The following is a 499631-nucleotide window of genomic DNA, read 5'->3' on the forward strand; positions in this document are numbered from 1 at the left end:
AAGATACTTACAGCTATTTCTACACAAATATGCCATTTGAGCTAAAGTTCTCATCTCCCAGATTGCCCAATTAAAGCCAAAACGAGAAAAAAAATGAAGATTTTGGCAAGATCACTTTTCTGCTGTTGCTAGACAAAGCTTGTGCTTGAAAATGGTTGTGCTCCAAAAATGCAGTCCCTGTGTGGATCTTACCTCTACTTCAGCCTGAGAGGCAGAACTCTCCATTGATTCAGTATGACGAGGATTTTAGTGCTTGTGTTTAGTGCTGCTTTTCACCTCCTCAAAGGCACAAATAAAAATCTTAGAACTTGAGGAGCCCAACCCAGGAAACTCAACATGGCTGTGTTAAATTTGCTACTCCTGCACTGCTGCTTTCTCATAGGTCACAGAGCTGTGAAAATCAGGGAGATGGGAAGGTAACTGGTGGATGGGGTCACACACATCCTATAACCACCAAGCCATATGTAACTGTAGAGAACTGCATCTAGCTACTCTGAAATACTTCAGATACTTGTAAAAAAATAATTTCATGTTCTCCCAGGGGTATACAATAGTGGAATACTGGCAACATAAATATGTTGTGTTATGGGGGAGTTGCCAAGCCATCTGTATTAGAATGTTTTTTAAAAAAACAGATATCAGCAGATCTTAAAAACCGAGCAAACAAATGACTCTTTTTATATGGTACATATTACTATGCCTTCTTTATAGAATTTTAACAATCTACTTGAAATAATTAAATTTTAGCTGCTAATATTTTGTCATTCAGTAATTTAGGTTTTAGCTAGCAGCTTTCACCTCTGCTTGGTCTGAAATCATTCACATTAAACAAATCTTTGGGCAAAGGATCTGCCAAAGCTCTAGAACAGAATATACAAAGCAGTTTCAGGAGCAGAAGCTTGATGGAAGCTTTGTTTTCCTCCTCTTGTGAGTACCTCCAGGATCCTTCTGTGTCCCCTAAATCCTACCTAGACAGCAGGGGTCATGTTTGTGTGCTGCAAGTGGAGGGGCCAAACAAAATAAACTCTGCTGCTATAGGTTTTCCCCATGGCAGGGGCAGTTGCTTAGATCTGCTTTACAAGCACTGGTTTTTCACTAACTTTCTGGGAACTTGAATATAGTGTGAGGCCTTAATTACTTTGAGAAATTTGGGCTAAATTTGGCCAACAGTTGTTGAAGGATGCTCGACCAATGAACAAGCAACTTCAGCGAAAAGTTTTATTTCCCAGAGGACGATAAAACTGTAGGACAGTAAACAACTTGTTCTTGCCCAAATTGGGTTCAAAGCATTGCTCTGAAAGGGATGAAAGCAGATTTAACAGAAACACATCTTCTGTTGTAGACAAATAAAGCATTTGACACTTGTGGCCTAGAAATTCTGAGATAATAAAACTGAAAAATGATGAGTTGCAGATGATAGTAAAAATTCTGTGACTGCAGATAGCTAGATGGAAGACTGAAACCATGCTGAGTTACAAGAGGCTGTTTCAGAACTTTTGTTTGTGGGTAATGAAGTAGTAATTGAAAAAGATGAAAGGAGGTGTGTTAAAATGCCTTGTCAGAGTCAGTAATGGTGTCAAGTACTGTATATGGACAAAGGACATCAATACCTGAAAAGGTACTGGAAAAACCTATCTGCTCCCTTTACATGGGGAACAAGCTTAAGCACTGATGTTACGGAAGTTTTTCAGAGCCTTGTTTCACTATGTTGATTTTTGGAACTAAGAATGTCTGAAATGTAGAATAACAGACTTTCTAGTGCCAGCTGAAACATGATGTGGCACAAAGGAGGTGCTCAGCTTCTAATTTTCTGTGCTTTGTTGCCATCAACTCATCTTTGCCTGCTTCTCCTGCAAGCCATGCACCAGTCCCCTATGGTGCTCTCCAAGTCAAATCATCAAATCCTTACTTTCCTTTCTCTGATTTATTTCTGTCTTACTACTCTTATCAGCTACTGTCAAAAGGCAGAAATTTAGTATTGTTCGCTGCTTTCTCTTAAAACAGCCCTAATATATCCCTTCAAAACTTACAGCTTACTATCCAGTAATTTTCAATGCAATCTGCTGCTGTTTGATTTTTTTTTTTTTTTTTTTAACATTACCCACCTTTTTTTCTCTTGTCTTTGCTTTGGTTGTGAAAGGATTTTTGGTCAGGGTTTGGTTTTCATACATTTAATAGTTTCCCAGCACCTGGCATTAGAGAGCCCTTAGTTAGGATCTGTGGATATAATTGTAATACTCATAAGTAAATAGTCTAAAGTAGCTAAAGGGCTGAAGTAAAATCTGTCAGTTTTAGAGCTGAGAGATCTGAATCACATTCGCATGATTGCTCTCTAGGTACCTGAATGTACTATGGTAAAGGTTTTTGGGTTTTTTCCCCTCTTCAAGCCTCATTTGTCGCTACATTCTCTCATGGGATACAAGCAAATTCTGTGGACTTCACTGGGAATTATTCCTACTCTGCAAGTGGAGAGCAGAGCCCTTGACTGGACCGAAGCCAGTGTTCTTTAAAAGTTCACATGCCTTCTGTTTGCTCTCTAATTTAGACTCCTTCTGACCAAACAAAGGGAGGGGGAGAGGAATGAAAAATAGTAGCATCTGTGTCAGTAAAAAATTCTAAGGGTTAACATAACATGATGTAAACTGTTTCATCTGTTCTTCCTACTTGCCCATTTTAATCAGAAATGAGTAAGTAGAGCTTATATGCACTGAACTTGAAGAATGCTAATGAGATGTCTGCATCGTGTTGTACCCAGAGTACTTATGCTAGAATAGGAGAGCCTTTAATTCTGTAATTCTCTGAGGCAAGAAAAGCTTTCTGAAGAATTACTTTAAATTTAAACTCTCATTCTAATGTTAGGCAGCCTGTTGGATCTCTGAGTTAAAAATTGCTCCAGCTTTAGTTACTAGAGCCAGATGTAACATTGACCTTAAATGGTAAAAGCTCCCAAGAGTGAAAGAGAGGCTGGCCCGAGGGGAAAGAGAGGAATAACTGAAGTTTTAGGTAAGTAATCTCTATAACCAGGAATAAGCTCTTTTTCAGCCTGAAACAGAACGGAACCATTTTTCTTCCTTAAAGGTACAGTACCTTGTTCTTGTGATACTGAGAAGCTGGTTCTTTACCTCTTCTCCTCCACCCTTTAAAATTCTACCTCTTTGTCAGATTTTAGCTGGTTAAAAACTGGGTGCAGTCAATGTAACCTTGCTCTGCTTACAAAACTGTTTGGGACTATACAAGAATGAAAAAGGAAAAGCTGTGTTAATTATACTGAGACTTGAATAATAAAGGTATGTAGTCAGTAATTCAAGGTAACCTGATTCACAGATACTGTCATCTGTATTGTACTAACCAAGAGGGAGTCTTAGGAGCAATCCATGTTATAGAGAAAGAGATCAGTCACAGATTGCTCTTTTTCTTTTTCTTTTTTTTAATTGTATGACTTTCCTTCCCTCGTGCTTTTAACAGTGCTGGAGTGGTTCATGTTGGTGGATTATCTACTTATCTGGAACTTATCTTTTAAAAAGGCATTTCCAGAGTCTCTGTTTGAGTTTAGTCCTGTTAGATGTAAATTAATATCAAAAAGTTGTATTTAATTAGAATGCTGTAAAGAGAAAAACAAATATCTTCAAGTGTTAAAACACGTTTCCTTTAGTACAGAAAAATCTCATTATTTGCTTTTCCTGATATTTTGGGTTTTGGTTTTATCTGTGCTATTTGGTAGGTATCCTGCATTAAAGTGTATTTAATTTCCTTGATAAATCAAAACACATTTTTGTCTTACTAATGTGTACATTAAGGTCTTCTTTTACTTCAGACAGCAGAATGTAAACAACATGAAAGAATGAGGTCAGTGCAAGGAAGTGGTAGCTGAAATTGGGGACTTAGGTTTCTGTTACTAACTCTCATTACTAGCAACTTGTGTTAGTGAGTTGATTTTTCAAATCTGCATGGCATGACTTCACCTGGTGAAAAATTCTCTGCAATCAGTAGTGAATTTCCATCTCTGCAGAGTGACTAGAGCATAGTTTTTAGTTTCTGCCATACGGAGATTGGGTGAATTTAGAGTTCTGAGTGTAGACAGTGTTCTTGTGAGTGCTGAGAGTTACTGTATTTATGTTTCATATGGTAGGTGTTGTGTGCACTTTTGTGAAAGTTTTCTTCATCCAGCTTCAAGAGGCAATGATAAATGAATCTTACTTGTTAAAGCATTTCAGATCTTATTGCAAAACTTGCAATAATTTTATTTTTCTCTGGACTATCATTAGTGAACAGCTTAGTGCATTTAGGTTAAACTTTTGGCAGACCTTTGTGTTTTACATCAACAGTAATATCCCAAATCAGCAATTATACCACACTTGGAGCCTAATAATCTAATGATACAACTCACAGAAACCTCAGTTTATTAGAGCAGTGGAAAATAAGAATCCAATATATGAAATGCTGAATACTGAGTGTTCTCATTTATACAATGTTCTTGTATTTCGGGCCTCCAAAACCCTTGTTCTGATTTGTTGATCTTGCATGTGTTACTTTACTTGTGATATTTTATGCAACCCTTCAACTTCTGCAAGGATTTATAAGTTTAGATAGTATTCTAGAAGGTGTTTAAGTTTCCATAACTTATTTTTAACAATGTGTAAAGGTTGGGATAACTAATCAGTGTCTAACTCCTCCAAGTCTGAACCAAGTATATATTTCTAATACATGATACGGCCCTTCAACAACTATTGCTCTTGTCTCACACAATTCTTTTTTATTTTGTAACTTAGAATATGTAATGAAGTACCTATGTGTAAATTTATCTTCAGTAAAGGTATTGTGATGGCAAAAGTGTAATTCAATATAAAAAGTACAAGTTGCTTATTTGTGCATGGTGAATATTGTGTTAACATCAGCACTGATAAGTACCTAGGATTTTCATTGTATTTAACTTTTAGAAATTCATCTGCTTCACATTCTTCTGGATTAAACTCTAAATTGTCTGTGAGTATGAAACCTGTATGCCTCCCTACCTCCTATCTTTTTGTATGTCAGTTTTAATAACTATAGTCCTATTTGTCTGGGAGCAAAGCATTGGAAATTAAGAATTATCTAGCAACCAGATTTATAACTCCAATGTTTAACCCCAGCTGCTTCTATTCTCCTTTCAATCAGTCTGTTTCCTGACAGCTTTTAAGGATGGTTTGGTGTCAAATAACTTTTAAAAAGTTATTTAGGACAGAGTACAGCAAGGTATAGGGAGTTGGGCCTGGGAGAGACAGATGTGAAAGCTTCTCCTTTCAAGGGTCACATGTGTATGCTCCTCACATGGAGTTCTCCTTCCTCATCTATTTGCTGTTCTTAGACGAGTGTCTAAGTCCAGGAAAAAGAAGGATAAAATGGCTTGTGAGTGGAATCCCCTTCCTTGCTGTTTCAAGCTTTGTGGGCTATTTAAAGATCTGGGGGATCTGAGGGCAGAAATACATCTTTTTGCTGTCCTAACTTGCAGCCTTCCTGTAAACTAAGCAGAAGAATTTTCTTGTGATGTGCTCTCTGCCTGTGCTTCCTTTGAAAAGTGGGTCAAAGAGATGTTTTGGATCTCAGTATCACTGACAGAAAGGAAATCTGAGTGGGTGAAGGATCTCTGTAAGCTTCTAAACTAGTGACTCAAGACATGAATTACTGCTTATGTACATGTGTAGAGCTCTTTTGGAGAGCTGAGACTCCAAAAGAGTCTCAGCTCTCCAAAAGACTTATGATAGTGCTTTGAAATAATAACTCCCTTTCCCTCCCTGGAAAGTAGATCCCAAGGATTCTGAAAAGGAGAGAGGGATTTGTTATTTAGAGCAAGTGGACTTGTAACCTCAGGTTTTGATGGAGAGCTTCAGCTCTAATAGCATCCCTGGATTTAATCCTCTAATCTAAGTAGGTAGATGTAATGGGTTTTTTCCTTTATATTTCCGTTCCTTTAGGTTCATTTGTGTGTCTATCATCAATTTTACAATCTCAAAAACAATTTGAGAATTAAATTTTACTTAGGAATTTCAAAATGTATTAAATATCTAAAAGATTGAAACAACAAAGCCAACAACAAACATCACACACTCACCTCCATTTCATAGCTGAAATCAAAAATGCCTTACCATGTGATAAAACTTTCACTTATCCTTAAAATGTGCAAACCACAGAATCTTTGGGTATCACAAGTAATCTGGAACCTGTAGTATTTTAGATATCTCTAGAGATCTGTGGATTTGGATGAGTAAGGGGTGTAGAATATGATCTTTCCTATGCTAACAGGGATTGCTGGGAGCGGAGAGGAGCAGGGAGGGAAGCATGCAAACCAGTCAGCTAACATATGTCAAGTGAGGATGTAAACCTGGAAGTCTTTTCCCCAACTAAAGCATATCTGTTGTGTTTTGTTGTGATACATACATACTTTAAAGTCACTACTGTCCCCTAATTTATTTGTAAATATGCCTGGTGATTGTCCAAAGAGAGCTGCAATCTCATGGCTATAAAATACAGCCCACTGGATTTGTTACTGGGGTTTCTGCAAAGAGCAAAGGGATTGAAAAATTGATATAACAAACAGTGGTGGGGAAAGTTTTTTATGTTGGAGCTGCGCATTGTTTTCTTACCCACTGTAACGTTTTGCATCCTGAAAATGAATGTGTGCTAGAAATTCTGGGCTGCTGGGGCAAGTACAATAATTGCTTTGGGGTAGAGACTTGCCTTCTGAGTAAAATTATTGCTGTTTATATAATTCTGCAGAATGTTTTGTAAGGCTGAAGTTATACATGGGGAATTTGGCTCTGAGTCTTTGCTTTTGAAATTGTCAGCAAAGTTTCCATTGACTTCAGTTTTGCCAGAGGAGGCACTTAGTGAACACCACAAAGGTAAAGACTCTCTCAGGGCAATCTGAGTAGGAGAAGGTCTATTTCATCCATCTTATTTTGGACTTGATTTGTACTAACAAATTACAAACCTAGTAAAATGATAGCTTTTTCTGAAATTTTGGGCAAGAAAAAGTCTCTGTTTCATTTTTAAATGTTCTCCCAGTTTCTCCAGTCTCTTTTAGAAGGTAGTAGAATATAGTAAGGTCTTATATATCAATTAAAGTTTCCTGTTAAAATTTCCAAACTTGTGCTGTAACTGCTGAACAGAAAAATTAAAAATTAAGCTGAAGGAGAGGTTGTGGAGAGGAAGGAAAGTCATTTGACAGTGTATACAAATTGCTCCCCAATTTTAGCTGCTGAATTTCCCATATGTTTCTTTATAAATAGTGAAGGAAAGGCACTGACCTCTGGGCTTGTGAAAATAGAATTTCATGGCTGGGGCCTAGTTGCAGTGGAGGGTGGAGTTTGTCCTAGGAGGAGGTGCTAAATCATTCTGATGTTTTGCCCATCGCCTCAGACTGGAAAAGTCTAGGAAGCAGCCTAAATATTCCCTTATGCCAGTATAGAGGTGCCCATCTGGACTTCCCCAAGGGCTGTTGCAGTTAAGAACTTATTCCTATCCTTGGTTAGATAAAATTATCAGCATTGCTCCAAAAGGTGGTTTTAGTAAGCACAATAGTCAGTGGAGCAGACTGTTGATACCAAAGCAGATTTATCAGAATTCCCAAGTATCTTAGGAACCTGAAGCAAGGTTAGGAAGGCTTGAAAGCTACTCAGTGCATTAAGTAATAATATCTTTAAGGGACAGAGAGAAAGCATATATCCCACACATTCTAGAATCTCAACATTTATATCTCCATGTTGAGCTTTTGGGATCTGTTTGAAATTTCTTCTGCATTAAACACAACATTAAAATGTCCCTTCCAAACCTCATATATTATGTGCTAGTGGAATAGAGTCACTAGAGTATTAACAACCTTGTACCCTCATAAGAAGCTATTGATATTTCCTGTTGGATTCATATTTTTTGTAAGACTTTGACATTTTCTGTTTAACAGATAAAGTGTTTTTTTTAGTAAAATGGCAGACATCAACCATCTCACTCTCTACAAAGCTGGTGTGTAATTGTAACAGAGGGGTGAATAATACCTAAAGATCCCCAAGGAAATCTGTCCTGATGCTGTTTGGTATTTCCCTGTCTAGTAATGTGTTCAGAAATTATGTTAAATGTCAAGTGATGATTTTTACTGATCACTTTAGAAATGATACTAAAACTAAGGACCCAGAGGAGAAATACTGCACACAAGAAAAGTAGCCTGGGCTACACCGGGAAGAGTTTGGCCAGCAGGTTGAGAGAGGTGATCCTGCCCCTCTATTCAGCCACGCCTGCAGTGCTGTGTCCAGCTCTGGGCTCCTCTGGACAGGAGAGACAATGAGATACTGGAGAGGATCCAGCAGAGGCCACAAAGGGGATGAGGGGTCTGGAGCATCTCCCCAGTGAGGAGAGGCTGCAGGAGCTGGGCCTGGTTAGTTGAGAGAAGGCTGAGAGGGACCTCAATAATGCTTAGAAATATCTCAAAGGTGGGCTAAGAGCACGGTGCCAGACACTTTTCTGTGGTGTCCAGTGACAGGATGAGGAGCAGTGGCCATAAACTAAAACACAGGAAGTTCCATCTCAACATGAGGAACAACTTCTTTACATTGAGGATGTCAGAGCACTGGGACATGATGTCCAGGGAGAGGGTGGAGTCTCTCTGGATACATTCAAAACCCACCTGAATGTGTTCCTGTGTCACTGCTCCAGGTGACTCTGCTTTGGCAGGGAGGTTGGACTGGATGATCTCCAGAGGTCACTCCCAGCCCTAGTTTTTCTGTGATTCTTGTTATGAAAATGATGAGTATTTCCTTAAACCATCTAGCAAGTCAGACTCTTCTTGTAAATTGCTGTTCCCGTTTGTTTTGTGTGGAGCTTTGCCCATGTACATGGCCTATGGGTCTGTCTCAGTGGACTTTGATCACTCCAGAGATTCTGGCTCCACTTAATATGAAGACAATTTCCCTTTTTCTGTTGCTTAACAGGCAAAGATCAGAATTGATGGATGTTGTTCCCTTCAGAGCAGGACTTGGTAAATTTCTTGTGCAGCTTTTTACAAAATGAGCACGGATGCACCAGGTTTTTCACCTAATGTTATTCTTAGGTGGTAGTTGGTGATATGTTTTCTCAGAACAAAATCTCAAACTCATGACAAAAACCTCACAACTCACAATGTGTCTTACACTCATCTGTCAGCTTATATGATTCAGAAGTTGTGAAGCTGGGAGGTTTTTTCTTCCTTTTGAAGGTGGGTACTGTACAATCATCCTGTGTACTTATCTTCTGAGCATCTGCTTGGAAAATAAAACAACGTGCCTTTCTGACATCCAAGAAAGTGCTATAAAAAGTCTGTTGCTATGTTTAAATGCCTACACTCAGTTGCTATAGCAATAAAAATATCAAAAATTATGTACAAATTGCCACAGTGCATTACCAGCCCTTTCCTGGACAGGGAGATTGTGGGACTGAGACTGTGACAGAGGTGCTCAGTGGATTGGAGAGCAGAATTGCCCCACAGTTCCAGGTGCCCTATGGTGTCATCTGAGAGCAAAATGTGTCCAATCGACAAAATATGTCCCAAAATGTGTGAATCCCAAACTGGCTGGGTCAAATGGACAGTTGGGTCCCTCCTGAATTCAGTTGCTTCTTAATGACTTGTATGTTGAATATTTGGACAAAGTTCCCATTTCTTTGCAAGATAAGCTGCTGAAAATGTTGACCTTTCTCTAAATTCCTTCAGTCCCATGACAGCAATTGTCAAAATCAGCTTACAGACTGCATCAGCCCATGTAGATTTTTCTCCCTGTAACATCCCATTGGTCAGTATGAAATGTCCTTATTCCTGAGGCAGTTATGGGCACCCTGCTATCCAAAAGAAAAGAAATTAAATTGTAGCTGATGGAATCTTTAGCATCTCTCTGGCGCTCAAAGCCTTGAACATTCAGTTGCTTCTAGAAGAGAGCAGGAAATTCAACTTCCTTCATAAAACACAGCACGCAGAGGAAGGCATGTTATTTTGGCAACTGTAAGTTTGGTTATGGAATTGAATTGTTTCCTCAGACATTTCTATGCCTCGTTCTCTTATTGCCTGAGGAATGCTAGAGAAAAGACTTGGAGAAATTGAAGCCTTGTTTGAAAGCAAAATAACTGGTTCTCTTTATCCCAATTAGCTTGAAGAATCCTCAAGATTCAAATGAGATTGGCTCAAACTGCAGAACAGCGTGCAGGTTAATTTGCATATGGTGGTTCACAACAGGCAGATAATTATTTCAAGTATTTTCTTTAACATACTCTTAGAAGTCCAGTTGAGAGGTCTGATATCAAGAGCGTATCAGTGGTAGAAATACATATTTTAAATTTTGGTTTCAGTTGTTAGTTATTGTTTAATGCTCTTTTTCAAGGGTGTTATAAACATGTTGATGAAGTGATCCTTAGAGGTAACTGTGATACTCTGTAGTTTGAAGGCCCACTTAAATTCTGCAGTACCTCTAAGTGCATTTGGGCTTTTTACTTTTTCTAAAAACACTGGATAAACTACTGCCATGTACATGGATCACAGTTTTTCTCAAAATAAGTGTTGCAATGTTGCACATGTAGTTGCACCCCTCTCATTTATACTAGTTTGTATTTGCAATCTCAGTACAGTATTTTTCTATAATGAATCTTGAGCATCTTTGGGATTTAATTGTAATGTTTCAGTTTTGCTTTTAAGTGTTGAAAAATGTGACAATTTGTAGCTTTACAGCTGCCCAAACTCCAGTGAGTGTGGAAGCATGTATCTTTCTCAACCTCTGTGGGGATTCTTTGTTTAATTTCCAGCTGTTCCACATAGAGTACTGGACAATAACCTGAGTTATCCTTAAATGAGAAGGTCAGCAGTGCTGATTGTGGGTTTGGTTTGTTGGTTGTTGCTTGGTTTTGTTTTTTTTTTTTTACAAATCTAATAGGGGAGTCCAAATGTTAGATCCAAATATTTATTGATACTTGTTTATTAATGTCCTGTGTAATTAAAATTCCAAAGGTTATCCTGTTATGTCAAGCTTGGGAGGTGTTTTTGTGGCTGCACACTGTTGTGTGCCTGTAAAACCAGCACATCTGCACTGCATTTGCAATATTGGAACTGTTGAGAATATGTGGTCACATGAATAACCTAATTGGAGAAGGGGAGAAGACAGCAGAGGAGATGTGTGAAACTTAAAAACTAAAGCTTTTATTTTTCATGACACTGTCAAATACTTTTAACAAAGAAACCTGATTTCCCTGAGAACTGTGTCTATAGCACCCTCAACACAGTTATGACAGTTTAATCTGCATTTCTAAGCTATTCTATATAGTCTCTGTTTCAGATGCTGTACATCTGAACTTGCATCTGCCATGGAAATACAAACTTCCTGATATCTGCCAGTTCCTGCATCAGCTTAGCTTGAAGCTTGTCACAAGCTTATGGCAGCGCAGGAGGGAGAGGGAGACCTGAACACACATTAGCTACATAAGCTTCTTTCCAGAGAAAAAGTGTTACATGGCTATTGTTTAGAGACACGTTTCTCTTCATATGTCGTCCACTAGCCTTCTTTAAGTGTTAGCTATGCATTTATTCTTTCCAAAGTCTATTTTTGATATTGTTTTCCTTGGACTAAAAGTTATGCTTTTGTTCTGGTTGTCAGCCAACTATCTTTCCCCCTTCTTCCCTGCCCTCCCTTCGTTCCCTCCCAGTACCCTTTGAACTTGTCCGACTTGTTGAATTTGGCAGGAGAGGATTGCAAAAGTATTAAACTCCTATAAGTGAAAATCAGTGGTGTGGTAAGAGAGGAGAGACCCAGCTTAGTGCTGCTGAGAGGAAAGGCTCCACTGTGAGCTGAAATTATCACTGATTCTGTTTGATCTGCCAGCTGGCAACCTGGCATGTGTGAAGCTTAAAACCAGGCACAGCAAATGCTGTCTCTTGGCTCTCCAGACTGGTAGGAGACAAGGAGACATGTAAGCTTGCTGTGAGGGAGATAAGACACACAATCATCAAAATAAAATACCCAAAGAACAGGTTTTGATAGCTCAGCTACTTAGAAAGAACCTATTTTTTAATGCAGGGAGACATAGGTTACTAAATGGCCTGTTTGTGCACTGCTATCTTTATTTTGGAAAAAATTCGTAAATGTCTGTGAAACAGATCATGAAAGCTGCAGGCTGATAACTCCTGTGATTCCACACCAAGTTCTAATAGTTGGTGGCAGTCCATATGTTTGTCTGCTTTCCAAAGTGGTGCAGAGCACTGTTAGTTTGTAACAGACACCCTCAGCTATTTTGCAGATTTTTCCACCGGGGCCGCAGTGCCTAAAAGGAAAAGGTCTGAGGTTTCTGCAGTCTTTGGGCACAAGCTATAGACTCTGCTCAGCCTGCTCTTTAGGCATGTCAGTCAGGTTCATGGGAATGTTGTTAGTGGACAGGTTCTTCCCATGGCAAGTAAATGTCAGCCATTTGGGTAGAGACAGCCATTCTAATTAGGCTTTCCTTATGCAACAGATGTTTTGAAGCTGAGCCAGGGAGAATAAAGTAATACCCAGAGACAGCAGCCCTTATCTGCTTTCTGGTCATTTAAAGAAGGCAGCTGGGGCTCAGGAATCTGTTGTTCCCTGAAAAATTCCTTATATTTGAAGTGGTTTCTCTACCAGTTATGTCCTTTTGTGCATGTTCAAGGTCACCAGGCAAATTCTAAGGCTGATGGAACTCCAGAAGTTTCACCTCATGAACGCTGCTCACTTGGACTCACTACTTAAGGTGCCCTTTAAATCACCTGTCGTAGATTTAGGGGTCTACTTAGTTTTTCAATATATAGAAGAATACCGGTCTCTTTCTCAAAAGATTATTCAGACTATGCAGATATTTGGTTTATGGATGAGTGTTTTTGTTCTTCTCCTTTTTTAAAAATAACATTGGGAAAACCAGCAACACTAAACAGATGTTCTCAACATGAGATATAGGGATCCTGTTAAAGAACTCCCCTTCTGTCTTCCTACAGCTCACTTCAGAAGTTTCTGGAGATCCTTTTTGTTGAAGTAAACTTCAGTGGAAAATGGCAGAATGAGATCTCATTTGCTCTTAAGCAAACTGACTGCACACTTTGTTTCTGTTACTCCCTGGTTTGTTATTCTGTGATTATTTGAAAGAAATTAACATGTGGAAGCATCCTGTTTTCTTTCTTTGCCTGATCATCTGCTTGGAAGGAGTTGTTCATTTTGCTTGAACAAACTAAAATTCCCACCCTTTTCTATCTAGTATTGAATTTGTTTCTCTATATTTAAAACAGGTAGCTCCTGCTTACAGCATTCCAGCCTGCTGAATATTCATTATCCTTTCTTCACCTGTGCTGAAAGGCATTATGCTGACTATGAGAATTCCAGACCTTAAGTTCCTCTGATAGGTAATAAGCTTTCTGCTTGCATTTTAAATTTTACTTCTGTAGTTTGAAAGAGTTGGGCTAATTTCTCATTTGTGGGTCTCATCCAGTGCAGTGAGTAAGGAGCCCTGTACACATGAGAGTTGCACAGGTCAGTTGTTATTCTGACAATTTTCAACATATTTCTTTTTTTTTTTTCTTGATTAACATATATGTTACCCATTTGCTGTTTTCTTTAAATTAAATGCTGCTTTATAAACAATTTTAGTTAAACTGATCAGTAAAAATTAAGGCTGGGGTCATAGATAAGAAGATATGAAACCCTAAAAAAAAGTTCCTAGAAGATAAAAATCATTGTTGGATTGCCTAACTAATATCCAAAAGGTTATATTTTTTCTCATAACTATCAAACATTATCCCACTGAACTGAATGCTTCACCTAGATGGCTGTTGATAAAACTCAGGATGTAAGTGTGCATTCCTGGTGACTGGAAGTGCAATGTGCTTCGGGTATGTGACAAAAGTGAGGTTTAGTTCAGCAGTGCAAGAAATGAGACAACTGCTTTTAGGAAACACAGTGAGTTTTACTACAGTGAATTTAATCCTTTGGACCTAGCCTGAAGTAGTATTTATGCCACAGTGCCAGCACCTGATAAACAATTCAGGTGAAGGACCAAGACCAGTGGCCAGTTTCACTTCAGTGCTGTGGGGAGTGATCATTTCTTCTTCACAGTAGTAAATCTTTGCTCTATTGGCAGGTGTTATTGGGAAGTGCTGAAGTATTACAATCACAGTATTTTGAATGCTCTGAGGTTCTTAAAATGAAAAAGAAAATTTTAAAAAGTCACCTTTCCCAGAATATTTGTAGGACATTATGAAAAATGTGTCATTATGCAGTGAAGAACCAAATCCCTTGAAGAGGTCAGGACTGAACTGTTGTGTCCCTCACTTTCTTAAGCACACAGTTCCATTATTTTCTGCTGCATTTGTACTATGGAATAATGATTTAAGTGGATGAAATTTAATGTTCTAGTCAGTTAATAAGGTTAAATAATGTACCAGTGCAAAGAATATTCAGCATGTTTTCAATATTCAGACCTTCCTCAGGAATATTAACCATCACAGTAAGGGCTGCAGCTGGGCAGCTTTGTGAGAGTAAACTGAGCAAGTAACTGCTGCCTGTCTTTGCAGAGTAACCTGAACAGAAAAGTTGTGACTTATAAATGCCTGACTTTTGGGTTGGTGTAGTTGAAGAAATAAAAATGAAGACAGAGTATGAACCTAATGAGTGAACTAAATAAAATTCCATTACTCCACCCTGCTTAAAAAAGATGAAGAAAATTAAATTTTTAATGCCAAAAGCACTAATGTAATGTAATTGGTAACTCTATAGTTGAATATTCATGAAGCTCTGCAATATATTCACTGAAGGAACTGATTGTAATTCAAACAAGCTCTGTGATTCAAATTTGCTTTTTGCTTCACCTCAGTTCAAAAGTACACTTAGTACATATTTAGAATTGAAGTGGATTTTTTTTGTGTATGATAGAAAAGTGTGGTGCCATTCACACAGGCTGGCAAATTCTTATGGTAAGTACTGCAGTTGCCCTGTTTTTTAATCTTCTAAATTCCATTGTTTCTTCAGAAAATTATTTTGGATTTAACTTGATGATGAGAATTTTAGAAAATGATCATAGCTGGCTCTGACTTTAAATTTAAGTATTTTCATTAACAAAATGACATAAATGGCATGTTCAGCTAGTAACTTTATCCTCTTTGTTCTGTAAAAATATACTTTTTTTTGTTTTCAACAAGCTTAAAAACGTAACACTTGGAGGGAACAGCTAGGAAATGAATTTGTAGGTTGTCTTTAAGTGCCATGGAAATTCAAATAAACATTGTGCTAACTAAGAAACAGAACAACAAAAAAGTTTGTGTTGGAAAAAAATATTTACATGCCTTAGAAACATGTTCAACACAATTTGATATCCTCTTGTTTGCAGAGATAAAACAGTATAATTGGTATTAATTTATTTTTAGACAGGTTTAAATTATTCTTTGCCTAGGTATAGACATTATATATTTTGTTTGTTAAGCTAGCTTGGCAATTGTTACTTGTTTCTAGTCAGTTGTTGGGTATAAAGAAGAAATGAAGGGAAGATGTGAAAAAAGATGAGTGGAACACACATGAAATATTTCTAGAAAGCCTATAAACTTAAGTTCTAAGTTCTGACTTTCTATTTCTCTCTTATTTCTTTTGAATCTGTGAGGAAAAATATTGGGAAGATGATTTCCTAATTACTGCAGCCTAGGATTTGGATAGAACATTAATAAAGGGAATTCAGATTTTTATTCTTAAGAACATAAATTCTTAGCCAATATAATTAAGAAAAAGATAGAATCTGTCTCTCTTTAGCTTACTATTCCTTCCACTGCCCCAAGAAAATTTTATGGAAGGTATTATGAAGTAAGTCACTTCAGGAAAGGCCATTATATAAAAAAACCTTAATTTTAACATAACAAAGCTTGTCTCCCTGGGCTCTCTGTAGTCATCTGAGAAGCGAAAAGTTCCTGCAGAATGCAGTTCAGAGAGCCTAAATTAAATTCCTGATTTTAGGAGAGGAACTTAGATTGATTCAAAAAAAGTAAAAAAAAAAAAACTGAAACCAAACTAACAGAAAAAATCAGGAGACAAATGGCCTGAGGCTAAAGTGAGTCCTCATGATGGTTCCCTTTATACATATTCTTGTGCCTGTCAATATGTTGAAGGCAAGTGGTATTATTCATAATAAAGTAGTGAAAATGATGAACAGAATGAAATGGGTCTAGGGTCTTCTCTTGATCCTTCCTCACAGCAAACATCAACATTACTATTACTGGTTTTGGTAGGAACACTTGAAAGAGATCTTAGATCAGCATTTAGCAACTGTATCCAGCCATATCCCAGCTGATGAATCTTTCAATGAAAATACCATTTTCAGCTGACAAGTAAATGCAGATATCTACATTGTCTGTGAGACAACAATTGCTTCCTCAGCTTATCGAGTTTTCATTTCTTTATATCAACTCTAATAACTGTAATAGGACTAATGCAAAGGTGGTGTTCAGTTTAACTGAATTGATAAAGAGACACAAGCAAACTAGATAAAGCTTCATAATGCTTATCAAATCACAATACCTAAGGTAAAACTGAGCTTGAGACCTTCAAGGGGAAGAGGGATGCTGTGGTATTCACATGCCCTCTGAGCAGAGAGAAGCTGTAAGCAGAGAAGAAGGAAAACGCAATTCTTATCTCACTTGCTGTGCCTGTGTTGTGCTAAAGTAGAATGCAATATGGAGATTGTTCACCCAAAGTGAGGATGGTTTGTTCCCTTGGCCTATCAGAGCCAAGAAGTGTGTGTGTGTGGGACTGTCACGGGACCGTCACGAGAGAATCAGAGCTGAGTGCAGTGCTGTGCAGGTGAGAGCAAGAGCGAGTGCTTGGCAGATTCAGTTTAGATACAATGCACATAGTCTAGCATAATAAAGTAACTCATTAGCCTTCTGATGATGGGGTCAGATGCATCATTCTCTCTCCCTTTCATCGGAGTTGCTTTTCATTTGCAATAGGATGCTGAGGTGAAAATTTGGCTTTTGGGCATTGGAAGAACTGTTTCTCATGTTCCTTTACTTACCTGTACTCCCAGGATTTGATATTAGGGAGCTTTCCCTTCTTAGTCCTATCCTGCAAACCATACAAAGGGAGGACAAGGTGTGACCTGCCAAGTTGAAGGCATAATTGTGTTGCAGCAAAACAACACAGGGAAAACCTTCAGGTTTAGAGGCACGCAAAATGTACAGTTTGTCTCTTCAAAGTAGAGAGTGGAAGCTTTGATTGTGCTTTGTGGAAAAAAAAAAGTAGGTTTCTCACAAAATTTTCTAGACAAGAATTAAATGTAGTTTGTTTTGATCTTATGCATCTATGATGGAGTATCTAGCCATAGTGAATGAAAACTTGGAATGGTGTATATTATTTCTTTGTTAAAGCGACCTTATTGTGGAATTTGTTATAGATTGAGTTTACTGGTACACAAGGGAAATAATACTTAGAGTGTGAAATAACTTTTAGAGTTGTAAAGTCATGTGGCCTTTTTCAAGTTTTTAATATCTCAGGGGGGAAGGCCATCCACTGTATCATAGACCAAGCTTATATTTTTGTTTTTTACATTTCTTTGCCTGCTGAAACCTGATGTTTATACTGGCTGAACTAGTAAGAAATATTAGAGGAAGAGAAGAGGTATTTCAAGCCTCTATCTCAGAAAATGAATTTATTCCTACTGCTGTATATTCTCTAAAAGAAAAGCAGTGGGAAGTGCAAGAGCATCTTAAGACATTTCCCCAGTTTGTACCATGGATTTGAGCTGAGATTATTCTAATGTTTTTTTCTGACTCAGACACATGAGGCTTTTGGACCAGGAGTGTAGGCAGCATTGTACAGCTGAATATATGTGACAGGGAGAGGTGTCATCTCAGTATAAGAAAGAGACATTTTTGCAGTGAGAACAATCATTCACTAGAGCAACCTCCCCAGAGATGTGGTAGTGTCCCCATTGCTGGAGGTTTTCAAGACACAGAGAGGATGCTCAAAAATCTCATCCAGGCTCCCTTTTCCACAATGGGTTGGGCAGGTCAATCTTTCAAGGTCCCTTCCAACCTGGGCTGTTCTGGGATTCAGTGATAATAAGTAGGAAAAAGTTGGAGAACAGCAATACTTTGTAATCAAAAGCTGTGTAAACCTTCACCCCAGTCTCAGTTTCTTGGTTTTCTGGAAGTTTCTATATTGTTTTGCACCTATGCCTTCCATTAAAAGCCATTGAAGACAAATAGGATTTTCTTGACAGAGCCATAACATGGGGGATGTCCTTTAGTGTGTGTGTGCAAACAAATGTGCCTGTGTGTGTAAGACTGCAAAGTTTGGAAAGTGCTGGTTTACTGTGATTTCTCCTGTGAAATTCAATTCTTTCTCTATGGGACATCTAAAGAACTGAAAACACTTTCAGTGACCTGCCACCCAAATAGCCTCTTAAAAACATCTGAAGATTGCTCATCTGCAAGAATCTAAAACGTGACAAGGCAGGGAGATGCCAGACATTCTTCAGGCTGAGATATGTTTACTTCTTCATGGAAGCTGCTGAGGAATCCAGCACACATTATCATCCTGGGTCTTAGTCCTGGCTGTGGTCTTAGCATGTACTTTGTATTATCTAGAAAAATGTAAGAAAAAGTCCTTTTCTCCCATTGCTTTCTCCTGCCTGTTGTTCTGTCCATCCATTTCTTCAGCATTGCCAATTACACGTGGTGAACAAAAAGGCACTTTTCCTTTGTTTACTTTCTCACAATCAGTTTCTTTCAGAAATTGAAGCTGCTTCCACCACTGAACATAAGGGCTGCACATCCAGGTCTTGTAAACCATTCATCTCATCCCACACAGGGATCATGTTCATGCTACTCCAAAAGCTGAACCCTTCTTTAGCACTAGCTGTTCTCAACATCTGCAGCTCAGGCCTTTCCAGGTCCAGGGGCTCTATAGAATTACTACTGTACATGTCCTCTACATGCATCTGATTTCTGTTTGAACTGACTTCTGTGCTGCAGTTATTTTTCAACTTCCTGTGGTAACAAATTCAGTTATTTATTTATATACTGTTGTGAAGGAACTTCTTTTCTACTCAAACAATTGCCTAGTAACTGCTTTTGGCATTCTTATCCATATGTACTGTGAGGAATTGAGGGCAGGGCAAATAATTAATAGGCCATCCTCTTCAGTCTATTCATCACTTTCTAACCTGTTTCTATCCAGAAGTGTCTTTTTTGCATGGAAACCATTTGCAATTACTGACCAGTTTTTCTTATATGAACCATTTGGTTTTAAGTTGTTGGGGGTTAGTTGTTGTTCTTTTGTCGGGGGGGAGGGTGTGTTTGTTTTGTTTGGTTTTTCAGATATTTTGAGACGTGACTGGAACTGTTTTAATGATTTGGTCTCATATTCTATGCTGTTTCCAGCTCTTTCCTACTCTTGACATTTTTGCCATTTTGGCTGCTGCTGAATGCTATTTTCAGAGAACTATTCAAAATTACTCTGAGCTCTTTCCTGACTTGTAAAGCATAATGACAGACTCTTATTTAACTAAGTGTTTTTTATATTTGTTTTTTTGTCATGTGCATCTGCTTGCCCTTTTCACCTGACATTTTGTTATTCAAGTGCTCAATATTGCATAAACTACCATGGCTGTCGATTTGGTTCTGATTTTCCCATCTCATCTTTAATCATCTGTACAGACCCACTTTTCCAGACTCTTCAGGACTATGTTGAACACCTCAGCATCCATGGAAATGTAATGTGTGCAGTACACAGAACAGCTTCTGTCCTTTTCCTTCCTTCAGTTACAGGAGGTATTTCTCTTTCGTCCTGTGGGAGCAGTTTCCTTAAATGCTTGATAGAAAATTTTGTCAAAACCTCACCCTGAAAAATAGATGTTGCTGGTATTAAAAAGCCTGTTGATTTCTGTAAAGGAATTTACTGAAATAGCAAAGTTTAGACTGCTGGACAATCCTGTAATAATTTATCGTTCTTGTATCTGGATCTATTTAGTAATAAAATATTACATTAATTTCTTATCTAGGACAGTTATTATCTAAAAGTTAGGAACTAGGATGAAAGTCTTAAGTGATAATAAAGTTATAAAGCAATCAGTTCTCAAATCAGAAGTTTGTTTTGTTTGGCCAGAATTACAAAGCAGTTCAAGGTCAACATCAAAATATTGAAGGAGTTGTTTGGAAAGAATGAGCATCCTTCATTGTGTGCCTTTATCTCAGTCTCTAAGTATTTTTATTTGCCTTCCATTACCTCAGGTAGATAAAGCACAGCCTTTATTTCTTGGCACTTGCCAGAATGTTGTCCAGAGGCACTCTAAACCTCTGAAACTTTGATCAACAGTAAAACTTTGGATACATTGGTATTTCAGCATTTCTTCTGTTAAGATTAGTCTTATCTATGTAGATTTATGGTATTGTTAAAATTACTTGAGTTCTTATATCTTCTTTTAAGAAATATTTTCTAAATAATTTACCTGATTTTGTATTTTTTATTCCATAATATATTATAATCACTGAATCTTTTTCACTCCATAATTCTCTACAACTGTTTTAAACTTAAAATAATGGGTTCCATTACTTTAATACAGCCTTGTTTACTTTATTTGACATAAAGAAAGAAAAGAAAGTTAAGTAATAAATCTTCATGTTTGTGACTACATGCTTATTGTATACTAATTGTTTATAAGTAGGCAAAAACTGAATGCCATTTTGACTCATCATGTATAAAGTTGTAAAATTAGCATAATTAGGTACACATGACAATTTCTTAGTAGAGCGATTACAAGAGCAATACTGAGTTCTAGCATAGCTTATACAGTGCAATAAAACTAAAACAGGAGTAAGAAACATGAATTTGGGTCAGTTTAGCTCAGTATCAGGATGTGATTACTGCTACTTTCCCACTTTTTCTCCTTGCTCCTCTCCCAGGAGATACCAAACTGTCAGCAGCTGCAATGGAACAGGAGGTGTTGTACAAACTCAGTCATTTGCTGGTTGTGAACTGAGGGACTGAAATGCAATTCCATGCCTTACTCACTGCTCTTACTGCAGATATGGAGTGCCCTGGAAAAACCAGACAATTGCAGTAGGTCTGATATTTTTGTGGCAAATCTTGACCCATGGCATGTCCTGGAGTTTTTTTAAAGCCTCATAGATATTAATAACTCTGTTCCTTTTTATGCCCTTCTCATATCCCCTATTTTCATTTTAGGTTTTGAGATAAAAATGTCCAAACTAGTATATGAAATGCAGCTCCCAAAGTGTAGAATTCTCTTTCCCTGCAGAAGTAGTTCTCTGGTTTAAGCTCATCTCTTTCCTAGGGCCTCCCTGTGCACAACATTGATGAAACCATTCCAAATGAGTGTGGGGTTTTTTTAGATGTTGATGAGATGAGATTGTGCATAAAGCTGGTACATTATTTTTTGGATCAACTCCTGGATATAATCAGGAATGGAATGGTGTTGGCTAAATAATTTTATCAGGGAAAGATTTTGACAAAGGACATGAGGAACATTTTGCTACATTTGACTTGTGCTATTCCAGAAGAGCAGAGCTGTTGTTTTCCTCAAAGCTTTTTTTCTGAACTGTCTTATTGCCCAGAAAAATGTGGGGTTTTGGTACAGTATGTGCCAGTCAATGCATAAAAATTCCTTTCTTTTTCTGATAGTTTTGATTTTTATTATTAACTTTCCTAGTCCTAGGTTTTGAAAAACAATAATTGAAAATGGCAGAAATAAGGTTAGTAAACTATGTGTTCTCAGGGTGTGGTATCTGGTGGCCTTCTGAAAGAAAATGAGAAGTTATTTTTCTTACCATGTTTTCTAGGAGATGCAAGGCAATAAGGATAATTTTCCAATTAGAGTGCAAATTGTAAAGACCTTGAATCTAGAATTTTAATAAGCAGCCAAAATAGGCCTCATTTTCTTCCTGCTGAGAAGAGTTTAAAAGTAAGAGGAATTATGTACTTCATTCACTTAAATCATCAAAGGTTAGCTTTGATGATTCATGTTTGGAAATGCTGACTTCAGTCTGGTCCATTTGCAGAATACCAGTGTGTCCTTAAAGTGAGGGCACTACAAGTAGATGGTTAAATTCTCCTTTAGGTCCTTGGTGTTAATACCTGGAAGAGAAATAGAATGGTTGAGGTGCTTTTGAAGTGGATGGTATAAGAGAACATTCACTTCTTTACTTTTAAGAACACCTGAAAAATAAAAGGTTGAATTGCTTTTAGCAATTTTTTCCTGTTTAGCATTGCCATATGCTCCCAGTCTTGAGATTCTGTGGGTAGAGACTTTGTATGATGTCGTGGAAAGGCAGCTCTGGAGCTGGTTTGGGGTGGTTTGTTTGGGTTTTTTTGGTACTAGCAATAATCTCTTGTCCCTCATTTTGGATTCCGATGGCATGCAGAACTTCAAGGGCACAGGAAATGGGGACTTGCTTCTCTTTTCTCACAAACAACTGCTTTCATTTTCAGACCATCCTTTCTGCAAGTCAGCAAATCTGTTCTTTCTGAAGAGATGAAGCAGTGTGCTTTCTCCCTTTCCCCCACATTAAAATAAAGACCTCAGGTTAAATTTTCCTGAAGCTACTGCATCTGGATTTCAAATAAGGACAAAAAAGGGCAAATTATTTACCATATGATCTTGGCCATGGGTTCTTGATTGCAGCCGCTGGCAAGTCTCCTTCTGGCCACATATAGTTCAGGCCAAGTAGATGATTTGGGGATCTAAGAGCTGGAGAGAGCCATGACACTTCTCAAGTCAGAGATGCAGCTAGAGATTACCTGAGAGAGGCTTGCAAGTACCACCTGAGATTAAGTATCCCCTTGGGATACTGGTATTTTCAAACCAGGGACAGTAGGCAGAGCATTACTTTTCAGTAATCAGATAAAGCATCTGTGTAGTCAGTCAGTTGTAATGGTAATATGATGCACTGCTCTACTAAATATTTCAGTCAGAACTCAGCTGTCCTCAGTCCTTGCATTTCAAGGCTTTGTTTGCCCTGGGAGTTTGGACACCATGTTATTTTCACACTATGAAGTTCTTAGAGCAAGCATTCCCAAACTGATGTACTTTTTCATCTAAATTTAATTTTTAGAAGTTGTGATAGGAAGAGGCAGCATATTTACAGCACAATTCAATTTATCTGCTATGTAAAGGCTGCTTGCAAAAGAGTTCATCTCACAAAACTCACCAGATGTTATTTATGACTGAAGTTTAACTCAGTGATGGGTCTGTGTTACAAAATAACTTTTTAAAGAATGCAAATTAAAATTTTACTGTGGGAGATAAAAGAACAGCCATGTCATGAGCACACCTGATGGAACAGTCTCTGTGCTAACAGCTTGTTTCTGTATGATGTGTGAATTTTGGAGGACTTATTTCACCTCTGTCTTAATTACTACATTATCCTGTCTAATGCAACACCTTTGCAGCCCTCAAATTATTAAATCAATATGCTGTGTTGGTTTCACCTTGAAATTAATAACTGCCTCAATTAGCCCAATTAGCAAAAGAGGGGCTCTGAGGAATTTGTTGCTGATTCAGCATGTGCCTCATTGGAAGCTCATCCAATCCCATTCATTGCTAACTTGGCCAGTAAAATGCACATAGAATATCTTTGCTAAATGCATCAGTAACAAGGTGATCTTTCTGTCTCTGAATATTGTGGGTCTTAGTTTTTAAATACCAGTTAAAAAAAAAACAAAACCAAAAAAGCCACTCAAGATCAGGCTTCATCCAAGCTTCTGAGAGCCTGCCTTTACATAGTACATAAGTTGAATTGTGCTGTAAATATGCTGCCTCTTCCTACCACACCTTCTAAAAATTAAATTTAAATGAAAAACTGCATCAGTTTGGGAATGCTTACTGTAAGAACTTCATAGTGTGAAAATAACACTGTGTGACTACATCTGAAGGGTTCTTGTCAGGGTATTTATAATGTCCCAGAAGCAGACAGTCAGTAGCAAGGAATAACACAGCAGTCAGAAATCTGTAAATGATTCAGCAATACAGGCATAAGACCTTCTACAAAGTGTGTTTGCAGAATCTTGTATTGCATTAATAACTCTTTTGAGAAAGGAGGAGCTTTTGGCTCCAATTTTGCCTTGACATCACACCCAAATGAGACACTGAGGACTTCCTTCCTCACCCCACCTCTTTGGAGAATACTAAAATTGAACAATCATTCTTTGAATTATTAATCTATTATTATTGTTTTTGTCTTTGTTGCTGCTGCTGCTGTTGTTATACCTGTTTTTAGAGCTAGATATTGATAAGAGAAATTAGTGTTGCTGCTGCCCTCAAAATTGTCTGTTTCTAGGAAAAAAGCTTAGAATGTGGCATTACAGAATGTTACTGCTTTTTCACGCTTCTGTATTGTATGCTGGCAGGAAGGAAGAGGTGATATGATGAGCTTTGTTTTTTCACAGACAGCTATACCTGCAGGTTTCAGGTGCACTCTAGGAATAAAATTGGACTGTTCCTAGCAAAAGCAACAATTCTTGCGACCTGATATACAGCATCCCTAGATCCAAGTAGGGACATTGCAGCCTAGATGAGTGAACTACCAGGTCTGTAGAAAAAAGGTAAGCAGTCAAAATCCACACAATAGCTGTTTATTTGAATAAGTTGATAGTGAAGATATTCCTGTCCTGGTGTACAGCAGTACTTGAAAAAACATTCAGTGGATTAGGATCCATAATTCTTTTCTCATAAAAAGCAAGTGAAACACCTTCATGCTCTTTTGGTGTGTGTTCATTTTTGCAATGCAAAAATAGGTGTCCATGTATCACTAAAGTAAGCACATGTCAATCTGATTGTGTCCAGGAAGGATAAAATGGGAATAAAACACTTGTTTTGCTGCTTTGCCATTTATCTATGCAAGATAGAAAGCCAAGTATAATCTCCCTGCTTGAAAACCCACAACTGCATTCTAAATCCCAAAGAAAGCTATTTATTGTTGGTTTGTTCAACCAAGTGTGCCCTTTGGGATTACCCTTTCTGATTGGGAAAGTATTTAGTTTGATTTCTTCATTTGGAAAATTTTTTGCTTGACTAGCAACAAGACTCCTGGGTCACTAAGCAATAGTGTTCTGCCCTAATTGCCTTCAACTTATTTATGTTTCTTAGTCAGGCCGTTGGTAGTAGTTTTTCCAAATTATGCACAGTTGATATCCTGCTGTCCTGCAAAGCAGAATAATTTATAGAATGTTTCTCTGCAGAAATGCTTTCAAATGTTTTACTCCATCTATAAACCTTATAGTTTTTCCTAAAAAAGGATGAATTGACACCAAGGAACACAGATTTTTTCCCCCCTAATCTTATCTGTCTCCTCTCCACACAAATGTATTTGTTCTCTTTTTACATTTAGTAAGAATATAGTCAAGTGGCAATTTGAGAAAATATCAACTCAATCTCCCAACTCTGCCTACACCATAGACAAAAATAAATGTGTAACTAGAATGTGATGTATAATACATGCAGTCCAGACAGCAGAAACATTAGGTTTTTCCAAATCTGTGAGAAGGAATAGAAGAAAGAAACCCAAGTGACTCTGTGTGACTGAGTACATGATGCTCATTTAGGCAAAAGCATGTTGGGTGGTATTATTATCTCCTGGTATTCTGAATGGTGCAATTTCTCATGGGAGATTAATCAGTGCACAAGTCCTCCATCAAAGGGGTCCTTCAGCACCACACAACAAGACTGCCTCCTAAACAATTCTACTTTTAAATAGAAAGTTGTCTAGGAGGAGGAAGAGAGCAACACTTTTTACTCACATATTGTTCCACTTTTTTTTTAAATTTATCCTGCTTTAAGTTCACTGCCTTTATGTTGTGATACTTTTTTCCAGGTACTTCTTAGCTCTGGGTTTGTTTTGAACTGCCCTCCTGAATGACACCAAGTGTACTGTTCTCCCACTCTTACCTTCACGCTTTCTTATATGCTGTTCCTTATGCTTAGAAATCCTTATTCTCCCTGCCAAATATCCTCCCACTCTATATTCACATTCTTCCTTTAAACTACATTTCCTTAAAGTGTAAAAAAAATAACCTGCAAGTTAAGAAATATAGCAACTATGGATTGAGATCTGACAATCTTCTGATCATCAGATTTGCTACTGTTGGCTGAATTCTTTAACATATTCATAATACTGAATAAATCAGGGATTCATTTTTCCTAATATCACATATACCATCTTTTTCACTATATATATATTTTTAAATTTTATTTTAAAGTACTCCAAAATTCATCCCGACTGGTTTCCTAGAGGCCACCTGCCTGAGCTGTGCTTTCTGTTGTCTTTTTGCTTTTCCAGCTGAAAGCCCACTGATGGGGGAAAAAAACAAAAAAGGTTAGTAAGACATCCTTCTCATAAGAGAGCTGAGTCCAGTATCTTAGGTCCAGTCTTAACCAGATAAAATTACCATTTTGGAGTTCTGTCTCAAGAATATTTGTTCAAAGAAAAGCCCCAGAATGAATAAAAACTACAAGTGAACCAGAACATGGAGTTTTTTTCTGAACTTGTATGCAATTCTTAAAACCATTTGTTTTCACAGGGAGGTTGTGCAGCTTATGACCTCATTTCCTTATATTCTTTTTAGTGCTAGATTAAAAAAAAACCCTGAAAATAAAAAAAATTGTATCCAAACCTCTGTAATTTATAAAAGTTTGATTCATGCAACATTGACTCCTACTTGTCCTAAAAAAAATAAAATTGGAATTGGGACATTTTCAGGCTGTCTAAAATAGGCTTTCCTTAAAAGAAATACCTTTTTTAAAATCTGGGTCTACTAGTCTAAAAAGCTAGTGAAATACTGCTCCTCGGTGTTTCTAAATTATGTACGTGATTCATCTGTTTGCTGATTGTCTGCAGCATAAAATTCAGCCTAGAATTCTTGCAAGACAAAAAAAAGTCATTGTAAACCACTCCAAAGATGCCTCGCTGCAAGAGAAATAAATCTAAACACTGACTGCTAACAAAACAGAAACTGTAAAAACATTGCTAAAACAAATGAAGGTGACATTTTACAGAAAGAAAAGTGCTATTTTTGAATGCAATTATGATCTTTTAGTAAGTCTTAAATTTCCATTTAGTTATGTTAAAATGATTGTCTGTGAGTGAAATAGGTCCAATTGCTTTTTCTCTTAATGTATCAAGGAAAAGCTAAAGCTGGGACCAGAATGGATCCTCTAGGAGTTAAGTGCAGTCCTCCCAGAATAAATTTTCCACTAAACCCTTTTGGAATTAGTTTTCAGAATTGCTTAAATTGTGATGTAAATTTTGGATACATAATCAAGCCAAATGCCTTGTTGTAGGATTGGTCTTGTTGATATTGGAACACCATCACCTTTCACCCCCAAACCTTTTGGTTTTCAGTCTCAACAGTGTCATAACTGCCCATTATTGGAGATACTCTCCCAGGATTCATGTCAGGCTGGACATGCATCAAAACATTTTACTTTCTGCCTGACCTAACTTTTCCTTTCTCTCATTCAAGCAGACTATTGAAAATCATCCAGTTTTATGTGTTCCTGAGATATGAGGAAAACAGGAAGCAGAAAAGGAGATTCTTTCCTGTCTTACTGCTCTGTCATTATTTACATGTCCTACATGTGTAGCTTGCAGTTCCAAGGAAGTCTGTAACCACTGAATTTGAGGGGAGTTTTTTAGAAACTATTTTCCTTCAGATTTTGCTAGTTTCTTCCTTTAAAATATTTTTGTGACAGAATTATTCACTTGTAACCCTTGTCTCTGAGGCTGCAACTGGAAGTGTTCTGATTGTCAAGAATAATTATTATTGAAGTCACTCAGGAATCTCAATCCTCAGGAATTAATCTCAGAATGAGAACAGAGCCTTGGAATTCACACAGTGGTTGCATATACACTGCATGCCTCAGTGGAATTGTTCTGTATCCTGGAAACAGAGACACTACTTTGTCTTCCAAGTCTTATCTTGAGCAGTTGTATGGGTGTTAGTGTGGCTGGAACTCACTAAGGTTATCACAGAGGTGCCTTATTTTTGTCCTGGAGCTTTGGCTCTGTGGTTTGGTAAATTGGCTGAAGCAGGATCTTAATATTCTGCAAACTTGAGTATTTAACATGAAAAACCACTCTTTTTTCATAAAACTGAGATGCAGTAGGAAACTACTAGTCCATTTTTTTCCTGTTTTGCAGACAATAAAGAAAATGTCTTCCAATTTCCATGTAGGACCTTTTGTCACAAAGGGCAAGAATGTACATGAGTCAGCTTCAGTTGCGGGATTCTTTTTCCTTTTCCCAGTGAATGTTCCTATCATACAAAGATCTTGGAGTCCTAATGCAAAATTTCAAAGTGTTTCTATTAGGATATTCTGTTTTTAAGGGGTTTGTTTCTTTTGTTTTGTTGTGGTTTTGGGTTTTTAAAATTTTAGAGGATAGTTAATGTATGCCAACAAACTGTGTATCTTAACCTATAATCATGCTTTGTGTTTGAAACACTTTTTTGGTACAAACATAAGGACACCCTGTTTTGCTCAGACTCCGAATGAAGTTTACTGGGTGTTAATTACTTCAAAGCTGCAAAACCTAATTCAAAATGTTACTTGCATTCCATATATTTTTACAGCTATACAAAAAGGAGTGTGAAAAGGTACCTTTTTAATTTGGTAATGTTTTACAACCACTTGACAGGACAACAAAGAAAAGATTTACAAAAAGCCAGTCAGAATTGTGCAGTTCAGCTACTGCACCATGAGCAAGCAGCTCCTGTTTTGACAAATGAGACTTGACCACAGGAAGCATGAGGTCAAGAAGTATTAATAAAATGCTTTCTTAAGTGGTTATTTCTGCTCTTTTTTTGTGTCCCCTCATTAAGATGTGACAGAGCATTTGGGGTCAGGTGCCCAGCTATCAGTGGGGATGGAGTAAAGCACCTTTCTCTGAGCCCTTGCTGACATGGACTCAGCCATGACTCAGCCAGGGGAAGTTAACTGATTATACTTAACTTTCTCTGCTATGGTAAAATAAGTTGCAGAGGGAACACACTGAAAGCCAAGGGCCTCTAAATACTTTTCCCTTTTATGGAATAGAGCTCCCAGATCTCCATTTCCTGGAGATTGTACTCTAAGCCTACACAGTGGTAAAAGAAAGTTCTCTGCATTCACTGATCTGTATCTGACTACAAATTTGAGCTCAGGGTATAATTTTTTTCCTAACTATTTTAAGCACTAAGTTTATAATAACAGACCAAAATGTTAAAAGCACTCCATCCTCTCTCTTGTTTCTTACTTTTTTTTCTTTAGATTGTCTCCTCTTAGTGTGGGAATGAGCAGAATTTGGTGAATTGGGTAGGTAATTAGTTTGTGTGTTTTTTACTCATTTTGTAGGTGCACAAGGCTCATGCATACTGAAATTGTAGATCTTCACCCACATCCACTCTGCCTGTGACATGTGAGTTAATCTCTATAAGTATTTAATTTTAAAAGATAATTTTGAAGCTTTTGTCATTTCTGAAAGAATGGAGTTTTGGGGGAGATAATTTACTTTGATAAAACACTGGAATAATCTAATTACATTTTTTGATAAGATAGAGGCAGGCCAGACAGAGCTTGATCAATGAAGAAAAAAAAAAAAAGGAATAAAAATAAGAGGATCTTGACAATATCTCTGTGCTTAGGATGCTAGTTGGTGTTTATGCACTTCAATGTTTTTTAAAGTGCAGGTGTATTTTAAATCTCTTTTCAGTATCTTCAGGGCCAATAGTTGCAGTTGTTTCAGTTGGTCCCTCACTGAATTGCACAAATTGTTAACATCATTTCCTTCTTTTACTGAAACATGTTTGTTCTTGTGGAAAGGAGGCAAAACTGGCAAAGCTAATGGTAGCATGATTCCAAAGGCTGTTCAGCTGGCAGGTGAGCCAGGCTTAGAAGCAGGCTAGGCAAGCTCTACACACTCTAGCTCAGGGTTCAGGAAAGCTGTCAGCTGGTAAACAGAGGTGTGAATTTCTGTAAGCTCCAAAGCTGTACTCTGCCCTAATGCTCTGCTGAAAAAAAAAACCGTACCTTCCAGTGACATAAATTTTCCAAGGACATTTCTTTATCTTCAATCTACATTTTTGAGAAGCAGATAAGCTCCTCTGATTCTTGTAGAGGTTCTCACAAAGCCCCCTGTTTCTGTGCATTTTGACTCCCTGTGACACTTACTGGGGCTGTTTTCTTTGCCCAACTAAAGGGGCGTAAGGTCACTTCAGCAGTGGTGGAAGAACATTTATTCACTAGTATTTAGGTTTCCATCTTTTCTAAACCTTTGCTTTTCCTACCAGTACAGGAGGCAGTAACTGATTCAAAAATGGCAGAACTCCTTGCAGAGCATGGAATATCCACTTGCATTTACAATATATAATGTTTGTGCTGGGTAAGCATCATAGTCTTTAAAAAATATGGGCTACTGACTTTAGGAACACTGCATAGGTTAAAATTAAGCTTTTAGATTGAAAATTAATAGTTTTAGAGTTCTAAATAATGTAGTTTATTAATTGAACTACATCCTTATACTGAAATACCAAAATGCAGTACCCCTCATTTTGGCTGTGTAGTGAACTGCAGCAGTGCAGTAAAGGTGTGCAAAGATGGTGTTTGATTCAGGAAGCCTAAGAATATGAAAAATTGTGTAAGCTTTCACTGCTGCAATATAGTCCTCAGCGCTGGGGTTTTCTGGAGTGGTACTAGGAAAAAAGGGAAAGTCAGAAGAAGAAATTTTCCTACTGATCAGCACAGAGATTTGAAGCTTATTCCTATTTGCAAGATATCTCTGTAAGGAAATCAGAGTAGGGTTCTAACTGTGTCAGAGACAGCCTGAACTCAGTCCACTCCAAATCTGGGGGTTGTTAAGGTGGCACAAATTCATCTTTCTACCCTCTGTTTTCCCTTGGCTGTACTTTCTGTGCTGCATCTCTAGGACAACACAGCTTGGGATTTGTCCCTTTCTATTCTTAGACAAGCCTGCTGATTTATTTCTTTTACTTTTAAAGTTTTTTTTTTCTTTTAAATCTGAAAAATGAACTGAAACTTGATGTGCTTAATAGCTCTTTCTTGTTTCAAGATAAGTTGCATTACTTTAAGTTTAGTATGTACTAAGAACTCAGTTTAGAGTGGGAATAAACTGCTTTGATGCAATAGCTTCTACAATTCCACGTAGGACTGCAAGCATACTTTGGCCATGACTTGAAACATTCCTGATTTTTCAGGCCCAGCATTGGGTTGAATGTATCAGAACCATAATAAATTCATAAGGGAAATACTAAGAGGGATTCGATAAATAGCCAGATTTATAATTTTTTTCTCTCTTTTTCTTTTTTTTTTTTCGATTTGAATTTGGGTTCTTGCAAACTCAGAAATCGTGTAGGATGCCAGGATTTTGTTACAAAGATGAAAAGCAAATCTGTGTCACTTTTTTTAGTTACCTTGTTTCCATCTCAGCTTCATGTGTTTCTAGTAGTTGGTGACTGGGTTTGATACAAAAAAACTTAATTGTTGAAACACACAGACATTCAGTAGCTAATCTGTGGGTTTATTCAGATACACGTAATCGTAAATATGTCTTTTCCATCCTAATAGGGACTTTAATTGTTTTGCCTTAATAGCCATTTTTAAAGATTTCATTCATATAAAGTTTCCTCTACTCTTGTTTGAAGTCAGAGTTGGGTAAAATCATGATACAAACATGAAGTGCCACTTTTGTAGAGTTAGAAAATCACCTCTAACAGGTACATGTCTAGAAAAGCTTGAAACATGGTGTCCCTACAGCATGTACTGCTCTGAAAAATCTTTATGCCCACTGCTCAAAACGAGTCTGTATCTTGGTCTCCATAATGATGTCACATGTGCTGCATCTTTTTCAGAGCTGTTATTGAGGAACGGCAATGGTATAATTACTTTTTCCTGAACACACCAATACTTGTGTAGGATCATTTTAAAAATTTATTCGTTGTGCATTATCCTGTGAGATGGCCTTGTATTCCTCTTCTAGTGAAAAAGAAAATTAAGTTTCCAACATAATGTGAAATGAACATAATATAATAAAAGCATGGATCTTAGCTGCTTCTGTAGTCCAAAGTTTTCACACATTCTGTAGGTTTTACAACACAAATTTTCTTCTGTGAGAGCTGAGGTGAGGCACTTGTCACTACTGAGACTGCTTCAGTGTTTCTTGTGAATGGTTTTGCCTCTTTTTGCTTGTATTTTTAAGCAACAGATGCATTTTAAGTAACAAATGCAGTTGGCAACCTCGACAAACCAGCATGTTCCTGAATACATTTCTTTGTCCACCCCTGAAGTGGAAAGGAAAACTGTAGCAGGGTAATTTCCAATGCAGTAGTCAGCAGTTCCTAGTGGAGACACTGTGCACCAGGTGGCCTCAGCTGTGTGTGTGTGACCTGCAGGCACCACCAGGGAGTGCAGTGATGCATTCATGAGGACAGCAATCTACTGATGAGGACAGCTCCCTGATTCCTGGGCAGGTGTCACAGTAAGTATTGCAACCCATTCACTGCCACTCCAAGGACTGATTTGTGCTTTGCACTGCTGATCCTCAGACTTTGGTACAGGCTTTCATGCTGATGTTACCCTTGTGAATGCATTGCCTCCCTTTGATACTAATAATGAGAATTTTCTCACCTAATAGGCAGTGATTTTTTTTTTTTCTTCCCCCTCTGGGAATTTCTGCTGTTTTGCTTTAAAAGTGTCTTGCACCTTGTTGTCTTGTGCAGAGGTACACCCAGCCTTTTCACAATTCACCTTGCTCAAAGGAGAAGTGCCACCCTCTAGGGTTCCAGTTTTGGTCCTCTGGGATCTGAGATCATGCTCTGTAGCATTAAGGCTGTTAGTTATTAAAAGACATATTATGGGAGAGATGACTGAGAAGGGACCCTAGCAATGTCAGTCAGTATCAGAAGGGAGGTGTCAGAGGATGGATCCAGACTCTGCTTGGTGGTGGAGCAATAGGACAAGAGGCAAAGTCAGAAACTGATGCATAGGAAGTTCCATGTGAACATGAGGAAAAACTTCTTCTGTGCATATGATTGTGCACTGGAACAGACTGTCCAGAGAGGCTGTGGAGTCTCCCTCACTGGAGGTAATCAAGAACTTTCTGGATGCAATTCTGTTCCATGAGCTCTGGGATGACCCGGCTTGGGCAGGGAGGTTGGATCAGATGACCCCTGTGGTCCCTTCCAACCTGAACTTTTCAGTTGTTCTGTGATATCCAGGATATGATAACAGAATGCTGTTTACTTCTTAGAGGATATTTAGAAAAGGCAGTTTAGTCACATCATAGTGACAAAATGAAAATTGTAAAATGGAGGAAAGAGATGGAAATAGCAACAAGAACAGAAGGTTGTCTGTTTTGAATGCATTTGCTAAGTTATACTTGACCTTGAAAGCTTTAGTTACTAAAACACAAGATAGCATTTTTAATTTAAACCTTAATACTGTTTATTATTGTAAAGTGATCTCAGTTTTTGAGCATAGAGTTTTAAATGGATTTGATTTGTATTTTTGGCATCTAACCCAGCCTGCAGATCACGAGGCCTCCCAGAGCTTATGCCTTCAGGCTAACTTGAAACAGATACTGCCAGCAGTGCATGATCCTCTTAGTCAACCTTGCAGCTCCACGTGCTTCACGCTGCCCACCATGCCAACCTTACCTGAAGACAAGGGACAAGCAAAAGAGGCCCAGCACAACAGCTCTCCTCCAGCCAAAGTAAGCTCTCTTACTTACAAAGGTGTTTTCTGACACTTGCTGGAAACCTGAGGCTGAAACATGTTTGTGTAGATATAGGGGTTTATAAAATCAAATCTTTTTCTTGCTCTGTATTAGGGTGTTTTGCTTAATTGATGAAGCTATGAATGATCCTTCAGTTGAAATCCTTTGAGTTCCTCAAATATTTTATAGCCTAAGGGATGGGAACTTAAATTGCTCAAGTAGTTGTTTATCATTTTGAACTGGAGTGTTATAAATGGTTCAGAACAGACAGACATATATCAAAGCTGTCCAAAAATGACCTTTGTGATGTTATTAAAGAAAACTTTAAACTTTGAGAACAGAATTTAGGCTTGCACTTCAACAACTAGTGTTGCTTTTACAGATATAGAGGATGTTATGCAACTCATGTGTGTGTGAAAGATGGAAATGGGCTTTTTTGGTTTGCTATCTTTCTCAGTGCTTTATTTGCCACAGCAGTAGATGATCATACGCTGGAACTAGACAGAGGCAGGTGGATGTTCCTCAGGCATTTAATCAGTTTGTTTCAAGTTTGTGTGGCGTCTACATGCCTTGACACGTTTTCATTCCAGATAATTATGAAAAATCAATAACAGATGGGCCTTCCCTATTTTCAGTAATCTATACAGATAAAAAGTAGCTTCATACTTTAATAAGCTGGGGCTGGATTTTTTTTTTGGTTATTAGCTTAGCTGAAGTAAAGAACCTTACTGTGATTATGAAATCACAGGTTATCCAAATCATTAATTTTTACGCAAACTGGTGTAAAGAAAGAGAGGATTTATAGTCTGGCACATCCTCAGTTAAAGATGTGACACTGTCATTGGGTTTGGGGACACTACATTCCAGACTTTAGGTGAAAACATCCGCTACTTTGACATTGTTGGAAAATACTGTCAGCAGTGAGCTCTGCACTGGTTTGTCCTGCTTTCCATCTAAGCTGCGCATGATGCTGAGTGTTAATTTCCTGCCTTAAGATAAACACCCCAGTTGGATACAAGTTTATCAAGAGTGCCATCTGATAACATCTATTAGCTGAAGATTTTATTGGGCCTTTTTAAACTCACCTATGTGAAAAGTATTTTAGTACAAAAGACTTGCTGTATAAAGCATACCCAGAGATGAAAAATATGAAAATCTAGCAGACATCAGTGATTCTAATTTCTGAATGTGCTTGTCAAGTGGGAGAAATGAAAATTTCCGACCTCCTAATATAAAAGCATTAAATTTTTAACATATTTTCCAGGCCTTTTAGACATAAGTCTTAAATGAACTGTGGTAATGTGACAGTTCATGAATTAGGTCACTGTGCAAAATGCTTCATTTTAGATAAGTGATTATTTTCAGGCACAACATTGCAGTGGAGTGATTTTAATAAACACACTGCTCATAAGCCTACTTAAGGTTTGCCACTAGCCAATGTTGTGAAAATTTGGTCTTGTTCATAGCTGTTGTCACTCTTGGCTCTTGCTGCAGGTCAAGGTCTACAGCATGACTGTAAGTCACTTTAAGTAAAACAGCTTATTGTGAGATAAGGGCTGGCAGGCAAGGAGAGGGCATCAGAAGGAGCTAAAAGCTGGTGAATTTGTTTTCTGCCATTCAACAAAATTTTCCAAGTCTGGAATTTCATCTCATCTAGAATGCTGTCTGGTGTCTATCTATCACCTTCCTTATTCTCTTTTGGGAGATTCTTCCACACCTTTTCCCTGCATGCCCAAATGCACACAGATTGCAAAACAGTTCTGACAAAAAGAAAATGAACCTTACATCACATGTAGCCTTCTGCATGCTTCAAGTATCATCATGCTTTTGCATGATGGGAAGACCTGGGTTCTATGTGTCAAGTTAATTTTGAGAAAACAAATATGGGTTTTCATTTCAGTATTTCTTAATGCAGCCTGTGTTTTTCTGAAGCTCAGTTTAGATTTTTAATTAATATCTAAGAATGTGGCCAAGTTGCAGAGGGTTTTCTGTTTCCCCTTTTTTTTGTTGTTGTTTTGGGTTTTTTTCCCCCCAGTGTTTTGAAGAATTGAGGTTTTATGCAGTAAAGCTCTGTCACCTGACTGCCTGGCGTGTTAGGCATTTCTGCAGAGTATCTTTGTATTCCTTCTCCCCTCACCATCCCATTAATGTAGAAATCATCTGAATTTGTCTGGATTATAAACACTTCAAAAGCATATTCTCTGTATGCTTAGTGAGGGCCTGGTAGAACTTAACAGCCAAATGTCTGGAGGTTCTGCTTCCATCCCTGATCTTCGTGGCTGTTCTGTTATGGACCAAACTGCCTGTGCCACCCTCTCAGCCCTCCACATGTTTCTCTGCAAGTCTTAATGGCTCCTGGTCATCCTTGTGAAGCAGTTCCCACCTGAGCCACAGAGGTGGCATCAGTTTTACCCCCAATTTTTTTGGGAGGAGGGCTTTGGACAAAAAGGAAGCAAAGACTTGAGTAGCAGGGAACGATTGGAAGTAGGAGATGAGGCAACTGTTGGGAATAGTTGAGGAGCAGATGGGTCTAGAAGCACCCAAGGGAGCAGAGTTAAAGGCACACAAATAAGAAGGTGACAGAAATCTTCTGTGACATCTCTGTGCAGTTGTACAACACTGCACTGTTATGAGGCAGCTTAAGCTTCCTGTTAAAGCTTCTCTTCCAAGGCCTGTGTAGAGCAGCCTGAGCACACCTCAGTCTGTAACAACTCCTTTTGATTGGAGCCAGCTGGCCTGCAAAGAGCTTCCTGCTCTGGCTCTTCCTGCCCCTCTCCTGGACAATGCAGGTTTGGACAACAGGGGCCATGAGGTTTCACTTGTGTACATGTTGAACTCCTATAGCTGCTGACCAGGATTAATGTTTTCTACCTGACCTGAACTAGCCTCGACTGCAAGCTCTGTCTTTTTTTTTTTTTTTTTTTTTTTTTTTTTTTTTTTTTAATGAGCTGTTTTTAGAGCCCTAAAATGGGCTTGAGTGACTTCGAGGCTGTTGTTACATCATTCAGAAGTTTTTGCTTTCTGGCAGTCATGAGATGAGTATAAACACTGTGCATGTGCATTCAGCTGCTTTGCCCTACAAACAGGGGAGTCACCTGAGTTTTGTCATTGACAAAATATATTGTTACTTTTTAACATTTTTAAGGATATTGCTAGAAATTGCTTTCAAGCTGTTGTCATAAAATGTCACTTGTACATTTGAATCACATATGCTTTGGGATTCTAACATTTTCAGAATTACAAGGGTATTTTTCCTAAATTTAAATCTTCACAGTGTTTTCTTGGTATGTTCCCCATCCTGCTCTCCTGTGACTGACAAAGTAAACTTGCCAAGGAAATTCATGGGAGAATTATGAGTATGGAAGTGTGGAGCTGCTTTTAAAAAATCTATTTTAGTAAAAAAATTTACTATTTATGGTAGAATCAAGAATCCTAACTCAGATGTCTGAATCAAGGCATATTTCATTGCCTTTGAGAGGTAGAAGTGTTATGCTATGTGTGTCATATTATCCTATTTTCCAAGTACTTCTCGAATCCTTTGACTTGATCAGAAAATACATGATTTCAACAAGAGTAAAATGCAGCACTGGGAGAGATGTTTCAAGGAGTTCTATAGTAAATGACAGAAATTAGCAGTCAAGAGTCAGCTTCCTTATGGAATGGAATAGCTTGGGATGGAAGGGACCTTTAAGGTCATCCAGCTCCAACTGCCTGTTATGGACAGGGATCCCTTCCACTAGACCAGGCAGCTCAGAGCTTCACCCAACCTGGCCTGGAACACTTCCAGAGTCTAAACCTGACTTGCTAAACTGTGACTTATTACATGCTTCATTCTGTTAATGCCTAAATTAGTGCTCTTGCAACAGCCTTTTCTTACCTGCCTTACAAATTTCTTGTGAAGCTTCAGGATGTAGTTTCAAGAAAATTGTAGACTCCAAATAACAAAGTAAAACAAAACTCTCATATATATCAGTGCTTAGCAGAAGCAATTAGGATTTGAGAATTTACAAATTATTCTTTAAATTTTACAAGTCACTTGACAGCAGTCCATTGCCACTGCTGTGAAGCTTTCCCTTCAGCTATTTTCTGGTTTTAATCTGAATGCAGTGCTTGGGGTAGAAGTAACAATTTTCTTACCACATATGAGACATCCACGTTAATTTATGCCAACTTGATGGATCTCCACTTGTGATATCTCACAGGAAATGGATTCCTTTTCTTCAGCTGAATGTTATAATTATACAGAAAGTGTGAGATTAAGTTCTTGAGGCAAGGTCTCATATTTAAGCAGACAAGGACATATTAATATTCAGTACTATCTTGCCAGTTTCTTTTACCACTTAAAATTTATATTTTATTTTATTAAATATTTAAATTATATTTTAAAAATATATGTTTCCAAGTAATTTGAGTGAAAACCATGTGGAGCTCTTAACAAGATAACTTTAAATTATTTTCTGAGGTTTTGGGTATCATGTGTACACTTAATACTGTGTTTATTCGAACTTTCATTATACATTACTGTCATTTGGAGGGTTTGTGTGCTTAATTTGGCCCTTTTATACAGAGCTGCTTTTCACTCTTGCATTCAGCTCATAAATTCACCAAACTCTTGGACACATACTTTACTAGAGGAATGGTTTGCTGTGTGTAAAATCAGTCTGTCTGCCTTTTTAAAGCTTTCTCATTAGCTCCATGCTTATTGAATTTAGCTTGCATGCATTAAAAGTTTTTAAAGAAAACAGATATTCCAGGGCTCCCTCATGTCTTTTGAGTAATTTAAGTATAGGCCTCTAATTCACATTTCTTTTGTCAAATTACAGCTAATTATATCTGATTTCAATTACTTTTTCTTTTTTTAGGTAAATTGAGAAATACACATTTTTTTCCAAACAGAGAGTCAATGTTCACTGGTTTGAATTTCTGTTTAACTACATTTTTGTATTTGTCACACACCATTCAGGACACAACTGTTGAAGGGACAACATGCAGCACACCTTCTATTGTTCTTCCAGAGAATGCTGTCACTCCAGATGTAGAAATTGATAAAAATCTGGTTAACAGGTACTGTATAATACATTGCCAATCCATCCATAAACTTCAGGGGCAGTGTTTCTAAAACATTGCTCTGAAATATATGTTGTGTGAAATTATTAATGCTGTATGTCTGTGATTTGGTCACATTGCCTTTGCATTTTGAGAATGGTGTTTGGGATGCAGGGTGGAAGAACAGGAATATAATTGAGACTAAAAGAGTAGAGTTGCACAGAATACTGAGCCTGGCAACCCCACTCATTGAGTTGGACAACTTAAATATCTAGTTTGACCACTGTAATACAATGGGTTTGAAGAAATTTTGGGCCTGTTCACATGGATGGGACAAGAATACCACCTTGAGGTTAAGCACATGTGAAAGTAAGTCATTGCAGAGAAATAGTAATCCTGTTTGAAGTTGAAAACTTCAATTCAGTCTTCAATTGAATTAGGGTTATACTATTTGCTCTGATACAGCATGCTTCCTGACCTGGGCTTTTTAATTTTATTGACCTGCCACTAAACTTAAAATATGGGGAGAAAACCTATCAAAAAATATATTTTGTAAATATATAATTTGTTTGTATTTTTAAAAGTGTGCTTCTCCAAACTTCAGAATTAGTTTAGAGTCAGAATTTATATGCAGCCCTTCAAAAGCAGAATTATTTGCAGGATCAGTATTTACATTTCTGCAGTTGCTTGAGACTTTTGCCTGGTTTGCAGTTTAGAAAAATCCTATGGAAGTGTCAATGCCTGAGGAATTATTTTAGTCATAAAATTTAGCTTAAGAAGCAGTAACAATTCAGAAAGACTAAGTTTATTGGGTATTTTTGTTGGTGGTTGGGTTTTGGGGATTTTTTGGGTGGGTTTTTTTGTTTGTTTGCTTTTAGTTTTGTGGAGGTTTTTTGCTATATACCATTCTTACACAATCTTTAAGTCATGGTAATAATCTAAAGAAATGTAGAGGGTTTTTTTCTGCGAAATCAGGTTCACAGTGGATGAGATTAATAGCAAATTTCAGAACTCCTTTGGCAGATCAGTTTCTGCAGTTTTCCTTCTTTGCACAATCTCCTCTGTTTTCCTGCTGTTGGGAGGTGAGAGGAACTGCAATAAATGCTTTTTGTCTTCATTTTTAAATCAAGGGGCTTTCTTTTTAATATTAAATTTTAATAGGTAATTAGGACCTCTTTTTGATGCCATACTCCATAATATTTTTTGTTCACTTTTCTCTCTAGGCCTCGGAGTCCTCATAGGAGACATTCTAACCGTGCCACCAGGAATTCAACAAGTTCACTGACTTCTGTTGGTAAGAAGTGATCATTCATTTCAGCTAGGATGTATTCTCAGAAAATGTGACATGCAATGAAATCCTATATAGAGAGCCTGACTGTATTGACCACAGTTCTTGTCTCTGTGCACACTGTGTAATGCATGCTCAGGGAATACTGCTGGGATGTTGATTTGTGATCATAAGTTTGTAAGTGGATGGCATGCAGACCAATTTAGGGGAATACACACGTTGTTACTTTCAGAAAGTTGTTAGTTGGTGCATTAGCTTAACAGCTTTAGAAGGCTCAACATATGCATGCTTTATTTCTTGTAGAATACAAATACTGGTTTTGTTACTCTTGAGCTTCTCTATAGTTGGCACAGGGAAAAGTATCATGGGAGGTCTGTCTCTCAAACTTCCAACACACAAATCTGAGTTTAAACCAAAGCAGATATTTCACTGAAAATAGATTGCTTTAGAATATTCAATCTGTAAGTATGGTTTTTGGCATCCTTGAAAACTGAACTAAATTTAATGAAATTAAAGCCAAAGGGCTTCTCCCTCCTCAAAAAAAAAAATCAGTCAAAAACCAATAGTGAAACAATCCCATGCCCACAAACAAAAAACCCTGGAGTTTTTGCTGCTTGCTTACATCCTTAGCTTTTCTGAAAACTGATGGTTCTGTAATGGCTCTTGTCAATTTTTAAAATATTTTTCTCATTACCTGATGACTTTCCTCCCCCTTATCCAAGTTGTTCTTTAGGTGCTCATAAAAGCCATTTGTACTGACTCACATGGAAAGGGCCTTTCTGACAACTGCCTGCTTTCTTTGCTGCATCATAGGCTGGAGAATTGTAAAAATTGGTGCTCAAAGTTTAGTGTTTTCAACCAATTTAAATGCCACAGATTAATGAAGTGTTAAATTAATTGTTAAAACTATTGTGCATAAATCTTTGCTGGCTGAGTTTGTGGGTTCTTAGCTTTGAAAAACTGAACATGAAAATTCAATGGAGAAGCTCAGTCTACAACAGAAATGCCATTACTGTTAGTTGAGATGGTGCTTTTATTTAGAAATGAGAAAAACTGCATGGGAGACACAGCTGGAAAAGCCAGCTTCACATATTTGGAAAATATTTATTACAGTGAATTAATCTTAGTGGATTACCTGTGGTTTTGAGGACTCACTCTAAACTTGAGATTGTAACAACATAAGAAATGAGCAATTTTTTGTTCCGTGCAAGCTCAAAGCTAAATTTATAGGTGTAAATTTACAGGTTTGTTTTGAACTTGTTACTCTCATATGCCACAATATACCTGGAAATGGAAGGCCCAGCTCTAATTCTGATATTTTCTACACAGACAATAGTGGTCATGTGATTGATCTGGTGAATGATCCACTACCAGATGTCAAAATATCAGAGGAAGACAAAAAGAAGAACCTTGAATTGTTAGAAGAAGCAAAGAAAGTGAGTGAGAGGTTCCTAACACGCAGAGGCAGAAAGTCAAGAAGCAGCCTCTCAGAGTCACCCACAGGTAGGGGCAGATCCTGAAAGCCAGATTTTATGTGCTCCTTCAAACATCTCTAAAGGCAAACATCTCCTGTAATCTATACATTGCTGCTGTTGCCATATACTTGGGTAATTTGAAGGCCAGAATCCCTCGTGTCTTCCATAAGGTTCCACGTAAAACAGAAATGACCTTTCCGTGTACCCAGATGTGTCAGGGTAAAATGGTGTAAAGTTACACTGCAAACAGTGTAACAAGAAGGCATGAAATATTTCCATTGAAAAGTGAAAAATGGTCACAAATTGTTGTTTAAATGAAATTCTAGTGACTAGAATTCATCCTGCTGAAAAAACATCCCCTCCAGACACAATTACACTGCCTCTTACTCTGAACTTAGCCATAAACTAAGGTAAATGGACCAGATCCTCCTTTACAAACAGCAGAATAAAATGTTTTCTTCTACAATGTCAATTGAAATTATTTTTCCTTTTATTTGAAGTGTTTTAAAACGGGAACAAAATGCCATTTTGCCATGAAATAGGACTTTCATTTTGCTTTGAAATGCCATTTCAAACAAAATTTTTTCTTACAGTTGGCCTGACACTCTTTGGAGGGGAAAAAAAACCCCACAACTATATATCACCTCTTTTTTTTCCTAAATTCCTCATGAATCTTCTCTTGTGCTGTCTCCCCTCAGTGCTTACAGTATCAGAAGACTGAGGAGAACAAGTATTCCCTGTATCAATAGAAATTTATCAATTTTTGACAAGTATAAGACATGAAACATGCTCTTAACTCCTAATTGCCAAGTACACCTTGGCAATTAAAATGACTTGTCAGGTTCTGGACAAACACATGACTATGGTATCGATGTTTTAATCTCATCTGAATTCTAAAAATACAGAAGGTACAAGCCTAGAAAGTAAAATCATCTTTTCATTTTGTTTATGTCGTTGTTCAAATGAAGCAGTTTCCCCTACTCTTAGTCCTAAAGTTGCACCCATAGCATCTCAGAGCTACTCTCTCTTCCACTGCCATCTGGTAAAATGATCATAAATCATTAAGGGAGAAAAAGACCTCTAAGATCATCAAATCCAATCATTTGCAGGCTCAAAGTTTAACTTATAAAAGCTCACCAAAAAAGTATTTGTTTAGTATTTCTTGAGAAGAGTAGACTTAAGCATCTAGTCCTGAATATGATAAAGCTCTGAATGCATACAAAATATACTTTTGCATATACATATTTTTATTATATATTTATTCCTGTGGTGTTGCAAGTTCACATGTTCTATTTTCTAAATTTTTTCAATACAGAATTTTGAGAAGCTTTAATGATGTTTCATTTGCTGTGTGTTTGATTTTTTTTTCCCATTTTAATAGTATTTTTGACAATTGAATTTTTGTCCTTCATGTATTATTGGAAACTGTGCACATATGGGTTTGGTAATGCTGTAGTAGTAAAAATTTTGAGCAAAATATCAGGATATGCCCTTATTATATGTGTATCTTTCAGGGTCTGATGCGTGCACAACCACTAGTATTGAGTCAATATCTCCAGGGCAGGTAAGAGCTGAATAGTCTGTGCAATAACCTGGTTATTACAGTACTTTATTATAATATGCTGCCCTTTTAGTCCCTGATAAAAACTTTATGTTTGAAATACCATTTTAGAGACCAAAATTGGATTATTGGTACTTTCTCTGTACACCAAGGGATAAATAAATATTTAGTATGAAGACAGAAATCTATGAAGTAACAAAACCTGAAAGATCATGAAGATCTGTTAAGTGTAGGAAATAGAAAAAGATGCAATATAACCCTAATTCATGAAAAAAGCTAATCCCTGAAGTTATTTCATAAATAAGCACAACAAGCAGTGTAAAAAATTATGAGATTCAAAGTTCAGCTGTTAATATCTATATCTAATGTCTGTAGCATAGGTGTGAAACAGAACCTTTTAAGCAGTTTTTTCGATTTTTTTTTTGCTAGAATAACAGAATTGTGAAAGAGGATGACAGGCAAACTGCAGAGGTAAGTGTTTCACATTGAGAGCTGAACAAACTCTGCTGGTTTGTCTTAGCATACATGTGATTTACAGATGGGACTAAAAATACTGAAAGATTGTTCACTGGGTGAAAAGAAAATTTCAGTGCTTTAAGAAATTGTGAAGCACCTGCAAAAGAAGTGTAGGACAGTGGGCTTACCACTTGATCTCTTCATCCTATCATGCACCCTGCTATAGCTCAATAAAAATCAATATACTAAATAACTTTAAAGTCAAAATGTCTACTATAACCATTTTGGTGTATGTCAGTGGTTTAGATTTTCCATGACATTGGCATGCTGAGGAGCTTGGCTTTAGGAGGATTGATGTGATAGACTCTGGAATGGGAGAGGTTAACTCAAAAGTTCAGAGAGGAGATTCCAAATTCGATATTCTTTAAGTGCCTTTAAAAAATTATTTCTTTTGTCAACAGCCCATATTCAAAAGCAAATGTCACTGAAAAGGAAATGGCTTTTTACAATGAAAATCTGTCCTTGGGCAGGGGAAAAGAGGAATCTGGACTTGATTCTCTCTTTCATGTGTGTCCCTGTACTTTCAGAATGCTGCAAAAGGATTAATTGATCGAAGGCAGAATGATCAAAGAAAGATTTCTCAGGGAAGGTTGGTTCCTCGTTCTGCTGGCTTTGAGAACTCCAAAGAGAAGCTCTCAGACCAAAAGGAAAACTTTGATCCACGTAAACATATGGATACTTTACCTAAATTCTCCCCTTCAGCTGGTGATGGTGGCAGAATGTCTCTTAATACTTGCGTGAATGTTTGTGAAAATGAACTCGGAAAATCATTCCTCAAGAAAGGGAAAGAAAATGATGTTCCTTTAAGAACCCATCTACCAGGACCAGGAATAGGAAATATGGACTCAAAGATAAAAATTCCTGTTCCAGAAATGAGGGACCATAAAGTCCCATGTAAGCCAGAATTTAAACTGTGCGGACTGCGTCCTCCTCTATTACGGGCTGTGTCCTGGGATAGCTTGGAGCCTGGGCAGAAAGAGAAAACCCCTTTAAAACTGCCATCTGAGGAAGATAAAAGCTTTCTTGGTTATAAATCCAGCAATCAGTTAAAAGCATTCAAAGACCTGCAAATCCAAGTTCAGCCTGTTCGAATGCAGAAGCTGACAAAGCTCAGAGAGGTAAGTCCTGTCATCAGCTGTATCCAGTTATAAAAAGTAATTTTCATACCCTACTAAACTTTCAACATGTTTAGTATTATTTTTATCACTTCAAGAAACATACAGTGATAAAATGGGAAACAGTTTCAGTATAAACAATACACAATTGTATCTTGTTTTTCCTTTCCTTTCCTTTCCTTTCCTTTCCTTTCCTTTCCTTTCCTAAATGGTAACTTGTAAGTAAATTCCATGGGATTGCTCTATTTCTTAGTTCTCTTCAGGTATGCATCAAGTGCACTGTGATACCTCAATGTGTACATATGCATGTGCTCCTCTTGCATGTTTACATTTGCAAGATCTCAGAGGACAGGAAGTGGGTTTGTAATGATTAGTTGATTATTGAACTGTCTCAGAAAATGTCTCAAAGTGCTCAGAGCTGTAGAACTGGGCATCTCTGACAGCAGGGGCAAGTAGAGCATGTCCAGATTTTACAGTTCCTAATTATAACCTGCTGCACATCTGTCAGCTTCTAAATGAGTTATCTGTTGTTAAATAAATTCCTAAATGGTAAGTAATTAAATCCTAGGGAAAAAAGCAGAAATTTCATTAAATGATAAACCACCAAAAGAAAGCAGTGAACATGTCTCTATTGCTAATAATGACTTTTGAAAGAAAAAAAAAACAGCAAGTACTTTCCTGAACAGCCTAATAAGGATATTTTCCTTAACCCCCAGTAGTTAATATTTTAAGATGAATATAAGGCTGACAGGTGAGGACCTCAATTCTGCACTTTGGTTAACTCATTCCCATTGTATTGTTTGGGAATGGCAGCTTCATTATTCATCTCTTCCTGTTGATATAACACACACATTCTTAGTGTGTATGTACTGGAAGTTTTGATTGTCGGGACCCTTGGGCCATATAATTACAGGAGAAATTCTTCCCTGTGAGGTTTGTGAGGCACTGGCACAGGCTGTCCAGAGCAGCTGTGGGTGCCCCCATCCCTGGCAGTGTCCAAGGCCAGGTTGGATGGGGCTTGGAGCAGCCTGGGGTTATGAAAAGTGACTCTGCACATGGCAGGGGGTTTGTAACCAGATGATTTTCAAGGTCCCTTTCAACCCCAGTCATTCTACAATTCTTTAATTTTATAATTTTGAATGACCTAGAAGCTGCTAAGCACAAATAAGAGAATTAAAAAATTTTGCAACTTGATCTATAATTCCAGTTAGGCAAGATTTGAGCTCTGTCTCCAGTAGGAATTGCCTACTCATAAACAAAAACAGGTGTTTGTGAATTTAAACATGTGAGAACATGAAAGAAAATGAGGAGATGATAAAAAGAGAAATAAGACAACAAGGTTTAATCCTTGAGGGTGCATTTTTCCCTGCCTGTAAGGAATAGAGGCAGAACACTGTAACAATGGAGCATCCCAAGCTCTGACCTTAGTCAAAGTGGCAAAGTCTCATATGTAGGATTTTCTGCATTTCTCCTCTTATCTGGGATACTGAGTTATTACTGTGGCTATATCAAAATTGCTTGTTTTATTGTCAGTTACTAAAGCTCTCCCTCACCACAACTCTACATATCTACCTGAATAAGGGGCACATTTCATGAATCTTTGTTTGCATGACCAGGAATTTTTCTAAATAATGCCTGTATGAAAACTGAAATATGTAATATTCTAGAGTGTGTGTGAATTTGAGTATCCTGTTATGTCTTATCTGACTGTAATGTAATGCAAATATCTCTATTATATTTACTAACTAAAGTAAATGTTTTATTTACTGATCATGTGGCTGGAACATTTAAATTGAGATTTGTAGTTTAGTTACTTAGATATATTGTTGTTTCTCTTCACAGGAGCATATTTTGATGAGAAATCAAAATTTAGTTGGACTTAAACTTCCTGAACTTAGTGAAGCAGTGGAACAGGAAAAAGGTGCAGTATCATAAAAACTGGAAAGAATGTTTGTTATATGCTGATTTTTATAACTGACTGTTATGTGGGGATGAGGAGAAAAAGCCTTAAAATCTTCAGTTGCAATAATAGTTGAAGCAGTCATGGAGGACAGTAATAAATGATGTACAAGAGAGACCAATAATGGAAAGTATCTCAATTTCTTGATTATTTGAACCAAGAAGATACTGTAGGTATTGTTATAACCAAGGGAAAAGATGAACATGTGGAATGGAGTCTGGCTTGTAGCTAATAGCTGTAGGACTGAAGTTTCAGTAATGTTCTGTAAAAACATTTCAGCAGTGATGGATTAAATGGCTGCAACTTCTGCAAGATATTTTGGTCATAAGGGTGAATATGATCCCTGGGAGTATAAAGAAGAGATGGGATGCTTTATTCCTTTTTTTTTTTTAATTATTATTTTAGTATATATGTGGCAAGTATTGAAATGGCATTTTCACTTCTGGTCCACATTTCCATGTCAATGTGAATGAGAAAATGTAAGGACAGAAAAGAGTCATAAAGGTGTTTGAAGGATTGGAAAAATATACCTTACAATAAGTGGGATTTTTTAACCTCAATTTCTGTGATTTTTAAGGAAAAATAAAGGAAAAGGCTTCTTTAAGGAAAAGGCTTAAAACTCTACATAAATAAGGAAAAAGAAATCTGACACCAAATGTTTGCTCCAATCTAACATAAGCAAAAAAGATTTGATGCCTGTAGCTGCATCTACAGATTCAGAATAAAGAGCAAAGATATGAACCAAAGGATAATTGAACATGTGGAAGAATTAAATAGCAGTAGTGCTTAGCTAAAATATTTAAACCAAATATATCAACCTAAGATATTTAACCCAAAACTATATATTTGTTTGGAAGTAGTTAATTCAGAACTTGTTCAGTGTGACATTAACTGAAATGGAGATGGTTATTATGAAAGGAGCTGAAACTGATTGTCCCAGATTTAATCCAAAGAAAATTTCAATTTTTTTAATACTGTACATTTTGCTAATTTATGCATTTGCACTGGGACTAGCTCGTGAGCCTTAAAGTTCCTCTTACACTTAGAGATGGTTGAGATACTACATTTCATGTTATGCCTGGAAATGGACTCATTTTCAGTGTGAAAGAATAAAGATGTAAAAAGCTTCTTGTCCTCTATATTTAGTGATTATATCTTTGAATTCTTAGATATGATGATATTATTCCTTTCACTCTGTTAATGTATAATTTCCCAGAAATTATTTAGCAGGCTCTGTTTGAAACGATAAAATAGTTGCCATTTTACCAGCCTGCTACGTAATTTTGGCAGGTTTGGAAGTCTTGAGGAAAACATTGTGAATAACATAAGCATTATTTTATCCAGCTTCTCAACATGGATTTCATGAGTATCACAAGCTTTTTCTAGTCCAGTAAGTTCTCTAAATGGCAGCCAGAACATTAAGGGTCAACTCCTTATCCTCAGTGGGGAAAACAAGCAAGGGGTCAAATTCTTAGTTAATTTGTTAGGGAGACCTACTTCCTTACATTGTCATAGCAGCCACATTTTCAACTGTTGTGGTTATTTTGCTTAAACAATAGGAAATAGTCAGATACATCATTATTACTGTTATGAATCCAATGTACTGTCTCCATCATGGTTTTTATCAATGACAAGTCACTGTCACCATCTGAGTAAACACAACTCTGCATCTACACTAGATAAGTGGAATGCATTAATTCTGGAGACACTGAGGTGTCAGGCTCCATTTTATGGGGATACATGTGACTGTTCTGAAGTAAACACTGGATTTTTTTAATATAAAGCAAATGCAAAGAACTAAAATGTAGCTGGAAAGACTCTCCCCTTCTGTTCCATCTTTCATGTTAATGCTCTCCAGATTTACACACTAATTACATGGCAAGTCTAAGAATCCTTCTTTTAAACTTATGAACAGGAGAACTGTTCAAAGATTCCTTCCCAAGTTTGGGATTCAGGCTGGGGAATCTGCCTTTCCTACAGGAGAGTCCTTCCTGAAATTCTGGTGAGACAGAAGGAGATAAGGGAACTAATATATGTGAAATTAAATAAATTGAAAATACAGAAGCTAAGTAGCATGAATTATAAAAAAAATATTAGTCATGTTTTGGTCCTTATGCAAGTGACAGAATCAGAGAATGTAAGTATAACCTTTATATCCTGTTTCAATCGACATACAGTGCAAACAGGTACCTGATGTAATTTATAACAATAAATGGTGTACAAAATCTGTAGTATGGTACATTACAATACACTTCATCTTGGCAGGTGGCCTTTAAAGCCTTAGAAAATGACAGTATTCTATTACAAAATCTCAGCTAAAATATTCCAGAAAAGAATGTGTGACTTTTTAAGTAACATAATTTTTTTAAATCTGAAAATGTCTTTAGGCCCTTCACCTCTCCCTTCCCCCACTGAAGAGGAAGAGACAAAGAGCAGCTCTGATGTCATGCCCAGCATTCCTGATGTGTTGCTGCGAAAACTGCGAGTGCACAAATCACTTCCAGGAAGGTAAAGGCTCCTTAGAAGTGGAAACACATCATCCAGGAGAAGGCACAATAATGCTCTCCAGCCAACTTCCCTTCCCTCCATTCATTGTTGCATCTTAAAATGTGCAACACAGATTTACTGAGAAATTCTGGGGAATGCACCAGCTTCCAGTAACTGGCCAACTTTTAAAATTGGTTTGAGAGTTCTACATAGAAAGTCTTAAACCTTAATTGCATGCTACAAGTAGATTTTTATACAGATTTTTCCATTCCTGGTTTCCAGGACTGCTGCTGCAGATATGTACTCACATTGAAAAGATTATTTCTCACCCCCATGAAAATAATCAGGCCAGATGATGCTTTCCAATGGTAGAATTTGGGCATGCAAGAGTTCTGCAGTTTTTCTGCAGGTGACAATTTTTTAGGGAAGCTGAGTTTATTTTGCAAATGTAGTTGAAGGACTTGTGAGTTCACTGATTTGGACTTTCTGAGACGTTAAAACAATCCCAAACTTACTCAGCCAAAAATGATTCCTCCATTCAGCCACATGGTTATGTACCACAACCACCAGAGCCTTCAGTTTTCTGAACTGTCAATAAGGATTCTCTGTCCAGATGAAATAAATATTTAACATTTTTGATGAAGGAATTTTTATATACATTATTTTATATAAATGAATGCATGAGGTGAAGAACTTCTGAGAGACCATTGCTTGATTGCAATCAATACAGGAAAGTAGTGGAAAACTCTGGAAACTCAAACATAATTTTGTTGTTCAATTAAGTAATAGAATAGCTTTTTTTTTAGAGAAAAAACTCATTAAAATGGAAATTTTTTTACTTTTATTTCTAGCTCCCCAGCACTCACTGAAAAAGAAGTTGAGGTAAGTATGCTATTATTTTAGACATATTCCAATTTTAAGTGATTATTTTAAGTCAAAGTATGGTTATTAGAATGAGATAATGGGGTGATTTTTCCCCATTATTATATTTCTCAAAAAAAAAAAAAAAACAAAACACATTGACCTACGTCAAGATAACAATTTTGTGAAATATGAGCAATAGAAATTGTAAAACAACAGAGTAGGAATAAGCAAGACAATTGTTTGTGCTGTTCATAATAAAATATGAATTCACTTTGGAAATAGTTTTAATATTCTAAAGTAGTAAAAAAAAAATTGAGATTAAATAAGACCAGAAACTCAGCAATTTAAATTGCATTTTTATTAGCTAATATGAGCTTTGGGGCATTTTTTAATAATATCCTGCTGTTAGTTTACTTAATTTTTGCTTTCTCAGTTCAAGCCAATAATTTTGTTTGCAGGTCTCTCTTTAGCTTGTAGCATTTGTTTCTTGTATTTTTTAAATCCCATACCAGTCAAGAAAAAGTTCTTTTTGTAACACTGCAATCTACTGGAGCTGTTGGTGCCTTGTGCTTTGCAAAGTATTAGTCCTAAGAAATTAGTAAACTCTGGTAAAGAAAGAAATAATCTTTAAAAGCAGGGTGCAAGAGAATACAAATGTTAGCACTTAATCTTTTGCTGGCTTCAGGGGTAGGTGTTTATCCCTGAGGTAAAACAATGCTCATGGTGAGCTCATCCCTGGACTTCCTCTGCACAGACTATCTGTTTAAAAACCTTGGGGACCCTTGGAGGAAGTCCATCTAGAAAACAGATCCATTGTGATTCTGGTGCTTCTGGTAGGCTGCTTCCTTAATTTTGTCTCTGCCGTACAGAGCTCCCAGAAAAACATCCAGGAAAAGAGGCAGCAACACATTTATTATTCCTGTTTCAGTGGAAATAAATAGTAGTGATTTTTCAAAGAAAACAAATTTAAAAATACTTTCAATTTTCTGTTGCAATATTTATTTAAGCAGCAAAGTCTGTTAAAGCACATGCCTGATTCATATGTTGTTATTGAAAAGTATATTACTGAGAGACTTATTGGAAAATGCCTTTTTTAATCCAAACAGAATGTATTTGTACAACTCTCCTTGGCCTTTAGAAATGATAGTTATACATTGGAATCTAGAATTCAGCAGGCAGAGAGAGAGAGAAATCTTACTGAAGAGAATGCTGAGAAGGAACTGGAAAACTTTAAAGCAGCCATTACGGTAAGAAAACAGTTGGAATTCTTTTCCTGAACTGTAGTGTACCTGAAAGTGCACAAACATCACAAATGTGTTTGACTTGTAAATTCAGCCCCAAAGCTTCATTTTCTGCTTCTCAGACTTCTTGCCATGAGCTGCCTACTACTCTGGGAGAGGGCATATATTCTGCCAGAGTGGGCCTGCATTGCTGGAAATGCCTAGGGGATGCTTCCCTGGTCTAGCAGGAATTTCAGGAATAAATACTAGGAATTTGCTGTTCAGTTCTTGAAATAAACCTGTGACATAGATAAGAGCATTCAGAACTGCAGTTGGAGCACTGATCCATGCTCTCCTGAGCAAGACCTTTAGCAGTAAATTTGAAGTGTCCAGGCATGAAAGATACCAAACTTACTTGAAACCTCAATTCTGAGATCTGTAACTTGAAAAGCCTCTTGACTGCAGATACCAGAAGGCATGCTGTGTGAAAGGAAACAGCAAGGAATACTTAAAGAATAGGTTCAATCTCAGGCTCAGGTTTTGGGCCTGAGTACACTTTGATTCCAGCTGTCCCTGATGTTCCTTTACAGCAGTAGTTTTGAGTCCTTCTTGCCAGCTTTCTCTTGATTTTCTAACTGGAAGGACAAAAAATTGCTACAACGTGTCAACTGAAGTGCTGTGCATGTCTTTGTGCATAGAGGGAGGGGTGGTTACACACCAGGCTGATAAATGAAATAGCCTTAGACCCAGCATGCATTACTGCAAGGAGGTGCTGCCATTCTTATGAGAATAGTGAGGAGAACATAATTCTCCCATTTACCCTATCAAGAATATCATCAGGTAAGAAAATATACAATTAAAGAAATATTGTGATCACATCTTTTCATCTGGAATTCCAAATCTCCATTTTTAACTTATTGTTTCTGTAAAAAAATAAAAGTTGAGAATATTTTGCCGCTCTTCCCTCTGTTCCCTGTGTAAAGAGCAAGCTATTAAATGTCTGGGTTTTCAGACTGAAATAAGTCTGTTAGATCTGCCATGTATTTCTGTCAAGAGCCTCTAATTAGGCACCAAAGTTCATGTTGCCAGCATGGGACAGATGTGATTGGGATTTTCTTCCTTTAAGCAGTTCACATGCTACAGTCTGGCTTCTACAAGCTTTTTTATAACAAAGTGGAAACTGCCCTCCCTTTGAAAGCTTTTATTCTGGACAATGGAATAAACTAAGAAGCAATTAAAAGCTGTGATGGCTTCTGTAAAATCTCTGTCATACTAGACCTAGAGTTGTTCCAATCTCATTGAGAGGTTATCTTCATTTCTGTAGGACAGGCACATATTTTATGGCTCAGTGACAGTTTTACCAGTCTTTCTGGTTTTTTTTTTAATCAGTCTTGTGATAATTGATGTGTTATTCAGAAACCTAATTTCAAGAAAAAGCTGATCTACATGAATTTCCAATGTTTTGGAGAAAATAAGGAGGTTACAGTTGTCAAGAAAGAAAAGGAAACTGTGAAATTCTGTGCATGATTTTTCCTAAACATATTCCCTTATTTCTTTTTGGTTCTTGCAGTCAAATTTTGGTTGCAATTTATTATCAAGGTAGCATTGCAATTCTTGAGACTATGTCTTATTTTTCAAATAAGTATCATAGAAGTGTCATAGAACTGAAAGAACACAAGTGGCCTTCCTAATACTTGTGCCCAGAAAATTAAAATGTCCTTTGTCCCTCAGCAATCATTTAAGTGCTAGTTGAAATGAACTTAGCATTTGTAGAGTTCACAGGTAGTGGGGCATGTTTCACTATAGATTTCAGAAGGGAAGTATCACAAATGTGCTGAGCCCTCCCTAACTGCTCAAACTGTGTTCCTGCAGCTTGCAGTGAAGCACCAGGGCAGCAGCACTCTGAGCTGGCTGTGCTGGCAGGGCTGGCCCCCCTCTGGGGCTAATCTCTCCATAAGGAGTTCTGCCTGGACACTTCTACCCAATTTTGGGGCTCTGGCCACTCCATTTGAACTAAAAACATGCTGATAGAGCTGCTGTATTTTTGCTTCAGTCTTCAGCTCACCTGTGGCACCACTACGAGCACAGGGAAGCCTACCAGAAGCTCCTGGAGGACATCGCGGTGCTGCGGCGTTTGGCTGCCAGGCTCTCGAGCCGCGCCGAGATGGTCGGAGCCGTTCGCCAGGTGAGGGCACCCGGTGTTTAACTCTATCCTGGATCCACAGGTGCACTCTTTGCCAGCCTGGGCTAGAGGTTGTGTTCACCCTCTGAGTTTGATTTGCCAATTGAGAGATTAAAATGTCTGTTGAAGTGTCAGGTGACACACCCCTGCAGCCTGGAAATAGAACTCCAATGGAAGAAGAGTGCCCATTAAGCTATTTAACATCTGTACAACAGAAGCATGTACTTTATTCAGAGCTACAGATGCATCACAAGAAACTAATTTCAAATCAGTGCAGCAGATAGTAAAAGTATTAAGAAAAAAAAAAAAAGAAAACTTTACTGGGTCAAAAAACTCATCTAATTCAGTCACTTGCCTTTGGCAATCGCTCAGTCAATTACAAAGAGTATGAGAACAGAGTGAGTATAAAAAAGAACACATCAACACCCTCCCAGATTTAATAATGTTCCATCTGCCCTCTAAAGTAACCAGAGTGATGCCAGTGACTAAGACCTTTGAGGGTTTGAAAACAAATGTGGTTTACCACATAAGTAATCAGATAGACACACAGGCAGGGTGTTTGAATATATGACGAAATAAAGTATTATATTCTGTGAAATGCATATGAATTGGCATTTTCTTTTAACTATCTTAGGAATTTTCAGTCATGGAGCCACCAATATTTCCTTAAGAACAACAGCTCCAGATTTAGCCCTGACATGGAGCATGCATACGGAGGCAAATGATTTGTTGGAGATGTGCAGAGATTACTTGGATATTTCCTTCTTTTCTTCCTTAGGAGAAGCGTATGTCAAAGGCAACAGAAGTAATGATGCAGTATGTGGAAAATCTGAAAAGGACCTATGAAAAGGATCATGCTGAACTAATGGAGTTCAAGAAACTTGCCAATCAGAATTCTAGCAGAACCTATGGTGCATCTGGTAAAGAAAAATAAAAATTTAAGGATTTGTCTTGCCTCTAATTCAGAGAGGTGTTGGTGCTATTAATGATTTAAAACAAAATATTGTGAAACCTGTTCATGAAGTTTGCATCTACAGGAGTAGATTTTCAAAAGTTACAGAAATAAGATGTTTCATATGAGCCTTACTTAATGCTGTAGTACAGTAATTTGAAATCACTATCACTTACCAAATTCTGATGAGGTCCAATCATATTTTCTTGTGGCCTCTTGCAAATCCATGTACTCTGCACAATTTTAATGCAACAACCTTTAGGTAGATGGAGGCAGATGAAGTCAAAATTTCATTATTAAAAACACTTTTTTCTTTTTACAACCTCATCTTTCCTTTGCTGGAAACTGAAATATGAGGATTTTCCTTTGTGAGAACTTGTATATGGAGGCCAATAGTGGGATTTTTGCCTGATTCAGTGAAAATAGTACTGATTTGGCTGTCTGCAATTATTTCAAATTTCTTGTGCACGTGTAATTGAGAAGACAGCTGTATGACAATACTGTATGACAATAAATATGTGGTCACTTACAGACCCTGTGTAAATATACTGTATCTGAGTTTGAAATATAAGCAAGGGCTTTATTAATATTATTTAGAGATACTCACATAGTCTGACTGTTCTTGATCTTTCTTCCTGTGCAGAAGATGGGGTTCCTCGTTCATCTAGATCCATGTCTCTCACTGTTGGAAAGGTATTGCTGCAATGTAAAGAAAACTAACATTTTATGAAGTGAAATTTCTTTGTCTATATACTCAGTCTTTGTCTATTCTCAGTTCTTTAGGCTGTGCTCAAACAGTGCTGTTAAAGTCTCAATATCATTTCTGCAATTTATTGCATGTGCTTTACAATTTTGGATACATGACTTAGTATGGCTTTGTGCAATACAGGTAGTGACTGATGTGAAACTCTAGTGGTTTGTTTCTGCAAAGCTTCCAAGTGTTGGAGATAACTCTGTCACAAAGCTTGCTAAAACAACCAGTGATTTGGGAGGCATGAGTCCCAGTGTGACCATTATAAAATTTGGTGACCAGGTGCATTATACTCACACTACTGTTTATTTGCATGTTTTTATTTGAGTGGGTTGTCGTCTTTAGGCTTAGTTTATTCCTGCCACCTCTGAGTGTTGGGTGTAAAGAATTACAGCACAGAGCATGCAGAGGGATGGGATTTTAAAATGAGAACCCCATAGGTTGAAGCAGAGGTCTCAAAAAAAGACTATATTTAACAGGGACAAGTCCAAATAATAAGGAGGAGGAGAAAAAGAATCCAAACACTAGAATGGACTGCCTACCATAGCTGCAGACTTCCCAGAGTAGTTTTTCAGGAGTACATTAAATAAAACTGTCATTAATTAACAGGTATGGTTGGTTTTGTCTAGAACCAGAATCAATGAGTGACTCTTAAGTATTCATTAAAGCTTCATTCACTCCTTTCCTGTAAAGTTGTCTAAAGAGCAGAATCTTAGAAGTGTTTGGATATGCACTAAAACAAAGCTGTTAGATGCTATAAGTGTTTTGATGTTTTTACTTAGCTGGGAGCATAGATTTTATGTAGATTTTATAGGATGAAGCATTTGGCTACTTAACAAATGACAGCAAAAATTTACATAATCTGTACTTGAGCTAGAATATATTGTTACAATTTGCATGTGTTTGTCATAAGAAAGAATTTTTATAGTCTTTGGGAAATATAAGCAGTGTTGCATGTTGCTATCTAACATATAATTAATATGTTTACATGTAATTAATGTATCATAGTGGGTACAGTATATAGGGACATAGCAAGATAAAAGTTTCATGTGTGGCTTCATTATTTCCAGTCACTGTGACACTGGCACTTTCCCCAGTATCATTATGCATCTGCTTTCATCAAAGAGAAAGGCCTATGATAAGAGCTGACGATATTAACTCAGAACATTTCTGTTGTGTCATTTACACTGGGTTTTCAGTATGGAGGGAAAAGAGCAGCATCTCTGTGTCACGCCTCATTTCACATTAAGCACTTGCCTTACCAGGCAGTACAGGATGACTTTCTGGGAAAAACCATGACCTTTTATTTTACTTTTGCTCCCAACTCTCATTTTCCCAAAGGAGATGCTGACCTACATCTTTGCCCCACAAATTAACCCACAGAATTGTTCTTCATTCTGTCTTTTTGTGTGGTAGAAAAAATAATTGTTGTTTTTCCCAGAATATGCCTCGAAGGAGAGTCAGTGTTGCAGTTGTTCCTAAATTTAACTCCTTGAACATTCCTGGTCCATCACCAACAGCTTCACCTATACCTTCAATGCCATCCCTGGTAAGTAAAACCCACATTTTAAAGTTATCAGTTTTTGTCTAAACTATTTTTGCATTGGGGCAAGCCATAGTTACTGTAGAATGAAAGCTTTTTTAATGATTTTACTTGTTTTGACTCCATCCTGAAGGGGATGGACAGAAGTAAGTCCTATTGTGTAAGGGGATATTGCAATCTACCTCCATGAATGATCCCTTTGGGAAGAGCTGAATAGGGCAGGCTGCTGATCCACAGGCACTGGACATTGGTGAGGCAATTTGCCTTTTAATCTGAAGTAACACACCGGAAAGAAATAATGAAAATAGCTGTACACTGTAGAAATTTCAACGAGAAACCACAGAACACAGCTGGACCGCTGTTCTTCATTGCCCAAAGTCCACTGAACAGAAATAAATGTAATTAATGTACAGAAATGTACGTGGTAGCAATTTCTGTGATGATCTGGGATCCCTGGAGCCATCAGCCTCTATGCTGAATATTTTTTTGTTAAACTTTAATAAATAAGGCAAAACTCTAATCTGAACATAATAAATCCATACAAATGCTTTGGAGAAAAACTGCAAGACATACTCACTGTTCAGAGATGAGCTAACAATAAAGTTATGGAGTTTTCTGTTAAAAATATAGGGTTATTTAAATGAGGGTTTTGCTGAGAAGCTAAATCTATTTGTCTGTTTTACTTGTAAGAAAAGCATCTGTTTGTGCAATTTATTTATTATGTACTCAGAGTAAATTGCTTCAGGAACCAGGTGTGTTTGTTTGTCGTGATTTATTACTATGAATTATTTTTGTTTAAAATTTCCCATTGAAAACTCAGCTAATAAATGCATGCTCTTAGGATAATAGGAGAGAAGCAAGAGAATAATTTTACTGTTAAGTGATCAATATATGAAGGAGAACATTTTCTGGGGAAAAATAAACAGAGTAGAAGGAAATGTCAGAGAAAATTCTTAGTGTGCAACTCCATTGTTTACTCTGGTTAATTAGAGCAATGTGGAAGCATCACATTAGAGATACTGTGCTTATGAATATGGGAAGGAAACCTAAGCAGAACACTGCCTTTGTTATTTTATTGAACACTCATTTGAAATTAATGAATTTTAATTGGTATTTAATTATTTAGTCATGAATGTTAACTAATTAATGAATGTAACTTTTATTGCTGTGTTTTACTTACAGTCTGAATCACCCAGTAATGGAAGGAGCAACCTAACATCTACTCCTGCTCTGCCAGCACTTCTAGAAAAGTGAGTTTTGTCTAGGTCATCTCAGTAACTATTAAATGATAATACTAACTGGTAATTTAAAGAATCATGGTGTAGTAGTGATATTGCTGCTACTTGTTAGAATGTTTTAAACATGCAAATTAAAAGCTTTCAACGTGAATTTCATGTATTTTAGATTAGTGCTGAGGCAGGACAAAATTCATCTCTATGTCTTACCTTGTGCTTCACTAAGAAGTATGCATCAACTGAGAAAACAAAAATGGGAAACTACAGCACTGGCTGCTGCTATTCAAAAAAACTGTGCAAGATCTAGACCGTCCTTTGAAATTGTGCAGAAATTCTGTGAGAAAATACAACAGCCAAGAAAAACCTTATCAATATTTCACACCTAGGAAAACAAATCATGTTACCAAGTAACAGAGGCAGAACTTGAAATTCAAGTTTGAGCCTAAGGTTGTGTGCATGGGCCAGCTGGTCTAGTAGTGTAGAATTAGCCCAACCAGCACAGTTTTGTATGTTTAAGCACTTCAAGCTTATACTCATGGTTTGTTTAAAGTCCAAGTGAAAATGATGTTTATTATTAATATGACTTGAGAGAAAATCCATTGCCCACAGATTGTGTCAATCAGGTTGAACTATTTTAGTGCCAGGAAACAAGGCCTGTGAAAAGGGTGAGATTCCAGAAGGTGAAATGGGATCCATTGTTGAGCTTATTAAACCTTGACTTTGATAGATCTGCTATGTCTCAATCACTTAAACTCTCTGTCCCAGATAAAATAAATGACAGGAGAGCACTGCAGGAAGACTGCAATATAAATCAGTTTATCTTCAGGCTAAATGCTCCAAACTTTTACTTGAGAAAAATTCTAGAAAGTCAGCACAGGAGAATACTTAAAAAGCAAATAAAATCAATATTTTGTTGAATTAGTATTTGACATTACTTCTGTTATGTTCCTCTTATGTGGCAGGTTACAATTTCTTAGATGAGCTTTAGAAAGTTGAGGGAAATGTTTTCAGGAGTAGCAAATAAATGTCATGGATGAGCCAGGTAAGAAAGGCTCTTTTCTTCTTTTTTAAAGAAGAATAAAAATGATCGTTTTCTTACCTTAGAAACATAATAATTACTGTTCTTAAATCACAACATCCTGAAACTAATATTTTTTCTTGGTGTTCCATTTGTTTCTTTTGAAAGACATTTCATTTCTCTGATGAACTTTAAGAAAGACAAGTCATGACTCACAAAATTGCAGCAGACTCAAAATACAACACGTTTCCCTGATGTTATTTTCTGTCTGCTTCTTTTGTCTTGGCAGTGGGAAGTCAAATGGAGAACCTGACTGTGAAACCTCAACTTCTGTGCTGACACAGAGTGGGTTGGAAGAGATCAGTCCTGAAACTAAAGCCAAGATAGAAGAGGAAGCATATAACAAGGGGTGGGAATATTTTTTGTGAACTAAATCTTTAAATATGTGCTACCAGATAAGCACATGTGTTTTGAAAATTTAATTTTAAATACAGTAGTTATGTTGGTCTCAAAAAATACTTCATAGAACATGTTTTGGGGCAATTAAAAACTTTGGGATCTGTTTTTGAATGTCAAGCAAAGAATTTTGCATTATGTGAAAAGTGAGACAAATTTTGATCCCCTCCTGCAGAACCCAGCATGCCATCTGACTTTAGCATTGAATTGCATTTATTCTCCAGGAAAAAAGAAGTATCTAGAGGATATTCAAAGTGATGGAGAGCTATAGAGAAATGTTTACTGGTTCCTTTACAATAGACAGAAATTGTTCTCCGTGGAGAACCTCTTTTTTTTGTTCAAAATGATAAATTTGGTATCAGCTCTAATATAATCCTCTGTTCAAGAAGGGTGGCTGTCTGTGTGCCTTACTCATGGTCTTCAGCTAATTTTTACTCTTGTTCAAGTGCTGCAATACTTCTACTTGTGTTTTATTACCTATAGCAAAACATAAAGCTAATTTTTCATTAAATAAGATCATGCTTATACATCCTACACTGAGAAAGTAATTTTTTATCTGATAAAGATATCAGGAAGCCTTGAAGAAGACCAAAGAACTTCAGGAACTGAAGGAAGAAGATGAAGAGACACCCAAAGAAAGTCATGAGGAACATGAAGAAAGTGAAAATGAAGATGAGATAAAAAATCTGAAAAGCAGGTGAGACAGTGGTGTAATATGTCCGTAGAAGAGAGGCCACTTTTTTCTACTTGTGGTACCCAGGCAAGTGTTTTATCCTATCCTTTTGCTATGTTTTTCTCCTGGGGAAGCATATTGAAATAACAGTATTTTCACAGAAAGTAATATTCTAGCACAAGATAGTTGCAAACCACAAAATTTTTGATTTTGATATTTCAGTTAAAGCTGTATGTTGAAGTGAAGATGCTTCATCTTGCTGGGGTTTGGTTCTGATTTGAGGTAAAGGAATGGTCCATAAAAGTTCCTTAGATGCCAAAATGTATCCCTCTGTGAATATGGACTGCCTTTATAAGGGCTGTAATTCAGGAGCACGAGCTGGTGCCGTGTGTCACTCCTGTCACTGGAGTGAAACTGCATCCATCTGCACCCAGTGCTCTCTGTCTGTACATTACAGGGGCATTGAATGCTGGCCAAAGCCAGTAATATGTCCAACCCCAGGTTAAGGCAGGGATCCTTACCTAACCCAGAAGAATTCATTTCCATTCCATAACCATTATAGCTATAAACATCTGTTGATCTGAGATTTCAGCAGCCTTCAGAGAGCAACCCTCTCATTAGTCATGACACTCTTGGAATGAAATGTTTCACATATTCCAACATTTAATTTAGTTGATCAAGGTATGAACAGTGCAGAATTTTGCATGTTACCAAGCTCTGAGATTTGCCAGCTGACAGGTGGGAGAAATAGGAGTCAAGTTTACAATCTTCAGCTGTCTCACAAGTGTTACTCATATGAAATAGTTGGAGTTGGAATATCTGAGTGTACAGCTCTCCATAAAAGAACTTTACAGTTTGATTTTTCTTTGACAAGGTGTTTGTATAAGGAAAAAAGATGGTGCACCACCTATGGCACCTTCCAAATTGAAAAGCTTAAGATAAAAAAAAAAAATTGATTAATATATAATGGTTTTCTTTTCATTTTACAGCAGACTTGAAGTCATCGTTAATTATTTATATATCCTGTACCCCAAACTGTGCAAACACTGGAATGTGGTGTGGCTTGTGGTGGCTGCAATAGTCATTTTTGCTGTGGTGTTGGGAATCTACCATTCCTACAACTCCTGTGATGAAAAGTCAGAGGCACCTGAAGGGAAGGCCAGCTGCTCTGCGGCCCAGCAGTATTCCTGGTGGAACTCAGGATTCCGACAGCAGCAACGCACGGAATAACAGAGGGACAGCCACGCCCTTATGGTCCCTGAGCAAGTTTGTGTAGTAGAGCACCGTGTTTAAAGGTAGTGCTTAGTCATCCCTGTGGCTGTTCCACTGATCCCTTAGGCAAGTGAGTTACTCTACACTACCAGGTTTGGGATCCATGGTGAGCATTCCTTGCTAAGATGCCAATCTGATCAATAATCCTGTCTGTCCTCTTATTGTAAAGGACTCGTAGAAATAAAGTAGTGTTGAATCATGGTAAGGTTGTGGCAGTAATCATCAACCTGCAAGACATTTAAAAGAATGATTTGCACAGGACGTTGATGTTTTGAAGGCCATCATAAAACCCACATTTGCAGTTAATGCTTTACTTTGCATTTCCTGAATTTATTGTTGATTGTTGAAGCACTAATTGCGTTTAAGTCCTTTGGGTTTTAAGAGGCTAATTAATTTCCTTATTCATGACTATTGGGTAGAAATAGAAGCACTTCCATGGAAGAATATAATTATATTCTAAGACCAAATGCCTTGCTGCTAAAGTAATTTTATAAGAGGAATTATCTATATGATTATTTAAATGGAATGCTAAGTACATGCATAAATGTGTTTTATGATATGTTTTAAGAATGGGGCCACCACTTTTTTTTAAATGGGGTACTCAACAGAACCTAAAATGGGGTCTAGGTGGCACAGCTGATATCATCCAATAAGTCTGGAAACTTCTGCTATATAAAAGTTTCCAAAAATGAATGTATGCCACTCAAAGTACTGGTTACAGCCAAAAGTGGTAGCTGCCTGGAAGGGTCCATGTGCTACCCAAGCCCAAAACACAGCAGTCTTGGACATGGGAAGCAATCTTCAATTCTTGATTGAAAAAGAAAACAAAAGCTCTTCAAACCTCTGTATAGAGGTGAGCACATCAAGAGGACTCTGCCTTCCTGCTAACACTGGAATAAGCATTCTTTGAGATCTGCAGCAGGAACAGAGCTCTGAGAGCAGCCAGAACCCAGCCAGTGCCAGCATGAATCAGGCCATGGTAGCAGTGAGGCCTTAGGAGAGCTCACTGTGTGTTTTCAGTAGTTCATTTTCAGAATCTGATGCCAAGACCAAAACTGATCTGATACACTTCCAAAGCTGAACTCATCTTTTGCCCAGATTTTTTGCCAGTTCTGCCTATTTGGGAGTTGTGAGTTCTTACACAAGAATGTGAGAGCCTGAAATTTTTGGACAAGCAATTTGAAAATGATGAAGCCATTACCTGTACAAAACCCAGCACCTAGGGCTGAGACCAAAATGTGTGTCAGTGGAGGTGTGCCATTTGTACCTGCTGAGCACCACTTCTGAAGGAAGGTGAACCATGTTTGTTTTTCCATAGCTATGGCCACAATGGCAAATCCAGTGTTGCACTTGACTGCACTCCTGTCCTGCATCCTCCTGGCATTTTCTGGTTGAGAAATGGGTCTGTTTTCCATCAGAAGGATAAGAGTGTTATGAAGTACTGTAATTTCAGTTCTGATACAGTCAATATTGTCCTGTCTTCTTTTGGTGGAAGCACTGAACTTTAAGCTAACTGTCAAAGAAAATAGGTTTCTAACTCAGTCAAAAATTTAGTTCACATACCTGGCACTAATAACAAATATCCTGCTGGTGAATTTTTGTTGGCCATGTTTTTCTTAGAAGATATTTATATGGGGGAAGAAAAAAAAATTTTAAAAAAAAGCAGACCATACCACATTTTTTGGGGGGTGGGGAAGGGAGACTATTAGCAATTAGAAGGGTTTTTTTTTTTTTATTTTAAAGTATATATATTGAGGAATAGTGTGCTTAAGGAAGTTCAAAAAGGATAACGGGGAAGTGTGATTTGGTCTAAAATTGCAATTGGTAAAGAATAAGGAGAAGGTTTCTTGCAAATTACTTGGAACGTGGTTCAGTTGGAATTTCTGACTGTGAAGAACTACTGTGACCTTTCATGTACTTTCAGTATTTGAGGAAAATTGTCAGTTGTTTCTTGAATACTTTAGTAAAATCAATTTCTTTAACTTAATATTCTTTACAAATAACATTGGTAACATAATAAGGCAATAAAATTGAAAGTAAATTCTCTTAAATATTCAGATTTTTCTATGCCAAAAATAATGGCACATATTTATGTGATTGTGGAAATGTTGGGCTGCACTGAAGAAAAATAATTAACAGTGCCTGTAATTGAGTTAATTTGTTTTTATTTATGTCTGCACTGTTGTGAGTCCAACAACTTTCTTTGAAATACACATGGAAAGTTATTGATATCAACAGGGCTCTCTAATTGATTAGTGTTAAGCACGTGAAAAGTTCTTTTTGCTCAGTGGGTGAATGAGGTCTCCATCCTGTCTTAAAATTCAGCACACTGGCTTTTTGTGGAATTAGTGCAAATTAACAATTCCCATAAGTAGTTGTACTGATTTGAGCTGAACTACTTGCATGTCTGAGGTAAGTATAATTTAGCCACAAATGAACTGAAAGAGGCAAGAGATTTTAATGAGAATGCAAAAATGAAGATAAAGTTTACTTAAAAAACAAAAAGTTCTTTTTATAACTACTTTGAGCAAACTGTCCACTAAAAATAACAAACCACAATGACTAACAGCACACTAAATAGCTATGCTTATATTTTTCAGTTAATTAATTAAAACACCTTTTGTTTAATAGGAAACTAGATTAAGCTCAAAACCTATTCTAACTATAATTTTATCTGTTGGATATTAGTTTGCTTTATCTGGAAAAAAAAAAAGCCGAACAACCTCTTCTGTGTTCAAAGATCACATCAGATAACAAGAAACAGACCTATTGTTTATGCTGTTAGCACTGAAATAGTTTCCTGAGGTGCAATATTTATTTTTCTGCTTTAACAAGACACATTTATGGTTTCTTCTGCACAGCACAAATGTTTCTAGCAAAAGGAATTTCAAAAGGGCACTATTTTTGTGTATCATATTTAAATTTGTAATATTGTAAGATTTTGCACAAGTGTGCTGGTATTGTACTGTATAGTATCACATACTTGAGTTTTGAAATAAAATTATGGTTTCAAAGTCCTCAGTGTTTTTACCTTAAAGATTTGGGATGCTTTGTCTGCATATTGATGGCTGTGTCCTCATGAAATAAGTCCTGCCTTCTCTACACTGTTACATGTTCCAAGGATCTTGCTCTTAGTCTTCCAGTTCTTCAGGAAAATAGTACAGAAAAGGAGAACAAACTCCTGTGTCAATGGAGAAAGTGTTTGGAAGCAGGACCATCCCTGCCATGCCCTAGAAAGCAGCTGAGAGAGGAAGCTGAAATATCCTGGGAAGAGTTTAACTCCTGCTTCAGAGGGAGGCCACATGTCCAGGAGGAGGCTGAAGGCGGGAGCCACAAGGGAAATTGTAACCCAAGGATTCTGGGTGAAAGGTCAGGAGTCTTTATTTGCTTTGTGGGCTTGGGAGGTCTGGGAAGCCTGGGTCTGGTGGGGAGCAGACTTGCTGACAGTGGGTAGGAGTCAATCCTCAAGTTCTGAATCTCTGATGGTCCTCCCAGGGACAAAGTCTGGGACATCAACAACCTGGAAAGGAATTACTGTTTCCATGGAAGGACCCTGATATTTGTATTTTCTACGTGAACAAATTTTTTTTGTTTCCTCTACTGTTGTTCAGGTTTCAAAGTTCCTTTTGAAATGATTGTAGGAAACAGTTACATGTGTTCTGCCTTATCAAAAGTTTTCTGTTTAGCAATCCTCATCAGCATTTTAAAACATGCTGACATAAAAGGTTGGGAATTTTTCATATAGGTTACAATAAGTATTTAGGTCAAAGACTAATTAATCATTCAGTATAGGTCTGCTTTTTTTTAGCACACTGATTATGAAGAAGACACACCAAAAGGTTAAAGACCTTTTGTACTTTACAGTCCAGATAAGTGATCTTCCACGCAGTTTTGGAGCAGCTGAACTATAAAAAGGAAGAAACACCCAAAAACCAAAGTTATTTCAGTCTTGCTTCGTCATTCTAAAATTCTGTTCTCCCTCTCCTAATCTGGAAGACCTTCTGAAGGAGCTCATATTGTTTGGTGTTGCAAAGGTGTTTATTTCATTTTTACAGCTAAAAATCCTAAAAGCATCAAGAGTTTGACTAAAGGAACTTTACCACGGCACAAAATGTTAAGATCTGGCAGGACAAGTAACATGCAATTTTAAAATGTCAGAAACCTAGCTATTTTTTAGTTTTTATGGTAGGAAATACTTAGTTCAAGGTAAGCATTTTCAATGGAAATATTTTGTTTAATGTTCTTAGTATTTTACAGCCACAGTCTATAGTCCATGGGAGCTACAGAATAACTAATAATTAGTTCTGCTTCTGCCTTGTGAATGCCAGTGAATCCTCTTACAGCCTTCTTCAAATGAGAGCTAAGTCTGCCTACAGTATCTGACTTTGCCATGGCTTTGTTGAGGCAGGTAAGTACAGCACAACAAGGGAGGGAGTAGAAATTGGAGCTAGAACTTGTCTAAAGATCTCATTGAGTTTTACCAAATTCAGTTCCAAACTACAGCTCAAACACAACCCAATTTTCATTTCATCATTGCTAATGGAGACATGATCTCACTGACCCCCATCATTCTCTTCAGGCTCTGTGTTACAGAGCACCATCTAACAGCCCTGTTACATGCTGCTGCAGGAGATGTGCCTGTGCCCCAGTAAAAGTTAATGCTATCTCATGTATTGACTGGGGACTTTCTAAATGCAAACCACAGTTTAGAGGTAGTTTTACACTGTTATACTTGTGTTTATAGGACTCTGAAAACAGCCTGGAGACACTGGATGTCTAAAAGTTTGCTCAGTCACAAGCTGAACGTGATGTAAGAAAGTCATACTGTTGCAAAAATTGAAAGACTGACACTATTCTGAACTGTAAAGCAGGTAAAGCAATTTATTAATTAGTCTTGGCAAGGCATTACGTGGAGCAAGAGAGTGAGACAGCAGGGGTTTCTTAGCTGTAAGAAAAATGGAAGCAGAGGCACAACTCTTCAAAAACATAAAATAGTTGCAAAACATAAGGGAGTAAACTATCTTCCAAGTCCATTGCCAGCAGGAAAAGCAGTGATAGGTTTGTACCAGGGAATGGCTAAGTCAAGTTAGTGTCAGGAACACCTTTGAACTGTAAAGAACAGTGAGGCACTGAACAAGAGCATTAGAGGAAATGTTAGGAATCTGTCACTGGAAGTCTTTGTGAACAGGTTAGACAAACATCTGTCAGGAATAACGTAGATACAGCAGACATGACTGACACTAAAGGAATCAGCCCATCCCTTGAACTCCATTCCTGCTCTGTTTATTGGAACCTCTGGAAAAAAAAATCTGCTAAGACTTCTTGAAAGTTTTAAAATTATACCTGTGAGGACCATCTGTGTTTTGAATCAATCCAAGGGAATCACTGTTTGTTGGGATTTCACAAAAGGCAGCAGTGATGGCACTGGCTGCAACCTCTGTACCTATGGTCTCAAAAGGAATCCCATTTACAGCAGTGTATCTGCAAATCTCTTAAAAAATAAGTTTCATATTACCTCTGTATTATGGAAACTATTTTTGCATTCGAACTCTAAGGAGAAAAAAAAGTAAAACTACTCCATCAAGACAAATAGGTCAATGGGGAATGGATGCCCTTCCAGTTCCAATAAAAAAGAAAAATCTTGTGTGGCATATTGTGATACGATAGAAGATTTGTTTTATTTACCAGATGAATAGACAACATAAGTAATGATCTGTTCATCAGTAAAACAGGAAAAAACAGCAAAAGAAAACCTTCTTTCGAAGTGTTTACTGACTTAGCAGTGTAACAGCCTTATCTCCCTTCCTCAGCCGTGCTTGTGAATCAGCAGCAGTGACATTTTCCAGCAATCCCACATGAAAGCCAGTGGGAAGGGTGATGAGGGATTTCCGCTCCGTGACCTCGCCCTGCAGTGGGACAGCCACCGCGCTGCCTCTGGCATTCTTTCTATGAAGCACTGCAGTGACAGCTGAAGTTGCTTTCCAGAAGTCATCTCATCATCTGACAGCATCCAATACCTTAACTTTCCTCAGCACAGGAGACAAACTACCTTGAATTTCCTACTTTTCTGAGTTTTCCAAGCTGGTGGCAATGGCAAATTATCTTGGAGTTACCTCAGCAGTGTCTTTCATCTGGGTTATGACATTCCTGGCTCAAAATTACTTTGTAACAGGTATGTAAAGTTCCACTTTTTAAAGTCTTGAAAAAAGGAGCTGGATTTACAAACAAAAATGTGGGGAAGGAGCATGTGTAAATGTGTTTCTGGCAAAAGAAGCCAAAGGATTTTGAGAATACAGTGCAACAAAAACTGGCATCTAGGGAAACTTCCATTGGTCTAATTCAGTTGCTGAAAATGCTAAAGCCTTTGAATCTAAATGCCACAGAACTGCTTATTTTAAAGATCTGGTATTGCATTTAGGATTAAGCTCAGATCTATTGAAATGTAACTTTATTTTGTATCATTTTAAATACCAGAGCAAAACATGACACCAGTTCTCTTTTAAATTCCATTATTAACTTGACGGAATCCATCCTTACTGCAGTAGCTGCTGGGATATCTGCAGAAGCTCAGTGCACACCAGAAGCCTCCAGATGCTTTGTTGTTTTTCAAGTATTTAATGCTTGTTCTATTTATGTTAAAAAACATATACAGTTATTGCAGACAATTGATTTTCTCAGCTCCTGAAAGGCTTCTGGAGTGAGTGAATTAGATGTTCAAGTCCTGTTTAAATTCCACAAGACTGGAGTACCCAACAACAGTAGTGTCCTCCAGCAAAACCAACACTGCACAATTCCACTGGGGAAAAGGAGAGCCTGAGGAAGTACCCTTCCTTGGGATACCTTCTCATGCACCCTCATGGCTCCAAGAGCTCCAGCTGAGCTCAGGGCTGATCTCCAGCTGTGTCTTGGAGCTGCTTTGGGGCATGTCCTGTCCCCTCCTGTAGTGATTTGCTGTCTGGGCTTCACATATGGACCCTGCATTTAGGCTTGTAACCTTGTCTGCAGGATGGACTTCAGGCATGTGTAGAACCATCTCCTGCTGTTCCCAAATGGACTTTCTGGATGTCTGACTCATTGTCTTGCTCTCTGGGTGGCAGTGAAACCTGCCACCATCCCCACTGCAGTGCTGCTGAGGTGCTGTGGGACTGTGCCTGTCCCCCTCTGCTCCTGGCCCTCTTCCTTGTGGAGCAGCCTTATACTTGCTGCTCCCTGACACCAGCAGCCAAAGGGAACACTAATGAATCAGAGTGAAGGTTAGACACGAGGCAAACAGAGAAAAACAACAGCTCCCCCCAAAATAAAAACCAAAAAGGGAGCTAATACACATCAAGGCCAACATCCACAGCTTACAAAAACTGAACAATTTTCTTCCTGTCCAATGGCAACTTTGTCTTGCTCTGAGATTCTTCTGTCTAGGTCTTCTCATTTATTTCAGTAAATGAATTTTTTTAACCCAAGACCAAAATACTGAGCAGAATGTGCCAGTACTAACTTATCTGAATACAGCAGAGCTTAAAGTACAGCTGTGTGTAGCTCGTGGCCCAAAAAGGATAAAGGATTAGTCTGCCTTCTGTACAAACTCAGTCATCTTTAGAACAGAGTTCAGGGGTGATTTAATGAGCTGTGAAGAGACTTGAAGAGGATACTGTTCTCTTTTTGGATTCCTTCCTCACAGTGTGAAATTCAGAACTTTTAGAAAATGTATCAATAAATCACTGTTTTGTTTTAAAAAGCTTAGCACTTTTTAAGACAGAACTTTGGTCCATATCCTAGAGTCACTTTTCTTATAATTTGCAACCTAAGTTTCTGGTGCTGAATTTCTGTATTATGCTGTGGATCTATCCTGCAATACATATGTGACAATATTTGTTCTGTAATTGAATGACTAATGAATGTAGCAGTTCACCAGTACCTAGGTAATTTTCTAAGATTTCATAAAATTCTTTTCAGTCAGCTGCTCAGCTTTATTTGAAATTTGTAAAGTTAATAATTGAGAAACTTCCTTTCTCAACATTACACTTTTTGAAAGTTGTGTTGGCTCAGATCTGAAGGTAGGAAAACAGACTAAAGAAGGTAGACTTGAAGTCCTTGCTAACAGCACACACACCTTCATTGAGCACCAGGACTTCTCTGCATCCCCCTGCAATGTGTCTGGGCTTGACTTACGTTCAGCTCAGGGCTGGATGCAGCCACAGTTTGTCTGAGGGGGCTCCTCAAGGGTTCAGTGGCTTTCCCTCTCTGCTGAGATAAAGCCACCTGATTCAAAGATTGCTCTTCCAAATATTTAAACTAAATGTAAGGACAACATCATTTTCCAAAAGCCATTTCCAGCCCCACCACATCCAGAGGGAGCAGGAGCTAAAAGCCTGTCTGGTTTCTTAGCACCCCACACAAGCTTAGTCACCTTTATCCCCTTCTCATCACGAGAGTAGTTTAGCTGCCAGTTCTATGTTTTCATTCACAAAATTCAGTTTAATTTGTGTTGTTTAGAAGTCATGGGGTGGATATGGAGGCATCACTTCACCCTGCCTTGAGAGTTTATGGACTGCCTGTATTCTGAAGCACAGGTTTTATCAAATACACATTAATGTACATACCTAGTAAATACAGTCTGACAAACATATTGAGCAAGGAAGTAACACCTGTGGCTGGTGATTATCTGACATGTCTGCAATGAAATACTGAAATGTTTCCTTCGACAGGGCAGTTGCTGCATGTGACTCCAAAATAATCTTTTTCCCCCCCCAGTAAATACTCACAGTAAAATATGGAGGCAAAAGAGTAATACCTTTTCTCCTTATTTGTGCCAAATCCCTATTCCCTTAACACAGATGAGAAAGAAGAGCAGGTGTAACCTGAGCTATGCACTTGCTGGTGCAGGTGTCACAAAGAGTGTGCCAGCTGTGGCTATTTAAAAAGCTGGATGAACTGCCTGGAAAAGTGTTAAATTCACCAGCCCTATCTCCTCTTTCCCTGCTCTCTGTCAAACACAGTAAATGGAGCACTTGACAGTGGCTGAGGGATGGAAGTATCATGCAAAGCTAGGGGAAAAAAAGGAAAAAAAGAGTTTAGGAGGAATAAGGAACAAGGAACATCAGAAATGATTAAATATTTTTATTTTCTTATTGGTATATTAATTTCATGAAAAATTATGTGTAACTCCTTTGCTGTTATATACCTTACCATCTCAATAACAAGGGTGTAATAACAGTATCTATGACTTGGTGCAACAGCTAGCTTTAATTAATTTTAAAAAAGAACAGAAAGAAAAAGGGCTGTATCCAGTCTAATGACAGTCAAACCACTTGAAATCCCAGACTACAGTGTTTAAAAAATACTTTCTATTTTTAAAATACGTCTTTTATGCTAGAAATTAGTTTTCTGCTATCCTCAAGCTAGAAATTTTTAAAAATGTTCAATTCGGTTGATCTTAAATTCTTCATGAGGAATAAATGTTAATATTCAAATACTAACCTTGACTATTTTATGGCTTAATTACAGGTTCCATTAATTCACCTTGCAGGATCAAGGGTATAGGAATTTATCTTGATCAGAAAGTGAATTTCTCGGAAGCAAGTCATGGATGCAATCAATTCAACCTAGAGTTGGCAAGTAAAATACAAGTGGAAGAGGCTTTGAGACATGGCTTTGAAACATGCAAGTATGTGCCATCAGTTAGTGCCCACTACCTTTAGTGAGCACCTTCACACACAGCTGAGGCTGGTGACAAATCTCACACTAAAATCACTGATTCTTTTTATTGTAGCTTTGGATGGGTGAAAGAAGGGTTTGCTGTTATTCCTCGGATAACATCCAACCAGAGATGTGGTCAGGGAAAAACTGGAATAGTACAATGGAATGCTGGCAGGGATAAAAAATTTCATCTCTACTGCTTCAATTCCTCAGGTATGTAAGCATGACAACTGCATTTTCTGTGTGTTTTGGATTATATTAAAATTTTTAAATTTGCATGAAAAAAATCATAAAGTGAGAATTTCCTACAATTTGTTGACCCTTTCCCCCAGTCTTAAACATTGTCAAGCTGTTCTTAGTTCAGAAACTTTCAAGAAATGCAAAAGGTGAATTCAGTTAATCCCAATTAATAATGTGGTGCTGCCATTAAAGCTCTTGAGGAAGAGTTGTTTTCACCATTACTTAATGTTGACACAGTGCTTTTAATATATTTTGATTATTTGGGCATGATAATTTAAAAGAGAGTGATTGAATCTTTAACCAGGGTATCTGTGTGTGGTGTGTCTAAGCTAAGAATGGGGTACTTCAGGAAAATTGGATTTTATTTTTTTTTTATAAAGGGAGGTCTATCCATTAAGTCAAATGAAATTATAAGCCAGAACTGCCAAGAAACCATAAAATTAATTAGATTCCTAACCAGTAAAATCCAACAGCTCTTCTAATTTGCATCACCCTAGGTGTGAAAAAACCTGCCCTTCCCCTCACTGGCTATTTACAGACTGAAGTCCAACAGTAGAACTTGATATAAGTTAGATCTCAGCACAACAGATCAATATTGTTTCTTAATGGTTTCTACTAAAAATAAGTAACTAGAGATGTTGTGTCCCATCTCTATAGTTATTACATGACAAATATCCCAATAATTAGACCAAATAAAGGATCATTTCATTCTTTATAATCAGTTCCTAGACTTTGCCAATGAGTTTTAGATAACAAGAGCAAGAGGATATGTTAAAATCCTGAAAGTTTTCAGGAACGCTGTGTGAACAAGGGTTGGAAAGCAGGAGAAAGATGGAAATGCAAAGACCCGAGATCCTGCCTGGTGACTGTGAACAGTGGAGGCTCCAAAGAGACTGAGGAATAAAGCTGTAGTGAGAAGGCCTGTGCCACATGGTGATTCACTGCAAGAAATGTGTTATTCTGCATTGAAAGTGTTGGGTAAATTGGTGATGCTAAAAAGGCAGCAAGTAACTCCAAATTATTTGCTTTGTTTTGCTTTAATTAAAAGAAAGTAAATACATATATGCTGTTAGAGTGTGTGAAGAAAGTTTAGCTTGCTCAATGGTTAGAAAACCATTTAATGTATATTTCACATTCTGCAGTCCTTTATCTTAATCTCCAAACTGTTGCCTGTTCCAGGCATTTCTTTCCATTTCATTCCAAAATATTTGTCAGAAGCTCATTTTGTCAATTTTCTTGTGCCAAAAAACTTGCCAAAAGCTCTTGAAAAACCATAGTGGAAAAAGTGTCAAGCCCCTGCCCTTTGGCATTTCGTTCTGTAAAGGTGACTGCGTCATCAGACTCCCCATGGGGATTCACTTGGAAAACAGCACATACATCTTTTCCCTGTTATTTATGTTAACCTGGTTGTTACTTTAGTGAAATTTTTATAGCTTTACATAATACAGAATTTCACCAGCAAAGTATAATTTTCACATTTTCACAGGAGCCTGATTCAGAGCTCAGCTCTTCCAACTCCATATGAAACTTCACTTGCACCTACATTTTTATATAGACAACATCTACTTCTATTAAATGACTTAATTTCTGGAAATTACTTATTTTTCTTCAAACCTGAAGTTTTTTACTTCCCATTCTCTCCTCTCCACTTACAATCAGATCTTTTTATTATCTCACACTGGTGTCTGATTTATTTGAAACTTTTATGGGCTACATTATTTTACAGGAAATCAAATTAATTTTCCAAGTATCAACAGTACATGCATATATTTTGAACATATAAATAATATAATTGAAACATTTTTGAATATTGGATCTGCAGTTAAGAGTTAAGCTGCTCCCTGCTCTGTGGGAGGTTATATTGTTGGGTTTTATATGCAGTATTACTCTAAGTAGTTTTCATGAGGGATATAGTCATTGCTTTGGAATCATAAAATGAGTACCATGGTTGCTCAAAGGAGTGCGTAACTACGTGAGTAATGATAAAAGCTGTAAAATCTAGGTTGTAACCACATATCTGAAATAGGATATGTTTGCCTGGTTTGGGTAAAGCTTTTGTGAACAAAAAAATAAAAATTTCCAGAAGGGAAAGACTGAGGAACAACTTCAATAAATGTGTGTGCAGTAAGTACAAAAGCAGCATCCAACACAACTTTTATGTATTTCTTTTCCCTGCTGCAGATGTCCAGATTAATTCATGTCAACCAGACCCAACTACAACCACACTTCCTTTATCAACTGCATCAAGGGACTTAAGTTCATATTCAGCCTCTGATTTGACTGAGAACATCACAGCAGTGTCTGCTGAGACTGTGACTGAGGCAGAACAATTCCTGAGAAAGAGATTTCGTGTGGTGTGTGTGACTGAAACGCTCTTACCAACAGAGGGGCCCACCACACCAGTGCCAGAGGAGCACTCCCCCACTGACTCTCCCAAGCACACTCCCCACCTGGCCTTTAAGAATGATGCTGTTGTTTTTGGAGGTAAAGGCCTTATGTGGTAGTTATTTAATGAAAAGAGCTATTTATGTAGAAGTCAGTAATCAAACTGTTCACTGCTATTTTTGTTTGCTGCTCCACCATCCATTTTGATATAGCTAAACCTGGAGGCAGAATAGGAGTGTTTTGGTCTTGCAGAACAAGGCTTATAGGGCAGAGGATTTTAAAATAGTTTTTAAGAAAAACTAAGATCTGATTTTATACTTTATGATAAATTTTAATGTGAAATTGTGCAAGTTCTTTCTGGTTAATGTGATTTGAGGTAAAAAATTTCTGAAAAAACCTGGCAAACACTCTCAAGTGTAATGGAAAATTCACCAGGTTCTTAAAACCAAAAGAAGCCAAGAGAGTTTGAAGGAGAATTGTTCTTGAGATACGAGGTGTGAGTAAGCAATCCTAATGCACAGCAGTGGAGAAACAGACCAAATATGAGGAAAGGCATGCTAACTGTAAGGATAGTTAATAACAAGAATGTGTTCTCCAAGCAGGTTGTAAAAATCCTCCAATGAGCAGATTAGACAAGTACCTGTCAGGGATGGCCTAAACACCAGTTTTAGGCTATTCTGAAAGAAATGAGCAGGAGCAACTCAGCTTTTGATCTTCCTAGTATTCTATTCTTCAGTTCATGTGTATGAACTCTTATAAGAGGCTGGTTTTAGAAGAATCCAGATTTTTGCTCTTAAGCCTTCAGAACATCAGCTTTAAGTACATAAATAAAAACCCTGTGCTTATATCACTTTTATCTCCAGGTATCCCCACTGCACTTCTTGTCCTGGCAATCATCTTCTTCATTATTTCTGTTGTTCTAGCAGTCTGTTATATCAAAAAGTAAGTTGCCTTTTTTTTTTTTTCTCTCTTGGAGTGACATAACTCCTAGAGTGCAATCACTGATTATTTAAAATATATACTAAAGAACAGAGAAGTAGTGATGATAACATAATAGTGTTGCACAAATTTAAAAAATCTTAAACCCTGTTTTTATGCAGATGAGTTTCTTGTTGCTGTTGCCACTCCCTGCTTTAGAAAAGGAACACAAAAAAATATTGCCTGCTTTTAACTGGTCAATCATGCCTAGTGTGAAACATTTCCAAGTGTTTCAAAATAGCAACATTGAAATCTGCATCAGTTCATACATAAACCAGTTTTATCCTTTTTTTTTCTATGTCACACTCAAGGTGAAAGTTTTTATTATTGCACTATGATTTTGCTCAGAAAAAAATAATTGTTGAACTCATTTGTCAAACTTAAAGACTTTCAACACAGTGCATCATTAAATGCTACTAAAAAGTGTGCAGTTCTCACACCCTAGCCCAGACAGCTTTATCATTGTGTAGCACAAATCCTGACTATACATTGTCTGGTTTTTAAAAAAATACCAAAATATTTCTTTAGAAAGCACACTGCTGGAAAAAGCACAACGATCTAGCATGCCACTATCCTCTGACAGACTTCTGCTTGAGTATGGTAATTTAATTCTGGCTGTTAGAGTGATGCTACCAAACTATATCAGTATTTCTGCTTTACTATCTTTTTTTCTTTTTGAAGGTACAAGAAAACCTTACCATTTTTAAACAAGAATCAGCAAAAAGAAACAGTTGTAACTACTGCTCTCAAAGAGACAAAATCAAATGACCAAACACCTGAGAAGGAAACACAGAATAATGGAAATAAGGTAGAAGAGTGTAAAACTAAGCCTGAGGCCACAGTAAAATGTCTAGAAGCAGAAGTTTAAAGGAAAGAATGTACAGTTCTTGATGGAAGTATAAAATAAAGCACACAGAACTTAGCAGTGCTTTTAAACATAAGTGATTGTAAATACTCATATTTTCTCTGTCTTTAACATATGAAACCTTGGTTTTTTAATAATTACATCTTTGGTAACAGATATTCTTGCAGAAGAACGTGGTATCCTATTTACTTGAAATAAATTCTACAAATCCATATTACAGCTCATTTTTCATCTTTAATAAAGAAGCAATTAGGAATATGCTATTAACAACATGTACTACATTAACTATTTGCATGGAATTTAGATCAATATATAATAGAAAGGTTTTTATATCTGGCTGGAGGATCTCTGCTAGCCTAATGCCTAAAATAAAAACTGGCACTGTATTTCTTCCTCATGTAGATTAGCTTATTTCCATTCAGTAGTTGCATGCTGCTTTAAAAAATGTCTGTTTACAAACAGAAGAAACAGTTCTGTTTACAAGGGAGTAAAAACACAAAGGATTAACCCACTGTCATTCAAATGCCCAAAGCAGGGTACAAAGATGCTGATGTGTCTGTGTATATATACGCAGCAGTGAATAACTTACTTAGATACCTTCATTGTATCATAATTTACTGTTTTATTTATTGAAACCATCAGCATTCTCTCACATGAGAAATTTGGCAGAGGGGGACAAAAAAATCCTTGAACAAGACTTATACTAGAGATCTTTTTTGTGTATTTATATGTGGCTTTCATAATAAAGGTCTCAGGTGATATGGAATGTCTACGGTGCTCCCTAAAAAATAAACTATGGTGGATTTGTTTGTCTGGACAATTTATTCTCATGAAAACTATCTCATGGTAAAAAGAATTCATATAACCATAATGTTACAGAAGTAATTAGTTGTTATAACAACACTAGCAGTTTATCAAATATTTTCCTGAATAAAGAATTTAGATAACTTATCTTTGTTTGAAGGAGGTTGTTATGCCAAAGGAAGTTTTTTCCTTCATCAGGCAGCTTGAGAAACATAGTCTTCAATAATAATAATAATAATTTTTAAAATAGCAATAGAACTGGTCACCTATATTGTGTTTTCAACAGTGTAGGATACTGGGTTATGAACTTGGATATTTTTCATTCACATAAATTTTAAAATTTTAAAGTTTATACATTCCACTAGTAATGATTTATAGTGTATTTCTAGCATTATACTTAAGAGATTCCCTGGGGTGTTTTTTGCTTTCTCTTTTTACCTTTTTTTTTTTTTTGGATAGTTCAGAAATATTTTATGGCTCCAAGTGATTCAGTGCAGCTCTAAAAACAGCTCATTTCAGATGTCCATCAGCAGAATTTTAGCAGAAAAATGTGCAACAGAGGACAGCACTAGACACAGCTTTCCCAGCCAGTTAAGTAACTCCTCTCCTTGCAAAACATCACAGTAACACCTTGTGTCCTGCACAGAAGTGCTCTGTGAGGAGTAGACAGCACAAGTAAGGCCATCAGGAAGAGCCACAGCCACCAGTCATGAACGTGCCAGAGTAGCAAACGGGCCTGAGGACACAGTAAACATAGTGGATTCCAGGTCGTTTGGGAAATTTTAAAAATCTTCCTTCTGACTCTCTTTTCCATCTTTTAGAGATTAGAAATTACCTGTTTCTCTATTCTTTTCCCTACAGCCAAGAAATAATTATAATGTTGCCTCTAATGTTTTAGAGCTAAATAACAGCACTTTTTTCCCCTGAAGTGTTTACTTGCTAAAAAAAAAATGTATCCTGTTTTAATAAGATATTGTCTTAATCTTTAAGTGTCTTATTTTATCATGTACCTTAAAAAATCAGCATTCATCCTGACCTTGCTACTGCTACCTGATGAATGCACATGGTTTGATTTGCCCCTCCGTTTCACTACACAATTTATGCCAACACCACAAGGGCTAAAGGAGCTGTTACACTGCTCTGTATGGAATTAAGGCAGCTCTAAGTACCAATCAACAAGTACTCTATTTGATACTGTCTCTGTGTAGTTAGCACAACTCAGTCACATTGGAATTGGAAAGTACAAAACATTCCTGCTCATTGTTTTAATGGAATTGCAAGGGATGCACTACTACAAGGCAAACAGGAAACATTTAAGTATCTAGACCAAGAGTGTCAAACACCAAACCCTTAACTAGAGGTAACAGAAACTTAAGAGAAGTTCTTCATTGTGTTTCTGATTTTTCTCAAGTGTTGTGCTTTTTTTTTTTTTTTTTTAATGAGACCTCCTCAACAGTTCTGAAGCTCCTTGATGTGCCAGAGCTGCTCAAGCACCTTGGACAAATAACTCATCCCACCAAGCAGGAGAGCACAGTCTGTACTTGTCACTTGATGGTAACACCACTCAGATTCCCACACTGAGGCTACAGATGTTTGCTGACCTTAGGCAAAAGGGGTGCTTGGCCTGCAGGAAATTCAGCAAGGTTTCCAGTCCAGCCCAATCCCTGTCTGGAATATAGGGATGCCTTTGGCGTGGGAAGTACGTGTGTCCATGTGTGAACAGAAGTGGGCAGGAAGGGGAAGTACTACTCCTTTTCTCCTCTTAAAATTAAGAAAAAAAAAAAGTAGAATTAATATTACAGCATCAGGATGTGCATGACCCATAGGATGTTCTAGTATGTCTGTTTCTCAATGGCTTGTTGTCATTTATGGGTGTTGGGGTTTTTTGTTGAAAGGTCAGCAAGCATTGATCTTTGCCACTCACATCCACCGCCCACATCCTCCCTGCAGACCGCGATTTGCACCAGCAGCTGTGGCCTGGGATGATCCCACAGAGCCAGGCACTCAGACTCCATTAAGCATCATTTAAATCACTATTTAATAGAGCTCATAGTTAAGAGTGAAGGCACTGTGAATCCCAGGCAGTACAGCACTGTGTGCATCTGCTGATGGGGCAGCAAGGTGAAAAGTGATCCTGTTTTTGTCAGTCCAGCTATTACAGAGTGTTTCTTATACAAACCATCTCTATACAGCACTTCTCCTGTGTGTCAGAATGGATAATGGCGTGGCCAGCAGGGCAGGGATTGTCCCCCTTTACTGGGCACTGCTGAGGCCACACCTCGAGTGCTGTGTCCTGTTCTGGGCCCCTTAGGAAGGACAATGAGGCGCTGGAGCAAGCCCAGAGAAGGGCAACAGAGCTGGAGAAGGGTCGGGAGCAAAATTATGATGGAGGAGCTGGGCATGTTTAGCCTGGGGAAAGGGAGGCTCAGGGATGCCCTTATCACTTTCTACAACTGCCTGAAAGGAGGCTCTGATCAGGAGGGGGTCGGTCTCTTCTCCCAGGAAAGCAGCGACAGGATGAGAGGACATAGGCTATGCCAGGGGAGGTTCAGGTTCGACAGGAGCTGGAATTTCTTCACAGAAGTGTCGATCAAACATTGAAATGCCCGGAACGGTGCTGGAGTCACCGTCCCTGGAGGTGTTTAAGGAACGACTGGACAGGGCACTCAGAGCCATGTAACAGGGTGGTGTTCGATCACAGGTTGGACTCGATGATCTCAGACCTTTTCCAACCTAATCGACCCTATGGATGGTCTGGCGGAGCCCGCTCCTCTCAGCGACAACGCCACCGCCGGCTGCCCTGGGTGCAGCGGCCTTACAGCCGGGACCGGGACGGAAGGATGGAGGCCGAGGGCTGTAAGCGGCGGTGCGGGCAGAGCCGCTTACAGCCGGGACCGGGACGGAGGGAAGGAGGCCGAGGGCTGTAAGCGGTGGTGAGGGCAGAGCCGCTTACAGCCGGGACCGGGATGGAGGGAAGAAGGCCGAGGGCTGTAAGCGGCGGTGCAGGCAGAGCCGCTTACAGCCGGGACCGGGACGGAGGGAAGGAGGCCGAGGACTGTAAGCGGCGGTGCAGGCAGAGCCGCCCGAGCCCCGCTCTCGGCCCCGCGTCCGCCGTGTCCCAGCAACGGCGCGAGCCGTGCGCTTGCGTCACCCCCGCGCGCCGCCGCCGAGCGCGCGCCTGCGCGGTGCGGGGGAGCGGCCGCGGCGCTGCGGTGCCCGTGGGGCGGCGGCGGCTCCTCCGCGGGACGTGCCGGGGATGCGGTGAGCGGGGCGGGCGGGACCCGCCCCCCGCCGCCCCTCGGCGCCGAGCGCAAGGCCTGGCCCGGGGGAAGCCGGCGGGTGCGGGCAGGGCCGGGCGGGTGGAGCGGGCGGGGGGGCCGTGACGCAGCCGGGCTGAGCGCGGCCCGTCCCGCGCCCGGCGCTGAGGGCCGGCACCGGGGGAGGGCGGGCGGGGCGCGGGCGGGGCACCCCTGGGCCGTGAGGGGTTGTGCCCGGACCCGTCCGCGCCGCTCGGGGTGCCTCGTCGGTCTGCGGGTGACGCGGGAAGTGTGGGGTCTTGAAGGGTGGACAATAGGGAACATTTCGTACAGCGCCTTGTTGGAAGGGTCTCACAGGGATCAAAGTCTCCAGCTCCTGTCCTTGCACAGGACACCCCAAGATTCACCCCATGTGCCTCAGAGTGTTGTCCAAACGCTTCTTGAACTTTCTTAGGCTTGATGCTGTGATCACTTCCCTGGGGAAGTTCAGTGCTCGACCACTCTCGGGGTGAAACTTTATCCGATATCCAGTTCTGCAAACATCCTCGCAGGTGTTTCTCCCCAAACTTTTCAGTGCTGGGATTTAGGTGCTGAGCTCGGCAGGCCCGCAGGAGGCACGGTGCTCCCTGAGAAGCTCGGAGGAGCGCAAGCCCGGGAGGTCCGGGAGGAGATGTCCTCAAGGTGACAGGTTGTGCTGTTGACGTGTGGGCCTGGGTGTGTGCTCACCGAACACTCCCCGGAGAGCGGGGCGGGAGGCGGCTGCAGCCTTATCGGGAAGGAGAGAAGTGGCTGGAGGGGGAGCATATCTGTGTGGGAACAGAATTTGGTCACAATTCCGGCCATAAGTTGGAAGTTTACTGTGGTGAAATTGCATAGTACTTCAGTATGCTCGATTGGTGTGCTGTATTTCTCGCAGCGTGGTGAGATCTCAACAGCCGTAAATTTTGTTCTGGGCGGGGTTAAGCCCAAGCGCTGCTGCAGCTACCTGCAGGACAAAGCGCTGCTTTCTCTGTGATGTTTCCCTTCAGGAGTTTGTAACGCAGCTCATGTCAGACTGCTCCGTGTGTGAGTTTAGGTGGATGTTCTGCAGTTCCCTTGCCCTCACACACCTCCATATGTAGAAGTCTTAAAAGGGCCTGACACAACTGGTTTGCTTGACAAACAACTCTGCAAAGAGGCATTTTGGTGGAAGTCAAATGCAGGGGGATCAAGGGGAGTAAGTAGGTAAATACTCAGAGGGCATTGCATTAATCCTTCAGCAGACTTTTGGGGAAAAATATTTGGGTGTGAAGGAAAGATTAAGTAATTTGGAGTTGGAGACATTTGAGCAAGTCAATTCTGTAATACAGCCTGAAGTTGAGTGTTTTGTGTGGATTAGGGAGGTCTCTAAATTGGTTTATACTGACATGGATTCCTTGGCTTACCAATTTCAGAATGCTGTGGGAGTTCTTTTGATCTGCCAATGAAAGTTTGATGTGAGAAAGCCGATTCCTAATGTGTCTATGTATAAACAGACATGGATGTGCTTATTTGCAGGCATTCTGATATTTGCACGTACAGATATTTAGAATAAACAAAGATTGTCATAAATTACTGTTGTCATCTTAAGATTTTTTTTTCCCATTCCATTGAATGTATTTATATATATGTCTGTTGGAGCTGAACCTGTGTGGAAAGTTAACTCAATTCAATATAAGTATTGCTGTAAGCAAAATAGTACATTTTTAGTAAGATTATAATGCCACATTCCAGACTCTTTGAAGTGTTCTGCGTTGTTTCTGATCTAACTATTCAGGTTGTGTTACTTGTGGAATAATTACTGTAGCTAAAAGAAAGTGAGGGAGTAGCCATTCACAAACACACAAATGTAACTCTCAAATATTTTTGGCAGAGACTCTACAAGTGAATGAGAACTTCTCTCTACAAAACTGAGGTGAAGAGCTTCACCATGGGTCAACAGATTTCAAACCACACGCAAACTGTAATAAACAAGTTGCCAGAAAAAGTAGCAAAGCATGCCTCTTTGGTTCAAGAAAGTGGTTTTCTAACCTATGAAGAGTTTCTGGGAAGAGTAGCTGAACTCAATGATATGTAAGCCTTACTTTGCTTCTTTTTCCTTTTTTTTTTTTTTTGGTGTGTTTTACAGAGACCTTGTATACAATATATTATTGTGTGCTGGCTAAGCCAGAACTGGCCTGATAGTTTTCAAATTATCCTTCATTTCTTTTTGTTTTTATAATGGCTGTAATTACACTTCAAAACCAAAGCCTTTTCTCCTCCTTAAATTCACTTCTCTCCAGTACTCTTCTTCCAGCAAGTGTTGCTCTCTTTAGAAGTTCACAAGAGGTGATTTTGAGTCATGTTTTTTGTTAGTGTCATGTGTGTCCCTTGTTGTTCTCCCTTCCACCTGAAGATGCAATGCTGCTTCCTCTGCTTGTCAGTTTGGGTAGGAAGGAGAAGCAGGAGCCTGGTAGGGACAGCAGATCTGTGTGAGGAGGCTGGCACCTGAGACAGAAATGTTGGTGACCATCCCTGCCACCTCTGCAGACATGCCAGGCTGCTCCTCATTAAGGATGAGATGTATCTTAGTGTCCCAAACCAGTGACCTAGATAATCCCAAACAAAAGGCTGGTTTTTGTCAGATTTTTCATAGCCTGCCTTTTACTAGACCAGTACAATGACAGTAAAAGGAAATGAGCCAAAAAGCAGTGCTGTCATTTTTAGCCTGTGTTTATGGTATACAGTGAGAGTGATAAAGGGAAGTGGAAACATGCACACACTGAATAAGGGCTTTGTAATGTTTGCTGTTTTATTAAAATGTGAGTTTGTATTCAGTTTAGAAATTGTCTTGGAGAGGGTCATACTTTTGTGAATGACCTTGAAAAACAGCTGTCTTCTGGGTAGACACCTAAATAGATTTTGAAGAACATAACCTGATGTTTTGCTGAGACTCCAGGCATATATTAGTATCATTCACTCCAAACTACTATTATTCAAGTGGTTTCTTTCTTTCCAGTGTTTACTTAAGCCTGAATGTATTCTGATTCTTGTGGAATAGAATGTTGTGTCTGTGTTCCATTAAAGAAACAAATCTTAGGCCACCTAACACATTCACCTGACTATCTCATTATTAAAATATACTAACAGAAATACACCTCATCATCGTATGCTGGTACTCACAGGCTTTTTTTTTTACATACCTGTTGAGGAAATAACCTTTTCAGATTGGAGAAGAGATTGTGTGATTAGTGTAATAAACAGTGAGAGTATAAATGAATTTAAATGTCTATAAAGTACACCTGCTTGCTGATGCTGGATCGGAAGACTTGCACAGCATTTTTGAAGTTTGCTGTGCAGTTTTAAGTGAAATGGATTGTGTTTTCAATGACATGCTAAGAATGACATTACTCTATAATTTGATGCCCCTGGGCAGTATTGCTAAAATCTCTTTTAAGGATAGAGAACAGACAGGTGAACCCTAAATAATGGCACTTGGCTGAGGCTGCTGATCTTTGCAGGTCCAGCACATGGCTTTAAACTGATGTTGCTTTGTTTCAGTACTGCAAAATTGGCTTCTGGACAAGACAAACATCTGTTATTTGAAGTGCAGCCTGGGTCTGATTCTTCTGCTTTCTGGAAGGTGATCGTTAGGATAATATGCACCAAAGTAAGTGTGAACATTTTAATCTGATGGCCAGTTTGTATGCAGAGATTTGAGGACCGTCAGTTTTACTTGTAAAATCCAACACCTGCTACATGTGTTTTGATACAGATGATGTATTCAAAGATGCTGTTGGAGATAAATTAAGTCTAAATTCTAAGTTTCTGCAAAAAGCATGGCACGAAAAACATTTTTATAACTAAGTTTAAAGGAGTGATGCCTTCCAGTGGAGCACTTACAGCCCTTTAGTCACAAATGCAGGTGATTTGTGAGGTCAAGTAATCGAATGGTACCATAAACTGCCAACTGTAGATTTTGAAATTAGTAGTAGAAATTAATCAGGTCTTTCAGGCATTATCAGTTGAGCTAGTGTGCCTCTACATAGTCTGATCCCTTAGAAAACCAATCTAAAGGTTAAGTGTTTTAATTTATGACAAAAGCTTATGAAATTTGCTCTGTCTAGTAAGGAGATTTTCCCCTCTCTATCCTATCATTAAAGTCCTTTAATGATCTTGAATCCCCTGAGCAATCTTAACATGTGGTTAAACAAGCCAGCCCTCAAACTCTGTTTGAAACCCAACAATTGATACTTTTCTGTTTACTCCTAGTTTTCATTAAGGCAGCCATCACTGTAGGCAATGTTTTCAGACATCAAATGACTGATTATCCTGTGCTTGCTTCTAAGTTCAGCCCATTTCTTTGGGTGGTAAGTCCCTACTCACACCTGAATCCATTTGAGTAGTGATGGCAATTGCCTTGCCCTAAAATTGTGGTGCTGCCTGTGGTGTTTCTCACTCTGCAACAGCTGTGGGCAGTCCTGACTCTTGCTGAGGCAGACTGCAGCTTATTAATGTGGTGAAGGACACTTAGGAAGGAGACTACTGCCTTACGTGAGAACTGCAGTGCTGTACAAACATTCTGAGCAATGCCAAGTTAAAGCCTGATAAGTAATTGTAAACAATTCTCATATCTTAAGATAAATAAAACAAGTGGCATCGTGGAAGCTTCCAGAATCTTGAACTTATATCAGTTCACTCAACTTTATAAAGACATCACCAGTCAAGCAGCAGGAGTTCTTGCACAGAGTGATACTTCTGAAGAAGCTGCTGAGAGTTGGAGGTCTCTGTCTTCGTGTCAGGCCAGCTTGTGGATGGGAAGGTATTTTGATACACAGTTACAGCATAAACATTTTGGGAGTTGTGCTTCAAACCTGAACTACAAATACCTGCTGATGAGAACTGCTCACTCTTGATAGCTGCAGAGCTTTGTACCATCACAAACAGGGTCAGGCACTTTCCCTTGCACCAAGGGAGCTGCAGTGCGCTTGGGTTAAATCCTGAAATACGCTGCTACAGTACCTTAGCTTCAGAACAACCCTTTTAGACATCAGTTCTAGTAGAAACATAGTATATGTTGAATCTCCTGAATAAGGGAACAGGAGGAAACGGAATCAGCTGCAGCTACAAATCCAGGGGGTTTGACAGTGTTTGTTTAAGAAGATTTTGTTATTGTTCCACTTAAACTTTCTCTTCCTCTTACATTTTGGCATGTGGAAGTTCCCATCTGTTGCCACTAGAAACCCATCCATTATGGTAATAATTTAACTTGCAAGACTGGAAAAATGTGAATTGTCTCACTCATGTTGACCTTCTGCTTTGTTAACCAGAGGAAAAACAAAAGACTGGGGTCAACACCTGCAATAACTTGAGTTCAAACTGAATGTAAAAGCAAGAAGCCTGTCAGCCTTTCCCTGTGTGGAAGTGTTGCTGCTACCAGTAATTCCTTCCTTTTCCTGAATACTTTCATGGTCCTAACTCAGTTTAAAGTGAGGTAGAGCTAGGTTTTACACGAAAAGGTAGTAAATGGTAGAGTTCTCTGTGTTCACCAGTGAAGAGCTGGCAGCCAGGTGTTTTCATTAACAGCCTGAGTGTCACTCTTCAGCTGTTGAAAGGAAAAAGGGGTCAACTCTGTTGTCACTCCACAGAGCCCTCTGGTTTTTCTAAGTCAGTGGATTGCAGAATGTATTGTTTTGATTTCATTTAATTTCCTGTAAATTGTGAACATGTTTGCGAAAGAACAGGAAAATTGCTTTAAGGTTATACCAGAACACACATTTTTCTGGAAATGGTCTTTCGCTTCAAACAGACAAATCAAACAACATACACCTCAGATACTTAGGCAAAACAACTTTATATATTGCTAAAGTCAATGAGGAAAAGAAAAGATTTCCTATGTGAGTTTCTTTTTCAGTTTTTCAGACTTGGAGACAGAGGAGATGATCATCCTTCTTGTTTGTAAACTTTGTTACTTGAGGCAGTATCAGTCACAAATAAAAACAGTATACTTTGCTAATATGATGCAGTTTGGTGAGCTTGTGTCTTAACCAAGTTTTTCAAGTTACTAAGGAATATATAAGCTGAAGCACCTTCAAGTATTCTACACCAATGAAATCTTCTGTATATTTTTCTGTGATAACCACCAATTTGCCTCAGTTCTTCTCACCTTCAGACATTTTTCAGCTCTGCAAAGTCAGCCCTCACTATCTAAAAATAGCAAGTGTTATCTGTTCAATTCTTCTTAACTTTTCCCCCTAGAATAATACCCCATATCTCTACAACATCCACTTCCTATTCAGAACATTCAAAATATGCCTAAGTGGTTTATGCTTACTGATAACAAAGAGATAAGCATTTCCTTTGTCTGTCACTCCTTTATTTTAGTGTTTCTTCAGGAACTTAGTACTGTGACTAAAGCTGACTTTGCAGAAGCTTTATAAATAGGCCTTGTATAATTGCTTGTATGGACACCAGCAAATCTCAAAAATTCAAGTGCTATTAAAGGTTAGTACTCAGAATTGCATCAGGGAGGAAAATGAGAAGGGAACAGGTCTAAAGAACACAGTGAGCAGGCTTCTTGAAGACTGTTGTCCTCATTGTATGCAAACTACCATCTGTTAAAAAAAAAAATCTGTCATTTTAAAGTAATTTCTCCAAAAGCAAATTGAAAAGGAAACCCCAAGGACTTACTGAAAGCTAAAACAAAGGCATGTTGACTGCTGTTCAGTAGGTGGCTATTGTGTAAAAGTCAAAAAAGAATCTATATTTGACAAGGTCCCTTAGATACCTAAGCAAAAATTGTCTGGTCAGTAGTCATTAAGGTGGACTAACTCCTGAAATGCCATTTTTTTCTAGAATGCTATCTCTCTCCCTCAGGTCAGAACAGGGATTCCCAAATTAGGGTTTCTGGAAAACCCAGACATTTTAGAATACTTCCTTGGTTGCTTTGGAAGTGAGCTGTGACTATAAAATTGCAAACTTTACATGTCTGGTTAGGCCAGTGAAAGCTGAGGATTCTCTGCACCCTTTTGCACTTGAGAAGTCTTGATGGTGCCAGTATTTGAGATACTCCTGATAAGAACATTAGATAAAGATATATAATATTTGGGAAAAAGATATAAAATGTCAACATCTGTCTTGGGTAGTGAGATAATTTTTAAACTTCCCCACCAACAGAAACACCTGAGAGTTTAACTGGAAAAGCTGTGGTAACAGTCATCTTGAGAGTCCTAATTTGAGGAGCACTCATAGGGAGCATATTGCAAGCTAAAATCAGCCTTTTCAATCTAGTGGGTAGTTCAGCTCCTGGCATTTTGATGCCATGTGAAATGAGTGAACCTGCTTTCTGGTAGTGATCTTCTTGACATGCATGTTTTTGTCTAGGATATAAACCAGCACACAGAAATTTGGCAAAGTTCATTATGAATTAGTTCAGGCTAAGGTGCAGTGACAGGAAGGCCGGTTCTTCTCCTGCCTTTAATGTAAACAGTGTTTCTGTTCTTCTGCCCAGTCATGTGATATGAAACAGTTACAACTCCTCACACTTCCTTGTTGATATGAAAAGGAATTTACAGAACCCTTGACAACACCAAAAGCACCCGACACAAAAACCTGAAACAAAAAATAAATGCACATTCTGGCTTAGTTTAGTTCACTGCTGACATAGGCTGGGATGACATAAGTAGTCCATTCACAAATTAAAAGCACAGGTGTTTCTTTCTGGCCATCACAAATTATTATGAAAAATGTAGTTTAAACATTAAACTGGTGTAGTTACTGGGGCATAAATATCAAACATCTGGAAGAAAACAGTCTTCTCTCTCTTCTGCAGGGTTAAACAGCTGACAGATGAAGAGGAATGTTGCATCTGCATGGATGGGCGTGCTGATCTAATCCTACCGTGTGCTCACAGTTTCTGCCAGAAATGCATTGATAAATGGTAATATAGATGAAAGGATATTAATTATTTTATAGTATGCATGTTTCAGTTTGATTTGACAGATTCTGTGGTTGCCATATAATTTAAAATTGAGTAAAAGCAAGCTGAAGCAGAAGGAAGGCAGGAAATTTTGTGAAAGAGATATGAAAATGCTGTTCAGCATTTGTTTTGTAATTTCTTACATATTTTTATTCTTCTAAAATTTAATTGTTACAGTTTTGCTCAGAAACTTGAGAAGATGGTATATGCAGATGCTGGCACGTTATGCTTCACAAATCTCATTTAAGGCTTGTTAAGACTGCAAATATGAAAGCAAGTTGGACTGTCACTTACTTGGGAAATAACTATCAGAGGTTATTTTTCCCATATGTTATGCTTTCACTTCAAATAAATAGCATACAATTTACTGATTTAACTATATCAGACTCTTCCAGAAAGATATTTCTTCTTTATGGCACCACCTTCAAACTTACGTATATAACGTGTAGCTTACAATGTTCAGCTTCACAGTAAATTGAACACCTTTTCAGCTTCTGCATCTCTGTTACACCAGTTCTTGGAAAAGTGGGAGAGAAGAATTCCTTTGTGGAGGAACACAGCTCTTGTCTGACCCTGCAGGCCTTCAAGGATGAGGGAAGTGTCCTGGCAGTCTGGCATTAGGGGACACAGGCCTGCTCTGTTAAAAAAAAGGAGTTTTTTGGCTAGTTAACACAAATGGGTTTACATATAATTTGGGCATAAGAATTTGTTTCGTGGCTTTTTGAAAGGAGGTAATCTTGTAACAAACACCAGGCTTCCACAAGGGAAAAACATAGTAAAAATCACTGGATCTCAGAATACAGCAAGTAACTTCTCTCTTCTGGGAAAAATGTCCTAACATCTATCAGCAGGACAGGGCTTAGTTTAGTGACTGTGCTGGAGAGTGGATTATACACTGCTTTGCCTGATGAGTCAGCTGAACTCCTCACTAAGTTCCAGCTGCACTATGCTTTTTTTTTTTTTGTCTGCAATTGTTAAGGTTGATCTCCTCTGAAGTAAGGCACAACAGAGGCTCCCAGCTCAAACATAAGTGTTGGGGACCCCCAAGATGGTGGAGGGAGTTGGGACTCCAAGGGACCAGTTCTAAATTTCTGTGGGGCTGCATGACCCAGGAAAAAGCTCCTCCTTCTCTTTATCTAGGAAGCCTGTGGAGATTGGTTTCTAAGGACCTCAGCTGAATTCCTGAAGATTGGAAGAATTAATTTAGACAGTGAATTTCCACTTAAACTTTCTGGCCAGGTAGCCAGGTATCCTGTCTGACCTGAGCAAGGGATTAGGAGGAACATGATTCCAAATTTTCACTCAAAGAATGGAGCTGCGTTCAGAAGTCTTCCTCACAAAGAAAGAAGTTTTTAAACAAACAAAATAGATAGGTAGCCTAATCCAGTTAATGTGATCATTCTTGAAGTTCTCACTGGGTTGGTTTTTGTTTGGATTTTGTTTGTCCTTTTGGGGGCTCTTTGGCTTTTTCTGGCCAGCAGAAGACCATCAGTGAAAACCACTCATTTCTGTGCCTTCCTAACAGGAGCGACCGCCACAGAAACTGTCCCGTGTGCCGCCGGCAGGTGACTGGGGCAGGAGATTCCTGGGTGGTGTCAGAGGCCCCTACAGAAGATGACATTGCCACTTACATCCTTAACATGGTGGATGAGGCTGGGCAGCCCCACAGACCCTGACCCTGCTCACCAGGCTGATCATGGCAGAACCACTTGAAGCTTTTGTTTTCCTCAGCGTCTGGTTTTGGCCCTCCTTGCCGCTCTTCCACAGTCTGTCCTTTCCTTCTCCTCTTGGTTGCTGTGAGTGTGCGCTGCTCTCCTAAAGCACAGGGTCTCTGAGCAAGTCTCTGTGTGTGCAGTGCTCGTGATTGAACTTTTCTTTCAGCAACTTTTTGATCGTTAACACGGTTTACTTTTGCAACAACGTTTGATTTTAATTAACAGTTCAACTACTCGATGAAGCAACTTGTAACAGCACAACTACAGCTGCAAACTGCTGTTTGAGCATCACAGTGTACTGCTACAGAGATAAACCGTGGCAGATGGCTTGACCTCACAGTTCCTACCCTTAAAAGCAGTCCCTTATTCACAACTAATGTGAATAAAGATGATGAGTTAGCACTAGTGGTTATTAATTTGAAATTTTACTGTTGAAACTTGAAGATGTCCCACTGCCTGTTCTTCAGTAGGAAGTTATTGCTGCTCTTAGTGTTTACAGATACTTAATCTGATCTGTTATGACTTTTAGTATTAATTATTTTAAAACTGTTTTTGAGAGTGTAGGCAGGTCTGTAAATGTACTTGTGCACTTCCCCTTATTCTTCTAACAAGACTTATCTCTTTGAATATTTTTTAAATATGATATTTAGCATAGTCTTATTAGCTTGGAAATATTAAACAGTTTTGTACACAATCCTAAAAGCAGTAAATCAGCTTCAGTAGTTTTTGATAAATAACAGTTAAAATTATTTCTAAACATTGGGCATATCTGAAGAGAATTTGAATTAGCACTTAAGGTGTAGTTTAGTCCGATGCTGTGGCTTTATCTGCTCCTCTTGAGTTTTTGAAGTGATGAGATCAGAGTTAAAAGGTATATGAAGAGTTACAAGTGATAATCTAAGCAAGGGTGCTCTACTTAATATCTACAAGTGCAATATGCTTTTATGTAGTAGGGGGAAACTTCTTTAACAATAATGTGGCTTGGATTGAGATGCACATGTGACAGCTTGGAAAAGGGATGTCTCAACTGGAGTGCAACTGTGTTTTGTGTCTAGCAGAATAAAGTCTTTAAGAGCCGAGTTTAGACAGTCTAAATTTGTTAGTATTCAGAAAACCCATCTTAAGCCTCTTGTGCATAAATAGTGTTATGGAAATGAATGGCTACTGTAGAGAATTAATTATATATATATATATGTATATTAACAAATACTACTTTTTCTCACTCAGTAACCTCAAGTTAAGATATTCAAGTGTAGCATTTGAGGGAATAACAGCATAAATCTTGCTTACTGTGAGACTGCATTTTTCCTTACCATACCTGTTAAAATTCCATGATGCCATAAGGCTTAAGTCCTTTTGTCACAGTCAGGTTCTGAACTAAAAGGCACGTGCACATGCAGATATGCACATTTAGGTTATTTTTCTTAATTGGCTACAAAATAACTTAATTACATAAATTTGTTAAAGAATGTGCACAGAGTGTGGCACCTGTTTGAGCTTGGCTGGTGACACCATTGTCAAATTTATCATAGGTTACAAGACAGAGAAGCGACATACCCTTCATGAGTCTGTCATCTGAGAGCCAGTATGGCTTAGTGTGTAAATCTGTATTTACCTATGGAAAAATCCTTTTAGGAGTGTATATAGCTGAGAGCTCTTTTTTTCTTTTTTCTTTTTTTTTTCTCCCTTTCTTAAGCCATTGATAGCAATGAGATATTCTTCAGTAAATGTATGGAGTGTTTGGTTGCATAAAGGCGGTTGTTGTTTGGGCTGGAAATCTTTACTGGCCCAGGATTTCCCACCAAAATATGTGTAGATATTCCTAATCACACACCAGTTTGGTTTCTTTTTGCTTCTTGAGCTTGCATTAGTCCATGTTCAGAACTTTCAGATAATCTTTGAATTTTTTAAACTTTTTGTATCACTGGAACAGAAAGAGCAACTAAATGAAAGACTCAAGCTAACTTTATTTTTCAAGTACTTCAAGAATTATACTTCTGAACTGAGATTTTATAAATTGACTTTCTGCTGAGAACTTACATGAACTTCTTAAAATGTAATTTTATAATGATGCAAACAAGTTGTTAATTGCAGCATAATGACAATTACAGTATAAACTAATGCAAAAATTATTTAAATAGTGAAAAAGTAAACTTTATATTCTGTACAGCTTTTTTAAATTAAGTTGCTGTAATTCACACTGCTGTGATGTAGATACTGTAATGTGTGCCTTGTAAAATATATGTACTGTATGTTATATGGAGAAATAGATTCTTTAATACTGAAAACCTAGTAATTTGGTACTGATTGGTATTACTTAGTCTGAAGTGCAACATTTAGCAAACAATTTTGGAAAAGGAATCCATTGGCATGGACATGGCAATGAGTTCCAGAAGCTAGACCTTGAAAATGTGAATTACTGCAAATACCTGTTGGTGGGGGGCATTAGAATAAATTAACTTTCTTGTGTTAAGCGAACATTTCTTACAGGTTTAATGTGAAATTGTAACTTAAACATTAGAGATGGTATTAATAGCTAAGAACATTCCACTATATTAAACTTTGTGTATGAATTGTGCAATAAAGTTACTTTGGAAGAAATGTTAGAGTTCTTTTAAGCTTTAGGAATCTCTTGGCTTTAGTACCACAGAATTGTGAAAACTGAGTTTTGATCCAAATACAATTGCATTGTACAGGTGGTGTGGTTAAAAGTGTGGCATTGTGAGTCAGAGCTCTCTTAAACTTTGAAGGGTTTTATCAACAAGGTACCTCAGTGCAGCTCTGCAAAAAAAGAAACTGGCTCTGATTTGACCTCTTCTAGGTACACAAATAAATTGGAACGTTCTGAGATTATGGGAAAAATGAAACAACTCTAATTCTTAGAGGACAATATTGAGGAGCATGTTTGTTTGGGGAAAGGATTTTTATTTTCAGAGAAATATAATACACTTTTACCCTAAGTAATTTCATCATGTTTCTTATGATATTTTTAAGTCTAAGAATGCTAAGGTTTGGAGTATTTTTTTTCCTAATTTTTCCTCGTTTTATGTAAGAATTAAAATATGTAATTAATGTAACTCTTTCCTCTGTCTAGTTACATGGCTTATCTGTTTGGATCTTTTGAAGCCAAGGCAGAAATGGGAGCAGAATTCATTAACAGATCAGGAAATTAGATTGGATAAAATGACCACTTGACAGGCACAGCAGGAGGCAGGTGTACCAGAGCAATTAGCAAATCCTTTATATATACTAGGTTTCGAGTTTGGGCACCCTATCACCAGTGTGATGGGCATGGGAAATGGTGTATTTACCTTCCTTATCTTTCCTTTAAAGAAAATTCTATACATAATTAGAAAGGTTTTCTAATCCATACTCTTTTCAGTTCTGGAAACCAGGGCAACCATTGAGATGTCTATGTTACAGGTTGGAACTGAGTTGTTCAATCCCACCCCTGTAGAGCTGTATGTGCCAAATGCTTTATTTTTGGAAGGAACATACTGGCCATGGTTCTTTGTGCTTTGCATCCAGCTAGATCCTGGAAGAACAGCCCCGTCAGGGAGCCCTAAGGATGTTTGATGTAAGTAGGAGCTGAATGTTAACCTGGCTGGCCTTAATCCTTACACTGCCTATACACAATGCTTTGATTTTGTATTCACACACACTCTGTACTGGAAGTCATATGACAGTAATTAAGTATTTTCTTTGGGCTTCTGTTGTTGAATCATCCCTGAATATAACTTGCCAGAGGTTTTATTCTCACCTGTTTTAAGTGGGTGAACAGAATTTTACTTTATGAGCGTGTTTTAAACATCAGTCATTTCAATTTCTGTTAACTGTCATTTCTTCCAGTGCTTGATTCCAAGGCATAGAATTTAGCATATAGCAATATTCTTCAAGGACTGGAAACTTTTCCTGCAGGGATGTGTCACTGGAATTAGCCTGGATGGGGCTGTGTGCTTTCCAGTGGCCACAGTGTGTGATCACCAGGTAACGTTTCACTGAGCCAGCCAATGTTACAGCCGTGAGGGATGGGACAGCACATTCTGCTTTTGTGTCTGAGCTGCCAAGATGTTCATTAGCAGATCTTTGCTTACCTCACTAAGCCATCAAAATCCAAATAGTAAACACTGGGCATGGGATTTGTAGGTTTAATATTAGAAGGAATTATCAGTTTTGTGAACTTGGATAGAACTTTGCACTGTGTGTCTGCTGGAATGAAGAATACAAACCAATAGGTGATTAAATGAGCACTCTTCTTTAATTCAAAGTGCTATTTAAAAATGCTGGGTGTTTTTACAAAGTAAACCTAAAGTATTTGGAAACCTCTGAAATTTTTAAGTGTAAGAAGGTAGGAGTCTGATACAACAATCTGTGCTTCTATGCTGATGTGGTTCTGACCCATTTTAACAGACATTCAAAAACTACTTTTTATGTGAGACCTGCCAGTCATGGTGAATGACTAGTGAAGCAGTGGTGTTGGTGTCTCAGTATTATACAGACTGTGCTGTTTAACAGTGGTGTTCAGTGCTTTGAGAGGTATGGGGGAGAAATGCACATTTCACATATACAGATGAACCTGTACTCCTGTACTTCACCAGTGCTGCTTGTGTACAGAACTAAAGTTTGTGTACTGAAAGGGATGATGTTCTAATCTAAATCTAAAAATCTTGACTCCCTTTCTTACTGAAGTGTTTTGTGTTATGCTTTTCCTCAAAAGTCATGGTGACTGTAGCAGGATATCTGTGTTGATACTATTTATTTAAATCTGTCACTTGCTGGCTTCTTAGTTGGGTTTTGTCAGATAAATCTGTTGTGCATGCTCACAAAATCACAGACCCTTGAACTGCGCTGCCCTGAGGGTCAGGGCTGCTTTCCTGCTCCCAGGCTGGGTGTCTTGACTCACAGCTCAGTATCCACACGAGGCTCCAGGATCAGCAGGATCTGCTGCGTGCCCTGCCCTGGGGACCAGCTTGGATGAGCAGGGAAGCAGGGTGGGCACCAAGAGACAGCGGGGGCAGCAGTGCAGTTTTACTTTCAGAACTTTATGCCAGGTTGCAGTGGTTGTCTTGCATTAATACTGAATTGTTTAAAGCCAGATAAGCCTTTAGCCTCTTCTCCTAAATAGTGCTCACTGTCTTTCCTATCTCCAGTGGGGTTTTTTTTTTCAGTTTTCATGCTTTATTTAGGTTTAGTCAATTTAATTGCACATGGTTTTAGTTCTCCTTAAATGTAGAGGTTGAGAGAAGCTATTTTTTTTTGAGAGATATACACACAAAATCCATAACCATATTCTTTTACAATTCATTCATTAGTGTAATGTTTAATGCTTCCACAAGAGGCAAAAGATAAACATCATGTAATTCAGGCACAGAAAGAAAAAGCAGTTTTTACAGACACCTTTTCAGACTTGGATTTTAACTAGGCAAAGAGAACAGAAATGTTTAGCCGCACATAAAGAACAATGATATGAGACAGTAAGGTGGCTCTGGGCTGTGAAAAAAATGTATTCTCCTGTAGCAGAGCAAATGCTTTAAGTTTGCTAAAGTAACAGAACAGAAAGAATTGTTCAGGTGGATAGGTTGTAAACATCAAATAACCATAATTAACCATTTCAGGTTGAAAGTATAAAAATGCTTTTGAACCAAGAGATTTAAGGAAGCCTTGAATAACGTTTGAGCCTCTTTCCTAATGAAGCAAAGAACAGGTAGGATGTTCTTCCATCCTGCAGCAGTACTTCCCCAGTTGCCACCTGCAGTGATGTTCTTCCAGCCCCTGAGTCAAACCAGCTGTGTTCTAACCAGGTTTAACCTCAGCACAGCTGGGGGGGATCAGTCACTGCCCTGTCCTGCACTGGAGTCTATGAGTACAGCGGTGACTTGGGCTGGATCTGTCTTTTCATTCCAGCCACAGCCTGAGCCCTCAAGGTTACTCTGAACAGCCTCGCATTAGCACAAAAGTGCAACTTTAAAAAAACAAAAACAAGGCAAAGCTTAAGAACTGAACTTGGCATTCAGTAACATTTGCCCAATTAAAGGATGACCAGGAGAAATGTAGTAGTGGAAACTTGAAAGGATGTCTGTTTATACTTCCCCAAATGTAATGCTATAAGCCCAATTTCCCCTTAAAAGCAGCACACAAGAAAGCACAGAAAGCAGAACTTGTGGTCATGACCACTTCTGTGTTACTGTGGTTATTGTCAGAATCACAGTTACTGTGCATTCACTGAATATGCAAATCCAGTTGGTTTTTTTCAGTAACAGCTACAGATCTATTAGAACCTGAGGTAAGGAAAGCTGAAAAGGTATTAAATATATACACAAATTTGGTGTAGTTTTAAGGAAACTAAAAAAAACCCATATAAGTGACAACAAAAGCAGCACTAATAGGTGAAACTACCCAAGTAAAGCAATGTTTATCACATGGAAATACTTAAAATTGAAATTTTTCATACCAAGCATGTTGCTTATTTAGCCTGGATGCAGATGTTTTTCCCAAATAATGTTATGCTGATAACAGTTTATTAGGAAGTTGTACTGATGAAAACAAGACATTTGCATTTGATCCAGCTGAACAGCTTAAACCACTTTCTCAGACTTCATCCTAAACAGATGACACCAATCCTGAGACTTCATTCAATGAGCTGCTAAAATTCCTAACAGTGAGGCTGATAGGGGCTGCTGACTGAGAACTTGGGAATATTTTACTCTTATACAGCTGGACAGCAGAATGTGGTTTCACATGATTTTTAGGGGTACAAGGAATACAAAATGTGGCACATTGCAGACATTAGGCTGGGGCACTGAAGAGCAGAAGTCAAATTCCCACCACCTGTCTGCAGCCCTGGTTTTGGATGAAAAGCCTCTGCAATTACTGCAGCTCCCTCTGCATGACATTGTCTAACTCTGATGGCAAGTGGATAGCCAGAGCTCTCCCTCATGTGCAGCCTTAACTCCAGGCTGCTTCCTGACATCTTTAGGTTTATCTCCCTCTTGGGGTGTTCTTGCAAGGCTGCACAGCTATAGGAGGTGATAAGGGATTCCTCCTTCCCCTGCTTTAGTGCCATTTTATTGCACAGGAGAGGGGCCTTGCCTAGGAAATAGAAGGGGCACAAGACATCTGGCTGAGCACAACATGCAGGGTTCAAAGTCAGGTGAACCTAGATGGGCCAGTATCAGTTACAGGCTTTTTATGCATTAATGCTGAATGCCTGTTTGAGGGAGCCCAGTGTCCCTATGCAGGATATTAGACAGCCAGGGGTCTAACCCTGGGCTCAGATCCTGCCTCATTGACTGCAGGCCTTTGAACTGAGTTGCTCTGCTGGACTCACAGGCATCCACACCCTCTGCTTCCCCAGCCTCGAGTCTTTTTGGTGTGAAACTGTGTGCAGCTTCTACAGTACGTAGCTGCCATCATGTTATCTATCACCTTTAATCCTTTCTGAAGTAGTGTCATAAAGATGATGAAACAGAAAGAGGATTGAAAGTGATAAATACTCCAGGAGCTGTAATTTACTAACCACTTCCTCATAAACAAATAGTTTAACATAACATACCATGATTTGAAATGACAGATTTCAAGTGGGCTGGCTTCTGTATAAATAGACAGCTTGACTTCCCATTCAGCTGTAGTTGACTAAAATACAGACTAAAACAAATGTGTAAAAATATGTCAGAAGTAGGACCAGAACCAGGTCTGGCATTTCTACCACTGATTCATAAGAACACTTCCCTTTTTCAAGTAAAAAATTTCTCTTTACATGCAACCAGAATTATCTGCATAAATTTCTAAATAATTTGAACGGGCATATCCACATAATCCCATTACAAAGCAATAAAAAAGTGTTCTCAATTTTCAAGGCAAAATTTTCATTAGACTCATTGCAATGTATAATAGTGATTTTGACAGCATGTTTTCCATTAGCTAGATTAAAAAGCATTAATCTGCTGTTCTTCACTGACATCCTACATAACAACAGGAATTAATTAGTCATTGAACAAGATTACCCGATGTTGGTTTTTCTTGTTTTCCAGTGTAACTGCTGAAACATTGAGCTAAAAACTGTGTCAGAACACCTTCCAGAATGAAAGGGTAACCTCAAAATTCTGCACCCCATAAAAACTGCTAATGAAAAAAAGGGTTAAACTTAAAAATGTTAAAAGCCATGACTGGTATTGAGACTTGCAGGACCAACCCAGGTGGGCGCGTGCTGTCAGCCTCTGCGGGATCCTCAGGTGCACAGCACAGCTGCTCTACACATACTCCCTCTGGTTTCCCAGGCTACACAGCAGGGCACCGTTAAGACAGTATGAAACAAATAGTACATGATTCTCTGAGTTTGCATTTAATATTTACAGCAATCTTAAAAAGCCTAATGTTCGTAGAAACCGAAATCTTTGCAACGAGAATAACGCAGTAACAGGTGACGGCAAACGCTGTTTACCTTCCACAGATACTCCCTTTGTCTCTGGACTGTTCAGTTATGTCTCTGTAGCATCAAAGGTGATTTGAGGTTAATTAGCATCTTATCCTGCTTAAGAGGAACATATTCTGGTTTCTCTGAGTTTGTAACTACTTGGACAGAGTAGAAATATCTTCTGTTCTCATGGCATCAGCCAGGAAGCTGAGTTCATTGCACAGAGTCTCGTACCTGAAGGCCATCCGGATCTGGGCAACATTTGTCTTTCGAATGTCATTTCCCTCAGGCCCTTCCTTGCAATAATTCACCCCTAAGAATTTCTGCTTTTCCTGTGAACGGGATTAAAAGTCAAAAGGAAGAAGTCAGTTCAGCTGCTTTGACTTATTGCAGGAATAAGTGTTAGCTGAATGAGTCCAGTACAAGTGAAAAGAGCAGTTTGAACCAGCTGGCCGTTGAACTCTTCCTCAGAGTCTTAACCAGTTTAGGAGATTTTAAGGCCAAAGTTTATCCATATAATCACTCAAAAGTGCACTCAGTCTGGCTTGCTAAAACCCTCTGTGTTATTGTTCAGCTTTCACTGCCACATCTTGCATGTGAGAGGACAAAAAGAGGCTTAGGTCTTTTTTGTTGGTTAAATGTCACACAGGAGGAAAACGAGTAGTTGTCAGCAGGGAATATTGGAAGAAGCAACAGAACATACTCATGAAGCCCCTTCAAATACCAGTTCCTTCAGAGAAATGTTCAAAAGTGACACAGAAGAGAGAATGCTCTAACATAAGTCCTAGATAAAGCCTTGGCTGTATAATATTTTCAAGCCAAAAGGGAATTTAATCTAATCTGACTGCCTATCTAAACCAGAATATTTTCTGCAGTACTCCCTTTTAAGTAAAAAAACATGTCTTACTTATGACAGGCAGTTTGTTTTTACTTAATGCTAAGACATGATGCAGAAAATCACTGGCAGAAGGATATCACCCAAATAATTAAAAGTTTGTAACTGGAAGGAGAACTGAGTATAAACAGACATCTGGTCTCTCTACATATTTTGAGAATTCCAAAACAAAGCTAATGGGGAAAAGTAATATTAATACTTTACTTGTAATGTAAGACTGCATAGCAGATAGTTTGTGACCATTTATGGAAAAAGGACAGGGATGTGCACAAATACATCACTCAGCACCTGCTATTCAGTGCTCACACTATTGACTTCTGGGTTCCTACTTGCCTTAATATTCACAGGAGAGGTTTTCCAGCCATACTTACCTTATCTGACAGTCCACTCTGTAGAACGCTGTTTCTTGCTATTTCACACAAGTCACACGTGCTTAGTTTCCACACCTGAGCTGCAATAGCATATTCTTCCATGAGAGCTTCCTGCAGCACCAAAGTACATTTGATACTAAGTTATATGTAAATTAGATATAAATGGGGATACGTACTCATTACTAGTAAGGATTTTACACATGCTCTTTAGACAGCTGTGAAAAATTAGAAGTTTGAAACTTTAAAATCACAACTACTATGAAAAGAATTGTTCATTTCAAATTTCCCAAGGACTACAGGTTAATAATTAATAGGCACTGGGTATCCAGTTAGCTTATTCTAAGAAATGGCAGCCTGCAGTCCAGATCCTTGGAGGCATTTCTTAGGCAATGCCAAAGGAGCCCCCAGGGTACACAGCCCCCTGGAGCACCCAGCTGTACAGCCTGAGTGACTTTGCACACGGACAGGGAGCAGGGCAATTTCTCGCTCGGGCCCTCCCAGGCGGGCCGGGCGGGTGTGGCCCCGGCGGGCTGGCCCAGCCCAGCACCGGGCAGCTCCGTGGGACCGCGCCCGTGCCCCGGCCAGCAGCAGCAGCAGCTCCGTGTCCCGGGCCAGCAGCCAGCCCGGGCCAAGGCCAGCAGGGCTCGGCTTGTCCTGGCACACGGAGCTGAGCGACGGACGGGCTCCTCCGGGCACAGCATGGCTCAAATCGGTGCCAGCCACAAACCAGGGCATCGCAGCCAGTGACCAGGCACTCCTGTCCTGCCAGGCCACCCAAGGGCAGGGATCTGTTCCGGCTCACTGAGCAAGCAGCTCGTATGTCATCTTGAGATTCTACATCGTGTTTTTGTAATGTACTTCCCCAGACTTATTAGAGTAAGGAAACTGGACTTTCCTGGCACTCTAGAGGATTGTTTATGAAGGCTCAAACCTCCCTTCAGCCTCATCCTTCATTTTATACTTCAACAGCCAACACTGGAGAGGCAAGAGTACAAAAGAAACATAATTAGGAAATCAGACATTTCCTTCCGAAGCCTAACAGTGAGTAATAGACAGAGAATGAGGAGGGAGAATGAATGAAGTGACTGAAAGACATGACACTATGTCCTAAGCAATGAAATAAAACAGCTTTCAGGTCATTCTGGACCCTCGTGGTGCTGTTGCCAAATTCAAAGCTGATGCCTTTTGCAACTCCTACCTTTGTGTAATGAAACTGCATAGGATCATCAGTGGAGAGGGAGACATGCAGGCCCTTATGGAGAAATTCCCGTAGCGGATTTTTGGAGTACTCCAGGAATAGGCTGTTGTTACTAAGTGGGGACATAGCAATGGGGATTTGTGCAAGATAATACAGATACTGGAGGACAGGACTCTGAAAAACAAAACACAGTCAGCATTTAATGGAACTATGGGATAATGAAAAAGAGAAGGATTTCCCTTGGATAAAATGGAAACAGCAATACAGAGGAAAGACTAAGATCAAAAAAATTAGGTTGACCATGACTTCTCCGGGAAATATTTAAAAGTCTGAATTTTATATCTTACTAAAAATAATTTATGTTCTTAAACATAGTCTGTTTAAAAATACAGTGACTAATATTACTGTCAACTAGTAAGTATATATATGACCATTATGGGCACTGCATTTGAGATCAGCTGCATACCTTCCCCTAAAACCTGAAAGTCACAGAGAACAAATGGTAAAGAACAGCTAAGCAATTTTTTATTTCCAAAGCTGCAGTCCAATAGATAAATTTTAGGAGCAAAAGAAGTTTTAAGTTACGAGAAGTCATGTGTTGCTGTTGTACATAATAGAAATAATCTGTGAGCACGTCATCTTTATGACTGTGTTGCCTTAGCCAACCTATGAACCTCACAAGTGCCTTTATTACTGTTACTGTTATTAGAACCTGCTATCCCATCTTATCACACCAGGCCATGCAGGAGAGAGGGAAGAGGAGAATGCTTTGGTCACACACTGCTTTAGTGCTACTCTGAGTCTAATTTTATGACTTATTATTCTTGAGCATAGTATTGGACATGATTTTAGGTATATTTTTTCTTTGTTCTTGGTTATGTTGAAAAACACTGAGAATTTTCCAGCACTAACCAGAAAAAAAATCACTTATAAGGGAACTCCTGAAAAATTACAGTAAACTTAGTACAAGTCTGCCACCCACTGACCAATTATTTTAATTATGAAACAGTGCCCTGAGGATGGGTTGAGTGATGGTTTTCATTAACTAATGTGCCAGGAATTGCAGCATTTGTTCTGTCATAAAACATTTGTTCTGTCTAAAATATTGTTGTGTCAAACATCTATGTTGAATTTCTTGATCACAATAATCAAATCCTTAAAGAATTTCTGAAAGAACCCTGAAGTACAGAAAAGCCACTCAGAGAAAATGACCTTTTTTCCCATAGAGAAAAAATGAGAGCTTTCCTTAACTTCTTCTGGGACTAAACCAGGGAGCAGTAGCAAGTCTAAAGTTATAAATTTTGTTCACATAATTTTAACTCTGCTTGGAGTAACCAAAAATGGGTGCTGCCAAGTCTTTGATGTATCTGAACAGTTGATCTGCCTTCCCTGTGAAGACAAAGCTGTCTTCTTGTAGCTTAGGAACAGGAAATTCAGTTGAGCTTCTTTATTTCATTGAATCTTGAAAAGGTTTGGTTTGTAAAGGACCTTAGAGATCATCTGGTTCCAACCCCCAGCAATGGGAAGGGACACCTCCCACTAGACCAGGTGGCTCAAAGCCTCATCCAGCCTGGCTTTGAGCACTTCCAGGGATGGGGCATCCACAGCTTCTGGGCAACCTGTGCCAGGGCCTCACCATCCTCACAGTAAAGAATTTCTTCCCAATATCTAATCTAAAGCTACTCTCTTTCAACTCCCCCTTGTCCTGTCACTACCTGCCCTTGCAAAAAGTCCCTCTCCAGGTTTCTTGTAACCCCCATTTAGCTACTGGAAGGTGCTAGAAGCTCTCCCTGGAACTTTCACTTTTCCAGGCTGCACAACCCCAATGCTCTCAGCCTTTCCTCACAGGAGAGGTGCTCCAGCCCTCTGAGTGTCTTCATGGCCTTCTCTGGACTCCCTCCAGCAGGTCCATGTGTTCTGGTGTTGGGGGCAGGGGAGGGGGGGGTGTCTGGGTGGAGTTTCTGACCAAACTGAAGAGTTACTTGTGCCTTGCTAAGAAAATGAATTAATGAAAAATGTCCATTTGGTGCCTTCTGTGTGAACCAGTGATGGATGTCTGAGCACACAGTGATTAGCTCAGGAGCAATACCTTCTTCAGGAGCAATCCATGAGAGATGTTGTCTGCTGTCAGAAAGGCAGAAACAAGGTGTGTGATAGACCCAGCTTCTCCACAGTGAGGTCGAAACAGGAAGGTGCACATGCCTCTTTCCCTGAAGAGATCAAAAGCAAGTTTCACTTAAAAGAAAGAACTGTCCTTTATCTATTTGGTATATAACTGCCAGTAATATGTGGATTTAAAAAGAAGAAAATGAAGTTACACATTCTCCTACAGTTTGATGTGACATCTACCCAAGCCTACCTGTAGTGGGCTGCTCAAAAGGGCAGGTCCCTCTACCCAAGCTCCTTCTACCACCAGACACACTTGTGTCTTCTTGCCTTCCCCAGTTACATCTCATTTAGCAATTGTCTACCCACTGGGTGAACAGCTACTGAATGGATTGCAGTGGAGTGAACTGACAGATGGAAAATTCAGCAAACCCATGCAACCTGTGGCTGCAGAATTCCTGGTTCAAAATGAGGGAACAAGGGGAAGCACATTGCCAAGAGTTAGCTAACAGCACCTAGTGTGATCAGAGCCTGCCACCTCACCAGGTTACGTGGAGCATAAAACCACACCTTCAGAAACAGAGGTGATCTAGGAATGTTATTACACCAGACTTGCACTGTAATTTCTGGAATTGCTGAATTAACACCTGCATTAAAAGCGATGCTGGGTTTGAGGTTATAATGGGCCCTGTTACTCACTGCAGAAAAATGTCCCACAAGTATTTGGAGATGTTCAAAACACAATTTCAACAAGGACTGTTAGACTATAAGGCAATTCTAGAGTGGAAGTCAGTAACATTTCTCCTGATGTGAGGATGTAATCCAACCTAGCTGGTATTACCAAAAATATAAAACAGTCTTTTCAGGGCTGTGTTGACTCAAGCACTTAGATTAACAGGGTGAGCAGTTAGTGACTCATTGGTGAATTCTGTCACTATCTCAGCTGTAAAGAATATTTAATGATTATCTGGGGGCATTTTAATACAGTGGTCAAAATGATCCTGAGGTAAAAAAGAAATGCATTAGTTCTGGCAGAATCTCTCTTTGGAACAGAAAAAGCATGTAGACTACAGACAATGTAAAGGAAGTCAGGAGAAAGGGATGACTCCTGCAGCTATCTGCTGTAGTGTGTCCTTTCCATTATAGAATTAAAAGAGCTACACCTGATTGTTGCACATATGAGGTAATTTAAGGTGGGTGTTTGCATTTTGAGTTTTGATCAAACAGAATGATTAAAAAATGCTTGAAGTAGCAGTGGGAGAGAAGTAGTAACATTTTGAATGCTAACTTGGATAAAACTGTAAAATGACAAATCTGTGCACCTTCTATAAGAAAATCCCAAAACATTTTCTGAGTAACAAAAATAATCTAAATAACTGAATGAAGTGAAGCAATTCCTTTCAGGGTAAGTGATGACACTCTCACATTAGTGAATAACCTCACTGTGCCTCGGCTGGACTTGTGCAGGTCAATGAGTCAGCTGCAAATTTAGCAATATAATTCACACTGAATTTCCTGAGCCTGATGCCAAAATCTGCTCTGACAGGCTGATGTCACGTAACTCCCTGCATTACTTGCCTAGACATTGGTCTCAAAAGTATTAAACTGAGTGAGTCAAGAAGCCTGCTAAAGGAAGTTAGCTGGATGTGCAGTTTGTAATTGTGTCCTACTTGGTCTGTCTCTGAATGCAGCAGCCCCTAAGCCAGTGTGCCACAATATTACTTTGTGTCTCTTAAATTACCAGGAGACAGCCAGGCACCGAGGGGCAGGTGCACTGTATTTGGGAATCTGCTGCAAAGCCAAGCAAAGAGCAGTGAGTGGGTTTTGTGGGGTCCCTTCTTTTGTTTCGTTTGGTATATGCAGCTTTAAGGAGTTAAAAAATCCCAAAATACACAAAAATATCAAACCAAGCTATTAATCTGATGCCTCTATAATTTCTGAATTTTTTGTTTGAATTAATTCTATCATTAGTATTTTCAAAATATCTCAAGTACTCAACTCTAAGTAATTCAAAACAACTCTTGCTTCAGAAGATCTGTAATCTTGATACTGTGACAGTCTGAGAGAAAGATATTGATTTTCTGGGAGCTTGTAAAATAGAAGAGTGTCCACTTACCTTCTAAGGTTGTTTAGCAACATGATGTTGACATACATATAATACAAATAATAGCTATATGGGGGATTCTTCTCACTGGTCCAGAGGTCAGGGTTAAGGCTCTTGTCAGAGAACATATGGCCACTGTGTTTGGATTCATCATCAACACTGTCAAAGCCAGTCACCTGGTGGGAGGAGAAATTCACACAAATAAGGGGCTTCAAGAAGCCAACTTCAGTGCCACATGCTCTTGCTTCAGGACTTGTTTGAACAAGCATCCAGTCCCTCCTCCTTCGTTTCCATCCCTATCCTAGCAGTCCTGCTGCTCTGCATCCTACCATCCCATGCACACAGCAGGAATAACATGTTTTGTCAAAGTTTTACCCTTTTTTTTTTTCCTGAGACAAACAGGAAAAGCCCAGGTGCACAAAAGCCTTCAGGCTGCTGTGGGGGTTTACAGAGCTGCAAAACTCCCTGAGATCCAGACCAGAATCCTTTGAACTCATCTGCTGTCTTTGATAAGCAGCTGAAAGCAAAGGGCTCCCAGCAAACCTCAGAGCTGTGATCTGAGGCACACTCAGAAATGGCTGTGTTAACCTTGTCCCAGCAGCTACATCCCCACTTCTCTCCTGAGACCCATCACAATCTACACAAAGCTTCCTTCCAGCTGCCTCCTTCTTGGAGACCAGTTTAGAAGCAGCTCAAAGTACCTGTCCTGGATGATGGTGCACAAGAGCATGCAAACATTTTTGGTTATTAATGAAAGGACAAATAAATGAGCTGTTTCTGAGGAAATAAAGAGGTTATGTGAGCATAGGACCTCACGCAGACTTGTACTAAGTTATGTGTCAGGGTTTTGAAGCAATAATAACACAGGCAATCTGTGGAGAAGGAAGTTTTTTTAGTGTCTGGGAAGAGCTGTGGACCACAAAAAAAAAAAAAAAGAAAAAGAAAGAAAAAAAAAGAGCAGTAGAGGATCCATTTCATGTGAGAAAGAAAACCCAAACATACTTACATATTTGAGGAATAGGTGCAATTCTTTGTGGTCTTTGGGATTGATTGTTGCTTCAAACAAAGGTACAAAGATGTTCTCCAACATCTTCCCAAAACTAGGCAGAATATTTTTGGATCTAAATATGTCACTGAAGGGGAAAAAATAGACACACTCTTTAATAAGCTTGTATTGTCCTTCACTTTCATATTTTCTGTTATTTGTGTACATTCTAGAGCTCCAGTTCCACCAGGATTCAGAAATTCAAAGTTTCTGTCAGGGCAGATTGTCTCTGTGCTCTGTTTCCTGCACTGCCTGGCACTCTGCTTCATCCAGGCTCTGCTGAAGCTCTCAAGTGCTCCAAAAATAGAGACAGCATGCAGGGGCAGATGCTGCCTCAGAGCAGTGACCCTGTCCTTTACAGACATGCAGTTACTGCCAGGGGAGATAACGAGCTACCTCTCGTGAAGGATTCTGTTTCCTAAAGCTGTAACTACTCCAGATGAAAGCAGAATGCTGAGCTCTAGTGAGCCCTTCAGAAAAAAGGGATACTACTTCCATGTGCCACTAGGTGCATGGCTTATTCCAAGTGCTGACTGTGCCATGCATGTCAGAAATTGCTATGTAAGGAATTAAAGGAGAGAAACTTTCTCCCCAGTGAAAAGCACACTCTGGGGGATACATGTGACTGTGACAGCTCCTTCTCCACTCATACCCCAACTGTGACATTTCAAAACATGAAGCTCAGCTATTAAGTCTGACAAAATTATCAGGGGAGACTGTATTACAACACACAGTATTGGAAACAAAGAAATAAAGTCCCAAAGGATGCTTAAAAACTAAGAAGAACTGACAAGGATTTAAGTTTGGAAATCATCGGTCTGGGTTGTTTTCAACTTCATTGTCATTTAGTCACTAATCTTGATGGTAACAATTTGACAAAGCATTTTCTACTCCTTCATGGAATTTAAGAGTTGATTTATTCTTATTACTAAATTGCATTTTAATTGGCCTTTGAATGCAGCTTGATTTCACCCAGTTGTAATTTTTGGTTTCAATGTCTTCAGACTTACAAATAATTCACAGTAGTTTTGAATACCTTCATAAGGAGCAGATTCAATCCCATCTCCTGTCTTCCACCCCCAGACTGTCAGGAAAACTGCACCAGTGGTCAAAAATAAATCTCCCAAGCTATTGCTTATAAACAGAACTACAGGACAGCTAATAAGCCATCTAAATATTACCAGAAATTAAATCAGTGGTATGATTTCAAACTATTAAGATTACCAAGGGCTCCTGGTTACTTACTAGATTCTGGGAACCTGAATTATCCAGCGCATATTAGGGGAATAAACTTTATGCTTAATGAACCATTTTGCCAAGTTCAGCCATTCATCTGGAGACCGCCCATAGATGGATAAGCGGGGCTCTGTGTACTGGTACTTACTTTCTTCTAGCTCACGGGCTACTTCCTAGGAAGTAATAAATATATTTGCTTTAATATGGACACTGAGATCATTCACAGCTAGAAATATATTTATCATTGCATTTTCCTCAGAGCAGACATAACTGTGTTGGCACCCTTCAAAGATAAAGGGAATCTCTTGTCTTTCAATCCATTATTTTATTTTAGGCATCTCAATACTCTACTGGCAAGCTAGCTCAAAGATCATGTGAGTATAACTTAACTGTACATATAACTGGGAATAACTCTAACATCTCCCTTTAAGGGACAAGGTTCTTCTGCAGTCATTACTAACACCTTTGTCAGACCTACATTTAAGATAAATAAATCAGAATTACACTATTGAAACTACAGCAATGTCTACATAGAATACACAGAACACTGGAGAATCTGACCCAGAATCTGTGGTAGCAAGCAGTTTTACAGCAATTGATTTTAGACAATACTTTTGTATATTCAAGAAGAGCTGACACCTACTACATCACAAAAACTATTAATTTTTTTGTTCTAAGAAATTAATTTGAAGCCTTTTGCATGCATGTGCAGATGCAGATTTATGCAGAGGCACTTCCCTAGTTCCTTCTTCCCTAGCAACTACCAGCAGCCAACTACACCCTAACAAAATACTAAACCAGTGAATTGACCCTCAGCTTCCCTCCATTAGTTTAAAACAACCCACAACTCAGCTTTGGACTCATACACAGCTTATGTGTACGTTTCTACCTCATAAAACTGTTAGAAAGCAGCAGGAGCTGGCTTAGCAGAGGTTTTCCTCTGAGGAATTGCTGGAGCAAGCCCAACACTTGGAATCACTAAACCATACCCTTAGGTCTGTATAGTTATGACATCACAAACCTATTACAAACCTTCATTTCTCTACAGCTGGAAAAGCTTGAAACTTATTTACCTTGACCATACGAGCAAAATATTCACCACCAATATAGTTCTCAGTCTTCAAGTACAAGTCCCTCAGCTCACTGGCACCAACTGGATTGTACTTGGAATTGAATTTGTCAAATCGATGGAATGTTTGACGTCCCTGGGGGAGGAACAAACCCAAATAACCATAGTTTTAAGAACACACAATAGCTCATAAATCATATTGCCCAGCATTAAAAGGCACAGAAAAGAAAAATCCTGTGATAGCTTCTTTCAAACGTGCAATGTAATGCATGAAGTCAAATTCTGATTTAGTAAGTTATCGTGCAAACATTGTAGAAACTGGAATTTTACACTTGGAAAACTGAGCTTTTTCCCATTTGTTTTGTCATTTCACTAGACTTACTGCATGGACATCTAAAGAGTCTACAGTGAGGTCATAGGGGTCCATGTGAAGGCTTTCGAAGACTTGCTTCAAAGTCATCTTCTTGCCTTTTTTCTCTGCAACAATCCTGTCGGGCTCCGTTTGATAGGTGTGCTTAATAAACCTCAGCAAGTGCTTCTGGTTCATGCAGGCAGCAGCATGGATGTGAGTGTCAACCTGAAACCAAAAGGTTCTTTATGCTTATCATCCATTTACATAGACTTAATTAGCAAAGTATCTATGTCACTGACAACAGTAAAGCCTTCTAAAATATTCCTTAAGCAACAAATGGTTTAGTGCCTAAGCAAATCAAAATGTTTGAGAACCCTGATTTTGATTTTGGTTGAATTAGTAAGGAGAACTAAGTAAAGTAGCCCTCAATTAGCAGTTTCCTATTTAAATAGGAACATTTTCAACAAGATACATTCTAAGTGCTAATCAATCACTGACCCTGGGTCCAGATTAAACTAGATACTTCCTTAAAGGACACTCTGACCCCTTAGTATTCTTTTACTTCATTAATGAATCAACAGTGCCTCTCTAGTTATACACTGTGGTTATAACTATCCTCACTGACTGCAGGGACTTGGAATTCTCAGCCATTTCCAAAAGCAGAACTCATTTTTTCAATGATATTTCAACCAAATGAAACATCTTAGGTCACTAGTACTGAAGAATATTCATCTGAGATTTTTGTCACCATTTTTTCCAAGTTTAATTATAATACAGCAACTCATAACACTGACAGACTGTTCAGATCTTCTTTCTTAGACATCTCTTCACACACCAAGGGAAGTGCAAATTCACAGAAGGGCTGAGAGTACTCCTTCAGGTTTTGTTGAAAAAAAAAAAAAAAGTATTGACAAGAAACAAATTATTTCCACAAGTCTTCTTTGCTTTTGCTCAGGAGCTTGCATTGCCACCTGAGCAGCCTCTATTGGAACACAAACCAAAGAAACAACTCACAAGATCTGGGGGTTGGTTGTCATGTAAGTTTTCCCTGTGTAAGTCCTTAGTAACACTTAAAGAACTTCTCAAATAAACCAAATACTCTGATAAGCCAGCTATAAGGAGCCACTGAACCTAGATGTGTGAAAGGACTCTCATGCAGGACCCCTCTGTCCAGGAAACTGCAAACATGGACATGAACAAAGTGAGCCCCACACACTCCCCTGTGTGCAGTGACTGCAGTGTCACATCCTACCAACAGAATAACCAACATCCTTATCTGCTTTTAAGGATCAGCAGGAAATACACCACAGAGCACACGAATAAGCCACCCTCCTGCAGTGTAAACCTGGGTTTATGCCATCACATCCAGGCCACAGGAATGCCACTGCTTCACTTGGCACCTGGAGTCATTTTAGTTGCATGTTATATATACACAAGTTGTTGCAGCTTCACCCTGTGAGTGTCACTAGCACAAATAAAGACCAGGATATAAAACTGAATCCTAAACATTTAATTGTTAATCTCTGTCTGATTCAAGTGTACCAGACACATTAAAGCTAAATGAAAAAGCAAGAAACATATTGCTGTCTCAAAGTACAGAACATAAAGTGCATTATCAATGCACAGGAAACAATGATGGGTATCAACACTAAACACACCTCCACACGATGGATTCTCACTCTCCTCAGAGCACCTGTATAGACATTTGAGCCCAAGTGCATTTTATACATGGCTTTCTCAGGTTCATAAACATTCTCTGGGTTAGGCACTAATGTTGTTTACTGTAAACTCTTCCTGGAACAGTGAAATACTACCAGGCTTGGTCAACTTGTATAGGACAGTGAAGAGCAGTTACCAGGCTCTAAATGCTAATGAAAAGCAAATCATAAACAGAGAATAGAGGCGTAGGGACCCTGAAGATGTGTAGTTTATTGAATTTCAGAATGCAGTGGTTCCAGTAGTGGCTCAGCTACTGGAATTAATGAGTCTTGAATAAAGAACAAAAGACACAGCACTTCCTCCTTATGCAAATCAGCAGGGATTCACTGCTGTTAGGAGGACAAGGATGGAAAGCAAGGAGGCTTTTTGTTTCTTTTGTTTGCTTGTGTGCAAAGATCACATTGCTTTTAAGATCCTGCTTCCTGTTGAGAAATAATTCTCTGGAGTGTGCCTTTGCTGTTCAGTGAGCTCCTGTAACATCTCCAGTCCCCACAAACACATCACACACAGCTCTAGAGCTGAGCTAACCACAGTAGGTTTATTCTGAGAACAAAGATCTGCCTTTATACATTTACTTTTCTTTTTTTTTAACTCTTCCTCCTCCTTCAACCTAAACATAAACATCTGCCAAAAGTTAAGAGACCTTTCTGGAATCTCCTTCATGCTTTTTCCAGAGAATATTCACTACTTTAGCTACCTTTTTTTACTACCCAGTATAATTTGACCTTTAAGCAAGCAGCAACTTCAGTAACAAAAAGTCATAAAAGACTCAAGTCTAAAGTCATAAGAGTATCACACAGCTTTTCTTCTCTATTGTTATTTTAGCATAAATGCAACGTTTTGGAAGGTTTTAAGGACTTGAGCTTGGAGCTACCCTAGCACATAGTGAGTGTGCATGCTCTTGCACATTTTTACCACACAGGGTGCAATCCTCCCTAAATGAAGTATCTGAACACAGGATCCTTAGGCAGAGCTTAAGTGGGCTGATTTGGTTAGGCAGGTTATTGTCATTATTGTGGTTATTATTATGAGAAATGTTATAATGCTAAAATATTGTGACTAATTTTATTGCTATTTATTATGAAAGGCTTCTACTAAAACAATTTGAACAGACTTAATTCATTCAAGGCTGACAAATACCCCCTTTGCCTCCTTCCTCCCCCCCAAAAAAGACAAAGCCACTCCCAGTTTAAGATGTTACTATTTTGCTCCTCACACAGTACATAAAATAAGCTGCTGCTTTTCTGGATCATGAGTAACACACCCCCACCACAAGGTTTATTTGTTTCTATTTACAAACATTCTCCTTGCATTCTCAAATTCACTGTAGTGCCATTCCAGCCCAGTTTCTCCTTAGTGGAAAAAAACCCCGGCTGCATTCCCTTACCCAGATTTCCTGTTGCACTGCTTATTGTCCCCTCCCCCAGCAGAAAACCTTTCACTCAAGGTCACATTAAACTTCAAGGGAAAGAAAAACAGAATGACTGACAGAAGCCTGTCTTGGAACACAGTATTATACCTTCAGTGAATTCACCCTTGTGACAAATGGAAACAGTTGTTTACATTAAGGGTAAATTCTTGTAATTCCATCATTTAAGTGATGGTGGACATCAGCTTCCTTGCACTTAGAGGATGGTAGAATTCCCTCCACTCAGCAATTCTCCATGTAACAAAGCCAGGCTTTCTTTCTCTGCAGATTCCTACTGTGTACAACTTACAGCTTGAAGGAGTTCTCATTGCCCTCCACACCTAACCAGCACCAGCCTCCCTCAACCACTCTGCCTCCTCCCTTTTCTTCCTGCATTCCTTCTCTCTCCTTCCACTGTGGCTCAGATCTCCACAAAAGCTCCATCTCAGATCTGTTCTATGGATGTTTATCTGGGCACATCACAGTGCTGCACTGAATTGGGCACTTGAGCTAGATTCAGAGTGATAAATACAGCAAAAAGAAATGCCAAGGCCAGCCCTTTTAATAACACTGAACTTCTCCAGGGCGTGGATTAGCAGCATCCACAGCTGTAAACTGCCACATTTTCTAAACACAAACACTTTCATTTGTAAATACTTCTAGCCCAATGGCTGTGGGCTGCATGAACTGGACACTGAATCCTCTGCAGACTTTACTTAGGTGCTGATTTGAAGGGAAATCATTCCTTATCCCACTGCTAGATTCCCTGCTCGTCAATACATTCATACTGCATCAGCTTTTCAGATAGGATGCAAAGCTTTATACAGTGGGATTGATTTTCTCCTTGCAGTTCTTTAACAGGCATGAGAGGCAGAGGCACAAAATACTCTGTCCTCAGGTGGTGCAGGGATGCTCCTGGCAGCAGAAATAGTCCCTAGAGCTGTGCAGAGCTCCTTGGGAGCTTGTCTAATTCATATTTATGCCATGCAGAGCAACCCAGAAACCAGGAGAGATGAGAAGAGGATCCCTGCATATCCAGCTTCTGGTCTGGCTGCAGAATCCAGCCCTAGTGTTTGTATTCACTCAAATACAGAAATACACTGCTGTGAAGAGAAAATTTCTGGTTCTGTTGTTTTAATTACTAAAAGAAAGGAGAGAGCAAAAGCTTTCTTTATGGTCTCAACAGAATTTTTGCATTATAATCACTGATGCCTTTACACCTGATGGTATTTTGTGCTCACTTGCAAGACTGAGGGTAGAGACAAGAATTTGCCTCAGCATCTCTGCAAGGCAGGAGGGGAGAAGCAGCACTCAGAGCTCTGACAGCACAACAGCCAGCTTTGCTGCCAGCTAACAGTGGCAGGGCACCATCCCATGTTGTGCTGTAGGGAGACTCCCTTTGGATCTGCTGCTAACCCCTTCACATTCACTGTCACTTTGGTTTATATGATGAAACTATTTCATCACCAAAGTCAGTTAGGTAGCTACTGGGGGAACAAAAGAGACAAAAAAAAGCAAACTTAGAATGAATCAAAGCTCAGAGAAGTTGAGTATAGGTTCACCATTCACTCACAAGGCTTGTAATCAAATGTTCAAAAAGCAGACACCTACTAATTTCATTCAGTATTTTTTGAGATCTGTAGAATTTAGCAGCATTTAACCCCACTCTGACTTTCCCTCTTACAAGTACAACCAGTGGTATTTCAACTCTGTGGCCATAAAAAACAGCTGGAATTTACTTCCTCTTTATCTAACCAATAATTAAAAAATAACAATTCAGTTGCAATGCTCTCACCCAATGGATGTCACAGCAGCAGCCAGCTGTTGCAGTAGAGCATTCAGCAGAAACTGCATTCTCCCATGCACAGCTCCCCACACAAGGCTGGGCACCTGCACTAGGGAGCCTGCAGGCAGGAATGTGATGTGTGAAAGTCACTGCCAGGACATATCCTCAGGTCTGGTTTGCTGACACACTGAAACAGTGGCTACAGAAAGAAAGAATATCCAAAGAGGCTTAGGCTGTGATTTTTTTCATCTTTGGAAACTGTATCAAAGCTGTTTGCAGTGAGGGACACTGCCAATTCAGTACATCAATATCCATTACAAAGGTAGCAAATAATGTTGGGTTAAAAAATCTCTTGGCTTCACCAAAAAAAGAAAAAGTGTCTGCTCTGAATTATCTGAGGCTGCTGGGCACAGAGGTCTCCAGGAAGCCCTTCTCAAACAAACTCACACACAGGACAAGACACCCTGCTATACAAAGACTAAAACTCAGTTCTGAGTTTGTGTACCATAGAGCTAAACTCTTGCTCCTTAATTTCATTCTTCATGCAGGCAGTGCCATGTGGGAAATGCGTGTTGCCTGCACTCTGCTGTGCATCAGCTGGAGGACGTGAGGAATCCTGCTGATGGCAGACTCCAGAGTCTCCTCCAAAGTCAGTGTTTTCCTCACAGACAGCTGTTCACCTCCTGTGGAGAGCCAAGGGCAGCCAGCCACACTGTCTCACCACCTGTGGGCTCTTGTCTGTCTACAGAAATACCTGTGTCCTTAGTAAAGGGCAATTTTCCATGTCCAGTTTGCAAAACTGTGCAAAACATGTCTTGGGCTGCATTCCAGTTAAGTTCAATATGCAAGATATAAACATATCCCTTATTTAAGATGAGCCTTATCCTGGGTTTTAAGAATAGATGAACTCACTGGAGGAGAACTCCTATTAAATCAGGAAAAAAGTGGGGAAGGGGGCAGGAGGCTGGGGAAAACCAGTTAGGTTTGGTTTGTCCTGCTAGCAATGAATCCTGGCCAGCCTGCTACTGCACCTTTCTAAATGCAGCAGTGCACGTTCCCTGACTGCCACTCCATCCATATCTGTTCCAATTTTGGCATTTTCCATCAGTTACTTTGGCTCTTTCATATCAGCAGATTGTACCAGGACCTCCACACTCGTGTCTGAGGGATGTCATCCACAACTTCACCAACAGCCTTTGGGAAGGTGAATCCTGTTCCTTCCTTTCCTTGGGAGCAGTAAGCACTTCTGAGGATTGACTTAACAGAGAGACACCCTGAAAACATAAGCTGAGAAGGGTGGCTTTCAAATGTTTCACTGCAGGTACTGTTAGTAGCAAGGAAGCACTCCAGGGAAGTCACAGCTCCAAACATTACTGGGGTTATCAAGACACAGGGAAAACAAGATTATCTGGGGGCTTACAAGGATTGTGTCTACAATGCAGTTTACTTTCCAGAAAAATACTGCTTGTGAGCTTGCTTCATGCAAATGCTTTAAGCAAGATGAACTGTGTGCAGCAGGAATTTTTCAAGCAGTACCTGGCAGTAGGAATGGTCTCTGGCAGAGCAGAGCAGGCTGGTTCCTGCTCTCTGGAATGTGCTCATTGCCAGAGGGGAAGCAATGCACATTTTGGGCTTTTGAACAATATGAATCCTTTTGTAGAGTGGCTTATTCAACAGCAGGTAATTAAAAAATAATTAAGATATGCCCAGAGACATTGAACATTTGCTTCTAGATCAAAAGATGAACTTAGCAAGTACAATCCTGTTAATTACAACTTCTCACTAATCAAACTGATTGTGGTAGTCACCTGATCCACACCTCTGCCTGTCTCAGTCAGCATGTGTTTTATTATTAAAGTCTCTGTCAGCTCCTGAAGTGTTTTCTCTGAATGTGGCATGTAGCAAATGTCTTTCCAGGGTTATGCAAGAAAACTGTCAGGCTGGGAGCTGAGTCTCTGCCACGGGAGTGAATTAGCTGACAGGTCTCCCACCCATACATTTAACAGTCAGAAGGGTGAAATCCACTAGAACTTACCTGACAACTCATCTGCTTCCACCCTTGTGATGGACTCTGGGACAGCTTATTACCACAACACTAGCCAGCAAACACACTGGGCATTATAGGGAAAAGCCAGGAGGACTTTTTGATGAACTAGTGCTAACCAAAACGGAACAAGAAGGATTAGTAAACCCTGAAGTTGCAAAATAGAAGATTACCTCTTCCACTTGCATAGAGAAACAATGCAAAATGGACCCAAAGTGGTTAAAACCACCAGCAACAATTGTGAAGAAACCTCACCTATCAAAATGAAGCAGTAACTCCAGTAACTTCCTCTCCACTTCAGGAAAGGGAAGCAAATGAAGCAGTTGCTGCCAACACTGTTGCTGCCATGCTTTGAAGGGAGCACAGCTCCCTTGGGTGTGAATATGTCAGGAAATTAAATCAGCTCCTTGATTCCCTACCTGTCTCCTAATTATAGCCCAGTGTATCTCAGAGGGAGCCAAGACTACAACTCAGAGAATCTTTTTACTTAATATATCGGAGACTTTTTTTACCAGGTACTGATGGCAGCATGAACCCTCAGTTCAGTTTCTGTGGGAGGTCTTTTGACATGTATTTAAACATCTATTTTCAATATGAAACGAAATTATCATCTAAAATCTATACAGCTGTTCCTACTACAGTCTAGTAGGATGTACCTACATGAAAGCAGAAAAGTGCACTTGAATGTCTTTGAGTTCATTAAAATTAATTAAACCTCCATAAGGATATTTTTATTCATAATCCAAGTGAGCTTCATTTGCTTAACTCTGTTTCACTCTTTTAAAGCAATCTACACACAATTAAGCCCCTTTGATTCTGAATAAGTAAAACAAATTAGTTTAGCATGATCCAATTAACCCACGCACATTCAAGTTAATTTTCTTGGAGAGCTCCCATGTAGAAAAACATTAACATTCTTAAAATAACTTAATTCAGTTGAGTGGTGAGCACACACTACTTTGTGCATGTCATCCACACCTCCCATAAGAGAAGCAAAACTGCTGGAACTCCTACTAAAAACAGTGCCATGCCTTTACTCCTTCTCTCACTTACCTTTCTCACATTGTAAAAGTCTCGATGGGGATTACTCTTCAGCTCTTTAAATTCCGACATCTCGTTTAACATCTCGTGTAAGCTAAATTTAGATTCTAAAAAGTTAAGCCTCCGGTGACAATATGTTTTTCTGTAAAAGAAAACACAAAAATGAACTGTAACTTAAAACTAGTTGTATTTCAAAGTCAAAAAGAACATCAGAGTTTCCACAGTAAAAACAAAGTTGGGGTGTTTTATGAGGTCCAACACAGATCCATTCTTTTTATCCTACTGGTTAACAAATATGTAAGCAAATTTCAGACCAAAGTTATTAGTGAACTCTCACACAGAACTCTACATAACCATGTTATGTCCTTCAACTTCTCCAAGTATTCATCACTATACCTGTGCATAAACGGCAGTCCTTTTAGTAATAATGACCAAAGCATGAAACCCATAATCAATTGGATGCCAACTGCAACTCCTCTAAAATGGAATGTTCTCTCCAACAGAACAATCTTCTCATATATAACAGAAACCACTTGTCATCCAGCCTTACTCATTGTGAATGTTTTTTAAATCCTCCAAATTTATTTGCTTTTTCAATGTAACGTGAGAAGCCAAGATAAGATCCAATATGCTTTCATCTTTCATGCCTTGAGAAGATATATGTTGTGTAGAAATACTTTTTTCCAAAATAATTTCTCATGCCCTTTATAGAAAATATGCTTTTTGGTTCCTGCTTGCCTACTCAGAGCTCCATCTTCACTTTCATCTTCTGTCATGTTTCTCCATCTATTTTTAACCAATGACATGTTTTTTCTCTTCACCATCTGTCAATTTTTATTGACTCCACAATATTTTGCTAGCACTGTTAATGTAATAGCCCTCTTTTTCCTGCATTATTGTTGCCAATCTCTCCTCAATAGAACACAAATCCCATTATGGTTTTGGAAGCCTCTTTCAAACCCAGTCTCACAGAACCCAATACTAACCAAGACCTGTGTGCCCATGCAGAAAGCCTGCTAGGTCATACTGTTACCCAAAAGAGCACAAGCCTGAGGAGCAGGGGTCAGATTTCATCAGTTTACCAGCAGCAAAGATTAAAGAACTGTGGCTCCTGATCTCTGAGCAGCCCCACATGTGATGGGCATAAATGACAGGAAAGCACTTGCTGCAAACAGGTAAGCAATACCAAAAGAAGAGCTTCTGCAACAGGACTACGGGAAAGACCTTTTCTTTGGGTTGTGCACATTTATTAGAGAGTGTGGAAGACTGCAAAAGCTTACTCTGAATTACTGAAAGGAGCAGGTGACTGACCTACCTTCACCACAGTGCTGAGTGCTCTAATCTGTCCTACCACAGCCCTTCTTTCTTGGGGCTTGCTGTTACAACTGTCTAAGGCTGAAGTGCAAACTGCACAAGGGCCTTCAGACTCTTGTTCCTGGTTTTCCTCCCCATCCTTTCATCTTCTCATTGTCTGTCTGGGAATACAGCACCCTGTACCTGGAATGCATTTGCCCACTGCTCTGTAACCAAAGCCTGCTCAAGCTGGCACTGATTTGGAGCTGCCAAGTCTGGCAGAAGCACAGGAGCTGGCTCCTGAGAAAGGGCTTAGGGAATGGGCTAGGCTTCTTCTGCCACTGTCACTGCACGAGGCAGACAGACTGACAGACAGGGGAAAGAATGCACCAGGTGGGGCTAACTGGGCACAGTGTCAGTGATGATCTCTCCCAGGCAGAGGATCAGCAATGCAGTGCTGGCACACAGGGAAAATAGCTCAGAACAGTTCAGGTTCCTGCTTAGCTCCATCCTAGAGTGGATTCTTTTCCTTTCCTGGTGTTGAGGCCACAAGAGATGGTGCTGTTTCCAATCCTCAGCTAGGAAATAAACTTAAAACTGGATGTACATGCTTTCATCATGCACTAGGCAAGGACATTGCTTTGTCATGAGTGTCACTGACTGTACAATAGTTGTTACTTTTCTAGTTTTTAGAGACTTCACAGGAATTTGGTGCCTCTGGGAAATTTTGGACTTATTTTGATTGTGCATACATGGGTCAGTTTTGCAGCATATGAGCAGTTAATTAACAACTAGTACAAATCAGACTGAATATTTATGTTGCTGAGCTGATCTGTATGCTCTGCATATGCAGGGTTTCTCTTCATGCAGCCAGACCACAGCAGACATGAAGGAATTTAGGACAACTGTTCAAAACCCTCAGGTTCAGCATAGGCAAAAACAAAATTTAAAAAAAAAAGTTTAAGTCCCATGCTTCAAGAAGTTTGGGTCAGACTTGACTTGAATGGAAACAGTTGGCCAATTCCTTGATGTTTTTCTGTTAACCCCTTTTTTTGTCATGGCTGATGGTAAGAAACCAAAGAAATGAAAGGTAGCCATCGGCAACATTGTATTTTTTCTTTTTTAAGATTTTTCATTGTGCATTAATGCTTGAGAAAGGCAAAACAAAACACTGCTATAGAATGGGTATGCTGAGGAATTAAATGTCACAGAAGTGAGAAGTACTAAGCCACAGGTGAGCAGCAGCCTGAAGGGGCAGGGCAGCAAAAGAGGAACTTACGTTGGGCCATCTGCAATCAGAGCAAGAACGTGGCTCAGGTCAAGGGTGTAGGTCTGCAGGTCAGGATATGGCAAACCCCGAGGCTCATTGAGCTCCATCATCTCTTTGCTGTCATAAACAAAGGGAATGCCACCTTTCAGCTTGATAACATAATCCAAATTGTCTGGAGCATCATCCAGATTATAAGGATCTTCATTTTCTTCTGGAGGTGAATGGAAATCTGAAAACAAATTTACATTACAGTTAGAAGAACTAACTTACACAAAAGGCAAAATAATTACAAAAAGAACTTCCTGCTTCTGTAAAGCTTAATTTCTAACAGATCTCAGTATTTTCATTAAAATTACATTCAATTACTATAAAAAAAATCTGCTGTTACAACAAAGCTTTTTTCTGACAGGCTTTAGTTGCAGCCTCTCTCTAAATGAAGTACCTACCTTAATTCAAATGTTTTATGTCATTAGAGTTCTCTGAACCAATGCATACAGATTTAATACTATCCTTTATTAATGTGTGTTGGAATGAGTTTGAAAATGAGTTTGCATAAGTATTTAAATTAGGATGGTTGAAGTACAGTTGAGATTTTTGAACAATAAAATAGTTGTTGACTTCAAACCCACCTTCATTATTTTCTTTTCACCTTCTGACTCACTGTAGCAATTTTGGAAGTTCGTATTTAAGCATAGAATCAGTTGGGTTTGTTCTGTTTTGACTGGAGTTTTTTAGTTTGTGGGGTTTGTTTGTTTGTTTGCTTGTGGGGGTTTGTTTATGTGTGGTTTTCTGTGGTGAGGGTTTTGTTTGAGGTTTTTAATACTTTTTTTTTTAAATAGAATCAAGAAGCATAGCCAAAAATTGTACAACACAAACCCAGTTTATCCCTTGGCCTTCTGATCATAAATAAAATCACAAAGTACCAGAAGCACAATTGGGATCTGTTCAGTACAGTTTTGTAAAGCCTTTAAAGTTATAAAGTTTTTTCCTAAGAATCAAGTAATCACACACACTTCTAGGAGACTTAGCTAATGTGAACACTCAAACATTGTTCATAACAGGAGTGACAATCATCACCTCTTCTACAACATCTTATTAATGCAACAGCACAAAGTGTCCTGACTGCATTCATGTCAGCTGAACTTTATTCTTTGGCTCAGTCTTAGAGATTTCTTCTTTTACCTGTTCAGTTAAGCCACGACAGAAAAGCAATTACCAGTTCTTTTACTCACCTAGAGCACCTGAATGTATGTTTTAAACTGATACCATCCTTATCTCTAACATTCATAACTATTCAGCTAAAACTTGTGCTAATTAAGACATTGTGTAACAAGATTTCATTTTTTGTGTCGTAAGTTTAAAACCATAGCTGTAAGAAAGTTATTAGGTTAATAATAACTTGGAAATATCTCCCTGGCAGCTCTTCCAAAATATCTTCCCCGCCTTGAATATTCAGTATATTGTCATCTTTACACTCTTCCTGGAAAATAAACACTTGAAAACATATTTAGTCACCCTCTTTCAACCACTAAGCCAGTAATTGATTTAAAATGTCACTTCATGGCTGAAAATAAGTTGTCAGCAACATGGACACATCTACAGTGGCCCATCTGTACAGACCGAAGGTTGCTCCTCACAGCCTAATCCAGAAATGAGCAGTGCAAACAGTTTAATGCACAAGCAAAGCTTTCAAGACACAACCCACCTAAGAGACAAAAATAATTTGTGACACACATAGTGGGGGAATATGTTCAACCTAATAAGCCTTGTTGAGAGATCAGTTTATTTACCTGGGCAGAATGCCCAGCAACTATGACTCTACAGCTTCCAGTCTTGACCTGGTAAGTGTAGCCTGCCTGTGAAATTCCTGACTCAGGGCTTGCTAACTGGCATGTCTGTATCATGCTTCAATTTATGATGTAGATGAGCTCATCACCCCTTTTAGTCCCATATGCCAAGATGAGGAGGAATGACTTCACTTTAAACCACAGCCATACAGCTTTTTCCCGGGGGAGCATAAGTATGCTACTTAACATCCCATTTGCTTAGGAAATTAGGTAATCAATGAGAGTCTAGTCTTGGTTTTTAGGTTTTGACAGCTTCAAAGTTCCAAATTAGATACAGGATCTATAACTTAGGCCTGTTAGTGATTCTCCACTCAATAACAAAATAAATTACTAAGACAGTCAGAAGAGATTGTCACAAAAATACAACTTACTTTTACTACAGTATTGCATGGGTTTAATTCTGTATTTTAAAATAATGTTTGAATTTTTTGGAATGTAATTGAATATGTTAAAAAGGCTATTCACCTGGGTACACCTCATCCTCAACCTTCCATTTTTGGTCCCGCATGCTGCACAGGTACTGCGACGTGGTTCTCGGGAAGCGATGGTAGGCAAGGCGGGAGTACTTCTCTCGGATGAGGAGAGCTTTCACCAGGCTCTTGGCAGCTTGCTCATAGTCATCAACTGTAACCTGGAAGGAAAACCTAGATAAATACTGGGAAAAAAGAGCAGGTCTAGCATAGAAGTGTGTGGGGCTTGACCATAAGGATCTTGCCCAAGGAGTCAGTGACAGAAGCAGAATCCAAACACAATTCACAAAACACAGACAAATGTTTTTATCCTACCATATATTACCTATTTATTGAACAACTGATTATGTTTTGATCCAATTTATTATTAAAAAAAGTATAAAACAACCTGACCTTGACTTCTGTCTTACAAATCACTGTATTCACAAAGCAATTTAGATTTTGTTGCAGAGAGCCATCATATTGGCATTTTACACTTCATGCACATTTATGGGACCCTTTTTACACCCTCTAGATACAGAAAGTGGAAAAACAATAGTTTCTTACCCCTGCACAGTAGTCCCCACTAATTGAAACTCTCTGGAATTCTGGTACATCATATGGCACTTGGACTGGCACAAAAGCACTTGGAAGAACTGGCGTTGCAGGAGACAGGACAGGTTTGGCCGGTGGTGCTTTCCATTCCTGAGGTGGAATTTGTAATGACAAAGACTGGGATCTAATCATCTTGAAACTTTTCTTCCTAAGAATTCATGGTATAAAACATAAAATAAGCCATGGTATAAAACACTTAACACTGGAAAACCGATTACAGCAAAGAAATCACCCTCTAGGAAATCTTACTAATGAAAAATACAACAGCAAAATGCTGTTTCTTTCATACCACAGAAAAAACACTGATCAGAAAGTACTTGTGCTTTTAGCTTCTCTCTATTGACATTTCACATCATCTATACCACACACAATTGCACTTACCCTCTACGTGAGTCCAATATGCCACAGTTTATTTACAATCACTCTAAGATACCCTAAGGTTTTTGTTTCACTCCTCACAACTTCACCTTTTCCTTCTGTACAGAGACTTGCTGAAACTGATCACTGTGCTCACTGTAGTAAGGGTCAATTCTTACAGACTGACAGCATCAGAATTCGTGAAGGATCAGACAGAAACAAGTCAGTGTTACATATGGAAATTGTTGTAAGTTATCATGCTGTTACACACACTTCCCATTCTTCCCAAAACTTGCAAGACCTAAAGCTCATCTAGTTGTCAGACAAGACTAGGCAATAAAATTTCACATACAGTTATTCAGTTCAACTTGTAAGGAAAAGGAAGAGCACCTGGTTATTCCTTAGGCAGTGTTTGATGAGACTTGAGCAGAAGGCTGATGTGGTTATCAGAGTGATATCACAGCATGGCTTTGATACACAAGTCCATTCCTCCCTTCAGGTGGAACTCACATAAATTTTAAAATGCTGCCTTTTCTCATAAAAGCTGTGATAGATGTGCACTTCAGATAAACCAGCTAAAAAAGAATGCTGTGTTTTCCAGTGAAGGAATTGTAATACCTCAAGTGGAGCTTTGGAATATCTCTGAAGATGGAATTAATTTTCCTTACTCAGTTTAAATGTGCTCATATGTATTTTAAATCTTCATATAATACATAAATACTATGTTATAAACTACTTGTGATAACAATTTTTTTTGCACCATGGAAATAGTCCCTACTTTTGTAAGTTAGATACTAAAACCTTAAAATGTTAGTAAGAATCACTAACAAAGAAAAAGGAACACTGGAACATTCTCTGAAAGCTTCATATTACTTCTGTGGTATTCTTAAGAATAAGAACATGCAGTGCTGGTACAATTAACACCCAAATTTCATCCTCTAAAGTACTTGTAGCCACCTTGGAAATTAGCATCAGTTTTGAAAGGCAGTGTTTGATCAACTGAAACTGGAAACAGCACAATCTGTACTTGTGCCACTGTCCCTTCAGTCCTGCAGGACAGGGATGAACACTTGTTCTGTTCCTACATGTAAACAAAATACCTAGAATACCCCTTCCTACAGTTAAACCTGTACAAAACCTGAGTTTGTTCCTGTGAGACAAATTTTCCAAATTAAAAATGAAACACACTAGTTCAGGAGGAAATATATAGCAAACATGTTTGACTGCAAACATCTGGTTTTTCCTTCTGTGCCTGTTTATGTCTATGAACATGCCAACTGGGAAATCCACTTGCACAATTCCAAACCCAGAGTCTCAGCTTGTATCATCAGTGAGTCATACCTTAATTTAACTAAATTGACTCTTCTCCCTTCTGTTCCAGAAACATGATTCCAAGTGTTGCCCAACTGTCTTTCTGCAGCTAACCAGGTACATGTGTTTAGCTATCACTTCCAAACGCTTTCTGGCCTGCCTGCTTTTTGAAGAGTCTGTACACGTCCAACTCATTTGGTGTCAGGCTGCTGCTGAGCTCATGTGACTCCAGAAACAGCCCAGCAGTCCTGTGAAGGCAAGACACTGGAACAGGCTGACATCAGGGGAAGGCTGCCTCTCTTACAGAATAAAAAAAACACCAAAACCCAAACTCACAAATCAAAGCAAGTTTGCCTTCATTACAGCCATGGGTAAACCAAAGGTAGAATGCAATTTTTTTGTTGTAGTTTAATGTGCACTTTTGTGGCTGACAGTGGTTGGATTTTATCTCTGTGAGTAAAACTTACAAATAACCCCATTATGCCAATACCACTTTTCACCTTACCCCTTGATCTTAAATATAAATTCTTTGCTTTCATCTATTTTTGCAGAAACTAAAGGAACTATCATGCCACTGTCATTTTCTCTGTGTTAAAATTTTCTGTTTCTCTTAATGAAACTAGGAAAAGAGGGGGCAGTGTTTCTTTTTCTGACTCTTCTTACATTAAAGAGTCTCAGGGTTTTGTTCATTTCTACCCAGCTCTGCTGTTTATTAAATTTGCATGAGCAATATCTGTGCTGTTGCTGGGAACAGAGCTGAGACAACCTGACCAGTCCAAGCTCCCTGGGGCCCATCTGATACCTCCTGCCCAGGACAGAAGGACACCCCAGGGGTGGCCCTGGTGCCTGCTGCTGACCTTCCTCCTGGAGTAATAAGAGGCAGAATGCTGGTTGCCAGGTATTTCAATACTAACTCAAACTCATTTCAAAAACTATTTCCCACTAAGAAAGCAACTACAGAACAAACCTTTTAGCTGTTTCCACAGACTGCTGTTCTGCCAGCTCCTTCTGCAGCTCCCTCTCCTTGGCCTCCTTCTGCCCAATAGGGCAGTCCTCAGGCACGGTGAAGAGTGACAAGGCATCCTTGCTGTCTTCTTCTCGCAGGACTTTGGCAAACACCTTCTCTGCCAGGAGCCGCACGTGCTCGTCCACCTCGGAAATGTTCAGCTTGGGAAACTGCCGGGGCATCTCGCCTGATGGGGAGCACGGGTGAGAAAGTTAGAGCTACAGGACGAGTGAAGATGTGCAGGAGACTGGGGGCTGTTCCATGGGATGCCTATCAAAATTCAGAGCTTGGAGCAAAATCAGAAGAAAGGAGAAAGCTCTGCAGAATTTAAACTAGCATGCAGTACACAAGAACCACAGAGCAGCTCTACTTTTGGAGCCATGCTAATTGGTGCGTCAGGAACCTTGTGGGATAAACCACTTAGGAATTTTTGTGGGTATGTAGAGATTTACCAGGAGATTCCACTTACTTGCAGAGTCAGACAGATAATTATCTGTGACACAATGGATACTCAGCTGTCCTTGCACCGAACCTGGAAACCACATTCACTCAGCTGCTTGCCTTCTTCCTTGCTCAGTGACTTCGAGCCAACAGGCAAGTTAGAAAAGAAGGTTGTACATTTCCACCTCACCCCATCCCTTGCACAAATCAGAAAGACACAGAACTGCTGGGAAGTGGGATAGTTGCACAACAGGAACAAAGGTAGTATAGTTAACTCTGTGACTCTTTTTTCCATTTGTAGTAGTTCATATCACATTTTTGAATGCATGTGGGAAGCAGATAGGTCACGGACTTCCATTTCTACTTAAATATTAACATTTAAATATTACTTTTCAAAAAGAATATGTTTTACGTTTTAAAATTTTAAGTAGCTAGGCTTTCATCATAAAATATTTCCATTTTATACTAGCATCACTACTAAAATGCCATCTTTATTGTTTCTTCTGTAGCTTCCTGGCTTTACTTTTATTCCATTTTCATACAATCCAGAATGTGCATTTTAGCAGAAATGGAAGCATTCCAGAGAGGAAAAAACACAGTGCTGATAAGCTACAGACCAGCATTATTTGTTGTGTACTATAAAGCTTTCTGAATGCCTTCAGTATGATGGAGTTTATAACAAATAAGATTAAATTCTTATTACATAAGTTAAAAATAGCCGCGAACATGTCACAGCAAATGGATCCAAGCACTGCCAGAATGTGAAGTCTGGGTCCAAAACTGGCATTTCAGAATTTCTAACCATTTTTTGGTAAGAAAAATGCAAAATGTATTTTGTGAGATAGCATTCATTTAAATAACAACATACCCTGGAAGGCAGCAAGGAGTGTGGCAGTTTTTTATCTCTCCAGGCACAACTTATCAGGGCCCCCATTACAATTTTTCTGTAAGCATGCTGCAGGTTTCACATGTTGATATGTGATCCTTTTGATATGTGATCCTGTGGGTTTCAGCCTAAAAGACTCTAATTAATGTCCACCTGTTTTCACAGTTGCTTTGAGAATATTTTTGCTTTTATTCTAAAAGCAAATGTAATATGAAAAGGTGGCAAGAATTAAATTGGACCATAACACAGCAATTTAGTGTTCCGCTACATTACTTTGCATTCTTAACTTATAAGAACCCATTCACATCCCAGAAGAAAAGCATCTCTGTTTTTAAAGAGCTGTGGATCTGACTATGTTGTTTTCTGCACAGGAGAGTATTTGTTTTGCAATTAGTATTAAGTCTTTGTAAAATCGAGTATAACTACATAGGAAATTTAAAAATACATATATGTTTAGCTGAATAATTCAGTGACAATGCACTACCATATCTTAGTAGCATCCAAACTTAGGTTTGGTTTCTCAACGTCAACCACCAAGGAAGTCATGGGAGTCTGTCCCCTGACCTCAGTGAGCACAGCTGTCAGCAGCAGAGCCTGCCACACATGCAGCTGCCAGGAGCAAGAGCCTTTTGGGCCACTTCAGCCAGGGAAAAATTCCCTTTATACTTAGTCAACTACAGTAAGAGTGCTAACAATACTAGTACAATGTGAAATATAATGTTTTTTCCGCTGAGCAGAAAATGCTGAGCATTTTCATAGTTTAAATGAACTTTTTCCTAGAGAATCGTGATCAGAAACAGAAATGCAGTAAGAAACATGCTGCCTGAGAAACCACACTGTGTTTTAAATCCTTACAATAAGGTAGTGAAGAGACAGAAAGTATAAATGTAAGCCCAATCCTTCATTGACGCCGAAGTTTTTTTTCTTTCTTACAGAACCCAAGCTCGCATTCCCCACTCAAGCATAAGATGCTAAGGCACAGAACAGTTGGACATATACGTTCACTCACATCACTACTAGCTCATGGCACCGAAATGAGCCTAACAAACCAAACACAGTCATGAGGCACCTCACACAACACTTGTACGAGCTGTGCCATCCTGAATTGGAAGAGGCGTTTGTATCCAGTATCCTTCTATTGAACTGCTGTCCTTTGCCCAAGGTGAGCAACAACTAGACATTTTAATGGGATGGGGAATGGTATGAACGCCAGCCTGTAAACGCTCTTTTCCTAAATATCTCGATCTAATAGAAAGGTTGGTTGCTCTTTAGGTCTGCACCTTTGCAGAAGAAAAGAAAGCTTGAAACATGCTGCAGTGAAAACATATTAATAGATGGAATGATTACTTAAAAAGCAGTTATCGATCAGGCATTTAACGGCCTTGAATCTATACCAAGCACATGCCAGAGCCGCCTCCGAGCCCCGCGGATGCCCCGCGGGCAGCGCCGCATCCCAGCGCCGCGAGCAGGTGCGGCCGGGCCCGCGGGCGCTGCGGCCGCAGGAGCCCCGCACGGCTCCGGCCCAAGGTCACCGCCAGCGCCCCGGGCCAGCCCGGCGCGGCACTTACCGAGCGCCCCGGGGAGAGCCATGCCGGGGTAGGGCCGGGCCGCCGCCGGCCGGAGAGACGCTGCCCGGAGCCGCCGGCGGAGGAGGCGGCGGGGGGAGGAGCCGCTCCGCCAGCCGCCGCCGCCGCTCCCCGCTGCCGCATCCACCCGCGGGCCGCCCGGTACCGCAGTGCCGCGCCGCCCGTGCCCGGCCCTTTATGGCCCGCGGGCGGAGGAGCCCGCTCGCCGCGCCCCCGGCCCCGCCGGGCCGCCCGGCTGCCCCCGGGGCGGCCGCATCGCGGCCGGGGCGGCTCCGCGGCGGGCGGGGGGCGCAGCCCGCGGGGCGGGGGGGCTGCGCCGGCCTGTCCTGGCCCGGCCGGGCCCCGCCCCGGCGCGGGGGGCGAGCGGCGGGCGGGGCGCCCTGTCCGTACCTCTGTGAGGGCCGGCGCTGTCGCTCCGGGGCCGCGGCGCTGCCGGCGCCGGCTGCACCTGTGGCGGGGCACGGGCGGCGCCTCTCCCGCGGGGCCGCGGCCTCAGCGGCAGCCGGAGCAGCGGGGAAAGTGTGGCCCCTTCCCCTTCCCCTTCGGCGGCTTGAAGGCAGAAGCCGCGCTGTCACATGGCCCCCGGCCGGCGCGGCAGGCAGGCAGGGAAGGAGGGGCAGGCGCCCAGCCCCACCTGGATTCGCCTCAGCGGTGCCGCCTTCCCGAGCGCCTGTTTCAAAACTCCTCGAAAAGCGCTTTAACGTAGAAAACTTGGGTTCGAGACCAGAAAGTCGTGAGGCCAGTGCAGAATGACAGCCGGTAAGTGTGCTGGCGATGTGTCCCAATCAGAAGTGTTTTCAACAGCGTCTGCCCTTCAATGTAGCAACGCGGTCCAGGTGCTCGTCTATATTAAAAAATAAACAAACAAAACCCCAAGAAATTTTCCGGGTACACAGGCCAAAGCAAATAACTGAAGCTTAAACCCAGCGTGACTCAGCAGGAATGAGGATATTAACATGTAAAATAATTTGACCTTATTTTGAGAGATTCTGGGCCCTGAAGCTGAAAGTTCTAGGGATGTTTTTTGTGAGTTTGGGTTACAATACTTGGAGAATAACCTGAACACATTTAGATATAAAAGTATCTTTACGATGCAAGGAAGCACTGGGAATGCAGTGAGTGAAGGTAGTTGGTGTAAAAAGACAAGCAGAGTTAAAGGTAGATGTCCCAAAATTGAGGGATCAGGTAGTTCTGTGTCCCCCCAGCTTGATAGGCATAGAAATGCTCCATCCATAAACCTCAGGATTTTGGCTTCAGAAACTCCTTTACTTCACACAGCTAGTGAAGAAATGAAGTGAAAAGAAAGGAGTTTTCCATCTGAAAAGCCTGAGTTGCAAAGAAGAGCAGATATTTTGATTCTTAGACAAGTGGTGGCACATTCACTCTCATGTGGTCATAAAAAAGGCTAAGAATTATGGCCACAGCTGTTGTACGAGACACGTAGCAATCCAAAGCAATTCAAAAATGAGTCAGCCGTAATAATAAATATTTTAAAACAATATTAATGCTACAAAAATATTTGTTTCTCAGCATGGAAAAAGGGCTTATGCTGCGTGTACGTGCTTTTCCCACAATAACTCTGGATGTCTTCATCAGCTGCTGCTGGCAACACCCTGACAAAATATCTGTTACCCAGAACCACATACTGTAAGTGTCTGCACCTGTGACTCACAGCTGCCCTGCCCATTTGAGATGTGAGTAAAGCACACCTGTCGCTGCTGGCCATTCAATACACCCCTCGATTCCTGATCTGTTAGTTCTGCTTCCTTCCTTTTTCTCAGCCAGCTGCCTGAACTTGCTCAAACTTGCTCAACCTGCTATCAGGGCAGTTTGTCTGGAAGGTTAAGCTTGGTGTCTATCATATCATTATTGTGCCCTGCCTGCTGGATTCAGGTGTCCCACAGCCTTTTGTTTTCTGTCCTCAGCTTGGCACATCAGTCTTGCCTCTGCACTTGATTTAATCTCTTCTGTGGGATGCAAGAGCTTGGCAGAGTTCCCTCTCGTGCTGACTTGGTGCCAACCGCAGTGAAAAAATAACGGTTTGGGAGATAACTGTTTCTCAGCTTTCTTACACACAAACAGGCAGCTCCATGTGCCCCCAGCGAAGAGAGAGAACGTTGAAGTGTGAGCTCACATGTTAGCAAAGCCAGAGAATTCAAACAGAAAGGAGAACTTTAAATGCATTAGCAAAGAAAAGGCTTCTATGAGTGCTGAAGTACAAGTCCCTAAGTGTATAGGACACAGGGCACTTGTTGTAGGTGACCATGAGTATTTAAATGAGCTTTCTTTTTGTAACAAGTTGGAAAACTTCAAAAGCAAACTGAGATCATAGCTGAGTAAATGCATCTACAGTAATTGAGGCATTAAGAAAATACTATTGCAAGATCTGTATTAAGAGCAGGGTGGATTGTAAGGATAGGGTAATGGTAACAAATTAACAAGAAAATACTTCAAGTCCTCTTACATTTTGCAGCAGCAGTTATGATGGTCAGTTACCTAAGAGCAAGCATTTGACTGGTGGGTCTAGTTTCCTGTCCAGTCTCTGCTCTCCTAATGAACAGTTCACATGCACCCTTGGGGAATGGCAGTAACACTGAGCTGACCATGAAATAGAATCTTTTCAACACAGATGTGGTTGTTCTCTTCCATTGGCACCTACAAAACATCAACACTAAACCTTAGAACACCTCAGTGGTGCCAGTCAGCACCTTGTCTGCCCCATGAGGAGCTTGTGTGCCAGCCCTTTTTGTAGGTAGGTTGTACTTTTACACACCACATGCTGAAAGTAGTGCAAGTGTCTCCAGAGTTATTTTAAATGTTGGGATTCCCACTGTAAAATGTCAGTGCTTTCTGAAACCACCTGGGTGTTGGATCACTTCTGTTGTGCAGCAAGCACTGGTTCTCTCAGGGAAATTTTGCACTTTGTAAAAATGTGTTTATTTGAATCTTTTTAATCTTCCTATAAAACAAAAAGTTATCCACTTCTTTTTAGCAAGTAACAGCTGATCACATTTATTTATATATTTTTTTAATATGTATTTCTATTATGTCTTAAACTTACTTTAAGTCTTACTTTAGAGACTTTTTTGGTGACAGAAATGATTATTTCATTACACTCATGATTATTTCAGTGCACATGGTATTATCTCTTCTGCAGTCTGTCTATTTTAACGAGAGGAAATGCAGTAAAAGTTTTAAATGTCAACATTTACAGAGGAATGGAACAAAATAATAAACTTCCCCTAAATTTATATCTGTATTATTAACGTTTATTTTTAGAAACACACAAATCTTGTCTGGGAGATGATTACTGCTGGAATGCATATTCATCAAAATGGTCTCTCATTTTCACTTGTAATTGTTTCAGCTGTTGTAAGAGACTGCTTTCATTTGAGCAGTGCCTTAAAAGCTAAAGGAGTTTGAATTATTTTGTAAATAGATTCATACAACTGCCTGTGGTATTGATAACAACAAAACAACTAATGGATCAAATGAAATATTTCACTCTATTAAAGTACCCATTAGTGGCACCCAAGCAGTATTAGATCTAGTACTTGCTTTTCTGATCTTTGATCAGTTCAGTTAATGATATGCTTGGCACACATGCATTTACTTACTGAAGACTTTCTGATATTCCAACAAATATAACGAAAAATAACTCTCACAGTTAAATGAAGTTATCTCCAAAAGCGAGAGGGGAGATTTTTGCCAAATGTGAAATGCAGTTGAATTGTGTTATCAAATACTCTTCACTGTAAAGGAAGAATGATTCCTTTTTTAAACCAAATAATATAGAAAATTGTACTAATTCATAAATGGAGACAATTGTTCTACTGAATGATACAAAGCCAATCACATCTGTCAGTTTTATAAAGCCAATAAATCAAAAAGCATCATATTTCTTATCCACTGCTTTTCAAAAAGCCTGCAGAAATTAACTGGGCATATGAGTATTCAGTCCTGTAATTGAATTATAGCAGCTAAGAACTCTTGGTACAGATGATTTGGTTTGGTCTTTCTCTGTATTGAGTTAAGGAGGTATTTGTAAATCTAGAAGTCTGGTTCCTATTCTAAAAAAACCAACGAATTTCACGTGTTTTGGAGATTGTTCAAGGCCATTCCAGAAGGTGGGATGTGAGATGAGAACTAAGAGGAGAAATTTTGATTAGACCAAGCTTTTCCATGAACTCTGTCTTCAGTAGTTGGAATGTGTACATACAAGATACCACTAGGCTTATATAAAATGCAAAATGTTTTTTAAATGACTTGTGCTGACATTAGAACTGAGATTTCTAGGTGTGGAACCCACTTCCTGGGGGGTTTTCAGCCAAGTGACATTCTCCCTTCTGAAAGGATATCTGTGAGTATAATTGTCCTGTAGTATATTTTTATAAGATAAAACACACAGAGTATGCAAACATAAACCCATTTGTTGAAAACCAGAAGTGGAAGTGAGAACCACAGAAATTGCAAAAGGATGTGACTGTTCAGCCACTGCCTTAAAAATAAACTGGGAAAGTACCCATACAGTCCTAATAATTAGAGTGTGAAGCAACATAAAAGAAGTTTTCTGTCAGTTTATAAATAGAATACACTGTAATACTTTGTTTCACAAGAAAGGTTTACAAGCAAGATGGGACTCTGGTGTGTTTGGAATTGTAAGTCATCATGTGGATGGTTGGAAAGATTTCTTTCCAGCCACTTGGCAAATTCTTTGCTGGCATCTGCTAGCTGCCTTTGGCACAACAGCCATGTAAAATGCTGGTTTAGAACCAGTTTGTCTCAAACCTGCTTAGCTTGGACTTTGCAAGTAGCTACCCCAGATGGAAGACTGCCTTTCTCTGACTTTATGCATAATTTATCTGAAATTCTGGAACTGTTCAAATAAGGAGAGATCTGAATGCAGCAGGCAAACCTGTACGTGTAGCTGAGTGACCTTAAATCTGGTTTATAAACCAGAATTTTCTGAAAGTTACATTTCAAATCTGTTACGGGCAACGTAGTAGAAAGAGTTTTTAAGCACAACTCTGCTGTACTATGCCTTTTTACTCGACTTTGTTTTAAGAGGAATTTTATTTGCTCATAATGTACGTAAAATAAAATATTCAGCAAGCAACAATCTAATAAATTCGGCACTGCCAGTGCATGATAAATAATAAAACAGTGTAATTACAGCTCACAGAGGAGCACTCTGTGGTCTGTTTTGGAGACCCCTAAAACAAAAAATGTTCTAAATTAGTGATTTCTGCAAAAATCAGTACAGAAATCTAACCTGTATGTTTAGAATTAGTTTACATGTTGTGTTTGTAGGGAAATGCAAATAGTTAAGTGTTACTCAGTTCTGCATTTGTATTATTATTGGCCATCAAGTTTTCTGTAGTCATTTGTGATAAGGGTTTGCATCTGGGTTCTTTGGCCCTCACATCAGAAGTTTCCTTCCCAAGGGACAGGTATCTGTGGGATACAGATGGAGCATGTAACTGCCCAGGAACCGGGAAATGCAAGATAAGGTTTAAACATGACTTTACACAAAGGTCACGTATCCTTAAATAAACCCTGGGCTAAGTGTTGTTGAACTTTTATACTTAAATTAACTCCAGGCTAGGTGTTGCTGAACTGCAGCTTTCCCTGTCCCCAAATTATCCCCCATCTTCTCTTTGTTTCACAAGGGTATTTTCCAAGTCTCTCCTTTCACAAGTGTCAGTGAAAGTCTGCAACCTCCAACCCGAATTGATTTATACATGGGGATTCCTAGTGACCATTTACAGCCCAAATAAACTTTCTCTGTGTTCCTTGCCTGGTGGTAAGTAAGCAGAGTTGGCAAAAAGTCCAACAGAGAATTTTCTCATTCTCCTGTAGAAACTTAAACTTTCACTGGGAGTGGGAATTGTGTTGTTATTTTTATCCAATCTGCCTGTGTAAAATGGCTGTGGGCAGGCCTGTGATGTCTTTATGTTTTCACTGTTTGGATGGTCAGATGTTGGAATGGGCTGTCCAGGGAGGTGGTGGAATCACCTGGAGGTCTTCCAGGTGTGTCTGGGTCTGGGTGATGTGGCTGTGTGGCTTAGGAGTTACAGGGCAGTGCTGGCATCATGAGGGACTGGATGGTCCTGAAGGTCTCTTCCAAACTAGATGCTTCCAAGATTCTTTATGAAAAACTGCTTCACAACCTCCACTTTCCATAAACCCCGCCTAAACTATCAGCTATGGGAATCTGCGGTCGGTTGCATCTCCCATCTTTTTTATTTCTTTTCCTTTGGGCAGAAGCAGCGCATTTCCTTTGCGCTGGGGCGGGCAGTGCCGCTCGGCTCGGCTCGGCTCGGCTCGGCTCTGCTCCGCCGGTGCCGCCGCTGCCGCTCTCCCCGCTCGGGGGCCGGGGCCGGGGTTATGTAAAGAGCCGAGTTACGCAAGGAATGCAGATTTTCCCTTACGTAACAGCCCGCCCCTGTCGGAGCCTTCCCTGTTCGTGCCGGCGCTGCCTATACATTAGCGGAGGGAGGAGCGGCGCTGGCGGGCTTGGAGCATCTCGGGCTCCGTCCACCCCGACCTCTTCCCTGCCATGGCTCTCTCCACTCGCGTGTCGTCAAAGTCCCGCCTCTTCCTTAACCTGCAGGACATTTCCTTCCATTAAAACAAACAGCACACGCACCTAAGTCGTATTTGTGCCCTTTCCTGAGTCTAGGAAAGACTTTATTAATTCCCAGGTATTACACGGAGCGAAGTTAATCCAGTGTGGGCAAAGGGAAGTTAAAAAGTTCTGTGTACCTCGAGCTCTATGTTTCAGCTGCAGCCACAATTGAAGGACCTGATTCCAATGCCTGTGTCCAAAGACAGATTTCCAGGTCACTTCAGTGCCAACAGGGCTAGAAAAAAGAGCTCCATAGCTCAGAACTCTGTCTTTAGCAGATATGAAAGAAGATTGCAGGGATGCTGGGGCCTGTTGCTGTTTGCTTGTCCCCTCATGTGTAGGCAGAGCACCATCAGGTGGGATCATCACTTGGGATGCTTTCATGGAGCAGTAGATGCTGTCAGGGCTTCTGTGCTTGATGCCTTACTCAGCTCCCTCTAAAGTGATTTCTGATCCTGCAGCTTTGCACAACTTTCCTTTCAGATTTAGTCACCCTGCAAAGTTGGGGTGGGTGGTTTCCTCAGGGTTTTTTTTTTGGTTGGTTGGGTTTATGTTACTTTCAGGGTTTTTCCCCCTTTTCCTTGTCCTTGTTTCTCCATGGAAAGGCCTTGAAATTCATGGACACCTTGAAGGATTGGTGTAAAGGAGTGCTCTGCTCAGGGCTTTGTTCTACTTGGACATTTTTGACCTTCATACCCCTTTCCTTTTTCATGTGTTCCTAACGCCCAGGGTCTGTGGGGAGGGTCTCTGTACGTAACAAACTCTTTGCTGGAACATGTAGAGGAAAAGAAGGGATTTCCACAGGGAGCAGCTCCAGCATGGACAAATCTCTTGGAGTGTCAGGCAGCAGTAGAGGCTGGAGCAGATGGCAGAAGGTGGGGAATGGAAGGTGACCTGCTGGATTAGTCAGTGCTTGAGTGGCTTATTCCTATCATCTCCTGTACAATTAGCTGATAGCAGGGCAACAGCCAGGCTTCTCAAATCTAGACTAAAGTGGAAGAAAAGAAGAGGTGTTGAACTCAATGCCTGCCTTCCCTAATATTTAATTTCTGAGTTTCAACAACCTTTTGTTTAAAAAAACAGAAATATCAGAGGAATTTAGAACTTAAATGAGTACATAATCAAAAAATACAAAAATACACCATCATGTTGGCATTTCTTCAACTTTGTTTTTTTCAGATCAATTTAGTTTTTCTTCAAAACTCATAGGAATGAAGTAAAAATTTTAAAGTTATATGTGCTACCCCAAAACAATGGGAAAAGGTAAATTTGCTGTATGGAAACATTCATTTAGTAATCTGGTACTGAAACTGGATATTTGCTAAGAGAGCAGGAGTAAACTTCACCATCCCTCAAGATAGCTTGTCAGCATTTTGCAGTGCAGCAGGAAGGAGTGGGTGCTGCCATGACTTTTCCTTGTGCCAGTGTGACACAGATAGGTGCAAAAGGTTGGAAGGGCATATCAACAGCTTAAAACCATTTTTGCCAACTTTCTCCATGCAAGGGGCCAGAACCCTTTGTTTTCCATCCTTAGGCACCTGCAGGCATCCTGCAGACAAAATTAGCTGTGAAAATTCAGTATAATACAGGGGAGAAACTGAAAGCCTTTTTGCCTCTTGTACTGGCTATCAGTTCCACATTGCTCAAAGGATGAAGACAATTATTTTTTTCTTATTTCTTTTCTTTTTTTTAGTGGTATCTGTGGCTGTCAATGGAACACACTCTGAGTGGTATTTACTTTTCAAAACTCTGTGCAAGCTTGGGCAATGCTGCATTTAAAAAGCCAATGGAGCCATCTAGCGTTTAAAAATTACAGTTCCATGGTGTTTGGACTTGTGTGTGCAAGACTACAGGGACAATCTTCGTGGTCAGAGAGGGAAAACAACTCATAATATTTCATATTAATCCCTGACAGCCCTTGATTCTCACAAAATGTGCAGTTATGGGTGCCAGAATTGACAGTGTTAAACTGCATGTGGTAATTTCCATTACTTCACTTGAGACACCCAAGTCTAGACAAAGAGGTTTTCTTATATTTATGCTCAGCCACTTTCATAGATCATCATTTTCTGTTATATTTTTTCATTTCTGCTAGTCATTTAGACCCTTCCAATACCCGTGCTGCTCCCTTGCCTGCTGTTTCAGGGCATAGACACAAGACACAATCACACAGCTCACATTTTGCATTGATTTTTTTCCTCCTAATTTCTTGTGCTGAGCTCAGATATAATTGCTCAACGTTTGTCATCTGCAGTCCTTTCCCCCATTACATATTCACATGGTCATTTTCTGCATTTGTGGATAAATTCTAGAGACAAAGAAACACAATTTTTACAGTTACTGTTTAAATAATTGCCCTGGCTTTATTCTCCTAATCTAACCTAGGAAGGTGATTGCAGATCAACTACTCAACAAAAAGGCAAAAGAGAATTTTGCTGCCCTGTGGAGCAAAAAATGGCATCAAAGCAGAGACTGAGCCAACCTACCAGCTTCTGCTGGTGTGGCAGATTTACGACAGAGGACAGGAGGTGTCACACCAGGGAGAGCCACTGATGTTTCTGAGCCAAACCTTCCTGGGTCCATGACAGAAGCCAGTGTCCTATAATAATTTTTTTTTGTTTTTTCTTTTTTATTCCTGTCCAAGTCTAGTCTAATCATGCAGATTTGGTAGATATAATGCAGGGATTAATTTAAATCCTAATGTCCATTTAGCAACATAAAATATGTATAATTCAAAGGTAGGGCTGACTTTGGCCATGGGAGCTGACCTGACCTATCTTTGGATGTTTAAAAGATAGTGGCTAAATTTAAGCTGGTGTTCTAAGATTCTTTATAGTCTCTAAGAGGAAGCAAAAAAGGATTTATTCAGACCTCCACATAGGTGCCTAAGAATTCTGGAGCCAATCCCACGTGGCCAGCAGTAACTACTGAAAATCAGCTGCTTACCAGGAATCTCAGAGTGAGTCAGAGTTATCACAGTTCATTTTGGAAGCTACTTCTGGATGGCCATCTTAGGGAGGAGAGGCATGATTCTAAGAATCACTTAACAGATGGATTCCTTTTGGTGGTTGCCCACTGTGGTCAGGAAAGGAAACTGAGTCTTGTGCTTTATAAACCTCTTTTGGTTATTATTGGTGGTTCTTCTGTCCACTATACATTTTAAGTTTTTAAAAACAGTGTTTCTTCACTGATAATTTTGCCAAAAAGTCAAAATTAAGGCCCTGGTAATACCACAGTGTACTACTGCTGTATTGTATTTACTGAACCCCTTCAAAGGGACTATCATATTATCACTGTGACCTCAAAAAAATGTTAGTCTTGTTTAATCATTAGAACAAAGAGCTGGAGGCCAGAAAGTTCATAATATCACAGTTAGGGACAGAGGAGAGCCAACAGTGTGGTTTACAGGAAGGAGACCAGAAAAGACCTGTCTGAGTCAGTGGAGTGTTTCCATTTTCCCCAGCTGATGTAGTGCACAAACCCATGATATATCCAGTTTCTCCAGACTTTCAGTTTACACTAGAGCAGGTCCTGTGCCAAGCTGTCCTGCTTACAAAGCTTCTGTCTACACAAGGAAATCAACTGATAGAGCTCTCATGGCATAAACTGAGCTTTTCTAAAAGTTGTAACTAGTTAGTTTAGAGCAACTATTGTGGAATAACTTATGCTACAGTGGTTACACCCATCACCTTCCCTGGAGAGAAGAAAATCCATTACAATATTCTAAATATGAACTCATTGTACACTTTTGCAGCATTTTCTTCAGGGCTCTACAAACAGGCAACTTGAAATAACATTCTGAATGACATTAGTTATCTTTGAACAGTTAACCCTAAAAGCCAATTACATGACTTGGAATGCTTAGCAAAACTTTGATTGGAGGCAATTAGATTTAGGAATGAGAAGAAAGAGAAATTATCAGAGGGAGGAACACTCCAAAGGAAAGGGAATGAATTGCATCAGGAGGAAAACTGCAAAGGAGAAAATCAAAGTGCAGAATTAACAGTCAAGATGGGAATGTTTCCTCAGATGAGAAATGATGATGGTTGTAAGCCTGGGTGAGCTACAGCAGTACAAAAGGATTAGATATCCTCTAGGACTGAATGCCTGTAGCCCACTGATATCAGTGTGCACCTTGCTGGTTTAAGTGCATCACAGACTCCTCAATTCAGGCCAGCAGTCTTTAAACATGGAATCTGGCCTTCTCTGCAGAATGACTTTTCATATCCCCAGTGCCAAAGCAATATTTTCCCCATGTCATGCCCATGTTTGTTCTGCCAGCCTTTTCCCTGCTTGCTTCACTTATTCCCAATATGTCAGAGCCCAACTCTGACATTTCACTCTGGGGATCTTTTAAAAGAACTGGGGTTTTGGATCTGTTTTGAGCAGGACAGAGCAACTTGCTGGTTGTTCCCCTCCCTGTGGCAGACACTTCTGTCCTCTAAGCAGATTTAAATACTGTGACAGATTAAAGGAAAAGTGAGTTATTTTCCAGATGTGGGGCAGGAGCTGTGGAGCAGGGGAAATGACAAGGACCCGAGCTGTGCAGCAGGAACCAACAGGGACAAAACAGGGCAGCAGAGCCTCCTCTCTCAAACCTGTCCTGAGAGACTGTCTGAGCTGGTATGCACGAGTCTGTCAGTTTCCCAAACAGTCCACGGACAGGATTTTCAGTCCTTGAAGGACCAGGAGCTAAAGTGATTTTACAGAAATGTTGCTTCTTTGATTTTCATAATTCAGGAGCAGACAAAAGGTTACCCTGATCAAAAAAACTATAATGGTGTTTGTGATATTTGAGGGAATGTTATCTATGCAATGGAAAATTTTCTCCCTGTTTTTAATGTTCAGGTGTGTTGTTAATACCTGTGCCTGAATATGTATCCACATCTGCTAGGAAAGCCTTTCTTTCTGAGGTTAGGAGTGAAAGGGAGTCCTTTGTTTTAAATCTTAGTTTGACCAAGTTAGACAAGGAAGTTAGATGAATGTTTTACTCCAAATGTTTCTTCAGGGGAGCAAAACTTCAAAAAACTGGAAACATGGGACAGGAAGTCTGAATTAGCTGCAGGAAGTGAGACCTGAGCAAGTGGGCTGGACAGGAGAGGCTCTGCCTGGAGACTCTGACCTGCCTTTCAGAGCCAGGTTCTAGATGACTCCAGACAATGTGAAATGCTCAATGTATCTACTTGAAACAAGTGACTCAGGAGGTGTCAGGAAAATGCACAGTGTCTTTCTTGGGTTATCCACATGAAGAGCAGTGAAGTGCTGCAGTGCCATGAAATCCAGCACAGCAGTTGGGGGGCACACCTTGGTGCAGTTTGGACAGATCTGTGCACCAAGGGTGAGGAGATTGCTCCACAAAGAGTTCCTTTGTGTGAAGTTACCACAACATAAGGACCCTTTAATAATGTGGAAAGAGGTAAAAATGAGAGCCAAGGGCAGTAGGGGGAAAGCAGCAAATTCAGATGAGAAGCTTGTGTGCTATTTGACAGCGTGTGTGATTAATAGGTGTCAAGGAAGGTGATGATTTTCCACCTCTTGATGTTCTCACTCCAAAGCAGTGTGCCTTTCTGGAAGCAGTGCTTCAGCTGAACAGAGCTGTGGATCTCAGCCCAGTAATGAATGGGTAAAATGGAATTGCCTTCATCAACAGGAGTCAAACTCAGAGAGCTGTTGTTTCATCCTGCCCTTAAATTGTCTCGGTCTGTGAAATTTCTTAGACAGTTTTGACTTTCTCGCCCAAGATTTCATATGGCTTCTTTCTGCATGCAGTTTAATGTTCTAAATTTGTGCCTGAAGGCCAGAGGTGCCTTTTTTGTTCTTGTTCCTTAAACACTAATTTGAAGGCTGAAAACATTCCTGTTTTTCCAAATCTGGAAAAATGCAAAATGGTCATATTACCAAAGGGAGAGAGTGGAAGGGAAGAAAAAAAGAAAAGGAATACTGTGTACCCAACAAAACAGAGGCAAGAATGCAAGAATGCAGGAATGTAAATGTGTTACAGGCTGCTATTAGGATTTTGGATGCAAAATAAAACTCAGAAAAGACCAAAGATTTGAAAAGGCATAATACAATCCAATTTATTTAGACTAGAAATTGCCCTCCCTAGATTGCTAAGGTGACAGGAAAAATTATTAAAAGAAGGTTGTTTTAAGTCTGGCAGTTTCCACTGAAATGCCTGTCTCTCTATAATAGTTTTTTTGAAGGAAGTGCCTTGGGGAATTACTAGAAAAATGATCTTTATTAAGTGTTCATGGCCATCTGAACTATCCACCCATCCAGTATAAATGTGTTCTGGCAAAACAAGTGTTTGTGTTGCCATGGCCTTTCCCATGATGTTATTTTCTTAAGCAAAAGCATTTTTCTAGCTGAGATCTTAACAAGGACACAGGCAGGGCGCCATGATTCAGTCCTTGAAGAGAAAAATAATGATTTGGAAGGAATGGTGAAGGAAAAAGATGGTCTCAGAGGGGGCAGAACACAAGACTTAGGTATCTGGTGTCTCTTCTGCCCAACAGAAGCAGTGATTCCTCTCACTAATCACCCCAGTTGTGCAGGAGAGCAGTGCAGCCTCCAGCAGCCCTGCAAAAACGCTGATGAGCCCAGTGCTGAGATTCTCCTGAGGCATCCTCAGGATAGGGAAAATCTCCCTTTAAAACAGCAGCTCAATTATTATTTGCTGAGCAAATCACGTGCCTCAGATACAGGCTTCCAAAAATCAGGTCACAGGGCCCTGTGCTGTGCAAAGGTATAGGGATTCTGCACAAAAAATATTTCCCCAAGGTCTGTGTGGATCTGTGTGTTGTGTTTGCAAGGTTTTGACTGTTCTGTGTGCTTGGGTTTGGGCCTTTTTCTGCCTTTGTCCTGCAAAATCTCTCTGAGAAGGTGCTGCCTAAGGGTTTCAAGGGTGCTGCCTAAGGATTTCATTTGCCAAGGTGCTGCCTTGGTTTCTGTTCTCTGGGGAATATCTCTGCAAGTGAAAGTGATTGTGAATTTTACTTTGTTTATGGATTTGTGCTCTGGGTTTAGATTAATGTCAAAGTGTTTTAGCATAAAACACTTATGCTAAAGTGATCTCATAAGCATCTCATAAGATCTCATAAGCATTGAATAATGGTATTATAAATTCACAGTGATTGAAGCAAAACTAATGGGTGTTTACATAAAGGGAACAAGGAGAAGGCAGGTATTGAGTCTTCCTTTCTCTGCATATCTTCCCAAATTCCAGTAATCATCACTTTCTGAGGCAGAGGTCATCTCTGAATCCATCTGCTTCTCATTCCCCATGGGGCCACAAATTCCTTTCTGAAGGAATAAAATCCAAAAAATGAAGAACAGCAGGACCAAAGGCTGGGGCTTAGCTCTCATGGGATTTTGATGAGATTTGGGCTTTTTCCTTCCTTCAGCTCCTGTGAGACACCTCTCTCAATCTGCTTTCATAGCCCTGTAGCTCCACAAGTCACATCAGAATATTTATCTCAACAGAAAATATAAAGGGAATAAGGTCCATGAGTACTGAATGTAGGTCCAAATCCAGTTATGCATCCATTTGTAGAAAAGAACAAATTACCAAAAAAACAAACCAAAACAAACAGAAAAAAACCCCAACAAGTAACAAAAATTAAAATAGAGTAGGCCTGTAAAAACAGAATAAGCAGGGTCATCATGAGAGGGTGAGTTCACATCTCACTGATACCTGAGCACAGCAACATTTTAGCAAACAGATCAATTACAGAACTATGGCAAAATAAACAAAGCCACACAGATAATTTTATTTGCCATTAAATGAAATTTATTAGTGTGACACTAAGGCAGCAAATAGCATTTGATATAAAGACTAGAATATGTTAGAACTCTGCTCCAGTGTGTAATGTGTTCCCCTGACTACTGAGACCCATTCACTCTCATGCTCCTGCACTGAAATTACTTTTAGAAATCCCTGGAGAAAGCTCTGCTCCATCCTCTGGGAAGCAGGTCCTCAGCCTGCCACCTCACAGCAAGTTCTTCCTGTTCAGCTCAGCACTTTCCTGCCATCTCACTGATATTGCTGAAGTATCTTCAGTAACACATGCTTGGCATCTTTCATATTCATTCTCACTGAAAAAAATCACAAGATATCTAAAGCTAAAAATCCACAGAAACAACATGAGGAGCATGAGCTAAATCCAGTTTGCTTTAAGCAACTAATTCCAATGAAATGAAAAGGCTGTTTGGGGGGGAAACAAACTTACAGCATTACGTACACTGGCCATATCTTTTTTTAATACAACCTTTTGAAATTAGATTAGAGAGAAAATTCCAAGTTAAAATTAATTCTCCTGCTCCATTAATTCTCCTGCTCTTGCAGTTCAAGAGGGACATGTCTGATGCATGAAGCAATAATGGAGCTGCGTGCTGTGGGATGGATCTGGCTCATGACTAAATCCTAAGTGGATTTAGTTGTCACAGTGTCGTGCAGGGAGCTTGCAAGCTCCATTCAGCAAGAAAAGGGTTGACCTGGATAGTGATTCTGGAGCAGAAGGAAAGGGAATGAGCTGCAGGGGATGTCAAGGCTGCCAGGAGAGCAGCAAAGATCACCCAGAATGTATCACTTAAAGGAAGGCATTCCAAAGTTGATGCTGACAGGAATTCAGAGGTGTGGGTGAACCAAAGAAAAATCTACAGGCTGGAGATGGGGCTGTAAATTGAGTTTACTGGTGCTTATCTGCTGCTACAAACAGTGACAGTAATTTATAGGTGTGCCCATAATTTATAGTTGTCAGGAAAAATGAGTTAAAATAACCTATGAAAAATGAAAGCTTGGGAAATAGTCCACCTTCAACAAAAGGTGGAGAACACAATGTAATTACAATTTACTTTCAAGTATGTACTTCATGTTTATGAAAATTAGTAATACATTTATTTAATACAGAATCATTAGGAATGACATGTTTAACTGAGGAAATAATTATTAATTTTGAATATTAGATATAAGTTATGTGGTTCCTATGGTAAAATATTTTAGCTGTTTATCTTATGAAAGTATTTAGATTTGTCCCAGTTTCTTTACTGGTAAATAATTTATTTAATGAAATACTTTAAAACTGTTCTTCCATAGCTTGTGGAGAGCACACCAGTTCTCAGCCCACCTCCCTGCTCTCTCATCAAGTCCCCACTTCCTGAGTTTGCCTGTGAGGATGTTGTGAGAGACATTGTCCAAAGCCTTGCTGAAGGGAAGGCAAACAAAATCCACTGCTCTCCCCTCACCCCTCCAGGCAGTTCTTTCATCATAAAAGGAAATCAGGTTGGCCAAGCATGATTAACCCATAGTGAATCCAGCTGATTCCACCTTCTTGTGTTCCCTGTGGACAGAGATGGCCTCCAGAATGAGGCTCTGTCTTCTTCCCAGGGATTGAGGTGAGGATGACTGGCTGGTAGTTCCCTGGGTCCTCCTTCTTGCCCTTTTTGAAGACTGGGGTTTCATTTCTTCCAGTCCTCAGACACCTGTCCTGATCCCTGGCACCTTTCAAAGAGGATCATGGGCAGCCTCACTGTGAGGTCTGCCAGCTCTCAGCACTTGTGGATGCATCCCATCAGGCCCATGGATTTGTGGATGTCAGGTTTGCCTAGATGTTCTCTAAGCCAACCCTCCTTGAGAAAGGGAAGGTCTTCCTTCCAACATTCCTTTACCCTGATCTCAATATTCTAAGAGCTTTGCAATTTAAATTAAAAATTTCAATTAAAAATTCTCTTACTTTGCAATGTGTTAGTTTCTTCCCAGTGTGCATGTGGCACTAATCAGACTCCCAGTTCTCTTCATAGTTCCAAATAAGCTATGTATTTCAAAATTTAGAGAAAGATTTGACCCAGAACCTTGTTTATTATGTAAATGAGCAGTAAAATAACCCTTTTGCTTAGGACTTGAGGATGGGCAGTGGGAGACGTGGATTCTAGTTTGCAACCTGACTGTTAATGATGAGAAAGCTGTTAAGAACCAACATTTATTTGATGTCCTGATAGTTTGTCTGTCAGTCAGTTAGCTGTCCTTTATGGTCTCCTGTCATGGCCCTTCTGATGCAAGCTGAATTGCAATAGTCCAGTTGTATATCTCTTATGTTTTAGATAAGAACAATCTGGTAATGTTTTTCACTTTTAATTAGCAATTGAACTGCACAAGTTCATTTTCCACTGCTTTTTAAATGCCAGTGCGTGGTGTAAATAGCCTAAGAATGACTGTCATCATTGGTCTGCCACAGGGAAGTATTATTCATGTCCTGAGTCCTTGGAGGAATTAAATTCTCTGTTCAGATTCATGAACAATAAGTTGTTCACTTCTTGCATGGAAATTAAGACAGCTGTGAACACCCAATTGACACAGTGGGATTCAGAGGCATGGAAAGGCCTTCCCAATGCCTATGGCTTGCTTCTTCCAAAGATCTCACCTTTGCTGTAGGTGTCCCCAGTCACCACATTCTGTAGCACAAAATCAGTGTTTTTAGAGTAGAACAGCTTAGAAACCACAGAATCATAAAATGACTTAAGTTGAGAAGGGACCTTAAAGATCATCTGGTTCCACCCCCCCACCATGGGCAGGGACACTTTTCACTAGACCAGGTTGCTCAGAACTCCACCCAGCCTGGCCTTGAGCACTTGCAGGGATGGATGGATTATTCCATTTCCCTGTTGTGGGATGGATTATTCTATTTCCCTGTTGTGGGATTGATTATTCTATTTCACTGTTGTGGGATGGATTATTCTATTGCACTGTTGTGGGATGGATTATTCTATTTCCCTGTTGTGGGATGGATTATTCTATTTCCCTATTGTGGGATGGATTATTCCATTTCCCTGTTGTGGGATGGATTATTCTATTTCACTGTTGTGGGATGGATTATTCTATTTCCCTGTTGTGGGATGGATTATTCCACTTCACTGTTGTGTGAAAGAGCAAAGGACAATCATAGAGACAGGCAGCTGAAGGCCACCATCAGTTAAATCTGCCAACTCCTACATGTACTGAATCCCTGCTTCCCAGAAAGTGGCTGGGCATGGCCTGCTGTTGGGAAGTAGAGAATTAATCTTTTGATTTTCCTTTGCACACAGCCTTTGGTTTTGCTTTATTAAGTTGCCTTTACCTTGATCCCCAAGGTCTGTCCTGTCTTTACTTTCTCCTCCTCTGTCCTGATGAGGAGAGGAGTCATCGAGCAACTTGGTGGGCACCTGGCTGCCAGACAAGGTCAAACTCCTGCACTATCTGATAGATTTTTTGCAAATGTTGTCATGGATTTTATTTTGGTTGGATGCATTTCTATACCTGTAAATATTGTGATAAGACTAAGAAATGGAAGTGCATTCTTGTCCAAATTCTGTGTTCATCCTCTGTGTTTGAAGGACTGAATGGCATTTGCCCAGCTGTTCAGTTGTTGGTCAAAAGTTGGAGGAGCTACCAGAACATGCTCCTCTAATAGTTATGAACCATATGATTTCAAACATCTTGTTGTGCTAAGGTCTCTAAATAGTGCTAAGGTCTCTAAATCTCTGGTATAATCCAGAAATTAACTAATTGTGAATCTAATCTGTTCCAGAAGGAGATCATCTGCCTTAGAACACTGAGGCCCCTCATTGATGTCACTGAGAAGATGTTTGTGGCAAGTGGTCTCTGATTTGAGACTCCTAGAAAGGATTTGAGAACAGGGGTCACAGATCTCTAGCACAGTGGTGGAATGGGTAAAGGAGTGTTTCTTTGGGGCTTTCTTAAGTTATTTTTGACCTAAACCAAATTAGCTATCAAGGTGTTACCAATTTTGTGAAACAATGAGACCTCTTGTTCTGTTCTCTGGGATTTCCTGTAATTGCATGAATGGAAGACAAAGAACAGGTCTGTGTACATTGGAACCTTCAGAAAGGTTCCAAAGGACTGAGGCCAGTGGTGGTGTCTCCTCCTTTCAGGAGGTTGTGATGTGATGATGAGATCTGGAGATTGGTTTGAGTTCCCATGCTATCTAAGAGACTGCCATTACAAAATTAAGCCATTCAAGGTCATGTCGGTGTTGGTAGGCACTAGACAGCCAGGCTGCTTGGTGTTGGGCCATTCTGCAGAGCCTGCCCTGGGAGATATCCCAAGGATACCCACGGAGTATGAAAGGAGCAGTCAGCCAAGAAAAGCAGGGAAAAGTGTTCTTCTGAAGTGGGGGAAGGGATGCTGTTTGTTTTCTGATTTCAATCTGCACAAGTCCAAGAAAGGGAACCAAAAAATTACAGAGTGGGAGGACTGAACTGGAGGGGAGTAAAAGTATCTCTTTACATCAAGAATAGCCAGACCACTGTTTAAGCTTTGGAACTTCATTATTCTTCATCCAGCTGGCAGTCTGTTAGAAGAATCCTCCTGACTCCTGGGTATACAGATTTTGGAGAAATGCAGGTTTTCCCATTTCCACTGTTGCAAGAGTAACAATTTTCCAGAAACACCAACATGGGGAAAGCTATGTATCTGGAACCCTAGAGTAAGGTCAGAGAGAGCTCAGCTGCTGCTTCAGGAGCCCAGAGGGAACATCCAGGACAAGAACAAGAGCAGTCAGTGCTGGTGTTAAAGACAGGTAGCGAACTGCCCTGTGTCTCTGTGCACAGAGATTCCCTCAAAGTGCCATATTAGCCACAGCCTCTGCTGTACTGTCCAAGTCAGAATTCCAAAGGTTAACAGCTCTCTGCCAGGAGAAGCTGGTTTCTGTCTCCTGGTTTCCTGCAGAGAGCGTTCAGAAGCAGAACATAAGCATGTCACCGGAGCTGCAGGAAGCCTGTGGTTTGTCCTGCCTGGCAGCCCCTGCAAACCCACATCTTCCCTGATGCTTTTTGGCCTAAGTGTTTGAAAACATGTCACTGGAAGGTGCTTGCAGGCAATGGACATTTCTCTTTACTGCTTCAGTAAAAATGTCCATCCTGGCAAACTGCACTGAGTCGAGCTGTGGTGCTGCCTGAAGAAGCACCAGCCATGGCTTTGTTCTGTGGTCAGTGACAAGGGAAGCAGAAATGACAGCTCTCCAGGTGAAGTGTCTGGATCTTCCTTGACACAGCTGATCCAGGCTGAAGTGTGCCTTGATATTGCTGTGTGACCAGGAAGTCTTTCTCTTTATTGTCTGTGTTCTTTTCAGTGCCTTGCAGTAACCAAAAAGACAGAGAAGAGATCCATCCAGTGGCATATGATAGAAAGAGAAATGTGGGGCAGAAGAAACATTTCTGGAGAAAAACTGGGGACTGGGGGAGATAAACTGAGCTTGATTTTGTTATTGTGTTGAGTTCAGCAACATAAACCACAAGCCTGTAACTTTCAAATATAGTTCTGTCTATTGTAATATGAATTATTCTTTATGAAGTCTCTTACCACTTTGTGTTTCGAGGCACTTTGAATTTTAAAATCTTCAGCCCAAGCAAGAGCATGTCCACATGCACTATCTAACCTATTTAACCATGCATGTATGCAACTTTTTAAAGAATCATCTATAGAAGGGAACTAACCAAAATAGAAACAGAAAGTCCTGAAAACTTAACACAATGGATTCAAAATTGATGCATTTCCCATTTTCTTAAATTCCCAACCAGCTTTTTCCAAAGTAAAAGAGAAACATCTTGGCACTGCCATACACAAGTAGATTTCATTTGGAATTTTCAAAGATCAGTGCAGAGCAACTACGTACTTTGGAAATCCATTTAGGAGCACAGATACTATTCTTAGATGAAAAACCTTACTTTTACTGGGCTTGGTGACATTGTTTCCTTTCTACTGGGCTTGGTGGCATTGTTTCCTTTATAAATTTGTGGAATGTTCAGCTCGAGGCGTAGAAGTGCACGCCTCTATGCCTCTAGCTGAACATTCCACAAACTTATAAAGAAGTCCAGGCCTAAATATATCTGATACTACATATTGTGGTATTCTGGGATTCTATATATTTTATCACTTCTTATATACATTTTTTTCATTCCTGTAATCAATAAAAGGTGTCCTTAGTCAGATATGTCATTTCCCAGCTAGTCAGATCTCCGGGTTTAGGCATTGTTGTCCATGGTGTGTGCTGTTACTTGCCCTTTTTTTTTTTTTTTTTTTTTGACAGCTTTTATTGCACAAGGAATCTGAATTGTTGTTCTGTGAAGTGTACACAACACAAGAGTAAAAGAAACAGGAAAAAATGTCACCAAGCCCAGTAAAAGTAAGGTTTTGATAAAAGAAGTAACTTAATTCAGGGACAGAGATGTCCCCACAAGCTCACAGACAGGAGGGTCCCCATACCAGCTCATCTTTCTGATTCTGTAGTTTGTGAAATTTTCATCAAATATAGCTGTGTTGAAGATTGGTACCTCAATCCCTAGGTCATCTGTGTAGCCTCATTCTTCATAGGTAGCAGTGAGGCAGGAAAGTAATTGTAATTTAGCATTTGGGAAGTTGGCACACGCTTTTGTGTCAGCTTCCCTTTTTAGCTAAATGCTGTTTCAAAACTCTTCCAAGTTAGACATGGATAAAAATAACTCAAAGATTGGAGGAGCTTTTCAGACAGGAGTCAACAAAACAAAAAAAAATCCTGCTCTATCTCTGCCCAGGACAAGCAATATTTGAATATTCCAGGCATTTTCACAACAGTTGGAGTTGCAGAAAATCTGTACTGAACACAGACCATAATCCTTCTAATGGCATGTTAAATTTGTTGAGCACACTGGCAGTGAGCCAGCTGTCTGGTAATGTTAGGAAGGGGTTAGGTCAGAATGACCTAGACACATGCAGAGAAACCATTACCTTCCTAAGGCATTCTGCTTGGGATAATCATTCTGAAACCTCCAACAAGGAATGCCATAGCAGTGAACTTAGGAAGGAACATCTGGGCTAATGAATGCTACAAAAAAGACAAAAGCCCTTTGCTCTGAGGGTTTCTGATATATTTACTTTTTTTCCTCTTGTTTCTGTGGCACTAAATATTTGAGAGAAGTCCCAGGAAATCCAGAACAAAACACTAAATGTATCATGGCAAGCAAAAATATTTTTCTCCTCCTCTTGATTCCAAGGCTGTGAGCTAAATCAGGATATTTGCTTTCCTTTGCCATCCATTTCTAACACATAAATAAAGCAACCACTCCTCTGTTGCAATGTCTCTGAGGTAGCTGTAATCACCCTGTTGACTGACAGTAATTGGTATTTGCTTCGGTCATCTTTAAAGTCATGCTAATTAAAACTGATCATCCTACTCACATATTGAAAGAAACCAGTATCTGGAGGCAAGATCATCTGGGGAAAATGTTAATAAATCCTCAGGCAGCAATGTCTGCCTCCCTCAGAGCTGGCAGCAGTGGTGTTCCTGTTCCCAAAGAAGGCTTTGTCACGGTGCCGTGGTTTCACCCCAGCCAGCCACCGAGCTCCAGGCAGCCGCTCGCTCACTGTCCCATGGGTCAGGGGGAGAATCAGAGGGGGAAAGGCTGCAAAACTCATGGGCTTGGAATAAAGACTGCTTAATAGGGAAAGCAAAAGCCATGCAAAACACAAGCAAAGAGAAACAAGGAATGAATCCCCTTCTTCCTGCGGGCATCTCCATCTGCTCTCCATCTTCCTGCTCTCCATCTCCAGGAGAGCAGGGCCCCCTCATGGTACCAGTGACTTGGGGAGACAAAGGCCATCACTCCAAATGTCCCCCTGCTTCCTCCTTCTTCCCCCTCTTTATATACTGAGCATGATGCCATACAACATGGAATATCCTTTGGTCACTTGGGGTCACACAGTCCTGGGCTGTGTCCCCTGCCAGCTTCTCGTGCTCCTGCACTCCCTCACCAGCAGGGCCTATGGAAAGCAGAGAAGTCCTCGGCTCTGTGCAAGCCCTGCTCAGCAATAACAAAAACATCTCTACATTATCAACTTTGTGTTGATAATCAGCACAAATCCAAAGCCCAGCTCCATTCCAGCCGCTGTGCAGAAAATTACCTCAGTCCCAAAGCAGCACACATCTTCTCTAGGCTCTTGTCTTCTCCATGTGCATCAGTGATGCTACCACTAGGACCAGGAAAGATTATTATGCTGGGCAGCAAACCAACTCATATTGATGGCCATGTGAAAGCCAAAGATGTTCACTTTTTTCCCTGAAGTTTCCTTTCTCCAGTTCTTCACTGGAGCATTTCTTGACCATCCCCAGAGACCTGCAGAACAGGGAATAGAAAACACAGAGGAGGAAGAACTAGGGAATACAGTGTTCAATTCCTCAGGTGTGGGCTTTAGTCAGGACACTGGGATCAGCACCAAATGCAAAATAACCTCTTTAATTCTGGCATGGTTTAGCACTGCCTTGAGGTACCTTCAGCAGTGTGTGGCAATCCTAGCTAAGCTGGTTTGTTCTGGAGTCAGCAGGAAGGGCTCACCCTGGAGCCCAGCCCACGGCCGGCCGTGCTGGTTCAGCGGCGTGCTGGCCAGCGGTCACCCACCGGCCGCTCAGGTGGGGTCAGAGGACACTGCATCTCCTTGTTCTCTGCCCTCTGTAAGGGCTTCAAGGTGGTTTGAAATCAAGCAAAATAGTTTTCAGAGGATGCCTTGCAGTTTCATAAGATGTTACGTGCTTTCCCTTACAAAAATGTGAAATAGCTGCCAGGAAAACTGAAATAAAGAACTTGAAAACCAGATTAAATAGATACCAGTGAATTTTCCAGGACTCTTCCATCCTTCTTTTTCTAACTTGTTAATACAAATGCATTGCAAGTAGGTCAGCCCTAACAAGAAGGTTATAGTGTTTGCATTTTGTCCAGTTTTAGCTAATGCTATGTTATTTCATCAGTGTTTTTTGTAAACCACTGATAAAACTAAAGATGTACTTGCTTTAACATCCTCCATAAGATGTTGCCAAACTCACATGAAGTATATACAAAGATTTTGTAACTAAAGATACATGTGCATCATTTTATGTATGTTATCATTTGACAGCATTGTCATAAAATGCTATTTTTAGTGCCACTGTTGTCTCCTTTAGTAATTTTATTTTTTGTTATTCTGGCAAATGCAAAACTTGTCAGAAAATATACAAAGAACCACAAAAATTGTAGGTTCCAAATGACAATAAAAGCTACAAGTTGTCATGATTAATCCAGATTTACAGCATGAATGTTAGCTTTTCATTACTCTGTAGTAGAGGACCATACAAAGAAAATAAACTTATTATGTTGGTGTCAGACATTTTGACAGCTTAGTAGACATTGCATTCCTATTTTCTTTCCTGTCTCATGTGGCACTGCTGTCTTCCATACCATTTAGCAGTTGCATAATTGTTCCCTTTCAAGCATACAAACAATGAGGTCAACTTGAGTCATGTCAAATAACTGGAGCAAATACCACATATGAAACCATTTAAGATAACAAGTCATGTAATCACATATATTACCCCTTGCCTGGATTTTCTGGATCATGCTAGAAGTGTGCTAGAATGCACAAAAGCCACAGAGCTCACCAACTGGCTGTTTTGCCTATGATAGGCAACTAATGAGCAGTTTATTGCAAACTATTTAATACAGACAGGCTAGAATTGAAAGTTACCTTCCTTTACATCACCATGCTGCTTCTTTGCTCCGACCTTTTCAAGGCAAAACCTGTGTTTTCCTGCAGAAAAAAAAAAAAAAAAAGACAGGGATGAAGGTTTAATTTTATTTTAGTTGTTTTAGTAACATTCAGCTATGTTACATTTTAAAGCTGCCTAATTATCAGATGTAACATCTGGGATACAGTATCTATCAGACTGTGTTTTATCCAAACTGGGCACAGATACAAGAAAGTGTTATTTGTGTTTATTAACTGGAACATAGAGAGAAAGGTCAACACTTTCCCTATTCATCCTTCATCAGCAGAGAGGCTGGTAAGAAAGCAGGGTAAAAGTAAAACCCTTAATCAACAAAAACTTGTGCCTTCAAAAATATGCAAGACATATGAAAGCAAAGAAGTTTCTCACCTGTGCATTTTTTTCTTTTATTGAATCATTCAGTTAAGCTACAGAGCACGTCACAGATCTCTTCTGTTCTCAACTGAAGCCAAAAGAAGTGGTTTCTCTCTTGCTACAGTGGTTGACAAGAAGCATTGACACACTGCTCATAAACAATCAGCAATTAAGAGATAGCAGAACATGGCTAGAATAGTTCCTATTCATATGTTTTATTCCACTCTGCAGCACTTTGGACATAGTTAAACAGTTGTTTCTGTAATCCTCCAAGTACTTGTGACAGTAGTAACAATTACTGACCCTTCCATGCGAGTTGTTCTGCCTCCAGAGACTTTGAGTCTCTCTTTCTATCTGCACTGCAAGGCCTCACTGAGAACAGGTAACTTTCTTCTAACCTTTCAGCCCTAGAGAGTTTCAGGCTCCTGCTGGAGGGTGTGTGGGCACACAGACTGAGCAGCCCTGTCGGTGTCTGTCATGGTGTGTGTATTTCTAACCCCCACACCCTCATTAGCCAGTTTCCAGTCCTCTGCTGCAGCCCAGCCAGCATCCACATTCTCAGCACAGCACAGCAGAGTGGCTTTTCCTGCATGGAGGGGATGCTCAACACAGGGGCTTTATGCACAGCAACACAGAGGTGTTGTTAGACACTTGGGACTGGATGAGAAGCCCAGCCTGGCTGGGCCAATGTGCTTTGCCAGTCTCCTGCAGTGAAGGGAGGTACTGTTCAGGGACATTGTGTGACCCTGGTCACTTCCTGGGGCCTGTTCTCATACCCTCCCAGCATCACTGGATTAGGAGGCACACCTCTGCCTGTTGCCTGTAGCATTTGCTTTGATGCTGTTATCTGTGATACCATTCCCCTGCCAGTTTCAGTGGCTGCCTTCTCCACCCCCCAGCTCCCTTGTAATATTGCAGGATTTGATGAGTGACACTTCACATTCATCCACCTCATCTACCACCTTAGTGATTCTCAGTGATTCTTAGTGATTCTTAGTGATTCTCATCATCAGTGTCCTGATGATGTCCAACACACTGACTTCTTGCTGCTGCTGGACACTGAGCTGGAAGGTCACTTTTCTCCCTCACACAACTCTGGTCCCTTTCTCCACCAAAGATATTTTTTTTTCTCTCCACTTCCATTTACACGGAATACATGAGAGCTGTCAGGGTTAAAATCCAGTCTAATTTAGCAATAGGTAGCTTCAAAGTGCTGTGGTTTTAGTCAGAAAATAAAATGGAATCCTAACTGGAAAACAAAGCAAGACCTGGAAGAGAACTTGAAATAGCATTTTGAAACCCTTTCCGGCCATACTTATATACAAAACTACTATTTCAAAATACTAATTTGACTGAAATCTGGAGTCCCCTAGCAACTATTTTTGCAGTAGAAGGACTGTTTAGACTGGGTTTTGCACAGGCCTTTGTTTCAGGACTGAAGGAAGGGTGCCCTGGCTGCTGAGTGCTGCTCTTCAGGTTCTCAGTGGGCTTGTTCACTTGGGGGTCTCCTCCAGTGACCTCCAGGCTCTGATGGAAGAGGGTTGACATATGTGTGGGTGGCATGGTTATTACTGATGCCATGCCCTGGAGGTGACAGCAGGCCTGTTTCTCAAGCCTGGGCAGGTGTGTTTACTTGTCTGTGTTTCTGTGCTTCCATGATGTATATGAAGTCCATGAAGTAATGTCCTGGCTGAAGGTCCATGGTGTGCCCTAACTAGTGAATCCCTGCGTGTCCAGGAGAGAGCAAAGGTGACCAGCACTGATTCCAAACCATTTCAGCTACTTATTTTAAACCCATTATGAATAAAGGGTTGAATCTTCTATATCAGCATCATACAGAATATAATTTTTGAAGAAACGCTACAGTCATGGAGATTAAAAGAATTATGTTGATGGAAGGTCCATTTTTCAATGCCTGGTTGAGTTACTAGGCAGGTTTAAAAATAAAATTTAAAAATCCCTCATATCAACCAAGAGATCTTTACAATCTTTTAAAAGCCATTTCTGCTGTCTCTACCTCCCTCAGGTAGAATTCAAAGCAGCCTTTCTTACCAAATGTGATACTTCCTTCTTGTGTGTTTCTGGGTTATATGTTATAATGAAAACATTTTGCAACATGCCATTCATTAAAATAAGAGAACTTGTACTATATTAAGTGTGTATAAGTTACATAATTATGTAGAGTAAATACAACTGTGATTTCAATCCAGCATATTTTTTTTCTGAAATTAATCCCTTCTGTTTATAACAGTTAGGTGTGCAACTTCAGTTCTTTGTGGAAGCTGACAGCTCATACCTGACTACTGCTGAGATGATGTTGTTTATGCCTGAGGCAGAGAAGCAGGTCAGTCTGACTCAGCACACTGTCCTGACTGCTGCCTTTGAAAGAGCTCTGTGTGTAGAAATGAAGAGCATGTGCACATCTCTCCAGCCATGAGTTCTCCTGAAAAGGCACTGCTGGTCTTTTCTGACTTCAGCCTTCTTTGCTCTTCAATAAAAAGGTCCTTCCTGCAGCACAGGAGCCAGTGTTCTCCTTTTATCTCTTCATGTCACACCTTGAAAACAGTATTTTCTCAGAAAACGCTGCTACTGTTCTCTTGGTAGCCCAGAGTGGCAAAAGTAATATCAGGATAGTTCCTTTCTCCATCTCCTAGGAATATGTAAAGGTATTGTGCTGTTCCTGCTTTTTCTGAGTAAAGTTCAGGAGGAATGAAAAATCTGAGTCTCTGCCTTACTCAGCATATTGAGTAACCAGCCCAGGGCAGCTATAAAACACTTTTAAAGCCAGGCCTCCCTCCCCACTGGCAGCAGCTCCGTGCCACTGGCATCCAGCTCTCATTTTAGAGTGATTTGTTTGTCTTCAGGAGGCAGCAGATGGCAGCAAAGTTGTACAGATGCACCAGGAGAAGGAAAATATCTTTGTGCACACACTCTAACAACATTCCATGGAAAAAACATGTCATTTGTTTCTGTCTGTCTTGCGGTGTGGTTAAGACAATAAATCAGGTTTATTGGCCCTCGTGCACTTGTAACATAAGGGGCTGTTTTTCCCCCATTACCAGGAGTTAATTAAATCAGGTTGGGGTGAGAGGACATGAACTATTTCTCAGTAAATCATCTTCCTCCCTGTAGGACTCACTTCTTTGTGCAAATCTCTTTATATCCTTCATTAAACAGATACTGATGGCCTTGTGCAAATACTACAACAAAGTGCTGGTTTGTGCACTTTGATTGACTGCCAGTCTCTGCTGTGAGCTATGGAATTCCTCTCTCACTTGAGCTGTCCAGATACATCCTTTTCCAACACTTCAAAATAGGTAGCAAGATTTTTTTTTCAAGCATAAAGAGAAGAAAGAGGAGGAAGGAAATGCTGCTGTATTAAGTCTTACTGTTTAAAACACTCCCAAGTCCTACTGCGTTAAATAAAAAATGAAGTCTGGGTTTTGGACAAGAGCACTGGAAGTTTCTGGGATTCCATCCCTGCTCATGAACACATTTAGTGACCACTTGACACATGTATGTTTGCTGAAGTTGTCACTGCCAGCAGCACCACATCCACTTAGAGCAGCAGCAATAAGCATACACTGCTGAACTCATTTCAGATTAAATGGAGAATTTGGATTTGTGTTCCTTCTTTTTGACAGGGATCCCATTCCTTACTTGTATCTTTTAGTAGTTTCTTCAGTGTTCAAAACCAGAAATTGTGAATAAATGAAGTATAAAGCAAAATTCACAATACAGTCTTTTGGTATAAAAATAGACATGTTTTTGAAAGAAAGCTGGAGCTTTGATTTTCTTCCTGCTGAAGTCAGTAGAAGTTTTGTTTCAATTAGATGGGATCAGTCTCAGGCCTGGGATTTGTTGCTAAGATTCCTATCTGGTTCACCAGTTCATCACACCAGCATGTCTGATGTCTGTAGGCAGTAAGGGGACTGATGATATATGCCAGTTGCATATTTTTCATGTTGTTTATCAATAAAGGCCAGACTATGAATGTGTTCCTTATGCAGAATGAGATGCAGGGCTGCACAGCCTCGGGAAAAAAAATTACTTAGGAAAAGGGATTTAAAATCCCTCACTTTTTCCTTGTCTCCAAAGGGAACAGACATATTTTACAAGGTGCAGCTGTCCTCTTCCAGTGTGCAGCTCAGACCTGATCGTGAGCCCTCATGGGCAGGCAGGGAAGTGTGGTGGCCTCTGAGAGTTTGGTGCTTTCCAGCAGAGAGACCAGAGCTGGGTGTCATCAGGGGAAATGAGGAGAGCACACGCCCTCCTGTGCCGGGCTGTAACTGCAGGGGGATGAATTACACGGTGCCTTTCAGTCTTGGAGTGATTCAGCGTCATGGAACTCCTGTCACAGTAAGCCCCTCTTGAAAGGACAAAAAGCATGTTTGTTTGATGAACTGCTCAGTGTGCTCCTGAACTAACAGATAAGATCCGGTTTGTTTGTTCTCCCATTTCTGCCCATACTGCTGGACATCAGAGATTAAGACCCAGACATCTGTTTGTTTGTTTTTTACACCGTGTTAAAAAAGTATGAAGAAAATAGAACCTTTTTATAACTGATGGAAAAGTTGCATGTAATTTTCAAAGAAGTGTCAACTTACAGAAAGTATTGGAAGAATACTTGTTTTGCAAACCTATTCTCAGAGTCAGAATTTATTACAAAATATGTGCCTTCAGTGGGTAGAGCAGATCTTTCTTGACTTTGGAAAACCCCAGGATTTTGTAAGTGGGTGATAGACTCAGGGAGGTCTAGTTAAATATTTTGTAAAAGTTATCACAGAATCAAAAAAAGTTTAAAAATTCATTTGGCATCCTCATTGCTGTTGTGTTTGCTGGGAATGTTGCATGCAAAACACTCCAGTCTTATCAAATCATTAGCAGTGATTCTAGTCTTAATGGGACCATTTGTTTTTCATTTTGAGACATTACCAAGCAATTTGACTAGTGTACATAGCTTGTAGTAAAAAGGCTTTTACATAGCAAAGTTTTTTACCTCATGAACAAATTATGCTCCTGCTTCTCATGAAGGATACATGGCCTCACTCCAAAGAATTAAGTATTTAAAGATTAAAACAATTTCAAAGCTGACACAATTATTTAGTGAAAAAAGCCCCGTTCCTTAAAAAATATTTGAATAATAAAAGCAAACCCTTGTGAATGCAATAAATAGGTTTTAATTAGGCATAATTGGATTGACTTATTGGTTGTACTCAGTCATGCTGGAATTCTTTCTCCTGATGCCTGTGTGCTCCACACTACTTAAGTATGATGTGAGATAATATGAAACGGTGAATTGACGGCACAAGGAAACTATTTGGATGGCTGTCTGGAGTTGCCATTATTGGCTTTAATTATGACTTGCTGTCCTTTGGGTACTCAATGAGCCAGAAAAGGCTTCATATGTGCCAAAGTATTCATTAGTATTCCCCCTTCTGTCATTGTGCTTGCAGAAAGAGTTTCTATCTGGCACCTGACTGCAGTTCTTCTTAGCACGGACCGAGATGCTTTGCAGATTTTGATAATCATCTGAAAGTACACCAGTGTCTCTACTTTTTGGATGCAGTAGAAGTTGTTCCTAGGTAACAGCAGAGGAACTCTGACTCTTTCTGATGTAACTGGAGAACAAACAATTTTTGCGGTTGATCACGTGACATGGCTGCTTAAATTTTGTGGTACCAGCTGGAGAAAGAAAAATAATTCCTTGTTTTCCTCTTCCAGGTTAGGGGACCTGCACTAGGGCTTCATGGGGAAGTCCTTGTATATATCAGCATTTTAGGCACTTTGCCATCATTCCATGTAGAACTTATAATGAAGCCCAAAAAACTTTCTGAAATAAAAATAGCCTTTGGAATCCATTTTGGTAATGAAAAATTGTCTATAGTGAAGAATTTTGGATAGAATAGAATGGATTAAGTAAATAGAATAGAATTAAATAGAATAGATTTTTTTGTCTGCCATAGGGTGTCCCTAGGGTATGTACAAAACACAGTAATCACTCCTAAAGAATACTCCATGAACTCTTCCGTGCTGAGAATGGTGACCACTCCTTTGGCATCTGCTCTTGAACAGATTGGTGGACAAGGATGAATTCTTGCTCCAATACATATTTACCATTGCAAAACTTAATTTTAATTTAGAACCTTGTTTGAACTTCGAGTCATGTTTTTAGCAGCCTTTGAAATACTGTCCTGTGGGACACCAGACTGTTCTTAGAAACGAGTATTTTAACTAAGGTGGTGTGTAAACAGATACTCCTGATTTGGGAGGCATTTGATGACATCTTCCACTTCTCATCTGACACATTGCAGCATAAGCTGGCTTTGATCAAAGTACAGAATTCTTCTTGAACTTGTACTACTACAGGAGGATTCTCTCTTCCATGTGCTGTTTCACAGTCTGGCTCTCCCTGAAACCCCAAATCCTTACACTTGTCAGAGATTTTAATCTAGATCATGGATGAATTTCAGCCACTATTTAAGCATTCGTGCCCAACATTTTACTTTATGGGATGAAGTGAAAGATGCTTCACCAGAGTTTTTCAGTATCATCCCCTGCTTGGGCAGAAGGAAGAGCTTTCACCTGGGCAGGTTACATCTGGGGCTAGTGCAGGAATGGATGAGAAGAGAGGATGCTGTCTTGATATATTCTACCCTTTATAAACCCATTTCCTGAAAACTAGAACTGAGGCTGGGGTATGGAAAAGAGTCCCTGCCTGCCATTCTCCTGTGCTGCCATTCTCCTCCAGCTTATCTAGCCTAAGTTAGCCAAAATCCACTGACATCATGTTTCCAGGGTTTCCTTGTCTGCCCTTTACACTCAAAGAGTGTGCCATCTTTGGGCTGCTCACTACTTTCTGACATCTCTCCTTCAGCAGTGTTTGTGCTTTGAAACACATGGTTACAAAGATTGGTGGGGGAATGGAGGGAACTAAAAAAACCCAATCTCTCTTTTCTTTGGTTGTGTTTATTGCAGAGAGTTTTGCTTCTCCTTACAGGCGCGGCAGGTGGTGCTCTTGGTCCTTCCAAACACAAGCTGCACTTCCTAAACTCCAGTCAGGTCAGAATTGTGCCATCCTGCACCAGCTGGCTGGTTTGAGCCCTGTCTGGTTCTGGGCAGGGTCTTTCAGCTTGAGTGAAGTGTTTTCCACCAGTGAAGAGGAAAGGAGGGAAGAATAGGTACTCCGTGTGGGGTTTTGGCAGGAAATGAAGAAAAGATCAGTGCAAACAAAAAGAACTAGCTGGCAAGTACATACTTAACCATACTGTAGCCCAATCCAGCCTTCTGTCCCAAATTTAATGGTAAAAATACTAACTGTGGAACTTACAAGGAAAACGTTGTAGCTATTAAATGGGATGGTTCTGTTGCTGTTGTTTTCTTGTGCTGTGTACGTTGAGTAGGATCATGCTTTCACCTACACATTGTAATTTCTCCCTGCAAGCACCACAAAACTTGTAACAGCAACAATTCTAATTTCCGAGTTCCACTTGCTTGTTTCTCAGCTGGCAGCTATACCTTGTCCATGCATTTGTGTCATCCCTTACATCTTGCAAAATCTGGATCAGAAAGGCCAAGGGCAGGAGACAGGTAAATTCTCTTCCAGCTGTTAACAAACAGGTAATTAAAACTGACAAAGTGTCATTATCTTTGATTTTCTCTCTTTTAAAAATAATGTTTCAAGTGGAAAACTCAACTCTCGGGATTTCAAAAATCTTAGTTGAAAGTGCTTAGAAAGTAACTAAAAATAGGCAATTCTGAGCAGAACTTCAAAGTTTGGAAAGAAAAATTATGAATACCAGCCAACTATCTCATCAATAGATCCCTACCCAAGGTTTTTGCAGCAGTTTCCTGGAAAGGTGTCATTGCCAGTTCTTTTCAATTTTTCTCATAAACATATGTTCTTGAGGAATTTCATATTAGGCTAAAAAAAAAATTAAATCCCCACTTCATTTATTCTAAAGGCATTGAGTTCTGCTGTTTCCCAGTCCTCTCCTGTATATGTTAACTATGTTCAGAGATATGGTAAAATAGAGGAAATGCTTCATTTCACCCAAGAATTTATTAAAATGCACTTGTTCAGGTTTTAGGTTTGTTTTCTTGGAGTGCAAGGAGTAGACACCAATAGATGGTGCTGGTGGTGCATTAATAAGGTTCAGTTTCACATTTGTTTTCTGGTCTGTGCTTGGAATTTGTTAAAAAAAAAAAGAGAGAGAACAAAACAAAACAACAAAAAAGAACAAAACAACAAAATCCCTCATGCTAAGCTTTTATCCAAAATGTTCTCCCCACACTGAACGGGTCACCGTTTAACTTTAACCTGAACTGGCCCAGGAAATCCTTCAACATAAATAACCTTGGAAGCTGCCATGACCATTTTTGGAACGTGCTGCCTCAATAAATCTGTTACTTTGTTGTGCAATGTTGAAGTGTGCAGTTGTTTCTCTGATTAATTAGGGCAAAAAATAAACTTGCACGATCAATCCAAGCTGTGACACGTTTCAGCCCTGGCTTGAATGTGTGGGCAGAAAAGAGCCTTAGAGCCTTCTCCACAGACCTGCCCTGGAATTTCAGGATGTGTTGCTGGCTGGGAGTTTACTCCGTTTGATGAGATAAGGTGCCTGCTAACAAAGTTTGCAAGGGAAGAGTTTTGGTCTGTCCCAGGACTGCCATTCTAGCTTAGCATGAGTAGGACTGAACACAGTGAGAAATGATTCATCTTGACCACTGCCCCCACTAAAGACAACATAACTGAAGTGTTTTATATAATTGTGTTTATTTTATTTCACATATTACCCATGGAGAACAGCTGATACATTCTCTATATCTTTCACCAGTCTGGAATGCAAGATAAAAAAAGGTATGGAAAAGAGTTTAACGTTTGACATTCACGATATGAAAAATAGAGGGGATACAATGTTTTTAAATGCCCTTATACAATATATATATATATATATATATAAACCGTATAAAAATAAAATATATTTTTTCCAAAAAAAAAAAAAAAAAGACATGGCACAGAACAATCTTAAATACCGATGCATATCTCGCGATCCACACACACCGCACTTATAATTAACAAAAACCACGTACAATTGCACTTTTCCTCTCTGTGACGTTCAAGTATATCGCAGTCCCCGCAGGGACTAATGAGTGTCCGATTCCCTGCCGGGTGCACATAACGCAGAGGGTAGAGCAGATGTGGGCGGCCTGTCCTTGCCCACGGCTGACGCGCACCCTCCAACCCTCGGGGGCAGAGGGCGAGGCCGGGGCCCGTCGCCCACCGGCGGGTCCCCCCCTGAGCATCGCCTCCTCGGGGCGGCGGGGCGCGGGAGGGCGGCCAGGGCCGCCCGGCCCCCCGGGAGCAGCGGCGGCGCCTTCGCGTCGCGGGCGGCGGCGGCTGCGGGAGCCGGCGGTGCCCGGCCCGGGGAGGGCCAGAGTCCGTGGCGGGCGGGGGGCGCAGCGTCCGCTGCCCTTCTCAGCTCCCCGCGGAGGGCGCGCCGGGATCCCGCCCGGGCAGGCGCTCTCCGCGAATCCTGGCGGATCTCAGCCCGTGCCTCAGTCCATCCGTCGAGGCGGCCTCTGCCGGGTCTTGCGGCGCTTTAGACTCCGAGGAAGGCGGCGAGGGGCTGCGCCCGGCGCGTCCGTGGGCGCCGCCCGGAGCTGGGGGAGCGCGCTGGGCTGCGGCGCTCGGGCAGGGAACGCCGCCGGCGGCCGTAGCCCCGGGGACTGATCTTGTTTGGGGGGGCGGCATCGTTCCTATCGTTGACGGCCGCCCTGTGGAGCTCGTCGACCAGCCAATGCACCGTGCACGTCCCGAAGCGGCACGCCTTTGTTTGGAAGTGGGGGAATCTGTTAATGCTTTGGCGGTAGCGCTTGACGCGGATGTGAGCATCCTCCCGGTTGCTGCAGGAAGAGAGAGAGCGGGCATGAGAAGAGCGCGGTGGGGGCCCGGAGGAGGAGACCCGGTGGGCGAGGGAAGGGGAGGGTCTGCAGGGCAGGGAGCCCCCAGGCTGGAGACGGGCTCGTCCCGACGGTGCCCAGCTGCCCCCAAGGCGTCCCGGTTGTGCCCTCCGCGGGAGCGCGGAGCAGAGCCTGCTGCCCATGCGAGGAGAGGCCCCGCCGGTTTACGGCTGTTACTTTTTCCTAAGCATCCAGGGCTCAAGTTACTATTTATATCTGACTTTCGCAGCAAAGGCGCTACTATCTCCCGCCAGCTAAAGAGCGCGGGGAAAGGAAGGCGGGAGGCTGCTTTCAGCGCGATGGGCAGCCCGGGCAGGACCTGCCTCTGGGGCGGGGAGGATCGGCAGCGAGAATAACCCTAAACACCCGGAAACCAGGGGACCCCGAAACTTTCCACTGCCTCGAGCAAGTGCCCGAGCCTAGGAAGGGCTGGAATTTACCTGGGAGGCGAGACTCGGGAATCCTCCTTCACGTCCTGGGTGCGTATGAGAGGCAGCACGTCGGCGGCTGCCCCCAGCCCTCGGAGCAAGCCCGCAGGCTTCACGTCCCGCTTGGCTCGGCTTAGTGCCCATTTCGTCCATCTGAAAGAGCGCAAGGGAAGAGAAGAGCCTGTTATCGCAAGTCTGCAGAGCGGGAGCCAAAGCAAATAGATTCGAGGGGCGAAAATCTTTGCCAGCGCCGAGATTTTTTTCTTTTTTTTTTTTTCTTCTCCTCCCCCCAGTGTTTCCTGAAAGGGCACGAGGCCTTTAAGGAGCCGAGCAATTCCTGCAGGGAATCCAGTGCCTCTGACCGCTGCCGGAGCCAGGCGCGGGGGCTCGGCAGCTCCACGCGCGGCGCGGGGCGCTGGCAGGAGGGCGCGCTCCGATACTCACTTTCTTTTGAACTCTGTCGCTACGTCCACCCTTGCAGCATCCACCCCGAAGAAGGTCACAGAGCCGAGATAGAGCAGGGCTACGTGAACTAGTTTCATTCTGGCTGGGCTCCTGCTGGAAGGAAAAGAGAAGAACTATAAGCATGCTTGCTAATAAAAGTCAAGTAAGGACTGTCCTTTATTCCTGGTGATTCCAGAGAGCTCCTTCCCTCGCAGAGCCCCCAGGCTACCGGGGACTTTGTGTCTGATATGAACCAGAAGCTAATATTTGCTCAACAACTTATCACAGAGTAAATAACAGAGCCTCCAAAGTTTACGTTTCTCGAGAGTTTAGTTGCAGAGGCGGCTGAAAACCAGCAGGATTTCCAGAATACCCCCAGCGGCTTGCACTAGGATTTAGCAAACCCATAAGATCAGAGAGAGCTGGCTATCGGACGCATCGTTTCCAAACTCCAGCAAGTGTTTTGCTGCCGGGAAGTTTATTCCCTGATAGCTCCTCTTCCCACTTCACACGCAGAACCAGCTAGGTCTGGATCTTATGTTGTAAACTGCAGCTGATGCCAAGAGCCAGTGCAAGACTCCACAGCATAACTCCAAACTCTTCAAAACAGTCCAAATTTAGCAGAGTTTTACTTGCGTTCCACCTCCCCTGAATCTTTTGTTGTTGCCAAGGATGGGAAAAAAAATAGTTCTTACCTGACAGTGAGGATAATCCACTGAGACAAATGTTTTCGTAGTAGCGATCCGAGCTTGCAGGATTTCCTGAGGAGCGAGAACTCCTCCTTTGTGTGTGTGCGTGTGTGAAGTAATCACTGCCGAGCTCTGCGCTCCACTGCTCGCTTTTATAGAGCAGCGCTGAGAAGTGGGTGGACCTTGGCGTGGCTGGGCGAGCTCTCTTTTGGCACCCCCCCACCCCCACATTTCAAGCACTCCTTAAGCATTCTGACCTGGACTGGGGGCAACATGGTGGGGGGGGGGGGGTTAAGAAGATTATTGAAAATTATCGTAAACAACCCCCTTGGTATTTTGTTAATTATAACGGCAGCTTTTAGGATTCTGAGTCATGGCACAACTTGCAAAATCCGATGAGCCCCTCAGCCTGTTTTACTGGGGACAGGGGTTTTAACCGCCAAAATATCACTATATTTATGCTGTCTGTAGAATAATTTCTCATTCTAGACATCTTAGCCTCAGGTGGGTGAAAGCAGAGGAGTAGAAACCAGATTCAATCCATTCCAAAATCCATGAAAATCCATCAAATATCAAAGTTCCAAAAATAAACCCATATTTGGACAACGTGAATTTATAATGAGTAACTGGAATGACAGCCTTCTTTACATAAGTAATGAGGTGGCAAATCGGGCATCATTAATATTTATGACTTAACTTGGGTACATTTTTTATCTAACAAAATGAATTTTATTTACTTAATCGATTCAAGTAAATCACAATTCAAATGATTTTGGGAGATGAAGGTTAGAGTCCATTCTGTGCCTTGGAACAGAGCAAGTGGCATTGTTTTGGGGCAAACACGGAGTCACTGAAACCCCTGGGGTTACGGGCGCTGGGAAGATCCGCCGTGCCTCGTGCTATTCCCAATCCGCAAACCTCACAGATGTGAGTGCAGTTACTTCCCGGTCAGAAAGCTGAACCAGTGCAGTATCGGGATCTCTCACAACATTCTCTCGGCTGGCCAGCAGCAAAACCTTAGCCTGACCACCTTATTGTTGGGTTTTTTAACAGTCTTTAACGTCTTTGCTCCGTGACGCTTCAGAAATGCGGAGGTCCGGCTTCGCAGGGGGTGCTGGAAGCCAGCAGCGGATGGACCGTGTCTCCGCTGACTCGTCGCAGTGCAAATTCGGCGGCACCGAGGGAAATGCCCCAGGAGATCTGCGCCCAGGGTCCCCTGGCCAGCGAGAGACGCTCGGCAGGAAGGAATGAGCTGGTGAAATGTTTCTCTCGCATCTTGCCCCAAGCAAAGTGTTTCAAAAGTCAGGTGAGTGAGCGTGTGCTCGTGACTGTGCCTTTCTAGATAACCGCGGTGTATAACAACACCCCGGAGAGGTATGTGCAGGGGGATGACGGAAACTTTCCTGTGCACTGCTCACTCGGTCTAAGGTGCTCCCTCCCTCCCTCCCTCCCCTCGCTCGCTAGCAGGGTCCAGACATCTGGAGCCTCCTGTCTCCGGCATCTACCTGTGCGGGGCAGGCTGGCCCGGGAGCTGCCACCACCCGGCCGGAGGGGAGGGCCAGCACTGCCTGTCGCTGCTCCCCATGGCATCAGCCGGCCGTCCCTCTGCCCCGAGCCCACTGCGCGGCTCCGCGGGGCGAGGCCGTTCCCCCGGGCCGGAGCCGGCCGCCGGGCAAGCCCGGATCCGCTGCCCGCCGCACCTGCCCGGCCGAGCGCGGGGCGGGACGCGGCGGCGGCCCCGGAGCGCCGGCAGCCGGCGGGGCTGCCCCGGGCTCAACCCCGTCCCTTCCGCCCGCAGCTCCGCGGAGCCGCAGCCGCGCTGCCCGCGCCTCGGACCGTGCTCCGGAGCACAAACGGGCAGAGCGAGAGGCTTGGGGGGAAACACAGGGAGGAAGAAATGGGAAAATAAGTGGTCTAGAATGAGCTGTACGACTGCATCAGCCCGCGACGGCTGGATATTAGAGACCTCATGAGGCAGCTCAAGCTCGTGCGAGTTCAAGCTTTTCCTTGATTAGCAGAAGTTGAAACTGAATCTAGCTTTTTCCGAATGAGAAGGCAGGATTTTATGTGATAAGCATTACTTTGACTCAAATGAAGTCTCCCATTCCAGTAAAAAAAAAAAAAAATCACACATTTCCTCAAATGCTGGAAATCCCCTTATTAAAATCTTTGGCTTAAACGGGAAGTGTATTTTGTATACTCTTAGCCAAACAATGCAGAAAAAAATTCCTAGTTGATTTAGGAATAGTAATAACAGTAGTAACACAACTCTCATGTTTCTTCCATACTGACTGTAACTATCATCTCAATGATACAAAATTACTGCATGTAAATTCATGAGGTGGCAAACTCTGACACATAAATGATCAGTTTGTTGATGATGTGATTTGTGAAAGGGCGTCAGCAGGTAAAGCTGGTTCAAATCTACCACAAAACATCATGTTCTTTGTTCAGATGCTCATTTTGTTCTTTCTATGAACTTGCATTCTCATGCAGTTTGGAAATGAGCAATAGTCACTGAATTGGTACTGTGACGTAACAGTGACCAATTTTTTAAAAATTATGCCACAAATAGTTATTTCCTTAAAAAAAAAAAAAACCAAAAAACTATCAAAAAACCCCCCCAAAACCCCACCCCAGTTCCACAGAATGTTCCATAGCAATATCATTCACAAGCTGTGAGGCTGAGGCAATGCCAAGCAGTTCAGCCAGACCAGTGTGTGATGTGAAGTGCAGGGTCTCCCTGATGCTGCCTCATCCATGGTGGGAAGCTGGCCTGGAGGAGCAGCCAGCTCCTGTTAACTGCTTATCTTGGGTGTACCACTCAACCTCTTGGGGCTCCCATGCAGAAGACCTTACAACAAGTATCTGCTCTGGCAGGGACATGGTGAAGATGAGTTGCTGTTTATAGAGCATTTTATTCAGGCTGAGATTTATTTGACAAGAAAAGGTCTAAAATCTGCAGGTAGCAATGGGGAATCAGTGTGAGGCAAATATTCTGTGCTGATTATAGAAGAAAACTGTTGTTTGAAGCCAGTGAAAGTGCCTTTGCATATTTCACTTTGTTTAAACAAATTGTTCTGAATTCATATGCCATGAGTATGAATAGACCTGATTGTATTTCAGGCTGCAGGAAATCAGCAGAAAGATAATACTAATAGAAGAATGGCACCCCCTGAAGGATCTAAAACCTCAATCAAGCTCCACACAGAAAAACCTAACTGTTAGTGCCTGCACTCAGCCAGTTCTCTCCATGCCAAGAGCACAGTGACAAAGGGGTGATTCCATTTCGGTGGTCCCGCTGGAGGTGCCCTGGTGAGCCTTTTGTCTGACAGGTTTGAGTGCATCAAACAAAGCCTCCAAAATGAGTGGGGGATGTCTGTTGGTAGGGGAAATCTGGTCAGGGTCATGGCTGCCCCCCTGTTCTGGCATGGGTTGGTAGAATCTGAATTCCCTGTGTTCAGAAGGAGGAGTGAAATGTAGAAGGTATTGTGAAGGTTCACACCTTGCTGCTGGCAAGGGCACAATGTGAGTGTGGCAACATTGTCCCTTGAGTGCTTTCAGGCTCTTGGAGAGGCTGCAGCCTTGCAATTCTTCCCCTGGGGTAAGTACATGACTAGGGGCTTGTGGAGACCTGTGCCTTGGTGTCCTCTGTGAGCCCCTGCTTCTCCTGTGAGGAGCTGGGCTACCCTGCTGCAAGTGAGGGAATAAAGCCTTGGTGGTCTGGGTGAGCATTCAGTTTCACTTTTCATCAGAATTTAGGTGAACAAACACTGTGCCTGTTCCACTTCTTCATTTGTCCTATAAAAACATAAGATTGCTCTATACTTGAGGGAAGTTGCCCAGAGAAGTTGTGGATGCCACATCCCTGGAAGTGTTTGTGGTGTGGTTGGATGGGTCAGAGCAACCTGGTCTAGTGGCATGTGTCCCTGCCTGTAACAAGGGGGTTGGGACAGGATGATCTTTAAGCTCCCTCCTGACCCAAACCATTCTGTGATTCTGTGAAATAAATAAGCTCAACTAAACTTCCTATTTCTTATTTAAGATGTGCCACTTCTATAAACTTTATAAACTTTGGCTGTACTGATCTAGATGGCAAAAGGAGCAAAGCTGTAAAGTGAACACTAGCAGTACTGGGAAATCACTAAATAAACACCTTGCTCTAGAACATTTATTTTTTGCTCTTGAGCATTTATTAATGCTCTGGGAAAGGTGTGAGTGATTCTTCCCTACTAGAGGTCTGTGTTAAAAGAGCAGAGAGATTTTACTATTAAGACTTGTTATTGCACATTGAATCTTTTTATGAGTGCAGATATGATAACTCTAGGGACTCATTTCAGCTCCAAATTAGGTAATTTCTTAGTGTCTTTAAACTTTCCCTCCATGTTTAGCTGTACAGAACATTATCCTTTGCTGCTGTGAACTGTTGTTCTGTCCTGAAACCAAAATGCCTATGCACAACTTAACAAAGTCCTATCTAACTCATACCTAGAAGTGACTGACCCCATGAAGTGCATCTCTTTCTCAAAAAGTATGGTCAATCTTTTTGATGTATATATTACACATTTTTCTTTACTCCTAAACAAGGAAATGTATTAGGATTAGATCTTTACACATGTCATTTGCTTCAAAACAGCTAAATCACGAAGCTGATGACTCCGAGATGTCAACCTCTGCCCTCCACTGAGAAGGCACAAGCGGGAGCACTGCTTGAAGCTTCCTGACCAATTTGCATCTGGCTTATCAGCAAGACACCGCATCACTACGTCCCATCTAAGAGGTGTAAGAACGGCGTGTTTAAAGCAGAAATGTCTCTGAGACCACTTATGACTGTCTGCTGGGTCTCTCATCGTCAGGAGCGAATCCAGTTTGCTGCACTTCCACACCCAGCCACCCACTTCCACGACTGCTCCTCGCTGGAATGCAACCCACGTCCTCCGCGCTGCTTCTTCTCTCTGTGCTGTCAAACGGGACGTACATAGATGCTCATCAGAGTGGTTTTTGCAGGCTCCGCCAGCGACCCAAGCGCTGTACTGTCCTCTCCTTTATCCTCAGCATCTCCGCCACTGCTGGAAAAGTCCACCGAGCTTTCGAGGGCCACGGTCCAAAAGGTGCCTGCCTCATCTGCACGTTATAAATAGCATCACGGCAGCTCCCGGCGCGGCTCGCTGAGCGCCCCGGCGGCCACCGCCCGTGCCCGGGCCGGCACGTCCGAGGCCACGCGGGTCACGCCGAGGCACCGCTGGCCAGCGCCGCGCCAGGCTCGGCCCCGGCGCCGCCACCCGCGGGGAGCAGGGCCGGGCGGGGCAGCGCAGCCCGCTCCGGGCCGTGGGTGCCGCTGCGAGGGGGCCGCTGCCGAGACCCCCGCGCCGACCCTCGGCACCGCCACAGAGCCCAGCGGGGCCGCGGCACGGCTCCCCCCGCGGCGGCCCGTCCCGCACACCCCGGACAAAACGTGACCGGGACACATTCCGGAGGCGCAATCCCCGATTCCCGAGGCCGGGCTGGCGGGGCCGCCGTTATCTCGCCGCCGGCTTCCATTTCGGCGGAGCCTCGGTGAGGGCGATGCCCGGCCCCGGCAGCTCCTCGCGGGAGCGGCGAGGTGCAGCCCCGCTCAAACACTTGGGTCTCCCCGGGCACACAGAGCGCTCCGACCCGCCGCGAGTGTCTTTTGTAAGGAGAACGGGCTCCAGACCCGCTGCTCCCCGGGCGGCCACCGCGCAGGGGGAGGCTGCCGGGAGACAAAGCCCCGCTCGGGCGGGGCGCGGACCTCCCCCGCCGGACCCTCCCCGCCCGCGGGGGGCTGCGACGGGAGGCCGCGGCGCTGGCAGCGGCGTCCCGGCACGGCGGTCGGCCCGGGGCAGCGGCACTGCGGGACAGCCGGGCCGGGCCGCCCCAGCCCCCGCCCAGCCCCGGGGTCACGGCGAGCGGTCCGGGCGGCGCGCAGGCGCACGGCGTGCCCGCGCCTCCAACATGGCTGAGGTGGTGCCGTTCCTCCTGCGGCGGGCGCGGAGCGGAGGATGCTGAGCCTGCCCCGAGCCGCCGCCGCAGCCGCTGGGGTGGTGAGGCCGAGGCGCGCCCCGCGCAGCCATGGCCAGGCTGGCCGACTACTTCATCGTGGTGGGCTATGACCACGAGAAGACAGGTAGGTGTGGCTGCGCGCAGCGCTGCCCCGCCGTGCCTGGCCGCTCCCCGCGCTCCTGCCCGGCCCCGGCCCCCGCCCGCCTCCGGCCGGGCCGCGGGAGGAGGAGACTGCGGCGCGCACGGGGCGCGCGTCCGGCCAGGGGAGGAGGGGGTGAGGGCAGCGGGGCGAGCCAAGGGTTAAGCCCCTTTTCCCGAGGGGGGAAGCGGAGGGGCTCCTGCACCGCCCGGCCGGGGCAGCCCCGGCCCGCCCCGCCCGCCGGGAGCGGCTGCGGTTCCTTCCCCAAAGCGCGGGCAGGTTCAAACGGGGCCCGCGGCCGTGCCGGGCCCGAAGGCGCGGGGCAGGGCCGGAGCCGCCGGTCCCCACCTGTGTCCCGCCGGCTGGGGCGCGACAGCCGCGCCTCCCGGGAGAACAAAGGCTGCGCTCGGCCAGCAGCGGGGTTTGCCCGGCTCGCCGCTCATCCATCGCCTTTGAGCGGTGCCGCGCATCCCCCGGGGCAGCGCCGTAGCACCCAGCGGCGATGGAGTGGGTGCTCTTCCTAAAGCCTCGGGATACGTCCCGTCTGCCGGGGGAAAGGGAAGTGGGGTTATCTGCTGTCGTTTTGTGGGCAAAGAGAGAGAGTGGTTTGTGTTACGTAACTCTCCGTTATGCTACCAGCTTTGTTGCTGCAGAGATCTCAAATCAGTGTTTAAACGGACTGGAAAACGAAGTGATTGTCAGCTGGAATGTGTTTGTGCTGCGTATTTCAGAGCGCTCCTTTGAATGTATGTTGTTAATAAACAATATTTTAAACAGTCGAATGTTCCCTAATTTATTTGACTATACATAAACCAAACAACACTCATGTTTGTTACTCAGAGTAATTCTTTGAAGTAGCAATTGCGTATAGTCTGTATCTGTTCATTCAAAAAGTGCAGCTAATAAACTCGGACTATGGGATTTTTAAAAAAGAAATAGAATTTTTAGAGAAACCGTTATATTTGCATGTTTAAAGATGCGGTGTCTTATAAAGTTCTGCTAAGAGTCTCTTGGATTTTACTATTCTGCAATTGTTATTCCATTAATTACATCCTGGTTACCCCTTCCACCTCATTTGATAATTGGCTTGTCCTAATTGTACTGTCAAAATCAAGCCGTGTGAAATGGGAAGTATTTTATTTTAAAAATAAAGACCTTTCCTTTTGCCTCTCTCCTGTTTGGAACATTTTCCCTGATTGAGTAGAGAGAACCCGACTCAAAACAAAAAAGCAACCAAAAAAACCTGGATGTGCTTTTATTTAAATCAAATAGGCTGTTTACGTCATTGAAGTGAAATTACAGATTGCATTGGAAAGCTTTATGTGTGTAAAATGTCTTCATCTGTAGCATTTAAGTCTGTGTTTAACTTCCCATACATAAATTGTTTCATGAAGTTTGGTAGAATTGCTTGCCTGGGTGAAATTGAGCAGATTCAGAAATAACTCCTGAACCTTAATTTAAAAAGGTCATGCCCAGAAAGTAATTGTTTAGACTTTATTATTTAAATTACTTGTTGCTACTTTAATGCTTCATAAGAAAAATGCTTGAAGGAACAACATTCAGTTGAAGACTAGGCATGCATTGTTTTCCAAATTCCTTTACCCCCACATGCAATCCCATAATACATGGAGTACTGACCTTTATTTTTCTTATAAAACTGTAGTTTTTTTATGCATTTAATATGCTTCCTTCTATATGAAAAGCAGGGACGAGCATTTCTAGGATTATAGACTAGCTACCCTTGAAGCTTTTATATTTTTAAGTATCTTCCTTTTTTTCTTTCCTATTTGTTTTTCATCTGCAGCTCCCTTCTGGCCTGGTTCTAATGTACTTGATTTTAATGTTGAGTGTAATTATGTTTCGTAGTGGTTTTTTTTTTTTTTTTTCCTTTTTTTCCCAGGGATAATCTGTGGAATAGCTTTGTGTAAACAAGCAAACAAAAATGCTGTACCCTTCCCCCCAACCTGTGTGTCAGCAGCGTTTGGATGACAAACACTTGTGGTTTATAGGGAAGGGTGTTTATAGGAGTGACTGCTCTCCCAGGAAAGCCCCACTGTGTCTGCTGGCTCTCCCCTCACTGCTTATATGGATTTATTTACATGTGCCAATACCTTACCCCTGAAAATGTGGTAAAGGTGCTGATTTTCTGGCTTTACTCAAAAAGCATTCACTGTAAATATCTGAAATGCAGTGTTTATGCGGTTTAGGAGCATAAATCTGTAGATTTTTCTTGATTTGCAACAACTTTGTAACTGATGCTACAAGTTTTTATCCAGCATAGTCTTCAGGGGAAGTGGAGGGTTTTATTGTCCTCAAATAAACCTGAGAGTGTGTCCTTTGGGAATCAAGCACGTGAAAGTCCATTCCTGTTCTGGTCTAGGCCTGTGTAAATTGATGTTACAGCAGTCCTGGTGCTGCCATTTCTGTTGTGTTAAACCTTCCTTTGGATCCAGCTCGCTTTAGGATGCTGACCTGTCCAAAAGACCTTTCTTGCTGGGTGTGTTACCTGTGTTGCTGTATTGTCCTTGGATTACTTTCCTGCTCATTTTTCAAGCAGTGTTGGCTCACCAGATGTCACAAGAATGCCAGTACTGGCATAAAGGAGGGTCAGGAGCTTGCTGAAAGACAGATCAATGCACCCTGAGTTTCTATCAGCTGAAATATTCCAAGAGCCTTGGGCAAAATATGTTAGTGAGGTGCCTTAGTGTCCTACATGCTCCAAGGAAACTGATGGGAGCCCTTGGATAATTTGCCTAACAGGCAGTTCATTCATGCTTGGCAAGTTGCACAGAGGCTCTGCCTGAGTGGAGAATGAGCTTTGCTGTTGACAAGTGTCAGAAGAGTTGCAGGCACTTAGGAGTTGAGAAGTCTTTGTGTTGTTGAGGATGACCTGGTTCACCCAGCTTTTTCTGTCTTTCAGGTACACTGGTCTGTATTCCCACTTGGCTTGCTCAGTCTGTGTCTCTCACCATAAAACTAAGCTTCAGTGGATCATAGTTTTAATGGCTGTTGTGTATTTTAAGCACTCATTCTGAGCCACTGCTCAGAACTGCAGCAGCAGTAGCTGCTGTCAGAAGTGCGTGTTAAGTGTCCTGACAGAGTTATAGAAACCAGATTTATAAATCCCCCAGCTTTACTAAACCCTTTTCTCTTTTTTTGTTCTAACAGTGATACTTTTTCAGAGTAAAGCAATCAACCTCTGTGTATTTTGCCTTCAGCTGAACCTTGGCTCAGGTAGACGACCACATTTCCCCCCAGCATATCAGCACAATATAAAGCTGTTACATAACTGGCTACAAAAGGCACTTACAGAAGTCTCTGAAAGGTGCAGAGGTGCTGTCAAATGTAGACATTGTGGGGTGACAGCTAGGAGAAATCCCAGGAGGCCTTACTGTTCATGCATTTTATTGTTTCGTGGATTTTGAAGTGTGTTTGATGTGCTCCACCAAGAAATTCTCATTTAGTATGTCTGAATAATGGAATGTGGATGGGATTTAGGAAGAGCACAGATGTTTGCAAAGATCACAGAAGGGCATGAGAAAATGCCTTTTTTGTTTTGTTTGTTTTTGGTTTTGCTGCTATAAGCCCTAATCATAAATCTATCCTTAGAATTTACATACAGTGCTCTTGGAAAAGATAAAAGAGAGAACATTCTGTGTCTTCCTTGACAGTTGAAAGGTAAGGATAAAGAAGAGAGGATCCAAAGACTGGATTTCATTAACTTTCCCATACACCTGTAGCAGCTTTCCTGTAGGATGCTGTTTTGTACCCAGAAGTGAAAGGAGAAAACCTGTGAGGTGGAGCAGGATGTTTTTGTGAGGTTTGGTTGCTCTAAGAGGACAGAGGAATGATTTGTTCTTGATTCTGTGTGCAGTTGCAATGTGTAGGACAGAAGGCTTCCAGCAGTATAGCAGTTTTATTTGGCTGTTGTCACAACTGATAAATGCTGGTATAACATGTGTAGGCTCTGTTGTGGTTGTTTCTGTTCTGATTTTTATCAACTCCTCTTCAGGGAAGCCTTTATTGTGTAACATAGTGTTGTATCTCAGAGGATTTTGAAACAAGACAAGTGATTGTTGATAGAGTGGGAGAAATTTCTAAATGGGGTTGTCTGATTCTTTTATTTTTTTTCCTGTGAGCAGATTTTGCCTATGAAGAGTATAATACCATGAGGATTTTCTGGTGTATTTGCTTTATATTCATAGTTGGGCATTTCACTGAGCTAGTGTTTGTACAAGGAGTGGATGATTGCTTGATGCCATGGCATGCAATCTCTGTAAAACAAAATGTAGAAAAATAAGGGAATAAAGCTGTTACTTCAGTGGCTTTCTTATCTGTGCTGCAGCTTAATTTGATTCAAATGCAATCCAGGGAAATCTCAAAGGGATTAAAAAAGCAACAAAAACTAAACCCTTCTTATTGTGGCAGGAGAATTCTTGTAGCTGCAGTGGAATGAAGCATCAAGTGCAGTGCTGGAAGTGGAGCAGGATGCAGGAGTGTGCTGCTAGGAGATGGCTTTAGGTGCCTGTGGCTGGGTGGGGCATGGCACCCCAAATACTTGTAAATAAATTAGTTGCTCCAGTCAATGAAATGATCTCTTCCTCCAAACCTTGTGCTTTACTTTTCAAATACAACAGATTCCACAAAACCGTGCTGAAACAGAATGAGGAAAAAATATTTCCATTGCACGTGGTTTTGTTTGTTTTGATTGTGGTCGTGTTTGTTTCTTTGTTTGTTTGGTTTTGTTTTGGTTTTTTTTGTGAGCTCTTGAAAGTCTGCTTGGAGGACCCCCCAGTATTTTTTGGTAGCTAAAAGATATTCAAGCAGTTTCTTCTAGTACATAATGTTGACATTAAAAAATAATTATTTTGGTTTATGGATTTATCATTTTGGAGGAATCTTAAAATCAGCAGAGATTATGGAGATCTTCTTTCCCTCACATGTCTGTTATGAATATTTCTAAAGAACTTGGATTTCAGACTCTTTACTCATTCAGTCTTGCCATTATAATAACAGCTACAGTAAAAAGCCTTATTTTTCAGCCTTTCATTTTAAACTCAAATATTCCTGGAGGCTGGATTTTTACTCTGTCAGCTATCTTCATTTGTTCTGAAATAGGAGGACACAGATTATGCTGAGGGAAGTAGCACTTCCTATCTTTGTGACTAAATTGCAGTCAAGGAACTCTCTCTTCCCTGTTCTGTCCTGGATTAACTTTGTGGATTATCTGACAAAAAAGACACTTTTCCTGCAGCCTGTTCATGGCAAACAGTTTGTTATGCAAGCCTGAATCCTGTGTAAGCCCTGGCCTTCTGTAACCACAATCATATTTGTCAGTGCAGGGACAATGAGACTGACATTTAACTTCTCCAATGCCCCAAACATAACAGTCTTGTCTTGTAACAGCGAGGCAGAGAATTACACTGCTGTGGTAGTTCTCTGACATCAATTTAAAGTACCAGCTACCTCCCCATTACTGGTGCTCACAAAGGAAAACCACAGTCACTGTGGAATCATTTATAAAATGTGTAACAGCAGATTCACAGTTCAGCCTTGATAACTGTCAGTGAAAGTTGTATCCTGCAAATATCTACTGGTGAGTAGGAGGTTTTCCTTTGGTTCATCTCTCCTCTTACTCCTCTTTGCAGTAGCATGAGACTTTCAGGCTCCTTGCTTCTATAGTGAAAAAAATGATTTCTAACAATAGCATTATCAGTGTTGATGAGATTAATTTTCTTCTGCTCGGTGTTTTGGGAATTGTGTTCCATTTATATGTGTTTGTTGAAATAAATTACTCCTGTGGTGTCAGTGGTATGTTCTGAAGTCAAGGACAATCCAATTAGTGTTGATTGGGATTTGGCAGCTAAATCCCTGCTCATTGAGCCAAGAACATGCTGGTAGTTGCTTATCTACTAGTGACTAGATAGATCCTGATTTCATGTCTCTACAGTTCTCAGTTTTCAATCTTCTGCAGATTGAATATTATGAAAAAAAGGAATCATTGAACAGATCTTGAATTCTTTGTTTCCTTTTTGGTAGTGTTGTGTTCTGGGTGTCAAAGTAACCACAACATTTCCACTGAGCTGGACGTGGGTGATGGGCTGTCACTGCTGCAGCCAGCACCAGCACTTGGTGACAGTGTGGTCTGGGGTTCTGTGTAGCTGCTGTGGAGGAAAGCTGAGAGACAGAAAAAACAAACTCATCATAATTCTGGATACAAATTCAGGATAGTTGCATGCAAAACCCCATTGGACCATGGGAGAGCTCAGTGGATAAAAAGAGACAAAGGAATGTTACTGGGCTTACAAAATCAATCACTCAGAAAGAAATTCAAGGGGGAAAAATAGAAGGTAGGAATAATATCCTTATCATGTCCTTTTACTGTGGTTCACGTGTTGTTTTCTAGGATTTAAAACTCCAGAAAATCCATTATCTTACACTTGGGTTGATCTTCAGCAAGATAGAAAATGTCTTTTTTAAATGTTAGAGTGTCGGGTTGGGTCGCTGGAATAGCAGCTGGAAGGAAGATGAGACATTTTGGCAGAGGATTTCTCAGATGCTTGTGGGGGAAAAGGGATGACAGATCTTCTTTCTGGAACCTGGGCTTCAGCTGTGGAAGGTTGTGGGTTTTGTTGAGCTCCTTTTGCCAGCTGCTGTGGACAGTGATGCCAGGAGTATGGAGTGTGGTCAGACTCTGTAGTGGGCTGCATGTCACTTCCCTGTGGCTTAGGAACCCTTCACAAGACATTGGTCACTCCTCCTGCTCACTCTATTTGACACATTCTGGTATTTTAGGATGCTTTCTGTCTTCTAGGTTTATTCCAGAAGAATCTCTGCCTTATCATCTCTCTCACTTTCTCCTTCCTTCTCTCACTCTCAATATCCATTTAACTCTCTTGATCTACTCTGTGGTTTTCTGAGATGAAGTCCTCTTGGCCACTCAGTCTGATTTCTAATGGTTTTCATCTTTAAATAAACAAATTCCAATTCATCACACAAACACCAGGGCCAGGTTTTGTCCCTTCTGTAAATTTTGGGCCTAAAAGAGTGTTTGGTAGAATTTTAGTTTAGGCCAAAACAAATCCTTTTCTTCCCAGTCTTATTTATTGGAAGCAGAAAAAGTATTTGGTGTGAAATTTACTGAAATAATTGAGCTGTAAACAGATGTCAACCATTGAGACTTCATATGGTGCATTTAGTTTAAGTAAAAAATAATTGAAAATAGTTAAAGAACAAGATAGAGCACCATTAGTGATGCCTGTAGCTGTTAGTTATTTGTGTATCTAAAAACCATCACACCCTTGTTTCTTAGTTTGTTATAACTGCACCAGTTAAAGCCCAGTAAACCTTTTAGCTTGACCACTGTTGTTGAAGTCTTCCACAGTTTAGATTTGTACATTGAACATGTGCATTTTTGTTTTGGACGAAGAAATGCAGGCGCTCGTCCTTTTTTGTGACTATTGTTCCCTGGGCTGTAAATCTAATTCCTAAATGGCGGTAAGAATAAGCTGTATGTGTGACTAACAAAATGCTTAGGACTCAAAAGACAAAGCTGTGACCTTGTCATAAATTCAACTGTAATGGAATTTTAATTCTTAAAATATTGTTGAATTGGCATACTGTACTTTTTAAAAAAATTAGAGAAGCTGTGTTTTTTAAATTCTATTACACAGACTGCTTTTCATAAACATGCAAATTGCAATTGCATAAAAATAGAAGAAAGCCACATGCTTTGTTCCTGTGGAGCTGTTTCTTCATAATTAATCTATTTTCCCAGAAAAACACATAGTAGTTTTATGAAGCTCGTGTGATGACTGGGCTGTTACTGGTCTATATTGTTGGTATATGCTATTTTTAAACTGGGTTTAATACAAAACATTCCAGTAGAACTTACAAGAGGATTTCCATTTTCTTTCTTCTTGTTTTATGGTTTGTGAAGAGAGAAGTAGTAGGTTTGATATTTTTTAAGAATATAGAATTTTTTAAAGAAGGTTTCAAAGAAAAATTGGTGATAAAACCAATTTTAAAAGCCTTCCTAAAACACAGATTTAAACCCACATTTCCCCCCATATTTTTGGGGGGTAATTTAATCTATTTAGAGTCTTCCTCTTTTGGGCTGCAAGTTCTTAGAATCTTCAGCCTGTGAGAGTTTTTCCTTCAGTGTATTTTGTTCAGTGGGCTGCCAGGCAGAATTTGCTTTTTGTGAAGTGTCTTAGCCTGGGGCCTCTGCCTGAGCCATAGGTTGTGCCCAGCTGCAGCTGAGGAACAAGTTGGAATTTCCTGTAAAGGGAGGGAAGAGCTGCTGCCTTTGGGATTCACCCTACGTTTCTCAGAAGTGCAATTATTGAATTATTCTTCTTTTATGCATTTCAGGAGCTGCTAGCTTTTGCAAAATAGGGAGCTAATTAGCACGTGTTTCTCGTGATCAGTAAATTTCAGCAGTGGTAGAAAGCCCAAGGTTTGGAATCGATGCTTTTAGTGATATTTCCAAAACAAATAGGATAACAAGGCATACACACAGAATAAAAGGATGTTTTCTGTGGTAATAAATAGTCAGTTTGTGTTCAGAAATCCATGCAAGTGTTCAAAGTGTTGCAGAGGAATGTTTCTGCCCTGGGTAATTTATAGTGACTCAAACTGAAATGCTCATTTTCAGTGATAAATTCTGGTCCACTTTGCCGAAGTGAGTTCAGAGAACACCTGTGAAGGTCTCAGCTTTGCCCTTTAGCTGGAGGCAGCGATTTTAGACCCTGGTGCCAGTTCTGTGCCACTCCCTCTCACCAGCGGAGGTTTGGACTCAAGCTACCTGTAAGCGTGCTTGGAGCTGAGGCACCTGGGTGTGGAGTGACACTGTGTGTTCCCTTCTCCAGCTCTGAGGGGTTGGTTCTTTCCAGCAGGGAAGCAGCAGAGAGCTGGAACATCCCCCAGCCCCTGGGCAGGGTGTCCTCAGCCTGCAGCCGTGATGGCACTGCGCTGCAGCAGGACAGCCCGAGCAAGTGGCCGTGTTGTTTCAGCTACAGGCAACTGAAAAGAAAACAAAGCCATAGAGAGCCACATGTTTGTGATTTGGAATTCAAAACTCTTCTTTCAAAAGATTCTCTTTCCTGTTTGATTAACGTGCACAAATAATGATACCAGGTTTGCCCCTGAGTCAACGGCGTCCGGTCGAGTTGTGACTCCTCTGTAAGGTTGTTGTTTCAGCACCGTGTTTTCCAAATATTTTGTTTATGGTGTTTATTATTGAAAGAGATGAGATCATACATGTTTAACAAAATATTCTCCTGGAGGCTGTTTTTTTATCATTTTGTTCTCTTTTGCCACATGGCATCTTTTTGGAAGAGGCAAGGCTGTCACTCATGTTTTGTGAGGGAGAAAAGACCTCAGAAAACATGCTTTGTGCCTTTCTGACCTTGTAAGATGTTTCCTCATTCTTACAAAATTGTTTACGTGCTTGTTTATGGGTTTCTTTATTATTTTTGGTTTTAATTTACAAAAATGTGGCTAGATTTAGTAAATAGCCTTTTTTGGAAAACTGCAGTTCAAGAACATGGGGGTTCCCTGGTCAAGTCTCTAGACATAGTTATTGGTAATCAGAGCTGCTCTTCTTGCTGATAGCCTAGTAGAAGACAGAAGGTAGCAGTTTACATCCTTATTTAGTTCTAATAAAAATGAGGATTGTTGCTCTTTACAGAGAGGAAGGGTTTGAGAGGCCTTACTCAGAAGACTGTTGTTTTCATAATCTGTTGTTTTCTTGATTTGAAGTTAGAAAACCCAGAGGTTAGATTCAGATAAAATTAATAATAACAGTAATGATTTTTAAAGAAAGGCCTTAACTGGTCTGCAATTCACTGTCTCTGTCTTGTGGAAAAGACCTTGGAGATGTTTCAATTCCCAAAGTTGTGATGGTTAAGGATAGGATGCTGAAAAGTAAAACCTATGGATCTCCTATCTTCCTTTGTGTGTTGTGTGTTCTGTTTGTTCTCAGCCAGTGTTCTTAAAGCCATAATAAAATCTATGGCTTGAGTTGTTTCCTATCCCTAACTTCTTTTCTCCTTCTCCTCCCTGACTCCCCAAGAATCAGAAATTCTTCTTGTTTTAAGTTTCATATGAAAACAAGAAGAGTCATGGCTACCAATAAAATACTGAAGCAGAAGCCTCAGAATATAGTTCTGTTTAAAAATCCCCATGTAAAGTCTAGAAATGAGCAGTAGAAAACCCTCTTTTCTTACTGTCTGAGTCTGGTATGTACTCTCTACCCAGTCTTAACTGCTCTCTTAAAGCTTTGAAAATAGATTTGCAGAGACCAAAACATAAATTGGTGGTTTTCTTAGATTTGATTTATGGTTTTATGAAAACTCTGGATTTTTTTTATTCTTTTGCATTTGATGGTTACTAAGAGGAGCTTTGGACTTCAGTGATCCTCATGTGGTTGTAGAAAGCACCATATGCCTTCTACAGTTTTCACAGCAGATGGACCAAGGTTTTTGTCAACATGGTCTTGCCAAACTTCATTAGCAGCAAATTTTCATGTTTGAATCTAAGCTGTTCCTGATTTAATGGTCAGAGTCCCAACAGTTATGTATAGATTAAAGGATCATAGAATGCTTTTGGTTAGAAGGGACCTTAAAGATCCTCTGGTTCCATGGGCAGGGACACCTTCCACTGGATTGGGTTGTCCTTCCTCTGTTGGGGCCCCCAGAGGTGGTGGAGTGCTCCAGGTGAAGTCTCAGGAGAGCAGAGTAGGAGGAGAGAATCACCTCTCTTGGCCTGCTGGTAAAGGATGGGTGCAGGTGGTCACTGTTCCTGGGCAAAATTGGTAGCATGGACTCCCAAAATTAATTTTGCAGATCTTTTTTTTGGTTCAACCTGTAAATATCAAGTAAAAAAAGAAGGTGGAATACTTAATGCTCGAGACTTTTAGGTGATTAAAAGAAAGTAATTCCGAATAGCTGAATCTAAAGCTTGTGGTGAAGGGCTCCAGACAGAGCTCATGATGTGACTAGAATGTTCAAATTTTGAATGAAATGCAGTTTTAGTAAATACAAGCCAAAGTGCATTTAGTGGTGAGAAAGAATTCATAGCAATGGTCTCTGATTTAGCTATTGTCACTTCGTGGAAAAGTTCTTGGAATTTGTTGGGACAGTTCTGTGTAAAACTTCAGCCTAAAGTCTGGTATGGCATCAGTAAACTCAGAAATAAACAGTGTGGAATTGTGAAAAAAAGCCACCCCAAACCACTGTGGTGTTGGGACTTGCAGCTTAGGGGCCAGGAGTGGGTGAGGTGAACCCCAGAGGTCCTGCCCAGCCCTGGCCTCTGTGATCCAGAGCCCTGAAGACTGGACAGGACCAGTGGGAATTGCCTGATCCCCTCTCCTCTCCCAGGGCACAGCTGGCTGCAGCCTTTGCTGGTCTGCCTGGGGCAGATCCTCACTCATCCTCAGAGCCCCTCCAGAGCAGCCCTTCAAACCTCCTCTGGCAGCCTATCCCAGTGCTCCTCTGGCTGACTTTCAGGAGACTTCTCAGTGTTTGAGTCGTGTGGGTTGGGGTACAGTTGTCAGCCTGTTACTGCTCTTCTCCTTGAAGTGTGGGGACCAAACTGGATGTGGTAATTTGCATGAAATCTTACCAAAATACAGAGTGAGACTGGTACTTGGTGGTTTTGTGGCCAGTTCTGTGACATCACTCTGAGCTTTTTATTTGTTTTTTTTTTTTAGCTCTCAACATCCCAACACTGAGGGTCACTTTGTGGTCTGCTTTAACCTCTACATCCCTTTTACCTAAACCACATTTGGGCCGTCCCCTATATGTGCAGTCAGGTGTTCTGGCCTAACTCTTCAGCTTTGCAGTTCTCCTTAGTCACACTCTTAGCATTTTTTCATAAAGAAAAAATGTTTTTTCCCAGTCTTTCAGGATCACTTTGAATTCTTATCTTGTCCTCTATTATCTTCATTTTCAGAAAAAAAATAATTTCTGTGTAAATATATAAACATATTTTTGTATATATGTATGTTTATATATTAAAAGAACAGGTGCAGTTATGTTCTGTGTTTCAGCCTGCAGCAACTTCAATCAAAACCAAAGCAAAACCCACTTCAACCCAAACCCGAGCATGGCACCCCACAATGGCTCACATATCATGTCTGGGAGATAGAATTCATGCTGCTGTAAATGTGATTGAGTGTGTGTAGTGAATAAATTTGCAGGAAGCACATTCAGTTGATGTCCCTAGACATACTAAATTTTGGGTTGTTTGGGGTGGATTGAAGTAGGGTGATATTTTGAGAGTCAGGGACTTTGAGAAACGAGTTGGCCAGTTATTTCCCAAACAGCAGAACTAGTGACATATTTGTGCACATTTTTTGTCTTTTGTCTGGAATGGCCCTGGTAGTGCTGCCACAGACAAGGAACAGGGTGTCTTGAATACTAACTTTTCTTCAGATCAGGGTCACTGTGTGTTTATTTATTTGGGTTAAAGGCCACTGGTCACACAGACGTCGTTTCTGTAGGAAACCTCTCTGCAAGGAGCAGCTTTACTTGTGAGAACACCATTTACTGTCACTTAGGAGAATATTTGCCTGCCTTTGTGGCAGACACTTTATAATATGCTCCAGTTAAGATTCTGGGCCTGCCACAGCCTCAGAAGGGAGAGGTTGTGTTCCATTAATTAATTACGGGCCCATAGTCAAGTGGCATTTAATTGTTTGCTAGGACGTGGATGTGACTCTGGTTTCTTTGTGCTCTCCTTTCAGACCACCAGTTCCTTCGGTTTCTTGCAATTGCAAAATATGCACTGAGGAGTTAAAAAATTACTATTTTTACTGCTAATGGGGCATGCACTGGAAGTGCATTTGGATGTGCAAAATCTTGGCAGTGTAGCTTATTTATGGGGCAGGAGATGGCAATAAGGAAATAGGTGATTTAGCACAAGCACAGAACCGTGCTTCATTCTTACATTATGGTTTTAAGAGAACTCAGAAAACCCCTGAAATACCATAATAATTGTTCAAATTCACACATTTCCATTTATTTTGTGCCTTCGTGTTTGATTTTTTTGGGTCTTTTTCCAATCAGGTGAGTATTTAGCAGCACTTGCAGTGCTCGTTTAGCTGTGTGTGGAGATCAGGTGATATTATGTGCTGTGTGAGCAAAATGCAATTCACATTAGGCACAGTTCAGCTTGAGGAGAGACTGCTGGAGTTAGAAGTAATACAAATACACTCTAACACTTGTGATGTTTCAACGTTTGTGTCTGTGGATTTCAAAGAAATTTGCATACAGCATTATTTTTAAGAAGTCACATTCTTTGTCTTGGTCTCCAGTTAATTTAAGTCACTCTGGCAGCTGTGTTCGGTGGGCAAGGAGGGAATGAAATGCTGTTAACCCCTGCGAGCCAGGACACAAACAAATGGCGTTTAACTGGGGACAGCTGAGGGTGTTCCAGACAATGGTGGTAATTTTGATTGCCTGTTTGAAGTAGCCCCTTGCTTTTTGTTCTCGGTGGAAGCAAAACATGTTGTGTGGGGCTTGTCTGCAGCTGTGAAGAACAAAGTTGGTCATGCAGGAGCTGAGCAAGACAACATCAGGAGATGATGGTGGCTGCTGGGGCAGCGTGCTGCTGTCTGCCCCTGGGGAAGCCTGATCTCTGGCATGGATTCCTTCCATCTGGGGGCAGGCAGGCAGGCAGGGGTGGAATTGCATCCTGTGGGTATTCGTGGGACCCCTTGTTAAGAGGGGCTGCTGTTATTTGGGCCTGGAAGGCTCTCGGGCTCTGTGGCAGTGTTGCCCAGGTCGGTGCTCCTGCAGGGCTGTCGGTGGCACTCAGCCTGTGGGACACTCCAGCTCTTTGCAATTCAGGCATGACAGGGGGCCAGGAACTGTGGAGCCTTGCTCACATCCCCTGCCCATCCCCAGCTTATGGAGTGCTGGAGAACGTGGAGCAAAAGGTGCCTAAACCCCCAGGGCCAAATTCTCTCTCTCTCGGATGCTGCTTTAGAATGCTGGCCGGCACAGGGCAGCGTGGGGCTCGCCGGTGCCTGCGGTGAGCAGCCTGAGTGTTGGCACTGCTGCCATTCAGGCAGGTGGGTGAGGAGCTGGATTTTCCTAAATATGTATGGGCCATAAGATATGCTCGGCTTACTGGAAGCTCTTTGTTTTTTTGCTCTGTTTTTAGTCTATAGTCAGTCCAGACAAAATATTTGGCCTACCAGGATATGTGAATCATTCTTCTTTGTAAAGCATCATTTATCATCTGTGTTCTGAAAGTGTTCTGTATGAGGAAAACACTGAATACACTCAGAAATTTTTATTGTCAACGTGCGTTTTTACAGCTGTTGTATAAAAATCTTGCTTTGTTGAGATCAAAATATTATTTAATTGTTTTAGCCTATTGGAATCACAGGAAATATACAGGGTGGGAAACTCCCAAATGACTTGGCACTCTCCATCATCTGTAGGTGAGCAGTGGCACGCAGACTTAAATAAACAAATCTTAGCAGCTGGTCAGTTCTGGGAAAAAAGAGAAAACTTGCTTCCTCATCCTTTATGATTGCTTATACTTATGTGCTGAGTAGAAGAAAAGATTTGAAATGTACTTAATCAATGCAAAAATATATGTACAGTACAAATCTGTAGTTAAGGATTGAGTGAACAGGTTGAAATAAACTTGTGTTGATTTTTTGTCCTTTTAGTCTTGTTTTAAATTAAAGTAAGCCAGGTTTTGAAAGAAACTAATGCACGTGAGGAGGGTACTGTCTAAAATTCTGTGTGAACTTGCAGTGAGCATCTCGGTACCCAAAGATCTGTGGCAGCTGCTGTGAAGTTGAGGGAAAAATAATGTTGTAATAGACAGTTGAGATGGCCTTCCAGTCACAAAATTCTGTTTGAACAGATTTTGTATCAAGTATGATGCAAGGAGGTTTGCTGACATGTGATATATGTGAATGATAGCTGCTGGCTGTGAGCAGTTCCTCTCATTAGACTGTGCCTCTGCAAGTGCTCAGAGGCAGGCAGCATTATAGAAAAGCAGTATTTTAAATAACAATAAGGAATGGAAAAGGGCAGTGGAAGAGGAGCTGTGAGATGACAGACACTGTCTATTAGAGATCAAGAGTGCAGTGTACAGAGGAAGAATCCTGGGAAGGTGGTGGAGAGGGAACAGGGACTTGGAAGTTGAGGCAGCTTCTTACTGCAGAGGATTGGAAAGTAGATCAGGAGGAAGTGAATAGCAAAGCTAACATCTTGCGTGTTGGGATTTGCTAAGTTGTATTTACAGGTTGGGTTGAGATGTGGGTAGCTTGTGCAAGCTCCAGAACAGGAATGTGCAGTGATGTGTGATATGCTACAAATAAAGACTGCATTTCAGGCTAAAGTGAGGGAGCTGCAGCGCTGTCGCTGCGTGGGATGTCAGAAGGGCTCTTGTGAGGAGGATTCCTTCTTTACACATTTCAGATTTGAGGAGGATTGTTTTGATCCGAGGCAGATGAAGGAGAGATGTGTGTGAATATCCAGCTTTCAAAAGAAGGAAGTGAAGAGAGAGGGGATTTATCTGTCTTTGCTGCCCGAATCGAGTTGGTCACAGGCCCAGGGCTGAAAATTTCAGATGAGCTGGTTGAGTCATATATTGCAAGAATATCTTGAATTTATTGAGATGCTGACTTTTAACACAGTTGGCAAATAGTGTCCAAAAGTAATTTTAAATTTTTAGAGGTCATGATAATTGCCTAGCTCTAGAGTGACAGTGTGTCCAGTGTAAAACAGCATTAAGTTACATTTGTGTTGCAATTTAGCTGGAAACGTGGATCTCTCACGTAAGGTCTGGGTCAAGTAGATATTTCCTTTGATTCCAAGCAAGTACTTTTTACTAAAAATCAATGAAGTTTTTTTGATATTGTGGAAATATTTTTTTTATTAATCAACTACACAACCTTGAAATGCCTTCAGAAGCGATGATTGTTTTGCTTCAAAGTGTGTCATACCAACTTTACCGAGTTACACTCTGCTGTTTATGTGCAGTGTCTTTCTGGTATTGAAAATATCAACCCACACCATGTCTAATCTTACAGTAGACTGAGAGCTTTGGAAGCCTTCACCTTGAAAATTTCAGAAAGTTCATTGCCTTCTGAATGTTATAAAGAATGTTATTTACAAAGGATTTTTCCACGTCTTTGAGAGCAAGATGCGTGCTGTAATGCACGCTTACTTTGCTTTCTGCTTTCTTGGCTTCAAGGAGGAGCTGCTTTTTTGCTGCTGTATCTTTTACACAGATGTGTGTTTTGCTTAATTTTCCTCTAATCCTTCATGTACACTTTTGATGACAAAGAAGTAACAGATCCTCCTTTGCAAAGTGTTTGGATACTTTACTGTGTACAAAAGCATCACTTTGAACTCTGAAAAAAATTACTGTAATGAAACAGCTGAGTTCCAAACGTGTCAGAGTTGAGCTTGAGAATAAATGTTCTGCATTTTTAGCTGCTCTGTGCAAAGACAGTCTTTTTGAACGTGAAATATATGATTAGTATGTGTGAGAAGATGCAAAGCACTTTTTATTTGATGTAAACACTGTCATAATGCTCCGTGTTCTACTTTACTCCAGTGTTTATGATTACACTTTGTATTATTTGGTAAGGAGGCATAAAGAACTTCTAAAGAAAGATCACAAAATAGTCCAAACTATCTCAAGGGTAAAATTGATTAAAAACCAGAAAAAAGCCTTTGCCTTTTCAGTCATTAAGCAGACATGAAGCCCAAATCCTCAGGCTGAGGGAAGAATACTGCTCTGGTGTAGGCACACAGTTTGTGGGATTTGGGAATGGGGCTGTGGCTGAGCCCCATCCCCGATGGGCTCCAGCTGTGCAAAGCAGGTGAGCAGTGTTGAGGGTGATGAACCATGGAGTGCTGAGGTGTTACTGACCTGTCACCAAAAGGAACAGAGGGCACACAGGTGCAGTGCATGAACATGAGGGGTGTGAAAGGTTGGGCTGAAGGACAAGAAGGGCAGATGCTTGCAGCCTTCTGAGGTGATTGGGTGTTACTCTGTATGGGCAGACCCCTGAAGCCCTCTGGTGTGGTTAAGGTGTTACTGTGTATGGGTTGAAACCTTCTGATATTGTGTGGTGACACTCTGTGTGTAGTGTCCCTCTCGACTGCAGCCTATCCTGTGGTGTGTGTTGTGGCACTCTGTCACAACAGAACTTGTCATTCTGGTATGGAGGGTCTGTAGAGCTTGTGGGCACAGTCCAGGGCAAATCCTGCCCTGTCCCTGGGGTGGTACAGAGGGACAGCTGAAGGAATTTTCCTGGAGGATATGCCTGCAGAAGGTCTCCACTGTGGGTGTTACCATGGGGGGATACAGTTTGCGTGTGGAAAGCTCTGCAGAAATACCTGGAAAATCTGGTGTAAAACTCTGATCAGTTCCTCTCTGCCTATAAAGATGCAGCTCTGAGGTAGCAGATGTATGTGGAATTCCTGGGCAGTGCCCAAGAGAGCGTGTAGGAATCCCAGGTGGGCCTTGTGTGTTGCTGTAGGTGAGGATATTCTGCTGCAGGGGGTGGTTGCTGGGGCTGTTGAGAATTGCTCTGGTAGATCTACTCTACATCTGGTTTCACCCTGTAAGCAACATGGGTTGAACTTGGGCATTCAGGCTGCTGAAATACAGAATACTTTCTAGATCCTTTATTTTATTTCTGTAGAGCTGCCCTGTTAGGTCTTGCAGCACTGAACTGATGTTTTGTCCTAGTGGGGAACACTAGAGGAGTGGCTTTGTCCTCTTCAGTTTAAACTGAAGGTCATAATTAAACTTTTTCAATAGTTGTTCTGTTTGGTTATGTTCTGGTTTGAGTCATGAAGGAGTGGCCGAGTTGCCTTTTTTATTTATTCTGATGGACACAATAGAGTTGGGGTCTGGTAGGATTAGTAAGACAAGAAAAATTCTTGTTGGAGATATATCCAGAAATGGGATTTTTTTTTCTTTTTTTTTCCCCTGTAGGAGAAAGATGTTCTTTACAATAAATCAGGATCCAGACATTTAGCACAAGTTTTATTTTTTCTTTTTATCCTACTTCATGTACCTGCATCAGAAAAATTGGGAGTTTGCCATTTTAGTTCCAAATCAATGGCTAAGCAGTCTAAAGTTTCTCTTAGTGCAAACATTATGGGATTTTTTTTTTTTTCAGATTTGAAAGTCAGTTTTAAACTTTGAAAGTACTCAGTCTCCAGCAAGTTCTTTCCTCCTCTGCTTTTCCATTGGCAATCAACAAGAAAGTCCACGAGGCTGAGGTTAAATAAATAACAACAGGTACAAATCCAAGATAAGGGTAACAGGATGATGTGTGCAAACCTTGCAGCTCCTTTTTGCACATTTCTGTTCAAATAAGTTATTAAGTAATACAAGTCCTCAGAGGCCTCCTCTGTGTGAAATGTGTATTTAGCACTTGAAAGTCATGGTGATGCCAAAGAATATAGGAAGTTCTATTAAAAATCAACACCACTTACTGTATAATAGGGCACAAAATGTACTCTAAAGCCAGGGATACAGTTTCATGATGGCTGAGTTTTCCATGTATCATCACTTGAGACTTCTGAAAAGTAGCTTTTTACCAGCTGCTAATAAATGATTTCTGTATAACTGTGTTGCTAAAACAAGAAAATGGCAACAAATTATGACTGTTCAGTAGTAGGTCTGTATCTTCTCTTGAGGTGTTCTCAATAATTGTCAAAATGCTTATATTCTTTAGAAAGCTTTAAGTAACCTTTCTATGCTGCCAGTTGAATAAAAGTCAACCCCAAAAGCCAGCCCTGCTAAGCTAAACAAAACCAAGAGAGACCTTGAAGGCAAACAGGTACACAGATGCCACCTGAGAAAATCTACCAAGCAACAACCCACAAAAAAACTGCTCAAAACAAACCAAGAAAATTCCCCAGACAAAAACCCCCAAAACCCCAAACAGGAAATTACTTCTTTCATTTCCTGCCTGTTTTCTGTGGAAGTTTGGGGCTCTCAGACCCACAAGTGGGTTCTGTCAGTTCATTTGCTGAAGTAATGGGTAGCAGTAGGTTTGATAGTGTTTGTGTTCAGCCACTTGAGGGGGTAATGCATAGAAAACATGAGGATGAAAAGGTAACACCTGCTTCTGCCACACAAGAGGGTTTTTACCTCTGTGCCAGGAAGAATTTTTTGTTAAATATTGTTCTGTGTTTGGGCAGTGACATGCCTTGTGTCATGCTGAACTTCTCTTCTGCAAGCTGCATAATAAAAGTTTGTGCCTCGCTTGGTGATCTGTTCTCTGCATGCAAATTTAATAAATTCTGTGTTTCCAGGATGGTGGAAGGAGAAAAGCAATAGAGGCACTATATATATATATATACATATATACACATATATACACATATATACACATATATATATATTTTTTAATTATTAATTTTTTTGGGGGAGGGTGTGTGTGCACGCATATGAGCTGCCTTTTAGGGAGTGTTTTGGATATTTTCCTCTTTTATTTCATTGTGCCTCTGAATTGCAATCTTTCTCACTTCTGTTAATTTCAAGTTAATGTGTTTTATGATTGTATTGTGCGTAAGTAGGGCACAGCCCAAAACCTGGCTGGAGTACATGGAAATTTACTTCAGTTTAAAGACAAATGGTTGCTTTGTAAGTTGCACCTTTGAATATTTGTGCTGCCATATTAATTGTGGTTTTGTCATAGTAATAGATTTGGTGTGGCCCAGTGAGTCTGTCAAGGGCCACCTTACTTGCTATCCACAGCACTTTTAGGATTTAAAGAAAAAATTCAAAGTCATTGGTGGATTTTTTTTTTTCCTCTCTTACGTTCTTTCACAGAGTATGGGAAAGTAACAAATGGTGAAACTAATCTAGCAAGTTTTTTTTCCCTGATTAGTTTATTAATCAGGAGTTAATAAAACTAATTATTCAGTGCCATACTAGTTAGAGATTCAGAAGTGAAAAACAAGTCTGAAATGGTAGCTCAGACTTTGCTGTGGCACAGCAGTAATAGTTACTCTGTCATGGGGACTGCCCAAAGGTAAGAGGATGAGTAATGAGATGGGTTGGGGAAGATTTCCTTGGGTAAAGTTGAGACTGGGGTTAAGTGGGAAATAGAGATGTGCAGGTGGTGTGTGCCTGGGGGAGCAGGGTGGGTGGGAGCTGTGCTGTAACTTTAATAACAACTGGAATTAAGTTGATTTTGTACTTTCAGGTAGCTCCTTCTGTTGTGTTAGTATTGATGCTCTTCAGACTCTTCTTTCATTCTGACAGAGAGGTTCTGTTTTCCCCTCAAGTCTCCATGGAGACTTTTGGAGTTGAAGTTAGGAGAGGTTATGTACACACAGCGTTGTCTTGTCATCCATAACTTCTCAGTTCTCTAAACTAATCCCAAGCATTGAAGTGTGTGATGGCTCAACTGCAGCCCTGTACGTAAGAGAAGACCTGCTAGGGAGGAGAGGGCTGTTTGTCTTGGACACTGCTTTCCTGCCATGCTCATTTTTTGGTGTCAGGCTTCTGGCTGATGCCAAATGCTGGTTGGATCAGTAAAAACAACTTGCAGTTTATAAATTCAGAGAGCAACTCTCATACATACCTCAATTATTTGGCATACTAAACCAGAAAATCAGATAAGGAAATTTCAGAGTGCTGGTACTTTGGCTAGTTATTGAGGGATAAAACTTTTTACTTTGGCAAACAGATTGTTTGCAGGATGGAGTTTTTGGATTTGCTGATGATATTGATCATGTCCATTACCTGTTAGTTCTTTGTTGTTGTGGCCAGGCTTATGTGCTAGAAGGGCCAGCAGAAACAATTTTCAGTGTATTATGTTGTGTTTCTTGAATCCTGAGTTGTTAGTTTACAGTTGTTTCTTATTTCAGAAATAAGACACTAAAATAAATATTTCTATATATAATGTATATTTCTATATGCTGTGTATGGATGTGTTTTTGGGTAACACCTGAAAACACTGTCATCCTGAACAAACTAATAGACTGTAGTTTTTTGCTGTTTTTTTTTTTTCCTTTCATGGTACCTGTATCAGGTGTTCCAGTAAAAGGGATGCAGTTTGTGAAATTTGTCTGTGTTGTGAAGGGATTTTGTTTTCCCCACCCCCAATCCTCCCAGTAGCCACTGGTTATGTAGAGAAGGAAAGGATAAACCTGAAAGTGTAGGGCATTTTCCTTACATTGTAAAAAGAATTTCCTTAATGAATAGAGCAGTTGAACAAGGTCTTGCAGGTCCAGTGAAGAGAAGTTCAGGCTTGATGATGATGACAGTTAGTATTCCTATGGAATCCTAAAGCTGGAAGCTTTCACATTACATCAGAAATAAATGTGACATGAACGCCCTGGTTGTCAGTGGATTCATTATCTTAAAAAGGAGAGATTTTACACTGGCTGCTCCTGCTGATGTGTTTGGTTGTAGTTCAGTGGTAGAAGAATTTTGTGCTTAATTTGTCAGGTTAAGGAAGGCAGAGTTGATGCACAGTAATTTTATAGCTGATGGATCACTGCTGAAAGAAGCTCTTGTGCTGCAGTGCTGTCCTGGCAGTTCTCAGCTCTGTGAGAGCCACTTGAAGGGCAAGTCTAAGAAGAGTCTAGGAACTGCCCTTGGGCTTTTTGAGCACAAACATCGAGGGCTGGTCCTATTCCTACCCGGCAAAGGGTAAAGGAAGTGGAAAGGTGGCTCATTACCAACTTCCACTTGCCCTCTGGTCCTGTGCTGCTGCTCTGGGGCTCTGGGCCAAGCATGCATAATGTGGAAGACGTGCTAGTAAACCACATCACTTGAAGACAGAGAATAGATGCAATCTGCAATTTGCAACAATTTGTACTGCTTGTGGAGGAGGCTGCATTTAATATGTAGCTTAGGAACAAAGTTATGTTACAGCCTTGTTTAACTGTGTCAGTATTTTGTAATAATGGGCAGTTTGCATCTCAGTAGTCTTAAAAAAATAGTCCAAGTACTTCCAGACTTGTTGGTCTCATGTGACAGACTCTTCATTCATCAGGAGTTGAAGTCTTGCCTGTCTTTTCCCCTCACTAGAAAGTAGTAGCTCCCTTGCACAATCCCAAAGGCATTGTGCATTCTAAAGAATGTGAAAGGTATTTCTTGAAGTAAATTCTTTTGTGCTCAGAGAAAGTGTTTACCTCCACTGTTGAAATGTTTAAGCTTGACTGAGGAATAAAATAATATTTTAGGATGGTTTCTAGTTAACTTGGGTTGTGTCATTTTGGTTGTTCTGTACATCTCACATGCAAGGCTGAGATGGTTACCTGTGGAGTATTATTTTCAGTGTATCAGGAGCTAATTTTGCCTTTATTCATTATATTAATTTGTGTCCTTTGAAGCCAGTTTTTAAGTGTGTCCTGTCTTTGGCATGCTAAGCTACAGCATTAGCTGTTCTCCAGAATGTAATTAAATGATTGGAAGTTATTGCTACTAAGGGAAAGAAAACATCTACCATTCACCCAGAAATAAAACATTATAACAATTCCAGCCAAATAGGATAAATAGCCCCGGGCTATTCTTCTTAAAATGTCTAGGTCAAATGCCTAAGCTTTAATCATGAAACTTGTTGGTATGTATGGAGATATTTACAGATATTTTTGTGTTTTTCTCTTCAGACCTGACTTAGGTTTGAAGGGATTTTTTGCTGTTGCTGAAAACAGTAAAACTCCCTGTTGGTATGCATTGGTTTAAGCGTATAGCATATTTATGTAATAACCCAGCTTTTATGGGTTTGTTTTCTTGCTTTTGTGAAATGCTGTGTGATGGAAAATATTCTGATGCTTTTACTCATGCAGAAGGGCTGCTGAAGTTGAATCTGTTGCAGTTACTGTGCAAATTGGAATTGAGCCAGTAGAGAAATCCTCGAGGTAGTCCATCAGAATCTATGAAGTTGCTAAAAAAATGACTGTAGTTAAGCTAATAAGGAGTAATTGCATCAGCTCTAAATCAAAGAGTAGCATGATATAGGTGAGAATTTAAAAAAAATCAAAGCTTAAAATTTTTAGGTGTTAAGACCATTCCTTTTTTGGTCAACTGAAAAGAAGTGGAAAGTTTCATTTCTTAAGATAATGTTTATTTTTTAACCTATGGCAACCTTTCTCTAGAGTGTGCATTGTCTACTTCAAAGCAGCATTAGGTCATTCATTCTTTCATTAATGAATCACTAGAATTATTTGTTCGACAGTGAATCACAAAGCAGGTTTGAATGAAGCTTTTGAGGTGTGTATTATTATCGAATTTGCATCACAAATGCTGCAGCATGTATTTCATTTGCGTTCATTGACTTCCTGATCCTGTTTATCCCTGCTGCTCCTTTCCCCCCACCCTGCCTCATTTTATCTCATTCTCTGAAAGGACAGCTGAAATTCAAACTTGCTGCCTTTGATAGCTGTTTCTTTTTCTTTTCTATTGCTTTCATGTTATAATTTGCCAACCCATCACTTCTGTGGGTAGGAATCTGTCTTGGCTATAAAGTGCATCATTTACTAACAGTATTTCTTACAAGTAAGGGTAGAGGTGGAAATGATTACACTGGAATTACCTGGATGTTCAGAAATAGGTGTTCAGAAATCTAGAAAATGCAGAATTTTACAGCATGAAATTAGCCAAGAATGTAGGTATTATTTTCTGAGTCACATTAAAGAAAATATGAGGTGCTAGTGCCTGGAAGCATTCTGCACTGCTGTGTAGTTTGTGGAAGTGTATTATTCAAATTCAGTTATTGTTCAGGGTGGCTTCTAATACTGCCTTATTTTTTTTTTTTTTGGATCATAAGTCAGTTTTCATGTGTGTCAGAATTGAGTTACAGATGTGTTTTGACTTTCAGTAAATTCTGTGTTATCTTCAGGAGCTTTCTTCTGTTCTTCAGACCTGAAGCTGTGTCCCTGTTGTAGCAGTGTCGTGGGTGGCACTAACAACACATCACATCTGTGAGAGGATAACATTTTGGACATGTTGGGCCAGTCAGTAAAGCCCCAAAATATGTCTGTCCAGTCAGTTCAGCATCTCTGGCTGTTTCTGAATGCACTTGACTCTTGAATGAAGAAAATTGGCTAAGTGGAGTAGTGATTGTGGGGGTGACCTGGAGGTTAATACCTTGTTGAGTTCCTCATTTGTCCTGCTTCCTTTTGTATGGCTCATAATGCTCTGGGTAGTTGGCTGGTGGATGTTCTTGGTGGAGTAGTGAGGATTTAGTCCTAATAACACATTCAGAAGGACTGCACAGTCTTTATTGACTTTGGTATTTGGTTGAGTTTGTTCTAGATTTTGTGTGATTGTTTGGTGGTTTTTTTCTTTTCAGAAGAGGAAAAACTTTAAAAGTCAAAATAACAGAAAAGATTTGGCACAATATAGAATTTATGGGTGAACAAAAAACCACGTGTATATGTACTATATTGACAGGCATTCAGTTTTGGTTTACTGCATGACAATATTTGAGTTTGTGTCTGAACAGGTTTTTTTTCCCCTGAAAACCTGTGAGCTAAACAATGTGCAGTCAGACTGTGTACCTTTTCCCCATGTTCATACCCTCCCTTTTGTTTCTCCATGCACTTGTCAGGATGTACAGGATGCAGCCCTGGAGATGCAGAGCTGTTCCTTAGCAGGTGTGAGGTTTGAGACTGAGCACAGCAGCAGCCTCTGCTGCCCTCTCCTGCTGTGCTCTCTGGCTTGTGTGCTTGGAGCAGGCAGTGACTCTCAGGGTGGAGCCAGGACAGAATGGGCTTTCAGCTCTGGAAACTGATAGGGTAGAGAGTTCCATGCACCCTGATGCTCTTCTATGAAACAGAAATATTTATAGCTTAATACAGGTTACTCAGTCTCCTCCTCAGTGTTAATTATGGGCTGGGGAGAAAGTCCTCAAACACATAACTTAAATTATCATGAAGGTCAATAAAATCCATGTGAAATTCTCAGGGGAGTTGTCATGGTGATGTAGTTTCTGACACTTCAAGTAGACTAATCTTGTGTGTTCAGGGACTTGTAATATATTTATGTGTACCCTTGGGTCACAGGTAGTAAAAAACCACCCTTATATATTAGTGGTACAAGAGAAAAAGATACTGAGTATATAAGTTTGTAATTTGGGTGATCTAGGCAACGTTTGACCAGATGCAGGCTAGATTAACACTTTACTTTCCTTTTAAAAAAGCCATGATCTGTCATTTCATAAAATGTTTGCGTAGCTGGATATACACTACTAAAGAAATAAGAAAAAACGTATTTATTGGAATGTTTGAAAATGAAAATTCTATGTAAAAATATATAAGATATGACAACCTCTCTGGTAATTCCTTTCTAGGAATTAATTTCTCTGAGGGTGGTGGGAGCACTAAGGAAGGGATTAAAAGTCTCATGGAATAAGAGCCATGTGGGATTTTGTACGTATGCCATTAAATGGTTTGACAGTATTTTAAGGGCTCCTGTTTTGGATAACATAGAAGCACAGTTTGGAGAGAGCGCTTGAAAACTCATTTAACTGAGCACTGTATATAATAATATATGGACTGAAAACAACTGGGACTTGGATGACATTGCACAGGACAAAGAGTACTTAAAGTGCAGAGCTCTGTGGTGGAAGTAGTGTTTACTTCAGAAAGGATGGGCTGCCAGTTTGATAAATAAAGTTTAACTGGCGTAAATTGCTGTTATAGAAATCTCCTTATGTGAAGGTATTACTGGAATCTAACTGTGTCGTGAAACCCATCTGAATCTGAGATGGTGAGTATCTGTTGGGTCCTTTTTATACATTTGTCCTAGCCAGCTATATTGCAAAATGTTTTATTTTTCCAGCATACTTTTGGCTTTCAAGCTCTGGTACAAGAGGCTGCCGCACACTGTGCTAATTCAGAAGGCATGTGTCCTATGTGGAAATTGGTCTGACAATCCTGAAAATAAAAATACCTTGTAAGTTGTTATCTCTCCTCTGGGGAACATTGTAGGTGCATTTATGATGTTATCAGTGGCTGTTGGCAGGTGCTTGACTGAGATCACAGGCTCGTGTTCTTCCCACAGCCAGACAAGTTTGTTTTCCTCTGTGCTGCAGGCGATGAGGACTCCTCCAAAGGATTTGGGAAATCTGTACATTCTGCAGTCGGTGTTGAGTCATTAGTTGGGTGTCTAGTGCACACTGATTGACACTAATTTTCTGAGTCTAATTTGGGTCAAAACTCATTCTAGAAGAAAAGAGTTTCAATGTTTTAAAAGTAAAGCTGGGTACAGTCATGTTTAGCTCAAGGTGCTTTGCTGCACAGTTTGACTGTGCCTGTTGCTCATGGGCTGTGTCCAGTTCTGGGCTCCTCAGGACAAGAGGCACAGAGCTCCTGGAGCAGGAAAAGGGTGACAAAGCTTATCAAGGGGCTGGAGCACATTATTGCTGAGTGGAGCGTGCCTGGGTTCGTCCGGCCTTAGTGCACTGAGCTAGAGGTAACTGCTGGGGATATTTCCCCTCAGAGACACCTTTGGCTCGCTGGCAGTTTCCATTTGGCACTCGGAATAAGTCCAAGCAAAGTAGAAACTCAGTTTACCTCTAGTGGAAAAAGTTCAGGTGATGGTGAAGAGAAAGAGAGTGGGTGCTGCCGGAGGGATAAATCCAGAGTTTATTCCAGGGTGATACAGTTTTGAATCTCGGTAGCAACTCCAACAGACCCCGCGACCACATGGTTCCAACGCCTTTTAAACTCACAGGGAGGGGCAAGGGAGAGGATAGGTGAGCCACCAACCAGGTGGGAGGGGGAGGGTCTCAGGGGACAATGACACCTGGACAGGCCAATGACCCCAGGTCTGAGAAGCATCTTTTGAACTTTTGCCAATCACACGATGCCCTTGCTGGAATGTGGAACTTGACAGACAGCACTTAGGAAGAGGGCAGGGGGAAGGGAAGGAGGAAGTAGTCACAGCTGAGGGACAAGATTTAACTTCACACCACAACAGGAGCATCTCTCCAGTGTGGAAAGGCTGAGGGAGCTGGGCCTGTTCTGCCTGGAGAAGAGGCCCTGGGAGAGCACCCATCAATGTCAGTGTCTGCAGGGAGGGCCAGAGCATGGCCCAGGCTCTGGTGCTGAGCAATGGGACAAGAAGCAAGGGCAGAAGCTGATGCACAGGGAGTTCCATGTGAACATGAGGAAGAACTTCACTCTGTAGTGACCAAGCACTGGGGCAGATTGCCCAGAGAGGTTTTGGAATTTCCCTCACTGGAGACCTTCCAGAGCCATCTGGACTCAGTCCTGCACCATGTGCTCTGGGATGTCCCTGCTCAAGCAGGGAGGTTGGACCAGGTGGTGAGCTGTGGTCCTTTCCAGCCTGCCCCATCCTGTGATTCTGTGATGATGTTTGGTAGGTTTAGAACAACCCTGAAACTGAAAAAAATCCCCCCTGAATTAAGGTTATGTGTGAGGAAGGATATCTTGGAACAGTTCAGTGTGGCACTTGCAGCATGCACAGGAATTCTTGCCTCTATAGCTGTGTTGATCTGGAAGGATACATTCAAGAGCAGTTGGAAGTAATTTGGCAACTCGATGCTCAGACTGTACTACACATGCAAATCCCACAGGATGCCAAAGTTTGTGGGGCTTTTGCACTTCAGTGTCCTTTTGCATGTGATGGCAGGGCTGGATAATAGCACAGTACTTGACTTTGGAGGTTACATATTGAAACCAGTGGTGCCTGTAGCCCCTGGAGGGCTTCAGTGATAACCCTCTAGGGCAGGAATCTGTGAAGCAATGCCATGCTAGTTTGCTCTGGTTTTGATTTTAGTGTTCTAAAAACAGAAGAGCTACTTCTGATTGAGGATTTCTAGTGGAGTTTCAGTTTAGTGATAGAGCTCTGAATAAAAGCAGCTGAACGCCCTCGAATGTGTGTGGTTCTGGGTAATGAATTAACATTTCTGTGGAGTCTAATGATTGTGGTATCTGCTGAATCCAGTTAATTGCAGTTATTGTTGACTTGTACACGTAGACACTCATGAATGGCCTAAAGATGAGCTAGAAGGTGTGACAGAGCCACAGCCAGCAGTGGGATTGGATATGGTAGTTTGTCTGCAGATTTGAATGCTGGGGGTTTTTTTATGTTTGCAGATAGCATAATTTTAACAGTAACAAATCTGGTGTGCCACACTTCTTCACCATTTTGCAATTTGTGCATATGGGTTAGATACAAAAGTGAAGCAATCCTTGCTTTTCCTTGTCATTAGTCATTTGTAGCACTCTTGAGGGTTTTTTCAGCATGTTTGGATTAACAGCTTAGAGTTTAAGATGATTCTAGCCTAAGTCAATGCTTTTTATATACAGGTGATTCCTGTTTCTGCAAGAGTTTTGTGATAAGTTTTTCCACAGTTGAACTCCTGTCCAGTGATTTTCCTTTGAAACAGTTGCAATTTTCATTTAGGGACATAAGAGTGGAGTCTTGGCTGTGGTTTCTTTTCTAGACTAGCTTTTTTTTTTTTTTTGCCTCAGTTTTCTTTTTTAAAAAAAAATTAAAGTGTTCTCTCTAGTGACTGTGGCTTGTCACTGATAGATAGGCAGCTCTCCCAAATTAAATATTTAAACTTTAGTCATGTAAAACAGATATTGCTGGAGCGTGCCAGAAAGAAAGGACTTACTCTGATACATCTGGTTCTCTTTCAGTATTGAAATTCTTGTAGGGTTCAAAAATAAGAACAAAAGGTAACAGAGAACACCAGTACAAGAACAGTTGTCCCTGGTTGTAACTCTTTGTCCTTTGTTCCAGAGGGATAAAAATCCTTTTGGGCAGAGTTGATAAAGTTTTTTTATAGAGTTAGTGCAGGAGGAGGCCTTCCTCAGACTTTCAATAATAATATATATTTTTTTAATAATACATTTTTCCTCTCAAGTTCCACAGAATTTGTAGTTCTGTATCTGAATGTGGCTCTCATGAATTCGAACACGCCGCTGACACTTCAGACTTGAGACAGGGGAATGTTTTCCCTGTGCAGGCTCTGGAGAGGGAACATTCGTGCTCCATGCGTGGGGAATGAGAAAACACATGGACACATTAGCTGGAATGCATCTGGCACGGCTCTTCCTTGGGGAGATGGAGTGTTCCATAGCTGTGAGTTGTTTTCTTTTCAGAGTGGCAGAAAGTTGTTCCATATTTGTTCTTTTTCCAAGATATTCTGGCTTCCCAAATTCTTCTTTTGTGACTTGAGAACTGACTCCATCTTGTACTCCACATGTGTTGTATCCCTATTTCCACAGAGATGGAAAGGTCCAGGTACTCCACCATTCATCTTTCATCAAAACAAAAGTGGGGCAGATCTTTACCTTGGAAGATTTTCTCCTTGAAAGGGCATTGAAGGGCCCATGGATGTCTCAAGTTCACCTAAAGTCAGAGCCTTTAGCAGTGTCTTTAGAGGCAGGCAAGTTTTTGTCAGCCATCTCCTTGGGTGCTGCCATCCTAACAACTCCATTCCTGAGGATGGTCCCTGTCTGTTTACATGATAAATCTGACAACTGTTCAGCAATGTGTTATTCAGTAAAATCAAAAGACCATTAATGTATGCTCAAAGTGCTCTGTTCTCTGCCTTGGAGGGCATGGCTGCTTGTGGCAGGGACATGGAGCTAAGAAGCCAGAATTGTGGCAGTAGCAGCTGTCCTCATTCCCTGTGAGTTCTAGATATGCCTCCACAACACAAGACTTGTGTCCATTTTCTGTGGCTACAGACCAGGCATTCAGCCAGTGCACATTTGTAAAATACACTTGCACAAAGAAAAATAGTAAAAATTTACTTTCAGCAGGTCTATCTTTACCTTTGTAATGAGAATTCCCCACCTTCATGGAATTAGTATTTCAGAACCTTTCCAGTGGTCAGTGTCTGTCAGAGCCATGATTTTATTCTTGGGAAAGGTGACTGCAGTGGTGAAACTTGCTTAAATAAACAGAGGATCCTACTGAGGAGGAGTCCCTCAGTGTGGAAGTAGAGCCATGCTGTGTGGTCAGGTTTTGTTATCTGCCTGCAGCCTGGATGTCACTGCCTGCAAAGGAAATCTGATAAACCTCCTGAATCTTCTGTGGTGGCTTGACCCTGGCCAGTGGCTAAACCCCCATCCAGGTGTTGGCTCACTCCTCTACAGCAATACTGGGGAGAGAATCAGAAGGGCAGAAGTGAGGAAAAGCTTAGTGAGAAACAAAGAAGGCCTTGGTGCTGTGCAAGCAGTGCTGAGTGACAGCTCAGAGTTGGGTTTATTATCAGCACTGCTGCAGTGTCTGAAAGCACCATTCAGGCTGTGTGAAGGAAGTTCACTTCACTGCAGGTATACCCTGTGCATTCTGTCCCTGAAAGTCTCCAAATTCTGTTAGTTCACTGCTCACAGAGTAGGTGGGGAATACCTGTTTTTTAAGCACGTGAGCACTGGCTTTAATCCTTCTTTTCAGCTAAACCTCCCCAGGTTCAGAAGCGTTTGCAACACAAGGCTGATTTCAGCAAAGGCTTTTGTTCCTTTGCCTCAGTGCAGTTGGGCTGTCAGATTATTTCACACTGCTTTCTTGAAGTGACCAAGCTGTTCCTCTTTGACTTCCTGCCCACTGAAACCAGACAGAATTACTACTTCTTCCAAGTTGTCTCCAGGGCATTTCTTCAGGGGTTGTTAAGAGACCTAGATGATACTGCTCTGTGGAGTTAGCTGTAGTGCAAAAGCTTCAACACTGTACCAGGGCAAGTTGTGGAGTAACTGGATGTATTCTTGATTCCTGAGTGAGGAGAGGTCTATTTCCTATAAAACTGATAGCAGTCTGTAAGTTTGGTTCTGTGACTGCCTACTCAGCTAACCACTATGGTAAATCAGAATGGCCTTCTAAAATAGATGACCCATTTCTCTTATGTGACTCATTGCACCAAATGTTACCTCGGATGACTTGAAGTATCTGGAATCATTCTGAGTATTTCTGGCAAGCATTCCTTTGGTGAGTGGGTCAACATTGTTGAGATTTGTTGTAGTAATACTGTTCAGCACTTGAACTTCCTTGAATCCTCCAAAAAAGTGACATCAGATGTGTTTCGTGACAGTTGGGAAGCTCATTTTCAGTGATGTTGTGCAAGGTCTGTGGTCGTGGTTGGAAGAGACATTTTGCATCGATGCTGTGGGGCTGTGCACTCTTGGAAATGGGTGGGCAGCCTCACTGCCTAATACCAGATTGGCAGGTAACATAATGCAGTCTTTCTCTTCTAATAAGAAAATTGGGGTTTGGGATAGGGACGTGGAAATTCGCTTGCCAGCAATGCACCCAAGTGAAGCTTCAAACTCTCATATGTGAATTTGAGATGTCTGGTTCCTCAGCCATGAGCAGCAGATTCTAATTAACATGTAGAAAGTGGGGTATCAATCTGTTTTTCTTCCTACAGCAACTGGAGGCTCTTCTGCTCCTTAATGAGTTCTCAGCCAAACGTTCTGGGATGTGCTCCCAATTACATCAGGGTGTCTGGCCATATCTATCTTCTGGTTCCACTGTTGCAAATCTTTCCAGCCCAAGGAAAGACTGTGTATGTCACTGGTTATCCATTTCTTTTTATATAGGTGAGAAAATTTTGATATTTAGACCCTCTGCTATTTCTGTTTTGTGTGAAAGAGTAGAGGAAATTCAAGACCTTGTGGTCTTTCATGTGTATTTATTTATGTGCCTTATTTTTCAAGACTGGTTGGATGCATTTCTTACTGTGTGTTGGAATGTTCTCCAGACTCAGGTGACAAGGTATTCAGCACTGCATGAACACTGCTTAGGTTCTGGTTCTTGATCTATAAACTTCCTGTAGAGTTATTCCATCTCTTGTTGTTTCCTGATGTTATGTGTGGAGTGTAGAAGACTGTTTCAATCCCAGTAGTTTGCCTTATTCTGTGTCAAATAACTGAACTATGAGGCTTTCTATGAGTTAGGATTGATATTAGGTCATTTAATTTATATCCTGGTAGGAATTCAGAGGCATGTCAGAGTGCTCCTGGCTGATGTTTTCTTAGAAACTACTGCATAACCAGGAATGTTATTGGAGGATCACCATGTAGTGCCTGTCATAACACTGAATTCTTCTCCATCTTCTGTATGGGGCCCACATAAAAAACCACAAAACTGAAGAGAATTGTATGTTAAAGAAGCTCTATTATTAGGCCACAGTTGAGAGCAGGTTATGGCAAGAATGTTTTTCTGTATAGTACTACTTAATAAACTCTTACAAAAGCCATTTTTATCTCAGTGGGGATACAGACACTTAAACCCTTAGTGGAGCTATTGCAGTTGGATGTAAGTAGCTGTAGTGCTGTCATTTTTGGTGTTCAGTAATTAATCTTTCACTGAGTATAAAATAAGGATATTCCTGTTCTGACAGGTCATCTGTCTTTGGATAGAAGTGTTGTGATACTATGATGGAAAGTATTTTAGAAGTTGAAACATTAATTTTGTGTTCTGACATCTGGCAGAAGGAAAATGTCATTTGAGAGCAGCTGTTAGGTTGAAGAAAAATTAGTAGTCAAAAACTTGAAGATTAAAGTTTCTCTTTAAATATGATGGTCCAAGATAATTATGTATTTAGTAGGCAAAAAAAAAAGTGGGAGTGATGAGCTATTAGCTTCTGTCTCTGTGAGTCACCTGGGACAGAAGAGCCTCATGGACAATTTTTCTTACATCTCATGGTGTGGCCACTGCTGGATCACACCCAGTTTTCTGCCCTGAGGTTCAGGGCTGCATCTGCAGTTGGTGTGGGATAGGTATTTTACATCACTCTAATGAAGCATCAACATGGCACCTGTCATTGTGAGACTGGGAAATAAAGCTTTGTTTTATAGGAACTGTAGTAGTAAATACAGATGCTGCTCCTTGATATAAAGTTATCAGAAATAAAATGTTTCCGACCTGAAGCTGATATGATTCTGTTCCTGTCACAAAAAACAAATTCCGTGTTAGATCTGTGTGTGCATGTGCTGGTGCAATTAAACTAAAAGGATGCCAGCTATTAAAGTTTGTAAGGTCAAGCTCATCTGGAAAAAACAAGAGCTGAGGGATGTTATCTTATAGTTCCTTCCTACTTATGAGGACCTAAGCACTGCAAATTAAATCTGAACCTTAATTTTTTGTGTCTGTTACTTTCTAGATTTAAAACAGAGCATTATTGAATTCCTTCCCCTTGACTCTCCTTAAGAATCATAGATTCCTAGAATGGTTTCAGTTGGAAGAGACCTTAAAGGTTGTCTATTTCCAATACCACCCCCATAGGTAGGGGTACCTTCCACTAGATCAGGTTTCTCAAAGTCCGATCCAACCTTGAACCTATCCAGGGACAACCCAACACAGCTTCTCTGGAAGAGAAACATCCTCACAGAAAAGAATTCCTTCCTAATACCTAATTGAAACCCACTCTCTTTCAGTTTAAGGCCATTCCCCCATGTCCTGTCACTGCATGCCCTTTTTAAAGATTCCTCTCCAGCTCTGTTGTAGCCCCCTGGCATACTGGAAGGTGCTGCAGGGTCTCCCTGGAGCCTTCTCTTCTCCAGGCTGAGCAGCCCCAACTATGTCTCTTGTGGGAGAGGTGCTCCAGCCCTTGGTGCACTTTGTGGCCTCTGGACTCACCCCAACAGGTCCATGTCCTTATGTTGAGAGCCCCAGAGCTGGATGCTGTGTTCCAGCTGGGATCTCAGGAGAGCAGAAGAGAGGAGCAGATTCATCCCCCGTCACCTGCTCTCCTTTAATGCAGCCCGGGACACGTTTGGCTCTCTGGGCTGCAGGTGCACATTGCTGGGTCATGCTGAGCTTCCCATCAGTCAACACTCCCAAGTCCTTCTCCTCAGGGCTGCTCTCAGCCCATTCTCTGCCCTGGGTTTGTGCTTGGAATTGTATGTGTTCAGTGTAAAACAGGAAAAAAGATGTCTGCTTTGTAGCAAAGATTAGTCTTCAAAAATAGACTCCAGATCTTCTGTTGCAAATATGTGAACTTGGCATAGCTAGAGCTGTCTTCTGGTGCTGTGCTTGCTTTTCCTCATGGGATAGAAAAATCTTTTCAGAATCGTCCTTTTGTCTCTCAAAACTGTCCTCTCTGCTCACTTCTCATGGGTCTGTGTGTTGGTGAGCCCTAGGATGAAATGCAGTTATCATCCAGCTCTGGGAAGTGCTTTGCTTACTCTTTTGCAACATTGCATTCCCTGTTAATTAGATAGATCCGACTCTCTGGTGCCTTTGAAACAAGTCAACGCTTGAGAAGACACATTTGGTCTTGTACAGTGACAGTTTTTCTCATCAGCAGAATTTTCAGGTGATAGTTCACACTGGTAGTCTAATTTTGTCTTTTTTCAGACGTAGAACGTGGTAGGGATAAGATTGCAAGAACAGTCTGGGTGTTTACTTGAAGTCCTTCTGACAGGGTCTAAATGATGTTATACAAACTGTTGTAATTTTTCAAGCAAAAAATATTTGTGTTCTACTTAGTGCTTGTTATCAGGGAAAGTGTGTAATTTCATGTAGCTTTTGAGAACCCATGTGCTTGTCATTCCCTCCACTTTTTATTTTGAGATACAAATAGGCATGAAGAACTTTTTTTTTTCTTTTTGGAATGATCTTTCCAATCATTTTTATGAGATGTTTCATTTCACAGCTCTTTACTTTTTGACTGAATTTGAACTCTCTGCCTCTCTCCCTCAAAATCGACCGCTTGTTCAGACCGTTGGATACAAATGTGAGCTTCAGGGCAAGTCTCATTGTTTGTCTTGGAAAACTGTCTTTGTCTGAGCGTTTACACATCTTGTACAACACAAGATCCAGCCCCAAACTTGGTGTATGGTCATTCCACCCTGTACACCCAGCTACTACTAACTTTCTCTTTCAGAGAGATCAGACCTAATATTTTTCTGTTAGCATATGCATCACTTTAGGAAGAACTTGTTGAACTCGAGACCCTGTCTCTGTAAAAGAATTTTTCCCATCTCTAATCTCAGAATGAGCAACAGAATAAGTGTGAGGATGGCTTGAACTGAATAGCAACTGAGTGATGCACTTCATGGTTTGTGTTCCTGCTTTATTGTGAGTGTGTTCATGGCTGAGAGCTGAAGGGAGTGGAGAGAAGCTGTGGGGTGACCCAGTGTGCACTACAGAAACCTCCTTTCCTTAGGAAAGCTGCTGGGGGGGTGAAGAGATCCTGGTAGAGCAGAGAGCTCAGGGGCAGGAGGTGCTGACAGCTCTGAGCTCTGATGGGTTTTTGGGATGAAGGAAGACCCAGCAGCAGAACTGTGCAAGTATTCAAAGCCTACAGTGCAAGAACACTGGTGTTGCACACCAGGCTGCTGTGGAGCAGGGACAGGAAAAATTGATCAGAGCCTTAGACTGAAATTCTGGGAGGGATCAAGACCTTTAGGAATTCAGGCATCAGTAGCTTGGTGCTCACAGTGGGACGTTTTCTTCCTCCCCTCATCCAGATTTTTTTTTTTTGGTAGTTATTATTACTTTGATTTTTGACTTTTTTACCCCCCCTTACTTTAAATTCTTATTGAGCCCTTTTTAAAATGCAAATGGAACTACAGTATTAGGAAGCTTCAGGTTTTTGTAGAGGATTTAGTCTGCAACTTTCCTATATTCTGTAGGCCCTGAAAAGGCTTATTAACATTTTAATTTCCTGATCAGATATATGGGTTTTCCAAATGAATGATTTATTATGGTACTGTAGATGGCACTTCAAATGAAATTACTTTGAGGATCATTTCATTTTTTACTTTGTCACACGACTCATTTTCCCCCAGGATGTCATAAGAAGGAATCTCTTGTTTATTAGTGTTCACACAAGTGTGAGTGAGGAGGATTTCCAAAAATCCCTAAACCATATTATTAACATTTTCAATAGAGCACAATAGCATATTTCCATATTCAGTTGGATGTGCCAGAGTTTTGTTTAGTATTTTTATCTGTATTGTGCCTCACATAGATCTAATTATGACTTTTTCTGGCTAGCACCAAACATGATTAGACACTTCCAGAAGTTATTTGTATATTTATAAGTATCTGAACAGTGTACAGTCAGTAAAATGATAAATGTGGGATTCCCACCCCATGGCCCCAGATTATCTCTGTATGCTCTGCTCCTTGGAAAAAAAATTACATAAGAGGAAAAAAACCCAAACCATAGTAGAAGATAAAACATGACTGTACTTAAATAGTAAACCAAGTGTTTCAACATCTTTATGTTTTAAGTATTGCATTGCAAACTTCAGTTTCACAAAAATTACATTGCAAACATTACAAACTTACATGGCAAACTTATGTTTTAAGTATTGCATTTAGACCTGAATCTTCATATTCAGGAATCCTGTAAATAAATACTGATACAGAAGAACTGTTATGCATTGGCTTCTTTACCTGTTATAGTCCTATCAAGTGATTTAGAAAAGTTTAGCACATGAACAGACTTCTTTAAGAGAAAATGTAGCCAGCCTTTCCATGAAGTTGTTTCTTTGCTGAATTTTAGAGTATGAATAACTTTCCTTTATGCTCCACAAAATCAGATTACAGTAACAGCTACTTACATCTCTGGAGGGTAAATATCTGAAATCTGATTCTAACCTTGCCATCTGTGTTTGGTTAAAAAAACCAACAATAAAAAAGGTATAGGAAGTATTTGCACAGGCTGGTTTTTTAATGTGTTGAGATTTTTGTATGCTGAAATGGGTGCTAATTAAAATGTTGAAATAATATTGAAAATGTAAAATTGTTTTGGTAAAATTAGAATCTTACAGTTATGTTCAGGAAATTTCAAAGTGGAGCTTTTTTTAAATTCATTTGGTATATCAGTTAAAATAATTCCAAAGGATGGTTGCAGAAGGAAGATAACTTATTGAAAAGAGTAATCATATTTAGCAAATAGGACAGGGTTATTTTTAAAGCTGGACAAGTAAACATAATTTGTTAGAACTGAGAAGCTGCTTAAAATTTTTTTTTTTAAACATTTTAGACATTGATTCAGAGTACAAAGCTGAGTATGGTCTTGGTATCCTGATTTTTATACCTTCCTTGAAAATAAATAAATATTTTCTCCAAGACAGTTGGGAAGTCTTTTTCAGTTAGGTGTGTTCAAAAGACTGTTTGTTTAATATAGAGTGTTTATTTGAAGTCTGGTCTTCTCTTCCTATGCAGAAGCTGGCAAAAGTGATTTGTTTGCAAACAAGAAGAGGAGTTGTTGATGGGCAGGAAACTTTCTCCCTGCCAGCTGCCCAAGCTTTTTTCACATTTCTTGAATATGATGCCAACCATTGGGTAGGAAGTTACTGGAAAATTATTTAACATTCATTGTTGTTTTCTTGTCTGTTATTTTTTTAAGGCTTTTGCAAAAGCACTGTCCACCCAGCAAAAAAACAGTGTTTGTCCAGGAGTGTGTTATGTCCCAGACTTCTGTCTGGAAGGAAGAGTCCTGAGGTGCAGCTGTTCCAGCCCAGCTGCATTCATTGTATCAGCAACTTCTCTAGATAAAGCACTGTGGGAGCTGGGGTCCTGCTGAAAGGTGGGGGGTGATGCTCTGAAGGGGGTTCTTCAGGAGCAGCTGGCACTTCCATAGGTGAAGGCCAGAAAAGCTTTTTAAAGGACAGCTTGTGCCTGTGCACAAGTTCCCACTCGGGCTCTTGGAGATGAGAGATGCAACGGCAGCAAAGTCACGTCACTTTTTACAGAACTCTGCAAAGTGCCAGTGAGTTCATTGCCACTGGTCACTGAGGTTTTGTTCTCAGAAGTGGCTTTCAGCATGAGGCAGCATTTTGCAGGACAGTTTCCCAGGGGTAATACTGAGTTTGTGGCATTTGGCACATTTCTTCAGAAGGGCTGGATGCTGGGGGAGGCTTGGCTCACCAAGTCCCTGCTTAGAGGATTAGAGGGACACTGCTGCTGCAGCTCAGTAGGCCTCTAACCTGTGCTGCTGGTTGTAACATCCCTGTTCATTCCTCATTCTGCTTCCCTTTTCTCCATTTCCTTCTTTTTATGGTGTTTATCTGTTTTCATTTCACTTGGCACTAATACAGCTTCAGTGGATGAAGTTCAGCCCTAAATGTGAATTTCCCCTACAAGATCTATTTTAGAGTTCCAGTGGCCAACCTCCCTTCAGAAAAAACACCAACTTTAGTGGATTTAGTGGAATGACATATGGCATGTTTTGCCATATTCCCACTTTACCTTAATTAGAATACAAGCTAGAATATTTCCCCTCCTTTATTTACAAAGCACAGAAGTGATTTCTGATAGCCAGGAGCAAGGAAGATGTTGGAGTGCCTAGAGAAATATCTATTGCAGTGGTGGGGAGGATGATCCTGCAAGTAAGGTGCCAGTCTGTGATTTGGGTGGTAAGGATTGAGCCTGTTTCTTGTACATCCCTTTCTTTGTGCTCTGCAAATTACAAAAGTACAAAAAATCAAATAAATACCAAGACATTCAGGATTTTGGACCATCCCAAGTATTTCAGGTAGTCTTGACTGCAGTGCCAGTACATTTGGGGGAAGATTGAAATGCTACTTTTTTTTCCCCTGCTAAGTTCAACAAATTTTTCCTGTTTACAAAGAAAGGAGCCTGAGGGTTGCCCTATCCCATTATTGGCTGCATCCTTGATGATACTGCCAGCCTCCAGAATGGCTGTTGTTCAGATTCCCAGGATTGTTGGACTGTTGTGTGCATCTCTTTGACCTGGTTCAGATGAGCTGACTCTGAGCTGTGCCAGTTGTACAAAGAGTGTCTTGGTCATGGTGGGAAGCCTTTTTTCATTCCTAAATGTGCCAGCATTTTGTCTAACCTTTGTGGCCATAGGCTGCAATAATTTATTATTCTCTTGAATAAATCAGAATTAAATGCTCTTCATGCAAACTTCCATGTCCTGACTTTAAGATGCACATGGCCTGGGATGTGCTGGTGGGGGTTGGACAGGTTTTTTTTTCTGAATTTCATGTATTTTAGGCCTATCAAAGAAACATTTTTCTTTCTAGGTGTTTAATTTTAGCTCTCCTTTGGCTTCTTGTTCCCTTTCGTTTCAGCACTGACTTCTGTATAGGGACTGAGTTAAAATGGGGATATTTCTGTAGTATGAAGGGATATCTTCTGTAGTATTTTCTGTCTTCTGGCATCAAGATTTCTGTAGTAATGTTTATAAAGGTACAGGTCTCGGGTAATTTCTGTGCCCAAGGTGGAACATGAGTTGTCTTCATGCTTCCATGAAAAGCATTTCCAAAACACCTAAAAGTGACAAGAATCCTGAATAGTTTAAAACTCCTGCAAGGTTCAAGTTCAGAACCTTGCTATAAAAAGAATTTTACTTCAGAACAGATTTCAGTGATGTCTTTAGCCCTGGGTCCTGTTTTGAAAAGGTTCAGAGGTTCTGTGCTCTGCCACCTGGCTGTGCATCTTTCACACTGACAGTGTGTTCCTAACTCTGAACATGTAAAGTTGTACTTCTGAATCCTTGAAATTATTTCTTACCTTTACCTTTGCATCACCTTTACATCTACAGTGGCAGTTTGAAATTATTTTCCATGCCATGAACTACTGATGTTCTTTGATCTGTTGTGTGTTCCTTGTTCAGGCCTGAAAATTATACCTTTTGTGGCAGATGACCAAAGTGCTTCCATTCAAACTTTGCATGTCAACAATGCTTAGTGCTCAGATGCATTTTTATCAGGGGTTTGTGAGTGAAAAGACAGAGTGTATCACAGTCCTCATTAATTTGGAATGTAAGTTACATGAACAGCTTGCTTCTGGAATTTCAAGGGCGAACAAGAGATGGCATGTGACCTTTCATGGGGAAAGATTTATATAAGGAGGGAGTTTAGGGGACTAGGGTTCAGGAACCAGCAAATTATGCCAGAATTTTAATGTGTTGCAAGTTTGTACTGTTTAAAGAAAAAGGGAAAAGGAGAAGGAGAAAGAGGGCAGATAGAGGAAGCTAGCTGGGAAGAGAAGTTGCTTGTCCCTTAGCAGCTTAAGGTATAGGCTGCTTGTTCAGAGTTCTTACTCTTCAGAGTTCTTGGGGTTTGGTCTTGGCAATTCCCTTGGTGTATGTACACAACATGGGCAAGAATGTAATGTCTGAAAATTTGAAGCCTAATCTATTTTGTGATTCTTAATGGATTGAGTTAAGCCCTCTTAAAGGTAGCATAACTATTGGATGAGGATGATAATGATTATTTTAACCTGGCACCTTTAGTGAAAATGAAGATGCAATTCATTGCTGTAGGTGCCAAATTACAGTTTTGAAAAATGGCTGCAATGTTTTCACAACTTTTGTACTTCACTTTATACAACAAAACTTTACAACAAAATGAATGGAAAAAACTGTAATTCAGTTGAAATACAGGAATAGTTTTGCTTTTGTAGGACTATTAATGTAACAATATGAGTGTTTAATAACAATAATAATAATGGCAGTAGTTTTGTTAGAAATATGTCTCTTGTTACTGCCAGGCATGTTTTGTATGTATAATTAATAATGAGAGCAATTTCTCTTTTACATGGGCCACGCTGTTAATGTGCAGTTGTGCTCTGCTCACACACACAAATACTGCATTAATTGCATTGTTATCTTAGTGATGTCTGAGTTTGTGTGGTTTCAAAAACCTCCAGAAGCTTCTGTCTGACTGGTCTGAATTAGAGAGCAGTGCTAGCCATGGGCTTTCACCATGTGGTGATGATGGTTTTGGTGATGATGGTTTTTCCACCCATGGTTTTGGGCAGCTTGCACGTTATTCAAAAGGACACCAAGAGACAAACATTCTTTCATTGCTGATCAGAGGCTCTTCCTGGTGGCTGTGGCTCTCTGAAGCCATTGACACTGCAATGAACTGGTTTTCCAGTTCAAAAACAAGGTGTCAGTGTTAATGAATTAATCAGTTCACAGAATCATTTAGGTTGGAAAAGACCTTCAAGATCATCAAGTCCAACCTCTAACCCAACACCAACACCACGGTGCCAACCAGACCATGGCACTGAGTGCCACATCCAGGGATGGTGACCCCACCACCTCCCTGGGCAGCCCATTCCAGTGTCTAGCCACCCCTTCCATGAAGAAATTCTTCCTAATAGTCTTAAAACCTCTGAAATCTTGGTAGGTCTGTAGAGCAGATACTGTCAGGCACAAACTGAGGAGGCTGCTACTGGTGTTCACTGTGTGCATGTTTTTAATGTGGTGTCACACTGGTTTAATTAGCTTTAGTTAATAGGAATTTCACCAGAATACTGGGGGAATGTCCATTGAGTGTTAAGAATTAATAAAAGGGGCTTGAAAGAAGACTAGATACAGAGTGAAGGAAATGTGGTCAAAAGGTGAAGTTATTAATGGGAAAATCTGAATCACCTTTATAATTTTTTCCTCAAGTGGTTTCAATATTTTTGCAAAGTTGTCAGTAGTTATCAGTAGCATGTATTGAAACAAGTGATAGTTGTTGAAATCCCATGATCTGATATTCTGTTTCTTCCTGTTGTGCTAAAGCATCAAGAATGCAAATTCACTTGGGTGTTGAGTTGCAGCCACCTCTTGAATAATCTGTTATCTTCAGACACAACTGCTCTGCTGAAAGTTGGATGATTTAATAAAAGTCAGCTGAAGGCTGATAGTGTCCACACCCCCTCACCCAAACCATGGGATTTAGGGACTTACTGTAATTCTGCTGTTATTTTGCTGATTGGATTGAAAACTGTCAACAGAGAATCAACAGTAATTGCAGTATAAAGTATTGGGAAAATGTGGTGAGCATATGGTACTGGACTGGTTTGTTATTAAAGGAAGTGCAGCTGCTGGGTCTTCTCTTGCACAGGAGATTCTTTCAAGTGCTCTGGGTCTAAACTTTTCCTAAAGAAGGCAACTTGCAGTTCAGTAACTTTTGTAATTGAAAAGAATAATTTTATTTATTTTTCAAATTTTATTAAATTACAATGAATTCTGCCTTGTGATTGCAAACATAGAAAACTCTGAGATCATGAACAATTGCCCTAATTTTGAAGGATTGCAGATTCATTTAAAAAAGCAAACCCAACAATCCCTCCCAAGCTAAACCAAATTTTAGTGGATGGAAAGAGTGTTCCCTACCTGTCTGTATTGTATTCAACTTAAGCAATCATGTGAAATACTTAGATTTTATGCATTCTAAGTAGATCTGTAAATCTGTATCACGGGACCTTTCTGTTGAAGGATTAACAGTGCTCTTTCTGTTGATGTTTTGTTTTTGTTTTTTTACTCATATCTGATGGATGAGTAATGCTCATATTTTCTAATTATTTCTAATGCTCATATTTTGAACACAGAACTATTCACTTCCCTTTTTTCCCCTTTAAATTGTTGCATTTCTGTGATACATCCTTCGTGTACTGTTCCATGAACTTTTTGAAAATTTTAGTCTTTCTCTGTATTTAAGTCAGTGGTTTCCTGAAGATTCAGCTTTACTGCTGTGGGCCTGAAGTTTGTCTGTTTAATACCTGGGATGTTTGTGAGGCTTCTGTGAGCTGTTCTGAACAGGATCCTTTTCTAAATTTTTTGAGAACTTGGATACCAAATCAGTTGGGCCTGAACTAGAGGCAGCCAGAATTCTTTTTGGTTTCCAGGTGTTTTCCCACCGGTGGGGACAGGCTGGGTCTGGGGACACAAGGAGGGACAAGTGCTGCACCTCTTGGAGGGAGCTGCTCCATGGGAGGTGTGCAGTGGTTTCTCTTTACTCCCTGAGGTGACCTGAAGTGCAAGTTCAGGCAGCATAGGAAGTTTGTGTGGCTTTCAGAAAATGCTCAGCAGCACATCAGTTTCTTCAGGGAAATTCCTTTGGAGGTTTAGAATCCTTCTTGAAAGCAGAGTGGAATTACATGCAGGAAACTCTAACACTGGTGGCCAGCATCAGTGGCTTTCTAAGGAAAGCAAAATAAAAAACCTGATAAGCTTTTCACAGAAAGGAGAGACTATTAAAAACTTTAAAAAATGTACATCTCTCAATTCTGAATTAAGAGCTTCCTGTACTGTAGTGTAGGGAGAGTCTTTGTAGCAGTAAAGTAAAAGGAGAACTAGAAGGATTGATAGCTTCAGAACATGATGAAGTGGAAGAAATTGTGAGCTACTTTCCTGGATGTCATGATTTATAATGGTGTCTGAGGTCTGTCTCCTGTAAACTGAATTCAGAATTTAAAAAAGTCACCTGTGCTCCCACAGAGAAACTTAGGGAGCACATGCATAGCAGGGACTGTTTGCTGCTGTAACTCTTTGATGCTTCCTTCTCCAGAAGTCTGGATACCTCTGTTCAGCTTGGTCCTTCTGCCCTTTCCTGCAGGCTGAGCTCTGCCTGGAGGGTGTTTGTGCTCAGCCCTGCCTTGGGTGCATTTGTTTGCTGTCTCTTTGTGCCACTTGCCAGCCCTAGAACAACTGGAGGAAGAAGAGATTTGACAGAGATATGACTTAGGATAAGCAGATAACGGGGTAACTGGAGACTTTAACTCAATAATTGGAGACTTTACCTCAACAAGGGGAGAAGTTCTGACACTGAGTCAATGAAGGAGCAGCCCCTTTATGCAGTCACCTACTCCACAGTCACTGCTGCTCTCTGCATAAAGGAATGGGAATGCTTTGATAGAGTACATGAGGGGAACACTTAACAGTGGGTCAGTGGCTGGTGACCCTGTTCAGTTATTACAGTCTAACTGGGAGCTCCTTTTGCTTACAAAAACTGCAGCTGGAGTCATGTCTGAATTTGTTCCTTGGGTTCTGGCACATCCTGGCTCTCCCTTCTGAGCATCTCTGCAGCTCTAGAATGTGATTCTTGCTTTGGCTTTTACTTGCTGAGCTCATGCACAGAGCTCCCAGCTAACCCTGTGGTTGCAGGCTGCCCTTGGCAGTCACACTCTGTGCTACCTTGGGGGTGAGATTGCTTTTGGGACTTTTACTCCTTGCAGTTTGTATGGCCATTGTACCAAGAGCATCTGCTCTGAGATGATTCCCAAGGGACAGTCACAGGATGTTAAGTGTAAATATGCACAAACTGGAGAAAATACTTCTTACTAACCCATCTGATTGGTTCTGCCCAAATGTCTTGGAAGATGTTTTGTGGATTTTAAGGTAGCTGCAAACTCAAACTGTAAATTAGCAGTAAGCTTAGAGGAAGCCTATTTTTATTTTTTTTTTCACTGTAACACTGATTTATGCTAGCAGACTTGAGTTGTGTCAGACTGAAAATGGTTTTTTATGGTAAAGCCAGGAGAGTAATGTATTCATTGCTGCTGCCTGGGTGTCTGCAGAGGAGGCAGCACATATGGACTGCTACTACTAATGCATCAACTGGACTGCTTCATAATATCAGAGTACAGCTTTGAGAAGATCTTCGAGAAGATTTTCTTTGATGAGAAAATGTTTAACAGTTTTAATGCTTAATCTCAACATTTTGTGATGCAACTTTACAGAAAAGATGATTCAATTAGATAGGACAGGTCAGCTATTAAAAGTATTTTAAATGATTGTAAATTTCACCTTTGCCATTGATGTATGGACAGACTGAAGAACGAGACACCCTGTGGAAAGGGCCCTGGGGCCATTGAAGTTACAGCTTCTTCATGATCTCCTTTCTGGTGACCAGCAGCAGGGCCTGATGGAATGGCCTGAAGCTGAGTCAGGGGAGGTTAGGCTGGACATGAGGGAAAGGTTTTTTCAGGATTTTTCTTCAGGATTTCAGAAGGTCAAGAACAAAGTTGCTGTTTGTATGTGCATTCCTGGACCGTTCAGGATGACACAGCACTACAATTGTGGGGTGTTTGTGGTATTTCCAAAATTTATCTATAGCATTGTTGCTTCCAAAAAAAGGAACATGTAAAAAAAGAAGACAGTTGCATCAGAAAAGTTACCAGAAATTACCAGTTTTTCTTCACATCTTTCTGTGTGGAAAACCACTTCTGTCTTGTCCAAGGAAATCAGTGAGAAATACTGGCAAAGAGCTAGTGTGTCCTGGATTAATCATGTGGGACTCTAATCTGCAGATTTATGTCAATCTATAGGCTTCTTTTGGAAGATTGCTTCCTGAGAAACTATTGCTTTCTGTTTTAAATATCACATTATCCATTATATTAAACTTACTGTTGTTTGGAGAGAGAGAGACCAAAATTATCAATAATCATCATCATCATTTTGAGAACGTGAGAGGTAGAGGCTGGATGCTTGTATCTTCGTTTCATGTGTCATTCCTGGTGTTACTGCTGGAAAATGTTAAGATTGTATTTATTATATGAGTTGCAAGACACATTTGAGGAGTGTGTTCTGCCTCTCGTGGTGAAAAGCTTAATAATATTGGGTATATTTGGAAAATATTCTCAAATGTATGGTGATTTCAATTCCACCAGTTTGCCTTTAAGTAATTGAATTTTATCTTTCAGCAGGACCAACAGAAGGTTTGGGGAAAATAATACAAAGATTTCCCCAGAAGGACTGGGAAGACACTCCTTTTCCACAGGGAATAGAGTTGGTAAGTTTGCATTGCATTTTGCAAGTTTTAGAATTTCTTTCACGTGCATTTGGAAGATAAATCTACCTTCATGTAATGATCTGTATTGTTTAGCCCAGCAGGGCATGGGTAGAAATTAGTGAGCCCAGGGGATAGATTGTAGGTTTAAGAATAACAATTTTGGCTTACAGAAGATAATTTGTTCTGGTATGCACAGCTAAGTAAATATTCCACAAATACAGAAAATGTCTGCTGCAAGTTTATAAACTGTGTTTAAAAGAAATGCTTATTTGTGCTCCAGTGTTTTTGTGAGCAGCCTTCAGATGGCAGATGACTTCTCATTGTCATGTTCAAATAATTACAAATGCATATTTGTATAATGTAGATTCAAAAAGAAATTAAAATAATATCCCAATAAACTAGATTTATTAAAATGGTCAGCAAGGCTGGTGTGCAGGGATCTGTTTTAAACAGGGAATTGCCAAGGTGCTGCTTTTTTCCCTGCCTTGGTCTCTTCTTGTGGGATGCAATGAAAAGGTGTCTGTCACTCCTCTGGATCAGGGATTCACTCAACAGCTTGTCTCTCAAACTCCTGAAGAGAAAGGAAGGACTGTGGTCATCTTCTGAAATGAGGTTTCTGAGAAGTCAGAGTGAAACTTTTACTGGTGAGAGCTGAGCAACTTCTGGGACAGGATGAGCTATGGGAGGAGATGGGCTCTAGGAGATGTTGCAATAGGAGTCTCTGTGCTGTGGGGCACATTCAGCTGCAGAGGACAAAGACCATGACTCTTCTCTGGGTTTATTGCACAGATACAGCCAACAGAGCAGGCTTTTCCCAAGCTGGCACCCTTCAGGCAGCGTTCAGCTCCTTGCTCTGTGCCACTGCCACGTGCTGTGCTCTCGTGAAGGACAGCAAGGCAGTCCCCTTGGGCTTGGCTGCTCCCTCCCTGCGAGGTGCATTCGCTCCCCGAGCTGGCGTGCGCGGCTCTGCGCTCATCTTCTCCTCCTCTGGGGTCCCATTTCAGCTCCAGCCTGGGCTTTCAGGGCTTGCCATGCCCTGGTCTTTGGGGTGAGCAGGATTTCTCTCCCCGTGATGGGGAGTTGCAGCCTCTTGGTGCACTTGCATAACGCCAGGTTTGGCAATGCCGAGCTCTGCTGCAATTGGGGAAGCTCCAAGGTTCAGCCAGGAGGGTTCATCTTGCCTCAGACAACCCCAGAGGCTGAGGCATGGTGAGATTTACTGTGTCCCACAAATGTCAATCTTGGATCTTCCTGACCTCGTTTGGAGAGAGCAACGGGTCTGACTAGCTGTGACAATGTGAAAAATAAATAAATAAAATAAACAGGCTCCACCTTCTCTTGAAGCAGTGAATCTCAGTCTGTGCCCAGGTGTTATCTCCCATTTAAGTTTAATTGTAGGATTTTAGCACTACAAGAAACATCTTTCTAAAGGAAGTTTTGTTGGTTTTTTTTAAGTGGGACAAAGCATTTCTGTATTGATTCTCAAATGACTCATTAGGCCAAGCCATTAAGACTTTAAACTTTCCAAATAAAACAAAATCTGACAATTTAAGGACATCAGTTCAGCCAATTGGCAAAATCAGTCAAGTTTTGATCTGCTTTCCAAGTGTGGTAAATAAAATTTTAGTTAATGAAGATTGAGGAGTTAGAGATAGTGCAAAGATCAAGTACTGAAGTAAATCACTTGTAAATGTCAGATGTTGGCAGGAATTTTTTTCAATGTTTTGGATGAATCTGACGAGAATCAACATTAGATCATGGAAAGGAAAGAAGAAAAGCCGTGGTACCACGTTGTCACCTTAAGGGCAGATTTAACATCAATGAGGGGGTCATAGGCAAACCTTAAGGAAAAAGAAATGGGGGAAAAAGGTAAGAATAGATTAGTTGACAAATGTATGTGAGACTGAAGAGAGATATATTTATTACTAACACTTACTTCTATGACAAGTTTGAGTTAATATCCTCTTAAATGTACTTCTTCTTTGAAAGATCTGTATGGTTCCTGTTAAATGGAAAAAAAGCCATATTTTGTATCTGGAAAACATGTCAAGCTCTCTTCACTGTGTTCTCATGAAGGAAAAAGGCCAAAGCTTTTCATGCCTAATGACAGGATTGAAAGGAGTTTTTTTTTTGAGCCCAGTTTTGCTAAACAGGCACCCATGGGACAAACTGGGCCTACTGGAGCTGCCCTTGACTGAGTGAAAAGGAGGGATCATTTTGAAAACATCTTCTCTTGAAATGATGGCTCAATTTCACCTTTGACTTGGACTGTATTTTGTAGTTTTGGTAGTTTGACACAGAAATAGAGAATTGGGTCATGAGAAAATGTGCCTGCAGTCTGAATTTCACTGGAGGGTGTTGTATTTGGTGTATGTGTGTTCTGGATTAAAGGGTTAAGAGTTGTTCAAACTGTCTGGTTTTATGTGAGCAGCATGATAACTGTGCTCTGGTCACAAACACATGAGCTGGGAGTGAACACATTGTCCAGAATTCAGCAGAAAAACTCAATTTTATTCAAGTCAAGTACTTTGTCTTGTTCAATAGGTTGTGTGTCAGTTGTCAGTGGTGAGGAAAGCCATGAGTCTCTGCTGAGGGAATGATGCTGTCAGGTGTTGGTCAGTGTTTTCTTGCTCCTCTTACTTGTCTGCATCCCCTGAAATTACCTGAAGAGATTTTTCTTAATCTTTTTGCATTTGCTACTTCACCAAAGACTTCACAGCTTTAAGCTTTGTTCTGTTCATAACTGAATGGGGAAATTTTGATAAGCCACCTGCAAATTGCTGTGAAACACACCTGAAGTCTTCTGCAATGGATTATTGATAATTATAGTAGCTGTTAAAGGGCTGAAGGCTTTATTACCATTTGTTAAATTGTGTGATGTAACTGTGAATAAGACATGATATTTCTTAATGTTCTATATCATATATATTGAGTGTTACTTCAGAAGCAATAAAATGCACTTTTTCCATTTGTTAGAACCTTTTGTGGGCTATTCAAGAGAAATTTAAGGAACAATTTCAGTTCAGAATCTGAGCATCTTCATTTCACTGACAAAGAGCAGCCCATCTGCAATTTATAGACAAATGCAAGTCAGAAGGAGTTACTTCTATGGAACTGGAAAAAAGTTGACTTTGAGGGGTAAAGAGACATTTATGCTCATTCTTAAAGAGAATAAAATATTTGGCTCAGAAAAGCATTTCAGTCATTGGTTTTTGAAAGAATGCAGTAGAACACCCCAATCTGATAGCTGCCCCCCATGGTATTTTAAATGAACATGTCTGGCTATCCTTCTCCATAGTCTGTCTGTTTCTGAGAAGTTTTTTCAGATGCAGCTTAAGTGTACCAATAACCCTGGAGAGTCAGCTGAGGCACACAGAGCAGTGTAAGATCAGGACTATCAAACTTCTTCATCTTGCTTGTGGAAAGAATGCTCAAGAGTGTGTGTTGGTTGAATATACATTTCTGCATATTTTTCTTATTTCTAATGCAGTTTTAATTCCACTGTGTAACTTTCTAGACATCATAATTAGCTCTACATCAGAGGAAGCTTTGGTATGTATTGTTACACTGTAAAGTCATTTTTGTCCCAGGGCTAAATTAGCTAAACTAATTCATCTGCATTACTCAGTGTTGGGAGGCTGCTCCTAATGAGGCCAAGGAAAGTCATCCCTAGAAACAGTTACATTGTCTTGAGCTGGAGCTGGATCAGATGTGTTTCTGCAGTTTGAGTAGCAGGGAAGGAAATTTCCCACTGTACCTGGTGCTGGTGTTAGCAGCTGTGTCATGGTTCAGTAATTGGAATTTCAGGTGTGGTCAAGAATAAAAATTAATATGTATTTCTAGACAAGATAATCACCTATCCAAATAATTACTTGAATTATAAAGTTTATTTTTAATTGGTAAAAAGTGCTGTTTAATACACTGTTTAATTTGTGCTGTTTAATTTGGAGACCACTTACACAAGTTATGAGACTAAGAGAAAAGGAAAGGCTGCAAGTATCCCTTTGGGATCTGGAAGTTTGCCTGCTTCCCTCTAAAGGTGAACTTGGAGTTGTTGGAATCAGTTTATTCCTCCTTAGTGTACAGCCCTTGCTGTGGAGCTCAGCATTTCTGCACCCTTGTTTTGCTTCAGACATGAAGTCTTAAATGGATGTGGAATGTCTTTTATGAAAAATTGGATTCAACTTTCAAATTCCAACTAACCTGAGAAACAAAAAAAACCCCATGAGTTTTGTAAAATGAGAGTAAGGAATGGTATTTTCAAAGTGTATTTGTACTCTGACTGATCTAGTTGGTCTTGTACAAATTTCCACTTCATTTTTCATACATAATTTATGAGTTACAGCTCTACCTCTGAGATCTTAACTGATATTTACTTCTGTTGGAGCTTTGCAGTTGGAATGGGGAGAAAAAAACTATCAAAAAAACCCCACCAAAACCCAGCTCATTTGTCTTCAAAGTTGCACTCTACTGAAGACATTTAAAAGAAGGCCAGATTTTAAAGTGGAAATATTTTTCAGAACTCCTAAACTTCTGAAAATTTCCACTGCAGAGTCTCTGGAAATCATTACACATTCAGTCAAAAGCAATACTTTCAAAATTCAAGTGCTGATCTCTTAGTACTAGTTTTGTTTTGCCACCTTGGGATGAGGCCTCTTTTCTGAGAGAAAAATCTGATCCTTGAGCATTTCACTACTTATTTTAAATAAGACATAAGAGACAACTGGGGCTGCAGATTAGACAGTTGAGGCCTGAGGTGATTAAAGTTTAAAGGAGTTAATCTTTAAATGCTTCTGTCTTGGCTAGCTGATCTATAAACCAATTTTTCTCAAGCATTAATGCTTTTAAGGACCTGAATAGAGAGTTGTCTACAACATCCCTTCAACCTTCAGTGCACCTGCTCAGCTGCAGAGATTTTTGTTTGGTGGGGGATTTTTTGCTCCTCTTTCCCCTCAAACATTTTTTACCTCTCAAGACTCATTGCATATGCAATTCTTCAATGAGCAACTGCACAGCAGAGCTCAGTGTAGCACTTGGAAATGCATTGTGCTGTTTTTATTCCCATGTTCCAGAACAGGTGCTTTCAGCACTTAGTAGGAAACAGATGATAGCAAAAGTATAGAGATTTTATTTTTTTGGTCAGTGATTTTGGACTCAGCTTATATTCTTTGGACATATTAGCCTCCCCTAGACAACTCAGGGTGCCCTTAATGTGGTGTATTTTACAGTTACATTTCTGCTGTGCTGAAAACCAGCTCCATTCTGGTTTTAGAATCTGCTCTTTCTGAATGGATGTTAGCTTTTGGATTTTGGAGACAAATGTGGCAAAATAATTTGATATTTGTATCTTAGGACTTGCAAGTAGTCCTTGTGTAGCATAACTTTGTCTCACTTGACTAAGTGCTGTTCAATTAATCTGCTTTATCCACTCTTAGTTTTGTTTGTGGAAAAATAACCACATCAGAGCACTGCAGTCAGCAGTTTGGTAGAAATGGTAAAATACTGAAGTGACACCTGTTAAAATTTCAGCTCTTTTCCAACTCTCTGCTCTTTCAATGGAGTATATTGAAGTGTAATCTTTTTTGCATCTATCACAGTGCTTTAAGATCCACATACTTGCATTTAAAGTTAAATTCTTTTCAGATCCTCTGGAGGAAAAAGCCATTTTTACAAGCTTGCTTAGGATGTGCAGATATTTTTAGACTCATAGAATGCTTTGGGTTGGTTTTCTTTGTTCATTTCTGTCATCTCCACAGATAATCCTTGACTGCATGAGATGGTCTTGTCCACCCAAGCTTTCTGTGTGATTCAGCATCTTTCTTACCTCTCCATAAGTTTTTCTCACCTTGTTTAAAAGTTAGAGGAAAGACTGCAACATGGACTTCACTCTGAGTCTCTGCTTTGGGGTTTTTGTGTAGCAGTCTGCAGAGGAGATTCTGAGACCCCCAGTTAAGCCATGAGGTGGTGTAACATTCACAAAATTCTGGGAGTGTCTTGGTATTTCCACCTTATAACTTACAGACTTGTCTGTGTACAGTAAGTCTCCTGGGAGACCCTGCTTTTCCTGAAGGTTCTGAATTTTAAATATTAAATATTTATATATAAACATTTAATATTAAAATTTAGTATTATCTAAATAGAATATGATTATATTTATATAATAATATAATTATATTTAAATTTTGTTGTTCCTTTGGTTGGGTTTTTTTTTTAAGCTCTTGAAGAACTAAGAAGGGAGAGCAGCATGCATCTCAAACATGATGGGAAAATGGGCTGTATCTCCAGAAACCAAAACTGAAGAGAAATCCCATTGTTTTATATGTGAGAGCAAAAATTATGGGGAAAAAATTATGGTTTTAATTATTTTCAACTTTATGATTAGCCTGGTTACAGATGTGCTTTGTGTTTTTAAAAAACATTAGTTTATACTTGAAAGTTAACTTGGATAAAGGCAGCACATGACTGTGACACGTGTTCTTGAAAAGCTGAGCATGTCCTTAACATCAGAGGAGGTTCTTTAGCTACATGACCTGCTTCACTTTGCACCAATCATCACTGATTATTTCAGAATAATTCTATATGATCACAAATCCATGTAAGTTTGGCATGCAAGCAACAAAAGAGCAATTTATCTGGAGAGCCACAAACCAATGTACTTTTCTAAGGCAGTTAAAGCTCCAGTGAGTGCTGCACCCTCTGGGTTCACAGCACTGTTTTTATGCTGACCCAAGCACACAGAAGTGAATTAAAATGAATTTCTGTGCACTATAGCATCCAGTTCTGTTGCTCTACAAAGCTCCTGTTTCCAGTTTTGCCTGGTGCCATGGGCAGGTGACTGGACCTCTCTCAGTTAGTTGTGTACAGTGTCTACATTTCCCCATCTGTTCTCCCCACAAATTACAAAGCTCAGCATGAATCAAAGAAGTTTAACTTCTGAATAAAGGAAAGCAAAATTCTGAGATGGCCAGAGGTTAGACTTGAGAAGACTTCAGATGAATAAAATGAAGAGCATAAACTGTTCTCCAGGTCCTTTGAGGATATGGTGAGGAAATGGATTTTCTAGCAAAGGAGATGTGGTGTAAACAGTCATAAATGTTTAACCATGGAGCTCATGCTATTTCGAATGAAAATTTTCAGCAGTCTTATTTGTTTCTGGTGGAGAATGACATGTGTGAGGCTAACAGTGTGAGATGGCAAGGGGAATTGCTTGGATAATCTCCTGAGGTGGTTCTTGGATCTGTTGATCTGGAAAGCGAAGGCCCTGGCTCTCTTGTGTGCCTTCTCTGCACAAAGAGCTGTGCCAGGGACCAGGCTGGACATCAGAGCCTGGCTGGGACATCACAGTGGAGATGAGTGAAGAAATATTGTGGGTGACCATGGCAGATGAGACCTGCTCTCTGGGGGAGATTGTCAGGTGTTTGCCCTCACTGTTAGGTACAGCAAACTTTGCCACCATTGGATCATCTTGCTGTAACTGCCAGAGAGAAAGAGAGAGACCTGGACAAATGTTACAATCCTGAAAACCACTGAATTATCTCAGCACCGCTTTCCAGTTTGTTGTTTAAAATCCTATGTTTTGTTTCAGCTCCTTGTTACAGAATATCTGTCAGCTCTCTGTAAGAATTTGGAACTTCTTTTACTCTTGAAGTGCTATAATTGAGACAGTTTTTGGACTGACGTTTCTGGGGTGTTTTGGTTGGTTGGTTTGGTTTTGCTGTGTGTTTGTGCAGGGAGCTGAGAATTGGTGTGGTTTTGGAGAAAGCCAGCCAGCAAGAGCATTGTGTGTTGGATTTATAACCATATATCCAGCTGTCACAGAGAGATCCTCTCTGGGGTTGTGCAGAAAGGCAGATGATGTGCAGCTAATCAAACACAGCCCATTGGGCTGGAGACAAGATTGTGAAACTTGAACTGGGTCGCTGAATGTGTTCTGGGAATCCAGAAATAATTCATCTGTGAAGTTGATTCCTATGACTGTAAATCACTTTGGAATGTTTTCTAATAGTTCAAGAGAACAGATTAATTGAAAATAAAGGATATTTTACTTTTTTTTCTGAACAAATTTGTTAGTGGTTTGTTGAAGCTGATACTTTTCATGCTTAGAATTTCTAATCAGTAGTACTTGTAAATCATTATGTTCCCCCAGCTCCCCAGTTCGACTGACCTTTTAGTTTGTACTCTACATAAATTTTGTTGTGTTTTGATGCAGGTTTCTGATGCTGGCTTAAATCTTCTTAGTGGTTTTAAAGCTTGGCTTCTTAAACTTGAAAACTTTTTTGAAGCCTTTATAGAGTGTAAGTGCTTATTCATAATAAATTATAAAAGGTGTGTCTTAGTTGTGTTCACCAAAGAACATCAGCAAATCTTGTGATGATACTTCACAATTCTGTGCGTTCCATGGGCCACAGCTCATTTTGTCATTGCATTATCCAATTTGAGGCCAAGCAGAAAGATCAGTGCAGAGGCTTTCTGCACTTCCCAGCTGGTGTAATTTCAGATTTCCAGGTTCCATGAAGGTCAGAGTGGCTCCAGGCATGCTCCTGAGACAGCACCCGTGCAGAAAGCAGCTGATTCCAGTGCTTCAGTGTCTGACTGGGCTGTGCCACGCAAAAATCCTGGGAAAGCACTTGGAGGCTTATTACCAATTTTTTAAAGTTTTTCCCCCCCAAAAGTAGCCCACTGGCCTCCAGCACCACCACTAACTGAAGTCTCAAACAGAGCTCAGTTTATGAATCCTGAGGCTGGGATGTTGTTTTGTTTGTTTGTTTATAAAGCAACCACTAAATATTGTTTCAGTGCTGCATGGTGGTGGTGCTGGCTTTTGGGTGATGGCATGGAACTGCAGAGCCACTTTGAAATTTGCAGGTTTTATTCTACAGCCTTTTTGGACTCTTGTCTGTATCCCAGTTACATGTGACAAATTGTTTTCTTTTATATAAAACCTGGCATTTTTAGGTGGAAAAAGAAGTTGTTTATGAATGAACTTCAAAGTTGGAAGGTACAAAAGGTGGCTAGGCTGTTTAGATGGCCTTCTTCCTCCTGTATTATTCTTTAGTAATGTGGTATTTTAGAATTTCTGGTATGGTTCTGATCCTAATTTCAGTATGAATTTGGAAAATGACTATGAGAATTTTACTGAAGAAATCTTATTATCTATTGACTTCTACTTAAAATAATATTAATAATAATTTTCTATATATTTGTTATTACAGAAGTTTGGGCTTGGTCATTATAAGGTAAAAGAGTAAAGAAATAATGTACTTTTATATGCAAAATACAGCTTCTATTAAGAGGAAGAAGAAAAACATAACTATATTCAGATGTGATTTGGAAGTGCTGATTTTAGAAGAGTTTTTGTCTTTGAACTTCTCCTGAGTGAGGATCTGCCACAAGCATGGCTTCTTGTAATGAATTCCAAGTGTGGAACCAATAGTTCTGCCAGCAGTTTACCTGGACTGCTCCTAGCAAAGCCTTTCCTTTTTCTCAGTGCTCATGGCTCTGTCAGAATGAAACCAGTGCAGGCCAAAACCCTCAGAAGTGGCAGATTTTTCAGATGAGTGCTCATGGTGCAGCTGATCCATGGAGTGTTAGAACTTGACTAAAGGTTGCTGAGAGAGACCTCTCTGGGCTCTCTTGGGTTGCAGTGTCTGTGTTTTTCAAGGACACACTGTCCAAGCATCACTTGGGCAGGTGCTTTTATTTAGCTGTCATGGATACCAGCATAAACTAAAAAGGGAAAAAAACCATCAAAAATAGAGTAATAAATGAGGCATTTCAACTGGCTGCTAATGGGAATCAGTGAAGTTCCAGCTTGCAGATTTGGACAGGAGGCACTTCAGGCTTTACTTGTGGCTAATGCTGCTTGTGTGGTGATCCTTGCAGAGCTTGTAGCTATTGCTCAGCCTGCAGTTAATTAAATCTGAGCTGTGGAGTGAACCTGGGCGAGGAGGGAGAACTCTGACACACAAGTCTTCTCTTGGATGGTGCTTGGAACTTGAGCTTCCCTGACTGGATATCACAGGTTTTGCAGGTTTGTATCCTTTAAAATATCACCTGCTCTCAGCATGTTTCCCTAGAAAAGAGCAAATTCCCCCTGCTCCCTGCCCTGCCCACCTTGGATTTATGTTTCTACCATAAAGGTTACTGCTTCTCTAAGGTACTACTGATGCTTTTGAAGAAACTTTTCTGTCCACATTTTGTCATAAAAGTGTCCCCAAACTGCCTGCTCACCTTTCCTTTACGCTGGCTGGTTCCTTCACTTGGATGTAAAATGATCTTTTATTTATGTCACCAAAAGGAAATCAGAAAAGCAGATCATGCCCTGATACTGACCAGTATTTGTTATACTCAAGTCAAAAATGTCTTTTTTCTGAAAGTATATTTCTGATTTGAATCTCTGCCAAGTTACTTGGACAAAAGCAACTAGTACATACATAAAATTAGGACTAAAGCAATTTTAATATAATACGCAACATGTAGTCACACCTCTCAATAAAATGATCTGCTGTTTCACTGAGCTGCTAGCATCTCTGTTGTCAGTCTACCATAAATTGTGGGGAATTGAATATAAGAAATGGCTTTAACTTTCTGCTTGTGTCCCTCTCCCTCTTCTCCCCTGGTCTCTGTGTCTTCAGAGCTTAGTTTCAGCTGTTTATCTGAGTAAAGGCAGTTCAACACGAATCCATTCCAGTGTGTGTGAAACAGACTGGTAGGACAAGGCTGGGTTATGTAACTACTTTGTGTGGATTCATGCAGTATATTACACTGGGTTATAATCAGCCCAAATATTCTTCTAATAATAAAATGCCCAGTGCAGTTATGATTTTGGTGCTTTTTGTTAGGCTTACCTGTGAGCTAGGAATGCAGGGAGCATTATTCTAAAACAATGTAAATAAATTCAGAATTTTGATCCAAGAAAGATGATCTGTTTTTTAGTTTACTGGCAGCTCGATGGTGTGATGTAGTGTTTTAAAAAACAAGCAATACTCCTGTTATGTACATGGCATATGCAGAATCAACCTCACTTCATTTTTTAACTATATTGTTTCCTTTTTGACATGTGTTACAGCAGTGGACAAGGGAGATGTTCATTAAAATCACAGCTTACAAGCTTAGAATGAAGAATGAATTAGATTTAATGTCAAAATAGTGGGATAAGAAGTGAGTACTAAAGTTACAGCGTGCATTCGTGACCTCGATGTTTTTAACATTCCTGGAATACCAGATTTGTCCAGTTCTCGGCATCACCTCATGATTATTTGCTATAACTGCATACCAGAAAACCTTATTTCACAAGGATTTTCCTGCATTCTGGCCTGGTAATATACTTGTGGAGACTTGTTGGCATTTGCAATTTTGAAGATTTGTTGTTGGACCATTTTCATATCTGGTTCGTGTCTCGTATATTGGATTTGAGCTGCTTCTCCCAAGAAGCAGAGGAACTGGCAAGACCTCTCAAAAAGTGGGTGGAGAGTACATTCTCCCCCTCCCCCCAATTTAAATATTTTGCTCCTCTGACCAATGTGTGCTCACAGCAGCCACTTCTGCATGAGCAGCTTTTCAGCATCCGCAGCGAGTTATTGAGTTGGCTCTGAGGAGCAAAAATGACTCTGAAAAGTCACTTGTGCTTTGGGTTATGGCTGAACTATTTATATAAGCATGGCTGAAGTTTTCTGGTTTGAAATTCAAGATTTGATTTTTGTTACACTTACCTCCTTTTAAGTAACAATATTGATGAGTTTTGGTCATTTCCTGTCTGAATGTCTTTCATCCAAAAGATTTCCAGCTGTGTAGTTGGAAAATGTGACTATTGTAATCAATGTATATCTACAATTTTCTGTGGGTTTGGGTAATACAATTATGAAAAATTCACATGTTTTGGGAAACTTATATAACCAAAGAGTGATGAAGAGAATGGAATTACATTAAATAACAATAACTTTGTGGAGTTTGATCAGACTTGGAAGATTGTTGATAACAGTTTTTTATACTAATGTACCTTAGCTGGAGAAAGTAACTATTTGAGTTGCTATGTCTGAGAAAAACATTTTGCAGTAATAACTTCTGTGGAATCATATGCAATTAATAAATATTTAAATATATTTTAGGTTGGTTTAAAATGAAGGCACACCAGTGTTAAATTTGGTTTATTTTGGCTGCCACAAACACAATTATATTGGTATTTTTTGTGGCAAAGGCTAAGTAGATAGTATGCAGTGAAGTGTTCAGTAGTATATTTTCCAAAAGGTTTCAGTTTGATCCAAGGTGAACAATGATATAATTAAGGAAATGTAATCAAATGTCAGATTTTGTGCTGACTTTGGCTTTAGGCTGCAAGAAGTATTGTGTGTAAGAGTTCAGCTAAAGCCACCTCACTCCAGCCCCTGAGTTCAGACTGAGAATTGACAGAGAGAACCTTAGTGGGAAGTTTTTATTGAACTGTTTCTTTGGTTGTTGAAATGAAAAGACAGAAGCAGTTAAACCAAAAAAAAAAAAAAAAAAAAAAAAAAAAAAAAAAAAAAGGGAAGAACTTAATTAACTTTCTTTCTTTCAAAATTCATCATTAAGCTTTCAAAAACACTTCAAAATTACAGAAAATGAGCTTTTCATTGGCTCTCCTTCCTTTTTTAACTTCTTCTTGCAGGATCTGAATACATTTAATGATGCAAGTATTTTTTAACAGTCTGTATTTGTAGTTTTATCATGAAAAGAAATGGTTGGAAAGTGTTACCTGAAAAGGAGTATTTGGTGGCATGTTTTATGTATTGGCTGGGGTTTTTTAATGAAACATTTTGAGCTTATCAGCCACTAAATAAACATCTTTTCTAAGTATGCTAATTTCATTTGTTAAATACATAGATGGAATCTATGCTGAAGCATTTTAGGGTGTGTAGTATGGGATAATAGTTGACATTCTTCTTATATTATTAAGGTGTGTCATTATTACAGCATATGCACACCCTCTTATGTCTTATTGCTTAAATATGATAGTGCCTATAAGCTTTCCTTTTAAAGTATGAATTTACTACTGTGAGTTAGGTAACAGCATTTTTACGTGCACTATTTCACCTATTATGGGTAATACCTTACGTGTCTGTTGCAAGAGCCTCACTTCAGTGGAAGCAGTATTTAAATGAGGGATTGAATTTAGTGGTGGTTTCTGAAGTTCAAAGAAGGAAATGTAATGACTCCTGTCTCTTCAGATGACTGGCTTCAAGTGTGGCAGAAAAGAATGTGCTGTTTCAGTCTCACAGCATGTGATGTGTTGCACTGGATGAGGCAAGAATGGGGTGCTCAGGAGCTGTCTATCATTTCCTTTCAGTTGGAGGTACCCCTTCTTTGGGTTTTCCTGTTGGAGAGCCTGCAGATCTCTGTGCCAGCGCTGGTCCAGGGAGGAGAAAGCCAATTACCTACTTTGAGATGCAATCTAGAAATGTGTAAATGAGATTTGCCAAGTGCACCTCCGTGTTTCAGAGCCCAGCGAGAGAGGCAGTGCACACAGGGGGTGTTGTCTCAGGATCTCTAGCTGGTCAGAGCGACCCTGAGATATTTTAAAAAGTCTCTTTTCCCAGCCTGGTGCTTGAAGAAGGAGTCTGAGCTCTTCATTTCTCGGTCTCAAGGTTGTTCATTGTATCTTATCTATAAAATTCTTTCTCCTGTCCAGCCGAGATCGTTCAGCAGGACAGACAGAGGCACTCTGCCCGCCCCCAGGGCGGTGTTATGGCTTTATACTAAAATCTATGTACACAATGTTTGCAATTACTTTCCAATACCTATCACCTATGTCAGACAGTGAGCTTCTACTCTAAACCAATCTAGAAGTGCCAACATCACAGCAGAAGATGGAGGCCAAGAAGAAGAAGAAGGAGAAAGAGGAATCTGGGCGTATCCAGCCTATCTTGCCCCCCGAACCCCCATTCTAAGAACCCCAAAATCTACTTTTTCACCCTGTGATAAATTCACTGTCATTCTACTTAAACTGTTGTGGCTTGTAATCCTTCATATAAAGGATGGTAATTGTTTTTTCCAAGGGCTAAATCAAAGGCACAGGGGTCTTGGGCTCTGTGCCAAGGTCTCCGAGCCCTCTGGACAGGGTCTCGAGTCCTCCTGGGCAGCCAGAGGAATTTCCTGGGCTCCCACAGGGTGTGTGCTTCTGCTGACACTGCAAAAAGCCCTGTGGGCAGCAGGGGAGGGAGGGGATTCTGTCCCTCTGCTCTGCTCTGGTGAGAGCCCACCTGGAACACTGCATCTAGCTCTGGTTCCCTAGCACAGGAAGGACGTGGAGCTTTTGCAGGGAGTCCAGAGGAGACCACCAAGATGATCACAGGGTTGGAGCCCCTCTCCTGTGAGGAAGGGCTGAGAGAACTGGGGTTGTGCAGCCCAGAGAAGAGAAAGCCAAGGGAAACCTTCTAGCAGCCTTCCAGTGCCTGAAGTAGTGCTACAAGAGAGCTGGAGGGGGACTCTTTACAAGGGCAGGTAGAGATAGGACAAGGGGGAATGGCTTCAAACTGAAGGAAAATGGGCTTAGATGAGGTGATGGGAGGATTCACTGTGGGAGTGGTGAGGCCCTGGAAAGGGTTGCTCAGAGCAGCTGTGGATGCTCCATCCCTGAAGTGTTTTAAGGCAAGGTTGGATGGGGCTCTGAGCCACGTGGGATAGTGGAAGGTGTCCCTGTTCTGGGCAGGGAGTTGGATTTAGGAGATCTTTAAGAGATCTCACGCTGTTGACAGTTGAGCTAATGTGGATCAAGTGAACCATGTTTCAGGTTCCCTTTCCTGAGTGGTAACAAGAAATCTGCTCTTGCATGTGCATCTTCAGGATTCTTTTTTCATGTGCTTTAGTTTCCTCTTCTCACTTAGGGAACTGAGTGCTTACCCAATTGCTTGCTATTGTAAGACCCCCTCATGTATGATCACTGAAGACTTTAGTATTGACTGTTCCAGGTTCTTTTACTGTCCCCAGACTCGATGAATTTACTGTTGTATGTTTGTGATATGTTCAGAAATTATCTGTAGAAAACAAACTATAAACCCCCTAAGTCAATCAGCCCCTATGACACATCCACAGTGGCCAGCAGAGCTCTAATTTCCATCTCTTGGGGAAAACCAACCATTTATTCTTAATTTAAAAAATAGCTTATTACTTCAAAAGAGAACTCTTCTCCTGTACCATGGAGTTAATTGGATTGAAAGTTTTTTTTAATGTTCCTTCTGAAAGACTTTTTACTAAGTGACTCTGTTGTGTTGAGTGCGTCCATTTACTTCTGTTGAGGAGCTGTTAATAGATGGATGATTTATGATCTTGCTGTAGAGAAGCCTTTCTGATTCTTTTCCAGTGTAATTAGCTTTTCTGTAGGGTTTCTAGTTCTGTAATTTGATGTCTTCTGTACATTTGCTACTTGCAAGCAAAGATTCTGGATAATGCTTTTATAAACAGATTAAACATTTGCTTACTTCCAGTAACCCTAACCTGTCTTGTCTTCAGAAACTCACAGTTTAGAGTTATCTAATTTTGTATTTTGATTACACAGAACACTTGGAATCATGCTCTCTGATATTTTCATTTTCCAAAATCTTCTGCATCTTCTCCTCCAAAATACACTTTTGTTCTGGGAGCTTCCCCAGGAACCCCTCTGAGAAACTATAACATAGAAAGACTTCTTAGAGGGTTTTTTTCAGTCCTTCTTGAGGGGTTTTACCATTGTTCTTATTTTAGCCATTGTCATGATTGGTTTTTAGAAGCTTTCTCCTTCTGATGCATGTTGAAACATATCCTAGTAGTAATTGAGGGGATTGTCCTGTCCTGTTCTGTTCTGCTCTGCACTGGGGTGGCCTTAGCTCGAGTCCCGTGTGCAGTTTTGGGATCCACAGTATAGAACAATTATAAAGCTATTAGAGAGTGACCAGAGGTGAGGGGCTGGGAGGTGGAAGGGGAGGCTGTTGGAGGAGTGGCTGAGGTCACTTGGGCTGTTCAGCCTGGAGAAAAGGGTCTGAGGAGAGACCTCATTGCAGTTAAAACTTCCTCATGAGGGTGTGGGGAGGGGCAGGCATTGGTCTCTTGTCTGTGGTGACCAGTGACAGAAGTCAAGGTCCTGGCCTGAAGTTCTGTCAGGGAGGTTTGGGTTGGAGGTCAGGAGAAGGTTTTTCACCCAGAGGGTGGCTGGGCACTGGAGCAGCTCCCCAGGGCAGTGCTCACAGCACCAGCCTGACAGAGCTCAAGAGTGCTTGGACAATGCCCCCAGGCACAGGGTGGGACTCCTGGGGTGTCCTGTGCAGGGCCAGCAGCTGGATTCCATGATCCTGGTGGGTCCCTCCCAACTCAGACTATTCTGTGATTTGATGATTCTAATCCTTGTGCCTTAGCACATTTCTCTGCCACATTTCTCAGTCATTTTCAAATGTAGTTTTATATGTAACTTGCTGGAGTTTTTGTGTACTTCCATTTGCCTTATCTTGGACAGGACTTTTCTCCCTCTGACAGTTTATTGTTTTCAAAAGATACTTATGACTGCTGAGTGATGCACTCTGACAGCAACAGGCTTCAGACTCATCACCACTTCCTAGACTAAGAGCAGTCATGTCTACGTGAGGTTTTTCACATTTTCCAACAAAACAAATTGCTACAGGTTCTTGCTGGTATGAGCTGTAGTCCTACTCCCCTGTCTTTAGAACTTGCTTTTCCTTCCAAGCTGGGTTCATTCCTACTGTGAGAGTGTCCTCTGTGCAGAGAGGGTCAAGGCTACTGGTAGGCTTCTCTCTTGGAATAATGCTCTCTTAATGTGAGACTTTTCTGTGCTGAGAGAGAGCCAGGGCTTGGAGTGGGACTGTGTTGTGTGGCCTGGCTGGCCCAGCACGGTCTGACCTGCTGCTTTCCTGGCAGCATCACATTCCAAGGAGCAGTGCCTGGGCACAGCTCCCCAAGGGAACTGTGTGTGCCTCCACTGGGATGTGGCAGGAGGAGGAGGAGGGAAAGCTTATCGTGGATGCTGATCTTTCCATTTTATGTACTTGCTGTCAATTTTTTTCTTGACTTTTCAATTTCTGTCTGGTGCAGGAAAATGTAATTAAAAAGTATGGAAATGTTGAAAAAAACAAAAGCGTTTTATGAAGTTTTCCAAGCAGGGGTTTTGTCTCTAAACTTTTCAATCAAGCTGGCAAGAGTGTGCTTTAAAAGCCTGTGGCCAGCTCACTTGTGTTCATTTGGAACAGAACTCTGGAGCTCGGGCTGCTTGTCACTGCCTGAATGTTCCTAAGCAGGAGCAGTATTGGAATTCCCATACTAAACCTCCCGTGGTTATCCTTCCTCTTTGAAATTAGTTTGTGGATGTTTTCACTGCATATTGTATATTTGTACTATGTTTACATTTTCTTCAGGTTTTACTTGAAGATAATGTACCTTTCCTGAAAATACCTGAGGTGATGAAAAGGATGTTAATTTTTTTCTTGCTCTGGTAGGTATTGCAGGTATTTTAGTAAAGGAATATCACAGATATTTTCATAGCAGAGTGGGAAGACTGTACATGATGATGTTAAATTTGAGTGCTTGTCTAACCTGTGCAACTGTGCCATGCTTCTGGGAAAACAAAGAGATCTTACTTCAAAGCTGTGGCAATATTGGGGCACAAAAGTACTGGTTTGGGGGCTTTGGGGCTTTAGGGGGGTTTGTTTCTTCTTTTAAGACTGCAGGCTCTAGTTTCACTGCCACATGCCATAAATTTTGCACAAGACTGCAATTTATGTGCAATGTTTTCAACTACAGTAAACATTATTAACAACCTCATCTAGGAAAGAATTAAAATGCTCTGAGGTCACGAAGCTAATCCTTGGAACGCCAAGGGTCGCAGTTAGAGCTGACTTTAGTCAGTGTGACTGAATGAATATGTGTATGAATAGATGTAGAGTAAAAATCTGACACTTTTTATCCCTTACTTTTTAGAATTTCTGGGTTGTGAAAGAGGCAGTGACTTTGAAGGTTTTATTGTGGTTTTACCATGGCTTTTAAAATGCATATAAATAGTAATTGCATGCTTTACATGGAAGCAATGTCAGTGCACAGAGTGCTCTTTACTGTTTTTGTCTTGCATATCCTTTCTCAATATGTTATATTCAATGAATACAGTAATTTAGTCACTCTTCAGAACAGTAGCCAATATTTTATGTTTAATTTGATTTTATTTTGTAGCAAATCAGTCTTGGTCTTAAACAGAGTTTAAGACAATAGTTTGTGTAATACTGTGGAGGGGGGAGAAGCTTGTTAAAGGTTGTTACATGTTGATGTACATTTCCACAGGGCTTTGTGAACACTTTCATGTGGATTCTTTGGAAATGACCAGGCAGAGTATTTTTCTTACTTTTTTTTTCCTTTCAGTTGGCAGTATTTCCTTCTAACATTTTTTTAAGATTTTCCTTTACTGAGGATACTATTTCTATTACAAACCCACAAACCTGCTGGCTCTGGAAGCAATTATTTCAGATGAGGCTTTAGAATTATAGATAAATATGAACACTTCAATTTTTCTCAACTATGAACACTTGATAATTTACTCCTTATGCATTTTGAAAAGTAAGTTTACTCATTACTCTTGATATGATAATTTGCTCTTTAAAACATCATTATTAGCATCAGTTTTGCAAATAGGTTAACAGGTATTATGGGAGTCAGTCATGAGTCCTGGGGGCACATTTTTTTATAGCATGTAGTGTATTCGTGACTATAAAATTTTCTCATGTGCTTTTTCTGTTTCTGGGGTTGGCATTAAAGGCATGCATTTGGTCAGGTATTTACCATCTAAGTTTCACTGTTTTCACTGTCTCATTTCAAATATCTGACCAGCTGGTGCTCCAAGCCATGTCTTGGTTGAGAGGAATTGACATTTAAGAAGGTCCCTGCTGCAGGAGCCAGTAGAAGTTGGTTAGCGCTGGTTACAGGAAGAAACCACAAGGCTCTGGCTTCCAGCAGATGCTGGAATCTGGTGCTAGAGGATGTTTGAGTTGATACACTCAGGGGCAGGGATCCCATACAGAGAGCTTGTACAGGCTGGAGGAGCGAGCCAGGGAAAGCATTATGAAATGAATCAGGGAAAATGCAAAGCCCGTGTCTGGGAGGGAAGAACCACGTGTCATGTTTCATGTTGGAGACTGGCTGGCTGGCTGGGAAGGCTCTCTGCTGAAAATGACCTCGAGGTCCTGCTAGACAGCAAGCTAAACGTGAGCCAGAGTGTGCCCTGGCAGCAAAGATCTCCAGCAGCATCCCAAATGGCATTCACAGCATCACAGCCAGGAGCCTGAGGGAGCTGAAGTCTTTACTCAGCACTTTATTTACTATCTGAAAAGCTGCATCTGGTTTTGGGCTCCTCAGTACAGGAAGGATGTCCATGAAATGGAGCTGTTCTGCAGGAGGGCAGCCAAGAGGGTCTGGTCAGAGCCCAGAAGACTGTCCCATGAGGAGAGGCTGCAGGAGCTGGGAGAGTCTGCAAACTGGAGAAGGGACATCTTTGGGATGACTCAACTGCAGCTTTCCAATGCCTGCATGGAGGCTGTTGGGATGGAGCCAGGTTCTGCCCAGTGCCATGTGATGGCAGAACAAGAGACAATGGGTATAAATTCAAATTATAAAGTAAGAGGGATTATAAGCCAAGCAAGGGAAAAGCTTGCATCATAAGGAGAGTCAAGCACTGGGATAAGTTGTTCAAGAGACTTTATGGTCTCCATCCTTGGAGGTTTTCAAGACTGACTTTACAAATCCCTGAGCAATCTGGTCTGAATTTGGTGTTTATCATACTTGGAGCAGGAGGTTGGACTGTACAGCTCCTGAAGTGCCTTCCCTAGGAGCTCCAGTTGTCAGCAGCCTTACGTATCGCAGGGTGCAGAGGTTGATGTGGAGAAGGAAGATCTGCAGTGAGATTGCAGCTCAGTTCTAGCAGCTCCTGCTGCTCAGCAAGAGGGGCAGAGCTGCATCCCAGCACACAGCTCACATTCAGCCAGGTCACACACATGCTGTGGTTAACTTTGTAGTTGATTTCTCACAGGTAACTCTGAAGAGTGGTTTTCCACCTCTCTGCCCAACATCCTAAGGCTGCTTCATCTGGGAACTGGTTCTGGATGTTGTTCATCAGTCTGGCCCTTGGTACCAGGAGATGTTCTTCAGCTGCTGTGTTCGCTGCTAACAAGACCAAAGTGTACCTTCCACCTTTTCAAAGACCTTATTGGAAATATTCACTGTTTAAAAATGTAGGAGATAGACCTGTTTATTGCAAGATCTCCAATGTTTTGATCTAACTGGTGGCTTAACTGACAGCTCTGCATTTGAAAAATGATGGGGAAGAAAGTGAATAATTTTAAAATGCATTTTTTCATCTTAATATTTAAATTATTGATGTGCTGTGGTATGGTTTTCATTACTCCATCCGGTCACTTGGTTTCTGTCACTTTCTCATGTGTAGAGACAGATATGCAAGATGTTTTTGTTGTAATTTAGTGCCTCGATTCTGTGGTATTCGTCAGCAGCATCTGTTTTATAGCAATGTGCATGTTCCTAGAAACCTGTAGAAGCAGAAAAGCCACTTCTGACTTGCCAAATCTCTTGATCAAAAGTTTTTAAAGGCCTGGAAGTTCTTCCCAGTAGACTGGCTATCAGCTCTATCTAGAAACAGTATATATGCTTCATGAACTCAATGTAGCTGTTCTTATGATAAATCATTCTGATTAGTTGGTAGATGGTGTTTGTTGGGTGAGCATGAAAAAGAAAAGGTGGAATTTACAAAGTTAATGAACAATTGGTCTGAATATGGTTTCTCATTTTGCTGTAGAAGGGGAGTGCATGTTTTTTCCATGGAAGAGGTGAGAGAGGTGGTCGTGTACAGCATGGCCCTTCTGTGCATCCCACATGTATTGCTCTAAGTTATGGCACTTGGAATGTGAGAAACAGCAGCTGCAAAGAATGGAGAAATAAATTTGTCTGCTTTATCACACAATTATTTTATTTTTCAGGAAAAGAAATCCTAAGCGGAAATTTGTTTCGTTGTCAGCATGTCAACTTGCTCATTTTCCTTACCCCTTCTTTGTCAGTTTTTTTCTCTATAATAATATTAAATGATTGCTCTGTTCATCCTTCATAGCAGTATGTTTGGCCTTCATGAAATGCCTGTGTAAAGTGGGAATTGCTTTGAAAAATACCTAGATGCCTTAGAGATGTCAGTTGTGAAAATGTGTTCTTACATCCTGGAGTGGAAATCTAATTAAACTGATGTTTTCTTCTAGTTGAAAATAAGTAGTTTTTTAATATGCTATCCTGAAAAAGTGTTATTAAAAGTGAAAGCATTTCAAGGAAAATACCTCAATATTCCATTTGTTAGTGCTAAATGATTTCTTTTACTCCAGAAAGGAAGTGCTCAGCATCAGGCAAGACTATTCCAGGCTTAATTTGTGTTTCAAGAATTTCAGTGAATTAGAGTTCCATGAGGGAAATGAAAATGAAACTCAGACTTGCACCCCATTGCCTCAAACAAGACTGTGATTTAGATAAAGGCAGCTTTGCAGGTTATCTGCAGTTCATGTCAATATTTTTTTTAAATCCGCCGCCTTTCTGCGTTTTATTCCATGGGAGGTTTGCAGGCCAAACCTGGCTGGGGGTTCAGCAGATAGTTCAGCGTGGAGGTATTTATCTGACAGAGACTGCTTGACTTTTTAAACTCTGCTCATTGTTCCAGCTCAGTCCCAGCTGTAATGTGGAATGCAGCAGGAGCTTCCGGGAAGTGCTGGAACTCTGCTCCAGCACAGCCTCAATGGGAGGGAGCATCAGCACCGGTGACTAAGGGCAGCTGAGCTCAGCTTAGCAATTCCTCAGTTCTTTTGGTTTCCTGTGGTCTTGGCAATGGCTGTGGTGATAAAGGAAAGGAAAGGTGAAGCAGCTCCTGGAGCAGGAACTGCGGGAGGCTGTGTTTGTTTCTCTTTCTTGTTTGGTAATGAAATCTGTTGTTGCAGTGAGTAAGCACGGGGCAATGACATGCAGAATCGCACGTTCTAGGGAGACACTGACCTGCCAAGATTCCTTTCATTTATAACGTATTCCAGAAAAAACTTTACACCAGAAGCATCGTGTTACTGCTTAGAGAGCTCATCTTAGAGCACGACAGCCCAGCATTTCTGAAACTGTGCTTTTACATCTTAGTGTAAGAGGTTGGTGTGATGGTTATAGTCAGAAGAGATGGTTTGTTTGTGTACTGGTGTAAAATTCAGTATTTTCCATGTTGTTTTACTTACTGCACTATGTACTACTTAGAGTTGTAATATTGGGTCACGTTGTAGTAAACTCGTAGAAGTTCATGTTGAGTTTCCCCTTCTTTAGGATCTTTGATGTGAAAATGGTACCTTTTATTTTTCTTTGCACCTTGAAAGGGGTTATTTTGGTGCTGTTTTTACTGATGATTCATTAGAGTTGGAATTCATTTTAGTTGATACATCTATCTTGCAGATGGTGAATTAAGTCTTTTATTTATGTGAGTAGTAATGCTTTCATGACACAAAAGAATTTATGGCTATGTGTACTAGCTGCTTACTTTCTCTTAGTAATACACTTACTGCTCACATATTTCTAGTAATTAAGAACACAAAATCATGCAGGAAGGGCTTAATTACTACATAAAATACACTGAATGATTTAATTAGTACTGTACATGTCAGGCCTTAATTGCACAGGTGATTAGAGCTCGGGATGGAGACTGAAATGGGCACTTCTCCTTAGAGACCATTTAGTGCATTCCTTTTGTGTTAATAAAAGCTTCAAATCTTTGAAGTGTGTGCGCTGAAAAGATGGTAGAACTTAACCAGAACAACTAATGAAACTGATCAAACAGCAGATTTTTTTTTAAAATAAAGAAGATATCAAAGAAGAAGGTAATTGTTTCAGAAAGGAAAACTCCCTGTGAATCTGTTCCTGTTTGAGTGCACATTGAGAACTGGATCCAGCTGCACTGTGGATGGAGAAGCTGCTCAGTCCCTGCGGCTGATCCCTTTATCTTGTGACCTGGAGTGTGACACAGCGGATAAGGGATTCATTCCTCTGTCCTGCATTCCAGTGCAGTAAATCCTTCCATACCCAGCACCTCATCCAAAGCACTTTTTTTTTTTTCCTCTTTTTTTTTTTTTTTCTTTTTGTTGGTTTGAAGTTATTTAGGGAAAGCCCAGAAACAACATGGGCACAAAGGAGGATGCATCCTGCTGACATGTTCTTCCTTTTCCAGGAACTGACGTTCTCCTCACGTTGAGTGACACACACAAGGGATATTGAGTTGTTAATAATCGTGTGAAATAAAATCAAAAGGGGGAGGGGGGACTGCAGTATGTGGGAATTTGGAGGGAAACTTCAGTTCCAGTCTCAGAAGTTGTTCAATTTTGCAATCAGGCTGCTAATTAAAATATGCAGTTTCAGAAAACTGTAGCTGAACAAAATTCTCCTGGTTTCACGAAGCAAAACTCTGCCTTGCTAATCTATTCATATTCTCTGAGTGCATAAAGCAAACGGTGGGTACAGCTGCATCACTGACATCGTTTATTTGAAGATTCCAAGTCCTTTGCCAAACCCCTTCAAAATAGGACAAGGAAATGACAAGGCAAGGGACAGTCAGGAATCAGGTGGTGACCAGGAGAGCTGAAAGAAACCGAAAGGTGCAAAACAAAAGTGTTCATCACAGCAGAAGTGTTCCTTGCTAGAGATGAGAATGTTTATATGCAATAAGTATCAGTTACAGGATTAACAAAATCGTAGATATTAGAACTGTTTATCTAGTTGGGATCAGAGGAAACCCTTGGGAGAATTTTGTGAGTGCAAATCAGTCGGATGAGTAGCAAGGTGGCAGATGAAATTCAGTGCTGATAAACACAAACCCATGCATAGTGAAGGAAGTAATATGAACTGTGCATAAGCCTTGCAGTGTTTGGAATTAATTTGACAAATTTAGAATACATCTGAGCAATGTTTTGGACAGCAGAGTTGGAGATCTCTGGCTCAGTAAGCAGCAGTTCGTGGAAAAAAAGCAAAAGCTACGATTTGTTAAGGGTAGAATTGTGAAAATAAAATGCATAAATAAATAGTTCCCCTGTTGTCTGGAACTGCACAAACAGGAAATTTGGGAATGATTACTTGAATGACAAGGTAGATGAAAAGCTTGTGTAGATGTATAACAAATATGTTGAATATGTCTTTATTCATCCTTTGGAACCTGGTATATTTTCCTGTTGTAGAATACAAAAATCAGAAAACAAAAATTGGAAGCAATGTTAAATGCTCAGAAAGACTTTTTTTGGACAAGATGTTTGTAGGAGAATAATAAGTTCCTTCTTTTCACCAATAGATTCCTGCATTTCCATTTTCATATACAAAGCATTCTCAGTAGTTTAAGGATTTGCAAAAATGAACAAAATCTATTTAGTTTAGCAGTAGTAAATTTTTCCAAATCCTTTAACTCTGATAAATTTATTTTTGGAGAGAAATTTCATATGTAGGGAAATGACTTTTTTTTTTTTTGTATTTGCTGTACTTTTGTAACAGCCTGTGAGATTATGTATTTGCAGTGAGGTACCTGTTTGTCACTCAGGCTGGAGCTGAACTTTGTGTTCATACACTGCCTCCTCAATGTCTTATTTAGTGCTCATCCTTGTGCTTTAGACTGGTGGTGGCCTCTTAATTTATAAGTTGTAGTTTATTAGAGGAGTTGTACCTGAGCATCTCATACAAACATTAATAAATGTTTTTCTGCTTGGAACAAGTAAAGCAGAAATCCTTTCAAAAATTACGCTGCTAATCAATGAGTGGGGGTGCTTTTGATTTAAATAATGCCTATAAATAAATCCTTTTTAATGCTAATCACTCTTTGTAGATACATGCAATTAAATTTGGGGTTCACAGTGAATTTTAGGAAATAGCAAGGTGCAGTAAATACATTAAATTCATTTCTGAGCAGCAGAAGAACCAGTTTTAAAAGGCTTTCTGGTTCAAGTGAATTTCTGGCTGCCTTCTCAATGTTGAGGATGGTTGTTATCAAAAAATACACCGAGTGCCATGGCTATTGCTTGTCCTTCTGATTCAAGGGTCTCACTTGGCATCAGTTCTGTCAGTGCTGCCTGGTGAAAGAGACCAACCCCACCTGGCTACAGCCACCTTTCAGGGGATTCTAGAGAGTGATAAGGTCACCCCTGAGTCTCCTTTCCTCAGTGGTTCCTCAGAGGGTTTGTGTTCCCAGCCCCTCTCCAGCCTCGTTGCTCACCTTTGGACATGCTCAAGCATCTCAACGTCCCTCCTAAACTGAGGGGCCCAGAACTGGACACAGCACTCAAGGTGTGGCCTCACAGTGCCGAGTACAGGGGAAGAATGACCTCCCTGCTCCTGCTGGCCACACTATTCCTGATACTAGCCAGGATGCCATTGGCCTTCTTGGCCATCTGGGCACTGCTGGCTCATGTTCAGTCGACTGTCAACCAGCACCCCCAGGTCCCTTTCCTCCTGAGCACTGTCCAGCCACACTGGCCCCAGCCTGTAACGTTGCAGGGGGTTATTGTGACCAAAGTGCAGGGCTTGGCACTTGGACTTATTGAACTTCATCCCATTAGATTCTGCCCATCCATCCAACCATTCCAAGTCTCTCTGCAGAGCCCTCCTACCCTCCAACAGATTGACACATGCTCCCTGTTTAGTGTCATCTGCAAATTTACTAGCGAGAGACTGAATCCCCTCATCCATGTCATCAATAAAGATATCAAAGAGAACTGGCCCCAGCACAGAGCCCTGAGGGACACCCCTGGTGAGCAGCCCCCAGCTGGATGCAGCACCATTCACCACCACTCCCTGAGCCTGGCTCTACAGCCAGCTCTGAACCCAGCACAGAGTGCTCCTGTCCCAGCCCTGGGCTGCAGCTTTTCCAGGAGAGTGCTGTGGGAGACAGTGCCAAAGGCCTTGCTGAAGTCCAGGTGCACAACATCCACAGCTTTTCCCACATCCACCAGGCAGGTCACCTGCTCATAGAAGGAGATCAGGTTGGTCAAACACGGCCTGCCCCTCCTAAACCATGCTGGCTGGGTCTGATACCCTGGCCATCCAGGGGGTAATGAATAAAACTGTTTGAGTTCTCAAGCTTATTGAATCCCTCTATTTGGTGCTGTAAAACTGCTTGTGATATCCCCAAAGCCAGGTTACTTTTCAGAGTGTCTTTTCTGCATTTCACAGCATGGGTTTAACGTATGGAGCACTGACGTGTCTGGAACGTGTTTTTGTGAAAAGCAAGGCCTGCTTATCTTGGATGAAAACCACAAAAGCAGCAGCAAGTGCAGAGATTTGCAGTTAGTAATAATGCTCCCAGAGCTCAGCAGGTGCAGGGTGTCACCTTCCCTCTCCAAGGGCTGGGGACTGAGAGCTCTGTGGCTGCCCCATCACTCAGCTTGGCTGTTCACTCTGCACCTGAGCTCTGACACTTCTGTCTCTTCAAAGCAACTCCTCTGAGCAGTCCTCTCCTCCTGAGCTCCTCATTAGGGAGCTGCCCCTGCTTAGGTTGTCAGCAGTTTCCTGAAGGTACTGGCTCTGCCTCTGTGCCTAAAGCTGGGTGGCCCTAAAACATCAATCCCTTTTAATGTTGGTAATAACTGTAGTAAGGGAGGTTTTTCTGCAGGGAGGGAGGAGGTTATGTCAGCAGGTTCCTGTCTCAGAGGCAACAAATTAAAAATGCAACAAACCAGAAAAGCCTGCCACCAGCAGCCAGAAAACCCTTGAAAGTCCTCAAGGCTTTTCCAAGCCCCATTAGGCATGGCAGCAGTAGGGGAACTTAAGGGTGTGCATGCAGAGCACGTGCCAGAACAGGAACTCAGATGCACAGAAATGTGTGGAATATTTAACATCTCAGCTGGGCAGCACAAAAGCTTTGGTAAGCAATGGGTGGCAGGTTAGCTCAGGAGTTTGGTGTTGGTTAAATGCATTTGGCTAAGAGTGCACAGGGAGCTGGGTTGGTTTGTGTGATAAAGAAGTTCTTTGGCTTATAAAGCTGAACTCAATCTATATGTGCTTGTGTGTGTTTAAGTCATGCAGAGATGATCAGCCTTTGTGACTTGCCACCTGTTTTGAGTTAGAGGAAATCTAAGGTTGTCTGAAGGCACATATTTCAGGCCTCATTTTCTTTGGCAAAAATGCAGGCAGGAGATGCATGTTCTTCTGTTGTAAGCATACTGGCTGCTTACATTCAGGCATTTTCTTAAATTCTTCTATGCACTGTATTTAGCTACATAGCAAAACTTTTCTTTCTCTTCTAGAAGACTAAATACTTTTCTCTGCAGAGCTGAAGAATGTCTTTATGCTTTTGGATGCCTGAATTTCAGTTCTGTCATCTAGAACATTTATTTGTGAATCATGTTCAAATGAGGGTATCACATTCTAGCTTTGACTCAGTTGACAAATTGAGGCTATGAGAATACACTTGTATGTGTAATTTCACATATGTCTGTCTCTCTAATGCACACTGTTATCAACCTTTATTAATGCCAATATTTTTAAACATTATAATTTCATTTTTAAAAATCCAATCCTCCTTTCTGTCTTGTGTCAGTTTCAGGCAAGAGTGACTGCTACTAAAAGCCCTTTGCTAATTAAAAATAACTTCTCTGTTTAAAAGCTTACAGTGCTTTATCTTGTACAGACTGGTGATTTGCACTGAAGTGGTCATACCAAAGTTTTCATTCCAGTGGCATACTTTTAAACACCTACATTGCTTGGAGGATTAAGTGTTCCTTATATCATGAAGCTCTTCATAAAACAAACAAATAAATTTCAAGGTTTGGAATGTAGTCTCTAGTATCACATTGCCTATTTGTCTCTGTACTGCTTATGCAACTGCTTATGCATTGTGCTTTTTTAGTCAGAGGAATGTATGGTGGTTAATGTCAACTTTTGTTTTCAATTTATTTGTTTTATAAGTCTAACCCAATTATTTGTCCTTTTGAAAGAGAAGAAACTAAAGATACATATAGAAAAATTAGAACTATGCTTTTAATGTACTGTACATTAATGTACATGGCAGGACCTACTAAAAATAGTAATTTATTGAATTATCCCATTTGTCTCTGTTTTTCATGCTGAAACTTGTCCCTGTTGCCTAGAAGAAGATATATGCTGTGTCCATCATCAAAAACTCTGAAAAGCAGTGTCTGGAGAAGGCAAACTGTAGCACAATCAGATTTTTAGATGATGCAGAACTGCAGGGTGCAGTTGAATGCAGAGATGTCGTTCAGATCAACCTGGACAGGCTGAAGGAATGTACTGACAGGAAGCCCAGAAAATTCAAGAAACATTTTTGGGTCATCTCTGTAAGTTCATAGAGCTAAATGAAGCCACCATTCATGTCCAAAACCTCTCAATGTTATACTCTGACACCTGGTTCAGTTACTAATTCCATGATAAAGTTTTTGGGGCAGCTCATCTTGGTTTCTTTACTTTGGGGTACAGAAACCTTTAAAAGAGTCCTGCTGAGTTGCTGTCCTTCTTGAGAACAGCCCCACTTCACTGATCAGCAGCTCCCAGAGTGGGGGCAAACAGCTGAAGGTGCCAAAGCCTTTGGATTTTCTGGGAGTGTTTAAGGCCAGGCTGGATGGGGCTCTGAGCCTCCTGGTCCAGAGGAAGGTGTCCCTACCCATGGCAGGGGTTTTGACCTAGATATCTTTAGGGTCCCTTCCAACCAAAACTATTCTATTTTCCTATAAAATTTTATAGACTGTTGGCTGATAGGTGTGCTGTGTCCCTGTGTAATTCTTCATAGAGAACCAGTTTCACCTTTTTCTCTCTTGGGTCTGAGTTTATTCTTTCACTTCAGCAGCTGGAGACCCAGTGACCAGCATGCCTGGTGTTGCATGCTTGGTCACTGACAGAAGGCACTGTTAATGCTGATAAGTAGAGATTTCTGTGGCTGTGAATGGTTCCCATTAAACAGAAGGACTTTTCTATCTGTTGGGTTTGACTGACTAAAAATAACTGTCTGATATGCAGAATTTATAGTCATGGTGTAATTTTTGAATTTATAATGCATTTCTGTTGGTACTAAACAAAGAAAGTTAATTTTTCATCTAGATATACTGACCTCGAAAGTTGGGGAATGTAGTAAAGATTACAGCAAGATTATGACATTCTTAGTCAGGATAAATATGCACCATGATGGTTTTATGCTTTTGTAAAGTCTGCTAAACCTTCAGCAGCACATTGACAACCATCCAGAGTGAATTTTCATTACACTTATCCAAACAATTTTTATAATCTTAGCGAGCATACTCCATCTTGGGGTTTATTTAGATGAATAATGTTTCAGATTTAGCTGATCAAGATAAGTGCTTGGGAAAAAATAGCTCTTTATGTGGAAAGACTTCACTGCTTGTCTCTGTGTTTGCTGGCACTGGGCTCAATAAAAATAACTTTCTTCACCACTCCTCACAGGGTAGGTGTGTGTTTCAGAGACCTGCAAGCCCAGCACTCCACTGAGTGTGGAGCCAGTTGTAAGAATGCACATCTTTCCAGCTCAGGGGAAATTTCCAGAGCAAACTGGATAATCTCTCTGCTGTCTCTTCACAGAATCACTAGGTTGGAAGGGATCATCGAGTCCAACCCATGCTCCAACACCTCAACTAAACCCTGGCACCGAGTGCCACATCCAGTCTGTTTTTAAACACATCCAGAGGTGGTGACTCCACCACCTCCCTGGGCAGACCATTCCAGAACTTTATCACTCTTTCAGTAAAAAACTTTTTCCTAATATCCAACCTATATTTCCCTTGGTGAAGCTTAAGACTGTGTACTCTGGTTCTCCCAGTTGCTGCCTGGAGAAAGAGACCAGCCCCACCTGAGCACAACCACCCTTCAGGGAGTTGTAGAGAGTGATAAGGTCACCCCTGAGTCTCCTTTTCTCCAGCTCCCTCAGTGGTTCCTCATAGGGCTTCTGTTCCAAGAGCTCTTCAGCTCTTCTGGCTGTTTGGTGTTTTCTAAATTTTCACAGGAAACTTCCCCAGTGCTGCCAGTTTTCCAGGAGTCATCTGTGCCCTTGTAGAGGGCTGAAGGATTTTTACTGGGGAACATGGCTTTAGCCTCTCTGGCAGACTGTAATCTGTGGTTCAGGAGATTATTATTCTATAGGCATTTTCTCAGTTTTAAAAGAGAAGCATGTTCTTGGGAAAGACTGCTGTTTTCAGGGCTTGTGCCTAGAGGACTTTGCCATCTAGGATCACTTGGGAGGATGGGAGGTGGCAGAGCTGAATGATTTGGGGAAATTGGATGGTGTTGGAATGGTTTTTCTTTTAGACTGGCTTGCTGTCCTCGGTTATCTAACAGAGATTGGGGTTGTGACAGGGAGACTGTTTATTCCTGAGGTCACTTCTGTTCAGGATTCCTGATATTAGGATATTCCTGCTCTTCCTGCTGGTGTGTGAGCTTGGAGAGTTACCTGTGTGCCTGCTGGGCCACCAGGAGCCCTGCTGTCAGCTTTGGTGCTGCACGGGGCTGTTTGCATTGCCAAAGATAGATGGCTTTCCAAAACTGCAATTTGAATCATCAATAGGGGGCAGGCAATGAAATGGTAGATTTCAACTGTGCTGGGGACCTGAAAAATAAGGCATGACAGTTTTATTCTGCATTCCATAAAAATGGTAAAAATTCTGGTAAAGTGGCCTGATTTGCACCTCCAGAGATGTTGTCCTCTTTACACTTTATTCACAACAGAAGATTCTAATTCCTGTACTGTGAGTGAAGTTAAACCACCTTGCTGAGAAGTTGAGATGCTTTTTCTTTGTGTTCTTATATCCACATTTTATTTCTTAGAGTTTTATGCCACGGCTTTATTGCTCTGCAGAGCTTTGGTGATTGGTGGTACATTTTCTGTAGGAACAGAATTGTTCCATCTGCCAGAGAAAAGCAATTTAGGACAAGTGCAAAAGGATTCAATGCAAATAATGTGGAAGGTTCCATATGATAAGCTTTTTGCAAAAGGGAAATCAGTAATTAAAAATACAGCTGTTAAAAGCAGATTTATATTCAATGAAATTTGATAACGCTACCTAAGATTTATCAAAAAGATAATGTATCTCTCTATTTGCATATCAGTTTCTTATTATGGCAGGACCTTGGATGTGCTTCCTGGGAAAGCAGAGTAAAAATGCTTTCCTGGGCTGCACAGGTGCTCTGGCACTGGACAGTCATATCCCCACACAGAGCTGTCCATTGAGCATTTGAGTTACTCATTACCTGTGCCCTGGCTGTTCCTATGACGTGGTCACCGTCCAGCTTCCATGTTGGGCTGCTTTAGGAAGCAGTCCCAGCCCTTTCTGCCTGTGTAAAGGGGAAGTGATGCTGGCCTGGGGCTGGTTCTGCCTGCAGTCTGTTGGGAAGTCTGCGTGTTGTGTTTCTAAATCTGGAGCGGTGGCACGTGCAGCATGGAAATGATTGCAGTGGTTTCTGCATTGTCAGCTGCAGCCTCTCTGGGGTTGTTAGGTTCAGATATGAGCTCAATCCCTGGGAGAATATTCCCACAACATTCACTTTCCAAGGCTCAGACTCAGGCAAGCTGTTTAGAATTGGGGTCGCTCTTGAATGAAATTAGTAAGTTCCACCCTGGGGACAGTGTGAAAGTTCTTCCCAAATGGCAATGGTGTTTTGAGGCTTATTGATCTATGAGAAATTTTGTCATCAGTTTGTAACCTAATGGGGTGAAAAGCAGAAAACTGTTATTCAGTCTCTGGGTGAAGCTGAAGGAGGGTTGTTGTTTTGTTGGTTTGTTTTTTTCTCTTTTGTTTCTGGGCTTAGAAAGGAACGTAGTCGATTGAATTCACATCTGGTTGGCTGATTGTCTTCATGGAAAAACTCCAAATTCATTGTGAAGATTAGAGTAAGCGTTTATGGGTTTTCAGGATTTTGAATGGAATTTGAAGTATTGTGTTTTCAAGCAGTGGACAAATCAGTTTTCTCATAGGTATTTGTTCATGTTCTAATTTTGGCATTTCTTTGTCTATTTTCTAATTCTAAAAATTGTTTTATGCTTCGTGTTGTGTCTTGGGATTTCATAATGTGCTTGCTCTTTTTGCAAAAATGCACACAAATTCATTGAAGTTCCTCATGCCAAAAAGTTCTCATCTGAAAATTGTTGCCAAGTTAGTTGGAATCAACATATTTATCGAAAATAAGCTGCTTGTTAATGAGAGTGGAATTTGCAAATCATAAAAATTGATGAGTGTGTTAATATAGAAGATTTGCTTTAAAAGAGTACAAACACGCTCTCGTACTGTTGCCTTATTTTCTTTATAATAATGGTTAACAAATGTATCTCAAAGAGGTCTCGTGAGCAAGATAAAGAAAAATTGGTTAGCCTGTGAAAAGTGCTTGGCAGCTAAAAATGTCTTTTCTCTCAAGCTTTATCAATCCCCTCTTTTGCATTTAAATTCATAGATTGTAAATTATATAGTTTCGGGGTTTTTTTGTGAAAATTCCTCTGGAATTTTAAATGTCCAGCATTGCAAAACTTAAGAGTATTTTTGTAGTTTTGGGTGGATGTTATTGACTAGTTTCTGGCATATCTCTACATCTTTATTCATATTTATTTCCTATAAGTGTACTGTTTTCCAAGAAACTCAGATACTGGAATCTCTTGATAAACTCTTCTTGATCTTCTCTGTCTGAAAACTGAAATTTTCCCTTGGTTACAATTATTTCAAAATACCACCTCACTTAGATTCTTATGCTTTGTATTTTAGATATTTGTTGTTTTAAAGTGTAAGACTGTGTAGAAGTTGTTGTCTGGTCCATGCATCTCTCTGCTTATACAGTAGCCAAAAATTGCATTTGAACCTTGCTGCTGGTTTATGCAGGCAGACCAGTTAGGCTACATTATTTCATTTCAAAAACCAACCATTTGAGCCATTAGACAGATAAAAAATCATAAGTATCTTTATAAAACAAAACAGCTGTGTGTTAAGGATACACAAGAGTGGAATGCAGGTATTACTAATGTACTTAATTACTCATTTTAATAATTGTGGTGCAAATGGCAGCCACGTAAAATGATTATGTGGTCTTCTTTGAGATTTTAATTGGTTGGTTGAAGATATGTAGTTTATTCTGGCTAAAGAATCACAGGATGGGGCAGGTTGGAAAGGACCACAGGGGTCATCTGGTGCAACCTCCCTGCTCAAGCAGGGTCATGACAGAGCACATGGCACAGGATTGCATCCAGATGGTTCTGGAAGGTCTCCAGTGAGGGAAATTCTCCTCTCTGGGAGATTCTTCTCTCCGAGCAACCCATTAAATGCCTGGTCACTGCACAGTAAAGAAGCTCATTTTGAACTTAGAATGGCGACTTCTGTAAAGGAGAATAAAAAATGTTTTTACAAATACATTAATGCTAGAAGGAAGTGTAAGACCAGCCTTTGTTCTTTATTGAACAAGGGAGGGAACTTAGTATCTGCAGATGAGGAGAAGGCAGAAGTGCTTAGTGCCTACTTTGCCTCAGTTTTTAGTGGGAAGATGACCTGCCCTCAAGACAGACACCTGCTCGCCTGGAATGGTTGATGGTGTCAGGGAGCAGAATGGTCCCCACATTATCCAAGAGGAGGCAGTCAAAGAACTACTGAAATGCTTGGATGTTCATAAATCTATGAGACCAGACAGGTTCCAGCCCAGGGTAATGAGAGAGCTGGCAAATGAGCTTGCAAAGCCACTCTCCATCATTTACCAGCAGTCCTGGCTCACTGGTGAGGTTCCGGATGACTGGAAGCTGGCCAATGTGATATCCATTCACAAAAGGGGTGCAAAGGAGGATCCTGGTAATTATAGACCAGTCAGCCTGACCTCAGCACCTGGCAAAATAATGGAGCAGTTTATCTTAAGTGCCATCAGACAGAATTTACAGGATGGCCAGGGTATCAGGCCCAGCCAGCATGGGTTTAGGAGGGGTAGGTCATGTTTAACCAACCTGGTCACCCTTTATGACCAGGTAACCCACCTAGTGGATGCAGGGAAGGCTGTCGATGTTGTTTATTTGGATATCAGCAAGGCCTTTGACACTGTCTCCCACAGCACACTCCTAGACAAGCTGGCAGCCCGTGCCTTGGACAGGAGCACTCTGTGCTGGGTTAGGAACTGGCTGGATGGCTGGGCCCAGAGAGTGGTGGTGAATGGTGCTGCATCCAGCTGGCAGCCGTCAGCAGTGGTGTCCCTCAGGGGTCTGTGCTGGGGCCAGTTCTGTTTAATATTTTTATTGATGATATGGATGAGGGTTTAGAGTCTTTCATGAGCAAATTTGCAGATGACACTAAGCTGGGAGCGTGTGTGGATCAGTTAGAGGAACGGAGGGCTTTGCAGAGGGACCTGGAATGGTTGGATGGATGGGCAGAATCTAATGGGATGAAGTTCAATAAGTCCAAGTGCCGAGCCCTGCACTTTGGTCACAATAACCCCCTGCAACGTTACAGGCTGGGGCCAGTGTGGCTGGACAGTGCTCAGGAGGAAAGGGACCTGGGGGTGCTGGTTGACAGTCGACTGAACATGAGCCAGCAGTGTGCCCAGATGGCCAAGAAGGCCAATGGCATCCTGGCTAGTATCAGGAATAGTGTGGCCAGCAGGAGCAGGGAGGTCATTCTTCCCCTGTACTCGGCACTGTGAGGCCACACCTTGAGTGCTGTGTCCAGTTCTGGGCCCCTCAGTTTAGGAGGGACGTTGAGATGCTTGAGCGTGTCCAAAGGTGAGCAACGAGGCTGGTGAGGGGCTGGGAACACAAGCCATATGAAGAACGATTGAGGGAGCTGGGGTTGTTCAGCCTGGAGAAAAGGAGACTCAGAGGGGACCTTATCACTCTCTTCAACTTCCTGAAGGGTGGCTGTGGTGAGCTGGGGGTCGATCTCTTTCTCCGGGAAACAACAGACAGAACAACAGGACACAGTCTCAAGCTGTGTCAAGGGAGATACAGGCTAGAATTCAGGAGGAAGTTTTTCACAGAAAGAGTGGTCAGATACTGGAATCATCTACCCAGGGAGGTGGTGGAGTCACCATCCCTCAATGTCTTTAAAAAAAGACTGGATGTAGCGCTTGGTGCCGTGTTCTAGTTGAGGTGTTGGAGCGTGGGTTGAACTCGAGGATCTTGAAGGTCTCTTCCAACCTAGAAATTCTGTGATTCTGTGATTCTTCCTCATGTCCAGGTGGAACTTCTTGTGGACCAGTTTCTGCCCATTGCCTCTTGTCCTGTTAAAGAGGGTACCCCTTTGACTGGAAGTTCATATCCTAAAGAGCCCTGACAACTTTCTGGCTTTTTTCAAACTATATTGTCTTTGGTTTCAGCAGGAACTTGAATGTTGTCAACAGCTTGTTGCAAAACATCTGTAGACCTGAGATCTAAAGACTTAACTGCAAGAAAAACTTTTTTTGCCAGCTGTTTTTGCAAGGTAGACTTGAGGAGGTTTAATTACTGTAATATTTCTGGGGCTTTTCTCCCAAGTCCTCCGTGCACGTCATAAAGTCATTGTATTAATTTCTCTAAAACTGTATGGTTAGCCTTGTCAAAAGAGAAAAAAACCTCATGAGACTTTTCTCACATATGTTAATCTAGAGACAGAGCTACCCCAAACAGTCACCCAGTGTGCTTTCTAATTTCATTTTAATTGCCATCCTGTGTTGAGAAAGAACATTTCCAGACTTATTTAGACCTTGAAGTGGTTCAAATAGGAGGATACCAACAGAATGATGCTGTGCTGGATTGATGACCAAGTCCACGTTGTACAAATTCTCTGGTGTTGATTGGTGTCCCTAAAATGTTGTCACCATCAAGCTATCAGAGTTGATGAAATGAACTTAAAATATCATCGTCTAAAATTTTTATTTTCATTCTGCTTAAAAACTCATGCAGACATCAACACAATCAATTCATTTTGGTCATGCTTCCATATATTTCCCTTACAATTCTGTGGGGATGTAAAGAAGTTTTTGTTGCAGTAGAGGTAGAGAATCTGTTTGGTTTGTATTACCACACAAAGAGGGTATTGAGGTGTGACATGTCTGTAACCTTGTTCTAGAAATGGGTTTCACCACTTTGTCCTACAGTTCTCTCTTTTTTATTGTGTGTGGATTTTCCCCTTAAAGATAAGTACTAGAAAGTCTTAACCTTCTATTGATTAGAATAAATTTATTTCAGTACTCATGCTTAAGTAGTGAATCTGTTAGAGATGATCAGGAATGGGTAAGATCACTCGAGGTCCTGGGTAAATCTAGATCATCATTTCCTACTGCAGCCTCTGATGTGTTGAAGGCCATTGTGGAAGGGTCTGAAGTTACTTTCTCTCCTATAAATTGTTGTTCCTGATGCAGGAGCAGTTCCCTGGGGTTGCTGTACTCAGGGCTCATATCACAACATCTTTTTACTGAGATTTGACAATTTTAAGTCTGCAACAACTTTGCCAAATCTCAGTTATCTATGACCCAATTTTTCCATACTACTAATATTGCAAATGAAAGCATTCTAGAAAGAATGTCTGCTCAGCATTTCTGAGAATCTGGCCCTGTGACTGTAGAGTCCAGCTGTAGCAGTTGGGGAATGCCTGTAAGACCTGTCTTCACAGCATCACACAGAAAATGGGTGGCAGGGGCCCAGGGTTCTGTGCTGGTTCCCAAAGCAGCAGCTGGTCACCTGTGTGGCTGATCAAGCAATGCACTGTTTTACCATACAAACACTTCCCTGGATTTCTTTTCTGCTTATGATTGCCCACCCATACCTGTTTTCCTCCTTTCTTGGCAGCTATGAATCTTCTTTGGAGTGCTTGCATGCTTAGCCCTGGAATTAAGAAACCACCTTTAAGTTTCAGCACTGTCAACTCTCAGCAGGAACTTCAGTGGTGCAGAGGAAGCTCAGTGTCTATTAAATGTCAGTGTTTTCTATCCAAATCACTTCTCTTCTTTTATCAGATGATGTGCACAGCTTTTCCCTGCTCCTTCACTTCTCTGAAGCTTCTTTTGCTCACTTACACGTAGCACATTTACAGGTGCTGAATTTGCAAGTAAAATTGGTGTGCTGGACAACAAGGAATTGTGAAGTCATCTTTATATTCCATCTGAATTCCTTCTTTTCAATAAAATGTTTCGAGTAAAATCACTAGCAAGTGGGTGTAATCATTTGTTCAGGGAGTTGAGTAATTTTCCACTCCTATCTTTCTATTACCAGGAAGTAGTAATAGTATCAGTTCATACCCTGCTTTCTGGAGTTTGGAAAAGTTTCCAAATCAGTGTGGAAATATTGGATTTGAAATAGTTCCCTGGTTTTGTCTGGCTTTCTGATAGGCTGAAAGATGCAAAGTATGTAGCTGAACATCATCTTGTCTCCTTAAACTTGTTTTGAACTATAGTTGTGAAATACTAAAAAAAAAAAACAAAAAAGAAAAGAGGGGAAGATATTTAATAATTCTGTAATGGTTTTAGAGTAGTGCAAGCCATTAGAGCAATTGAAAACAGTTCTTGTTGCATTTAAGTAGTTCAGTAGGTCGATGACACTTTGCATGCAAAGTTGATTATTGAAAATGTTAGGTAAAGGGGAAGTATTATGGTGCAACTTTTAAATATATACTGAAGATACATTAAATGTTACTTGAAGATTCATAGCTTTTTAATCCTAAGAATATTGGTATTAAATCACAAAATGCATCATTACATCTGCATTTCACTCATGAAATGTGTCTGGTAATTACACAGCTGTTAGCAAGTCATGGGGTTTATAGAAACAAGGATATGATCCAGGCTTTCTGTTTAGCATTTGTTTTCCTTTTAGTAACTTGTTTTGCAAAATGTTGAGTTGCAAGCTGTCATTAGTACTGGACACTTTTTTAAGGTGCCTAGGTAACTCACAGTATCAAAAGAGCTATCATTCCATACATCATTTCCTCCCTCAGCTATAAAGTTTCTATTTCACTATGGACAGTTAACTGGTAAAACTTGGAAGAGCCTCAGTCAGTGTAAATTTTCCCTTTTTTTTTTTTGTTTCATTCCTAATTTAAATCCTTTGTAGACCAGAGTAGCTACTTTTGCAATTTTCTCCTTTTCTACTCTGTTATAAACAAGATATTGTTCCTGATCTTTGTTTTCTGCTGTACTTTTTACTTTACCCTTCAAGCACAGCTTGATTTGCTGTGTAAGCTGGCTGGTGCTGAGCAGTTGGAAGCAAAAGGAGAAAAAGGGCAGTAGAATGGTAGTTTTGAGGAAAAAGTGGACTTGAAGAATATTGAGATCAGAAGAGCAACTCTCTAGTTTTAATTGTAACCACTTTTATTGGCTGTCATGCTTTAAACATCACTGTGTCTGGGGATTTCAATTAAATAATGTAGAAATGGATTCATTTTACTTTAGAGAAAGAAGACCTGGGGTATTTTTTTTTGAGCTGCTGCCACTGCACCGGTAGCTGTGAATACTCTATAGAATATGCCACATTCTCAGTGCTGGAATATTTGTTATGTTTTTACCTTCAAGAAAATAAAATAATTAGGGAAAAACCTCTAAAAATAGAATTTAAAGATGTTAGTGAAGATCTGACTTATTTCACCCAAGAATATTAAGCAGGTGTTCCCAAACTAGAAAAGCCTTGAAGCATTTAGCTGAGCCCAAATGCAGCTCACTGAAAGCAGAGTCACCAGGGCAGGGGAAGGATTGTTCAGATCCCCTCCTGTCATTCCAGAGGCTGGAATCACTGCTGTTCAGCTCACAGGGTGTGGTCAGTGCTTCAGGCACAGTCACGAGTCACACTATGCTCTGCCACTGTGGTGGAGATGGGTTTGCAGATGTGTCCAGCATCAGGCAGTTTAAATTGTACAGAATTTTGTTATTACCGTGTGTTGGAAGCTCTGAAGCTGTAATCTGCAGCTGAAGAAGTACAAAATGGGATGGCATTTGTTGCTTATTGTTAAGATTTTGTGTATAGGAGACTTTCTGGTTTTCCTTCTGCAGCATACCAATTTCACTTCTACAAGATGAGAATTCTGTTAAGGAATTGCTCTTCTCTGAGACTCTTTGGGGTAGGGTACTCAATATATGCAAAGAAACATCAAATTTACAATAGCAGAGGGAAAAGATGGCAATTCCCTCAGGACTAGTTATGGCTACACCATTGCTGTCTCTTTGTGCTTTTGGGGGAATGTTTTCTGGAATGGCAGCTTTCAGAGAGACAAAAAATTGAGATACACCCATTTTAGGCACTCAAGACCTGTCCATGCAAAAGTTATCCATTTTTTTTTCCCTTGTATTTCTTTCTCAAGTAATGATGCTCTCCCTACATTTTTTTCAGCAGCTTTCTTGTGAAGTGTGTTGTGTCCAGCTTTAAAACAGTTTTGAAATTCCTGAATTGAGGAAAAGGTTTCAACAAGGGCACATTAGTTGCTCTTCATAAATGAGATGCCTCCAAAGTCTCTGATCAAAGTGAGCACTGTTGAAACTCAAGCTGAATTGAATTGGAAAAGGTTGTGAAGAGAGTTCTTGAGCTTTCCAGATGGCTACAAAAGAAGAAAAATAAGAAAATTGATACCTTCTTCAAAAAAATAGGTTATTCTTAAGTGTGAACAAGTGTAAGGGTTTGTGAAAGAGGTAAGTAAATTCTTGGTCTAGGTTTTAAATCTTAGCATGGCTGTCCAAAAGATAACACAAGAAAGGATTCTGCAAAGGAGCTGATGTAATGGAAGCAAAGAAAGTTGCTGAGCAGGATTTTTAAGAGAATCAGTTCAAATTAAAGTGCTTTAGTTCCTCAGTATACTGAAGAACTTAGGTAATTATAAATAGAAAATAAAAGAAAGATCTTTATTAGAGGTTATAAAGGAAATGGTACAAGATAAAGAAATTTTAGTGTCAGAGGTAAGTGAAGAATGGGTCAAAAAATGTGAGTCAGCGGTGACAGGAAGAGTCGGTGGTCAGCTATGGCAGAAAATTACATTTTCTTGGATGAGGGTGGGAATACCAACTGAAAGTCTGTGGATAGTGACTCAAGTTTTGGTCTGCCACTCAGTCTGTACACATGTTTATAAATCCAGCTCTTACTCTGAAGTGTTGATAGATCTTTGTACATAGCTTTTGGTTTTTTTTGGATTAAAGGTAATGAAATGGATGACATGTCTTTGACCTTTCCCTTTTCCCCTAGTGTTGCTTTTTAGCTCACTGGTTTTGAAGGGTGAGTTGTCAGAATCAGCTGGTGCATGGAGAGCAGGGGATGTCAGTTCTGTGCCTGGCAGCCTGGAGGGGGCTGTTCACAGCCTTGCTATTCCATGTGACGCTTTTTAGCAGCTTCTGTGACTCGGAGGTGCTGCTTAGCTGTGGTTTACAAATGAAGAGCTCCAGTCTGTGAGCTCTCCCATAACCTACAGTTCCAGAAAATGTTGTCTAGATTCTGGTAGAACTGATCTCTCTGTTCCCTCTGCCTCATTTTGTTCTGGTATTGTGGTATGTTTTTCTTTCCTGTATCCGGTGCTCATCCGCTGAAGTCACTTTTCTTGTGCTTCGCTGTTTAATTTTAATTTTTTTTAGAAAAACGGATATATGGAGGAATGTTTTTTAAATGTGTCAGTTCTTCCATGGTAATACCAATGAAATATTTTCTGTTTTCATTATGAGAAGTGATGAGAGTTCAGAATTTTGATAATGTAGTAGGTTGCAGTAATTTTTTTGGGAAAGGCTACAAACATTTTGAGTAGGCTCTTGTGTCAGCCAGTCTTTGTTTGCTGTAATGGATTCCTTTCCATATCTGCAGGGAACAGAAAGTAAAACTAGGTCTTTAAAAATCACTGCACAGCAACAAGTAAGTCCACAAATGTACTTGTGTGGTTTTCTATTGAAAAATCCCTCCCCAGGTGAAGGACTTTGCCTTTCCTTTGTTGAAGTTGATGAGAACTTCTTTATATGTGAATTGATTCTGGTCACTTTTTAAACATCACCTCCTAAAGGGCAATGGAGCAGCAATTCCCAAATGTCACAAGTCAAGCAGATGAGGCAGAAAACTGGCTTGGCTGAGCAGGATCTTCTCTAGGAAATAAGGTGGGAAAAGGGAGCTGTGTGCAGAGTGGAAGCGAGGCCAGGTGACCTGGGAAGAATACAGTGGTGCTGCTTGCCACTGTAGGCAGAAAATTCTTGTGGCCAAAGCTCAGCTGGAGTTGAAGCTGGCCACAGCTGTGGGGGACAATAAGAAGAGTTTTTAAAAATAGATTAACAGCAATAGGCAAAATAACTGGCCCGTTACAGGATGAGGATGATCACTGCAAACAGGGCCACGGACAAGGCAGAAGTGTTTAATGCATTCTTTGCCTTTGTCTTCAATCAGGATGATGGGCCAGGGGAGGATGGTGAAGGGCCTGAAGGGGAAGCTGCATGAGGAGTGGCTGAGGTCACTTGGGCTGCTCAGCCTGGAGGAGACTGAGGGGAGACCTCACTGCAGTTATGGATCCCTCCTGAGGGGAAGAGGAGGGGCAGGCACTGATCTTTGCTCTCTGGTGACCAGTGACAGGACCTGAGGGATTTGCCTGAAGTTGATTCAGGGGAGGTTTGGGTTGGATGTCAGGAGAAGGTTCTTCCCCCAGAGGGTGTTTGGGCACTGGAGCAGCTCCCCAGGGCAGTGCTCACAGCACCAGCCTGACAGAGCTCAAGAGTGCTTGGACAATGCCCCCAGGCACAGGGTGGGACTCCTGGGGATGTCCTGTGCAGGGCCACAGCTGGACTCCATGATCCTGGTGGGTCCCTCCCAACTCAGACTATTCTGTGATTCTGTGACGTATTCAAGAATTGAGCTAAATTAAAAAGAAATTAAAGCATAGTTCTGGCTTTACATGGAGAATTCATTCTGGGTGAAATGTAGTTTGCAAAATGAAGTGCAGTGACTTTCTGACCATTGCAGCAATGTGTAGGCCTGTGTTTATGACTTGAGCTCTACAGCAGTGCTTTCAAGCTGTAGCAGCTGAGATTTTTAAGGACATATTCCTGGGGGGTAGGAAATACTCTTTTGTGAAGAACAGTCTGTTGGTTTCTATTTTGGTGCAAATCTGTGCATAATCAAAAAACCATTCTGGCAGTCTACTCTGAGTTCATCTGAGTGGGCCAAAACCATCTGAGAAAGTATCTACTGCCTGCTGCACCTTCTTGTGAGAAAGTGAAGGAGTTTCTGAAGTCGCATGGTGTTGACTAGGAAAAGTAGAAATAGCAGGAAATTTTTGTAATGTTTTACAGGGTCCTTGAATCCCTAATTACTCTGAAAGATTCCTTCTTTTCTGTGCTGCTGGAGGTTGTGCGTAGGACACTGTTGTTTGCTGTTCAAGTGTCGGAGGTCAACACATGTTTCCTGGTATGCAACTGTTGAAAAGGGGGGGGGGATGTTTGCTTGTTTTTTGGTTTGTTTTTTTTTTTTTTTTCTAATGTAACCCATACACACATTGCCAAAGCTCATCTATTACTCTTTTAGTGTTTGTCCAGTACTACAGGGTTATTTTCAAATTTTCACTTAATTTGTTTGGAGTTTACAGCGAATACTTTTCGTATTATTTTTCTTTCGTATGATCTGTTTCATATTTGGGAGACTCAGGAATGTAGGAAACATTGATGCACCAGGAAGTGCTGCCTGCACTAGGGTATTTCTGCTCATCTTGTATCATTTCTCCTGAGACAAAGGAATGACTGTGCTAATATTTGTAGGCAGCTCTGCATCCTTGCTGCTCAGAAAGGACCATCGTGTCTGAGATGTTGTCATCGTCGGCGCTCACGCCGCCCTCGCCATCCTACCGTCTGTGTCTCCGACTTCCAGCCTTCCTCATAAAGCAAATTTTAGTTTTACTAGCTTCAATTTAGTGTTACTGTGAGCATGTTGCTAAGCTGTATGTTATTGTTTTTCTGTTGAAGTGTTACCAGCCATTTTCTGGTGTTTAAAGAAAAAGCTTCAGACTTTTTGTGGTGTTGTAGGTGTCCATGTTGAACTCCTAATGCATTTTAGACCTCAGGGTTCAGTCTCCTTTCAAACCAGACCATAGCAGCAGTGGTTTGCTTGGCTCTGGGTAACTTCAGACAGTTTCAGTCTTCTAAAGATGGCTTTTGCCAGTATATTAATGTTTTATTTTAGATGAGGAGAACAATAGAAGAGCCAAAAGTAGTTCAGTGTTTCACTGAACCAATGCAGAATTTATTTTTAGTAGTTAAGAAAAATCCCAAACATTTTCAGGTGATTTTTGTGTTGCCTGTATCATGAAGGAATAAGTAGTCATTCTTTTAAAAGAACATGCTGTCCTTTTGGATAGCTGTATTGCACAAGTGATGTCCAAGGCAAAAGAGTGGGTTTTTTTTTCTTGTCTTACTTTTTATTTTTCCTGCAGATGGCTTCCTCTTGGGTATAATTTGGAATAAAATTCAGTACTGTTAAGTGTTTTGGCTCGTTATTTTATTCAAAGTATGTAAGACATTACAGATGCCTTGAAATATTTCTATTTCCTCTGTATGCTTGTGGGACAATAGAAGGGAACCCCCCATGGTTGACTGGTGTTTCTATTTTTATATATAAGAGTACCACTAACATTTGATTAATTTGGGGAAGGAAACATGTTAGTTATTTAATTTTTTTCAATGAGATTGTGATATTTACAATGTAATTTCCCATGTATTAATTCCTACTCTTCAATAGCCTCTTCTATTGTGTAGTAATTATTTGGCAATAATTTGACATGCATAATAATAACAATAATGTATTTTCCCCTCTCTTGTGCAATTTAGATGATAAAGATGTGATTTCTATTTCTGCTCCCTGTATTTTATGTGAGGATCCATAATTGTTGATGTTCCTGTTTAGTTTCAAAGAACAATAAGGGCAGCCCAGGTCCCTTTGGATAGAAGGGACTGGAATTCTCTCACCAGTAAAGAGGTAAAGAGAAGGCCCTTTCTGGGCATCCTGTCCCTGCAGAGGGCACTTTGATGCAGCTGAAGTGCAGTGCTTATATTTTGTCTGCACTTGTTAACCCACTTGGGACAGAGGGGGAAATGCATGGTTTTTCTGAGCAGTGAAGTTACCAGCTTACATTTTTCAATTCTCTTCAGATGGCATTGTTTTAATTAATCACCAGTAAGTGGTGTTTATAAGCAGTAAACCTTTTTGCAAGTATAATTTGACCAATTATTTTGCATTAAATTATGAAGACAAGATAGAATTATCTAATCCCTACCAATCCACTTGAAAAATATTTATTCCTTCATATACAATCCTACTCAAATCTTTCCAAGAACTAAATTTTATGGTATGAAATGATATAATGTTTTGGATATGTTGCACACAAGCAATGAAATTTGCTTTCTTTTTAAAACATTTCAGTTTATTTTTAAAAACTTCCCCCCCACCCCCCACTTTTTGGCTCCACAGAGGAGACCATATGTGATACATCAGCTTATTTAGTCTGACCAGAGTCTATTAATTAGCACCACTGATTTGTGATACAATGTCCAGCAATTCTAGTTATTCCAGCTAGTTTCTGTCCTGTCCAATTTGATAGTGTTCTTGAGATTAGGATGAAACCAGAGCATCTCCTGAGCTTAAGGGAATTGATTACACTGATGATGCTAACGTGCCATATGCTACAAAGGAGAACAAACAAGTAAAATAAATCCCTGAATCCCTCTCAGCTTGATTTGGTAGAAAATTCCATCTCAGCCCTTGATTTGGCATGCAGTTTATAGTCACACAAGCAAGACAGGCCAGCCAGACCTCTCTGTAAGGACCTGCCAGCCCCATGAAGTGCTGGATGGCTGCCACTGGCTCTCTTGCAAAAACTCAGATGTCCAATTAGGTATCCAGGTGGAAGTGCTGTCTAAATCTCTATGCCTGAGTGGCTGAAGCTCTGAAGTATGAGATCTGATTATAGCTGTGTAATAATGGAAAGCTTCAAGTGTTACCAGCACGTCCAGCCCCTGGAAGTTCCAGAGCAAGAGGTTTCATGTACAGATTTCCAGGTCCCTCACGGGTCTGAGCTGACTTGTGCTGACACACACGGACGAAAGAATTTCTTCCAAAAGCTGTTCAATTTTACTTGAAGGACTCCAGCTCCAGCTGAGGAGAGCATAATGCTTACCCTGATAACCTGACTTTATTTTCCATCCCCTTCACTAGAGTATGAGACCTTATTTAGAGATTTGGATTTTTATGATAATGAATTCTGAACACTTATCTAGCAAACACCTTATCTACAAATAACCACTCTATAATGTGTTTCTCAACTCTCTGCACTGAACTCCAAAAGCTGAGCTCTTTTAAACTCATGGTATGACACTTGTTTTCCACCACAAGTGTTGGGGCTTTTTTTTTGGTCTTACTTGGAAAACTCTTTGTATTCTCTACACCATGTTCCAAAGTGATTTTTTTGGCAGGTCTGTGCCTGCCCAATTAGGACACATGGGACAGGATGAGGCTTTTTAGCTGGGAGCAGGGCTGGGTATTAGATAATGCTTCTTCAGTAGAGGTGCCTTCCCTGACGTGTGTCATTGGTAACCAAGATGGTTTATCTTTTCCAGTCCCTCAGCAGGCTTGTCTTTAATCTGTGGAATGTGTTTTTCAAACATAATTGCCACAAAGCATCAATTCACTTTTAAGAAAGAAAAAAAATCCAGGTATGCTTATGATTGTATTTATTAGCTGCATTGTATTGCTATTACCCTACCCCAAAAAACATTTTAATGCCTTGTTTTTTACAGAAACATATCAGTCATCATTCTGTTTGTATCTTGATTTTGGCTCTGATGCAGCTTTAAATTACCTTCTGCTCTTTTACCTGAGTTGACTGTTGTGCTGAGCTAGTCAGTAATTTCCTATGGACATTCTTTTTTACCCTCTTAAAGCATAAAAATTATGTCTTTGGTGCCTGGGCCTCTGGGAATTCCTCTTTTTGGAATAGTGAATTTAGTGGTAAAGAACTCCTCAGTTCTTTTCTGCTGCATGCAAGTTGCTTGAGCCAGTTTGCTTGAAAATCCTGACTTTTATCAGAGGTGCTCGCATTGTCTAATTTTTTTTTGTTCCAGTAGCTTCTTGCATCAGAAGTCTGCTCCCCCATAGAAACTTGGGATGCTCTGTTTTAATTGCCATAGAGTGGAGATCAGAGCCCATGCAAGCTGCAGTCCTGTGGTGGTTGTGCAAAACTCCAGTTTAGCATGTTGTCCAAATGTGGAGTGTGCTGGAGAGCTGCCAGAAGGGAGGAAAAGTGGCTGCCATGGATAGATAGGGACTTAGAAGCACAAACTTCCTCAGCTTCATTCTGATGAGTTTTGGAATCTTGTACTGCAGAAACTGCTCAATTCAGCAAGCCTACCTGGAGGAAATAGTCTCTTGCTCCAAGTAGCTGTTTCCTGCCATGCCAGCTGTGCACATGGAAGCATCTGCAGTGGCACAAAGGCTTTTTGTTTACACTGGGGCTTTTGGCAGACACGCTCTCCTACCACAGCCCTGAGAGATATCCTGTAGTGCAGGCCAGCACTAATGCCCACTGCTTATGTGACAGTAATAATACAGGCCCCAGTGTTGTGGGAAGAGAGGACAAGTATGTCTCATGTTGTTGACCCAGTTCTCTGCACAGGAAACTGAAACCCAGTGGAAAGCACCAAACTTTTCAGCTGTCTTTTCATGCTACATTTGACTATGTTCCTGGTGAGAACGCTGACAGGAAATACATTCCATATTTTTCTTAATTAGCACTGTGGAAATGTAGAATTCAGTAGTGGCAACCAGTGTACAGAACTTCATTGGTGCAATATGTTCATATTGCAATCCAGTTCTTTGGTATTTTTTATTTTAGCTCCCAGCCCAGTCTTTCACTTATATAAGATGCTTCTCGGTGAGATTTTTAGTCACATTTAATTTTTCTATGTTTATGTATTTTTCTGTTTCCTTGTAGAAACTCACACCTGCAAAAGGGGAAATCAATTGTGACCTTAAGTGGGAAACAATAATATGACTCATATAAGAAGTATTGTTAAATTCCCAAAATTAACAGACCGGCAATGTACTGCCCTTTCTATAGTTTCCTTTGTTTATTTTTAATTTAACTTTTCCTGGCTGAGTCAAGCTTTTGGTGCAGGGAGCTGGTGTAGTTCTGTCTTGCCTTTGCATCCCTGTGGATCTGGGGCTGATGGAGCAGTGTCAGGTGTGGTGCTGCTGGGAAGGGCTGCGGGTGACAAGGTGGAGGTTTTAGGAGTGCCCTCCCTTCAGACCTTCCAGCCCTGACATGGCTACAGGGCTCCTGCTGGGCAAGGCCAGTGCCAAACCTTTTAAACTTCCTCGGTTGCATCATGAAGGGATATACTTCAAAAAGAAATTGGTTATCACTTTACACTGAGCACTTTTCTCAGGGAGTTTTAGGTATGACTCTTTTTGTGGTTTGCTCCACAAGTGTATGTTCCAGTTGAATTTCTGCTAATTTAAGAGCAAATCCTGACATCAAATTAATTTGCCTGTTTCAAGACTTCCTGTTCTGTATTCTGTCATCTTGAGGCTGTTGGCATCTCTTTTGAATCTCTTAAGTCGATTTTGCTGCAGCAGTCCCAGGGCTTTTGATAGTTGGGTCTCTGTCAGGTCACATCAATGTTCTTTCCAGTGTACACAGCACTGCCATGTGCTTACACACACTGCCCCCAACTCCCATGTCCTTTTTTCTGAGTGTTGAGACTTGAATCCATCTTTGGCACATTATTCTAAGGAGTTAGAAGATGATGGATACAAAAATCCCAGCACACATTAGCACAAAGCTGCTTGTGCTTTTTGACGATTGCTAGAGAGCAGCAGACCATCTCCAAACTGTAGCATGGTAGTATCAGTGTGGTTTAGTGTCTGATTGTGCAGGTGTGAGTGGTAAAAATGAGATAATGAGGACTTTGTGTATTGTGGTAGTATTTTATAGAAATTAATCATTAACATAAATAAAAATTTATGTTCCTGTAAATTGCTTACTGGGTGCCAGTTGTAATTGTTGAGTGATGTATGTTAATTACCCTGCTATATTTTGGTTTTTTTGACCTTCAACCAATGCAGTAAATGCACATGCTGTATGTATTTTAAAGCTAGTTTCCTCTTTATCTAGTAAATGAGTTGGGAAGTCATTGAAGACTGGGAAATGTTTATAGCTGCTGTTGTAACAGGGCTACTACTGCCAAAAGAGAAAAAGAAAGAAGGAAGGAGAGAGAGAAGAGGAGCAAAAGGAGTGCAATAGGCAAGGTTAATATTTTGTGCTTCACTGATAATTGTGCATAAAATGCTCAATTATGTTTTTAAATAGAAACTGAATTTCTAGGCTTGTCTACTTCAGATGACTACTGATCTTTTAGAAGGTCAGGGGTCATTACAAATAAGAATAAAACCAAGCCCCAAAACAAAAAAGCAAGCAAAAGACCCTTTCCAAATGAATTAACTATTAGTATCATGTCACAATGCATCTTCAAAACCACTCCTGAAAAATCGTTGTTAGAAAGGTTGAGAGGGACACAGATGCTTCTTTATCTGCTTTGTGATGAAAATTAAAACACAAGCATTGAGTGCAAGGAATCAGTTTCTTTGATAGTGTTATCCTTTTATAGTCCTTCTTTAAGTATTCTAAATATAGAAATTCTCCTTCCATACTGTCTTTTTGTCTATAACAAACACAGTACATCACTAGAACTGAATTATTCTGTATTCACTAGCCTGTGACTGAAGTACAAACTGCTAAACTCATGTCTTAGTTGGGTTTATTGCTGTGTTGTAAATTGTCTTTTCTGCTTTCATGTTGAGCAATTAATTTCTAGACTTCTCTTATTCCTTTGACCTCTGGTACCATGGGAGGCAATTATTGCTGACCAGCAAGGATTGCTTGTGAAAGGAATTCTGAAGGCAGGCCCTGTGTTCCTGAATTTCAGGTGCAAGACCCAAGTTTAAATTTATGACTTTTTACCTGTTTGATGAAGTTGAAAATGTATGTTTTTTTTTTTTTTTTTTAAGTACCTAAAATTCTCTGGTGTAAAGTATGTGCTTCAGACACCAAATGTATGGATATTTGGGTTGCCATACTGATGTACATCTGAGAATTCCTGGTGGTTGTCCACAGCTATCTAAGGCAGCCCAGAGCAGTGTTGGGTTTTACTCTGGGTGAGTGTGGTAAGAAAAGATTCTGGGTCCAAGGGTCTCAGAATTTTTAAATTTCCATAAGATTATATTGATAACACTTGGCTGAAAGCAACAGGATGGACCACTGGTTAAATAGGTTAAAAAAATAAAAGAACTATTTGCACAAGCCTGCCAATTCCACATTCTTACTAAACTTCATTAGAATGGAGATGTTGGAAGTTTGTTTTGTGAAGAAAGCCCCATTCAATGCCATTATTAATCCTGTACTATTTCTGAAATAAAGGCATTAGCTTGCAGTACTTACTCATAAATCACCATTTCTGTAGGCTGGCCTGGTTTTGTTCAGAAATGGTCAGAAGAGTATTTGACAGCTTTTTGTTGTTGTTGTTTTAAATAAGCCACTGGAATGGCAATACTAAGTGTTCTGAAAACACAAGAAGGAACTGTTTTCCCAGTGGGTGTAGTTTTCTTTCTAAAAGCCAGTTCAGTTTGTTTTTTGTATTTTTTTTTCCAGAAGATAAACTAGGAGTACAGTTGCTGCACAAATGCTTTTTACCAATTTGAGTTTTCATTATAGCAGCTCATTGAGGAAAGGTGTTTAAAATTACACAGTGGTACAAGGTTTTTAAAAGGCAAAGCAATGAATTTGAAACTGATGGGTTTTTTCCCAAGTGCATGTGTAGATGTGCACCCAGAATTATATATTTACTGGTGTGTGGGGGAGGTTAACCTTGATGAATTTCAGAAAAAGCCTTTTCTGTCTTTGATTTTGGAGGATGAATTGACTGGTTTTAATTGAGATGTTCCTGCATATTTTAGGTTTTCTTGCTTTGTGGAACTTTACTGCAGGGTCTCTGTGACAAGCTTGAGCATCTGGTTATTGAGGATCACTTCAATGTGCAGCTCCAAGGAGAGAATTCCTGGTCTGTCCCTTGTGCAGGATTAGTGCCACTGAGAGATCTTCCAGCAACTTTCAGCCTTAGGAAGCTCAAGAGTGTGGTTGAGGATCTTTTCTCTGGAGGGAAATCTTTTCTCTTAGTGTCTGTTTTTACATGGCTTTAAGGGTTTGAGTGAGGAGCTGAGGTGGAAATGTCCTCAGCACCTGGGCAGAGAGGGAAGGGTTTTTCCCCTGTAATATATATAATTCACAGGCAGCACTGCTCACAGGTGCCTCAAGGTGATTATGTAAAGGTTCCTCTTGGAGAATGCTGCATTTTGGTTCATTCCAAGATAGAAATTTAAAAAAGGCCTTAATTTTTTTTATTCCTTTAGAGCTTTAGGATTAAAAGCTATTGTTTTGTTTGGAGTGAGTTTTATTGTTTACAGTTGATCACCAGAATACTCTGCAACACTGCAAATGGGCTTTTACCTGGAAATAATTTGGATTGTATTTGAAGTGCTGGTATTTTATCCTGGTTTTATTTTAGACCAGGATAAGGATAAATACATGGTTTCTTAGATACAAGATATTGAAAGGCAGAAAGCTATTACAAAATTCAGTCTATATTTTGTGTTTTGTTTACATCCAGAGATATCCAAAAGCTCCAGGCGTTTCTTCATATTTACAGCTTCATAACATTGCTTTTTTTATCATGCCAGTGAGCATTGTAATTGTTTTGTTTTAAGTAGAGGTATGCATCTGAGAAAGAAAATTCCCTTTGCCAAAATTCCATACATAAGTGAACGGAGAAATGGTGAAATACTCAGCAGCTGGTGCTAGGTCATGCAAGTCCAGATGGAACAAACTTCCTTCACATAATGTCCAGAACATGGTTCTTTATTTTTAGGGAGGTTTGCAGGAAAGATGATGACGATACGTGTTAAAAACAGAGCACGGTTACTTGAATAGTAAGAGTCTACAGCCTTAATAAAATGAATCTTTGTGCCCAGAGTGATTGAAGGGAGAATTCAGTGCTTGGTGAAAGAGTTGAATTAGAAAGGAAAGTGGTTATCTCTGTCAGGTGTTTTAAATTTTAAAATCATTTTGGGATCTTTTAATTCAAGTTTAGTCAGTGGAGTTCAAGTGTTTTCTGCCTCATGTGCATCCTAGATAGCTTTGGATTTTATTTGACGAGGAGCAAGTGCACAAATGTATTTTGAAGAAAAAAATACAGTGTGAGAAAATGTCTTTAATATAATTTTTCAAGTGCAGGATTCTGTCACAGAGCTTGTCTACTGCTCTGTGTAAACCCTTCCCAAAATGCTTTCAAAGGATGACTTGCAAAGAATGTTTCATGTTGTAAACTTTCTGAACAACCTTTTTCCCCTTTCCCCTCGGTCATGCCATCAGAGGTGGTGGATTTCTGATGGAAAGCTGAGCAGCTCATTGATACAGCCAACAATGTAAAGTGCAGAGAGAGCAGTCTGTGGCTGCACAGACCCAGCTAGAATATTGATTTGAGTTTTTGTTGTGGACTTGGTTGTGCTCGGGCTGCAAGACAAGAAGAAAATGATGAATTTCTAATGTGCAGTTCAGCAGTTGGGTCATTTCTGATCAAATTTCTGAGATACAGATATTATAGTTTTACTGTGGTAAGGATACAAAGGACTGAAATTTTTCTTTAATGAAACTTGAACACTCTAGAATTACTGTTCATTATCATGATATTTAACCTTCATAATCACAGTAACTAACAAGCCTTCTTCCTCCAGTGCTTTAATAGAAATTGTGACAATTTCAACATTTTCTTCAAATTTTCAACAGACTTTAAAGTGCTCCTTGGGGAAGTTGTCATGGCCTCAAACTACTGGGTGTTCAAGCCCATCAATGTCCTTTTTCAAGCCAGGATCTACTTCACAACCTGTCCCTTCCCATTCAGGATGTCTAGGATTCTGGACACCAAAGCTGTGTACAGTATATCTAGGGGATATGCTGAATTATGCAAATGATTTATTTCAATAGAGAGGGACAAGGCAGCCAGTGGCAGCACAGCTGTAGCTCTAGGTTAGAGAGGGAACAAATCTATGCATCAAGCAAGGATGATGTGTTTAGCTTATAAAAGTCAGAAGAAAGAAATGTCACTTTTAAACTGATTAATCATGTCTAGACTTTAGCAAAAAGGCTTGTGGTGATGACATACAAATTTTTTGAAGGTAACAAACCCAGTCACACTGGTTTAAAACGCCATTTTTAAGTCTGTCTGGTTTCTTGTTTAGTCTGAAGGCATTTGTGGTAATAATTGAGAGAAAGTTCTTTGCTTCAGCGGGCACTTGCAGTTTCAGACAATGCATAAAGTGTAATTTCAGCACCTGCAGTGTAAGATGTGTTGCATATTCTTCAGTGCAATTTCTGCATATCTGCAGCAAATTTTAGAAGGCAATCAGTTCTAACATGGAATCTGTTGGAAGCACTTGCCCAGCATTGGGCTCCTTCTTACAAATTGTAACTTGGACATTCTGCTTCGTTCTCATTTTCACTGCCTTTGATAGGAGTTGTAGTCTGCTTCCAAGAATTCTGGCAAATAAGTGAAACAATATGGAAGGGTGTTGGTTCCTTAACTGTTGGGGTTTTTCTTGTTTACTGGAGAAGCCACATGACCTTTGGCTTGTATTCACAATGATGCTTTTGTCTGTTTTGGTAAAGCATCTGGTTTGGTATGGAAACATTTTCTTGTTCTTAGCAGCCAGAGAGTGCTGGTAATCATCCTGGAGGGTAACTTGTATTTATACTGGTTTGGAAAGTTCTCCTCAATGCTGCTTGCATTTCAAATATTGCACTAATATTTATTACCTTATTTTAGGGAAACTGAGAAACAGTCATTGTTTAATCTCTTGGGGGAGCCTGTTGTCTTTATCCTCAATCTCTTTATTTATAAATTCCTTCTAATTTAGTTGAAAACACAGACTCTCTGTGTAGCCAGTGGATGTACTCTACTTCAGCTGTTTTCCTCAGCAATCACTAATTGTTGTTTTCTAGTAAAATAGTTAAATCTAGAAAGTTTTGATGCCTGATGAAGGCTGACCTAGAAGAGAGGCAAGATGGAGTAAAAGAATAAAGTAGGGATTTATTAGAAGGCCTCAATGGATGCACCTTGGGCAGCACAAGAACCCAGCCAGGGCTACACCCAAGATGAACCAAAATGGTCACAAAATGCACAGCCGGTCACGGGGTCCCTTCTGTAAGTTCTGGTCCATTTGCATAGTGGAGTTAATTGTCCAGTTACAGCTTCAGCCCATGAAGTCCCATCCTCCTTGTTTTTCTCTCTTCAGCACACCTTGTTTATGCTCTTGGGCCTGAGATTTGGATCGTTGGTCCTTGGTCCCCAGCTGGAGAAGGAATTGTTTTGTCTCCCTACTCTGTGCAGAGAGCTCACCATCCCCTAATATGAACTACACACCAAAGTGGTGCAGAACCTGAAAAACATAAAAGCTAAAGCCTGAGGCATCATTTTGTACACAAGATCACTTTGAAATTGGGGAGAACTCTCACCTGTGATATGAGTAGGTTTTACACCTACATTGATTGAGAGGTTGCTATTGACAGCAGCCTGCCCAGATCCAAAGTCTCCTCTGGTGGTTCAAAGTTTAGCTGTAGGGCTTCCCTTTGCATTTCCCAGTTTACAGGGCAGATGTTGGAATAGATTTTGTGCAGCAGACCTGCTAATAATGCCTTTTCCCAATAGAAAGAATTGTTTTCAAACAATACCAAAGCACTTCTGTGCCTTTAGTAGGGAAGGGTTTGGAATGGGCAGAGTGGGGCTTTGTCCAGGAATTCCAGACTCTCAGAAATCTGAGATTGTTGTTTCCAGGTGTGAGATGGGCATCACCTGTAAAGCTGAAAGGCAGTGGCAGCAGCAAGGAGCTCCTGTGAGAGCTGGGAGACTGGGCAGATCTGAAGGAGTGTTGAGATTGTAAACTCAAGTGTTTGGACCTTAAGAAGCCTGAGCTGCATGAACAGCCTTAATTTGACACACCTTGTAGGAATAATTTGGTTTTAATGGCATATCACGGAAAGGTTTTATTTATTATTAGGCTCTTGCTGCATTCTTTGCATTTTGGCTCATATTTGTTGAGCAAAGAGCAAATCACAGTTTTGGGGGTTATCTTGTTGAACTGTGGATTCCAGGCTTCATTTATTACACAGACACCCCTCAAACTCAGCAATTCATAGAGAACTCTTAATGATTTTTTTAGTGTTAAACCTTTTAATGATGTTTTTGTTATAATGCCTGTATATATTGGCCACATTACATTATCTTTATTGCAGTCCTGCAAGATTAATAGCAGTATCTTCTTGTTTTTAACTGCCATGGGATGAAAAACAAAAGGAGATTAGGCCAGTATTATCAAAATCATGGACTAATACTGGATGCTTAACTTGGAATGACTAGGATGTCTTTTCACAGAGTACTTTTTGATGTTCAGAGCAGTTATTCTCAGATGTAGAAGGGAGTGCTTAGCACTTCTAAGGATACAGACTCACAAGTGTTAAGCTGACTATCTAGAATTTGAAGAATGTGACATGAGAAAACTTTGGTTTTGAAGATTTTCCCAGGATCATAAAAGAAACTGCATATCAGAGGCAGAGTTTTAACTGGTGTTCACCTAAGACTACCCAGGTTTTATGGTGGAGGTTCTAAAGATGAATCTGTAGAAAATGTTTGTTTACAAGTTACTCTTCATGCTCTTTCAGTCTTTAACATCTGTCTAGAGAAATGAAGCAATTCTGGAAACTTGAGATTTTCTCCTATCTGTTTGGTTCCTTTGGTATCTGCATTGTTTAACAATTCCAGGAATTTATTGTGGGTTTTTATTATTGTTATTACTCTTAATACATGCAAGGGTTATTGCTTTTTTGTCCAAACTCTAGGTTTATCATTTTACTATTAAGTATTAAATACTGTAATTAATTTGGGGGTTTTTTTGGATGTGACTTTAACCTTCAGTAAAAGAAAGGAGGGGTAAGGCCATCTCAGATGGCCATCTCTGGTATCTTCAGCAAACTGATCCCTGAATTTCAGCACACTCTTGCATTAGAGAGTATTCATTTAAAAAGGAAAAAACCCTCACCATTTCCACTTTGCTGTTAAGCTGTAGTTCTCTGTTTGTTCATGCTGCTTGTGCATGTAAAATTTCAAATGTTTACAATGAAGTTGACAAAAGTAATAAATAGGTGAAAAATATTGTTCTGTAATATTCTTTTTAGGAGTGAGTACTGAACTCACTTCCCATTTTGCAAGTAGGTGCAAATGATATATATCTATGTTTGATTAGATAAATTATTAGTGAAATAAGTGAAGAAATTAAAAATATAGAGATGTTTTAAGACGCAAGAATTTTAGCTTCAAATTCTAACCTTTTATCCAAATGAAATCTGCTTAATGTGTCAATTTATTCCTGTTGTTTCCTGTTCAACACCACAAAGATGCTCTTAAATGCTGACTGTATTTAAAGGAATACATTTTCTTTTTATAGTGTTTATTCTCTCCCTTAATGTTTATAGAGCTAAATTTTTCTCAGCCTTACCAAGTTCAAGACATATTGGGTTTTCCCCATTTTCTTCAAATTTTGCAACCCTGCATGTGTTCACTTTAAACAAAATGATCCTTGATAATGCTGAAATATTTTTCATATTTCTGAAAACAACTGGTGTCACTGCTCACCTGTGTCTCTCTCTTTGCTCCCTTAGTTTTGCCAGCCTGGAGGATGGCAGCTCTCCAAGGAGAGGAAACAGCCAACATTCTTCGTGGTGGTTTTGACTGACATTGACTCAGAGAGGCACTACTGCTCCTGCCTGACTTTCTATGAAGCAGAGATTAACCTGCAGGTAAGAGATTTACAGCAAGGAACAGAAGTGTGCCTACAGACAATGGATCCGTGTCACAGAGAGCAACTTGAGAAAATATTTTGCTGTTCCTGCTAAGGGTTCATTTTCCTGTCCTACAGAAATCCGTGTGTTTTTGCAAAAGGTGAGCTTGAGGCACTTTTTTGTGTGTTTGGAGTTTTCATCTGCTGTGAAACAAAAAAAAAAAAAAACCAGCCAAAACACGACATAGAATTTCTTTTTCTCCAGCACATTTTCCTTTTCAAATGGGATAAGCAATATGGTGTTCCTTTCATTTCCTTTCATGTTTGGCATAGCATGGGTGAATGAGTCCCAGCCTTATTCTAGGAGAAGGTTTATTAACTTCTGCTCCCTCTGCTGGCCTGCTCTGTCTGAACAGATGAGCATTCCCAAAGGATGCTGCAGTGTGCATCCATATTTCTGTAAGTGCATTTATTGGCAAGATTTAAAAAACTGATGGAATAATTATTCAGTTTTCAGTTGGGTCAGATTTGAGGTGTCAGCTACTTGGCACTGTTTGTTTTTTAACATGTATTTCATTTTTTTTTTGGCAAACCCAGTCTTTCAAAAATAGAGATTTTGTTTCCCATTTGATGTAAAGTGCTTCCTAGAATATCTGCTGTGACTTAATGCTTGAAATCTTTAGAATCTAGAACCTAGGGAAAACCTAATTCAATATGTAATTGCAGACTGCCATTGTTATGTTTTGAAATATCTTCTTTCCTACGTGAAAATTAAAAAAATAAGTAAAACCTTGGCACTAAGCATAAAGGAATTAGCTGAGATTAAATAAATAGCTGAGTAAAGTAATTTCTTGTTCTTTTAGGGAAGAACTGTATCATTATTGATTATTTTAGGGAAATGTTTTTAATAATCCAAGAGCACTATGTTCATTTAATACCAGAGTTGAAAGATTACCCTGTTTGTAGAATAACTGGAAGATGTGTTGCAGTAATAATAATAATGGGGTGTTTTTCTGGGAACAGTTGGAAGCCAGAGAATAATAGTTATTCTCATTTCATCGGTGCTACAGTTTAGTTGGATGTTTTTGTGGACTTTTAGAAGGATTTGAAAGCAGAAATGTACCCCAATATTAGATGTATTTTAATCTTAAGCTTTAGTGTAAATCAGCTGACGCATTCCTTTTAAAAATTTACTGTCTGTCATATTTCCTTTATTTTATAAGTAGAGAGTGAAATATTCTATAGTAATTCTTTCCCAGCTGATAAAAATTTACAATGGCTGACTCTTCCTCCACTCTATGTATTTCATAACATAAACTAAATTTAGCAAACTTGTTATTTATCCTGTGGTTTCTAGCAGCTGCTTTTGATTCCCTATCCACATCTTTGAAGTAATGCTCATCACAAAACATCCAGTAGTAACTAAAACTTTTTTTTTTCCTTATATTGCCTAAGTATTAATACAAAATAACCCAAAGTAAAAAACAATAAAAAAACTGAGTGCAGCAGGATGTTGGTTCTCATAATGCCATTCCTGGCTGTGTTGTAAAGAATGCATATTTTTCAGATGAACTTGTTGTGGTGAAATTTATTCTATGACTGCATTGTTTATAGCAAAACTTCCTGTTTCTTTCTGAAACCCAAAGAGAATAATTGAACGTGCCCTGTTTCATGGTCATTAGACAAGAATCCAGCACGTGTACAATCTGTAATGAAACCTGAGCTCAGCCAGCATTGGGCTATGGCAGTAATATTGATTGAACCATTCAGATGCATGCTTAATTAAATAATCCATGAAACATCGTGCCCAGGACTTGAAATGAAATCTAGACAGTGCTTTGCACAGATAAATACAGGTCAGTTTTTCCTTAACTGACTGATATAACTTACTGAGACAAAAGGAAGATTAAATTTCAATAAAAAACCCACAAAACCACTTCTTTCCCAGTAGCCTTTCCCAGGTAGACCTTGCTGATACATGAGGCTGGTCAGAATTCAGCCAGAGCAGCTGATGAGATGTTTGGCTTGGCAGAATCATCTTCACAAAAAAGAAAAAAAATTGGAATCAACCACTTGGAAGTTTTTGTGGTTAATTAAACTGGGAGTTGAAAACAAACTCATCTCTCAGAATGCTCCAAGAGAACCATCAAACCTTTTTGGAACCTTCTGCATAATAATACAAACCCTTTAGACACAGTTGAGTCTGAGAAGACTCAAGGGAGGACTCAAGTCAAGAAGACTTCTGTTGTTTTGGTTCCCTTCATCCCTGCTTCAGTTGTTTGCTACAGGATAATTTGTAAATAAATGCTACCAGAAGTGTGAGGAGTTTGTACTCAGATGGAATCCATAAGTGATACCATGATCACCTGGGGTGTAAGGTTAGTGTAGCAGCTGTACAAACTACACACTCTTCAGGGAAAAGGGATCCTCCCTGCTGTCTCTGAAAGTCCTGGATTCAGTGTAGCCTCTTGGCAGTTGCATGTCATAACAAGTTTTCCAGAGGAAAGCACAGGCTCTAGTAATCAATCAGCTGATGGCCCATTTTCAGCTTCTTACCCCGGCCAGAAAATAGGATGCTGTTTTCTTTGATGGCATCTGTGAATCATCCTTTGCATTGTTGCAGTTCTGACTGACCCAGAATTTATTACCTGCATGGGTGCTGGTCAGTTTGATTAGCAATCAGCTCTCAGAAAGGTGGGATAATATAAAAGAAGATGGTTGTTAACTTCAGCCTGATTCATACTCCATGTCTGTAGGCACAGGTGAGATGAACACACTCCATTAAACAGGGGAATGGAGCTCACTTGGTGCTCTGTGATGTCAGGTGACACAGCTTTGCCCTGGAGCCCTTCATGGGTTGTTCTGGTTTAGGATGCTAGTCTCACTTATTTATGCCAGTAATGTTTGCTAAAGCTAAATAAGGATATATTCCTCATCTGAGTTTAAAATGAAGCATTAGAAAGTTTGACCTTAAGAGCAGAAAAGATTGGATTGTGTGTAGACACTTCTAGAGGCAGTTCAAGTAACAGTGATAAAGCTGCTGTCATTCAGAGGCATCCTGAGCATGCTGCAGAGCAGTTCTAGGTGCAGGGTTTCTCTCCACCTCAAGTTCCTACATGAGTGTAAACAAATCTGAGATGCTGCTCTGGTTCTTGGTCCTTCCAGCTTGTTGTGTTCCCAGCACGTGCTTGGCTGTATCCACCTTTCTGTCTGGCTTGAGGTGCTACTTAGATGCTCTAGCAAACAGAGCTGGGTTCCTCATTCACTGCCTTGTGCCTGCAGCAATTAGGAGGAGGAGAATAAGTCAAAATATCTCTGTTGCCCTTCCTCTCACAGAGCCTTCAAAGTTGGTTGGTTTTTTTAGAGGGGCTGGGAGGATGTGGAGGTGTGTTATATCCCATTGCTGTATTTGATTGCTTCTGTGGACTTGAAACCTCATAGGTTTGAAATCCATTTGAAATGTCATTGATTTGGAGAAACCTTGTTCTACCAACCAAAAAAAAAAAAGTCTACTTGGTTTATTTTTCTGGCAGCTGAAGCCAGAAGCTGTTGAGCAGCCAAAAGGTGTTCAGAAGAATCATAGCTTACATCTACAGAATTCACCCATAAAACTCAGTTTCTCTGTGTTTGTAGCTTTATTAATCATAAAAAGTGTATATTTGTATACATATGTGTGCATACATTAACATGTTTAGTTCTGTGTAGTGTGCACTGTTTGCTAAAATGAGGTTCTCATTTCTAACAGCAATTTCTGCTGTTACCACTTAGCAGACAAGGACTTGATTTAATGCTTTTGACTCAGGAGATACTTCTGGTGACCTCAGTTGTGCTTCTTACCAGTTACACAGTTAGAATTTATATTAACAATGTTTGGAAGAGCACCACAGATAGAATCTTTCTTAAAAAATGTTGACTCAGATAATTTAGGAACATAATGGTCAATTTGTACATTGCTTTGCACTTGGAAAGAAATGTGCCCTCTCTTCCCAACCCCACCATCAACAAATTAGAGGATGATTTATGCCAGCAATTGAGCCTGTGCAACTGCATTTCTTGCATTACAGAAAATCTGCTCAGTGAGATCAGCACAACACCCCAAACATTTGTTTGTAACAATCTTATTGCAAGATTGTCTCATGCTTGTGTGTTGTCTCAAGTGTGTGTGTTAAAATATTGCAGTCACAAATATAGGATTAAATCTATTGCTGTGGAAAATGGACATAAGTAATAATTCACAGCTCTCCTGTTTCCTGCCATTCACATTCTTTTCCTCTCTCTGCCCTCCCTTGCAGCAAGAGGAAAAAGAACTTGTAAAAATCCCAAACCATAAAATGGCAGATTCACAACATTCATAGATATTTCCTGAGTCAAGGGAAAAACTGCCAACAAAATGATTGTGCTTCAAAAAGTTGTGATTTTCCAGCAAGGACTGGAGAGTTGCTGATCCTGCTGTGCTCAGGCATGTGCTGCTCAGTGAGTCACTGATGTTTTAGCAGGAGCTGAGAACACTCAGTTCAGCTGTACCTGTTTTGTGTGGGAAATCTGACCCCCCCCCTTTGGATGTTAAATGAGCATGTTCTTCCTAAAATGAAGTTTAATAATTGTTAGTATCCCAAATGCTGAATTTATTCTGAAAGTTTCTTCATAGAGTCAATGCCCCAAAGCACAGTTTGTGTAAAAAGCCCCCCAGTTTTAAGAGCAATGTTTAGTATGTTGCATCATCATCTTTCTGAATCTACTGAAAAATGGCTGTTGTGACATTGTATAGAGATTTAAATAATGCCTTATTTCCTTTCTAGTCTGGTGTAAAGGCCAGATTGCAGATAATTTTCTATATAAGAAACAGACTTGTATTTTAATGTCCTTTTATACATTTAAGATAACCATCAGAATTTAAAGTTGAGAGCAGTTGTACAGAGGAAATCATATTTCCATCTGAATAACTCTGGCAATAATTTCTCCTGCCCTGTTCATCCCCTGGCTCGTGCATTTGCACACACATCCCCAGGCTGAACTCCTGCTTTTGCAGGGTACAAAAACTTGTGTTGGGTAAAGGTCACCTTGTCCTCTTAACTCCTGTGTTGCTGAACAGAGGCCCCAAGTTCAGCTCCCAGCACAAGGAGATGCTATCTTTTCAGCAGAGGCATTTCTTTGTCAGTAGAGATCAGATTCAGCTGACTTTCCAGCAGCAGTATAATACTAATTCAGCAATTCACTGGAAGTCTTTGCAATGCATTTCCCCTGATGCAATTCAAAGGCATTAACTGTTTTAATTACCTAAAACAATCAGTGTGTGAAAAAATTTGCCTTGGTGTATGTCTACATATGCTGTTCTATATTATTTATCAAAAACATTGTAGTGAGTTAAAATAGGGCATGAATTGCAGCATTCTTAGATTTGAGTTTTGCCTTTTGTTCTGCATCTGTGTCATAGGTGTCTGCAGTTTTCTCACCTTAGTTTAGTGGTGTGTGAATACCTGGGTCAGGTTAGCTGCCTGTGGGAAAATTCAGAAAGGCTGAGTAATCTGGAAGCTCTGGAATGATGTTTGCTTCTGCAGAGTTCTTGCTGAGGACCTGGTGCTGCAGTTCTTTCCCATTCCTCAGGGGTAAGGTTAGCACAATAAAAGCACTTACTTCATGCAATTGATTATGGATATTCCAGCAGGGCAACTCAGTGGCATCATCGTGGGCTTCCCAGATCCTCTGGAGCTTGCACATCCTGTTCCAGAGACACATTTTGGTCATTTGCACGTTTTCCAGAGAGACATTTTGGTGGAAGGCTGCACTGAAATGTGCAAAGTGTGGGTGTGAGGTTACTTTGGTCCCAAAGTGCTTTCAATGTTTGTGTGTGATAGTCCATATCAACACCTTCTGGAGGTTTTCTAAGTGAGGGTTTTTAATGGTGAACATCTAATAGATTGTGGTGGGGTCAGTTTTGTGCAGTGCTGGAAGGTGCATTGCAAACTCTCTCCTACCACATTTGTTCTCTGAAGTGCCAGTAGTACATAGGGAGTGAACAAGCTGACCTGTCATAAAACCTCGAGATTGCTCCAATTTGATAAGTTAATGATCTTCAGGTCATTTTCTGTCTTTGATCCTTATCTTTTTTTAGTTGATAGGCTCCTTACTGTGCATTACTGCATTGTATTATCACCATTTTGAAATAATTAAATCAAGATAATGGCTTTGATGCTGGTTTAATATTTTCCAGTGCAGGTTTAGCTGCAGTGGTGTGGTTCTGTGCACACAGGCAAACCACAAGCAGATCTCTTCACCTGTGGTTTTAGCTCAGTACAGCAGACTGCAGGCAGGCTGCAGATTGGACTTCTGGCAGCAAGCAGTTTAGTTTATTTTAACTTTCCTACATGTGTTAGAATTTATTGGATACATGCATTTATATACTCTGACAAGTAAATAAAATTAATTGATGCTGAATGTTTTTTGGCCTTTGATGGTTAATAAAGCAGCTAAGCGTGTGCTTGGCTGCTAAGAAGACAAACAGAGACCAAGTGACATAAGGAGAAAAGGGATCTGTCCCAAATGAGTAATTGGCATAAGATTACTAAAGTAAACTCCAAATAATATTTCCTAAAATAAGGAATTGAACATGGTCTCTAAATCTTTGCTGGGCAGTTAGTAGAAAAACAACAGCTTGGTGAGCTTGGCATAATTTCAATGCTAAATTTTACATAGGGCAAACTGGTTTTGACATAATGAAGTACTAGAGAGCAGGTTTTGGAATGAGAAGAGTTCGTTCTCTTTCAAAGGGTGAACAAATTATTAAAGCACAACTCTAACTTCAGTTTCTGCTCACATTTGATTTCCTTTGAGCTTCAAATAATGCCTGCCAGCTTCCACCCTCAGAGCAGCTCAGCTACATCTAAGGCCTTAAGTTTCTTCTAACTTTTCTGTTAGTACCTCAGTTTAAATTGCTTTGTTTCCCTCTGACATGAGGATAAGGCAAATTTTACTCTGCTCAACAGGAATCAGAACCAGCATTCCAGATTCTGAGGACTAGAGTGAAAAGATAGGACAAGGGTGGTCATGGCTCATGTGTGCTGTAATTCAGTTGCATGTTGATGGAGCAAATGATAATGCTGAACTCAGGAGTAGGGAGAATTTTTTGGGACCATACTGGTAGGTCCTTTTGATCTTTCATAATTGACTTTGGTTCCTGCTGTTGATCTTGGCTAGATGGTTATCTTTAAGTTTAATGTCAATATTTAGAAGCAGAGCTGACATATTAAAATAATGCAATTTTTGTGGCAAAATCAGGTTTATAAAAGTTCAAGAGGAAACCTTAAAGTTTGAAGGCTAGATCATGGCAATTAATATCTCTGTTTAATAAAAGAAGATAAGGTTAATATGAGTAAAGTTGTTTTTTAAAGCTTCATTTGTTTTTTGGCTGCCATATCTGTTGCCTTTAAATGAGTTGCAGTTTTTCACTGAAGTAGCACAAAATCAGTCACCTTTTTCTTCTAGAAGTTTTAACATAGTGTTTTAAGCAGAAATTGACTTGCATGAGAATGTCTGGTTTTGTCCTGATTTACCCCATGCAACACTGAAGCCCATCCAGTGTCAGCCAGATGTGGCTCACAGGAAGTGTAATTTCATGGAAGCAGAGAGATGTTTCACAGTCCATTGCCACTCAATGGAAAACTTGGAGTGTAAGGTCAGCCTGGATCAGACATCAGGTAACCCACAAATGTGTTAACTTAGACAAATGTACATGAAATAAAAATAATTCATGGCTGTGAGTACCTATTTTCTTGTTATAATGCAGGATGGAGTTATTTATTAATATTTATTATATTTAATTTATTTCATATACGTTTCACTGTTAAGCAAGTATTTTGCTCTTGATCTACTTCCATTTATTTGAGGGAAATATGCAATATTTTGTTATCATAATTACCTTTTGTTTAATGCTTTTTCTTCTAATTTCAGGAACTTTCAAACTCCTGTCTTGTTACTTGATAAAATGCTGCAGACTGTACACTTTTCCACTTTACAGTTTTTCACTCAGTCTTGCTCAGCTTTACACTTTTTTGCAGATGTAGAGGGATTTTTAGAGCAAAAGGACACTGATTAAACAAAGCAATACCTTGCTTTTAATGTGTATAAACCCCACAAGTATTCCATTTTAACTACAGTGGTTGAGAAGGTATTAAACCTTTTTCTAGGATCTGGGACATCGTGCCTGATCTGCTGGTGACTGCAGTTGTCAGTTACCTTCCTCATGAAAAGAATGTTTTAATGATCAGACTGAATTTGTCCAGTTTGGGCTTGATGCCATGTACATCCCTTGGCTAACCTGAGGAACAAATTGTTTTCAGAAAACAAGGAAACAAATAAATAGCAGAGTGGTGATGAACAGTGATGATCACAGTTAGTTTTTCTGAACTGTTGGTTATCAGTCAGGGATCAAAGCTGGTTTAATGCATTTATTAATTCAGCTGCTTTTATAGAACAAGTTCATAAACTGTGGAGTGATGCTGTTAGTTCTACTGTTTGGGTATTGCATCTTTTAATTTACCCTTCACTTGAGGTCACAAATATGTTCAGTGGCTGCTTCTCCTCTAAAAGAAGAAAGGCCAGCAGTTGCAATAGGTGCACTCTCTAGTCTGTACTCATTTTTGTAAGAACCTGTGAAAGTGATTATTGTGTCATTCTGGGAGTTGTATGTGTATATATACATGTATATGTATGTACATGCATGTGTGTATGTATATATGCATATATTTTAGTGTAGATGTGGGTGTGAGCATTTGTTAAAATACATGAAAACATTTGAGCTTAAATATCTGTATTGGTGTGCTTTAAGTGTACTGAACACACACACACACACACACACATTTTGGCCAGTCTCTTAAGAGGCAATTTATGGCTGTACCAGCCAAGGTAAGCAAAATGAAATTGCATCCTATGACCTTCAAAAGAAGTGTCATCATTTTCTGAGTTTGTTTATCAAATATTATTAATGCAGAAAAAGAGATGGGGAAAAAAAAAACCCAGCAAGTAAATAAATCAAACATTTTGTTGTAAAACCAGGTAAGATTTTTCTGTTCAAACTTATGATACATCTTGAACCATGTTCTACCTACGTAAGAAATAATTGCTTGTTTAATTGTATTTTAATTTTTCAAGGATTTAATATTGTTTTTAGTTTTAAAATTGGCTATCTTAATTTTTCCTATCCATTTTTTTGATCTCATGTGACATAAATGTTACCATTCAATACTGTCATGTTGCATGTAAGCTTTTGTGATGGTTTGCAACATCCAGGAAATTTTTTTGGGAAAACTGCTCTAAGGACATAAGTCAGCCATAGTTTACAAATCTCTGCATTATATTCTTCTTATAACTTCAGAAACCAAGTCAGGGTGCAGAAGAAAAGAGGATCCTGGGTGTGACAGGCAGGGAATAGGACCCTGATGGGCTTTGGTCATGTCTAAGTACAAAGGACTGAATATTTCAAGCATGGTGAAAACCACAGCTCATGCAGTTCTTTGACACTGTTAGATCAGTCTCTGTTGCCTACTCTGCAGCCTCTGGGAAAGTCTTTTTCAGGACTTTGTTAATTGGATGGTAAAAAAGACAAATTATTCATTTGCCTTCTCAAGGCACAGGTATTTCTGGATTAGATTTTAGATGTTTATCACCTGTTAAACCAAATGGATTGTTCAGGATCTGGAACACTGGTTTGCGCTCTAGTTTTACATTTTTCTAAATTCAGCTGTTCTCAAAGTTTGCTTATTTCAAATAAATAAAAAGAAAAACGGGGTTGGGGGTGGGGGGAAAGGAATCACTTTCAATATCAATTAACCAAGGCACATTCAGGGAAGGGCAACAGAGCTGGAGAAGGGTCTGGAGCACAATTCTGATGAGCAGCTGCTGGGGCTGTTCAGCCTGGGGAAAAGGAGGCTCAGAGGGGATTTTACCACTCTGCCAGTCCATGGAAGGGGTTTTAGCCAGGTGGGGACCAGTCTCTTCCCTCAGGCAATGAGTGACAGGAGGAGAGGACACAGGCTCAAGGGGGGGGTCAGGCTGGACATCAGGAGGAGTTCCCTCACAGAAAGGGTGATCAGACTCTGGAATGGGCTGCCCAGGGAGGTGCTGCTGTCCCCATCCCTGGAGGTGCTCCAGAAGGAGCTGGACATGGCACACAGTGCTGTGGTCTCATTGGCAGGGTGGTGTTCACTCAGAGGTTGAACTCAGTGATCTCAGAGGTCTTTTCCAAGCCAAATGATTCTGTGGCTCTGTGATTCTGTAACTTAAATTCATCTTTCAATCTACATATCCTTAGCAAGGCTTTCCATGCCATCCATTTGTTCTTAGGTAAGCTGTAAACTAAATGCTGCATGTATAAAATAAAAAGTTATTGTAAAAAGTCCCCAACATAACAAATTCTTTCATTTTGTTATTTTTAATTAGACAATATTTTTTCCTTAGATGGAAATAGTGATAAAGAAAGCTGAAATGTGTATGTGTGTGTGTCTGACCAGAAGTGTAAATGCAATCACATTTGTGGCTTTAGTGCTCTGCAATTACTTTTGGTACAGAATGCTTTATGCTGTTAGTACTTTGCTTGAAAAGTAGGTTAAAAGTCATGTGTTTGAAATGATTATCTACTTAGTCTAATGACTCCTAATAATGTGCCTGTGTGCCTGTCAGAATGCTGAGCTGGGGAAGAAACACAGCAGTCACATTGCATTTTCCTGCAAATCTTTTGTGAAGTAGGAGAGAGTGGTTGAAGAGTGAAAATGCTTTATCAGTCAGAATTGTGCTGCTGTCGTGCCCTGAAAGCTTTAACTCTAATTATGAATTAATTCAAGACTTGGTCTGAAGTTGTGTGGATTTTATTAGAAAGGTCTTGCATGGAAAGCTCCTCCTTGCCCGAGCACCCTGAGGTTTCATTATCTTAGTTCCTTGTGAATATGGAGGAGCTTCCATGTTCCCTTGCTTTTAGGAATGTGGAATGTGTTTAAATTTCATTTTTCCTAATGTCAGAGCCCACAATTTGTCAGATATCCAGAAACTGTTGTCTTTATGCCTAGAACCCATACTTGCTCTTTAGAATGGTTGATACAGTAAACTTCTGCTGATAATTAAAAAATTTGGGGATTTTGGGGGGCAGAGGGAGGGAACTGTAATTCCTGTAAAAGCTCTCCCTGTCAGCATTAAAATGGATGAAAAGGAATGAACCTGTGTGGGATGAGTGTTGAGTTTTTGTGTTTCTCTATTTGTGAGATTTGTGAGTCACAACTTTATCTTAGAAATGAGGTGCAGACTCAACCAAGCACATACAATGGAAATGCCTTGCTGGACATTCAGGTAAAATTCCATGCACAAAGCCAAGTGTTGCCCATATGTGTATATGCACTGTTGAACCAACTGGTTTTATTTTGGTATGAAAGTGTTATATTGTATTAACCAAGGACCAAGTACTCTTTTTATATCATTTTAACTTGAATTCTGGATGGTGGGTTAGCATTTGCCTAAAGAAACTGTGCATTTTGAGTTATGATTGTGAAATAAAGCTCTTGAACTTGTAGCAATCCTGGCATTTAAGAGCATTTTTATCAGATTTCGTCCATTTAGGAGAAATGATGGATTTTTTTTTTAAGGAACTGAAATGATGAGTAGTAATGTGACAGAAATAGAAGGCAGATATTTCATGTTGTCATATGAAAATGGACACAATTTTTCTCGTGTTCCTAATTAAGATAATTGAGTGATTTTTGCTTGGAAGAATGCTTGGTCAGAGGAACAAATAAAAAAAATTTGGTGGGTGGTGCGGGGTTGGAGAGAATTACATCCAGAAATTGGAAAGCAAGGACATTCTGTCATCTGAAAACTTAATTTGTCAAAGAATGTATGGAATTTTAGAAATGAAAATATTTAGTGACATCTTCAGTTTTGGCTATGAATAATAATAAACTGTTTGTGATTGGATAAGTTCTGGCAAGAAGGTTTTAGCCACTTGCACAATATCATGAACAACTGCAAGTTTATTTGCACTGTGCTGTTCTCTCTCTCTCTTTTTTTTTTTTTGGAACCTTAGTGGTTCCTAAGAGTGAGGGATTTTTTGAGAAATCTGAACCAGTTTTCTGGTGAAGAAATATCTTTAAATTCCAAATTCACTAGGTCAGGCTGGAGATGACATTACAGATAATTTCAGCTGTAATGTTGGTGGGAATTCTGTAAGAAATTGAATTATATTGATGTGAGGAGGACAAGCATTCTTTTGTGAAATGCATGATCTCTGTATTTGGAGAGACTGGAGATCAGCTAACACTTTGATGTGGAAGGATCCTGTTCTATCATCCACTTCACAATCTAAAATGGGCCACAGGGAGTATTTAATGTGCAATTGTGTCCTTTTAAACTGCTTTCTTAAGAGAACTTCATTTTAGGTACATTGGTGCTTGACTTCCAGGGTGAGTTTTAATGAACTGAATTACATCTAGAACCTTTAGGGAGTTGGGGCAACCACTGAAGTGTGCTCCTGTTACTTGATTTTGTTACCAGTTTCAAATAATGCAGTACTTTTCTGAAGCTCTGAGAAATGTTAACTTTTGGTAAAAATGCTAACATTGTGGTTTGAGTTTTCTTCCTCCTTATTTATTGAAGTGTTTCTGTTTTCAAGGGAACAAAAGAAGTTGAAGGTGAAGAGGAGTCTGGTTTAATTCAGCCTGCAGAAGTATTTGCTCCTAAAAGTCTGGTGCTGGTGTCCAGATTGGATTATCCAGAAATTTTCAGGGTAAAGAACTTTCAATTGCTATTTACAATGTATCAGCAAAAAAAAAAAAAAAAAAATCTGGTTTTAAATGAGTAACAATGACAGTAGTTTTGATTTAAAATATCTCACTCAGGATTGATCTGGGAATTTAAAAGCAAAAGTAGCTTTAGATCAAACTAGATAAAATTCAGCATCTGTGACAGTAAATAACCCCTGTAGGTTCAAGTAGTGCCTTTTTACCCTCCAAGCAATTTTAAAACTACACAGAAGGAGTGGTAGAGATTTTTCTGGGCTCAGTGTACTCTCTAGTGAAAGAAGTTATTAGAAAAAAATTATGGTGGTAAATAACAGTGGTAAACTATATGTAGTGGTAAATGAACAGTGAAAATGTAGTTCTCCTCCACATATAAAGCAAAATGTCTGAGCCTCTTCCAGTGCAAATTAAGGTGCATGACCAAGATTGAGGACCTTGGGTTACTTTCAGCTGGTGAAATATGACTTATCTGAGATAAATGAAAAGCTTAAATTTCTCCTAAGTTAATACATATTAACAGTAACAAATAAAGTTCAGTTTACAGGTGAAGGGGGGAAATCAGTCAGCAGCAGTCTGTAGACATTAGGGGTGACTGCACCAGGTGAGATGAAAAGTCCTTGCAGCCCAGGATTTTGTCTCTCACAGTGGCCCATGGCCAGTGCAAAGCAAAGTGGGTAAGAACAGGGCAGGCTGTAGAAACAATTCTACAAAATGCTTTCCTCATCCCGTGTGAATAATGGCTAAGTGACATCCTGAACCTGAGGTGTTGTTTCTGTGGATTTTTCTGTAATTTGTTCACTTTCTTAACGTTCATATTTTACAGCAACCCACGGCACAGAGTTTCACTGTTTAACTATGTGTGAGATGAAAAGTTACTGTTGGAATTATTTCTGAGAAGAGAACTACTAAAATATTTGCTGATTTATCAAAGTTACAGCAGTTGAAAGGCAAAAGATGCTGTGGAGGAGTTACTTCCTTTTGTCCAAAGGCTTCTTAGAATGTCACGTTGATCTGGATTAAATTATTAGTAAAAATGCTAAAGCTGTATCTCTGATTTCTCAATCAAAATTTGATCCTTTAATAAAATAGGTGGAAATAGTAATATACTATTAATATAAAATATATTTACATTGATATAACAAAATAAAGGATGTAAGTTCAATAACATGTGGATTTGTGAGTGATTTATACTGGTCTTAAAATGAGCCTCAGAAGCTCATTGATTAATCAGTGTTCTACACTGGAAACCAGTCAGGTTTCAGTCCATTGGAGTTCAAAGCACAGATGAAGCTGTGTTGATTTTTATCATTTTTAACAGTAACTTCTAATAAAGCACTTGTTATATAACAAACAAAGCAAAAACATTACACCTAGAATTTCTTTTAAAAAAGCCATACATCACTTTTAAGTAGCCAAGCTATTTTTTTTAATGAATTATTGCCTCTGTGGCGAATGACATTGGTTTGAGAGTACTTCACTGCACTAGTAACTATTAAGAACTTACTTTTTCAAAGATGATATACATAGATCTTTAAATAATTTGACCTGTATTGCAGTCTGATATATTTTGTCAACCTTTCTAGGCTTGCCTTGGTTTGATCTACACCGTGTATGTGGACAGCCTGAATGTGTCACTGGAGACTCTCATTGCAAATCTCTGTTCATGCCTGGTCCCTGCTTCTGGAGGCTCTCAGGTAAATGGGGAGGGGGGCTAGGGGGGGAAAGGGTATTTTTCCAGTTAATTTAATTTATGAAGAAAACAAAAAATAAATTCTTGAGATATTTTTGAAGGAAAAAAGATCATAGTTCAGCTGAGTGCTTTCCCTGTGGCCTGTGAGTGCTTTCCCTGTGGCCTGTCTTCTAAAGACAGCAAAAATTCCATTCCAGGATGAGGTCAAAGGGTTAATTTTGTCACTGAGTTGGCTTTTACAGGACACATTAACAAATTAAACAGTTTGGATAAGTTTCATTTTTAAATACTAAAGGAATACTTTTGCTTGCTACAGAAATTTTTTAAAGGCTTTTTTTCTTTACCATTTTCTAGCACAAGCTTCATATCAGTTCATTTATGCATGTTTGTTCCTTGATGGAGTTTAGGATTCCACTGTCATTTCTTTGATAACTCATTTAAATTTCTATTTTCATAATTTGTTTTTTAAATGGTAAATGTAACTCAAATGAGTTTCCTCAGAGGAATTAAATATTGCAAATAGCCCATGCATTCAAAAATTAAAGTTTTCTAGGAAATAGACTTCTTTCTGCTTTTCACTTGTGCTTTCTGTGAGCAGAAAGTCAGGTTTGTTTCTTGATTTACTTTTTATGAAATATTCCTATACATTTGTGAGGTTTTGGTAAGCCAGTTGAGTCTTCTGTGTTTGGTTTTTGCTTTGTGCTGTGACCCTGATGGGAGATTATGGTCCTTACTATGAAACACACCAGAAAACTACACGTGCAGATGGCAGCGTTTTAAAGTCAATTACAGACACAGCTTCCCACTCAACCTGTGGGTTTTCCAACCCTCTTGAAATCCCACAACTTCCTACTTCTGCTCTGGTTTTGCCATAGCCCTGGCTGCTGTGGGACTCCTCTCAGTGCAGGAAGTGCCAGAGTGCCCTGGCAGCTCAGCCAAGCTCTGCCTTGCTTTTCTCCAGGCTGCCACATCTCTGGTTTCTCTGTCCTTATTTTTGGTTTTGAAGGGGACTAATCAGATTTTATCTCCTCATCAGAAACCCCTCTTTTCCAGTAGTATTTGAGCCTCTTAGTTTTGGTTTTGGTGATCCACTTGAGCTTCTGGCTGTGCTTCTGTCCTCTCTTTTTTCTCCCTGTCCATGAATGCAGCTCTTCTCAGTGGCTGTTTGCTCTGCTAGAAGAGGAAGGAAAAGTCATGCTGCTCTGGTTCTTCTTCCTTCTGCTTTCTCTCTTCAAATAAGAGAGTTTCCAACTTCAATTTGCTACTGTCAGACTGTCATTTAAATCAGAAATTAAGTGTTTCTCCTTTCTTAAGCCTTATGCTTGCAGGGCTGAAGGTGAATTATAATGAATTATATCTCTTAGGGTGGGAACACTCTTGTAGCATTTTTTTCCAGAAGCAATCAGCTGTGGAATGGGTTACTGACCTGCATCCAGGCCTGCTGCTGCAGTGCAGGGGCAGAGCATCTCTGCTACAGCTCAGGGACTGTTTGGGGTTACTGGGGAGGTTTTTTAATACCTGCTGTGCAGCAGCCAGAGCTTGCTGCCTTCCTACATTCCCCAGCTTTGCTGCCATACAGAGTGTGGATTTACACACAGAAATGCCCCCCAGCCCTTGGCAGTCTGCTTGGAGGGAACTGCTTGGCATCACTCACCTCCTGAGTGCCACGTGGATTTGCTGACAGGAAAGTGAGGGTGTTTTGCAATTGCAGAGCTGTTTGGGATGTGATTCCCAAGTGCACTCCTTCCACTCCCATTTCCTGCCTCCCTGCAGGGAGTGCTCTTGTGCTGGAGAGGTAACTGAAGCTGGAATTGTGCTTGGATGTGCAGAGCAGGAGCACAGGAGGAGCAGAAGTGCCCTCTTCAGTACCCACTTGTCACAAGGATGTTCATACTCCATACACACCTGGGGAGGGTAGAGAGCAAAGAAATTCAGTTAGTGGTACTGTACATTTTTCTGATTTAAATGGATTTGAAACTTTTATTTTTCCTGAGAGGTTTTTATTGTATTAATGGAAATGTTTTTATTGTGTTAATAGAAATGTATTGTTAACTGCCTTCAAAGCCTCAACTGTTTAACTAAGTCAGTGTAAAAGCAGGGGAGACACCATCATGCTGTGCATTCAAGGAGACATATCACTGTGCCCAAATTATATTTCAGGCCTTTATTTGGCTTTAAATTTCTGTACACAGAATAAATAATTTTTGCAGTATGAATCACTCATCTGTATAATGGCAGCTTGTTCATTCTATATAAATTAAATTTAAAAAAATTCTTTCCACAGAAATTGTTTTCTTTGGGAGCTGGAGACCGACAGCTGATACAGACTCCTCTACACGACAGCCTTCCTGTTACAGGCACCAGTGTGGCTCTTCTCTTTCAGCAACTGGGTATGTCTAGGCCTGCTTTAAAAAAACCTATTTTTCTAAATTATAAAATGAGATATTTTCTGTTCTAATTCAATTCTAAGCATGTGCCAAGAAAGCTGCATGGTAAATATTAATTTCTTTCGAATGAAAGAATGACTGACTTGCTTTAACCCCCTAATCAGACATTCAGAGAACCTTTTTGTGCAGCCTGCCTGTGGTAAGTGGTCTCCAGTATTAGAGAATCATGGCATTGTTTGGGTTGGAAGGATCCTTTAAAGTTCATCTAGTCCAATCCCACCGTGTGGGATCTGGAAGTTACAGGGGGCAGAAGTGAGTGTGATCACAAAAACATTCCTGTAAGAAGATTCCCTGGATACTGCACAAACTTCAGAGAAAACCAGGGAGCTTTGTAAGAAACTGGTGTGACCAAAAAGTTCCTGTAGAGCTGTTGTTATCTGTTGCTCCCAATCTTTCAAGAAGATGCTCTAACACAGCCCTGCCCAGATGTGTTCTTGCTCGTTACAATTACCAGGCTGCATCACTGATACCTGGGTACCTCAGCACTGCTCTTGTCTGCCATGAAATCCTGACACTTCCAGCCTTCATTCCATGGCTTTCTGAAGTGACTTTGAATCATAAACTTGTAGCAGCACTGGATAAGTCACAATTAATAATCTTTTCTGAACCTGTGAACCTCAGTTTTACTCTCAAGCAATCAAATATGTGTTGTCATCCATTCTTCTCTCAGACAGTAAGAATGGATGGAAACCAGAAACAAAGTAGTGAACAACACTGAGCTCATGTCACAGAAAGCAGTTTCAGATCTGATGAGCTCAGTGCCATCTCCTGCTAGGATGATTTTCTTGTATCCTTCCAAAAAGGATATTATTCCAAAAGGAAGATTTTCATTTTTTAAATAGTAGTTTAAATAAAAGATAAATTGTGACTAACATGGTATATAGGTGCTACTTAACTGCTCACAGTCCTGAGGTTTTACTTGGCTTATATTATGTCAAGATTCCTTAGGATTGCACTGCTCAGATTGCAGGCAGTGTTTTGAATGTGGACAGGCCTAACAAATTTTCCCCTTTTCTCAAGACATAAAATGTGGTGTGAGGTACCACGAGTGCAGCAGGTTACACCATGTGGTGTGGGATGTTGTTCTGGAAGTAGAGTGTATGAGGTAACTGATTTGAGGCAGTTTTTTAGTCAGTTCTAGTGAAGGTTGCTATAAATGCACAGTTCAGAAAATGTCAAAGCAAGTGAGGCTTTGAGTTAGTTCTTAGGTAATGATCCTGTCTTCTGGCACCTGGCTTTTGTGTGGCAAATCACAGGCTCAGGCTGAGGAAAACAGTGAGGACAAATCTGAAAAGTCATTGTATGAGATTCATAGAGGGAAGCCATGAAGGTGGAGTGGGAATGTAAATATATGGAAGAGAAAACTGAGCCCAGTATTCTTCTCTTGTCTTACTGACAGCATATTTTGCAGGGCAAGTTTTTAAAATTCCTCTTGTTGTGTACAGAAAGGAATAATAAAACTTTCATATGAGAATTTAGCATTTCTTTCCAACACATACAGTTTAATTTAATATTGTTTACCACATGTTAATATATACAGATAGAAGTCATGTAAATTCCTAAATCCACTGTAGCAGAGTGAAGAGTTTGGAGTTTAAGCAGGACTAGATTGTTGTGCTAGCAGTCAGAAATCCTTTACCTTTATATTTTGAATTTGTGTCATTTCTTACTAGCTCCCATACACTTTTCAATAGCTATACCCCCTATTTATTCTCTGTCTACCATCTCATCCTTCTTTCCCCATAGTCCATTAGCCTTTTTGCTGTCTGCTTTTTGTGGTTTTGCTGCTCTTCTGCCTTATTTTGTCCTCCTGACTTCCAGTAAATGTTTGGAGGTTCTGTCTTTCTGGCTTTTTGGTGCCTTGTAAGAAGCATGAGTCAGTAAGGCCGTGCTCACCAGATGTCCTTTCCAGGGCACATAAGGATATGAAGATCAGCAGAAGGAGGGGGAGAGAAAGGGAGATAAGGAAGGAAAACTCAGGGCTCAGTTTTCTAGTTAGTGATGCTTCAGCTGGCCTGAAGAAGGGAGAGACTGAAGAAAGTGCATGGTTATAAAACTTGGCATATCTTGTCACGAGAGGTTTACAGGCTGACATCCTGTTTCCCTGAAGGGGATCATGCAAGCTCCTGGGCAGAAAGAAGAGTTGTCTCCCTTCTTTTCTGTTGCAGCAGAACTTTGTCTTTTACAAGACTCTAAGAGCAATCAGGAGTAGTTTGTCTCATGGCCTTGTGTGGGCCCTCTTGTTGTGTCTCTCTGTTTTTTGGTGTGCCAGGAGTGGTACAGCTGCCTGGGAATGGGCCTGGTGTTAGCTAAGGAATGTGCAGACAAGTTGGCAAGTAGATTTTTTTTTAGAGCAAGTACTTGATCACTTTGTAAAAGGCTGCTTTCCCCACCTCCTCGTTTTGACCACAGATTTCTTTTTGTTTCTTTGTGTTTTGGGGGGTTGTTTGGGTTTTCTTCCCATATGTGCCTCAGTTGCCAGTTGATGTATGTAAGTATCTGGGGATAGAGCACAATGGTAGAATTGTCTTGTGTCTCAAAGGACACAGATTAGAAAATGTTTGTGTTTTCATAGTGTACCTCACTTTCCAGAACAGCACAAAATTCCATTCCCATGTAGGTGGTGGGCTGTCATCATGTTCTTAGTGCCAAGGCTTGGTAATTCCAAGTTTCTGTCTGGATTTACTAAAAAAAGAGTTGTTAATACAGCTGCACGTGCCTGTTTGCAATGGTTAACTGTAAAAGGAGGAGCAGGAAATATCAACAGACTGTTTTAAATAAATTCTCATTTGTTCTCACCTTTCATGTAGTCTTATGAAGAGTTAAAGGCAGTGAATCCAGAAGAGTGTGGTAGAACCCCCTGGCTCATCCCTTTGAGAAAGTTTATTTTCCTAAGATAAGGCCTAATTCTTTCTGCTGGAGATCACAGCTGAACTTGTCAGAAGTCTCTGTGCTTTTTGGAGCAATATTCACACTTGCTCTGTTTCTCTTGCCTGGTTGGAACAAGAGCTTAATGTGTATGTGTCTCTACAACCTGGGCTAAAGCTTTCTGGTACTTTTTTTTTCAGTACTTCAGTGGCAGCTGTTGTCCCATGCAGTCTCTCTTGTGTTCAGGACACAAACATTGACCAGAGCATTTGTCCAATAATGACATGTTCAGTTATGTCTCTGCTGGCACAAGGCACTTCATCCTATCTCAATTACTAATAGAAAATTGAAGAGTAGCTAGAAAAATATTTGTGAACTGCATAAATCACCTTTTTAAAAATAGCTCTTTCTTGGAGAAAGGTGGGCAGCAAGACAACATGTATCACTATGAATAGATACAAAAGTAATTTCAACATTTATTTTGAGAACTATTGTGCAATAGTAGCCTCATCATGCTTTTTCTGCTTGGCAGGATAACACCATGTCAGCAGATGACCCTCCCTGTATTACCAAGTGCACAGCATATCTGGAAACAGACCTTATTTGTGCTTAGGCCTTCAGCTACAGTTGGGAAAAATATCCCCAAAGGTTTTAAGCTTAGTAATAAGGAACAGCAGTCTTTGACATTTTAAATCATACCTTCTTTTTTTTATTTAAAAAAGCCAAATATATAGGAATAGCCTGACAAAATCCAGGCCTGTAGCTGGATCACTAGAAATTATTTAATCAATAGAGGATTAGGTGGAAAAACAGGAATCATAAAGTTACTTTTAAAAATAATTCATGGCAGCAAGAAGACTTTCAGTGCTCTTCTATTTCTTGTTGGCTGTTAGTAAGATGGTAGGTATCTGTAGAAGCTTCAAAATGCAGTAGCTTTCTTCAGGCTCAAAGGAGATTTAGGTTATATTTAGGTTATATTTAGGTTATATTTCTCTCCTGTCTCACTGCATTAAGTGTGCATTCCTAAGTTTCTGCCTTAAGCTCTTTTCTCTAGACTCCAAGCCTGCTTGCCTTCTCCATGTGGGTATTCAGCAGGGATGTATTCAGTCCTTTGAGTCTGAGACATACACCTGCATCTCCCCAAGAGACAGCTTTTTTCCCCCAGAAGAAGCCAGGGCAAAAAAATTAGTGACCTAAGGAGCAAAACAAAAACATAAGGTTTAGCCAGCAGGTTTCCTTTTTGCACATTTCAAGGCCTGGTAGCGTGAATCACACTGCTAACCTGAGTAGAAATTACAAAAATTTATTTTCCTGAAGAATTTCTCTCTCCTTTCTAAGTACTTGATCAAAGACAAAGAGTTTTCCTTCCTTTCCTTCTTGTTTAGTCTCATATCAGCTCTGTTTTCCTATGTCCTTATTTCCCCTGTTCTGCTTTGTTTGCCTGTGCTTGTTTTCCTCTTATCTTAAATTCACCACTCAAGTATTTTCAGTAAAATCATATGGATTTTGTGTTAACAAGAAAGTAATTTTTGAAGTGGTGAAAATGACACTTGAAAGTAAATTCTGCTTTGAATCTTCTGGATGCAGACACAAGGTAAGGGTGCTTTGGAATCCAGGGCTGTGTGGAATAGAGATTAAAGAGGTGGAATGACCCAAACATGAACAGTCACGGTAGGTGGAGCCAGGTTGGTTGCTTGGCAAGCTTGTCTTTGATTTATCCAAACTGTGATGTAACTGAAAGTGTTAAACATCATTATCCTTCAGCCTTTTTATGTGTCCTAAAGTATTTTTAACTAGAAATTGTGTGTGTACCATTAGACAGTATATGGAGCCTCTAAAAAAAGAGTACTCAAAAATAATATAGCAGAGTTGAAGACTGCAGTGTCATTAAATATCTGTAATTCCAGATCTCAAAAGTGATTGATTGATTAAACTTCTAAAGATTATTACAGTTGCACAAAATATAAATACTAGGGCAGATGTTTGTGGTGATGGGGGAGTTGCTAAGCAGGGAAGCACTTCAGTACAAGCACTTTAAATGCTCCACTCCAGCATTGATGTATTTTCTTAATGTGACTGTTCAATTCCAAATTTCAACACTGTGACTTGGGACTCAGAAGTTCAGAGTGTTCTCTGTCCTTTTGCCCTGCTTGCATGTTCTTGCTCTTCTTTTGCATCAGAGCAGATACTTCTCTGATACCACAGAGAGCTGCTTGAAATTAAATAATTAAACAACAAGAAGCAAGCAGAAAGAAATGAATTATATTCCATGTTTCCATGGAGTGACACTGACAGAGATGACTTTTGTTGGTTGAAACAGTCGTGGAGCCAAACCCTGTTACTCTTACATGGTGTTAAATCCACTCAAAACATAATGGTGGGATCATATATTAGTTGTCATACCTGTTTAGAATTTTTTGGAGTTGTGTATTCAAGTGTACAGAAGTAAAAGAAATGCTGTACTTTCTAATTTTTCAGATTTGCTAAAAGTTAATGAAGAATGGTGGAGATGTAGGGTGGTTTTTTTAATATAATGAATATATTGTAATTCTCTTATGTTCAAAAATTTGTTTGGACAAGATCTTAATTGCAGCAGCATTATTTTAATTATTTTTTAATTGAGAAGTGCTGCTCCAACTCTGTTTGGAAGTAGATGTTTGGATGTGCCAAGGGATTTGAAACTGACACGCTTGCACTTTACAGCTTTGGCTAACTCGTGGAAACCACATTTTTGGGATGGTTCTGTAGCTGTGCCAGTATCACACAGCAGATGTTCTGCTCTCAGAAGAAATCTGTGCATGGGCTGGGAGTTGAGCAGGCTCTGTCCTTGGTTCTTACAAGGGCTGTTTCCTTTGGAAGCTCTCGTGGCCCTGGGCAGCCCCAAGGCCCTCGTGGCAGGGCTGGGCTGTGCTGGAGGCCAGCACAGCTGGGCACAGCTGCACAGCTTTGGCTCAGCTGTGGGGGAAGAGCTGTGTGAGACCTGGCAGGAGGGGCTCCTTGGCTGCTGTCCTTAAGCTCAGCCATGTCCCCAGGGCCAGCCCCAGCCAGGATTGTTGTGCCCCCTCTGAGCAGGATCCTCATCCCTGGGCTGCTCCTTCTGCCCTGACCCAGCCCTGCCTCACACCTGGACTGGCCCTGGGACTGACCTGGCCAGGCCAGCCTGGCTCCCTGCCTTCCTCAGACCCTCCTCATCTCTGTGCCCTTGCCTGGCTGTCTCAGCTTCTGGCTGGCTGTCTCCAGCCCCTCCCAACTCATCTCTTGTGTGTGTTGGTCAGGGCACTGCCCCTTCCCCCTTGCTCCCTGCTTTCCCTCCTGTTCTGGAGATGCTGGTCCCTGGCACCTGGGGGTTCTTCAGTTTTCACTGCTTACCTTTGGAAAGCCTTGAGCTGGTACTTTGGTATTAGTTCTTGACAGTAAGGTTTGTTCCCTGTGGTGCTAAAAATCAAGCTTTATAAATCCTACAAGAGAGGAAATCGTGCACCACAATTCCTGGAATAATTTGATTCTGGGGAAGAGAACAAGATTTTAAAATTGTATTATTTTCTTCATCTTAAAATATGAACACTGATCAATTTCTGCATTCTACACTGAAAATGGCTTCATCTGTTAACTGTCTCTCCAATGTTTTATTGCTTCCCACCCCCATGCCTCAGAAATTACGATGTGAGCTACTGGGGCTATAAACAGTGAAAGTGTCCAGTCTATAGAGTAACATAAACAGTGTAACCTTCCTGTGATAATTAGAAAATAACCTGTCAAATCAAAAGGAGAAAAACTGAATTATGGTGTGCCTCAAATGAGTTTATTTTTCTGGTAGCTAATTTTTGTGGTAGCTAATAAGCAGTAGCCAATACTGCTTTTTTTAAGCTCACAATATTTGTAGGACATGCTATGCTTTACATTTTTATTTTGAATGAAAGTAAAAGTAGCCCTACTGCTTAAAAAGTGTAGCTTCCTTTAGAAAACATAAATCCCCAAATAAGATAAGAGTCTGAAATGAATATTTAAATTCCATATGTATTTACCATTTGCTGATTTTTACATCAGTATTGTTCAGGGAGAAGTCACAATTTAGAGAAACGGGTGAGCATCAAGAACAGGCTCATACAAAAAGATCCTGAGTTATTTAAGGTTGGAAGTTAAAAGGTAATTCCTGACTGTAGGACAAGAAATCTCCTGAAACACCTCCTGTTGGGAATAGTAATGCAAAGCATTATCAGTGCATTTAAGATGAAGCTTGATCAGTTTGGGGTTCTCTGATATAGCCATGATGGGGAAAGGCTGGAATCTTTCACTGTTTATAGGCCCTTCAGTCCCTTATTTCTAAATCCAGGATATATTAAAATACCCAGAATTTTTGCTTTTGGCTTTGTTTGTTGACACTTTGAGTAATGTTTTCTGTAATAAAATAACTTCTCATTATTTTAATTCTGGGTTAGGGGAGATAAAATGTTCAGCCTCTCATGTAATGCATTTTATGCCAACAGATGACAATACCAAATTACTGTACAAATGGGAGAAGACATTCCTGATGAATATATATGTGTATTTGTATGGCTGGGAGACATTATGAAAGGGTCATTGCACAGTCAGCACGTGAGCTGGCTTATACTTGTTGACTAAGAAAATCCTGGTGTCTTTGACATTCAGCAAGAATATTTTAATATTTCATTATGTAGGGCAGCAAAGCAATGAGAGATGTAATCTGCAGAGCATATGAAGAGTCCAAGTGCAGGCATTTTCAGTACATGAATACCTTTAACAGGGAAATGCACTAAGGGTCAGTGTGGTGCCCTTTCCACATCTTATCTTTATGAGATTTCAGTGATATGAACCAGAACTTTTTTTACTGTCAGGTTGTTTACAAACTTCTCACCCAACTCACTCAGTTTTTTTCCTTTCCATGAAACATCCTGTATCCTGTGATGGGAGCAGGATACTTGAATATATATCATGGGAGCATATAGAACTTTTGTTGGTTTTTAGCAGCATGTGTAAAATGCTAAAAACATGTTAAGTGAGGACTGTTTTATTTGAGTGTGTGCACTTCTAATCAGTGTTTGATCTTAATAAATTGTATACTCTCCTGCCTATGGGACCTGGCATCACATGAGTGGATGCTGTAGGCTTATGTTCTAGTTTCAGTTTAAATCCCACTGGCTGCTGAGCTGCAATTAGCTCCATAACCCAGCCAGGGAGAATTTACCATTCAAGCTTTCCAAGTAGATTTGTGCAGTCCATCAAAGAACAAATAGATTATGAAGGGATTTGATGTGGCATTTACTGCTAACGGGGCCTTACTGCTGCAAGAGCAGAACAAAAGGAAAGTGTTCTTTTAGGAGCTGTTGGAAATAAAGGGACATTGTCATGGTGAATTTTATACAGGGACTCTTCTGCACTTCCCAGTAAAGGCACTTTGTGGACAGTCACTGAGGCTTCATTTCCCCAGCAGCCAAGCAGATGATCCTGTCTGGAATGTCCATTTCCAGTTGCACAGTGCTGCCCCAGCTCCTTGGCTAAAGTGCTGCTTGGCTCTGCCATGCTGAGCAGTTTTAGCTCACCAAGTTAACAGAAGCTGTTTGGAGGGTGGAAGGAGGGAGGGTCCCATCTGTTCTGTGTCAGCAGCCTCAGGTTTGATGCTGTGGTTAAATCAGCCAAGGGCTGCAGTGGGAACAGACCCATCCCTCTGCCAGCTTGAGCTCACTCACTGCCCTGAGCTTTGCTGCAGGTGCAAGGGAAGCAGCAGCAGCAGCAGCATCCCTGCCAGGGAGAGCCAGAGATTCCAGTCTGGTAGTGCCAAACCATTCCTTCAGTGCATCCTGCTCTGCTTCTGTTTGTTTGACACGTGGGGGTACCCTGGGAGCTTGGCCAGCACCCCCTGAGATGCTGCTGCTGCTGTGGTGGCAGGAGTCTGAAATGAGTTGGAGGCACTGTAGTTCTTCCATCCAATATTTCTTGCAGAATTCTGTGTTTTTCAGCCCAGCAAAGCACATGACATAAGATGCTCACTTATATCCACTCTGAACTTGCATTACTCTTTCACTGAGACAAATCATGCAGGAGTTTATTTTAAGCAAATTATAAATCTGAGAAAGAAAAGTTATCTGGCATAAATAAGTCAGCTTAAAGCTGTGTATTTGATAAAGTGCTGCAGTTAATCAGCTTTTTTTAAAAGAAAACATTTCAAATAAGAGAAAAAAAAATTTATAGAGCACAGTTTGCTCTATAACAATTCAATGAAATTTACTTAAACTATTAGATGAAAATTTATTTTGAGACATTTGAAAAGAGAGTTATTTTCTATTTATAGCAGGACTTCAGAAAACATCTCAGAAGAGTGTAAAGAAATTATTGTTTTTCAGAGATGAGCAAAATGTAAGCTCCAAAAAAGCAAATGTCTAATAAATAGACAAACAAATTTCAAAAAGATGTAAAAGAAGCTTGTCTCTGCTTATAGAAAATACTGAAAGGGATCCTCCTGGGAACAGATGGCTTTTCTCTCTATTTTTGCTGGTATGAGTGCAGGCAGAACTTTTCTCATTATTCCAAAGCAGGCTTGGTAGCTGTCAAATCATAAGAACTTGCAAAACTGCAATTTCCAAACTTTGGTGTTAATACTTGTGGTGAGAGGAAAAGAAGAACAGTTCTATAGACCTTTACTTCCATCTATTCAGTCTTGTAAATTCTCATTTCAAGTTTTGCTCTTTAGTTGCATTTTGGGCTGAAGTGTCACTGTCTCAGGAGGTCAGGAGAATCTCAGAGAATTTGACAACGAATTTTTTAAAATTTCGTAAATGTTTTGAAGAGAATCCAAGCATGATCTTTAGAGAAAATAAAGTGATTTTAAAAATGTTTCATGGTTACACTGTTTCACAGTTTTTTCAGTTGAATATTTGTCCTTTTATGCTGGTGTTAAGGACAAATAGAAGATTGCTCTTACAGAATATCCTGCTCAGCCACATCTGTTCTTGTTGGCTTTGCATTTATTTGGTGATGTTCATGTAATGCTTCTGTAGTAATGTTCCTTGAGAAAGACTTTGTAGTCCTTAGACAGGAAGCAGGTATGTTTGCAGTTCCCTGTGTATCCTTGACCATTTTTCCTGTGTACATTTCAAGAAAGACAATACTCTTCTCATTCTTCGATATTTACTTTCTAAGGATCCTACTGGTGTTACCCTCCCTTTGAATTGCTTTGTTGAAGAACACTTTTTCTGCTTTAAGTGAATCCAGACAAATTATAAAATCTTACACAAACAAATCAGGTTGCTCAAAAAGTTTTAATGCTCCTTCTGATTTTTAAAATGTCTGTTGGTGGCTGAACAGAATCCTCCTTTACTTTCTACCATCTAGGAATCAGTTTGGAGGGATGCTAAACTGCTCTGGTTTTGATTACTTAAATACATCAGCAGTTGCTAATAATTTCTCAAATCTCAATTTTAGATTTGCCCTCAGGATACAAAGAGATAATTTTGGCTAATCAAACCACTATCAATAATTTTTATAGCATGTGCTTACTTTTATGAGGTATCTTTTGATGTAAATGGGAAAAAAGGTTTCACAAAACATTTGGTTCAAACAAAATAAAATCATCATCCTTGAAAGGGCAATTCTAAAGAATGAGTGAAAGAAATTCACCTGTAAAAATTTCTAGAAATATGGGACTCTTTCAGTAGCACTCTCCCATCTCTACTCATGGAAATTGGGCAGCATTTCAATTCATTTGTGTGTATCCTTTATCCCAGTCTACTCAAAATTGTTTTAAGAATTTCATTGGGTTTCTGTTAGTGTGGACCTGTGAGGGTTCCACAGAAATTCTATATCCTGATATTAGTAATTATCCAGGTAATTACCAATCAGTACACAGATTACTAGTGATTATACAGGATTACTGTTTACCTTTATTTATGATTTTGGAATAATAGATATTTATGGGATTCATATCCAAAACAAATAGCATCCTATTTTAATTGCCTTCCTAGATAACTAAATAACTAAGCAGAAGATGAGATGTGAAATCTGACAAGAAATTAAACCATATTTCAGCAGAACAGACTATTACTTAAATCTTAACACCTGTGTGACTTTAGAGACCCAGTAGGAGAACAGAACCTTCTGGTTTAATTTGATATTTAACAGTTCAATATTTACAAAGAGTGCTTCCTCCCCTCCCTCTAGGAAAAAAATTTTAGTCTCATATCTGATTCTTTGAAGATTCTTCCTCTTAAAGAAATCTATTTTTTGTAGCATCTCTCAAACATAACCTGTTTATATGGCCCAGACATACAATCAGTAGCAAACTTTTAACTGGCAGTGCAGGTTACGTTTGTATATTGGTGTAATTCAGCTTACTGCCTTCACATGAAATTGGCATTTACCTCCCTGCCACGTGAATACTTTCTGCATTTGAAAGGATTATTTGTCTGGTTTGCCTTCCTCTGTCTTTTCTGCTTTGTCAAGAAAATTCACTTAACACAGTCACATTCATCTTGAGTTTTTCAATCTCCCTTTGGGTGTCTAAAGCTTTAGAGTACCTATACGAAATAGTATTCTCTTTTTCAGGGATGAAAACCTTATTATCTAAATCTTCTATTAAAATTGTATGTGGCTTTATCATTGTCTCTGGAAAATAAAAAAATTAGTGATCCTGTTCACTCAGTGTCTTGGCAGAGCTGTATTTGGAGGCTCAAGAATGCCAAAGGGCTTTTGCTGCTTCTTTAAGTAGGTCTGCAGAGGGATTTAAGGAAATTGGCAATAATGGAGTGATATCAACATGCAAATGACAGACTGACTGTTTTCTGAGCAGATCATATGCTGTGCTTAGTCCCTGTTTCTTTGTGCCTGTGTGATGTAGGGTTTGGAGAACAACCATCTGCTTGGCTCAGTGCAGACAGCACTGAGTGGATACCATTGAACTTTGGGGGAGTGATAGCTGGAGGAATATTTATCCATCAGCTGAAGACATCTCTTTTATATATAGCTCCTCATTTTCACAGTCTTTTTGATAGCTTTTAATGATCAGTTGGCTTTTGTGGTGTTTATACCAGAATCTCTTTAGATGGTCCCTCTGTTTCCCCTTCCCACCCTCCCAGCTGCTGGTTTGTAGGGAAGGTGTCATTCCACCCTTCTGACAAAGAACATGCAGAATTCATGGTTCACTTCTGAATTACCTTCAGTTCAGTTCCCAAATCAGAAGTGCATCTCTAAAAATGGAGATTGGCTTCAGTGGTGCATGTCACACCCCTGTTTCCTTCTGTGGGCTCAGAATTGGGGATGAGTTCATGAAATGCTGGATTCTGTGAGTGAGACTCAGCTGGAGGCTCCATGCTGTAGGGATTGCTTCTCTTCCTCCCGAGTCTGACAAAGCCCAAATAAGTTGATCTCTTGGGGTTCTCATCTGACTCATGTCCTGTTTGCCAGCCAAAAGCAGGATAAATTACCCCTCCCAAAGCTCTCAGCTGGCACAGGCAGATTGCTCCCCACTTGTGAGCAAGCTTGGCTGGGATTCAGCCATGGAGGGTGCAGTCCTGCTCTAATAACAGACCTGCATGCTTTCCTAAATGCAGAGGGATCCTCAGAGGAGTGACAGAGCAGTCACTGGGGTTTCACTCTGTGTAGTTGATTGGAGATACTGTGTGATTGTTGGGTGGACAAATCAATGCAATTTGGCACAGATTACCTGTGTGAGTATTGAGTACAGTCCTTGCCTCTTATTTACTAGTTAAGCTTGTATTTTGGTCATTAGCAGAGTTATGCAGCCACATCTAAAAATAAATATGAAAAGAGTTTTGTTTTTCTCTACTCTTTTCCTAGTTATCTTTAGAGCTTGACACTGCCTGGCACAGAACTTGTACTGTGCAGTCTCCAGTGGCCTTTCAGAAAGGCTTTTCAGGCTTTGTTGACCCATTTCCTGGATTAGTCTGGCTAAGTTATGGATTATTTTGTCTATTAAGCTTTTTCTTGTGTCCAGTAATTCAAGAATGGCATATTGGCATAATAATGTATTCAATTAGTTGAGTTTCTGAATCCATGTTTAAACTCTTTGCAAAAGTCTGAAGAAGTAAGTGGTAATGCTTTGATTTCATGCAATACAGAAGACAGTAACTTGTCAAGTAAACTTTGTGTTTGGTGGGTTTTTTTTAATCATGCTTAAATAAGTGCTTAAATTCTAGAACAACAGGAAGCAGGCAGAATGATACATTTGTTGATGTAGGATGTCAGATAATTTAGTACAAATTACAGATTCTTTAAATACTTGAAAACAGTGAAGGTCAGGAAGCCTCCATTCAAATTTTTCCAGCGTATGTATAATATTTTACAGGATGTCTGTCTGTGGGCTGCAAAGGAGTAATCTGTAAAAATCAACTTGTTTGTTGTTTTTCATGTTGTCTATTTATGCCCTGACAAATGAGCATCGGATGTAGTGTGGAGTCTGCAGAGCAGCAGAGGGTTCAAGGTTACAGCCAGCCACGATTGTGTCCTGCAGCACGAGGAAACTGGGCTCAGGCTGTCATTTGGAATGGTTTGTGTTCAGTAAACAACTTGGAAGGCTTGGAACAACACCTTGGTGGCTTCCTCAAACAATTTCATCAATGGCTTCAATGGTTTAGAAAAGGAAAGTAATCAAAAGTCCTACTGTTTAGGGTTTGTTTGATTCTATCAGACAAAAGTTTCCCTCACTGTCATTTTACTGCTGATATTCCTGAAGAGATGCATTGCAGTGTATGTGTGGAGCAATAGTTTTGTATTGAGCTAATGGCTGTCATCTTGAAAATAAGGAAGTTCCAGATTAGCTGCCTGTATTGCACACTTAATTTTATTTATATTATGTGTTTTATATTCTTCTGTATTGCATACAGAGCATTTGGAGAAAGAAGGAAGGAAAGAAAGAGGGAAAGAGAAGGAAAACACTGGTACAAAGAAGCAGCGTGGGCTCCACAAGCTTTTCAGTCAGTGGAAGTGGCCAGCCTGGGTTTTATTGGCCAAGTGTGTTAGATGCCCTCAAGTTTGGTCTCTTGCATAGGTGCTGCAAGTAAAGCAGAGTTTTTCTGTAGCTCAGCACAGCTGGGGCTGCATCAGGTGCATTCATATCGCAGTGAACATTTCAAATTCACCTTCCATGGCCAGTTAGAGCGTCGTGAACATCTGGGAGAGCAACTCCCAGAATGCAGTGAAAGCATGTTTGCAGTTTGTGTTCTGCTCTGGGACATCAAGTTAAGCTGTGGGAAATACTTGCTGAGAGCACTCATTGAAATATCAGCTCAGAGGGGTGCTGATTAAGATGCACTGACAAATGCCTGTGCCACTAAAATGCAGCAAAACCAGACTTAATTTCCCTAGTGAAACTTTGAAAGCCTCACAAACCATACCATCACTGATGAGTAATTGAAATAAATTTGTTCCATTGACTGACATCCAGAACCTTCTGTAAAAAATGCTGACAAAATCCATTTCTTACAGTGGTAAAAGCAGATAGTAATCAGACAGATATACACTTTACCACTATGCAGGAACATGAAGATTACCTTTATTATTTATACAAAAGTGTATCATTTTACTAGTCCCTGGGAGAGACACTGTCATCTACAACCACTGTGTTCAAATACTGTGAAGTACTTGCAGGTGTCCTCTTTCTACATAAGGAAAATTCTGATTTCCCCTTCATTTATGCATTTTGTTAGTAAATTTTTTGCAGGAGTGTTCAGTTGTTATGTACTCTGGAGAATTGTTTTGTGTCTGATGAGGAAGCCTGTATTCAGAAGAGATTTGAAATTAAGAATGCTGACACTGGATAAGTTTTATGACTTTCAAAGGTGTTAGAATTAAAACTCTCCTTCTAGACTCTTGAATCATCATAATTCACAGCAAAATAATATCATGTAGCTAAAAAGGCTGGGTTTTTTTTCACAGCTTGGTTTCAATTGAGTCTTCTTCATCAGTAAATGAATGTTCTAATTCTTTCCAAAACAAAGTTGGAAGTCAGTGACATTCAAAAGTATTTTAGAACTCTTGCCTTCCAGAACTCAGGTTTGGGTTTCAAGATGTGCAGACAGGAAAACCATCTCTTTCAAGAATTTTCAATTGTATTGGAAGTATTTTGATGACAGGAAGGGCTTTTTTAGAGCGTTTCATTGTACTGGATGTTTTGAATACTTGTGAGGGGTTTTGGTATTATTTTCCTCAGTAATACCTGCCCAAATGTTATAGGTGTTTAGAGCACTGTTTGAAAATCTTTCTGTCTGACTGTAGGGAAAAATTGTCAGATGTTTAAAAAATAGCTATTCCTAGATATCCTAAGACATTTGGTGTGGAAGGAAAGGGAGTGAGAAGCCCAGTTGAAAACAAAAACTTAGCTTAAAACAAAAAGTATACTCCAAAATATTTACTGAAATTTTTCTGGGAAAGAAACAAGGGCAGTTTTGCATAAAAGGGGCAATTTGACTTTTTAAATTTTTACTGAGATTTTTTCCACCTGCAGGCAGCAGTTTCTAACCTTGTGTTCAAAGGACACTATTTCCAGTTCCCTTCTAACCATTCACTGCTGGGGGCTGTTCCATTCATGTGAGGAAACAAATTGGACTTTTTATCATCATCCTGTCCTTGTGTGTTCCACAGCAGTTTGTTTTCTACTAGCACAATATTAATGATGCCACTGACAATAATATCAAACATTTGCAGCAGTAATTCACTGAGCCTTGTGGCAAACCCTCTATCCTCAGTCCTCTCCAGCCTCTGCCTTTGCTTGTGTGAGTTCTGTGGGACTCTTGGAGAATGGAGTTTGGAAGCACAAGCTGTTATTTTGTGGTTTGACTTTTTTGTCCTTAGAATGAATTCTTCTTTTCCTAAACAACCCTCTCCAAATCTTTGTCCCACTCTGTTTATGAACTGAGCTTTACTCCAGCCAAGAAAATCTGCATACATAATGGAAGAACAAAGATTTATCAAAACATGTAATTAAAAAAAAGACTTATAAAACCGAAGTGTTAATCATCATGTGGATATAGTGGCTCTCCACAGTCACACTTCTTTTTGGGGACATTATTGCTAGCTAAGCAGTAGCTTTGGGAAGGTAATACAGCCTGTCTTACTGATAACACAAGCCATGTCCTCAGGGAAACATCATACATTCCAGCATATTTCAGGAAATTTCATAAATTTCAGCATATCTCACATGTGTCAGGCATGTCTGCTTCTCAGGATGGGACTTTTTTCCTAAAGGAAATATATTTTTGGTTTTCCCTGAAAGCACATGGCTTTGTCTCTTAGGTAAATTACACTGTCTTAAAAAAGCCCCAAAAGCATCCCATCATCTGATTCATGAGTCTTACCCTAAATCTAGTGGGATTTTTTAAAACATTCAGCTCTTCCTTTAAGTGTCTTTCTGATGGTGAAAACTCTCTTACTGCCCTCTTTAACCTCTTGACTCCTGGAATGGATAAGGTATGAATGTGTTCAGTAGGAATCTTTTCATTTTCTTTTGAACTTGGCAGGATGATTTTATTTTTTTCCCCTCTGCTTGGAGTTACAGAGAGGTTTAGAAGTTAAGCCTGGGTCAGTGACCAGAATTGAGTGCTGGATACACAGAAGGCTGTGCAGAAGATGCACGTGGTGCTGTTGGAAGCCATCACTGAGCATTGCTGGGATTTGTGCTGAGAAGTGGAAATCCTTGCAAGTGGTATTGAAAGGGAGATGGAGGACAGTGTATCTGCAATGTAGAAATACATTCAGATAGTTTTACAGCAAGCTGAAAGACAAGCTGCACTAGTCAAATAAAAGGTAGAAAAACTTGGAACAAGGCAATTTATGTGTTTATCATAGGCTTTTTGAAAATCCCTCCAGAAAATACTGCATTTTAATGTAATTTTGAGATTTTTGGCATGTTGTTACAGTTCTTTCTTTTTATTTTATTTTTTTTAAGGAATTCAAAATGTGCTCAGCTTATTCTGTGCCGTGCTTACAGAAAATAAGGTTCTCTTTCACTCAGCAAGTTTCCAAAGGCTCAGTGATGCCTGTAGGGCTCTGGAGTCTTTGATGTTTCCCCTCAAATACAGGTGAGTTAAGTTTGGATTCGTTGAACTCATTAAATAATTTTATAACTAATTTTGTAACTTTTATTACAGACACAAATACAATTTATTACAAAAAAAAAACTTTTATTTTTTGTTTGTCCCAGACAAAAGGAGTTGTGCTATAGTTGGTAAAATAAGCAGAGTTATTCATTATGCAAATACCGGTGTGTACACATCATTAATAAAAATCTTGTTGCATCATAGCAGTGGAAACAATTGAGGGAGAAATATTCCACCTGCAAATGTAGGGTAGAAACACTACTCACAACCCAGAACATTCTGTGGCTCAGAGAGAGCAGCTGCATTACTGTGTGTCAGTTTTAAGTCACTGACAAATGTCCAGCAAGAATGACTTTAGGTCAACAAACTGATCCTCTCTAAAATGCCACAGGTGGATCCAGAATTTTGAAATGGAAAACTTCATGTCAATCAATTTAAGTTATTTTAGGAAGGAAACATCTAATTCTGACTCACCTGCTTCAAACTATGCTTGTATTTTAATAGCTTGTTTTGTCAAATATTTCAGAGATTGGTTTCATTATAATATACAATAAGAAGGAAGAACTGGAAACTGAGTTTTGGAATATGTTTCTTAATGTTTAACTAATAATGAATGTAAACTTTTAATAACTATAATTTAGGTGAAGAAATTCATTGATCAGTTTAGATCCAGCTCTTGATGTTGTTTTGATGAACACACAGTTTTTTAAATTGTCAAATCAAGTAAACAATGCATTTCAAGATGAAAACAAAATATTTCCTTTAGAGACTTCTTATAAAATGATATTTGACAAAAGGCTGAAGTGTGGGTATATGGCCACAAACAAATCCTGTTTTTAAAATGAATGTATTGTTTAGAACTTTACTGTCCCTGCTTATTTTTTTTTTTTAAAGTTGCCTTATGTGAAAGGATACTCAGAAGCTTTTATTCTTTTCACAGTTATCCCTATATCCCAATTCTCCCTGCCCAGCTGCTGGAGGTTCTCAGCTCCCCCACCCCGTTCATCATTGGGGTGCACTCCGTCTTCCGCAATGACATCCACGAGCTGGTGAGCATTGCTGCCCCTCCAGCCAGAGCCTGCCCTGAGCTCAGCCCTGAGCCCTCAGCAGAGGGGACTTCTTTTGATTCTAGTGCAGGAGGGGAAGGAATGGATCCATTTCTGCTTTGTCATCTATTTGTCCTGAGTTTGAGCAATTCACTTAGGATTTTCAGTTGTTTTATATTGCCCTTTTTAAGTGTGTGCTTGGAGGAACTGAACCAGGGCTCCAAAAGGTGCTTAGAGACAGGAAATTTTACCTCTAGTTGCCTTCACTGTGTTCCTTTGCAAACAGCTTATTAGATATCTCATGTCTCTGAACACAGACCTGGAACATCCAAAAACAAAAATCACCTTTGAAAGTTTAGCCTAATTTCATTTTCTTTGGTTTAATTTCATTTTTCAGGGCTAGATTCAGTAATAGAAAGTATTTGGAGCATTTCCTGTATCAAAAACATTCTGTACATTAAAGTTGGTACTGTTCTAATTTGTTTCTTTAAACTTATGTGCAGATCATTGTGCAGAAACTTGAACTGTTGTGTTTTTTTAAGCTGTGCTCACTGTATGCACTTCTACTGTTTGTCCCTTACAGTTAGATGTAATCATAGCAGACCTGGATGGAGGAACAATTAAAATTCCTGAATGTATTCATCTGTCCCAGCTGCCAGAGCCACTGCTACACCAGACTCAAATGGCACTTTCTCTGGTATGTTTAGATAAAATCCCCCCTTTTCACCCTCTCACCTATTTGTAAAGAATGAAAAATTTCAATATTAAGCTTTCAAGCCCACTGGAAATGAGATTTAATAGAATGAGTCATGCATCATTCCTGTTTTTAGAAGAGTTAATGCTCTGTAGTTCAAGTTGATATCATCAGTAATGGAAATCTAAAATGTCTTTTCACTGTTGAAGAGGAAGAGATTTTTCCTTTATAATGATTTTTAATAACCATTATTACTACTCAGTTCTGCTGCCTTTCTGTGTTTATAAATTCATTTCAACTGCACATTTTCTTGAAATTTAGCAAATTAATAAAGCTTTTAATTTTATCTGTGTGATGACCCCTGCTTCAGAATTTAGGAATGATGAATTCCTCATTAGGCAATTGCCATAAAAAGCACTTCAGTTTGTGTTTTTTGCTGTCATTGTAATAAAATAGAAATCACCTTATTTGGAGGCTTTTGAGCAAATCTTGTCTTAAACAGAAGAATTTTTAGTCAGTTAATGTGTTTCAGCTGAATTGACTCTAAAATCCCTCATGGTATTGATCATTTTCATGGGCTGTGGTAGGAGTTTAACTGACATGTAGAAACCTGAAGCTGAGAAGTTAATTCCATCTTTATTTCCATACAGTCTTCACAATTTAACTCAATTTATTAGTTGAGGTACTGAATGTCAGTGAATTTGAGAAAGGGAGGAAAAAAGTCTTTTTCTCAGCAAAATGAAGGAAAAGAAATAAATTATGTTTTCAAAATTCTCTAGGTTTTGCATCCTGATTTGGAAACAGCAGATTATGCATTCCCTCCCCCACGAACAGCTTTATCACACTCAAAAATGCTGGTAAGATTTCTGTCTTATTTTCTGTGTCTTACTTTCATAAGTGGAAAACTGTTGAAATTTTAGACTAGCTTCCTTTTAAGAATTTGTGTTTACTTTTCCATATATTTATAGTATTACTGGTGAAGCTAAGAAATGCATTTTTCCCTTTAATAGCATTCTGATGGGTTAGAAGTTTTATAAAATCCAAAAGCCAGTTCAGTGTAAGAACACACATTGGGGATTTTTGGATAGCTTGAAAATGTGAAACTCTTGGGTGGTACAATATATTTGCTGTACTTATTTCTGGCTTTAAGATTGAGATTTTTCATTGCTGAAGACAGGGAATGTTATCCAGACTTCATCTAAACAAATGGAAGAATTCAGCTGAGATCTCAATTTGAATAGAAAAGTTTCAAATTAATATAATTTTGTATCAAAATAAGAATTTTGTGAAATTTGAAAGAAATTACCTGTTTTCAAGTAGTCAAAGAAGTCAGGGTACAAATGTACCTGTTAAAATCCTGGAGAGCAGCAGAAAATGAGCATATCTGTCAGTAAAGTGAGCCATACAAAATTTAAGATAAAAATAGAACAGCATGGATCATGTTCCAGTGCAGAATAAACAACCATCTAGTAGAACACTCCAATAATATATTCCAGCTTTATATCATTTTATATATTCCTTTTATCTGTAAAAATAAATTCCAGGCTGTAATTTACTTAATTTGGTTGTTACTTCACTGGTGAGCTGGTTATCTGATAGTAAATATTGTGTGTAGTATTTAAAATTAGAGTTTGTAACATAACACCATAAAACCTGAGGTAATAAAGGAATTTTTGGGACCTCAGATTTTTTGAGATGGCTGATGAGATAAAACAATAGGGTGGCCCAGGATTTGATGTCAGTCTAGTGGCACCTGGGCCAGGTGGAGATGTCACTGCCCCAGCTGTTCACATCATTTCCATTGATCTGGTGGTGTCTGTGTAAGCCCTCTCTTGAATAAATAATCCAGGACTTTAAAGCCCTACTATTTTCAACTTTTTAGAGTAACTCTGGCTTGTTTTGGTGGCAGGAAGTTGGCAGGTGAGGATGTGACTCGCAGGGTGCCAGAGAGCTGCCTGGGCAATCCTGGAGCAGTGTGGCACAGCTGCAGCTGGAGGCTGGAGTGGAATGCTCCCAGGCTGCCTCCTGCAGCAGCAGCGGTGCCACCTCAGGCTCCTGCTACTCCCTGCTGCCCCTGCCCACTCTGAGGACACTGCCTGTGTAGTGCTTCAAGGCCACAGTTATTTTAGGGAATGAATCCAGGCTAAAATAGCCTTTTTTTTTTCCTTTATTTCACATCGGGTTTCTCTCATGGCAGCTCATTTGGGTGGTTCAGGACATGGCCACCCCTCAGCCCCCCTGGCTTTGCCCAGAGCCTGTGCCCAGGCCCAGCAAAGGCCAGCAGGGCTGAAGGGTGGCTGTGTGCAGGATCTGCCATGGCCATCTGGGGACAGGGCAGGGCAGCCTGGTGGCCTTTAAGGTCCCTTCCAACCCCGACCATGCTGTGAGACAACCTCATCCCTGTAGGAACATCTCTGCTTCATGGGCTGCACTGCTGCACTCAGGGAGCTGTAGGCATTTCTCATACAGATTCCTACAAAGGGTGGAGAAATGTAGGGTGTGAGGATGCTCTGACAATTCAATTCCTGCTTGCAGGACAAAGAAGTGCGAGCAATCTTCCTGAGGCTCTTTGCACAGCTCTTCCAAGGCTACAGGTCGTGTCTTCAGCTGATCAGAATTCATGCTGAACCTGTCATTCACTTCCACAAGGTAAAGGAGGAGCAGTTCTGTGTGTTTGTGGTGTTCCTTTGTGCCATGTTATTTCCACGAGCCTGCCTTTTGAACAAGTGGCGAAGTTTAAAAATGTAAATAAAGTTATCTGCACGTGATAAGCCCATCATTTGGGATAGCACAGTATCAGTGTGTTTTAGTGGGACCAGTTGCAGGGACAGGACAGAAATGTACAACAAAGTTAACACTGAAATTTAATACAAATAAACATCTGAGGAATCACTGTGGAATTTTGAAAACCTCTGTATGTACTAACACATTGCTTGAAGGTACTAGTTTTCTCTTTTATTACCTGTGAGATTTAAAAAATGTGTGCAACAAATTTCAAATTTTTAGGTATACAAAGATACTATGTACAGTAAAAAATTTAATTAGTTCCACTTTCTAGTGTAAGCTGACAGCCTGGTGAAAATGTTTAACTAATATGTAACAGTTGCTTGTAATTGTAAGTTTGATGCTGATTAAAAAAGTTGCATTTTTTTCCTGTCTTTGTTGCAGGCAGCCTTCTTGGGCCAGCGAGGCTTAATTGAGAATGACTTTCTAACCAAAGTGCTCAATGGAATGGCATTTGCTGGCTTTGTGTCAGAGAGGGGTCCTCCCTTCAGAACCTGTGATCTTTTTGATGAGGTGAAAACTGTTTCTGTATTCCCAAGTAAATGACAATTTACTGTGATATTTCAGCATTGGAAAAACCACTGGAATGCTTCTGAATCCCCAGTGTTTATTGTATCAAGTTTATACTAATCATCTCCACTCTTATTTTCTGCTAAGGAGATATTTCTAGCTTACTTTCATAAAATTATGCCCCCTTATATGTGTGAAGGTAAATAGTTGTGTAAACTTGAGTATTGCTGTTCCTGTTGTCAGATCTGTAGCTTCAGAATACATTGCATGTGCTAGTACAGAATTATTTTCAGTAATTTAATTATATTCTCTGAAATGCTAACAACCTCATAGAGAAATATTACATTAAATACATATCCAAGAATGTAAACTGAGACAAAAAAAATTCATTTTAAAAAGCAATGCTGTTGTTTTTCCAGTGTTGGTTTTGAGTTGAATGTAGAGTAAGAATAGAGTGTAATATTAATTTTGTGTTGTAGTAGTGGTACCTGTGAGAAATTTGGATTGAGGTACAGAAGTGTGAAAGGACTGCTTTAGGTACATAGGACTTTCTGTCTGGTAACAAATGCTGCACCTGGAACTGAAAATGTTTCATGTTCCAGAGCAACGTGACCTCACACATTTTTCAGTGTTCAGCTTTCTTTCCTTGGTTTCAATGTAAGAGTAACATTTCATAACTTAAATAGGAAAAACATTTTTTTTAGTTGAATTATCAACATTTTTATTCTTTCTTCTTTTAAAAAAAGTTGGTGGCCTTTGAAGTCGAAAGAATTAAAGCTGAAGAGGGCAATCCACCAAAAATGATAAAGCATGTTAGAGAACTTGCAGAACAGCTCTTCAAAAATGTAAGTTGTCTGTACCTGCTGCATCTGGAGAGTTGAGATGGTAACATTGAAAAGTCTGATTTCTCAGAGTGATCCAGTGTCCAGAAAATGGAGGTGACTGTTTGTGCTAGTCATCACCTACGTTATGGCAAAATTTAAAGATCTTGAAATTTGTACATGCAAAGGGAATTCAACATAATACCAGTGGTTTATTAGTGCTAATATTGATTTAGATACAGGTACAACTACTTATCTGTTCTTAGTGTGTATTCACATAAGGTCTGTAACTGCTATTTTCTCTGCTACAACCTGTCTGTGCCAAATACATCTCTTTTCTTGCCTCTCAGCAGTTTTCCAGGTGAAAATTACCCATTTATAATGTGTATAATATAATATACATAATACATGTATTTTATACACCGTGGCATAATGTGTACTTCCAGCAGTTCTTTCCTGAGCCAGTCACCCTGGTTTGCATGCTCAGCAGGCATTATTTCATTTTTTGCAGCCTGTTTCTTGAACAACTCCATTTCCAGTTTAATTTTTGCCTTCATATCATATTTATTTTACATAATGCTTTTATAAAGTCTCTTACCATTCCATTAGCTGCTTCTGGGATGGGTTTTTTTTTGTTTGTGGGTTTTAGATTTTTTGTTTGCTTTGAGGTTTGTGGGCTTTTTTGGCATAGACTGATCTCCCTCCCCCTCACACTTCTGTGGTTATTTAGACTCCACAGAGCATTATCTAAGACACCATCAGCTGACACCTTTGTCACCCTTTCTTTTCTACATCCCACTAACCCAAAACTGTGCTTTACACCTACAAGTCTGAAAAAAAAACCTCACAAGAACTACCAAATGCTGCTAAGCTCTGGGGTTTCTTTTGTGTTCTGTGTGTCTTTTCTGATGATGAGATTTATTTATACCATTGTGGCTGACCTGCTCCTTCACTCCCACTGGGTCAGTGACTTCCCAGGAGCACACACTGCTATTCACTAAATCTAGGACTTTGTGCTTTGAGAAGTCAGATTTCTGGGAGTTTGTGCATGCACCTGTCTTTGACTAAACATAGGTGATGAGTAACACTGCTTAGGCTGTGCCTGGAGCTGCCTGATTTTAAACAGACTGCTTGATGTATTTTGACATCTTGTTTCACAGTTTTAATAATCACAATATTGTAGCTGTGACAGTTCAGATAGAAGGGAGAGACAGAGCCATCTCTCTGTTGGGGAGAGATAATGTTTGCATCAGTCTTGCTGGCACAGGTGGACAATCCAAGGCATTAGACCTTTAATTAGCCCAATAGCATGTGCATCTGACATGACACTTGTGATGTCCAAGATAAAAGTAACTTTTCCTGTGTATTTCCTCTGAATCTCTCCTCTCACTGAAATGGATTTTGGAGCAATTACTCTCCCTTTCTGGAGTTTTCTGCTCTCTGTCTTCTGTTACCCCCTCCTGAGTCTGTGTTCCCTTTCTCTTCCTTGCTTCCCCTGGCATCTGCTGCTCTCATGCCCCTGGATTTTTGCCTTGTTCCATAAAATTTTCCTTTGCAGAGAATGCATGTGGCTAAGTAGCTGCTCTGTTTTGTCTGCTGGTTCTCAAGTTCATGCACTTGCTCTCCTTGTTGCCTTTTGCTCCTGTAAACAACAGCATTAAGCTCCTGTTTACAAGTTTTCTTCCAAACTTATTGTGCATTTACAAGAGAGCCCTCACTGATGGATAGCACTCTTTGGCAGTGGTATGTAGCCAGTAATGAGGAACAGCGCAGAGTCAAATTGGACAGCAGCAAATTCAGATGTGATTGATGGTAATGCCAGAATAACTGAATGAAGAGATGAAAATACCCATTTTGTTTGATTCCTGCACCCCTGGAAATGTGAGCTGTGATCCTATGCATGGTGGTAGATAGTGTCTGTAATGAAGAGCTTGACTGTCATACCAGTTTATATTCAAGTCCTTAATTAATAATTTGCATAAAATCAGCCTAAGTTAAGCAGGGATTTTCTTTTGCACTTGTTTTGAATTTTTCACAATGACCAAAAAAAAAATTTATAAAAGCCTTTAAGAAAGTTGGAAATATTAAAGTTAATGAGTCAAGGGCGATGTGAATACGAAACATTTTATTGATCATCTGCATTAAATGTTTGACTTCTTAATCTTTTGGGAATGGGAGATTGTCCAAACAGCAGCAAAACTCGATGGGGCAGGTGGTAGCACTGCAGGATTGATTTGGGGTGTGACCTTTTGCTCTTGCCCTGCAGGAGAACCCCAACCCCCACATGGCGTTCCAGAAGGTGCCGCGGCCCACGGAGGGCTCCCACCTGCGCGTGCACATCCTGCCCTTCCCGCGCATCAACGAGGGCCGCGTGCAGGAGCTGCTGCAGGAGGGGCTGGCCAGGAGCCAGGGGGCACCCCCTGCCACCCGTGGCGACAAGAAGTGCGTGGTTCCAGCAGGTCCCCCCGTGGGTATGTTCATTTGTGCCCTGTCCTACCTGGTTCTCATGGGTGATGCTCCCAGTTTTGTGTTAATATTGTGTTTTTAGCGATCGTGGCAAACTCTGGTGCCTAGACTCCAGTGTTTGCCTTTGCCATTTTGAAAGCCCTTTCTTATCTGCCTTTATTAAGTCAAACATCCAGAAAGTGAGGGGTGTAACTGCTAATAACAAAAGTGGATTTGATCTGAATTAGATTTTGAGTTGAACAATTAAACTAGATACTGAGTTGAACAATTAAACTAGATACTGAGTTGAACAATTAAACTAGATACTGAGTTGAACAATTAAACTAGATACTGAGTTGAACAATTAAACTAGATACTGTATCAGCCAGGCCTGTTAAGTATCAGCACAGGTCACTTGTAGCACTGGCTGAACCAAGCTTTGAACTGTTTGAGTTCCTCCTCTGGTACCCAGTGGAAGGCATGTAAATTGCTGGAAAAAGGCAAAGAGCGAAGCTAGCATCTGTCTCAAAAGAAATATACCTATATTTAAGCATAAAGAGCAGATGTGGGCATTGTAGGCCTGTCATTTTAATTTTAGTGCCAGCAAGTTCTGTTACTCATAGTCATAGTCATCGGTGTGAATGGTGGCATAAACCAGTATGGTTAGTCAACAAAACTTGAAGGATGGCCTAAGAATTCAAATCCATCTTTAAAAATTACATATCTAACCACAAGACTCCAATGAATTCTTTCCTTCTCTACTGCTTTTCTTCAAATAAGGTATGGCGCTTGCATAGGCAGGCTCGCCTGACTAGGCAGCAGCTCTTCAGAAATTAATTTGGGAACTTTAATGACTGTAGGGCAAACATGACCCAACTCTATCAAGCTGCTGCAAAAAAGCCAAACATCTTAGTAGGATGTGTAAACAGGAGTGCAGTCAGTGAACCCCATGGAGGAATCTTTTCATTGTGTTTAGTAAGACCTCAGCTGGATGTTTGTGTCCATGTTTGGACACTGGAAGACTGTCTCCATTTTTGGCTCTGTTGGAGGGAGTCCATAGGAAAGCAACAGGAATGACCAGTGGTCCAGAGAATGTGACCTACAAGGAAAGATGGGGAGTTGTTTAGACTGAGAACTAGGAGACTGAGGGGACACAAAATAGCAGGCTTCAATTATACCAGAGACAGTGAGAAAAAGAAGGGGAATAATCTCTAATGATAAGAAATAATGGGTTTAATTGCAGCACAAAAATAGAGTTATTTGTCAGCAAGACATGGTAAAATGAGGATGGTAAGGCTGTTGAGTGGATTTCTTGTGCAGCCTTGGAGTCTCTCTTATCACAGAACATTGGGAACACATTAGACAAACATGAGAAATAACATAAATAGAGTTGATCCTGTCTAGGGACAGCAGGGTGAACTAGATGGCCTCTTGAGGCCCTGGCCAGGCCTGCTTCTCTTTGGGTTTATGCAAGAGGAGGATGAACTCTCTTCACCTGCCTTTGCTGTTGACTGTATCATTGAATCTGGTACTTATAGAAAATTTAAAGGATGTGTGGTTGTGTTCTGTTGTCTTTCTTCAAAAGGCTAGTTGCAAGAGAAGGGATTTTTTTTAGTAAGTTAATTTCTGTGTCAAAGCAGGGAGTTTGCTGGTTTTTTTCTGAGGAACAGCTTTCACACTTGCACTCCCTGCTGAGCTGTGCCTCAGAATCCTTGGATATAAGTAGCTCATTATTATCTACTAGAAAGGCATATCCTGAATTTAGATACTATTTATTTGATATTATGGAGAAAAGAGAATGTTAGTTCTTGCTTTCTGAATTTTGTTGAAACATCTGGACAAAACAGTGCATTGAGAAAATAAGATCTCAACAGTTTGGAATCAAGGTAAGAGAACAGGTTTGTCAGGTTCTATTCCGTGTTTCAGAATTCTTGTCATGGTCATCTAAAAATAGTTATCTACTGCTACAAAATATGCAAGGCTATGTAACTCACTGCAGAACACACACATTTATTATTAATTTGTGTTTATTTATGTATTTCATCAGTATGTTAGAGGTTATAATCTCTTTGTGCCTGTATGAGACCATGAGGACAAACGTTAAGAGAATCAACTAATCCAGTTACAATTCAGAGCACTCTCCTCTTCAGATGGAATAGGAAAACCAGAGATTTTGGAATCTTGTGTGCCCATCTGCCTGCAAATGTATTTGCTTAACAGAATAAAAGGGAGGACACAGTAATTATTTTTTAAAATATATTCGTGGTATTCTTTGTGGTTCTTGCAGGCATTTCACAGATGTATATTCTTTTTTTTCTTTGTTAGTTTCCATAATGGAAAAAGGAAGCACAGTTTTCAACAGTGCTCAAAGGCTGGAAGTTGTTAGAAACTGCATCTCGTTCATTTTTGAAAACAAATTTCTGGAGACTGAAAAGGTAATAAAATGAAATTTTAATTCTCCCAAATTACTCTCTGTTCTGTTAATGAGCAAATAGAGACTGGCCTAATCACAAAGTACATTTTGAAGTCTTGCTACAAATGCTAAGGATTATTTTGGCCATTTAAATGAATGAACTAAGCAATAAAAATCATCATCTAAATACAATCTTGTGTGTAATATGAGGCTAATGGATTTGAAAACCTGTTTCTAATCCTACATGGGCGAGCTGAAAACCCTTTTTGCAAAATTCATTACTGTTATAAGTAGCATTGTCCACATAACTTTTCCTTTAAGAGGTGGATGTGTATTGGTCTAGCAGCATTAATTAGAAGGAATGCAGACAAAAGGCATACATATGTGCTTTGGTGTCTAACAGCCAATGCTCTCTGGAAATTTTCAGTACAGTCAATTTTGCTGGTCTTAAAAACCAGTGATTTGATGGAACTGAGAGATGAATAGAAATATTTGGCAGGTCTGCCTTCCCTGAAAGGTGCTAGTAAGTTGTTATCCTTGACATTCTTATTTTCTCTTCACTGAGAAGTTGCCAGGCTTTGTAGATTCTGTCCATAGAGTTTTCTGTTATTGATTGCAGAACAATCACTCAAACTTACAATCAAATCTAATTCTACATATGAAAGTGACTGTAAAATTATTTTAAGAAATTTTTTGACTTCTCAGGGAAGTATCACCTCTATATCTGTGATGCTGAACAGATCAAGATAGAAAATGACCTTTGCTTGATTTACAAGTTACGGTGTCAAAATGCATGTGGGAAAAGTCCTAATCAAGTGTGTAACTCTTTTAAAGAGTTTTCATCCAAGCAGAGCACAGTAGTGTTTAACCTCATTCAACTTCCAGACACATGGGCAAGTTCAGTGGGTTTTTTGTCCCTCTATATGCTAAAATTTACAGGTAAGTAAGAAAAAGCAAATAGGCTGCCTTTCCTTACTTACCTGTTACCTCCAGCCTAAATGGCCATAGCTGGTAATCACTGTTGTAGCATTTGCTGCACCTCTAAAACTTTGATATAAAAACTCTGGTGGCCCTGGTTTAGGATGAACAATGACAATCTATTGGCCTCACTGCTATGAGAGCTATACCACTTCTGAACCCATTTGTCATTCATTGCTTATCCCAGAATGTGCTGCCCAGCCTTGACAGGCAAACTCCAGTCCTGGCCTGCCTGTACAGAGCAGAGCACTTGCTTTCATCCACAGTAATCTATTTCTGATTTCACATCCAGCCTGTCCACATTAAAGGATTTCTATTTACAGGTGTAGGTGAGAAAAGCTGTTTAATGCATTTGGAAAAAAAATGTGAGAAAAATTTAGTACTTGGTAACTCAGGCTAAATCACCCATTCTGTGAAAGTTTGATAGTCCAGCTAATGCATAATTTCCAGAGTTGTTCTTTACTGTCACTTGCAGTTTCTTAATAAAAATTGCATGCTGTTCAGTGTGAGTAGTGCCACTGCATTCCATTTCCATCCAGTGAGATGTTGTTCCCTGCAGACCCTGCCTGCAGCTCTGAGAGCCCTGAAGGGCAAGGCAGCTCGGCACTGCCTGGCGCAGGCGCTGGGCCAGCACGTCAAGGAGAACCGCGCCATCCTGGAGCACCAGCAGTTCGACTACGTCGTCAGAATGATGAACTGTGCCCTGCAGGTACCCTGGGCAGGCCTTGGGCCTGGATTGCCCTTCTCTTCTTTAGGGTTGGGATGAGCAAAATTGCTTGGAGGGTTGGGGAGAAGCAAAATCATTAAGTTACTCAACCGTGTCCAAATTGCTCGACTGTGTGCTGTGGTGATGTAGCAGATACTCCTTGATGGTGCATTGAAGATATTTTGTGGTTGAAAGAATAAAACACTCAGGTCTGTACAGATCTGCCTGATGTGACAAGCAGAAAGAAAACTGTTCCCATTATTAATAATTTAGATACAATTTAGTTTTGATACGTAGTGAAATGAGTTAACTTAATGGCTTGAAGTGCCTTTTTTTTTAAATGAGGGGGTCTTGGCTTTTCCAGGTCAGTTTCCTAACATGTGTATCAACCACTGCTCACTTAAAAATCCCAGAAGTTTGTCTTCCTTGTTTAAACAGAGTTTAAGAAAGCATACTTTCTGCTTCTGTGGCTCATGGTGGCAGTTCTGCTTGTCACAGTTGGTCAGAAACTCACTGCAAGTGTTTGCAGTTCATCTCCAAAGTTAATTCTACTGACAAATTATTATGTGCTGAATAAGCATCAACACATGGTGGCAGCTACCTCTGAAAGCAAAATATGTGGGTGACTTCTTTTGACTTTCATTTCAATATTTGGTCTGTTTTACCTTCACTTGTTCTCAATTCATCATCTGAAATATTTTATAGACTTACATGTTTTCTTACATGTCTCTTGTCTGAGAATGTAGTGGTATTTTTATTAATTTGTAATGTGATCACATTTGGTTATAATTTTTCTTTTGTTGACCCTGTCTAAGTTATTGTATCAAATTAGGGACTTGATGGAGGCCTTAGTGTTTTAATCCCACTCTCCTCTAACCTAAAACCCACTGAAATTATTCTGCAATAACTTATAAAAGGTTGACCCACATTTTTTAAAAGGTGAGTGCTAAATGCCACTTTCATTGAAGTGTAGAAATAAATTAACATTGACTGAGCAAATGCTCTCTCAGGTCACCATCAGATGCAAGTTTTGCTGTCTGTTGCATTTCTGGTTTGTTCACAGTGAGGTTTTTTTTCACTGTTGTGAAAGAAGTTCATCTTTGTCTGAGCATTGGTCTTAAAAGCAAAACTACTGCAGTCAGCAGATGAAAACTGAAGTTGACTGGCTAAAATTACACAGCACCTAGAATCTGCTTTTTGACACAGTTCTTCACCTTTTCTAAGCCCTAAATTTAGCCTTAGAGTTGGAAGAAAAATTGAATTTATCTGTGAAACTCTATTTTTCTGTCCAAAATCATGACTAATGGAATATTGTGCCGCTGTGTATTCCAGAGTTAGAAATTTTCTTTCAAACCAGAAAGCAGGATTGTCTGGCCATGTCAACTACAAATCCCCTTTATTTCTGTATCTTAGAAAAATGATAGCAGAAGAAAATGAAATTTACTTTTCTGAGGAAAGCAACAGTGACATCACCTTTTAATAAAATAATTAAAGCCAATTTTGCTCTGGAGGAAAAGCTTTTTTTCCCATCTTGGTGATTTGAAGGCCCAAGAAGGAGCTCAAGTTCAAGGAAATGAATGTGTCTGAAGAGTTACTGAAATTGAAATAGGCTTGTTTTTCTTCAATAAAACTAGCAAATATAACTCAAATCATGCAGGGGAAGGAGGTCAAATAAGGAGGCACAGTTTTCATGCCTCCCTCCCCCCACCAACAGTATTTTCATATCTTTGAAAATATGAAATGGAAGTTTTCATTTCTCAGAAGTTAAGCATGGCCAACATGAAAACATCTGAACTCCTGACATTGGGCAGTGAGTTGGAAGCAAGTATTTTTAACATCTCCTTTTATGACATATGAAGTTATTTATTAAGATAAAACCGTGATTTATAATTTGTCTGTGCACTTTGCTCAAGTGTGTTATTTGAAACAATGTGTAAATTGTGACATTTTGGAGCTTCCCTGTATCCATTCAAGAAAAAAAGCACTTTATCAGGATCTTAAATAAGTTTGCCCTTGCTGCAGTGGGATGCAGCAAGTCAGCATTTTGCTGTAGACACATGAATTCTGTTAGCTGCAGGTCATAAGACCAAGTAATTTAAGCAGTGTCTGTTAAAAGACACAAAAATCTAATTGAAGAAACGTGGTCCTAACTGGAGATGTAGTGAAGCTTTAGGGAAATACCCCATTAATTATTGATGGGGTTTTGGGGCAGAGTTAGGTTGCAGTGGGGCTTTCAGACCTCACTGAACCACTGGAATTGTAGAACCTGCCTCAGTCTTACCAGCAGAATTTTCTGTTAATGATAGTGCACCATCCCACTGGCTTCTGCAAGATGCAAACTGAAATCCTGCTGAGGCTGCAGCATGGAGAGGGTGACCCAACAGCTGGGAGGAGGGGAAGGGAATGCCCTGGCAGAGGTGGCAGAGCCCTGGCTCCCTGCTGGACACACTGGGTGAGTGGGGACCTGTGTGCAGGCAGCTCCAGCCCCATGGCCTGCCCTGGGACACTCCAGTCTCACCTGCTCATTCAGGTGGGAAATCTGATGCTCTCCAGCCACCAAACCTCTGCTGATGAGAAGATGAATTGTTGCAAACTCAGCAAGTCAGCATTTTGCTGTGGACTCATGAATTCTGTTAGCTGCAGGTCACAGGACCGAGTGATTTAAGCAGTGTCTGTTAAAAGACACAGAACACTAAGAATTAGAAGAGATGCAGATTGGCCATCTCTAGGAATTCTTTGTCTTGCTGTGAAGTGCCAGCTGTTACAAAATCAGGAAGATTGCAAGTCTAGTGCAGAGCCCTCCATTGCTAGTCAAGATTTTTCTGATTGTCCAGTGGCAGGTTTTTTCATTTAATAGAATCTGTTTTCTGGTTTTTACTGGAGTCCACAAAAATAAAGGTCAGATGCTTTCTCAGAGCTCCTGTGTACTCATTTTGTGCATGAAGAGCAGTATGTTAACAAAATGCTTGGGATAATCCCACCATGTATATTTTTGCTGGTCTCGTGTCTGTCTGGCTTGAGAAGAGATTAAGGAAGTGGAATAAATTCCTCCTCCTATTGCTTCAAGTGAATAGCTGTTGGATTTTACAATTCCATGGGCTGTATTTCCCCAAGGATCTGATCTAGCCATTTTGCAGCTGGGAAGAGGTGGGGGTGGTATTTCACCAGTTTCTCTAGAGATGGCAAAACTTGGATTTGCAGCACCTCTGGTGGTTGTCAGCTTGAGTTCTCTTAGTCCAAGAGGGGCATTGTTTTAAGCTGTTGTTCTTTCAACTGATAACAGGTAGAACCTGCAGATTTTAATAGGCTTATGATTTGTGGAATACTGCTTTGGAGTTTCATGTTAATCTGCCTTCTTTAGCACACGTGGTGGACTGTAGGAGGCCTTGCAAATGAAGTTAAAGTGGGGTATGGTGCAGCAAGTCAGTTCTGGAGTGTTACAGCACTGACAGCAGTACTGTAATGCTCTTCTGTGTCTGAGAAGCATTGGCAATTACTGCTGCTGAAGTAGGAATGAGAGAAGTATTTCTGATAGATTTCAGTTGTAGGATGATCAAAATTCCATGGAGATTGTAATGGTCCTGGATTAAAGCAGATACCTTCTGATGAGAGCAGTTAAATCCCCAGTTACTTTATTTTATATCTGCTAGGAGTTGTCACTGACCACTTGCTGAAAACTTTGTTGTCATGCCCTGAGTAAGACTTTTCCCCCTGAAAAATCATGTACTATGGCAAACCTTCAAATCAGCCTGTCTTACAGAGAGATTATTACCTTTGATAGAGGAGCAGGAGCATTATGTTCTGTTCCATATGCTGGATGACTAAACTACTGTTAAAAAACCTGCAGTGTTGTGAAAGCTTTATTTATTGATTGACAATTCAGTTTATTCAGACAGATACTACTGCAGATAAAAATGGGAAATTACAGCTCTAAACACAATTTCTGTCATACTTTCTTTCCTCTGCTGTGGTTACTTCAGAAAAATTTGCAGTTCCGTATAAATTGCTATTTCAAACATTTTTCTTTATGTTTTAATTTTCTATAATAATATTTGCTGACATCTCAGAAATAAATACTTAACCTTTTTTTGCAACTGAAAAGCCCTTTTTTAAAAGCAGGGATACACTTCTATGTAATGATGTTTTCAACAACACATTGTATTTTTAATACTTGTTCAGAAATCCTGGCAGAAACCATCTCAGGGCTCAGCTGGCATATTTCTCCATTTATTTATTGTAGTCATAACTTGTCCAGAATTTCAGCTGTCTCTCTAACTTTCCTCTGGCAACAACAAGTGAACACTGTATTTTGAAATGTAGTTGCACATAATTTGATAAATTAAATGGTGGTAAAAGCAAGAAGAGGCCTGAATACACTGTGAGGATGGTACTTAATACCCTGAAGTGATTTTCATATTAAAAAGACATTCAAAGCAATTTTCATAAAATATTTAACAGTAAGTATTCCTAAGAAAATTTATTTCTGGGGAAAGATTCTGTTCAGATAATGCAGGACTGTGAGACACCTTTGTTGGGTGGTTGGAACAGATAAAACTTCTGTTTCAAAGGAAGAGCTCCAGGATGCTGCAGTACAACACTGCCTCTCTAAGATGTTGGTCAGTAATATTGCCTAACTGCATATTAATGCTTTTGTTTGGCAAATGTGAGTCAAATTGGAAAACACATCTGCCCCAGACATCTGGATTCTCAATCTAAATGTGGTTCAAGTGGAAAAATTGTGCATCAAACTGATAAATACGTAAATACTCAAAATTCTGGTCTTGAGCTGCAGGGAAGGAGTGAGGTCTTCTGGTGATGTGATTTAATCTGACAGTTGCACAGTCACCAGTGCTGGTTTGGGACCTGCTCCAGTGTCACATCTGTGTCAGCAGACACGTGTTGTACCACTGCAACTGGGAGAATGTCTTTAACAGTCAACTCACAGTCATTGCTTTAGTGCTTTAGGTAGTTGCTGGGAGATCACTGGGGCTTTCCCTAGTGGCAATAACCAGGTGTTTATCTTTTAAATAGATTATACTGAATATTCTAGAAGTATACTTGTGGTGTACAGTATGAAACACAACTTAGTAGCAACCAGGACAAAATTAAAAATGTAACCTGTAGTAGGTTACAGCAAAGGCACATCTGGGCCATCATCTGTTCTCCACCATTGGCCAGAAGCAGATGGAAGATAACCCTGATTTATTTTGCCTCTGGAACTTTACTTGTGATTTTTTTGTATCACTTAGGTGTAGTAAGGGCCTCTTTGTAGCACTTGCTATGCAGTCTGTTGTGAAAGAAACTTTGATAAGCAAAATTAGAAACAGTGGCATTCTATAAGTAATATTAAATTTATTTTTCTAAGGCAAGTGACTTTTGTATTGTATTTTGCCCCCAGATAAAGTCTAAAAACCTATCAGTCAGCTCTCAGAATTCAGAGGTTTGCAAGTACTGTCCAATAACAAGAAAGATTTTATTATTCCTGAGAGAAAATCAGCTCGGTGTGTGTGTCATATGGTTCAAATTCTTGGCAATGTGAAGGTTACATGAGATAGCATTTCTCATATTTTATGTTGAAAACTATGTTGCTAAACATCTTTATTTTGGAGGGTTACAGTAGATTTCTCTCCTTTTGGATTTTTATTTCGTGACCTGTCTTTTGTTACTCAGTTTGACTTGCATTCCTGGAAGCAGTGTCTCAGAATTCATGTTTGAAAAACAGCACTATTTAAAAATATTTAAAAATGTTTTAAAGCATAGAAGGTCAGAGATGAAGAGAAATCATGAGAGTTTAACAGGTCCACATTTAATTCTACTAATTCATCAGTTATTACCAGTTTGAACTTTCTCATCATGTTAGATGTAGTAATGGTATTAATTAAGTGGGGAAAAAAGGAGATGGCAGTGTTTAAGGCTTGGGCTTCAAGCTTCCAGATTTAATTCTGTGTTGTACTGAACATGATTTTGGTAGGGTTTTTTGGTCACATCATATGGTTTCTCTGATACATGATTTCCAAAGAGCAGAAATAACAGCATTATCATCCTGGTGGCTTTTTAGGGGTCCACCTATAAAATTCTGGACTTAGATTCAAGACTAGCAACTTATTTTACTTTCTGATAATGTCTTTTTCCCAAGAGATTGCACAGTATCAGAACATCATTGCACTGACATTGAACTGATAATGCTCACATAATTTCTCTGGAAAAAAAAATGGAAGCACACTGGAAAAGATTGTATTGTTGATCAGTTCTCATTTTTCCTTCCTTTGCTCTGAGGAGCATTCTGTTTGTTGTACTCATCATAGGATGGCTGCAGAGTCCTGGGAGATTGCAGTCAAGGGTGTCTCTTTGTCAGACCCAGAAAGCAGAGCTGATTTCTTTGCAGGGCTGCCTGTATCTGTGTCATGGAGTGGGTGTGTGTGTGCTGCTGTCATGGCACTGCCAGCTTCCCTACCCCTGCTGGAGGCCAGTCACTGTTCCCTACACTGCAGGTGACAAGGGAGGTGGCTCCTTTGGTGTGGCAGCAACCATTCCTTGGGCCAGGACTCTCCCTGTGTAGGTGACAGCATCCAGGTAATTCCTTGTGGCATCCTTGGGCACGTGAGTGTGTGCAGTGGTGTCCCCAGCGAGGTGTCTGGCTGATTCTGCATGTGTGCCCATGCCCCAGGGGGTTCTCTCCAGCTCTGTTAAACTGCCTCTGTGGTTTTAGCAAGGATGGGTTTTTGGTGACCAGGCAGCAGAAAACCATGCTGCTCTTCACACGGGGGCTGTGCCAGCAGTGCTGTTCAGGAATGAGCTCGTGTGTGGCAGGGAAATTCCCAAGTTGCTGTTTGCTGTTTTCCTGCAGCCTTCCGAGCCCCTGCTTCTGTTAATCTTGACTTCTGCATGGACCTGCCCTGCAGGCCTGTTGCACAAGACTGTTACTTAAGGAAAGGAAAAGAGAGGGATTAGCAGAAATGAGAGTCCCATGGCGTGCTGTCCTTTCCTGCATCTGCCTTCAGCTTCCCTCCCTTCCCTCCTGGCTTCTGCCCACAACATGTGGTGCTCACACACTTCCTCCTGCCCTCCATGTGTGCACATCGTGTGTACACACACGGGCACAGGCATGCCAGAGCAGGCTAGCCTTGGTTTAAGGTCTTTGCTTAATGTTGTATAAAAATATTAAATGATAGGGGGGTGTTGGTTTTAATACAAGAACAAGCAGAACTGCACATGAGCAGTGGCCCCAGCAGCTGCTCTGGCTGGTTGCAGCTTTGGGGCTCACAGGGGAATTTCCCTGAGCAGGGTGGGGAGGGTGCTACAAACCCATCCATCCCAGGGGGATCTCTGTGCTGTTGGGCAGCTGGAGCAGGCTTTACTCAGGCTTTACTCTTCAAAGATGTCTCCTTGTTGCTGGCCTTGTGTCCAACCCTCTCACATTTGCTGCTGGTGCAGGATGTGCTCCCCTGTGTTTGCTCACACACAGGTATCTCACTGGAGCCATGGAGCTCCTTGGAGGGTTGGCATGGTGAGCCCTGGCTGCTCTGAAGTGATCATTACTGTTAATTGTGGCCTTGTGGTTGCCAAGTGTTCCTAATAACTCCATGTTCTGAATATTTTTGGTTGTCGTGATGAAAAGCAGACATGTGTTTGTGCTCTGCTCACTGCTGTAAATAAAGCAAGTCTGGGTTAGGGATTGTGTTGTGCTGCTGTGCAGTTGCTCTGCAGCCTGCCTGGGAAAGAGGTGAACTGATGAAAGGTGGTAAAAACCAAACCAAAACAAAAAGTCTTTCATGTTGGAAGGAATAGGCACTTTGCTGATATAACAAGCTATGTGAAATCAGTGACTTCTGTTTTTACAGGTTCTATATCTATAAAAATGAGGAAGTAACACGTGGAATTTTGGTTTTATCTAAGATGTTAGGTATGTTTACAAAGTGTATTTCAGTAGAGGTCCATCATTCCCTATAGAAAGGTGTATAAAACACTGTTAATTATGTGCACATGCACTTCATCTGCTCTGAGTGCCATTTAATGTGTACAACAAGTAGCAGAATATTGCATGGCTTTGATTTGCTGTACCCATGCAGTGACTGTACCACATGTGCACAGTCTGTTTTTAGGGAAAGGAATTCCTGTGTAACGTGGTGTCTGCTCTTCCTTCCCCTGCACTTCACCCTTCAGGCACCTGGTAAGCCCAGGTGGAGAAGCTGCAGTGAGACATTTCTGCAAGGTGTGCTGCCTTGGCCACCAGGGGAAACATGCCAGGTGGACCACTGCTTTGTTGTTTCTGTAAGGAATTTTATGAAGCTTCTGTTTCTAAGTGTTTGATTTTACAGGAATTTGCATAAAAATTCCTAATGGGTGTCTGCAAGAGCCTCATTATTTTTCACATGCAGTCATTTCTGAAGCAGACAGAAGATGGAATATCCAAAGCCTTCTAATCATTTGGCTGCTGTCATGTTTGCATAACCTTTGGTTTAAACAATTGAGATCTCAGCAGCTTGCATTCAAAAGCTGAAGTGTGGTGCTGAGATAAATACCATAAAACACAAGGCAGTTCTGGGTTTTGTCAGTATTTTGTGTAAACTTTGACAAATGCATTAATATGACAAACAAACAGTAGTGAACTCTGTGACATTTTAGAATGATTTCTAAGGAAAAAAGCATAAGGATCAATTTCTTTACAGCTGTTACATTAAAAGTGTGTGCCATTCTGGAACAAGAACACAAAATAAAGGTGTAAACAAAAGAGCATTTGACAATCTGCATATGTTGTAAAAAATTCTTGCAGCTGTTCACATTCTTTTTCAATATTACAGCCCAGAATTATGACTTAAATTAATTGGCTTCTAGGATTCATGGAAAATGCCATGTAAACATGCTTTAATGAGGATTATTTTTAGTAATTCCCTCCCTGGACTCAGTCACGGGGGCAGGCTTTGGTATCTGGTGATCCAACAAAGTATTTAAAAATTACTTTACCTACTGTCTATAGATAAAACAAACAAACAAATCCCACTACTCCTTTTCCCCACCTCTCCCCAAATTCTTGAACTCTGAAGTCCAAAACTCCACTTGGGAGCTAAGAATTGGAATTGGATGTTTAACAGTCTAAAGTCCCACAGTGTTTGTAAAGAAACAAATTGATTTGATTTTCTATACAGATTATTTGACTTTTGAGGACAAAACCAGCTTCTTTTGATTAAATTAAGTCCTTTAGTCAGTTGAACACCTTGTAAAATCTTTGCTTGGAATGTTGATTGGTTAAACATCACATTAGAGAATACAAATCCTTTGTTATAGGCAAGTAAATTCCATACAATTGGCATGTAATATTCTCTATCTCTTTCAGGTATATGGAGTGAAATATTAACTATAGTATTAATAATAATAATAATAAGTGTATTATTAGTAATAATAATATTAACTGTAGTAATAATAATAATACACTTAAAATCAACTTGGATTATGAGGGTACCATGATTTTCAGCACTTCTTCTTTAGAAACTTAATATTTTTCCTTGTCTGCATTATAATACACTGTAATATTCTAATTTCCAAGTTCAAGATACAACCTGCACATGAAAACAGTAGGCATCAGAACTGATTCAATTAAAATCAGTCCAGCAAATCATAATTAATTATTCCAACTACTGTAATGATATGGTATTTTGTAGAGATTTTCATCAAAATCAGGTATGTAGCACCTCTGTTATTGTTAAAGCAGGGGTGAATTTTGGCTGCATCATCACAGTCACATCTCGTTGCACAAATGGGCTCCAGCAGATGACACAGCAGCATCATGCTGGTGCACCCAGCTCTCACTCTCTGCATTCATTTAGAAGATGCATTATTTTAGTTTCTGTGCATAAGAGAAGATTTGAAGGAGGAAGAAGGGTGGTAAGTAAGAGTATTTGATATTTTTAGTAAGTTGTTGATTATCAGCACCTGGCAGGATGTCTGACAGGACTTTACCAAAAGCTACACTCCTAAATGTCCTTGAAAAACAGGAAAGAACAAGATCTAAAATTTTAGCAGCATAAGGAACTTGGACAAAATGTGGCCATCAACACAAGTGTGGTACTGAAAGAGAAGGCAAGGGGCACTGTGGGATTCTTGTCAGCTGTGATAGTGAAGGTCTTCATGAAAGCTCAAGGATTTCTTCGCTACTTAAAACTGCAAGTAAGATAAAAGGAATGAGAAGATGGTCAAATACATCAGGGTATCTACTCATATTTCTTGTTAGGAAGGGACACAGATAAGAAATACTTATCATTTGAGTCATCACATTTATTGTACATGGCTGATAGTTCTTGCTGATACATTGTGTTTCATTCAGCATGTGCACTAAATAATGCCACACTGTCCAGAAATTATCTGTTGATCTTCAGAATTGTGTTCTGCACTCATTTGGTGATTTGCTAGTGTGTTCTCTGGAGTTGGATTCCTGCTGGTTTTAGGATGCCAAAGCCATTGCTAATGCTTGAACTTCTCAGTTTTTGTTTTCACTACCCGTTCTTTCTTATCCAGCCATTGCAATCTGGCTCACCCTTCTGAAAGCTCTAAATATGAATTGTGAGGAAAGAATTTCAAACAGTATGACTGTAATTGGGACTTAGAAGTTCACCAGTATTTTACTGTACCCCAAGGTACAGAGGTTTTTATTAAATTTCTCCTTGCCATGTGCTGTGATTACATAGCAGAACTACCCTTTCTGCATTTTTTCTTGAAATGTCAGTGAAATAAGAACAAAACAGGTGTCTGGAACAAAACCTCCTGGAAGGAAGATCAGATAGCCTAGGAGAAGATTTGTCAGGGTTTTAAAATGGATTAGCTGGCAATCCAAAATCTGGCAAAGAAGGCTTTCTCTGTGGCTGGTTAGCTGGATGTTGCTACTAGCAGTGGTTTAGAAGGCTGTGGAACAGAAAGCGATCGTACCAAGATTTCCTAGAATTTGTACCAAAGAATTTTGCTGGAAGGCAATGCTAAAACACTTCTGCCTCTTTGGTCCCACAGCAAGCTCAAGGATGTCTTCTTTCCTCTGGTTGTGTTTGCCCTGCCAGACAGTTTTTACAGAGAACAGGTATTGTTTTAAGGACATCCAGACATGCCTCTTCAGCTAGATGACTGACTAGTATGTTTTGGGAGTTTACTTTTTCACTTCTGTAACCAAAGTTGGAGGAATTACCTCCTGGAATTCTAACCTTCTTATTTCCTGAAGCCATTTAAAAATCCCAGAGAAAAGTATCAATTCAGCAAGCTTTAAGACTGAAGAATTCTGAGGGTAGTTCTACCATTGCCAGTTCAAAATTGGTTTACTGTTTCTCCATTGTCTTTATCTCTTACCAAAAATACTTCATGCTTGTTTTCACTTGGATTCTTAGAAAAGCAAACATTTTATCTATTATCGATAAATTAATTTTTTAATAAATGTTTCATAATAAACAGTTCCCACATCTCAGGTGCATTAAACCACCAAAAAGTGTAAGATTTCAAATAAAATCTGTGTCTGTATGAAAGAGGTGGCTGCTGTCAATGCATTGAAAAGTACATCAGAAAGTTTAAAATACTTAACATTAAGTTAAATGAAAATGTTGCGTTTTCTATGTTTTCCTTTTTCATAGTTTAAATATTTCTGTTAGAATATAAACTCCATTGATGGATGCTGTCTTGGAGGGAGCGCTTAACTAAATCAAGCAGGCTTGAAATCTCAGAATCTCTTGGGCTTTTCAGGCTTTGTAGCAACATTCTTCCCTCATCACACAGATTTGATGTGTTAATCAAGGTGGACACTGCTCTACAACATGCTACTTAATCATGCCCAACATATGTCTTTCAGTTTCCCAAATTTGCTTCAAGTATTCTTTTCTAGGAACTGTTTATCCCTGAAAGTACTTTATCGCTGGAATATTTTTTCTCCAGAAAAATGGGATATTTCTGATGACTGCTCTAGTAACATGATTTTTTCATGATGTGCAGTGTGCCTAATTCTGGTTGTTGTTTCAAGGTTGGTTTTTGGATTAAGCAATTTCTACAACAGCTTCCATTAACATTGCTAAAACTGCACTACTCTTTGAAACGTAACTGAAGATTTACATTCCAGCCTATTAAGGAGCAGAGAGGTCTGGCAGTGGAGTTGGCAGGAGGGATTTTAGGTTCTGTCAGGCTCACCAGCTCAGCTAACACAGTGCGTCATCTGTGCCTGAGCATGGAAAAGCCCTCGCTGGCTGAGTTCGAGATTCAGAACCTTTCAATCACAATTTCCTCAGAAAAACCCACAAAACGCCACTTGTCATCCTTGAAATTCTGCAGCCATTGCAGGTCATCCCAGAAATATCCTCTTCCAGCAGCTGACACTTGTTTCGTGGATCCAGAAGTGGGGCTGCACCAACAGAGCTGATCCAAGAAAACTTCTTCCAGGAGCAGCTGGTCGGTGTCGGTCGTGTTGTCCTTTGGTGCAGCTGTGCACAGACCATCTGGTGCCCCTGCCAAAAGTGGAGGAAAGCTTTTCAGTACTATCAAGGTTGGTTTAAAAGGCCCAAAGCTGTCCTGCAGCATGGTGTCAAATATGTATTGAAGAGACCTTAGTGTGGGCAGTTGGTGGAAGATGCCTCTGCCAGGGGCAGTGCTACAGCCAGGCAAACATGGGCTTGGGTTCACCTGCCAGAACCCTGTAGATGCATTGGACATATGTAGATACATAAAATTGGCATCAGCTTTCTTGCCAATAATTTCTGTCTGTGCTGGTTGAGCACTCTCTTTTCTCTTTATGTATTTATTTAGGTTTTTTGAGATTCTTTCAGTTGTTCTCTCTCCTGATAATCTCTTGGTTCAGGTCCATAAACTTCCTAATTATTTTGTTCTTTTGCCCCTGCCTATAACTCTTTGTGAGACTAATGTTACAGGATTTTTCACTTGGTTTGACATGTATAGCACAGCACATAGCTCCTGGTGCTGTCCTTATGTAGTTCATGTTTCACGTGGAGTTACCCTGTCCCTTGTACAGAACTTTCTCTTTGGGAGGCTCAGGAACCTCTTTCAGTCTGTGTCTGCCTGGCTGTGATGCCAGTCAGCAGCAGTCCTGCCCTCCAGCCTATTTACCACTCTCCCAAATTTGGTGTCAGTCAGAAGTGGGATGAGGATGCATTTCATGCCATTTTCCCTGTTGTTAATGAAAACATTCATCACACTATCAAGCCCTGAAAACAGAATTCAGAACCAGCTGCCTGCTAAACCTTGAGCCTGACAGTGCAGTCAGTTTTCCACTCTTTCCTCCAGACTTTGTCTCCCAGCTTGTCCCCAAGGGTACCAAAGGAGCCTGCAAAACACAAAAAGCTGCTCTTTCCTCAGGTACAGAGCTTGGTATTTCATTGAAGAAAATGATCCTGTTTTCCTTGGTCAGTTGGGTTTTTGTGTTCTAAATCACTTTTCTGTTCTTCCTGTGTCTGGAAATGTTCTCTATGAGGACTTGCTCCTACTGTCCAGCCTGTAGCTCCCCCAAAACTGTTCCTTGCCTTCTTTGAATTCTTGTCAGAGTCTTTTTTTTCTGGTTCCCCAGAAAATCAATTGGCAAGAGACTGAGTCTCCCAAAGGGAGAACCTTGAGGATTAAAAGTTCTCTTTCCTATGATGTCATTGAGGGTTCTTAGCATAAATAAAAAATTATTTTGCTATCACGTGCTATTCAGTGGAAAATTTTCAGTGAGCTCTACTTCCAAGTTCCATTTCATCAGACACTGTTCAGTTTCTCCATGGTGAACCAGACCCAAAATCTTTTGGTAGCTGCTCTGAACTGAGCGTCGGCTCATTGCATGACAGAAGATGGATGTAAAATTCCATTTCTATCCAAATGTTTTTCTTCTAAAGTGAAAAACTGATTTTTCAGTGAATCACTTTACCATATCTACCCATATAAATCTGATAATTTTTTTTTTAGGAGTGCATTCCTGTTAAGTTGTAAAAGTTGTATAGAATGTGCTCTGATGATGTGATGCATTTTTATTAGGAGTATGTGAAATTGGAAAATCACATGAAACTTAGAAAAGAACAGTAAAATTAAGTTAAGCAAGGTGAATGTATTTGTACATATTTGAAAGTTTATGAAAGTACATATATTTGAAAGTTTTTGCTTTAAAATTTAGGAGAGGAGATGCTGCAGGGAGTAAGGATGTGTCCTGTGTACTTGTGAACTAATTTGGAAATATGTAATTGGACTGTACTGTAATATGGCATCTATTTTAATAGTTCTTTTAATGTCTTAAGCATTTCTCTGTTGTTCCCTAACTCAGTTAAACAGGCTGTCTGTACAGCAGTTTACAGAGTATCCTATGTTAATGTTTTGCAGTGGCTGCAGAAGTGTTTTGGTCTACCAGGGCTCCAGGAGTACACTGCAGTTCCTAGATATATTATCGATTAATCACCCTCTCCAACTGAGCAGTTAATGGATATTGATCACTTTTTTATCATGAATTGCAATGTATTCTATCCTTTGAGTGTTGTTTGTCAAAACTTTTTACAAATTGCTGTGCAGGACCTTGTATCACAGCTGGTGTAGTTTAAGGTTTGGACAGAGTCACTGTGAATGAAGCCCTGCTGTGAAATAAAAGTCAAAAGGCATCTTGGCATCCCAACCATTTCCTTGGGAGAAGATTACAGCCTGAGTATGTTGAACTTTATTGCCATGGGCCTCATGACAGTATTCAGAAACACGCATGGCATTTCTGTTAAAGAAACTCAGATGTGCTGAGACGCGAGGGATGGCATTCTTGTTTTTATCAGTATCTTGCAAAAAAAGTTACATGTTTTTAGGCTTCTAGGGTACAGAAAAATACAGTGACAAATGTGTAATTTATGCACATAAAAATCGAGGTTCCTGATCTCCTCGATGTAATTTGTAACGAGGAGGAGGAAATGACTAACCTCGAGCCTAGACGGAAATGTGTTTATTGAGAAAGCGTGGGGGCTGGGGGGGCTTGACAGCTCTTCTTTGAGTGAAATGTTGTTCCTTGTTTTCACTTGCTGGGAGATCAGGAGTAGGATGGGGCTGCACAGAGAAAATCTGTTGCATTTGCTAGCTTGTGAATGCGTGGAGTAAAGCAAAAGGAAACTTAAAAATCATTGAACACTGTATGCTTGTGTAATTGCATCTGGACTGCCTTGATTTAATCCTGTTCCTCATACCACTGTGCTTCAAGGGCAGGCAAACTTATGATGATTCAGGGCCAGGTGAAGACAAGCATGAAGTTCCTCAGGAAGTAAGATATCTCTAAAATAAAACTGGATCTCCTGCCTGGAATGGCAGCTCTACAGTATCTTGCATCCTGTTGCTGACAGGATAGGTTCCTTAATTAAGTGGTCATTGTGAAGGCTCCTGATCAGGCAGAAAGAACAAATCAGTGAGGATTCTCCTGAGCTGGGTGCTGTTCCCTTGTCTTCTGCATTGGCATCACTCTGTGATGGCCATAGAGGGTGAAGAGACTGTTACATGTGGCAGAATTCAGAGCACGGGTCAAGTCTGGGATCTGGACTTTGTGTTCAATTACTGCTGTCAGCCCAGGTAGCAGTATGAGAAGCTGCTCATCAAAAGCCCAGAGATCTGATCAGTGTTAAACCTGGAAACCACAGACAAGAGGAGTGTCCTTGCCTTGGTTTTATTAACTGTGAATCCCTGCACCAGTGTTTAGGCAGAACAAAAAACATAATTAAAAGTTTGTGTTAATGAGTGACATAAAATGTATTAGGGTCATGTATGAAGAAAGAGTTGGTTTTTGCAGATTAATACTTTTGAAAAGCTCTTTATATTCTTATCAAGACAAGAAGTTTTAAAAATAATGAGAATCTTTTAGGGTAGTATCTCCCAAATTTTGAGTTTGTGCTTATAGTTCTGCCAAAAGATAAGGCAGCAGGTAGTGTGTGTCTACCTTCATCCTGTTTCTCAGGTCCCAGACGAGTTCTACTTAATAAAATTGCAGCTGCTTCAATAAGGTTTGATTTCACCTTTGTCAACAAAAAAAGAAGGAAAAGTTTGATCCCACTGCAAAGCAAAGCAGCAGCTGGCATTGATGGTGACTTCACTAGACAAAGTTCTATATGAAGATTAGCAAGAAAGTAAATGCACATGAATTTTCACTGAAAAAAGCAATTTTGCTTATGATTCTAATAATAAGATTTAAACTTTCTTGTGAAGGTAATTATGTGAGGCTAGTAAAGGTAATATAAGTGATTATTGTCATATTGGCATTTATTTCAACAACCTCTGTAATTTTATGGCTTTATCTGCAAAGTTAAAGCTTGTAAGTTAAGTACTTTTTAAAGTTGTTTTGGAAACTCCAAGATAACTTTTTGGTTTTTCAAGACAGCATATAATTGTATTAGCTATAATCAGATATTCTTAAATTGGCAGTTGATTTTCTTACATTTTTGATTCTGCAAAGACTGAATATAGAAAACATTGATGGGAACATCAGTTTGCATAGAAGAAGTTTTCTTTGATCAAAACTCATTTGTAATAGTTCAATTGCATTAATTTTGTATTTGTAGATGAATGAGTAAAATCTGTGCAGCTTATCTAGTAAAAAGGAAAAATAACCTCATTAATATTAAGGTATGATTATGAATAACACTGCAGTTCTACCTGATGAATCTCTATTCTTTTTAGTAAACAAAACATTTTTTCTAAGCTGGGCTGTTGAATTCTCTTACTGCTGTGCACAAAAGTAGTACCTTGTGCATTAGGATTGACAGTTCATATTTACAAAATACAAACTGCATCAATAATAAAAATTCTGTGCTTTACTAAAGCCCTGCCCACATAATACAGCTGTTAGAATTGGGATTAAAACCTGGCACCAGTGAAGGAATCTGTTGGATTTGTAACTAATGTTTCACCTGTAATTTGTAGCCAATCTTCTGCACATAGTTACACATGCTGACTTAACAGTTCTTGGGTTAGTGCTTTAAAAACACATCTGACCCTAAAGTTTCTGGCTTTTTTTTTTTTTCCTGGATTCATTTTGAGGTTACTCCTGCAGGGTGATGAATGCTGTTTGTATGCCTGAAAATTGACTTCAGTTATTCTCAGGAGGGACAGTGCAGTGTTGAGCAGCATTTTTAACAGAGCATGCATGCATCCTCCTGTGCTGCCAAAGAGGTATGGATCAAGTGCTGCCATATTCAGCTTTTTAGTTTGGATGCATTGGCTGCATGCTACAGTGATTTCATGTGATAGTCAGGCCTGGGGGGAATTCCATGTATTTGTGGTATTTCTGAATGTAAGGCAAAATTGGATCCCAAGTTTTTGGCATACTCGGATTTCTGCAGATTATTAAAAATGTGGGGTCTGTTTAAAAAGCTTAGTGCCTAAAGCAGAATGGGTTTTAATGCAGGAAGATACTGTATCAGGTAGCAGTTAATGAGAGAGACTATCAAGATGAATTTAAGAAGAAAATTCCACCTCAAATGTTATCTCAATGTTCCATACGTGTCTTCTAGATTTTTATCATGTGACTAAGAGAAAGCAGAAACCCCTGAGTGTATCTTGTAGTTTCATGCAGGAAGAGAGGTCATTTTTCTGCACTGTCACAGTGCTTCACTGGCTTGGGCTTGCTCTTGAGGGATAGCAGAGGGGGCTTAGCAGCCTTCTTGAGCCTGCATGTCCAGGAGCAGATCAGGGAAGAGCTTTTCCTGGGGTGACTTTTCCCAGCTATTTATCACTAGGACCACACTGCAGAGGGCATTTCAGCTTTGTGATGGTGTGCAGTTCATGATTGTGTACAGTTCATGGTGGTGTAGAGTGCATGAGGATGTACAATTCCTGATGGTGTACAGTTCCTGATGATGTACAATTCATGGTGGTGTACTGTTCATGGTGGTGTACAATTCCTGAGGATGTACAATACCTTGTTTTCCAAGCAAGCATTCCAGGCAGTACCTGTTCTGAAGTCAAGAGTGAGGAGCAGAGTTGACTCTCTCCTCCAGCACCAGAAGCCTAAGCCACCTACCAGATTCCAAAAGCCATCAGTGCTCCCCCATATCAGCTCCATGTGTCCTGCCAAGCAGCCAAAGTCTGTAACTTCCAAGCTCTCAGCTCTGCAATCTAATGGCAATATGGAACCACCAAAGTTTTGCTGCATATTTAAAATGACTGGAGTATAAAAGTAATTCACATGCATTGTCAAAGTAAGTGATGTAAGGAAAAACATTTTCCTTTTATTATTCACTTGTCAATTCAGTGTAGCAAAGCTGTTTTAAGTGTACACGAATTCCTGTAACCTTTCCAATCTGCTGCAGAGTTCAGCAACTGTCTGGATTTAGGATCAGTATGGCCAGAACAATGTGCCAGGTTTTCACTCAATTAGGCATGGATTCAAAGCACTGCTCTGCATATGTCATGGTGGAAGTCTGTATTTCACTGTCAAAGGACGTTGGTTTTTTGGTTATTAATTTGCTGAAAACAATTTTTGTTCCCCAGATGTGTTTCAGCTTCATTTTGTGCAAATTAGGTGGAAAAGCTTTGATTATTTTATGGTATTTGATTTTTGTCTACTTCTGTAGCAGCAGTAGGAGTATTTTTTACAATTGGTAAAGACATTATATATAAGGCAGCTGGATTGCATTGTTTCAGGGGTCTAAATTAATTGCCTACAAGACATATGTGACATTTCCAGTCCTTTGGTTTGTCTGTAAAATTGAGAAGCTGAGATTTCAGTGCAACATCTCTCTTAGCCATGGCATTCTGTCTTGCAGCTACAATGCAAGTAAACAATTAATTAGTTCCACTCATCTTAAAGCAACAGTGTTGCAATTTATTCCTAACTGAGATAATTTTGTATTCCTTGTCATGTACAGGAGAAGAAAAAAAGAATACAGAGAGATAATACTTGCACACTACAAGTCCATGTACTGCTGACATGGAATATGTGGAGAATTTCATACTTGAAGGAAGGAATGGAAAAATAATCTAATGTGTTGTTTATATGGTGATGATATATATCTTTGAGACATATGTTAGCTCTTGGAGTATTGAATGCTCTCTAGGTGAAGATACATTGCTCAGTTTTTATAAAGATATTTTTATGTATATTTTGGATAAAAGCCTGAACTCTTTCAAATAATTTGAGCTAAGGGATTAAGTAGGTAACCTGAAATTGAGGATGGATTATTTTATACCTGGTTATAAATAATCATGTACAGAAATAAGATATGTATTTCTTTGAAAGCTGTTGCACATTTCTAAAGATTGGAAAGTCCAATTTTAAGTGGGAAGTGTTTTTGTTAAGTGAAAAGTACTAAGAATATTTATCACATATTGAACTAAAAATATGTATGCTAACTTCCAAATGGGGATTAAGGCTGTGGATAACAATAGGGAATAATGCAGAAATGGAAAATTGAAAGCAGCTGAGGCTGTGTCCTTTAGCCTTATGCTCTGAGATCTTACAAACTAATTTGGGTTTGCTATATACATATTGCAATACCAAGAGGCTTCATTGAAACTTTTATTGAGTTTTCAGTGTCCATTTTTGTTAGTTTTCCTCTACCAGGTTGGAAGTGTGCTGTGAAGTGTGAGCACCTGCCAAACTCGTGTTGTCCATGCACAGTGAGCATTGATGCTTTTGTGCAGAGTTAGGCACACTGGAAGCCTCAGTAACTCTGTGCAGAAATGAACCTTCACAACTGTGAACTTGTTGTGTCCCTTTGCAGAATTGATGTGTAAGCAGTTTTCTAAATGCTGCTGTATTTAACTATAAATGGACATTGCTGTTCCATTTAGGTGAGCTTGATTAAAGCAATAGAAAATGAAGGATTTGTTTTGAGAAATCACTAAGGTTGAAATAGACTTTGAAATGATGAGAAGCAAAATATCCTTGTCATGAGTTTTTTTGGTCTTTTGTTTTAAACCTGCAATCCACAGTCACTTTGCAGCCATTTAAGAACAAAGAATGAGATGGATACAAATAACATCCTAATAATCCATAATAATGTTGGTTTTGTAATGCAATTTCATATTTCTGCTATCACAATTGGGTGGTGCCAGGTTTTTGCTAGTTGCTCTGTTTTAGATAACTCTGATATGTTGAAGGCATAAACGTAAAGTCTGGCAGAGGAACACTTGAGACATTTCAATTTTGGCATTTGGTCAGTTGTTTCAGTTAACAGGAGTGGTTTGAGTTGCAGGGTGCCCACTGCAACAAGGATGTTACAAATTTTAAAATTAGTTGTTCAGCTGGAGGTGTTGGTTGTCCATTGATCATCCAGAGGCACAGTGGTGATGCATTTGTCAACTGCCCGAGTGTGTGCATTATTGTGTTCTTTAGTGGTGGCAAAAAGAGCTGCTGAAAAAACACCCGATGACTTTTTTTAAAAGTATCATTTTTAACTCTTGTTGGGTATTTTTTTGTTCTTTTTTTTTCTTATGGTCATAAAAATTCAAGTAGCTTGTTTTTTAAATATCAAGTTACATTCCAATTCTGCTTTCTTTTAAAAGACTTCCGTAATAAAATCACAACTTTCATCTGCACAATTACTAGCTGATTTACTTTGGCATACCCCTCTCTGCCTAGAGAGACATGAATGACACACTTGACTGTTGAATGAGGCATTCAGAGATATGAAGAGAATGGGTTTTCATCTTCTTTTAAAGTTAACCTTGTGCCAAACTTTTGTAGCGGCTGTGGAGGTGATTATTTCATATTGCATAAATGTCACTTCCTTCACGTAGACATTTTGAAAGGGCATTCTTTGGTCATCACATCATTTCCATTTTAGTCAGGTTTGCTCTTGACCCAAATGGGTCAAACTACCTTTTTATTGTTTCCTAAATGAGGAAAACTTTCCTTATTATCTATAAGTGGTGTCAGTGAATTTGTATTTCAGACGTATGAATGAGAAATTGGCTAATGAGTTTCTAAAGTGGGAAGAATCACAGTAATACCTGTCTGGGAGAAATCATGAGAAAATACATTGATAGATAGATGGATAGAAAGGTGTATATATATATATATATGTATATGTGTGTGTGTGTGTGTGTATGCACACTCATAAGTATGTGTTATTTCTACATGATCTCGAATGATTAAAGATTCCATTGTGTGTCAGGAGGATGCCAGAGGGACTCCATAAGGCAGAAATGAAGCTACAGTGCATTAAATGGTTTTGCTTATTTTCTTCTCTGTTTTTTCTTGCAGGATTGTTCATCTTCAGAAGAATACAGCATTGCTGCAGCTTTGCTGCCCCTGACAACTGCCTTCTATAGGGTGAGTGTCTATTGCAACCACTGCTATCTTGTATTTTTTTTACATCACATACATTGTTAAAAGGGAGAAAGAGATGACAGGAGATACATGACAGGCAGGAAGATTCATTCTAAAGTTTATTAATGTCAATGGAAATCAGCAAATAGACTGATATGGACATTACTCCAGAAGGACACATTGATGTTGGGTCATTATGATTATGAGACATAATGCAGGCTGTAGGATGGGTTAGAGAATTATCATTGAATTCTACTTAGCCACTAAAATAATAGAAAAGAATAATTTCTGATGTTACTGTGTAAAAACTATGTATTGCAGTAGTGCTGTGTTTGATTTGGCATGTTAAACGTGCACTGGCCAATACAGTACCGTGGTCACTGTAGTACAGTTGGCCAATAAAGTACTTGGCCACAAGTACAAGTGAAGTTTTCAGGCTGTGTAGTTGTTCATTTTGGAGGATATTGTGACTGGGTTGTTTTAACTCTGTTTTCAATTTCTTGTTTTGGTTTCTTTGTGGGGGAAAGTACAGAATGTTTGATAGTGGCAAACTACAATATGATAGTAAATACAAAAATGTAAGCAATGCACATTTTGTAAGTCATTATTTCAGAAGCAGAACTCTTGTAGTATGACTGTACTTATTTCAATGTCCCAATACAATAGCATTTTCACCAGTTCTGGGTAGCTCCAGTTCTGCTTTTTAGGATGTGCATACCTGATGAGATGAGTTCAGAATGTGGACTGGCTTGCAGTACTAAATGAACTTTGTTTAATGTGAATGTTGTTATACAACCCAGTTTGGGAAATAAGTGCTTGGTCATTGCTAATTGGTACACTGGCATATTGCACAACAGTATTTGCTTTGACAGCTTATCTACACATTGATAATATAGCAATTGAAAAATGCAACCTTCCACCTTCAGTCAGTCATCTTTGGTTTCAGTTATATATTCTAATCAATTTCTGGGTTGTTTTAAACTAGAAAAAGTTTCTGTCATGTTGTTTTTAGAATAGAAACTGTCAAACTTTACCAGTCATAAAAACCAGAATCATCTGTTGAAGGCAAGAGCAATTTTGACAAACTTAAATGTGTAGAAGATTTCCTGACATTTCTTATTTAAACTAGTACATAACAACGTGCATGGAGCATGAAGTGGCAGGGTTTTTTCCTCTTCCAATTATTTGAACTGTAAAAAAGTTTTATTTAAATGTGTTTTAGTTTATAGCTGTACATAATACCCCACAACTGCTTTTAGGGAAGAGTGTACAGAGTATTTTCATTCTCTGATGTAAAGCAGCATGGTGAGATGCGAAATTTTTCAGTCCCAGCAAATTGACTTTCTCCCATTTTTAGATCCAAGTTTATCTTTCTCTGTTCCCCCTGGTTTGAGTCCTTCAGTAGCAGAATTGTTGTTTCACATTTGCTGCTGCCACAAATACTTAATTTGAGGGAAGAGATGATGAGCTATAGAAATTTCCCTCTTCCCTATTTTACTCTTACTTATTTACTGCAGAAATTCTACGTTTTTAAGAAACTTCTGCCTTCTTTTATTTTCTGGTTTTTGGTTTTGCTCATAAGAATAGCCAAGAGAGTCCACAGAGCTCATTACCTTGAGAGGTACAGGGAGAATTTTGGGGTGTTGAAGCAGTTTGGTTAAATTCCTACCTCGGTAAAGTTTGATCAAGTAGGCAAAAAAAAAAAAAAAAAAAAGGACAACAAAAATAGACTTTTTAATGTAGTATCAGGAGTTTTGAAATAAGCTTAAACAAGTTTCGATTTCACCATCAAGCAGAGCAAAAATCTGGACTGAATATAAAATATATTTAAGTAATTTCATCTACACACTTGTATTTTTTGGTAGAAGTACCAAGATCTCACACCATTTCTCTCACAGAAAGTTCTCTGAAATCTTTTTTTAATAGCCTGGACTATTTAACTCTAAAAATACACTCAGGAAACTGTGAGTCCCTTGATGGAAGAAGCATGATGAGTTTTTTAATGTGCCTGACCTGAATTAAAAATTAAAATAACCTGACTATTAACTTGCAAAAGCCAGCTGTTAATGCATAATGGAAAAAGAATTTTGTTTTTCCCAGATCTAATCCTCAGGTTCAGTGATGGTCCCCTTTGGTATGTCCCATTAGATACAATTCTTTGGCCAAAGCACTTATTTTGGCATACAACTGTTCATACTAAACACAAACTGACATGCTGTTCGGAACATAAGATTGTTGCACTGACTTTGCAGTGATTAGTTAAAATTCAGATTAACAGTTTAAGGTTCAGTTTGAGTAGAACTTCTACTTTTGAGTAAAAAATGCTACTTTTTGGAGGATCTTTCAGCTTCTCTAGAGGTTTTCAAAATTGTGTTGTAGACTAGAGTGAATATATTCTACCTGGCATGGGCCTGTGCTTCAACACAAAGAATTATCTTGCCTGTTCCATATGATTGTGTTAGTGCTTCCCAAGGATGAAGCAGTGCTTGGCAGGGTGCAGATGTTTTGTTGGTGTTTCTGTTCTCAGAATACCATGTTTAATGCCAGCAGCCTGTTCAATCTCATTTCACCCACCCCTTTTGAGGCTGGGCAATATTCTTAGCAGCCAGGAATGGACAGGAATTGTGCATCTGGCAGTGGCACGGGTTCCATTTGTGTGTGCATTGGTGTCACTGCTCCAAATCGAGTTATCAGTGACAAAATCTGGGGTAAATCTAAAAGTATAGTGGAGTTCTGAGAGTCTGTAGAGTTCAGTCCAGTCTGATGTTTTACCATCTGTATTTGCTGTAGCTTTTTGATGGGAAATTGTGATGGGATTTCATGTCCCAGCATTTCATTGTTGGTGTAATTCCTCTTGCTTCCAGTGAAGCAGCATAAAGAAGTTACATGACTTCACAGTTCCTTTATGGAACTGCTGTTGTGTTCATGAAATGCTAGGTTTCATTTTATTTATCCAAGACAAAGCAGAGCACAAATGAAACAATTACCCGTTCTTCCTGAGTAACTTCACTGTGTTTTACTGAACACAGTGCAGTCACCAAGTGTTTGAGGTGTATAAAAACTGAGGAGGACATGGTTTTGTTTGAGCCCAGCAGATAAGCCAAGAAACTGAGCAGTAACACAACTTAAGACTTGGAGGTGATGTTGGTAAGATTCTGGAAAGCTTGTGTCATGCATTAGCCTTGAGGGACTTTTAAATATTTTTGGAAAAACAGCAGAAAATTTAAAGGAGGGAGCAAGCTGGCATGATGTAACCCATCTTGTCTTAATGCCTTTGCTTATTTAAAAACTAGTCTAGGGTATTTCTACACAGATCCAATTAAAATTACAAGAAACATCACACTGTGTACAGCATGCTAGGAGCTCTTGGGATGTCTGGTGAAATTTCAGAATTCTCCCTGAAGTCTGGTGAGTGATCTATTGTGAAACTTGATCAGGCAGGATTTGATCACACTCTAAGTCAGAGCTGATGGGATTAAAGTCATAGACAGGAAGTCAGCACTGGTTGCATATTTGTGGCCTGGAGTAATAATTGAATTTTTCTAGAAAAAATAGTCCCAATGCTTTTAAAAATTTTTAAATATTGGACACAAGCTGTTAGCAAAATGTGACTCATCAGTGACAGTGGACTTTGGTGTGTACCGTTCATGTCACAAAAACAAACAAATTTTTGCTTCTGGGTTCGAAAAAGGTTTTAGTTTACCATTAGTAATACCGTTGGAATTTTGTTTAAAATGGAAACAATATAAATAAAATGTATTTATACGTGAAGATAAAAGAATTTTTCCATGTTTTTGTGATACCAATGACCCGTGCTTGTTTGGTATGTGTTCACTTCTTCTGTGTATAAAGTGGAAAGGCAGTATTCCTTGGTGCTGTGGAAAAGAGCTCTTGTTCTGCGTGGGGGAAGAGAGGAGGACAGGAAAGGGACCTGTTTTAATCATGTTTTCCTTGCCTTAACTCACCCAGGAACAGTTTGGTTCTTGCACAAGCAGCATTGTCCCATCCCAGGCTTTGGGCTCCCAGTTTGTGCCTGGCTCCCTGCCAGGCTGGCAGGATGTGGTGAGCCCCACGCTGCCTTTTGGCAGCCTCCAGGGCAGCCAGGCAGCATCAGTGGCAGGCTCCAGTTCCAGCCTGTCCTGGACAATGACAGTGACAATGACACAGCAGCAGAGCTGCCACCCCAAGGTCCCCAGTGCTGCCCCAGGCAGGGGCCACCTCTCCATCTGCCCTCCCTGGCAGCTTGGCTGATCTCTGGCACTCTGCTCAGTCCCTCTGGCATCCCTCACCACTGAATGGCAGACACTGCTGTGTTCCCCTCTCAACCTGATGGTGCAGATCATAGGAAAATTTTCCACCCCTCGGGGCTCTTTTCCAAAATTTTATGACTAAAATGTCGTGGTCAAACTGTGTATGATCATCTGTGTTCCCATACCTTTCTACCACATTGCTCAGTCCACAGTAACACTTGCAAATGTTCTGTTGTTTGCCATTCAGAAGTGTCTGAATAAAGGAAATATCATAATAAAAAGACACCAGTTTAAGAGTAAAGCTTTCTCTGTGTAGATGTTATGAATGGGCTTCCACATTTATAGACAAGCATTTCTTTAAATGGCAGTATTCACAGAAGTATTATTTTGCAGAATCACAGGTTAATTAGAAAATGAGAAATTTATTTTAATTTCTGAGTCAGTTGTTTTTAATGGTTTGCTGTATGCTTGGAGAGTGCTGATCTAGTTTAGGCAAAAATAACCCAAATGCAACAAAATTTCTCACATTTTGGATATATTACATTCAAATTGACATTTGTCTTTAAGCAAGATGCACTGGAGACTGCTTTTGAATTTTTATGTGACTAAATTATGTAATTCTTGGGAGGGAGAAAGGGAAAAACTGATTTTTTAATTGATTTTTTTTTTAATGCTTCTAAGCCACAAAATTTCAAATAAAATTTCAGTTGGATACTGATGTGAATTTTTTTGTAGAGCTTGAAATGGAATGAGAGAAATGAGTCTGCAGCTTTGCAGGCTGGGGCTGGCTGAACTCCTTAGGATATGGCATCACTGGGCTGTTCATCTGCATGGCTGCCCACTTGTCATTTGTACTCCTTGTTCCTGTACTTTTGTTGAGAATGAAAGAGAATTACATAAAATCAGAGACTTTTTTCAGAGTTTTTAAAAGAACAACATTTGGTGTAAATAATTTAACTTAAAATCTTTGAATGTAGTACAGAACATTTATTCAGGTCATCTTAAGAATTATCCTGGCAGCATTTTTGTGAAGAAAAGGATTTTAGTCCAAAGGGGGTTTTTTTATAATCTTCAAGGAGAATACAAAATTGTGAGTTAAGTAAGAAGTTGAATTAATAAAAAAATGTAAAACCAGAAGTATTTTGTGTTAATGCACCAATAGAAATAATTTGAATGTTTTCCATAGTGAATGATAGGTGGTGTTTTGCATAGCACAGTAATAACATGAAAGTAATTTGAGTGTGTGCTTTCCTAGCTGAAATGGATTACCAAGTTTCAGTAACAGTTATGGCAGATATTCAATGGAAGAAAGCCTTTACTCCTTGAAATGCCTGGAGTTGGGTGTAGGAGGGATTCCCAATTTCATGGATGAAGGATTTCTCTGAAGACTGGAGGCAGTACTAGTGAAATTCAGAACAGTTTCTAATATTTTACTCATTATCATGAACCCCCCCCTTCCAAGAGAGACCCAATTCAAGGTTAATTATGTAACAGAAGCTTCATCATTTGCAGTGTGCTCTTTGTTGTGTAGCAGCAGCTGGGAAATCACAGGGAAGATGCTCCATGAAAGGCTGATGGGGAAAATCTGTGATGATGGGTGAAGAGCTGATTGCATTTTTGTGTCTTTGTCAGGCAAATTTTACAGTTAGTGTCAGCTGGAATCAGTGCAATATTGGTCCACCTACTGTGGAAAACAGTGGCATAATTTGGTACTGACATTATCTCTGTTACTTAATATTATAGTAGTGTTTATTTTAGAATTTCTGTAAATACCAGGGAATTGCATAAAGCTAGTGGATGATGCAGGTAATTTAGAAAAGCAAAATTAGTGAGTTTTTTTTACATTTAACATGAGTTTTGATTTTTAACTTTAATTTCTGCACAACTGTGATTGTCCCAAGTAATTCTCATAATCAGCAGCATGCTTTTAGCCTCCTGGAAAGCTAGGAAGACTTTCTGTAATATGTTAGCTTTCTACACTGAAATATTTTCATTCTTGCACCTAGTGTTTGTGCTTCCTTCTAAAACTTTCTGTCCTACTCTGGTGTGCTTGGATTAAAATCACTTCTACTTTAAAATTCTTCACTCTTGAATTGCTGGCTTTAATTTAGGAAACTCCCATCGTGAAAGACTTCCTTTATTGTCTTGGCAAGGAGTTTTGTCTGCTTCCATTAATTTTCTTTTTGTATCTCTATCCTGCCAGTTCTGATACTATCTTAGTCTATGGAAATGTTTTTGTGACTAAAATAGTATTAAGTAACATTATTTTTAGTACTGAAATTATTTTATTTATCCATTCTCAGAATGCTAATCCCTTTAATATAAAAATACATTAAGTTGCCTGCTTAAAAGGAACGTGGCTGTATCATGTAATGGATAATGGAGAAGAAGCTGAACCACAGAGGAACATTTACAACATTATCAAGTGTCTATAGGAGCATTATTTGCATTCCTGGAAAATCCAGGAGCCTTAATTGTGGACCAGAACTGCTGCTGTTGCTTTTGAACAAAAGAACAGAAAAATGAAGATACTTACCCTCAAGAGCTTACAACAAGTATTTGACATAAGTTAGAATATTTGAAGCCAGTTTGAAGTATTGGAAGGAAGCTGTGGAGTCATCATTATTGCTCATGATTCATGACAGTCATCATTATTCATAATAATAATCATTACTCTTGGTGATTCTGTGCACCAGTAGGTTAATTAGGGCTGGAGTTTTAATAGACATGACCTAAAAGCAGGGTTTATTGACTTTTGAGGGAGAAATATGTGGTTACTTGGCAGGTGCTTATGAATATGATTGGGGTCATGGAAGAGCATTTTTAAGGCAATGGTCAAAGTTGTGTCAATATTTCCAACCACTCCTCCAGTCAAACATTTTTATTACATCCATTAAAAGTTCTTTTCATAGAAATATTATAGTTCAGTAAATTATTTTTGTAAAAGCAAACATACTTTTCATGTTAAAACAGGAATCTGAGGACTCTTGTTAGTTCTGATCGAGTGCTTTTGCAGTATCCCTTGCAAACACAGGCACCCAAATGTCATCTCTGATCCTTAAGATTTTAACTTGTGCACTTTGCTTCTGATAGATACATAATACATGCCTGTAGAATACATTTTTTGTCTTTGCAGCAGAGAATATCTCACTTCCAAAATTATTTTTAGGGGGAGGAAAAAGAAATTAAACAAGAAAGTATAATGCAACAGGTTAGCATATTAATAGGAGAGACTAACTGGAGAATGTTTTTCATATTTTCAATGTTAAAATGTTACTTGTGTCTTCACAAGGAATTTAGGAAATCAATTACTGTGGCAATGTTGCTCTGTTGAAGAAGCTGGCTTTCCCAGAATGATAACATAATGGAAAACTAATTTAGCAATCTGTAGTTCCTTTCCTTAGTGGTTTGTGGGGGGAAGTACTTGGTCAGGAAGAAAAAAAAAAAGGAAATTTCCCATTTCCTCCAGTTAAAATGAGACGTAATGATAAATTTTGCAGTAAGTGTGTGTTACTGAGGAACTGACCCCTCTTGCCTGGAATAAGGAGAAATCTTTCTGTTGCATTTCCTCTATTGGATCACATCATTTGTAAGTGATTTTCCTTTTCTAGAAATGATACGTAACTCTGGTTTAGGGATTTTCAGTGTGTTATTGCCCATCTCTTTACATTGTTACTTCTAGGGGGGATTACAGTGTTACAGAAATTCTGATTCACTTAGAATTTTCACCGTGAAAGAATTTCTGGTGGCTTAATTAAAGTCTAGTAAAGCTTCTGAGCTTCATGTGAAGGAATGTAAATGAAGTAACTGAGTCCCCCATGCGTTTTCCATATGTGTAAGTTCAGCTTTGCCTCCTCATCACCACATCCTTATCCCAGTAGAATGGAACTTTCTGCATGAAAACCCCATTTCCTTCATTGGGTTCTATTTCATTGTAGCATTATTATCTGACTTGAACACTGTTATTTTATGTTTCCATGAGAGAGCAAATGCTCACAGATGGTAAGGGGGAGAAATTGCTGATGTATGTGTGTGTATTCCTGCTGCTCTGTGGATGTATCAGTTGCCATCCTAGATAGCTCATCAGCAATTTAAACTGAGTGTGACCAAAGAATTGAGGTGTCACAAATGCTTTTTTCCTGACACAGCCAAGTGATTTAAGCCCATAATTGGAGTTTATATCTCCTACTCTTGTTTTCATCCATATCCCTACATTTTTTTCCATTTGCTGCTTCTGTACCCTTCATGATGGTACCTGCAGTTGGAATTCTTGGTAGGATGCTCTTCTTGGCTTTCTCTGATTAACCACAGCTCTCTGAACTTGTGAATACCCCATCAGCTCATTGCCATGAGTTCATAACTCTGTGCCAGTAAGAATTCACAGGGCAGGTGTGTGGCTCTCCTCTTCCTCGAGCACTGCCCGTGCCCAAACTGCTCTTTACCATTTGGCTGAACTGTTCCTGACAGTATCCTGCTCTGTAAGGCACTTCCATTCAGCACCTCCACAGCCATTTTCTTTGTTGGCCAAACTGGATGTTGTTTGATCTCTCAAATGGCTCAGCTCAGAGTGAAGGTTCAGTTTTCTTGTCCTTACTTGCAGAATTCTTCCTAATATTGCAGTTCCTCATTTTCCCCATCCTCTTTCTTTCACTTGAACCATGTAGTGTACATATAATTTATATTGCCAAAATGAGATCTGCCACTCTTAAAATTTTATGAATTTGCAATTTATATTCTGTATTGTGCCCTTACATCTCTCAAATTTTCTCATCCTGTTCTTGAGGGCTACTTGAGGACTATTGTTTTAATAATTTCTTCAGATAAGGAAATGCTGCATATTGAGAGAAATTCAGAAATAATTTGATCAGTGAAGACAGGGAAAGCTCCCATAGAAGAAGGAAAATAGTAATTAAAGAACTGCTAGAATGAAGTGACAGAAGAACTTAAAGTACCCTCTTGAGGGATTACTTAGATAATTACTTAGATGCTCTGTTTAGCTGGGCTCTAAATTCCATATTGGGTCAGCAATAATTCTAAGAACCATTATTTGAATATAGATAAAACCCATCAACTTGTGAGATTTACAGGGTTTATTTATTTCTGAGCACAGACCTGGATAACAACTTTGTTGCTGTGGGTTATTTTTGTGGGTAGAGCCAATGCCACCATTCCAGGTGCACACTCACTGCTGAACCACCTGGTCCAAAGGGATTCAGTGACTTTTTAGGATATTTTCAAAATAACTGTATCAAAAACTCTTTCAAAATAACTGTGTCCAAATAACTTGAAAAACTCTTCAGATGGATTCAACGCTTCAACTGAGAATTTGTGAAATCTGTATCTTAACTAATGGATTTAACACACCAAAACTTCATTCTGATGTAGAGAGAGAGAAAAATCAAACTATTTCTCATCCACTTTGTGGAGTTTAACCTTATTTAGAACTCTGAAGTTCTGATATGAAAATGTCTTCTCTTTTTAGTGGGATCTGAACATAAATCGTTCTAGACTATTTTCGTTTCCTTTCTTTCTTTGTATAACAGAACTATTTAAATCTCTTTTTATCTCTTTGGAGAAAGAAGTGTGTTATTATGTGTATTATTTAATGTTACAGAGAACTTTGTATTAGCATGTATCCATCTTGATAAATCTGTGTAGAAATCTGAGGTATTCTGCATGGCTGTAAGTAATGTCTGGTAAATTACACATGACCTTCAGGAATCTAGGATTAGAGATCATGAGTAATTAGATGTTTAAGTGACTTTTGCCAGAAAATGTATACAGTAAATAAAGCTCCATCCAGAATTACATCCCATTTTTGCAAAATTCTAGAATTCTATTGCCCTCTGCTGGTTTAGTGTACCTGGCTGTGATTTGGTAGCACTGAATTATGAGTGAATTGACCTTCCTTTTATTTTTTCATGCTGAAATAATAGTAGATAAACACTTTAATGGAGTACTTTACTACTCATTTGATTTTAACATAGAAGTCAGTCTTGAGTCTGACTTGGTGGCAGGAAAGGGGGCAAATTGTTTTCTTTTTTGGTTGCTGAGATTTTTGGGTTGGAGACGAAGCTCAATTTAGTATTTCACCATTTTTTTCTAAAGCAGTAAAATAGAAATTACCAGAGATTTTGCAGTTCTTCCTTCATGCTGTTATGACATTTCCTCACATTTGTGTGCATAATAAGTGTGGGTATAATTTTATACTTTAGACCAAATAGGAAAGGCATCAATTGAATTGAATTTTTTGACTGATGTTATCCATGCAGCACAAAGTCAGAGTTGGAAACATACTCATGTACAATTGTACTTGTTGGGGTCTGTGTGTGTAATGGCTTTAAAGTGAGAGAGGGTAGAATTAGAATAGCTAATAAGAGTAAATTGTTAATTGCAAGGGTGATGAGACCTGAGGGAAGGTTGCCCAGAGAAGCTGTGGCTGCCCCATCCCTGGAAGTGTGCCAGGCCAGGTTGGATGGGGCTCAGAGCCCTGGGGGAGTGGAGGTGTCCCTGCCCATGGCAGGGCTGTGGGAGCTGGATGACCTTCAAGGTGCCTCCCAAGGCAGGCATCCCGTGGTTCTGTGCCACACGCAGGGGGGTCTGCAGGGGCTGTAGGCAAGGCTCTGTCCTGCTGGTCAGTCAGTGGGGGCTGATCCTGGGGACAGCTTTGGAGTTGTTTGGGTTGTGCAGGATGAGTGTGGGCACAGCAGGGATGTGCCTGCAGGGCTGGCTGCTAGAACATGTTAACATGCAGAACTTGGTTTGCATCCCTTGGGCAGGGCTGGCTGCAGTAACTGGGACCTGCTGCTGGAGGGCTGGAGGTGCTGCCTGGATGTTTGTCTGAGCAGGGACAGGGACAGGGAGCAGCTCTTTAATTAGCAGGGCCCTGTGTCCTGATGGTCTCTAAGCCTGCAGATTCCAGGGATAACTGTAACCAGTAGAGGAGAGCAGGAGCTTTGGCATGCAAAGGTGCTGCAGCAGCTTCCTCCCAGGTCAGATGATGAGCCACAGCCAGTGATTCCTGGAGGAGCTGAGGAGGAATCACTCTTTGCCTTCAGCAGCACCCTCCTTCTCACTTCTTCTGCTTCATTTTCTTAGCAAATATATCCAAGCCAATAACTCAGGCTGTCACTTGGAGACAGAAAGACACTTTGTTTCTGTATAAACTGAATTTCTCTAAAAAACAGTGCAGTGCTGAGTTTGCCTCTTCATTTCCATAACTGAGAGACATGCAGCAAAATCCTGAGACAACAAAAGAGCAGTTAGGTATATTCCTATATTATTCTTTTTGGTTTGAAAATTACTTTTCAGCTTCACAATCAATAGCTGGATGCTCTGCTTTGCTATAATAAACTTCCTTCTTTAAGCTTTAGTGGTGTGAAGGGTAGTAACTGCTGAGTGCCCAGCACAACACATGCTTTTCTTTATCTGAAACAAGCAATCTAGAGAACTTAATGCTACAGAGACATTCTTTAAGGGCCTGGACTCCACAGCGAGTTTGGGAGTCTTGGAACTGGTGCATGTTTCTTACTGAGTTGCAAATATCATTTTCACAAGCAGGAGCATCCAGTGTAGGGAAACAGGGAAAATTTCTAGGCAGCTGTTACCCAGTACCTCTCAGTAAGGTGGAAATAATGGCAAGATGATTCCTGAGTTCAGGAAGTTGCCTGTATAGTCTTACATAGCAAGTCCCAAACCTACCTTGTGTTCTCACAAACTCTAGTATGTCATTCATTCTTTTGATAGGGGTAAGGTCTGTTTCATACAGAATTTGGGAAGGGAGCATCTGGGGGTTTTAACTTTCATTAGTCTGTTTAAAGGACTCGGTGTCCTTTGCAGAAGTTAACTGATTTTCTGTTGGTTGTTACAATTTACACCTCAATACTCTTTCTGTCATGCTGACAGCTGTAGAATAAGGACTTCATCAGTTCAGAACTGTTTTTATTATTTTCTTCTGGGATCTCTTTTAAGCTGTCAGTCCCTAAATCCTCCCTTATAAGTAGGAAATTCTTTTGCTGCCTCCTGCATTCATCCTGTCTGGCAGGAGTGAGTGACTGGGACAGAGAGAGAGCACAACTATCAGTGTAGTTCAGCTGCCCTGTGGACAGCTAGGTGAAGATATCTTTTATATATGTAGCATTTCTTGATGGAAAACACCAAACTACTGTTCCACTTAAACTGGAGAAATTCTGAGCAAATTCTTTGGGGTACAGCAGTGAACATTGGGGTCCTTTTGATGTTTTAGGTGAGTTTCCTTGCTAGGGAAATGGGCTGACTAAGCACTCCGAGCATAGAAAATAGAGACACTGCAAACTTCATGGAATGCTTGTGTTTGTACCAAGAGTATTTTTAGTCCATGGGTTTAGGCTGCACAGGAACAACCATGTGCTTCTTGAGGTTGGTATTGTTACTGGTTTTTTTTACAAACAAACTAACCCAAACAAGCAGAGAATCCAAAGTGATTTTGCCCAAAATAACTGGCAGAGCCAGGAGCTGCAAGTCCTGATTTTGATTCTGTGCTCTGGCCACTATCAGATTTTGCCATTTGTTTCAACACATGCAGGTGATGAGAAGGGTAATATTTATGAGAAGGATAATATTTATGATCACTGAGCTTTTTTTGATGTGTTTTCTTTCATGCTTTTGTAAACAAACTTTTTTTATTTGGTCTAGGAGTTATTGTCAGGGTTGATTTATGTTGTTATATGTGAACATTAATCTCCATTGTTTAAAAATTATGTTTTGTACATGGCTGTTCATGCTTTTAAATTATGAGCACAGGAAGAACATCTAAAAGCCCCTCAGCTTTCCTGTCATGTTTGTCCCCATGTGAAAATCATTTACCTCATCTTTATTTCTTTAGACCCACTTTTAGGAGCTTAAAGTTCCTTTTGAGTTTGTGTCAAAGATCACCCCTTTTCTACCCAGTTTACCCAGGGCTGAGTCATCAAAGGCAACTGAAGATGTTGATAGCCAGCTCACTCCTTTGTGTGCATTTACTGCACAAATTGACATGAGTTAACTCTACCAACTAGCTAGGCTTGAGCAGACTTTTTTTTCCTTTCTCCTTTTGTTTTTCTTTCCCCTTTTTCTTTCTTTTCCCCTTTTACCTTCCCCCTCTTCTTGACATTCACGCTCCCTTTTTGCTGACCTGGTGTGACTGGGAATTCAGTCCCAGTGAAAAAACAAATAATAAATCAAAGTAAAAGTCATGATATGGCTTTAGCACTAACCTTTGCTTTCAAGCTATGATGTCCATATTTTTATTCCATGATTCCATCATCCCTATTCCTCTGTAACACAGGTTTTGTGCATCTGGATTTTGAGATAGGTCAATGACTGGGCCAGATCAGCTTGTGGCCCCTGTGGTGTGTCTTTTGTATGATTGGGTTTTTTCAAGGGAATGTCCAACAGTCCCTACAAAGATGAGTAGGACACTGTTTGTGCTGACCTGTTCTGGGATTCAACAGCTGGATCAGGCATGGGAGATCAGTTATCATTTCCTGTGATCTCTTATAAGCTGCACCACAACTGAAACTTAAACATCTGGTAAACAAAGCAGATATCTGCTCTCTCAGTCTGCATTGAATAAACAAAGTCACATTGAACATTGTTTGAGTAGATGTAGATTTCTTAACAGGTTACCAAGAAACTTTGATTAAATTCTTTATTAAATTCTTCTTCAAAATTATTCTGCTCACTTTTAGATGGCTAAGCACAAGAAGGCACTTCAGTGGGGTAAATTCTATTAGCATGTCACATAGCCTTTCCTCAGATATAGAATTTTCAAGAACCTTTGATAGGGAATAAGTACATGACACATGATCAGGACTTTCAGTTCATGTTGTACTTGGAGGAGCCTAGTGAGGAAAACACAGTTTGAAGAATTGCAAAACCAGAAATCTGTAAACCAGACTGCAAAATTTTGGTTGTAATTTCTTACCCTTCCATTTGAATGCCCAAATGCCAGCCAGGGAAATATTGTAAGTACTGGCTGTTCTGTACAATTCTACAATTACAAATATTCAATGGAGTAGTATTCATGCTCTCCAGGAAAGTGGTTCAGAACATAATCTCTACAGTAAAATCTAGATACTGTGTGTTTCAGGTAAGGGGTAATATTGTGAGTGATAGACATTAAATGAGGCACCCAGTAATGTTCTTTATTCTTCAGGTCTGCTGCAGAAATAATCATAAGCACAAATTTAGATTACCTGCTTCTTTGCTATATGCAGTAAACAAGACATTGTTTTGTGGCCTTATTTTTTTAAAAAGTAAGAGCATATGATAAAAGATTTCATGATTTGGGTCATTGAAATAAATTTCCTTTCTCTGTATGTGGTTATCAAGAATATGAAACAACTCCCTGGGAGACTAGTGCAACCTAAATAAATAGATGTACTTGAAAAAAATGGTTCATTCATAATGACTAATGCTGTAACAATTCTGGGTTTGTTTGAGACTTTACAGTGATCCAGACCCTTGTGACTTCAAAGAACATACCCAAATTAGCACTCTTTCAGGAACTGGATTTGGGTCATTCAGTTCAGTAAAAAACACTGAAGATAACAATTTATCTAATCTTCTGCTGTTGCAACAAATGCAGATTATCAGAAGGACTCAGCTGACACTCACTCTTACTTTAAATTTCATTACCACAGTTCTAAATAAAATGAGAAATCATTTTCATCTGTTTAAATACTGATTTCTGTCTTGTACAACTAGGTTATTAAAAATACTGTGGTTTGTTGGCAAGGAAGATATTATATATTACAAATGTGTTCTGTACTGTTATCACAAAATTCTTACCTCAGTTCTCATTTTTCTACTCTGAATCAAGAAGACCATGCCTGGCATTGGCATTAGACTTGTATACAATCTCCCTGTGTGTTCATTTCTTGAATGGCACAAAACTGGAGATAATTTCTCTAGCCCATACTGCTGGACAAAAGTTGATATATTTCATATTTCAGTCTGTACTACGAATCATATATATACACATATGTGTGTGTCAGGTCTGAAGTCATGGCCTTCAAAAGAAATTGAATAATAGGACTGATTTGTCAACTTTGCACATGTTTTGCTTTCAGAAATTAGCACCTGGGGTTAGTCAGTTTGCTTACACCTGTGTACAAGACCATCCTATCTGGACTAACCAGCAGTTTTGGGAAACAACCTTCTATGGCAACGTGCAGAATCAAGTTCGCTCCCTCTACCTTACAGCCAAAGATGACAACCATGCAGTGCAGTTGAAACAAAAGGTAGGAGACTCTAGTCACATATTAAAGTGGTGTTTTTATTCACATCTTAATTGTCTCCTAGGTTAAAAAGAGTTATGTTTTTTCCAATTTTACATGTTTTTCTTTCATTTTCTCCTGCATTACACAGTATACAATAACATGAGAAATAATAGAAATTTACATTTATCTGCAAAGCATTATAATTTGATGTTAGCTCAGCTTAGTGTGGAAAAAGCATTTGCAAGATACCTAGTCATTCATTAATTTAACATCAGGCTTTAGGTCACTTACATCAGCTGCCAGGTTCCTTTATTCTACTTTGACTGTGTGCCATCTACCTAGTTTGCTTTAAGCTAATGCTAGACTTGGACTCCAACATATGAAAACATGAATGTTTCAGCTGGTCTGGAAGCTATTTATATAAAAGCTTCCCTCACCTGAACATCCTAGGAATTTGGAGAATATTGCCAACATCTAGGCATGAGCTGCATGTTATTTCTCAATCTGATTTATGCTTGTTCTTGTTTGAGCTAAGTGGATAAGCTGAGGAGAACAGCTGTGTTAAAATCAGTTAAAATCAATAAACCACTCTGAAGAAACGTGGAAGATTGTATGGCATAAAAAAGACCTTAAAAGCAATGATGTTATTTAGAACTGCCCATGTTGTGCTACTGGTGCATTTCAGTAAACTGCTCTCAAAGCTCAGTTCTCATAATCATAACTCTCCTTAAATCCTATTGAGGGTAGTTATTTGCTCTTTCTTTTTAAATGAATCTATAATTTAAATAGCTGAAGAAGTTTAATTAGCAATGTAATAAATAAAGCTTTGGCTAAGCATTGTTTTTTAAGTTGTAGCTTTATCTTTTCTTCTATGTCTTTATATTTCTTTCTCTGTGTCTTCCAGGAGAAACCTCCTGCAGACCAGGAGAAGACAGCAATGGACCTGGCTGCTGAGCAGCTGAGGTTGTGGCCAACCCTCAATAAACAGACACAGCAGGAGCTGGTCCAGAATGAGGAAAGCACAGTTTTCAGCCAGGCCATTCATTTTGCCAACCTCATGGTCTACCTGCTGGTGCCACTGGATACAAGTAAGAACAAGCTGCTGAGGACATCAGCCACCGGGGACTGGGAGAGCGGGAGCAACAGCATTGTCACAAACAGGTGGGTACCCAAGGCCAGGGCTCATCCAGCAGGATGGGCCACAGCTTGCACAGTGGCTGTACTCTAAATACCTGATTGTTTCAGCATCTTCACTTCCTTACAAGTTCAGTAGTTGAGTAGAAGTCTAACGTGATTCCTCTCAAGTCACAGAATTTTGTCTGGAGGGATTCCTTTTAAAGGAACATTGTATCGTCCCAGTAAGAATTTTTAACCTAGTAAGGCAGATGTTGAAGACAAACATGGGGTTTGGTGAGAAAGAAAACAGCAGCCCCAAACCCACTCTGTTAGTTTTTATATAACTTGGAAAAACCACTGTATGAACCTAAAATCAAGAAAGCATTTGTATAGCATCTATAAAATCATCATTTCTGAGCAACAGCTGCAAAGGAGGAAAGGCACTGAGGTCACAAAAAGCAAGAGGACTAAACCACAGTGGCAAAGGTTAAATTACTAAGGAAGCAGTAGGAGTATAACACCAGTTCCATTCATTCCCTAGCATGCAGATCCAGGACATTTCATAACAAACCTTCCTCCCTCTTTGTTTATTGTCTTCATTATCACCTCTCTGTACAAATTCTCACTTGATAAAATTGTAGAACACTATGTGAGTACATTGGCATCAAGTAAAAGACTATCAGGATGAAGCTCCCCATGGAGTTACTAATTTCTGCTGACTACACACCTCTAATCTCAGGCATTAGGATGTCCTCAGTAGACTGCTTGTGGTGTATGTTGCAATCTGTGAATTTGGCCCCAAATGTTATTATGGGAGGCATTTTTAGCCATTCAAAGTACATCTCCCACTGACTTGCTTGCTTATCTAATGCACAAAAAATTTTTCTTACGATCTTTTTAGCTTTTGATTGCTTTGCTCTGTAACCTAAATATACAATTAATGATTCTCTCTATATAACTGGATATTTGCTTACCACGGGTTGCAAATATGTTACTTGACTTTATGAAGGGAAGACACAGAGCTCACTTCCAAAAAGCTGGTTTTTCTCTTCTGGGCCTATCTGTCCTGGACTCATGGAGAGAAAATTGTCCAATGTCATCATTCATGAAGTTTTGGCAATGACAGTACAATGTAATTGTGGTACCACCATATGCTTTCTGCGAGGTTTGTGCATTGTAACTAGGAAAAACCCATACAGCTTGTCAGTGTCTGTTCAAGTGTCACATGTGCATCACCAGCTGAATTGTTCACACTTGTTACTGCTTTTGTTCCTGCCCTTAGCATTGCAGGGAGTGTTGCAGAGAGTTATGACACTGAGAGTGGGTTTGAGGACTCAGAGAACAATGATGTTGCAAATGCTGTCGTGCGCTTCATCACCAGATTTATTGACAAGGTTTGCACAGAAAGTGGGGTCACACAGGATCACATCAAGGGTCTGCACTGCATGATACCAGGTAGGAATTGTCACAAAGAGGTGCTTTATAGTCTTTTTTCTTTTCCTAATGAAACAAATGCACTTTCTAATTTGAGTTACCTTCAGATAAGTTAGAGTGTTAGATTTCTTTTCCAGACTGTAATTGCTGTTGAATGTCAGATAATTATTCCCTTGGTGTCAAAATTTGAGAATTTCAGAATTATCAGGTTTTTAATTTCAGGGCAGCTTTCTCTTTCCCATTGTGTGAGACTTCATTAATGGTGTTCCTGCTTTTCAGGCATTGTAGCAATGCACATAGAGACTCTGGAGGCTGTACACCGTGAGAGTAGGAGGCTTCCACCAATACAGAAGGCAAGTGTTATGAAACCTATTTGTATTCTTTACAAGTAGTAGGATCATTAAAGCTAGTCATCTTTTTTCCCTCACATAATGTTATGAGGAAATATCAAAACATTAAAAGAAAATTTCCACTAGTGATAAATAAAGTGCTTGGCTTTGGTCTCATGAAATATGAAACTAGTAGAGCCAGACTTCTGATCATAAACAAGCTGTTGCATGCCCACTGCTTTTTGTGACCCATTTCTCTTCCTTGAGTCCAAACTCCATCTCCCTTCTTTGGACTAAGTGTCGTAACAACTTTGTTTTTAAGCTTTTAAAAGCAAATATTGTTACTAGCCTGAGGTATAGCACTGATTTACACTTACACTTCCATTTATTTGCATCAGCCCAAAATTCTACGGCCAACTTTACTGCCAGGAGAAGAATTTGTTTGTGAAGGTCTCCGTGTGCTGCTGGATCCTGATGGCAGAGAGGAAGCCACAGGAGGACTGCTTGGAGGTCCTCATATCCTCCCTGCTGAAGGAGCTTTGTTCCTTACCACTTACAGAATTATATTTAAAGGCACTCCTCATGATCAGCTGGGTAAGAAAATCCAAGCAGTGGTAATTGTGGTCCTTCAGATAGGCAGGATTTTGAGCTGGCCTGTCCACCTATTCAAGCATCAACATCATTAAACAGTTTTTTTCAGACACTGGAAGCAAGTGAAAGGAAAAATGTTCATGAGTTGGTGTTCTACCTAAAATTATTACTTGAAAAATAACAGTATTTTCTTAATATGTCAGCTCTTCTGAATGATATTTTTTCATAGTTTAACATGTGCTATTTCTAAGCAGATTGTCAGTCAGAAGTATAAAGTGGAAAGTTCATGGTCATATGTAAAAATTTCAAGTATATAATTTCTGTTTATAAGTTATATATTGCATTGTGAAATCTGAATAACTTGAAATTGTTTTTTTACCCCCCCTACTAACCTAGGTTTTGGGGGTGCATTTCCATTATGTAGAAAGACTCAGAAGGAAGGAGAATATGTTTGAAATCATCACAGCTGAAATAGAATAGAAATTCAGATAACAAAGACGCTTTAGGAATTTGCCAACTTTTCAGGTATTTTTACCTGAAATGAATCCTGGACCATCATGTTCTTGTTGCTTTGTACTTACTCACCCTTGTTTATTCCAGTGACAGTGTGAGCAGAGGTTGTGTGGTCTGACAAGTGTCTGTGTGTTGTATCCTCAGTTGGGGAGCAGACCGTGATCCGGAGCTTTCCTATCGCCTCCATGACCAAGGAGAAGAAGATCAGCATCCAGAACCAGCTGCAGCAGAGCATGCAGGAAGGGCTGCAGATCAGTTCAGCCACTTTTCAGGTAAAAGGAAGTTTTGTGAAAATGTGTGTGGCTGCAGGCAGCTCAGGATATTTACGAGCAGCACTTGGCCCTGGTATTTGTGAGGAGTCCGGTTCTCTGCCCTGTAAGGTCAACAGACAAGGCAGAGCTCATAGAAACCCTGGCATTTCTTGGCCCTCTTGGTATTTACAGAGGGTTGCTATTTTCATATTGGATTTCTTTCACTGCTTTCCTCACCTATTTTGGAAGAGGTGAGAACCTGCCTAGTGAGAAGCTGCTTCCTCTCTCCTCGAGCTACGTGGAATCAATATGGAAAAGCTCTGAGTGTTGCTTTCTTCTCAAGGTTTGTCACTTCACCAGCTTTCTGTTAAAATCCACGGCAGAAAGTCATGGCATGTTGCACAGGGAAGCTGCACTCCAGGAATCTTTAGGGTAGAACCAATGAGCCTCTGTATGACAGGCACAGATCCTGGAATTTCCTGTAGGATCCCCATCAGTGTGTTCAACAGAAGTGTGTATTGCAGGGCAATTGATAGAGATGTACTGGTAAAAATTAGGAATCCTGAAGTCTTTCCTGAATTTTCCTTCTTGGTTTTGATCTTAACTGTGGTCAAACCCTGAGAGATCAAAAGCTGCAAGCAAAGAATTCTGAATCATGGACTGAAGGCAGACTGCAGTGCTTAAGATATGAAATACTTTGCTGGGTTGACTGACTGCAGAAGCGTATTTTCATTGAGAACAATAACTCCAGCATTTGAAACCATAACCAAACAGCATTTTATTAATTCCTTACAATAATGAGCATCATTTAGCTGATCATCCTTCAGCATCCTCTTCAAAAGCACAAAATTAGGAATGCCAATGAGTAAAACAAGCAAAAACAAAAGTTGTTCTTGTGGAGGTAAAAGTCCTTTTGAGAGGACTTTTATTTTCCAGAAATCTTTTTACCAGAATACTTAGCATGCTTCAATGATGTGATAAATACAGACACAGCTCAGTGTTTTCAGAGCTGGATTCGGGTCAAACATCATCTTTGCTTTTGTTTAGCATAGTTTTGTGTTAGGTTATGAGAACAAAAACAAGCCACAAACAGTTTATTCCCTGTCCCCCATGTAACAGCCAGGGTTCAACACGGGATGAAATAGCCCCTCCCCTTTGTTTATTAATTATGATTTTCAGATGGGTTTGTGTGCAGCTATGCTGTTTGGGATCTTTAAAACTTCGGATCTGTGTAACCCCGAAAGGCTGAAGAGCTCCTTTCAAGGAGGTCCTAGAACAACAGAGCCATTAGTCATTTGGAAAGTATTTACAAAACAAGTGAAATTGGAAAAGCAAGGATGAAATCCACCTCCTAGATGGCAAGCAAAGGACTTTAAAAGGTGTCTAGGTATGTGCTCAGAAACAGAGCTCTAGGATATTTCTTTGTTTGTTTTCTCCACATTCTTAGAGTTCTTCTGGGCCTTTTTATGGATTCCGTATTTTCTGTCTCCTATTTGTTTTCCCCGAAATGTTGACTTGCTTTCAGCAGAGGATGATTGGATGGGATTTTTTCCCCCCCCAGAACCTTTCAAAAAAGCATTTTTAGTCAAGTGGACGGATCAATGTTGAATAGCACTCAAGGTTATTTCCTTTTTAAGGAGCAGATTTCAATATCCCATTTTTGTTACTAGCAGTTTTCTATACTTTGCAAGGTGAGGCCAAAACTGGAACATCTTAGTAATAGAAATATAATGGTTGTGACATATGAATGCTGAAATTGCTGGCTTGCTGAGTCTTTGAAGTGCATTACCAACCTCAGTTCCCAGTGCAGGGGCAGAGCTGGCAGACTGTTTCCCAGCTAAGCTGTCCCATGTGACCAGAATTTGAACTGCTGTAGATGTCTTAGTGCCAGCACTACGACTTGAATTTACCAAAATATTTTGGATTTGATCTTATGAGAATTCCAGATGCTGCCTAGTGAAGATACCTTAGTATTAGGACATAAATTTTAAAAAGGAAATAAAAAAATGTGGAATAGCCATCAAAATAAATAAATAAATGAGATGTATGTACATGTATTTGTATTTTCTGAAGGGCAAGATACTGTGAAAGTGTGGGAATTTTGCTACTGTATTTTAGAATCTTTCCATTTCTGAAATTCTCAGATTGTTTTCCGGTTTCTAACACGTCATGTCTTTAATACACAGTTAATTAAAGTAGCATTTGATGAAGAAGTCAGTCCCGAAGTGGTGGAAATATTTAAGAAGCAGCTGATGAAGTTCCGTTACCCTCAGTCCATCTTCAGCACTTTTGCCTTTGCAGCTGGGCAAACAGCACCGCAGATAATTCTCCCAAAACAGAAAGAAAAGAACACTTCATTCCGGTACAGCCTTTCTTCCTTTCCTTTCTTTTCCTACTGGTCTTCTTGTCTTGTGTTATCCAAATGCCCTGAACAGCCTGAAAGCTCTGCACAAGTGGAGATCATGTCAAAATTAGCCATTGCTAGTTTGCATCTCTTTGTATTTCCTGAGTAAGAGATGGGTTAGTAGGACACAGATGTTTATTTGGGATAAGAATTATATTCTTGATCTAAACTTCTGGCTGCAGTAGATTTGAATGAGCACCTTTTTTCATTTTGAAACACACAAAATAGAAGTAGCAACTTGAGCTATGCAACCTCAGCATGGAAAGAAGATTAATTGTGTATTGCTTTATAATTAGTAGCCTAGCCACTTAAAGCCTGGTGTGAATTAGGATTAATTTTACCCTGTGCATTTGCCCTACTGGTTTTTAATTTGGAATCTGAGCTTTGGGTCCTCTTTTGAATTTTATGTTACATGTTAATTTTTACTGGACCAGCTGCATCATGAGTCTATTCCAGAGTGGGAGCTCCTGTGATTTTCTGTTGGTTAGTGCATTGTTGACACAGGAAATAGAATCCCAAGCTAGTCATGAAATCCTAAAACTTAAATATAATTTCCATCTTTCCTGCCTTTACTTCGGCAACTTTCTAGTTTTATCACATTACTAGCAAAGTAAAAAAACCTACAGAAAGATGGCCTCTTGAATGATGATATTCATTACCAGTAGAAAAAAAGACACAAATTTATCTTAAAGCAATACAATTTTGTTTAAAAATTAACATAGGAAGCAATTTTTCTGGAGTTTACAGTTGCTGTATTAAGTGAAAAATTATTAAATCCATTTTATTTGCGTTCTTTCTAGAAATCTGTAAATGCTATCAGGCAGAATGAGATGAATGTTTCCAAATGCTTTTGTTGTTTTGGATTGACAGTACCTTCTCCAAAAGCATTGTGAAGGGAGCAAAACGTGCTGGGAAGATGACAATTGGGCGCCAGTACTTACTGAAGAAGAAAACAGGAACCATAGTGGAAGAGAGAGGGAATCGGCCTGGCTGGAATGAGGAGGATGATATCTCTGGTAAGAGTGTGACTTCTTTGTCCATCTTGGTTGATAAATCTGTCCTGTTGTGCCTCCATCCTCATACTGAATGAGAAATGCCTTCAACAAGAAATTGAAGGGTTTTCCTAGACGGGAAAGAGAAGAATTTCACATCTGGGCATTTAGTGAGTGTTTTCTTTTGCAATGAGAAGAGGAAGGTGACTTAATTCAGTGGTACAGCAAAGTACTAGATTGTCGTTTAATTATCAAACTATTTAGCTATGATATCTTTTAGATCATGTTTACATCATGCTAGTGGAGATGAACCAGCACAGAAGCATGCTGCAGCTTCCATTAATCTCTAGACATCTGACATCTGCAGCTAGTCTGTGGTGAGGAAGCAGTAACTGGTGAGGTGCAGAATGAGCAAATTGGAGACTTTTGTGGATGTGGAACTGACAAGTGATTTCTGAAAGCAGCAGAACTCCTTACTACTGAAAATACCACTTCCCATATTTTTGGTTGAAATTATTTTGGGGTAGAGAGTAGAAGGAGGTTTGGGCACTTTGTGCAGTTTGTGTGATGGTGTGGAGTTTGACTTTCCCCCAAAAGCCTCTTTTCCTCCTCCCACGTGCTGCTGTCTGTATATCCTTATCTGGACCACTGCTAATTTATCATAAACCACTAGAGGGAACCAGATTCTCCTGTACATAAACAGGTGTTGTTTTGTCAAAGCATTCTTTCTTTAAAAAAAACATAGGCATCTCAGATAATGAAGTGTTCTTCAAACACTGATAATTTCTTCCAAACATCAAACAAGCCGAATTTTCCTGTTAAATATTTGGTCACTGAGCAAGGCAACTCATGTGACTTAGGAACAGATGTAGGAGAGTTGTCTAAAGCAGGAATGAAGCCTCTGTTCTCTCTGAAATGGAAGAAAGCCATTCCAGGCAAGCTTAAAAATGCTGTTTCTCTTCTTTCATTCCAGCTAAAGTGCTGAGAAATAGGCAAAAAGAAAGCTTTGGAAAACAGAGTGTCTTTAGAGTGCTGAAAAATTACCTTCTTAATTGAATTTCCAGCATCTTCCTGAAGTGCTGAGTTAGCATGTGCTCTGATGTTGCATGTTCTTTGGGTCAGAAACAATTCTGCAGGCTGGACCTGGGTGATTTTGGGGTGGTTTGTGTCCTTCACCCAGAGACACCAAGCACAGTGTACACCTGTGTATTCACAGTCTCTTGATGATGAAGAAGTTGGCAGAGTTTTTGCATTGCTGATACACAAAACAGTATTCTTCCATCAACATAGATGCTGTATAAGATTAGTGACAGTCACTTTTTTCCTTCCCTAAAAAAAATTCTAAAATTATAACTTGTGAGTCTCTAGGCCTGCTGCTTTCCAGGTGTCTTGGCTGGGAATGTGTTAAGGTGACCAGAGGCTGAGTTTGCTGTTCTCTCCATGCAGCACTGGCACATCAGGGACAGGGAGCTGTCAGCAGCAGTGGCTCTGCTGCAGACAGAGTGCAGAGAGCACAGGCAGCAATCTCTGCAGTTCCTTTTGTGTTGACTGCTGTAGCTTTGGCTTTGGTTTTGACTTGTTTGCAAGTCTCAAAAACTGAAGTATAGGAAACTATGCAGCTCTGCCAGCAGTGAACTGTCTACAGCAGGTGATGCACTTGAAAAAGAAATGTTAAAGATAGGGCTGGAGGGAACTTCATGAGATCAAGTAGTTCAACTCTCTGCCCCAAGGCAAGATCAGCATACTTCATCTGCTCCTCATAGCTGTGTGCCTGACTTCTTCTTAAAAGCTTTCAAAGGTGAAGGTTCCACAGCTCTAGACAGCTCATACCAAAACTGAAACATCCTTAATTCTGGAGAAAAGAAGCAGTTTGTAAGATTCAGGACTAAACATCCTTTTGCTGCAGTTTAAACCCTTCATTTCTTACTCTGCCACTGTACACAGATAGAAGAGATGACTCCCCTCGTTCTGATTGCAATGCATGATGTATTTATGATCTATTGTAGTATTTTTCTGTTGTCTTCTCAATGTTAAATCTATGCAGTTCTTTCAGTTCTTTGCTTATTGGTCTTGTTGGACTTCTGATGCTCTTCATTGCTCTCTTCTCAGGCTTCTTTAGGTAGTCCACCTCTCACTTGCAGTGTGATTTTGAAAACTGGGCACAGTACTGTAGTTATGAGTTGTTGCCAATGAACATCTGATTTCCCTCACATTCCTCCTCCTCTCTTTGTTTTCAGAGTTTAGAATATCTCAATCATTAGTAAATTCTTTTTCTTATAGTGGTCATATGGGTGTGTTCAATAAAACAAGAGACTGTGAAACTTTCTTTTGAAAACAGTCCTATCTCAAGAACAGTAAAACAGAGGGATTATTCCTTAGTTTTTCAAAATCAAATAAATCATGCTAAACTTGAGGCAGCAAAACATCTTCATCTCCCTTTTGTGCTTAAGGACATGAATAGGAGCTCTTATGTTTAGCTTTTTATGCACGGGAGAGTATTTTGCCAAGTCTGAGCACCAATGTACCTGCTTTCATGGGAGAAAAATCCATTCAGGAAAAAAACATTTCACAAAATGCACCCTCATCTTGAGTCAGTTATAGCTTTCCATTCAAAACTGTTAAATACCAAGATTTTGTATGACCCAAAAGAATTCTTTCTAAAGCTCATTTAAGTTTGTTTCTCATTAGTGCACTTCATACTTCTGATGTTGTGTGACTTCTTCTTACCATGACATATATGAAAAAAGAGGAAAAAGAGGAGAGATCCAGAATGTTCAGCTTTATTATCAAAGATCAAATAGAGAATTTATTTTTTTTAAGCTGAAAGGGCAAAGAAAATTTTTCATTTAGCTTTTATGCTTAAGATGCACAGGAAAAAAAAATCATAGAGGTACTACTTCTGTAAATTCTGAATCTTGTCTACTGCCAGTAAAATGTTAATTATAGCATAATTTTTATTTCCTAAATAAGCTTAAATTCCAGTTTTATGAAGTTCTAAGTTTAAATCCTATACTTTTAAATCATACACTTTTCAGTGTCTCATCCATGAAGAAATAGGTCTCATATGCACATATTTCAATGCTTGAGGTGGTAGCAAGTAACTGATACATGCTGTGAGCAGTAAATCTGCTCTCAGAAGTATTTGGAAATGGTTGAAAGTGTCACTAATAGGCAGGTGGCAGGTTTTGTACAAAGACCTTGCTTGACTTGAATTTCAGAGTAGTTTGAACTTGTGGCATGGTTTTTTATCTCTCATGGTTGAAGTTTTTTCAGCTTTGGAAAGGGCAGCTGATATGCACAGCTAAGAAAGCTGCTGCCTGACACTGAAACTGAGACATTCAGAACCCAACAGTCATTTCTTGTCAAATTACAGCACTGAAATATTTAAAGCCTTAAAAAGATTGTTACCTCTCCTGAAGATAGTTAAAAAAAAAAAATTGTGTACTTCATTTTTATCTTGAATGTGTAATGACTCTGTAAAGAATTTGTAAATTGGTAAAGAAAGATTATCTGTCTTCAGTTCAGTTCAAATGAATATGTGAGATAGCTTTCTCCAGGATTTTAGCCAAAGAGATGTCAGCCCTGCCAGTAGGAAACTTGGTGCTATAGTCAGGTTTGCTGACTAAAATACTATTTCAGTGTTTATAAATTTGGTGAGCTGTGGTTTGCATGTCCTGGACCTTGCCATTCATCATTGAGAGCAGCACAAACTTTTTGGAAGAGAGTAGCATTGTTTGCTGTGTAACTGCTGGTCTCCCCAGGAAGATTATTCCCTCTAGTTTCAGATGACAGCGAGCTGCACACCAGTGGTACCCTGAAAGCATCAGAAAAATCCACCATGGAGCAGTTAGTGGAAAGAGCCTGCTTCAGGGACTACCAGCGTTTGGGGCTGGGCACCATCAGCACTAACTCCTCTCGCTCCAAAACAGAGTACTTGAGAATAACTGCACTGAACAGGATGTATTCCCTGTGCAGGAGGTGAGTTTGTCAGCTCACTGAAGTAGCTGAAACTAGAGACACGTGTATGTGTATCTGCATGAATATCTGCATTATATCTCAATTTGCATTTAGCATCTCTTCTGTTCCGAAATAGAAAAGCAAGCTTCAGAAGCAATTATAAATAACTATTTTCTTCAAATTAAAAAGTGTGTGTTAGAGTTCACTTCATGAAAGTATTTACTTTCAAAGTTTGTCATGTGCTGAAAGTCACATGCTGTGTTTTAGCACATCAGTGTTACTAAGTCCTTTCTTTTTCTTGTGAAAGCTGATGCAGTTTGCTGACACTGCCCACAAAAATTCCTTTTAATACAAAAGCCTATCTGCATGAGTCATATCAGAAGACATTTGCATTCTCTAGAGCCAGTTTAGGCTGGTCATTGCTTTCTTTATGGACAATGGCATTGCCAGGAAGAAGGGCACAGAAGAAAAATACTAGATCCTTTCTTGTTTTCTGACTTGTCTAGAATATTGGTTTTGTGTCGTCACCATGGAGTGCAATGCAGATGAAGGCATGAAATCTGTCCATTTTCATTATGCTTTGAACATTATGCAGACAGCCCTTTCCTCCCCTAAAACCCTGAGTTTTTAATATTCTCTAGGCTTTATTTTAAACTATAATTAGTATCTGAAAGAATGACAAGTCTCAGTATATAAATGCTTACCTACTGCTATATTACTTGGTTGCTGTGTAGATTGTTATTAGCATGTACATTTATTTTGTCTGAGGGCAGTTGAATAAATGTCCAAGAATTGAATTTGTAGAAATAGTGTCTATTGTAGAGGGAATGAAAGTTATCTACTAAGCAGTTATCTAGTAACAGCTGTTTCTTGTTCCTCATCTTAGTTTCTTCTTAACACATGAAATTGGCACTTAAGTCAATTTTTTATTTTTTGAAGGCAACAGAAAATCGTATTTCATATTGTTTGAATCCTTCTTTCACTAACATGAACAAAACTACCATCTTGCTGTGTTTTCTGTCTTTAAAGGTATCACTGAATTTTCTAATCTCTCAGTGCACTGCAGTGTTTTAACAGAACACAAAAATGCAGTGTCAAGCACTCTATTCCAAGGACTCCAATTGTAAAATTTAAATATATTTTTCCATAAATGAAAGCCTATTGTTTTCATTGGGATACTTTAGGCAATTCAACATTCTTTCCTTTCAATTCTCATATTTCATATACAATTGTCAAAATGGAACTACTGCATCATTTGTGTACCTCAAAATTCTGTTTTTTGTCATGCTTAAAAATACAGCTTTATTACAGTGATAGATAAGAGATGTGCTAAGAAAAAAAACACTCCCAAATAAAATGTAACCTTAAATGGAAATTGATTAGTAATGAGAGTCTTACGAATTTTTCATAATTCAATTTCTACTTAAAATGCAGTTTGCTTAATGTATTTGCTAGGCTTGGACTAAAAATTTCAATGACTTAGAAATAAAGTCATTCTAACAGTTAAAGTGTATTTCCTTCAGATGTGTTTTCAGCTCGTAATTTTAGAAATTTTATTATTATTGCTGAGCATTTTGAAAGCAATTTTAATTCTTCAATTTCTTTTCCCCCCCTTTGCTGTCCCTGCAGCTATCCTGGGCTGCTGGTGGTGCCTCAGTCTGTCCAGGACAGCAGCCTGCAGAGAGTGGCTCGCTGCTACCGCCACAACCGCCTGCCCGTGGTCTGCTGGAAGAGCACCAAAAGCAGCACTCTGCTCCTCAGGGCTGGGGGCTTCCATGGCAAAAGTGTGGTGGGCCTCTTCAAATCCCAGAACACACATCCCACGGGTGAGTGCATGCAGCCAGGCTCTCTGGAGCAGGAATTGCACAAGGAAAGGCTGATTTTGCCAGAGGAGAATCAGTGATTCGATTGAATCAGAAGTCTCGGGGTGTAAGGGGTTGTCTGATGTTTTTAGTTAGTGTGTGTCAAAGTCCTGAATGCTATGAAAGCAGCTCAGAACTTGTGAATGAATAATCTGGACAGAGATTGGACCTACACAAGATGTATCAGAATAGTCAGTTTTTCATAAGTGTCTAATATTAGGGTAACATTAATTTTGGGAATAACATTTACTCTCTTCCATCGTTCACAGGAAGTGTTTGGGATACTTCTGACTGCCTGAGTTTCCATCTCATGCTAGCAGCTTGTTCAGAGTTCACTTCATGCCAAGAATGAGTCAGTATTTTCTTTAATCAAACTGATAGTTGTTTAGAAATTATTCCAGAATTAGGCCATTTTGGAGGAAAAGGAAATGTGAGGTCGAATTGGAGTACCAGAAACTCATTAAAGTATCAAAGAGATTCTTACGTCCTGTTTATGTTTGCATTTCTCCTTAGTAATGGCTAAAATGCAGCTAAGTTTTTACCCTATTCAAGTGTGTTCTGTAGAATTTTTCAAAACCTATAAAAAGCATGCTGTACACTTATGTACAAGTGCCATAAAAGTCATTTGAAGATTATGATTTAAACATTTTTTTACATAGTCCTCCACAATTTTTCCTTCACAGAATGCCTTGATGAAAACCGTGTTTTTCTTACTTTTAAGAGCTGTTTTATCAGACATATTGAGGTTTTGCACCTTTAAAATCTCATTATTTCAAAGATATTAGAAAAATGTTTTTAATGTTAGACAGTATCTGGACTGACTGTTAAGGCTAATTTGTGAATCACTAATTATCTGCTGAATATTCATTGCTGTAACACTGATTGAATGTATCTCTTCAGTGTTTTGTGGGAACATTTTTTTAGTTGGAGTGGTGATCAATGAAGACACTGAACTGAAATTTATATAATGTGCTTTTTTTGAAAGGAATAAATGAAATGAATCAGTGAAGTACCACCAATAGCTGACACATCAGCTGCCACAGCTAATGGCTACACCAGTTTTTCTACATCCTTATGGTGTGAATCCAGGCATGGCAATTCAAATCTTACTCTTCAACTGATTTAATGCTGATTGTCCTGGCTGAAATACAGATGAGGCATCTTTAACCTGGTCCAAATGGAGAATAAATTGAAAAAAGACTTTTTTTGAGACTATTGCAGGAATAGTCTCAAAATTAAGTAAAGACAAACACTTTGATGTTTTCTGTAGTAGTTTTCTGATGGTTTCTTTTCTTAATTTTATATAAAATTTATATAATTCTAACTTAATTTTATATAAGTCAATATTTTATATAGACTTTTATATTGCCATTGCAATATGTCCACCAGAATATTATGGAGTAGATAAAAGGATTGACAATATCTGTGTCTGACAGATACTTGCTTTTGGAGTTATTGTTTCTTTTAAAGTGTGAAGGAGATGGAGACTTCCCTCAGGAAGATACAGGAAGGAATTTGGAGAATATTTCTAGGGTGTTTATCTCACTTTTAATGGAGTTGAAGCTTGTTGAAACAAAAGTGATCAGCAAAGGTAGCTGCAGAGAGCTGCCTCAGCAGGAGCTGTGTGCAGTGAAGGGAAGTCTATAATGGAAAACGCATTGTGGAGCAAAGAGGACAAAGAGAATCTGAAGTTAAATTCAAGCTGACAAATTCATTCTTTCCTAAATAGGAGTCGATTTTTATTGGTCAGGTCTGGATTGGTAGAGAGAAACAAGGGGGGCCTGCTGGAACTTAGTGAACCTTTTTGTGATTTCCTGTTACGTGCTGCGTTACGCAAGGTTTCAGAGCATAGCTGGAGGTCAGTGTGTTATATAAGAAGCACAGAACATATTTTTTTGAGAAATTATGCACAGTACTTAATTTCTGTATGAAACCAAACTTCATGTGCCACAGAATTGTGTTTTCTAACGTCTGTCCAAAGAAAAGATTGCTAACAGATGTTCAGACACAAGATGGAGAGTATATAGGTCTTTTGAAATGCTCTTTGAAACCTGCAAGTTGGTTTCTGAATTACTTTGACCTCTCTGGGAATTCTGTTGCAGAGCACTGTAGTTCTAAATATGACATTCTACATCTAAATTAGCATTTATTGGTCAACTACCCTACAGAAAGAACATTTATGTATCTTGGATCTAGTAACACTGTCCAAGAGAACAGTTATCTTGGTTCAGGCTGAATTATTGGTTGTATTAGGACTTGTAAGATAAAGATGGAGCAACCTGTGAGCAGGCATATAAAGCACATAGTAGCACTGCAGGACTAAGCAGTGCATTTCTTTTCTGAGACAAAACCAAAATTAAATGGGATAAAATTGCTAGCAGGATCTCCATCCCCCATCTTTTGTTTAAATCCACGTTTCTGTGGTGGCCTTCCCGTGGTGATGTCATAGAAATCCCAGTTCATTGCTGGTAGGGGCAATGCTTTGAGTCACCTCTGTGTGCTGCTGCGATGGGATGAGTTGTGGTGAGGATGAAGGGGCACTTTTTCCATCTCTAAACCATCACAAGGACATTTTTGCCCTCAGTCTTTAATTCTGGTATCTGCTTGGTTCAATAGCAGACTTTGATGTGAGTCAAGCTGTTTTCTAAAACACACACAGTACTCTTCACAAAATAAACCTTTGTAAGTGCAAGTGGTATAGACATTATCCTTTCATTTAGACAGGTCATTTCTTTTAATTTAACTGAATTGTTAAGACCTAAATTGACTTTTGTAGTATTATTTCAAGGGCTAGGGGACCCAGAGATCATTCCAGTAGATTTCAGGCTGTGTAAATCCTGCTTAGGAGTAGAAGAGAAAATAATGTTCCTGCTCAGGCTTCTTCCAGTTGCTCAGAAAGAAACAGCATGAGGTATCCTGCAGGAAACATCATCACTTCCTAATTGTACTTTCCATTCAGATACTAATTTCTGTCTTGAAATTTCTTTTGCCACCTCCAGCTAATTAGCTTACTGTCTATTAGTCTCCAGCACAGAATCTGATTGGATCATCATTGGAGAAAACTATTTACAAATTACCATTGTGTTTTGTCAAAATGTGCTCAGTCGAGTTCTTTGTCTCTTATTCCAAACGTTGCCCTTGTGGGGAAGATACCAGGTCCTGGTTTAAGCAGCTATGAAACTTTTGCCCTATAGTAAGTCCAAAGATGGCTGCAATAAACTGGAATTCCAAAAATTTTGTTTGGTGTTTGAAGAAAAATAAGCTGACTCATTGATACTGAACACTATTCTGTCATCATGCTATGGCCCAGGAGCTGAGCTTCATCTCCTTTCCTCAGGTCCTTGCACTTGGACACAATGGGTGGACTTTATGGTTGGGATCCCACAATGGTTGGGATTATTTGTTTTTCTTATTTTTGAGGGTTCTGTGTTTTGTTAATGGTTTCTTAACTTTTTTAATGGCACTGTATCCCAAGGAACCTCCAAGCACAGGTAAGTAACCTTCCTTTTCTGGAATGAGGAAGAGTTGATTGAGTCTGGTTTTAACTTACTTTTGCTAAAGAAACAGTTCTGTCTGTTCTCTGCACATTTTGCTGACAAGCAGCACAACCTTAGAAATGTTACTTTTTGTTTGGAGAGTGAAGGAAGAGCTGCATTATCTTTGCTCAGTTTGTGCTGACGTTGTGGCACTTCGTGATGAATGTTTTAAGTAGTGACCATGAGGTGAAAGTTCCAGAAGTTCAGCTTTGTGTGGAATGCAAGAGAACATTGCTGGATCCTGCTGTGCAGCCAGGTGATGAACAGCTTGTCACCAAAAGAGGCTTTTTGAACCTTTGACAGACAAACTAGGACGTTTTCAATGCTCTGCTTGACACAGTAAGCCTTTTATTCTATGTATTTACAAATTGTATTTCTCTTTTTGAATGCAATCTGTTCTTCTTGTGACTCTAGCCCCCACTTCTCTGGAATCTTCAAGCAGTATAGAGCAGGAGAAGTACCTCCAAGCCTTGCTGAATGTGATATCCGTCCACTGCAAAAGGACTGGCAGTAACACCCTCACTGTCAGCCCAACCATTGCCCTGTCTCCAGGTAAAACTCCTCTGTACAGGGCTTTTCTCTGCCTCAGCTGAGACTTTTCTCTGATTTAGTGATAGCTCAGTGTTCCATAGGAATTCTGTGGTGTCTTTATTGTTAGGCTTTCCAGGTGGCCTGCTCACTCCTAGTTTCAGTGAATATGTTTCTCTGTGTAAAGGATGTTTGCAATCTTTCCTGAAATACTTTTCACTATTAATCTGGCAGTAAAGTCTTTTATAACTAATGAATTATAAACTCCATATTGAATAAAAGACTACCAGATTTAAAAGGGTGCAAAATCTGCTCTATTTTATATAATGAGGCAAAATCTGCTGTTTGTGTAATGAGGAAGTGTGAGGTGGCAAGATCAGAACAGATGACATTGTTTAGCTGCAGCAGCAGTGGAAGGCATAGAGGCCCCTTTATGCTTGACATACTCATTATGGGTATCTGCTAATGTAATTCCCAAATAGAGCTCTTTTTGCAGTGAAAATTAGTTCAAAAGACACTATTTGAGTTGTGCCTAGGTGGAGCCATGAAGAAATTAATCCATGTTTTATTTCAGTTATGTTATGGTTAAACCTGGTGAGGTTTAGGTGAGGGTAACCCCACTGTGCCAGGAAGGGCTGTGTGACTTGAAATTGTGTCTGTCTTGTCTTACTCAGCTGTAATTGGCCTAATACTGCCAAACAGTGGCTTTTCTTGTAAAGTAACACCATCCCAAAGTGTGTGTGCTTTGCTTCATTTATTGTAAAATATGTTGATGGCTTTGCTATATCTAACAACTCCATACTGTTGCCAATGTACACATTTGTGTTAAAAACTAAATGCAAAGTACAAAATTGGCAAGAATCAGCTGTATTGGGTGAAAAAGGGCATTTAATCAGTCATATTAAGTATTAGTCTGGTTGACACTGTAGCTTTTTTTAATCTTCTATTCTTTTTTTGGCTGACTTTAGGCACTGAAACGAGGGCTTCAAGAATGTCCACTGTGTTTAAGCAGGTAGTGCCAGGACATTTGGATGTAAATCTATCCAATAGCTTTGCTCGAGGAGGTTAGTAAGACTAGCTCAAAGTCTGTTCTTTGAAGTAATAAATGATGAAAACTGTTAGTGAAATAAAAATAATTATACTCTTTATTGATTTGTTGCTCTGTGAAAAAACAAAACAGAAATTAGATTGGCCTCAGTCCACAACATTATCTAATTTCTGTTCAAATCCTTTACTTACCATTGAAATAAAGTTGGTTTCATGTTGGAATTAGTGAAAAATTAAGCACTCAGATAGGGATTATGTTTCTAAATAATTTGGGATTCATCCATATTTCTAATTTGTCTGTGTATGGCCTGAAAATGCATATTGTTACATAAGAATTCTATAGACTTTAGAATCTGCAATTGCAAATCATTCCAATATGTGTCTGAAGCTTTGCTGATGCTTCATAACATTACAAATAATCTGTGAACAATTTTACTCTGAGCAGTAGGGACTTACATGGCCAGGTGTAGTAGGCAGGGAGATACAGTGCATTTTTTAGAAATAGTTATTCCCAGATACAGGGGCTCATCAGTGCCATTTCTGCAAGAACATTTCTTCCTGTTAGGGGGATTCCATCTGCTCCTACACCTCTAGTCTGATGAAGTTGTGGGTTTTTTTATGTGCAACATGTGCATAAATTAGTGCACCAAATTTCTTACATATAGGTTTGTTAAAATGGAGATGAATCTATTCCATAAAAGAGAGCAATTTTATGTTTGATTTATTACCTTTCAGCCATGGAGGCTCCTTTGACAGCTATTTCTAAGCATCTAAATGCTGGTTTTCTTCTCTTTTGATACTCTTAGCATCTGAAATTAGTTAGGTTTACATTGACCTGCTGAGGTTCATTGCAACCTAAATCTTCTTGTGGGATACAAAACCTACAGCTCATATGGGGAAGGATGAAAAGATTGTGTAGAGAAAAACTTCCAGGAGAGGTGGGATGGGATTATGGAAATGAAGGAAGGAATAACAGAGAGGGAGGGAGAAAGGAAAATGCTCAGGGATGTGTAGGGAAGTGATGTGAGAATTGCAGCAGAGGGGAAGAGAGGAAGGGCAGGAGAGGACACAGGGATCACCAAGGACTGGGGAATTTTCATTAATCACAGGAATTCTGTGGGTTTTCAGTAATCACAGTCAATGCATATTTCTTATGTGGGAGTTCTGTTATGTTCTGTGCTCGCTGTGCTGCTCCTGTAGCTGGAGGTGGATGAAGCAGGTGATGTGGGGGAGGCAGCTGGGGCTGAGCAGAGCAGGAGGCACTGGGGGCTGCAGCTCTTGGGTGAGTGGTGCTGTGCCCAGCCTGGCTGAGCCCTGCAGCACCAACAGCCCAGTGGTGCTGAGGGGCAGGGAAGGGCTGCAGATAAGTCAGGGAAAGCTCTCTGGTGGCTGGCTGGAAGTTGTCCTTTGAAGATAAAGGGGTTACTGAAATAACTGCTGCTGGTTTCTAGGATTAGAGTTCGTGGTAAGTGTGATGGGATGAGTTTGGTGCTGCTCAAAGAAGAAGAAAGGAGCCTGAAGGCAGTGTGAGGTCCCAGACATGTTGTTTTATTGGACATTGAAGTCCCTTGGCTGCATTTCAGCAGTAATCAGGAGGAGGGCAGGGAAGTTATCTTGTGTCTTGCTGGATCTCTGCCACACCTGCCCTGTGTATCTGAAAGGTGTCTGCTCACAGTTCAGCAGGACACAGGGGGACTTTGCTGAAACATGAGAATGTTTGACAAGTGCAGTGGGAGCCCTGGGGAAGGTGAGAAGTTGACAGGGGAAGAGGGAACAGAGAAAGGGAACATCTCCCTGGAGAAGTAAACACTAGGGGTTTTTAGATTAGCTGGCACAATTCTTTTAAAAGAAATTTTAAAATACAGAGTCTATAAAATCTCTAAGATTGTTCTCAAATCCATTTTCACAAAGTTCCTCACCATTTTTGCTCAGCTAGATGTATTTCACATGTGAAGCAGCAAGCAGCTATGGATTATACACTGTGCAAAATACAATAGCAGTGATTTTGTGGTTTGGATTCTGGACCACTCTTTTCTTTCCTTGTGTTTATTATCACACATACCAAGGCTCAAAAGCCAGGTTCAGCTATGATACACCAGTAGAAAATTACATTTTCTATTATTTTTGTGCCAGATAATGTATTTGTAATACATATAATTTTAAAATATAAGTTAGAATATATGTTCCAGTGTGTGAACAGTATTTCTAATTTTTTAAAACCATCATTGTTCTGAACACTCATCAGTTGTTCTGAATATTTGTGTCTGTGTCAAGTATGATTTTTTACTTTATCTGGAACATTGTCACAAAGCATCTGCCCAAAGCTCAGTCAAGTTGGTTTTGATCTGAAATATTTGGTCAAATACTTATGTTTCATAATATATTTTCATTCTTTGACCTTTTCTTGGTTGATACTTTCATGAGAACTGTAAGTTCACTCAAAAGCCATAGCTTTTCCTCTTCCTTCCTTTGTAAGTATAAATTGGTTCTGCAGAGCAGCACTTCTTACCTGGAATTGCTGTGTAATTTAGCAGAATAAGAAGTTTCCTCAGTATGTTTTGCCCCTATTGGAGAAATACTAGGATATTTTTAATTTAAAAATACAGACTCAGCTCGGAGAATTATTTCCAAAGCAGGAAACATTAACATTTTGAGTATGATTTAATAGAATATTTCTATTAAAAGGACTCAATTATGTTGATGTGAGTTTTGAGCCAAAGATAAATGCACTGATAAACACATAAGGCTCCCACAGGAAATGACAATTTTTGCAAGGGGAGAGAAGATCTCTTTCTGTGGTAGTTATTACATGTTTTCTAAATTCTGTACTTGTACACAGGCTTTTAAAAATGTTTGTAGGTGTACAGAACTAATATCTTGCATTCTGCTTTAATTTTGAAGTCCATCAAATTCTACACCTAATGTCCCTAGACTAAACCAGCTTTTTGTAACATGCATTAATGTTGGGATTTTTAATTAAACTAACTTTCAGCTGGATAGAAACTTCCAATAAGTTATTCAACAGAATGAGTTAATCATTATATTTCCTTTGGTATTATAATTATGGAAAAACACGTGGGGGCTTTGCAACGTGTCTGAAGCTATTGCAGTGCCAATGGAAATTATTCCTGTTTGATAAATGGATACCTCCTTCCCATTTTATATTGGTTTTGTGGCTTGATTGATGTTTTGTCTTGTGATGCCTGAGATTCGTGCTGTCTGATAAATCATGTGCTAGAAAGAAATGCAATATATACTAGATCTTTGGAAATTAATAAGTAACCCTTTTCTTCTCTCCTGCAATGTGTTTCGCTGCAATGTGCATTCCATTCCTCCTCCTTCTGTCTTAACTGTTATCTGCCAGTGCTTGGGTGCAGAGATAAATGTTTCACTCATTCCAATTCCAAACCAGCAACTAAGGAAAGAGTCCACCAAGGTACTGTATTCTGTGTCCTGAAAGCCCATTCTTTTCTACCATCTTCTGCTACTGTGTCCTAATTCATTCTCAAGTGATGCTGACAGAAAGCCTTGTTCCTGCACTAACAAAATGTTGGGGGTTTTAGCTCAGTGTTGTGGATTTCTGTTTTGGAGGTTTTTCACCCACTGAATGTATGCACAGTGACAGTGGTGTAACACAGAGTGAAGTGTAGAAAATTTTCTGTGTGAAAGTTTTAAACAGCTAAAAATCAGTTTTGGAAAAGAGTTTAGTGTTCCTACTGCTTTAGGAAAATAGCTAAGAAACACTTATCTAGTCAATGAATTTCTTTCCATAGTTGTTATTAATGTTAATGAACGGGGGAAAGTGGATTACTGTCAAATCAGAAAGTCATAATAATACAATAATGCACAAGATACTGCTAACAAAAATAAAGTACTAGGCAAAAGTACAGTTGAAACATAATTGTGCCTTTTAATCACTGCTGTCCATGCTGGCAAACACGTTCATCTGCATGTGTTTGCAGCCAGTTTTGTTGCTTTTGATGTGCCCCCAGTGCTGATGATGAGTGCATTTGTGAAATGCTCCCAAGTGTCACTCTGGATTTTGGTACTCTTCATCTTTGGGGACAGCAGTTTGTGTTGGAAATTTTTCCTACCAAATGAACGAGACCTTCTTTCTCTTATTGAGAGTTTGCTGTGATTTCTGCTTGCTGAAGTCTCTATTATTTCACGTGTAGTAGCTGGAATAAAAGTTTGTACTGAACACAGTCCTTTACTGCTTGAGGTGTTTGTAAAAGTGGCTGGCTGTGAAGTGGGAGCTTTTGAGAGCTGTTACTGCCCAGAACTCCGTGCCAGCCACTCTCAGCTGCTGCAGTTCATCTCCTCACATCTCAGACTAGCAGCCAGACAGGCAGACAAGCTAAGCTGTACAGACAAGTCCCTGTTGAGAGTTACTGAACAGAATTATTTTTAAATAAAAACACAATCCTGCTTCTAAAAAAATAGAATAAAATTATTTTGCTGGTTGAGCTATCTCAGTGGAATTTACTGTTATCTGCATCTATTTTCTTCTGTGCAAGAAATGTTAACTATGCACATTGTTGGATTTTCCTGAAGAGGGGTGGGTGTTGCTCCTATGGTATCTAAATTTCTAGTACTGTGAGGTATTTCTGGTGCCTCTTTTGGATATCTTGCTTCACAGATTTATGGACAAGAGTCTCTTCTGATAATCTGATTTACTGCATATTAGGATAAAGAATTTCACACTGCCATTTGGATGCCAAATTTAGTGTACTTTGAGGGATTTGATTTTCAAGGAGTGCTATTCATACTCTGAGAATCCAATACCTTTCACACAGCTCACACTGCACACACAAAAACAATCTCACAAAATCCTGGTTATTAACAGAAAAATATTTACTGCTTGTCTTTTCTTCTAGCACTAAACAGGCCTTGGCAACCTGATTTTAAAAATTTGATTAAAAATCACTACTTTCTTATCTTAAAATCACCAAAGCTTGCTCGAGCATGATGAGATGAGAGCATGGCTGTGTGCTGTAGAATTTCCCCCTGGCAGTGCCAGTGGAGCTGCAGCAGCCAGGTGTGCTGTGCAGACTCAGAGTGCTGCTGGGGTGTTGGGGTGATGCCATCCTGCAGTAAAACAGGGACCCCGAGCATGGAATGATTGGCATCTGACTCCATTGATGCAGAATGCTGAACAATTGCTTTATCAAAACCAGATTATATTGCATTGTACCATATTAAAGAGATACATACTATACTGTACTAAATTACATACTAAAGAAAAACCTGTGACTGTCTTGAGACAGCCAGGACACAGCTTTGACCCAAGAGCCAATTAATATGAGCAACCATCACCAGAATCCAATGAGGAGCTCCCTTCAGGAAAGCAATCTTCCTAACACATTCTACATGTGCAGAAACAACAGGAGCAGCAAGTAGAGATGAGAGTTGTTTTCTCTTCTTCTCTCTGTGCTTCTCCAGGACAAAACCTGGAGAGAGAGAATTGAATTATGTCTCTCTGCTCAGAGAATGTGAATGCCACACCATTCAAGGATTGCTGCTTCCACATCCCACTGCACTTCTTGTTGTTCCAGCTCTGGGATTTCTGCACTTCCCTGGTTTCTGTCCCTCTAGCAGTTTCATTTCCATGCACTTACAGGGACATTGCCATCTGCAAATTGTGGTTTGTCACTGTGTCACTGATATCACAGCCTCTCTTTTCTCTGCAGTAGAAAGCAGAGTTAGATGAGAGTCTGAGGTTCAACAGCAATGCAGTAGGATGGTTTGGACAATTTTTGTTACAAATCTATTTCTTTCCAGTACACACTGTTAATTATGTCCTGTGAGGGATGCATGTGACACATTTAAGCATCTATGTAAGTAAATATGATCTCCAGTGCCTCACACAAATGTTTTTTAAATATTCTTCATCCTGATGAAGGTGTATGGGCGAGTCTTCGTTCAAGCAACCGATTTATCAACACTCAGACTCCATTCATTGATGTTGGTGCCAGGCTTGCAGGGAAGGATAACACCCCTCCCTACAGCAGCAGCTCCTTTCTGCAAAATCAGCTGCTAAGAAGACAAGCAGCCCTCTATATATTTGGAGAAAAATCTCAGTTACGGGTAATGAGAGTTTGATTTTTTTTCCATGTTGTATGTAGTTTTTATTTGGTTGAGTTTAATTATTCTCATGTTGTTCCAAACAGTAAATAGTATTCAAGACAAGATGGAAATATGTTATAAAGGAAACAAAATGCTGTTAGCTGGGGAAGCAATTATCAGAGAAGGAAACCTTCATTACTGTGGGCAGCACTAAACTCACACAAAGCCAAACTGATGAGAATTGGCCAACCCAGAAGTCCTGATTTGATTACATGGAGAGGACCATGATGTTTGCAGTTCTGTACATATTATTTGATAGATTTTAGTGTTTTAGATGGAATTGTTTGAGAAACAGGTATCCTCTAATTCTTAGTAGTTTTATCTGTTTTCTGGAAATGTTTTCAGATTTTTTTTAATCTCTGCATTCAAAGATCAAGAAACCAGTTTTTTTCTACTTTCTTATTCAAAATGTGAACATACATAAAATATTAAAGTATTTTTTAAAATACAAAAGGTTCAAATCCCATTACTGGTAGCAGGAAAACACCTCACTATCCATTTTTTCTGAAATTATGTTCTGTCAGGAGGTGGAGGAAACGTGCTGCACCAGAATAATGCATCAATCACATAGAATTAAATTACTATATTCCACTAATAATGACTGTTTCTATTTGTTTGATTTCTTACTGAATGATAAGAGTTCAGTCATGCATCTACAGCTGTGTAGCAGAAACTGCTGCTTTATTCTGCTAAATATCACATGAAATAAATTGATGAGGAAACCAGAAATATACAGCATTTTAAAGAAATGGTGCTACATTCCTCAGTTGCTTTTGTCATGCATTATTCCAACTTGCCATTGTTGAGTTACTGAATTTTTTTTTTGAACCATGCAAATTATAAACAGAACTAAAACCAGGCTTTCACTTTCCTGCATTTTCAACTGGCATTCTATGAAGGAGCTTAATGAAGATTATTTGCAGGCCAAGTTTAATTCAATGAAAGCAATTTCTGAAGAAAACTCCAAAAGTTTGGCATGCACATCTTCAGTGGTGCTTCATACATGAGAATTGTTTTTCCTAGTCATGTTCTCCATATTATCCTTTTCATCATAATCCATTGGGGTTTGGTGGGGTGGGGTTTTTTTCAGTCAGCTAACTTGTTCTCTGAATTTAGTCCTCCTCTTCTTGCTAAATGCAGTAAGTTAAATAAAACATGAGGAATTCAGCTAGGAAAATCATCCAGCTGCTGCTCTGTGCTGAGCAGGGTACTTCAGCCAATGCCCAGTGATGGTTTAGATGACTCAGCTGGTTTGCACTTATGGGGCTTCTTTTTGGGTGTGGGAGTTACTTTTTTCTGCTTTATTGAACTCCCAAAATGTGTCCTGCACTCTCCATATGTCATCCATCCAGATATTTTCATTTTTATTTGTTTATTGTTGATTAGCTTTAAAAATGTTAAAGGACACTATGTTGTGTATAAGGAACTGAACAGATTGTCACTGGACTTTGGTTTTTCACCACTATTACTGCTAGAATAATTCTAATTATTATTGAAAATATGACTGCTGTGCAGTACATTCTGCTGTTATGGTTGCAGTTGGGTACTTTATTGTGGTACATTTTGCAGGGATTTTTATTATATTTTTTATTATCCCGGGCAGGTGTTGAACTACAGCGATTTTTCATGAGGAATTAATTACTTGGCAATAAAGCAGGCAGGACTTTAGGATTTAAGGAGACTGTCAGTGAAAAATATGCTTCCCTTTCAAATGACATCTGCTGTTGTCCTTTTCCTACAGGGGTTCAAACTAGATTTTGCTTTGAATTGTGAATTTGTTCCTGTTGAATTCAGTGACATCCGGCAGACGAAGGCGAGCTTTAAAAAGCTGATGAGAGCTTGTGTTCCCAGCACCATTCCCACTGACTCTGAGGCAACATTCCTCAAAGCTCTTGGGGAGTCTGAGTGGTTCCCACAGGTAATTGGTCTGACAGGTACTTCTGATAATCTATATGCAGTGCTGCTCACACAGAATAAATTCCCAGCTCTCGTGACAGAGGGCTATTGTGTTCTAACCAGCTGTTCTTTGCTCCCTGTGAGCTCTTTGCATGCTCTCTATTCTGGCATCACACAGGCATTGCTGTTACTTTAATGCCATTGTAATATTTACAAATAGGGGAGGCATTTTTGTAACAATATTTGTGTTTTATAGCATGGAACACACACACAAGGAGAGGTGACTGGGTGTTCTATCTGTATACATCCATGGACTTGGTTTTCAATTATTTTTCTTATTTTATATAGTTTAAAAATCAGCAAAAGAAAGTGTGGGGTAATAAATGAGCTTTTTGATTTTAAAAATAATATTTGACTCTTCCTATGTGTTCCCACCCTGGATTTTGATATGCACAAGTTAAAAAGCAAGCAAACATCTGTTGTGGGATATGGGGGAGCGTTTGTGGGGAGGAAAGGATTCTATGTGTGTTACTCTCTTCTCTCTGAATCTCTACCTTTATTTCCCTATCTCATGTTCCTTTACATAAATATTAACCAAAGGCAAGACTGGAGCAAACTTTGCAAGATTCAGATTAAGAAGGATGTGGGAAAGCCAGCTCTTTGTAAATCTAAAACCACTTTAATTGCAGTGAATGGTTTTTAACAGCTGCTTGTTATGTTTGGAAACCCCTGCAGAATATACTTCTCTCAAATGCAATTAATCACAGAAAGCAGAAGAGAATTGTGCTGATTTCTTAAGGAGGAAATGCTTGTGAGGAACTTGTCAGTTATCACACATCAGGAGATGCACTCTGGTTGAAATGTGCTGCAAGGAGAGGCTCAGCTGCTTCCTGGGCTGAGAGCAGGAGCTGCTCATGGCTGGGGCTGCCCACCAAGGCTTCCAGGAAGGGGAGAAGTTGGGAGAGCATGAAAAAGACCTGACTTCCTCAGCATGGGAACATTTTCCATCACAGAGTGGTTGAGCAAGTTCATAAGTGTAGATAAATTAATCTAATGTAATTTCATCATGGAATTAATGAAATCAACTTGTTCCCTGCAGCAGCCCAGGGATGGAGGGCAGATAACACTGCAGTTCTCCCTTCTGGCATATTTCAGAGGATCACTCCTTGCTTTGAGTGCATCACTCTGCTGAGGGCTAGGACATCTTGTCACACATTAGCTTTGTTATATTTAAACCACATTTCTGTGGTTTAAATCATGTCATATCTGACTTATGTGATAAAGCTAATTTATGACTGATAAAGTAAATTTATGACTGATTTGGCACATTTTCTACTATTCCCCTGAAAGAACGTAGATCTGTCATCTCAGAAATGTTTTCATTGTATTATGCTTTCCTCTTCTGGGCAATAGAAGATTAAAATTACAGATTTTAACACTGTATGGACTGTCTCTTTGTAAGAATGTGAATGCAGAGAGGAAAATTCAACACTGCCCTGTCTTCTGGACACAAATTTTAAGGATAGTGGTTTGCATTGTTAGCAGTGAATCTGTAAAACCAGACTGCATATCAGTTTCCTTGTTAAAGATGGGAAGAAACAGCCTTTCTTCTGTTCTACTGCCTAAGAAAGCACAGAAAAATAAACAAGCTTGGTTTTAAAAGTGGTTTTCTTTTCAGTCTTTTCTTATAAAAACTGCAGGAAAAATAATCTGTTTGGGTTGGGGTTTTTCTCTAAATAATGGCTATGTGGATGCTCAGAGGAGTCAAGGTTCTTCTATCACAATTTCCATAGAAATATTCATCAGATTTTTAAGAGAAAGAAAGCAGGCTGCCATGAATAAGGATGAATTTTCTAGGTTTAAACTGTTGCTCTTTCTTGCTCTTGTTTCTTGTTTTCTTCAATTTAATTTTCTTCTTGCTTTCCTGTGCCTTTTGTACTTCTTGAACTTTCTTTTTTTCTTTGCATAAATGATCTTAGATGATTCTTACCATCTTTTGTTTGTTTTCCTGTACTGTTTTCTTCCCTCTTTCAGGCTTTCATCTTTCCTATTGCTTCTGTTGGTTGGATTATTTTCAGTGCTGCACAAAGGACAGTTTCACTCTGCTGTAAAAAACTGAATTGTTTATGTGTTACCTATTGTGTTGTTTACCAAGAGTGCTGTCATAGTATACAAAAATGGTAAAATCATCATATAGATTTTTCTTTTTAGTAATAATGATGTGAAGTCCCATAGTAAGATAAAATTGCCCAGATTCACCTGAACTTCTTTAACCTGCTTATTTTAGCATCACTGTGTCATGAATATTAAAGTCCAAACCATTCAAGTGTCCACTTTTCCTTTATTTTAGCCTGTCTGCCCAACTATCTAAACTGTTTCTCTGTTGTTGTTCTTATTGTTCAGTTCATTAATTTCCAACTTCCATGGTACTGGGTGTTAGTAATATTGTAAATATCCTGCATGGGTTCTCCCATCAAAGTACTTAGTGACTTTATGGAATCTTAGTATTTCCCAGGAAATTATTTTAGTGTTAAGCCCAGGATGGAATGTCTCTCCAGTAAATCTGTCAACTGTGTTGTTCCCATTCTCCTTTTTATGACAGCTAGTTTATTACAGTACTCATTGGATTTAATCCTTTAAGTTCCTATCTTCAAAACTTCCCTTAGTTTTATTGTAGTTCAGATGGAAATCCTTAGACTGTTGCATTTCATTGTTGCCTGATCAGTTGCACCAATGTATTTCTCTGTGCTATATGTGGATCCAGGAATGCATTTTAAATATGAAAATATTCTATTTATTGATATTATCTAAAGATTTATCTAAAGTGTGTTACTCATTCCTGATATTTTATAGCTTCACAGGATAATGCAGCTGGGTGTGATCATCTCTGAGCTCCTGGAAAATGGTTCTTCTGTAATGGTTTGTTTGGAAGATGGCTGGGATATTACTGCTCAAGTAAGCTGCTGGAAAAACCTTGAAATAGCTCAATATTAAGAAAAAGCACCAGGCAATGCTTTTTTACACAAGTGACAGATAATTTGCTATGACATTAATAAATTTGTGTTGTGACAGCAGAGAAGAAACCAGAATGCATGAATCCTTGAATTCATTTGCAATTTGTTTCATGACATGGTTCCTTAAAATGAATTCATTCCAAAGGTCCTGATGGTCTTAACAGTTCTAAGGATTAGTTGTAAGATCTGCATTCCTGCACCTGACCATGTGCAAGAATGAAAGCTACAAGTTACCACAACTGTTCATTTATCATTTTAAACACTGTGTATTTTAAACACAGGAGAAATTTATTCCCTTCCATTCAATTGCCATAAGTAATGTTAGGAGACCACACAGGGAGAAAACTGAATTTGTGCCAAAGTGCCTGTAACACTTGCTGCAAGGGCAGATCACCTCAATCTGTAAATTAGGTGAATCAAGATCTGCTGCCTGATTTAATAGATGCATTGTGTCCATGCTGCTGCTTCATAATTCAGAAGAGAAACACAGATATACAAAATTCTAGTAAATAAAACCTTCCTGTGCAGCCAGCATCATAATACCAGGTAAGCAAGCACACAAAAGAGTGTGACCATAATTATTGGAGTCATTGCCAGACAATGAAGAGTAGAGAGGGGAGATACATGCCTGGAAGTGCAAGAAGGCTGTGCTGCATTTTAAAGTCTCCTGAGATGCTGTGTATAAAAACAGACTGCAGTTGGCTGGGGCAAAACCTCTAAAATCAATCTCAGGACCAATTCTTTAATGCTTTTTCTGCTGAGGTAGGAGATACTATCTTTGAAATGTTTATTATAAAAGGGGGTTTATTTCAAACATAATTTAAATGTGGTAAGCATCATAATCACCTCCCAAGTCTGTAGGTGCTTAGGTTTAACTTCTACAGATACCATAAAGTCTCAGTGTAACTGGAGCTTTTTCATGTGGAATATTTGGTTTGTTTCATAAAAATGTGTGTGATAGAATACTTTGTCATTGAGTTTGTGCCAAAGCTTTTGTTTTCTTGAACAATGAACAGATTACTGAATGCTTGCATTCATCTGCTGAAGGTTTCCCCTAACTTCTGTCATGGTAACCCAGAATCTCCTGTCCTGTGCTGCAGGTGGTGTCTCTGGTGCAGCTGCTCAGTGACCCCTTCTACAGGACCCTGGAAGGGTTCCGGATGCTGGTGGAGAAGGAGTGGCTCTCCTTTGGCCACAAGTTCAGCCAGCGCAGCAACCTCACCCTCAACTGCCAGGGCAGTGGATTTGCTCCTGTCTTCTTGCAGTTCTTAGACTGTGTGCATCAGGTGAGCCAGCCTCTGACTTCCATTTACAAGAGGGTTTCATGAAGAAATGTGTCTGTTCCAGTGTTTCAGATGTTATGGCTGCAGGTTTGGGAGAAGATTAGTAACATCATTGCCTAGGTGTTAATAAAGTGGATGGATTTCACCCCAGGAAGAGCTGGAATGGTTGTCTAGAGGGCAGACAACTCTCTCTTGGCATACAGGAGGAGACTGACCCAAAGCAGACTCAGAGGGAAGGTTGGGAGCACTGCTCTATTAAGGTTGTTTATGTAGAGGTTTCAATTAGAAGGTTTTTAAGCTATGAGTGGCTTTTAGAGTCCTTTATTCAGAAGGAAGAAGGGACTGATTCCTAGGACCTGGACTAGACAGTTTTTAATTCCTTGTGCCTGATGATGAGCCTGGAAGAGGCCTTGTACTGCATCAGTTCTGGAAACAATGACAGATATAAAGCAGAGTTCTGAGATGTTCTGATTTTTATGTCTATACATGTTCAGAAGAAGGTGAACACCAACAATTGTGCTGTGTAGGAAGAAATTAGGTTAAGAAGATTATATTAATTTTGGATTAATTCTGAAGTCTGTCCTTTTCTTCATCTCAAACCACTAAATGTAAATTCCTTGCAGAGATTCTGTGTATGCAAACATAAGAGGGGTTCTTGCACAGTTCCTCTTGTAGGTTCCTTCTTTTCCCACTTCTCTGATTTTTCTCACTGAAAAGGCTGAAAGTTTCCTTGACATTATTAACCTGTGTTAAAATGTATGGATAATTGTGTGTCACAGAAAATTACCTGTTAAGGCACCAGCCTTTTTACTGGGAACACACATCCATAGTGAATACTTGCATGAAAGAGCAGTCTGTGAGGAGGTCCTACTCTGCTACCTGAAGAAAACTCCACAGATTAAATAATTTGCTAAACCAGTGGAAAGCAATCTTCAGATAGATCTATGTGGGATTGACAATGAATGAGCTTAGAGGAAGAGGAGTAAAAAACATGTTATGGAAAAAATCCCCAGCTTTGTTTGTGTCCCAGTGGTAAACACAAACAGCCATCATTATTGCTGTCTAGGAGTTAATAAATCATATTCTTGGAATTTGCATTGATTGCTACAGCCCTGCCCTTATGAAAAGCTTAGAAATACTTGTCACATCTTCTGTTTCATCCATTTCCCAGTGGTTGTAGTCATAAGGTTGTTTTTTATTTGAAATTGGGAGATTTCTCTGAAGAGAATCAGTACTGGATTTCTTGTTCAAATAAGTGGATCTGCCCAAATGTCACACTTTTTCTTACAATGGGCTTAGGGTTATTGCTCCTTTTCTGCAGTGGGAAAAAACCCATATTCTTGGATGCAATGGCTACAGCAGGACAAAATTGCCATGTGCTCTAGTACTGAAACCCATCTGCCTGGTGGTTCATTGAGTTCTGTAAATTAATAATTTGTCTTGGTCATGGTGCTGTGTTCTCTCTGCTTTCAGGTGTCTTCTCCAAGGTTAGATTGGCTGATTGGATAACACCATCCCTTGGTAGAATGGAGGAAACCCACCTCTGATTTTAAGCAGTAGTGTAAATTTGGAGTTGGAATTCTTCCAGCATCTCCCCTTACCATTTTTGATGCTGTTCTGGTGCATGTGCAATAGTTTTTTGGGGGAAAAATTTAAACTTAGAATTTTTCACTTAGTTTAAAACCACTGGGGTCATCAATGTAAAGTGGAGTCATCCACTCAAACTGGACTAGATCCAGCCCAGGTAAAACCACAGATGTGGTATGGCTGAGGGACCTCAGCAGCAGCTCCTCCAGTCTGTTTGTCTGCTCTGGGCTCCTTCAGATTTCCAGCTAACGTAGACATAGCCTAGATCCTGTTTCTGCCCCTGGCAACACTCTGCTTCAGTTTTACTGTAATAAATCTTAGAAAGTTGTCATTACAAGGAAATTATCCTCACATGGCCGTGCAGTATTTCCTTCTCAAGTGATTCAGAGATGACACAGGTTTTGGAAACAAATGGGTTATCCAGAAGTTCAAAATTAAATTCAAGGATTTGGGTTTATTGTCATGAAATAGAAAGAACCATGTTTTCTTCATGGTCTTTCTTTAAGTTATGTTTAACAAAATCTGCAGTTCTAAGGACATGGAATAGTGGATTATGGTCATGGCACCTTTAAAAGTGAGAATGAAATGCAAAGTGGGACAGATCCCTCCTGTTGACAGCTGTCAGGTGCAATTTAGCCTCAGGCTGCCCAGGTGTGAATGTGTGGAGGAAATACAGGAGCATGACCTTTGTAATTCACCTCAGGGAGCAGCTTCAGTGCCTGTCACTTGCTGGAATCCAAAATGCAAAGAACTCTCAGAACTTTGGGCCTGGAAGGCAAAACTTGGAATTAAACACAGGATTTGATCTGAGACCTTGGGAAGGGCTTCCAAACTCAGGTGCTAGAGGCAAGAATGTGGATTTCTAGTTTAAAGCAGAGGCACATTAAGCTAAGTAAAGGAAAGTTTAGAGTTTTAGAGTTTAAGATAGAGAAAAAATTAAAATATTTCATTTGTTTTGTGCATCATAACATGATTGGCTAAGAAAGCTTACACTGTAGCATGAGTCCATAAGACGAAATATATAAGGATTGGTTCAAAAACATAAATATCTTTGTTGGCAGTGTTTTATTGGTCAATAACTCCTTAAAAGGTCTTGTAACTAAGGGGTTTGTGACCTTCTGAACCATGCTGTAACAATTGAGTCAAATTCACTCTTGAATAAACTCTGTATTCACTCTTGAATAAACTCACTCAATAGAGTCAAATTCACTCTTCCTGCCCGTGTAGAAGATTAAAAAAAAAAATGAACTGCATCATCAAAAACAACTCAGAGGTCCCATCTTGAATTCCTTCCAAAATTGCCCCCAAGTGAATTATCACAGTCACTCAGCAGGTATCTGCCTGTGTCTTAGGAATCCACAGGTTATTGGCAGATTCATTTTCCAGAGAGAAGAGCCTTTTCTGTTTGTGGGTTTGAGCTGTGTGCCCTGGGACCTCCTGCTGCCCACCAGGAGCTGTTCACTGCTGCTCTGCTGGAGAGAGCACCTCCAGTCCCTCAGCTCAGGGCTTCTTGGCAGCCTGCCTGCTTTTCCCAGCCAAAAGGTTGGGGAAAATTTGGTAGGAAAGACCATGAAAAGCAGTCCAGCCTGTCCATCTGAAGGAGACAGTAACTTGTTCTGAGGAAAGATAAGGCTGTGAGGGGGTTATAATTATTTTGCCCAGTGTTGTCTTTATCCAAGACAGGGCATGGGAAGCACAGGCAGGCTAATATTGATAATACAGACTTGTCTGTAAGCTAAATGACTTACAGTCCCATGGAGAATGCAGTTCTGAGCTACTTTTCTAGAACTAGAGTTAGATTATCCTTCTAACTCATAGTACTGAGTTCCCAAATTCTAACACTGTGTTTGTAATTTCTAGGGAAATTGATTGTGAAGTCAAATTATTGGTTGAAATTTCATATGACTTTATCATAAAAAACAAGTTTTCTCAACATCTCTACTTGAAATTTTTTGTGAATTTTCATTGGTTTCTGTGCAGATTGTTACACAACTACAGAATCCAATTAGATTGCAACTTAACCCTGAAGTGTAATATGTTTTGTATGATCAGTTTTCAGAAAATTGCCCATTAGCTGGAAGCAAACATTTGGTCCTTTCAAAGTATTTTTAACCTTTAGAATCCATATACTAGGTGAGTAAGGAAATTACCACTGAGCCAGTACATGCATTAAATATCAGGGGTTAAACTAAAGGTCCAGAGAAAACAAATGAAGCAGTGATTCCTAAATTAGAACTGCATCATCTTATAAGAAGTCATTGTTTATGCCAATATCTCCAGGTGTCAGCTGAATTATTAATGTAAAATCAGTCTTTCACAATAGCAGCATCTGGCAGATGCTTTCCCTGCTCCTAAGGAGACAGAGTTTATGCAAGTGATGTCACTGAGGAAGCTTTTCTTATTTTTCTTCTCAATCTGTTTGGTAATTTATTAACTAATAATTAAAACAGGATGATTTTCTAGAGCTGACATCTTTTAAGGCCAGTGAGGAGCTCTGTCACAGCAGCCTGTGTCAGAGGAGCTGAGTGCTGCTCCCATGGGAGGTGTGCTCAGGCATTCCAGGGCTTGCAGGAGAAGCCTCGGAGCCATTGCCAGCACAGGACCTTTGGAGTGCTGTATTCCTCATCCATGCTAAGTCAAAACTGATTTTAAAGACCAAAAGTCTATTAGAAAACTAAGGAAAGCTGATAGATCTGTAAGATTATTAAATACATTTAGGAGTTACTTCAGTGGGAACTATGTAATTTTAAAAACAACTCCAGAATGCTGAGTTTCTCTAATCATAATATTAGAAAGATGTACAGGTTTAATCAGGTTTTAAATTAATTATGGAGATTAAGACAACAACAGTTACTACATTGTTTACTTCTATCAGAAAAATGTTTTATAGATCTTTTCTCTTTTAAAGTAAATTATATTACAATAACTTATAGATACTACAGTATTTCTGCATCCAGAAATCTCAGAAATGGAATCACCCACAACATTTAGAGCCATGACAGAATTTTATCAGCAGCTTGTTCTTGTAACTCTTACATGTATTAAAATAATTGTTGGACCATAAGTAGAAGTTAAGACCCTGTATATATTTCATGTCAAATAGCAGAATGTTGCCTCTCCTTCTTACAGTATATTAAAAAAACCTTCTCCTAACACAAGGAGAAAATATGTACTAGAGAAGATATGGAAGAAAACCTCTTTTTTTTTTTTAAATAAACAGAGCTAAATATTTAATTTGTCTATAAAACCGAAGTCCTGAATTTGTAATAGAAAAAAAAATGCTTATTCTTACATCTTTTATTCTTACAAATCAGTGCAGGAATGTAGTATTTGTATCAGGGGAAAAATGGGGATTAAATAAGAGTGGGTATATTGAACTGACATGTCTTAAAGTATCTGGGCATTTAAAATGCCCAGCCCCAGGATAATATTGAGATATCATCTCAGCAGATTCTCTGCCTGAAACGCTGTGTGGGTGTTTGTAGGTCCTTTCAAGGGATTTTCCTGTCACTCTTGTATGTTCAGTAGAAAATCTCTCCTTGCTAACCACTTAATTCCCCTTTTATTTAGCTGGTCTATGTGGAAATATCAATGGAAGGAGCTTCAAGTAAGCTTAGTGACAGTTTCCAACAGTACTGCAAAAACTCCATGGAATAACTGACAGGTTAAGAGAGAAACTGATCAGAGATTAGAGAGAAAATATGGAACAGAAAAAGGAGTGGTGGGAATGCAGAAGACAAGGCAGGGGTAGATTGCAGACCTAAAGGTATATTACAGGTTTGATGTGGAGCTAGACAAAGAACAGTGGGACTTGTTTCAAATGTGAAATCCAATCAGCAGTTTCTTTTTCAATTGCAAGCTGTGCTTATTTCCACTGCAATTAGGAATTTTCAGTTAATTGCCATGTTTATTCTGAAAATAAAGAACCTGAGTCATAAACTTACTTGAAGAATAAATTTTAAATTAACACATGAAATTTCTCCAAGCACTATCTCATGAAGATTTTTAGAATCTTTCATTTTGTATGGATATCAAGTATAAATATCAGTAACTAATGCTAATTTTTTTTGCCATGAATATTAAACTTTGTGCTCAAAATCTTCCATCAGGCTCTTTATGATAATGTTAAAGGGCAGCTGCTGTGAAGAACCAGCAATTTCACAGTGCTGTACTCTGATAGTCTTGTATAGTTTTTTTAAATAAAGATCAGCTCCTGACTCATGTTGGAGACACTGACTGAATCAGACAGGCCCACAGCCTAATGAGAGTAACAATTTAAGGAATGAATGGCTTTAACTGTTTTAAAAGAATAATGGCAAGACACCTCCTCATTGTGGGGTTTTTTCCATACTCTAATATTTTTGGTCGTATTTTGAAAAGGAAGAAATATGTGTAGACTAAAAGTACTTGAGAAATTGGCTGTTTCAGGAGTGGTAGGTGGAATCTCATTTGCAGCACTGTCTCTGTACTTGTCTGCCTCGTGGGGTTCTGAGCAATAGCCAGAAATCCAATGTGAAGCCTTTCAGTTAAAGGTTGAATTCCAGCCACATCAGGAGTAGCATCTTTACCTGTGAAGTTCTGTGGTGACTCAAGAATTCTCATGGAAGCTTTATATCCAGTTGGAGTTCCTGGAAGAATCATGGGGTTTGTACAGAGTATGATCCTGCTCATTGCACAGCTCACTCTGGCTGCCCTGAAATATTCCTGCAGCATAGACAATACATGGATTTATTTAGCCAAAAAATATTCTAGGACAAAATGTTAGAAGGATTTTTGTGACACTTGCAATTTGTTTTCAGCATTCATGGGGGAATTGTTTTGCTGTCATTTCACTTTATTATTTCTTACATATCTATTTGTATTATCCTCAATATCCACTTTTTTCCTTTTTTTTTTTCTTAATTTTATTTTTTAGATTCATAACCAATACCCGACAGAGTTTGAGTTCAATCAATATTATCTGAAGTTTCTGGCTTTTCATCACATATCAAATCGATTTAAAACATTTCTTCTGGATTCAGATTATGAGAGACTAGAACATGGTATGTGTGATCTTTGTGTCTTGCATACTGCTCGTGTAGCTGTTGATGTTTTTCTCCTCAATATTTGGTCTACAAAACCTTGCCTGGGTTCAGATGGTCCAGGAGCTGCCTGGTGACCACCTAAGGAATTTCCATGTCATGAAATTACATTTCAGGTGTAGAAGGGAAAATGGAGGTGAAGAACATGTAGTATTTTCTGCATCAGTGGTTCCTGACCATGCCTCTGATGGCCCTAAGAGAAAGTAGAAGCAATTAGTGCCCTGCCTAACTGGCATCAATTGCTGAGTTTTTAGCAATTTTTCCAGCTAGTTCCATTTTCCCTACTAAATACCTTCTTTTAACAGAAACAGAGCCTCTGTGAGTCCATCAGAGAGTGCACCAAGTTTCAAGAAAGAAAAGCCCTTCCATCAATTACCTCCCACTTCTTCCTCTTGCATTATCTTCAGTGTTTCTCCTTTTATATTTTCTGTTTTGCTCCATCTGTCATGTGCAACCTGACTGGTTCCAAGGCCTTAGCTGCCCTCAGAGCCATCTTACTGAGGCTGCATCACCCCAGCTGAGGCTGTTCTTGGGACTTGTCCACTCAAACATGCTCCAAATTTCTCTGCTTCGTGGGCTGCTTCTTCTGGCATATGATCAATTGTAATGCTTTCTTAAAAACTGTTGTAGCTGTGGGGCAGATTAGACCTGAGCAACTATTTTATTCCAAAAAAAAAGTTAATATCTGTTATTCATCTTCTCTATTTATTTCCTCTTGCAGTGGCATTTGATAATAGAGTTTGCTATACCTTCAATCTGTGCAATTCCTTTGGGCTGTGCTTTAGCATTTGTTGAGCATTATCCCAAAGCCACCTTCTTGCTGCTCTTCTTTTCCCCAGGGACATTGTTTGAAGATAAAGGAGATAAACATGCCAAGAAAGGAATTTGCATTTGGGAATGTATTGAAAAGATGCACAAAAGGAGCCCTATTTTCTTCAATTACCTCTATGCCCCTGCTGAAATCGAGGTATGATTTTTCTTAAAATACAGGTGGTTTGTAATTCTGAGTGATTCCTTGAGTAGATTTTGGTATCCTAGTTGTTCTGAACTGAGTTAAGTATTTGGTGGACAAAATGAACCTTACCTGACTGACTGGAGCACTATCTGAAAGGCATGGAAATGTAATTTCAAGGGCCAAATTCTGGAACATGTGTTCATGCTTCCTGGCAAGCTAAAGGAGGTTCCCTCTTTGATTTCATTACATTATATGAATTATTATTAAAATTGTCTTTAAAGGGGAACTGAGTTTAGAGTCACCATGGGATCCATTTCACAGCAACCTGATTGAATCACATTATCTACATCTCTGTCTTATATGGCCATGTCTGTCCCCTAGACTGGGCTGTGTCTTGAATAATTCTAGAAAATTCACAGTACACTCACCACTGTAGAATTCAATTTAGAATTGATATTGTGTTGTAAATCTTAAATTCAAAGGCTTCCTTCATGTCATGATACTAACACTTTGTTTCAAATAGGCACTGAAGCCAAATGTAAATATGTCCAGCCTCAAAAAGTGGGATTATTATGTAGAAGAGATTTTGGCTACAGGTCCTTCCTATGATTGGACCATGGTACCTGCAAAATGCAGTGTCTCAGAAGAAAATGACCAAGCAGATGGTTCAGTCTCTCAGACTAAGAGGAAAATAGTGTGGCCATGTTATGATGATGTAAAAAAAATCCAACCTGATGCCATCACCAGCCTTTTAAATGTGAGTACTTGTGTTGCACAGAACAGTGAGTTCTCCTATGCTCATCAAATTCATATTTACTTTTTATTGAAGTTATTGCCTTACAGATGTACTGTTCTTCAAGGATCATGGTAGATGTCAAAACAGGTCCATAGTGAGACTGATCTGGAGATGTGGTGGAGGTTCTGGGAATCACTCAGCCTTCCTGCAAAGCTGATGTTGTTCTGAATGCACACTTCCCTGGCAGTGTGCTTTAATAGTAGTCAACAACTACTCATGGATTCATTTCTTCACTGTCTGCTTCAAAGAATAAATAAAATTTAGGTTACCTTTCACAGGAAATACAGCAGCAGCTATTTGCATTTGGGCAAATGGTGAATCTTCCTTTCTTGACTTCTTCCTCCTCGTTTTGAAGTAGGTGTGTGGTAAAATAACAACCCAGATTCTTGGACAGATCAGAAAATAGAATCTGACACTTGTTGATTGTAACAATTGGGAAGCAGATACACAAACATAGACTGAACATCTTGGCCCACATTTCTCAAAAAAGCTGGCCATGATTGCTCTTAGTTTATTCATATTTACTAAAAGCAAACTGATAAATTTAGATTTCTTCAAAATATTTTGGTACTTGAAATAGATGCTTGATTTTGGCTTTTTTTTGTTTGGGCTCACTTAGGCTGCTTAGTTTTTGTCCTTCATTAGAAGATGAAAAATGATCCCATTATCATCCTTGTTAGCAGTAGTTATTTAGAGTGATTTAACATCTCTCTTCTCTTAAAGATGAAGATGCTGGTTGATTATAAAATGAACAGCCTAACATTTGGTTATCATCATAATTGATAGTGCAGGAAAATGACAAGGGCACTCTTCCCTTCCATTGTTTTGAGCCCCTTGCATGTCCAGATGCACATCCCTGTGTGCAGTTTTTTATTTTGAAAACTCTTTGCAAACTTTACCTTAAATTAAAGCTGGGATTATGGAGCACACTGTTGCAATGCTTGGAAAAGCAGGATATGCTCTAGGCCCCCAGTTCTTCTGATTCAAAGATGATTTTTAGCAATGCAGGAAGCTTCTGAATGGATGTGAGTCCTAGAAGGTTTTGATAGAGAGTTAGCATTATTCTGCCTTTATTCTGGCACATTCCTCAAATTCCTTTTGGTCTGCTCCTTCCAATCCTGATTGATCCAACACAGGAACAATGCCTGGTAAAAAAAATAAGAAATTAAGAGAATCTCATGTAAAACCCCCCCTTGACTCAAAATAAGGGAGTCAGAACTTCTCAGAGCTGCTAACTTCCCAGAGGCAAAGGAAGAGCAGCCTCTCAGCAGGGAACATTTTGGGGATTGTTCAGCAAAGCACAGGGAGGTTTGTATCAGGTAACCAGAGGCCAGGAGCACATCAGGAACACAGCAATGTTCTCCTGCATTTCTTCCCGGGGTAGGTGCCAGACCATCCATGTCCACAACTGTGAGAAACTGCCATGTAACAGGGAAATTAGCCATGTTATAGCTAAAGAAATGTGGGTCAGGTTTTATAGAGTTTAAATGTTATTTGTGAATTAGATTATAGTAATAAAAGATAGCAGTGGAGAGAACATTTGGAAAACTTTGGAGAGGTTGTATAAAGGTTACAAAAATATTCTTCTAAGTTTAAAAAGCAAAGTGAACGTTCTTTTAAAACAAGTTGTTAATTTAGGGCTATTGCTGATATAGGAGAAAGACCTCCTTTAATCATAAGTCCACTGAGAATGTGTTGGTATCCAAAAAATGTTTCAATTGAGACCATATTTAGCATCTTAAATTACTGGGGAAGATTGACTCTTGCTTAGTTTATAATGATAAGCCCAAATTTGTTTGTTCTAAAGATATTTTTCAATTGAAAACTAGATAGTGCACTTCAGGATGTAAAGCTGAAACAGAGAAGTTATTGAGTGCCTTAATTCAGAATTTTCAGAATTCAGGAAATTCAGAATGTGATGCTCTTCTTTTAAGAGTGGATCAGATCCTGGTACTTGTAAGAATTGTGAGAAAGGAACCTGTGTGCATTCACAGACATATTGTGGGTGCAAAGGAGGAGATCAGCATCCAGAGTTCTGGAGCTGCTGCAGATGCCTCTACCATTCAAATATTCCAAAGCAGGCTATTTAGCAGATCCTCTGGAAGGCACAGTAATGCTAATTGCTGGTTATTAATTGCAAGAAATGAAACATCTTATAATTGAATTTGTTATAAACTTTATATATATATATATTTCTGCTCCTGTAAGCCTGGGAAACAGCAGATCAACCAGAGAGATCAATTTAAATATTTTTTTTTCTTTCAAGGAAATGCATCTACTCAGAATCCATTCCACACATGGAAAGGAAAAAGAAAATCTGCTGCTTTCCATAAAATTTAAAACTGAAGAGGCAAGAGTAAATCTTAGTGATTTATTGCCATGTTTGGTTTTTTGCATGGGGTCTATTAAAGGAGAATTTAGTCCTAACTTTTCAAGTTATGTACAGGAGATTGTTGAAAGTTTTTCATGAAAGTTTTTCATTTTGAGTTCTGGAAGCACTGTTCACTATGGAGCCAAAAAAGAAGGAATGTGACCCAGTTGCTAAGTAACAAGTTTCAGTTACTTCCAGATTCTGCAGAGAAGGACTTGTACTCAGAAGTCAGGACTAGGGCAGAAAGAGAATGATCAGATTGAACTGCCTGACTTAGGGCAATAAAGAGCTTCTATCCTTTTGCAGCAACTTGGAAAGGATTTCACTTCCAAAAGTGTCTGGTAAATTGCTTCAGTTTTATGCCCCCAGAAGTGTTTTCCATTCAGCACTTTCAGAGACAAACAAGTCATCTAGAGAAGGCTTTAGTCTGGCTTGTGATCATCATTCCTTATTTTTTGATCTACCTGAAGATGCTCCAAACAAAAGTATTCTGGATTTATTTCTTAGCAGGAGGAGAGCATATGTGACTTTCAGCTACCCTCAGTATTTAAAGCTTCTTGTTTGATCCTTGCTATTAAGCCACATTTCTTATATTTAATTTCTCTTTGGAGTTTTATAATGTATCTTCAGCAAAGAAAAGTTTGTAGAAATATTTTGTTCCTGTTATATTGTCAAATGCTGGCTTGTTATTTTCACCTAAGAGGTCAAAATTTAGTTCAGAAGTTAATTTTTTTATCAAAATGTTTTCTTACTTTAAAAGTATAATAGTTTTCTGTCTTTCAATTAATAGCAGTTTCCTGAAAAAAATTTCAATCAAAAGCTCAATAGGAATTGGACAATATTATGAAATAATACTTTATTTATTATGAAATAATACTTTAATTATTAAGTATGGTAGAAGTAAGTAGAGACTTTCTCTACTTTGAAAATAAATGTCTTAGGTGCTTAGGTAGCTTCTATATAGCATGAGAAACCTATGTCCTGTGGCAGTTTTTTATCCCATCATTAATTCTTAATTGAATTTGCAGAATTGAGGTTTTAATTTTATTTGATTAATAAGAAGATTTTCATAACAATATAGCTGTTGAAAGTGAAAATGGAGAAAGGATGCAGGGCAAGGAATATGGACCACACTTCAAAGTCTTGACAAATGTATCAATGAGTGTCCACAAGTAAACACAAACTCATAAAATTGCCTCTTCTTACTTAACTTTGCACTGTCTTATTAACAGGAAATAACCCTAACTGGAGGTTATCAACATAGGTCATATTCCCAAGTTCCACAACAAGAACATGTTGTTACAGTTTGGCATCCAGATTGAATCAATCTTTCTGTTTCATTTCCTTCTTTTAGTACAGCTTTGTATCACATTTTCTAAACCAGGGTAAATGTTAATATTGGCAGTGTCCAGTGTTGGTGTCACAGCACAGAATTTGTTCTTTGTAAATATTTTCATAAAATACAGCCTGTCCTTATCAGTGTTGTGTTTCTGTTATGGCAGTGGGTGTTGAATTTTGTGTGTTCAGGGGAACTGGGGGAGAATTGAAAGCCTGGTGCCTCCTCCAACCTGGGACATGCAGGAAGAGCAAAATGTGGCTGATGCTGTCCTTGGGTGCCTTTGAGTCCTGGTTCTGGTGGCTCTCAGTTTATAGCTCGTGTGACAGAGGGGTTTGAACCTCACTGGGTGGAAACAGTGACTGGAGAATGGTTGTATAAAAATGATTGCCAGGGAGTGATCAGTTAGAAATGTTTGTTCTTAAGGAAACCCTTGTTACTCATTTCAGGAAATCGAGAGGTTGGAAAGTAAATTAAATCAGAGCCCAGAGAGGTGGCAGCTTTTGTGGGAAAGGGTCAAAATGAATCTCAAGGATGACACCAGACAAGACAATGTAAGTAGAAAAGAGCTTGTCCAGTGGAATAATTCCATTCCTGCTCTATAGGCTACCTGAGGCACTGAAAAAAAACACTGTATTTCTTGGAGTAAAATACTGCTTTTGAAAAACTGAATATGTTGTTCTAACCCCTGATATTGGCTTTTAATTTCTTCATGTTGAAAAATGTATTTTTACTTGTGCTGTTTATCTAGTTGATTTTCCAAAGTAGTTTAAGGCATACAGATAAAATGAGCATTTTACTAATGCAGAAATGTATGATTTTATACATTTTAAAGATTTTGAAGTGCTACAAAAGCTCAATTCCTGAAAGTAGCCAAAAGGATATCACAGATTCTCAGAGATGAGTAAAGACATTTCCATGGCTAAGTGGAGTTATAGTTTTTAAGTAGAGATAAGAAATACTCATGCTTGTGTTTCCAATTGCTGACTGTGGTAAGAAGAGCTGACAGTATAGATACTTTCTAAGTCCAAGGCTGCCTCTTTGCTCTCTGTGTGCTCCAGGAATAATGCTGGATTCTGCTTTTTGGGAGCTTGCCCTCTGAGCTCTGCACACTGAGTTACCAGTTCAAGACTGTATCTGTAGTGTTGTCATTTAGATCAGGGCCAAATGCAGGATCCCTCTTGTCAGGTTATTGAGAGTCTGCTAAAATGCCATGGGTCTATAAAGTAGCTACTGGAAGCCAAAGTTTTCCTTTCCCCCCTCCCTTCCCTTTGAAATCGGGGAAATTGATTGTACCCAAATGTCTGTTCAGTTTTAGATGCTTCTGAGAAAGCAAGGCAGACACTGTTCAGTATTATGTCACTGGAATAAGTGAAGCTTTTCTGAAATACTGATTTCTCACACCTAGTGGACCCTTCTGCCTAGGAAATGCAGGGAATTGCCATCCCTCTGGCTTCTTCTCTGAGGCAGCCCTGACTTGTATTAGGAAGGTTTTGTTTTGGCCTGACAGTAGTTCCCAAGTTCCATGTTGTACCATGTATTTATTATCAGTACAGCACTGAGACCATCTCACCATGCAAGACTCGTGGCATTACCTTTTCTCCTCTATTTCCCTCTTCTTCAGCTCCGGAGACATCCTTCTGGCTCCTCAGGCATGATGTCACCTAACCTGCATTCCTATCAGAAGAGGTCTTTGTTGGAAATACCTGACAGTGGGCTGGGGGAGGAGCAGAGTTCAAGCATCTCTCCCTCCAATGGAGTAGACAGAAGAACAACCACGCTGTACAATCATTTCACATCAAAGAATGATGAAAATAGGTAAACTGAATAATCAGACAGTAGTTAGCAATAATAACCAGATAGTATATCTGAATAGCATTGAATCATCAGACAGTAGTTAGACATATTTTATTAGACTGGTATAAGTCTCTGCCTTAGGAAGCAATGAAACTGTCATGTGCACAGAATGTTTTGTGGCTACCTTACTCCTGCTTTTTGGATTTGATTACTTTTAGTTGTCTCAGTGGGTGGGCCTCTGTCTCCTACCAGCATCCTTCACCCTTCCCTTCCATGAGATGCACAAGCAGATTGTAGTTGTCCATTTAGTGCATCCAAAGCACCAAAAGGGTGTTTTATCTGTGTATCACAGTTACCAAGAGCTAAACTGTTGGCTTAAATCTTGCTAGTTTTCCTGCAGGAAAATAAATGTTTCCTAAGTATGTAGTAAGTGTTTAATATGTGTCATTTTGGGGCTTTTATTTCTCAGCAGTATCCATAAAATGGGATCACATGCCCCTGTGTTTTCTGTCCCTCTCAGATCTTTTGAAGGTACGCTGTACAAAAGAGGAGCTTTGCTGAAAGGTTGGAAACCTCGCTGGTTTGTGCTGGATGTGACAAAACACCAGGTAAAACTTTTTAGATGATGGACTTCTTTTATTATTATGTTGCTCCTTTTTTATTGTCTGGGTTTGTATAGATTGGTCTTACAAAGCATATAAGTAATGATGATTTTTCAGATGTGATGTGTGCTACATCATTCATAACCCATCAATGTTTGTCTTGTGTGTATATATAGGAGTATTTTAGATTAGTCAGTCATGTAAATTTAGTAGCAAAATTATTCAGAAGTGTCTACCTAATCATTGTACAAAAAGGAGCACCAAAAATAGACATCTGTTGGTCTAAACTTTTTATCCAATTTACAATGTATGCCAAAATTCTGCAGTAGAAATTTATGGTCTTGTTACTTCAAATAATGTTGGGTCATCAGGCAGTAAAATATTTTGAGCCAAATATTCCACAAAGTGGGGGTTATAACTTCTCAGACTGTATGCTTTTGTTTTAAAAAAAATTAATTTATTGTACTCCATACACTTTAAAATATGTAATATAGATAAAGACAGGCATCTCTTGAAATGCTGAGTACTTTGAGAACAGTGTGGTAAATACCAACAAAGTGCTGTTTATAATTATTCTGCCTAATACATCCTATATATCTTACATAGAGGAGAAAAGGTTCATTTTGCAGGAGAAAAATAAACTTTTACATTTTTGTATAACCAAATAACCTTCTGAGTGTGATAGATGCAGGAGTAATACAGGTCAGTCCTAGCTGGAATTCTGTTGTTTGACTTTTGCTGTGAAAGTTTCTGTTGCTATTTTGCATTGGCTTATGGGAATTCGTTGGGGTTTTGTTGTGGGGGCTTTTTTGGAACTTGTTTGGATGTTGGAACTCCCTTTACAGAGTGATTAATATCCACATCAAAGTATCTTTGCAAGGAACTAAGAAAAGCACAGACTTCATTCAATCCTTATGTGCAGTATAGGAAAATGTGAGCTTTCTGTGTGGTTTATAATTACCTAAAATTGCACTTAAATTTCTGCTGATCACTTTAAATTTTTGAAATACGGAGAATAAGTGTTCTATCAGTGTTCTATCAGTGAAGTATATTTTGTGTTGGTTTTATGCAATGACCAGTGAAGAAAGGGTTCTGCTCTCCTGCCTCCCGTGCCCGCTGCCCAGAGCAATCCATGACTATTTGCTTCTCTGCTCTGGAGCTCTGGGGACAAAATACTCTTCCCCCACCTCCTCAGTCCCTAGTAATCTTTGTGCTTCCCACCCTTAGCAGTCAGTGCCCCAGGCTGTGTCCAGGAGAAGGGAGTTGATCTGACAGGTCCACCTAAAAGCTTGTCTGGGTTTTTTCTCTGGTGTTCAGCTGCGATATTACGACTCTGGTGAGGACACGAGCTGTAAGGGACACATAGACCTTGCAGAAGTGGAGACTGTGATTCCTGCTTCTCCAACCATTGGAGCTCCAAAACATGCCAGTGAAAAGGCATTTTTTGATGTAAGTATATCTGGTCTTTGCTTGATCTTTATGTGAAACTTCCCTCCTCTGGTGTGTTTAAGCTCCTGCTTGCAGTCCTGCTGGAAGGTGTGAGCTGGGAAAGAGCTGTTGTGCCATCTCAAGACAAAAAAAATTTGTGTAGTTGGCACCACTCTCAGCAGCAATAGTTCAAAAATGTTCCATTCAGACCCAACTGAGTCTTGCAGTTTAAAGTCTGCAGGTTTTCTTTTCCATGTGCTGACATCTTTGTGTCCTTGTTTTTCCCTTGCAGCTGAAGACAAATAAACGTGTGTACAACTTTTGTGCCCAAGATGCACAGAGTGCTCAGCAGTGGATGGACAGGATCCAGAGCTGCATTTCAGATGCATAGAAAGGAGAAAAATGTTCCATGATAAAGTCCCATTTAAAGCACCTCATCCTGGGAGAAACTGAGTTCTGGAATGTTACTGACACACAACCTGCCTTCCTTACATTTCAGCCATTAAAGTTCATCACAAGTTCTTTTCTGTTTAATAATTATAACCACTGTAACTGCTATTTTTTTTTTTTTCTGCAGGGAGGACTTGAAAAAATAATAATCCATTTATCCTGAATTTCATCTTTCTTCAGTACAATTCCTAGCTAGAAAAGTGGGCTGTATTTGCACTAGCATCTGATCCCGGTTTTCTCATTTCAGAGCTATTCTGTTAGGAAATATGTCCAAAGGAAAGTGGAGAAATTTTCCCTTCTACAAGAGGTGTATTTCCACTTTATTTAGATTTTTAAGCAGAATGTTCTTATTTCCAAGCTAGTCATGAATAAGAGGGAACATGTCTACAATTCCTAAAAGCAGATAAATAAATGAAGCCTGTGAGTCCAGTGACATACACACCAGGTTGCCAATGTTTATAGACAGTAGATATTTTTAAAGACCAAAAAAAGTGAAATTGCCTGATGCCAGACTTTCAAGTGTCTTCTCAGTGTGCAGGTCATTCTCTAATCTTGTGCTCTGCTGAGTGCTTCTGCAATGTTATTATGGAATTTCAGAACCTAGGGATTGCCTGAAGACCATAGATAGCACTTTTATTTTCAATTCTGTTTGCAATTCCAATGGGATAAATGAAAGAAAACTGGCTGACACTACCCTGGAGCAATGGAAAACAACCAACCAGGAATTCAGTGGATGAAGGATCTCTTGTGTGTGAGTTGTATGTGTTAATTTATATGCTGTTCTGCTCACTGTAAAATAAAAAATAACAAACATGATAATGCACTAAACAATGAAGCAAGCACTTGCACTGAAATCTTTACAATGCAGACATTTTGCAGGAGAGGTAAGTTATTTGTAGCAGAACAAAACAAAACTAGCTAGTTAACAGCATTTACAGATATTAGATATGTACATAATGAAGTTTGAGGTGTTGTGATTTGATACTTTTTAAACATTTTTTTGCACATTAATTGGAAGACTGTTTATAGATTTTTACTTTTGATGAACTTGTGTTTGTTCTGCTTAAAATCCTGGCGAAACATTTTTAATAGCCCCAAATTAATTGAAATTTTACAGTCTACAAACAATGAGGACTTTGAGTAGAATATGTAGGTAATTAAGCCATTGTTTTTACTTTGAAATGTTAATATGTTAAATAGCACACTAATATTACAAAAGGTCTGTAAATATGATTCACTATTTTCTCATTTTTCCAGACGTTCTGCTTGTAATTTAATGTCAGCCTAACCAAACTGACTATACTTACAAGATTTTTCAGTTATTAAACTTTGTGGGTTTTTTTATAACTAATGTATTTTGTCAGAAAGGAACATAGATTTCTCACCACACACAATAGGAAATGCAGCTGTTTTTAATGCAATTGCAATTTCAAAAAAAATAGTATGAAGGATTTTTCTAGCATTTTTCAATTGACAAATTTCCACCTGTGACAATGGTGTTTGCACATTTGTATTTTTCTTTGTATATGAAGTACTTTTATATGTACTTTGTAAAATACTGATCCTGTTCTTAGGTTATATGAGGATATACATACCACTGCTTATTTTGTAACTGGTCAATTTTAACGCTTGTATGTTATGTGATATATGTATGCTAACCATCTTGTAATAAATACACTCCCTAAGGAAAAGTAAAAACTTTCCTTTTACTGTAAAAGAGAAAAAAAGCAAGACCCACCTGTTGAAATATTCCACAAGGGCACAAGACAAATCCTTATTTACTCTGTATTAAGAACAGTGGGTGTATTCAAATCTACGTGGTCTTTTGTATACTTGTAAATATTCTGACCTAAAAGTTGCACTTGGGCATCCCTAACTCGAACACTTGTCAGCAGTAACACTAAAGAAATCAGAATTTAAAGCAAAATTATCATTCTAACAAGTCTCAATGTATAGCCTTTACCAAAAGGCTAAATACACCTAATGTTCCTACTGAAGTCATTGAATACTGATGTTAAATATATTTTTTAGAAAAAAAAAAATTCTGTGTGGTATCACCAACATGAATCAACTGCATACTTTCACCCTGAGACCTGTTCACTCATATCACCTCATGCAAAACTGATCTAGTTCCTAAAAAAGAAACTATACAAAGAAATGGCAAGGTCTGACTTGAGGCTGTGCATGTAAATGGAGCTCCTGAGCGTGGTGTGGGCCAGCAGAGTCCAAAGGGAAGGGGAACGTGCCGGAGCTGGGGACCCGTGGCAGTTCTGGGTGCTGTGGTGCTTGGAGGACGTGGTTTGCATATTGAGCTTGGCACGGATGCTGATGTTGCCTTAAATGTTGATCTCAGTTTTTAGTGTCTGTATTGATGGAAAATGGACTTGAGCAACTTAACTTAAAAGTACCCAAATAAAAGCTGAAACGAGAGACGTGGTATTTGTGGTGTCTGCGTAGGGAACGTACGAGGGAACGGTAGGAAAAGGCTCTCGGTGTGAGCACACAAAGTGTGCAGGGTCACCCTGCAGGTCTCTCCTCTGCTAAATGAAGATTCCAACAGAGACTTGGAGAAAATGGGGACAAGTCAGCATAGCTTAAGCTGCAGGGTTTGCCACTGTGCTTGAGTTGGATCAGCAGCAGCAGAGAATTGGGAACCGAGAATTTGTTTGGGAAAAATTCCGTGTACAAAGGGATTCAACTTCATATTTGAACGTTTTCTAGAAAAATCCACCCAGGACTCGGGATGAGCAGACGTGCTCCCCCTGCTGTGTCACATCACTATTCCACTCTGTGCATCAGAACATTCCTGCTGTAGAAAAGAGAATTACAGCATTCCAGGTCTTACAGAAGGGGAGAGCGTTGTTTGTCCTTCCCTGTGTTCAGTAACAAAACATCCACGGCGTAGGTGGAGGAATGAGGCGAGTTTGGGCTTTGAAGAATTGTTACTGAGGTATTTTATCAGTGATTGCTCTTTCCTATCTAACAAGTGTTTTCTATAAAAACCCTTTCTTTTGATGGAGCCTTAGAATTACTACACTGAAAAATAAAATACTTAGCATGCCACACGTGTGGGTCACTGGTTATGTAATGGTACACAAACAGCTAACAGACCCAAGAACAAATGTTCAAAATTTTATGTCACATCCCACACACATTATTTGCATCTGATATTTTGTGAATTTCAGACATAACAAAAATGCAGTGATCTTGTCCAAATACTGTCATTTTGCCTTTTCATCCTGTAATATTCTTGGAGAATATCGAAGTGGCTGCACCACATTTCTCATTTTTCATATTCGTGATCATCCAAATATTTTGTCTGTTCATGATTATCCTGTGGTTGCTTTGGAGAGTCAGAAAACTGGGATTAATCTACCCATTCCCCAGTTATGCTGAGGTTCCTGCTGAGTATCACTGTTGCACCTTCTTTTTGGGGTTTGTCTGTATTTGATCAGTTTCTTCCCCAGTTTTGGCTACTGTGCAAGCCAAGGGCAGTGGTAGCATCCACATTCTTGTTCAGGGAATTTGCATCTTTGAGTTTTTCCTCATCCAGGTTTTCATTAACTGACTGTCAACAAGGATGCTGCAAGTTCAGGATTGTTTCCTCTCTTCACTTACCAGTCAACATCCAGTGGGAAATTACATTTTGTCCAGTTTCAGCTTGCACTGTATAGTTCAGGATTCCTCCTTCCTCTTCAGATTTTGCTCAGAAGTCAGAATCTGCCCACTTAGAATAGGAAATGTTGCTTCATTTTGGCACATTCTCAGTTTTTCCATTGCCTACTCTTTGGTGAGGACGTGTTTGTCTTTTGGGAGACTCACAGAGAGCTGATACTTTTATCTGTAAAACAGGCAATAGTAGGAGATGTTAATAGTTAAATAAAAGCACCACAGTACTATCCTGGAAGGAGATCCAAAGGCAGCAGTTCTTTCAGGTATTGAACAGTGCTCCTTCTTGCCCTTTTTCTCACCTGGAAAAACCTAAGGCATACTCTTAATTTGTTTTATTTATGGATGCCTTGTTTATCAGTGTATATTCAGCAAATATCAATGAATACTTTGTTGTTTAATGAATTTCTCTCACTGTTCAACTCAGAATTTCTGGAATTCAAGCCTGTCACCAAACTGGAACTTCAAAACTTCCTAGTATCCATCTGAATTCCATTATCTGTCCAAGAGTTATGCAAGGTGCAACATCCCTGTTCATGTCAGGACCTCCAGGAAGCTCAAATTGATAATATCATAAAATTGTGTGTAACTATCAGAGAAGCTCAATATAATGAGCAACAGTGCAGGTAGAACACTCTCAAGTTTAATTGCATGCACAGGCTTTGCTTGTGTTGCATTGCTTTTGTGCCATCCCAGTAGTTAAAACTTCATTTTACTTCTGCTGTGCTCACATTGTCCTTCACATTGCATGTTTTGAAGCAAGCACTTGCACTCAGTTTTCAATCAAAAATACTTTGACTATTTAGTATAAAGCATTCAAGTCTTTGTAGTATTTCATGCAGTGAAATGATTTGGAATTGAAACTTTAAACAAAATACTGTTGAAGAGTTGGTGCTGGGATTGCCTCTGATTTTTGATGAAGTTGGGCAGCCTGTTTTTCCAGGATGCTGGTAAATTCTTTTTATATTCTTTTTTAATTTTCAGTGCTCCCTGAATTAGGGTAAATCATGTATTTGCTTCAAAGCCAAATTAAGTTTAAAAATCTCTTCTATTTTTGTACTTAAAACAACTAGTTTTCTTCGTCTTTAAAACTGTTTTCTGACCAAAGAACAGTCAAAACTTATGTCAAAATTAACTTGATTTTTTCTGCTGCAGGCCCCTGACTGAAAGGAAATCTTACAGAAAGTCTTTATCTGGTCTTTATGAGTATGAAAAGCTGGAAAACATCCCATCAAGTGCTGATGAACCAGAGCCAGGAATTAACTGGGGAGCTGCTTTTGGTATGTGGGATGGTGTCACTGACCACGGAGTGTGTGATGGATGTTAGCAGTGTCAGGGCAGGCTCTAGGTCTTCTGACAGCCCCACAAAGTGTCCTTCTGCTGCCACAGCAACCAGACATCTGGTTTTAACCAGAAATCTACATTTTTGCATGCCCTTCTTCATGCATAGGCCTTTGAGACTTGGTTTCTTCAGTGACACAAATTTCTGGAGGGCAAAATAACTTTTCAGATAAACTGGTTTTATCAGTTATTATTTCAGCCATTAAAAGCACACAGCTGACCACACAGTGGCAGGTGTGACAAGTTTCTCAGCCTAGCAGCAAAACCCCAACATGTAGATATTTCCTGTGATGCTGAACATGTTTTACTTCAAAGGCTGCTGCACACAGGTTTGTGTCATGCAAGCAGATTTTCTGGTTTTGCTCTCAGAACTAAATGTTGCTGTCAATAAGGTCATGCATACCCCAGCAAGTTGCTATGGACTGCCACCAAATTCTTCTAGCTGTTGTCTGAAAGGCCTCAATTGAAAAATATTTCTCCCCTGGCCTAGGTCACTGCATGCCTGTTGCCTTTTGGTGCTCAGGTATTTCCTGGAAAAAGGGCTCTGTGCAACTTTCCCCCTTAATCTTTCCTCAGACCTGCTTCCCATTTCACAGTGAAACATCATGCACGTTTATTCTTTCTAATTAAATTAATACAATACTTGAGATAAGGAGAGCTTTCCTTATTTCATGATAGTATCTCAAGAGAAGTGATAACTTTATTTGAAAAATATGTAAGTGCAACCCAAACAGACAGAGTTTCTCCAGTTTCCACTGGGATTGCAGCCCAGCAATTTCTGTTCATTTTCATTATCAGTTTGAGCTACAGGAGAGTGGTGAGGCCTCCAGTGACACTCCAAATTACAAGTGACTGCACCACTGCTCTCACTGGAGTGGATTAGAAGCTGGGATTGCAGATAAAACTCTTCTCACCGAGCCATGATGAGCTGAGATTGTGGAAACTGCCTGCCAGGAGTGGGGAAGGGCACAGGAAAAGCCAGCCCTGGCTGGTTGCTGGTCCTGACCCAGCAGGGAGTTGATGGCAGGGTACAGCAGAGAGGGAAACAGCAATGGGAGCAGCTCAGTGCCTGTCCAGCTGCTGGACAGAGGGCAGAGCATGGACAGGGAAAGGCAGTGCCTGGGACACAGGGGTGGGGAGAGCCCCCAGTGCAGATGGGGAGAGCTGAGAGCTGCAGGTGGATCCACACAGCCCCACCTTCAGCAGCACAGGAAGGCTTCCCATCTCCTTGGCTTCCCCCAGGGCAGGTGCTCTATCTGTTCCCCAAAACCTCTCTCCAAACTTGTCTCACTCTCTGTTTTGGTTTTGACCTTTTCTTGTCTGACCAGGTCTAAATTTAGCTGGGAAAATTTTGGGAAGCACAGATGATCCCTGCTAGCTCGTTGTCTAGGGGTGCCTTGAATACTTGCAGGTGCTCTGAAATGCTGGAAGCCAAAAGGGAAAAGTTCTTTGTTTCTCTAAGTGCTCTGAAGCCAGTGGCTAGGTCAAGCCGTGCATGTATATTTGGAATTTTGGGGAGCTGAGTGTGGTCTGCTGGGCTGCCATGAGGAGCAGCACTGGATCACAGCCTGGGCTGCAAACACCCTCAGCATTTGACAAGTGATTATCACTCTTTGGAATTGGATTTAACAGCCCTGAGGAAAGAGGTCAGCGTGCAGCCAGCATCAAGGATTTCTTTGGAAACACCATTGCTAATGTTGCTATCAGTGTCTTTCCAGGAGAACATCACAGCTCTGCTTATCAAGAGCCCACTGGGCCAAAGTGTTATCAGCTGCTGGAGATGGGTACAAAGGATGCACTGTCAAGTCTCTTCTTGAATTTCCAAATTCTTTCCATGATGTAACATACTTATCTGCTGTGGGGGGATTCTCAAATGTGGAATAACCTATAAGAGAGGATTTTGTCACACAGTAAAACATGGGTGCCTTTGCCTTCTGTTTGTTGCTTTAACCAAAAGAATTTGATTATAAATTTTCTTGGCCTTTCTTCAGTGTAGCTGAGCTGCCTGAAAATTGCCCCTGCATTGCTGTGTCCTATTACTAATTATTGCTAATGTTCTTTTGAGATATTGTGTAATTAATATTGTTATTTTCTGTAGGACAGAATTCCTAGCAGTCTGAAACACCAACACCACACCTAAAACAAAGTCTCCCTTGCTACATCCAGTGAATGTTTCTTCAACCAAGAGCCAGGTAGCAAACAGGCCTGTTCCATTTCATCTGCATAGGGAAAAAGAAAAATATATGATATGGCAGTAAAAGTGGGCTCAAATATCAGTGCTAATAAATACTTGAGGAAAAAAAATGCTACTTAGAACTCCCACCTTTGCTGCTCTTAAAGGAACTTGATAGGCAACACAAACAATTTTTGGACTGCTAATATGTGATTAGATCCAATCTGAGCTTCTGCTGCATTAGGTAAAGCTGCTCCTGGTAAAGACAAATCCCAGTGACACTGTGCACTTCCACAAGAGATTGTCATAGAGCCCTTGAAAAAGAGGACAGTTAATATGCAGGATTTCTTGCCAAATCAGAAATTAATGTTATTAAACTCTGGTTTGCAGGGCTAGAAGAGAATGGGAGAGGAGAGAGAAACCTGTGGTGATTTTTGAGAACAAACATGGGTAGCAGTTGCAAAGAGAGGGGAGTGCTTGGGGAGCAAACCCTCATGGCAGCCAGCAGCTGAATTCTTCACTGCTGGATTAATACTGATATGGTACAAAATACTTTTAAATTATGGGTGTTACCCTACATTTCTCCATAAAATGCAAAGTCCAGGCTTTTATGAGAAGTCATTTACAAATACAACACGTGCAAAATGAGAAAAGTCAAAAGTAGATCCTAAAAGTCTTTGCCCTTGCCTTGTTACACGAGGTGGCATTGAAGGAGGAGGGACAAAGCAGCAGCCAGATGGAGAAATGGGAAAATTGTTCTTTATTACAGAACTTGAAAAAGGTTCCCATTCTGCTTGGAACTGCAGAGCTTGGCAGAGACCCTGGGAGAAGGGAAGACTGAAAATCTCAAATCCAGGAAGGACAGAAATTACAAACTGGGTTTTTATCTGTTGTCAGTGCCTTTGAATCATGTTTCAGGAGCATGGCAGCATTTTCTTCTGAAGAGAAAGACTGAGAACGAAATTGGGGTAGAAAAAGATGCAATTTGCATTAATGTTGCCATTCTAGTGTATGTTATTTAAATTGGTATTTTGTTACTCTGAAAGGGAGAAGAGGATTGCCATGAGATCCACAGGAGACTGATGCCCTTGCCAGGAGCACATTCTGGAGGGATGAAATGGCAGGAAGGAAATGGCTGGAGCCACCAAGAGCCACCAGAGCTCAAAATGGGATTCTGGTGCTCCAGAAGGCAACTGGGGCATGTGGAGTTTGGGGGAAGTGCTGGAAGGTTGGATTGATGGTGCCATTCCAGGAATTGTTGTCCTCTAGAAGCTGCAAAAATCTGGAAGGCTTTGGAACAGTAATAGCTCAGTTTGCAGCAGGGTTTTAGCACGGGGAATATGAGATTGCTGTGCTTGAGGCTGTGCTCTGCCCGGGATGGTTGGTGGCAGCCTGCACTGGGAAGATGCTCACAGATGTCTCTCGTGCTAAAGGATTCCTGTACCTGGAATGAGAGATTCCCTGGTGGGGTTTTGTGTGCCACTAACATTCCACCTTCAGCCAGCCCCACAGGGAGCACTCAGGTGTGTGTGAAATGCCATGATCCAGGTGCTGAACTCTGCCCTGAGAGGGGGAGCTTCTATGAATTACTCAGGTCATTGTCCCAGGAGCAGCTGCAGGACTCAGTGCAGGGTTTGGGGTGTGCTGCACTGGTCTCTCACAGCAGGTTTTATGCAGAGTTTGTGGATTGTACATCCTGCTGGAGCTGATCTCTGTCAGCTCTGAGGTACATTCAGAGGTGCTTTTCCCTCCCTTCCCTTTGAGGGGTAACACCTGGGGCTTTGACAAGCCCTAGCAAGAGCTGTTAATATGCTATAGAAATAGGAACAAGCCAAAAGGTGGCTGCAGCTGTTGTTTACTACATCAGTGCACAGTTTGGTTCCATGATTGCCTCTGTGGAAAAGAAGTGCTTCAGAATCAGCAAATAAGAATTAAACAAACTGGAGAAGATAAGTGAAGCTAACCCACCTTCAGCATCTCATTTGTACATTACACCAGGGCTTCTCTGTATCCAGTCCCAGGCTCCCAAAGGATTTGGTGTAGATCAGAAATCCCTCTGAGCCTAATCATGTCAGTGGAATTCTTCCACATTAAAATAAAATACCAAATCTGCACATATGCTGAACGTGTTGGAGCTGTGTGGAATAAAAGACAGTTTGGACATTCTGTTAATGTGATGGAGAATATTTTGCTGTTGTAATTTGCTCTAAAAGCATGTGAAAGTAATTGCTGCAGGAGGCACTGAAGTCAGACTGACTCTTCACAGATGCAAACACTTCCATCTCCCAGGCAAGCAGTCCTGACTCATTTTGCAGTGCAGTGTGTTAGAAAGCATTGAAAGGCTTTCCTCTTGTTAACTGTGTTTTATATTTCATCTGAAAAAATTCATACTTCTGCTATGTCAGAAAATATTTTATTTCTTTAAATTCTGTTACAATTATGAACAGCAGGAAATCTCCTGTGCTCAGAAGGAGAGATAAGATTCCTCTGCTCTGACCCAGGGAGGGTACATTTGCACTCTTTGCATTTTGTGCATTACACATGCCAGGGACAAGTGTGTGACATGCCAATGGAGGCAGAGTCCTTTTTACATGGTGTTAAACAGCTCCTGCTAGAAACCATGATAAGTGTGTGGCAAACTGGAGAATTTGCCTATGTGCTGCACGTGAATCCATTTAGATGGAATTTTGGGAGGCAGGGAACAGGATGGAGCCTGCAGTCAGCTCTTTCCCTGTGCAATAGGATGGATACATCATCCTAAAGCACTTTTTAAAGATCCCTCAGCTACTGTGTTGTAATGGCTGGAGCAGCCTCTCCAGACCAGCCAAGCACCTTCCAGGAGCTGGATCTCTCCTTGCTCTGCTGCAGCCCTTCTGGATTTAGCTGACTCTCAGAAGGGATCACTTGCTCTGCTCTGGAGTGATCCCGTGGCCAGCTAGAGCATTTCTCTGGGATTACATGAGCATGAAAAGCATCTATTGCATACTGCAGCACTTAGTTTGACTTATAACTAACTTCCTGAACAGTCAATGATAAAAATATTTGGAGCTCTCCATTGTCTTGGCAGGTTGTTTGACAGGCCCATTTCTCTGCTGCCATAGGTAGCAACATTCAGGAAAACGTGCAGCTGAGCAGCTGTCCTGTGTGTGGGACCAGGAAAAGGGCTATCCTTAGTTCCTTTGTTTCTGTGCTGTTATTCCTGAAGTCTTTTTCAGGGGGTGAAATTATGGCCTGCTTGGCCATTATGGCCTAACTATTTGGCAAAGCTGTCCCTGAGTTCAGCAAAGCAGAGGTTCCATCCCCCATGAAGGTTATCATTTCTGTTAAATTGAGTTTGAGCTCTGCTCACATGGAAACCAGCATTTGCTGTTGTTATTAAAGCTGCTTTTCTTTCAGCAGAGTACTTTGGAACCCTGTTTCTGTCCTCTCTGGATTTACCATCATGATTTCCAAAAAGCTGTGTTCTGGAAAAGGAACAAAAATAATACATGTTAATAACCATGGGACACTGGGAAACTTCACATGGGTTTGGAAGTGACACCATAAATTGCTTTTAATTCAGTGGATTTATGGTTTCACAAAAGAGATGGTGAGGTTGTGTTTGTTACAAGCAGTAATCAAGATAATCTATGATGCAGGAATTATTTTATTGCAGAGTCAGCTGGCTGGACTGTATCTCCTCAGTAATGCAGCAGCTATGGAAACTGGTGCTTCCTATGCATTGTGCTCTGCAAAATAAGGGAAAATTTCATGTCACAGCAGCCTGAGAGCCCAAGGAGAGATCTCCCTTGGGCTGGTTGTGTTTGCTGTGTTAAATGGGGCTCAGTCCTTCAACATCCACCTGTAAAGACACAGCTCAGAATAAACTGGTGCAGATCCATAATCTATAGTAGTGGCTACAGAATTTTTCCCAATTATCTCTGGAATTATTTAGAAGTAAAGAACATCCCATACAAAGCACTAGCTGCCAGGTGTATGAGATTCATTACTGTGTGTAATGAGCAACTGCCCCTGGGGTCAGCACAGCCCTGAAACTGCCTGCAGACCTCTAATTCTTCCTTTTCCTTCCTTCCTTCCTTCCTTCCTTCCTTCCTTCCTTCCGCCACTTCCGCCACTTCCTCCACTTCTGCCACTTCCTTCCTTCCACCACTTCCTTCCTTCCTTCCTTCCTTCCACCCCTTCCTTCCTTCCTTCCTTCCTTCCTTCCTTCCTTCCTTCCGCCGCTTCCCTCCTTCCGCCACTTCCTTCCACCACTTCCATCCTTCCTTCTGCATGCACAGGCACATAAAGGAATGTCCAGTGGTGCTGGCTTCCTGCAAAAGGCCCCAGGCTGTGTTGGTGCCTCTCTCAGTGTCACTGCACACTTCAGGATGGACAGCTCCAGCCCTGGGAATTGGGAGTGGGACAGGAAGCTGCTCCTGAAGGGAAGGGCAGGGCAGCTCTTTGCTCCTGTGCAGCCTCCTGGAGTGAGCACAGCTACTCACAGCCAAAGAGGAACTTCAGCAGGGCTGTTTGCTCTCCATCCTGTGAGAGATCCACCTGGAGAAGAAACTCAGAGCCATTTCCTCATGTCAGGATTCCAGGCCAAGCTTGATGGTTCCCTCCTGCCGAGCTGCAGGCCAAGGAATTCTTTAAAAGCGCAGGAAAGGCAGATCTGTTGTTGTGGTTCCAACAAAACTGCAGTGGAGTCACCTGCTGTTGGAACCCTGGATGCTGGGAATTTTAGGCTTTCTGTGCTGAAAGGCACAGACCTGCAGGAGAACACTGCAATTGACCTGAGGCTGTGGAGAAGGCTTCCAGACCTGATGGATAGCACTGGGATTATGGGTGTGTGGTTGGTTAGAAGTGTGTAATATCACAGGGTGGAAAACTTAGAGTTTGGGGTTTTAGAATATTGTAATAAATGTGAAGCAAGATGGAGGTTTTAGGGCAGAGACAGGTTGTTCTTCTTTACCTTCTTCTTCCTTCTTCTTCATGGGTTTGGGTGGTGTTTTGTAATTGGACAGAAAAGTCCATATTGCAGGCTTTGAGTGATCAGTTATGGGTTAAAAGGGAAAATAATCTAGGTGTCATTTCTTATTTGGATAGTTTAGCTTTAAAAGACCTTGTAAGAAGAGATAGTGAGCCATCTTGTACCTTGCTGAGGAAGGCCTGCAGGACCCACAGCTGTGGGGCTGGAACACCGATAAGAAACCATAAACACCTGAACCATCGTCTCTTGTGCCTTCAATCCCCACCCCGACAGCGGCAGGAAAAGGAAGCAGAGAACCCACATTGTGATGCAACTCACAGTGTTTCGTGGCACAGAAAATCAGCATTCCAGACACTCAGTGGAGCTGGCTGGTGTTTCCATGAGCTGGAGGAGCTGTGCCCTGTGACCCCGCTCGGTTCCAGCCCCGCTGCCAGCGCGGTTTGCCGGCGATGTTGGCACTGTGGGAGAGGGACGTGCAAGACTTCCAGACTCAGTGCTGCCACTGTTTCTCTGCCTCAGAGCCTTCAGATGGAGGCTTTTCATATGGTTTGCACTGGAAAATTATTTGCATTGCGCTTTGTGTGGTTTGCAATGCACATCCTGCATCGCCCTCTACTTAGGCGTGGATTTGCAGTGGTCGGTGCCAGGGTTCCAGCCAGGTTTTCTGGACTATTGTTACAGTGTGCCACAGATAAAATTGCTTTGTCAAAACACCACAAAAATGCTTCTGTGTCTTTGGCATCCATGCTTAGCATTCTGGAACCATTTATTTAATTTACATTTTTTCCCTTTTTCCCACTATCCACTATTTATAATGTAGAAACAGTAGCATGTCTTCCTTTTAACTCTGGTTTTGGTAAAATTATAAGCATTCCCTCTGAAGAGTCTGTGGCTCTGCTCATTGGAAAGAGTCCTAGAACGGGTTGGGAGGCACCTTAAAGATCATCCAGTTCCATCCCAGAGACACCTCCCACTGTCCCAGGTTGCTCAGAGCCCCATCCAAGCTGGCTTTGAGCACTTCCAGGGATGGGGCATCCACAGCTTCTGTGGACAACCTCTGCCAGGGCCTCACCACCCTCACAGTAAAGGAATTTCTTCCCAATATCTAATTTAACCCTGCCCTCCTTCAGTTTGAAGCCATTCCCCCTTGTCCTGTCACTACCTGCATTGGAAAAGTCCCTTTCCATCTCTCTTGGAGCCCCTTTGGACACCAGAAGGTGCTCTAAGGTCTCCCCAGAGTGTCCTTTGCTCCAAGGCTGGAGAACCCCAGCTCTCAGGTTTGATATTTCTTTCATTTTTCCAAAGACACAAATTCAGAGACATCATGAGGTCAGCTTCATGGTTTAAAACAAAACCAAACCAAACCAAGGCATGGACCCATAGCAAAATAAAAGTGTTATCCTCTGTAAAGAATTTGCTCTATAGCCTGCACAACCTTGAGCTGAAAATGAATAATTTGTGGTTTTAGCCCATGTTAAAATTAGCACCAGTTAGTTCTGGAAGTGCTGACTGGAGCCACTGCTTTGTAGTGGGACAAATGGGAGACCTTGTGAGCTGAGAGGCAGAAACAGCAGACAACTGTACTTCATCTTTTTTTCTGTCCTCTTCGTGTGCTTTTTATCCTAGCAGTCAATTATCTCAGGAACCAAGCACATCTGTGTCCCACCACGAGCTCTGAGGGAGCTGGAGCAGTGAGGGATTCTGTGAGGAACACACCATGAAGGTCTGCAACTGTTCATGGACACGGGGCAATCTCAGGAGGGAGCATCCCACGCCCGTGCTCAGCAGCAGGGACAAATACTCTGTCCTTCTGCCTTTTCCATAACAAAACACTGTTGTCCATAATACCAGAGAGCATTTGCAGTCTCTAAAGTCCTACAAAATTATGCACCAGGGTCAGGCTTTCACTCTTGCAATGTGATAGTTTACTCCTACATTTTTTTCGTAGTTATCCAGATGTTCTACTTATTCTGATTATCCTGAGTTTCTCATCTTGTTGTCATTATCTGGGGAAGTTCTTGGCTTGACTAAAGCAAAAATTTACACTCTGTGTAGTTTTTCTGGGTGGGCATTTCCAAAGTTGTGGCGTATTTCAAAATTATTTATGTCTCCTTGCTCTAGATCTTTGGTCCTTTGTGTAGTAAGACCAAGAGGACAAAGGGTTAGGATACTTTTTCACTCTGTGCAGTTATCTTTTGGCATGCTCTAGTTTAAAACACAGAGGAGGTCCCCTAATTTACAGTGAAGGTGGCTGCCACTTTGGGGTTGGGATTCTTTTTCTTCTTGAGACTTCTTTGCCCTTCTTAATGCAGAACAACTTATGGACTGCAAAATGACCTTGTAGGACCTGAGTGCTTGGATGAGAAGGATTTGGGAGTCATTTTTCTTGTTTTCATTGATGTGGGGGTTCTTGTCTTTAGGAAAATTATCAGAGAGATACTCTTGACCTAAAAATTCCTCTTGCTGTTAATAATATCTCTGCTGTAATCATGCTCAATCTCTGCTGTTGAGCATTTATGACAGTGCTGCAAAGTTTGCTTTGCCACCAAACCCCTGCTCTTTGGAAGATGAGCTCTCTATTGGAATACTGCTGGAAGTTTTTGTTTTACTACGCTGTCCTTGGGTGTAACAAACACTGTTTAGGTGGGTAGTTAAAAGCAAAAGGTTTGAGAGGTTGGTTTTGTGAATATCTTCCTAAATGAATCCTAGGACTACAGAGTGTTTCTTAATGCTTTCAAGAGAATTCCTAGAAATTATTTCAGATTGTCAGACCATGTCCTTCAGAAACTTTTGCTAAATATTCAGATACAATATAACTTTTCTACCAGTGAGTGAAAATCACCGCATGCTGTTCAATAGAAACAACTAATCCTAAATTCTACCTTTGTCATTCCTAAAAAAAAAACCAAAAAAGTTTTCTGATGACTCTAACCAATTCCTATTTAACTTGCTCCTCAAGTCTCCCAGATGCCTTATTCCAGATGACAACTATTTGTTTTTATGCCAAACCCTGAGGTATCTGTAAGACAGGATTCCAAAATGTCAGTGCTGTTGTGGAGTACACATTGAAAAAGAGGGACTACATTTACCTAATTTGTTTCTGAAGGACTTCACACACTCCTGTGGCCTTGGGTAATAAATTGAGCTTAGCTTTCACTGATAATATTAAATAAAGCTGATCTAACCTTGTCTAGACCCGTGAGGGGTATTTTCCTCCCCACTCCAGGCCCCACCCTAAAGATAAATGTATTTTCACTCTGGGTATGGATATTGATGCTTCAGCAGTGCCTTGTGGTGTCTTCCACAGCAAAATTTGCTCAGGAGCAGACCATCTGAACCTAATTCAGTTTCTTGTTTTCTGTTTGCTTGGGAGCTATTATTCTGAACCCTGCAATGTAGAAATAGCCATTGGCTTTTGCAGAGTTCCAGCCTTGTCCTCTTTTTGCCTCCTTCAGTAACCTCATTTCATGAGCTGTGCTTCTTGCTGGGACGTGTGATCAGCTGTAGCTCCCTCCTTCTCCAGTGATTTCCCACACCAATTCCCTTCATGTTCATGACAGAAACAATCTCCTTTCACAGCCTCTACCTGCAGCCCAGATTCCCCTCTCAGTTCTGTGAGCAGCTGGCTCCCACCCTGCTCAGGAGCAGGCGGGACAGGGCACAGCCATGCTCCAGTCCTTCCCTGTTCCTGGGGCTCTGTGCCTCTCGTGGCTCCCTTCCAACTCAGCATATTCTGAGTGAGGCAGCCTTTAAATCTCAATCCCCCTGCACATATTCCTGTTTTAATTTAGCTCTGCATGGCTCCTTCCTGAGATGGGCAGCCAGAGCAAGCAAGCCCTTAAGGTCTCCCAGCAGAGCTCTCCAGAACAATCCAGGGTGTTACAAAGCTGTTCCTGCACCTTTCTCTGGTGATTGCTCACAAACCCAACTTCACCTGGGCCTCCCCAGGTGTTACTTTTCCTTGGAAGCTGCCAAGCAAGAAAACACCTTTCAAGGAAAAAAACTGCTTGAAAAAACAGCAAAAAAACAAATTATCAATTACACAGAAATCTTTTTGCATCGCTTCCCTAAATTCCTCCCATGTCAAGCCATGACATTAGTAAAAAGGATGTCAAATCAATCATATTGGTGCAGGACTGCCTGGGCATGGGGAAAGCCTCCAGGTGGTTTTTTGGGTGGTTTGGATCAGTGCACAGCTCTGTGCTGAGCCCTCTGTGCTCTGCCCTGAGCTCTGCCCTCTGTGGGGCTCACCTGTGCCTTGGGCTCTGCATGGGGCTGATCCTCTGAGCTGTACCAGGGGATGGAACACCTCCCAAAACACCTACCCAGTGCAGCCTGGTGGTTTCCAAGAACATTTTCTGCTGCAATCTGAAATGTATCTGCAGCACAGAGTTTGCTTCTAGTTTTATTCTGGAATCCTTTTTTCTAGGGTCAACTTCACATATCTTGTGCTTTATTGAGCATAAATGCCTTGGCCATATCATCACAGGGAAGCACTGCTCTCATTTATTTATACTTTGATTATGAATTTGGAGTTGTTTTTAGCTCTCCACAGGGCCCTAATTGTAAGAATAGATGAAAATGCAAATGTTCTCATTCCAAACAGCAGTAAATATGTTTTTAACTTGTTAGCTCAGATGGAACTTAATTAGGGTAGACATGTATTTACTGCTGTCCTGGACTGAGGTCAGTGAGACCTGGCACTGTCAAGTTTACTTTTTGATTTGGTTGCTACAAAATGATTTATCTAAGTGAAAGAAAAACTTGTTTTTGTCTGGAGTCCTGGGCCCCTCGATGCTCTGTGATTGGTGTCCTGGGAGCATGGTTTTCAGCACATTCTACAGGATTTGGTTATAAATCTCTCTCCTTGCACACTTCTTCAGACTGCCCCGATAGGTACAGACTTCTGCTTGTGCACCTCCTCTGTCTGAGAGGTTACAACTCTCTTAATTTATTGCAGCCAAGTGAATGCCAGAAATGTGCCCCAGGTGCATCCAAGCTTTTTCAGAGTGCAGGAATACTCCTGAACACATCTAGGGCTTGAGAAGCTCAAGCAGCCAGCAGAGGAGAGCCCTGTAATAAACACTGGGGACAAAGAGATTCCCAGCTGGAGCCATGGGGAGCTCACTGGGAAAGGCTGGAGCTGCTCATCAGGCTGCTTCAGGATGTGGGAATTCCACCTTGATCCACGAAACAGAGCCTTTGCTTTCAGGAGAGCAAGCCTGAGAGGGGGAAGCAGAGCCTGGCTGTGCCCTTGGAGAGGGAGCAGACCTTGTCAGGCTGGGTTTGTCCGGAGGAGCTCCAGCCTTGCTCTCCCAGGCTGGCATTGCCCTGGTTTATTTGCTCCTTGTTTAGCCCTGCATTCCCACCTGCTGGCTGCAGGTCAGTCCCTGCTCAGCCAGCAGCTGCACTGCCCAATTCAGAGTCACCCAGCTCGGCTGGAATGTTGGCTTCTCTGCCCATCCCTAGGTTTCCCAGGATTTCCAGCAGTAAATCTGGAAAACACACCTAAGCCCCTGAAGCACTCTGCAGCCTTTCTGACAGGAAGGACTGTGTGGTGGCCAGGGTGGTTTGTGAGCAGCAGGGCAGTCCCTGGGACACAGGGCAGTGGTTAGGGGCTCTGTGCTTTGGGGGGAAGAGGAGAGCTTGTTTGCTGTTTCTGGGTTGGGGAAGGAAGGAGGCAGTTCAACTTTGTATTAATGAACTGACCAGAGGAAACAGACCCAAATCCAGAAATCCTGCCAATATTAACTTTTTGTTGATGGTAGAATTTGTTCAGTTTATACACCTGCTATAGAAGTGCTTTTTATCAGCAGCTGGCTCATTTCCAGAAATTACTATAAGCCTCTGGCCAAAAATAGACAGAATGATACAGAAACACAAACTAAATCACAAGCAAGCCTGTCCCTAATGATTTATTCACGTTTTCACCCACATGGAAAGGAAATGTTTTGATTAATTTGCTGAAAGTTTACTTGTCTTGCTTTCCTTAACATTTTTCTTTATTATTGGATTTACATCTTAATACAAATAGTCTGCTATATATTTAGATATGTTGTTTAGTTTATAACAGTATGATTGGAAAGAAAGATGAAATTGAAGATAGCTACTGAGATACAATAAATTAAAGTTTATCAGATTGGTTTTCAGATCTCTGCTGCCTCTTAACTGTGAAATGTGGAAAACCAAAATTTCATCATATTTGTTTCTTTGATGTAGAGATGGAGGTGCTGACAAAAAAAGGTTGATGATGGCTGAGTAAACTTTAAAAAAAAAAGAGAAAGAGAGAAGTAGTGGTGATTCCTTAGGATGGAAGGGCAGGGGATCTGTCCTGGTGTTGAACAATACCTTTCTGCCCACAGATATGGTACAAGATGGAAGAACCTGGCTCCAGAATGGCCTTGCCAAATAAACCCAAAAGGCATTGGAGGTGCTTGCCGTGACTCCTCGTGAAATTGCACTCCCTTGCAGAGCTGCTGCAGAAAGCTGGGAAGGTTCTGTGCAGAAGCAGCTGGATAGGTATTCCTTGCTAGGCTTTTTAATTTATGTGTTCTGAGCTGCTGGATCCGCTCTGGAACAGAGGAAGCTCTTGGAGTGAGTGGTATTACTGGAGAGCTTAGGAGCTGTTCCACAGAATCTGTGCAGTTGTGTGCTTCCCATATGGGATGAGCACGGTGCCCGTTGGGTGCTCACCTTTGGGAAGAGGCACAGGGCATCCAGGCTTTCCTCTGCTGCCCAGGACAAGCTGGGCCATCCCCACCACCTGCTCCCATCCCTGGAGGCAGCGCTAATTTCAATGGATGAGGCACATCTGACTCTGCTGGATCCCATTTTCCATGGCCTGGCTCCTCCTCCCGCCCCCACCGCTCCTCCTTCCCCCGAGGACAGCGCTGCCATAGGCACAGCAATCACTGCAAGTGGCCAGTTCGGGACAACTGGAAAGGAATTTGAGCCATTACTGGAATTCTAATCTCAGACTCTTCTAGAAAAGAGCTTAACAGCTTTTTGCCTGTCCTCTTGGGTCTGATGTTTGACAGGAAATGAGCTCGAAGGGTTCAGGAGCAGGTCACAGAACTCGCCTTGCTGCCAGCTGCTCTGCCGACCTTAACAGTGTGTTTGCAGAAATCTGATACACTTGCTTATTATTAAAGCCTTTACTCTGAGCAAAGGCACTTCCAAAGCCAGGTCCTACCAGACGTATTTCTAGAATATTGCATCCTCGCCTCTCCGAATTCTTCTCCACTGACACTTGCTATGACCTAAGACTCCAGCCATGTAAAAAATGCTGTTTTGTAATTCAAGGCAGAGTGAACGCTTGTGTTTGCAGGCATGTTTATGTTTGTCTTCTGCAGCACTCGCTTTGTTTGTCCTTTACGTGCCCATCTGTGGGATCTCAAAGAAACTCAGTTCCCCAACCTTGCATAATTAATCAAATATACCTCATAGACTTCGTGAAATACCTCAAATCTGGTCTCAAGAAAGCAATTGTAATGGATGGGCTGGCTGTTTCCTGTGCAGCAGCTGAGAAGTATATTCCCAAGCAAATTTAAAAATAAGGCAGCCTCCATGCATTCTTGGAATCCTGTTGGCAAGTCAGAGCAGTTGAGAGTAGCACGAAGTTCAAACGGGCCATGGAGACTGATGGCATGTCCCTCTTTCTTCACTATGTTTCTGATTTAGAAATCACTTTCCAAATTAAAAATATCAGAGCAGACAGACCAGATCAGGGCAGCAGGGAAGCTCAGTAACGGGGCTGTGCTGGCAGGAATATTGCAAATAAATTCTGTGGCAGAAGTACACCACATCAGTCTTGCTCACCTGCTTTGAGATGCTGCATCTTCCCAAGGGAACAGCTCTGCAGCTTTGTGTGTTTCCTTCTAGGAGGGCATGTCCAGGGAATAATCCTCGTGCAGAGCCTCTACTTCCAGCCCAGCAGGCTTGCTCTTGCCCTCCTCTTCCTCCTGCCTAAGAGGGTTCTTGCAAAAATACTTAAGGAGATGCAACTAAAACAACCCAAAATAGGTAAGGCAACTGGCTATATCACTGCATTTTTTATTCTCTTTATTTCTCTCTTATGTCTTCACCTCTGTAGGGACTTGGCTCCTCTGCAGCTTCTGCTGCTTTAATATATTGGTCAGTTTGCACTTCAGTTCAGCCTTCTCAGATGTCTGCTGCCTCTCCAGAATCAGCCTGTCCTGGAAAACAAGATGTGTGCAAATACACTGACAGAAAACAGACCCATGGAATACACAAATGTACCATTATTTGACTTAGTTCAACCGGTGAAAAGTCTTCCAGAAATCTTGAACAACAACTGGAAATGGACTTGGAAGCTCCAAAGCCCCATCATTCATGGCTAGCAACTACTTCAGCCCTAATGGTTTGTGGTTTCTGCCCCAGTTTGAGCATTACTGTGCAGGCCAGCCCCCTGTTAATGCAGAGCTGAATAGTGAACCCCTGATTCAGTGGTGTGATTGCCAGACCTGGTAGCACTGAGCAAAAATGAGATGTACTGTTTGCTCCAGGGCTGCATATGTGCAGCTCTCTCCAGAATGGAAAAGCCAGGAATTAACAACAAGTAAGATTCTGACTCAAAATGTTTCTGGTCTCCTTGTCTTCCTTAGGGGTTCCTAAGAGTCCTGCTGCCTGTCCTTAGCTGCACTGTTTGAGAGGAGCTACTTCTGTCTGAACAGGAGCTCTCAGCTAAAGAAAGAGTGGGAACACAGCAGAACTTTTCTGTGAGTGAATAGAGCAGTGGCTGCTGTGAGAATGGCCAGGCAGAGTGGGTCCTGAATGCACAAGAAATGCCAGCTGAAGGAGCTGAAACTCACTGCTCAGGACCTGCTCCTCACAGGATCCAGTCAGGGCTGGCTGGGTAAGAGCTGGAAAGGGCAGGGGGGAAGAAACCACCGTGTTAAAGCAGCAACAAAGCCCCCAAAGCTGCAGCACTCTGCTCCTTGTGCAAGCCCATCCTTCCCTCTAAGCAGAGCCAGTTCCCTTGCTGTCCATGGAGGAGCTGCAACTGCATAGCTTTCCATAAGAGCACTTGGACTTGCAAACAGGGAAGAGACACCTCAGCAGGAGCACCCTGTGTGCCCTGCTCCTGGCTGCATCACCCTCAGGTCAAACCCCACTCCCAGCAGGGTCAGGGGAGCTCAGACTCCCCTGGGATCCAGGCACTCCCTTCCATGGCACAACTGAGCCTTTGGAGCAGAGGACACTGGGCACAAAGAACCACCTGTCTTTTAGATGTTTGTGAGCTGCCATCCTTTTCTGGGGTGTAACCACTGTGTGGGATGCTGTCAGTGCACCAGGAGAGGTGTGGTTAGAATGTGCAAGATGAGAAGGTTTTGGGCAGGGTGGGTGGGGACGAGGCACCCTGACAGTGGAGTAAGTGTACACATGGCATGCCTCAAGAAACCAGCTCTGTTAATGGTTTTTCTGGATGAGATGGAACCTGAGACCAACCTCAGCAGCAGGAGTCAGTACTAACTGTGGAGTTAGAACAGAACATGGAATTTTTTCCTTTTTTTCCCTTTTTTAATTGTTGAAAGAGACCTTGTTGAAATAGGCCTAATTAAATTGTTGAAATAGGCCTAATTAAATAATTTCTCCCTATAAACATCAGTATTTCTAAGACTTGTTTTGAGTGCAGACACGGGAGGCAGTTTGTGCTCCACATTCATTGTAAGTATTTCAGGTTATTCAGAAATGAACACATCTGTTAGTACAGCAATGATGGAGTTGTACAATATCTCTGTTGTAGGGCTGGGTATATCTGGAAGAGCACCTGTTCCAGAGAAAAGAAATGTTTCTTTTCCAAAATAACAAAATCCTCAAAATTATCTTAATTCATTTTAATGACAACAAGAAGTTAGTTCAGTCCTGGAGAGGTTAAAGCCAGGAATGTTTGTCAAGGAGCTTCAGAGCACAGGCAGCAGCTGCTGACCCAGTGAAGTCACCTGCATGAACTGCTGGACATTTCTTCCCTGCTCACACTGTGGCTCTGGGGCATTCTTTTGCTTAGGATTTTGTGCCTTTATTTTCTTAAAGAAAAACATTCCATTTTACCATAATGGAAGTTGAGATTCCAGTATTTTTGTTGACTTGGTCTTTGTCTCAGAAAGTTCCTATCAGAAAAAAAAAAAAACAACAACAAAGCAAACCAGAAACGTGACCCAGAAGATTATGACCGCAAGAAACATTAATTTTCCCCTTCTGGACAGAGGCCTGAATAAAAACTTGCTTATAAAATCAGAATTTCAGGGGAAACTCCAACTTAAAGAGTCATCATTGACTCTCAAGCCAAGCTGTAAATGATGAATTAAGAGCAGTTTAAGTCAAACCTGCACGTGGAGTCTCCTTTTTTTGTCATGTGCTATCAGCTTTTCTCATTTGCAGGTTTTCCTCACTCTTGTACAAGAAATAACACAAAAATTCAAGGAAAGAATGAGCCTGGCTGCACACAGTGCAGGTTCAAATGTGCAAGTTCAAATGTGCAGGTTCACTGGGCTGCAGAGAAGGAGCAGAGAGCAACACTATTTTCTTTTATCACCTCTAGTCATCCTGGGCATGCTAGCAGTAAAGGGGTGGGAAAAATGTTGAAAACAAATGTTGTTTTCTTAAATTGATGCTATTCCCAGCAATTCACCTCTGTGTGCTTTGTGATGAGTTGGGTTTTAGCTGCCTCGTGGGCTCTGTGATTACCTTAAAGGGCTGATTAAATATATTTTTCTGAAATTAATTGGATCCTTCATGCTCAGCCACTTCAGGAATCATGTAGCCTGATTGAAAGAATCCAGGGGACCTGGAGTAGGATTCATTTTCTTGACTACAATAAGCTCTGGATCAGACTCATGGGAAGTGAAGAGTGACTTTCCCCTAATCTCTTAAATTCTTCTCCTCTCCTGTTCCAAAGCAATGACAAAGCTGGTGAAATGGAAGGAATGGTTTTTCTTGGTCTTGTGCTCTTCATCAGTCTTCAGGTTTATTTTAGGCTATAAATTGCCCTAATCATGGGTGCTTTCTTGTTTTTGTCTTACAATGTTTAGCTGCAGAAGGCCATGTTTACTGCCTTTGTGCAGCTGCTGTTGTGCTGAGATTGTTTATCTGCAGAGTGCCTGTCTGCTGTGGCTTCTTAGGTATTTCACAATCTGAAAACCTCCAAACTCTTCTGTAGTTGATAAGAGAACTGAAGCATAATGTTCTCAGAAACAAAATCTATCAGACTGAAAAAGCTGAGGGTTTTTTCCCTCCTTTTGTGAAAGCATCTCTGAGGGCCAGCACAATAAAAGCCATTTTTGGTGGCTGTGCTCCCTGGTGGTGCTGCGTGTCCCCCTTCTCTGCTGCCAGAGCACAGCTGGTGCAGCCAGCGTTTCGCTGCAGGGTTTGCATGAGGCTGGCAGCCAGACACAGTGGTTTTGTGGAGCTGGCTTGCACATCCACGAGCATGGTGCAGGGAATGCTGCTGCTCTGCAGCCCAAGAAGATGGAGCTGCAGATCACTGCAACTGCCCAGCCTTGCAGTGCAACCAAAGAAGTGCTGGGCTCTCGAGCCAGGCTTCCCCAGCCATTGCCACTGCTGTGCAGTGTCCTGGCACTTCACATTCTGTGAGTGGTGGCATCCAAGTGGAAGAAGATGGGATTTTGAGGCTTGGAGTGAAATTTAAATTCCCATGATTCCTCTTGTCCTCACATCCATCTTGTCTTTTGCAAGCGAGCCAGCACCAGTTCGCAAACATTGGCAAGCGCCGAGATGCTCGTGGGGACGAATATAAACAGGCTGCTGCAAGCATGCCTGCAGACATGCAAGGCTGTCAGGAGCAGGGCAGCAGGGGCAGCCAAGGAGGAGTCTGGCACCAGGCACACAGGATGTCACCCCTGCCCCTGCCAGACAGCCTTGCTCTGTGCAGCGGGGTCTCTCTGGACAGTCAGTGGCGCCTGGCAGCAGGTTAGTTTTGGGACTGCCAGTGGGTAAAATCCAGACAAACCACACTAGAAACTTGTGAGTCTGTGCATTTGGGGGCCCTCAGGTTTGATTGTTTGATTTAGATGGTTCTGCTGCTTTCACTTGCAGCCCCTGGAGCAATCCATAAGGAGCCCACAAAGCCTGCCCAGCTGAAGGGGCACCTGCTGAGGCACGAGGGTCCTGCAAAGCCCCTTGTGCCACTTGCCCCAGCCCCTCCTGTGGCCCTTGGCCTTGCAGGCTCAGTGCCAGTGCAGAGGAGAGACTCAGTGTGCTGCTGTGCCCGTGTCAGGCACCTCACCTCCCAGCTCTGGGGGGGCTGCAGGGGCTCTCCTGCACAGCGTGGCAGGAAAGGAGGGGCCCCAGCCCTATGGGAGGAGGAGGAGGCTGATAACCTTGAAGGCAGACTTGCCCTCACTGCAGCCACTAAACCAATGCTGCCACATCTGGGCTGTGGTCATTCCTGCCCCTGCTCTGAGGATTAGGGCTGCTCATGGACAAACGTGTGCTGAGCTTTGTTTGGAAGGCACCCTGCATGTTCAGGTTGTGATGGATAGCCCCCATCCTGCCCTGAAGTGTGTGCTGCAGTGGTGGACATGCAGAAATGCTCTGTGTGGGGGAGAGCTCAGGCTCTCTACAGAAAGAGGAGATTTCTAACAACAAACACATTTTGTGTGGGAGTGTGGTGAGTTGTTTGTTTGCTTGATTGTTCACGGGTTTTTAAACAATTTTTGGTGAAAGACCCTAAGTATGTGTCCTCAGTGCACACTGGTCACTGAATGCTTGAGATAGGCTGTGCTGTGGGTAGGATTCAGGGAAAGGGGCTCTCCCAGTGCTCAGAACCTCCTTGCCCCCACTTCATGCAGAAATGGATGCTGTGAGTGCAGGGTGCCCCAGAAAAGTGCAGCTGCAGGAGCAGGGGCTCGCAGAGGGTGACAGCAGCCTGGCATCCGTGGTGACTCCGAGCCTGAGTCCCTGTCTGGTCAAGCAGTCTGATCCTTCAACCTCTGCAGCAGCTGCATCTGCAAGGCCACTTCTCTGTGCCCTGCTTTCACTTCAGGAACCCTTTCCTCCACTGCTCTGTCTCTTTATTTGCCTCCTGGGATGCCCTTGCGAGCATTTTGAGCATTTTGAACATGTCGTCATCTCTGGAGCTCTTCTTTCCCCTACGTAGATTGGACAGGAATTTGCTTAACGACAATAGCAGCCCTGTCCTGAGCTGCCATGAGCTGTCAGCTGTTGGGGGGAAGGAGAAAATGAGCTATTGTAAGAATGATTCTTTCATGCCAACTGGAACAAAGAGCTTGGGTTGCTCCCCCTTCCCCCTTTGTTTTAGCTTTCTGGTTCTTCCCAGCCTTGGAGACAGAGAGACATTTTCCAAATGTTTTTTGCCTTTAAAGAATGAGGGGGATCAGCCTACCTTGAGGAGAGGAGTTTAGTAAAGCTCAGCACAAATCAGACTCGTGTCTGCATCTGTTCTTACCGAGCTCGTTGTGGCAAAGGGAGCAGTTTTGCCTGCAGAGGGATGGTGGGGTTTGTTTGCACTTTGGTACTGGCTGTCCTGACTCCAGCAGGTATCCCTTTTCCAAAAGGCATGGGACAAACAGAGCTTTGCACTGGAGTGGAAGGACACCTCTGGCTCTGAATGGTACTGCCTGTCATGAGTCACTTTGAGAGCTGCACTGCTGTGCAAGTTTCTCTCCTAAATTAGATTTCCTTAAGGTTGCTTTTATTGTTTGCTTCTCTTACCTTTCCCAACACTGCAGTCAGCAGGAATTGCACAACAGTTAAGTGACCCAACAGCCCAGGGAGAGGTATGTGAAACCCTGCTGGTGCCTTGAATCATTTGTATTTTTGCAGTCTCTGGCTGTTTTTTTCTAATCCTCAGCTGCTGCTTTGCCCCTGCAGTGGGAGCTTGTCCCCCTGCCCAGCCACTGCAGTGCCACAGCCTTCACTTAGGTGGCTGTGGAGGGTGGGGCAGAGGAAGTGTTCAAAGGAAGGTGGTGTGAGCAGCTGGGTTGTACTGGATGTGAGCAAGTGAAGTGGTCATTCCCATCACTAGGAGGAATGCAGAGAGCCTGAACTGTTTCCACTTGGAGCAAGTTAGAGACACCACCTTTAGTTAAAGCAGAGGGCAGGGGGACAGTGCAGGTGAGCACCTGCACCAGAGCTGCTTTAGTGGTACAGCTGGTGAGGCAGGAGCAGCTCTGACACAGCTGGAACATCCCCGTGCTCAGCTCTGTGTGCATCCTCTTCCACTGCTCAGCACCTCTGCCCTGGCTGAGCTGGGGCTGAGCTTTCCCTGCTGCTCAGGTCCTGTTTGGCCCCCTCATCCCTGCAGCAGGGACAGGGCTGCCCACAAAGGGATGCACTGGAGGTGCATCCAGCTCAGGAAGCAGGAAGGTTTGGGTTTCTGTGAGCACTGGGGTCACCCGGGGCTCTGCTCATCCTGCTGGCACTGGCATCAGGGTGTCTGCTTTGGGGCATTTGTTCCTCACAGGGGTTGGTGCCTAGCCAAAATCAGGGTGTCTGCTTTGGGGCATTTGTTCCTCACTGGGGTTGGTGCCTGGCCAAAATCACACAGGTTTTTGGGGTGGGAACCAGCCTCCAGCTTCGCTGTGAGAAAACTGAACTCCCATCTCCTTGTGCACAACTGTGAGAAAGATCCTCAGCAGCAGCAACAGAATTTGAATTCACAAACAGCTTTGGGTGTTTGAGGTATTTGTTATATTTCTTTTGGGGTTTGTTTCAATCAAAAGAGAAAGAGCATGGTAAATTACAGCTCCAGGTGAGTCCTAACACATGATACAGTGGAGGTCACACAGTCTGCTGATAGAACCCTGGCATGGGGTTATGCTGGGGGTTTGTCAGAGACTCATCATAGCTTGGACTTCATCCACTGTAGGTTTAGGTCTGACTCCTAAACCTGTAACTGGTACATGTCATGTGCTAACAGGTACATCCTTTCCCTCCCTGAAGCCCCATGAAATGCAAACTTTGCTAAATTGCTTTGTGTTTCTGATACAGTTGACTGACCCTAGTGCTTGATGGAATTTAACAGGAGGGATCTGCAGAGGGGTGATGGATATCATCAAACTCTAGGGCAGCTTCAGGGATGCATCAAATGTGAGCTCAAAATGTGTGCAGGTACTGGGGACAAATGGACTCCAGCAACAGAAACAGCTCCCTAGTGCCTTAGGAGTTACTGTGTCACAAGAGCATTCAGCAATAAACTTACTCCAGGAACGGGAGGGCAATCCAGTCAACAGCAGAAGGATATTGGTGCTGCCAGAAACAAAGCTGCAAACAGCCCAGGAATTCGAGAAACTGCATTCAGTGCTGTACTTGTAATGGAGTTACATATTTATATAACTGCAGAGTGAATTCATTTTATTCCCACTGCTTATGATACAAGGAAATCTGGGAAGATAATATTTTCCACTGATGGTGATAATAAATGTGATCTGTACTAAGTAGTTAAAATTTATTTGAGCCAAAATTCCATAAAAATTGGCAAGTCATGTATGGGCAGTTTTTCCTGAAAACTGGCAAGAAAGTGAGCTCAAGGATTGTTGATGGAAATCTGCATGTTTATCTATGCTTCTAATGCTCTTGGAAAAAGCCAAGAGGTTTTATACTGGCTTATGTAAAAATATGTAAAATGATGAAACCCTACAGGAAACTGAAATTATCTCCCCACCACCTTTACATTGCTCAAGGCAGCTGCTGTGCCACCCACCTCGTTACTGGGGCCACTTTGTCACCCCTGGGTCCCTCTGCTCCTCTGTGGTTGCCTCTGCTCTGCCCTGCCAGGCCCTGGCCCACGGGAATCCCTCCTCAAGGACTCTCTGGATGCTCTTGAGTTGGGAGGCAGGGATATTTCTTCCAAACTCCTGGGAGAATGTCCCAAACAAGGTATTTTCCCCTCATTGTTTGAGAGGAGAAGCTTTCAAAACATTGTCTGTATTTATGTGGATATATAACCAAAAGCATCTCTTAATACATATATATAGATATATTTACAGCAATATGTGTCTGTAAAATAAAGATACCTTTGACCATACATATTTAGAGATGAGACTGAAGCCAAATCTACCTTTTAATCCCCAGACTGGCCCTGTCCCCCTGCAGCCAGCAGACAGGCAGCAGAGGCAGCTGCAGAGATAGGAGGCAGGGTGATTAGACCCTGCTGACCTGCACTCCCACCGAGTCCCAGCACTCCTGCTCCTGATCTGAGCCTGCTGGCACAGGCAGTCTGCAGCACCAGGGCAGATAGCTGAGCCACTCCAGCAATCACAGCTGAGCCCTGGGAAATGGAGGGGGTGAGTCACAGGGGGGAGATGAAAGCCAACACTAAGTGCTGTGATTGTTTTATCAAAACGAGTGCTATAAACATGCAGTTAAAAAAAATGCACATATATATCCCTGGCTAAACAATGCCATCAGGTGACATTAACTGGTGACACTTTCTAATCTGGGATTCTGAACGGGCTGGCTTTGTGTAAGCTTTGCTCTGCTTTGCTTTGCAGCAGATGGGAGTGGAGGGGTAGCTGTGCTCGCCAGGCTGGGCACACTGAGCCCAAAGCAGGGCAGTTTTTGGGACCCTGAGCCCAAAGCAGGGCAGTTTTAGGACACTGAGCCCAAACCAGGGCAGTTTTAGGACACTGAGCCCAAAACAGGGCAGTTTTTGGGACCCTGAGCCCAAAACAGAGCAGTTTTGGGACGCTGATCCCAAAGCAGGGCAGTTTTGTGACACTGAGCCCAAAACAGAGCAGTTTTTGGGATGCTGAGTCCAATGCAGGGCAGTTTTGGGACACTGAGCCCAAACCAGAGCAGTTTTGGGATGCTGAGTCCAATGCAGGGCAGTTTTGGGACACTGAGCCCAAAACAGAGCAGTTTTTGTGACACTGAGCCCAAACCAGGGCAGTTTTGGGACACTGAGCCCAAACCAGGGCAGTTTTGGGACACTGAGCCCAAACCAGAGCAGTTTTTGGGACACTGAGCCCAAGGCAGGGCAGTTTTTGGGACCTTGGTGGGCTGGTTCTGAGCTGCTTGGGCTGGCAGTTTGGGAGCTGCTGGTGCATTTCTGCACACACTGCCCTGCCATGGCTCGGGCTGTCCCTGTCACTGTCACAGGCAAGCCCAGGGTCCTGCTGTGGTTTGGGTCAGCAGCCGTGGCTCACAGCTACAGCCCTGCAGAGCCAAAAAGTCCAGTTGCTGCAGTGCTTTGAGGGGTGGAGGAAAGCCCCTCTGCTTTGCTGTGGTGGCTGCACTTGCAGGTGCTGTGCAGCTCCCCTGGAGCCCTCCCGGGCAGGAAAGGTCTGTCTGTACCAGAGACACTGGCTGGGCTTTCAAAGAGCTCCAGAAGAGGAAAGGAGAGGTTTCTCTCACACCACTGACTCTCTTCAGGAGGCCAGGAGAGTTAAACCATCCAAAGTCCTTTTAAATGTCAGGATGATGTAAGGTACCTGCGTCCCACCCTTCTTGGGTGTTCTTGGCTCCACTGTCCTTGACCCCAGTAATTTCAGCGCTGTTTGTTTTGAGTAATTTTGGTTTTGCTGCTGCATGTCCCTGTGAATAAGAAACAATGTTTCTATTGGCAGCAGTCAGTTCTCCATCCACCCCTGTCTCCTCCTCAAGCACAATAAAAGTGCTCTCAGCCTCTGACCTCTCCAGTGAGTGAGCGCTGTGTCACCCAAGAGGACCGAGAGCAGCGTTCCCTCCTGTGAATGTTTATCCAGTGGCAGAGGGTGCAAGGTTTGTGTCTGGGCTTTGAGGTGCCTCAGGACCTGGAGGTTTGCTTGATGCCACTGGTAAATCCAGCTCCAGCTTCTGTAACCTGAGAGCTGACTGTGTGAAGTCACTGGGAGCTCTGCCATGCTTATTTGGGCATGACAGCTTCACACTCATAATTTCCTGGGTTTGGGATTCAGTGTTTCTATCCCAACCAACTTTAAGCAGGGAGAAGCGGGTTATTAATAAGGTTAGCTCTCCAGGGCTCGGTGTTTTTTTCTTTGCACGTTGCCATTTCTGGGAACTCCACACTGCAGAGCTTTGGACCAAAGGTCTTCTCAGGTTTTAAAAAGCTAGAAGGGTTCCTGCAAGTCTGTGGGAGGCATCTTTCTGGCATCCTCATGTGCTTGGCTGCAGCCTCCAAGCCTCCTGGGAAAGGAGTGAGCCCAGCCTTCTGCAGGCAGGGTCAGAATGCCTGCTAGCTCTAAGGTTAAGGGGCTTTTAGATGGCTAAAATGTTTTCTGCTTGGGAAGAATGAATCTCCCAAGAAGGATGTCTGCTGCAAATGAGAGGACTGCACTTCCCAGAAGCTCCTCCAAAGCCTGATGGAAGTTCCCTGCTAGGTCTGTAAGCACACCCTGTCAAGTTCTAAGAAAATATCTCTGAGTTCAGATTTCAGGACCATTTGTTCACCATCATTTGTTTACGCTTCACTGAAATGTTGGATTGCCAAATTCATAACATCTGCTGATGCCACTGGCTGCAAAAGGTAGAAGCTGTCACTTACCAGGAGTGTGAATAGACATGTTGGATGACTTTGTGGGATGCCTAGTTTATTTTTCTTTGGTACTGCTGCACAGGCACGGTTTTCATCTTGCAGTGCTCCTAGAACCAAAAGCAAGACCAGCCCTTGCATCTCCCTCCCTCCTCCCTCCTGGCCCAGCAAGGGAAGTGCAGTGCTGCTGCTCACAGGGGAGCTCTGGGGTAACAGGGGTGCAGGGGGACCCAAGGTCCTCCTGGACTGGTGTCTGCCCCACGGCCTCTTCAATCCCAAACCCTGGTTTCCTTCTCCTAGATGGGATGCTCCCAGTCCATGCTAGAGTAGCTGCTTCTTGGTGCACAGCTGTGGCCAGATAATGATCTCCCAATGTGATATTCTTGCTTGGCCTGTGCCCTGAGCAGAGATTGTCATTATTCCAGAGCAGAGATGTATGAAGTATACACCTCTACAGTGTATATAAAAACCACAGTCTCCTGAACAGAAAAGTACTGATGCTGCTTGCAAGTGAAATGAAGTGAGGCTGGAGGAATTGCTTTGTTGTTGTATGCTTACCTGGGTCTTGTTTCCTTTTTTCTTTCCTCCCCTTAAGAAAGGCAGTGAGAGCCTATATTAGAGAAAAGAACCCTCTGAACTTCTTGTCAGGGTCACATAGTGGTTACATGATAAAAAAGGAATGTATATCCTTGAGCAGACCGTGGCTTGCTTGACCTGGTGAAATGTTAGGGCCTGTGATCCCATGAGAATCAGACAAATTTTGGAGAGCATCAACATTGTTTTGGTCAGATGTTCCCTTCACAGTGCTGTTGCTTCCATGTCATGCTGCACAAATCCCTAAATTTCTCTAGTTCTTCACTCTTCTGCTGGGTGAAATTCAGCAGAGGTTCATTTATTGCTGCCTCACAGGGCTGAGAGTGGCTGGTTTGCTCTGTGTGCTGTGATGCCCTGATGAAAGCTGTCCTGTAAACCCTGATAGTGCAGCATGCCCACACTGGAAAACATGCAGCCTGGAGAGCTAGACAGACGTCCTTCTCACTTGCAGAGAAGACAAGTCTTTCAACATGTTTTGGTTTTGGATTTTGATCTTTAACCTTGATACTTATGATGGCTGGAAGAGGGAGAGGGTTGGCAAGTGTCTTTCTGTGGAGATTAACCAGACCAGGAGCAGTGGAGCAGCTGGGGGGGATCCCAGCTCCTTCCTGCACAGCACACCTAGCCCAAGAGCAAAGCCTGTGTCATGTCAACAAGAAAAGATCTGCCTCCACTTGGCAACAAAGCCTGTAACACTAAACTTGCTTTCTCGCTGTTCTTTCTCTCAGCACTGCTGGTATTTTCCTCACCTTCCTATGACAGCTCTCTTCTCCAGGCACAGAGGGGGGGTCACCACTGTGTTCTCTTGAAACAACAGGAGATGAGGCAGTGATGCTAAAAGTTCATCCCTTAACAGCACTCAAAAATCCTTCTTTACCCCCTTGTGAGAGGGGAGAAAATGACATGGAGACATTTTGGGGTTTTGCTTTGACCTTGATTTGCCAAGGTGTAGAAACTACATGAAGCAGCCCAGGGTTTTATTTTCATTTGTTCTGTCCTCTGGTTTCATCATGTTGGAAATGCAAACAATGCACAGAGGATCTTGTTGCAACACCTTCCAATAAGAGCAGCATAAAATCACCCAGGCTACGTGACTCTCTTAGATCCCTGCTGCCTGCAATATTCCTTCTGATGAAGTAATTCAAAAGTGCATGGGAAAATCGAGAGGTCCCTGGTCTCTGCTGATGCCATGGTGGCATCTACTGTAGGAAAGACCAAGCCTTGCCCCTCTCTGCAGTGGTCACCTGCTCTCCTGCAGCTGGAGCGCCCGTACAGAGTTTTGGGAGCCGCTGATCCCTTTGGAACCCTGGGGAAGGGCTGCTCCTCTCCTTGGCTTGGGGTGAACAGGCAGGGCCCATCCCTCCCAGGCTGGCTCCTGGATGTGCAGAGGAATGCTCCCCGGGCCTGCTGTGGATGATTCACACCTGCATCCCCCAAGGCTCTTTCTTGGTGAGGTTTTGCCTGAGTCTGAGCAATTTCCTGGGCAAAGCCCCTCATCTGTAAAGCTGGTACGTGGTCTTTGCACCAGCCCTGCTACAGTCACAAACCAGTGACAGCTCTCTCAATTAATGCCAGCACATGACTGGCCTCCTTCAGCCTAAAATAAGTCATTCCATGGTCTTGTGAGGGCCAATCTGAAGAAAGAGATTCCGAAATACTGAATACTTGAGGGGATTAGCAAAAAATGCAAACGTTTTTCTTTCAGGTTAATAGCCTGTGTGGATGCTGTCATTCTGCCCCTGGGAAGCTGTGGGTTGGCATCAAGGCTCTCTCTGAGCGTGTTGAGAGCAGCTAAAGTATTATTAATAGGGGCCACATTCCATGGATGTGCAGTTCTGAGGTGCTGAGGACACCCTTGTTAAAACCTTGGCAGATCATCACAAGCATCTTCCGTGCTCTTGGCCGGAGGGAGGTGTTCCTTTGTGAGCTGCATTAGTCAGGAAAAAAAGGGGAAGGTTTCAAAACAAAACCAAAGTTCAAACTCTGAAAAAAAAAAAAAAAGAAAACTTTTTAAACTAAGATATTGTTCTGGGGCATGTAGTGTCAGGCATGTGCAGAGTCAGAGTGAGTGCTGAGGAAGGTGCAAGCTCTGCTGAGAAGAGAGCTCTGGAGCTTCCAGCATGGCTGACAAGTACTGACTCCTCTGGTCAAGACCTGCACTCTGCCAGGAAGTTTTCCAGCTGAAGTGGACATGCTCCTACCACTGAGATAAAACAGCTTACTGAACTTCAATGAACTTGCAGAAAGTATCTGAGTTTTTTTGCTCTAAAAGCCTTTTCACCATGCAAGCGAATGGAATGCGGGGGACTTGTGACTAATGGCAAGAACCTTCAGAGCAAAAGGAGGGCATCACACAGTCAGAAGTCACAAGGCTGCTCCTCAGCACCTGGCCTGCCCAGAGGCTGCTCAGGGGCTGTCCTCTGGTCACAGCTGCATGAGGAACCTGCTGAGAAGGGTTCATGTAGCAGGCAGCAGCTCTGCCCTCAGGGGCTGCAGGAACCCACCAGGAGCAGGGTCCTGGGCAGTCTTACTCTCCCTGTGCCCTCCTGCCATTCACACAGGTGGATTTTCATCCTCTGGAAAGGGAACAGACAGGACAGCAATTTAGAAGGCATTGTCCAGTTACACTAAAACTTTACCTCTGTTGTGTATTTATTTTGTGCAAGAGTGATGGAGGCTGGTTTAAATAAGAGCAGGCTTGAAGTTCCTCTGGGCTCTGTAATAAGTGTTTTCAACCCCAGCTCTCATGTATTGAAAAAGAAGTCTAAATAAAATGTGATTGTAGCACAAAGTTAGCTTTTCTCCTCACTCCAAAGCTTGGGATATGGTTGTTTTTGCAGTTTGTAAAAATTCATAATGTGGTCAGGCTTGGTGAAGCAGTACCCACTTCTGTGTAGCTGAGGACCTTCACTCCACACTGCTTTCTTCAGAGGAGGGAATTCCTGACCACTGTCAGGACTGTAAAGGCTGAAGTGGTCCTTGGAGTGCTCACCAGTTCAGGCAGGGCTGAAGGCTGAATATTGGTGTGGGGTTTATTCCAAAACTTCCTGGTGGTGGGTGGGAGAGCAGCAGAGCCTGAGCAGGAGGCTGGGCTCGGTGACAGCCACGGCAGCTGTGCTTTGTGGCAGCCCACAGAGGCCACCCTGAGGCTCAGTGAGGTGCAAAGCCAAGCAGGCAGGGTGCAGAAACAGAAGGAATAATCACAGCAGCATCAGGCCACAAAGGGGTGTTGGGGGGTTGGGTGTTGTTGGGCTCACGTGCTGGTGCTGGGGTTTGCCTGCTTCCACCAGGCTAAGCTGGAAGTGGGAAGATGCAATGCTCCATCTCAGGAGATATCCAGCCTCCTGGAAATATTTATAGCTGTTCAAGTTTCTCTGTTCAGAACAAGCCAAAAAATATTGGTGTGCTTTGCACGAGTGCCTTTCTATTCCTATTTCCACAAATGCCTACCTCCTGCGTGACCTTCTGCAGGCTGCTGGAAAGTGCCAGGGAAGGGCCTTCAAACACTTGTAGAAATTACATATTTTATATAGGAAATAGAAATACATATAAATGCAAGATTGTTGATGTTGTATCTGCCATCTGATTTTGAAAAAACCAGCACAAACAGAGGAGAAAATGTTTCCTATTTTAAATCTCTTTGATTACTTGCCTGTGAACAGTTGATGAATCCAGTTGGCCTGCTGTAAATCTGGGAGGGATTCTTTGGACAAAGTACCTAGTGTATTTTGTACTGTTTTAGCTGAAAACAAGTCATCTTTTTAATGATCTCTTTGAAAAATGTCCACTGGCTAAATTCAGCAAAATTTTACATGAGTGTTGGGAGGTGTCAAGAGCAGCCTGAAAACAACGCTGTTTGCTCAGAAGAGAAAACTTTCATCAGGGTAAAAGGAAGTTATTTGGGATTGATATTGACCTGTTAGTGATTTCTGGAGTGTAAATAAAGTGGGGGAAAATCAGTTCTGCCCCACAGCCTGTGCTGGTGAGTAGGGGATGGTCATGCTCAGAAAAACCACAGAACATGGGCTCCCTTGTTCTCTCTGATGCATTTGCAGGGCAACGTGGTGGCTCAGCACATGGACTCTGAAAGGCTTGGTCATCACCCCCATTCTCTTTCCTGGCCTCCAGGTGGGTGTAATGCTGTGCTCCCAACCATGGTCCAGCACCCCACGGCCATCCTGGCCCTGGGGGAAGGTGAGAGCTGCCCTGCATGGCAAGCAGTGCCACATTTGCAGCTTTCAGCCTGCCAGAGCAGCCAGTGGCAGCACAGGGGTGTCCCCAGCAGCTGTGCTGGCTGTGGGCCACCACTTGGCAGGGCAGGAAGCCACGGCTCAGCCCAGCCTGGCTGAAGGGATGATCCAGCCTGGGGGAGGGAGGGTGCCGGGCTGGCAGGGAGGGATGTGCAAGGAGCAGGGCAGTGTCCCACAGGAAATCTAGGGCACTCTCCGAGTGGATTTGCTCAGCCTCTGCCAAAGGCAGGCGCAGGGACCTCGCTGTGTCCCCTGGGGTTTTGCTCAGACAGGGCAGTGGATGCTCAGGGCTCTGCTGGAGCACAGCTAAGCCCAACAGCTCACAGCTGTTTGACCATCGTGGAAAGCCTCACTACAGAGAGGAATTTTTCCTTGTTGATTTGTATGATTTTCTTTGGAGAGCAATGGTCCTTTGGGCTCTCTGCTTTTTCACTCATCTGTTTAAAAAGCCCCATTTTGGGACATCCCAATTCCTTCAGCCAAGAAAAGCTGGATTCTGCTCCTGGCTTGCTCAGAAATGGTTGCTCAAGAGCAAAATGAAGCATTCCTGTCAGGAATTGGATGCACAGCGTCCAATGTGCTCCTGGGGTCAGAGGAATAGGTCCTAGCTCGTGGAGAAATCCTCCTCATGGCAGTGCATGACGTCAGTGCAGGAAGGGCCCATCCAGCTCTGCATTCCGAGAGGAAACGCAGCAGCCAGGTGAAATGGCCAGCAACAGGCCAGCTCAACAAACTTCCTGCTCAGCTTGAGGGCAGGATAAATAGCTCCACGATGTCTGCTTCACAAAGCCAAGTTGCACACCTCTCTGTGTTGCAGAGCTGCTCTGGTTAAGGGACTGTCAACATTTCCCATCTGGATGGATGATTTAGCTGCTTCCCTTCTCATCAGGGCGTTTGACTTACCCAGTGCTGCTACAAGACTGTTTTCATGGAATATAATTTTCATCCACTGGCTATGTCATCCTTGGGCTTGAAAAAGGAGTTTTAAGCAGTATTAGAGTAGAAGGATAATGAATATTTAAACACATAATTTTGCAAACCCCTGGAGAAGGAGAGGAAGCTTAGAGGCAGACACACACACAGTCTGGAGATGGCAAACACTCTCCCCTCCCTGCCTTTATCTTTAGAAGGATCCATGGATGGAACTATTACTCATTGGGGTCTGCCCCCCCAGCTCTGTGCTCCGCGCCAGATGCGCAGTGTTTGCAGAGAGAGCAAACTGATTGCACTGTGTAATAAGATTTGAATGCAAACATTTAATTAACATTATCTGCTCAGAAGCATTGCTTAAACACCAGTTAACCTTTCTGTGCCAAAGCTGAACGAAACTTTGAAACTGGAGGCTGGTTTTTCTGTCCTGCTGACCAGTGCCATGGATTGATGTGCTGTTGATACAATCGCTTTCTCAGGTTTCACCTATGGAAGGCTGTGATGGAGCAGTAACTTCATTAATTTGGCCCATACAGATTCAGTTGAATGCTAATATTTTGACCTTATTCCCTAGGAAACATTCTTCCTGCTGCACACATTTGGAAAGCGTGGCCATCCCTGCGTTCTGAGCCACATTTATGACAAACTTTCGGAAAGATAATATTTCACACGTAAATCCGTGAGTGTTGGTTGTTAACGCTTTCTGTGTTACCAGAAAAAGGTGAGTCCTCATTGCTCTGTAGCTTTTGAGTGCTCCTTTGTATTTTTCAGCACCCTGAGGTGTCTGCCTGCCCCTAACCCAGGAAGGACAAGGATGTGAGTCCTGTGTGCAGCTGACCTCGCCTGGGCTTGACGCAGTCGTGACCCTCATGCCCCAGCACAGAGGATAAAGATGCAGAGGTACTTACAAAAAAACCTCTTGAATTCAAAGGTGTTTAAGCAAAGAGCTCCTTTAATGGCCTCGTGCATCTAAAGCCCCGTGGTGGATCCAGCAGGCTCTGTTAGGAGGAGTGTGGAGAAGCTGGACATTGGCTGTGCACTGACTGACCCACATAGTCTGACTCTGTGATCACTGAGGTGGAATCTGCCTGGTTATCTCAAGGAGGAGGAAGAAACTGGGCTAGGAATTCTGTTTTGTGAAAACACAATACAAATTCCTAACCCAGTTTTCAGCTGGGAGAACATGTTATTGTCGAACAATTGATACCACTTCATGGAAGCTTATTTTCTGTGCCTTAAGGGAAATTCAATTAAGTGAACTTCTATTTTAGAACACTGCTCTTTCCTGTCACTGATGAAGCAATAGCAGTTGCAGAACATGGGATTTTCTGGGAGTATTGGTTGTTGCTCTCATTTATATTAATTTTTCAGCCTCTATTTGAATCTTATCTATAATACCCTCCGAGAGAGCCCACTAGAGACCTGACTGATTTCCCTGGTGCCTCCAGGCTGGTGTGTGCTTGCTGCCACAAGGCAAGGAGGAGAAAGGCCTGTCCCACAGCTGCAGGAGGCAGTGCTAGAGGCGCTGTGGCCCCAGTGAATAGGGCTGTACATGACAGCAGCTGAGGTTTGTGGCATGCTCTACCCATAGGCTCTTGCTGACATCCAGAGGAGCCTGCTCCTCCACATAGTGAACTGCTTCTGTCACCATCCAGCCCAGAAACCAAAATGTTCAGAGTGGTGCAAGTCCATTGTCTAGTCTTTGCATTTGCTGAGCTGCAATGAGCATGGAAAGGCAGAGATTTGAATCTCACACGACAAGAAGTGTCAGGATTGGGGATTAATTCTCTGTGAAATCATTTCAGTGATGGGATGCTGCTAGGATGCCTGACTCTGCATTCCTCAGACACCCCAGATTCCCACAAACTGCAAGGAGAGGGCTGTCTAGGCAAGGAATGCAGCATGAACTTGGAAACTTTTCAGAGGTGTCTTAGCACCTTAGTGGGATGGTCTCAAGAGCCTGCTGTGCCAAAAGGGTGACCCTTCTAGGACTGGGGCCATTTCTAGAATGCTGGGCTTTAGTGAAGGGCACATTTTTATAACTGTCTCCTATAAAAGGCTAAATACCAGGTTAATTAGGCTGACAGACTCTTAATTAAATCACTGTGAACAATATCAATGTTGCATAACTCAATTTCCATCAAAATCGCCAGAAATTAAGATATTTTCATTGTTCCTGGTAAGAGACGAAGGTCTGACGGCTTGCTGCCATTTCCAGTACTGCTGGTTCATTAATTAGTCCATAATTCTGATCTTTCTGCTCCATTCCCACCTCTCTTTGGCTCTCTGTTGTGCCTGTTTAGCACTGACATTTTGGCTCATTCTGTATCGTGCTGTATTGTGCCTTTCCTGTAACCTTCTGTCCCTCCATCCAGCCACAGAGGAACAAATGTGCAGTCCATCAGCAGGGAGGGGTCCTGCAAAACACCACCCACCACGAGCTTGTATCTGGTGTATCTGGTGTCCAGCACTTGTTTTTGGGGTTTTTTGGAGGCTGAGTCCCTGGGCAGAAGTCATTTAAGCAGAGTGGAAATCCAGCCTGAGCGGGGGCTGCTCGGGGGTGTTGGCAATCCGTGTGACTCCTGGGTGCTGATCAACTGCTGGGCCTGTAAGGGTTAAAGGGAATGCAATGCCTGGTCTTGCTGCCAGTCTCCTGCCTGCCTGTCTGTCTGTCTGTCTGTCTGTAAAAGGGGGGGCCACTCCATGCCAGCCTTTGAGTCATGCCAGGAGCACAAGCCAGGGCAGAGCCCTCTGCCTGCTGCACAAGCCCTGGGAGCAGCTCACTGCTCTTTCCTTTGCAGTTCCTGTGCTTCAAACCCCACTGCAGCAGCTCTCAGCAGAGCTGGAGGCAAGAAATGCTGGTGTGAGGTTTGGAACTGCAGCCTGCTGAGCTCCTAGCCCGTGGATGCCTGTTGTCCCCTCCTGTCACCAGGTATCTGGGGAGCCCCTGCTTTCTCAGCGGGGAGCAGGCAGCACAAGTCTGGCTCTGTCCGGCCTTATGCCACCTGTGGGTCACCTCAGGATCAGGAAATTCCCAGCTGCTCCCCAAGACTGGAAATGGTGCAAGGGGAACTTAACCTGGACATGATAACTGGGATCTGGCCTGAAATCTCCTCTTCAACTCCAGAAAGAGTTTGCTGTCTCTGTCTAAATGTTTGTGTCTATCTCTGCTTAAAAGCTTTAAATAATCTCACGAAACTACTCACACCTCCCACACTGCAAAATACATAAACAGTGAGAGGAGCTGAGCGTGTTTAACAAGCTGGAGCACAACCAAAAAGACTTAAAGCCTGTGATCAGCTTGGTAGCTCACAGGAGCCACCAGAGGGTGACCACAAGGGTTGACTCGAGTTCTGCTCCCTCTTCTGCTTTCCTATCCCATTGTACATCTGTGTTCTCTCCCATTCTCTGGTGGCTTGGGCTCACCCCAGCCTTTAGCTCTTGTTGCTGCCATTTCAGGGAACATGTGGATCAAGTTCTCAGGATCTTGAAAGAGCCACCATGTCTTGAAATCCCATGTCTTAGGCTGCAGCTCATCTTGTCTGTTCTCTCCCTCTTGCCCCCTTGCTTTGTGCTCACACTCAGCCCTTGTGATGTAGAATGCAAATAAAAAGGTTTTGTGGGAGACTACCAGAAGATTGCAATCTTCTTATCTCTCATTCCAGACTTATCCTGAAATGACTTGTTCTTTCTTCTCTTTTTATTTCACAATATAAGCATTTCACAGAGGAGGTGACATCTTTCAGTGCTTTAGCATTTCATCTCCCTACGTCTTCACATTTTTTTCCACTTTCTCATCTGCATGTTACCAGCTTAATTATGCTGCACAATGACTTTAAAAAGGCAAACTCTAACAAAGGCTAACGAGGATGTTTCTTGGCAGCTGGTCATTGTTTTGCCTTGGGCCCATAACTTTGCTTGCCACTCTCCACTGGGCGCTGAAGCTGTTCTTGTGTTTAAAGATAATTGCTCCGAGCAAGATTATATCATATTTTCTGTCTATGCTTTCAGGAGGGTTTAATGCTGCATAATCTGCTCATTATAACCACATCTCCAGACAATAGCAGGCTGCAGAATACAGTGTGATAAAGTGTTAGCAAATCTTGTTTGTGTTCACTCCCTGTCATTATATTTAGGTTCTAATGGTTCAAGAGCGCACAGAAATTTTATAAAAATGGGGCTGAAAGTGATGGCTGCAGATGTACCCAGATTTCTTCACTCACATCCAAAGATGACATGGACTCCAGAAGAGGTGCATGATATTTCTCTGAATCAGTCTGTCAAAGCAGCTTAAGAGCTTAAGTAAGATCTTGCTATCTAATGATGCATATTGACTAATCATGTTGGTGTGGCTGAACCAACCTTCAGTAAAGGCACTGGAGAATAACTGCAGCAGCTGCCATCTTCTCCAGGGAATTCCAGGTAAATTTCTGAAGCTCAGCACGTCCTGACTTTTTATGGCCCATTTTCCACAAGCAGTACCATGATGCTCACTTCTTTTGCAGCAGAGCAATTTCTCATGCTTTACTTGCTTTTCTCTGAGCATGGCTGGTAGCTGAAGTAGCCAAATTCCATTCAAGATCGAGAAGTGACCTTGCCTCAGTTTCCTGTCTTGTTAAAGACATATCCAATGTTTAAAGGCTTGGGAAGTTGTGTTTCTTGAAAGACCAGTTCCTTTAAATTCCTGCATACATATTTAATTTTTAAGTGCCACGTGTCAGTTAAGTCCTGAGAACATGGTGAAGACACATTATTTCCACATGGGAGGACTAGAAAGGATCTGATCTTGTCTCAAATTGTACTCCTGGTTCCTAGAAATACTCTTGCTAGGAGATAAGGAATATGGTGTAACCATGGATGTCCCCTGGGTATTCTGGATTGAATGAAATCCTCCTTCTCTACCATGAGAGTGGTCGTAGAATAAAAATTCCAGATGGGCTAATCATAACACAAACATTCACTGAGGTTTCAAGCTGGGACATCTGGGAGAACAGCTATGGAGCAAAATGCTAAAAAGAAAAGGTGCATTCATCCTAACTGGGACAGCTTTTACCCCGGAGTGGCCAGGGGAAGTGCTGTCTTCATTTGGCCAGCAATAATTAATGGCAGGAATTCCCAGCCAGTCCACCCTTGGACCTGAAGGTGAGCTGATGAAGGTGCTTACTGGAGGTGAGGAGGGGTCTCTTGGGGAGCCTTGTCCCTGGAGAGGGGCTCTGTGGAAATATCTGCTGCTTGGTGAGGCTTTATAGTGGCATTCCTTGTTTGTCTTCATTAATGTTTAAATTTATCCTGTGGGGAATAGAGCCGGCCTTGAGTTTGCTCTATGTGCCATCTACAGGTAGGGGAGTGAGAGAGGCTTCTCCTCCTGCTGAAGCCATCCTCATGCTTTGTGTTTAATGTAAACAGCGTGTTTAGGAATGGATTGTCTGTGGCAGACCTGACATCACGACCGAATTCTTCAAAATAAAATGTTCAGGGGGAATGGTGTGTCAGCTGCCGAGCGCTGAAATGTATGGAATGGAATTAAGCAGACCTTTTCTTAATTAAAAAAATGAAAACGGATTCTGAACTTTATCTAAGGGTCACTTTGGGATGATTTTTAGACAGAAAAAATCTTGGCTTTCTGGCAGGACAGCTGTGAGGGAGTGTTCTATTCATTAGAACACAATTTGTCCAAGAAAATACGTTCCAAGTCCTAATCAATTTAGATGAAAACTTGCTGGACAGGGTTCAAGCAGGCCAGTTATGAGTCTTATAAAGCCAAACCCACATGTCTCAGTGGGCAGGAGGCAAGATAATCTTAGCTTACAATGGAATGTTTAAATGTATACAGCTAAGACACTGACATAGGCACAAGGGCTGGTTCTTTTGTGATGGGGTTTTTTTTTCACTCATCACAAAGATGGGTTAGAATTTTTAAGAAGAATTGGAATTTTTAAAGAGAGGGAATATCCCTTTAAGATATAATCACTCATGCTGGATGGACTGTGGCCATATCCATCCTTTCTTGAGCATCTATAGAAAGATTTTTGGAAAAGGCCAGCTTCCAAAGCACTGGGAACAGAGGTGTGCCTCTGAATAAAGGTCCTTGGCATCACAGGCTCTTGCAGAATTTTATAATTCCCAGCTGTATGGGGATATTTTTTTTTAATGAGCTGCTTCAGCGGTGGAAATGGATCAGTTTGGAGAAGCTGTTGCACAGTGAGCCCCTGGGAAGGTGACAGCATGCACAGCATTGTTCTGCTGTTAAATGAAGGCTCTTTATGATGACACATCGCTCCCGAGCACAGAAAACCACAGCTCAACACACCCCCAGCCCTCCTGGGGTTAATGGTGACTATTTTAGGGTTTGCTTTTCTGTCATTCAGTTAATTTCTCCATTCTTGCAGCTGGTAGCTTTAAAACAATGTATTTGCAGATCCTTGCAAAATCCCATAGGGATGAGATATATAGCCTGAGCAGTCTTTAGCCTGGGGAATATTTCATTTCTTAATCTGAAATGGTTTTCTGACTTGAGGACTCTTAGCTAAGGTTAATCTCCGTCACGAACGTGAATCAGGGGTGCCTTTCACAGTAACTTCCAGTGCCTGGTAGAAAGCCACAGCAACAAGTTGGTCTCTGAAGTGCCAGTTCACATTCCCCTCTTGGCCAGTGGACCCTCTGCTCTCCTGCATCCGTGGCTGGGAAGGGACAAACACAACATTTCTCTTCTCTCCCGACTCTCTTCTGGCTCTGGAAGGCCTTCACTGACTTCACAGAGGGGAAAAATTCTTCCTAGCTGTACGTGGCCCTGTCTACACCACAGGGCAGCCCCTCAATCCCAAACTTGTTACTCACCAGCCTTCTCCTATCCAGGACTGAGACCTGAGCCAGGAGCTGTCTTTCCTCATCACGACTCCTGCAATTTCAGGGGGCAGTGAAACACCCCTTCTGCCAGTCCTCCTGCTGCTCCTTTGCCCAACACCGCCACCCTGCACCTGCATCCCCCCTCTCGACTCAGAGAGGGATTTACCAGCGTGGCTGGGGCTGGATGTGAAGGAGAAGGATCATACAGTGTTGTTAAGCAACTTGTGGTTAGAGTCACAACCTCTGGAGACTTCTTGACTACTGTAAACGCCAGCGGCTCCTTGTCCCACAGCCTCTTCCTTCCTTCACGCCCCGCTCTGCCAAGTCAGCCACCTGAGACTCTGCTCATTGCTCTTGTTTTCCCTGGCTCTTCTCACTTGTTTACTTTAAAAGCTCTTTCCCTCCCCTTCCCTTCATTTGAATTTCTTGCAGGAGGGTCTTGTAAGGACACCTACTTTAATCAGAATTTCCTGTGAATTATTAGGCAGCTTTTTGTTTTGAGTTTTACATGTTTTGAAATAAAGATGTGATCATTTCTTCATTGCCCCTTCCCCAAACTCTGCTTTCAACAAACCCTCTTCTCACAGAAAGCCGTGGTTTTAGAGGCCCAGTTTGAAAGGCAGACTGTCCCACAGAGGAGGAGGAGGAGGAGGAGGAGGAGGGGTGCTTTGGATGCAGCAGGACAGCCTGTCACCCAAGGGAAAACAGCCGACATGCTGCTGAGGCAGGCTGCATATTTTGGTTTCAGAAAGCACTCCAGACTCAAACCACCTGTGAGTGAGTCTGGCTGGCTGATTTAGCAGGGCCTAGAGCAGGGTGTCCTGTCAAAAGCCTCGCTTATTTTCACAAAGGCAAATGAACCAGGCTTTATGGGGCAGGGCCACAGCTCATTAAAGCCTTGTCAAACAAACTGTAAGCGAGAGGTGCAACATTTCCTTCTCCAAACCCTGAGAACAGACAGGCCTCCTATGGAAAAGTGAGTCACCACCTCCGTGGTACATTCTGTTCATTCTGCACCAATAAACCCAGTGTTTGTTTGCCCAGTCCATCAGCAGGCAGACCCCAACCTGATCAGGGGGACGAGCTCCTCGGCGCTGCCAGGCTGGCGCGTGCGCCGCTGCTCGCTCGCTTGGTTCTATAACAGCACCAGTCATGTCAGCCTGCCACTCCAAGAGGAAACAACAGCACTTCCCTCATTTCTTTCAAATCCATCCCAAATTTCTATAAAAGACATCAAAGCCATTACTCTGATGCTTCCCGTGCTTTCCAAATGACTCATCTTCTAAAGAAACTGCTGGAAAATAAGGCACAACCAAGGTTCCTTAATTCCAGGGCTCGAGACTTTTAAGAATCTCGTGGAAACAGGTCAAAATAAGAAGCCACAAACCCACCTTCTCATAAAACCCTTCTCCATGTTTTATGTATTTCTCTGCTACCATTTGGAGTTGGCTTTTCGAGCTGCGCTGCCAGGAGATAAAGCAGGTTGTGAGTCCAGCTCTGTGACTGCAGAAGGTGAATTAGCTGGCCAAATGTGCTCATTGCTACTGCTCTTGGAAGATGACTTTTAAATAGGATGATGCTTGGCTGCATCCAGAGCTAGTAGTGAAATAAGGGATTGTCTGCTGGAAACAAGGGGACTTTTGGGAAGGAATTTTCTATCTAGCATGAATAGCATTTTGGAAAATCTTGCCCTGTTAGAAGAACAAGCGAGGTGTCCACAATTTTAAATGCTCACTGCATTTCTAGGAACTGGGGCAGGAGGGATTGCTTCTGACTTCAGTGGGAAGAGAGTTGGAAATTGGATATGGACTAGAAATTTGTTGGGCTATAGCTTGAATCACTTCAGCTATTTCCATGGAATCACTTGCTAATTACAATTGTTTGTCTAATGCAGTGCTCCAGGAAGTGAGGTTACAAAAAGTGTCCTGCAAAATCTGAAAGGAAGGGCTGGGGACAATGAGCATGCCCTGCCTGGCTCTGACAGGCATTCCCAGCTTCTGGGGTGCACGGAGGCACCCTTTAGAGTGCTCATTTTTGCTGACTTTTTCTTCCACCTTTACCCACATGTGGAAGGAGCAGTGGCATTGCATTGCAGACTCTCTCATGCAAGAGGACCACACACCAAAAAGCTTTGGGGTACCAAGGAGCATAGGACTGCAGGTAAAATGCCTACCTCACTGCTCAGCCTGAACCTGCCAGGGGCACTCCTGTTGGGAGTAAAAACTCTTTTGCCTTTTTGCTCTGGCAAATATCTGGTGTGGGGTGTATCTTTTTTGGGTTTTTTTCTGCCCCAATTTTTTTTTTTAATTTCTATGCAAGTTATCCAATCACTGAAGTCCATTCATCCTTTCCAGTCCTCTATTCCAGGTATTTTTAGCAGTTGAGGAAAACCCTGCATTTTCCCTCCTCAAAATCTCCTCGTGCCACAATTGAGATGGGGAAGTGCTTCAGAGGCATATGAGATGCTCTCAGCATGCACAAGCCAGCTCCAGGAGCCAGTCCAACTCCAGGTTTCCAGAAAGAGCCCAGAGAGGTCTCCCATCCCACAGGGAAGCAGCATCCAGAGGCTCTCCTCAGCCACTGCATGATAACATGTGCCAGCCTCTCTCCGTGAGTCATGCATCACAGGAGGGCTTCTCCTGACCATGAGTGGGATGTTTAATAAACCTGAGGTTTTTAGCCTTTAGATGTCCACAGCTGTTCACAAAAACATGAAATACACAGTCCAACATGAGCAGCTGCATGCTGGGAGAAAAAATGCATAGCAGTGTACTTGATGAAGGGTCAGGATGTCTCCGTGGGCTCTCTGGCAGGAATGAGTGGCAGGCATTGCATTTGTCGAGGTAAAATACCAGAGGTTTACCCAGTGATAGAGCCTGTTGGGTCCAGAGCAGCCTGACTTCTTGTAACACCCCCTGCAAGTCCATGCCTGTGTTGCAGGTGGAAACAGAGCAATGACTTAGAGGTCTTCACAACCTGAACTGTTCTATGACTCTGAGATCACTGAGTTGAGCTGACTTGATTTCTGCTTTTTATCCCTCTCTGTGACTGTCTTCTTTCCATTGTGGAAATTGTCACTCTGTGACCACACCGCTGAAGGAATTATTTTAAATTTTTTTAAACCTGCTGTTTAGGGTTTTTAAACAGTATTTTTTAATATTTTGTGTGTGTGTGCTTAGACAAAAGCAGGGGCTGTTGGAAGCTGCAGGTCTTTGCTGTGCTGGCTCCTGGTGAGGCATGGATGCATAAAGCTGTTTGGTATGTGCTGCTGCAAGAAATACATGTGCAAGCAGGATGAGGTATCTGTGGGTGCAGGGGCATCTCCCCAGGAGCTCTAATCTTTGCTTTGCTGACAGTATCATTCCACTGGAGCAGCTCTCAGTTGCTTTCTACCTCAGCTTGTTTATCTGCAAAATGGAAATGGGGAACTTCCTAGAGAACCCAGAGCCATATTTTTAATTATTCATAGCTTTTGCATACCCTTGAGGTGAGTGTAAGCTGTAAATCTCTGAAGCTGCATACCAACATTTCTGTGGTTGGAGCATCAGGGGAGCCCCTTTTCCACAGACACTGCTGTGTTCTCCTGGCTCTGTTTTTCATGGCAAGCCTGTGCTCAGCCCTTGGCATGCAGACCAAGCCCTGGGACCCCTGACCCCTTTCTGTGTGCAGAGCCAGGTGTTTTCCTGCAGAGCCTGTCCTGCTGGGGCTCAGGGCTGGAGCTGGGAAGGTGCCTGTGGTGTGTGCTGTGCTTTTGGGGTCCTGAGAGCGGCGTGTGGCAGACCTGGCCTCCACAATCAGCACCAGCTCGGCCCTTCCCCAAGCCCAGGCACACTCTGCACCCAGGGCCAAGCCCTGCCAGGGCTGTGGGCACACACAGTGCATCCCAAACAGGATGGAAGGTTGCTCAGGTCACCTTGTGCCTCTTGGTAAGCAGCCCCGCGCTCTACCATCAGCTCCCTGGGGGCTGTGACATTTGAGCTTGCACTGGCTGCCCCAGCACGGGGAGGTCAAACAAATTGAATTTCTCTTCTAATTAGCTGTCGATGGCTTTGATCCATCGGAGATCTCGTGTGTTTCAGCTGGAGGAAGGCACGCCACGTTCCAGCTCCCTCCCGCAGCGGGGCAGCGGCGATGCCCCGGCAAAGGCGTGCGCTCGGCTGGAGAGCCGCCGCTGCCGCCCGGCCTCTGTGGAGCAGGATCCCAGCTTCCCTGGGCCTCCCTCTCACGGAAGGTTTTCCTTCCTATTGTCTTTGCAAGTTCTAACAGAACGGTGAGCTGCAGCAAAGAGAGGGGATATGTTCAATTTAGGCGGCGAGATGACGATGTTCCGAATAAAGCCGTATTTATTAATAATTACCTCTCTGCCATGACTTTAAATTCAAGCAGCTGGACAGCCTCTGCTCTTTATTAATTTCCTTGGATCCTTGGCACGAAGCCCTCAATTCCTGTGATGTAATGGTATAAAAAGTTGGCTCCTGACCGAGCTCCCACCCACAAGTTCTAAATTTGGAGCATGGCAAATTTCTGCAGATTCCAGAGACAGGCTATGCTCAAGACGTGCTGATGCCTTCAGTCCCATCCTCTTGCACCAAACAACAAGGTTGTGTGCTTTTTATAATGGGGATCATAAATATGACTCAGATGCACATGTTGTCTATGTAAGCACTTGGGGTTGGCTATCACTTTATGGCACTGGGAAGAAGCCAAGCCAAATAAAAATTGTTTTGAGTAAATATTACATTTCTAGAGCATGAATAAGTTTTCTCTGCAGCCAACGTGTCACTAATGGGAATAAAGAAGAAGACGGGGTGGGGGGAAAGCAGTAACTAAATCACCCCTCCGAACACAGACAGTCTGCAGCAAGACCTGTTGTTTGGACTCGTCAGGGGTGTGATATCCCAGATAATTCATAGCAGGTCTCAGCAAGGCCACGAGAGATGGAATAATAAAAATAGCTGCATGGCTCAGCGCCGTGCTGCTGCGCCGCTCTCCTTTGGGTGGGATCTCCAGGAGCGGTATGCAAAGCAGAGAACCCAGTGTCCTCCTCTCCCCTGCTCCCAAATGTGCAGAGGCTCAAGCATGTGGATTGCTCCGTGGAGATCGGTGCTGCTGCTCACAGGCTCAGCACTGAGCCTGCGCACATGTCTGCCCAGGATCCGGGCCAGGAGGAAGGATGAGGTTTTCATCCTGCAGTTTTGGGACCCTGGGGGATGTCTGCACTGCAGGGGGGAAGCAGAAAATGAGCCCACGTGCAGCTCTGCATCCAGAAGGAAGCAGCTCCCTGGCAGCCCTGTGGGGCAGGGATGTGCCATCCCACCATGGGCACAGGGCTGGCTCCTCACAGCTGCTGGCTCTGCTCCAGCTCCTCCAGCAAGCTGATAAGTCTCAGCATCCCCCAAAACTCTAATTACTCCTGCCCTTGAGCAGTACTCAGGGAACAGCTTATGAAGTGCTTCATGTACCTGAAATGCAAAGGGATTTAAAAAAAAAAAAAAAGCTCTTTCTGCAAGAACTTTTCAGGAAACATTCCCTGATAAAAGGAATCCTCCAGTCTTTAAAAAATAATAGCCAGAGAGGAATAACAAGTGAGAGTCTAGCTTTGAAAATCATTAATGTCTTTCCCACTTTCCTGAAGGGCATGTGCACTCCTTCCTGTTGCACCTGTGAGCTTCTACATGTCAGATAAATGCTTTCCTGAGCTTTGCTGTCTTCTCCTTTTTTATAGGCTTCTCTTGGATAGCAGGCAGAAAATCTGGCTTTAAAAGAGGAGCTCAGACAGGAAGCAGCAATCTTCCAGGGGGATTTCTGAGTCAAGCAGGAGAGCAACTGGCTTCTTGAAGTGTGGATTTCAAAGATCCCTAAAACCCTTGGCTGCACAGTTGGAGCAGGTGAGCGGGGAGAGCCCTCAACACTCCCATGTCCCGGCCGTGTTCCTACCAGAAGCTTTTGAAGAGCTTCTGTGTGCAGTGGGCTGGACTGGGGCTTGCAGCTAGAATGTTTGAAGGGCTGTGAGCCTGCAATAAGCACAGCAGCCTAGACGTCAGCAGACCTGTACCTCCAGGGATTAGCGCTGAGAAACCAGGGCCGGTTTGCCCAGCTGAGGCGGTTTTGACTGTTTGAAGGATCTGGGTGATAAGTCCTTTTTCCATGCCTTGAATGCTGCCAGTGGTCATTTTCTGCCAGAAGAGCAGCCCAAACAGTCTACATGGGGCTGGCTGCCTCCCCTTTGTAATGCATTTTACAATTTGGAGAAAGTTTTGTAACACAAGAAAGTGTTTTTACATATTAGAGTTTCTAAATTGTTAGAACAGTTGGAAAATCCTAATTGCCTTTAAAAGTCAAGAAAAAAAAAACAGCAAAGAAAACATTTTGAATTGCAGAATTAACAAAACTGAGAGCTGAAGTTCAGTTTCCTGAACCAAAACTTTATTCACAGAGTCCTGTCGTGCTTGTGACTTTAAAACAAATGCTTGAACCTTCGACAAGGGATTTGCACCTACCCCCAAACTTCCTCTGAGATGCGGAGCTTAAGCTTTGAAAGCTCTCCAGAGATGCATTGTGAGGTTGGTCGTCTTTAGATTTACCCCAGCATGTTGTCAGGGCTCCACATGCACAGGGGAGGGGCAAACCTACCTGGAATTGATTCAGCAGCTTGAATGAGAGATGACAAAAGAGGGCATGGCTTGAGTGCTGGCCTAATTTCCATGAAACTTTGGGGGTAGCTGAGTGGTGATTTAACTCCAGTTAATTAGAGGCTAAAGGCTGCTTCAATTTGTGGTTGTTACCCAAGAGCTCCAAGGAGGTTTTCTGGCTGCCAGGGATCAGGAATAAAGGTGGAGGAGCTGGAGGTGACACTGCAAGGGGCTGGTGCCACAGAGCTCTGGTCGTGCCCTGGTATAAATTGGGCCTTCCAGGCCTCACTCAGCAGTCTCTGATTTGCACCTGGTGAACCCAGGCTCAGAGTATCACTTAAAGAGCTCTCCTTTTAGGGACAGTTTACTGTTTTGCAGATGTCTGTGTGCTTTTTTAATGGGTAAAGATCACCCGTCTTTCATCAGTGCCCAGCAGAGGCACAAGGAGGTTAAGGGACCTGACGAAGGTGATAGCAAGTCAAATTGTTTGGAATTTTGTAGCTCTGAAAGATCATCTTTCTAAAACAGGAAACCCTCTCAGGAGTAGTAGGTTTTCATTAAAACAACAGTTCAAACCTGTCGATCTTGATCTATCAGGAAAAAGAGGAATGTAGAAAATGTGAGAGTTAGCTTAGCCTCCCTTAAACTAAACCACCAGGTTCACGTTCCTATGGAGAAACAAATACCCTGCAGGCATCGTGGTGTCTTTGATTTATTTTTGGAAGTTGAAAACTCCCCCTTTTGGTGTCTGAGCTAAGAAAAAAAAACAAGGATTTTTTGAGGCAACAAAAAGTTTCTGGAGGAAAAACCCTCCAGTCCCCCTTCTCAAGGGCTTATGACACGAGCAGTTGAGCTAAGGTAATCCAGTTTAGCCTCCCCTACATTTCAAAATTGGGTTAAAGTTCCTAAGTCATTGAGGGAAAATGTTAGTCAACAGAGTAATGACTCTCTAATTGGCGTGTCAGGCCCCGGCAGCGGCGGGTGCAGACGCTGCTGTCGGTCCCCCGAGCAGCTCGGGGTGACCAGCGTGTCCCCAGGAGGGAGGGGGCACCGCGGCTGCCCGGCTTCGTGCGAATCCCCGGGCTGCGCTGACAGCCTCGGTCAGCATCTGCCCGCTCCTGTCCCTCCTTCCCCGGAGAACAGCGCAGCCCGGGCAGAGGTTTTGGCCGCTGTGGGGTGTGGGTTTGCGGCGAGGCAGCAGCGCTGTGGTGCTGCACGTACACGGGTGACGCGGCTGGGAGCGTGGGGCCGGCCCGCCGTGAAACCCCCGGCGGAGCCGCATCCCCGGCTCTGCCTCCCCGGGCGGGATGCGCACATGTGATTCATTAGGAGCAGGGCCCGCTCCCCGGGCTCTCCGGGGCCGTGCGGCGGTGTCCGGCTGCCATCTGCTGTCCGGCGCCCGGGGGGGGCCGCGCATTCCCCCGAGCATCCCCAGAGCATCCCCCGCTCATCCCCGGAGCATCTCCCGCGCATCCCTCGCTCATCCCCGGAGCAACCCCCGAGCTTCCCCCTCGCATCCCCCGCGCATCCCCTTAGCATCCCCCGCTCATCCCCGGAGCATCCCCCGAGCATCCCCCGAGCATCCCCCGAGCATCAACCGCGCTCCCCCCGCGCATCCCCCGAGCTTCCCCCTCGCATCCCCCACTCATCCCCCGCCACCTTGGCCGGCGACAGCGCGGCCTGAGTGCCATCCCCTGGGCTGCGGCCAAGCCGTGAGCAAACTCGGCCCAGACTCTCAGGGCCCCCCGCCACGGTATCTCCCGCATTCCTGCGGCAGATCTGGTATTCCTTATTGTTCTCCCCGTCTCTGGGGGAGCAGCTGCCGCTGCCTGGCCGGCCTGCCGGGGCAGGAGCTGGCGGAGCCCTGGGTTGCGGGTCCCACGGCTCGCCGGGGGCTTTGGAAAAATCGTGTCAGTCTTCTCACCCTGCTTCGGCACGTAGGGACTTGGTGCTCATCAGGAGGGGCGAGATGAAAATGAGAAAAGAATGGAAAACTGGAAGAGCAGCAGTGGTTGTGCAGCTCCGCTCCCCCGGAGGTGCTGCGGGCTCAGCAGACCCGGCCCGGGCTGGCCGGGGCTCGGCCTCAGCCGGGAGCTTCCAGTGCCAGCCCGAGTGCAGCACACGGCACCTGGGGTTTGCTGGAAGCAAACCCCAGGGGACACCGGGGGCAAGCACTGGGCAGAGGGGGCCGAGGGACAGAGGCAGAGCCGCCCTGGAGCTGGGCAGGGCTGGTCCCTGCTCTGCAGCCAGGGCACAGCTGCTGCCGGGCAGCCTGGCCCAGGACGGGTGCCCAGCACCTGGTGGAGTTTCCTGGTCCCTTCCCCTCTGACTGGTTCTTGAACCCCATGCCTGTACCCTCCCTCAAAGTATGATTTCAAGGAATGCACCCTCTGGATTTTCTCCTGCTGGCAGGAAGGGTTTGCTGGCTGGAGGTGGCTGAGGGCCACTGCAGGCTTGGCACTGCCATCTGTAATGGTGACAGCAGGGAGCCTGTGCTGGAGCACGGGCGGGCACCTCTCCTTCACCACAGGGGCCTGCACAGCTATCCCCTGAGACCAGGCTTGGGGAGTTGGGTATTTTGGGCAAGTCACCTCCCCAGGAAGGCCCATGGGCCAGCAGAGATCCCCCTGGTCATGGTGCAGCCCTCACAGGCAGGCCATGGCCACGCTAAAGCAAGCCAGCAAACACAGAAGGTGCCACCTCCATCCCCACAGGGAGCAGCGCCACCACACTCAGCTTTTGGGGGCGTGAGCAGGCTCTACCCTGCTCCCATCGTTTCCTACCTCCTGACTGGGAATAAGCAGTCCATGGCCATATGGATGTTTCTGGAAGGGAAGAAAGCCTGGCTGGAAAATGGGACATGCTCCACCCTCACAGAGAGATGTGGTGGTTGTCTGGTTGTCTTCATGGCCTGGGGAGAGTAAATGACCCAAAGCATCACTGGCAAAGGAGATGGTTCAGAGAACACAACCTTGCGCTGCTCCAAATGCAAAAATTCGGCCCCAGTGTGAGAGGCACTTTCTGAAAATGTCTAAGCAAAGTGTGACCATAAATGAGTTTTTTTTATTGGTTTTTTTTTTTTTCACTCAGTACTGAAGAACCAGCACCCCAGAGGACCTGCATGTCCCCAGCACTTGTACCGTGAGTCATGGCTGAGCTGCACAAGCCTCTTCAGAGTGAGAAACCTCCATGCTGGGGTCGGCATTGAAACAGCTGATTTGTGTCAACACCAAGTCCAGGCTGCTTTTGAAACTGTCTCATGTCTGTGCCTGAGCTGCCAATCCCATCTGAGATACCAAGGTGTGCTCAGAAAGAGTGTAACAACAGGAGGGACAGCAGGTGAGTGTGTGCATGAGGACACTGCTGTGCCTGGGTCCTGTTAAAGGCCTTGGTGTGCTGCAGCCACTGCAAGCAGCTCTGTTAATTAGCAATTCCTTTAACAGCTGTGTGCACAGCTGGGGCTAGATCAAGCCCCTTTGGTGGGCAGAAGAGTGATGTGAGCTGTGAGCATGCTGAGTAGGGTAGAAAGGGGGTTTTTGTGGTTTTATTCACTAAGGGATTGATAACCTATTCAGTAAAGGCTTATGGGGGAAAGTGAGTCATTTTTGCTGGAGATTGTGATTTCTTTTTTCCTTGTTATCAATACTCTGTCCAGTTTGCCATGGGCTTTCCTCCGACCCTGCTGCTCATATACTTTTACATTTCCTCTGTCAATTAGGCTAAAATACGAGGGAAAAGGCAAGAGAAGGGCTCTTGTCAAGTGGTTCTCCCAGGGCTGTGAACACAGGTGTTAAAAACTGCCTCATTAAATCTCCCTCTCAAGGCCTTTCAGAATGTTTCTGATTTAACTGTTTTGCATCGTACCATTCCAATTTTAATTTCTTCTGGAGGTGAGATGCAGCTACATTTGCCAAATATCATTTCATCTTATGTGTTACAACAACCACTGACCTTTCCCTTTTTCTGAAGGATGGTACTTTTGGCACACCCAGGAAGGCAGTCCATAAGACAGGGCTTTTCTGCACTTTTGAATCCTGCCATTTCCAGGTAGTAGGAGTTCACAGTAAGAGTAAATGTGTGGAAGCCGCAGGAGTCTTTAAATTGTGTCACAAAGTTTCTGTTTGCATTTAATTTTATAATTTTATATATATATATGCATATATAATTTATTTAAATTTTAATCTCTATATTCATATAATTTGTTGATTATATATATGTGTATATATATATATAATTTATTTTGTATGTATATTTATTTTATTTTATTTTGCCCCTCACGGCCACATGAGCTGATATGCTCTCCTCACACACTCCCACCCGGTTCGTGGCTGGAAGGGGCGAGCCCGAGTCCCGCTCCCAAAAGGGGAGTACGTGATGCTGAGCACGTCCTCGGCTGGGCCCCGCTCCTGCAGCCTCGGGGCGCGCACACAGCACCTGGGCAGAGGCTGCGTGCGGGGCAGGAACCTCCCTCGCACCTTTTGCCTTGTTCTGCTTTTGGGAAAGCCGCTCGGCAGCCCGAGCTGCGCCTGCAGATGCGAGATTGCGGGATGCTGTATCCCAGTGCACACACTGTCCTCCTGCGGTGCGCTGGTTTGCTCGGAAAATATGTCTGAATTAGCTCACAGGCCCGTGGGAACAGCGGCAACACCAAAAATCCATTTTTCCTGGGCGGGCGGGATGTCCGTGGGCACGCTGAGCCAGCGGAGGAGCTCCGGGCTCCAGGAGCAGGGACAGGGCTGCGCTGGCCGCGGCACGGAGGCGGTGGCGGTGCCGCGGCCGCGGCGCTTTGCCCGGGCAGGGCAGGAGCGGCGGGCTGGCTGTCCCGGGACACCGCCACGGCCGGGAACACCGCAGGATCACCGCCGAGGGACGGCGGGCTGGTTCACCACGAGGTGGCAGCCGGAGCCCGGCGATGAGGCAGAGGCGGGTCCGGCCCGGAGCGCTCCTGCCCCGCCGTCCCCAGCTCGGTGTCCTGGCGTGGGCTGCAGCGCGGGGGGCGCGGGCGCCGCCACAGCGACCCCAAAGGATTTGCTAAAAAAACCCCAACAAAACCACAAAAACCAAAACAAAGGCAGAGCAACAATTATTAAGTAACTAGCAAGAAATGACAGATTAGGAAAGCCCCTGAAAATCTTATTAAGTGTGAAAGGAATTTGCCATTCTCAGAAGACAAGCGTATGGCACACCTGCCGCCCTTCAGCACCCCTTCCTTTGGGAACAAATCATCACCTCTCACCCCAAAGCAGCTGAAGGGCCTCGTGGATACCCTCTTTCCTGGCCCTGCACCAGTTTGCTCAAAAATTGTTTATGTAACTGCTTCACATATTTGAGATAAAAATCTGAGCAGTTCTTTTCCATTCGCTTTCACTGAGAGGGACCGTGCAGCTCCCGTTCCAGGTGTCCTGCGTGACTGAGACAGCATCACAGGGTTGGAAGGGACCTTAATGATCACCTGCTTCCAATCCCCCTGCCATTACCAGGGCTTCTTTTGGACCTTAATGATCACCTGCTTCCCATTCCCCACCTGCCCAGGATACAGATTCTGTCCCAAAACACTGTTTCTTTCCCCCCAGAGGCTTTGCTTTTGTGGCTGCTCATGCAGGACAGTGAAACAGGAGTAACACGAGCTGCTGGAAGCCAGCCTGTTACAGTTTGGGAATGTGTGATCCAGTGAGCACGGCTCATAAATCAGCTCCGTAAAATGGTCACAGGGAAAAGAAAACAAAAACAAACACCCTAAACCAAACCCCATCCTGTTTTTAGAGGGAACAGCACGGTACTGGGGTTGTGGTTTGCAGGACTGTTCCAGCAGCAGCAGGTAAATGAAACCTCAATCTGACAGACAAAAACAAGTGGGCTGAGCCCTCCAGCGCACAGCTTTCCCCTGGCCTCTGTGTAAGGCTTCTTGGGCAGAGCAGTGGCATCCCTAATCCCAGAGTTGAGCAGGGATATTCTGACCGTGAGCAGGCTCGCTGCTTTGTGGGAACAGGAGGGCAGTACTGCGGCCCCACCGGGATGCTGGCACAGCGGGATGCACATTTCCATGCCCCGGCGGTGACTCACGGCTCTGTGCTCCCTTGGGACGCTGCTCAGTGGCGCTCTAAGGGGCTCATTCTCAAGGTATTTTTAGTCGGCATGCAAATAGTTTAATTTTTAAACCAACCACACCCCCCAGCTTTACCGAGCAAGGCTTCACACAAAGCTTTTTTAATTTGCCAGAGCAAGCAGAAACGACGAAACTAAAAGGAACGTTATCTCATTTCCTCTTCTGCCAGCCAGCCAGCCAGCCAGATAGGGCTGACACATTGTAGGGCTGCTGTGTGTCTGCCCCAACAGCTCCCTGCTGAGCCTGCTCTGCCCTTGCCCCATCCTGCAGCAAGGAGTACTGAATATGAACATTTAAGAGCGGGAGTGCTGCTAAAACAAAGGCTGTTTGTGTTAGCATGTGACCACTGCCTTTATTATGCCTTTAACATCCCATTGATCTGACCATTAAACTTCTTCCACACAACAGTCACTGGATTTTGAATTCCAACAGGCCAAAAGAAACCCTGGCAATAAGGCATCCATTAATTCCAAAATGTAAATGACTTTATATTACTTTATTAAACAGCCATGTCTAAAGAACAGTAAAAAACATGAAAACATGCATCATTTGGTGTTCTTAAAAAACCGTTGTCCAAAATAAGACTGTTAGAAAAATTAAACAAGTTTAGCCCCAATACCCTTCTGCTCTCCATATAAGATGTTTGGTAGTTACAAATACTGTTCCAGCTCCTTTAGAAAAGTTTAACCTGGTGTACATTAGTAATTCTATTACAGGTGGGTGGGTTTTCTATTCACATTGCTTCTGTAAACGTGATCAATTTAAAAAATGCACTGTTATCAAGTTTAAGGAACTACTGTTTTCCTGTACAGTGAGTATAAATAGGAAGATCCTGGATTTTCCTGCCATTCTAATCAGCACTCCATTTACTGAAACATTAAAGATTTCAATTAGTATAAAAATATAACCAGAGAATAAATGTCTGAGAAGATTCAGTATTTGAGTGAGTCTTAGTTAATAGGCAAATAAAATGCTATTTATGACTTCCAAATCTGGACACCACTTCTGTACAGCTTGTGCTCTTCCAAGACCCAAGTATCACAGTGCTGCACAGCAAGGCACTGCTTATCCTCCTGAAAAATTCACTTCTTATTTACTACAAATAATTTAACATGTAGCTGAACTAACAAGCAGGTGAGGGATGGATGGCCAGGCTACAGTCAAAGCCGCTCACAAGCCACACCAGTGGGCACCTTGCTCCTCGAGGGGGCATCTCAAAATGTCTGTACAAGCTGGCAGGAATCCTGTCTTACTGAGCAATGCTGGTGTGGGAGATGTGCAAAGCAAAGTCACAGCCTTGTTCCTTTTCCCTACAGACACAGAAATAACTGGCTTTGTCCCAGGAGAGAATGGTAAGGCACAACAGCATCCTCTTTGGGAAGCCTTGGTACTAGAAAGACTGAACTGATTTTATCGACAGGAATTACTTTTTTTTTCCTAAAGCAGTACCACTACACATTAATAATTTTTATTTTATAAAAATTTCTTCTTACATTTTTTTAATCTGGCCTCCAATTAAAAGTAAGACAGAAGTGCTACATCTAAAAATGGTGGGATGTTATAATCAGATTTCTGGCACAAACATAGCCTTGACACAGAGGCTATCTGCCCTCCATTGATCTGCTTCAGAGCCAAAACTTCATCTTTTATACTATGAAGAGAACTCTCAAGGCTTAATTTAGCACTTCTCAAGAATGAGACAGTCTTGCACGACTACTTTTTCCAAATGTCTTACAGCAGTGTTTTTTCATGCCTATCTCCAGTTCTTTTGTTTGGATTCCTGCACAGAGAGGGAAACAGGACACCAAATCCAAGCAGGCAGCAGGCACCCACTGATGGCAGCCCCCCCTTGCCAAGGGAAGCACTGTGCAGAGAGCAACAGAGGGACAGCAAAAGTAAAAGAAGGAAGGAAAGGTAATGCTCCATCTCAGAGTTGGACACAACCTCCAGGACTGATTTCTCCTGGGTTGAAATGATACTAAACTGAACCAGCAGAACAACTGCTTCCCTGACCTCCTGGAATGAAAGTGATGCTGCCTGACTGGTTAGCTGCTGTCAGATTGTTACAGGCTAGTACAGGAACAACTCTGTCACAAGCTACGTTTCAATACAAACTTGCAGGTGCAAAGTCTTGGAAAAGTGAGGGAAACCAGCATGTCCTGTCAGGCTCCACCCACTGGAAGGGCTGAGCTCTGAGCAGACCCTCCAGCGTGGCAAACAGCATTTTGTGAGCAGAAAGGCCCAACCTGCTGAGCAAACTAAACTTTGTAAGCAAGAGGCTGCTCTGTGCAAAGCAGAACGAGGGAGGTGGGCTCCTGTTCCAGGCCACGTGTCAGCTGCCACTGTCACTCTGAAGTGGCTTTCTTCCCTTTCCAGCTCCTCTGTCTCTGCTCCAGTTCAGCTTCAGTGAAGGCGGCTGGGCCCCAGTTTGTGATTAAGTGAGGATTCTTGGAGCCTGGAAGACAGAGAGCAAGACCTGAGACAGGCAGGTCTGACAGGGACATCACACTCCCACAATGCAGCGTTCAGGCTGATCCTTGCTTTGTTTTAAACATAAAAGAAACAAATAATGGTAATAAAATTATTATAGTAGGGCCAATAGAGGGAAAGACTTGGAAGCCCCCACCAGCAGTTGTCACAAAGGGTGATACTTACAGGCTGCTGTGAACCAGCAAACTACAGGAAAAGGCAGACTTCAGTAAGCCACCAAGTGATATAAGTGCATGAGACAGAATAAATAAAAAAATTTATAACTCTTCTGCTGGTAACTCACCTGGCTCTATTAGTCGAATCAATCCCTCATGGTGAGCTACTTTATCTTTCCAACTCTTGGTGTTGTTAGCTGCTGTTTCCAACTTCTTCTTAACCTCCTGAAATAAGACAGAGCCCACTTGAAAACAACAGCTTTACTCTGTTTTTATATAAAGACACAATGCCTTTCAAACCAAAAGCCAGAACCATGGTAATTCCCCCAGCCCTCTGTTTAGTGTGGAACCATCCCAAGTAATTTAGTCACCACCACACTCCACCAAAAAAAAAAAAAAAAAAAAGTTGACAAGACAAACCAGAATCCTAAAATAACAAGGTTTTACAATATTGTGGAGCTGTGTAATGAAGCTAGTCCTCATTCTTCAGCCTAGACTGGTCTTTTGGGCAATTCCAAATGGAAGGCTAGAATGTTTAATTTCTTGTGGATTTTTTTTTTTTTTTGTGGTTTTATATGTCTATTGTATTCAGCAATTCCTTTGGAGTAGTAAATGATGCTTCCCATACAAAAAGCCTGAGATGTCACCTAAAAAGGAGCCAAGTAGTGGCCAGAAGCAATCTTGTGATGATGTGAGATGTAACACCACCCTGGGAAGTTGTAAAGTGGCCACAACCACCCCAGCTGGGCCCTTGCTCGCAGTGAGTGCAGCACTTGTGTTCTGTGCCAGGCGAGACAGGCTTGTCCTTCAGAGCTCACCCCATAAACACCCTCCCCTGCTAAACACAAACCCAGCCAGGCTTTCTTTCCTGACCTAAATAAACGCAGGATCAACACCTCTCTAGCCCTGGAAAGTGCGCAGCACTTCAGCCTCTGTACTTGCTGGGTTCTGGCTCTTATTTCTTCCATGAACAGTTGCTGACCTTCCCCAAAAACACTCAGTAGAGCAGAGAGCAGGCCTGGCTTTTGGGACACAGGGCTCTGCTGCACACTGATAATCTGAGCTAATTCCTACCTATCCTTAACTTCCATTCAGTGCTGAAATACATTTTTGAGGAGCAGGTGCCTACACTAACACACTGACTTTTCATCTGTAGAAGACAATACAGTGCCACGACATCATCAAAACACTGCAAGAATTACTACCTCAGAAACAAAATGCACCCAGTTATGGCAGCAGGGGGACTGCACATGAAGTGAGACTGCAGTAGAAAATAAATGTACACAGAGTATTTCAGGATGTGACTGAGCTGGCTTGCATGCAAATTGTGATAAAAATAAATAAAAGAGGTTTAGAGGTGTGTCTGAAACAGATCCTCTTCTTCAAATGTATCTACTGGTCTAGAAACAGAATAAAAACTAGAAAAAAAACCAACAAAAACAAAAACTATCCTACCTCTTATAACTTTTGTGCCATACGAACCCTTCAAGAAGCATAATATTGAAGAACTTCAAATTCAATCTATGGATAAGGATGAGAGGTTGATGACCAGAGCAGCTTACCTCATACTGCTCAAGGGCCTCCTTCCTTTCCAACTCAAGTTGTTTCAGTTGCTCCATGGCCACTTGAAGAGCCTGTTCCTTCATCATTCTCTGGTTTTCCAGCTCTTGCTTCTCTGCTTCTGTCATCTGAATGGTCTGCTGCTGCTGCAAATGCCATTTTTCCAGTTCAGCTCTCTTTGCTGTCTCCTCTTCCAGCAATCTGCAATGGGGATTGTGATGTTAACTGCACTTTAACCTAAGTTGTATCCATGCAGGGAAGCCAAATAATTTTTTCATTCATCTTTTTTTTTTTAGAAAAGGTAAAGAAAACATAGTTTTTTAAAAAGCTTGGGAAGCAGGGAAAAAGTTATTGTTTGTTGGCTTGCCTTCAGTGTCATGCCAGCAGTGCAAGCAGTCTGACTGTTACAAAGGGCTATTCAGAAAATGTAGTCAATAATGCAAATACACAACACAGAGCCCCAGAAGAAACAGGCATGCATAAGTTATCTTCATTGTCTTAGGAGGACTGAGTATATGAAGGAAAAAACCACACTCCACAAAGCCCCTGTAAGAGGAAACTTAACCCTTTATCACTGCAGTTTAAACCTGTGATAAAATACACCAGAAAGTCATTTTTACAGATACTGCTTTATAAAATAAACAGCTGAAAAGCCTGTACAGAGTGATCTCAGTTTTTCACATGCTGACATGCACAGCACCTGGTGGAAAAATAACTACACCTGCTTTTCCAAAACTGCTGAGCTTGCCCTCTGCTAAAGGCTAATCAGACATATTTTAAAAATCATAAACAGCAGCTTCAGCCTTCATATCTTAAGGAAAAATAAAATCTGTGCTGTGTTTGAACTTGAAGGAAGTTCCCCATTCCAAGAGGCAAGCAGTCATTAGTAGCAGGGCACAGGTACCCACTACAGGCAGGGGGGACTGAAACACTTTTCCAGCTGGTCACAGCCATACCTGGCCTGAAGTTTCCTCACAGTCTCTTCATCCTGACGTGCCTGCTTCTCATCCTCCAATGCCTCCTGGAGCTGTTTATACATTTCTTCCAGTTCACGGACTCTTTGTAAATACTGTTCCAGTTCAGATGATTTCTGAGCAACCTGCTCTTCCATCTTTTGTCTTACCTAGCAGCACAAATTGGGGACACATAAGCTACCATTCAACTCAGGTTTCCAAATTTTAAAGGAATTGCCAGCTTTCCCTCAGGCCATGTTTTCACAGACAAACCTCTTCCTGCTGACTGCAGAGCAGAACTGATAATATTGATGCTAGATCTGCAGATGTGGAACTAAGAGTATTTAAAAAAATAAATAATAACACAGGCTACTTATATTGACCTACTTCCTGCAGCATAGGACTTTTATAGGGGTTCAAACCTAATTTCAGTCAGCTTGATCTTGTTGCTTAGTGTACAGATACACAACTGAAGGAAGAGACAGGTTGTAGAGAGACCAGACTGCTTTAAAGGCACTGTTTTCACTCCCCCCTTGGCAGCAGTGTATCTCACACACTTCTGTCTCTGGATGATGGCACAGGATGGATAAAGGGGGTTGGAATGTCCTGCCCCATTGGTCTGCAGGCTGCTCCCCTCAGCTGACCCAAATCCCAGTGACCCAGAAAGGGATTGTATTCAGGAATTCATGCTCAGCCCATAAAGCAGCACTGTGTGCATTAATGTCCTGAGATGTCCCATCATACTTTTTCTACTTCTTTTCCCCAACTAACAGAACAACCTGACACAGCCCCTGCAGACTGAAAACCAATTCTTTGGGGAATCCTCAGTGTCGCTAAATAGTAAACAGTATTGTAAAGGAGCAATATTTCTTTATTTTTTTATATTTGTGTGAGTGTATAATTGTAAAAGAACACACAGCATAAAAAAAGCTGTTCTAGGAACACATAAAATGCATTTTGATTATGCCTGATTCATTTTGCTTATTCACACAGCAAGTACTGGCCTCAGGCTTTCCATCTCTGAAAACTGCAAGGAGAACTTCAGTCTGCATTCATCCTTCAAACAGTCTATTTTTTTCCCAATTTTCCTATCATAAATTGCAGCCAAGCTGTTCCAGTATTTGAATTCATCAGCAAAAATATTTTATTCCCACACCTCAAATAAATGCAACACACATTCCATTCTCCAGGCTCCTGCAAAATCTGTGGAATCCTTTCACAGGTGAAAGGCTGCCTGTGAGGGAAGCCCTTGCTGAACACATGGCTCCCTATGTGTAATAGCAGCAAAGCCCCTCGTGCACTTCTCACCATTTTTTCTCTCTCCAGCTCCAAACTGAAGCGATCTTGTAACTCAACTTGAGTCTGAAGCCTTTTCTTCTCCTCCTCAGCAGCACGAGCAGCTGCTGCTTCCAGTTGCTGGAAGAGAAGGGTGGGGGGTAGGGGAGAGAAAACAAGGAAGAAAACAATTTGTCAAAACTAAATTACTTTGAGGGAATGGAACTTTATTTAACAACTTTTGATTTTAAAAAAACTGCAGAAGCTTTCAAAAGCATCAAAGCACCAGTTTGGATTCTTTAACGTCTGAGATTATTCACAGCCTTTAAATATAATTTACTATCTTGATTGTTTGCAAGACAATTTCAAATTTACCAATGAAAAGGCAATTACCTGACTATCTCCAAGCTACCTCTGAGTCCTGCTTTGCTCAAATGATAGAAATAATTTGAGCAAACTGTATTTCTTCCTCTGCCTCAATAGGCTAGGAAACTATCATGAAAAACCACATTTCAGGCAGGACTGCATAGGACTTCCAATAGGGAAAACATGCTAGCAAGCACAGAGTTCATACAGAAACAGAAATGAGAAGCACTGAATTGCCATGGGAAAGCAGAAGTGTCAGGAACTTTGACTAGCCTAAGTGATTGTGCTATTGTGAATCAGCCCTCTAACATCCCCTAAACTGCCAAGTAAGGTAAATAAAACCCTGGTCCATGATCATCACTTGAAATTAGGAGGAACATTATTAGCTAGGGCCTGGGAAACAGCTGCTGATACCTTTCCACCTCTTGCATCTTATTTTGTTGCATGTTGATTTTACAAATAAAGCTAATGGTCACAGTTGTTCCTTTTGTCAGGATTTCAATCCTCACAATTTTAGAAATCTTCAAGTACCAGCCTAAACTTTACCAGTAGTGAAAACAAAAGCATTTTTTCACAAAATTTTCCTAAGAAACTTATCTGATGCTTTTTTAAATATGCTGGGCTGTGGGAATTGCTTCCACAGACCTTTAGTAAGAGCAGGGCACAACATAAAGATGACAGGGACCTGCTGGAGCAAGCCCAGAGGAGGTGACACTGGGACACACTGCCCAGAGAAGCTGTGAATGCCTCATCCCTGGAAGTGTTCAAGGTCAGTTTTGATGGGCCATGAAGTAACCTGGTGTACTGGAAGGTGTCTCTGCCCACAGAAGGGGAATGGGACTGGATGATCTTTAAGGTCCCTTCCAAACCAAACCTTTCTGTGATTCTGTCATGCTCCTGAAGGTACCACATTTAAACCATGCTTCCTCACCAACCTAGATGAACTCAAGAGATGCCCCAATGATTAAAACTGCCAAGCTACAACTTCCACTCTTTTACATGCTTGTAGTACCACTCTGGTCTCAAATAGATGAGAAGAAGTGAAGGAGAAGGTTCAGGTTTCTGGGTTTATGTTGCAGAACACAGCACAGAACTGCTCTCCTTTGCAAGGCTTAAATGATGCCAGTGAGCAGCAGCATTCTTCCTCTGCCAGGACATTCAAAAGCATGCTATTGTAGTCAAATCCAAGATGCCTATTTAAGTGAAATCTCCTCTAGATTTCCTTTCCCACTCTGAAATTAAACAAACATTGCCAATACTGAGCTGAGAGGGTGAACGTCCAGAGTCACAGGCAAGGGTGGGTGCCAGGCCAAGGCCAGAGAGCTCAACAAGAAAATCATCTTTGTCCACTCAGTAACAGCAACTTCTTGCTTCATCCACCAAAGCTGTTCCTAGCAGGTAAGGTCACTGGGAACTGTGCACTTCAGGGAAAAGCTACAAGTGTTGGAGGGGGGAGAGAACAGGAACACACCATTCCAGCAGGCACGAACAGCACAGAGTCTCCAAAGCCCATGCAAGACCCCAAACTGAAACAGAAAGGGTGCACACATCTTGTACATGCTCTCCCACAAGGAAAAACTTACCTTCCTCTCTGTTCAATGTGCACATGCCAAAATTCCAGTAAAAAATATGAAAAAAATCTATTTTAGACAAAAGCATTTATTCTTTTGGAATGCTCTACTGCAGGAGCTACCAGAACACAAACCAGTCCCAGAGTGCACTTTGGCAGATGCTGCATAAATGGTGGCTCACTGCCATCAGCAGCAAATCAACCTCTGGGCTTCCCAGAACAATCCAGTTTCCTGAAGCATTTACAAAGCCCTTTCCTTGAAGAATAGTTTTCTAACAAATCAAACCTTTTCAGTTCCTCCAACAATGGACCTCCTCCCTAGTTCCACCTAGGCAAAGTGCAGTAGTTCATGTCAGAGCCTAAGACACCTTCCTTGAGAAATCATTTTGATCCAGCCCACTTCAAAAGATGCTTCTGGCCACAACTCTCTTTAGTTTACCCACTGTGATTTTTATGAAACTCCCTGGAGCCTGCCAAGATCCTACTGCTCCTTTGGGGTTGCTCTCATGTTGTCTTCCCCCCTAAATATTTTTCCACAAAGTAAACAATGCAGAAATCCAATCTTATGATTTCTGTTAATGGGTACATTACTCACCAGTAGAAGGTAACATGGGCTATCCTTTATTGTCTATTTTGCATTCTGAATCTTAAACACATGGTAGACTACAGGTGCCAAAATTAAATTTAAAAATGGTTTTCCGCTGTCAGACTCCATTTAAGGCAAACAGAGTAACACCTACATCAGGACTGTTTGTGCAAGACTAATTTTAAAATAGACAAATTTCTCCTTGCCACAAATTGTGACAATGACAAGACTTTAAAAAATGTGGGGTTTTCTTTTTTTTATTTGCTTTCTAGTCTTAAAATCTTAAATGCCCTCACAATATTTATAGCTGCAAAGACCACTGAATTTTTTCCTAAGGGCTGAAACTGGTGCATTTTATTTATGAAAAGCTCAAGCAATTATGAAGATTTGTCCTAAATGGGAATGCAAAAAACTTACACTAATTTAGGGAGGTAGTGGAGACAGGTAAAGTAAACAAAGGAAAACCTGGACTGCTCTAGCAGCAGGGACTCGGCAGCCAAAATGTAAGGCAGCAAGTGGGGAGGGTTTGAATTAGAATATTTGGTTCTAAGCTGTTTTCAAGGCACACTCCACACTAAAAGTAAGTAAAGCCACATATTTTGTTTTTAAACATAGAAATTATAGAAATTCATCTGTGGGAAAAGAGTTCCCATTAACATACAAACAACATAACAAAACTTGGGTAAACTACAGAAGAAAAATCTTCATGGAAAGCCCCATGTTTGACATATGTGTCTGACAGAAAAGGAAAACAAAAAGCCCAAAAGCAACCGAAAATATTGGTCTCTGCTGTCTGCAGACACCATCCACAGAGCTGGCAGGTTCTTCACCAGCCTGCTCAGTACAGGGGCCTGACACAAGCACAGCTGCTCTGCAGGAGTCTGCTCCATGTGCCTGAACAGCACAGAGACGCCCAGTTCTACTGCATGAAGTCCAGTCCAGGCACAGGCACCGAGCTGTGAGCCCAGTCCGGGCCACGGGCACCCAAGCTGTGAGCCCGGCCGGGCCACGGGCACCGAGCTCCGGGCTGCAATCCCGGCAGCTCCCGTCCCGCTCCCACCTTGCGCACGGTCTCCAGCTCCTTCTGCTTGTTCTCGTTGGCCGCCTGCAGCTCCCTCATCTGCCGCTCCAGCTCCTCCTGCTCGGCCAGCAGCTTCTGGCGCAGCTCCTTGCGCTTCTGCCGCGCCTCCTTGTGCGGAGGAGCGCTCCCCGCCCGCAGCAGGCTCACCGTGCTCTGGATGGCTGCGGGGACAGGAGCAGAGCACCGTGAAGGGCAGGGCTCCACTTTCTGCAAAGACTTTGTGAAGAGACTCGCAGGGCTGTGCTGTGCTGGCTGTGGGGTTGGGGATTTCTGAATGCGTTTTTAAATCAGAAAGCACTGTTGTCAGTTGTCCTAATTCTCATCAGGCTGGCTGTCAACACAAAGCTGTGTTGACAGAAGTAAAAGACACTTCGCTCTCAGCCCTGGCTGCATGCCACAAGGATAAGGTCTAATGCAATTGACACAATGCAATTCCACTGCATTATGTCAATTTCAATATTGATGTGTAACAGGTTATGGACATAGGAGTCACTCATAAACCCAGCTGCAAGAAAAAAAGCCCAACACCTGAGGATTTCTTACTATCTAGACTCAGTGACCTACCAAGGAGTAAGGTGCTACCTATCTTCCCTAGAGCCAGCCTTAAACCCTGAATTCTTACAGACACTCCAGGGGAAAACTTTCTCCCAGGAGGACAGCAGCTCTCGTTCCCTTACATGCAGTGACAAAATATTTGAGACACCAAAGCTGAGGAGTGGCAGATGATTTTGGTATTTTATTCACATACCACAGCCATGAAAAAAAAGTCTCCTTTTGAATCATTCATCATAGACCTGACTTTGGTGCAATAAACATGCTGCAGGTAAAGAGGGAAGTGCAAATGAAAGCCCATATTTAACTACTGCACATTCTTCAATGGCATTGGCAACAACAGCTTTGCAAGGGCTCCTCACTCTGCAGATGGATGTACCCATCACATATCTGGGAAGCTCTCACAGGAGGAACACCTTTACTGTGGGAATAGAAAAGCAAGCCCTAATTCCCAGCTTTATCCTCAGCTCACCAGACCATACTATTTGAAGTAAACTGTACAACCAAAACCAGTATTTTACAGTGCCAAAACAAACAAGCTTTCCCTTTCTCCCCAAAAGCAACAATTTACAACTTTGCTTCCCTTCCCCATCCCTAGAAGTACAGTCAATATTAAAAACAACAATAACAACCATCTCATTTTGGTTATGGCTGCCTGAATTGAGGCACCTACATGACAAAAACTGATTTCCCTTATGTGCATCCTTAGTTCTTCCAGAGTCTCAGACCCCTTAAAGATCCATGTGCCCAAAACAGATATAAAAAAATTACAAGACCGTGAATTTCAAATTTGAACACAGCACTGCTGTAAGAATTCCACTAACCTTAACCTTCACATAACTAGCATTTTTGAAACCTCACCTTGAATCCATTCCTGCTTCTTCTTTTTGTCAGAGGCACTGATCTCAAAGGTTTTATCAAGACATTTGATGAGAAAAAGGCATTTCTTTCCATCTTTGTCAGGCAAGGCCTAGGGTAACAATAAAGATTAGCTTTGCAAACACTGAAATCTAAGTTATAAAGTCAAGCAGCATTTATGCACTTATGTGTCACAGAGATACAAATACCAGCACTAAGAGCATTTATTAAAAGGGTGTTTATGAACTGGTGTCATATAAAGTAAAAAAGCTCTGTTAAAAGATACCAGGAGTCAATCCCACGCACAAAAAAGGATTAATTCTGATCTTTAGAGACATACATTGTTTTTGGAGTGGTTTTACCTCTACACAACAGTTGCCATCCAGTATGATGTCTCCCTTCTTGTCCTTTAAATCTTCACTTACATAGTAGGAAATAACATTGGGTTTTAGCACAAACCATCGTTCCATCCAGTTTTTCCGTTTGTGACCTTTTTTCAGCATGTAGCCCTGTTAGAAGCAACAGAGCAGCTGAAATGCCTGTCCACTGCTGAACCATCTGGTCTTTTGGTTATGTAAAGGTGTAAAGACCCAACAGAGCACACTGAAAAGTTACCTCCTAGCCCCAAATACTTTCAAAGTTAACCAGTATTTCAGCTGTACCTTCCATTTCTGTAATCATATTCCCCAAATACTTATATACTTTTGTGTGACATTTAACTTCCAAAAGTCAAATCACAGATGAAACTGAAACACCAACATCAATATAAGCTATGAACAAGTCATATAGAAAGTATACTCTGTATCCAGAGTATTCCAGATTAAGAGGATGAATAAATTGGAAAGAAGACCACAGAACATTTTTCTGTAATGGCTTTCATCTCTAACTGGCTTTGATACATACAAATATGCTTGTATTGAATATATATATATATATATATATATATATATATATATATATAAAGAAATGTGCTGTGGCATATTTAAGCCAAAGATAACTTTCTCTCCTGGTCTGAGGAGAAAGAAAACATTCAGAATAGCTAAAGAAGCTTTTTTGTTTAAAAAACAAACCAAGCAAAAACCTGAGCCACCCCTACACATAGAGCTTATCTGTGCTCAGCTTTTCTAGCCACTGAAACCCATCCAGAGCCAAGGCCGTGCCTATTCCCAGGTGCCATCCCACTCCCTTGCTCCACACCAGGAATGCACAGCTTTGTCAGCCACCCCCATACTCGGGTCTGAGCTCTGGCTGGTTGCAAGGTCATGTGAAGGACTCCTGCAGCTTCAATTTTTCATGCTCTGCACAGTCTAAGTCATAGCCAGGGTTTTTTTCTTCCTTCCTGAATTACCAAATTTGCTCTCAAAGCCAAGCCAGACTAATACTTTCCCCTCAAATTTCTGCAAAATCCTTACCTATTATTTCAGTATCAGCTGCTTCTCACCTTCCAAGAACCCACTGAGAGCTCTTGAAAAGCATGAGCTTTTTCACACCAACCATCACACAAAGAACACATCTTTCAGAACACTAAATACCACAAATTTAACTATTGCTGCTACCCTCTGTAAGCCTTAGAGATCCAGGATGTGTTCAATAAAAAGGGTAACATGATGCTTGGATATGAAACCATGTGTCATTAATTAATACCTTGAAGCAATTATGTGATTACTGCAATAAACAGGACAATTCTGTGAATCAACAAGGAACCAGGATACTGAAATCACACAGAACTCTCCCCTCCACCAGGCCAATAAGTGCCCAAACTGCCCAGGAGGCACAGGGCCAAATCTTGACACAAACTATTTTTAACTGTCAAGGAACCATTCAAAGACACTCAGACATCCTTGAGAAAAAAGCCCAGGCACCAAGAGAGGAAAGAAAGGAGACACAAAACAAAACAAAAAAAAAAAGGTGTGGGGGAAGACACACAATGCAATATCAAAACTGAAAAGAAATCAGATTTCCTCACAAGTTTCAAGTAGGATTGAACTGACACTGGTTAATTTATTTTCATGGTACCAAACAGCAGAATTACTTCATTTTGCCCTCAACTGACTTTGTGTGTGTGTGTCCCCAGCCCTCACCTCCAACAGGCAACCAGCAGTTAACAAAAATAGACTTTTGCATTGTTCTGTGGGTATTCTGAAAGAATTTCCTGTGCCAAGACCTTCTGATGGTTTCTTCAGAACAGCTTAGGAAAGCCTGCCAAGAAATCCTTTTTTTCTCTCCTCACCAAGAAATCAAAGATGAAAAAATTTCTCTTGTCAGGTAAAAGTCAATTTTAAAGAGCTCTCTAGGTAAACTCTGCTGTGACCAGGTACCTCTGGTACCTCCAATTCCAAAGAAATGCAGTTTTCAAAGGCATTCCTAAACTGATAATTCACTGGAAACCTGAAGAAAGGAGTTTGCTAAGAATACAAAGGCCAGCATGATTTCTGGAGTCTGAGTAGAGGTAAATAAGTTGTCAGTCATGCAGCCTGCTAAGCAGAACAAGAAGGGACAGCCCTCAGGAGCTCTTCCACACCTCTTTGCCCTGCTGAAGTGGGGCACTTGAGAAGCCAAAATACCCTGATCCAGACCCCCTTGTTTGAATACAGAGGTGGTGCCCAGCAGAGCTGTACTTCCTACAGCATAACTGGAAATGCTTTTCTGTAGTTTCAAAGCCTGAAGAGCTGTAAACAGAACTGAGAGCATGATGCAGCTATTTTGTGAACTAACAAGCAGCTGGTACTACTGTAATAAAGGCAATATTTCAAGTCAGAGCCCACTTCTTTCACTTTCTAAAAGCAAGCTCTCCCAAGAAGCAACTCATTCACGATACTGCTACAATTACAACAATCTGAATAGCAGCACAATTTCTTTTATAAAAATAAGCTCATATTAAAGAACCCTCACAGATAATTTACCTAATTTCCTCCTGCTCATCATTCAAAAGGATAAAGAAATTTGAGCATGAATTGAACATTTTCTAACTAAAGCAAAAAAACCAGCCTACTTTAAAACATTGGTTCTCTGTGGTTCTTACCTGCTTGAGTACATCTAGAATGAGCTCATTAAAGACCTCATTGATTGCCATGGACACTGTCTGCCTGTCCATTCCTTTACTGAACTGCCCGCTGCCGATGAGGTCGATCAGCTCCCACGCAGAGAGCCCCTCTCGACTGGTGTCGAGAGCAATCTTGTAATGGTCAAACTGCTCCTGCTGCCAGCCTGCTCCCATTGCTTCTGTGATTTTTTTCAGTAAATATTCAATCTGTGCAGAAACACAAGCAGAAATCCATCATTTGCAGCAGGCATGGAAATCAAGGGTTTGAGAGCTGTAAAGGAAGCTTCTCCAGAGACTCCCACTGCAGTGAGTTTCCTATGCTCACATGTAGGCCCCTAAACGTAGGTGGTTCAATTAATAAAGGTTTTAAGCTCCTGTCTCAGCTGAACTCTTCACTGCCAAGCCCATCCCTCAGCTACTCTCTTCACATGAAAACAAAGAATTGAACCTGACAGCCTCATTTAATATTTCAGATTCCTACAGAACACATGGGACCTTCCCTGCAATGGCTTCCAAACTATGAATGACTGAAGCGTGAGAAAACAAGAAGTTTCAGAAAGTATTTTGTAAGCAAAAAGCAAACAAATAACAAAAAATATAAGAGAAGAGGTTGTTTGGACTAGAAGTGAAATGAAAAACGACCAAGGTGTGATCTACACCTGACCCCTCTTCTCTAGCTCTGAAGCACTCCACCCCTGGACACAATCCTGACAGTTGTATCAAACGAAATAAAAGAACAAATCTTTCACATCTGCTTTTGTTTCCCAAATAAATTCTCCTTGCCCTTTCATCTTTCATCACTCTGCAAGCATTACCATGTGCAGGACAGTAACACCAGTAACACTAGTCAAAATCAAACAGAAGAATGAAAAAGAAGCAAAGAAGGCCGGGGCTCTTTAGTCTGTTTTTTTATGTTGGTTTTAAACTCAATGTTCACTTGCAGTATTTTAAAGTAAACCCATCTACAGTATGAACATCTGCAGTATTTTAAAGTAAACTCAGCTTTGAGGACATGCAAAATGCTTTTAAATGACTCTATAAATGAAATAATAGGTGAGGGCCCTCCTGCTACAGCTCAGAGTCACCTTTCAGCTGGTCTAATAGGCTTTTGAGTCTCTATGCAAGAGATTTGGGAGAACAAAGAAATTGAGAAGTGTTTCTGTCCCGCACACATTTCACCACAAGGACTCCCAGGCCTCAATATATTGTGGCTGCTGTTTCTCCCTCCTATAACAGGCACAGCAACATCCCTCCCTTTCCCCCATGTCTATGGACAGGAAACACAAGTGTGCAGTAGCACAGTAAATCCCAAATCCACCCTGCAGATTTTTCTACTATTTCAGCTTCCTGAAATAGTAGAAAAATCCTTTTCCTGCTATTTCAGCTCAGTGACTCTTGGTGTCACAGCCCCTACTCCAGGGCACCTGGGTAATGCTGCAGCAAAAGGAGAAGCTGCAAAGCTGCTGCAGCACCAGGAGGAAAGTTCCTGCTCCACTGAATGAGCTGGAAGTGCACACACCTCCAAGTTGTGCCTGTCACATCCTCCTCAAGTCTCTCTCAGGAGAAGACAGCCCAGCCAGGCACAGAATATGCCTCCAGAAATTGTAGAGAGCATTGTTTTTCATGTCAGCTTTACCAAGGAAGACACCTCAGTAAGTTTTAGCTCCTTGTGCAGTTCTTACTAGCCAAGATATGGTAACAGAGGCCTCTGCAGAAGTGGCATTCAAATTCACAGTCTTTAAAATAAGCTTTGCTGATTTTCACTCTCCAAAATCCCTAAGTTAAAAAGACAATTCAAGGCTTTGAAGCATTGACTACCATAAATCCTCAGTATTCAGTTACTGGCAGGAAGCAGCTTACTTCCTACTCCAGACATGTTGTATTGAAAAAAAACCAACCCAAAAAAAAGCCTTCACAGAGTGCAAGAACATGAGCACTGAAAAGCTGTTTCAAACCTCCTAAAACCCTGATTTTTTTACCCATGTTCAAAACACATTCTGTCACTCTGCTCATTCCCTTTGAACAGTATCAGTTCAGAACTGTGACCCTGGATTTTAACTGGAAGGAAAGCTAAAATAACTCAGACTTAATTAGGTAGATAATATATCTGCCAAAATACTACAAAGTAATAGTAATTAAAAAAAATTTTAAAATATGAGCTTTAAGTATAAAATTCATTGTTCCAGAATTTCACAACCTCTTATACTGCTTGAGGCAAGGCAACTTAAGGCATCAAGCTCTAAAATTCCTTTGGTTAATTATCTAAAAGTACCAGGTCCCACTTGCAGACAATGGAACACACACACACAAAGAACACACCAGAATCAATTTTTTCCCATTTTTGCTCAAGCCATATAAATAAAATGTGGATCAAACTAATGGTCTGGAAATGATGCAATGCAAAACTCTTGGCTAGTACATGTTATCATAGAATACACTAAAAATAAGTCAACACATTGTTTCTTTTAGTGTCATTTGTACGCATTTTATCTTTTTTTGGTTCATAGATTAGATTTAACCATTTAAGTCTGTCAACCCCCATCTACGAGTCACTTACATGACTACAAATATCCTACAACCTCCCTCGAGTACTAAAGTACATAAAATACTCATTATTTTGAACTACATTAACTCTTCTTAACTGAAAAATGACCTGTGCATGTTACAATTCAATTCTAAAACTAAAAAAAAAAAAAAAAAAAAAAAAAAAAAAGGTTTATCTTGAATTCAGTCACAAACAGGGCTAATCAAAGTTGCCAGAGAAAGTTTATCTGATCTATCTGCTCAACAGCAACAGTGACTTTTGCACAGTATGAACATGGAAGTATGAGGTAAATACAAAGAAATAAGTTGCACCAGTATGAAAGCAAACAGCAACCACCCATGAGGTGCTCAAATGAGGAACCCCTGAGAGCAAATGACATTTCCCCTCCTCCACAGGGACATGTCAACCCAGAAAATAACTGACAAATTAAGTCTCCTGTCTCAAATATAAACTACTCTCGTGGCTAAAAAGCAAAAGTGAAGCGACATTTGCTGCTATTTTAACAGGACTTTGCTTTCAGGTCAAAAGTATGCAAAACACAGGTGCAAAAATACCAGGCAGTTGTTAACACTATGTACACCAGTAGGGACCCAGTGGCTCTACCAAAACCAACTTCCACCTCAAACTTTTCAGGCAGAATTTTACCAAAAGAAAGCAAAAATAATAACAAAGAACAGAGCTCTAACACGAGTCTGTTTGGGAGCTTCTTTCAGAGGGCACTTTCTTTTCCCCATGTCTCAGTGTCTATTTGTTTTCCTCTTCCAGGTATTCCTGCTTCCATGGGGAATGAAGCATCATAGATTTTTCACAAATATTTCTGATACACGAGTGGGTCTCTTAGAATGAGAAAAATAATGCCAAGGAGGCCCTCATGGCCAGCAGAGCACAGCAGACAAGGCTATTCTGGCTCACACTATTCAAATAAGGTTTGTGACATTAACAGAGCAGATGTCAAAAGTCTACTCACATTGTCTAAAATTCTGTGGGAGTGAATGTTACTGGGCCACAGCCATGAAAGCAGTCATATCCCCTCTCACAGTCATCATCAACTCCTTTCCTTCATCCCATCAGAACATCACTTAATTTTAAGTCAAATATTTGCTTCTTCCTTTCCACCAGCAAAACCATGTTCATTATCCAGTGTAAGCCACTACCTTGCTTCTTTTTTTTCAAAATTAAATCAGTGTTAAGTGAAGTATAGTAAAGGTCAATTCAAGAAACAAGCTGCTGTGTGCAGGAGGTTGTTTCTTCCTGCAGCAGCCAAGGGAGAAGGCAGTGAAATGGGAAGAACTGATGCAAATCTTCCTAACCAAGTGACTAAAAATCTTCCTAACCACTGTGATCAACTTTTAGAGATCATGAGTCAATTAAAACTCCACACAAGCAGCTTTCATTATCTGTGTATCAGTTTCAATGTAATTTCTGAAGGGCCAAGGGTCAATTCCCAGTATTTCATTCACTGTTCCAGTTTCTGGTACTAGAATGCAGAACAAGGAAGTGAATATGGTCATAAAAAACACACTCCAGAAGAATCACCACTGGATCAGATTCTCACCTACCCAGGCTAAGAAAACATCACCTCATTTTGACAGGCACAAAAAGCCACACAAGGCTTATTCCTCTTAGGAGGACTAGAAATGCCATCTGTTAATAAATTTGAAGACGAGAGGACAAGTGAAAAATGACTGTACAAATATTTCCTTGTGAAGCCAAAAGTAGCATATATGTTTGGTTTATTTGAAACAAACTGTGAACACTGGATTACAACACTGAGTATGCAGCTTGCAGTGTGTGTATCTCTGAGTTTCACCACGAAGAATGGCCCAGAAACACAACTAACCACACACCACAGCTCTCAGGTGATAAAGCATTCCCAAGGCTGCAGTCACATGTCCAGAAATAAGAATGGGGAAGTGCTTGAAAACCTTTTTATAAAACAGAAAATGCCTGAATAAAAAAATACCAAGACACAAAAATGAAACTGTAACAACTAAGAGGTGACTCGTAAGGAAAGCTCACAACAAATAGTAATATTTCTCCTCTTATGAAGTCAGTTCTCTCCACCTTTTTTCCTTCATTTTATCCCTCTCATGGAAGAGGTAATGCCTGCAAGAGCTGAAGGAAACATACACTTGGATGTCTGCATCTCAGATGATCTAATGGAAAATCTGGCTGTGGGGAGGGGAAGGAGCTCCCAGCCAGTCCCTGCTTTTTGCCTTGGCACACAAGCACCTTTGTAAAATAGACATTCATGGATCTCTGTTCCTTCCCAGCTCTTCCAAGTGCTCTCAGCTGCCCACCAGTAGGCAGCAGAAGGAACACTGGAGTGCAAGGAACACTGGAGTGCAAGGCCATTCCCACCTGTGCCCAGTGCTCCCTGTAACCATCTGTCTCTGTGTCTGTGTCTCCTGTCTCTGTGTCACTTGACTTCTCCCCCTAACACAGAGGGATCCTCTCAAGCTTGAAGTCACATTCCAAAACTGCACACCCCAATCCTTTCCCCACACTGGATTTTACAAACCTTATCTCCCTCGAGTGCAGGGCTGGCATCCCTCCTTCCAGGGCAGGTGAGGAGCACAGGCCAGCCATTCCCTCTGGCTTTCAGCCTGGCCTCTGCTGAACAAGCAACTTCTGGCCCTTGCATCACCTCTCCACGGCTTTCAGATTCTCTCCTGGTAACTCCTTTCCTCACTCTGCTCTTCCTAAAGCTCTTCTCAGCCTGCATCTCTGAATCCTTTCCACAGCAGCCTCTTTTCCCTTCTCTGGATAAACTGCAGCCATTTGCTGCCCACTGAAGCCTTGGGCAGGGAATCAAAACTTACACTTTGCAGCTTGGGGTACCAGCCCTGCCACATTCAGCTGCCTAAAAGGAAAGGCCCAGCACAGCAGCACCAGTGCAAAAGTACATGACATGGGCAAGAAGGAAAGACAGCAGCTTCAATATTTAGTCAGCACAGTGCAAATAAAGTGAAACTGCACTCAAGCAGTAGGCTTTTCCAGATATGAGATATGAAATCTATGAAATGACTGCAGAAATCACTTATCTCATTTTAAAATTGCAAAAAGAAAAAAAAAAAAAAAAGGAGGAAATTCAGACTCCCAAGCATGTCTCAAAGAGCAGCTGCTCCAAGGAGAAAGAAAAGGCATCCTTACAACCACATGAAGTGGTGTTAATGCACTCAATGGAGACCAAAGAAGTCTTGTAATTTTCAAGATAGGATGCAAAAATCTTCAAGGGATCACCCTTCCAAACTGAAAGCATGTGGCAAGTTTCTCAGTTACTTATAAAGTGGAAAAGAAACAAACAAACATAAAACAAAACAAAAGCCAACAAGTGGAAGGGAGGGAGGAGGGCAAACAGCTGGATCCCACACAAACTGCTGGATCTCTGAGCCAGAAGCTGCAGTAGATGGTGTGTTGCAATATTCTCAGCAGTCGGGCAGGGCAGGAGAGCCTGCTCCCTGGGTGGGAAGTATAGTCACACATGAGAGGTTTACACTGCTCTCAGCAAAACATCCACAGCACAAACAACAGGGCTTCCACCCCCCTTCTCCTCTCCTTCACTTTGTAAAAATCCCCTCACTGTACACATGACCTTCAAGGCACCTTTGTAAAAAAGGCAGATACAAAACATCTGAGAAAAGGCAAAACTGGCTGAAACTGAGACTTTGCATTTTTACTTAGGGAATTTTGTGCAGAGAGTAGATGAGTAAATGGGAAATTTTCCAGAAGCACAGAGAACCTGATGCAGGAGCAGTGCAAAGCAGAAAGGAGTGTGTTCAAAAGACAGCATTCCTGCAGTGGCTGATTACATTACCTGTGTGGTCTGAGGGAAGGTGGAGTGAATACAGGCATTGTGTATGATAAGAACAGAGCAGCCTTTCTTTGTCAGTCAGGCTCTGTAAGCTTTCTTTAAACAAATTGCACAATTTAAATCTTGCTGTAATCAAGGAGATGCAGACACAGATCCACAATCAGAATTTTTTAAATAATCCAAGTAGAAGAGCACTCCAGGTTAACCTGGACATTAAGGATGGGAAGGAAAGCAAACAACAGCACATACAAAATCTGGAAATTCTCAGCTCAGAGCTGACTCTGCAGCACATCTGCCAACACTCAGATTACCTGGCAGCAGCCACAGAAGGCAGCAGCAGTCTGGGGCTTCCTTGGTGGAGAAGGAGTGGGAAGCAACACCCCAGAGCTGGCAGGGGTGAAGCTTTTAACCATGCCAGCAATTCAGGAGATGTGAAATGTCTGCCCACAGGTAAGCCAGGCTGCACAGCAAGGAAGACACTGACAAACCAGAGGTGTGGATCTGAGTCCCAGTTTTGGCATTTTTTAGTGGCTCTGATCTACCAAGCCAAATATAGCACCACAAAGAAAGGAGCTGTCTCAGCTTTTATAACCATGATCCCTGTTTCCCAGAACCAACAGAACCAAATGGGACAGCAAGCAAGACTGTCTCATTTCTCATGGGAATACAGCATGCCAGGTAGGGCCCTGGCATGGGCCAGTCTGGCAAAATCAGAAATGGGCAGAGTGAAAGTGTCCTGCTAAAAAGTGAGTGAGAAAGCAAAACTGAAGAGTTTATTTTGATAGGAGAGCTATCTGTACTTGAGGGTCTGGCACAACATCTTGGAGTCCAACAGTTATGTTGTGAGTGGCATGTTAATCAGACTGTTTTGATCCCTGGCTGTTCAACAATCTGCAAATACTTATTATTCCATCCTCCAGTGCTGAACTGCAAACCCCTGAGATTTGCATACACAGTTTTGCAAGGGGTTATTTATGCCAATAGTTCTGATCTTTCTGCTTCTTTCTCCCCCATCCCAAAGGGAAGAATAGTGGAGATACCAAAATCTTGCTTTAGGGTTAAAATACCTATTTGAGTGCTGCCAATACTTGGTCATGAACTGTAAGTATAAAGAGATCTCTCTGGTATTATTCCTTCAGATATTTCAAGCAAGAGTGTTCAGGGGCTGGCTGGTTTTGACCAGAAACAGACATCACCAGAAAATTTTGTATTGTCCTTTCCATCAGGAGGGTGACATGAGACTGAAGACTCATCTTGCAAGTCACAATAACACAGAACATGAGGGCATTTTTTTTCAGAATCACATGGACCTTGTAAAATTGTAACCACCTATAAACAAGTGCAGTTATTAAAGATCACATCCATGCACGTCCTGTTTATCCTGTTAAGTCCAGGCTGCTTAAATGACAGACACACAGAGTTATCAATATCTCAAGTATCCTGTGGAAATCCCCATATATCCACCCTGGAAGACAGAAATGCACCTGAAGCCTTACAATACCAAAAGAGGGGAATAAAATTTTTCAATTAAACAATATTTCCTCTTAAATCTCTAGAGAGTATCACACTTAACACAATTCAACTGAGACATTAGGCAAACTGGTGTTAAAGAGCTTAAGTTTTTGTTTCTTACCTCCTCAGGTACAATGACTAAAGGGTATTTGTCCTCTGACAAGAAGTTAAAAATAACCCACACTTTAAATGCATCTTCATCACTAATCAGCAAAGGACTTTTAGAGAGGTTCTTTTTAGCACAGAGAGTCCAGCACATCCTGTTGAATTCAACTTTGTCAAAGTTCCCTTGAACCTAAAGAGAAGACAGTGAAGAACAACAAATTGATATGCACAGAACAGCAGATAATGGCACAGAACAGCAGACAATGTTTGTCAGGTTTCATCATAGAAAAAGCAGCAAGAAAATTGCAGTTTGCACAAAACACCAAGGCCCAAAAGGAGCACTGTAACAACCTAGTCTGACTTCCTGCATGGGGTAAAATAAGGAATTCCTCCCAGCAAAACTGACATCCAACCTCCAATTTCTGGTTGAGTTAATTACACTCTGACTCTATGGAAAGGAGGCTACAGTGCATTCTGTGTTTCCTCTAGCACACCAGCTTCCAAACCATCTCCAGCACCCAGTTCCAGCTGCCCTCCTATTGCACTGACTTACTGAGATTTTATATAGCAAATTTGGAAACCAGCACAGCCAAATCCACATGTGGATATGCTAAAAGCAATATTGGAGCAACAACTGGGAAGGACCCTTTGCAGGATTTTTACTTCACTTTACTCAAACTAACTCTTGAAGAGTATTCATAAACACAGAATATTTTTTTCCTCAAATGCTAATCCACTTAAAATCTTTGCTTTTTCCCAGGCTTGCAAACCTTCACCTCATTGATACAAAAATTCCTCTTGCTTTCATTATCTTTTATCATACCTAGCAGCTGCATCTACAGATCTGTGAATTATTTATACAGGCAAGAGCTCTAATTTACTGTTTTGTTTTCAAGCCCTTGTTAAGTTATACATTAAACCTATTTATTATCTCCCCATAACTTAGCAGTGCTATTTCTTTACCAAAATGTTACTGATTAAGGCATGCTTGGCACTGTAATGATGGCCCTTTGAGATTTTGGAAAACACATCTAAGGAACAGGTTCTTGTACCTCTTGTGGCAGAGAGACCAGTAATGGTCAGAGATTTTTTTAAAGATAAGCCAAACCAGAGATTCTCAGGTACTTGAAGAACACCAATGCAAACTGTCTGGTTTCCTCCCCAGTCTGATACACAGTCAAATATAGTGACCACACCACACTGGCTCAGTCAGTGGCAGACATGGGAAGTTGATGAACTGATGTGGGTGGAGGGGAAAAAAGAAAAAAAAATAAATACAGAAATAAACAAGAAACCAACCTGATGACAAGAACAGTCTCCAGGCATAAGAGTGAGACTATCAACAAAAACCACAGACTTTGCATGCTGGCAGAGACCACCAACCTGAGTGGAGATGCAAGAGGCTACAGCTGTCCTTTGAATGAGGAGGCAGCTGTAGGAGCCAGAGCTGCTCCAGCCACAAGTTCAGCATCTGTCTTGTTTGCACAAGAAACACAGATCTTGAATGAAACACCAGCTGAATGAACAAACACTCTCTGGACAAAGGGCTAGAAGTCAGGATTCCTTCTCTGTTCTATGCACCAGCACTTCACTCCTTGGCTACTCTTGCCTGTGCTTTTTTCTGTCTCCTCTCCACCCTGCCCAATGAACAAGGGCTTCTTTTCTAAAAGTGCTTTTCCCACCCTGACAGTGAGCAGTTCCACCTTGGAAATGTCTTGGTGGTGCATGGGTTCTGCTATCACAGCAAAGCAGACTGCAGCCCCTCAGACACTCCTGTCAAACCCAGGTCACCTGCAGCACATCCTTGCCACCAGGACTGTGCACCAGTTGAGCAGGAGGTTTCAGACCCATCTTACCACAGGGGAAGAGGTCCCACAGTGCCAGCAATCCCACTTTAGACATGCAAGCCCTTCTTTCAGAATCCAAATTTGCTTCTGAAATGGACTTTGTGGGGCCCACGTGTCATCCAGAACAGAGACACTGTTTAGGAATTATTCAGGACAAAAATTACATCAGCACACAAGCCCTGGCTCTCCAAAATAACAGATCCAAAAATACAGCAAGCATTGGTAGTGTAACTTCCATTCATGAAGTTGCCTGGAAGATGAGATAGCCTGAGGTTTGAACAATGTCTCCCCTCACCAGGACTGTTCCCTGCTCTGAATAAGGCCTGCTGTAAAATACCACCACTGCCATCACTGAAAGGGAAACATTTCCAATTGGTATTTAAAGATATACATTGCTAAAAAAAGATCAGGCTAAAATATGGTTAAGGAACCAAGTAAAACAAATTATGAACACACTATACTGGCAAATACAGCTCCCTCCTGAAAGAGACATTTACAGAACAAGACAGATTGTGTTGCAGATGCAAGAAAATTCTAGATATATCTATCTGCGGAGTAACAAGATGCATAACACTGGAAATCATCAATCAGACAATACTAATTACTCCAATCATTTACTGAAATTACCTATGTGAATAAAGGAAATTAGTTGTAGTAAATGCTCCTCACTTAACTATCTTGTCGTTCTTCACAATTGTCCCTTTCTTGATGATTCCTTGGTTCTATAAAAGGAAGCTTTATTGCAGGGTAACTCAGCACCAAAAAAAATATTAAAAGTTACAACTGCATTTAAGAGTACAACACAAGTTCTTCCCAAAGGTTACAAAGGCCTCTCAATAAAATTCTAAGTCACAGCTATATAATTATCTTAAAAGAAATTTAAGAAATCATCCATAAGATATTTTAAGACATTCATAAATATTTTAAGATCAAAAAACCTTTCTTGAGCCAGTGGCTCTTGCTTGAATCAATTAATTCACTGTAAGATGCATGACTGGAAATTGAGATAACTTCCTGTGTATGTGGGGTATAAAGCATCACTCCCTTTTTAGTAGTTTTGCTTACTAGAATATACTAACAGCAATTTTTCTACAATCACCCCACCTAAAATAACAGATTACGCCTTGGAAAAATAAAGAAGGAGTTTCTTGTTTGCTTTTTCTGTTTGTTTGTTTTAAACAAAGGAGACACGCAATGAATCAGTGACTTCATCCCACTGCATGTTGTCTTTTGGCACTGATGTAAACTCATCTCTAAAAGAAGTCACAGACAAGATTTTTCCTGTCCAAAAAGACAGCCTTCTGTGCAAACAGCTTCACTAATTTTCTTATTTACAAGCATTTAGTCAAGATCAAATAACATCAAGTTATAGATAATTTAATCCTGCTCCTTAACACTTTCATCTTTTAAGATTAACTGATGATATGAATATAATCAGGCAATCACTGGAAGCCAAATCAGTATATGAATAAAACAAAACAAGAAATTATACACAGTCATGCTCTTCCCTTTCATACCTACTTACTTACATAGCCAGGTCTGTCATTTTAATATAAAAGTGTTACTTAAATGCCATTTTGCTCCTCATTTCCATAACTATTCTCCCTAGAAACACCCTTAAACAATAAAGCATTTTTATATTTGAAAAAGCCATACATATCTCTTTTGGGTTTTCTTTAGTTAATGGCTTGCCACTGTCTACAAAGAGTATTAACCCACTGTGGTTCAGCCTCTCCCACTGTAATCCTTTGGTCAAAATAAATTAAGGCCTTTTCTTTTTTCCCAGAATTTGGGAAAAAATACTGCTTGGTCTCCACAGGATCTCAGACAGCCAAGATGAAGCAGAAATGCTATCACAACTCCTTAGGGACAAAGCAGGATTCTTCAGCATCAAACAACCAAGACATTAAAGAGTTACCTTTACATGTATTAAAGGCCAACAACTCCCACACAACAAACAGGACTCTTGGCTTGTCTCTCATACTCTTTGGGTGGGAGAGAAACACAGACTAGAGAGGCAGAGAAGCTGATAAACTAGATATAAGCTGATAAGCTAGATAGAAGCTGCCAGACTACATTATATATATCATATTTTCCACCACTATTAAATGAAGGAGCAGAAATCAGCAAATGGGGCTGAGGAGTTTGCATCATCTGCAGTTGCTGCACTGGACTTCTAAGCACTATGTCAGTTCAGGAATTCTTCACCTAACAAAAGAGAGCAAACAGCTCTGCAGCCACAACATCAAAGTTGGAGGGTTTCTGAGGCTCAAGTGTACAAGAAATCAGTGGTGTTGAAGCTGATGTTCCCAGCATCACGTGAGCTGCTTTTGTTACCCAGCCCAGTATGTGACCAGAAGACAGAAAAGAAGCAGGAAGATCATTGTTTGGGGAATCCTAACTTTCCAACTCAGTGACCACCTATTCTACAACTTGATGGAGTAGAGAGGGAGAGCCCTGCTGGCTTTCCAGAGTTTCTCCTGAAACAAGGCACAACAGAAGACTGAATAATGCTCAGTCATGAAAGGAAAGAACCTGCAAGACAGAACTTCACAACACACCCTAATGTCACCCACTGTAACCTTCTGAAGGGATCTACTCATTAAAGTACTTTGTGACAAACAGTGAAGATATTTTTACCCTTTCTGTTTGCAAAGGAGTCTGTGACAATATTCTGTTCCGGCTGCAGTATGAAGTGGGACAACCTACAGCTCCCAGACACTTACAGATAAATTCAGGCTGAGGTGCTTTATTGTCACAGCACATATTGCAGTTGAGATGGCCACAATACCCAGAGTATCACCAGGCAATTTCAGAAGGCTGCAAGCCTCTGCCCTTCTTGTTCCTCAGCCCAACCTTTCACACCCCTCATGCTCATGCACTGCACCTGTGTGCCCTCTGTTCCCTTTGGTGACAGCTCAGTAACACCTCAGCACTCCATGGCTCATCACCCTCAACACTGCTCACCTGCTTTGCACAGCTGTAGCACACTGGGGATGGGGCTCAGCCACAGCCCAATTCCCACCAACTGTGTGCCTACTCTTTATTGATATGAGCACAGTTCTGCATGAGCACAGCTTAGGCAAGGGCCAGATGGAACAGGAAATACAAGATGCAGAAAGCAGTGCACCCTGCCATTTTTAGGCACAAGCTCTCCAGAGTAGCCATGCTGTGAGGACCCCACAGACACACTCCCAACCAGCCTCCTGCAGGCACCAGTTACCACAAAGACACTCTAACAACAAAAGCTGATACAAGAAAGCACGAGAATTCAAAACTTACCTTTTCTAAGATGAACTTGTTTAGATAAGGCATGTAGCCCTGATTGGAAACTGGTCCTTCGTCATCATCCCTAAAGTGCTCTTCCAAGGCCACTGGATCATGGGGAACGTTTAACACTGTGCACAAGTTGTGAGAAAGGACCTAAGGACAGAAGAGAAACCAGTGACACTGCTGTCAGTCAGCCTTAATGGCGTGTTCCCTCCTGAGCAGACCTGTGACTCCAAAACCATGTGCAAAGCAACGCTTTGATGTCACCACAAGTTCTGCCCCACAAAGGTTTGTAAAACATAAGTAAAAAATCCTCACTCGATGGTTTCAGAGAGTTGATTGTTACAGAAGCAATGTGAGCACAGAGAGGTCCAGCCCTAGAGAGCTACAAATGCAGCTACACAAGCTCCCCTTTGTACATATATCCCCACGCAGCTGAAAACCAGGAGAGGCATGCAGGAACACCAGAATAATATTTGCAGAGTGAAGTCAGATAGCTATCAAAACAACCACAAACACCTAGCCTTTGAAACTATAAATATTTATATCTTGTGAAAATGAGTAAGAAAGAAAACAAGTCAATATGTAGCTTTAGTTTACAAAGAAAAGTCTCTTCAGATTAAAGCATTAACTATGGATTTCTCTTATTGCTTGCTTTTGGGCTGCTTCTCAACATTGATCCCATGGTTCAGCTGCAAAGAAAAGTAATGTTACAGAAAGAGGAAGGGTTTAGGTGTGCTTCTCAAATTTTTATTTTAAAAAGCTATTTGCATGAAGTATGTCACGAACTTGACAACCACTAACACTCATGTCTGTTCTTGAGAAATGACCTTCAAGAAGAGACTACACACTTGACTAATTTTAAGGAAGTACTGAATTACTAAAAACAAACTAGCCAGCACATCTCAGGTTCTTCAGCCTGAGCTGAGCTTTGCAAGCACAGACCAACACCTCAGTACCAACGGGAAGGCAGAGCCTGGGCAGGAGCCACTCCTGGGCCACCAGCACTTCCCAAAGAACAGCAAAGCACCATCCCTCCCCCTGGCTGTTCACACTGTCTGGGGTCAGGTCAGACCTGTAACAGGCTTCCCACATCACCCCTTGGCATGACACAGAGCTGAGCCTCTGAAAATCAGGCACCATCAACATGAGCCGGGTTAAGGATTTAGTATTACACGCCCTGCCATGGTCTGCATGGAAAAAAATGTTAAAAAAGCAAAAAATACAACTACAAAAAATTACACAAAGGTAAAACAGATCACATCTTTTCAAGAGGTATGCTGCCACTGCTATTATTTTTTTTTACTCAACAACTACATGGGACAAAGTGCAACTGAATTTTGTGGGTTTTATATAGAATTTTAAAAAACAGACCAAAATGATGCAAAGAGAAAACAGTAAAAAAAAAACCAATGTGCAGAAAACTTACAAAAAACTTATAAAAGAACAAATGTGCAGAAAACATGTCTATTCAGGTGAGAAGACGTAAAAGATGGCCAAAGATGAAGTAGTTGTAAAAGAAGAAGTGAAAGTCTGAAGTTGTCAAAGCCTAGGAAATCAAACCAAAGCTACACACTTAAAATGTCTCGGCTTTCCCCCACCCACCTACCCCCAAGAAAAAAGAAAATGTACATTCACTATTCTGATGCATGGTAAGGAGACAGCAGAATCTCTGTGTTAGTTAGCAGAAAATATTACAAAGATAGCCCGAGATGTATATTCAGTTCAGAGGAGAATTCCTCTCTACACACCTCCAAAGTTAAAACTGCTTTCAGAAAAGGAGACGTTTCCATGAGAAATACATATTTTCACAGGTGTATTCTAACATTAAGGCATTAGAGCTAACAAGGTCTAGAAATTTATAAAGAGTTAAACAACAGCATCAGCCATAGCACAACAAAAGCTGCACTTCCCAAAGCAGCAAAAGAGCATTTAGCTTTCACAGCACTCTTATCAACAGTATATTTCACTTCAATCCATCCTTGTCTCTGACCAGATCAAGTATTTGAGTCCATGTGATTTACATATGGGGCTGGGGGAATGCACTATCATGTGTGCTTCCCCTTCTATTTAAGGCTTCTGCTGTTATTTATAGAAGCTTGAGGGATTCTTGAATTTCTGAGAGAGAGAGATGATTACTGTTTTCCAACCACACTGGAGCTGCTAATACTATAACTAAAAAAATACTCAGCTAATAAAAGTACTCTGAAAGCATGACTGATTTCAGCTTACTACCAAAGTAAATTAAAAAATCTTGATAAAATGCTTTCTTATCATGTGCTTTCTACATATTTATCTTCTTTTTTTGGTGTTCTTGCTGTGCTTGGGCTGTCAGAAACCTAGGTGCTTTCCACATCAAGTGACCAACTTACCAGGAAAGAATTCCACTTTCAATGATTTTCTAAGATCTGCCTTATCTGCCATCTCTCTGGTGCCCAGGGCTCTCTTTTCATAACTCAGGAAATTCCTCAGTGCCTACTAAAATTGCTGTTCTCTAACACGGCCAAGCGCCAGCTGAATTCTTCACGTGCAGGGTAAGCCAGAAAAATTCTGCCCTGAGGTCTTGTTTGGTTTGGTTTTGTTCTCTCAAATCACATTATCTGGACCTGAAGATACTCTATGTTAATTAACCATTTAAAAAAACCCCAACCAGTAGCTGAGCACCAGACTAATTGGGGTACAAAAGAATCACCCTGCCTTGCAGAAGCTACATCAACCATGAGGAAGTTTTGCAGCAGTCAGGATTATTCCCCCAGCACCCACAGGGTTGCTAGGCAGCTTTCTCCTTCTGCATTTATCATGCTCTGGATGCCACACTGAACAATGTACCTTCGTGCCAAAGCCAACTCCTGCCCCAGCCCACAGACTCATCTCTGCTGCAGCACATGGGCACAGTGGGGGAACCCAGACTGGGGTCTGAGACAGCACAGGCAGCCTGCAGGGGGTTCGTGACACCAGTGCACTCCAGCTACAACAACTCCTTCACTTTCAAGGAAAAGGTTTAAGAAAGATGCCTAGTGGCATCCCATCTTTCCCTGGGAACACTGAAGGTGTTCTGTTCCAAATACAAATAAATACAAGCAAGCTGAATGCCAAAGGTCATCAGAGACTTTGGATTTACTTTATTATGCCCTGTTTCATGCTGCTTTACCTCCAGGTCTACTCTGCTAGAGCTGCTCCTCTCTTGAGTTCCCATTTGCCAAAACTTTCAGCACGTGTTGAATTGTTACCATCTGAGTAGTTTCATTTAACCATGTCCCATAAAAGTGATCTGCATTTCTACAGGGAGAAGGAGAAATGCTAGACTACTTACTGCTCAGTGACAAAAATTTGGCCCAGATGACAGTGGGAGCCTTACCAGGGCAGACTAATCCTGCAGCAGCCATTGTCAGCTTCTTGGTAGTTTTCTCTTTTTCTTTTCCATCTTTCAGGGGGGTCCACCCACTCCCCGTCTCTTTTTCAGACTTTAAAATGTTGGCATCCCAGATCCCGACAGCTCCATTCAGTGGCTTTGTGTGAATTCATTCCAAGACATTCTTGGCTCATCTCTCCCCAACATCCATGTCAGCAGCCAGCCAGCCAAAATAAGGCTACTCACAAGCACTTTCCCTTTTCCTTTTATGACCAGTGCTAAAAGCACCAGGTCTTTCCATCCAGGGTACACCATAAACACACCACATCCTGCATCATCACACCCCCAAGGCTCAGCTTCCTTATCCACTCAGGTAGCCCATACCCCATCTGGAGCCTCATTATTCAACATCAGGGTTTCTGCAGCAGCCTCTATCCCAGCTGGATGAGTGTATTCCAGCCCAGGTTCCTGACACTTGTGCCCTTTATCCACATCAGCTCCCGCTCCTTCATTCTCTCCTTTCATCCCTGGGCACTTGCATACCCCTCATCACCATTTTCAATAACCTCATCCTTCCTTTTGCCTTCATTATCTGCACAATCCCCCTTGGCCTCCAGTCACATCCTGGTGTCAGCCTGCATCTGGCCCAAGTAGCCAAGGGAATTGCCTTTCTGTCCTGGGGCTCCCAGCCCTTAGGGAGAGCTCCTTGTAAACATACTCCATGTACTGCAACTTTCTTCTACATCTTCCCTGACAAAAGAGAATCACAGAATCCATTAGGCTGAAAAAGACCTCTGAGATCATCAAGTCCACCCTATGACAGAACCCCACCATGTCAACCAGACCATGGCACTGAGTGCCACTCTTTAAACACCTCCAGAGACTCCACCACCTCCCTGGGCAGCCCATTCCAATACCTTATCAGCCCCTCTGTGGAAAGAGTCTTCCTAATGTCCCACCTGAACCTCCTTAAGGTTGCAGCTTAAGTTTTTGTCCTCTTGCTGGTTGCCTGGAAGAAAAGACCAATCTCCACCTGGCTACAAGCTCTCTACAGGCAGCTGTGGAGTGGAAAGGTCACCCTGAGCCTCCTTTTCTCCAGGCTAAACATGCCCAGCTCCCTCAGCTGCTCCTCACAGGACTTGTGCTCCAGACACTTCACCACCTTTGCTACCCCTCTCTGGACTTGCTCCAGCACCTCAATGTCCTTCCTAAACTGAGGGGCCCAGAACTGGGCACAGCACTTGAGGTGTGGCCTCACCATGCCCGGTACAGGGGACAAACCTTGCCCTGCTCCTGCTGGCCACACTGTTGCTGATGCAGGCCAGGATACCAGTGGCTGTCTTGGCCACCTGGGCACAGGCTGGCTCAAGGTTAAACAGGCTGCTGATCCCCTGGGAGCTGCTTCTCTCAAGCACAGCCTCATGGCCCTGTCATTTCCTCATGCTCCCTGTCTTAGATTACAGGCTGCCTGGGCTTTCCTGGCACAAGAGCATCCCTCCCTCACACCTCAACATCAGCACTGCCCATGGCTACCCTAACACACAGACTCTGAGCCCTGCTGACAGCCCCAGAGCAGGACCCTGTCCCTGAGTCACAGTGACTAATTTCCTACTGCCCTGCACTGCTGCACAAAGCCGATTGTCCGACGGGGTCCTGCCCACTCGGCCAGGCTCCCACCCTGCCCCTGCCTCACTGCATTGTTCAAGGTCTTCCTCTGTGGTCAGACCACCCCTCTCAGCCCTGATTACACCATTCTTCCTCTTCCCTCACGCCACCAACTTCTCATCATCTAGGGGAAAAGCAAAGCAAAGGCGAGAGGTTGTAACAAGCCTGTAACGCTCCAGAAATGAGAACAGACCAGTATGAATTTTCTAAGCTTGACAAGTGTTTTGGTCACTCAAAGTTAAAATACAGGCCTGAGTGGGACAGTATTTTCACATGTGGCTCACCATCCACATTCTGCAGATAGCATCCAGGAGTCCAAGACTTTAAAAATACACCCCAATGCAGCATGGAAAACAAGAACACCCAAATAAATCCACTGCCTAAGCAGAGACAGGTCACAAAGCAACAAGTGGAAGATCTTCCAGAGAGGGTGCAAAAACTAATTGGTGGATTTTTCCAAGATCCAATCATACACCCACAAACTACAAGCAATTTTGCTGGCTGTCAAGTGGAACTATATTTAAAATTACAGTGTTTCTAGGTCCAGATGAAAAGTGGATTTAACGCTGATATTTTAGAGAAACTTCTAAAACAAGTTAATTTTAAAATTGCAGATTGTAAGAAAGATTAAATTGGATCTAAGTGTAGGAAAGGAAGCAATTTGGATGTAGCTCGTGCTGGAATCACAGCAGCAGCTGGAACTGTGTACACAGAACTTACACCTGAGCCTTGCTGTATCAGTGTTTGAACGTGCCAAAAAACACACTGGCAGAATAACGACTGTGTCCAGCTTAAAAGCTGTAACTTAAGAACAGAACACACAAATGTTTCTGCTGATGTAGAAAAAAAGACTAAGAGCTGCAGCCAGCATACCAGTAGAACTTATGAAGACTACCAGTTGAAAAAAAAAGAAAAACCCAAACAAACAAACAAAAAAATCAGTGCATACTGGAAGAAGACAATATTCAAAATTACACCAAGGACTGATTTGACTGTCTCCTCTCAGCAGCTCAGAACATATACAAAAGATACAAATGGATAAAAGACATCTCATTACATCCTTACTATTCCAAGCAAGCCCCATTTTTGCCCTCAAGCATTTGCTGTTTCTTCAGACTACAAAACAGACCAAACTGACTCACCTCAATCCATCTGCTCTAGATCTACTGAGAACGTGTGATGCAAACCCTTTGCAGTAGGGCCTCAACTACAGAACACACACGCACATTTATTTTTCTCATAGTATTTAAAGTTAATTATTTATTTTTATGGAAGGATGAAAGGTCACTTCTAGGCAGAGTAACTAAAAATCACTTCCTTTAACAACCAAATGTATTATCCTTAGGAAATTCCCTGCAAAGTGATGGCACCATCTCACACTGGATTACACAAACCAGAGACACGTGGCCAGTGGGTTTTCTTACTGAGAAGGGAAGAGTTCAGCAGGTTACAACACTGCCATTCTCGCAAAACAAAAAGGTTTTTCTAATTTTTTCAAAACAGCCATTCCACTCAATTATAAAGCATATTTTTCTACTGTCATAGATCTCTACTAACCCGGTGGTCTCCAAGCATCATCACTACATTTTACAGGAGTGCTGTATCTTCCTCACAATGATGAGAATCACTTCATTGGGAAATATCTTCTAAGGACAACATAGTCCTATCTCTATCACACAGGAACTTCTCTTTTGCTGTCCTGCCTGCCCTTTTTGACCCATGTGGAGCTACTGCCACCCTGCACACCTTTTCTCCCCAGCAGGACCATCAGTTTTACAACACATTCAGCATTTGCCACAAAAAGTCTATAACAGAACACCCTCTACTCCCTCCTGAAAACCAACTCTTGGTGGCCACAGGAGAAGGTGGAAACCTCATTTCAGACTTGTTTCTGCACTCTCAGATCTGACACTTCCTCCCAGGAGCCTTTCTGCCACAGACAGAACTGCACAAACACACAAAGCCCAGCATTTTTTGATGACACTGTACCAGCCCACCAGCACACTGGAAGCTTTTTCAGCCATTTCATTCAGGCCAGCACCTGTGGACCACGGGAGGTTTTGCACTGGCCTGCATGACAACACATCTGCAGACACCCTCAGGTGTCTGGAGTGCATGGAGCACACCAGGAGTGGTGGGCAGCATGACAGGAAAACAGGATTCCTATAAAAAGCAGGACGATAAAAACAACAAAAAAAAAAGCTTCTCTGCAACCTGCTTCAGTTCGTTCTGCAAGGCTGGAACACAAAGACTCACTTTCATTGACAGCCCCTGTGAAAAACCCAGGACCTGCACACATTTTCAGCTCGAGTTCACAGCCAGGTCTGGCGTCTGGCCCGAATCCTGCCCCGCAGTCACTTCTGGCCCAGCCCGGCTCTATCTCACAGCCCCATCACCCCAGCAGAAGAAAAGGAGAAGAGGAACCGGCTGCTTGCAGCTGCCAGCTCCAGACCCTCATTACATAAAGCTAAAAATAAAGTCCACGAGCGACCAGCCACGCTTCTAAACAGCACCCAGAGCACGGCCACTGTCGCTGGTGGAGTTAATCCCACAAAAGGCGCAAACCTCGGCTGATTGCTGCTGCCCACGCAGCCCCAGCGCCGGGCACAAGGACCCACAGTCTCGAACGTCAACAGGTGTTGCGTTCTTATTCAAAATATTTATTTAGCCAGATTCCTGCTATTATTCCCTGGCCAAGACGGTCCCATAAAGCAGGGCCAAGATGGGACTGGATTCAGCGAGCTGCCTGAGAGCTCTTTTAAGAGCACAAACACTACTTCAGCGTATAAGCTAAGGAAAGAATGGCACAGTTGGAGCCTCTTGACTAATTCTCCTGTTTATGTCCAAATAAGAGAGCTCTGTGGAACCTCTCTCCCCTTGGCAAGCCGTGAATTTCACTTGGACGCAGCCAGCCCCTAAAGATGGGACCTTGTGGCTACCCCACAAAAGATTTTGGCCAGAAAGGGTAGCAAGGACATGTGGTTGAAAGCGGACCAGAAGCACAACAAGGGTTTGTGCGCTGACATCTCGGGGAGGACGGAGCGGAATGAAAATCAGCCTGCCCGGGCTCTAGGACGGCTCCGCGCCAGCCCCCGGCGGGACGGAGGTGGCCGGGGCCCGCAGGGACAGCGATGCCGTGGGACGAACGGCGAGGAGAACGCGATTTTCAGCGCCCAGGAGAGCCCCGAGAGCGAGCGCCGTGTGCGCCCAGAAGCGGCCGCCGCAGGCAGGTCCCAGCCCGCGCCCCGCGCCCGCGGCGTCAGCGCTCGGCGGCGACCGACCCCCCGCACCCCACCGGGCTGGCCGCCCCCCGCTTGCCTTGAGCTGGGACTTGGAGACCTTCCCGCTGCGGTCGAGGTCGAGGGCGGTGAAGGCGTGCCAGATGGACTTGAGCAGCTCCTCCTTGAGCCCCACCATGGCCGGCCCGCTCCCGGCCCGCGCCCGCCGCCGCCGCTGTGCCCCGGCCTGCGCCGGCCCTGGGGGCGCGGCCGGCCCGGCCCGGCCCCGCTGGCACCGCCCCGGCAGCCGCGTCCCGTCCCGTCCCGCCCCGGCGGAGCCCGGGGGGGGCGGCCCGCGCCCCTCAGCGCCCCTCAGCGCCCCTCAGCGCCCCTCAGCCCTGCGCCTCAGCGCCTCGTCCTCCGGCCCGCCAGGCTTCCTCTGCCGCCGCAGGTCTGCCTTTTATTCTTACCAGGAAATGCACTCGGTTAAATGGCCAAGTGCTCGATCCTGTGCCTTTCAGTTAATTTCTGATAGCTCAGTGTAACGTGGGTGAATAAATTAACATTGGTCGCTTTGGTGTTCTTCAGCACGGTTAAAACACTGTTCAGGGTTTTCGCCTCAGGGGAGATAGTAAATAAAACAATAAAAAATTGTCATTGTGACGTGCTACTGGAAAGATAAAATAAGCATTACGTGGTAATGCAGGAGCCTGATACTGTTCTGTCTTTCCAAATAATTCTCCCCTAGAAAATTGTGGGGTTTTGTAGAACAGGAAGACAGCTGAGTCTGTGAATGGAATTTATGAAAGTCTCAGGTGCAATGCTCCCAGCAGGATGTACCTCACAGTAAGGAGAGCAGCTTTCCTCTTGGAATTTTTCTGCCCCACAAACAGCTTGGAAGGAAGGCTGCACACAGCTGGAGAGAGTGCAGTGCAATCCCAGTGCAGGGGGAGAGCTAAAAACCTCCCGCTCCACTGCCTCCAGAGAAGGCAGACAAAACATGACCAAGAGGAAGGAGTTCTGTTGTTGGAAGTCTTTTTGAGAGTTGTTGTGTGTTTGGGGTAGGTTTTTTGTGTTAAAGTCTTCTTTCATACTTATGGGACTTAGCTCTGGTGAGGACAGCAGCTATGCAAGGACTTCAACAGAGATTATTAAAATAAATTTATGCATAATTTCTTCTGCATGTTGTAGGAAAAGCAAATTATTATTTATTATGTATGTGCTGTGATCTCAATGGTCTTTTTTCCATGTATGGAGTCCCTACAGTTTTGGCTAAGTGCTGTGTTAGTTGGTCTGCTTAGCCAAAAATACCTTTTCAGACAGGCTTTGGGGACAGAAATGGAATGGCCTTTTTGTACATCTTGGTGGATGTCTTCAGCATTTCAGTCTGAAGAGCAAATACCATAAATCGTGTCAGCAACACAGCCAGGATCCAAACCCCAAATGCACTGCAGCCCTCGGCCCAAAGAGGAGCCACGCATGGAGAGCATCTCTGTGAGCTTACTTTGCAGAAAAGGACAACGGGGGAGAAGAAGTGAGGGATGGTGGGCATGGTCTTAGAAGGTACAAATTCTCTAACACTTACTGACTGACAGAGGATGAGAAATAGGACTTCTGCATGCACTATTTCCTGCAATTGATAGAAAAGTTCACACTTTTCTGTCTCTCTGTGACCCACATACATTGCTCTGAACATGAGACTGTCATTCACAGGACACAGCCTGTGATCACTTGGAAGGTTTTATTTTCATGGATTTCACACAAAACTATTAAGGTCCCAAACTCAAGACACATAATAAACAGCAGGGGAAAAAAATTGGATTTTACCCAATTTTACTCTTCAGTCAATTGCATCATCAGAACAAAAATAGCACTCCAAGTGAAATAGTTCTGGCAGGTACACTGTGACAACTGTTTTGTACCAGGTGGTGCTGGTTTATTGTGATTCCAGTAAGAAAGGCACTCAGATTCTAAAGTGTCACTTAAAATACCATTTATTGCAGCCAACATTATAATGGAGAGAACAGTGTAGATAACCTTACATTCCTTCAGGAACCCTGGGCTGTCCAGCATCAACCAGGTGCAGCACGTCACGCAGATCCTGCCCATGGAAAATTTACACCATTCTAGTCATTCAAGCTAGAATGGTGTAAATTACAGGATTTTTGTCCAAAGGGAGAACTCTGTACATTGTTTCTATGGCCAAATACAAAACTTGTTCACACCAGAACCCCTTGCTGCCATTTTCAGATGAAGTGCAGGGCATGCAGGGGTTGTCATTGCAGGTACCATGTAGGACCTGCCCAGAAAATCCTGCGGGACAATCAGCCAGGGAAATTTGTCTCCCGTGGGCCTGGAGGGCAGGTTGGACAGACAGCACAGCTCAGCACAAGCTGGGAAGTCACAGGCCTGACTTGCATGGAGCACTGATCCTCTGGGTACAGCAGGGCAGGTGAGCAGACAGCAAAGCCCACTGTAGGAAGTAATTCTAATTCTCATAGGTGATAAATCATAAGATTGGTTTTCTGTATGTGATGGAGACTACAATCATCCACAGATTTTTATTCTTTAGAGATATCTTTTAAAGATGTTACAGCCTCCCAGTAGCACAGTCAGTTGCCAAACACTATCTGCCTTATTCACTTAGCATACCCAACAGCCTTTTCTCTCTCCCTTTTCCCAGCCTTTTGCTCCATAATTTATTCAGGACTTTGGAATCCACAAATAATTATTTATGCTCTTTCCTCAAGATGGATACTCTGAACTAAATTATTAACATAAAAAAATATTTTGATGAAATTCCCTAATGAATCTGATTTGCTAATCTTATAGCTGTTACTATTATCAGAAACATCTGCCATCTTAAAATACATTAGCATTTCCCCAATTAGAAGACAGCTATTCCACTTAAGAAGGAAAGAGACAACTTTTATATATGCAGATAAGTTAGTAGCTGAGTACCCACAAGGTCACCAGTAAACACAGAAGACCCTTCCTAAAGTGCATTAAAATACAGATTCAGTGAAAAGTCACTGAAGAAAAGCAATTCATGTAGTTCACACATGAATCTTCTAATGGCAGAGACTTAATCTCTGCTTTGAACAGAGTTCAGTGATTTTCTGGCAGTTTGGGTTTTTGGTAAAAAACAATAGAGTGGAAAAACAAAATCCAAACTAAATGCTCCACAAATTGTAAGAAACAATGAAACCCCACCACACCCACACATATAAAAACCAACCAACAACAAAAAAACAACCAAAAACCAAACAACCAATCAAACAAACAAATAACTTCCAGGAAAAAAAACACACTAAAACCGTGTGTGCTCCTTTTCATTTTCTCTTCCTTCTTTTTGCTGGCTTCTGTTTCTCCTGATTTAAATGACATGCTAAAATCCTTTGCCAGAACAGGATTTGTTTTCCACTCAGAATATAAACAGTCCCATTCAGGTCACTAGGTTAGCAGTCCATGCTTAAATGTTTCATTAAAATGAGTGGTTTATACAAGTCTCAGCTGCTCCAGCACTTGGTAGGTTAATCAGGAGGATACTTACAAGTTGTGCATAAGCCTAGTACATGATTTTATATAGCCATACTCATTTAAATCCTCAGTGTTTCTATAGGATTGAACTAACTGAGCAAAACCAGTTAAAGTGAGCTTCACGTGCAGACAAACTTGCTTGGAATGAAACCTTTGCTTTTTACACTTACCCAAAATAGCTTTAACATAATTACAGGACTAACTGCATCCACACCCAAAGTGTGAGTTATTTTAAGGAACCCTTCTGTTTTGATATGCTAATCTGGATCTTTGCTTATCAAAGACTTTACATTCTGAACCTTTGAAGATAAGATTGACATGTAATGCATTAACCATTAATTAACAGCAATGACACTTAACCAAGAAACCCTTGATAGCCCTACATAAACTCTAAATTGCTTGCCTGGTACAAAAGCAAGTTCTGATGCAACTTCACATACTTCTGCTTTTCCTGAAAGTTGTCTGAGAGCTCAGCAACTTCATTTAAAATCTGTGCTTATTCTAATTTTGTTTCCTCACCACGGTAAAAAACATGACTGAGGGGAGGGAAGACTGGCTCAGTCTCACAGAGTGACTCACAGTTTCAGGAAGGAGCTTTAGTTAGACCCTGCTGAGACTCAGCCTTGAGGGGTCAATCACTTTTCTCTTGGTCCTCTTTGCAGAAGCTTAATTACTCCTTGTTAGCCAAATAATAAGTATTTGTCAGGGAAGTTCTAACCAGAGGAAAGATTACGCACTTGAACCGTTACTAATTTTGTTTTATGCCACTGAGTCAGTTAAACTGACATCAAGGAAAGAATTCCAGCACTTCAGTTCTCTGCTCATTGTTAGCCCAGGGAAAATCTTCCCAGCCTTGGCTAGAACAGTCATTTTCATTCTCCCCAGGAAAACTAAATGGAAGCAAACAGAAATTGAAGAACGTTAAGGCAACTTTGCAGCAAACTGTGTTTCCAGTATCTGCCACTTCACAGCAACGTTTCAGGAGAAAATAAAACTGAAGCAAATGCTGGGGTTTATTATCAATGTGTTAGTTTCTGAATAGACTTCTCCTGCCATAAAAATCTCCAGGAAACAGTGGGGGAGAGTGTAAAAAGCAGTAAGTATGTTTGACATAATAGCATGACCCAATCCTCAAGCCATTTGAGGAATTTGTCTTTTCTGTTATTTTAAAATACTTCAGTAGTTTTAGGTGAAATAAGAAGCAGCATTAGATGCTGAATCAGAATGGCAATTTAGTCTCTCCTAGAAAAAAAAAAAAGGTGAATTTTCCATTCACTTCTAAGACTTTCAGAACCATCTTTAAAGGGATTACAGCAAGGCACACCTATTTCACTATGGTTTTCTACTATTTATACACATGTGCACAATACATGCATTTTTATTTAAACTTCAGAAAACAAACATAATGTAAAGGTAAAACATCAGGTTACCTTTCAGTTCCTCCCTGGTAACACACTTCTTACTCTACGCTTTCTCACCAAGTTACAGGATTCAACATAGAGAACAAAATACCACAGACACCTCACCTGCAGACAGGAAGAGGAAATTCAGTCCCATGTGTGCTGCAATATCCCATCTTTTGGAGTGGAAACTGGAAAGAGGAATAGCCAATGGAAAAAGCCATTTAAGCAGGGTTAATGAAGAAGAAAGTCAGTCAGAATCAAGGGATCTTCAATGTTGAAAAAGACCTCCAGTATCATTGGGCCCCCCTGTTAACCCAGCACTGCCATCTTCACCACTAAACCATTTCCCTCAGTGCCACATCCCCGTGTTTTTTGACTTCCAGGGATGGTGCTTCCACCACTTCCCTAGGCAACCTGTTCCACTGCCTAACAACCTTTTCAGTGAAGAAATTTTTCCTGATGTCCCATCTAAACCTCCCCTGGAGCAGCTTGAGGCCGTTTCCTGTTGTCCTGTCACTGTTACCTGGAGGAAGAGACTGATCCCCAGGTGGCTACAGTCTCCTTTTAGGCAGTTGCAGAGAGCAGTAAGGTCTCCCCAAGTCTCTTTTTCTCCAGGCTAAACACCCCCAGCTCCCTCAGCTGCTCCTCAGAGGACTGGACACAGCACTGGAGGTGAGGCCTCACAGTGCCCAGCACAGGGGGACAATCACTGCCCTGGCTCTGCTGCCCACCTATTTATGACACAAGCCAGGATGCCCTTGGCCTTCTTGGCCACCTGGGCACACTCTGGCTCATGTTCAGCCCTTGTGGACCAGCACCCCAAGTCCTGTTCCCTGAGCAGCTTTCCAGCCACTCTGCCCACAGCCTGCAGCACTGCCCGGGGTTGTTGTGACCCAAGGGCAGGACCTGTCCCTTCACCTCGTTGAACCTCATCCAATGGCCTTGGCCCATCAATCCAGCCTTGACCCAATGTCTACAGGATCAAAAGGAGTTTAAAATCCCATGTGCTAAGGCATGGATCAAATATATGAGGAGATTCTGCCCTGAATCTAAGTAGATGAGAATGAAAAGAGGCAAGAGGAAAGAGCTGCAGAGGCAGAAACATCAGCTAAGGTTGGTGAGACTACTAAAGGCTGGGAATAGCAAGTGTTTCTCCTGACCCCCCATCCCTATCCTGTGAAACACCTTGCCTAAAATACTTTCATTAGTGGTGCCTTCTGCTGTCTGTAAATCAATAGATGACCAAGATGTCCATCAGGATGCAGGCTGAACAAGTAGAATCTTCCTGTGTATAAATTCAGCAACAGCAGCAGGTTTTAAGTCCATCAGCTCCCTTGTCTGGCAGCAGTCTGAGGGATACACAGGAGATCATTAATCAGAGTCAGACCACTTAGTCTGCTTTCATCTTCACTCAAAGAGAAATCAGTTTAGACCAGCATGATAATTCAGATGTCATGCTAAATGCTCATATTGTGTATTGTAAGGGAGTCAAATGACAGGCAAAAGGAAGATCTTTAAAGCCAATGCTTCAGCTTTTTCAAGACTATCCAGAATCTCAAGTTCATTTTTAGGCATGTACAACCTCAGATCTCTGAGCAACATGTTAAACAATAATAAATTGCTTCCTGTTTAATTAGGCCCAGCAATATTCTCTCCTTGGGGCACCTCCCTTTCCCCTAGCCCAATCCCATTATACTTTGGGAAGATAGAATCTCCATCCAGTTCCAGCTCTCAGCCAGAAGCTGTTTCCTGAGTGCTGTCCTGCCCAGTTTCCTCCTGCTTTCTCTGTGCCACGTTTCTGGAGCTGAGAACCTTCACTGGGCTTGGCAGCTCCCTCCGAGGGTTCCAGGCTTCACAGGAGGAGGGGAGGGCTCAGGAGGGCTCAGCCCTGATTTCACTCTGCTGGCCGTGTTTAGACCTGGGTCCTCAAGCCCAGTTCCAGCAGGGGTGTTGGGAGGTAGCACACACAGGGGTTTATTAAAAACATGCACACA

The 499631-nt window shown here is 41.0% G+C and overlaps 7 protein-coding genes and 3 long non-coding RNA genes across 33 annotated transcripts; 6 read left to right on the forward strand and 4 right to left on the reverse strand.

Annotated features, from left to right (window-relative positions):
• Positions 1–2634: 2634 nt before the first annotated feature.
• IRAG1 (inositol 1,4,5-triphosphate receptor associated 1) lies at positions 2635–64373 on the forward strand. 6 transcript variants are annotated; one of them, XM_059848828.1, is made up of 22 exons: positions 2635–3003; positions 29368–29431; positions 32421–32506; positions 33551–33739; positions 38706–38806; positions 40012–40082; positions 41406–41579; positions 43066–43115; positions 43542–43583; positions 44156–44746; positions 46586–46664; positions 49091–49211; positions 50042–50072; positions 51161–51301; positions 53328–53459; positions 54235–54376; positions 55052–55101; positions 56601–56708; positions 57885–57952; positions 59245–59364; positions 59977–60108; positions 61074–64373. In XM_059848828.1, exons 4-22 carry the CDS (start codon positions 33671–33673, stop codon positions 61312–61314), a joined length of 2463 nt encoding a protein of 820 aa, XP_059704811.1. In that variant the 5' UTR covers positions 2635–3003; positions 29368–29431; positions 32421–32506; positions 33551–33670; the 3' UTR covers positions 61315–64373. The 6 variants fall into 6 exon arrangements, with proteins under 6 accessions (XP_059704811.1, XP_059704809.1, XP_059704815.1 ...); XM_059848826.1 differs by having other exon boundaries at positions 2992–3078; XM_059848832.1 differs by having other exon boundaries at positions 2992–3078; positions 61077–64373.
• Positions 64374–64511: 138 nt separating this feature from the next.
• LYVE1 (lymphatic vessel endothelial hyaluronan receptor 1) lies at positions 64512–76337 on the forward strand. The gene is made up of 7 exons (XM_059848833.1): positions 64512–66227; positions 67167–67528; positions 70858–71017; positions 71123–71262; positions 73471–73773; positions 74538–74616; positions 75334–76337. Exons 2-7 carry the CDS (start codon positions 67447–67449, stop codon positions 75518–75520), a joined length of 951 nt encoding a protein of 316 aa, XP_059704816.1. The 5' UTR covers positions 64512–66227; positions 67167–67446; the 3' UTR covers positions 75521–76337.
• A 3155-nt stretch (positions 76338–79492) lies between these two features.
• RNF141 (ring finger protein 141) lies at positions 79493–91869 on the forward strand. Of its 6 annotated transcripts, none has more exons than XM_059848838.1 (6): positions 79493–79582; positions 81470–81669; positions 83137–83245; positions 84216–84397; positions 87407–87514; positions 89079–91869. In XM_059848838.1, the coding sequence occupies exons 2-6, from the start codon at positions 81485–81487 to the stop codon at positions 89227–89229; spliced, it is 735 nt and encodes a 244-aa protein (XP_059704821.1). In that variant the 5' UTR covers positions 79493–79582; positions 81470–81484; the 3' UTR covers positions 89230–91869. The 6 variants fall into 6 exon arrangements, with proteins under 6 accessions (XP_059704821.1, XP_059704824.1, XP_059704822.1 ...); XM_059848841.1 differs by having other exon boundaries at positions 79529–79660; XM_059848839.1 differs by lacking the exon at positions 79493–79582 and adding an exon at positions 79809–80794.
• A 2688-nt stretch (positions 91870–94557) lies between these two features.
• Positions 94558–127948, reverse strand: AMPD3 (adenosine monophosphate deaminase 3). Of its 4 annotated transcripts, none has more exons than XM_059848835.1 (15): positions 127751–127948; positions 124165–124390; positions 121482–121677; positions 120931–121096; positions 118628–118847; positions 116068–116197; positions 108088–108282; positions 107710–107841; positions 106646–106809; positions 105362–105488; positions 104368–104531; positions 102235–102355; positions 100146–100319; positions 98948–99058; positions 94558–98013 (listed from the first exon to the last, which is right to left on the reverse strand). In XM_059848835.1, exons 2-15 carry the CDS (start codon positions 124383–124385, stop codon positions 97837–97839), a joined length of 2298 nt encoding a protein of 765 aa, XP_059704818.1. In that variant the 5' UTR covers positions 124386–124390; positions 127751–127948; the 3' UTR covers positions 94558–97836. The 4 variants fall into 4 exon arrangements, with proteins under 4 accessions (XP_059704818.1, XP_059704819.1, XP_059704817.1 ...); XM_059848836.1 differs by lacking the exon at positions 127751–127948 and adding an exon at positions 127507–127637; XM_059848834.1 differs by lacking the exon at positions 127751–127948 and adding an exon at positions 127099–127256.
• A 32473-nt stretch (positions 127949–160421) lies between these two features.
• Positions 160422–163321, reverse strand: ADM (adrenomedullin). Of its 2 annotated transcripts, none has more exons than XM_059848845.1 (4): positions 163193–163321; positions 162498–162611; positions 162066–162206; positions 160422–161568 (listed from the first exon to the last, which is right to left on the reverse strand). In XM_059848845.1, exons 2-4 carry the CDS (start codon positions 162593–162595, stop codon positions 161265–161267), a joined length of 543 nt encoding a protein of 180 aa, XP_059704828.1. In that variant the 5' UTR covers positions 162596–162611; positions 163193–163321; the 3' UTR covers positions 160422–161264. The 2 variants fall into 2 exon arrangements, with proteins under 2 accessions (XP_059704828.1, XP_059704829.1); XM_059848846.1 differs by having other exon boundaries at positions 162498–162608; positions 163193–163313.
• A 274-nt stretch (positions 163322–163595) lies between these two features.
• On the forward strand, positions 163596–168206 carry LOC132328746 (uncharacterized). The gene is made up of 2 exons (XR_009486853.1): positions 163596–164492; positions 167823–168206. It is a non-coding gene; the product is annotated as an uncharacterized LOC132328746 (long non-coding RNA).
• Positions 168207–169144: 938 nt separating this feature from the next.
• SBF2 (SET binding factor 2) lies at positions 169145–403322 on the forward strand. 7 transcript variants are annotated; one of them, XM_059848847.1, is made up of 42 exons: positions 169145–169331; positions 214695–214783; positions 270526–270663; positions 283294–283407; positions 285004–285114; positions 287395–287500; positions 304341–304473; positions 305432–305540; positions 306121–306234; positions 307011–307088; positions 308767–308880; positions 309400–309528; positions 310272–310370; positions 312613–312817; positions 315117–315226; positions 316742–316891; positions 338055–338123; positions 353461–353631; positions 354515–354771; positions 356009–356181; positions 356440–356513; positions 356888–357083; positions 357738–357865; positions 360031–360206; positions 361119–361264; positions 365020–365218; positions 366827–367023; positions 371010–371147; positions 372092–372187; positions 375535–375606; positions 378073–378257; positions 380038–380214; positions 383046–383147; positions 384307–384492; positions 390992–391118; positions 391997–392124; positions 392636–392869; positions 397065–397169; positions 398240–398433; positions 398933–399020; positions 400332–400463; positions 400735–403322. In XM_059848847.1, the coding sequence occupies exons 1-42, from the start codon at positions 169277–169279 to the stop codon at positions 400831–400833; spliced, it is 5703 nt and encodes a 1900-aa protein (XP_059704830.1). In that variant the 5' UTR covers positions 169145–169276; the 3' UTR covers positions 400834–403322. The 7 variants fall into 7 exon arrangements, with proteins under 7 accessions (XP_059704830.1, XP_059704832.1, XP_059704831.1 ...); XM_059848849.1 differs by having other exon boundaries at positions 365026–365218; XM_059848848.1 differs by having other exon boundaries at positions 214698–214783.
• Positions 403323–437602: 34280 nt separating this feature from the next.
• LOC132328748 (uncharacterized) lies at positions 437603–444478 on the reverse strand. The gene is made up of 2 exons (XR_009486854.1): positions 444131–444478; positions 437603–439899 (listed from the first exon to the last, which is right to left on the reverse strand). It is a non-coding gene; the product is annotated as an uncharacterized LOC132328748 (long non-coding RNA).
• A 5390-nt stretch (positions 444479–449868) lies between these two features.
• Positions 449869–454605, forward strand: LOC132328334 (uncharacterized). The gene is made up of 2 exons (XR_009486739.1): positions 449869–450027; positions 453862–454605. It is a non-coding gene; the product is annotated as an uncharacterized LOC132328334 (long non-coding RNA).
• A 2749-nt stretch (positions 454606–457354) lies between these two features.
• SWAP70 (switching B cell complex subunit SWAP70) lies at positions 457355–492952 on the reverse strand. Of its 4 annotated transcripts, none has more exons than XM_059848855.1 (12): positions 492795–492952; positions 484472–484612; positions 479359–479532; positions 471346–471573; positions 468686–468832; positions 468327–468435; positions 466893–467074; positions 463344–463451; positions 462039–462205; positions 461085–461283; positions 459651–459747; positions 457355–459332 (listed from the first exon to the last, which is right to left on the reverse strand). In XM_059848855.1, exons 1-12 carry the CDS (start codon positions 492891–492893, stop codon positions 459223–459225), a joined length of 1761 nt encoding a protein of 586 aa, XP_059704838.1. In that variant the 5' UTR covers positions 492894–492952; the 3' UTR covers positions 457355–459222. The 4 variants fall into 4 exon arrangements, with proteins under 4 accessions (XP_059704838.1, XP_059704840.1, XP_059704839.1 ...); XM_059848857.1 differs by lacking the exon at positions 492795–492952 and adding an exon at positions 484778–484796; XM_059848856.1 differs by lacking the exon at positions 479359–479532.
• Between the last annotated feature and the right edge of the window lie 6679 nt (positions 492953–499631).

The sequence above is a fragment of the Haemorhous mexicanus genome, chromosome 6 (genome assembly GCF_027477595.1).
Source record: "Haemorhous mexicanus isolate bHaeMex1 chromosome 6, bHaeMex1.pri, whole genome shotgun sequence".
Classification (NCBI taxonomy): domain Eukaryota; kingdom Metazoa; phylum Chordata; class Aves; order Passeriformes; family Fringillidae; genus Haemorhous; species Haemorhous mexicanus.

What these genes read in the sequence shown, in the direction of transcription:
- SWAP70 (XM_059848855.1), bottom strand. Translation starts at nt 492,893, where the DNA reads ATGGTGGGGCTCAAGGAGGAGCTGCTCAAGTCCATCTGGCACGCCTTC. An exon ending in AGCTGGAGACCGTGCGCAAG is followed by an intron (nt 463,452 to 466,892) that starts GTGGGAGCGGGA and finishes CTTCTCTTCCAG; the next exon opens with CAACTGGAAGCAGCAGCTGC. An exon ending in AGCTGGAGAGAGAAAAAATG is followed by an intron (nt 462,206 to 463,343) that starts GTGAGAAGTGCA and finishes TTGTGCTGCTAG; the next exon opens with GTAAGACAAAAGATGGAAGA.
- SBF2 (XM_059848847.1), top strand. Translation starts at nt 169,277, where the DNA reads ATGGCCAGGCTGGCCGACTACTTCATCGTGGTGGGCTATGACCACGAG. An exon ending in TAAGGAAAGAGTCCACCAAG is followed by an intron (nt 375,607 to 378,072) that starts GTACTGTATTCT and finishes ATCCTGATGAAG; the next exon opens with GTGTATGGGCGAGTCTTCGT. An exon ending in ATGACACCAGACAAGACAAT is followed by an intron (nt 397,170 to 398,239) that starts GTAAGTAGAAAA and finishes CCTCTTCTTCAG; the next exon opens with CTCCGGAGACATCCTTCTGG.
- AMPD3 (XM_059848834.1), bottom strand. Translation starts at nt 127,120, where the DNA reads ATGGCTCTCCCCGGGGCGCTCG. An exon ending in TGAGGATGAGGTGTACCCAG is followed by an intron (nt 118,848 to 120,930) that starts GTGAATAGCCTT and finishes ATTTGTTTTCAG; the next exon opens with ATTTCCATTCACCTCCAGAA. An exon ending in ATTTTGCTCGTATGGTCAAG is followed by an intron (nt 106,810 to 107,709) that starts GTAAATAAGTTT and finishes ATTACTTCCTAG; the next exon opens with GAAGTAGCCCGTGAGCTAGA.
- RNF141 (XM_059848838.1), top strand. Translation starts at nt 81,485, where the DNA reads ATGAGAACTTCTCTCTACAAAACTGAGGTGAAGAGCTTCACCATGGGT. An exon ending in TTAGGATAATATGCACCAAA is followed by an intron (nt 83,246 to 84,215) that starts GTAAGTGTGAAC and finishes TCATATCTTAAG; the next exon opens with ATAAATAAAACAAGTGGCAT. An exon ending in GCCAGCTTGTGGATGGGAAG is followed by an intron (nt 84,398 to 87,406) that starts GTATTTTGATAC and finishes TCTCTTCTGCAG; the next exon opens with GGTTAAACAGCTGACAGATG.
- LYVE1 (XM_059848833.1), top strand. Translation starts at nt 67,447, where the DNA reads ATGGCAAATTATCTTGGAGTTACCTCAGCAGTGTCTTTCATCTGGGTT. An exon ending in CTACTGCTTCAATTCCTCAG is followed by an intron (nt 71,263 to 73,470) that starts GTATGTAAGCAT and finishes TCCCTGCTGCAG; the next exon opens with ATGTCCAGATTAATTCATGT. An exon ending in GCAGTCTGTTATATCAAAAA is followed by an intron (nt 74,617 to 75,333) that starts GTAAGTTGCCTT and finishes TTCTTTTTGAAG; the next exon opens with GTACAAGAAAACCTTACCAT.
- ADM (XM_059848845.1), bottom strand. Translation starts at nt 162,595, where the DNA reads ATGAAACTAGTTCACGTAGCCCTGCTCTATCTCGGCTCTGTGACCTTC. An exon ending in GCGACAGAGTTCAAAAGAAA is followed by an intron (nt 162,207 to 162,497) that starts GTGAGTATCGGA and finishes GCGCTCTTTCAG; the next exon opens with ATGGACGAAATGGGCACTAA. An exon ending in TCCCGAGTCTCGCCTCCCAG is followed by an intron (nt 161,569 to 162,065) that starts GTAAATTCCAGC and finishes CTCTTCCTGCAG; the next exon opens with CAACCGGGAGGATGCTCACA.
- IRAG1 (XM_059848828.1), top strand. Translation starts at nt 33,671, where the DNA reads ATGCCAACCTTACCTGAAGACAAGGGACAAGCAAAAGAGGCCCAGCAC. An exon ending in AGCTGACAAAGCTCAGAGAG is followed by an intron (nt 44,747 to 46,585) that starts GTAAGTCCTGTC and finishes TTCTCTTCACAG; the next exon opens with GAGCATATTTTGATGAGAAA. An exon ending in TACCTTCAATGCCATCCCTG is followed by an intron (nt 56,709 to 57,884) that starts GTAAGTAAAACC and finishes TTTTACTTACAG; the next exon opens with TCTGAATCACCCAGTAATGG.